Source organism: Phyllobates terribilis, unplaced genomic scaffold (genome assembly GCF_046119375.1).
Source record: "Phyllobates terribilis strain yellow unplaced genomic scaffold, ASM4611937v1 Scaffold_14__1_contigs__length_39327217, whole genome shotgun sequence".
Classification (NCBI taxonomy): Eukaryota; Metazoa; Chordata; class Amphibia; order Anura; family Dendrobatidae; genus Phyllobates; species Phyllobates terribilis.
Window position 1 is genome coordinate 30676946 of NW_027362774.1, and position 576716 is coordinate 31253661.

Sequence of the window (576716 nt, forward strand, 5' to 3'; positions counted from 1 at the left end):
ACTCCTATTAGGTGACATGGTGGAGGGAGGAATCCTATTAGGAGACATGGTGGAGTGAGGACTCCTATTAGGAGACATGGTGGAGTGAGGACTCCTATTAGGTGACATGGTGGAGTGAGGAATCCTATTAGGAGACATGGTGGAGTGAGGACTCCTATTAGGAGACATGGTGGAGTGAGGACTCCTATTAGGAGACATGGTGGAGTGAGGACTCCTATTAGGAGACATGGTGGAGTGAGGACTCCTATTAGGTGACATGGTGGAGTGAGGAATCCTATTAGGAGACATGGTGGAGTGAGGAATCCTATTAGGAGACATGGTGGAGTGAGGAATCCTATTAGGAGACATGGTGGAGTGAGGAATCCTATTAGGAGACATGGTGGAGTGAGGAATCCTATTAGGAGACATGGTGGAGTGAGGACTCCTATTAGGAGACATGGTGGAGGGAGGACTCCTATTAGGAGACATGGTGGAGTGAGGAATCCTATTAGGAGACATGGTGGAGGGAGGAATCCTATTAGGTGACATGGTGGAGTGAGGAATCCTATTAGGAGACATGGTGGAGTGAGGAATCCTATTAGGTGTCATGGTGGAGTGAGGAATCCTATTAGGAGACATGGTGGAGTGAGGAATCCTATTAGGTGTCATGGTGGAGTGAGGAATCCTATTAGGAGACATGGTGGAGTGAGGAATCCTATTAGGTGTCATGGTGGAGTGAGGACTCCTATTACGTGTCATGGTGGAGTGAGGACTCCTATTAGGTGTCATGGTGGAGTGAGGACTCCTATTAGGTGTCATGGTGGAGTGAGGACTCCTATTGGGTGTCATGGTGGAGTGAGGACTCCTATTGGGTGTCATGGTGGAGTGAGGAATCCTATTAGGTGACATGGTGGAGTGAGGACTCCTTTTAGATGTCATGGTGGAGTGAGGAATCCTATTAGGTGTCATGGTGAAGTGAGGAATCCTATTAGGTGACATGGTGGAGTGAGGACTCCTATTAGGTGTCATGGTGGAGTGAGGACTCCTATTAGGAGACATGGTGGAGTGAGGAATCCTATTAGGAGACATGGTGGAGTGAGGAATCCTATTAGGTGACATGGTGGAGTGAGGACTCCTATTAGGTGACATGGTGGAATGAGGAATCCTATTAGGTGACATGGTGGAGTGAGGAATCCTATTAGGTGTCATGGTGGAGTGAGGAATCCTATTAGGTGTCATGGTGGAGTGAGGAATCCTATTAGGAGACATGGTGGAGTGAGGAATCCTATTAGGAGACATGGTGGAGTGTGGAATCCTATTAGGTGACATGGTGGAGTGAGGAATCCTATTAGGTGTCATGGTGGAGTGAGGAATCCTATTTGGTGACATGGTGGAGTGAGGAATCCTATTTGGAGACATGGTGGAGTGAGGAATCCTATTAGGTGTCTTGGTGGAGTGAGGAATCCTATTAGGAGACATGGTGGAGCGAGGAATCCTATTAGGAGACATGGTGGAGCGAGGAATCCTATTAGCTGACATGGTGGAGTGAGGAATCCTATTAGGTGTCATGGTGGAGTGAGGAATCCTATTTGGTGACATGGTGGAGTGAGGAATCCTATTTGGAGACATGGAGTGAGGAATCCTATTAGGTGTCATGGTGGAGTGAGGAATCCTATTTGGTGACATGGTGGCGTGAGGAATCCTATTAGGAGACATGGTGGAGTGAGGAATCCTATTAGGTGACATGGCGGAGTGAGGACTCCTATTAGGAGACATGGTGGAGTGAGGAATCCTATTAGGTGACATGGTGGAGGGAGGAATCCTATTAGGTGACATGGTGGAGGGAGGAATCCTATTAGGAGACATGGTGGAGGGAGGAATCCTATTAGGAGACATGGTGGAGGGAGGAATCCTATTAGGTGACATGGTGGAGGGAGGAATCCTATTAGGAGACATGGTGGAGGGAGGAATCCTATTAGGAGACATGGTGGAGGGAGGAATCCTATTAGGAGACATGGTGGAGGGAGGAATCCTATTAGGAGACATGGTGGAGGGAGGAATCCTATTAGGAGACATGGTGGAGGGAGGAATCCTATTAGGTGACATGGTGGAGTGAGGAATCCTATTAGGAGACATGGTGGAGGGAGGAATCCTATTAGGAGACATGGTGGAGTGAGGAATCCTATTAGGTGACATGGTGGAGGGAGGAATCCTATTAGGTGACATGGTGGAGGGAGGAATCCTATTAGGAGACATGGTGGAGGGAGGAATCCTATTAGGAGACATGGTGGAGGGAGGAATCCTATTAGGTGACATGGTGGAGGGAGGAATCCTATTAGGAGACATGGTGGAGGGAGGAATCCTATTAGGAGACATGGTGGAGGGAGGAATCCTATTAGGTGACATGGTGGAGTGAGGACTCCTATTAGGTGACATGGTGGAGTGAGGAATCCTATTAGGAGACATGGTGGAGGGAGGAATCCTATTAGGTGACATGGTGGAGTGAGGAATCCTATTAGGAGACATGGAGGGAGGAATCCTATTAGGAGACATGGTGGAGTGAGGAATCCTATTAGGTGACATGGTGGAGGGAGGAATCCTATTAGGAGACATGGTGGAGTGAGGAATCCTATTAGGAGACATGGTGGAGGGAGGAATCCTATTAGGAGACATGGTGGAGGGAGGAATCCTATTAGGAGACATGGTGGAGGGAGGAATCCTATTAGGTGACATGGTGGAGTGAGGAATCCTATTAGGAGACATGGTGGAGGGAGGAATCCTATTAGGAGACATGGTGGAGTGAGGAATCCTATTAGGTGACATGGTGGAGGGAGGAATCCTATTAGGTGACATGGTGGAGGGAGGAATCCTATTAGGAGACATGGTGGAGGGAGGAATCCTATTAGGAGACATGGTGGAGGGAGGAATCCTATTAGGTGACATGGTGGAGGGAGGAATCCTATTAGGAGACATGGTGGAGGGAGGAATCCTATTAGGTGACATGGTGGAGTGAGGACTCCTATTAGGTGACATGGAGTGAGGAATCCTATTAGGAGACATGGTGGAGGGAGGAATCCTATTAGGTGACATGGTGGAGTGAGGAATCCTATTAGGAGACATGGTGGAGGGAGGAATCCTATTACGAGACATGGTGGAGTGAGGAATCCTATTAGGTGACATGGTGGAGGGAGGAATCCTATTAGGAGACATGGTGGAGTGAGGAATCCTATTAGGAGACATGGTGGAGTGAGGAATCCTATTAGGAAACATGGTGGAGTGAGGACTCCTATTAGGTGACATGGTGGAGGGAGGAATCCTATTAGGAGACATGGTGGAGTGAGGACTCCTATTAGGAGACATTTTGGAGTGAGGACTCCTATTAGGAGACATGGTGGAGTGAGGACTCCTATTAGGTGATATGGTGGAGGGAGGAATCCTATTAGGAGACATGGTGGAGTGAGGACTCCTATTAGGAGACATGGTGGAGTGAGGACTCCTATTAGGTGATATGGTGGAGGGAGGAATCCTATTAGGAGACATGGTGGAGTGAGGAATCCTATTAGGAGACATGGTGGAGTGAGGAATCCTATTAGGTGTCATGGTGGAGTGAGGAATCCTATTAGGAGACATGGTGGAGTGAGGACTCCTATTAGGAGACATGGTGGAGTGAGGACTCCTATTAGGTGACATGGTGGAGTGAGGACTCCTATTAGGAGACATGGTGGAGTGAGGACTCCTATTAGGAGACATGGTGGAGTGAGGACTCCTATTAGGAGACATGGTGGAGTGAGGACTCCTATTAGGTGACATGGTGGAGGGAGGAATCCTATTAGGAGACATGGTGGAGTGAGGACTCCTATTAGGAGACATGGTGGAGGGAGGACTCCTATTAGGTGACATGGTGGAGTGAGGAATCCTATTAGGAGACATGGTGGAGTGAGGAATCCTATTAGGAGACATGGTGGAGTGAGGAATCCTATTAGGAGACATGGTGGAGTGAGGACTCCTATTAGGTGACATGGTGGAGTGAGGACTCCTATTAGGAGACATAGTGGAGTGAGGACTCCTATTAGGTGACATGGTGGAGGGAGGAATCCTATTAGGAGACATGGTGGAGTGAGGACTCCTATTAGGAGACATGGTGGAGTGAGGACTCCTATTAGGTGACATGGTGGAGTGAGGAATCCTATTAGGAGACATGGTGGAGTGAGGACTCCTATTAGGAGACATGGTGGAGTGAGGACTCCTATTAGGAGACATGGTGGAGTGAGGACTCCTATTAGGAGACATGGTGGAGTGAGGACTCCTATTAGGTGACATGGTGGAGTGAGGAATCCTATTAGGAGACATGGTGGAGTGAGGAATCCTATTAGGAGACATGGTGGAGTGAGGAATCCTATTAGGAGACATGGTGGAGTGAGGAATCCTATTAGGAGACATGGTGGAGTGAGGAATCCTATTAGGAGACATGGTGGAGTGAGGACTCCTATTAGGAGACATGGTGGAGGGAGGACTCCTATTAGGAGACATGGTGGAGTGAGGAATCCTATTAGGAGACATGGTGGAGGGAGGAATCCTATTAGGTGACATGGTGGAGTGAGGAATCCTATTAGGAGACATGGTGGAGTGAGGAATCCTATTAGGTGTCATGGTGGAGTGAGGAATCCTATTAGGAGACATGGTGGAGTGAGGAATCCTATTAGCAGACATGGTGGAGGGAGGAATCCTATTAGGAGACATGGTGGAGGGAGGAATCCTATTAGGAGACATGGTGGAGGGAGGAATCCTATTAGGTGACATGGTGGAGTGAGGAATCCTATTAGGAGACATGGTGGAGGGAGGAATCCTATTAGGAGACATGGTGGAGTGAGGAATCCTATTAGGTGACATGGTGGAGGGAGGAATCCTATTAGGTGACATGGTGGAGGGAGGAATCCTATTAGGAGACATGGTGGAGGGAGGAATCCTATTAGGAGACATGGTGGAGGGAGGAATCCTATTAGGTGACATGGTGGAGGGAGGAATCCTATTAGGAGACATGGTGGAGGGAGGAATCCTATTAGGAGACATGGTGGAGGGAGGAATCCTATTAGGTGACATGGTGGAGTGAGGACTCCTATTAGGTGACATGGTGGAGTGAGGAATCCTATTAGGAGACATGGTGGAGGGAGGAATCCTATTAGGTGACATGGTGGAGTGAGGAATCCTATTAGGAGACATGGAGGGAGGAATCCTATTAGGAGACATGGTGGAGTGAGGAATCCTATTAGGTGACATGGTGGAGGGAGGAATCCTATTAGGAGACATGGTGGAGTGAGGAATCCTATTAGGAGACATGGTGGAGGGAGGAATCCTATTAGGAGACATGGTGGAGGGAGGAATCCTATTAGGAGACATGGTGGAGGGAGGAATCCTATTAGGTGACATGGTGGAGTGAGGAATCCTATTAGGAGACATGGTGGAGGGAGGAATCCTATTAGGAGACATGGTGGAGTGAGGAATCCTATTAGGTGACATGGTGGAGGGAGGAATCCTATTAGGTGACATGGTGGAGGGAGGAATCCTATTAGGAGACATGGTGGAGGGAGGAATCCTATTAGGAGACATGGTGGAGGGAGGAATCCTATTAGGTGACATGGTGGAGGGAGGAATCCTATTAGGAGACATGGTGGAGGGAGGAATCCTATTAGGTGACATGGTGGAGTGAGGACTCCTATTAGGTGACATGGTGGAGTGAGGAATCCTATTAGGAGACATGGTGGAGGGAGGAATCCTATTAGGTGACATGGTGGAGTGAGGAATCCTATTAGGAGACATGGTGGAGGGAGGAATCCTATTACGAGACATGGTGGAGTGAGGAATCCTATTAGGTGACATGGTGGAGGGAGGAATCCTATTAGGAGACATGGTGGAGTGAGGAATCCTATTAGGAGACATGGTGGAGTGAGGAATCCTATTAGGAAACATGGTGGAGTGAGGACTCCTATTAGGTGACATGGTGGAGGGAGGAATCCTATTAGGAGACATGGTGGAGTGAGGACTCCTATTAGGAGACATTTTGGAGTGAGGACTCCTATTAGGAGACATGGTGGAGTGAGGACTCCTATTAGGTGATATGGTGGAGGGAGGAATCCTATTAGGAGACATGGTGGAGTGAGGACTCCTATTAGGAGACATGGTGGAGTGAGGACTCCTATTAGGTGACATGGTGGAGTGAGGAATCCTATTAGGAGACATGGTGGAGTGAGGAATCCTATTAGGTGTCATGGTGGAGTGAGGAATCCTATTAGGAGACATGGTGGAGTGAGGACTCCTATTAGGTGACATGGTGGAGTGAGGACTCCTATTAGGAGACATGGTGGAGTGAGGACTCCTATTAGGAGACATGGTGGAGTGAGGACTCCTATTAGGAGACATGGTGGAGTGAGGACTCCTATTAGGTGACATGGTGGAGGGAGGAATCCTATTAGGAGACATGGTGGAGTGAGGACTCCTATTAGGAGACATGGTGGAGGGAGGACTCCTATTAGGTGACATGGTGGAGTGAGGAATCCTATTAGGAGACATGGTGGAGTGAGGAATCCTATTAGGAGACATGGTGGAGTGAGGAATCCTATTAGGAGACATGGTGGAGTGAGGACTCCTATTAGGTGACATGGTGGAGTGAGGACTCCTATTAGGAGACATGGTGGAGTGAGGACTCCTATTAGGTGACATGGTGGAGGGAGGAATCCTATTAGGAGACATGGTGGAGTGAGGACTCCTATTAGGAGACATGGTGGAGTGAGGACTCCTATTAGGTGACATGGTGGAGTGAGGAATCCTATTAGGAGACATGGTGGAGTGAGGACTCCTATTAGGAGACATGGTGGAGTGAGGACTCCTATTAGGAGACATGGTGGAGTGAGGACTCCTATTAGGAGACATGGTGGAGTGAGGACTCCTATTAGGTGACATGGTGGAGTGAGGAATCCTATTAGGAGACATGGTGGAGTGAGGAATCCTATTAGGAGACATGGTGGAGTGAGGAATCCTATTAGGAGACATGGTGGAGTGAGGAATCCTATTAGGAGACATGGTGGAGTGAGGAATCCTATTAGGAGACATGGTGGAGTGAGGACTCCTATTAGGAGACATGGTGGAGGGAGGACTCCTATTAGGAGACATGGTGGAGTGAGGAATCCTATTAGGAGACATGGTGGAGGGAGGAATCCTATTAGGTGACATGGTGGAGTGAGGAATCCTATTAGGAGACATGGTGGAGTGAGGAATCCTATTAGGTGTCATGGTGGAGTGAGGAATCCTATTAGGAGACATGGTGGAGTGAGGAATCCTATTAGGTGTCATGGTGGAGTGAGGAATCCTATTAGGAGACATGGTGGAGTGAGGAATCCTATTAGGTGTCATGGTGGAGTGAGGACTCCTATTAGGTGTCATGGTGGAGTGAGGACTCCTATTAGGTGTCATGGTGGAGTGAGGACTCCTATTAGGTGTCATGGTGGAGTGAGGACTCCTATTGGGTGTCATGGTGGAGTGAGGACTCCTATTGGGTGTCATGGTGGAGTGAGGAATCCTATTAGGTGACATGGTGGAGTGAGGACTCCTTTTAGATGTCATGGTGGAGTGAGGAATCCTATTAGGTGTCATGGTGAAGTGAGGAATCCTATTAGGTGACATGGTGGAGTGAGGACTCCTATTAGGTGTCATGGTGGAGTGAGGACTCCTATTAGGAGACATGGTGGAGTGAGGAATCCTATTAGGAGACATGGTGGAGTGAGGAATCCTATTAGGTGACATGGTGGAGTGAGGACTCCTATTAGGTGACATGGTGGAATGAGGAATCCTATTAGGTGACATGGTGGAGTGAGGAATCCTATTAGGTGTCATGGTGGAGTGAGGAATCCTATTAGGTGTCATGGTGGAGTGAGGAATCCTATTAGGAGACATGGTGGAGTGAGGAATCCTATTAGGAGACATGGTGGAGTGTGGAATCCTATTAGGTGACATGGTGGAGTGAGGAATCCTATTAGGTGTCATGGTGGAGTGAGGAATCCTATTTGGTGACATGGTGGAGTGAGGAATCCTATTTGGAGACATGGTGGAGTGAGGAATCCTATTAGGTGTCTTGGTGGAGTGAGGAATCCTATTAGGAGACATGGTGGAGCGAGGAATCCTATTAGGAGACATGGTGGAGCGAGGAATCCTATTAGCTGACATGGTGGAGTGAGGAATCCTATTAGGTGTCATGGTTCAGTGAGGAATCCTATTTGGTGACATGGTGGAGTGAGGAATCCTATTTGGAGACATGGAGTGAGGAATCCTATTAGGTGTCATGGTGGAGTGAGGAATCCTATTTGGTGACATGGTGGCGTGAGGAATCCTATTAGGAGACATGGTGGAGTGAGGAATCCTATTAGGTGTCATGGTGGAGTGAGGACTCCTATTAGGAGACATGGTGGAGTGAGGAATCCTATTAGGTGACATGGTGGAGTGAGGACTCCTATTAGGTGTCATGGTGGAGTGAGGAATCCTATTAGGTGACATGGTGGAGTGAGAAATCCTATTAGGAGACATGGTGGAGTGAGGAATCCTATTAGGTGTCATGGTGGAGTGAGGACTCCTATTAGGAGACATGGTGGAGTGAGGAATCCTATTAGGTGACATGGTGGAGTGAGGACTCCTATTAGGAGACATGGTGGAGTGAGGACTCCTATTAGGTGACATGGTGGAGTGAGGACTCCTATTAGGTGTCATGGTGGAGTGAGGACTCCTATTAGGTGTCATGGTGGAGTGAGGACTCCTATTAGGTGTCATGGTGGAGTGAGGACTCCTATTAGGTGTCATGGTGGAGTGAGGACTCCTATTAGGTGTCATGGTGGAGTGAGGAATCCTATTAGGTGTCATGGTGGAGTGAGGAATCCTATTAGGTGTCATGGTGGAGTGAGGACTCCTATTAGGAGACATGGTGGAGTGAGGACTCCTATTAGGTGTCATGGTGGAGTCAGGACTCCTATTAGGTGTCATGGTGGAGTCAGGAATCCTATTAGGTGACATGGTGGAGTGAGGAATCCTATTAGGTGACATGGTGGAGTGAGGAATCCTATTAGGAGACATGGCGGAGTGAGGAATCCTATTAGGTGACATGGCGGAGTGAGGACTCCTATTAGGAGACATGGCGGAGTGAGGACTCCTATTAGGAGACATGGCGGAGTGAGGACTCCTATTAGGAGACATGGCGGAGTGAGGACTCCTATTAGGAGACATGGCGGAGTGAGGACTCCTATTAGGAGACATGGCGGAGTGAGGACTCCTATTAGGAGACATGGCGGAGTGAGGACTCCTATTAGGAGACATGGCGGAGTGAGGACTCCTATTAGGAGACATGGCGGAGTGAGGACTCCTATTAGGAGACATGGCGGAGTGAGGACTCCTATTAGGAGACATGGCGGAGTGAGGACTCCTATTAGGAGACATGGCGGAGTGAGGAATCCTATTAGGAGACATGGCGGAGTGAGGAATCCTATTAGGAGACATGGCGGAGTGAGGAATCCTATTAGGAGACATGGCGGAGTGAGGAATCCTATTAGGAGACATGGCGGAGTGAGGAATCCTATTAGGAGACATGGCGGAGTGAGGAATCCTATTAGGAGACATGGCGGAGTGAGGAATCCTATTAGGAGACATGGCGGAGTGAGGAATCCTATTAGGAGACATGGCGGAGTGAGGAATCCTATTAGGAGACATGGCGGAGTGAGGAATCCTATTAGGAGACATGGCGGAGTGAGGAATCCTATTAGGAGACATGGCGGAGTGAGGAATCCTATTAGGAGACATGGCGGAGTGAGGAATCCTATTAGGAGACATGGCGGAGTGAGGACTCCTATTAGGTGACATGGCGGAGTGAGGACTCCTATTAGGTGACAAGGCGGAGTGAGGACTCCTATTAGTTGACATGGTGGAGTGAGGACTCCTATTAGGTGACATGGTGGAGTGAGGACTCCTATTAGGTGACATGGTGGAGTGAGGAATCCTATTAGGTGACATGGTGGAGTGAGGAATCCTATTAGGAGACATGGTGGAGTGAGGAATCCTATTAGGAGACATGGTGGAGTGAGGAATCCTATTAGGAGACATGGAGTGAGGAATCCTATTAGGAGACATGGTGGAGTGAGGAATCCTATTAGGAGACATGGTGGAGTGAGGAATCCTATTAGGAGACATGGTGGAGTGAGGAATCCTATCAGGAGACATGGTGGAGTGAGGAATCCTATCAGGAGACATGGTGGAGTGAGGAATCCTATTAGGAGACATGGTGGAGTGAGGAATCCGTGAGGAATCCTATTAGGAGACATGGTGGAGTGAGGAATCCTATTAGGAGACATGGTGGAGTGAGGAATCCTATTAGGTGACATGGCGGAGTGAGGACTCCTATTAGGTGACATGGCGGAGTGAGGACTCCTATTAGGTGACATGGCGGAGTGAGGAATCCTATTAGGTGACATGGCGGAGTGAGGAATCCTATTAGGTGACATGGCGGAGTGAGGACTCCTATTAGGAGACATGGCGGAGTGAGGACTCCTATTAGGAGACATGGCGGAGTGAGGACTCCTATTAGGAGACATGGCGGAGTGAGGACTCCTATTAGGAGACATGGCGGAGTGAGGACTCCTATTAGGAGACATGGCGGAGTGAGGAATCCTATTAGGAGACATGGCGGAGTGAGGAATCCTATTAGGAGACATGGCGGAGTGAGGAATCCTATTAGGAGACATGGCGGAGTGAGGAATCCTATTAGGAGACATGGCGGAGTGAGGAATCCTATTAGGAGACATGGCGGAGTGAGGAATCCTATTAGGAGACATGGCGGAGTGAGGAATCCTATTAGGAGACATGGCGGAGTGAGGAATCCTATTAGGAGACATGGCGGAGTGAGGAATCCTATTAGGAGACATGGCGGAGTGAGGAATCCTATTAGGAGACATGGCGGAGTGAGGAATCCTATTAGAAGACATGGCGGAGTGAGGAATCCTATTAGGAGACATGGCGGAGTGAGGAATCCTATTAGGTGACATGGCGGAGTGAGGACTCCTATTGGGAGACATGGCGGAGTGAGGACTCCTATTGGGAGACTTGGTGGAGTGAGGACTCCTATTGGGAGACTTGGTGGAGTGAGGACTCCTATTAGGTGACATGGTGGAGTGAGGACTCCTATTAGGTGACATGGTGGAGTGAGGACTCCTATTAGTTGACATGGTGGAGGGAGGAATCCTATTAGGTGACATGGTGGAGGGAGGAATCCTATTAGGTGACATGGTGGAGGGAGGAATCCTATTAGGAGACATGGTGGAGGGAGGAATCCTATTAGGAGACATGGTGGAGTGAGGAATCCTATTAGGTGACATGGTGGAGTGAGGACTCCTATTAGGTGACATGGTGGAGTGAGGACTCCTATTAGGTGACATGGTGGAGTGAGGACTCCTATTAGGTGACATGGTGGAGTGAGGACTCCTATTAGGTGACATGGTGGAGTGAGGACTCCTATTAGGTGACATGGTGGAGGGAGGAATCCTATTAGGTGACATGGTGGAGGGAGGAATCCTATTAGGTGTCATGGTGGAGTGAGGAATCCTATTAGGTGTCATGGTGGAGTGAGGAATCCTATTTGGAGACATGGTGGAGTGAGGAATCCTATTAGGTGACATGGTGGAGTGAGGACTCCTATTAGGTGTCATGGTGAAGGGAGGAATCTTATTAGGTGTCATGGTGGAGTGAGGAATCCTATTAGGTGTCATGGTGGAGTGAGGAATCCTATTTGGAGACATGGTGGAGTGAGGAATCCTATTAGGTGTCATGGTGGAGTGAGGAATCCTATTAGGTGTCATGGTGGAGTGAGGAATCCTATTAGGAGACATGGCGGAGTGAGGACTCCTATTAGGTGTCATGGTGGAGTGAGGAATCCTATTAGGTGACATGGTGGAGTGAGGAATCCTATTAGGAGACATGGCGGAGTGAGGACTCCTATTAGGTGTCATGGTGGAGTGAGGAATCCTAATAGGAGACATGGTGGAGTGAGGAATCCTATTAGGAGACATGGTGGAGTGAGGAATCCTATTAGGAGACATGGTGGAGTGAGGACTCCTATTAGGTGTCATGGTGGAGTGAGGAATCCTATTAGGAGACATGGCGGAGTGAGGAATCCTATTAGGAGACATGGCGGAGTGAGGAATCCTATTAGGTGACATGGCGGAGTGAGGACTCCTATTGGGAGACATGGCGGAGTGAGGACTCCTATTGGGAGACTTGGTGGAGTGAGGACTCCTATTGGGAGACTTGGTGGAGTGAGGACTCCTATTAGGTGACATGGTGGAGTGAGGACTCCTATTAGGTGACATGGTGGAGTGAGGACTCCTATTAGTTGACATGGTGGAGTGAGGACTCCTATTAGGTGACATGGTGGAGGGAGGAATCCTATTAGGTGACATGGTGGAGGGAGGAATCCTATTAGGAGACATGGTGGAGGGAGGAATCCTATTAGGAGACATGGTGGAGTGAGGAATCCTATTAGGTGACATGGTGGAGTGAGGACTCCTATTAGGTGACATGGTGGAGTGAGGACTCCTATTAGGTGACATGGTGGAGTGAGGACTCCTATTAGGTGACATGGTGGAGTGAGGACTCCTATTAGGTGACATGGTGGAGTGAGGACTCCTATTAGGTGACATGGTGGAGTGAGGACTCCTATTAGGTGACATGGTGGAGGGAGGAATCCTATTAGGTGTCATGGTGGAGTGAGGAATCCTATTAGGTGTCATGGTGGAGTGAGGAATCCTATTTGGAGACATGGTGGAGTGAGGAATCCTATTAGGTGACATGGTGGAGTGAGGACTCCTATTAGGTGTCATGGTGAAGGGAGGAATCTTATTAGGTGTCATGGTGGAGTGAGGAATCCTATTAGTTGACATGGTGGAGTGAGGACTCCTATTAGTTGACATGGTGGAGGGAGGAATCCTATTAGGTGACATGGTGGAGGGAGGAATCCTATTAGGTGACATGGTGGAGGGAGGAATCCTATTAGGAGACATGGTGGAGGGAGGAATCCTATTAGGAGACATGGTGGAGTGAGGAATCCTATTAGGTGACATGGTGGAGTGAGGACTCCTATTAGGTGACATGGTGGAGTGAGGACTCCTATTAGGTGACATGGTGGAGTGAGGACTCCTATTAGGTGACATGGTGGAGTGAGGACTCCTATTAGGTGACATGGTGGAGTGAGGACTCCTATTAGGTGACATGGTGGAGGGAGGAATCCTATTAGGTGACATGGTGGAGGGAGGAATCCTATTAGGTGTCATGGTGGAGTGAGGAATCCTATTAGGTGTCATGGTGGAGTGAGGAATCCTATTTGGAGACATGGTGGAGTGAGGAATCCTATTAGGTGACATGGTGGAGTGAGGACTCCTATTAGGTGTCATGGTGAAGGGAGGAATCTTATTAGGTGTCATGGTGGAGTGAGGAATCCTATTAGGTGTCATGGTGGAGTGAGGAATCCTATTTGGAGACATGGTGGAGTGAGGAATCCTATTAGGTGTCATGGTGGAGTGAGGAATCCTATTAGGTGTCATGGTGGAGTGAGGAATCCTATTAGGAGACATGGCGGAGTGAGGACTCCTATTAGGTGTCATGGTGGAGTGAGGAATCCTATTAGGTGACATGGTGGAGTGAGGAATCCTATTAGGAGACATGGCGGAGTGAGGACTCCTATTAGGTGTCATGGTGGAGTGAGGAATCCTAATAGGAGACATGGTGGAGTGAGGAATCCTATTAGGAGACATGGTGGAGTGAGGAATCCTATTAGGAGACATGGTGGAGTGAGGACTCCTATTAGGTGTCATGGTGGAGTGAGGAATCCTATTAGGAGACATGGCGGAGTGAGGAATCCTATTAGGAGACATGGCGGAGTGAGGAATCCTATTAGGTGACATGGCGGAGTGAGGACTCCTATTGGGAGACATGGCGGAGTGAGGACTCCTATTGGGAGACTTGGTGGAGTGAGGACTCCTATTGGGAGACTTGGTGGAGTGAGGACTCCTATTAGGTGACATGGTGGAGTGAGGACTCCTATTAGGTGACATGGTGGAGTGAGGACTCCTATTAGTTGACATGGTGGAGTGAGGACTCCTATTAGGTGACATGGTGGAGGGAGGAATCCTATTAGGTGACATGGTGGAGGGAGGAATCCTATTAGGAGACATGGTGGAGGGAGGAATCCTATTAGGAGACATGGTGGAGTGAGGAATCCTATTAGGTGACATGGTGGAGTGAGGACTCCTATTAGGTGACATGGTGGAGTGAGGACTCCTATTAGGTGACATGGTGGAGTGAGGACTCCTATTAGGTGACATGGTGGAGTGAGGACTCCTATTAGGTGACATGGTGGAGTGAGGACTCCTATTAGGTGACATGGTGGAGTGAGGACTCCTATTAGGTGACATGGTGGAGGGAGGAATCCTATTAGGTGTCATGGTGGAGTGAGGAATCCTATTAGGTGTCATGGTGGAGTGAGGAATCCTATTTGGAGACATGGTGGAGTGAGGAATCCTATTAGGTGACATGGTGGAGTGAGGACTCCTATTAGGTGTCATGGTGAAGGGAGGAATCTTATTAGGTGTCATGGTGGAGTGAGGAATCCTATTAGGTGTCATGGTGGAGTGAGGAATCCTATTTGGAGACATGGTGGAGTGAGGAATCCTATTAGGTGTCATGGTGGAGTGAGGAATCCTATTAGGTGTCATGGTGGAGTGAGGAATCCTATTAGGAGACATGGCGGAGTGAGGACTCCTATTAGGTGTCATGGTGGAGTGAGGAATCCTATTAGGTGACATGGTGGAGTGAGGAATCCTATTAGGAGACATGGCGGAGTGAGGACTCCTATTAGGTGTCATGGTGGAGTGAGGAATCCTAATAGGAGACATGGTGGAGTGAGGAATCCTATTAGGAGACATGGTGGAGTGAGGAATCCTATTAGGAGACATGGTGGAGTGAGGACTCCTATTAGGTGTCATGGTGGAGTGAGGAATCCTATTAGGAGACATGGTGGAGTGAGGAATCCTATTAGGTGTCATGGTGGAGTGAGGAATCCTATTTGGTGACATGGTGGAGGGAGGAATCCTATTTGGTGACATGGTGGAGGGAGGAATCCTTTTAGGAGACATGGTGGAGTGAGGAATCCTATTAGGTGACATGGTGGAGTGAGGAATCCTATTAGGAGACATGGTGGAGTGAGGAATCCTATTAGGTGTCATGGTGGAGTGAGGAATCCTATTAGGAGACATGGTGGAGTGAGGAATCCTATTAGGTGTCATGGTGGAGTGAGGAATCCTATTAGGAGACATGGTGGAGTGAGGAATCCTATTAGGTGTCATGGTGGAGTGAGGACTCCTATTAGGTGTCATGGTGGAGTGAGGACTCCTATTAGGTGTCATGGTGGAGTGAGGACTCCTATTAGGTGTCATGGTGGAGTGAGGACTCCTATTGGGTGTCATGGTGGAGTGAGGAATCCTATTAGGTGACATGGTGGAGTGAGGACTCCTTTTAGATGTCATGGTGGAGTGAGGAATCCTATTAGGTGTCATGGTGAAGTGAGGAATCCTATTAGGTGACATGGTGGAGTGAGGACTCCTATTAGGTGTCATGGTGGAGTGAGGACTCCTATTAGGAGACATGGTGGAGTGAGGAATCCTATTAGGAGACATGGTGGAGTGAGGAATCCTATTAGGTGACATGGTGGAGTGAGGACTCCTATTAGGTGACATGGTGGAATGAGGAATCCTATTAGGTGACATGGTGGAGTGAGGAATCCTATTAGGTGTCATGGTGGAGTGAGGAATCCTATTTGGTGACATGGTGGAGTGAGGAATCCTATTTGGAGACATGGAGTGAGGAATCCTATTAGGTGTCTTGGTGGAGTGAGGAATCCTATTAGGAGACATGGTGGAGCGAGGAATCCTATTAGGAGACATGGTGGAGCGAGGAATCCTATTAGCTGACATGGTGGAGTGAGGAATCCTATTAGGTGTCATGGTGGAGTGAGGAATCCTATTTGGTGACATGGTGGAGTGAGGAATCCTATTTGGAGACATGGAGTGAGGAATCCTATTAGGTGTCATGGTGGAGTGAGGAATCCTATTTGGTGACATGGTGGCGTGAGGAATCCTATTAGGAGACATGGTGGAGTGAGGAATCCTATTAGGTGTCATGGTGGAGTGAGGACTCCTATTAGGAGACATGGTGGAGTGAGGAATCCTATTAGGTGACCTGGTGGAGTGAGGACTCCTATTAGGTGTCATGGTGGAGTGAGGAATCCTATTAGGTGACATGGTGGAGTGAGAAATCCTATTAGGAGACATGGTGGAGTGAGGAATCCTATTAGGAGACATGGTGGAGTGAGGAATCCTATTAGGTGTCATGGTGGAGTGAGGACTCCTATTAGGAGACATGGTGGAGTGAGGAATCCTATTAGGTGACATGGTGGAGTGAGGACTCCTATTAGGAGACATGGTGGAGTGAGGACTCCTATTAGGTGACATGGTGGAGTGAGGACTCCTATTAGGTGTCATGGTGGAGTGAGGACTCCTATTAGGTGTCATGGTGGAGTGAGGACTCCTATTAGGTGTCATGGTGGAGTGAGGACTCCTATTAGGTGTCATGGTGGAGTGAGGACTCCTATTAGGTGTCATGGTGGAGTGAGGAATCCTATTAGGTGTCATGGTGGAGTGAGGAATCCTATTAGGTGTCATGGTGGAGTGAGGACTCCTATTAGGAGACATGGTGGAGTGAGGAATCCTATTAGGAGACATGGTGGGGTGAGGACTCCTATTAGGTGTCATGGTGGAGTCAGGACTCCTATTAGGTGTCATGGTGGAGTCAGGAATCCTATTAGGTGACATGGTGGAGTGAGGAATCCTATTAGGTGACATGGTGGAGTGAGGAATCCTATTAGGAGACATGGCGGAGTGAGGAATCCTATTAGGAGACATGGCGGAGTGAGGAATCCTATTAGGAGACATGGCGGAGTGAGGAATCCTATTAGGAGACATGGCGGAGTGAGGAATCCTATTAGGAGACATGGCGGAGTGAGGAATCCTATTAGGAGACATGGCGGAGTGAGGACTCCTATTAGGTGACATGGCGGAGTGAGGACTCCTATTAGGTGACAAGGCGGAGTGAGGACTCCTATTAGTTGACATGGTGGAGTGAGGACTCCTATTAGGTGACATGGTGGAGTGAGGACTCCTATTAGGTGACATGGTGGAGTGAGGACTCCTATTAGGTGACATGGTGGAGTGAGGAATCCTATTAGGAGACATGGTGGAGTGAGGAATCCTATTAGGAGACATGGAGTGAGGAATCCTATTAGGAGACATGGTGGAGTGAGGACTCCTATTAGGAGACATGGTGGAGTGAGGAATCCTATTAGGAGACATGGTGGAGTGAGGAATCCTATCAGGAGACATGGTGGAGTGAGGAATCCTATCAGGAGACATGGTGGAGTGAGGAATCCTATTAGGAGACATGGTGGAGTGAGGAATCCTATTAGGAGACATGGTGGAGTGAGGAATCCTATTAGGAGACATGGTGGAGTGAGGAATCCTAATAGGTGACATGGCGGAGTGAGGACTCCTATTAGGTGACATGGAGTGAGGAATCCTATTAGGTGACATGGCGGAGTGAGGAATCCTATTAGGTGACATGGCGGAGTGAGGACTCCTATTAGGAGACATGGCGGAGTGAGGACTCCTATTAGGAGACATGGCGGAGTGAGGACTCCTATTAGGAGACATGGCGGAGTGAGGAATCCTATTAGGAGACATGGCGGAGTGAGGAATCCTATTAGGAGACATGGCGGAGTGAGGAATCCTATTAGGAGACATGGCGGAGTGAGGAATCCTATTAGGAGACATGGCGGAGTGAGGAATCCTATTAGGAGACATGGCGGAGTGAGGAATCCTATTAGGAGACATGGCGGAGTGAGGAATCCTATTAGGAGACATGGCGGAGTGAGGAATCCTATTAGGAGACATGGCGGAGTGAGGAATCCTATTAGGAGACATGGCGGAGTGAGGAATCCTATTAGAAGACATGGCGGAGTGAGGAATCCTATTAGGAGACATGGCGGAGTGAGGAATCCTATTAGGTGACATGGCGGAGTGAGGACTCCTATTGGGAGACATGGCGGAGTGAGGACTCCTATTGGGAGACTTGGTGGAGTGAGGACTCCTATTGGGAGACTTGGTGGAGTGAGGACTCCTATTAGGTGACATAGAATCATAGATCATAGAATCATAGAATGGTAGAGTTGGAAGGGACCTCCTGGGTCATCTGGTCCAACCCCCTGCTCAAAGCAGGATTCACTAGATCATCTCAGACAGATGTCTGTCCAGCCTCTGTTTGAAGACGTCCATTGAAGGGGAACTCACCACCTCTCGTGGCAGCCTGTTCCACTCATTAATCACCCTAACTGTCAAAAAGTTTTTTCTAATATCTAATCTGTGTCTCCTCCCATTTAGTTTCATCCCATTGCTTCTAGTCTTTCCTTGTGCAAATGAGAATAAAGATGATCCTTCTACAATGTGACAGCCCTTGACATATTTGTAGACAGCTATTAAGTCTCCTCTCAGTCTTCTTTTTTGCAAGCTAAACATTCCCAAATCCTGCAACCGTTCCTCATAGGACATGGTTTGCAGACCAGTCACCATTCTGGTCGCTCTTCTCTGAACTTGCTCCAGTTTGTCTATGTCTTTTTTAAAATGTGGTGCCCAAAACTGTACACAGTATTCCAGATGAGGTCTGACCAAAGAGGAGTAAAGACCGATAATGACTTCACGTGATCTAGACTGTATGCTTCTGTTAATACATCCCAGAATTGTATTTGCCTTTTTTGCTGCTGCATCACACTGTTGACTCATGTTCAGTCTATGATCTATTAGTATACCTAAGTCTTTTTCACATGTACTGTTGCTTAGCTCTATTCCTCCCATTCTGTATATGCTTTTTTCATTTTTATTGCCCAGATGTAGTACTTTGCATTTTTCCCTGTTAAAAACCATTCTGTTGGTTGCTGCCCACTGCTCCAGTTTATTTAGGTCTTTTTGAATCCTCTCTCTCTCTTCTCTAGTATTAGCTATCCCTCCTAGCTTTGTGTCATCAGCAAATTTAATCAGTTTACCCTCAATTCCTTCATCTAAATCATTGATAAAGATGTTGAACAATACAGGTCCCAGGACGGAGCCCTGTGGTACCCCACTTGAGACATTCATCCAGCTGGATGTGAAGCCATTTACAACCACCCTTTGAGTCCGATCACTAAGCCAGTTATGAATCCACCTAACAGTTGCCTGGTCCATTGCATACTTGGTCATTTTTTCAATAAGGATGGTGTGAGATACTTTGTCAAATGCTTTGCTGAAGTCAAGATATACTATATCTACAGCATTTCCCTGATCCACCCAGTCAGTGATTCTGTCATAGAAGGAAATTAAGTTAGTCTGACATGACTTGTTAGTTACAAACCCATGCTGACTCTGGTTAATCACTTCATTCTTATCCATGTACTTACATACATGTTGTTTAATAATTTGTTCAAAGATCTTTCCTGGTATAGAAGTCAGACTCACCGGCCTATAGTTCCCTGGGTCCACCTTCTTCCCCTTTTTGAAGATAGGAACAACATTTGCTCTTCTCCAGTCTTCTGGGACTTCTCCTGTTCTCCAAGAATTTTCAAAGATTATGGAGAGTGGTTCTAAAATTTCTTCTACGATCTCCTTCAGTACTCTGGGGTGTAATTCATCTGGACCTGGTGACTTGAACTCATTTATGTTAGCTAAATATTCCCTCACAATCTTTCTGTTTACAGATAACTTGGATTCCTCTGTTCCTTTAAAAGGACAGTGAAGATCAGTTGATGTTACATTTTCTTTCTGAGAGAAAACAGATGCAAAATAGGAATTAAAAAGTTCGGCCTTCTCAACATCCTCTCTTACCATTTCTCCATTTTCATCCTGTAAAAATCCTATAGCATCTTTGACTTTTCTTTTACTTTTGACATACCCCCAAAATCCTTTTTTATTGCTTTTGACATCTCTTGCAAGCCTTAATTCATTGTCAGCTTTAGCTAACCTGATACGTGCCCTGCAGGATCTGCAGACTGCATTATAATCTTCTTTAGATATGCCTCCCTCTTTCCATTTAATAAACATTTCTTTCTTTCTTTTTAGCATGTGTTTAAGTTCTGTGTTCATCCATCCTGGTTTCCTTAAATGCTTCCCATTCTTCCTACTTTTCGGGATTGTTAACGATTGTGCTTTGAGAATCTCATTTTTAAAAATTTCCCATCCTTCCTGGACATTTTTGTCCTTAAGGACATCCAGCCATTGGATCCCTCCTATTCTCTTTCTGAGTCTCTTAAAATCTGCCTTTCTAAAATCTAACCTTGAAGTTTGAGTCTTCACATGTCTTCCTCCTCTAGTTATCCAAAATTCTATAATAGCATGATCGCTGCCTCCTAGGGTCCCAGCCACCTTTACCTCCTCAACCATTTCCTCCCTGTTTATAAGGATTAGATCCAAAGTAGCAGATCCCCTTGTTTTCTCCCCTACCTTTTGGAAGATAAAGTTGTCAGCAAGAGAGGATAAGAATTTGCTTGACCTGTTAGTTTTACTTGAGAGAGATTCCCAACAAATGTCTGGATAGTTGAAATCTCCCATGACCACTACGTCATATTTTTTGGAGAACTTGGTCATTTGATACATAAAGAGTTCATCCATATCTTCAGCTTGCCCAGGTGGCCTGTAGTAAATGCCTACAATGGTGTCCTTTCCGTTGTTCTCTCCTTGTATTCTTACCCAAACAGTTTCCACAGAACTCCCAGTCTCTGAAGCTTCAATCTCTGTGCAGATATACGCTTTTCTAACATACAATGCAACACCTCCTCCTCGTTTATCAAGTCTGTTTCTTGCAAATAAGTTGTATCCTTTTAGCCTTTTATTCCAATCATGTGTATCGTCCCACCAAGTTTCAGTGATTCCAATGACATCATATTCCTTTTCCTGCATTAGTAGTTCCAATTCTCCTTGTTTGTTGCCCATGCTTTGTGCATTTGTATAAAAACATTTTAGTTTGTGATTGGTTTCTCTTCCTCCCATATTTTTATTATTTAAATTGTTTTGTCTTTGTTCTTCCTTTCCACTTCCAGTAGCAGAGATCTCAATAGTATTTGTCAGCTGTATGGCTTTTTCTGGCCTTTTGCTTCCCTTCCCACATTGTTCTAGTTTAAAGCTCTTCTGATGAGTGTAGCAAGGCGACTTCCAAATACATGTTTTCCAGTCTTCGTAAGGTGCACCCCATCTCTAGCAAGTAGTCCATCGTATAGGTAATTCATTCCGTGATCCAGAAATCCAAATCCTTGTTGACGGCACCATCGACGTAGCCAGTTGTTCACCTGTAGAATCTTATTCCACCTCATTGTTCCATGGCCATCCACTGGGAGGATGGATGAGAAGACCACCTGCGCTCCCAATTCTTTCACTTTCTTGCCTAAGTCTTCAAAGTCACTGCAGATGGTTTCCAGGTCCTTTCTTGCGGTGTCATTTGTCCCCACATGTATTAGCAGGAATGGGTAGTGATCTGTAGGTCTGAAGAGGCTTGATATCCTGTCAGACACATCTTTAATTTTTGCTCCTGGAAGACAGCACATTTCTCTTGAGGTTATGTCTGGTCTGCAGATAGCGGCCTCTGTTCCTCTTAACAGGGAATCCCCCATGACCACCACTCTCCGTTTTTTCTTCACAACATTCTTCTTTCTCCATCCAGGAGGATTCTGAGGGCTTGCAAGGTTATTCATTGCTGGCAAAGTCTTATCTTGCTGTATTTCTTCATGGTGCTCCTGCGAGAGAGCCTGGTACTGGTTCCTGAGCAGTATGGGTGCTGACTGCCTCTCGATCCTCCTGCTTCGGTGGGTCACATGCTTCCATTCCTCTGTTTCGTCAGGTGCAGTTCGAATTTCTTCTCTTTCTGAATCATGAAGAGATAATTCTGCTCTGTCTAAGAACTCTTCACCTTCCTTAATGATTTTCAAGGTAGTTAACCTCTCTTCTAGATTTCGCAACTTTTCCTCCAACAGGGACACAAGCTTGCATTTCTGGCATGTGAAGTTTGGCTTTTCCACTGGCAAGTCTGTGAACATGTAGCAGGATATGCAGCTCACCAAATGGCTCCTGGACTCTTCCATGTTCTTATTGTTAATGTTCTGAAAACAGTGAAAAAAGCTTAAAAAAAAAGCTTCAAAATGCGCGCGCGGTGGAGTGAGGACTCCTATTAGGTGACATGGTGGAGTGAGGACTCCTATTAGTTGACATGGTGGAGTGAGGACTCCTATTAGGTGACATGGTGGAGGGAGGAATCCTATTAGGAGACATGGTGGAGGGAGGAATCCTATTAGGAGACATGGTGGAGTGAGGAATCCTATTAGGTGACATGGTGGAGTGAGGACTCCTATTAGGTGACATGGTGGAGTGAGGACTCCTATTAGGTGACATGGTGGAGTGAGGACTCCTATTAGGTGACATGGTGGAGTGAGGACTCCTATTAGGTGACATGGTGGAGTGAGGACTCCTATTAGGTGACATGGTGGAGGGAGGAATCCTATTAGGTGTCATGGTGGAGTGAGGAATCCTATTAGGTGTCATGGTGGAGTGAGGAATCCTATTTGGAGACATGGTGGAGTGAGGAATCCTATTAGGTGTCATGGTGGAGTGAGGACTCCTATTAGGAGACATGGTGGAGTGAGGAATCCTATTAGGTGACATGGTGGAGTGAGGACTCCTATTAGGAGACATGGTGGAGTGAGGACTCCTATTAGGTGACATGGTGGAGTGAGGACTCCTATTAGGTGTCATGGTGGAGTGAGGAATCCTATTAGGTGTCATGGTGGAGTGAGGAATCCTATTAGGTGTCATGGTGGAGTGAGGAATCCTATTAGGTGTCATGGTGGAGTGAGGAATCCTATTAGGTGTCATGGTGGAGTGAGGACTCCTATTAGGAGACATGGTGGAGTGAGGAATCCTATTAGGAGACATGGTGGAGTGAGGACTCCTATTAGGTGTCATGGTGGAGTCAGGACTCCTATTAGCTGTCATGGTGGAGTCAGGAATCCTATTAGGTGACATGGTGGAGTGAGGAATCCTATTAGGTGACATGGTGGAGTGAGGAATCCTATTAGGAGACATGGTGGAGTGAGGAATCCTATTAGGAGACATGGTGGAGTGAGGAATCCTATTAGGAGACATGGTGGAGTGAGGAATCCTATTAGGAGACATGGTGGAGTGAGGAATCCTATTAGGAGACATGGTGGAGTGAGGAATCCTATTAGGAGACATGGTGGAGTGAGGAATCCTATTAGGAAACATGGTGGAGTGAGGAATCCTATTAGGAGACATGGTGGAGTGAGGAATCCTATTAGGAGACATGGTGGAGTGAGGAATCATATTAGGAAACATGGTGGAGTGAGGAATCCTATTAGGAGACATGGTGGAGTGAGGAATCCTATTAGGAGACATGGTGGAGTGAGGAATCCTATTAGGTGACATGGTGGAGTGAGGACTCCTATTAGGTGACATGGCGGAGTGAGGAATCCTATTAGGAGACATGGCGGAGTGAGGCATCCTATAGGTGACATGGCGGAGTGAGGACTCCTATTAGGAGACATGGCGGAGTGAGGACTCCTATTAGGAGACATGGCGGAGTGAGGACTCCTATTAGGAGACATGGCGGAGTGAGGACTCCTATTAGGAGACATGGCGGAGTGAGGACTCCTATTAGGAGACATGGCGGAGTGAGGACTCCTATTAGGAGACATGGCGGAGTGAGGACTCCTATTAGGAGACATGGCGGAGTGAGGACTCCTATTAGGAGACATGGCGGAGTGAGGACTCCTATTAGGAGACATGGCGGAGTGAGGACTCCTATTAGGAGACATGGCGGAGTGAGGAATCCTATTAGGAGACATGGCGGAGTGAGGAATCCTATTAGGAGACATGGCGGAGTGAGGAATCCTATTAGGAGACATGGCGGAGTGAGGAATCCTATTAGGAGACATGGCGGAGTGAGGAATCCTATTAGGAGACATGGCGGAGTGAGGAATCCTATTAGGAGACATGGCGGAGTGAGGAATCCTATTAGGAGACATGGCGGAGTGAGGACTCCTATTAGGTGACATGGCGGAGTGAGGACTCCTATTAGGTGACATGGCGGAGTGAGGACTCCTATTAGGTGACAAGGCGGAGTGAGGACTCCTATTAGGAGACATGGTGGAGTGAGGACTCCTATTAGGTGTCATGGTGGAGTGAGGACTCCTATTAGGTGACATGGTGGAGTGAGGACTCCTATTAGTTGACATGGTGGAGTGAGGAATCCAATTAGGAGACATGGTGGAGTGAGGACTCCTATTAGGAGACATGGCGGAGTGAGGAATCCTATTAGGAGACATGGCGGAGTGAGGAATCCTATTAGGAGACATGGCGGAGTGAGGAATCCTATTAGGAGACATGGCGGAGTGAGGAATCCTATTAGGAGACATGGCGGAGTGAGGAATCCTATTAGGAGACATGGCGGAGTGAGGAATCCTATTAGGAGACATGGCGGAGTGAGGAATCCTATTAGGAGACATGGCGGAGTGAGGAATCCTATTAGGTGACATGGCGGAGTGAGGACTCCTATTAGGTGACATGGCGGAGTGAGGACTCCTATTAGGTGACATGGCGGAGTGAGGACTCCTATTAGGTGACATGGTGGAGTGAGGACTCCTATTAGGTGACATGGCGGAGTGAGGACTCCTATTAGGTGACATGGCGGAGTGAGGACTCCTATTAGGTGACATGGCGGAGTGAGGACTCCTATTAGGTGTCATGGCGGAGTGAGGACTCCTATTAGGTGTCATGGCGGAGTGAGGACTCCTATTAGGTGTCATGGCGGAGTGAGGAATCCTATTAGGTGTCATGGTGGAGTGAGGACTCCTATTAGGAGACATGGTGGAGTGAGGACTCCTATTAGGAGACATGGTGGAGTGAGGACTCCTATTAGGTGTCATGGTGGAGTCAGGAATCCTATTAGGTGACATGGCGGAGTGAGGAATCCTATTAGGAGACATGGCGGAGTGAGGACTCCTATTAGGAGACATGGCGGAGTGAGGACTCCTATTAGGAGACATGGCGGAGTGAGGACTCCTATTAGGAGACATGGCGGAGTGAGGACTCCTATTAGGAGACATGGCGGAGTGAGGACTCCTATTAGGAGACATGGCGGAGTGAGGACTCCTATTAGGAGACATGGCGGAGTGAGGACTCCTATTAGGAGACATGGCGGAGTGAGGACTCCTATTAGGAGACATGGCGGAGTGAGGACTCCTATTAGGAGACATGGCGGAGTGAGGACTCCTATTAGGAGACATGGCGGAGTGAGGACTCCTATTAGGAGACATGGCGGAGTGAGGACTCCTATTAGGAGACATGGCGGAGTGAGGACTCCTATTAGGAGACATGGCGGAGTGAGGACTCCTATTAGGAGACATGGCGGAGTGAGGACTCCTATTAGGAGACATGGCGGAGTGAGGACTCCTATTAGGAGACATGGCGGAGTGAGGACTCCTATTAGGAGACATGGCGGAGTGAGGACTCCTATTAGGAGACATGGCGGAGTGAGGAATCCTATTAGGAGACATGGCGGAGTGAGGAATCCTATTAGGAGACATGGCGGAGTGAGGAATCCTATTAGGAGACATGGCGGAGTGAGGAATCCTATTAGGAGACATGGCGGAGTGAGGAATCCTATTAGGAGACATGGCGGAGTGAGGAATCCTATTAGGAGACATGGCGGAGTGAGGAATCCTATTAGGTGACATGGCGGAGTGAGGACTCCTATTAGGTGACATGGCGGAGTGAGGACTCCTATTAGGTGACATGGCGGAGTGAGGACTCCTATTAGGTGACATGGCGGAGTGAGGACTCCTATTAGGTGACATGGCGGAGTGAGGACTCCTATTAGGTGACATGGCGGAGTGAGGACTCCTATTAGGTGACATGGCGGAGTGAGGACTCCTATTAGGTGACATGGTGGAGTGAGGACTCCTATTAGGTGACATGGCGGAGTGAGGACTCCTATTAGGAGACATGGCGGAGTGAGGAATCCTATTAGGTGTCATGGTGGAGTGAGGAATCCTATTAGGTGACATGGTGGAGTGAGGAATCCTATTAGGAGACATGGCGGAGTGAGCAATCCTATTAGGAGACATGGCGGAGTGAGGAATCCTATTAGGAGACATGGCGGAGTGAGGAATCCTATTAGGAGACATGGCGGAGTGAGGACTCCTATTACGTGACATGGCGGAGTGAGGACTCCTATTACGTGACATGGCGGAGTGAGGACTCCTATTAGGAGACATGGTGGAGTGAGGACTCCTATTAGGTGTCATGGTGGAGTGAGGAATCCTATTAGGTGACATGCTGGAGTGAGGACTCCTATTAGTTGACATGGTGGAGTGAGGAATCCAATTAGGAGACATGGTGGAGTGAGGACTCCTATTAATTGACATGGTGGAGTGAGGACTCCTATTAGTTGACATGGTGGAGTGAGGACTCTTATTAGTTGACATGGTGGAGTGAGGACTCCTATTAGTTGACATGGTGGAGTGAGGAATCCTATTAGGTGACATGGTGGAGTGAGGAATCCTATTAGGAGACATGGTGGAGTGAGGAATCCTATTAGGAGACATGGTGGAGTGAGGAATCCTATTAGGAGACATGGCGGAGTGAGGAATCCTATTAGGAGACATGGCGGAGTGAGGAATCCTATTAGGTGACATGGCGGAGTGAGGACTCCTATTGGGAGACATGGCGGAGTGAGGACTCCTATTGGGAGACTTGGTGGAGTGAGGACTCCTATTGGGAGACTTGGTGGAGTGAGGACTCCTATTAGGTGACATGGTGGAGTGAGGACTCCTATTAGGTGACATGGTGGAGTGAGGACTCCTATTAGTTGACATGGTGGAGTGAGGACTCCTATTAGGTGACATGGTGGAGGGAGGAATCCTATTAGGAGACATGGTGGAGTGAGGAATCCTATTAGGAGACATGGTGGAGTGAGGAATCCTATTAGGAGACATGGTGGAGTGAGGAATCCTATTAGGAGACATGGTGGAGTGAGGAATCCTATTAGGAGACATGGTGGAGTGAGGAATCCTATTAGGAGACATGGTGGAGTGAGGAATCCTATTAGGAGACATGGTGGCGTGAGGAATCCTATTAGGTGACATGGGGTGAGGAATCCTATTAGGTGACATGGTGGGGTGAGGAATCCTATTAGGTGACATGGTGGAGTGAGGAATCCTATTAGGGGACATGGTGGAGTGAGGACTCCTATTAGGTGTCATGGTGGAGTGAGGAATCCTATTAGGTGTCATGGTGGAGTGAGGAATCCTATTAGGTGTCATGGTGGAGTGAGGAATCCTATTTGGTGACATGGTGGAGTGAGGAATCCTATTAGGTGTCATGGTGGAGTGAGGACTCCTATTAGGAGACATGGTGGAGTGAGGACTCCTATTAGGAGACATGGTGGAGTGAGGACTCCTATTAGGAGACATGGTGGAGTGAGGAATCCTATTAGGTGACATGGTGGAGTGAGGAATCCTATTAGGAGACATGGTGGAGTGAGGAATCCTATTAGGAGACATGGAGTGAGGAATCCTATTAGGTGTCATGGTGGAGTGAGGACTCCTATTAGGAGACATGGTGGAGTGAGAAATCCTATTAGGTGACATGGTGGAGTGAGGACTCCTATTAGGTGACATGGTGGAGTGAGGAATCCTATTAGGTGACATGGTGGAGTGAGGACTCCTATTAGGTGTCATGGTGGAGTGAGGAATCCTATTAGGTGTCATGGTGGAGTGAGGACTCCTATTAGGAGACATGGTGCAGTGAGGAATCCTATTAGGTGACATGGTGGAGTGAGGACTCCTATTAGGTGTCATGGTGGAGTGAGGAATCCTATTAGGTGACATGGTGGAGTGAGGAATCCTATTAGGTGACATGGTGGAGTGAGGAATCCTATTAGGAGACATGGTGGAGTGAGGAATCCTATTAGGAGACATGGTGGAGTGAGGAATCCTATTAGTAGACATGGTGGAGTGAGGAATCCTATTAGGAGACATGGTGGAGTGAGGAATCCTATTAGGAGACATGGTGGAGTGAGGAATCCTATTAGGAGACATGGTGGAGTGAGGAATCCTATTAGGAGACATGGTGGAGTGAGGAATCCTATTAGGAGACATGGTGGAGTGAGGAATCCTATTAGGAGACATGGTGGAGTGAGGAATCCTATTAGGAGACATGGTGGAGTGAGGAATCCTATTAGGAGACATGGTGGAGTGAGGAATCCTATTAGGAGACATGGTGGAGTGAGGAATCCTATTAGGTGACATGGTGGAGTGAGGACTCCTATTAGGTGACATGGTGGAGTGAGGACTCCTATTAGGAGACATGGCGGAGTGAGGAATCCTATTAGGTGACATGGCGGAGTGAGGACTCCTATTAGGAGACATGGCGGAGTGAGGAATCCTATTAGGAGACATGGCGGAGTGAGGAATCCTATTAGGAGACATGGCGGAGTGAGGAATCCTATTAGGAGACATGGCGGAGTGAGGAATCCTATTAGGAGACATGGCGGAGTGAGGAATCCTATTAGGAGACATGGCGGAGTGAGGAATCCTATTAGGAGACATGGCGGAGTGAGGAATCCTATTAGGAGACATGGCGGAGTGAGGAATCCTATTAGGAGACATGGCGGAGTGAGGAATCCTATTAGGAGACATGGCGGAGTGAGGAATCCTATTAGGTGACATGGCGGAGTGAGGACTCCTATTGGGAGACATGGCGGAGTGAGGACTCCTATTGGGAGACTTGGTGGAGTGAGGACTCCTATTGGGAGACTTGGTGGAGTGAGGACTCCTATTGGGAGACTTGGTGGAGTGAGGACTCCTATTAGGTGACATGGTGGAGTGAGGAATCCTATTACGTGTCATGGTGGAGTGAGGAATCCTATTAGGTGACATGGTGGAGTGAGGAATCCTATTAGGTGTCATGGTGGAGTGAGGAATCCTATTAGGTGACATGGTGGAGTGAGGAATCCTATTTGGAGACATGGTGGAGTGAGGAATCCTATTTGGAGACATGGTGGAGTGAGGAATCCTTTTAGGAGACATGGTGGAGTGAGGAATCCTATTAGGAGACATGGTGGAGTGAGGAATCCTATTAGGAGACATGGTGGAGTGAGGAATCCTATTAGGTGACATGGTGGAGTGAGGAATCCTATTAGGAGACATGGTGGAGGGAGGAATCCTATTAGGTGACATGGTGGAGGGAGGAATCCTATTAGGTGACATGGTGGAGGGAGGAATCCTATTAGGTGACATGGTGGAGGGAGGAATCCTATTAGGTGACATGGTGGAGGGAGGAATCCTATTAGGTGACATGGTGGAGGGAGGAATCCTATTAGGTGACATGGTGGAGGGAGGAATCCTATTAGGTGACATGGTGGAGGGAGGAATCCTATTAGGTGACATGGTGGAGGGAGGAATCCTATTAGGTGACATGGTGGAGGGAGGAATCCTATTAGGTGACATGGTGGAGGGAGGAATCCTATTAGGAGACATGGTGGAGTGAGGAATCCTATTAGGAGACATGGTGGAGTGAGGAATCCTATTAGGAGACATGGTGGAGTGAGGAATCCTATTAGGTGACATGGTGGAGTGAGGAATCCTATTAGGAGACATGGTGGAGTGAGGAATCCTATTAGGAGACATGGCGGAGTGAGGAATCCTATTAGTTGACATGGCGGAGTGAGGAATCCTATTAGTTGACATGGTGGAGTGAGGACTCCTATTAGGAGACATGGTGGAGTGAGGAATCCTATTAGGTGACATGGTGGAGTGAGGAATCCTATTAGGTGACATGGTGGAGTGAGGAATCCTATTAGGTGACATGGTGGGGTGAGGAATCCTATTAGGTGACATGGTGGAGTGAGGAATCCTATTAGGTGACATGGTGGAGTGAGGAATCCTATTAGGAGACATGGTGGAGGGAGGAATCCTATTAGGTGACATGGAAGGAGGAATCCTATTAGGTGACATGGTGGAGGGAGGAATCCTATTAGGTGACATGGTGGAGGGAGGAATCCTATTAGGTAACATGGTGGAGGGAGGAATCCTATTAGGTGACATGGTGGAGGGAGGAATCCTATTAGGTGACATGGTGGAGGGAGGAATCCTATTAGGTGACATGGTGGAGGGAGGAATCCTATTAGGTGACATGGTGGAGGGAGGAATCCTATTAGGTAACATGGTGGAGGGAGGAATCCTATTAGGTGACATGGTGGAGGGAGGAATCCTATTAGGTGACATGGTGGAGGGAGGAATCCTATTAGGTGACATGGTGGATGGAGGAATCCTATTAGGTGACATGGTGGAGGGAGGAATCCTATTAGGAGACATGGTGGAGGGAGGAATCCTATTAGGAGATATGGTGGAGTGAGGAATCCTATTAGGAGACATGGTGGAGTGAGGAATCCTATTAGTTGACATGGTGGAGTGAGGACTCCTATTAGGAGACATGGTGGAGTGAGGAATCCTATTAGGTGACATGGTGTAGTGAGGAATCCTATTAGGTGACATGGTGGAGTGAGGAATCCTATTAGGTGACATGGTGGGGTGAGGAATCCTATTAGGTGACATGGGGTGAGGAATCCTATTAGGTGACATGGTGGAGTGAGGAATCCTATTAGGGGACATGGTGGAGTGAGGACTCCTATTAGGTGTCATGGTGGAGTGAGGAATCCTATTAGGTGTCATGGTGGAGTGAGGACTCCTATTAGGAGACATGGTGGAGTGAGGAATCCTATTAGGTGACATGGTGGAGTGAGGACTCCTATTAGGTGTCATGGTGGAGTGAGGACTCCTATTAGGTGACATGCTGGAGTGAGGAATCCTATTAGGTGTCATGGTGGAGTGAGGAATCCTATTAGGTGACATGGTGGAGTGAGGAATCCTATTTGGAGACATGGTGGAGTGAGGAATCCTATTTGGAGACATGGTGGAGTGAGGAATCCTATTAGGAGACATGGTGGAGTGAGGAATCCTATTAGGAGACATGGTGGAGGGAGGAATCCTATTAGGTGACATGGTGGAGGGAGGAATCCTATTAGGTGACATGGTGGAGGGAGGAATCCTATTAGGTGACATGGTGGAGGGAGGAATCCTATTAGGTGACATGGTGGAGGGAGGAATCCTATTAGGTGACATGGTGGAGGGAGGAATCCTATTAGGTGACATGGTGGAGGGAGGAATCCTATTAGGTGACATGGTGGAGGGAGGAATCCTATTAGGTGACATGGTGGAGGGAGGAATCCTATTAGGTGACATGGTGGAGTGAGGAATCCTATTAGGTGACATGGTGGAGTGAGGAATCCTATTAGGAGACATGGTGGAGGGAGGAATCCTATTAGGTGACATGGTGGAGGGAGGAATCCTATTAGGTGACATGGTGGAGGGAGGAATCCTATTAGGTGACATGGTGGAGGGAGGAATCCTATTAGGTGACATGGTGGAGGGAGGAATCCTATTAGGTGACATGGTGGAGTGAGGAATCCTATTAGGTGACATGGTGGAGTGAGGAATCCTATTAGGAGACATGGTGGAGTGAGGAATCCTATTAGGTGACATGGTGGAGGGAGGAATCCTATTAGGTGACATGGTGGAGGGAGGAATCCTATTAGGTGACATGGTGGAGGGAGGAATCCTATTAGGTGACATGGTGGAGTGAGGAATCCTATTAGGAGACATGGTGGAGTGAGGAATCCTATTAGGAGACATGGTGGAGTGAGGAATCCTATTAGGTGTCATGGTGGAGTGAGGAATCCTATTAGGTGACATGGTGGAGTGAGGAATCCTATTAGGTGACATGGTGGAGTGAGGAATCCTATTAGGTGACATGGTGGAGTGAGGAATCCTATTAGGTGACATGGTGGAGTGAGGAATCCTATTAGGTGACATGGTGGAGTGAGGAATCCTATTAGGTGACATGGTGGAGTGAGGAATCCTATTAGGTGACATGGTGGAGTGAGGAATCCTATTAGGAGACATGGTGGAGCGAGGAATCCTATTAGGTGACATGGTGGAGCGAGGAATCCTATTAGGTGACATGGTGGAGCGAGGAATCCTGTTAGGTGACATGGTGGAGCGAGGAATCCTGTTAGGTGTCATGGTGGAGCGAGGAATCCTATTAGGTGACATGGTGGAGTGAGGAATCCTATTAGGTGACATGGTGGAGTGAGGAATCCTATTAGGTGACATGGTGGAGTGAGGAATCCTATTAGGTGACATGGTGGAGTGAGGAATCCTATTAGGTGACATGGTGGAGTGAGGAATCCTATTAGGAGACATGGTGGAGTGAGGAATCCTATTAGGTGTCATGGTGGAGTGAGGAATCCTATTAGGAGACATGGTGGAGTGAGGAATCCTATTAGGTGACATGGTGGAGTGAGGAATCCTATTAGGAGACATGGTGGAGTGAGGAATCCTATTAGGTGACATGGTGGAGTGAGGAATCCTATTAGGTGACATGGTGGAGTGAGGAATCCTATTAGGTGACATGGTGGAGTGAGGAATCCTATTAGGTGACATGGTGGAGTGAGGAATCCTATTAGGAGACATGGTGGAGCGAGGAATCCTATTAGGTGACATGGTGGAGCGAGGAATCCTATTAGGTGACATGGTGGAGCGAGGAATCCTATTAGCTGACATGGTGGAGTGAGGAATCCTATTAGGTGTCATGGTGGAGTGAGGACTCCTATTAGGTGTCATGGTGGAGTGAGGAATCCTGTTAGGTGTCATGGTGGAGTGAGGAATCCTATTAGGTGACATGGTAGAGTGAGGAATCCTATTAGGTGACATGGTGGAGTGAGGAATCCTATTAGGTGACATGGTGGAGTGAGGAATCCTATTAGGTGACATGGTGGAGTGAGGAATCCTATTAGGAGACATGGTGGAGTGAGGAATCCTATTAGGTGACATGGTGGAGTGAGGAATCCTATTAGGTGACATGGTGGAGTGAGGAATCCTATTAGGTGACATGGTGGAGTGAGGAATCCTATTAGGAGACATGGTGGAGTGAGGAATCCTATTAGGTGACATGGTGGAGTGAGGAATCCTATTAGGTGACATGGTGGAAAAGAGCAATTAGTCAGTTACAACTAGAGATGAGCGTTGTTCGACTAGAACTGTTCGCCAATCTCATATTCGAGCTGTTTTGGGCGGTGTTCGAGCCGTTCGGCGAACACGAACAATTTGAAAAAAAATCGGCTGTTCGAGGTTATGTTCGATAACTGTTCGTGCACCAAAATCATAACTGGATTTTTTCTCAGTAATGATGAAAATTAATGTTAATACGCAGTTTGAGTGTACAGCGGGGCGGGGGGAGGGGCAGGGGATGGATCTCTGCAGGAATAATGAAGATCTCCATTTTTTTTTCTCTTTCCCGCATTTACAGTGGGGAGGTGCAATCTGTCAGCCTATCAGCAGCGCACACACGGAGCGAAGTGCTTTTTTTCACACAAGCAAGGGCATGTGTGATTGGCAGTGTATGTCACATGTCCTTGCCCTATAAGACCAAGCCATTTTCCCCGTCGCCACCATTTTCTCACTGCTGCAGCTGCGTGTTAGACGGCACCGCTGTTGCTGTGTGCGCTATACTTTAATTTCAAGCCAATTTTCGCACAACTCTACAGATAGCTTGGGAGTAGGGAATAGTTGTGATTGCAGTCCTTTTGAGGGCTAGGTTACAGCATTTCCTACGACTTTTATCAGGCAGGTCTGTGGTCTTAAATAGGTTGGGAGTAAAGACTAATTGTAATTGCAGTCCTTTTCAGGACTAGGTTACATCAGTTCCTATCAGTTTTTGCCAGGCAGGTCTGTGCCAGTGCTGTGCAAGTTTTTTTCACAGCATTTGGCTAAATCTAGCAAAGCAAATCCTTTTTGGCCTCTTGCAGAGTGTGTTAGTCAGTGGAGTAGCCTATCTGTGTTGCAAGCTACACCACCTGTGTATAGAATACCAATTTTTTTACTGCACCTAGTGAAGTAAAACCTTTTGGGCATAGCATCATTCTATTAGTCCATCTATACTGACCTCCATCAGGTTGCAAACTGAATATATTTTTTTCTGCATCTACCTCTGAAAAAATATTTGGCCTTCTAGTAGTGTGTCGGACTTTCTCTATTAGTCCATCTATACTGACCTCCATCAGGTTGCAAATTCAATATATTTTTTTCTGCATCTAACCCAGCCAATAGTTTTGGCCTAATACCACAGTTTGGCCACTCAGCTCTGCTCGGTTCCAATCCATTGTTTTTTTGTGCAAACAACTCCAGAGTTGTGAATTAGTTAACCACCAAAATGAGTGGAAAAAGGCCTGCTGCTGGTGGAAAGGGGAATAGGCGTGTTGGGAAGGGGAAAAAAGGTTGTGTCCGTGGGGTAGGTGTTAAAGCAACAGTAACATCTGCAGAAGAAAGACCATCTTCCAGCCAAACTAAGATGTCTACTTCTTTTAGCGGACAATGTGATAAGATCCCTTTCTTACGGCCACGCCAATCGCTGCAAATTCCAGATAAGGCACAAAAACAGCAGGTGCTTCAACGGATATCAAGTGCTCCTTTAAGTGGGCTCTCCTCCACATCAACTGCAACATCACAAATTCTCCAGTCCTCAGAGGTGTCACCCCAATCGCACTTGCTTCCTCACAGCTCCCAAATCTCCAGCTGCCCGTCTGAGTATGAGGTAGAACAGATGGTTGAGTCTGCAGAGCTGTTTACTCATACTATAGCCTGGGAATCAGAGGTAGACTCCAGCGCTTCTGTGAATCCAGACGAGGAAATGATCTGCACTGATGCCCAGAATCTTTGAGTCGGATCCAGGACCAGACGCAGAAGGTTCTGACCATAATGTAGACCCTCATTCCCAAACTGTAACTCCTGTTGGAGACAATGAGGAAGACGATGATGACTCAAATACCTAATTGGAGCGCCAACTTTAGTTTTTTGTCAGGGCAGGAACAGGTTGGCTCTGAGGACGACGGGTGTGATAACGCACAGGGTGATGTTGATGAGGTTGGAGATCCCACTTACTGTCAACCCACAGTCAGCCAAGAGATGAGGTCAGCAGAGGAGGTGGAGGAAGATGCTAGTGACGACGAGGTCAGGTTGCGCCTTCCTGGACAGAGACGTAGTCCTGGAAGCACGTTAACAACTGCATCCTCAAACACAACTCTGCCTCTGACCACAAGTCGTGGTGGCTCTTCAGGTCGCATGGGTGCTAAGCCTTGCATAGCCTAGGCATTTTTTCAGATCGATAAAGATGACCCAACTCGTGTTATCTGTAACATTTGTCAGCAAAAGCTAAGTAGAGGCCAAAAAATACATAGTTTGAGTACTTCATGCATGAACCGGCACATGGACATGAAGCATAAGTTGCAGTGGGAAGCTCAGTGTGCTACAATGCGGCCTAGCCGGCCGGGCCAACCACCGTCTGCCATATCTTGTGCGTCCGCGGCCTCTTCATCCTCTGTGACTGGGGGGACAACAGTCACACCTGTTTTGGGACGCAGACCTGCCACCTCTTTACCCGCAACAGCCAGCGTGATTGGCAGGTCATCATTTCATTTGGAAGTGGAAACACCAGCTGGTGTTGAGCGCTGTCCGACATCGATAGCACCACCTTTGGATCAAGGCAACCTAACATGTCCGCCTGCATCTTCCTCACAGACCGGCAGTTTGCCGTGGACACCCTTCTCAACCCCGTCTAAGCACAACAGCCAGCCCTCGGTCACTCAGATGTGGAAAAGTAAAAGACCATTTCCTCCTAGCCATGAGAAAGCTAAGAGGTTGAATTTCACCATCTGCAAGCTCTTGGCTACAGAAATGCTGCCTTTCCGCCTGGTGGACACAGAGGATTTTCGAGACCTTATGTCCGTCGCAGTGCCCCAGTACCAGATGCCCAGTCGGCACTACTTCTCAAAGAAAGGTGTGCCTGCGCTCCACCAGCATGTCGCACACAACATCACCGCTTCTTTGAGAAACTCTGTGTGTGACAGGGTGCATTTCACCACAGACACTTGGACGAGTAGGCATGAACAGGGGCGTTACATGTCGCTGACTGGGCACTGGGTAGCTATGGTGACAGCAGGACAAGGGGCTACTGTCCAAGTCTTGCCGTCCCCACGAGTTGTGCGTCAATCCTCTTTATGTCAAAGTTCCTCCACTGCTTCTGCCTCCTCAACCTCCTCTCGGTCTTCCACCTGCACCCAAAGCCTGTCTGGTCATGCCACAAGCTTTCTAACTGCGCAGAAGGGATCCTGCACACCTCCTTACTATGCTGGCAGCAGGGCTCAACGTCATCAGGCGGTTTTTACTTTGAAATGTCTGGGAAATGTGAGTCACACAGCTGAGGAGTTGTGGTCAGCTCTGGAGAACCAGTTTCATGAATGGTTGTCTCCACTGGACCTGAAACCAGGGAAGGCCGTGTGCGACAATGCTGCAAACCTGGGTGCGGCCCTTCGCCGGGGCAATGTCACACACGTGCCTTGTATGGCTCACGTGTTGAACCTGGTTGTCCAGCAATTTTTAGCCCACTATCCCGGACTAGATGGCCTTCTGCAGAGTGCACGGTCGCTGTGTGCTCACTTCCGCCGTTCACATCCCGCAGCTCAGCGACTTACATCTCTACAGAAATCGTTGGGCCTGCCACTTCACCGGCTAAAATGCGATGTGCCTACCCGGTGGAATTCAACTATGCACATGTTGCAGCGACTGTGGCAGCACCGACAAGCCCTGGTGCAATACGTTCTGACGTATAGCCTGGGCCAACGAGATCCAGAGGTGGGGCAAATCACGCTGCAGGAGTGGTCTCAGATCAGGGACCTATGCACCCTTCTGCACAGTTTTGAAATGGCGACGAAGATGTTTAGTGCTGACGATGCCATTATCAGCATGACTATTCCGGTGATTTACATGCTGGAGCACATGTTAAACAGAATTCGGAGTCAGGTGGTGGCACAAGAGGAGGTGGAGGAAGTAGAGGAGGAGGAGTTGTATGCGGAAGGGCTAACATCTGCAAGGTCCAGACGGTCGGCAGCACCAAGGCGGCAGGCATGTGAGGGTGGGGGAGATGGTTTTACCAGGGCGCATGGTAGCAGCCAAACTAGTGAGGAAGGTGCAGGAGCCCAGGAAGAAGTGGAGGACGAACTGATGGAAGACTCATCAGATGAGGGAGACCTTGATCACATTTCTGTTGTGCGAGGTTGGGGGGAGAGGGCAGAGGAAGGAAGCATGATTATTACCTCGCCACCAACACAACAGGGACTTGATGCTCCTGTATGCGCAAGACACATGAGTGCCTTCTTGCTGCACTACCTGCAACATGACCCTCGAATTGTGAGAATTAGAAATAATCCTGACTACTGGGTTGCCACACTGTTAGATCCCCGATACAAAAGTAAATTTGGAGAAATTATTCCTGCCATAGAAAGGCATGCACGCATGCAGGAGTATCAGCAGAGACTGTTGCAGAATCTTACATGTGCTTTTCCCCAAAACACTAGTGGTGCACGTAGTGAATCTCTCATTTCCAACTTGCCAACCGTGGGACCGTCAAGTGTTCAGCACTCAAAACGTAACAGAACCACAGTATCTGCTGGTAAGAGCAATTTTGCGGAATCATTTCACCACTTTTTTAGCCCATCCTTTGCAATGCCACAGGACACAAGAAGTCTGACACATAGTCAACGCCTAGAGACGATGGTACAGGAGTATCTCCAAGTAAACATTGAAGCCACGACTGTGTCACTGGACCATTGCTCTTTTTGGGCTTCCAATCTGGATAAATGGCCGGAGCTCGCCCCTTACGCCTTGGAGATCTTGTCATGTCCCGCAGCCAGCGTTCTGTCTGAACGTGTGTTCAGCGCTGCTGGTGGTGTGCTGACAGATAAGCGCACGCGGCTCTCCACTGATAATGTAGACAGACTCACGTTCATAAAGATGAACAAATCATGGATCCGAAACGACTTTTCTACCCCTGTGTCATCCTGGGGAGAGTAAAAGCTTGATGATTTGTTGAAATCACCTCACCAACCGTTTTAAGCTTTCAAATTACAAATCATGTTTATCTGTATCTTGGCTGGAAAATAATTTGGGCCTTGTAGCAGTTTGCAGTACTGATTCTATTAGGCCATCTATACTAAACTCCACCAGATTTAAAATTACTAATCATGTTTATCTGTATCTTGGCTGGAAAATAATTAGGGCCTTGTAGCAGTTTGCAGTACTGATTCTATTAGGTCATCTATACTAAACTCCACCAGATTTAAAATTACTAATCATGTTTATCTGTATCTTGGCTGGAAAATAATTTGAGCCTTGTAGCAGTTTGCAGTACTGATTCTATTAGGCCATCTATACTAAGCTCCACCAGCTTTCAAATTAATAATAATTTTTAGCTGCATCTAGCCCGGAAAATAATTTTGGGGCTCCTAGATGCGCAAGACTCATGAGTGCCTTCTTGCTGCACTACCTGCAACATGACCCTCAGATTGTCAGAATTTGAAATAATCCTGACTACTGGGTTGCCACACTCTTAGATCCCCCACACTCTTCGATCAACCTTTTCATTTTAATAAAGAACAAAAAAATGGTCATTTTTGAAATTATAAGCATTACCAGGTTGTTAGAAACTGAAATCAAACAGTTTTCAACTCAAAACTTTATTCTAGGTGATGTTACATTTGCACATATGACCCCTTGTTCGAAAGGAGCTTCTGAACTCTCTCGTCCATTGAATTTGTCAGGTTTCGGATGGTTTCTGCTTCAATTTTTTGCATGAGGACAGAATACCCTCCCAGAGCTGTTGCTTAGATGTGAACTGCCTCCCGCCATCATAGACACTCCTTTTGATGATGCTCCAGAGGTTCTGAATGGGGTTGAGGTCAGGGGAGCATGGGGGTCACACCATAAGTTTGTCCCCTTTTATGCCCATATCAGCCAGAGATGCAGATGTGTTATGTGCAGCATGAGACGGTGCATTATCATGCATGAAAATGATCTTGCTGCGGAATACACAGTTCTTCTTCTTGAACCATGGCAGGAAGTGCTGTTTGAGAAACTCCACATACATTATGGAGTTCATCTTTACCCCTTCAGGGATCCTAAAGGGGCCGACAATCTCTCTCCCCATGATTCCAGCCCAAAACATTACTCCACCTCCTCCTTGTTGGCGCCATAGCCGTGTTTGCATGGGGTGTCCATCAACCAGCCATCCTCCACTCCATCCATCTGGACCATCGAGCGTTGCACGGCACTCATCGGTGAACAAAACAGTTTTGAAGTCAGTCTTCATGTATTGTTTGGCCCACTGGAGCCGTTTCTGCTTGTGTGAAGTGGATAGAGGAGGTCGACAGGATGGCGTATGCACAGCTGCAAACCTCTGAAGGACCCTGCATCTTGTTGTTCGGGGGACGTTGGAGGCACCAGCAGCTGCAAAAACTTGTCTGCTGCTATGACAAGGCTTTTTTGCTGCTGCTCTTTTAACCTGACGTAATTGTCTGTAGGAAAGAGTCCTCAATTTTCCCTTATCAGCACGCACACGTGTGTACTGTGAATCCGCTACATACTTCTTGATTGTGCGATGATCAGGATGAAGTGTCTTGGCAATGTTGATTGTAGTCATGCCTTGACCTAAACACTCCACAATTTGTTGCTTCTCAGCAGCCGACACATCCTTTTTCTTTCCCATTTTGGCAGAAAATGTAGGCTGCTTAATAATGTGGGACAGCCTTCTTAAGTAGTCTTGCCTTTCATTGGACACACCTGCCAAACTAATTAGCACAGGTGTCTGCAATTGCTTACAGTGATATAAAGAGCCCTGACACACATCACCATCAATGAGTTTAACTGACAAACAAACAAATTCTTCCCTTATCACTCCTAAACACTTTTTGCATAATAATTTGGAACACAGTGTACATGTGCTTTTCCACAAAACACCAGTGGTTCACGTAGTGAATCTTACAGTTCTAACTTACCAACCGTGGTCTGTATGGAGTTGTTCAATAAAGGGCCCAAAATTAAGGTCTCTATGAATAGGAATTCCTAAGTATTTGATACCCTGTGAGGGCCAGGCAAAGGGAAAGTTGGACTGGATGGAATCCTGTATGGATTTGGGGAGGGAGACATCGAGGGCCTCAGACTTCGCTGCATTGATTTTAAAATTTGACCATGTAACAAAGTGATCTATTTCAGCCATAACAGCATGGATGGATATATGTGATTGAGTGATATATACTAGGACACCATCAGCAAATGCAGAACACTTGTACTCGATGCTTTCCACCTCAGTCCACCTATTATTGGGGTTATGGCGAATTGATGAGAGTAGGTGCTCCGTCATTAGGATGTATAAGAGAGGGGACAGAGGACATCCCTGCCTTGTCCCATTGGTGATTATGAAAGGTGATGAAAATGTTCCATTTATCTTCAGCCTAGGTGACGTATTGCGATACAGGGCCGTGATTTTGGCTATAAAAGGGTCCCCTAGACCCCTACCCCAAGCTTTTTAAGAGAATCATATATGGCGTGCCAGGAGACTCTATGGAATGCTTTCTCAGCATCCAACGAGAGTATCTAATTACAAATTTTTAACTGCATCTAGCCCAGGAAATACTTTGTGCCTAGTAGCAGTGTCTGCTAGTCAGCGGATTATCCCAGCTGTTAAGCAAGCTACACCACCTGTAGTTTGGACACTTAATTTTTTCAAAGGAAATGGTTCGGGCCCCCGGGACACTCAGTGAAGAGCATCGGGGAGGCACCCCAAGGCACAGGGGCTGGGACTGGCGGTAGGACGCCTTGCGGTGGACCGCCAAGCTCGATCCTTATAAAAGCTTTTTAACTGCAGCAGTTTTAGTGGACACTATTGGAGCTGGAATTCCCGCGGCTGCTGGCATGAGACTTGCCCTCCAATAGATCCTTGTAAATGGATTTAAAGTGTATTCATTCAAATTACAGAGACAATTTAAATTAAAAAGCTTAGAGCTGCCTCCACCACAGGGGGGCTCGCTCGACCCACCAGCGGACAGGCACCAGTATTGGGAGAGGGGGGCTGGCCGTCAGGGTTCACCGCGGCTCTGGCACAAACCCGGCGACACGGAGGTGGCACGGGCAGGAACGGACTGGCCGTGTCGGCTTCGCACTTTTTTGGTTTTAGAAGGGCATGACATGCCTATATCTGTGTCTCCCCCTCCTTTTACTCCTCCACCTCTTTTCTTTTCGCATGACTATATGTACTTGTCACTTTTCCATGTGTTAGTTGTGTCTTCTGAGCAGTTTGTCAGCTTTTGGACACCTTTGAAGGTGTTTTCTATGTGTTTCTATGTGTTTTAGTTTGCCTGCCATTGGTTTTAACGGTGTTCGAAGGTGTTCGACGAACCGAACCGAACTCGAACACTACGGGGGTGGCTCAACACTAGCTGCAATTAATCAGTTACAATTAGTCAGTTACAATTAGTTGTGAGTTTAAGATGAAAAGGAATCAGCGCAACAGCAACAGCTTTTAGTTATTATGTTTTAATTGATAATAGGATACAAGGTTAAGGGATGAACAAAACCAGGAACATTATCAATGGACAAAATCATAGTCATGAAGACAGCCGAAGTCAGATACCGGGTGATCAGTAAAAGCCAAGTCAGGCGAGCAGCATGAATACCGCGGAGCCCGGTGACAGAGGCAAAACATGTCCGGGTAAAGATGTTCAAGTCAGAAGGCCACAGGAAGCTGGTGAAGGTCCTTCTATACAGGTCCAGCAGTGATGGTAGATCTGCTGGACTTCAGGGCGCTGGATGCCGAGGTTTCCCGTCTTTTAGATGATTCTGGGGGAACGGTGACAACATGGAAGTACACAAGCAGCCCTGGATAATCCACGCCGGCAGGATGATATCAAGCGGCGGAAGATGGAACCTATGAAAAGAGATGTAACATCATTGTAAGTAAGGGGACTTCATATTAGAGGACACTACTGTGGTGTCACTGTGAAAGGACGGTAGAGGAGTCTTATCCACACTGAGGTGCGGGATCATTGTCAGCCATCATACATGTGACAATCCCACCACTGACAGATGAGATCTGCTCCTCATGAATTATTCTCACTGACATCACACAACATGGAGCCTATTCTCACACTTACCTCGTCTCCTTCCCCTCTTTTCTTCAATTTCTGAGGTTTGTTGCTCTATACTCAGATTTATTGCAGATTTTATTTCCTCATTAGCTGGAATTTCTGATCAGAAAGTAAAAAAAAAAATCCACAGTAACAATATATCCTTTGGGAACTGCTTTGTATCTATAATGTAAGTGATGTGGCTCCATATGACATGATACTACTGTGCGGTCACAGTGGCCGGACGGTAGAGGAGTCTTATCCACACTGAGGTGCGGGATCATCGTCAGCCATCATACATGTGACAATTCAATCACTGACAGACGACATCTGCTCCACATGAATTATTCTCCCTGACATCACACAATATGGAGCTGATTCTCACACTTACCTCGTCTCTTTTCCACCTTTTCTTTGTTTTTTGAGGTTTGTTGCTCTATAAGTAAATATAGCGAAGATTTTCTTTTCTCGTGAGATGGAAATCCTGATCAGAAAATGTAAAAAAGTCAGTAACAATATATTCTTATAGGATCTACTTTGTATCTTTCCTGTGTATAGGAGAATTATTCTAGTCCTGTCGCCTATAGATCTGGTAATCTGGAAACCCTGTACAAAATTAGGGAAATAGAGATGCAGTATGGGCCTATGGGCAACATCATTGGGATCCATGACACATGCAGAACATAGGAGAACAATAGAAGAAAAACCATGTGGAAAGATTTCAGCCTTGAAGTAAACATTCTAATTTTTCGTGCTGTAGACATGTACATACCCGATAATGGGGACGAGGACGGCAAGCTGCTAATAGCATCGTCTCTATTACATACGGGAAAAGATCCTTTCTGCCTGTTTTGAAGAAGATAAACGTGTAAAGAAGGGGTTGCCTCACTAGAATAACACCGATTATAAAAGACCTATTAGGATATGAGAGTCATAGTAGGCAAGGTTTCCTGCTCTAAACTACCTACTATAGAGCGAAGCAAAAATGAATTGCTAAGAATGGCATGTAGTAGTACTACATCTCTCCTACAGTGTGGGCAGCAGTAAAAAAGCAACACTGGCTGTACATATGGGCTATTATCACCAGCGGTTTCAGTAGCCAAAGGCACAATGACCACTAACCATGGGTTGATGGATGCTGCATTTGATATTATGGTACTTATGTAACATATTTGGGGCCGTGCACATGTATCAGCCTGGAGCTCCCAGTAATGACCCTATAAACTACTAACATTTCTGAGATGTTTTCACTGGATGCTGGGGTACACTCTGTAGGGGACTTGGGATCCTCATCGTTGATCGTACTGGTAGCGGTGGTAGAGAGCTAAATGTGGACAAAAAGAAGATATGAAATACTTTTTTTTATACTTTTATAGGTCTTTTTTTTGTAACATATTTTGCATTTATTGATCTCATACTTACTTTAGAAAACCATTCAGAAGATGATATAAAATTTTGGAAAGCAAGACACTCATGCTCTGAGATCAGATGTTTGATTATATCAGAGAAATCTACAAGACATAGATAATGAAGTATTATTAGAGGTTGTCAATATAACACAGTCACCATTTATCACTAATATTATTGGGAAACAATTGTCTCATATTATGGAAGACGAGACAAACAGACGTTTAGTCTAGATGACGTCTTTTTCTACTTACTGAAAGAGGAGCTTGAACTGATAGAGGAGCTTGTACTGTTAGAGGAGCTTGTGTCCATGTCTGACACAAGCTGAGAAACGTACTCTGTCTTCTGACTTCCAAGGTTGTCAAAGTCTAAGTCACTTAGGAATGGATGACCCTTGATCTCAAATGCTCCTGCTGGAGAATACAAAATAAAAGTGTTGCAGATATTGTCACAGACTGCTCCATATCTGAACAGTTTAACTTAATCTGAACTAATGACATAACTGAGCCACCCATGAGAGAAATAGACTGAAATAGAGAAATGGAGAACTAGAAATGGATGAGCTGATAGAGGAGTGCTGATACTCATGGACATGAGCGATATGTCCTAGGTGTAGTAAGTAAATTGTTACCTGTCCCAAGTCTATGTGCAGGATTTTTTCTGAGCAGTTTGGTGATGAGATTCTGAGCAAGAAAGGAAGGAACGGGATAACGATCCCAAACTACGTCTCCTGTTATATAGAAAATGACAGAAAAAAAACTCTTTATTGGACTGTAAGATAAAGCAAAGGAAATAACTAAACCAATGTAACCAATCAAAGCAATGATCGGATTATTCTACTTACCAGAGACAACATTTTTATAAAGCTCAGTTCGGGAATCCCCATAAAATGGTACAAATCCCACAAGAAATTCATATAGTATGATCCCCAATGACCACCAGTCAATAGGTCTTCCATAGCCATTTTTCAGGATGACCTCTGGGGCTAGGTAACTTGGGGTGCCACAGGACTGTAAATCAACAAAAGAAAGAGATGTGATTGATGATAGCATTATTTTAACATGTTCTCGCCATGAAAACGCAATGACAGAAGATGAAATATCAGTGGAAAAGTTCTCTAGAAATGAAGAATGTAGAGAAGAAGCAAAAGTGTGATGAGATTTGTAAAGAACAAGCTGGGTTTCTGTAAGTGATGCCGACCTCATCGTCCAGGAACTCTCTGGTGATGTCCCCTGCTAATTGCTTGTAGATGTTGGTTTTTGGTATCATGACACCAACTTTTGAAATCCCAAAATCGGTAACTTTAATGTGTCCAGAAGATGTTATCAGGAGGCTGTGAACGAAAAGATGGTTTTAGCCTCACAGGCCATGTGATAATAAATGATCATTTTCCTTCCCTTATTATACTAAAAAGGGCGCTTACTTGCTTGGCTTCAGGTCTCTGTGCACCACGCCATAGCTGTGCAGGTATTCCACAGCAAGAACCGCTTCTGCAAAGTACAAGCGGGCCAAGGGGACAGGTAAAGGACCACTGGTGTTTAGAAGGGTCCGACAGTCTCCACCTATAGAAAAAAAGGAAATATGACAGGTGAGGGGTTTATAAAGCAATTCACCATGATGTATAATAAGAAGTGAGCAGAGATATTGTTCAGGAGAGAATGTATACACATATAATGTCTAGTGCACGTAATATTAGTCTAAAGTAAGGGGAGCCAGGCCACAGCCCCCTACTCGATATGATGGCGCCCACAGTCCCTCCACTCAATATAATGTCCCCACTCAGTAGGATGGCCCTCATAGCCCCTCACACAGAATTTGGACCCTAACACAGAATGAGGACCCCTACACAAAATAAGGACCTCCACAGCACACTACTCAGAATTATTATGGCCCTTATCAACCCCACTATGGGCGTACCCACCGTGGGCCAGTGGGGGGCAGCTGCCCCCCCACTAAAAGCAGACACACAAGCCGCACACCAGGGCCGGCGTCAGCACCCGGCGCACCCAGGCAAACGCCGTGGCCCTGAGCAGGCGGGGGGGCCCCTCACCATCAGCGCCCGCTCCCCCCCGCTTGCTCAGGGCCCCGGCACCCAGCACAATGCTTACCCCTCCCCGTGCCTCCGCAGCAGCTCCTGAATCCTCCGCGGCTGCTGCACTGTGACGTCTCAGGTCAGAGGGCGCGGTGACGTCTTTACACCGCGCTTTCTCCTGAGCAGTCACAGCGTTGAGTGGGATGAGACCGGCGACGCTGGAGTCCGGAGCAGCGGCAGAAGGTGAGATGTAAGGTGAGTATTGGATTTTTTTTTTTATTATATGGAGGCCTGTGGCAATATAAGGGAGCGGGGTGAGGTGGGGTGTGTGACATCCTGCATGGGGCATTATAAGGGGGGGGGGTGTGACATCCTGCATGGGGCATTATAAGGGGGGGTGACATCCTGCATGGGGCATTATAAGGGGGGGTGACATCCTGCATGGGGCATTATAAGGGGGGGTGACATCCTGCATGGGGCATTATAAGGGGGGGTGTGACATCCTGCATGGGGTATTATAAGGGAGGGGGAATGTGACATCCTGCATGGGGCATTATAAATAAGGGGGGTGTCATCCTGCAAGGGGCATTATAAGGTGGGGTGACATCCTACGTGGGGCATTATATGGGGGGGAACAGCCTGCATGGGGCATTATGTGGGGGGAACAGCCTGCGTGGGGCATTATGTGGGGGGAACAGCCTGCGTGGGGCATTATTCGGGGGGGAACAGCCTGCATGAGGCATTATGTGTGGGGAACAGCCTGCATGGAGCATTATATGGGGGCCAGTATTCTGTATGGAGCATTATATGGGAGCCAGTATTCTGTATAGAGCGTTATATGGGGGCCAGTATTTTGTATGGAGCGTTATATGGGGGCCAGTATCCTGTATGGAGCATTATATGGGAGCCAGTATTCTGTATAGAGCGTTATATGGGGGCCAGTATCCTGCATGGAGGGTTATATGGGGGCCAGTATCCTGCATGGAAGGTTATATTGGGGCCAGTATCCTGTATGGAGCATTATATGGGAGCCAGTATTCTGTATAGAGCGTTATATGGGGGCCAGTATCCTGTATGGAGCATTATATGGGGGTAAGTATTCCGTATGGAGCATTTTATGGGCGCCAGTATACTATGTGGAGCGATTTGCCGGTTTCTGAGCTATTGTGGAATTTACAATAGATATCACTCATGTAATGTAAGAAGTGAAATCTTTGCATTGTACTATATGTATATTTCTCTTCGGTATCTGTGACCATGGCTTGTCCCCCCCCTAGTTTTGATCCTGGGTACGCCCATGAACCCCACCACTCAGTATTATGGCCCTCACCAGCTCTCCAATCAGTGTCATGGACCCCACCAGCTCCACCCACCACTATTATGGCCCCCACCAGCCCCACCACTCAGTATTATGCCCTCACCAGCCTTCCATCAGTATCATGGCCCACACCAGCCCCCAAATCAGTATCATGGCCCAAACCAGCTCCCCAAATCAGTATGATTGGGCGGCTGGAGGGAGCCATTCAGTATTATGGCCCCTAAAAATACTGACATTAAAAAAAACACTACTCAGCTCGCCCTGTTCCCCCAGCATGCTGCTCTGGTCTGTGCAGTGGGAGTACTGAGACTCCACACTACTGGTTTGAGGCTGTGATGACTTTGTGGCTGCAGGGCACAGAATCACCAGCACAGGCTGAAGGGTGGATCAGGAGCTTTCGGCTCCCTCATCCACCATTCTATTCAACCGTATCCACACTCTGAGGATACGGATACCGCTGAAATTGTGATGACAGGAGGAGGGATGGGGCCCAGTACCTAGTGGCGCTGGGCCCCCTTAGACTCATGGGTCCCATAGCAGCCCTGCACACAGATTAATACATTATCAGGCATCTTGGTAAAATATAAGCTCTAGTAAATGCTCTGTGGGGATGTAACCAACCACTTGGACAAATCCTAATTCTATGAGCGGTGATAAGATGTCAGCAGACATGGGTTGAGTATAATACAATGTACGTGTCCTACCTCCTACATACTCCATGACCATACACAGGTGAGATCTCGTAGGGAAGGAGCAGAGCATGGAGACCACAAAGGGACAATCAGCGAATGTCAGGATGTCCCTCTCCTGAAAGGCCCATTCCACCTTTTTAGGAGTATTCAGTTTCCACTTGTCCATTTTCTTCATTGCAAAGACCTGGTGTGAGTCTTTATGGTTCGCTAAGTAGATGGACCTGGAGGGAAGGAGAATCCATGGGTTATATTGAATCCTTATGAACAGTCCATCTATAGAAGTCTTTCTATGATCTTTTGTACTAATTCTCGAAGTCCGGCCGTCACTGGAAATACATTTCTAGAAATGCATAAAATAGCTCTACATAGATCACCTACGGGAGGTCGGCACATCGCTAGATCTGTCCGAGTCCTCACCCAGGTCACATTAGAGATGAGAGAATCTATTCAGATTCTTTTTGGGCAGATTCGCTATATTTCACCAACAGATACAATTCTGTCCAAGTAAAATTAGTCTAAATTGAAATTCCTCCAATTGTGGTAAGAATAAGTTGATTATGCTCCTCCCGTACCCCAAGACATCATAAATGGAGGGGAAGAAAGTAGTTAAATAATAATGGAAGACATTGTACCCCCCTGTCCTAGGCGCTCACCTGTCCATCACTGCAGTCCTCCGTGCCAGTCTTTGGTTGTTCTGGCGCCCCCTTCTGGTGCTGAGGCCAGTGATTGGACTCACATGGTCATGGTGGAGGATGTGGGTGCAGAAGTCATTGACGTCAGTATCGTGTCAATCCTCACGTGACCGTGTGCAGCCAATTACTCTTATCAGCTCCATAATGGAGCCGCCCCGAAAAAAACTAAGTGCAGCGAGGAGGAGGACAGGGAAGCTGTGGAGGAGGAGGCAGCACAAGAACAGATGAGGGGCTAGGACAGGGGAATGGAAGAGATTAGATTATTTTATCCCTTTCCTTAAGGGTTTGTGCCCATATTAAGTGTTTACAGCAGACATTTCTGCACCATATTTGCATCTCTTGACAGGAAAAATGCTGCTTTAAATCGCTGCATTTTGACACTTTTTTTCCTGCGTTTTTGAGCAGATTTTCTCCCCCTCATTATTATGTGTGAAATCTGCAGAGAAAATGCTGACAGAATTGCTATAAATCTGCTGCTAATCTACAAGGATAAATAGGCCTCGTGCACACGAGACTTCAGGAACGTCACTCACTTTCCTGGCATCAGGAAATGCCGCAGGTTCTGTGAAAAAATCTGAGCAGAAAAAAACACAATAAAAATGCGAGAAATCTGCAATGTGTGCACAGGCCCTTACAATCTGATCTGTTACAGATCAGTTTGCTCAACTGTGTATAACGGACCTGAATAGTGAGAAATAGATGTGAGCAGTGATGTGCGCTCCGATCATGTCCCTATGATAACACTGCAGGGCAGAGCACAGAGGCTGAAGCATTGTCATAGGGAACCCTGAGAAATGTGGATTATGCCAACAGAAATCTCACCCAGAAGCTCCGCTGCCGATCAGTTTGGATGTTTGGAAGTCGCTCATACGCGGCTTTCTCGCCGGGATCAATGATTCCATCACACTCTATAAAAAGATAAGAAATGATATTCAGATAAAAAGCTGCAGGAATAAAGTGTAACTTGTGATAACTTTTCTCAGAAACTTCTCTCACTTAGTTGGATTAAGATAAATTAAGATTGAAAAATCAAACGTTCAGTGTAAACTTTGACTTTTCTGCACTGTGATACCCCAGAGCTGTGCTACCTGCATTCTTTATATCATGAGTACATCTTGCACTCCATGCACTACAGTATTGGGTGGACTTGCTTTACACTGCAGTTCCTCTCCACAAGAGCAGATTGCTGTAGAAGAGACTTGTGTGCATGACATTTCTGTAATATGGCCTATTATCTCAGCGGCAGCATTTACAAGCAGGAAGACTCTGATAATAGTGATAGACAGAAGCGGTAATCCAGACTTCCCAGCACTGAGCTGTGACTCCATCAGCAGAATACAGACTGTCCTCACAGGCGAGGGAGCAGCAGGGACTGGCGGCCATCCATCTGCCAGGAGGCCGGGAACATCTCCCACCAGATCTGATCTCTGACTGCTGATCTGGAGAAGGACAGGAAACAAGGACGTGTGATAGAGAAGATGGCGGCTCCTTACCAGGCCTTCCGGGGAGCGGGCCCGACCTTCCAGGACACACAGGACTTTTTCAGCGAGTCCTTTAATAAAAGACAAATCGCCATGTTGAAATCTTTTTTCAGCCTATAAAGAAGAAAAGAAACAAAAATGAAAATCCTGAGATGAGAGCGGTCAGAATAGAGGCGGCCATTGTATGTGCCATCTGCTCCTCTGTCTGCAGATACAATGACTCCATATCTGAGGACTCATCTTCTATAATATAACCCGGGATGTGTCCTTCTGCCTGAAGCCTCTATAGACCCCTGCACAGTGTGGCCGGAGACAGAAAGACCCCTCCACATCCCAGACAGGGAGGAGGACTGTGCTGCTGGAGATGGCGGTATGCGTAGGCGCTGAGCACAGACCGCCATGTCCTGCGCCATAAGCACATACCGCCTGGCGCCAGCACCACATGCTGTCATCTCTGGAGAGGCCGGGGGAGCAGCGTGGCGCCAGAATCAATGCCTGCGCAGAGCACCATATTCAGCGCCACTTTATTAAAGACAAATCTGCAGACTGTATTGAATACATCGCACATTTGTCTTCAATAAAATGGCGCTGGAGTCAGTGTATACCGCATACCGTGCTATCCAACGCCATTTTATTGAAGACACTGCATTGAAGACACTGTATATGTGAATTCGCAAACACAGTGTCTTAAAATAAATGGCGCCGGAAATGTACCAATAAAAATGCTTGCTACCCGGGCATAGAACAGGTTCAATAGCTAGTGTTTTATATTGGAGTAAAGAAAAACTTCTATCCCACTATTATTATCTATTATTATGGAGAAGATTTGTGCGGAGCGTCCGCCACTTACCTGCTGTAGTAATGTTCTGATGTTTTGAGGTAAATCCGTCAGATACTCTGACGTTAGATGACCTTGGTAGTATTTGGTCAGGCAGTCATTTACTAGCTCCATCACCAGCCGGTGAGTGAAGCTGAGGACGCCATCAGGAGGTAGAAGCGCAGTGTCAGGGCGATTGTTGATAAGAATCCCCATTAGTGCTTCTACCTGAAGATTATCCAGAAGTAATTCAGCCATAGCGAAAAACTGCAAGTGCGATCAGTCACTATAGAATAGCGAGAAACTGCAAGTGCGCTCAATCTCTATGAAGCCAACAAAGGCACTTGTGACCCTGTGTACATTCTATAAGTAGTGGCTGTGAGCAGTGATGTCATAATGGCCGACCATCATCAGTGATGTCATCATGGAATCTTGTGATAGAATGTTAACGGTCGGCTCTGCACAAATAGATGCTGCCTAGCAATAGTGAAAGTGGAAACACCATAGAATGAATTACATCTCCATGTTATTATGGCCATTCTCTTTTTATTTCCAGCTAGAACACAACCAGGATAAGGGGATCTTCACACTTTTGCATTTTTGCAGCATTTTTTTCTACTCTAAAAGTGGTAGCAGGAAAAACACTGCGTACAATACTCGCGTTTTTGCAGTGTTTTTAATTGTTTTGTTTTCATTCATTTGAATGGGTGAAAAATGCTGCAAAACCCCTGAAAGAATTTACAAGCTGTAGATTTAAAAAGCGCAGGAAAAAATGCAATGTGTGACTGAGAGTTTAGAACTTTCATTCTCTAAGCTGGTGCTGTAAATTGCAAGAAAAAAAGAGGCTGAAGTGCGGTTTTTCTCCCTACACTACCTAATACACAAGCAAATCTCTCCCTGACGCAGCATTCGCTCTCCCTACACTGTCTGATGCGGAGTGACTGTGACGAGCATGGCCCGGTCTGTTATAGACCTGATGACGCTGTGCGGCCAGCCAATCACTGTAATGCCACAACCAACATGGCTGCCGCATTACAGTGAGTGGCAGGCAATCCCTGCATGTTGATTGGCTCTGTAAAGAGGGAGGGGACCGGAGCATCGGCCCAAGCATCTCGCAAGTACTCGGCGAGCTCCGGCATCTGGAGTACTGAGATGCTCGGGCGAGTACTTGTGAGTATGCTCGCTCATCACTACACACTATGTGTCAGAGTTTGCTTGGTAGATCCTCTATACCTATTGAAAATAAAACTAATTGTGGAGTAAGTGGGATAAAAACATGCGTTAATTTAAAGAAGAGATCTTGTAGATCTATCCACATCTCCCTCAAAACAGGACAATTCCAAAACATATGAGATCTCTCCCAATCTCTCCACAGTTCCTCCAGCCGAGGGGAGAAGGAGCAGGGTAGATTACACGGAGTTTCTGCAGAGTATAATACCTCCTTATATATACTGTGTGATGCGTTTCTTGTAGTGTTGCACAAGATGCGTTGGCATATGTGATGTGGAGCTTATTAAAGATGGTCATTACCAAACTTCAAATCTAACTCCTTCTCCCGAGCTCGTATGTTTCATCCTTTACCCAAAGAGGAATCTTCATTGAATTGTTGGTAGATTTTCTTTGTTTCCCAGAAAAGTGCAGGTGAAGGATTATTTAGTAGATTAGTAATTGTTAGAGGGAATTTACATGAGATCCCTTTTTTTTTTAAGAAAAGAGTTAATGACTTGCCAGTTACCAAGTTCTTTATCCGAGATCTCAAATTCCTGTTGTAAGTTTTGGAAGGGAATTAGTGAGTCACCCATGACACCGTCCTTTACATTACTGAGAACTTGTTTTTTCCATGATGAAAGTTTTAATTTAGGGATGAATATTTCTAATACCACTAAAGGTATAGTATGTAATTGGGAAACAATGTGTTCTTTTTTTGGACATTTCTTGAAGTTGTTTCCACCCCATTATGGTTGATTTCAGAAGTGGTCTTTAGGAAGGGGGAGAGATTTATCAATCAGATGGGCTATAATTAATGCCGGAAGAGGTTTATCCTCAATAAGGGACTTTTCCATTGAGACCCAAGCAGATTTTTCATTCTCATTTGTCCATTTTTGACTCCGTTTAATAACACTTGCTAGGTAACAGCCGTGTAAGTTTGGCAGACTGAATCCGCCTCTTTTCCCCCCTTAACTAATATAGACCTTGCTACTCCAGGTTTCTTATTGTTCCAGGTGAATCTTACTAATTGAGTTTGTCGTGTCTGAAACCACATTTTAGGAATAAATATTGGAATGGCTCTCAGTACAGACAATCGTTTGGGGAGGGCTATTGTTTTGTAGGAAATGATTTTGCCTATCCAGGAAAGTTCAACCTTAGAAATATTTAATAAATCAGATTGAATCGTTTTCTGGATATTGGAGAGATTTTCTTCCATCAAATGTGAAAAGGGGGAGGTCAGTTGGATTCTAAGATCAGAAAGTTTCCCCTCTCCCCATTTAAAGGAAAATCCTCTCTTCGTGATATTTTATAAGTCTTCATCTATTTTGACTTTAAGTATCTGAGAATTCGTTTCCTTAATCTTCTATAGGGAGATCTTTGAAGAGAAATCTACAGTATCTAATACATATCTAACTGAATTTCGAGGGTCTGTTACAGAGAGTAAGACGTCATCGGCACAAAGTCTTATTTTATATTGTTTTGAGCTTAAACACCTGTAATTTTTCCATTCCTCCTTATACTCTCCGCTAACGGCTCAATAAACATTGTGAAAAAGGTCGGTGACGATGGGCGACCTTGCCTGCTTCCATCAGTCAAACTAAAGTGGCTGGACAAGATGTTATTAACAAAAATTCCTGCAGATGGTGAGGAGTATAATCCAGTAATTAAATTAAATATATGACCCTTAACCCCTTTACCCCCGAGGGTGGTCTGCACATTAACGACTGGGCCAATTTTTACAATTCTGACCACTGTCCCTTTATGAGCTGATTACTCTGGAGCTTCACCGGATCCCCCTGATTCTGAGATTGTTTTTTCGTGACATATTGTCCTTCATGATTGTGGTAACATTTCTTCGATATCACTTGCATTTATTTGTGAAAAAAACGGAAATTTGGCAAAAATTTAGAAAATTTTGCAATTTTCAACATCTGAATTTTCATGCCCTTAAATCAAAGAGATATGTCACACAAAAGAGTTACTAAATAACATTTCCCACATGTCTACTTTACATCAGCACAATTTTGGAACCAAAATTTTTTTTTTGTTAGGGAGCTATAAGGGTTAAAAGTTGACCAGAGATTTCTCATTTTTCCAACAAAATTTACAAAACCATTTTTTTAGGGACCACATCACATTTGAAATCACTTTGAGGGGTCTTTATGACAGAGAATACCCAAAAGTGACACCAGTCTAAAAACTGCACCCCTCAATATGCTCAAAACCACATTCAAGCAGTTTATTAACCCTTCATGTGCTTCATTTTTGGAATGTTGAAGTAAAAAATGAACATTTAACTTTTTTCACAAAAATGTTAATTTAGACCCCAATTTTTTTATTTTTCAAGGGTAACGGGAACAAATGGACCCCAAAATTTGTTGTGCAATTTCTCCTGAGCACGCCAATACCCCATATGGGGGGGCAAACCACTGTTTGGGCGCACGGCAGGGCTCGGAAGGGAAGGAGCGCCATTAGAGTTTTTGAATGTAAAATTTGCTTGAATAATTAGCGGACGCCATGTTGCATTTGGAGAGCTTCTGATGCGCCTAAACAGTGGAAACCCCCACAAGTCAGACCATTTTGGAAACTAGCCCCCTCAAGGATTTTATCAAGGGGTATAGTGAACATTTTGAACCCAGAGGTACGACACAGAATTTGATAACATTAGGTCATCATATTGAATAAGTTGTCATTAGTCTTGAGAGCAAGTGCTCGCTCCTTGAGTTTGCATCGGGTACTCGGGTATGCACCATGTATCGCGGGTGCTGGAGTGACATGCTCGAGTCCTCGCCCACATGTTTCACGGTTATTAGACACCCGAAAAAAACAATATGCAGGGATCGCTCGTGCATGGCAGGCAATCCCTGCAAGTTTTTTTTGGCTGTATAACAGCTGCAAAACATATGAGGAGGAGACTCCAGCATCCGCAATACTCGGTGCATACCCGATGCAAACTCAAATAGCGAGCACTTGCGCTCACTAGTCACCATATTGTCGGCATTTTTTTTCTTTACTTTTGAAAAAATCCCAATCCTAACCCCAACCCTAACTCCAACTCTAACACAACCCTAACCGTAGCACAACCCGAACCCTAGAGCTCCCTGCAAATAGTATCAGGTGTCAGCTGTGACAATCAGCTGACACCCGGCAGCGATTGCCCTGCACCGCTTGTGTGCAGGCGCGATCGCCATATGACCTAATAGTACGTCATTGGTCCAATCGGCCCAGGTCACCATGACGTACTATTAGGTCACACATCAGAAAGGGGTTAAAACCAAATTTTCGAAGAACTTTAAGTAGGAAACCCCAATGGACCCTATCGAACGCTTTCTCAGCGTCGAGGGCTAGGAATAATGAAGGTGTCTGTTTCTTCTCCATGAAAGACAAAAGATTCAATGTCTTCCTTGTAGCATCCGTGGTATGGCTACCGGTAATAAACCCTACTTGGTCTTGATGTATTAGGTTAGGAAGGATCTTCTGAATTCTAGTACCTATTGTTTTTAACAAGATCTTTGTGTTTGAACTTTCTAATGAAATTGGACAATAGTTTGCTACATCTTGAAGATCACCTGTACCCTTTGGTATCATAGCAATGATGGCTTCTAACATTTCTTTAGGAAGAACCCCGTCCTTAAATACCTGATTAACTAACTTTGTCAAATATGGGACTAATTGTTGGGCATGTAGTGTTAGAACCCTCCTGTTAGTTCTTTTTCTATTTTGCTGGTCACATGACTTTCTGCCTATATAATCCAGCTCCGCCCTTCTGGCCTTGCTGGACTTCAGTGTTTCATTTACTCTTAAGCTAGCCAGGTGCCTTGTATCTTACTCTGTAGTTTGCTTGGTCTTTTGACCACTTGTACTTTTTGTTTGTTTGTCTTTGCTCTGCTACAATTTCTGCTAGGAGGTGTCCAACTATATCCCAGTCCTTAGTTCTTGTAGGGACCCCTCCCTTATATCTATAGGTCTGCATTCAGACTAGCCGAGGACTTAGGCGGGTCTGTTCACAAGGAACAGGTCCCCCGCTGCATTGTAGGGAATCAGCTTAGTCCTATTGTAGGGACAGTTTTCCTATCTTTCCTTAGTGCTTGTAGCAGTTCATAACAGTAAGTCCAGCCCAAAATAAAACACTCTAAGGAAAGAAATCCTGATTTCAGCATGGTGTCCGTCCAGGATTTGGCTCATCGCCTGCAGGGATTGTCTTTGGAGGTGGCCGAGCTCCAGCAACACGTGAGTAGCTGTCTTGGAGCGCATTTTGTCGAACCGAAGGTAGGACTGCCAGATTTTTTTATGGTAAACGGCAAGATTTTTTTCCCTTTAAAAACGCTTGTTTATTATATTTTCGTTTAAGACCCAGATCCTCTGGGAATGAATCACAGCGCATTGGGTTTATAATGTCACTTTTGCACAAAGAACCACAGGGATGGGCCTTTTCTCTACAACCTAATGATCCGTGTTTTAGATCTGTGGAAGATTTTTTTTCTGCTATGGGGTTGTTGTATGATGATCCTGATCGAGTCTCATCTGCTGAAACTGAATTAAGACGTTTGAAGCAGGGATCAGGTGATGTGGAAAATTATTGTACATACTTCAGAAGATGGTCTGCTGAAGTGGAATGGAATGACTCGGCATTAAAATGTCTGTTTCTTGCTGGTCTAGGTGAAAGGGTTAAGGATCTGCTGATTACCTTCCCAAAACCTGGAACCTTGCAGGAGGCAATGCAATTAGCTATACGTGTGGACAGGAGACTGCGTGCTAGGATTAATGAAGAGAAATCTACTGCTATGGCAGCTCCTAGTTTTCAGAGGGTCTGCTCGGAAGGTGGAGAACCAATGTAGATTGGGGCGATGTCACCCCACTCTCAGGAAAAAGACCGCAGGTTTACTAAGGGATTGTGTTTTTATTGCGGTAAATCTGACCACTTTATTAAGAACTGTGTGCTTCGTTTGAACAAAGAAAAAAAAAAAGAGGTCAGTTACGCCCGTATAGCTTGTTTAAACTCAAAAGGAGTATTTCTTTCTGGAAGCACCTCATTCCAGGAGGAGTTGATTGAATTTCGGGTATTTGTGGATTGTGGTTCTACACTCAATGTGATTGATGGGGGATTTTTGGAAAAATTTAAATTAGAATCCAAACTTTCGTCATCTCCTATTTCTGTGGTTGCTGTTGATGGCTCTCCCTTGAAATGTGTTACTCACAAGGTTTTTGAATTTCCCCTCACCATTAATGGTATTCACCAAGAGAATTTGGATTTGGCGGTATTAAATAATTTGACTTCTCCAGTGGTTTTGGGGTTAACTTGGTTAAAATTGCACAATCCTGTACTGGACTGGTCTACCCATGAAATTAAGTCTTGGAGTCCTAAGTGTCATGATAAATGTTGTAACGGTCGCATTGCTGCTGTGGAAAAAGGGGAATTACCTGTACCTATTCAGGATTTTTGGAAGGTTTTTTCAGAGGAGGAGTCGTAAACTTTACCTCCTCATAGGGACTATGATTGCACCATTGAGTTTGTTCCGGGTGCTACTCTTCCCAAAAGTCGCTTATTTAATCTTACTATTCCTGAGAGGAAGGCTTTGGAGGAATACATACAGACAAGCTTGGCCGCCGGTCACATTAGACCTTCTAAGTCTCCTGTGGCTGTTGGATTTTTTATTGTAAAAAAAAAAGGACGGCGGTTTACGTCCATGTCTGGACTTTTGCGAAATTAATAAAATTACCGTACGCAATTCCTACCCATTGCCGTTAATTCCTGATTTGTTTAACCAGTTAGTGGGGGCCAAGTGGTTGTTTGTGCCCTGGACCTTTAGGAGAGATTTGTTTGTGGAGTGTCATGAGTCTCGGTTGGCAGGTCCCAGGAATTTCGGAGACTAAGAGACTTGTGGGTCGCAGTTTTTGGTGGCCTGGATGGCAGAAGGAAGTCATTAAGTGGGTGCGTCAATGTACTGTGTGTGCTAGATCTAAGTCTTCGCATGCTCCTGCTGCGGGGTTGCTTTGCCCTCTGGAGGTTCCTAGTGCACCTTGGACACATCTGGCTATGGACTTTATTACTGACCTTCCCCCCTCTGAGGGTTTCACAGTCATCTGGGTGGTCGTGGACCGTTTTAGCAAGATGTGTCACTTGGTTCCTTTCATCAAACTGCCCTGCGCTAAGACACTCGCTAAGGCCTTTGTCAAGGAAATTGTCAGGGTCAGGAGTGTGGCCAACGTTCTATGGAGATAAGTGTAACAGTAAGAGTAGCCAGACCCAGCTTTGCTGTACTAGACCACGCCATTACAGTACCACATGGCAATATGGACACCTGAAAGCAAGATTTACCTGTTGTCCTTAAGCACAAGCCAAGGTTCCCCAGGAGGATCCCTCAACTAGGTGACTCTTATGTGCCCTTCACCTCCAAATACCTGAAGCCTACACCAGTTGAATAATACACCGCCCACACTGTCCTCCAACAGATAACTCTATAGGAACCTAATCCATAAGGACAACAGCCCTAGAGGACACCTGCACAGCCAGGTGACACAAGCAAGGGCATGTGTCATTGGCAGTGTATGTCACATGTCCTTGCCCTATAAGACCCAGACATTTTCCCTGTCGCCACCATTTTCTCACTGCTGCAGCTGCGTGTTAGACGGCACCGCTGTTGCTGTGTGCGCTATACTTTGTTAATTTCAAGCCAATTTTCGCACAAATCTACAGATAGCTTGGGAGTAGGGAATAGTTGTGATTGCAGTCCTTTTAAGGACTAGGTTACAGCATTTCCTACGACTTTTATCAGGCAGGTCTGTGCTCTTAAATAGATAGATTGTGGGAGTAAAGACTAATTGTAATTGGAGTCCTTTTCAGGACTAAGTTACATCAGTTCCTATCAGTTTTTGCCAGGCAGGTCTGTGCCAGTGCTGTGCAAGTTTTTTTTCACAGCATTTGGCTGAATCTAGCAAAGCTAATCCTTTTTGGCCTCTTGCAGAGTGTGTTAGTCAGTGGAGTAGCCTATCTGTGTTGCAAGATATACCACCTGTGTATAGAATACCAATTTTTTTACTGCACCTAGTGAAGTAAAACCTTTTGGGCATAGCATCATTCTATTAGTCCATCTATACTGACCTCCATCAGGTTGCAAACTGAATATAATTTTTTTCTGCATCTAGCTCTGAAAAAATATTTGGCCTTCTAGCTGTGTGTGGGACTTGTTCTATTAGTCCATCCAGGGTCGGTCTGGCCTGGCGGGAAATCGGGAAATTTCCCGGTGGGCCCCGATATGAGAGTGAGAAAATTGGTGGCGGGGGCCCTTTAAAAGCGCGGCTGAATCAAATGTAGTGTCGCGCGCACGGCACATTCATTGGTGACAGCGGGCCTGCAGTGACGTGCATGCAGCATACTTACCACGTGAGTCTCTGACACTGAGAGGACGGATTCTTTCTGGGCGGTGACACGCACCACGCTCTGCTTTCCCGCTGGCTGGCAGACTGTGGTGTCAGGTGACACTGACGCTGACGCCGCTCTCTTCTGGCCTCTGATACGCGCGGCCGCGCTCTGCAGTGCTCTCTCTCTGCTCCAGGGCCGGCCTCTGAGACGCCGGCGCCACCGAAGCCGACGTCTCGCTCTGCTCTCCCTGCTCCCGGGCTTCTGATACATCCCATCCCGGCTCCATATCTGCCCTGGCCTGCTCCCCTGTAGTAATACTGGCTCCCGGGTGGTGGCACCGCTCCCTTCTCTCCTGCTCTGACTCTGGTTTTTTTTATACCGGTTCCGGGGCTGGATATGTGGACGGTGACCTGCAGCACTCTACAGTTCAACTCTCCAACGTGGCCTGGAATTGGAAACAAGGCTGCAGGCCTACAGCTGTCACTGCTTCAATTTCATATCAAGAGCACCGTGCCAAATAGTCAATAACGTTTTTATGGGTGAGTCATATGCCTGTGTGTGTGTTACTTTGTATATGCCTGCAGTTCATGTGTGTATATGCCTGCGTGTGTGTGTACAGTGTGTGTGAAAATGCCTGTGTGTGTACAGTGTGTGTGTATATACCTGCGATGCGTGTGTATATATGCCTGCCTGTGTGTATATGTATGTGTGTACAGTTTGTGTATATGGCTGTGTGTGTACAGTGTGTGTGTATATGCCTGCATGTGTGTGTATATGCCTGCATGCGTGTGTGTGTGTGTGTGTCCATTGTGTATGCCTGTGTGTTTATGTGTCTTCACACATACGTGTGTGTGTGCTTCCCTGCGTGTCTGCATTTTTGTGTGTGATTGTCTGAGTGTGTCTGTGCATTTCTGTGAGTGCTTGCCTGCGTGTGTACGTGTCCCCATTTCTGTGAGTATGTGTATCTGCGTGTGTATATTAGGGCTCTTTCACATGTCCTGATATTTACAGGACTGGAGATATCCGTGTCCACCTGTGTGTCATCCGTGTGACACATACCAGCGCTTGGGAATCAATGTACAGTTAGCGCTGTTCCCAAGAGCTGGGTGCTGCCCTCATCATAGATCCCTGCCGGCGCTGCGATCAGCAGCAGCGGGGTCAATGATGAGAGTAGTAGTCTACTCCCGCCGTGTCCAACTGTAAAAATAGGAATAAAATTAAAAAATCCTTATACTCACCTCTCCTAAGTGTCACCCGCTGTAATCCGTGCGAGCACTCACACCGAGGAGAACAACTCCTGCAGCGAGCGGGCCCCAGAGCTGTGCTCAGTGATTGACAGGGCACCCCTTGTTGAGCGCAGCTCCGGGGCCCGCTCGCTGCATGAGTCATTCTCCTCGGCGTGAGCGCTCGCACGGATTACAGCGGGTGACACTTAGGAGAGGTGAGTATAAGGATTTTTTTATTTTATTCCTATTTTTACAGTTGGACACGGCGGGAGTAGACTACTACTCTCATCATTGACCCTGCTGTTGCTGATTGCAGCGCCGGCAGGGATCTATGATGAGAGCAGTGTTCAGCACCCGGTGCTTGGGAAGAGTGCTGTCATCAGTGTGTGGGACGTTTTGCAGGAGGTGCAGCAGGTAAAAACATTCATTTGAATGGGTCTGCGTGTACCAATGTCTCTGGTACTTGTGGAAACTGTCATCGCATGTACTGACGTGTGAAAGAGCCCTTAGTATGTGTGTGTGTAAGCACGCTTCTGCATGTCTGTGTGCTCTTCCGAAGATTTATTATATTTGCGGAGAGATGGGAGAGAAATTTTAGGAGACAGAATGGGGAGATGTGTGAAATAACTAGGGGAGGTGTGGGAATGGGTGCGGGAACAGAAGGGGGATGTATGAGGAAACAGTACGGAGAGTGGGGGAATAGTGTGAGGAGACAGTATGGAGGGAGAAAAGTGTGAGGTGACACAGCACAGAGACTAGGTAGTGTGGGGGAAGGTATAGAGATGCGGCAGTATGGGGGGAACAGTGTGAGGGCACAGAAAGGGGGGAACAGTATGCTGAGGAGGGGGGAGTGTGATGAAGGGGCACAGTATAGAGACTGGGCAGTATAGGGGGGACACAGTGTGAGAGGACAGTGTGAAGAGGGGGCCCAGTATGGTAAGGAGAGGACAGTGTGGAGAGCAGGTACCATAAGAGGGGTAGAGTGTATGTCATGTTTTGTGCAGGAAGCATTGTAAGAGTTAGGGTTATTCAGGGGCTCAGTGTAGATATTTTTATTCAGGAGCATTATAATGACACTGTATCTTTAAGGGCATCGTGTGGGGATGTGCTGCAGAAGACCGGAGAAGATGGAAGTCTGCAGAGACGAGCTGTGGATGAGAAAAGTCCTCAAGGGGTCTGGACAAGATGGAGACAAAAAGAAGGAGAACGACTGTAATCAGAGAAGACGTCTCAGGTAAGATACCTGGATGTAAATGTTCATCTGTGATCCTGCCTGTGTCTCGCCAGTACTGTGGTTCCTGTATGGTCCGCAGTCTGATGATGACTGATAACTCTCAGTATCTCTATTGTTAATTACATACTGGGAGTTGTAGGTTTATGCGATACAAAGATATATGGGTCTGACCTGACATTACAAATGATGGTGGTTCCGATGATGTATTCATGTACTGATGTGTTTGTGCGCGTCTGCGTGTTTGTATGTGTCTGCGTGTTTGTGCGCGTCTGCGTGTTTATATGTGTCTGCGTGTTTGTATGTGTCTGCGTGTTTGTGCGCGTCTGCGTGTTTGTGCGCGTCTGCGTGTTTGTGCGCGTCTGCGTGTTTGTATGTGTCTGCGTGTTTGTATGTGTCTGCGTGTTTGTGCGCGTCTGCGTGTTTGTGCGCGTCTGCGTGTTTGTGCGCGTCTGCGTGTTTGTATGTGTCTGCGTGTTTGTATGTGTCTGTGTGTTTGTGCGTGTCTGTGTGTTTGTGCGCGTCTGTGTATCTGGAATAATATGTCTTTTTGTAAGATGCGTGTATGTAAGAGTCCATTGTGGTGTGTAATAACATTCATATGCTTGAGGCACCTTTACTACATCTATTAGGTCTCTTTCACATGTGTTAGGGAATTCCATTTGTCTTTCCACATTTAGGAACAGACCAGTGAAATTTGCTAACCTTGTCATAACTGTCACCATTGGGATGTGCTTGTATGGAGCGGGTTCAGGAGCTGAGCCTGCTCCATACCGGGCAGATGTCGGCTGTGTTACATAGCCGGCGTCTGCCTGTAACAGCAGTGATCAGAGCTCGCCTTGATTGCTGCTGTTTTGAGTATTTAAGTGCCCTTTTTAATCACTGACAACGGCATTTAGATAGCACAATGGCCGGTGCATGCAGCCCCCTGTGACGCAGTTGCAGGTTGCTGTTCGGTTGCCAGTAGTGCTGAGGGAGCGTGGTCGGATAAGAGACATTACAGTCACCGCGAACTACAAAGTGAGCGTGCTGCAATAACTTCCGGCACCTTGATTGTGACACTTCCATGGAGCCCGACCTCAGGCTGAGCTTCATTGAATGACTAACATGGCAGCAGCACCTGGCAACTAGTGCTGAGCGAGCGTGGCCGGATAAGGTGTGATCTCAGCATGCTCGGGTGTTATCCGAGTATCTTGTAGTGCTCTGCTAATATGCTCGAGTCCCCGGGGTAGCATGTTTTTCAGTGATAGACAGAAGCAACACATGCAGGGATTACCTAAGAAACCGGCAATTCCTGTATGTGTTGCGTCTGTCTACCTCCGTAAAACATGCTACCCCGAGGACTCGAGCATAGTAGCAGAGCACTACAAGATACTTGGATAACACCCGAGCATGCTGGGATCACACCTTATCCAACCACGTTCGCTCGGCACTAGTTGCCAGGTGCTGCTGCCATGTTAGTCATTCAATGAAGCTCAGCCTGAGGTTGGCCTCCATGGAAGATGTCACAATCAAGGTGCCGGACGTTATTGCAGCACCCTCACCGACCCTATGACAGGAAGCGAGTGGCGGCAGGGAGAATAAAATGTAATTTTCTCCGTGTAGCCAATGCTTTTCCAATAAGCCGTCTAACCAGGCTTTACACCCTATTTACCTGCACATTACCCCTATATCTGCAGATAAATAGCATTTTTCAAGGTGACAAGTTACCATTAAAGGGACTCTGGCAGTACGGAATGACTGTTCGAAGAAAGTCCTGCCGCTTGGTGCTCCACAGCGCAGCCAAACATGTAATTATAGTACATTATAGAAAAACATAACAAGTAATAAAACCGTTTAGGTGGGCTGTAGTGTGGACCCTAGAGTCAGTTCCCCTGGTGGGCCCTAGGCACCCCAGTCCGACCCTGAGTCCATCTATACTGACCTCCATCAGGTTGCAAATTGAATATAATTTTTTTCTGCATCTAACCCAGCCAATAGTTTTGGCCTAATACCACAGTTTGGCCACTCAGCTCTGCTCGGTTCCCATCCATTGTTTTTTGTGCAAACAACTCCAGAGTTGTGAATTAGTTAACCACCAAAATGAGTGGAAAAAGGCCTGCTGCTGGTGGAAAGGGGAATAGGCGTGTTGGGAAGGGGAAAAAAGGTTGTGTCCGTGGGGTAGGTGCAGAAGAAAGACCATCTTCCAGCCAAACTAAAATGTCTACTTCTTTTAGCGGACAATGTGATAAGATCCCTTTCTTACGGCCACGCCAATCGCTACAAATTCCAGATGAGGCACAAAAACAGCAGGTGCTTCAACGGATATCAAGTGCTCCTTTAAGTGGGCTCTCCTCCACATCAACTTCAACATCACAAATACTCCAGTCCTCAGAGGTGTCACCCAAATCGCACTTGCTTCCTCACAGCTCCCAAATCTCCAGCTGCCCGTCTGAGTATGAGGTAGAACAGATGGTTGAGTCTGCAGAGCTGTTTACTCATACTATAGCCTGGGAATCAGAGGTCGACTCCAGCGCTTCTGTAAATCCAGGCGAGGAAATGATCTGCACTGATGCCCAGAATCTTTATGAGTCGGATCCAGGACCAGACGCAGAAGGTTCTGACCATAATGTAGACCCTCATTCCCAAACTGTAACTCCTGTTGGTGGAGACAATGAGGAAGACGATGATAAGACTCAAATACCTGATTGGAGCGACAACTTTAGTTTTTTGTCAGGGCAGGAACAGGTTGGCTCTGAGGACGACGGGTGTGATAACACACAGGGTGATGATGATGAGGTTGGAGATCCCACTTACTGTCAACCCACAGTCAGCCAAGAGATGAGGTCAGCAGAGGAGGTGGAGGAGGATGCTAGTGACGACGAGGTCAGGTTGCGCCTTCCTGGACAGAGACATAGTACTGGAAGCACGTCAACAACTGCATCCTCAAACACAACTCTGCCTCTCACCACAAGTCGTGGTGGCTCTTCAGGTCGCATGGGTGCTAAGCCTTGCATAGCCTGGGCATTTTTTCAGATCGATAAAGATGACCCAACTCGTGTTATCTGTAACATTTGTCAGCAAAAGCTAAGTAGAGGCCAAAAAATACATAGTTTGAGTACTTCATGCATGAACCGGCACATGGACATGAAGCGTAAGTTGCAGTGGGAAGCTCAGTGTGCTACAATGCGGCCTAGCCGGCCGGGTCAACCACCGTCTGCCACATCTTGTGCGTCCGCGGCCTCTTCATCCTCTGTGACTGGGGGGACAACAGTCACACCTGTTTTGGGACGCAGACCTGCCACCTCTTTACCCGCAACAGCCAGCGTGATTGGCAGGTCATCATTTCATTTGGAAGTGGAAATACCAGCTGGTGTTGAGCGCTGTCCGACATCGATAGCACCACCTTTGGATCAAGGCAACCTAACATGTCCGCCTGCATCTTCCTCACAGACCGGCAGTTTGCCGTGGACACCCTTCTCAACCCCGTCTAAGCACAACAGCCAGCCCTCGGTCCCTCAGATGTGGAAAAGTAAAAGACCATTTCCTCCTAGCCATGAGAAAGCTAAGAGGTTGAATTTCACCATCTGCAAGCTCTTGGCTACAGAAATGCTGCCTTTCCGCCTGGTGGACACAGAGGATTTTCGAGACCTTATGTCCGTCGCAGTGCCCCAGTACCAGATGCCCAGTCGGCACTACTTCTCAAAGAAAGGTGTGCCTGCGCTCCACCAGCATGTCGCACACAACATCACCCCTTCTTTGAGAAACTCTGTGTGTGACAGGGTGCATTTCACCACAGACACTTGGACGAGTAGGCATGGACAGGGGCGTTACATGTCGCTGACTGGGCACTGGGTAACTATGGTGACAGCAGGACAAGGGGCTACTGTCCAAGTCTTGCCGTCCCCACGAGTTGTGCGTCAATCCTCTTTATGTCAAAGTTCCTCCACTGCTTCTGCCTCCTCAACCTCCTCTCGGTCCTCCACCTGCACCCAAAGCCTGTCTGGTCATGCCACAAGCTTTCTAACTGCGCAGAAGGGATCCTGCACACCTCCTTACTATGCTGGCAGTAGGGCTCAACGTCATCAGGCGGTTTTTACTTTGAAATGTCTGGGAAATGTGAGTCACACAGCTGAGGAGTTGTGGTCAGCTCTGGAGAACCAATTTCATGAATGGTTGTCTCCACTGGACCTGAAACCAGGGAAGGCCGTGTGCGACAATGCTGCAAACCTGGGTGCGGCCCTTCGCCGGGGCAATGTCACACACGTGCCTTGTATGGCTCACGTGTTGAACCTGGTTGTCCAGCAATTTTTAGCCCACTATCCCAGACTAGATGGCCTTCTGCAGAGGGCACGGTCGCTGTGTGCTCACTTCCGCCGTTCGCATCCCGCAGCTCAGCGACTTACATCTCTACAGAAGTCGTTGGGCCTGCCACTTCACCGGCTAAAATGCGATGTGCCTACCCGGTGGAATTCAACTCTGCACATGTTGCAGCGACTGTGGCAGCACCGACAAGCCCTGGTGCAATACGTTCTGACGTATAGCCTGGGCCAACGAGATCCAGAGGTGGGGCAAATCACGCTGGAGGAGTGGTCTCAGATCAGGGACCTATGCACCCTTCTGCACAGTTTTGAAATGGCGACGAAGATGTTTAGTGCTGACGATGCCATTATCAGCATGACTATTCCGGTGATTTACATGCTGGAGCACATGTTAAACAGAATTCGGAGTCAGGTGGTGGCACAAGAGGAGGTGGAGGAAGTAGAGGAGGAGGAGTTGTATGCGGAAGGGCTAACATTTGCAAGGTCCAGACGGTCGGCAGCACCAAGGCGGCAGGCATGTGAGGGTGGGGGAGATGGTTTTACCAGGGCGCATGGTAGCAGCCAAACTAGTGAGGGAGGTGCAGGAGCCCAGGAAGAAGTGGAGGACGAACTGATGGAAGACTCATCAGATGAGGGAGACCTTGATCACATTTATGTTGTGCGAGGTTGGGGGGGAGAGGGCAGAGGAAGGAAGCATGATTGTTACCTCGCCACCAACACAACAGGGACTTGGTGCTCCTGTATGCGCAAGACACATGAGTGCCTTCTTGCTGCACTACCTGCAACATGACCCTCGAATTGTGAGAATTAGAAATAATCCTGACTACTGGGTTGCCACACTGTTAGATCCCCGATACAAAAGTAAATTTGGAGAAATTATTCCTGCCATAGAAAGAGATGCACGCATGAAGGAGTATCAGCAGAGACTGTTGCAGAATCTTACATGTGCTTTTCCCCAAAACACCAGTGGTGCACATAGTGAATCTCTCATTTCCAACTTGCCAACCGTGGGACCGTCAAGTGTTCAGCACTCAAACGTAACAGAAACACAGTATCTGCTGGTAACAGCAATTTTGCGGAATCATTTCACCACTTTTTTAGCCCATCCTTTGCAATGCCACAGGAGACAAGAAGTCTGACACATAGTCAACGCCTAGAGACGATGGTACAGGAGTATCTCCAAGTAAACATTGAAGCCATGACTGTGTCACTGGACTATTGCTCTTTTTGGGCTTCCAATCTGGATAAATGGCCGGAGCTAGCCACTTACGCCTTGGAGATCTTGTCATGCCCCGCAGCCAGCGTTCTGTCTGAACGTGTGTTCAGCGCTGCTGGTGGTGTGCTGACAGATAAGCGCACGCGGCTCTCCACTGATAATGTAGACACTCATGTTCATAAAGATGAACAAATCATGGATCCGAAACGACTTTTCTACCCCTGTGTCATCCTGGGGAGAGTAAAAGCTTGATGATTGGTTAAAATCACCTCACCAACCGTTTTAAGCTTTCAAATTACTAATCATGTTTATCTGTATCTTGGCTGGAAAATAATTTGGGCCTTGTAGCAGTTTGCAGTACTGATTCTATTAGGCCATCTATACTAAACTCCACCAGATTTAAAATTACTAATCATGTTTATCTGTATCTTGGCTGGAAAATAGTTAGGGCCTTGTAGCAGTTTGCAGTACTGATTCTATTAGGCCATCTATACTAAGCTCCACCAGCTTTCAAATTAATAATAATTTTTAGCTGCATCTAGCCCGGAAAATAATTTTGGGGCTCCTAGATGCGCAAGACACATGAGTGCCTTCTTGCTGCACTACCTGCAACATGACCCTCAGATTGTCAGAATTTGAAATAATCCTGACTACTGGGTTGCCACACTCTTAGATCCCCCACACTCTTCGATCAACCTTTTCATTTTAATAAAGAACAAAAAAATGGTCATTTTTGAAATTATAAGCATTAGCAGGTTATTAGAAACTGAAATCAAACAGTTTTCAACTCAAAACTTTATTCTAGGTGATGTTACATTTGCACATATGACCCCTTGTTCGAAAGGAGCTTCTGAACTCTCTCGTCCATTGAATTTGTCAGGTTTCGGATGGTTTCTGCTTCAATTTTTAGCATGAGGACAGAATACCCTCCCAGAGCTGTTGCTTAGATGTGAACTGCCTCCCGCCATCATAGATACTCCTTTTAATGATGCTCCAGAGGTTCTGAATGGGGTTGAGGTCAGGGGAGCATGTGGGTCACACCATAAGTTTGTCCCCTTTTATGCCCATATCAGCCAGAGATGCAGATGTGTTATGTGCAGCATGAGACGGTGCATTATCATGCATGAAAATGATCTTGCTGCGGAATACACAGTTCTTCTTCTTGAACCATGGCAGGAAGTGCTGTTTGAGAAACTCCACATACATTATGGAGTTCATCTTTACCCCTTCAGGGATCCTAAAAGGGCCGACAATCTCTCTCCCCATGATTCCAGCCCAAAACATTACTCCACCTCCTCCTTGTTGGCGCCATAGCCGTGTTTGCATGGGGTGTCCATCAACCAGCCATCCTCCACTCCATCCATCTGGACCATCGAGCGTTGCACGGCACTCATCGGTGAACAAAACAGTTTTGAAGTCAGTCTTCATGTATTGTTTGGCCCACTGGAGCCGTTTCTGCTTGTGTACAGTGGATAGAGGAGGTCGACAGGATGGCTTACGCACAGCTGCAAACCTCTGAAGGACCCTGCATCTTGTTGTTCGGGGGACGTTGGAGGCACCAGCAGCTGCAAAAACTTGTCTGCTGCTATGACAAGGCTTTTTTGCTGCTGCTCTTTTAACCTGACGTAATTGTCTGTAGGAAAGAGTCCTCAATTTTCCCTTATCAGCACGCACACGTGTGTACTGTGAATCGGCTACATACTTCTTGATTGTGCGATGATCAGGATGAAGTGTCTTGGCAATGTTGATTGTAGTCATGCCTTGACCTAAACACTCCACAATTTGTTGCTTCTCAGCAGCCGACACATCCTTTTTCTTTCCCATTTTGGCAGAAAATGTAGGCTGCTTAATAATGTGGGACAGCCTTCTTAAGTAGTCTTGCCTTTCATTGGACACACCTGCCAAACTAATTAGCACAGGTGTCTGCAATTGCTTACAGTGATATAAAGAGCCCTGACACACATCACCATCAATGAGTTTAACTGACAAACAAACAAATTCTTCCCTTATCACTCCTAAACACTTTTTGCATAATAATTTGGAACACAGTGTACATGTGCTTTTCCACAAAACACCAGTGGTTCACGTAGTGAATCTTACAGTTCTAACTTACCAACCGTGGTCTGTATGGAGTTGTTCAATAAAGGGCCCAAAATTAAGGTCTCTATGAATAGGAATTCCTAAGTATTTGATACCCTGTGAGGGCCAGGCAAAGGGAAAGTTGGACTGGATGGAATCCTGTATGGATTTGGGGAGGGAGACATCGAGGGCCTCAGACTTCGCTGCATTGATTTTAAAATTTGACCATGTAACAAAGTGATCTATTTCAGCCATAACAGCATGGATGGATATATGTGATTGAGTGATATATACTAGGACATCATCAGCAAATAGAGAGCACTTGTACTCGGTGCCTCCCACCTCAATCCACCTAATATTGGGGTTATGGCGAATTGATGAGAGCAGGTGCTCCGTCACTAGGATGTATAAGAGAGGGGACAGAGGACATCCCTGCCTTGTCCCATTGGTGATTATGAAAGGTGATGAAAATGTTCCATTTATCTTCAGCCTAGGTGATGTATTGTGATACAGGGCTGTGATTTGGGCTATAAAAGGGTCCCCTAGACCCCTACCCCAAGCTTTTTAAGAGAATCATATATGGCGTGCCAGGAGACTCTATGGAATGCTTTCTCAGCATCCAACGAGAGCATCTAATTACAAATTTTTAACTGCATCTAGCCCAGTAAATACTTTGTGCCTAGTAGCAGTGTCTGCTAGTCAGCGGATTATCCCGGCTGTTAAGCAAGCTACACCACCTGTAGTTTGGACACTTAATTTTTTCAAAGGAAATGGTTCGGGCCCCCGGGACACTCAGTGAAGAGCATCGGGTAGGCACCCCAAGGCATAGGGGCTGGGACTGGCGGTAGGACGCCTTGTGGTTGGCCGCCAAGCTCGATCCTTATAAAAGCTTTTTAACAGCAGCAGCTTTAGTGGACGCTACTGCAGCTGGAATTACCGCGGCTGCTGGCATGAGACTTGCCCTCCAATAGATCCTTGTAAAAGGATTTAAAGTGTATTCATTCAAATTAGAGAGACAATTTAAATTAAAAAGCTTAGAGCTGCCTCCACCGCAGGGAGGCTCGCTCGACCCACCAGTGGACAGGCACCAGTATTGGGAGAGGGGGGCTGGCCGTCAGGGTTCACCGCGGCTCTGGCACAAACCCGGCGACACGGAGGTGGCACGGGCAGGAACGGACTGGCCGTGTCGGCTTCGCACTTTTTTGGTTTTAGAAGGGCATGACATGCCTATATCTGTGTCTCCCCCTCCTTTTACTCCTCCACCTCTTTTCTTTTCGCATGACTATTGTAACGGGTCTGGGAGGCGGAACCTCTGAGCTACTATACAAGGGGGCGGCCCTTGTAAGGGAGCGGGCGGCAGTCTCTGGATGAACGGACAGGGAGATACGGCAAGTGATCAGGGCAGTCTCTGGGTAAAGGGTAGGTACGACCTGTGATGGCAGAGCCTCCGGGTAGGCTAGCAGGCAGATGGTAGATGTGTGCTCCCAGGTGAGCAAGCGAGAGTCTCTGGAATAACAGGTGGTCACGGCACGTGACGGCGGAACCTCCGGGCTGGCAGGCAGGTAGGTAACGGAGAAGCGCTCCCAGGTGAGCGGGCAAGAGTCTCTGGAATAGCTGGTGGTCACCGCACGTGACAACGGGACCTCCGGGCTGGCAAGCAGGCAGGTAACGGAGAAGCGCTCCCAGGTGAGCGGGCAAGAGTCTCTGAAGTAGCTGATGGTCACAGCACGTGACAACGGAGCCTCCGGGCTGGCAAGCAGGCAGGTAACGGAGAAGCGCTCCCAGGTGAGCGGGCAAGCTGGTCCATAGACAGACTGACCGGAGTTGTAAGGCAGACCGTCGGACCTCAGGAAAGTAGGCAGGTAGCTGATGTGCGCTCCCAGGTGAGCGGGCAGGCTGGTCCTTTAGACAGACTGACAGGAGTAGTAAGGCAGACCGTCGGACCTCAGACTGGCAGACAGGTAACAAGTATTCAGGCAGGAATCAGGCAGGTAACTAGCAGGAAACTGGCAGGAAACTAGCAGGAAACTGGCAGGAAACTGGCAGGAAACTGGCAACGGGACCTGAGGGCTGAAGCACAGGTGAGACACAGGTGCAAACAACATTGCTCGGGCACCTCCATTTTGGAGGAGGTGCCTTATATATGATGAAGTCCTCCGGCCATTGGCCGGGGACTCCTTAGGACGGCGCGCGCGGCCCCTTTAAGAGGAGGGGAGCGCGCGCGCGCGCGCCCTAAGCACAGGGGCCGGGAAGGAGCGTGCGCTGAGAGCAGAGCGGGAGGAGGACGCCGGGAAGGAGCGCGCGCTGACAGCAGAGCGGGGAGAGGACGCCGGGCACGGAGCAGAGCGGGGAGAGGACGCCGGGACGGAGCGCGCGCTGACAGCAGAGCGGTGAGGGGAGCAGCGTCCCTGCCTAGCAGAGGGCAGGGACGCCAGCGCTACAGTACCCCCCCCTTTAGGCCCCCCCTTTTTTAGGCCAGACAGAAATTTAGCTAGGATTAGAGGGGCATGGATATTCTCCCGGGGCTCCCACGTTCTCTCCTCAGGACCAAACCCCCTCCAATCTACCAAGAAAAAGGTCTTTCCTCTTACCCTTTTGGTGGCAAGAATGTTCTCTACCTCAAACTCGTCCTCAGCAGAAACCGGAGCAAGAGGCGTACCTGTAGACTTAGAAAAAGAGTTAAGTACCACAGGTTTGAGGAGAGATACATGGAAGGAGTTAGGGATCCGTAAGTTGGCCGGGAGTTTCAATTTATAGGCCACCGGGTTGATCTGACTGATAACCTCCAGTGGGCCGATGAACCGAGGCCCCAACTTATAGGAAGGGATCTTGAGCCGGACATATTTGGACGAGAGCCAGACTTTATCCCCAGGACGGAATTGAGGAGGATCCAGACGTCCTTTGTCAGCGTGCCTTTTCATACGCTCGGATGACAGAAGGAGTGCGGACCGGGTACTCTCCCATATGGAGGAAGACTCGCTCTCGTGATTGTTGTATGAGAATTCGGCCCATGGCAGGAGATCCACCCAGTCAGAATGGTGAGCATTAACGAAGTGCCGGAGGTAACTGGTCAGGTTCTGATTGATCCGCTCCACTTGACCATTAGACTGTGGGTGGTAAGCGGAGGAGAAGTCCAGAGTGACGTCTAGCAATTTACAAGTGGCTCTCCAGAAACGAGAAGTGAACTGTACTCCTCGATCCGACACGATGTGACGGGGCAGGCCATGAAGACGGAAGATGTGGCGGATAAAGACTCTAGCCAGCTCGGGTGCAGACGGAAGACCTGGCAGGGGAATGAAGTGAGCCATCTTGGAAAAGCGGTCAGCGACCACCCAAATGACCGTACAACCGGCAGAGACGGGCAGATCAGTTACGAAGTCCATCGCTATATGCTGCCAGGGGGCAGCAGGTGCTGGCAGAGGAAGAAGGCGGCCGGCCGACAGGTGTCTCGGAACCTTGTTGCGGGCGCAGGACACACAGGCAGAAACAAAGTCCATAACATCCTTGTGCAGGTTAGGCCACCAGTAGTGCCGGGTAATAAGCTGGAGGGTCTTTTTCTGACCGGCGTGGCCAGCTAGTTTAGACGAATGACCCCAGTGTAGGATCCTCTCCCGATCAGGTACCGATACGAACGTCTTACCAGGAGGGAGACAATTTAGACTCACGGGAGCCACCTGCATTACTCTGGCGGGATCGATGGGGCAGTCACATGGTCTATGAGGTGGTAATGTCTCTGCCTCCTCCATATCAAAGACATCAGCACAAGACCAATAAGGAATCGGAAGTCCAGGTAGATTAGCTGGGATAGGAGAGGGACGGACGGAATGGACGGGAACCAGACAGGTTTTATGACAGTCTTGTCCCCAGCGAAGGACCTCTCCGGTTTGCCAGTCAAGCACGGGTGCATGTCTCTGGAGCCAAGGCAGACCTAGCAAGAGGGCGTGAGAGAGTCCAGGCAGAACGTGAAGGGAGATACTCTCTGAATGCAGCATACCCACTTGCAGAGTAATGGATTCGGTGATGAATTGGATGGGGCGAGATAAGAGGCCCCCATCCACGGCAACAACAGACAAGGGTACAGCCAGAGGTTTGGTGGGGATGCGGTATTTCTCCACCAGGGACAGTGAAATAAGATTTCCGGCTGCTCCAGAGTCAAGTTGGGCTAGTTCGGAATAACGATTCTCCCCGCAGATGATTGAGACAGACAGCAGCAGGGATGGAGAGGATTTATTTTTGTCTAGATCAAGTCCTCTGAGCGAACCTAGACACAGGCGTTCTCCCGACCTCTCCAGGCAGGCACGGATCCGATGCTCCTTACTGCCACAGTAGAAGCAGCTCCCCTCGGCACGGCGAAAGTCCTGACGGGATTTGACCATCTTGGTCTGGTCGACCTGCATAGGCTCAGGAGAGTGTACCTGGGGAGAAACGGAAGGAGTGACGGGTTTCAGAAAAGTAGGAACCAGACGTGGAAGCCCCTTTTCACGGGTGACCTCTTTGGCACGTTCCTGGAACCGTAGGTCAATCCGGGTGGCAAGAGTTATTAGGTCATCGAGAGTGGTAGGAATGTCCCGACCAGCAAGTTCATCTTTAATACGGCCGGACAGACCCTCCCAGAAGACGGATACCAGAGCTTGGTTATCCCAGGCCAGCTCCGAGGCAAGGGTACGGAACCGTATGGCATATTGACCCACGGTGAGGCTTCCCTGACGGAGGCGTAGCAGAGATGATGCGGATGAGGTCCTCCGTCCGGGTTCGTCGAAGGCTTTCCGGAAAGCCGTGAGAAAGGCAGGCAAGTCGGACACCAGGGGGTCTCCTCTCTCCCATAGAGGATTTAGCCAGGCCAGAGCCTCCCCGGTGAGATGGGACATGATGAATGCAATTTTGGCTCGGTCGGAGTTAAACTGGTGGGACAATAGTTCAAAATGCAGGGTGCACTGATTTATGAAGCCCCGAGCCAGGACGGAGTCGCCTCCGAAGCGAGGAGGTGCAGAGAGCCGGGGTCCGGAAAAGGATACCATGGTACTGGCCGTAGTTGCAGGTGGTGTTGTCAGAGTATCCAGGCGAGTGTTGACATTCCGCAGGTGACCCAGGATGGACTCCTGTTGGGACCTCTGACGGGACAGTTCAAGACAGAGGTCCGAGAGCGAGGGAGCTTGGGTGCCACCGGGTTCCATGGCCCGAGCAAACTGTAACGGGTCTGGGAGGCGGAACCTCTGAGCTACTATACAAGGGGGCGGCCCTTGTAAGGGAGCGGGCGGCAGTCTCTGGATGAACGGACAGGGAGATACGGCAAGTGATCAGGGCAGTCTCTGGGTAAAGGGTAGGTACGACCTGTGATGGCAGAGCCTCCGGGTAGGCTAGCAGGCAGATGGTAGATGTGTGCTCCCAGGTGAGCAAGCGAGAGTCTCTGGAATAACAGGTGGTCACGGCACGTGACGGCGGAACCTCCGGGCTGGCAGGCAGGTAGGTAACGGAGAAGCGCTCCCAGGTGAGCGGGCAAGAGTCTCTGGAATAGCTGGTGGTCACCGCACGTGACAACGGGACCTCCGGGCTGGCAAGCAGGCAGGTAACGGAGAAGCGCTCCCAGGTGAGCGGGCAAGACTCTCTGAAGTAGCTGATGGTCACAGCACGTGACAACGGAGCCTCCGGGCTGGCAAGCAGGCAGGTAACGGAGAAGCGCTCCCAGGTGAGCGGGCAAGCTGGTCCATAGACAGACTGACCGGAGTTGTAAGGCAGACCGTTGGACCTCAGGAAAGTAGGCAGGTAGCTGATGTGCGCTCCCAGGTGAGCGGGCAGGCTGGTCCTTTAGACAGACTGACAGGAGTAGTAAGGCAGACCGTCGGACCTCAGACTGGCAGACAGGTAACAAGTATTCAGGCAGGAATCAGGCAGGTAACTGGCAGGAAACTGGCAACGGGACCTGAGGGCTGAAGCACAGGTGAGACACAGGTGCAAACAACATTGCTCGGGCACCTCCATTTTGGAGGAGGTGCCTTATATATGATGAAGTCCTCCGGCCATTGGCCGGGGACTCCTTAGGACGGCGCGCGCGGCCCCTTTAAGAGGAGGGGAGCGCGCGCGCGCGCGCCCTAAGCACAGGGGCCGGGAAGGAGCGCGCGCTGAGAGCAGAGCGGGAGGAGGATGCCGGGAAGGAGCGCGCGCTGACAGCAGAGCGGGGAGAGGACGCCGGGCACGGAGCAGAGCGGGGAGAGGACGCCGGGACGGAGCGCGCGCTGACAGCAGAGCGGTGAGGGGAGCAGCGTCCCTGCCTAGCAGAGGGCAGGGACGCCAGCGCTACAACTATATGTACTTGTCACTTTTCCATGTGTTAGTTGTGTCTTCTGAGCAGTTTGTCAGCTTTTGGACACCTTTGAAGGTGTTTTCTATGTGTTTCTATGTGTTTTAGTTTGCCTGCCATTGGTTTTAACGGTGTTCGAAGGTGTTCGACGAACCGAACCGAACTCGAACACTACGGGGGTGGCTCAACACTAGCTGCAATTAATCAGTTACAATTAGTCAGTTACAATTAGTTGTGAGTTTAAGATGAAAAGGAATCAGCGCAACAGCAACAGCTTTTAGTTATTATGTTTTAATTGATAATAGGATACAAGGTTAAGGGATGAACAAAACCAGGAACATTATCAATGGACAAAATCATAGTCATGAAGACAGCCGAAGTCAGATACCGGGTGATCAGTAAAAGCCAAGTCAGGCGAGCAGCATGAATACCGCGGAGCCCGGTGACAGAGGCAAAACATGTCCGGGTAAAGATGTTCAAGTCAGAAGGCCACAGGAAGCTGGTGACGGTCCTTCTATACAGGTCCAGCAGTGATGGTAGATCTGCTGGACTTCAGGGCGCTGGATGCCGAGGTTTCCCGTCTTTTAGATGATTTTGGGGGAACGGTGACAACATGGAAGTACGCGAGCAGCCCTGGATAATCCACGCCGGCAGGATGATATCAAGCGGCGGAAGATGGAACCTATGAAAAGAGATGTAACATCATTGTAAGTAAGGGGACTTCATATTAGAGGACACTACTGTGGTGTCACTGTGACAGGACGGTAGAGGAGTCTTATCCACACTGAGGTGCGGGATCATTGTCAGCCATCATACATGTGACAATCCCACCACTGACAGATGAGATCTGCTCCTCATGAATTATTCTCACTGACATCACACAACATGGAGCCTATTCTCACACTTACCTCGTCTCCTTCCCCTCTTTTCTTCAATTTCTGAGGTTTGTTGCTCTATACTCAGATTTATTGCAGATTTTATTTCCTCATTAGCTGGAATTTCTGATCAGAAAGTAAAAAAAAAAATCCACAGTAACAATATATCCTTTGGGAACTGCTTTGTATCTATAATGTAAGTGATGTGGCTCCATATGACATGATACTACTGTGCGGTCACAGTGGCCGGACGGTAGAGGAGTCTTATCCACACTGAGGTGCGGGATCATCGTCAGCCATCATACATGTGACAATCCAATCACTGACAGACGACATCTGCTCCACATGAATTATTCTCCCTGACATCACACAATATGGGGCTGATTCTCACACTTACCTCGTCTCTTTTCCACCTTTTCTTTGTTTTTTGAGGTTTGTTGCTCTATAAGTAAATATAGCGAAGATTTTCTTTTCTCGTGAGATGGAAATCCTGATCAGAAAATGTAAAAAAGTCAGTAACAATATATTCTTATAGGATCTACTTTGTATCTTTCCTGTGTATAGGAGAATTATTCTAGTCCTGTCGCCTATAGATCTGGTAATCTGGAAACACTGTACAAAATTAGGGAAATAGAGATGCAGTATGGGCCTATGGGCAACATCATTGGGATCCATGACACATGCAGAACATAGGAGAACAATAGAAGAAAAACCATGTGGAAAGATTTCAGCCTTGAAGTAAACATTCTAATTTTTCGTGCTGTAGACATGTACATACCCGATAATGGGGACGAGGACGGCAAGCTGCTAATAGCATCGTCTCTATTACATACGGGAAAAGATCCTTTCTGCCTGTTTTGAAGAAGATAAACGTGTAAAGAAGGGGTTGCCTCACTAGAATAACACCGATTATAAAAGACCTATTAGGATATGAGAGTCATAGTAGGCAAGGTTTCCTGCTCTAAACTACCTACTATAGAGCGAAGCAAAAATGAATTGCTAAGAATGGCATGTAGTAGTACTACATCTCTCCTACAGTGTGGGCAGCAGTAAAAAAGCAACACTGGCTGTACATATGGGTTATTATCACCAGCGGTTTCAGTAGCCAAAGGCACAATGACCACTAACCATGGGTTGATGGATGCTGCATTTGATATTATGGTACTTATGTAACATATTTGAGGTCGTGCACATGTATCAGCCTGGAGCTCCCAGTAATGACCCTATAAACTACTAACATTTCTGAGATGTTTTCACTGGATGCTGGGGTACACTCTGTAGGGGACTTGGGATCCTCATCGTTGATCGTACTGGTAGCGGTGGTAGAGAGCTAAATGTGGACAAAAAGAAGATATGAAATACTTTTTTTTATACTTTTATAGGTCTTTTTTTTGTAACATATTTTGCATTTATTGATCTCATACTTACTTTAGAAAACCATTCAGAAGATGATATAAAATTTTGGAAAGCAAGACACTCATGCTCTGAGATCAGATGTTTGATTATATCAGAGAAATCTACAAGACATAGATAATGAAGTATTATTAGAGGTTGTCAATATAACACAGTCACCATTTATCACTAATATTATTGGGAAACAATTGTCTCATATTATGGAAGACGAGACAAACAGACGTTTAGTCTAGATGACGTCTTTTTCTACTTACTGAAAGAGGAGCTTGAACTGATAGAGGAGCTTGTACTGTTAGAGGAGCTTGTGTCCATGTCTGACACAAGCTGAGAAATGTACTCTGTCTTCTGACTTCCAAGGTTGTCAAAGTCTAAGTCACTTAGGAATGGATGACCCTTGATCTCAAATGCTCCTGCTGGAGAATACAAAATAAAAGTGTTGCAGATATTGTCACAGACTGCTCCATATCTGAACAGTTTAACTTAATCTGAACTAATGACATAACTGAGCCACCCATGAGAGAAATAGACTGAAATAGAGAAATGGAGAACTAGAAATGGATGAGCTGATAGAGGAGTGCTGATACTCATGGACATGAGCGATATGTCCTAGGTGTAGTAAGTAAATTGTTACCTGTCCCAAGTCTATGTGCAGGATTTTTTCTGAGCAGTTTGGTGATGAGATTCTGAGCAAGAAAGGAAGGAACGGGATAACGATCCCAAACTACGTCTCCTGTTATATAGAAAATGACAGAAAAAAAACTCTTTATTGGACTGTAAGATAAAGCAAAGGAAATAACTAAACCAATGTAACCAATCAAAGCAATGATCGGATTATTCTACTTACCAGAGAAAACATTTTTATAAAGCTCAGTTCGGGAATCCCCATAAAATGGTACAAATCCCACAAGAAATTCATATAGTATGATCCCCAATGACCACCAGTCAATAGGTCTTCCATAGCCATTTTTCAGGATGACCTCTGGGGCTAGGTAACTTGGGGTGCCACAGGACTGTAAATCAACAAAAGAAAGAGATGTGATTGATGATAGCATTATTTTAACATGTTCTCGCCATGAAAACGCAATGACAGAAGATGAAATATCAGTGGAAAAGTTCTCTAGAAATGAAGAATGTAGAGAAGAAGCAAAAGTGTGATGAGATTTGTAAAGAACAAGCTGGGTTTCTGTAAGTGATGCCGACCTCATCGTCCAGGAACTCTCTGGTGATGTCCCCTGCTAATTGCTTGTAGATGTTGGTTTTTGGTATCATGACACCAACTTTTGAAATCCCAAAATCGGTAACTTTAATGTGTCCAGAAGATGTTATCAGGAGGCTGTGAACGAAAAGATGGTTTTAGCCTCACAGGCCATGTGATAATAAATGATCATTTTCCTTCCCTTATTATACTAAAAAGGGCGCTTACTTGCTTGGCTTCAGGTCTCTGTGCACCACGCCATAGCTGTGCAGGTATTCCACAGCAAGAACCGCTTCTGCAAAGTACAAGCGGGCCAAGGGGACAGATAAAGGACCACTGGTGTTTAGAAGGGTCCGACAGTCTCCACCTATAGAAAAAAAGGAAATATGACAGGTGAGGGGTTTATAAAGCAATTCACCATGATGTATAATAAGAAGTGAGCAGAGATATTGTTCAGGAGAGAATGTATATGACGCGCCCCCTGGGCCAGTGCTGTTTGGGGATTACCCGGAGCCGGATCAGATGGGGGTTGTAGTCTCCGAGTGGCGGCGACCCGGTCCGTGCCCAGGGTGTCAAACTCAGTGTGTGGCAGTCTTTACAGATGTTATTAGTTGTTCTTAGTGTCGACTACGCCACCCGTTGATTTGCGGTCAAAAGGCCGCCGCTGCAGCAGGGTCCGCTGAGGCTGGTGGTATATGTGCAGCTGTGGTAGTATAACCCCCAACGGGAGGGGTATAGCCTCAGGGGGTCAGGTGTAGAGGATGTTGGTAGTGGTGGTGCAGTGTGGATGGTAAGAAGACTCAGAGTCGGGCTGTGCAGTTCAGGGTTTTTACTTACTGCTGTTCTGTTGGTCACTCTGGCCTTGAGTGACCGCCCGAGCCGTGCTGCGTCCACCAGGTCCTGGACTCGGCCAACCCCCAAGCAATTCTGGAGCGTGGTCCTGAGCTCCCTTTCTGACTGTCCTCTCTACTGGCCGTTCCCACCAGGGGTCCACTTATGTCCGGCTCCCTCGGGTCTCCTGTTGGGTGAACCTTCTTTGGCTTCCCTGACCCTATGCTCGGTGTGCCTTCTTAGTGGACTTGGTGAGGGGCTGCTCCACATGTAATGTCGCAGCCTCCGGTTCTTAGTTGAGGGTAGTTTCTCTCCTCCACTAATTTGGGATCCGGTTCCCTTGCGTGCCAACCCGTCACCCTTCTGGTTGTATACTGGGTTCTTGGGGTTCCTTCTTCTCCCCCTCTGGGTCCTTCTCTTCTCCTCTCTCTCTTCTCTCTGCAGGCGCTCCTGGACCTCTCTCAGGACTGACTGACCCTCTACAGAAGACTGACCCTGATCTAAGATGGTGCCCACCTTATATACTCCCTCTATGTGTGAGCTCAGGTGACCAGCACCCAATGAGCTCCTAGCCTTACCCAGACTGCTCCCCCTATCTGCCCCTACACTACTGGGATGTTCCACCCCCCTCCCACTCCAGCCAGGGACAGACACTGTCGTACCTGCACATATACTGGTGGGAGTACCGTCGGTCTGTCCCCCGGAAATGGCATGTATGTAGTGTATGCAGCTATCTGAGCTCAGTCCCACACTCCATCCTTACCCGGGAGTGGAATACCACACCTCTGGCTTGAGGTGTAATACCCCTGTAGCAGCCGAGTCCTCAGGGTGCTACATATACACATATAATGTCTAGTGCACGTAATATTAGTCTAAAGTGAGGGGAGCCAGGCCACAGCCCCCTACTCGATATGATGGCGCCCACAGTCCCTCCACTCAATATAATGTCCCCACTCAGTATGACGGCCCTCATAGCCCCTCACACAGAATTTGGACCCTAACACAGAATGGGGACCGCTACACAAAATAAGGACCTCCACAGCACACTACTCAGAATTATTATGGCCCTTATCAACCCCACTATGGGCGTACCCACCGTGGGCCAGTGGGGGGCAGCTGCCCCCCCACTAAAAGCAGACACACAAGCCGCACACCAGGGCCGGCGTCAGCACCCGGCGCACCCAGGCAAACGCCGTGGCCCTGAGCAGGCGGGGGGGCCCCTCACCATCAGCGCCCGCTCCCCCCCGCTTGCTCAGGGCCCCGGCACCCAGCACAATACTTACCCCTCCCCATGTCTCCGCAGCAGCTCCTGAATCCTCCCCGGCTGCTGCACTGTGACGTCTCAGGTCAGAGGGCGCGGTGACGTCTTTACACCGCGCTTTCTCCTGAGCAGTCACAGCGCAGAGTGGGATGAGGCCGGCGACGCTGGAGTCCGGAGCAGCGGCAGCAGGTGAGATGTGAGGTGAGTATTGGATTTTTTTTTTATTATATGGAGGCCTGTGGCAATATAAGGGAGCGGGGTGAGGTGGGGTGTGTGACATCCTGCATGGGGCATTATAAGGGGGGGGGGTGTGACATCCTGCATGGGGCATTATAAGGGAGGGGGGGTGTGACATCCTGCATGGGGCATTATAAGGGAGGGGGGGTGACATCCTGCATGGGGCATTATAAGGGAGGGGGGGGTGACATCCTGCATGGGGCATTATAAGGGGAGGGGGTGTGTGTGACATCCTGCATGGGGTATTATAAGGGAGGGGGGTGATATCCTGCATGGGGCATTATAAGGGAGGGGGGGTGTTACATCCTGCATGGGGCATTATAAGGAAGGGGGGTGTCATCCTGCATGGGGCATTATAAGGTGGGGTGACATCCTACATGGGGCATTATATGGGGGGGAACAGCATGCATGGGGCATTATGTGGGTGGAACAGCCTGCGTGGGGCATTATTCGGGGGGGGGGGGGACAGCCTGCATGAGGCATTATGTATGGGGAACAGCCTGCATGGAGCTTTATATGGGGGCCAGTGTTCTGTATGGAGCGTTATATGGGGGCCAGTATTCTGTATGGAGCGTTATATGGGGGCCAGTATCCTGCCTGGAGCGTTATATGGGGGCCAGTATTCCGTATGGAGCATTATATGGGAGCCAGTATTCTGTATGGAGTGTTATATGGGGGCCAGTATCCTGTATGGAGCATTATATGGGAGCCAGTATTCCGTATAGAGCGTTATATGGGGGCCAGTATTCTGTATGGAGCGTTATTTGGGGGCCAGTATCCTGTATGGAGCATTATATGGGGGCCAGTATTCTGAATGGAGCATTATATGGGGGCCAGTATTCTGCATGGAGCATTATATGGGGGCCAGTATTCTGCATGGAGCATTTTATGGGGGCCAGTATTCTGTATGGAGCGTTATATGGGGGCCAGTATTCTGTATGGAGCGTTATATGGGGGCCAGTATTCTGTATGGAGCGTTATATGGGGGCCAGTATTCTGCATGGAGCATTATATGGGGGCCAGTATTCCGTATGGAGCCTTATATGGGGGCCAGTATCCTGTATGGAGCGTTATATGGGGGCCAGTATCCTGTATGGAGTGTTATATGGGGGCCAGTATCCTGTATGGAGCGTTATATGGGAGTCAGTATCCTGTATGGAGCGTTATATGGGGGCCAGTATCCTGTATGGAGTGTTATATGGGGGCCAGTATCCTGTATGGAGTGTTATATGGGGGCCAGTATCCTGTATGGAGCGTTATATGGGGGCCAGTATTCCGTATGGAGCATTTTATGGGGGCCAGTATACTATGTGGAGCGATTCGCTGGTTTCTGAGCTATTGTGGAATTTACAGTAGATATCACTCATGTAATGTAAGAAGTGAAATCTTCAGCATTGTACTATATATATATTTCTCTTCGATATCTGTGACCATGGTTTGCCCCCCCCTTAGTTTTGATCCTGGGTACGCCCATGAACCCCACCACTCAGTATTATGGCCCTCACCAGCTCTCCAATCAGTGTCATGGACCCCACCAGCTCCACCCACCACTATTATGGCCCCCACCAGCCCCACCACTCAGTATTATGCCCTCACCAGCCTTCCATCAGTATTATGGCCCACACCAGCCCCCAAATCAGTATCATGGCCCACACCAGCTCCCCAAATCAGTATGATTGGCTCCCTCCAGCCGCCCATTCAGTATTATGGCCCCTAAAAAAACACTACTCAGCTCACCCTGTTCCCCCAGCATGCTGCTCTGGTCTGTGCAGTGGGAGTACTGAGACTCCACACTACTGGTTTGAGGCTGTGATGACTTTGTGGCTGCAGGGCACAGAATCACCAGCACAGGCTGAAGGGTGGATCAGGAGCTTTCGGCTCCCTCATCCACCATTCTATTCAACCGTATCCACACTCTGAGGATACGGATACCGCTGAAATTGTGATGACAGGAGGAGGGATGGGGCCCAGTACCTAGTGGCGCTGGGCCCCCTTAGACTCATGGGTCCCATAGCAGCCCTGCACACAGATTAATACATTATCAGGCATCTTGGTAAAATATAAGCTCTAGTAAATGCTCTGTGGGGATGTAACCAACCACTTGGACAAATCCTAATTCTATGAGCGGTGATAAGATGTCAGCAGACATGGGTTGAGTATAATACAATGTACGTGTCCTACCTCCTACATACTCCATGACCATACACAGGTGAGATCTCGTAGGGAAGGAGCAGAGCATGGAGACCACAAAGGGACAATCAGCGAATGTCAGGATGTCCCTCTCCTGAAAGGCCCATTCCACCTTTTTAGGAGTATTCAGTTTCCACTTGTCCATTTTCTTCATTGCAAAGACCTGGTGTGAGTCTTTATGGTTCGCTAAGTAGATGGACCTGGAGGGAAGGAGAATCCATGGGTTATATTGAATCCTTATGAACAGTCCATCTATAGAAGTCTTTCTATGATCTTTTGTACTAATTCTCGAAGTCCGGCCGTCACTGGAAATACATTTCTAGAAATGCATAAAATAGCTCTACATAGATCACCTACGGGAGGTCGGCACATCGCTAGATCTGTCCGAGTCCTCACCCAGGTCACATTAGAGATGAGAGAATCTATTCAGATTCTTCTTGGGCAGATTCGCTATATTTCACCAACAGATACAATTCTGTCCAAGTAAAATTAGTCTAAATTGAAATTCCTCCAATTGTGGTAAGAATAAGTTGATTATGCTCCTCCCGTACCCCAAGACATCATAAATGGAGGGGAAGAAAGTAGTTAAATAATAATGGAAGACATTGTACCCCCCTGTCCTAGGCGCTCACCTGTCCATCACTGCAGTCCTCCGTGCCAGTCTTTGGTTGTTCTGGCGCCCCCTTCTGGTGCTGAGGCCAGTGATTGGACTCACATGGTCATGGTGGAGGATGTGGGTGCAGAAGTCATTGACGTCAGTATCGTGTCAATCCTCACGTGACCGTGTGCAGCCAATTACTCTTATCAGCTCCATAATGGAGCCGCCCCGAAAAAAACTAAGTGCAGCGAGGAGGAGGACAGGGAAGCTGTGGAGGAGGAGGCAGCACAAGAACAGATGAGGGGCTAGGACAGGGGAATGGAAGAGATTAGATTATTTTATCCCTTTCCTTAAGGGTTTGTGCCCATATTAAGTGTTTACAGCAGACATTTCTGCACCATATTTGCATCTCTTGACAGGAAAAATGCTGCTTTAAATCGCTGCATTTTGACACTTTTTTTCCTGCGTTTTTGAGCAGATTTTCTCCCCCTCATTATTATGTGTGAAATCTGCAGAGAAAATGCTGACAGAATTGCTATAAATCTGCTGCTAATCTGCAAGGATAAATAGGCCTCGTGCACACGAGACTTCAGGAACGTCACTCACTTTCCTGGCATCAGGAAATGCCGCAGGTTCTGTGAAAAAATCTGAGCAGAAAAAAACACAATAAAAATGCGAGAAATCTGCAATGTGTGCACAGGCCCTTACAATCTGATCTGTTACAGATCAGTTTGCTCAACTGTGTATAACGGACCTGAATAGTGAGAAATAGATGTGAGCAGTGATGTGCGCTCCGATCATGTCCCTATGATAACACTGCAGGGCAGAGCACAGAGGCTGAAGCATTGTCATAGGGAACCCTGAGAAATGTGGATTATGCCAACAGAAATCTCACCCAGAAGCTCCGCTGCCGATCAGTTTGGATGTTTGGAAGTCGCTCATACGCGGCTTTCTCGCCGGGATCAATGATTCCATCACACTCTATAAAAAGATAAGAAATGATATTCAGATAAAAAGCTGCAGGAATAAAGTGTAACTTGTGATAACTTTTCTCAGAAACTTCTCTCACTTAGTTGGATTAAGATAAATTAAGATTGAAAAATCAAACGTTCAGTGTAAACTTTGACTTTTCTGCACTGTGATACCCCAGAGCTGTGCTACCTGCATTCTTTATATCATGAGTACAGCTTGCACTCCATGCACTACAGTATTGGGTGGACTTGCTTTACACTGCAGTTCCTCTCCACAAGAGCAGATTGCTGTAGAAGAGACTTGTGTGCATGACATTTCTGTAATATGGCCTATTATCTCAGCGGCAGCATTTACAAGCAGGAAGACTGTGATAATAGTGATAGACAGAAGCGGTAATCCAGACTTCCCAGCACTGAGCTGTGACTCCATCAGCAGAATACAGACTGTCCTCACAGGCGAGGGAGCAGCAGGGACTGGCGGCCATCCATCTGCCAGGAGGCCGGGAACATCTCCCACCAGATCTGATCTCTGACTGCTGATCTGGAGAAGGACAGGAAACAAGGACGTGTGATAGAGAAGATGGCGGCTCCTTACCAGGCCTTCCGGGGAGCGGGCCCGACCTTCCAGGACACACAGGACTTTTTCAGCGAGTCCTTTAATAAAAGACAAATCGCCATGTTGAAATCTTTTTTCAGCCTATAAAGAAGAAAAGAAACAAAAATGAAAATCCTGAGATGAGAGCGGTCAGAATAGAGGCGGCCATTGTATGTGCCATCTGCTCCTCTGTCTGCAGATACAATGACTCCATATCTGAGGACTCATCTTCTATAATATAACCCGGGATGTGTCCTTCTGCCCGAAGCCTCTATAGACCCCTGCGCAGTGTGGCCGGAGACAGAAAGACCCCTCCACATCCCAGACAGGGAGGAGGACTGTGCTGCTGGAGATGGCGGTATGCGTAGGCGCTGAGCACAGACCGCCATGTCCTGCGCCATAAGCACATACCGCCTGGCGCCAGCACCACATGCTGTCATCTCTGGAGAGGCCGGGGAGCAGCGTGGCGCCAGAATCAATGCCTGCGCAGAGCACCATATTCAGCGCCACTTTATTAAAGACAAATCTGCAGACTGTATTGAATACATCGCACATTTGTCTTCAATAAAATGGCGCTGGAGTCAGTGTATACCGCATACCGTGCTATCCAACGCCATTTTATTGAAGACACTGCATTGAAGACACTGTATATGTGAATTCGCAAACACAGTGTCTTAAAATAAATGGCGCCGGAAATGTACCAATAAAAATGCTTGCTACCCGGGCATAGAACAGGTTCAATAGCTAGTGTTTTATATTGGAGTAAAGAAAAACTTCTATCCCACTATTATTATCTATTATTATGGAGAAGATTTGTGCGGAGCGTCCGCCACTTACCTGCTGTAGTAATGTTCTGATGTTTTGAGGTAAATCCGTCAGATACTCTGACGTTAGATGACCTTGGTAGTATTTGGTCAGGCAGTCATTTACTAGCTCCATCACCAGCCGGTGAGTGAAGCTGAGGACGCCATCAGGAGGTAGAAGCGCAGTGTCAGGGCGATTGTTGATAAGAATCCCCATTAGTGCTTCTACCTGAAGATTATCCAGAAGTAATTCAGCCATAGCGAAAAACTGCAAGTGCGATCAGTCACTATAGAATAGCGAGAAACTGCAAGTGCGCTCAATCTCTATGAAGCCAACAAAGGCACTTGTGACCCTGTGTACATTCTATAAGTAGTGGCTGTGAGCAGTGATGTCATAATGGCCGACCATCATCAGTGATGTCATCATGGAATCTTGTGATAGAATGTTAACGGTCGGCTCTGCACAAATAGATGCTGCCTAGCAATAGTGAAAGTGGAAACACCATAGAATGAATTACATCTCCATGTTATTATGGCCATTCTCTTTTTATTTCCAGCTAGAACACAACCAGGATAAGGGGATCTTCACACTTTTGCATTTTTGCAGCATTTTTTTCTACTCTAAAAGTGGTAGCAGGAAAAACACTGCGTACAATACTCGCGTTTTTGCGGTGTTTTTAATTGTTTTGTTTTCATTCATTTGAATGGGTGAAAAATGCTGCAAAACCCCTGAAAGAATTTACAAGCTGTAGATTTAAAAAGCGCAGGAAAAAATGCAATGTGTGACTGAGAGTTTAGAACTTTCATTCTCTAAGCTGGTGCTGTAAATTGCAAGAAAAAAAGAGGCTGAAGTGCGGTTTTTCTCCCTACACTACCTAATACACAAGCAAATCTCTCCCTGACGCAGCATTCGCTCTCCCTACACTGTCTGATGCGGAGTGACTGTGACGAGCATGGCCCGGTCTGTTATAGACCTGATGACGCTGTGCGGCCAGCCAATCACTGTAATGCCACAACCAACATGGCTGCCGCATTACAGTGAGTGGCAGGCAATCCCTGCATGTTGATTGGCTCTGTAAAGAGGGAGGGGACCGGAGCATCGGCCCAAGCATCTCGCAAGTACTCGGCGAGCTCCGGCATCTGGAGTACTGAGATGCTCGGGCGAGTACTTGTGAGTATGCTCGCTCATCACTACACACTATGTGTCAGAGTTTGCTTGGTAGATCCTCTATACCTATTGAAAATAAAACTAATTGTGGAGTAAGTGGGATAAAAACATGCGTTAATTTAAAGAAGAGATCTTGTAGATCTATCCACATCTCCCTCAAAACAGGACAATTCCAAAACATATGAGATCTCTCCCAATCTCTCCACAGTTCCTCCAGCCGAGGGGAGAAGGAGCAGGGTAGATTACACGGAGTTTCTGCAGAGTATAATACCTCCTTATATATACTGTGTGATGCGTTTCTTGTAGTGTTGCACAAGATGCGTTGGCATATGTGATGTGGAGCTTATTAAAGATGGTCATTACCAAACTTCAAATCTAACTCCTTCTCCCGAGCTCGTATGTTTCATCCTTTACCCAAAGAGGAATCTTCATTGAATTGTTGGTAGATTTTCTTTGTTTCCCAGAAAAGTGCAGGTGAAGGATTATTTAGTAGATTAGTAATTGTTAGAGGGAATTTACATGAGATCCCTTTTTTTTTTAAGAAAAGAGTTAATGACTTGCCAGTTACCAAGTTCTTTATCCGAGATCTCAAATTCCTGTTGTAAGTTTTGGAAGGGAATTAGTGAGTCACCCATGACACCGTCCTTTACATTACTGAGAACTTGTTTTTTCCATGATGAAAGTTTTAATTTAGGGATGAATATTTCTAATACCACTAAAGGTATAGTATGTAATTGGGAAACAATGTGTTCTTTTTTTGGACATTTCTTGAAGTTGTTTCCACCCCATTATGGTTGATTTCAGAAGTGGTCTTTAGGAAGGGGGAGAGATTTATCAATCAGATGGGCTATAATTAATGCCGGAAGAGGTTTATCCTCAATAAGGGACTTTTCCATTGAGACCCAAGCAGATTTTTCATTCTCATTTGTCCATTTTTGACTCCGTTTAATAACACTTGCTAGGTAACAGCCGTGTAAGTTTGGCAGACTGAATCCGCCTCTTTTCCCCCCTTAACTAATATAGACCTTGCTACTCCAGGTTTCTTATTGTTCCAGGTGAATCTTACTAATTGAGTTTGTCGTGTCTGAAACCACATTTTAGGAATAAATATTGGAATGGCTCTCAGTACAGACAATCGTTTGGGGAGGGCTATTGTTTTGTAGGAAATGATTTTGCCTATCCAGGAAAGTTCAACCTTAGAAATATTTAATAAATCAGATTGAATCGTTTTCTGGATATTGGAGAGATTTTCTTCCATCAAATGTGAAAAGGGGGAGGTCAGTTGGATTCTAAGATCAGAAAGTTTCCCCTCTCCCCATTTAAAGGAAAATCCTCTCTTCGTGATATTTTATAAGTCTTCATCTATTTTGACTTTAAGTATCTGAGAATTCGTTTCCTTAATCTTCTATAGGGAGATCTTTGAAGAGAAATCTACAGTATCTAATACATATCTAACTGAATTTCGAGGGTCTGTTACAGAGAGTAAGACGTCATCGGCACAAAGTCTTATTTTATATTGTTTTGAGCTTAAACACCTGTAATTTTTCCATTCCTCCTTATACTCTCCGCTAACGGCTCAATAAACATTGTGAAAAAGGTCGGTGACGATGGGCGACCTTGCCTGCTTCCATCAGTCAAACTAAAGTGGCTGGACAAGATGTTATTAACAAAAATTCCTGCAGATGGTGAGGAGTATAATCCAGTAATTAAATTAAATATATGACCCTTAACCCCTTTACCCCCGAGGGTGGTCTGCACATTAACGACTGGGCCAATTCTTACAATTCTGACCACTGTCCCTTTATGAGGTGATTACTCTGGAGCTTCACCGGATCCCCCTGATTCTGAGATTGTTTTTTCGTGACATATTGTACTTTATGATAGTGGTAACATTTCTTCGATATCACTTGCGTTTATTTGTGAAAAAAACGGAAATTTGGCGAAAATTTTGAAAATTTGAATTTTTATGCCCTTAAATCAGAGAGATATGTCACACAAAAGAGTTACTAAATAACATTTCCCACATGTCTACTTTACATCAGCACAATTTTGGAACCAAAATTTTTTTTAGGGAGCTATAAGGGTTAAAAGTTGGCCAGAGATTTCTCATTTTTCCAACAAAATTTACAAAACCATTTTTTTAGGGACCACATCACATTTGAAGTCACTTTGAGGGGTCTTTATGACAGAGAATACCCAAAAGTGACACCAGTCTAAAAACTGCACCCCTCAAGGTGCTCAAAACCACATTCAAGCAGTTTATTAACCCTTCATGTGCTTCATTTTTGGAATGTTGAAGTAAAAATGAACATTTAACTTTTTTCACAAAAATGTTAATTTAGACCCCAATTTTTTTATTTTTCAAGGGTAACGGGAACAAATGGACCCCAAAATTTGTTGTGCAATTTCTCCTGAGCACGCCAATACCCCATATGGGGGGGCAAACCACTGTTTGGGCGCACGGCAGGGCTCGGAAGGGAAGGAGCGCCATTAGAGTTTTTGAATGTAAAATTTGCTTGAATAATTAGAAGACGCCATGTTGCATTTGGAGAGCTTCAGATGCGCCTAAACAGTGGAAACCCCCACAAGTCAGACCATTTTGGAAACTAGCCCCCTCAAGGATTTTATCAAGGGGTATAGTGAACATTTTGAACCCAGAGGTACGACACAGAATTTGATAACATTAGGTCATCATACTGAATAAGTTGTCATTAGTCTTGAGAGCAAGTGCTCGCTCCTTGAGTTTGCATCGGGTACTCCGGTATGCACCATGTATCGCGGGTGCTGGAGTGACATGCTCGAGTCCCCGCCCACATGTTTCACGGTTATTAGACACCCGAAAAAAACAATATGCAGGGATCGCTCGTGCATGGCAGGCAATCCCTGCAAGTTTTTTTTGGCTGTATAACAGCTGCAAAACATATGAGGAGGAGACTCCAGCATCCGCAATACTCGGTGCATACCCGATGCAAACTCAAATAGCGAGCACTTGCGCTCACTAGTCACCATATTGTCGGCATTTTTTTTCTTTACTTTTGAAAAAATCCCAATCCTAACCCCAACCCTAACTCCAACTCTAACACAACCCTAACCGTAGCACAACCCGAACCCTAGAGCTCCCTGCAAATAGTATCAGGTGTCAGCTGTGACAATCAGCTGACACCCGGCAGCGATTGCCCTGCACCGCTTGTGTGCAGGCGCGATCGCCATATGACCTAATAGTACGTCATTGGTCCAATCGGCCCAGGTCACCATGACGTACTATTAGGTCACACATCAGAAAGGGGTTAAAACCAAATTTTCGAAGAACTTTAAGTAGGAAACCCCAATGGACCCTATCGAACGCTTTCTTAGCGTCGAGGGCTAGGAATAATGAAGGTGTCTGTTTCTTCTCCATGAAAGACAAAAGATTCAATGTCTTCCTTGTAGCATCCGTGGTATGGCTACCGGTAATAAACCCTACTTGGTCTTGATGTATTAGGTTAGGAAGGATCTTCTGAATTCTAGTACCTATTGTTTTTAACAAGATCTTTGTGTTTGAACTTTCTAATGAAATTGGACAATAGTTTGCTACATCTTGAAGATCACCTGTACCCTTTGGTATCATAGCAATGATGGCTTCTAACATTTCTTTAGGAAGAACCCCGTCCTTAAATACCTGATTAACTAACTTTGTCAAATATGGGACTAATTGTTGGGCATGTAGTGTTAGAACCCTCCTGTTAGTTCTTTTTCTATTTTGTTGGTCACATGACTTTCTGCCTATATAATCCAGCTCCGCCCTTCTGGCCTTGCTGGACTTCAGTGTTTCATTTACTCTTAAGCTAGCCAGGTGCTTTGTACCTTACTCTGTAGTTTGCTTGGTCTTTTGACCACTTGTACTTTTTGTTTGTTTGTCTTTGCTCTGCTACAATTTCTGCTAGGAGGTGTCCAACTATATCCCAGTCCTTAGTTCTTGTAGGGACCCCTCCCTTATATCTATAGGTCTGCATTCAGACTAGCCGAGGACTTAGGCGGGTCTGTTCACAAGGAACAGGTCCCCCGCTGCATTGTAGGGAATCAGCTTAGTCCTATTGTAGGGACAGTTTTCCTATCTTTCCTTAGTGCTTGTAGCAGTTCATAACAGTAAGTCCAGCCCAAAATAAAACACTCTAAGGAAAGAAATCCTGATTTCAGCATGGTGTCCGTCCAGGATTTGGCTCATCGCCTGCAGGGATTGTCTTTGGAGGTGGCCGAGCTCCAGCAACATGTGAGTAGCTGTCTTGGAGCGCATTTTGTCGAACCGAAGGTAGGATTGCCAGATTTTTTTATGGTAAACGGCAAGATTTTTTTCCCTTTAAAAACGCTTGTTTATTATATTTTCGTTTAAGACCCAGATCCTCTGGGAATGAATCACAGCGCATTGGGTTTATAATGTCACTTTTGCACAAAGAACCACAGGGATGGGCCTTTTCTCTACAACCTAATGATCCGTGTTTTAGATCTGTGGAAGATTTTTTTTCTGCTATGGGGTTGTTGTATGATGATCCTGATCGAGTCTCATCTGCTGAAACTGAATTAAGACGTTTGAAGCAGGGATCAGGTGATGTGGAAAATTATTGTACATACTTCAGAAGATGGTCTGCTGAAGTGGAATGGAATGACTCGGCATTAAAATGTCTGTTTCTTGCTGGTCTAGGTGAAAGGGTTAAGGATCTGCTGATTGCCTTCCCAAAACCTGGAACCTTGCAGGAGGCAATGCAATTAGCTATACGTGTGGACAGGAGACTGCGTGCTAGGATTAATGAAGAGAAATCTACTGCTATGGCAGCTCCTAGTTTTCAGAGGGTCTGCTCGGAAGGTGGAGAACCAATGTAGATTGGGGCGATGTCACCCCACTCTCAGGAAAAAGACCGCAGGTTTACTAAGGGATTGTGTTTTTATTGCGGTAAATCTGACCACTTTATTAAGAACTGTGTGCTTCGTTTGAACAAAGAAAAAAAAAAAGAGGTCAGTTACGCCCGTATAGCTTGTTTAAACTCAAAAGGAGTATTTCTTTCTGGAAGCACCTCATTCCAGGAGGAGTTGATTGAATTTCGGGTATTTGTGGATTGTGGTTCTACACTCAATGTGATTGATGGGGGATTTTTGGAAAAATTTAAATTAGAATCCAAACTTTCGTCATCTCCTATTTCTGTGGTTGCTGTTGATGGCTCTCCCTTGAAATGTGTTACTCACAAGGTTTTTGAATTTCCCCTCACCATTAATGGTATTCACCAAGAGAATTTGGATTTGGCGGTATTAAATAATTTGACTTCTCCAGTGGTTTTGGGGTTAACTTGGTTAAAATTGCACAATCCTGTACTGGACTGGTCTACCCATGAAATTAAGTCTTGGAGTCCTAAGTGTCATGATAAATGTTGTAACGGTCGCATTGCTGCTGTGGAAAAAGGGGAATTACCTGTACCTATTCAGGATTTTTGGAAGGTTTTTTCAGAGGAGGAGTCGTAAACTTTACCTCCTCATAGGGACTATGATTGCACCATTGAGTTTGTTCCGGGTGCTACTCTTCCCAAAAGTCGCTTATTTAATCTTACTATTCCTGAGAGGAAGGCTTTGGAGGAATACATACAGACAAGCTTGGCCGCCGGTCACATTAGACCTTCTAAGTCTCCTGTGGCTGTTGGATTTTTTATTGTAAAAAAAAAAGGACGGCGGTTTACGTCCATGTCTGGACTTTTGCGAAATTAATAAAATTACCGTACGCAATTCCTACCCATTGCCGTTAATTCCTGATTTGTTTAACCAGTTAGTGGGGGCCAAGTGGTTGTTTGTGCCCTGGACCTTTAGGAGAGATTTGTTTGTGGAGTGTCATGAGTCTCGGTTGGCAGGTCCCAGGAATTTCGGAGACTAAGAGACTTGTGGGTCGCAGTTTTTGGTGGCCTGGATGGCAGAAGGAAGTCATTAAGTGGGTGCGTCAATGTACTGTGTGTGCTAGATCTAAGTCTTCGCATGCTCCTGCTGCGGGGTTGCTTTGCCCTCTGGAGGTTCCTAGTGCACCTTGGACACATCTGGCTATGGACTTTATTACTGACCTTCCCCCCTCTGAGGGTTTCACAGTCATCTGGGTGGTCGTGGACCGTTTTAGCAAGATGTGTCACTTGGTTCCTTTCATCAAACTGCCCTGCGCTAAGACACTCGCTAAGGCCTTTGTCAAGGAAATTGTCAGGGTCAGGAGTGTGGCCAACGTTCTATGGAGATAAGTGTAACAGTAAGAGTAGCCAGACCCAGCTTTGCTGTACTAGACCACGCCATTACAGTACCACATGGCAATATGGACACCTGAAAGCAAGATTTACCTGTTGTCCTTAAGCACAAGCCAAGGTTCCCCAGGAGGATCCCTCAACTAGGTGACTCTTATGTGCCCTTCACCTCCAAATACCTGAAGCCTACACCAGTTGAATAATACACCGCCCACACTGTCCTCCAACAGATAACTCTATAGGAACCTAATCCATAAGGACAACAGCCCTAGAGGACACCTGCACAGCCAGGTGACACAAGCAAGGGCATGTGTCATTGGCAGTGTATGTCACATGTCCTTGCCCTATAAGACCCAGACATTTTCCCTGTCGCCACCATTTTCTCACTGCTGCAGCTGCGTGTTAGACGGCACCGCTGTTGCTGTGTGCGCTATACTTTGTTAATTTCAAGCCAATTTTCGCACAAATCTACAGATAGCTTGGGAGTAGGGAATAGTTGTGATTGCAGTCCTTTTAAGGACTAGGTTACAGCATTTCCTACGACTTTTATCAGGCAGGTCTGTGCTCTTAAATAGATAGATTGTGGGAGTAAAGACTAATTGTAATTGGAGTCCTTTTCAGGACTAAGTTACATCAGTTCCTATCAGTTTTTGCCAGGCAGGTCTGTGCCAGTGCTGTGCAAGTTTTTTTTCACAGCATTTGGCTGAATCTAGCAAAGCTAATCCTTTTTGGCCTCTTGCAGAGTGTGTTAGTCAGTGGAGTAGCCTATCTGTGTTGCAAGATATACCACCTGTGTATAGAATACCAATTTTTTTACTGCACCTAGTGAAGTAAAACCTTTTGGGCATAGCATCATTCTATTAGTCCATCTATACTGACCTCCATCAGGTTGCAAACTGAATATAATTTTTTTCTGCATCTAGCTCTGAAAAAATATTTGGCCTTCTAGCTGTGTGTGGGACTTGTTCTATTAGTCCATCCAGGGTCGGTCTGGCCTGGCGGGAAATCGGGAAATTTCCCGGTGGGCCCCGATATGAGAGTGAGAAAATTGGTGGCGGGGGCCCTTTAAAAGCGCGGCTGAATCAAATGTAGTGTCGCGCGCACGGCACATTCATTGGTGACAGCGGGCCTGCAGTGACGTGCATGCAGCATACTTACCATGTGAGTCTCTGACACTGAGAGGACGGATTCTTTCTGGGCGGTGACACGCACCACGCTCTGCTTTCCCGCTGGCTGGCAGACTGTGGTGTCAGGTGACACTGACGCTGACGCCGCTCTCTTCTGGCCTCTGATACGCGCGGCCGCGCTCTGCAGTGCTCTCTCTCTGCTCCAGGGCCGGCCTCTGAGACGCCGGCGCCACCGAAGCCGACGTCTCGCTCTGCTCTCCCTGCTCCCGGGCTTCTGATACATCCCATCCCGGCTCCATATCTGCCCTGGCCTGCTCCCCTGTAGTAATACTGGCTCTCGGGTGGTGGCACCGCTCCCTTCTCTCCTGCTCTGACTCTGGTTTTTTTTATACCGGTTCCGGGGCTGGATATGTGGACGGTGACCTGCAGCACTCTACAGTTCAACTCTCCAACCAGGCCTGGAATTGGAAACAAGGCTGCAGGCCTACAGCTGTCACTGCTTCAATTTCATATCAAGAGCACCGTGCCAAATAGTCAATAACGTTTTTATGGGTGAGTCATATGCCTGTGTGTGTGTTACTTTGTATATGCCTGCAGTTCATGTGTGTATATGCCTGCGTGTGTGTGTACAGTGTGTGTGTATATGCCTGTGTGTGTACAGTGTGTGTGTGTGTGTGTGTATATACCTGCGATGCGTGTGTATATATGCCTGCCTGTGTGTATATGCATGTGTGTACAGTTTTTGTATATGGCTGTGTGTGTACAGTGTGTGTGTATATGCCTGCCTGCATGTGTGTGTATATGCCTGCATGCGTGTGTGTGTGTGTGTCCATTGTGTATGCCTGTGTGTTTATGTGTCTTCACACATACGTGTGTGTGTGCTTCCCTGCGTGTCTGCATTTTTGTGTGTGATTGTCTGAGTGTGTCTGTGCATTTCTGTGAGTGCTTGCCTGCGTGTGTACGTGTCCCCATTTCTGTGAGTATGTGTATCTGCGTGTGTATATTAGGGCTCTTTCACATGTCCTGATATTTACAGGACTGGAGATATCCGTGTCCACCTGTGTGTCATCCGTGTGACACATACCAGCGCTTGGGAATCAATGTACAGTTAGCGCTGTTCCCAAGAGCTGGGTGCTGCCCTCATCATAGATCCCTGCCGGCGCTGCGATCAGCAGCAGCGGGGTCAATGATGAGAGTAGTAGTCTACTCCCGCCGTGTCCAACTGTAAAAATAGGAATAAAATTAAAAAATCCTTATACTCACCTCTCCTAAGTGTCACCCGCTGTAATCCGTGCGAGCACTCACACCGAGGAGAACAACTCCTGCAGCGAGCGGGCCCCAGAGCTGTGCTCAGTGATTGACAGGGCACCCCTTGTTGAGCGCAGCTCCGGGGCCCGCTCGCTGCATGAGTCATTCTCCTCGGCGTGAGCGCTCGCACGGATTACAGCGGGTGACACTTAGGAGAGGTGAGTATAAGGATTTTTTTATTTTATTCCTATTTTTACAGTTGGACACGGCGGGAGTAGACTACTACTCTCATCATTGACCCTGCTGTTGCTGATTGCAGCGCCGGCAGGGATCTATGATGAGAGCAGTGTTCAGCACCCGGTGCTTGGGAAGAGTGCTGTCATCAGTGTGTGGGACGTTTTGCAGGAGGTGCAGCAGGTAAAAACATTCATTTGAATGGGTCTGCGTGTACCAATGTCTCTGGTACTTGTGGAAACTGTCATCGCATGTACTGACGTGTGAAAGAGCCCTTAGTATGTGTGTGTGTAAGCGCGCTTCTGCATGTCTGTGTGCTCTTCCGAAGATTTATTATATTTGCGGAGAGATGGGAGAGAAATTTTAGGAGACAGAATGGGGAGATGTGTGAAATAACTAGGGGAGGTGTGGGAATGGGTGCGGGAACAGAAGGGGGATGTATGAGGAAACAGTACGGAGAGTGGGGGAATAGTGTGAGGAGACAGTATGGAGGGAGAAAAGTGTGAGGTGACACAGCACAGAGACTAGGTAGTGTGGGGGAAGGTATAGAGATGCGGCAGTATGGGGGAAACAGTGTGAGGGCACAGAAAGGGGGGAACAGTATGCTGAGGAGGGGGGAGTGTGATGAAGGGGCACAGTATAGAGACTGGGCAGTATAGGGGGGACACAGTGTGAGAGGACAGTGTGAAGAGGGGGCCCAGTATGGTAAGGAGAGGACAGTGTGGAGAGCAGGTACCATAAGAGGGGTAGAGTGTATGTCATGTTTTGTGCAGGGAGCATTGTAAGAGTTAGGTTTATTCAGGGGCTCAGTGTAGATATTTTTATTCGGGAGCATTATAATGACACTGTATCTTTAAGGGCATCGTGTGGGGATGAGCTGCAGAAGACCGGAGAAGATGGAAGTCTGCAGAGACGAGCTGTGGATGAGAAAAGTCCTCAAGGGGTCTGGACAAGATGGAGACAAAAAGAAGGAGAACGACTCTAATCAGAGAAGACGTCTCAGGTAAGATACCTGGATGTAAATGTTCATTTGTGATCCTGCCTGTGTCTCGCCAGTACTGTGGTTCCTGTATGGTCCGCAGTCTGATGATGACTGATAACAACTCCCAGTATCTCTATTGTTAATTACATACTGGGAGTTGTAGGTTTATGTGATACAAAGATATATGGGTCTGACCTGACATTACAAATGATGGTGGTTCAGATGATGTATTCATGTACTCATGTGTTTGTGCGCGTCTGCGTGCTTGTATGTGTCTGCGTATCTGGAATAATATGTCTTTTTGTAAGATGCGTGTATGTAAGAGTCCATTGTGGTGTGTAATAACATTCATATGCTTGAGGCACCTTTACTACATCTATTAGGTCTCTTTCACATGTGTTAGGGAATTCCATTTGTCTTTCCACATTTAGGAACAGACAAGTGAAATTTGCTAACCTTGTCATAACTGTCACCATTGGGATGTGCTTGTATGGAGCGGGTTCAGGAGCTGAGCCTGCTCCATACCGGGCAGATGTCGGCTGTGTTACATAGCCGGCGTCTGCCTGTAACAGCAGTGATCAGAGCTCGTCTTGATTGCTGCTGTTTTGAGTATTTAAGTGCCCTTTTTAATCACTGACAGCGGCATTTAGATAGCACAATGGCCGGTGCATGCAGCCCCCTGTGACGCAGTTGCAGGTTGCTGTTCGGTTGCCAGTAGTGCTGAGGGAGCGTGGTCGGATAAGAGACATTACAGTCACCGCGAACTACAAAGTGAGCGTGCTGCAATAACTTCCGGCACCTTGATTGTGACACTTCCATGGAGCCCAACCTCAGGCTGAGCTTCATTGAATGACTAACATGGCAGCAGCACCTGGCAACTAGTGCTGAGCGAGCGTGGCCGGATAAGGTGTGATCCCAGCATGCTCGGGTGTTATCCAAGTATCTTGTAGTGCTCTGCTAATATGCTCGAGTCCCCGGGGTAGCATGTTTTTCGGTGATAGACAGAAGCAACACATGCAGGGATTACCTAAGAAACCGGCAATTCCTGTATGTGTTGCGTCTGTCTACCTCCGTAAAACATGCTACCCCGAGGACTCGAGCATAGTAGCAGAGCACTACAAGATACTTGGATAACACCCGAGCATGCTGGGATCACACCTTATCCAACCACGTTCGCTCAGCACTAGTTGCCAGGTGCTGCTGCCATGTTAGTCATTCAATGAAGCTCAGCCTGAGGTTGGCCTCCATGGAAGATGTCACAATCAAGGTGCCGGACGTTATTGCAGCACCCTCACCGACCCTATGACAGGAAGCGAGTGGCGGCAGGGAGAATAAAATGTAATTTTCTCCGTGTAGCCAATGCTTTTCCAATAAGCCGTCTAACCAGGCTTTACACCCTATTTACCTGCAGATTACCCCTATATCTGCAGATGAATAGCATTTTTCAAGGTGACAAGTTACCATTAAAGGGACTCTGGCAGTACGGAATGACTGTTCGAAGAAAGTCCTGCCGCTTGGTGCTCCACAGCGCGGCCAAACATGTAATTATAGTACATTATAGAAAAACATAACAAGTAATAAAACCGTTTAGGTGGGCTGTAGTGTGGGCCCCTAGAGTCAGTTCCCCTGGTGGGCCCTAGGCACCCCAGTCCGACCCTGAGTCCATCTATACTGACCTCCATCAGGTTGCAAATTAAAAATAATTTTTTGTCTGCATCTAGCTCTGAAAAAATATTTGGGCTTCTAGCAGTGTGTGGGACTTTCTCTATTAGTCCATCTATACTGACCTCCATCGGGTTGCAAACTGAATATATTTTTTTTCTGCATCTACCTCTGAAAAAATATTGGGCTTGTAGCTGTGTGTGGGACTTGTTCTATTAATCCATCTATACTGACCTCCATCAGGTTGCAAATTGAATATAATTTTTTTCTGCATCTAACCCAGCCAATAGTTTTGGCCTAATACCACAGTTTGGCCACTCAGCTCTGCTCAGTTCCCATCCATTGTTTTTTTGTGCAAACAACTCCAGAGTTGTGAATTAGTTAACCACCAAAATGAGTGGAAAAAGGCCTGCTGCTGGTGGAAAGGGGAATAGGCGTGTTGGGAAGGGGAAAAAAGGTTGTGTCCGTGGGGTAGGTGCAGAAGAAAGACCATCTTCCAGCCAAACTAAAATGTCTACTTCTTTTAGCGGACAATGTGATAAGATCCCTTTCTTACGGCCACGCCAATCACTACAAATTCCAGATGAGGCACAAAAACAGCAGGTGCTTCAACGGATATCAAGTGCTCCTTTAAGTGGGCTCTCCTCCACATCAACTTCAACATCACAAATACTCCAGTCCTCAAAGGTGTCACCCAAATCGCACTTGCTTCCTCACAGCTCCCAAGTCTCCAGCTGCCCGTCTGAGTATGAGGTAGAACAGATGGTTGAGTCTGCAGAGCTGTTTACTCATACTATAGCCTGGGAATCAGAGGTCGAATCCAGCGCTTCTGTGAATCCAGACGAGGAAATGATCTGCACTGATGCCTAGAATCTTTATGAGTCGGATCCAGGACCAGACGCAGAAGGTTCTGACCATAATGTAGACCCTCATTCCCAAACTGTAACTCCTGTTGGTGGAGACAATGAGGAAGACGATGATGAGACTCAAATACCTGATTGGAGCGACAACTTTAGTTTTTTGTCAGGGCAGGAACAGGTTGGCTCTGAGGACGACGGGTGTGATAACGCACAGGGTGATGATGATGAGGTTGGAGATCCCACTTACTGTCAACCCACAGTCAGCCAAGAGATGAGGTCAGCAGAGGAGGTGGAGGAAGATGCTAGTGACGGCGAGGTCAGGTTGCGCCTTCCTGGACAGAGACGTAGTCCTGGAAGCACGTCAACAACTGCATCCTCAAACACAACTCTGCCTCTCACCACAAGTCGTGGTGGCTCTTCAGGTCGCATGGGTGCTAAGCCTTGCATAGCCTGGGCATTTTTTCAGATCGATAAAGATGACCCAACTCGTGTTATCTGTAACATTTGTCAGCAAAAGCTAAGTAGAGGCCAAAAAATACATAGTTTGAGTACTTCATGCATGAACCGGCACATGGACATGAAGCATAAGTTGCAGTGGGAAGCTCAGTGTGCTACAATGCGGCCTAGCCGGCCGGGCCAACCACCGTCTGCCATATCTTGTGCATCCGCGGCCTCTTCATCCTCTGTGACTGGGGGTACAGCAGTCACACCTGTTTTGGGGCGCAGACCTGCCACCTCTTTACCCGCAACAGCCAGCGTGATTGGCAGGTCATCATTTTCTTTGGAGGTGGTAACACCAGCTGGTGTTGAGCGCTGTCCGACATCGATAGCACCACCTTTGGATCAAGGCAACCTAACATGTCCGCCTGCATCTTCCTCACAGACCGGCAGTTTGCCCGGGACACCCTTCTCAACCCCGTCTAAGCACAATAGCCAGCCCTCGGTCCCTCAGATGTGGACAAGTAAAAGACCATTTCCTCCTAGCCATGAGAAAGCTAAGAGGTTGAATTTCACCATCTGCAAGCTCTTGGCTACAGAAATGCTGCCTTTCCGCCTGGTGGACACAGAGGATTTTCGAGACCTTATGTCCGTCGCAGTGCCCCAGTACCAGATGCCCAGTCGGCACTACTTCTCAAAGAAAGGTGTGCCTGCGCTCCACCAGCATGTCGCACACAACATCACCCCTTCTTTGAGAAACTCTGTGTGTGACAGGGTGCATTTCACCACAGACACTTGGACGAGTAGGCATGGACAGGGGCGTTACATGTCGCTGACTGGGCACTGGGTAACTATGGTGACAGCAGGACAAGGGGCTACTGTCCAAGTCTTGCCGTCCCCACGAGTTGTGCGTCAATCCTCTTTATGTCAAAGTTCCTCCACTGCTTCTGCCTCCTCAACCTCCTCTCGGTCCTCCACCTGCACCCAAAGCCTGTCTGGTCATGCCACAAGCTTTCTAACTGCGCAGAAGGGATCCTGCACACCTCCTTACTATGCTGGCAGTAGGGCTCAACGTCATCAGGCGGTTTTTACTTTGAAATGTCTGGGAAATGTGAGTCACACAGCTGAGGAGTTGTGGTCAGCTCTGGAGAACCAATTTCATGAATGGTTGTCTCCACTGGACCTGAAACCAGGGAAGGCCGTGTGCGACAATGCTGCAAACCTGGGTGCGGCCCTTCGCCGGGGCAATGTCACACACGTGCCTTGTATGGCTCACGTGTTGAACCTGGTTGTCCAGCAATTTTTAGCCCACTATCCCAGACTAGATGGCCTTCTGCAGAGGGCACGGTCGCTGTGTGCTCACTTCCGCCGTTCGCATCCCGCAGCTCAGCGACTTACATCTCTACAGAAGTCGTTGGGCCTGCCACTTCACCGGCTAAAATGCGATGTGCCTACCCGGTGGAATTCAACTCTGCACATGTTGCAGCGACTGTGGCAGCACCGACAAGCCCTGGTGCAATACGTTCTGACGTATAGCCTGGGCCAACGAGATCCAGAGGTGGGGCAAATCACGCTGGAGGAGTGGTCTCAGATCAGGGACCTATGCACCCTTCTGCACAGTTTTGAAATGGCGACGAAGATGTTTAGTGCTGACGATGCCATTATCAGCATGACTATTCCGGTGATTTACATGCTGGAGCACATGTTAAACAGAATTCGGAGTCAGGTGGTGGCACAAGAGGAGGTGGAGGAAGTAGAGGAGGAGGAGTTGTATGCGGAAGGGCTAACATCTGCAAGGTCCAGACGGTCGGCAGCACCAAGGCGGCAGGCATGTGAGGGTGGGGGAGATGGTTTTACCAGGGCGCATGGTAGCAGCCAAACTAGTGAGGAAGGTGCAGGAGCCCAGGAAGAAGTGGAGGATGAACTGATGGAAGACTCATCAGATGAGGGAGACCTTGATCACATTTCTGTTGTGCGAGGTTGGGGGGAGAGGGCAGAGGAAGGAAGCATGATTATTACCTCGCCACCAACACAACAGGGACTTGATGCTCCTGTATGCGCAAGACACATGAGTGCCTTCTTGCTGCACTACCTGCAACATGACCCTCGAATTGTGAGAATTAGAAATAATCCTGACTACTGGGTTGCCACACTGTTAGATCCCCGATACAAAAGTAAATTTGGAGAAATTATTCCTGCCATAGAAAGGCATGCACGCATGCAGGAGTATCAGCAGAGACTGTTGCAGAATCTTACATGTGCTTTTCCCCAAAACACTAGTGGTGCACGTAGTGAATCTCTCATTTCCAACTTGCCAACCGTGGGACCGTCAAGTGTTCAGCACTCAAAACGTAACAGAACCACAGTATCTGCTGGTAACAGCAATTTTGCGGAATCATTTCACCACTTTTTTAGCCCATCCTTTGCAATGCCACAGGACACAAGAAGTCTGACACATAGTCAACGCCTAGAGACGATGGTACAGGAGTATCTCCAAGTAAACATTGAAGCCACGACTGTGTCACTGGACCATTGCTCTTTTTGGGCTTCCAATCTGGATAAATGGCCGGAGCTCGCCCCTTACGCCTTGGAGATCTTGTCATGTCCCGCAGCCAGCGTTCTGTCTGAACGTGTGTTCAGCGCTGCTGGTGGTGTGCTGACAGATAAGCGCACGCGGCTCTCCACTGATAATGTAGACAGACTCACGTTCATAAAGATGAACAAATCATGGATCCGAAACGACTTTTCTACCCCTGTGTCATCCTGGGGAGAGTAAAAGCTTGATGATTTGTTGAAATCACCTCACCAACCGTTTTAAGCTTTCAAATTACAAATCATGTTTATCTGTATCTTGGCTGGAAAATAATTTGGGCCTTGTAGCAGTTTGCAGTACTGATTCTATTAGGTCATCTATACTAAACTCCACCAGATTTAAAATTACTAATCATGTTTATCTGTATCTTGGCTGGAAAATAATTTGAGCCTTGTAGCAGTTTGCAGTACTGATTCTATTAGGCCATCTATACTAAGCTCCACCAGCTTTCAAATTAATAATAATTTTTAGCTGCATCTAGCCCGGAAAATAATTTTGGGGCTCCTAGATGCGCAAGACTCATGAGTGCCTTCTTGCTGCACTACCTGCAACATGACCCTCAGATTGTCAGAATTTGAAATAATCCTGACTACTGGGTTGCCACACTCTTAGATCCCCCACACTCTTCGATCAACCTTTTCATTTTAATAAAGAACAAAAAAATGGTCATTTTTGAAATTATAAGCATTACCAGGTTGTTAGAAACTGAAATCAAACAGTTTTCAACTCAAAACTTTATTCTAGGTGATGTTACATTTGCACATATGACCCCTTGTTCGAAAGGAGCTTCTGAACTCTCTCGTCCATTGAATTTGTCAGGTTTCGGATGGTTTCTGCTTCAATTTTTTGCATGAGGACAGAATACCCTCCCAGAGCTGTTGCTTAGATGTGAACTGCCTCCCGCCATCATAGACACTCCTTTTGATGATGCTCCAGAGGTTCTGAATGGGGTTGAGGTCAGGGGAGCATGGGGGTCACACCATAAGTTTGTCCCCTTTTATGCCCATATCAGCCAGAGATGCAGATGTGTTATGTGCAGCATGAGACGGTGCATTATCATGCATGAAAATGATCTTGCTGCGGAATACACAGTTCTTCTTCTTGAACCATGGCAGGAAGTGCTGTTTGAGAAACTCCACATACATTATGGAGTTCATCTTTACCCCTTCAGGGATCCTAAAGGGGCCGACAATCTCTCTCCCCATGATTCCAGCCCAAAACATTACTCCACCTCCTCCTTGTTGGCGCCATAGCCGTGTTTGCATGGGGTGTCCATCAACCAGCCATCCTCCACTCCATCCATCTGGACCATCGAGCGTTGCACGGCACTCATCGGTGAACAAAACAGTTTTGAAGTCAGTCTTCATGTATTGTTTGGCCCACTGGAGCCGTTTCTGCTTGTGTGAAGTGGATAGAGGAGGTCGACAGGATGGCGTATGCACAGCTGCAAACCTCTGAAGGACCCTGCATCTTGTTGTTCGGGGGACGTTGGAGGCACCAGCAGCTGCAAAAACTTGTCTGCTGCTATGACAAGGCTTTTTTGCTGCTGCTCTTTTAACCTGACGTAATTGTCTGTAGGAAAGAGTCCTCAATTTTCCCTTATCAGCACGCACACGTGTGTACTGTGAATCCGCTACATACTTCTTGATTGTGCGATGATCAGGATGAAGTGTCTTGGCAATGTTGATTGTAGTCATGCCTTGACCTAAACACTCCACAATTTGTTGCTTCTCAGCAGCCGACACATCCTTTTTCTTTCCCATTTTGGCAGAAAATGTAGGCTGCTTAATAATGTGGGACAGCCTTCTTAAGTAGTCTTGCCTTTCATTGGACACACCTGCCAAACTAATTAGCACAGGTGTCTGCAATTGCTTACAGTGATATAAAGAGCCCTGACACACATCACCATCAATGAGTTTAACTGACAAACAAACAAATTCTTCCCTTATCACTCCTAAACACTTTTTGCATAATAATTTGGAACACAGTGTACATGTGCTTTTCCACAAAACACCAGTGGTTCACGTAGTGAATCTTACAGTTCTAACTTACCAACCGTGGTCTGTATGGAGTTGTTCAATAAAGGGCCCAAAATTAAGGTCTCTATGAATAGGAATTCCTAAGTATTTGATACCCTGTGAGGGCCAGGCAAAGGGAAAGTTGGACTGGATGGAATCCTATATGGATTTGGGGAGGGAGACATCGAGGGCCTCAGACTTCGCTGCATTGATTTTAAAATTTGACCATGTAACAAAGTGATCTATTTCAGCCATAACAGCATGGATGGATATATGTGATTGAGTGATATATACTAGGACACCATCAGCAAATGCAGAACACTTGTACTCGGTGCTTTCCACCTCAGTCCACCTAATATTGGGGTTATGGCGAATTGATGAGAGCAGGTGCTCCGTCATTAGGATGTATAAGAGAGGGGACAGAGGACATCCCTGCCTTGTCCCATTGGTGATTATGAAAGGTGATGAAAATGTTCCATTTATCTTCAGCCTAGGTGACGTATTGCGATACAGGGCCGTGATTTTGGCTATAAAAGGGTCCCCTAGACCCCTACCCCAAGCTTTTTAAGAGAATCATATATGGCGTGCCAGGAGACTCTATGGAATGCTTTCTCAGCATCCAACGAGAGTATCTAATTACAAATTTTTAACTGCATCTAGCCATCTAGCCCAGGAAATACTTTGTGCCTAGTAGCAGTGTCTGCTAGTCAGCGGATTATCCCAGCTGTTAAGCAAGCTACACCACCTGTAGTTTGGACACTTAATTTTTTCAAAGGAAATGGTTCGGGCCCCCGGGACACTCGGTGAAGAGCATCGGGGAGGCACCCCAAGGCACAGGGGCTGGGACTGGCGGTAGGACGCCTTGCGGTGGACAGCCGAGCTCGATCCTTATAAAAGCTTTTTAACTGCAGCAGTTTTAGTGGACGCTATTGGAGCTGGAATTCCCGCGGCTGCTGGCATGAGACTTGCCCTCCAATAGATCCTTGTAAATGGATTTAAAGTGTATTCATTCAAATTACAGAGACAATTTAAATTAAAAAGCTTAGAGCTGCCTCCACCGCAGGGGGGCTCGCTCGACCCACCAGTGGACAGGCACCAGTATTGGGAGAGGGGGGCTGGCCGTCAGGGTTCACCGCGGCTCTGGCACAAACCCGGCGACACGGAGGTGGCACGGGCAGGAACGGACTGGCCGTGTCGGCTTCGCACTTTTTTGGTTTTAGAAGGGCATGACATGCCTATATCTGTGTCTCCCCCTCCTTTTACTCCTCCACCTCTTTTCTTTTCGCATGACTATATGTACTTGTCACTTTTCCATGTGTTAGTTGTGTCTTCTGAGCAGTTTGTCAGCTTTTGGACACCTTTGAAGGTGTTTTCTATGTGTTTCTATGTGTTTTAGTTTGCCTGCCATTGGTTTTAACGGTGTTCGAAGGTGTTCGACGAACCGAACCGAACTCGAACACTACGGGGGTGGCTCAACACTAGCTGCAATTAATCAGTTACAATTAGTCAGTTACAATTAGTTGTGAGTTTAAGATGAAAAGGAATCAGCGCAACAGCAACAGCTTTTAGTTATTATGTTTTAATTGATAATAGGATACAAGGTTAAGGGATGAACAAAACCAGGAACATTATCAATGGACAAAATCATAGTCATGAAGACAGCCGAAGTCAGATACCGGGTGATCAGTAAAAGCCAAGTCAGGCGAGCAGCATGAATACCGCGGAGCCCGGTGACAGAGGCAAAACATGTCCGGGTAAAGATGTTCAAGTCAGAAGGCCACAGGAAGCTGGTGAAGGTCCTTCTATACAGGTCCAGCAGTGATGGTAGATCTGCTGGACTTCAGGGCGCTGGATGCCGAGGTTTCCCGTCTTTTAGATGATTCTGGGGGAACGGTGACAACATGGAAGTACACAAGCAGCCCTGGATAATCCACGCCGGCAGGATGATATCAAGCGGCGGAAGATGGAACCTATGAAAAGAGATGTAACATCATTGTAAGTAAGGGGACTTCATATTAGAGGACACTACTGTGGTGTCACTGTGACAGGACGGTAGAGGAGTCTTATCCACACTGAGGTGCGGGATCATTGTCAGCCATCATACATGTGACAATCCCACCACTGACAGATGAGATCTGCTCCTCATGAATTATTCTCACTGACATCACACAACATGGAGCCTATTCTCACACTTACCTCGTCTCCTTCCCCTCTTTTCTTCAATTTCTGAGGTTTGTTGCTCTATACTCAGATTTATTGCAGATTTTATTTCCTCATTAGCTGGAATTTCTGATCAGAAAGTGAAAAAAAAAATCCACAGTAACAATATATCCTTTGGGAACTGCTTTGTATCTATAATGTAAGTGATGTGGCTCCATATGACATGATACTACTGTGCGGTCACAGTGGCCGGACGGTAGAGGAGTCTTATCCACACTGAGGTGCGGGATCATCGTCAGCCATCATACATGTGACAATTCAATCACTGACAGACGACATCTGCTCCACATGAATTATTCTCCCTGACATCACACAACATGGAGCCTATTCTCACACTTACCTCGTCTCCTTCCCCTCTTTTCTTCAATTTCTGAGGTTTGTTGCTCTATACTCAGATTTATTGCAGATTTTATTTCCTCATTAGCTGGAATTTCTGATCAAAAAGTAAAAAAAAAAATCCACAGTAACAATATATCCTTTGGGAACTGCTTTGTATCTATAATGTAAGTGATGTGGCTCCATATGACATGATACTACTGTGCGGTCACAGTGGCCGGACGGTAGAGGAGTCTTATCCACACTGAGGTGCGGGATCATCGTCAGCCATCATACATGTGACAATTCAATCACTGACAGATGACATCAGCTCCACATGAATTATTCTCCCTGACATCACACAATATGGAGCTGATTCTCACACTTACCTCGTCTCTTTTCCACCTTTTCTTTGTTTTTTGAGGTTTGTTGCTCTATAAGTAAATATAGCGAAGATTTTCTTTTCTCGTGAGATGGAAATCCTGATCAGAAAATGTAAAAAAGTCAGTAACAATATATTCTTATAGGATCTACTTTGTATCTTTCCTGTGTATAGGAGAATTATTCTAGTCCTGTCGCCTATAGATCTGGTAATCTGGAAACCCTGTACAAAATTAGGGAAATAGAGATGCAGTATGGGCCTATGGGCAACATCATTGGGATCCATGACACATGCAGAACATAGGAGAACAATAGAAGAAAAACCATGTGGAAAGATTTCAGCCTTGAAGTAAACATTCTAATTTTTCGTGCTGTAGACATGTACATACCCGATAATGGGGACGAGGACGGCAAGCTGCTAATAGCATCGTCTCTATTACATACGGGAAAAGATCCTTTCTGCCTGTTTTGAAGAAGATAAACGTGTAAAGAAGGGGTTGCCTCACTAGAATAACACCGATTATAAAAGACCTATTAGGATATGAGAGTCATAGTAGGCAAGGTTTCCTGCTCTAAACTACCTACTATAGAGCGAAGCAAAAATGAATTGCTAAGAATGGCATGTAGTAGTACTACATCTCTCCTACAGTGTGGGCAGCAGTAAAAAAGCAACACTGGCTGTACATATGGGTTATTATCACCAGCGGTTTCAGTAGCCAAAGGCACAATGACCACTAACCATGGGTTGATGGATGCTGCATTTGATATTATGGTACTTATGTAACATATTTGGGGTCGTGCACATGTATCAGCCTGGAGCTCCCAGTAATGACCCTATAAACTACTAACATTTCTGAGATGTTTTCACTGGATGTTGGGGTACACTCTGTAGGGGACTTGGGATCCTCATCGTTGATCGTACTGGTAGCGGTGGTAGAGAGCTAAATGTGGACAAAAAGAAGATATGAAATACTTTTTTTTATACTTTTATAGGTCTTTTTTTGTAACATATTTTGCATTTATTGATCTCATACTTACTTTAGAAAACCATTCAGAAGATGATATAAAATTTTGGAAAGCAAGACACTCATGCTCTGAGATCAGATGTTTGATTATATCAGAGAAATCTACAAGACATAGATAATGAAGTATTATTAGAGGTTGTCAATATAACACAGTCACCATTTATCACTAATATTATTGGGAAACAATTGTCTCATATTATGGAAGACGAGACAAACAGACGTTTAGTCTAGATGACGTCTTTTTCTACTTACTGAAAGAGGAGCTTGAACTGATAGAGGAGCTTGTACTGTTAGAGGAGCTTGTGTCCATGTCTGACACAAGCTGAGAAACGTACTCTGTCTTCTGACTTCCAAGGTTGTCAAAGTCTAAGTCACTTAGGAATGGATGACCCTTGATCTCAAATGCTCCTGCTGGAGAATACAAAATAAAAGTGTTGCAGATATTGTCACAGACTGCTCCATATCTGAACAGTTTAACTTAATCTGAACTAATGACATAACTGAGCCACCCATGAGAGAAATAGACTGAAATAGAGAAATGGAGAACTAGAAATGGATGAGCTGATAGAGGAGTGCTGATACTCATGGACATGAGCGATATGTCCTAGGTGTAGTAAGTAAATTGTTACCTGTCCCAAGTCTATGTGCAGGATTTTTTCTGAGCAGTTTGGTGATGAGATTCTGAGCAAGAAAGGGAGGAACGGGATAACGATCCCAAACTACGTCTCCTGTTATATAGAAAATGACAGAAAAAAAACTCTTTATTGAACTGTAAGATAAAGCAAAGGAAATAACTAAACCAATGTAACCAATAAAAGCAATGATCGGATTATTCTACTTACCAGAGACAACATTTTTATAAAGCTCAGTTCGGGAATCCCCATAAAATGGTACAAATCCCACAAGAAATTCATATAGTATGATCCCCAATGACCACCAGTCAATAGGTCTTCCATAGCCATTTTTCAGGATGACCTCTGGGGCTAGGTAACTTGGGGTGCCACAGGACTGTAAATCAACAAAAGAAAGAGATGAGATTGATGATAGCATTATTTTAACATGTTCTCGCCATGAAAACGCAATGACAGAAGATGAAATATCAGTGGAAAAGTTCTCTAGTAGGACTGAATGAAAATATTAGCTATGCACCTTTTCTCTGATCATCTGCCTTCTGCACCTGCTTATCACATTACTTTGTTATATGTGACCATGATTATACCGTCCTAACAGGTTCTATGGATATTCTTTGTTTATTATTATTCTTTTATATGGTTTTAATTTATGTTTTTTGTGTTGTCTAGGATCTTGCTTTGTTTTTGTATGCTTTTTCACACTATGAATTGGGACAGTCTCAGTGGATCGAATTAACTACACAATACAGAGCGTGAAAACCTACGGCTATGAGATGCTAACCGCTCACTTGGGATAATGCCGTCTATTTTGTTGTCTTAATATATCAATTAGTCATGTATTTTATTTTATGACATAAAATATGGATCCTGCATGATCTTTATATAGATGTATATCTGTGGTATGTGATACTTTGTAATCTGTGGATGATATATGGCCATCACTAAGGAAAATATATATATAAATTGATGTAGATCTATTAGGTTGATGTTCTCCCTCTATGCTATAATTGGTAATACTATTTTGTGTTCCAACTCCTTGGGGCCACTACAGTGACTTTATGCTACCATACCATACCATGTATATCCTTTTATGGTCATGCTGTGGATGTGCGGTCTAATGTAATTTATATGTTCTGATAGATACTTGTTTTCATATTGTCCCAAATCATAGCATATATATGTGTTGTTTTATTCCTGTATATATTCTGTGAACTGACCTTGCACGCATGCGCACTATGGACTCTAGACGCTGACCGGCTCTCCGCGTCTCTGGTGCCTTCCGGCGTCGGGTCACGTGTGGCCTGCCGCCGTTTGTCATGTGACGCGGACGCCGTTTGGCGTCGCGATCTCCATGGTGACGCATGCGTCACTTCCGGTCACTTCCGGTTTTCGGCACTGCGGTATGCCGATATAAAGTGGATCCTCCACACATGTCTTCAAGCCCCCTGACGAAGGGACATCCGAAACGCACGTCGGGGCTCCTGCTCCACGTGTGTAGCCTGTCCTCTGCCCCTGTGCCCTGACTGTCTGCTCACAGATCTCCCCTTGCTTTCCATTGGTATGTATAGTGGGGCTTCTATGGCTGTATATGAGATTACTACATGAATAATACTATTGTTATGTCTAAGGGCACATGATTACTTTCTAATAGACACCTACTGATTGTACTTTTGAATATGGGGCTGTGATAGTGACTATCTATTTTGCAATTTTGTAACTATACAATGATATATTTAACACGTGGATTGTGGTTTTTGTCCATGGTATTTGTATTTTACCCCTTTTTGCTACTATGTGTTTAATAAATTTTTGATACATTTATATATCTATGGCTTTTTGATCGTTTATTTTTCTCCTTGTTTCTAACATATGTTTTGCTTACGATTTAGCCTATTATATGTCCACATCCTAGTAGTCCTGGATATGAAAATACTTATTGAGCATAATATTGATGACTCCCATATGGGACATAAACTACTGCTACGTCCATGAACTGTATGTATTAGAAATGAAGAATGTAGAGAAGAAGCAAAAGTGTGATGAGATTTGTAAAGAACAAGCTGGGTTTCTGTAAGTGATGCCGACCTCATCGTCCAGGAACTCTCTGGCGATGTCCCCTGCTAATTGCTTGTAGATGTTGGTTTTTGGTATCATGACACCAACTTTTGAAATCCCAAAATCGGTAACTTTAATGTGTCCAGAAGATGTTATCAGGAGGCTGTGAACGAAAAGATGGTTTTAGCCTCACAGGCCATGTGATAATAAATGATCATTTTCCTTCCCTTATTATACTAAAAAGGGCGCTTACTTGCTTGGCTTCAGGTCTCTGTGCACCACACCACAGCTGTGCAGGTATTCCACAGCAAGAACCGCTTCTGCAAAGTACAAGCGGGCCAAGGGGACAGATAAAGGACCACTGGTGTTTAGAAGGGTCCGACAGTCTCCACCTATAGAAAAAAAGGAAATATGACAGGTGAGGGGTTTATAAAGCAATTCACCATGATGTATAATAAGAAGTGAGCAGAGATATTGTTCAGGAGAGAATGTATACACATATAATGTCTAGTGCACGTAATATTAGTCTAAAGTAAGGGGAGCCAGGCCACAGCCCCCTACTCGAAATGATGGCGCCCACAGTCCCTCCACTCAATATAATGTCCCCACTCAGTAGGATGGCCCTCATAGCCCCTCACACAGAATTTGGACCCTAACACAGAATGAGGACCCCTACACAAAATAAGGACCTCCACAGCACACTACTCAGAATTATTATGGCCCTTATCAACCCCACTATGGGCGTACCCACCGTGGGCCAGTGGGGGGCAGCTGCCCCCCCACTAAAAGCAGACACACAAGCCGCACACCAGGGCCGGCGTCAGCACCCGGCGCACCCAGGCAAACGCCGTGGCCCTGAGCAGGCGGGGGGGCCCCTCACCATCAGCGCCCGCTCCCCCCCGCTTGCTCAGGGCCCCGGCACCCAGCACAATGCTTACCCCTCCCCGTGCCTCCGCAGCAGCTCCTGAATCCTCCGCGGCTGCTGCACTATGACGTCTCAGGTCAGAGGGCGCGGTGACGTCTTTACACCGCGCTTTCTCCTGAGCAGTCACAGCGTTGAGTGGGATGAGGCCGGCGACGCTGGAGTCCGGAGCAGCGGCAGAAGGTGAGATGTAAGGTGAGTATTGGATTTTTTTTTTTATTATATGGAGGCCTGTGGCAATATAAGGGAGCGGGGTGAGGTGGGGTGTGTGACATCCTGCATGGGGCATTATAAGGGGGGGGGGTGTGACATCCTGCATGGGGCATTATAAGGGGGGGTGACATCCTGCATGGGGCATTATAAGGGGGGGTGACATCCTGCATGGGGCATTATAAGGGGGGGTGACATCCTGCATGGGGCATTATAAGGGGGGTGTGACATCCTGCATGGGGTATTATAAGGGAGGGGGGTGTGACATCCTGCATGGGGCATTATAAGGGAGGGGGAATGTGACATCCTGCATGGGGCATTATAAATAAGGGGGGTGTCATCCTGCAAGGGGCATTATAAGGTGGGGTGACATCCTACGTGGGGCATTATATGGGGGGGAACAGCCTGCATGGGGCATTATGTGGGGGGAACAGCCTGCGTGGGGCATTATGTGGGGGGAACAGCCTGCGTGGGGCATTATTCGGGGGGGGACAGCCTGCATGAGGCATTATGTGTGGGGAACAGCCTGCATGGAGCATTATATGGGGGCCAGTATCCTGTATGGAGCATTATATGGGAGCCAGTATTCTGTATAGAGCGTTATATGGGGGCCAGTATTTTGTATGGAGCGTTATATGGGGGCCAGTATCCTGTATGGAGCATTATATGGGAGCCAGTATTCTGTATAGAGCGTTATATGGGGGCCAGTATCCTGCATGGAGGGTTATATGGGGGCCAGTATCCTGCATGGAAGGTTATATTGGGGCCAGTATCCTGTATGGAGCATTATATGGGAGCCAGTATTCTGTATAGAGCGTTATATGGGGGCCAGTATCCTGTATGGAGCATTATATGGGGGTAAGTATTCCGTATGGAGCATTTTATGGGCGCCAGTATACTATGTGGAGCGATTTGCCGGTTTCTAAGCTATTGTGGAATTTACAATAGATATCACTCATGTAATGTAAGAAGTGAAATCTTTGCATTGTACTATATGTATATTTCTCTTCGGTATCTGTGACCATGGCTTGTCCCCCCCCTAGTTTTGATCCTGGGTACGCCCATGAACCCCACCACTCAGTATTATGGCCCTCACCAGCTCTCCAATCAGTGTCATGGACCCCACCAGCTCCACCCACCACTATTATGGCCCCCACCAGCCCCACCACTCAGTATTATGCCCTCACCAGCCTTCCATCAGTATCATGGCCCACACCAGCCCCCAAATCAGTATCATGGCCCAAACCAGCTCCCCAAATCAGTATGATTGGGCGGCTGGAGGGAGCCATTCAGTATTATGGCCCCTAAAAATACTGACATTAAAAAAAACACTACTCAGCTCGCCCTGTTCCCCCAGCATGCTGCTCTGGTCTGTGCAGTGGGAGTACTGAGACTCCACACTACTGGTTTGAGGCTGTGATGACTTTGTGGCTGCAGGGCACAGAATCACCAGCACAGGCTGAAGGGTGGATCAGGAGCTTTCGGCTCCCTCATCCACCATTCTATTCAACCGTATCCACACTCTGAGGATACGGATACCGCTGAAATTGTGATGACAGGAGGAGGGATGGGGCCCAGTACCTAGTGGCGCTGGGCCCCCTTAGACTCATGGGTCCCATGGTATATATTTTTCACTGCTTGTGTGATCTGTCCTGAAAACTGCATTATATCTCCATGCAATGCTCTGCAGCCTATCAATTTCTGGTATATATTTTTCACTGCTTGTGTGATCTGTCCTGAAAACTGCATTATATCTCCATGCAATGCTCTGCAGCCTATCAATTTCTGGTATATATTTTTCACTGCTTGTGTGATCTGTCCTGAAAACTGCATTATATCTCCATGCAATGCTCTGCAGCCTATCAATTTCTGGTATATATTTTTTCACTCCTCTAGCTTTTTTATTCCATGATACTTAAAGGTCATCACACTTACTTTAAGAGTTTATGATCCATGCCGAGTTTACTAGTCTGTTTTTTTTTTTTTTTTTTTCCCTGCACTTTATGGTCTCCTGTTGTCTTTTAAGCTAGTGATTGATTGTTAATGAGTTAAATCTGTGCAGATCTAAGCAGATACGTCCCTATATATTGAGACTTAGTTAAGGGGAGGCATTTATGCTGGGGCATTTATGCATACTTTATCGAAGTGCCATAATTTAGCAAAGTGCCCTGGCAGTTAGAAAATGGCAGTTGGACAGGGCTGGAGACAGGTAAGACATGCAAGACAATTAAACAAACTTGCTTCCAGGTCATCTTTTTGGCAAACAGTATTCACCATTTGTATCTGTGCCATTTATACTCTGGTTGCTACAATCATCCACATTCACCGTTCACCCACAAATGCGGCACACTTCATCCATATTAATCCCTCACTCCTCTCTTCTCCTATGTACAGTTGTCATGCTCTCTTCACAATGTTATACCACGCAGATCCATTCATTCCCACCATACAACGCAGGAAACGCTCTCACAAATCACTCAATCATCTGCTCACTCTCTGTATCTTCCTTCTATTAGTCGCAGGTGATATTTCTCCCAACCCAGGACCCTCCAGTAATAATAACACTAACTCTTTCCCTGTTACATTCAGAAACCCTGCTAATCTCATTAATATTCCCTGCATATCTTCTGTCTCATTCAACTGTGCCCTTTGGAATGCACGCTCAGCTTGTAATAAACTCTCTTACATCCATGACTTTTTCCTCTCTAATTCCCTCAACCTTCTGGCTCTCACTGAAACCTGGATCCAGCAGTCGGACACCACCGCCGCTGCAGCTCTCTCCTATGGTGGCCTACATTTCTCTCATACCCCGCGACCTGACAACAGATCAGGTGGAGGTGTTGGTCTGCTTCTTTCAACAAAATGTACTTTTCAGGTTATCCCCCCTGTACCCTCCCTTATCTTCCCGTCCTTTGAAGCCCACACAGTCAGACTCTACCGGCCCTTCTCCCTGCGAGTGGCGGTTGTCTATCGCCCCCCAGGTCCCCTCCGTCAATTCCTGGATCACTTTGCTGCCTGGCTTACAAATTTTCTATCCTGCGACATCCCCACGATAATCATGGGAGACTTTAACATCCCAATTGGCGATCCTCTTTCCCCATCTGCCACGCATCTTTTATCATTAACCTCCTCCTTCGGCCTTTCACAGCTTGCTAATTCTCCTACACATGAGGACGGGAACACATTGGACCTGATCTTCTCCCGGCTTTGCTCAGTACATGACTTTACTAACTCTCCCCTTCCACTCTCTGACCATAATCTTCTTTCATTCTCTGTCAAGAACTGTGACTCTACTCAAGACACTCCCACCGTCCACACTTATAGAAATTTACGCGCCATTAACACCCAGAAATTTATAAAAAGGTTGCAATCATCATTGGCCCCAATCTCCTCCCTCTCATGTCCCGAATCTGCATTGAAGCATTATAACAAAATAATGCTATGCGCCCTGGATGAAGCCGCACCTCCTACACAAAGAACAATTCGGCATAGACGGCGACAACCCTGGCACACGCCTCAAACACGTCTTCTCCAGAGGTACTCCAGGTGCGCTGAACGGCTGTGGAGAAAATCAAATCTGCCCGAAGATTTCCTCCACTATAAATTTATGCTGAAAACATATAACTCTGCCCTTCACCTCTCCAAACAAACCTACTTTAACAACCTCATCATCTCACTTTCCAATAATCCTAAACGACTCTTTGACACGTTTCATTCTCTCCTCAATCAAACAGCACAGGCCCCGACCACCGACCTCAGCGCTGACGATCTGGCTAACTATTTCAAAGAAAAAATTGACCATATCCGACAGGAAATTTTCTCCCAATCCCCAAATGTTATGCATGCTCCCCCCCGCCACATTGTATCTTGCTCATTTTCTGACTTCGAACCAGTCACGGAAGATGAAGTGATCAGGCTCCTTGCATCTTCTCGCCCTACCACCTGCACCAGCGACCCTATTCCCTCACATCTCCTTCAGTCCCTTGCTCCAGCTGTCACCTCTCACCTAACTAAAATTTTCAACCTTTCCCTCTCATCTGGTATCTTTCCCTCTTCTTTTAAACACGCCAGCATACAACCATTACTTAAAAAACCATCCCTTGACCAGAACTGCACGGCCAACTACAGACCTGTTTCCAATCTTCCCTTTATCTCTAAACTCCTGGAACGCCTGGTCCACTCCCGTCTAATCCGCTATCTCTCAGACAACTCTCTTCTTGACCCTTTACAATCTGGTTTCCGCTCTTTACATTCTACTGAAACTGCCCTCACTAAAGTCTCTAATGATCTACTAACAGCTAAATCTAATGGTCACTGCTCCCTGCTGATTCTCCTGGATCTCTCTGCAGCATTCGACACTGTGGATCACCAGCTCCTCCTCACTATGCTCCGCACTATTGGCCTCAAGGACACGGTTCTCTCCTGGTTCTCCTCTTATCTCTCTGACCGCTCCTTCTCTGTGTCTTTTGCCGGCTCCTCCTCCTCCCTACTTCCTCTTACTGTCGGGGTTCCTCAAGGATCAGTCCTAGGCCCCCTTCTTTTCTCCTTATACACCGCTCCTATTGGACAAACAATCAGTAGATTCGGTTTTCAGTACCATCTCTATGCTGATGACACCCAATTATACACCTCTGCTCCGGACATCACCCCTGCATTACTACAAAAGACCAGTGATTGTCTTTCTGCTGTGTCTAACATTATGTCCTCCCTCTACCTAAAACTGAATCTGTCAAAAACTGAACTACTCGTCTTTCCTCCCTCCATTAATCTACCTGTGCCCGATATTGCCATCTCCGTTTGTGGCTCAACCATTACTCCCCAGCTACAAGCCCGCTGTCTTGGGGTCATTTTTGATTCAGATCTTTCTTTCACTCCTCACATCAAATCACTCGCTCGTTCATGTCATCTACACCTCAAAAACATCTCAAGAATCAGGACTTTTCTCACCTTTGACTCGGCAAAAACTCTTACTGTCGCTCTTATTCATTCTCGTCTTGACTATTGCAACGCTCTACTAATCGGTCTCCCTCTTACTAAACTCTCCCCTCTCCAATCCGTCCTGAACGCAGCAGCCAGGATCATATTCCTCGCCAACCGCTACTCAGATGCCTCTTCCCTGTGCCAGTCATTGCATTGGTTGCCCATCCAATATAGAGTTCGTTTTAAACTTATCATGCTTACCCACAAAGCGCTCCATGCTTCAGTACCCCCCTACATCTCCTCCCTTGTCTCAGTCTACCACCCTACACGTGCCCTCCGTTCTGCAAATGACTTGAAACTAAAATCCTCCATAATCCGAACTTCCCACTCCCGTCTCCAAGATTTCTCGCGTGCTGCGCCAATTCTCTGGAATGCACTACCCAGGACAGTTCGATTAATTCCCAATACCCACAGTTTCAAGCGAACCCTAAAAACACATTTCTTTAGACTGGCGTATCACCTAAACACACTCTGTCCATCCCAGCTTTCCCCCATATTAAAATCTTCTTCAACTTCGGGTTCAAACCAACCATGCACATAAAAGCCTCTGTCAGGACTGCACACATACTGGCTGGCGACCAGTCCATGTATTATTATTTATCCTATTCAGTATATCAAGGCTGCATTATACAATATATGTACTTTTTACCTTTTGTGTCTCCCCCACTTCCTCATAGACTGTAAGCTCGCGAGCAGGGCCCTCACTCCGTTCGATATGAGATATGCTTATTCTGTATTGTCTGTATAAGTCCCCCCTAAAATTTGTAAAGTGCTGCGGAATATGTTGGCGCTATAAAAATAAACTATTATTATTATTATTATTATTATATAGCAGCCCTGCACACAGATTAATACATTATCAGGCATCTTGGTAAAATATAAGCTCTAGTAAATGCTCTGTGGGGATGTAACCAACCACTTGGACAAATCCTAATTCTATGAGCGGTGATAAGATGTCAGCAGACATGGGTTGAGTATAATACAATGTACGCGTCCTACCTCCTACATACTCCATGACCATACACAGGTGAGATCTCGTAGGGAAGGAGCAGAGCATGGAGACCACAAAGGGACAATCAGCGAATGTCAGGATGTCCCTCTCCTGAAAGGCCCATTCCACCTTTTTAGGAGTATTCAGTTTCCACTTGTCCATTTTCTTCATTGCAAAGACCTGGTGTGAGTCTTTATGGTTCGCTAAGTAGATGGACCTGGAGGGAAGGAGAATCCATGGGTTATATTGAATCCTTATGAACAGTCCATCTATAGAAGTCTTTCTATGATCTTTTGTACTAATTCTCGAAGTCCGGCCGTCACTGGAAATACATTTCTAGAAATGCATAAAATAGCTCTACATAGATCACCTACGGGAGGTCGGCACATCGCTAGATCTGTCCGAGTCCTCACCCAGGTCACATTAGAGATGAGAGAATCTATTCAGATTCTTCTTGGGCAGATTCGCTATATTTCACCAACAGATACAATTCTGTCCAAGTAAAATTAGTCTAAATTGAAATTCCTCCAATTGTGGTAAGAATAAGTTGATTATGCTCCTCCCGTACCCCAAGACATCATAAATGGAGGGGAAGAAAGTAGTTAAATAATAATGGAAGACATTGTACCCCCCTGTCCTAGGCGCTCACCTGTCCATCACTGCAGTCCTCCGTGCCAGTCTTTGGTTGTTCTGGCGCCCCCTTCTGGTGCTGAGGCCAGTGATTGGACTCACATGGTCATGGTGGAGGATGTGGGTGCAGAAGTCATTGACGTCAGTATCGTGTCAATCCTCACGTGACCGTGTGCAGCCAATTACTCTTATCAGCTCCATAATGGAGCCGCCCCGAAAAAAACTAAGTGCAGCGAGGAGGAGGACAGGGAAGCTGTGGAGGAGGAGGCAGCACAAGAACAGATGAGGGGCTAGGACAGGGGAATGGAAGAGATTAGATTATTTTATCCCTTTCCTTAAGGGTTTGTGCCCATATTAAGTGTTTACAGCAGACATTTCTGCACCATATTTGCATCTCTTGACAGGAAAAATGCTGCTTTAAATCGCTGCGTTTTGACACTTTTTTTCCTGCGTTTTTGAGCAGATTTTCTCCCCCTCATTATTATGTGTGAAATCTGCAGAGAAAATGCTGACAGAATTGCTATAAATCTGCTGCTAATCTACAAGGATAAATAGGCCTCGTGCACACAAGACTTCAGGAACGTCACTCACTTTCCTGGCATCAGGAAATGCCGCAGGTTCTGTGAAAAAATCTGAGCAGAAAAAAACACAATAAAAATGCGAGAAATCTGCAATGTGTGCACAGGCCCTTACAATCTGATCTGTTACAGATCAGTTTGCTCAACTGTGTATAACGGACCTGAATAGTGAGAAATAGATGTGAGCAGTGATGTGCGCTCCGATCATGTCCCTATGATAACACTGCAGGGCAGAGCACAGAGGCTGAAGCCTTGTCATAGGGAACCCTGAGAAATGTGGATTATGCCAACAGAAATCTCACCCAGAAGCTCCGCTGCCGATCAGTTTGGATGTTTGGAAGTCGCTCATACGCGGCTTTCTCGCCGGGATCAATGATTCCATCACACTCTATAAAAAGATAAGAAATGATATTCAGATAAAAAGCTGCAGGAATAAAGTGTAACTTGTGATAACTTTTCTCAGAAACTTCTCTCACTTAGTTGGATTAAGATAAATTAAGATTGAAAAATCAAACGTTCAGTGTAAACTTTGACTTTTCTGCACTGTGATACCCCAGAGCTGTGCTACCTGCATTCTTTATATCATGAGTACAGCTTGCACTCCATGCACTACAGTATTGGGTGGACTTGCTTTACACTGCAGTTCCTCTCCACAAGAGCAGATTGCTGTAGAAGAGACTTGTGTGCATGACATTTCTGTAATATGGCCTATTATCTCAGCGGCAGCATTTACAAGCAGGAAGACTGTGATAATAGTGATAGACAGAAGCGGTAATCCAGACTTCCCAGCACTGAGCTGTGACTCCATCAGCAGAATACAGACTGTCCTCACAGGCGAGGGAGCAGCAGGGACTGGCGGCCATCCATCTGCCAGGAGGCCGGGAACATCTCCCACCAGATCTGATCTCTGACTGCTGATCTGGAGAAGGACAGGAAACAAGGACGTGTGATAGAGAAGATGGCGGCTCCTTACCAGGCCTTCCGGGGAGCGGGCCCGACCTTCCAGGACACACAGGACTTTTTCAGCGAGTCCTTTAATAAAAGACAAATCGCCATGTTGAAATCTTTTTTCAGCCTATAAAGAAGAAAAGAAACAAAAATGAAAATCCTGAGATGAGAGCGGTCAGAATAGAGGCGGCCATTGTATGTGCCATCTGCTCCTCTGTCTGCAGATACAATGACTCCATATCTGAGGACTCATCTTCTATAATATAACCCGGGATGTGTCCTTCTGCCCGAAGCCTCTATAGACCCCTGCGCAGTGTGGCCGGAGACAGAAAGACCCCTCCACATCCCAGACAGGGAGGAGGACTGTGCTGCTGGAGATGGCGGTATGCGTAGGCGCTGAGCACAGACCGCCATGTCCTGCGCCATAAGCACATACCGCCTGGCGCCAGCACCACATGCTGTCATCTCTGGAGAGGCCGGGGGAGCAGCGTGGCGCCAGAATCAATGCCTGCGCAGAGCGCCATATTCAGTGCCACTTTATTAAAGACAAATCTGCAGACTGTATTGAATACATCGCACATTTGTCTTCAATAAAATGGCGCTGGAGTCAGTGTATACCGCATACCGTGCTATCCAACGCCATTTTATTGAAGACACTGCATTGAAGACACTGTATATGTGAATTCGCAAACACAGTGTCTTAAAATAAATGGCGCCGGAAATGTACCAATAAAAATGCTTGCTACCCGGGCATAGAACAGGTTCAATAGCTAGTGTTTTATATTGGAGTAAAGAAAAACTTCTATCCCACTATTATTATCTATTATTATGGAGAAGATTTGTGCGGAGCGTCCGCCACTTACCTGCTGTAGTAATGTTCTGATGTTTTGAGGTAAATCCGTCAGATACTCTGACGTTAGATGACCTTGGTAGTATTTGGTCAGGCAGTCATTTACTAGCTCCATCACCAGCCGGTGAGTGAAGCTGAGGACGCCATCAGGAGGTAGAAGCGCAGTGTCAGGGCGATTGTTGATAAGAATCCCCATTAGTGCTTCTACCTGAAGATTATCCAGAAGTAATTCAGCCATAGCGAAAAACTGCAAGTGCGATCAGTCACTATAGAATAGCGAGAAACTGCAAGTGCGCTCAATCTCTATGAAGCCAACAAAGGCACTTGTGACCCTGTGTACATTCTATAAGTAGTGGCTGTGAGCAGTGATGTCATAATGGCCGACCATCATCAGTGATGTCATCATGGAATCTTGTGATAGAATGTTAACGGTCGGCTCTGCACAAATAGATGCTGCCTAGCAATAGTGAAAGTGGAAACACCATAGAATGAATTACATCTCCATGTTATTATGGCCATTCTCTTTTTATTTCCAGCTAGAACACAACCAGGATAAGGGGATCTTCACACTTTTGCATTTTTGCAGCATTTTTTTCTACTCTAAAAGTGGTAGCAGGAAAAACACTGCGTACAATACTCGCGTTTTTGCAGTGTTTTTAATTGTTTTGTTTTCATTCATTTGAATGGGTGAAAAATGCTGCAAAACCCCTGAAAGAATTTACAAGCTGTAGATTTAAAAAGCGCAGGAAAAAATGCAATGTGTGACTGAGAGTTTAGAACTTTCATTCTCTAAGCTGGTGCTGTAAATTGCAAGAAAAAAAGAGGCTGAAGTGCGGTTTTTCTCCCTACACTACCTAATACACAAGCAAATCTCTCCCTGACGCAGCATTCGCTCTCCCTACACTGTCTGATGCGGAGTGACTGTGACGAGCATGGCCCGGTCTGTTATAGACCTGATGACGCTGTGCGGCCAGCCAATCACTGTAATGCCACAACCAACATGGCTGCCGCATTACAGTGAGTGGCAGGCAATCCCTGCATGTTGATTGGCTCTGTAAAGAGGGAGGGGACCGGAGCATCGGCCCAAGCATCTCGCAAGTACTCGGCGAGCTCCGGCATCTGGAGTACTGAGATGCTCGGGCGAGTACTTGTGAGTATGCTCGCTCATCACTACACACTATGTGTCAGAGTTTGCTTGGTAGATCCTCTATACCTATTGAAAATAAAACTAATTGTGGAGTAAGTGGGATAAAAACATGCGTTAATTTAAAGAAGAGATCTTGTAGATCTATCCACATCTCCCTCAAAACAGGACAATTCCAAAACATATGAGATCTCTCCCAATCTCTCCACAGTTCCTCCAGCCGAGGGGAGAAGGAGCAGGGTAGATTACACGGAGTTTCTGCAGAGTATAATACCTCCTTATATATACTGTGTGATGCGTTTCTTGTAGTGTTGCACAAGATGCGTTGGCATATGTGATGTGGAGCTTATTAAAGATGGTCATTACCAAACTTCAAATCTAACTCCTTCTCCCGAGCTCGTATGTTTCATCCTTTACCCAAAGAGGAATCTTCATTGAATTGTTGGTAGATTTTCTTTGTTTCCCAGAAAAGTGCAGGTGAAGGATTATTTAGTAGATTAGTAATTGTTAGAGGGAATTTACATGAGATCCCTTTTTTTTTTAAGAAAAGAGTTAATGACTTGCCAGTTACCAAGTTCTTTATCCGAGATCTCAAATTCCTGTTGTAAGTTTTGGAAGGGAATTAGTGAGTCACCCATGACACCGTCCTTTACATTACTGAGAACTTGTTTTTTCCATGATGAAAGTTTTAATTTAGGGATGAATATTTCTAATACCACTAAAGGTATAGTATGTAATTGGGAAACAATGTGTTCTTTTTTTGGACATTTCTTGAAGTTGTTTCCACCCCATTATGGTTGATTTCAGAAGTGGTCTTTAGGAAGGGGGAGAGATTTATCAATCAGATGGGCTATAATTAATGCCGGAAGAGGTTTATCCTCAATAAGGGACTTTTCCATTGAGACCCAAGCAGATTTTTCATTCTCATTTGTCCATTTTTGACTCCGTTTAATAACACTTGCTAGGTAACAGCCGTGTAAGTTTGGCAGACTGAATCCGCCTCTTTTCCCCCCTTAACTAATATAGACCTTGCTACTCCAGGTTTCTTATTGTTCCAGGTGAATCTTACTAATTGAGTTTGTCGTGTCTGAAACCACATTTTAGGAATAAATATTGGAATGGCTCTCAGTACAGACAATCGTTTGGGGAGGGCTATTGTTTTGTAGGAAATGATTTTGCCTATCCAGGAAAGTTCAACCTTAGAAATATTTAATAAATCAGATTGAATCGTTTTCTGGATATTGGAGAGATTTTCTTCCATCAAATGTGAAAAGGGGGAGGTCAGTTGGATTCTAAGATCAGAAAGTTTCCCCTCTCCCCATTTAAAGGAAAATCCTCTCTTCGTGATATTTTATAAGTCTTCATCTATTTTGACTTTAAGTATCTGAGAATTCGTTTCCTTAATCTTCTATAGGGAGATCTTTGAAGAGAAATCTACAGTATCTAATACATATCTAACTGAATTTCGAGGGTCTGTTACAGAGAGTAAGACGTCATCGGCACAAAGTCTTATTTTATATTGTTTTGAGCTTAAACACCTGTAATTTTTCCATTCCTCCTTATACTCTCCGCTAACGGCTCAATAAACATTGTGAAAAAGGTCGGTGATGATGGGCGACCTTGCCTGCTTCCATCAGTCAAACTAAAGTGGCTGGACAAGATGTTATTAACAAAAATTCCTGCAGATGGTGAGGAGTATAATCCAGTAATTAAATTAAATATATGACCCTTAACCCCTTTACCCCCGAGGGTGGTTTGCACGTTAATGACCGGGCCAATTTTTACAATTCTGACCACTGTCCCTTTATGAGCTGATTACTCTGGAGCTTCACCGGATCCCCCTGATTCTGAGACTGTTTTTTTCGTGACATATTGTCCTTCATGATTGTGGTAACATTTCTTCGATATCACTTGCATTTATTTGTGAAAAAAACGGAAATTTGGCAAAAATTTAGAAAATTTTGCAATTTTCAACATCTGAATTGTCATGCCCTTAAATCAAAGAGATATGTCACACAAAAGAGTTACTAAATAACATTTCCCACATGTCTACTTTACATCAGCACAATTTTGGAACCAAAATTTTTTTTTTGTTAGGGAGCTATAAGGGTTAAAAGTTGACCAGAGATTTCTCATTTTTCCAACAAAATTTACAAAACCATTTTTTTAGGGACCACATCACATTTGAAATCACTTTGAGGGGTCTATATGACAGAGAATACCCAAAAGTGACACCAGTCTAAAAACTGCACCCCTCAATATGCTCAAAACCACATTCAAGCAGTTTATTAACCCTTCATGTGCTTCATTTTTGGAATGTTGAAGTAAAAAATGAACATTTAACTTTTTTCACAAAAATGTTAATTTAGACCCCAATTTTTTTATTTTTCAAGGGTAACGGGAACAAATGGACCCCAGAATTTGTTGTCCAATTTCTCCTGAGCACGCCAATACCCCATATGGGGGGGCAAACCACTGTTTGGGCGCACGGCAGGGCTCGGAAGGGAAGGAGCGCCATTAGAGTTTTTGAATGTAAAATTTGCTTGAATAATTAGCGGACGCCATGTTGCATTTGGAGAGCTTCTGATGCGCCTAAACAGTGGAAACCCCCACAAGTCAGACCATTTTGGAAACTAGCCCCCTCAAGGATTTTATCAAGGGGTATAGTGAACATTTTGAACCCAGAGGTACGACACAGAATTTGATAACATTAGGTCATCATACTGAATAAGTTGTCATTAGTCTTGAGAGCAAGTGCTCGCTCCTTGAGTTTGCATCGGGTACTCCGGTATGCACCATGTATCGCGGGTGCTGGAGTGACATGCTCGAGTCCTCGCCCACATGTTTCACGGTTATTAGACACCCGAAAAAAACAATATGCAGGGATCGCTCGTGCATGGCAGGCAATCCCTGCAAGTTTTTTTTGGCTGTATAACAGCTGCAAAACATATGAGGAGGAGACTCCAGCATCCGCAATACTCGGTGCATACCCGATGCAAACTCAAATAGCGAGCACTTGCGCTCACTAGTCACCATATTGTCGGCATTTTTTTTCTTTACTTTTGAAAAAATCCCAATCCTAACCCCAACCCTAACTCCAACTCTAACACAACCCTAACCGTAGCACAACCCGAACCCTAGAGCTCCCTGCAAATAGTATCAGGTGTCAGCTGTGACAATCAGCTGACACCCGGCAGCGATTGCCCTGCACCGCTTGTGTGCAGGCGCGATCGCCATATGACCTAATAGTACGTCATTGGTCCAATCGGCCCAGGTCACCATGACGTACTATTAGGTCACACATCAGAAAGGGGTTAAAACCAAATTTTCGAAGAACTTTAAGTAGGAAACCCCAATGGACCCTATCGAACGCTTTCTCAGCGTCGAGGGCTAGGAATAATGAAGGTGTCTGTTTCTTCTCCATGAAAGACAAAAGATTCAATGTCTTCCTTGTAGCATCCGTGGTATGGCTACCGGTAATAAACCCTACTTGGTCTTGATGTATTAGGTTAGGAAGGATCTTCTGAATTCTAGTACCTATTGTTTTTAACAAGATCTTTGTGTTTGAACTTTCTAATGAAATTGGACAATAGTTTGCTACATCTTGAAGATCACCTGTACCCTTTGGTATCATAGCAATGATGGCTTCTAACATTTCTTTAGGAAGAACCCCGTCCTTAAATACCTGATTAACTAACTTTGTCAAATATGGGACTAATTGTTGGGCATGTAGTGTTAGAACCCTCCTGTTAGTTCTTTTTCTATTTTGCTGGTCACATGACTTTCTGCCTATATAATCCAGCTCCGCCCTTCTGGCCTTGCTGGACTTCAGTGTTTCATTTACTCTTAAGCTAGCCAGGTGCCTTGTATCTTACTCTGTAGTTTGCTTGGTCTTTTGACCACTTGTACTTTTTGTTTGTTTGTCTTTGCTCTGCTACAATTTCTGCTAGGAGGTGTCCAACTATATCCCAGTCCTTAGTTCTTGTAGGGACCCCTCCCTTATATCTATAGGTCTGCATTCAGACTAGCCGAGGACTTAGGCGGGTCTGTTCACAAGGAACAGGTCCCCCGCTGCATTGTAGGGAATCAGCTTAGTCCTATTGTAGGGACAGTTTTCCTATCTTTCCTTAGTGCTTGTAGCAGTTCATAACAGTAAGTCCAGCCCAAAATAAAACACTCTAAGGAAAGAAATCCTGATTTCAGCATGGTGTCCGTCCAGGATTTGGCTCATCGCCTGCAGGGATTGTCTTTGGAGGTGGCCGAGCTCCAGCAACACGTGAGTAGCTGTCTTGGAGCGCATTTTGTCGAACCGAAGGTAGGACTGCCAGATTTTTTTATGGTAAACGGCAAGATTTTTTTCCCTTTAAAAACGCTTGTTTATTATATTTTCGTTTAAGACCCAGATCCTCTGGGAATGAATCACAGCGCATTGGGTTTATAATGTCACTTTTGCACAAAGAACCACAGGGATGGGCCTTTTCTCTACAACCTAATGATCCGTGTTTTAGATCTGTGGAAGATTTTTTTTCTGCTATGGGGTTGTTGTATGATGATCCTGATCGAGTCTCATCTGCTGAAACTGAATTAAGACGTTTGAAGCAGGGATCAGGTGATGTGGAAAATTATTGTACATACTTCAGAAGATGGTCTGCTGAAGTGGAATGGAATGACTCGGCATTAAAATGTCTGTTTCTTGCTGGTCTAGGTGAAAGGGTTAAGGATCTGCTGATTGCCTTCCCAAAACCTGGAACCTTGCAGGAGGCAATGCAATTAGCTATACGTGTGGACAGGAGACTGCGTGCTAGGATTAATGAAGAGAAATCTACTGCTATGGCAGCTCCTAGTTTTCAGAGGGTCTGCTCGGAAGGTGGAGAACCAATGTAGATTGGGGCGATGTCACCCCACTCTCAGGAAAAAGACCGCAGGTTTACTAAGGGATTGTGTTTTTATTGCGGTAAATCTGACCACTTTATTAAGAACTGTGTGCTTCGTTTGAACAAAGAAAAAAAAAAAGAGGTCAGTTACGCCCGTATAGCTTGTTTAAACTCAAAAGGAGTATTTCTTTCTGGAAGCACCTCATTCCAGGAGGAGTTGATTGAATTTCGGGTATTTGTGGATTGTGGTTCTACACTCAATGTGATTGATGGGGGATTTTTGGAAAAATTTAAATTAGAATCCAAACTTTCGTCATCTCCTATTTCTGTGGTTGCTGTTGATGGCTCTCCCTTGAAATGTGTTACTCACAAGGTTTTTGAATTTCCCCTCACCATTAATGGTATTCACCAAGAGAATTTGGATTTGGCGGTATTAAATAATTTGCCTTCTCCAGTGGTTTTGGGGTTACCTTGGTTAAAATTGCACAATCCTGTACTGGACTGGTCTACCCATGAAATTAAGTCTTGGAGTCCTAAGTGTCATGATAAATGTTGTAACGGTCGCATTGCTGCTGTGGAAAAAGGGGAATTACCTGTACCTATTCAGGATTTTTGGAAGGTTTTTTCAGAGGAGGAGTCGTAAACTTTACCTCCTCATAGGGACTATGATTGCACCATTGAGTTTGTTCCGGGTGCTACTCTTCCCAAAAGTCGCTTATTTAATCTTACTATTCCTGAGAGGAAGGCCTTGGAGGAATACATACAGACAAGCTTGGCCGCCGGTCACATTAGACCTTCTAAGTCTCCTGTGGCTGTTGGATTTTTTATTGTAAAAAAAAAAGGACGGCGGTTTACGTCCATGTCTGGACTTTTGCGAAATTAATAAAATTACCGTACGCAATTCCTACCCATTGCCGTTAATTCCTGATTTGTTTAACCAGTTAGTGGGGGCCAAGTGGTTGTTTGTGCCCTGGACCTTTAGGAGAGATTTGTTTGTGGAGTGTCATGAGTCTCGGTTGGCAGGTCCCAGGAATTTCGGAGACTAAGAGACTTGTGGGTCGCAGTTTTTGGTGGCCTGGATGGCAGAAGGAAGTCATTAAGTGGGTGCGTCAATGTACTGTGTGTGCTAGATCTAAGTCTTCGCATGCTCCTGCTGCGGGGTTGCTTTGCCCTCTGGAGGTTCCTAGTGCACCTTGGACACATCTGGCTATGGACTTTATTACTGACCTTCCCCCCTCTGAGGGTTTCACAGTCATCTGGGTGGTCGTGGACCGTTTTAGCAAGATGTGTCACTTGGTTCCTTTCATCAAACTGCCCTGCGCTAAGACACTCGCTAAGGCCTTTGTCAAGGAAATTGTCAGGGTCAGGAGTGTGGCCAACGTTCTATGGAGATAAGTGTAACAGTAAGAGTAGCCAGACCCAGCTTTGCTGTACTAGACCACGCCATTACAGTACCACATGGCAATATGGACACCTGAAAGCAAGATTTACCTGTTGTCCTTAAGCACAAGCCAAGGTTCCCCAGGAGGATCCCTCAACTAGGTGACTCTTATGTGCCCTTCACCTCCAAATACCTGAAGCCTACACCAGTTGAATAATACACCGCCCACACTGTCCTCCAACAGATAACTCTATAGGAACCTAATCCATAAGGACAACAGCCCTAGAGGACACCTGCACAGCCAGGTGACACAAGCAAGGGCATGTGTGATTGGCAGTGTATGTCACATGTCCTTGCCCTATAAGACCAAGCCATTTTCCCTGTCGCCACCATTTTCTCACTGCTGCAGCTGCGTGTTAGACGGCACCGCTGTTGCTGTGTGCGCTATACTTTGTTAATTTCAGGCCAATTTTCGCACAAATCTACAGATAGCTTGGGAGTAGGGAATAGTTGTGATTGCAGTCCTTTTAAGGACTAGGTTACAGCATTTCCTACGACTTTTATCAGGCAGGTCCGTGCTCTTAAATAGATAGGTTGTGGGAGTAAAGACTAATTGTAATTGGAGTCCTTTTCAGGACTAGGTTACATCAGTTCCTATCAGTTTTTGCCAGGCAGGTCTGTGCCAGTGCTGTGCAAGTTTTTTTCACAGCATTTGGCTGAATCTAGCAAAGCTAATCCTTTTTGGCCTATTGCAGAGTGTGTTAGTCAGTGGAGTAGCCTATCTGTGTTGCAAGATATACCACCTGTGTATAGAATACCAATTTTTTTACTGCACCTAGTGAAGTAAAACCTTTTGGGCATAGCATCATTCTATTAGTCCATCTATACTGACCTCCATCAGGTTGCAAACTGAATATAATTTTTTTCTGCATCTAGCTCTGAAAAAATATTTGGCCTTCTAGCTGTGTGTGGGACTTGTTCTATTAGTCCATCCAGGGTCGGTCTGGCCTGGCGGGAAATCGGGAAATTTCCCGGTGGGCCCCGATATGAGAGTGAGAAAATTGGTGGCGGGGGCCCTTTAAAAGCGCGGCTGAATCAAATGTAGTGTCGCGCGCACGGCACATTCATTGGTGACAGCGGGCCTGCAGTGACGTGCATGCAGCATACTTACCACGTGAGTCTCTGACACTGAGAGGACGGATTCTTTCTGGGCGGTGACACGCACCACGCTCTGCTTTCCCGCTGGCTGGCAGACTGTGGTGTCAGGTGACGCTGACGCCGCTCTCTTCTGGCCTCTGATACGCGCGGCCGCGCTCTGCAGTGCTCTCTCTCTGCTCCAGGGCCGGCCTCTGAGACGCCGGCGCCACCGAAGCCGACGTCTCGCTCTGCTCTCCCTGCTCCCGGGCTTCTGATACGTCCCATCCCGGCTCCATATCTGCCCTGGCCTGCTCCCCTGTAGTAATACTGGCTCCCGGGTGGTGGCACCGCTCCCTTCTCTCCTGCTCTGACTCTGGTTTTTTTTATACCGGTTCCGGGGCTGGATATGTGGACGGTGACCTGCAGCACTCTACAGTTCAACTCTCCAACCAGGCCTGGAATTGGAAACAAGGCTGCAGGCCTACAGCTGTCACTGCTTCAATTTCATATCAAGAGCACCGTGCCAAATAGTCAATAACGTTTTTATGGGTGAGTCATATGCCTGTGTGTGTGTTACTTTGTATATGCCTGCAGTTCATGTGTGTATATGCCTGCGTGTGTGTGTACAGTGTGTGTGTATATGCCTGTGTGTGTACAGTGTGTGTGTGTGTGTGTGTATATACCTGCGATGCGTGTGTATATATGCCTGCCTGTGTGTATATGCATGTGTGTACAGTTTTTGTATATGGCTGTGTGTGTACAGTGTGTGTGTATATGCCTGCCTGCATGTGTGTGTATATGCCTGCATGCGTGTGTGTGTGTGTGTGTGTCCATTGTGTATGCCTGTGTGTTTATGTGTCTTCACACATACGTGTGTGTGTGCTTCCCTGCGTGTCTGCATTTTTGTGTGTGATTGTCTGAGTGTGTCTGTGCATTTCTGTGAGTGCTTGCCTGTGTGTGTACGTGTCCCCATTTCTGTGAGTATGTGTATCTGCGTGTGTATATTAGGGCTCTTTCACATGTCCTGATATTTACAGGACTGGAGATATCCGTGTCCACCTGTGTGTCATCCGTGTGACACATACCAGCGCTTGGGAATCAATGTACAGTTAGCGCTGTTCCCAAGAGCTGGGTGCTGCCCTCATCATAGATCCCTGCCGGCGCTGCGATCAGCAGCAGCGGGGTCAATGATGAGAGTAGTAGTCTACTCCCGCCGTGTCCAACTGTAAAAATAGGAATAAAATTAAAAAATCCTTATACTCACCTCTCCTAAGTGTCACCCGCTGTAATCCGTGCGAGCACTCACGCCGAGGAGAACAACTCCTGCAGCGAGCGGGCCCCAGAGCTGTGCTCAGTGATTGACAGGGCACCCCTTGTTGAGCGCAGCTCCGGGGCCCGCTCGCTGCATGAGTCATTCTCCTCGGCGTGAGCGCTCGCACGGATTACAGCGGGTGACACTTAGGAGAGGTGAGTATAAGGATTTTTTTATTTTATTCCTATTTTTACAGTTGGACACGGCGGGAGTAGACTACTACTCTCATCATTGACCCTGCTGTTGCTGATTGCAGCGCCGGCAGGGATCTATGATGAGAGCAGTGTTCAGCACCCGGTGCTTGGGAAGAGCGCTGTCAGTGTGTGGGACGTTTTGCAGGAGGTGCAGCAGGTAAAAACATTCATTTGAATGGGTCTGCGTGTACCAATGTCTCTGGTACTTGTGGAAACTGTCATCGCATGTACTGACGTGTGAAAGAGCCCTTAGTATGTGTGTGTGTATCTGGAATAATATGTATTTTTGTAAGATGCGTGTATGTAAGAGTCCATTGTGGTGTGTAATAACATTCATATGCTTGAGGCTCCTTTACTACATCTATTAGGTCTCTTTCACATGTGTTAGGGAATTCCATTTGTCTTTCCACATTTAGGAACAGACAAGTGACATTTGCTAACCTTGTCATAACTGTCACCATTGGGATGTGCTTGTATGGAGCGGGTTCAGGAGCTGAGCCTGCTCCATACCGGGCAGATGTCGGCTGTGTTACATAGCCGGCGTCTGCCTGTAACAGCAGTGATCAGAGCTCGCCTTGATTGCTGCTGTTTTGAGTATTTAAGTGCCCTTTTTAATCACTGACAGCGGCATTTAGATAGCACAATGGCCGGTGCATGCAGCCCCCTGTGACGCAGTTGCAGGTTGCTGTTCGGTTGCCAGTAGTGCTGAGGGAGCGTGGTCGGATAAGAGACATTACAGTCACCGCGAACTACAAAGTGAGGGTGCTGCAATAACTTCCGGCACCTTGATTGTGACACTTCCATGGAGCCCGACCTCAGGCTGAGCTTCATTGAATGACTAACATGGTAGCTGCACCTGGCAACTAGTGCTGAGCGAGCGTGGCCGGATAAGGTGTGATCTCAGCATGCTCGGGTGTTATCCGAGTATCTTGTAGTGCTCTGCTACTATGCTCGAGTCCTCGGGGTAGCATGTTTTTCAGTGATAGACAGAAGCAACACATGCAGGGATTACCTAAGAAACCGGCAATTCCTGTATGTGTTGCGTCTGTCTACCTCCGTAAAACATGCTACCCCGAGGACTCGAGCATAGTAGCAGAGCACTACAAGATACTTGGATAACACCCGAGCATGCTGGGATCACACCTTATCCAACCACGTTCGCTCAGCACTAGTTGCCAGGTGCTGCTGCCATGTTAGTCATTCAATGAAACTCAGCCTGAGGTTGGCCTCCATGGAAGATGTCACAATCAAGGTGCCGGACGTTATTGCAGCACCCTCACCGACCCTATGACAGGAAGCGAGTGGCGGCAGGGAGAATAAAATGTAATTTTCTCCGTGTAGCCAATGCTTTTCCAATAAGCCGTCTAACCAGGCTTTACACCCTATTTACCTGCAGATTACCCCTATATCTGCAGATAAATAGCATTTTTCAAGGTGACAAGTTACCATTAAAGGGACTCTGGCAGTACGGAATGACTGTTCGAAGAAAGTCCTGCCGCTTGGTGCTCCACAGCGCGGCCAAACATGTAATTATAGTACATTATAGAAAAACATAACAAGTAATAAAACCGTTTAGGTGGGCTGTAGTGTGGGCCCCTAGAGTCAGTTCCCCTGGTGGGCCCTAGGCACCCCAGTCCGACCCTGAGTCCATCTATACTGACCTCCATCAGGTTGCAAACTGAATATAATTTTTGTCTGCATCTAGCTCTGAAAAAATATTTGGGCTTCTAGCTGTGTGTGGGACTTGTTCTATTAGTCCATCTATACTGACCTCCATCAGGTTGCAAATTCAAAATAATTTTTTTCTGCATCTAACCCAGCCAATAGTTTTGGCCTAATACCACAGTTTGGCCACTCAGCTCTGCTCGGTTACCATCCATTGTTTTTTTGTGCAAACAACTCCAGAGTTGTGAATTAGTTAACCACCAAAATGAGTGGAAAAAGGCCTGCTGCTGGTGGAAAGGGGAATAGGCGTGTTGGGAAGGGGAAAAAAGGTTGTGTCCGTGGGGTAGGTGTTAAAGCAACAGTAACATCTGCAGAAGAAAGACCATCTTCCAGCCAAACTAAAATGTCTACTTCTTTTAGCGGACAATGTGATAAGATCCCTTTCTTACGGCCACGCCAATCGCTACAAATTCCAGATGAGGCACAAAAACAGCAGGTGCTTCAACGGATATCAAGTGCTCCTTTAAGTGGGCTCTCCTCCACATCAACTTCAACATCACAAATACTCCAGTCCTCAAAGGTGTCACCCAAATCGCACTTGCTTCCTCACAGCTCCCAAATCTCCAGCTGCCCGTCTGAGTATGAGGTAGAACAGATGGTTGAGTCTGCAGAGCTGTTTACTCATACTATAGCCTGGGAATCAGAGGTCGACTCCAGCGCTTCTGTGAATCCAGACGAGGAAATGATCTGCACTGATGCCCAGAATCTTTATGAGTCGGATCCAGGACCAGACGCAGAAGGTTCTGACCATAATGTAGACCCTCATTCCCAAACTGTAACTCCTGTTGGTGGAGACAATGAGGAAGACGATGATGAGACTCAAATACCTGATTGGAGCGACAACTTTAGTTTTTTGTCAGGGCAGGAACAGGTTGGCTCTGAGGACGACGGGTGTGATAACGCACAGGGTGATGATGATGAGGTCGGAGATCCCACTTACTGTCAACCCACAGTCAGCCAAGAGATGAGGTCAGCAGAGGAGGTGGAGGAAGATGCTAGTGACGACGAGGTCAGGTTGCGCCTTCCTGGACAGAGACGTAGTACTGGAAGCACGTCAACAACTGCATCCTCAAACACAACTCTGCCTCTCACCACAAGTCGTGGTGGCTCTTCAGGTCGCATGGGTGCTAAGCCTTGCATAGCCTGGGCATTTTTTCAGATCGATAAGGATGACCCAACTCGTGTTATCTGTAACATTTGTCAGCAAAAGCTAAGTAGAGGCCAAAAAATACATAGTTTGAGTACTTCATGCATGAACCGGCACATGGACATGAAGCATAAGTTGCAGTGGGAAGCTCAGTGTGCTACAATGCGGCCTAGCCGGCCGGGCCAACCACCGTCTGCCATATCTTGTGCATCCGAAGCCTCTTCATCCTCTGTGACTGGGGGGACAGCAGTCACACCTGTTTTGGGGCGCAGACCTGCCACCTCTTTACCCGCAACAGCCAGCGTGATTGGCAGGTCATCATTTTCTTTGGAGGTGGTAACACCAGCTGGTGTTGAGCGCTGTCCGACATCGATAGCACCACCTTTGGATCAAGGCAACCTAACATGTCCGCCTGCATCTTCCTCACAGACCGGCAGTTTGCCGGGGACACCCTTATCAACCCCGTCTAAGCACAATAGCCAGCCCTCGGTCCCTCAGATGTGGACAAGTAAAAGACCATTTCCTCCTAGCCATGAGAAAGCTAAGAGGTTGAATTTCACCATCTGCAAGCTCTTGGCTACAGAAATGCTGCCTTTCCGCCTGGTGGACACAGAGGATTTTCGAGACCTTATGTCCGTCGCAGTGCCCCAGTACCAGATGCCCAGTCGGCACTACTTCTCAAAGAAAGGTGTGCCTGCGCTCCACCAGCATGTCGCACACAACATCACCCCTTCTTTGAGAAACTTTGTGTGTGACAGGGTGCATTTCACCACAGACACTTGGACAAGTAGGCATGGACAGGGGCGTTACATGTCGCTGACTGGGCACTGGGTAACTATGGTGACAGCAGGACAAGGGGCTACTGTCCAAGTCTTGCCGTCCCCACGAGTTGTGCGTCAATCCTCTTTATGTCAAAGTTCCTCCACTGCTTCTGCCTCCTCAACCTCCTCTCGGTCCTCCACCTGCACCCAAAGCCTGTCTGGTCATGCCACAAGCTTTCTAACTGCGCAGAAGGGATCCTGCACACCTCCTTACTATGCTGGCAGTAGGGCTCAACGTCATTAGGCGGTTTTTACTTTGAAATGTCTGGGAAATGTGAGTCACACAGCTGAGGAGTTGTGGTCAGCTCTGGAGAACCAATTTCATGAATGGTTGTCTCCACTGGACCTGAAACCAGGGAAGGCCGTGTGCGACAATGCTGCAAACCTGGGTGCGGCCCTTCGCCGGGGCAATGTCACACACGTGCCTTGTATTGCTCACGTGTTGAACCTGGTTGTCCAGCAATTTTTAGCCCACTATCCCAGACTAGATGGCCTTCTGCAGAGGGCACGGTCGCTGTGTGCTCACTTCCGCCGTTCGCATCCCGCAGCTCAGCGACTTACCTCTCTACAGAAGTCGTTGGGCCTGCCACTTCACCGGCTAAAATGCGATGTGCCTACCCGGTGGAATTCAACTCTGCACATGTTGCAGCGACTGTGGCAGCACCGACAAGCCCTGGTGCAATACGTTCTGACGTATAGCCTGGGCCAACGAGATCCAGAGGTGGGGCAAATCACGCTGGAGGAGTGGTCTCAGATCAGGGACCTATGCACCCTTCTGCACAGTTTTGAAATGGCGACGAAGATGTTTAGTGCTGACGATGCCATTATCAGCATGACTATTCCGGTGATTTACATGCTGGAGCACATGTTAAACAGAATTCGGAGTCAGGTGGTGGCACAAGAGGAGGTGGAGGAAGTAGAGGAGGAGGAGTTGTATGCGGAAGGGATAACATCTCCAAGGTCCAGACGGTCGGCAGCACCAAGGCGGCAGGCATGTGAGGGTGGGGGAGATGGTTTTACCAGGGCGCATGGTAGCAGCCAAACTAGTGAGGAAGGTGCAGGAGCCCAGGAAGAAGTGGAGGACGAACTGATGGAAGACTCATCAGATGAGGGAGACCTTGATCACATTTCTGTTGTGCGAGGTTGGGGGGAGAGGACAGAGGAAGGAAGCATGATTGTTACCTCGCCACCAACACAACAGGGACTTGGTGCTCCTGGATGCGCAACACACATGAGTGCCTTCTTGCTGCACTACCTGCAACATGACCCTCGAATTGTGAGAATTAGAAATAATCCTGACTACTGGGTTGCCACACTGTTAGATCCCCGGTACAAAAGTAAATTTGCAGAAATTATTCCTGCCATAGAAAGGGATGCACGCATGCAGGAGTATCAGCAGAGACTGTTGCAGAATCTTACATGTGCTTTTCCACAAAATACCAGTGGTGCACGTAGTGAATCTCTCATTTCCAACTTGCCAACCGTGGGACGGTCATGTGTTCAGCACTCAAACCGTAACAGAACCACAGTATCTGCTGGTAACATCAATTTTGCGGAATCATTTCACCACTTTTTTAGCCCATCCTTTGCAAGGCCACACCGAACAAGAAGTCTGACAGATAGTCAACGCCTAGAGACGATGGTACAGGAGTATCTCCAAGTAAACATTGAAGCCATGACTGTGTCACTGGACCCTTGCTCTTTTTGGGCTTCCAATCTGGATAAATGGCCGGAGCTAGCCACTTACGCCTTGGAGATCTTGTCATGCCCCGCAGCCAGCGTTCTGTCTGAACGTGTGTTCAGCGCTGCTGGTGGTGTGCTGACAGATAAGCGCACGCGGCTCTCCACTGATAATGTAGACAGACTCACGTTCATAAAGATGAACAAATCATGGATCCGAAACGACTTTTCTACCCCTGTGTCATCCTGGGGAGAGTAAAAGCTTGATGATTGGTTAAAATCACCCTACCAACCGTTTTAAGCTTTCAAATTACTAATCATGTTTATCTGTATCTTGGCTGGAAAATAATTTGGGCTTTGTAGCAGTGTGCAGCACTGATTCTATTAGGCCATCTATAATAAGCTCCACCAGATTTAAAATTACTAATCATGTTTATCTGTATCTTGACTGGAAAATAATTTGGGCTTTGTAGCAGTGTGCAGCACTGATTCTATTAGGCCATCTATAATAAGCTCCACCAGATTTAAAATTACTAATCATGTTTATCTGTATCTTGGCTGGAAAATAATTTGGGCTTTGTAGCAGTGTGCAGCACTGATCCTATTAGGCCATCTATACTAAGCTCCACCAGATTTAAAATGAATAATAATTTTTAGCTGCATCTAGCCCGGAAAATAATTTTGGGGCTCCGAGATGCGCAAGACACATAAGTGCCTTCTTGCTGCACTACCTGCAGCATGACCCTCATATTGTCAGAATTCGAAGTAATCATGACTACTGGGTTGCCACACTCTTAGATCCCCCAAACTTTTCGATCAACCTTTTCATTTTAATAAAGACCAAAAAAATGGTCATTTTTGAAATTATAAGCATTAGCAGGTTATTAGAAACTGAAATCAAACAGTTTTCACCTCAAAACTTTATTCTAGGTGATGTTACATTTTCACATAGGACCCCTTGTTCGAAAGGAGCTTCTGAACTCTCTCGTCCATTGAATTTGTCAGGTTTTGGATGGTTTCTGCTTCAATTGTTTTGCATGAGGACAGAATACCCTCCCAGAGCTGTTGCTTAGATGTGAACTGCCTCCCGCCATCATAGGCACTCCTTTTGATGATGCTCCAGAGGTTCTCAATGGGGTTGAGGTCAGGGGAGCATGGGGGTCACACCATAAGTTTGTCCCCTTTTATGCCCATATCAGCCAGAGATGCAGATGTTTTATGTGCAGCATGAGATGGTGCATTATCATGCAAAAAAATGATCTTGCTGTGAAATACACGGTTCTTCTTCTTGAACCATGGCAGGAAGTGCTGTTTGAGAAAATCCACATACATTATGGAGTTCATCTTTAGCGCCTTCAGGGATCCTAAAGGGGCCGACAATCTCTCTCCCCATGATTCCAGCCCAAAACATTACTCCACCTCCTCCTTGTTGGCGCTGTAGCCGTGTTTGCGTGGGGTGTCCATCAACCAGCCATCCTCCACTCCATCCATCTGGACCATCGAGCGCTGCACGGCACTCATCCGTGAACAAAACAGTTTTGAAATCAGTCTTCATGTATTGTTTGGCCCACTGGAGCCGTTTCTGCTTGTGTGCAGTGGATAGAGGTCGACAGGATGGCGTATGCACAGCTGCAAACCTCTAAAGGACCCTGCATCTTGTTATTCGGGGGACGTTGGAGGCACCAGCAGCTTCAAAAACTTGTCTGCTGCTATGACAAGGCTTTTTTGCCGCTGCTCTTTTAACCTGACGTAATTGCCTGTAGGAAAGAGTCCTCAATTTGCCCTTATCAGCACGCACACGTGTGTACTGTGAATCAGCTACATACTTCTTGATTGCCAAGACACTTCATCCTGATCATCGCACAATGTTGATTGTAGTCATGCCTTGACCTAAACACTCCACAATTTGTTGCTTCTCAGCAGCCGACACATCCTTTTTCTTTCCCATTTTGGCAGAAAATGTAGGCTGCTTAATAATGTGGGACAGCCTTCTTAAGTAGTCTTGCCTTTCATTGGACACACCTGCCAAACTAATTAGCACAGGTGTCTGCAATTGCTTACAGTGATATAAAGAGCCCTGACACACATCACCATCAATGAGTTTAACTGACAAACAAATAAATTCTTCCCTTATCACTCCGAAACACTTTTTGCATAATAATTTGGAACGCAGTGTACATGTGCTTTTCCACAAAACACCAGTGGTTCACGTAGTGAATCTTACAGTTCTAACTTGCCAACCGTGGTCTGTATGGAGTTGTTCAATAAAGGGCCCAAAATTAAGATAACATAGATGGGAGAGGTCTCTATGAATAGGAATTCCTAAGTATTTCATACCCTGTGAGGGCCAGGCAAAGGGAAAGTTGGACTGGATGGAATCCTATATGGATTTGGGGAGGGAGACATCGAGGGTCTCAGACTTCGCTGCATTGATTTTAAAATTTGACCATGTAACAAAGTGATCTATTTCAGCCATAACAGCAGGGATGGATATATGTGATTGAGTGATATATACTAGGACATCATCAGCAAATAGAGAGCACTTGTACTCGGTGCCTCCCACCTCAATCCACCTAATATTGGGGTTATGGTGAATTGATGAGAGCAGGTGCTCCGTCACTAGGATGTATAAGAGAGGGGACAGAGGACATCCCTGCCTTGTCCCATTGGTGATTGTGAAAGGTGATGAAAATGTTCTGATGCACCCCCTGGGCCTTGGGACACCCGGAGCCGGACCCTTTTTGGTGGATGCTGGGGGTTGTAGTCTTCGTGGCGGCGACCCGGTTCCGTGGCTCAGGGTGGTCAAACCAGTGGCGGAACTATTTATGTGGTTTTGATGTTTAAATGTCCGACTACGCCACCCGTGGATTGCGGTCAGAGTGAACCGCCGCTCCAGGGCAGACCGCTGAGGCTGGTGTTGTGGGTGCAGCAGAGCGTAGCATAACTCCCCACGGGAGGAGTATAGCCTCAGGGCAGTGTATGCGGAGGATGGGGGTGATGGTGCAGGGCAGCAGCAGTAACGACACGGAGTCAGTGATTCAGTCCAGGGCCTTTACTCACAGTTCTTATTATCCAGACCACGTCTGCAGGTAACGGCTGCCCACGTCGTACTGTGCTCACCAGGTGAGGGGCTCAGACAACTCCCAGATAACTTTGGAGCGCTTCACAGGACCCCCTTTGTGTGTCCTTTGTCTGGCCTTTCTTACCAACCCTTCTGTCCGGCTGCCTCGGGCCTCCTCTTGGTAAACTTGGCGCCAGTTTCCCTGACCCTATGTGGTGCCTTCCTAGCGGGTGTAGCGAGGGGCTGCGCCACATAAAATGTCAGAGCCTCCGGTTTCTAGCTGAGGGTCGTTTCCTGCCTCCACTAGTTTCGGGGACCGGTCTCCCCCTTTGGCCTGACCCCTCCACGCAGGTGGATTCAGGCGTGCGGTGGCGACTCGCCCGTCCGCACCCCTGGGATCCCTTCTTTCCTCGTTCCTGGAGCCTTCTCCGCTCCTCTTCCTTCCTTCTCCCTCTTCCAGGCCTGGGCCTCTGTTACTAGGCCACCTCCGGAGCAGAGCTCATGCAGAGCCCCTGCTCCCTGCCACTTCTGCTCAGACTTCTCTGCACTGAACTAAGATGGTGCCCACCTTTTATACTCCCTTCTCAATGCACCCAGGAACTGCTTCCTCCCTGCTCCTGCACTACAGGGTTCCCCTTCCTCAGTGTTCCCTCCCCCCCACTCCAGCCAGGGACAGGGACTGTCGTGCCCATCTCAGAGGCATATTGGTCGCCCTGCCCCACGGCAATGTGGTGTAATGCATGCAGGTGTCGGGTCCTGATCCACACTCCATCCTTACCTGAGAGTGAGATATCACACCTCTGGGTGAGGTGCAATACCTCTGTAGCAACCGAGCCCTCAGGGTGCTACAGTTCCATTTATCTTCAGCCTAGGTGATGTATTGTGATACAGGGCCGTGATTTGGGCTATAAAAGGGTCCCCTAGACCCCTACCCCAAGCTTTTTAAGAGAATCATATATGGCGTGCCAGGAGACTCTATGGAATGCTTTCTCAGCATCCAACGAGAGTATCTAATTACAAATTTTTAACTGCATCTAGCCCAGGAAATACTTTGTGCTTAGTAGCAGTGTCTGCTAGTCAGCGGATTATCCCGGCTGTTAAGCAAGCTACACCACCTGTAGTTTGAACACTTAATTTTTTCAAAGGAAATGCTTCGGGACCACGGGATACTCAGTGAAGAGCATCAGGAGGCACCCCAAGGCATAGCGGCTGGGACTGGCAGTAGGATGCCTTGCGGTGGACAGCCGAGCTCGATCCTTATAAAAGCTTTTTAACTGCAGCAGCTTTAGTGGACGCTACTGGAGCTGGAATTACGCGGCTGCTGGCATGAGACTTGCCCTCCAATAGATCCTTGTAAATGGATTTAAAGTGTATTCATTCAAATTAGAGAGATAATTTAAATTAAAAAGCTTAGAGCTGCCTCCACCACAGGGGGGCTCTCTCGACCCACCAGCGGACAGGCACCAGTATTGGGAGAGGGGGGCTGGCCGTCAGGGTTCACCGCGGCTCTGGCACAAACCCGGCGACACGGAGGTGACACGGGCAGGAGCGGACTGAACGTGTCGGCTTCTCACTTTTTGGATTTTAGAAGGGCATGACATGCCTATATCTGTGTCTCCCCCTCCTTTTACTCCTCCACCTCTTTTCTTTTCGCATGACTATATGTACTTGTCACTTTTCCATGTGTTAGTTATGTCTTCTGAGCAGTTTGTCAGCTTCTGGACACCTTTGAAGGTGTTTTCTATGTGTTTCTATGTGTTTTTGTTTGCCTGCCATTGGTTTTAACGGTGTTCGAAGGTGTTCGACGAACCGAACCGAACTCGAATACTACGGGGGTGGCTCAACACTACTAAACAGTCATTATTAAAAAAAATAACAATAATAATAATCTTATTCCTATCAGGATTTGAACTCTGACACTGTAGTTTGAGAGACTGATTGATGCCTTACCATTGCACTATCCAGTCAAGTGATAGTAGCTGGCAGCTTTTCTTGTCTTATGAGATCAGCCATGAAAATACTTGTGAGTAAAAGTCATTGTGATTCTGATGATTGAAGAAAGTCACACATCAGACTCACACATCAGAATCACACATCATTTGGATTTGGCTTGCTTGCAGTCTGTGCATAAGTCCCAATGAGTTTTAGACAAGTTTGCACTGAAAATCATATAACCAAATAGAACTCCAAGGATTTTACAACTAAGTTAATGGCTTAGTGATTAGTGCACTGGCTTTGGTACGTAGAATTTTGGGTTCAAGTCCCATCAGCGAACAATTACTTTTTTTTTTATTATTACAGTTGAAAAAGTCACTCGTCAGAATCACTCGTCAAAATCACTTTGTCAAAATCACTCGTCAGAATCACTCGTCAAAATCACTTGTTAAAATCATTCGTAAGAATCACTCGTCAAAATCACTCGTCAGAATCACTCGTCAGAATCACTCGTCAAAATCACTCGTTAAAATCATTCGTCAGAATCACTCGTCAGAATCACTCGTCAGAATCACTTGTTAAAATCATTCGCCAGAATCACTCGTCAGAATCACTCGTCAGAATCATTCGTCAGAATCACTTGTTACAATCATTCGTCAGAATCACTTGTTAAAATCACTCGTCAGAATCACTTGTTAAAATCATTCGTCAGAATCACTCGTCAGAATCACTTGTTAAAATCACTCGTCAGAATCACTCGTCAGAATCACTCGTCAGAATCACTCATCAGAATCACTTGTTAAAATCACTCGTCAGAATCACTCGTCAGAATCACTCGTCAAAATCACTCGTCAGAATCACTCGTCAGAATCACTCGTCAGAATCACTCGTTAAAATCATTCGTCAGAATCACTCGTCAAAATCACTCGTCAGAATCACTCGTCAGAATCACTTGTTAAAATCATTCGTCAGAATCACTCGTCAGAATCACTCGTCAGAATCATTCGTCAGAATCACTTGTTAAAATCATTCGTCAGAATCACTCGTCAGATTCACTTGTTAAAATCACTCGTCAGAATCACTCGTCAGAATCACTCGTCAAAATCACTCGTCAGAATCACTTGTTAAAATCATTCGTCAGAATCACTCGTCAAAATCACTTGTTAAAATCGTTCGTGAGAATCACTCGTCAGAATCACTCGTCAGAATCACTCGTCAAAATCACTCCTCAGAATCACTCCTCAGAATCACTCGTCAGAATCACTCATCAAAATCACTCGTTAAAATCACTCGTCAGAATCACTCGTCAGAATCACTTGTTAAATTCACTCGTCAGAATCACTCGTCAAAATCATTCGTCAGAATCACTCGTCAAAATCACTTGTTAAAATCGTTCGTGAGAATCACTCGTCAGAATCACTCGTCAGAATCACTCGTCAAAATCACTCCTCAGAATCACTCCTCAGAATCACTCGTCAGAATCACTCATCAAAATCACTCGTTAAAATCATTCGTCAGAGTCACTCGTCAGAATCACTCGTCAGAATCATTCGTCAGAATCACTTGTTAAAATCATTCGTCAGAATCACTCGTCAGATTCACTTGTTAAAATCACTCGTCAGAATCACTCGTCAGAATCACTCGTCAAAATCACTCGTCAGAATCACTTGTTAAAATCATTCGTCAGAATCACTCGTCAAAATCACTTGTTAAAATCGTTCGTGAGAATCACTCGTCAGAATCACTCGTCAGAATCACTCGTCAAAATCACTCCTCAGAATCACTCGTCAGAATCACTCATCAGAATCACTCATCAAAATCACTCGTTAAAATCACTCGTCAGAATCACTCGTCAGAATCACTTGTTAAATTCACTCGTCAGAATCACTCGTCAGAATCACTCGTCAGAATCATTCGTCAGAATCACTCGTCAGAATCACTTGTTAAAATCATTCGTCAGAATCACTTGTTAAAATCACTCGTCAGAATCACTCGTCAAAATCACTCGTCAAAATCACTCGTCAGAATCGCTTGTTAAAATCATTCGTCAGAATCACTTGTCAGAATCACTCGTCAGAATCACTCGTCAGAATCACTCGTCAGAATCACTTGTTAAAATCATTCGTCAGAATCACTCGTCAGATTCACTTGTTAAAATCACTCGTCAGAATCACTCGTCAAAATCACTCGTCAGAATCACTCGTCAGAATCACTCATCAAAATCACTTGTTAAAATCACTTGTCAGAATCACTTGTTAAAATCACTCGTCAGAATCACTCGTCAGAATCACTTGTTAAAATCATTCGTCAGAATCACTTGTTAAAATCACTCGTCAGAATCACTCGTCAGAATCACTCGTTAAAATCATTCGTCAGAATCACTCGTCAGAATCACTCGTCAAAATCACTCGTCAGAATCACTCGTCAAAATCACTCGTCAGAATCACTCGTCAGAATCACTCGTCAAAATCACTCGTCAGAATCACTCGTCAGATTCACTTGTTAAAATCACTCGTCAGAATCACTCGTCAAAATCACTCGTCAGAATCACTCCTCAGAATCACTTGTTAAAATCACTCGTCAGAATCACTTGTTAAAATCACTCGTCAGAATCACTTGTCAGAATCATTCCTCAGAATCACTCGTCAGAATCACTCGTCAGAATCACTTGTTAAAATTACTCGTCAGAATCACTTGTCAGAATCACTCGTCAAAATCACTCGTCAGAATCACTTGTCATACAGGGTATTTAGCCTCAAACTGACATCATTCTGATGTTTGATTTTGATATCTGATCATGTCCTAAAATGGACACTGTAGCGCTGGGCTAAGACGAAGGCATGACCGCCCCGATCACTGGTGAGCGTGTGATCGCCCCCCCAGCATCCAGGACTGTTCACACGATGCATTTCCTGCGTTTTTTTTCTTCTTGTTGTGGTGAATTCATTCATTTTTTAATTACTATGAAATGATGTGGATGGCCCCCCATCCCTGGTATATGGGGAGACGCTCCCAAGAGGGTTTGTGCGCGATGCCTTAGATCAGCGCACCCAGGGGTGTGTAGGAGGGGGCGCCCAGGGGTGCGGAGAAAGGGGCGTCTAGAGGTGCGGTGAAGGGCACGGACAGGGGTACGGAGAAGGGGACGCGACGCCTAAGGGTGCAGAGAAGGGTGGGCCCAGGCGTAAGAAGAAGGGTGCGGGAAAGAGGATGTCCCAAAAGCGTAAGAAGTGTGACCACAGGGTATGTACGCAGTCTGTATCCATGGCGACAGATGGGTCTGCAGATGAGCTGTGTACACAGAGCAGTAGGCTGCGGCTCTCCCCTTTCCTTTGTAAACACCCCTGTGATGGCGCTCCTCACTGATTGTCGCCCTCTTTTGCCCCACGTGACCGGACATCAGACCCACCTCCCTGTGTCTTCGTGGAGTGCAGAGGTCGCTTTCTCCATCAGGGTTTGAGGCTTTTAGGCTGAAATGATCTGAGCCGCGGTGTAAAACGACAGTCGTGGCCTGTCAGCCATCGTTTAGTGTCCTGATCAGGCGGATGGACGACGTGTAATGTGCGCTCAGTGCGGTCACCAGTAGATCAGCGGCAATGGATGCTTCTGTGCGTAATATCCAGCTCATACTGATTACACCGGATGACGCGCCGGCAAGAACGTCCATTATCATTTCACCCGACGAACAAGCAGTTTACTCCTTTGTCAGGAGATTAACGCCTGTGGACGTTGCTCCATTATTGGGCAATGACCTTTCTAGAAACACTTTCCTCATTTTCGGCAGCTTTATGTTGGGAAATTCAGCCGCACCCTGCGCTAAAACCCCGTATGAGCCAAAAAAGAGGAGCAGTTGTGTGGGCCGATGGAGGACCGGGCCGATGGAGGACCGGGCCGATGGAGGACCGGGCCGATGGAGGACCGGGCCGGCGCCGGGAGCAGAGGAGACGGTAAGTATCGTAACGCACCGACACTACACATGGATTTAGAAGGGATTGGGAAAGATGGATCTGGGAGAATGTAATCATTACCAGCAACGAGGCACAGCTCAGGACAGAGATCTCTGAGGATCTTACATGGGGCTGCTGACTGTTATCCGAGTCCTCGCTGTCATTTTCTCCGATGTTACGCTGTGTGTAAGAAACAGTAAATCTTCACTGTGACAGATCTGTGCAGGGAGGGCAGGAAGCGGTTACCATCATGTATTCATTTCTATGGGAGAGTATAGTGGGCACGCTCAGTGACCTGTGCAGATGTCACTGTGCAGGGAGGGCAGGAAGCGGTTACCATCATGTATTCATTTCTATGGGAGAGTATAGTGGGCACGCTCAGTGACCTGTGCAGATGTCACTGTGCAGGGAGGGCAGGAAGCGGTTACCATCATGTATTCATTTCTATGGGAGAGTATAGTGGGCACGCTCAGCGACCTGTGCAGATGTCACTGTGCAGGGAGGGCAGGAAGCGGTTACCATCATGTATTCATTTCTATGGGAGAGTATAGTGGGCACGCTCAGCAACCTGTGCAGATGTCACTGTGCAGGGAGGGCAGGAAGCGGTTACCATCATGTATTAATTTCTATAGGAGAGTATAGTGGGCACGCTCAGCGACCTGTGCAGATGTCACTGTGCAGGGAGGGCAGGAAGCGGTTACCATCATGTATTCATTTCTATGGGAGAGTATAGTGGGCACGCTCAGTGACCTGTGCAGATGTCACTGTGCAGGGAGGGCAGGAAGTGGTTACCATCATGTATTCATTTCTATAGGAGAGTATAGTGGGCACGCTCAGTGACCTGTGCAGATGTCACTGTGCAGGGAGGGCAGGAAGCGGTTACCATCATGTATTCATTTCTATGGGAGAGTATAGTGGGCACGCTCAGCGACCTGTGCAGATGTCACTGTGCAGGGAGGGCAGGAAGCGGTTACCATCATGTATTAATTTCTATAGGAGAGTATAGTGGGCACGCTCAGCGACCTGTGCAGATGTCACTGTGCAGGGAGGGCAGGAAGCGGTTACCATCATGTATTAATTTCTATAGGAGAGTATAGTGGGCACGCTCAGCGACCTGTGCAGATGTCACTGTGCAGGGAGGGCAGGAAGGGGTTACCATCATGTATTAATTTCTATGGGAGAGTATAGTGGGCACGCTCAGCGACCTGTGCAGATGTCACTGTGCAGGGAGGGCAGGAAGCGGTTACCATCATGTATTAATTTCTATAGGAGAGTATAGTGGGCACGCTCAGCGACCTGTGCAGATGTCACTGTGCAGGGAGGGCAGGAAGCGGTTACCATCATGTATTAATTTCTATAGGAGAGTATAGTGGGGCACGCTCAGCGACCTGTGCAGATGTCACTGTGCAGGGAGGGCAGGAAGCGGTTACCATCATGTATTCGTTTCTATGGGAGAGTATAGTGGGCACGCTCAGCGACCTGTGCAGATGTCACTGTGCAGGGAGGGCAGGAAGCGGTTACCATCATGTATTCATTTCTATGGGAGAGTATAGTGGGCACGCTCAGTGACCTGAGCAGATGTCACTGTGCAGGGAGGGCAGGAAGCGGTTACCATCATGTATTCATTTCTATGGGAGAGTATAGTGGGCACGCTCAGTGACCTGTGCAGATGTCACTGTGCAGGGAGGGCAGGAAGCGGTTACCATCATGTATTCGTTTCTATGGGAGAGTATAGTGGGCACGCTCAGCGACCTGTGCAGATGTCACTGTGCAGGGAGGGCAGGAAGCGGTTACCATCATGTATTCATTTCTATGGGAGAGTATAGTGGGCACGCTCAGCGACCTGTGCAGATGTCACTGTGCAGGGAGGGCAGGAATCGGTTACCATCATGTATTCATTTCTATGGGAGAGTATAGTGGAGCACGCTCAGCGACCTGTGCAGATGTCACTGTGCAGGGAGGGCAGGAAGGGGTTACCATCATGTATTAATTTCTATGGGAGAGTATAGTGGGCACGCTCAGCGACCTGTGCAGATGTCACTGTGCAGGGAGGGCAGGAAGCGGTTACCATCATGTATTAATTTCTATAGGAGAGTATAGTGGGCACGCTCAGCGACCTGTGCAGATGTCACTGTGCAGGGAGGGCAGGAAGCGGTTACCATCATGTATTAATTTCTATAGGAGAGTATAGTGGGGCACGCTCAGCGACCTGTGCAGATGTCACTGTGCAGGGAGGGCAGGAAGCGGTTACCATCATGTATTCATTTCTATGGGAGAGTATAGTGGGCACGCTCAGCGACCTGTGCAGATGTCACTGTGCAGGGAGGGCAGGAATCGGTTACCATCATGTATTCATTTCTATGGGAGAGTATAGTGGAGCACGCTCAGCGACCTGTGCAGATGTCACTGTGCAGGGAGGGCAGGAAGCGGTTACCATCATGTATTCATTTCTATGGGAGAGTATAGTGGGCACGCTCAGTGACCTGTGCAGATGTCACTGTGCAGGGAGGGCAGGAAGCGGTTACCATCATGTATTCATTTCTATGGGAGAGTATAGTGGGCACGCTCAGCGACCTGTGCAGATGTCACTGTGCAGGGAGGGCAGGAATCGGTTACCATCATGTATTCATTTCTATGGGAGAGTATAGTGGAGCACGCTCAGCGACCTGTGCAGATGTCACTGTGCAGGGAGGGCAGGAATCGGTTACCATCATGTATTCATTTCTATGGGAGAGTATAGTGGGGCACGCTCAGCGACCTGTGCAGATGTCACTGTGCAGGGAGGGCAGGAATCGGTTACCATCATGTATTCATTTCTATGGGAGAGTATAGTGGTGCACGCTCAGCGACCTGTGCAGATGTCACTGTGCAGAGAGGGCAGGAAGCGGTTACCATCATGTATTCATTTCTATGGGAGAGTATAGTGGGCACGCTCAGTGACCTGTGCAGATGTCACTGTGCAGGGAGGGCAGGAAGCGGTTACCATCATGTATTCATTTCTATGGGAGAGTATAGTGGGCACGCTCAGCGACCTGTGCAGATGTCACTGTGCAGGGAGGGCAGGAAGCGGTTACCATCATGTATTCATTTCTATGGGAGAGTATAGTGGGCACGCTCAGTGACCTGTGCAGATGTCACTGTGCAGGGAGGGCAGGAATCGGTTACCATCATGTATTCATTTCTATGGGAGAGTATAGTGGGGCACGCTCAGCGACCTGTGCAGATGTCACTGTGCAGGGAGGGCAGGAATCGGTTACCATCATGTATTCATTTCTATGGGAGAGTATAGTGGGGCACGCTCAGCGACCTGTGCAGATGTCACTGTGCAGGGAGGGCAGGAAGCGGTTACCATCATGTATTCATTTCTATGGGAGAGTATAGTGGGCACGCTCAGTGACCTGTGCAGATGTCACTGTGCAGGGAGGGCAGGAAGCGGTTACCATCATGTATTCGTTTCTATGGGAGAGTACAGTGGGCACGCTCAGTGACCTGTGCAGATGTCACTGTGCAGGGAGGGCAAGAAGCGGTTACCATCATGTATTCATTTCTATGGGAGAGTATAGTGGGCACGCTCAGTGACCTGTGCAGATGTCACTGTGCAGGGAGGGCAGGAAGCGGTTACCATCATGTATTCATTTCTATGGGAGAGTATAGTGGGCATGCTCAGTGACCTGAGCAGATGTCACTGTGCAGGGAGGGCAGGAAGCGGTTACCATCATGTATTCATTTCTATGGGAGAGTATAGTGGGCATGCTCAGTGACCTGAGCAGATGTCACTGTGCAGGGAGGGCAGGAAGCGGTTACCATCATGTATTCATTTCTATGGGAGAGTATAGTGAGCACGCTCAGCGACCTGTGCAGATGTCACTGTGCAGGGAGGGCAGGAAGCGGTTACCATCATGTATTCATTTCTATGGGAGAGTATAGTGGGCATGCTCAGTGACCTGAGCAGATGTCACTGTGCAGGGAGGGCAGGAAGCGGTTACCATCATGTATTCATTTCTATGGGAGAGTATAGTGGGCACGCTCAGTGACCTGTGCAGATGTCACTGTGCAGGGAGGGCAGGAAGCGGTTACCATCATGTATTTATTTCTATGGGAGAGTATAGTGGGCACGCTCAGTGACCTGTGCAGATGTCACTGTGCAGGGAGGGCAGGAATCGGTTACCATCATGTATTCATTTCTATGGGAGAGTATAGTGGGGCACGCTCAGCGACCTGTGCAGATGTCACTGTGCAGGGAGGGCAGGAAGCGGTTACCATCATGTATTCATTTCTATGGGAGAGTATAGTGGGCACGCTCAGTGACCTGTGCAGATGTCACTGTGCAGGGAGGGCAGGAAGCGGTTACCATCATGTATTTGACGCACCCCTGGGCCTGTGTCGCGCAGCGTTGCGCACGCGGGAGCTTACCCGGAGCCGGATCTGTTGAGGGTTGTAGTCTCGTGGTGGTGACCCGGTCCGTGCCCAGGGAGTCAGACTAAGTGGCGCTGTATTAGCGGTAGATGTTGGACGACTACGCCACCCGTTGAGTACAGCTAAGGAGCTGCTGCTGCAGGGCAGACCGCTGAGGCCGGTGGTAGGATTGTGCAGCGTGATAGTATAACCCCCAACGGGAGTGGTATGGCCTCAGGGCAGCCGACGTGGATGATGGGGGTAGCAGGAACCACTCAGAGACGGTACGGTGTAGTTCAGGGTCTTTACTGGTGACAACGATAGACCCTCCCGGAGTACTGGCTAGCGATTGGGGCCTGGTCAGTCCTTGAGCAGATGGGATTTCCCCTGGCCAGGCGGAGTTGTAGGCCTCCCAAACTAACGATACTCTTCTGGCTACCTTGCTAGAAGCGGGTATAAGTAGCCCACGTCCCTGAGTGTACCGTGTGGTGCTCACCCGTATGGCCGGTGACTCGGGGCCTTCTAGTAGCTTCCGCTCCACGACGGCGGTGCTGGTCCCACGCGTGTGACCGTGCCTTCGGGTTTCTGGGCCAGAGGACCTGCAATCCCCTGCCGGTCGGTTTCTGCTGCTGGATAGGAGTTAGTCCCCACAGCCTCGGACTCCGGTGATAACTTCTCAGTCAGGGCGAGCTCTGCAGCTGCCAGCCCCTGACTCCTTGTAGCACTGCTCCCACAGAGCTCCTGATGTTCTTTCCTATATCTGCTTCTCTTCTCTGTCTCTACTTCTTCTCTACTCACTAACCCTGCCTCAGCCCTAGGTTTATATAGGGGAAGTTCTTCCCCTCCCAGGACTGGGCAGGAGGTGTGGCATGCACAGGATCCCTGACCAAGAGACCTCCCACCTGCTCTCAGACATAACATTGCCGTTACTGTGGAAACCAGACCCCTGGGGTGCCACATTCCCCCCTAGTGAAATTTAGTACTCCGGGACTAAACATATTTTTAGAAAAACATAACAAGGTATAAACAATAATAATACAATAAGAAAAACACATAAAGATGGTTACGGCATGTCCGCAACCGGGTGCAGTCTTTGAAGAAAAGCAAGGTGTCCATTTCACCAAAACAGGGAGACGTAACCAGGTAGGGGTCTGTCCTGCCCCGAGTCCTTAACAGTCTTTAGTCCGTCCTGGGTTACGCTCCAACTATACACAAAGGATTCCCGGTAAATCCACCAAGGACTCCTATAAATAACTAGAAACACATAATTATACACAAGCAACAAGAAAAACAGGTAACCACAAATAAAACAATTTATACACTTCAAATCCTCCAACGTGCGGGTAACTGGCCTCTAGTGGCCCTAGTGGACCTACGGAGCTGACTGTCTAGCCCTGAACTACAGGGTGTAGGAGCTGTCAAGGGTAAACTGGGCAGCTGTCTACCGGCTCTTTGACTCACTAGGGGTACGGCAGGCTCACTATAAGCAGAGGGTTGATCCTCCTGTTCTGCTTGTGTGGAGTCTTCTGCCTCCTGGACCGGCTGCTCTTCCAGCTCTACCTGTTGCTCCGTAGGCACTTGGGATGCTGGTTGGAGGAACGTGAGGACGGGTACCACAACTGCACCATTGACTTGAGTCCAGGACCGAGGGAAGTCTCCGAGCACAGTACTAACCATATCTTCCCTTTCCTCTACGGGTCGATGGTCTTCTTGTTCCTCTTCAGGGTTCCGTAGCTGTTCAGGACACTTCTTCAGGTGATCCCGGGATACAATGGCTATGGTCTCCCCTCCGTCTTTACTGATGGTACAGACTTTCGGGTTCTCGTGGCTTGAGGGCAGTACGGTGTACGGGTCCTTCTCCCACTGGTCGTCCAACTTGTGGAGCCGTCTTTTCCTCTTCAAGACCTGCTCTCCGGGTACCAGGGGAACAGCGGGAGCATACTGGTTGTAAGTGTTCTCTTGTCTTTCCCTAGCCTGACAGAGACTTCGCTCCACGCTCTCCTGTACTTTCCGGTACTGCTGCTGCCTCTCTGTGTCCCAGTCTGCTTCTGGTGAAGTGTCCTCGGGTGTCAGGACTCCCATTTCCAGGTCAACAGGTAACTTACCAGGTCTCGCCCTCATTAGGTAAGCCGGGGTACAGTTGGTGGAACCTACCGGGATGTGGTTGTATAGGTCCACTAGATCGGGCAGCTTCTCAGGCCACAGACTGCGTTCTTCCAGGGGCAACGTTTTCAGGAGATCCATTACCACCTGGTTCATTTTCTCACAAAGTCCATTAGTTTGCGGATGATAGGGTGTCGTCCTTATCTTCCGGCAGCCATACAGATTGCAGAATTCCCGGAAGACCTCCGCTTCAAAGGCAGGTCCCTGGTCCGTCAGCACTTGGTCCGGGTACCCGTGTGGACGGCAGAAGTGCTGCTGGAAGGCTCTAGCTGCTGTTTGAGCCGTTAAGTCCTTAACGGGGACGACAACCAAGAACCGGGAGTAATGATCCACAATGGTTAACGCGTAGACGTAGCCACTTCTGCTTGGGGTCAGTTTTACATGATCCAAGGCTACCAGTTCCAACGGCTGCCGGGTGACGATGGACTGCAGGGGAGTCTTCTGGCTGGCACGGTCCTTCCTTCTTAGGTTGCACGGGCCACAGTCTCTGCACCACCTCTCGATGGTTCCCCTCATGCCTACCCAGTGGAACCGCCCACGCAGCAGGAACTCCAGCTTCTTCCATCCGAAGTGTCCAGCCCCGTCGTGGTATGCTTCCATCACCATGGCTGCGTCTCTCCGTGGCACCACTACTTGCCAGATTAGTTCATGCGTCCGGGAGTTAACCATTCTGCGGCACAACTTCCCCTTGTAAAGGAACAGTCGACTCTTCTCAGCCCACAGTTGCTTGGCTTCCTCCGGAGCGTCTGGGTCAAGGCGAGCCTCTGGCCGAGTCAGCATCTCCTTCACCAGCCGGACGGCAGGGTCACTGTCTTGCGTTTCCTCCCAGTTGTAGTGAGGCAAGGGGTTAAACGTAGCAGCTTGCTTACTCCTTACCCGATGGGAATACTGGATAGTCCCATGACGGTGGAACGCGGGGAGTTCGACTTCTTCCAGTCCCTCTGGATCTTCTCCTACGTCCGGTAGGTTTGGCATCCTGGACAGGGCGTCCGCGTTGGTATTGGAGCGTCCTGCCCGGTATTTGATTGTGAACTCGTAGTTGGACAGACGGGCCATCCATCTCTGCTCTAGGGCACCGAGTCTTGCAGTGTCCAGGTGTGTCAACGGGTTGTTATCCGTGTACACGGTGAACCGGGAAGAAGCGAGGTAGTGCTTAAAGCGTTCGGTGACTGCCCACACCACTGCCAGGAACTCTAGCTTAAATGAGCTGTAATTCTCAGGGTTTCTTTCGGTGGGTCGCAGTTTTTGGCTGGCGTAAGCGATTACTCGTTCTTTCCCCTGCTGGATCTGGGACAGCACGGCTCCTAGCCCGATGTTACTTGCGTCGGTGTAGAGGATAAAGGGCTGGCTGTAATCAGGGTACGCCAGGATTTCATTCCCCGTGAGGGCCATCTTCAGCTGGCGGAAGGACTCTTCTTCTAACTTCTCCCATCTGAAGGGTGGCTTCTGGTTCTTGGCCTTCCGGGACTGGCCTATCAGGAGGTCCTGCATAGGAGCTGCCTTTTTGGTGAAACCGGGGATGAATCTGCGGTAATAGCCTACCAACCCGAGGAACTGCCGCACTTCCTTTACACTGGAGGGACTTGGCCATTCCTTAATTGCGGTGATCTTATCAGGGTCGGGAGCCACTCCATCAGCGCTCACCACGTGTCCCAGGTACTGCACCTTTGGTTTCAGGAGGTGACACTTGGAGGGTTTCACCTTTAGGCCGTAGCTTGCCAGAGCTTCGAACACTTCCGCCAGGTGTTTCAGGTGGTCCTCATACGTCTTGGAATATACGATGACATCGTCCAGGTACAACAGGACCGTCTCAAAGTTTCTGTGGCCCAGACAACACTCCATTAATCGTTGGAAGGTTCCTGGTGCATTGCAGAGTCCGAACGGCATGCAGGTAAACTCGCTAAGTCCCATCGGGGTGGTGAATGCGGTCTTCTCCCGGTCCGCCTCTGCTACAGGAACCTGCCAGTACCCACTAGTGAGATCCAAGGTAGAGAAGAAGTTAGCAGATCTTAAAGCAGCCAAAGACTCCTCTATCCTTGGTAAGGGGTACGCATCCTTGTGTGTGATACGGTTGATTTTCCGGTAATCTACACACATCCTCATGGTGTTGTCTTTCTTTTTGACTAAGACTAGTGGAGCTGCCCAGGGGCTACAGCTATCCCTGATCACCCCAGCCTCCTTCATGTCTCTAAGCATCCCCTTGGCGTGTTGGTAGTGTGCAGGGGGTACGGGTCGATACCTCTCTTTTATGGGAGGATGGTCTCCCGTGGGGATGTGGTGTTCTACCCCCTTGACTCGCCCGAAGTCTAACGGGTGTTTACTAAACACTCTCTCGTACTCTTGCACCACCCGATAGACTCCCTGTTTCTGGTGTGAGGGAGTGGAGTCAGTACCCAAATGTAGTTGCTGACACCAGTCCTCCATTGTTTTCTGAGAGCCGTTACCTTCCTCCGGGGAAGATGGAGGCAAGGGTTCTACGGACTGTATGGAATCTTGATTGATGGTATACAATTTGGCTAGCGTGGCATACCGGGGCAGGTACACTTCCCTCTTCCCGATATTTATTATGCGAACGGGCACCCTCCCATGGCGTACATTGACCACCCCCCGTGCTGTCAAAATGGTGGGCCTACTGTCTGAGTAAACTGGTTCTACCATTGCCTGGTAATCTCTACCTCTCAGACCAATAGCTGCCCGGCACCAAATCATCATTTCACTTTTTGGGGGCATGGCAATAGGGAAAGGGTCACACATTCGCACGCTACCAATCTCACCGCCGGAGAGTTCTAGCTGTTGCCGTCGCATCAGTGCCCGGATCTCTTTTTGGAGCACTCGCTGCTGGCCGGAGCTGGCGTTCTTGGCAACCTGCTGTAAAAGGAAAATCACCTCTGCAAGACAATTTTCAATTACATTAGTTCCTAGAGTTATCTTTGGGTGACTCTTGTGTTTGTCAATGTCTACAATGATCAGTCCCTGTGCTGCCAGTTCGACTCTACCGATTTTAATGGTCACCTCTTTAAATCCAATCTGTGGCACGGGCTGACCATTGCTGGCGATGATACTCAAGTCGTCGTCAGGGTAGCGGGTGATATCCGAGTCATTCCAGTACTGCTTGAAGAGCACGTACGGGATGGTGGTGACCTGTGACCCGGTGTCCAGTAGGGCACTCATAGGAATGCCATCCAGTACCACGGGTAAGACTGGACGTCCTCCCACATATTTGTCGCGCCAGTTCGATGGGCCTGGTGATCTTTTTCCTGGGGGTTGGCCCTCTACCCCAGGTTGTGCCAGTTTAAAGGACAGTACCTTGCCATATGTCCGGGTTGATTGCAGCGGCGGCAGATGGGTCGTCCGTCCTCGTTGTATCGGTCGCTGGGTCTTCCTCTGGCCGGTGGGGTCCTCCTTGGTCGACGCCACGGGATGTCCTCCGGTCCGGATGCCAGCTGGATCTTCCCTGGAGTGGAAACCTGTAAAGACTGCACAGTTCGGGTTAGCGCAGCAACGCTTTTAGCTAGCTCTTGGACCTGATGGTGCAGGTCTGGAGCCGGGTCATTGTTCAAAGCCTGCGCATCAGCTCCCACAGGCCCTGCCGACAAGGGCGCCGCCTCCTGGTGGTAAGTGGTAGTGGGGCGTCTGGGGGTCACAACGCCACCCGGTGCCGGTTCTCGAAGCACCCGGATGGCTCTGTCCTTGAACTGTGCAAATCCCAGATGAGGGTCCTGTAAGGCCATTGCCCGCAACTGGGTTCGGTGGGCATTGCAATATAAACCCTCTATAAATTGTTCAGTCAACAGCCTGTCCTCGTCTCCCACGCCGTCAGGGTCGGTCTGCTTAATGGCTCTCAGGGCCTCTTGTAGGTTCAGGGCATAGTCCCTTATACTCTCATGTGCCCGCTGTTTGCACCCGTAGAATCTAAGCTTGATCTCGGCTGAGGTGCGGGTATCAAAGGTGTCCCTCAGCCGGGTTAGTATCTCTGCGACAGTCCTCCCCCCAGGTGGCCAGGACTTTACCTCCTTTTGGGCTGCTCCGGTTAATTGGGCCACCAGGATGCTCACTTTTTGCTCCTCTGTGAGGGGGTACACCTGGAAGAGGCTATCCAGCTTTTCTCTAAAGTCATGCAGGGTATGTGACTCCCCTGAGTACTGGGGTAGCCAGGCTGCCCCCGGGATATAGGGCATGGTGAAAGGCATGACCGCAACAGCGGTGGCGCTGGCGGGGATTGAAGCGGTGAAGCTCTCCTCCGTATCCGACATTCTTCTCCCCCCTAGTGGACCGTGGCCTACCTTGCGATGATCCTCTTCCGTAGGCCGCGGCTCCGCAGTGGATCGTCAGGGTTGAGGACCTTCCGTCGCGCTCCTGTGACGTCGGCGTCTGCTGGGCTCCTTCCAGGACCTTACGCAACGTCCGGACGTGAGGCGGGGCTTCAGTTCTCGGCGCTTTCAGAGTCCACGCCCCTCTTCTTCCCGCGCGGCGTCTTCAAGATGGCGTCCAACGGCGGGAAAACTCCACGGATGGCGGGAAGAAGGCAGAAGATGGCGCCGGATGGCGGGAAAACTCCACCGATGGCGGGAAGGAAGCGGAAGATGGCGCCGGATGGCGGGAAACCTCCACGGATGGCGGGAATCTTCACCACAGGTAAGTTTGAACAGTCTTTTTCAGGCACGCAGTACCCGGTGGTTGCGGGCACGAAATCCTGCCGACTACGCCAAGAGTTGACGCACCCCTGGGTCTGTGTCGCGCAGCGTTGCGCACGCGGTAGCTTACCCGGATCTGTTGAGGGTTGTAGTCTCGTGGCGGTGACCCGGTCCGTGCCCAGGGAGTCAGACTAAGTGGCGCTGTATTAGCGGTAGATGTTGGACGACTACGCCACCCGTTGAGTACAGCTAAGGAGCTGCTGCTGCAGGGCAGACCGCTGAGGCCGGTGGTAGGATTGTGCAGCGTGATAGTATAACCCCCAACGGGAGGGGTATGGCCTCAGGGCAGCCGACGTGGATGATGGGGGTAGCAGGAACCACTCAGAGACGGTACGGTGTAGTTCAGGGTCTTTACTGGTGACAACGATAGACCCTCCCGGAGTACTGGCTAGCGATTGGGGCCTGGTCAGTCCTTGAGCAGATGGGATCTCCCCTGGCCAGGCGGAGTTGTAGGCCTCCCAAACTAACGATACTCTTCTGGCTACCTTGCTAGAAGCGGGTATAAGTAGCCCACGTCCCTGAGTGTACCGTGTGGTGCTCACCCGTATGGCCGGTGACTCGGGGCCTTCTAGTAGCTTCCGCTCCACGACGGCGGTGCTGGTCCCACGCGTGTGACCATGCCTTCGGGTTTCTGGGCCAGAGGACCTGCAATCCCCTGCCGGTCGGTTTCTGCTGCTGGATAGGAGTTAGTCCCCACAGCCTCGGACTCCGGTGATAACTTCTCAGTCAGGGCGAGCTCTGCAGCTGCCAGCCCCTGACTCCTTGTAGCACTGCTCCCACTGAGCTCCTGATGTTCTTTTCCTAGATCTGCTTCTCTTCTCTGTCTCTACTTCTTCTCTACTCACTAACCCTGCCTCAGCCCTAGGTTTATATAGGGGAAGTTCTTCCCCTCCCAGGACTGGGCAGGAGGTGTGGCATGCATAGGATTCCTGACCAAGAGACCTCCCACCTGCTCTCACACATAACATTGCCGTTACTGTGGAAACCAGACCCCTGGGGTGCCACATATTCATTTCTATGGGAGAGTATAGAGGGCACGCTCAGTGACCTGTGCAGATGTCACTGTGCAGGGAGGGCAGGAAGCGGTTACCATCATGTATTCATATCTATGGGAGAGTATAGTGGGCATGCTCAGTGACCTGTGCAGATGTCACTGTGCAGGGAGGGTAGGAAGCGGTTACCATCATGTATTCATTTCTATGGGAGAGTATAGTGGGCACGCTCAGTGACCTGTGCAGATGTCACTGTGCAGGGAGGGCAGGAAGCGGTTACCATCATGTATTCATTTCTATGGGAGAGTACAGTGGGCACGCTCAGTGACCTGTGCAGATGTCACTGTGCAGGGAGGGCAGGAAGCGGTTACCATCATGTATTCATTTCTATGGGAGAGTATAGTGGGCACGCTCAGTGAGCTGTGCAGATGTCACTGTGCAGGGAGGGCAGGAAGCGGTTACCATCATGTATTCATTTCTATGGGAGAGTATAGTGGGCACGCTCAGTGACCTGTGCAGATGTCACTGTGCAGGGAGGGCAGGAAGCGGTTACCATCATGTATTCATTTCTATGGGAGAGTATAGTGGGCACGCTCAGTGAGCTGTGCAGATGTCATTGTGCAGGGAGGGCAGGAAGCGGTTACCATCATGTATTCATTTCTATGGGAGAGTATAGTGGGCACGCTCAGTGACCTGTGCAGATGTCACTGTGCAGGGAGGGATGTCACTGTGCAGGGAGGGCAGGAAACGGTTACCATCATGTATTCATTTCTATGGGAGTGTATAGTGGGCACGCTTAGTGACCTGTGCAGATGTCACTGTGCAGGGAGGGCAGGAAGCGGTTACCATCATGTATTCATTTCTATGGGAGAGTATAGTGGGCACGCTCAGTGACCTGTACAGATGTCACTGTGCAGGGAGGGCAGGAAGCGGTTACCATCATGTATTCATTTCTATGGGAGAGTATAGTGGGCACGCTCAGTGACCTGTGCAGATGTCACTGTGCAGGGAGGGCAGGAAGCGGTTACCATCATGTATTCATTTCTATGGGAGAGTATAGTGGGCACGCTCAGTGACCTGTACAGATGTCACTGTGCAGGGAGGGCAGGAAGCGGTTACCATCATGTATTCATTTCTATGGGAGAGTATAGTGGGCACGCTCAGTGACCTGTGCAGATGTCACTGTGCAGGGAGGGCAGGAAGCGGTTACCATCATGTATTCATTTCTATGGGAGAGTATAGTGGGCACGCTCAGTGACCTGTGCAGATGTCACTGTGCAGGGAGGGCAGGAAGCAGTTACCATCATGTATTCATTTCTATGGGAGAGTATAGTGGGCACGCTCAGTGACCTGTACAGATGTCACTGTGCAGGGAGGGCAGGAAGCGGATACCATCATGTATTCATTTCTATGGGAGAGTATAGTGGGCACGCTCAGTGACCTGTGCAGATGTCACTGTGCAGGGAGGGCAGGAATCGGTTACCATCATGTATTCATTTCTATGGGAGAGTATAGTGGGCACGCTCAGTGACCTGTGCAGATGTCACTGTGCAGGGAGGGCATGATGCGGTTACCATCATGTATTCGTTTCTATGGGAGAGAATAGAGGGCACGCTCAGTGACCTGTGCAGATGTCACTGTACAGGGAGGGCAGGAAGCGGTTACCATCATGTATTCATTTCTATGGGAGAGTATAGTGGGCACGCTCAGTGACCTGTGCAGATGTCACTGTGCAGGGAGGGCAGGAATCCGTTACCATCATGTATTCATTTCTATGGGAGAGTATACTGGGGCACGCTCAGCGACCTGTGCAGATGTCACTGTGCAGGGAGGGCAGGAAGCAGTTACCATCATGTATTCATTTCTATGGGAGAGTATAGTGGGGCATGCTCAGCGACCTGTGCAGATGTCACTGTGCAGGGAGGGCAGGAAGCAGTTACCATCATGTATTCATTTCTATGGGAGAGTATAGTGGGGCACGCTCAGCGACCTGTGCAGATGTCACTGTGCAGGGAGGGCAGGAATCGGTTACCATCATGTATTCATTTCTATGGGAGAGTATAGTGGGGCACGCTCAGCGACCTGTGCAGATGTCACTGTGCAGGGAGGGCAGGAAGCGGTTACCATCATGTATTCATTTCTATGGGAGAGTATAGTGGGGCATGCTCAGTGACCTGTGCAGATGTCACTGTGCAGGGAGGGCAGGAAGCGATTACCATCATGTATTCATTTCTATGGGAGAGTATAGTGAGCACGCTCAGCGACCTGTGCAGATGTCACTGTGCAGGGAGGGCAGGAAGGGGTTACCATCATGTATTCATTTCTATGGGAGAGTATAGTGGGCACGCTCAGTGACCTGTGCAGATGTCACGGTGCAGGGAGGGCAGGAAGCGGTTACCATCATGTATTCGTTTCTATGGGAGAGTATAGTGGGCACGCTCAGCGACCTGTGCAGATGTCACTGTGCAGGGAGGGCAGGAAGCGGTTACCATCATGTATTCATTTCTATGGGAGAGTATAGTGGGCACGCTCAGTGACCTGTGCAGATGTCACTGTGCAGGGAGGGCAGGAAGCGGTTACCATCATGTATTCATTTCTATGGGAGAGTATAGTGGGCACGCTCAGCGACCTGTGCAGATATCACTGTGCAGGGAGGGCAGGAAGCGGTTACCATCATGTATTCATTTCTATGGGAGAGTATAGTGGGGCACGCTCAGCGACCTGTGCAGATGTCACTGTGCAGGGAGGGCAGGAAGCGGTTACCATCATGTATTCATTTCTATGGGAGAGTATAGTGGGCACGCTCAGTGACCTGTGCAGATGTCACTGTGCAGGGAGGGCAGGAAGCGGTTACCATCATGTATTCATTTCTATGGGAGAGTATAGTGGGCACGCTCAGCGACCTGTGCAGATGTCACTGTGCAGGGAGGGCAGGAAGCGGTTACCATCATGTATTCATTTCTATGGGAGAGTATAGTGGGCACGCTCAGTGACCTGTGCAGATGTCACTGTGCAGGGAGGGCAGGAAGCGGTTACCATCATGTATTCATTTCTATGGGAGAGTATAGTGAGCACGCTCAGCGACCTGTGCAGATGTCACTGTGCAGGGAGGGCAGGAAGGGGTTACCATCATGTATTCATTTCTATGGGAGAGTATAGTGGGCACGCTCAGTGACCTGTGCAGATGTCACGGTGCAGGGAGGGCAGGAAGCGGTTACCATCATGTATTCGTTTCTATGGGAGAGTATAGTGGGCACGCTCAGCGACCTGTGCAGATGTCACTGTGCAGGGAGGGCAGGAAGCGGTTACCATCATGTATTCATTTCTATGGGAGAGTATAGTGGGCACGCTCAGTGACCTGTGCAGATGTCACTGTGCAGGGAGGGCAGGAAGCGGTTACCATCATGTATTCATTTCTATGGGAGAGTATAGTGGGCACGCTCAGCGACCTGTGCAGATATCACTGTGCAGGGAGGGCAGGAAGCGGTTACCATCATGTATTCATTTCTATGGGAGAGTATAGTGGGGCACGCTCAGCGACCTGTGCAGACGTCACTGTGCAGGGAGGGCAGGAAGCGGTTACCATCATGTATTAATTTCTATGGGAGAGTATAGTGGGCACGCTCAGTGACCTGTGCAGATGTCACTGTGCAGGGAGGGCAGGAAGCGGTTATCATCATGTATTCATTTCTATGGGAGAGTATAGTGGGCACGCTCAGCGACCTGTGCAGATGTCACTGTGCAGGGAGGGCAGGAAGCGGTTACCATCATGTATTCATTTCTATGGGAGAGTATAGTGGGCACGCTCAGTGACCTGTGCAGATGTCACTGTGCAGGGAGGGCAGGAAGCGGTTACCATCATGTATTCATTTCTATGGGAGAGTATAGTGGGCACGCTCAGCGACCTGTGCAGATGTCACTGTGCAGGGAGGGCAGGAAGCGGTTACCATCATGTATTCATTTCTATGGGAGAGTATAGTGGGCACGCTCAGTGACCTGTGCAGATGTCACTGTGCAGGGAGGGCAGGAAGCGGTTACCATCATGTATTCATTTCTATAGGAGAGTATAGTGGGCACGCTCAGTGACCTGTGCAGATGTCACTGTGCAGGGAGGGCAGGAAGCGGTTACCATCATGTATTCATTTCTATGGGAGAGTATAGTGGGGCACACTCAGCAACCTGTGCAGATGTCACTGTGCAGGGAGGGCAGGAAGGGGTTACCATCATGTATTCATTTCTATAGGAGAGTATAGTGGGCACGCTCAGTGACCTGTGCAGATGTCACTGTGCAGGGAGGGCAGGAAGCGGTTACCATCATGTATTCATTTCTATGGGAGAGTATAGTGGGCACGCTCAGTGACCTGTGCAGATGTCACTGTGCAGGGAGGGCAGGAATCGGTTACCATCATGTATTCATTTCTATGGGAGAGTATAGTGGGGCACGCTCAGCGACCTGTGCAGATGTCACTGTGCAGGGAGGGCAGGAAGCGGTTACCATCATGTATTCATGTCTATGGGAGAGTATAGTGGGCACGCTCAGTGACCTGTGCAGATGTCACTGTGCAGGGAGGGCAGGAAGCGGTTACCATCATGTATTCATTTCTATGGGAGAGTATAGTGGAGCACGCTCAGCGACCTGTGCAGATGTCACTGTGCAGGGAGGGCAGAAATCAGTTACCATCATGTATTCATTTCTATGGGAGAGTATAGTGGGCACGCTCAGTGACCTGTGCAGATGTCACTGTGCAGGGAGGGCAGGATGCGGTTACCATCATGTATTCATTCTATGGGAGAGTATAGTGGGCACGCTCAGTGACCTGTGCAGATGTCACTGTGCAGGGAGGGCAGGAAGCGGTTACCATCATGTATTCATTTCTATGGGAGAGTATAGTGGGCACGCTCAGTGGCCTGTGCAGATGTCACTGTGTAGGGAGGGCAGGATGCGGTTACCATCATGTATTCATTTCTATGGGAGAGTATAGTGGGCACGCTCAGTGACCTGTGCAGATGTCACTGTGCAGGGAGGGCAGGATGCGGTTACCATCATGTATTCATTTCTATGGGAGAGTATAGTGGGCACGCTCAGTGGCCTGTGCAGATGTCACTGTGCAGGGAGGGCAGGAAGCGGTTACCATCATGTATTAATTTCTATGGGAGAGTATAGTGAGCACGCTCAGCGACCTGTGCAGATGTCACTGTGCAGGGAGGGCAGGAAGCGGTTACCATCATGTATTCATTTCTATGGGAGAGTATAGTGGGCACGCTCAGTGACCTGTGCAGATGTCACTGTGCAGGGAGGGCAGGAAGCGGTTACCATCATGTATTCGTTTCTATGAGAGAGTATAGTGGGCACGCTCAGCGACCTGTGCAGATGTCACTGTGCAGGGAGGGCAGGAAGCGGTTACCATCATGTATTCATTTCTATGGGAGAGTATAGTGGGCACGCTCAGTGACCTGTGCAGATGTCACTGTGCAGGGAGGGCAGGAAGCGGTTACCATCATGTATTCGTTTCTATGGGAGAGTATAGTGGGCACGCTCAGCGACCTGTGCAGATGTCACTGTGCAGGGAGGGCAGGAAGCGGTTACCATCATGTATTCATTTCTATGGGAGAGTATAGTGGGCACGCTCAGTGACCTGTGCAGATGTCACTGTGCAGGAAGGGCAGGAAGCGGTTACCATCATGTATTCATTTCTATGGGAGAGTATAGTGGGCACGCTCAGCGACCTGTGCAGATGTCACTGTGCAGGGAGGGCAGGAAGCGGTTACCATCATGTATTCATTTCTATAGGAGAGTATAGTGGGCACGCTCAGTGACCTGTGCAGATGTCACTGTGCAGGGAGGGCAGGAAGCGGTTACCATCATGTATTCATTTCTATGGGAGAGTATAGTGGGCACGCTCAGTGACCTGTGCAGATGTCACTGTGCAGGGAGGGCAGGAAGCGGTTACCATCATGTATTCATTTCTATGGGAGAGTATAGTGGGCACGCTCAGCGACCTGTGCAGATGTCACTGTGCAGGGAGGACAGGAAGCGGTTACCATCATGTATTCATTTCTATGGGAGAGTATAGTGGGCACGCTCAGTGACCTGTGCAGATGTCACTGTGCAGGGAGGGCAGGAAGCGGTTACCATCATGTATTCATTTCTATGGGAGAGTATAGTGGGCACGCTCAGTGACCTGTGCAGATGTCACTGTGCAGGAAGGGCAGGAAGCGGTTACCATCATGTATTCATTTCTATAGGAGAGTATAGTTGGGCACGCTCAGCGACCTGTGCAGATGTCACTGTGCAGGGAGGGCAGGAAGGGGTTACCATCGTGTATTCATTTCTATAGGAGAGTATAGTGGGCACGCTCAGTGACCTGTGCAGATGTCACTGTGCAGGGAGGGCAGGAAGCGGTTACCATCATGTATTCATTTCTATGGGAGAGTATAGTGGGCACGCTCAGTGACCTGTGCAGATGTCACTGTGCAGGGAGGGCAGGAAGCGGTTACCATCAAGTATTCGTTTCTATGGGAGAGTATAGTGGGCACGCTCAGCGACCTGTGCAGATGTCACTGTGCAGGGAGGGCAGGAAGCGGTTACCATCATGTATTCATTTCTATGGGAGAGTATAGTGGGCACGCTCAGTGACCTGTGCAGATGTCACTGTGCAGGGAGGGCAGAAAGCGGTTACCATCATGTATTCATTTCTATGGGAGAGTATAGTGGGCACGCTCAGCGACCTGTGCAGATATCACTGTGCAGGGAGGGCAGGAAGCGGTTACCATCATGTATTCATTTCTATAGGAGAGTATAGTGGGCACGCTCAGTGACCTGTGCAGATGTCACTGTGCAGGGAGGGCAGGAAGCGGTTACCATCATGTATTCATTTCTATGGGAGAGAATAGTGGGCACGCTCAGCGACCTGTGCAGATGTCACTGTGCAGAGAGGGCAGGAAGCGGTTACCATCATGTATTCATTTCTATGGGAGAGTATAGTGGGCACGCTCAGTGACCTGTGCAGATGTCACTGTGCAGGGAGGGCAGGAAGCGGTTACCATCATGTATTCATTTCTATGGGAGAGTATAGTGGGCACGCTCAGTGACCTGTGCAGATGTCACTGTGCAGGGAGGGCAGGAAGCGGTTACCATCATGTATTCATTTCTATAGGAGAGTATAGTGGGGCACGCTCAGCGACCTGTGCAGATGTCACTGTGCAGGGAGGGCAGGAAGGGGTTACCATCGTGTATTCATTTCTATAGGAGAGTATAGTGGGCACGCTCAGTGACCTGTGCAGATGTCACTGTGCAGGGAGGGCAGGAAGCGGTTACCATCATGTATTCATTTCTATGGGAGAGTATAGTGGGCACGCTCAGTGACCTGTGCAGATGTCACTGTGCAGGGAGGGCAGGAAGCGGTTACCATCATGTATTCATTTCTATAGGAGAGTATAGTGGGCACGCTCAGTGACCTGTGCAGATGTCACTGTGCAGGGAGGGCAGGAAGCGGTTACCATCATGTATTCATTTCTATGGGAGAGTATAGTGGGGCACACTCAGCGACCTGTGCAGATGTCACTGTGCAGGGAGGGCAGGAAGGGGTTACCATCATGTATTCATTTCTATAGGAGAGTATAGTGGGCACGCTCAGTGACCTGTGCAGATGTCACTGTGCAGGGAGGGCAGGAAGCGGTTACCATCATGTATTCATTTCTATGGGAGAGTATAGTGGGCACGCTCAGTGACCTGTGCAGATGTCACTGTGCAGGGAGGGCAGGAATCGGTTACCATCATGTATTCATTTCTATGGGAGAGTATAGTGGGGCATGCTCAGCGACCTGTGCAGATGTCACTGTGCAGGGAGGGCAGGAAGCGGTTACCATCATGTATTCATGTCTATGGGAGAGTATAGTGGGCACTCTCAGCGACCTGTGCAGATGTCACTGTGCAGGGAGGGCAGAAATCGGTTACCATCATGTATTCATTTCTATGGGAGAGTATAGTGGGCACGCTCAGTGACCTGTGCAGATGTCACTGTGCAGGGAGGGCAGGAAGTGGTTACCATCATGTATTCATTTCTATGGGAGAGTATAGTGGGGCACGCTCAGTGGCCTGTGCAGATGTCACTGTGCAGGGAGGGCAGGAAGCGGTTACCATCATGTATTCATTCTATGGGAGAGTATAGTGGGCACGCTCAGTGACCTGTGCAGATGTCACTGTGCAGGGAGGGCAGGAAGCGGTTACCATCATGTATTCATTTCTATGGGAGAGTATAGTGGGGCACGCTCAGTGGCCTGTGCAGATGTCACTGTGCAGGGAGGGCAGGAAGCGGTCACCATCATGTATTCATTTCTATGGGAGAGTATAGTGGGCACGCTCAGTGACCTGTGCAGATGTCACCGCAGGGAGGGCAGGAAGCGGTTACCATCATGTATTCATTTCTATGGGAGAGTATAGTGGGGCACGCTCAGTGGCCTGTGCAGATGTTACTGTGCAGGGAGGGCAGGAAGCGGTTACCATCATGTATTCATTTCTATGGGAGAGTATAGTGGGGCACGCTCAGCGACCTGTGCAGATGTCACTGTGCAGGGAGGGCAGGAAGCGGTTACCATCATGTATTCATGTCTATGGGAGAGTATAGTGGGCACTCTCAGCGACCTGTGCAGATGTCACTGTGCAGGGAGGGCAGAAATCGGTTACCATCATGTATTCATTTCTATGGGAGAGTATAGTGGGCACGCTCAGTGACCTGTGCAGATGTCACTGTGCAGGGAGGGCAGGAAGTGGTTACCATCATGTATTCATTTCTATGGGAGAGTATAGTGGGGCACGCTCAGTGGCCTGTGCAGATGTCACTGTGCAGGGAGGGCAGGAAGCGGTTACCATCATGTATTCATTCTATGGGAGAGTATAGTGGGCACGCTCAGTGACCTGTGCAGATGTCACTGTGCAGGGAGGGCAGGAAGCGGTTACCATCATGTATTCATTTCTATGGGAGAGTATAGTGGGCACGCTCAGCGACCTGTGCAGATGTCACTGTGCAGGGAGGGCAGGAAGCGGTTACCATCATGTATTCATTTCTATAGGAGAGTATAGTGGGCACGCTCAGTGACCTGTGCAGATGTCACTGTGCAGGGAGGGCAGGAAGCGGTTACCATCATGTATTCATTTCTATGGGAGAGTATAGTGGGCACGCTCAGTGACCTGTGCAGATGTCACTGTGCAGGGAGGGCAGGAAGCGGTTACCATCATGTATTCATTTCTATGGGAGAGTATAGTGGGCACGCTCAGCGACCTGTGCAGATGTCACTGTGCAGGGAGGACAGGAAGCGGTTACCATCATGTATTCATTTCTATGGGAGAGTATAGTGGGCACGCTCAGTGACCTGTGCAGATGTCACTGTGCAGGGAGGGCAGGAAGCGGTTACCATCATGTATTCATTTCTATGGGAGAGTATAGTGGGCACGCTCAGTGACCTGTGCAGATGTCACTGTGCAGGAAGGGCAGGAAGCGGTTACCATCATGTATTCATTTCTATAGGAGGGTATAGTTGGGCACGCTCAGCGACCTGTGCAGATGTCACTGTGCAGGGAGGGCAGGAAGGGGTTACCATCGTGTATTCATTTCTATAGGAGAGTATAGTGGGCACGCTCAGTGACCTGTGCAGATGTCACTGTGCAGGGAGGGCAGGAAGCGGTTACCATCATGTATTCATTTCTATGGGAGAGTATAGTGGGCACGCTCAGTGACCTGTGCAGATGTCACTGTGCAGGGAGGGCAGGAAGCGGTTACCATCAAGTATTCGTTTCTATGGGAGAGTATAGTGGGCACGCTCAGCGACCTGTGCAGATGTCACTGTGCAGGGAGGGCAGGAAGCGGTTACCATCATGTATTCATTTCTATGGGAGAGTATAGTGGGCACGCTCAGTGACCTGTGCAGATGTCACTGTGCAGGGAGTGCAGGAAGCGGTTACCATCATGTATTCATTTCTATGGGAGAGTATAGTGGGCACGCTCAGCGACCTGTGCAGATATCACTGTGCAGGGAGGGCAGGAAGCGGATACCATCATGTATTCATTTCTATAGGAGAGTATAGTGGGCACGCTCAGTGACCTGTGCAGATGTCACTGTGCAGGGAGGGCAGGAAGCGGTTACCATCATGTATTCATTTCTATGGGAGAGTATAGTGGGCACGCTCAGCGACCTGTGCAGATGTCACTGTGCAGAGAGGGCAGGAAGCGGTTACCATCATGTATTCATTTCTATGGGAGAGTATAGTGGGCACGCTCAGTGACCTGTGCAGATGTCACTGTGCAGGGAGGGCAGGAAGCGGTTACCATCATGTATTCATTTCTATGGGAGAGTATAGTGGGCACGCTCAGTGACCTGTGCAGATGTCACTGTGCAGGGAGGGCAGGAAGCGGTTACCATCATGTATTCATTTCTATAGGAGAGTATAGTGGGGCACGCTCAGCGACCTGTGCAGATGTCACTGTGCAGGGAGGGCAGGAAGGGGTTACCATCGTGTATTCATTTCTATAGGAGAGTATAGTGGGCACGCTCAGTGACCTGTGCAGATGTCACTGTGCAGGGAGGGCAGGAAGCGGTTACCATCATGTATTCATTTCTATGGGAGAGTATAGTGGGCACGCTCAGTGACCTGTGCAGATGTCACTGTGCAGGGAGGGCAGGAAGCGGTTACCATCATGTATTCATTTCTATAGGAGAGTATAGTGGGCACGCTCAGTGACCTGTGCAGATGTCACTGTGCAGGGAGGGCAGGAAGCGGTTACCATCATGTATTCATTTCTATGGGAGAGTATAGTGGGGCACACTCAGCGACCTGTGCAGATGTCACTGTGCAGGGAGGGCAGGAAGGGGTTACCATCATGTATTCATTTCTATAGGAGAGTATAGTGGGCACGCTCAGTGACCTGTGCAGATGTCACTGTGCAGGGAGGGCAGGAAGCGGTTACCATCATGTATTCATTTCTATGGGAGAGTATAGTGGGCACGCTCAGTGACCTGTGCAGATGTCACTGTGCAGGGAGGGCAGGAATCGGTTACCATCATGTATTCATTTCTATGGGAGAGTATAGTGGGGCACGCTCAGCGACCTGTGCAGATGTCACTGTGCAGGGAGGGCAGGAAGCGGTTACCATCATGTATTCATGTCTATGGGAGAGTATAGTGGGCACTCTCAGCGACCTGTGCAGATGTCACTGTGCAGGGAGGGCAGAAATCGGTTACCATCATGTATTCATTTCTATGGGAGAGTATAGTGGGCACGCTCAGTGACCTGTGCAGATGTCACTGTGCAGGGAGGGCAGGAAGTGGTTACCATCATGTATTCATTTCTATGGGAGAGTATAGTGGGGCACGCTCAGTGGCCTGTGCAGATGTCACTGTGCAGGGAGGGCAGGAAGCGGTTACCATCATGTATTCATTCTATGGGAGAGTATAGTGGGCACGCTCAGTGACCTGTGCAGATGTCACTGTGCAGGGAGGGCAGGAAGCGGTTACCATCATGTATTCATTTCTATGGGAGAGTATAGTGGGGCACGCTCAGTGGCCTGTGCAGATGTCACTGTGCAGGGAGGGCAGGAAGCGGTCACCATCATGTATTCATTTCTATGGGAGAGTATAGTGGGCACGCTCAGTGACCTGTGCAGATGTCACCGCAGGGAGGGCAGGAAGCGGTTACCATCATGTATTCATTTCTATGGGAGAGTATAGTGGGGCACGCTCAGTGGCCTGTGCAGATGTTACTGTGCAGGGAGGGCAGGAAGCGGTTACCATCATGTATTCATTTCTATGGGAGAGTATAGTGGGGCACGCTCAGCGACCTGTGCAGATGTCACTGTGCAGGGAGGGCAGGAAGCGGTTACCATCATGTATTCATGTGTATGGGAGAGTATAGTGGGCACTCTCAGCGACCTGTGCAGATGTCACTGTGCAGGGAGGGCAGAAATCGGTTACCATCATGTATTCATTTCTATGGGAGAGTATAGTGGGCACGCTCAGTGACCTGTGCAGATGTCACTGTGCAGGGAGGGCAGGAAGTGGTTACCATCATGTATTCATTTCTATGGGAGAGTATAGTGGGGCACGCTCAGTGGCCTGTGCAGATGTCACTGTGCAGGGAGGGCAGGAAGCGGTTACCATCATGTATTCATTCTATGGGAGAGTATAGTGGGCACGCTCAGTGACCTGTGCAGATGTCACTGTGCAGGGAGGGCAGGAAGCGGTTACCATCATGTATTCATTTCTATGGGAGAGTATAGTGGGGCACGCTCAGTGGCCTGTGCAGATGTCACTGTGCAGGGAGGGCAGGAAGCGGTCACCATCATGTATTCATTTCTATGGGAGAGTATAGTGGGCACGCTCAGTGACCTGTGCAGATGTCACCGCAGGGAGGGCAGGAAGCGGTTACCATCATGTATTCATTTCTATGGGAGAGTATAGTGGGGCACGCTCAGTGGCCTGTGCAGATGTTACTGTGCAGGGAGGGCAGGAAGCGGTTACCATCATGTATTCATTTCTATGGGAGAGTATAGTGGGCACGATCAGTGACCTGTGCAGATGTCACTGTGCAGGGAGGGCAGGATGCGGTTACCATCATGTATTCATTTCTATGGGAGAGTATAGTGGGCACGCTCAGTGACCTGTGCAGATGTCACTGTGCAGGGAGGGCAGGATGCGGTTACCATCATGTATTCATTTCTATGGGAGAGTATAGTGGGCACGCTCAGTGGCCTGTGCAGATGTCACTGTGCAGGGAGGGCAGGAAGCGGTTAAAATCATGTATTCATTTCTATGGGAGAGTATAGAGGGTACGCTCAGTGATCTGTGCAGATGTCACTGTGCAGGGAGGGCAGGAAGCGGTTACCATCATGTATTCATTTCTATGGGAGAGTATAGTGGGCACGCTCAGTGACCTGTGCAGATGTCACTGTGCAGGGAGGGCAGGAAGCGGTTACCATCATGTATTCATTTCTATAGGAGAGTATAGTGGGTACGCTCAGTGACCTGTGCAGATGTCACTGTGCAGGGAGGGCAGGAAGCGGTTACCATCATGTATTCATTTCTATGGGAGAGTATAGTGGGGCACACTCAGCGACCTGTGCAGATGTCACTGTGCAGGGAGGGCAGGAAGGGGTTAACATCATGTATTCATTTCTATAGGAGAGTATAGTGGGCACGCTCAGTGACCTGTGCAGATGTCACTGTGCAGGGAGGGCAGGAAGCGGTTACCATCATGTATTCATTTCTATGGGAGAGTATAGTGGGCACGCTCAGTGACCTGTGCAGATGTCACTGTGCAGGGAGGGCAGGAAGGGGTTACCATCATGTATTCATTTCTATAGGAGAGTATAGTGGGCACGCTCAGTGACCTGTGCAGATGTCACTGTGCAGGGAGGGCAGGAAGCGGTTACCATCATGTATTCATTTCTATGGGAGAGTATAGTGGAGCACACTCAGCGACCTGTGCAGATGTCACTGTGCATGGAGGGTAGGAAGGGGTTACCATCATGTATTCATTTCTATGGGAGAGTATAGTGGGCACGCTCAGTGACCTGTGCAGATGTCACTGTGCAGGGAGGGCAGGAAGCGGTTACCATCATGTATTCATTTCTATAGGAGAGTATAGTGGGCACGCTCAGTGACCTGTGGAGATGTCACTGTGCAGGGAGGGCAGGAAGCGGTTACCATCATGTATTCATTTCTATGGGAGAGTATAGTAGGGCACGCTCAGTGGCCTGTGCAGATGTCACTGTGCAGGGAGGGCAGGAAGCGGTTACCATCATGCATTCATTTCTATGGGAGAGTATAGTGGGCACGCTCAGTGACCTGTGCAGATGTCACTGTGCAGGGAGGGCAGGAAGCGATCACCATCATGTATTCATTTCTGTGGGAGAGTATAGTGGGCACGCTCAGTGACCTGTGCAGATGTCACCGCAGGGAGGGCAGGAAGCGGTTACCATCATGTATTCATTTCTATGGGAGAGTATAGTGGGGCACGCTCAGTGGCCTGTGCAGATGTTACTGTGCAGGGAGGGCAGGAAGCGGTTACCATCATGTATTCATTTCTATGGGAGAGTATAGTGGGCACGATCAGTGACCTGTGCAGATGTCACTGTGCAGGGAGGGCAGGATGCGGTTACCATCATGTATTCATTTCTATGGGAGAGTATAGTGGGCACGCTCAGTGACCTGTGCAGATGTCACTGTGCAGGGAGGGCAGGATGCGGTTACCATCATGTATTCATTTCTATGGGAGAGTATAGTGGGCACGCTCAGTGGCCTGTGCAGATGTCACTGTGCAGGGAGGGCAGGAAGCGGTTACCATCATGTATTCATTTCTATGGGAGAGTATAGAGGGTACGCTCAGTGACCTGTGCAGATGTCACTGTGCAGGGAGGGCAGGAAGCGGTTACCATCATGTATTCATTTCTATGGGAGAGTATAGTGGGCACGCTCAGTGACCTGTGCAGATGTCACTGTGCAGGGATGGCAGGAAGCGGTTACCATCATGTATTCATTTCTATAGGAGAGTATAGTGGGCACGCTCAGTGACCTGTGCAGATGTCACTGTGCAGGGAGGGCAGGAAGCGGTTACCATCATGTATTCATTTCTATGGGAGAGTATAGTGGGGCACACTCAGCGACCTGTGCAGATGTCACTGTGCAGGGAGGGCAGGAAGCGGTTACCATCATGTATTCATATCTATGGGAGAGTATAGTGGGCACGCTCAGTGACCTGTGCAGATGTCACTGTGCAGGGAGGGCAGGAAGGGGTTACCATCATGTATTCATTTCTATAGGAGAGTATAGTGGGCACGCTCAGTGACCTGTGCAGATGTCACTGTGCAGGGAGGGCAGGAAGCGGTTACCATCATGTATTCATTTCTATGGGAGAGTATAGTGGAGCACACTCAGCGACCTGTGCAGATGTCACTGTGCAGGGAGGGTAGGAAGGGGTTACCATCATGTATTCATTTCTATAGGAGAGTATAGTGGGCACGCTCAGTGACCTGTGCAGATGTCACTGTGCAGGGAGGGCAGGAAGCGGTTACCATCATGTATTCATTTCTATGGGAGAGTATAGTGGGGCACGCTCAGCGACCTGTGCAGATATCACTGTGCAGGGAGGGCAGGAAGCGGTTACCATCATGTATTCATTTCTATAGGAGAGTATAGTGGGCACGCTCAGTGACCTGTGCAGATGTCACTGTGCAGGGAGGGCAGGAAGCGGTTACCATCATGTATTCATTTCTATAGGAGAGTATAGTGGGCACGCTCAGTGACCTGTGCAGATGTCACTGTGCAGGGAGGGCAGGAAGCGGTTACCATCATGTATTCATTTCTATAGGAGAGTATAGTGGGCACGCTCAGTGACCTGTGCAGATGTCACTGTGCAGGGAGGGCAGGAAGCGGTTACCATCATGTATTCATTTCTATAGGAGAGTATAGTGTGCACGCTCAGTGACCTGTGCAGATGTCACTGTGCAGGGAGGGCAGGAAGCGGTTACCATCATGTATTCATTTCTATGGGAGAGTATAGTGGGGCACGCTCAGCGACCTGTGCAGATATCACTGTGCAGGGAGGGCAGGAAGCGGTTACCATCATGTATTCATTTCTATAGGAGAGTATAATGGGCACGCTCAGTGACCTGTGCAGATGTCTCTGTGCAGGGAGGGCAGGAAGCGGTTACCATCATGTATTCATTTCTATAGGAGAGTATAGTGGGCACGCTCAGTGACCTGTGCAGATGTCACTGTGCAGGGAGGGCAGGAAGCGGTTACCATCATGTATTCATTTCTATAGGAGAGTATAGTGGGCACGCTCAGTGACCTGTGCAGATGTCACTGTGCAGGGAGGGCAGGAAGCGGTTACCATCATGTATTCATTTCTATAGGAGAGTATAGTGGGCACGCTCAGTGACCTGTGCAGATGTCACTGTGCAGGGAGGGCAGGAAGCGGTTACCATCATGTATTCATTTCTATGGGAGAGTATAGTGGGCACGCTCAGTGACCTGTGCAGATGTCACTGTGCAGGGAGGGCAGGAAGGGGTTACCATCATGTATTCATTTCTATAGGAGAGTATAGTGGGCACGCTCAGTGACCTGTGCAGATGTCACTGTGCAGGGAGGGCAGGAAGCGGTTACCATCATGTATTCATTTCTATGGGAGAGTATAGTGGAGCACACTCAGCGACCTGTGCAGATGTCACTGTGCAGGGAGGGTAGGAAGGGGTTACCATCATGTATTCATTTCTATAGGAGAGTATAGTGGGCACGCTCAGTGACCTGTGCAGATGTCACTGTGCAGGGAGGGCAGGAAGCGGTTACCATCATGTATTCATTTCTATGGGAGAGTATAGTGGGGCACGCTCAGCGACCTGTGTAGATATCACTGTGCAGGGAGGGCAGGAAGCGGTTACCATCATGTATTCATTTCTATAGGAGAGTATAGTGGGCACGCTCAGTGACCTGTGCAGATGTCACTGTGCAGGGAGGGCAGGAAGCGGTTACCATCATGTATTCATTTCTATAGGAGAGTATAGTGGGCACGCTCAGTGACCTGTGCAGATGTCACTGTGCAGGGAGGGCAGGAAGCGGTTACCATCATGTATTCATTTCTATAGGAGAGTATAGTGGGCACGCTCAGTGACCTGTGCAGATGTCACTGTGCAGGGAGGGCAGGAAGCGGTTACCATCATGTATTCATTTCTATAGGAGAGTATAGTGTGCACGCTCAGTGACCTGTGCAGATGTCACTCTGCAGTGAGGGCAGGAAGCGGTTACCATCATGTATTCATTTCTATGGGAGAGTATAGTGGGGCACGCTCAGCGACCTGTGCAGATATCACTGTGCAGGGAGGGCAGGAAGCGGTTACCATCATGTATTCATTTCTATAGGAGAGTATAGTGGGCACGCTCAGTGACCTGTGCAGATGTCACTGTGCAGGGAGGGCAGGAAGCGGTTACCATCATGTATTCATTTCTATAGGAGAGTATAGTGGGCACGCTCAGTGACCTGTGCAGATGTCACTGTGCAGGGAGGGCAGGAAGCGGTTACCATCATGTATTCATTTCTATAGGAGAGTATAGTGGGCACGCTCAGTGACCTGTGCAGATGTCACTGTGCAGGGAGGGCAGGAAGCGGTTACCATCATGTATTCATTTCTATAGGAGAGTATAGTGGGCACGCTCAGTGACCTGTGCAGATGTCACTGTGCAGGGAGGGCAGGAAGCGGTTACCATCATGTATTCATTTCTATAGGAGAGTATAGTGTGCACGCTCAGTGACCTGTGCAGATGTCACTCTGCAGTGAGGGCAGGAAGCGGTTACCATCATGTATTCATTTCTATGGGAGAGTATAGTGGGGCACGCTCAGCGACCTGTGCAGATATCACTGTGCAGGGAGGGCAGGAAGCGGTTACCATCATGTATTCATTTCTATAGGAGAGTATAGTGGGCACGCTCAGTGACCTGTGCAGATGTCACTGTGCAGGGAGGGCAGGAAGCGGTTACCATCATGTATTCATTTCTATAGGAGAGTATAGTGGGCACGCTCAGTGACCTGTGCAGATGTCACTGTGCAGGGAGGGCAGGAAGCGGTTACCATCATGTATTCATTTCTATAGGAGAGTATAGTGGGCACGCTCAGTGACCTGTGCAGATGTCACTGTGCAGGGAGGGCAGGAAGCGGTTACCATCATGTATTCATTTCTATAGGAGAGTATAGTGGGCACGCTCAGTGACCTGTGCAGATGTCACTGTGCAGGGAGGGCAGGAAGCGGTTACCATCATGTATTCATTTCTATAGGAGAGTATAGTGGGCACGCTCAGTGACCTGTGCAGATGTCACTGTGCAGGGAGGGCAGGAAGAGCTGCTGCAGGGAAGGAGAATAACTGTGGCCATTACATACTTCTCTGTCCAATAATACACTACACATTATCAGTAATACTTTAATAGGTGGATATAGTGTCAGGACAGATATCACATGTGCAGCCATAAAATGGGACAAGCGTTGAGAGCTGCCCTGGGACATTTTGGGATCCGTAGTGTTTCCATCTTCTTCTGCAAGGTGTAAATATATATATATGCAGCCCACGGTGGTCTCGGCACAGGGTCCTAGGTCTCCATCTGACTCAAGAGAGCAATCAGCAGATCTGCAATGTCTGCAAACAATGCCAAGTATGCCGTCATTATCATTTATGCAGAGTCCAAACACTTCTAAAAGTAAGAAATCCTAAAAATATCCCTTCACTCTTGTCCCCAAAGCTACTTATAAAGGAGGAAAGACGATGGAAGGGGGTGAAAGTCCACAAATTGAAATCTGATTTCTGGCTGTCATTGCGCCCCTGGTTCCTCTACTACAGGGGTGCACCACTATTATAATAATAATACTTTTGCATCTTGTTCTCTAAGAAAATAAATGTAACATCAGCTGATCCTCACTGTGCTATCGAAGGAATAAAAGAATCCACACTATCTGTAAACAGAGAAGGGGAGGGAAGACTAAGCTAATTTACATGAATTTAAATCTCCTGGTCCAGATGATTTACATCCCAGGGTACAGAAAGAGATCGCAGAGGAAATTGCAGAACCACGAGCCAGAATCTTTGAAAATTCATGGATAACAGAAGTCCCAGAAGATTGGAGAAGGGAAAATGTTGTCCCTATCTTCAAAAAAAGGAAAGAAGATGGAGCCAGGAAATTACAGGCCTGTGAGCCTTACTTCTATACCACGAAACATCTTTGAACAAATTATTAAACAGCATGTATGTACGTACTTGGATAATAATACAGTAATTAACCAGAACCAGCATGGGTTTGTAGCAAACAAGTTATGCCAGACTCATCTAATTCCCTTCTATGATGGAATCACTGACTGGGTGGATCAGGGAAATGCAGTAGATATAGTATATCTCGAATTCAGCAAAGCATCTGATAAATTATCTCATACCATCCTTATTGAATGGGGTTGACAAGGCTACGGTTAAGTGGATTCATAACTGGCTCAGTGATCGTACTCAAAAAGTGGTAAATGGTGGCACATCTACTTGGAAGAGTGCTTCCAGAGGGGACCACAAGGCTCTGTCCTGGCCCCAGTGTTGTTCTACATTTTTATAAATGATCTAGATAAGGGAACTAAAGGTAAACTAATTACATGTGCGGACGATGCAAAGCGAGGAGGGATAGCTAATACTAGAGAAGACAGAGAAAGGATTCAGAAGGATCTAGATCAGCTTGGACAATGAGCAGCAACTAATAGAAAAGTATTAAATAGGGAGAAATGCAAGATACTAAATCTGGGCAAGAAAAACAAAAATAACATCTACAGAATGGGAGGAAAAGAACAAAGCAACAGCAAGTGTGAAAAAGACTTGGGTATACTAATAGATCACAGACTGCACATGAGTCAACAGGGTGATGCAGCAGCAAAAAGCCAAACACAGTTCTGGGTCACTGAGCGTGCCCACTATACCTCATCTGGATACTGTGTCCAGTTCTGGGAGGTATTAGGAGAAGAATCGAGTCTAGATCACGTGAAGTCATTATCCCCTCTACTCCTCCTTGGTCAGACCTCATCTGGATACTGTGTCCAGTTCTGGGAGGTATTAGGAGAAGCATAGAGTCTAGATCACGTGAAGTCATTATCCCCTCTACTCCTCCTTGGTCAGACCTCATCTGGATACTGTGTCCAGTTCTGGGATGTATTAGGAGAAGCATCGAGTCTAGATCACGTGAAGTCATTATCCCCTCTACTCCTCCTTGGTCAGATCTCAATGACGGGATGGTGGACCCTAGGTCTGTTGCTAAACGAGCAGTGTATTCTAGGGATCGTCTTCTGGAACTGCGCAGGATAAAGTCATAGAATCATAGAATCATAGAATGGTAGAGTTGGAAGGGACCTCCTGGGTCATCTGGTCCAACCCCCTGCTCAAAGCAGGATTCACTAAATCATCTCAGACAGATGTCTGTCCAGCCTCTGTTTGAAGACGTCCATTGAAGGGGAACTCACCACCTCTCGTGGCAGCCTGTTCCACTCATTAATCACCCTAACTGTCAAAAAGTTTTTTCTAATATCTAATCTGTGTCTCCTCCCATTTAGTTTCATCCCATTGCTTCTAGTCTTTCCTTGTGCAAATGAGAATAAAGTCTTCTCCAGCAGTGGCAATACTGAATGTTCCACGGGAAATAAGGAGACCTTTCAGAGGCTGCAGAGCAGGCAAGAAGATCAAGTCCTGGAGGAGAAGGTTTAAACCAGTGGTCCCATCCATTATCATGGGTAACGTACGATCGCTGGGAAATAAGTCGGATGAACTGCTGGCTCTGAGTAAGACCCAGAAGGAGTTTAGGGAATGCAGTCTCATGTGCTTTACAGAAACCTGGCTGCATGAGGAGGTCCCAGATTCATGTGTCTCGGTACCAGGGTTTCAAATGGTTCGGGCTGATAGAGAGAGAGTTAGATGCGGCAAGAAAAAAGGTGGAGGAGTGATACTCTACATTAACAACAGATGGTGCAATCAGGGGCATGTAACTGTTAAGGAGAAACATTGCTGTCCAAATATTGAACTGTTAGCAGTGGGCCTCAGGCCTTACTATCTGCCTAGAGAATTCACTCTTGTTATTGTAGTTGTGATGTATATACCACCATGTGCGAAACCAGAGGCTGCTGGGGATGTGTTGTCAGGGGTGATGGCCCGGCTTCAGACTAAACACCCAAACTCTCTAACTGTAATTTCTGGGGATTTCAATCGAGTAAAGATCTCATCTGCAATACCAAAGTTCTATCAATATGTCAAATGTCCTACACAGGACAACAACACACTGGATCTCCTCTTTGCTAATGTTAAGAATGCTTATTCATCGGCTGCATTACCCCCCCTGGGGAAATCTGACCACAACCTCATACTATTGTCTCCTGCTTACCAACCAGACGTCCGCAAACAACCAGTGACAATTAAAAAGATAAGGAAGTGGTGTCCAGCAGCAGAGGAGGCGTTACAAGACTGCTTTGATTGTACAGACTGGGAGGTGTTGTGTACCATGAAAGAGAATTGTGATGTTAATGAGATTACTGGCAGAGTTACTGATTACATCAACTTCTGTATGGACATTGTAGTACCTGTTCAAGAGATTCGGTGTTATGCAAACAATAAGCCATGGATTACAAAAGAGTTGAAACATTTACTAAACATGAAAAAACTGGCTTTTAAAAGGAAGGACAAGGAGGCATTGAAAATTATACAGCGAGACCTAAAGGGGAAAATTAAGATTGCCCGTGAGGCATTCAGAGTTAAATTAGAAAATCAATTTGCACAAAAAAGCTCCAGAGAGGTGTGGGCTGGAATGAAGCTAGTGACTGGGTTTAAGGCAAGGTCGGAGCAGGGGGGTGGTGGACTTAGAATGGCTAATGAAATGAATGAGTTCTTCAATAGATTCAGCAATAAAGGTGCGGTAGCAGCAGGGAAGGGGGAGGAGGCCGGGGAACAACTAGCTAAATTAACAGGGGGTGAAATAGATCATTTCTCGGTCTCCAAAAATGACGTGAGGGGCCAGTTTAGTAAGCTGGCCATTGGCAAAGCAGCAGGGCCTGACGGTCTCAGTCCACGTGTCCTCAGAGTGTGTGCAAATGAGTTGTGTACTGTCTTCCAGCATCTCTTTAACCAGAGCTTACAATCAAAGAGAGTACCAGTGCTATGGAAGACTTCCTGCCTGGTGCCGGTTCCCAAGACTACCTTCCCGGCTTCCCCGGGGGACTATAGACCTGTGGCCTTAACATCGCATGCGATGAAGTCCTTGGAGAGAATAGTACTTGCTCACTTGTGTCCGAGGGTGATGGCGCATACTGATGCTCTTCAGTTTTCATACCGGCAGGGACTGGGGGTGGACGATGCTGTAGCGTCTCTGCTACAAACAGTACATTCCTTTTTGGACAATGATGGAACCACAGTGCGTGCTTTGTTCTTTGATTTCTCTAGTGCGTTCAACACATTACAGCCACTCTTACTGCGTGGAAAGTTGATTAAAATGGCGGTGGATGAGGGACTTGTGAATTGGATAATTGACTACCTGTCGGATAGGCCACAGTTTGTTAGGTGGGGGACGGCTACATCAGATAGTGTACTGAGCAGTGTCGGAGCCCCGCAGGGAACAGTGCTGTCGCCATTCCTCTTTACATTGTACACAGCTGACTTTCAGTATAAATCAGACCGTTGTCACCTCCAGAAGTACTCGGATGACTCTGTGATAGTTGGCGGTATTGGGAAGGACCAGGATGAAGAGGAATATAGAAGGGTGGTTGCGGACTTTGTAGTATGGTGCCAGGCTAACCATCTAGAACTAAATGTTAAGAAAACCAGGGAGTTGGTGATGAGCTATGGAAGGTGCAAGAAGGTATGCCTACCTGTTATCATTGACGGTCAGGATGTGGAGATGGTGGACAGTTTCAAATATTTGGGGGTTTACCTGGATAGCAAGCTAAACTGGAAGTGCCACATGGAGAAGGTCTACAAGAAGGGGATGAGTAGATTGTACTTCCTAAGGAAGTTAAGGTCTTTTAATGTGTGTGGAAAAATGCTTGAGGTGTTCTACCAATCCATTGTGGCTAGTGCCACCTTTGCGGCAATAATTTGCTGGGGTAACAGTGTGCGTGTTGCTGACGCCAACAAGCTCAACAAACTTATAAAGAAGGCTAGCGCGACGGTGGGCCTACAGCTTGGGACTTTTGAAGAGGTGGTAGAGGATAGGATTAAGAAGAAGTGCAGAGCTATAATGGGCAACAACACACACCCGCTTTATGAACTGTTTGCGAAACAGAAGAGCACATTCAGCAATCGCCTAATACAACTAAGGTGTAAAAAGGAAAAATACAGGAGATCGTTTGTTCCAACAGCTATGGGGGTGTTTAACAAATGTCTGAAAAGCAATGTCTAAAGCATTCCAAATGTTATGTTATCATATGTGTCATGTTCGAGATCTGTGTTCTGCTTCTGTGATACCGCAATTTCCTCCGGGATAAATAAAGTATATCTTATCTTATCTTATACTGTGTCCAGTTCTGGGAGGTATTAGGAGAAGCATAGAGTCTAGATCACGTGAAGTCATTATCCCCCTCTACTCCTCCTTGGTCAGACCTCATCTGGATACTGTGTCCAGTTCTGGGAGGTATTAGGAGAAGCATAGAGTCTAGATCACGTGAAGTAATTACCCCCCTCTACTCTTCCTTGGTCAGACCTCATCTGGATACTGCGTCCAGTTCTGGGAGGTATTAGGAGAAGCATAGAGTCTAGATCACGTGAAGTAATTATCCCCTCTACTCCTCCTTGGTCAGACCTCATCTGGATACCGTGTCCAGTTCTGGGAGGTATTAGGAGAAGCATAGAGTCTAGATCACCTGAAGTAATTATCCCCTCTACTCCTCCTTGGTCAGATCTCATCTGGATACTGTGTCCAGTTCTGGGAGGTATTAGGAGAAGCATAGAGTCTAGATCACGTGAAGTCATTATCCCCCTCTACTCCTCCTTGGTCAGACCTCATCTGGATACTGTGTCCAGTTCTGGGAGGTATTAGGAGAAGCATAGAGTCTAGATCACGTGAAGTCATTATCCCCCTCTACTCCTCCTTGGTCAGACCTCATCTGGATACTGCGTCCAGTTCTGGGAGGTATTAGGAGAAGCATACAGTCTAGATCACGTGAAGTAATTATCCCCTCTACTCCTCCTTGGTCAGACCTCATCTGGATACTGTGTCCAGTTCTGGGAGGTATTAGGAGAAGCATAGAGTCTAGATCACGTGAAGTCATTATCCTCCTCTACTCCTCCTTGGTCAGACCTCATCTTGATACTGTGTCCAGTTCTGGGAGATATTAGGAGAAGCATAGAGTCTAGATCACGTGAAGTCATTATCCTCCTCTACTCCTCCTTGGTCAGACCTCATCTGGATACTGTGTCCAGTTCTGGGAGATATTAGGAGAAGCATAGAGTCTAGATCACGTGAAGTAATTATCCCCCTCTACTCCTCCTTGGTCAGACCTCATCTGGATACTGTGTCTAGTTCTGGGCGCCACATCTTAAAAAAGACATGAAAAACTGGAGCAAGTTCAGAGAAGAGCGACCAGAATGGTGACCGGACAGCAAACTATGTCCTACGAGGAACGGTTAGAGGATCTGGGAATGTTTAGCTGCAAAAGAGAAGACTGAGAGGAGACTTAATAGCTGTCTACAATATCCCCCTCTACTCCTCCTTGGTCAGACCTCATCTGGATACTGTGTCTAGTTCTGGGCGCCACATCTTAAAAAAGACATGAAAAACTGGAGCAAGTTCAGAGAAGAGCGACCAGAATGGTGAACGGACTGCAAACTATGTCCTACCAGGAACGGTTAGAGGATCTGGGAATGTTTAACTGCAAAAGAGAAGACTGAGAGGAGACTTAATAGCTGTCTACAAATATCTCAAGGGCTGTCACATTGTAGAGGGATCATCTTTATTCTCTATTACACAAAGAAAGACTAGAAGCAATGGAAGAAACTGAATGGGAGGAGACACAGATTAGATATTAGAAGACATTTTTTGACAGTAAGGGTATGTGCACACAAGTTGCATTTTTTCTGCACGTTTTCTGTACCAAAATCTGCATGAAATCTGATGCTAACTTTTCTCTGGCAGGTTTAGCTGCATTTTTTGTGGCGTTTTTGCAGCGTTTTTTCATTACTTCTTATGGATGAAAAAACGCTAAAAAGAAGGGACAGGTCATTTCTTTCAGCGTTTTTCTAAAAACTGAAAATACGCAGCAAACAAAAAGCCACATGTGGGAACAGTGAACTCTAGTTTCTCATAGACTCGGCTGGTACTGCCAGACGCAGCTGAAAATGTATATAAAAATCTACAGCAAATACGCAGCAAAACACAACGTGTGTGAACATAGCCTAAGGATCAATGAGTGGAACAGGCGGCCACGAGAGGTGGTGAGGTCTCCTTCAATGGACGTCTTCAGAGGCTGGACAGATATCTGTCTGAGATGTTTAGTGAATCCTGCATTGAGCCGGGGGGATGGACACTAGGACCCAGGAGGTCCCCTCCAACCAGAACATTCTAGGATTCTATGAATACATGAGGAAATAGGGGAATACAAAATGTAAAAATAAAGTGCTTGTGGTGTAAGGTCCGGTCATTAGTATAATAAATAAGGGTATCTAGATAACATTGCATGAAGCGCTCACCAGACAGTATAAGTACAGGTACAAAGTGCTACTGACTGCAGGGAAAACGGAGGACAGGAGAGAGTGAGTGACGTGATACAGGCGCAGCTCACTACATTACAATATCATCAAACAGTTAATTTATTTCACTTCGTCAATACAAAAAGTGACACTCCTATATTATATAGAGTCATTACACGCAGAGGGATCTATTATATAGAGTCATTACACGCAGAGGGATCTATTATATAGAGTCATTACACGCAGAGGGATCTATTATATAGAGTCATTACACGCAGAGGGATCTATTATATAGAGTCATTACACGCAGAGGGATCTATTATATAGAGTCATTACACGCAGAGGGATCTATTATATAGAGTCATTACACACAGAGGGATCTATTATATAGAGTCATTACACACAGAGGGATCTATTATATAGAGTCATTACACACAGAGGGATCTATTATATAGTCATTACACGCAGAGGGATCTATTATATAGAGTCATTACACACAGAGGGATCTATTATATAGAACCATTACACGCAGAGGGATCTATTATATAGAGTCATTACACGCAGAGGGATCTATTATATAGAGTCATTACACGCAGAGGGATCTATTATATAGAGTCATTACACGCAGAGGGATCTATTATATAGAGTCATTACACGCAGAGGGATCTATTATATAGAGTCATTACACGCAGAGGGATCTATTATATAGAGTCATTACACGCAGAGGGATCTATTATATAGAGTCATTACACACAGAGGGATCTATTATATAGAGTCATTACACACAGAGGGATCTATTATATAGAGTCATTACACACAGAGGGATCTATTATATAGTCATTACACGCAGAGGGATCTATTATATAGAGTCATTACACACAGAGGGATCTATTATATAGAACCAATACACGCAGAGGGATCTATTATATAGAGTCATTACACGCAGAGGGATCTATTATATAGAGTCATTACACGCAGAGGGATCTATTATATAGAGTCATTACACACAGAGAGATCTATTATATAGAGTCATTACACACAGAGGGATCTATTATATAGTGTCATTACACACAGAGAGATCTATTATATAGAGTCATTACACACAGAGGGATCTATTATATAGAGTCATTACACACAGAGGGATCTATTATATAGAGTCATTACACAGAGCGATCTATTATATAGAGTCATTACACACAGAGGGATCTATTATATAGAGTCATTACACGCAGAGGGATCTATTATATAGAGTCATTACACACAGAGGGATCTATTATATAGAGTCATTACACGCAGAGGGATCTATTATATAGAGTCATTACACACAGAGGGATCTATTATATAGAGTCATTACACACAGAGAGATCTATTATATAGAGTCATTACACACAGAGGGATCTATTATATAGAGTCAATACACACAGAGGGATCTATTATATAGAGTCATTACACGCAGAGGGATCTATTATATATAGTCATTACACACAGAGGGATCTATTATATAGAGTTATTACACGCAGAGGGATCTATTATATAGAGTCATTACACGCAGAGGGATCTATTATATAGAGTCATTACACACAGAGGGATCTATTTTATAGAACCATTACACGCAGAGGGATCTATTATATAGAGTCATTACACACAGAGGGATCTATTATATAGAGTCATTACATGCAGAGCGATCTATTATATAGAGTCATTACACACAGAGGGATCTATTATATAGAGTCATTACACACAGAGGGATCTATTATATAGAGTCATTACACACAGAGGGATCTATTATATAGAGTCATTACACGCAGAGGCATCTATTATATAGACTCATTACACACAGAGCGATCTATTATATAGTCATTACACGCAGAGGGATCTTATATATAGAGTCATTACACACAGAGGGATCTATTATATAGAGTCATTGCACGCAGAGGGATCTATTATATAGAGTCATTACACGCAGAGCGATCTATTATATAGAGTCATTACACACAGAGGGATCTATTATATAGAGTCATTACACGCAGAGGGATCTATTATATAGAGTCATTACACGCAGAGGGATCTATTATATAGAGTCATTACACGCAGAGGGATCTATTATATAGAGTCATTACACTCAGAGGGATCTATGATATAGAGTCATTACACGCAGAGGGATCTATTATATAGAGTCATTACACGCAGAGGGATCTATTATATAGAGTCATTACACGCAGAGGGATCTATTATATAGAGTCATTACACGCAGAGGGATCTATTATATAGAGTCATTACACGCAGAGCGATCTATTATATAGAGTCATTACACGCAGAGGGATCTATTATATAGAGTAATTACACGCAGAGGGATCTATTATATAGAGTCATTACACGCAGAGGGATCTATTATATAGAGTCATTACACGCAGAGGGATCTATTATATAGAGTCATTACACGCAGAGGGATCTATTATATAGAGTCATTACACGCAGAGCGATCTATTATAAAGAGTCATTACACGCAGAGCGATCTATTATATAGAGTCATTACACGCAGAGGGATCTATTATATAGAGTCATTATACACAGAGCGATCTATTATATAGAGTCATTACACACAGAGGGATCTATTATATAGAGACATTACACACAGAGGAATCTATTACATAGAGTCATTACACACAGAGGGATCTATTATATAGAGTCATTACACACAGAGGGATCTATTATATAGAGTCATTACACACAGAGGGATCTATTATATGGAGTCATTACACACAGAGGGATCTATTATATAGAGTCATTACACACAGAGCGATCTATTATATAGAGTCATTACACACAGGGATCTATTATATAGAGTCATTACACACAGAGCGATCTATTATATAGAGTCATTACACACAGAGGGATCTATTATATAGAGTCACTACACACAGAGGGATCTATTATATAGAGTCATTACACGCAGAGCGATCTATTATATAGAGTCATTACACGCAGAGCGATCTATTATATAGAGTCATTACATGCAGAGGGATCTATTATATAGAGTCATTACACGCAAAGCGATCTATTATATAGAGTCATTACACGCAGAGGGATCTATTATATAGAGTCATTACACGCAGAGGGATCTATTATATAGAGTCATTACACGCAGAGGGATCTATTATATAGAGTCACTACACGCAGAGGGATCTATTATATAGAGTCATTACACACAGAGGAATCTATTATATAGAGTCATTACACACAGAGGGATCTATTATATAGAGTCATTACACACAGAGGGATCTATTATAGAGAGTCATTACACACAGAGGGATCTATTATAGAGAGGCATTACACACAGAGGGATCTATTATAAAGAGTCATTACACACAGAGGGATTTATTATATAGAGTCATTAAACGCAGAAGGATCTATTATATAGAGTCATTACACGCAGAGCGAACTATTATATAGAGTCATTACACGCAGAGCGATCTATTATATAGAGGCATTACACGCAGAGGGATCTATTATATAGAGTCATTACACGCAGAGGGATCTATTATATAGAGTCATTACACGCAGAGGGATCTATTATATAGAGTCATTACACGCAGAGCGAACTATTATATAGAGTCATTACACACAGAGGGATCTATTATATAGAGGCATTACACACAGAGGGATCTATTATATAGAGTCATTACACACAGAGGGATCTATTATATAGAGTCATTACACACAGAGGGATCTATTATATAGAGTCATTACACGCAGAGGGATCTATTATATAGAGTCGTTACACGCAGAGGGATCTATTATATAGAGTCGTTACACGCAGAGGGATCTATTATATAGAGTCGTTACACGCAGAGTGATCTATTATATAGAGTCGTTACATGCAGAGGGATCTATTATATAGAGTCATTACACGCAGAGGGATCTATTATATAGAATCATTACACACAGAGGGATCTATTATATAGAGTCATTACACACAGAGGGATCTATTATATAGAGTCATTACACACAGAGGGATCTATTATATAGAGTCATTACATGCAGAGGGATCTATTATATAGAGTCATTACATGCAGAGGGATCTATTATATAGAGTCATTACACGCAGAGGGATCTATTATATAGAGTCATTACATGCAGAGGGATCTATTATATAGAGTCATTACACGCAGAGGGATCTATTATATAGAGTCATTACACGCAGCGCGATCTATTATATAGAGTCATTACACGCAGAGGGATCTATTATATAGTCATTACACGCAGCGTGATCTATTATATAGAATCATTACACGCAGAGGGATCTATTATATAGAGTCATTACACGCAGCGTGATCTATTATATAGAGTCATTACACACAGAGGGATCTATTATATAGAGTCATTACACGCAGAGGGATCTATTCTATAGAGTCATTACACACAGAGGGATCTATTATATAGAGTCATTACACACAGAGGGATCTATTCTATAGAGTTATTACACACAGAGGGATCTATTCTATAGAGTCATTACACACAGAGGGATCTATTATATAGAGTCATTACACACAGAAGGATCTATTATATAGAGTCATTACACGCAGAGGGATCTACTATATAGAGTCATTACACGCAGAGGGATCTATTATATAGAGTCATTACACACAGAGCGATCTATTATATAGAGTCATTACACGCAGCGGGATCTATTATATAGAGTCATTACATGCAGAGGGATCTATTATATAGAGTCATTACACACAGAGGGATCTGTTATATAGAGTCATTACACACAGAGCGATCTATTATATAGAGTCATTACACACAGAGGGATCTATTATATAGAGTCATTACACACAGAGGGATCTGTTATATAGATTCATTACACACAGAGGGATCTGTTATATAGAGTCATTACAAGCAGAAGGATCTGTTATATAGAGTCATTACACACAGAGCGATCTATTATATAGAGTCATTACACACAGAGGGATCTATTATATAGAGTCATTACACACAGAGGGATCTATTATATAGAGTCATTACACACAGAAGGATCTATTATATAGAGTCATTACACACAGAGGGATCTATTATATAGAGTCATTACACACAGAGGGATCTATTATATAGAGTCATTACACGCAGAGGGATCTATTATATAGAGTCATTACACACAGAGGGATCTATTATATAGAGTCATTACACGCAGAGGGATCTATTATATAGAGTCATTACACACAGAGCGATCTATTATATAGAGTCATTACACGCAGAGGGATCTATTATATAGAGTCATTACACACAGAGCGAACTATTATATAGAGTCATTACACACAGAGCGATCTATTATATAGAGTCATTACACGCAGAGGGATCTATTATATAGAGTCATTACACGCAGAGGGATCTATTATATAGAGTCATTACACGCAGAGGGATCTATTATATAGAGTCATTACACGCAGAGGGATCTATTATATAGAGACATTACACGCAGAGGGATCTATTATATAGAGTCATTACACGCAGAGGGATCTATTATATAGAGTCATTACACGCAGAGGGATCTATTATATAGAGTCATTACACGCAGAGGGATCTATTATATAGAGTCGTTACACGCAGAGTGATCTATTATATAGAGTCGTTACACGCAGAGGGATCTATTATATAGAGTCGTTACACGCAGAGGGATCTATTATATAGAGTCGTTACACGCAGAGGGATCTATTATATAGAGTCATTACACGCAGAGGGATCTATTATATAGAGTCATTACACGCAGAGGGATCTATTATATAGAGTCATTACACGCAGAGGGATCTATTATATAGAGTCATTACACGTAGAGGGATCTATTATATAGAGTCATTACACGCAGAGGGATCTATTATATAGAGTCGTTACACGCAGAGTGATCTATTATATAGAGTCATTACACGCAGAGGGATCTATTATATAGTCATTACACGCAGAGTGATCTATTATATAGAGTCATTACACGCAGAGGGATCTATTATATAGAGTCATTACACGCAGAGGGATCTATTATATAGAATCATTACACACAGAGGGATCTATTATATAGAGTCATTACATGCAGAGGGATCTATTATATAGAGTCATTACACGCAGAGGGATCTATTATATAGAGTCATTACACGCAGAGGGATCTATTATATAGAGTCATTACACGCAGAGGGATCTATTATATAGAGTCATTACACGCAGCGCGATCTATTATATAGAGTCATTACACGCAGAGGGATCTATTATATAGTCATTACACGCAGCGTGATCTATTATATAGAATCATTACACGCAGAGGAATCTATTATATAGAGTCATTACACGCAGCGTGATCTATTATATAGAGTCATTACACACAGAGGGATCTATTATATAGAGTCATTACACGCAGAGGGATCTATTCTATAGAGTCATTACACACAGAGGGATCTATTATATAGAGTCATTACACACAGAGGGATCTATTCTATAGAGTCATTACACACAGAGGGATCTATTATATAGAGTCATTACACACAGAAGGATCTATTATATAGAGTCATTACACGCAGAGGGATCTACTATATAGAGTCATTACACGCAGAGGGATCTATTATATAGAGTCATTACACACAGAGCGATCTATTATATAGAGTCATTACACGCAGCGGGATCTATTATATAGAGTCATTACACGCAGAGGGATCTATTATATAGAGTCATTACACGCAGAGGGATCTGTTATATAGAGTCATTACACACAGAGCGATCTATTATATAGAGTCATTACACACAGAGGGATCTATTATATAGAGTCATTACACACAGAGGGATCTGTTATATAGATTCATTACACACAGAGGGATCTGTTATATAGAGTCATTACAAGCAGAAGGATCTGTTATATAGAGTCATTACACACAGAGCGATCTATTATATAGAGTCATTACACACAGAGGGATCTATTATATAGAGTCATTACACACAGAGGGATCTATTATATAGAGTCATTACACACAGAAGGATCTATTATATAGAGTCATTACACACAGAGGGATCTATTATATAGAGTCATTACACACAGAGGGATCTATTATATAGAGTCATTACACGCAGAGGGATCTATTATATAGAGCCATTACACACAGAGGGATCTATTATATAGAGTCATTACACGCAGAGGGATCTATTATATAGAGTCATTACACACAGAGCGATCTATTATATAGAGTCATTACACACAGAGGGATCTATTATATAGAGTCATTACACACAGAGCGAACTATTATATAGAGTCATTACACACAGAGCGATCTATTATATAGAGTCATTACACGCAGAGGGATCTATTATATAGAGTCATTACACGCAGAGGGATCTATTATATAGAGTCATTACACGCAGAGGGATCTATTATATAGAGTCATTACACGCAGAGGGATCTATTATATAGAGACATTACACGCAGAGGGATCTATTATATAGAGTCATTACACGCAGAGGGATCTATTATATAGAGTCATTACACGCAGAGGGATCTATTATATAGAGTCATTACACGCAGAGGGATCTATTATATAGAGTCGTTACACGCAGAGTGATCTATTATATAGAGTCGTTACACGCAGAGGGATCTATTATATAGAGTCGTTACACGCAGAGGGATCTATTATATAGAGTCGTTACACGCAGAGGGATCTATTATATAGAGTCATTACACGCAGAGGGATCTATTATATAGAGTCATTACACGCAGAGGGATCTATTATATAGAGTCATTACACGTAGAGGGATCATAGAATCATAGAATCATAGAATCATAGAATCATAGAATGGTAGAGTTGGAAGGGACCTCCTGGGTCATCTGGTCCAACCCCCTGCTCAAAGCAGGATTCACTAAATCATCTCAGACAGATGTCTGTCCAGCCTCTGTTTGAAGACGTCCATTGAAGGGGAACTCACCACCTTTCGTGGCAGCCTGTTCCACTCATTAATCACCCTAACTGTCAAAAAGTTTTTTCTAATATCTAATCTGTGTCTCCTCCCATTTAGTTTCATCCCATTGCTTCTAGTCTTTCCTTGTGCAAATGAGAATAAAGATGATCCTTCTACAATGTGACAGCCCTTGAGGTATTTGTAGACAGCTATTAAGTCTCCTCTCAGTCTTCTTTTTTGCAAGCTAAACAATCCCAAATCCTGCAACCGTTCCTCATAGGACATGGTTTGCAGACCAGTCACCATTCTGGTCGCTCTTCTCTGAACTTGCTCCAGTTTGTCTATGTCTTTTTTAAAATGTGGTGCCCAAAACTGTACACAGTATCCAGATGAGGTCTGACCAAAGAGGAGTAAAGACCGATAATGACTTCACGTGATCTAGACTGTATGCTTCTGTTAATACATCCCAGAATTGTATTTGCCTTTTTTGCTGCTGCATCACACTGTTGACTCATGTTCAGTCTATGATCTATTAGTATACCTAAGTCTTTTTCACATGTACTGTTGCTTAGCTCTATTCCACCCATTCTGTATATGCTTTTTTCATTTTTATTGCCCAGATGTAGTACTTTGCATTTTTCCCTGTTAAAAACCATTCTGTTGGTTGCTGCCCACTGCTCCAGTTTATTTAGGTCTTTTTGAATCCTCTCTCTCTCTTCTCTAGTATTAGCTATCCCTCCTAGCTTTGTGTCATCAGCAAATTTAATCAGTTTACCCTCAATTCCTTCATCTAAATCATTGATAAAGATGTTGAACAATACAGGTCCCAGGACGGAGCCCTGTGGTACCCCACTTGAGACATTCATCCAGCTGGATGTGAAGCCATTTACAACCACCCTTTGAGTCCGATCACTAAGCCAGTTATGAATCCACCTAACAGTTGCCTGGTCCATTGCATACTTGGTCATTTTTTCAATAAGGATGGTGTGAGATACTTTGTCAAATGCTTTGCTGAAGTCAAGATATACTATATCTACAGCATTTCCCTGATCCACCCAGTCAGTGATTCTGTCATAGAAGGAAATTAAGTTAGTCTGACATGACTTGTTAGTTACAAACCCATGCTGACTCTGGTTAATCACTTCATTCTTATCCATGTACTTACATACATGTTGTTTAATAATTTGTTCAAAGATCTTTCCTGGTATAGAAGTCAGACTCACCGGCCTATAGTTCCCTGGGTCCACCTTCTTCCCCTTTTTGAAGATAGGAACAACATTTGCTCTTCTCCAGTCTTCTGGGACTTCTCCTGTTCTCCAAGAATTTTCAAAGATTATGGAGAGTGGTTCTAAAATTTCTTCTACGATCTCCTTCAGTACTCTGGGGTGTAATTCATCTGGACCTGGAGACTTGAACTCATTTATGTTAGCTAAATATTTCCTCACAATCTTTCTGTTTACAGATAACTTGGATTCTTCTATTCCTTTAAAAGGACAGTGAAGATCAGTTGATGTTACATTTTCTTTCTGAGAGAAAACAGATGCAAAATAGGAATTAAAAAGTTCGGCCTTCTCAACATCCTCTCTTACCATTTCTCCATTTTCATCCTGTAAAAATCCTATAGCATCTTTGACTTTTCTTTTACTTTTGACATACCCCCAAAATCCTTTTTTATTGATTTTGACATCTCTTGCAAGCCTTAGTTCATTGTCAGCTTTAGCTAACCTGATACGTGCCCTGCAGGATCTGCAGACTGCATTATAATCTTCTTTAGATATGCCTCCCTCTTTCCATTTAATAAACATTTCTTTCTTTCTTTTTAGCATGTGTTTAAGTTCTGTGTTCATCCATCCTGGTTTCCTTAAATGCTTCCCATTCTTCCTACTTTTCGGGATTGTTAACGATTGTGCTTTGAGAATCTCATTTTTAAAAATTTCCCATCCTTCCTGGACATTTTTGTCCTTAAGGACATCCAGCCATTGGATCCCTCCTATTCTCTTTCTGAGTCTCTTAAAATCTGCCTTTCTAAAATCTAACCTTGAAGTTTGAGTCTTAACATGTCTTCCTCCTCTAGTTATCCAAAATTCTATAATAGCATGATCGCTGCCTCCTAGGGTCCCAGCCACCTTTACCTCCTCAACCATTTCCTCCCTGTTTATAAGGATTAGATCCAAAGTAGCAGATCCCCTTGTTTTCTCCCCTACCTTTTGGAAGATAAAGTTGTCAGCAAGAGAGGATAAGAATTTGCTTGACCTGTTAGTTTTACTTGAGAGAGATTCCCAACAAATGTCTGGATAGTTGAAATCTCCCATGACCACTACGTCATATTTTTTGGAGAACTTGGTCATTTGATGCATAAAGAGTTCATCCATATCTTCAGCTTGCCCAGGTGACCTGTAGTAAATGCCTACAATGGTGTCCTTTCCGTTGTTCTCTCCTTGTATTCTTACCCAAACAGTTTCCACAGAACTCCCAGTCTCTGAAGCTTCAATCTCTGTGCAGATATACGCTTTTCTAACATACAATGCAACACCTCCTCCTCGTTTATCAAGTCTGTTTCTTGCAAATAAGTTGTATCCTTTTAGCCTTTTATTCCAATCATGTGTATCGTCCCACCAAGTTTCAGTGATTCCAATGACATCATATTCCTATTATCTATTATATAGAGTCATTACACGCAGAGGGATCTATTATATAGAGTCGTTACACGCAGAGTGATCTATTATATAGAGTCATTACACGCAGAGGGATCTATTATATAGAGTCATTACACGCAGAGGGATCTATTATATAGAGTCGTTACACGCAGAGTGATCTATTATATAGAGTCATTACACGCAGAGGGATCTATTATATAGAGTCATTACACGCAGAGGGATCTACTATATAGAGTCATTACACACAGAGGGATCTATTATATAGAGTCATTACATGCAGAGGGATCTATTATATAGAGTCATTACACGCAGAGGGATCTATTATATAGAGTCATTACACGCAGAGGGATCTATTATATAGAGTCATTACACGCAGAGGGATCTATTATATAGAGTCATTACACGCAGCGGGATCTATTATATAGAGTCATTACACGCAGAGGATCTATTATATAGTCATTACAAGCAGCGTGATCTATTATATAGAATCATTACACGCAGAGGGATCTATTATATAGAGTCATTACACGCAGCGTGATCTATTATATAGAGTCATTACACACAGAGGGATCTATTATATAGAGTCATTACACGCAGAGGGATCTATTCTATAGAGTCATTACACACAGAGGGATCTATTATATAGAGTCATTACACACAGAGGGATCTATTCTATAGAGTTATTACACACAGAGGGATCTATTCTATAGAGTCATTACACACAGAGGGATCTATTATATAGAGTCATTACACACAGAAGGATCTATTATATAGAGTCATTACACGCAGAGGGATCTACTATATAGAGTCATTACACGCAGAGGGATCTATTATATAGAGTCATTACACACAGAGCGATCTATTATATAGAGTCATTACACGCAGCGGGATCTATTATATAGAGTCATTACACGCAGAGGGATCTATTATATAGAGTCATTATAAGCAGAGGGATCTGTTATATAGAGTCATTACACACAGAGCGATCTATTATATAGAGTCATTAAACACAGAGGGATCTATTATATAGAGTCATTACACACAGAGGGATCTGTTATATAGATTCATTACACACAGAGGGATCTGTTATATAGAGTCATTACAAGCAGAAGGATCTGTTATATAGAGTCATTACAGAGCGATCTATTATATAGAGTCATTACACACAGAGGGATCTATTATATAGAGTCATTACACACAGAGGGATCTATTATATAGAGTCATTACACACAGAAGGATCTATTATATAGAGTCATTACACAGAGAGGGATCTATTATATAGAGTCATTACACACAGAGGGATCTATTATATAGAGTCATTACACGCAGAGGGATCTATTATATAGAGTCATTACACACAGAGGGATCTATTATATAGAGTCATTACACGCAGAGGGATCTATTATATAGAGTCATTACACACAGAGCGATCTATTATATAGAGTCATTACACGCAGAGGGATCTATTATATAGAGTCATTACACACAGAGCGAACTATTATATAGAGTCATTACACACAGAGCGATCTATTATATAGAGTCATTACACGCAGAGGGATCTATTATATAGAGTCATTACACGCAGAGGGATCTATTATATAGAGTCATTACACGCAGAGGGATCTATTATATAGAGTCATTACACGCAGAGGGATCTATTATATAGAGACATTACACGCAGAGGGATCTATTATATAGAGTCATTACACGCAGAGGGATCTATTATATAGAGTCATTACACACAGAGGGATCTATTATATAGAGTCATTACACACAGAGGGATCTATTATATAGAGTCATTACACACAGAAGGATCTATTATATAGAGTCATTACACAGAGAGGGATCTATTATATAGAGTCATTACACACAGAGGGATCTATTATATAGAGTCATTACACGCAGAGGGATCTATTATATAGAGTCATTACACACAGAGGGATCTATTATATAGAGTCATTACACGCAGAGGGATCTATTATATAGAGTCATTACACACAGAGCGATCTATTATATAGAGTCATTACACGCAGAGGGATCTATTATATAGAGTCATTACACGCAGAGGGATCTATTATATAGAGTCATTACACGCAGAGGGATCTATTATATAGAGTCATTACACGCAGAGGGATCTATTATATAGAGTCATTACACGCAGAGGGATCTATTATATAGAGTCATTACACGCAGAGGGATCTATTATATAGAGTCATTACACGCAGAGGGATCTATTATATAGAGTCATTACACGCAGAGGGATCTATTATATAGAGTCGTTACACGCAGAGGGATCTATTATATAGAGTCATTACACGCAGAGGGATCTATTATATAGAGTCATTACACGCAGAGGGATCTATTATATAGAGTCGTTACACGCAGAGGGATCTATTATATAGAGTCAATTCCTTAACACGCAGAGGGATCTATTATATAGAGTCATTACACGCAGAGGGATCTATTATATAGAGTCATTACACGCAGAGGGATCTATTATATAGAGTCATTACACGCAGAGGGATCTATTATATAGAGTCATTACACGCAGAGGGATCTATTATATAGAGTCATTACACGCAGAGGGATCTATTATATAGAGGACATTACACGCAGAGGGATCTATTATATAGAGTCATTACACGCAGAGGGATCTAGAGTCATTACACGCAGAGGGATCTATTATATAGAGTCATTACACGCAGAGGGATCTATTATATAGAGTCGTTACACGCAGAGTGATCTATTATATAGAGTCGTTACACGCAGAGGGATCTATTATATAGAGTCGTTACACGCAGAGGGATCTATTATATAGAGTCGTTACACGCAGAGGGATCTATTATATAGAGTCATTACACGCAGAGGGATCTATTATATAGAGTCATTACACGCAGAGGGATCTATTATATAGAGTCATTACACGCAGAGGGATCTATTATATAGAGTCATTACACGTAGAGGGATCTATTATATAGAGTCATTACACGCAGAGGGATCTATTATATAGAGTCGTTACACGCAGAGTGATCTATTATATAGAGTCATTACACGCAGAGGGATCTATTATATAGAGTCATTACACGCAGAGGGATCTATTATATAGAGTCATTACACGCAGAGGGATCTATTATATAGAGTCATTACACACAGAGGAATCTATTATATAGAGTCATTACACGCAGAGCGATCTATTATATAGAGTCATTACACACAGAGCGATCTATTATATAGAGTCATTACACGCAGCGGGATCTATTATATAGAATCATTACACGCAGAGGGATCTATTATATAGAGTCATTACACGCAGAGGGATCTGTTATATAGAGTCATTACACACAGAGCGATCTATTATATAGAGTCATTACACACAGAGGGATCTATTATATAGAGTCATTACACACAGAGGGATCTGTTATATAGATTCATTACACACAGAGGGATCTGTTATATAGAGTCATTACAAGCAGAAGGATCTGTTATATAGAGTCATTACACACAGAGCGATCTATTATATAGAGTCATTACACACAGAGGGATCTATTATATAGAGTCATTACACACAGAGGGATCTATTATATAGAGTCATTACACACAGAAGGATCTATTATATAGAGTCATTACACACAGAGGGATCTATTATATAGAGTCATTACACACAGAGGGATCTATTATATAGAGTCATTACACGCAGAGGGATCTATTATATAGAGTCATTACACACAGAGGGATCTATTATATAGAGTCATTACACACAGAGGGATCTATTATATAGAGTCATTACACACAGAGCGATCTATTATATAGAGTCATTACACGCAGAGGGATCTATTATATAGAGTCATTACACGCAGAGGGATCTATTATATAGAGTCACTACACGCAGAGGGATCTATTATATAGAGTCATTACACACAGAGGAATCTATTATATAGAGTCATTACACACAGAGGGATCTATTATATAGAGTCATTACACACAGAGGGATCTATTATATAGAGTCATTACACACAGAGGGATCTATTATAGAGAGTCATTACACACAGAGGGATCTATTGTAGAGAGGCATTACACACAGAGGGATCTATTATATAGAGTCATTACACACAGAGGGATCTATTATATAGAGTCATTAAACGCAGAGGGATCTATTATATAGAGTCATTACACGCAGAGCGAACTATTATATAGAGTCATTACACGCAGAGCGATCTATTATATAGAGTCATTACACGCAGAGGGATCTATTATATAGAGTCATTACACGCAGAGGGATCTATTATATAGAGTCATTACACGCAGAGCGAACTATTATATAGAGTCATTACACACAGAGGGATCTATTATATAGAGGCATTACACACAGAGGGATCTATTATATAGAGTCATTACACACAGAGGGATCTATTATATAGAGTCATTACACACAGAGGGATCTATTATATAGAGTCATTACACGCAGAGGGATCTATTATATAGAGTCATTACACGCAGAGGGATCTATTATATAGAGTCGTTACACGCAGAGGGATCTATTATATAGAGTCGTTACACGCAGAGTGATCTATTATATAGAGTCGTTACACGCAGAGGGATCTATTATATAGAGTCATTACACGCAGAGGGATCTATTATATAGAATCATTACACACAGAGGGATCTATTATATAGAATCATTACATGCAGAGGGATCTATTATATAGAGTCATTACACGCAGAGGGATCTATTATATAGAGTCATTACACGCAGAGGGATCTATTATATAGAGTCATTACACGCAGAGGGATCTATTATATAGAGTCATTACACGCAGCGCGATCTATTATATAGAGTCATTACACGCAGAGGGATCTATTATATAGTCATTACACGCAGCGTGATCTATTATATAGAATCATTACACGCAGAGGGATCTATTATATAGAGTCATTACACGCAGCGTGATCTATTATATAGAGTCATTACACACAGAGGGATCTATTATATAGAGTCATTACACGCAGAGGGATCTATTCTATAGAGTCATTACACACAGAGGGATCTATTATATAGAGTCATTACACACAGAGGGATCTATTCTATAGAGTTATTACACACAGAGGGATCTATTCTATAGAGTCATTACACACAGAGGGATCTATTATATAGAGTCATTACACACAGAAGGATCTATTATATAGAGTCATTACACGCAGAGGGATCTACTATATAGAGTCATTACACGCAGAGGGATCTATTATATAGAGTCATTACACACAGAGCGATCTATTATATAGAGTCATTACACGCAGCGGGATCTATTATATAGAGTCATTACACGCAGAGGGATCTATTATATAGAGTCATTACACGCAGAGGGATCTGTTATATAGAGTCATTACACACAGCGATCTATTATATAGAGTCATTACACACAGAGGGATCTATTATATAGAGTCATTACACACAGAGGGATCTGTTATATAGATTCATTACACACAGAGGGATCTGTTATATAGAGTCATTACAAGCAGAAGGATCTGTTACATAGAGTCATTACACACAGAGCGATCTATTATATAGAGTCATTACACACAGAGGGATCTATTATATAGAGTCATTACACACAGAAGGATCTATTATATAGAGTCATTACACGCAGAGGGATCTATTATATAGAGTCATTACACGCAGAGCGAACTATTATATAGAGTCATTACACACAGAGGGATCTATTATATAGAGGCATTACACACAGAGGGATCTATTATATAGAGTCATTACACACAGAGGGATCTATTATATAGAGTCATTACACGCAGAGGGATCTATTATATAGAGTCATTACACGCAGAGGGATCTATTATATAGAGTCGTTACACGCAGAGGGATCTATTATATAGAGTCGTTACACGCAGAGTGATCTATTATATAGAGTCGTTACACGCAGAGGGATCTATTATATAGAGTCATTACACGCAGAGGGATCTATTATATAGAATCATTACACACAGAGGGATCTATTATATAGAGTCATTACATGCAGAGGGATCTATTATATAGAGTCATTACACGCAGAGGGATCTATTATATAGAGTCATTACACGCAGAGGGATCTATTATATAGAGTCATTACACGCAGAGGGATCTATTATATAGAGTCATTACACGCAGCGCGATCTATTATATAGAGTCATTACACGCAGAGGGATCTATTATATAGTCATTACACGCAGCGTGATCTATTATATAGAATCATTACACGCAGAGGGATCTATTATATAGAGTCATTACACGCAGCGTGATCTATTATATAGAGTCATTACACACAGAGGGATCTATTATATAGAGTCATTACACGCAGAGGGATCTATTCTATAGAGTCATTACACACAGAGGGATCTATTATATAGAGTCATTACACACAGAGGGATCTATTCTATAGAGTTATTACACACAGAGGGATCTATTCTATAGAGTCATTACACACAGAGGGATCTATTATATAGAGTCATTACACACAGAAGGATCTATTATATAGAGTCATTACACGCAGAGGGATCTACTATATAGAGTCATTACACGCAGAGGGATCTATTATATAGAGTCATTACACACAGAGCGATCTATTATATAGAGTCATTACACGCAGCGGGATCTATTATATAGAGTCATTACACGCAGAGGGATCTATTATATAGAGTCATTACACGCAGAGGGATCTGTTATATAGAGTCATTACACACAGAGCGATCTATTATATAGAGTCATTACACACAGAGGGATCTATTATATAGAGTCATTACACACAGAGGGATCTGTTATATAGATTCATTACACACAGAGGGATCTGTTATATAGAGTCATTACAAGCAGAAGGATCTGTTACATAGAGTCATTACACACAGAGCGATCTATTATATAGAGTCATTACACACAGAGGGATCTATTATATAGAGTCATTACACACAGAGGGATCTATTATATAGAGTCATTACACACAGAAGGATCTATTATATAGAGTCATTACACACAGAGGGATCTATTATATAGAGTCATTACACACAGAGGGATCTATTATATAGAGTCATTACACGCAGAGGGATCTATTATATAGAGTCATTACACACAGAGGGATCTATTATATAGAGTCATTACATGCAGAGGGATCTATTATATAGAGTCATTACACACAGAGCGATCTATTATATAGAGTCATTACACGCAGAGGGATCTATTATATAGAGTCATTACACACAGAGCGAACTATTATATAGAGTCATTACACACAGAGCGATCTATTATATAGAGTCATTACACGCAGAGGGATCTATTATATAGAGTCATTACACGCAGAGGGATCTATTATATAGAGTAATTACACGCAGAGGGATCTATTATATAGAGTCATTACACGCAGAGGGATCTATTATATAGAGTCGTTACACGCAGAGTGATCTATTATATAGAGTTGTTACACGCAGAGGGATCTATTATATAGAGTCGTTACATGTAGAGGGATCTATTATATAGAGTCGTTACACGCAGAGGGATCTATTATATAGAGTCATTACACGCAGAGGGATCTATTATATAGAGTCATTACACGTAGAGGGATCTATTATATAGAGTCATTACACGCAGAGGGATCTATTATATAGAGTCGTTACACGCAGAGTGATCTATTATATAGAGTCATTACACGCAGAGGGATCTATTATATAGAGTCATTACACGCAGAGGGATCTATTATATAGAATCATTACACACAGAGGGATCTATTATTTAGAGTCATTACATGCAGAGGGATCTATTATACAGAGTCATTACACGCAGAGGGATCTATTATATAGAGTCATTACACGCAGAGGGATCTATTATATAGAGTCCTTACACGCAGAGGGATCTATTATATAGAGTCATTACACGCAGCGCGATCTATTATATAGAGTCATTACACGCAGATGGATCTATTATATAGTCATTACACGCAGCGTGATCTATTATATAGAATCATTACACGCAGAGGGATCTATTATATAGAGTCATTACACGCAGCGTGATCTATTATATAGAGTCATTACACACAGAGGGATCTATTATATAGAGTCATTACACGCAGAGGGATCTATTCTATAGAGTCATTACACACAGAGGGATCTATTATATAGAGTCATTACACACAGAGGGATCTATTCTATAGAGTTATTACACACAGAGGGATCTATTCTATAGAGTCATTACACACAGAGGGATCTATTATATAGAGTCATTACACACAGAAGGATCTATTATATAGAGTCATTACACGCAGAGGGATCTACTATATAGAGTCATTACACGCAGAGGGATCTATTATATAGAGTCATTACACACAGAGCGATCTATTATATAGAGTCATTACACGCAGCGGGATCTATTATATAGAGTCATTACACGCAGAGGGATCTATTATATAGAGTCATTACACGCAGAGGGATCTGTTATATAGAGTCATTACACACAGAGCGATCTATTATATAGAGTCATTACACACAGAGGGATCTATTATATAGAGTCATTACACACAGAGGGATCTGTTATATAGATTCATTACACACAGAGGGATCTGTTATATAGAGTCATTACAAGCAGAAGGATCTGTTATATAGAGTCAATACACACAGAGCGATCTATTATATAGAGTCATTACACACAGAGGGATCTGTTATATAGATTCATTACACACAGAGGGATCTGTTATATAGAGTCATTACAAGCAGAAGGATCTGTTACATAGAGTCATTACACACAGAGCGATCTATTATATAGAGTCATTACACACAGAGGGATCTATTATATAGAGTCATTACACACAGAGGGATCTATTATATAGAGTCATTACACACAGAAGGATCTATTATATAGAGTCATTACACACAGAGGGATCTATTATATAGAGTCATTACACACAGAGAGATCTATTATATAGAGTCATTACACGCAGAGGGATCTATTATATAGAGTCATTACACACAGAGGGATCTATTATATAGAGTCATTACACGCAGAGGGATCTATTATATAGAGTCATTACACACAGAGCGATCTATTATATAGAGTCATTACACGCAGAGGGATCTATTATATAGAGTCATTACACACAGAGCGAACTATTATATAGAGTCATTACACACAGAGGGATCTATTATATAGAGTCATTACACGCAGAGGGATCTATTATATAGAGTAATTACACGCAGAGGGATCTATTATATAGAGTCATTACACGCAGAGGGATCTATTATATAGAGTCGTTACACGCAGAGTGATCTATTATATAGAGTCGTTACAGGCAGAGGGATCTATTATATAGAGTCATTACACGCAGAGGGATCTATTATATAGAGTCATTACACGCAGAGGGATCTATTATATAGAGTCATTACACGCAGAGGGATCTATTATATAGAGTCATTACACGCAGAGGGATCTATTATATAGAGTCATTACACGCAGAGGGATCTATTATATAGAGTCGTTACACGCAGAGGGATCTATTATATAGAGTCGTTACACGCAGAGTGATCTATTATATAGAGTCGTTACACGCAGAGGGATCTATTATATAGAGTCATTACACGCAGAGGGATCTATTATATAGAGTCATTACACGCAGAGGGATCTATTATATAGAGTCGTTACACGCAGAGTGATCTATTATATAGAGTCATTACACGCAGAGGGATCTATTATATAGAGTCATTACACGCAGAGGGATCTATTATATAGAATCATTACACACAGAGGGATCTATTATATAGAGTCATTACAGGCAGAGGGATCTATTATATAGAGTCATTACACGCAGAGGGATCTATTATATAGAGTCATTACACGCAGAGGGATCTATTATATAGAGTCATTACACGCAGAGGGATCTATTATATAGAGTCATTACACGCAGAGCGAACTATTATATAGAGTCATTACACACAGAGGGATCTATTATATAGAGGCATTACACACAGAGGGTTCTATTATATAGAGTCATTACACACAGAGGGATCTATTATATAGAGTCATTACACACAGAGGGATCTATTATATAGAGTCATTACACGCAGAGGGATCTATTATATAGAGTCATTACACGCAGAGGGATCTATTATATAGAGTCGTTACACGCAGAGGGATCTATTATATAGAGTCGTTACACGCAGAGTGATCTATTATATAGAGTCGTTACACGCAGAGGGATCTATTATATAGAGTCATTACACGCAGAGGGATCTATTATATAGAATCATTACACACAGAGGGATCTATTATATAGAGTCATTACATGCAGAGGGATCTATTATATAGAGTCATTACACGCAGAGGGATCTTTTATATAGAGTCATTACACGCAGAGGGATCTATTATATAGAGTCATTACACGCAGAGGGATCTATTATATAGAGTCATTACACGCAGCGCGATCTATTATATAGAGTCATTACACGCAGAGGGATCTATTATATAGTCATTACACGCAGCGTGATCTATTATATAGAATCATTACACGCAGAGGGATCTATTATATAGAGTCATTACACGCAGCGTGATCTATTATATAGAGTCATTACACACAGAGGGATCTATTATATAGAGTCATTACACGCAGAGGGATCTATTCTATATAGTATTACACACAGAGGGATCTATTATATAGAGTCATTACACACAGAGGGATCTATTCTATAGAGTTATTACACACAGAGGGATCTATTCTATAGAGTCATTACACACAGAGGGATCTATTATATAGAGTCATTACACACAGAAGGATCTATTATATAGAGTCATTACACGCAGAGGGATCTACTATATAGAGTCATTACACACAGAGCGATCTATTATATAGAGTCATTACACGCAGCGGGATCTATTATATAGAGTCATTACACGCAGAGGGATCTATTATATAGAGTCATTACACGCAGAGGGATCTGTTATATAGAGTCATTACACACAGAGCGATCTATTATATAGAGTCATTACACACAGAGGGATCTATTATATAGAGTCATTACACACAGAGGGATCTGTTATATAGATTCATTACACACAGAGGGATCTGTTATATAGAGTCATTACAAGCAGAAGGATCTGTTACATAGAGTCATTACACACAGAGCGATCTATTATATAGAGTCATTACACACAGAGAGATCTATTATATAGAGTCATTACACACAGAGGGATCTATTATATAGAGTCATTACACACAGAAGGATCTATTATATAGAGTCATTACACACAGAGGGATCTATTATATAGAGTCATTACACACAGAGGGATCTATTATATACAGTCATTACACGCAGAGGGATCTATTATATAGAGTCATTACACACAGAGGGATCTATTATCTAGAGTCATTACACGCAGAGGGATCTATTATATAGAGTCATTACACACAGAGCGATCTATTATATAGAGTCATTACACGCAGAGGGATCTATTATATAGAGTCATTACACACAGAGCGAACTATTATATAGAGTCATTACACACAGAGCGATCTATTATATAGAGTCATTACATGCAGAGGGATCTATTATATAGAGTCATTACACGCAGAGGGATCTATTATATAGAGTAATTACACGCAGAGGGATCTATTATATAGAGTCATTACACGCAGAGGGATCTATTATATAGAGTCGTTACACGCAGAGTGATCTATTATATAGAGTCGTTACACGCAGAGGGATCTATTATATAGAGTCGTTACACGTAGAGGGATCTATTATATAGAGTCGTTTTACGCAGAGGGATCTATTATATAGAGTCATTACACGCAGAGGGATCTATTATATAGAGTCATTATACGCAGAGGGATCTATTATATAGAGTCATTACACGCAGAGGGTCTATTATATAGAGTCATTACACGTAGAGGGATCTATTATATAGAGTCATTACACGCAGAGGGATCTATTATATAGAGTCGTTACACGCAGAGTGATCTATTATATAGAGTCATTACACGCAGAGGGATCTATTATATAGAGTCATTACACGCAGATGGATCTATTATATAGTCATTACACGCAGCGTGATCTATTATATAGAATCATTACACGCAGAGGGATCTATTATATAGAGTCATTACACGCAGCGTGATCTATTATATAGAGTCATTACACACAGAGGGATCTATTATATAGAGTCATTACACGCAGAGGGATCTATTCTATAGAGTCATTACACACAGAGGGATCTATTATATAGAGTCATTACACACAGAGGGATCTATTCTATAGAGTTATTACACACAGAGGGATCTATTGTATAGAGTCATTACACACAGAGGGATCTATTATATAGAGTCATTACACACAGAAGGATCTATTATATAGAGTCATTACACGCAGAGGGATCTACTATATAGAGTCATTACACGCAGAGGGATCTATTATATAGAGTCATTACACACAGAGCGATCTATTATATAGAGTCATTACACGCAGCGGGATCTATTATATAGAGTCATTACACGCAGAGGGATCTATTATATAGAGTCATTACACGCAGAGGGATCTGTTTTATAGAGTCATTACACACAGAGCGATCTATTATATAGAGTCATTACACACAGAGGGATCTATTATATAGAGTCATTACACACAGAGGGATCTGTTATATAGATTCATTACACACAGAGGGATCTGTTATATAGAGTCATTACAAGCAGAAGGATCTGTTATATAGAGTCATTACACACAGAGCGATCTATTATATAGAGTCATTACACACAGAGGGATCTATTATATAGAGTCATTACACACAGAGGGATCTATTATATAGAGTCATTACACACAGAAGGATCTATTATATAGAGTCATTACACACAGAGGGATCTATTATATAGAGTCATTACACACAGAGGGATCTATTATATAGAGTCATTACATGCAGAGGGATCTATTATATAGAGTCATTACACACAGAGGGATCTATTATATAGAGTCATTACACACAGAGGGATCTATTATAGAGAGTCATTACACACAAAGGGATCTATTATAGAGAGGCATTACACACAGAGGGATCTATTATATAGAGTCATTACACACAGAGGGATCTATTATATAGAGTAATTAAACGCAGAGGGATCTATTATATAGAGTCATTACACGCAGAGCGAACTATTATATAGAGTCATTACACGCAGAGCGATCTATTATATAGAGGCATTACACGCAGAGGGATCTATTATATAGAGTCATTACACGAAGAGGGATCTATTATATAGAGTCATTACACGCAGAGGGATCTATTATATAGAGTCATTACACGCAGAGCGAACTATTATATAGAGTCATTACACACAGAGGGATCTATTATATAGAGGCATTACACACAGAGGGATCTATTTTATAGAGTCATTACACACAGAGGGATCTATTATATAGAGTCATTACACACAGAGGGATCTATTATATAGAGTCATTACACGCAGAGGGATCTATTATATAGAGTCATTACATGCAGAGGGATCTATTATATAGAGTCGTTACACACAGAGGGATCTATTATATAGAGTCGTTACACGCAGAGTGATCTATTATATAGAGTCGTTACACGCAGAGGGATCTATTATATAGAGTCATTACACGCAGAGGGATCTATTATATAGAATCATTACACACAGAGGGATCTATTATATAGAGTCATTACATGCAGAGGGATCTATTATATAGAGTCATTACATGCAGAGGGATCTATTATATAGAGTCATTACACGCAGAGGGATCTATTATATAGAGTCATTACACGCAGAGGGATCTATTATATAGAGTCATTACACGCAGAGGGATCTATTATATAGAGTCATTACACGCAGCGCGATCTATTATATAGAGTCATTACACGCAGAGGGATCTATTATATAGTCATTACACGCAGCGTGATCTATTATATAGAATCATTACACGCAGAGGGATCTATTATATAGAGTCATTACACGCAGCGTGATCTATTATATAGAGTCATTACACACAGAGGGATCTATTATATAGAGTCATTACACGCAGAGGGATCTATTCTATAGAGTCATTACACACAGAGGGATCTATTATATAGAGTCATTACACACAGAGGGATCTATTCTATAGAGTTATTACACACAGAGGGATCTATTCTATAGAGTCATTACACACAGAGGGATCTATTATATAGAGTCATTACACACAGAAGGATCTATTATATAGAGTCATTACACGCAGAGGGATCTACTATATAGAGTCATTACACGCAGAGGGATCTATTATATAGAGTCATTACACACAGAGCGATCTATTATATAGAGTCATTACACGCAGCGGGATCTATTATATAGAGTCATTACACGCAGAGGGATCTATTATATAGAGTCATTACACGCAGAGGGATCTGTTATATAGAGTCATTACACACAGAGCGATCTATTATATAGAGTCATTACACACAGAGGGATCTATTATATAGAGTCATTACACACAGAGGGATCTGTTATATAGATTCATTACACACAGAGGGATCTGTTATATAGAGTCATTACAAGCAGAAGGATCTGTTACATAGAGTCATTACACACAGAGCGATCTATTATATAGAGTCATTACACACAGAGGGATCTATTATATAGAGTCACTACACACAGAGGGATCTATTATATAGAGTCATTACACACAGAAGGATCTATTATATAGAGTCATTACACACAGAGGGATCTATTATATAGAGTCATTACACACAGAGGGATCTATTATATAGAGTCATTACACACAGAGGGATCTATTATATAGAGTCATTACACACAGAGGGATCTATTATATAGAGTCATTACACGCAGAGGGATCTATTATATAGAGTCATTACACACAGAGCGATCTATTATATAGAGTCATTACACGCAGAGGGATCTATTATATAGAGTCATTACACACAGAGCGAACTATTATATAGAGTCATTACACACAGAGCGATCTATTATATAGAGTCATTACACGCAGAGGGATCTATTATATAGAGTCATTACACGCAGAGGGATCTATTATATAGAGTAATTACACGCAGAGGGATCTATTATATAGAGTCATTACACGCAGAGGGATCTATTATATAGAGTCGTTACACGCAGAGTGATCTATTATATAGAGTCGTTACACGCAGAGGGATCTATTATATAGAGTCGTTACACGTAGAGGGATGTATTATATAAAGTCATTACACGCAGAGGGATCTATTATATAGAGTCATTACACGCAGAGGGATCTATTATATAGAGTCATTACACGCAGAGGGATCTATTATATAGAGTCATTACACGCAGAGGGATCTATTATATAGAGTCATTACACGTAGAGGGATCTATTATATAGAGTCATTACACGCAGAGGGATCTATTATATAGAGTCGTTACACGCAGAGTGATCTATTATATAGAGTCATTACACGCAGAGGGATCTATTATATAGAGTCATTACACGCAGAGGGATCTATTATATAGAATCATTACACACAGAGGGATCTATTATATAGAGTCATTACATGCAGAGGGATCTATTATATAGAGTCATTACACGCAGAGGGATCTATTATATAGAGTCATTACACGCAGAGGGATCTATTATATAGAGTCATTACACGCAGAGGGATCTATTATATAGAGTCATTACACGCAGCGCGATCTATTATATAGAGTCATTACACGCAGAGGGATCTATTATATAGTCATTACACGCAGCGTGATCTATTATATAGAATCATTACACGCAGAGGGATCTATTATATAGAGTCATTACACGCAGCGTGATCTATTATATAGAGTCATTACACACAGAGGGATCTATTATATAGAGTCATTACACGCAGAGGGATCTATTCTATAGAGTCATTACACACAGAGGGATCTATTATATAGAGTTATTACACACAGAGGGGTCTATTCTATAGAGTTATTACACACAGAGGGATCTATTCTATAGAGTCATTACACACAGAGGGATCTATTATATAGAGTCATTACACACAGAAGGATCTATTATATAGAGTCATTACACGCAGAGGGATCTACTATATAGAGTCATTACACGCAGAGGGATCTATTATATAGAGTCATTACACACAGAGCGATCTATTATATAGAGTCATTACACGCAGCGGGATCTATTATATAGAGTCATTACACGCAGAGGGATCTATTATATAGAGTCATTACATGCAGAGGGATCTGTTATATAGAGTCATTACACACAGAGCGATCTATTATATAGAGTCATTACACACAGAGGGATCTATTATATAGAGTCATTACACACAGAGGGATCTGTTATATAGATTCAATACACACAGAGGGATCTGTTATATAGAGTCATTACAAGCAGAAGGATCTGTTACATAGAGTCATTACACACAGAGCGATCTATTATATAGAGTCATTACACACAGAGGGATCTATTATATAGAGTCATTACACACAGAGGGATCTATTATATAGAGTCATTACACACAGAAGGATCTATTATATAGAGTCATTACACACAGAGGGATCTATTATATAGAGTCATTACACACAGAGGGATCTATTATATAGAGTCATTACACGCAGAGGGATCTATTATATAGAGTCATTACACACAGAGGGATCTATTATATAGAGTCATTACACGCAGAGGGATCTATTATATAGAGTCATTACACACAGAGCGATCTATTATATAGAGTCATTACACGCAGAGGGATCTATTATATAGAGTCATTACACACAGAGCGAACTATTATATAGAGTCATTACACACAGAGCGATCTATTATGTAGAGTCATTACACGCAGAGGGATCTATTATATAGAGTCAATACACGCAGAGGGATCTATTATATAGAGTAATTACACGCAGAGGGATCTATTATATAGAGTCATTACACGCAGAGGGATCTATTATATAGAGTCGTTACACGCAGAGTGATCTATTATATAGAGTCGTTACACGCAGAGGGATCTATTATATAGAGTCGTTACACGTAGAGGGATCTATTATATAGAGTCGTTACACGCAGAGGGATCTATTATATAGAGTCATTACATGCAGAGGGATCTATTATATAGAGTCATTACACGCAGAGGGATCTATTATATAGAGTCATTACACGCAGAGGGATCTATTATATAGAGTCATTACACGTAGAGGGATCTATTATATAGAGTCATTACACACAGAGGGATCTATTATATAGAGTCGTTACACGCAGAGTGATCTATTATATAGAGTCATTACACGCAGAGGGATCTATTATATAGAGTCATTACACGCAGAGGGATCTATTATATAGAATCATTACACACAGAGGGATCTATTATATAGAGTCATTACATGCAGAGGGATCTATTATATAGAGTCATTACACGCAGAGGGATCTATTATATAGAGTCATTACACGCAGAGGGATCTATTATATAGAGTCATTACACGCAGAGGGATCTACTATATAGAGTCATTACACGCAGCGCGATCTATTATATAGAGTCATTACACGCAGAGGGATCTATTATATAGTCATTACACGCAGCGTGATCTATTATATAGAATCATTACACGCAGAGGGATCTATTATATAGAGTCATTACACACAGCGTGATCTATTATATAGAGTCATTACACACAGAGGGATCTATTATATAGAGTCATTACACGCAGAGGGATCTATTCTATAGAGTCATTACACACAGAGGGATCTATTATATAGAGTCATTACACACAGAGGGATCTATTCTATAGAGTTATTACACACAGAGGGATCTATTCTATAGAGTCATTACACACAGAGGGATCTATTATATAGAGTCATTACACACAGAAGTATCTATTATATAGAGTCATTACACGCAGAGGGATCTACTATATAGAGTCATTACACGCAGAGGGATCTATTATATAGAGTCATTACACACAGAGCGATCTATTATATAGAGTCATTACACGCAGCGGGATCTATTATATAGAGTCATTACACGCAGAGGGATCTATTATATAGAGTCATTACACGCAGAGGGATCTGTTATATAGAGTCATTACACACAGAGCGATCTATTATATAGAGTCATTACACACAGAGGGATCTATTATATAGAGTCATTACACACAGAGGGATCTGTTATATAGATTCATTGCACACAGAGGGATCTGTTATATAGAGTCATTACAAGCAGAAGGATCTGTTATATAGAGTCATTACACACAGAGCGATCTATTATATAGAGTCATTACACACAGAGGGATCTATTATATAGAGTCATTACACACAGAGGGATCTATTATATAGAGTCATTACACACAGAAGGATCTATTATATAGAGTCATTACACACAGAGGGATCTATTATATAGAGTCATTACACACAGAGGGATCTATTATATAGAGTCATTACACGCAGAGGGATCTATTATATAGAGTCATTACACACAGAGGGATCTATTATATAGAGTCATTACACACAGAGGGATCTATTATAGAGAGTCATTACACACAGAGGGATCTATTATAGAGAGGCATTACACACAGAGGGATCTATTATATAGAGTCATTACACACAGAGGGATCTATTATATAGAGTCATTAAACGCAGAGGGATCTATTATATAGAGTCATTACACGCAGAGCGAACTATTATATAGAGTCATTACACGCAGAGCGATCTATTATATAGAGGCATTACACGCAGAGGGATCTATTATATAGAGTCATTACACGCAGAGGGATCTATTATATAGAGTCATTACACGCAGAGGGATCTATTATATAGAGTCATTACACGCAGAGAAAACTATTATATAGAGTCATTACACACAGAGGGATCTATTATATAGAGGCATTACACACAGAGGGATCTATTATATAGAGTCATTACACACAGAGGGATCTATTATATAGAGTCATTCCACACAGAGGGATCTATTATATAGAGTCATTACACGCAGAGGGATCTATTATATAGAGTCATTACACGCAGAGGGATCTATTATATAGAGTCGTTACACACAGAGGGATCTATTATATAGAGTCGTTACACGCAGAGTGATCTATTATATAGAGTCGTTACACGCAGAGGGATCTATTATATAGAGTCATTACACGCAGAGGGATCTATTATATAGAATCATTACACACAGAGGGATCTATTATATAGAGTAATTACATGCAGAGGGATCTATTATATAGAGTCATTACACGCAGAGGGATCTATTATATAGAGTCATTACACGCAGAGGGATCTATTATATAGAGTCATTACACGCAGCGCGATCTATTATATAGAGTCATTAAACGCAGAGGGATCTATTATATAGTCATTACACGCAGCGTGATCTATTATATAGAATCATTACACGCAGAGGGATCTATTATATAGAGTCATTACACGCAGCGTGATCTATTATATAGAGTCATTACACACAGAGGGATCTATTATATAGAGTCATTACACGCAGAGGGATCTATTCTATAGAGTCATTACACACAGAGGGATCTATTATATAGAGTCATTACACACAGAGGGATCTATTCTATAGAGTTATTACACACAGAGGGATCTATTCTATAGAGTCATTACACACAGAGGGATCTATTATATAGAGTCATTACACACAGAAGGATCTATTATATAGAGTCATTACACGCAGAGGGATCTACTATATAGAGTCATTACACGCAGAGGGATCTATTATATAGAGTCATTACACACAGAGCGATCTATTATATAGAGTCATTACACGCAGCGGGATCTATTATATAGAGTCATTACACGCAGAGGGATCTATTATATAGAGTCATTAAACGCAGAGGGATCTATTATATAGAGTCATTACACGCAGAGCGAACTATTATATAGAGTCATTACACGCAGAGCGATCTATTATATAGAGGCATTACACGCAGAGGGATCTATTATATAGAGTCATTACACGCAGAGGGATCTATTATATAGAGTCATTACACGCAGAGGGATCTATTATATAGAGTCATTACACGCAGAGCGAACTATTATATAGAGTCATTACACACAGAGAGATCTATTATATAGAGGCATTACACACAGAGGGATCTATTATATAGAGTCATTACACACAGAGGGATCTATTATATAGAGTCATTACACACAGAGGGATCTATTATATAGAGTCATTACACGCAGAGGGATCTATTATATAGAGTCATTACACGCAGAGGGATCTATTATATAGAGTCGTTACACACAGAGGGATCTATTATATAGAGTCGTTACACGCAGAGTGATCTATTATATAGAGTCGTTACACGCAGAGGGATCTATTATATAGAGTCATTACACGCAGAGGGATCTATTATATAGAATCATTACACACAGAGGGATCTATTATATAGAGTAATTACATGCAGAGGGATCTATTATATAGAGTCATTACACGCAGAGGGATCTATTATATAGAGTCATTACACGCAGAGGGATCTATTATATAGAGTCATTACACGCAGCGCGATCTATTATATAGAGTCATTACACGCAGAGGGATCTATTATATAGTCATTACACGCAGCGTGATCTATTATATAGAATCATTACACGCAGAGGGATCTATTATATAGAGTCATTACACGCAGCGTGATCTATTATATAGAGTCATTACACACAGAGGGATCTATTATATAGAGTCATTACACGCAGAGGGATCTATTCTATAGAGTCATTACACACAGAGGGATCTATTATATAGAGTCATTACACACAGAGGGATCTATTCTATAGAGTTATTACACACAGAGGGATCTATTCTATAGAGTCATTACACACAGAGGGATCTATTATATAGAGTCATTACACACAGAAGGATCTATTATATAGAGTCATTACACGCAGAGGGATCTACTATATAGAGTCATTACACGCAGAGGGATCTATTATATAGAGTCATTACACACAGAGCGATCTATTATATAGAGTCATTACACGCAGCGGGATCTATTATATAGAGTCATTACACGCAGAGGGATCTATTATATAGAGTCATTACACGCAGAGGGATCTGTTATATAGAGTCATTACACACAGAGCGATCTATTATATAGAGTCATTACACACAGAGGGATCTATTATATAGAGTCATTACACACAGAGGGATCTGTTATATAGATTCATTACACACAGAGGGATCTGTTATATAGAGTCATTACAAGCAGAAGGATCTGTTACATAGAGTCATTACACACAGAGCGATCTATTATATAGAGTCATTACACACAGAGGGATCTATTATATAGAGTCATTACACACAGAGGGATCTATTATATAGAGTCATTACACACAGAAGGATCTATTATATAGAGTCATTACACACAGGGGGATCTATTATATAGAGTCATTACACACAGAGGGATCTATTATATAGAGTCATTACACGCAGAGGGATCTATTATATAGAGTCATTACACACAGAGGGATCTGTTATATAGATTCATTACACACGGAGGGATCTGTTATATAGAGTCATTACAAGCAGAAGGATCTGTTACATAGAGTCATTACACACAGAGCGATCTATTATATAGAGTCATTACACACAGAGGGATCTATTATATAGAGTCATTACACGCAGAGGGATCTATTATATAGAGTCATTACACGCAGAGGGATCTATTATATAGAGTCATTACACGCAGAGCGAACTATTATATAGAGTCATTACACACAGAGGGATCTATTATATAGAGGCATTACACACAGAGGGATCTATTATATAGAGTCATTACACACAGAGGGATCTATTATATAGAGTCATTACACACAGAGGGATCTATTATATAGAGTCATTACACGCAGAGGGATCCATTATATAGAGTCATTACACGCAGAGGGATCTATTATATAGAGTCGTTACACACAGAGGGATCTATTATATAGAGTCGTTACACGCAGAGTGATCTATTATATAGAGTCGTTACACGCAGAGGGATCTATTATATAGAGTCATTACACGCAGAGGGATCTATTATATAGAATCATTACACACAGAGGGATCTATTATATAGAGTAATTACATGCAGAGGGATCTATTATATAGAGTCATTACACGCAGAGGGATCTATTATATAGAGTCATTACACGCAGAGGAATCTATTATATAGAGTCATTACACGCAGCGCGATCTATTATATAGAGTCATTACACGCAGAGGGATCTATAATATATTCATTACACGCAGCGTGATCTATTATATAGAATCATTACACGCAGAGGGATCTATTATATAGAGTCATTACACGCAGCGTGATCTATTATATAGAGTCATTACACACAGAGGGATCTATTATATAGAGTCATTACACGCAGAGGGATCTATTCTATAGAGTCATTACACACAGAGGGATCTATTATATAGAGTCATTACACACAGAGGGATCTATTCTATAGAGTTATTACACACAGAGGGATCTATTCTATAGAGTCATTACACACAGAGGGATCTATTATATAGAGTCATTACACACAGAAGGATCTATTATATAGAGTCATTACACGCAGAGGGATCTACTATATAGAGTCATTACACGCAGAGGGATCTATTATATAGAGTCATTACACACAGAGCGATCTATTATATAGAGTCATTACACGCAGCGGGATCTATTATATAGAGTCATTACACGCAGAGGGATCTATTATATAGAGTCATTAAACGCAGAGGGATCTATTATATAGAGTCATTACACGCAGAGCGAACTATTATATAGAGTCATTACACGCAGAGCGATCTATTATATAGAGGCATTACACGCAGAGGGATCTATTATATAGAGTCATTACACGCAGAGGGATCTATTATATAGAGTCATTACACGCAGAGGGATCTATTATATAGAGTCATTACACGCAGAGCGAACTATTATATAGAGTCATTACACACAGAGGGATCTATTATATAGAGGCATTACACACAGAGGGATCTATTATATAGAGTCATTACACACAGAGGGATCTATTATATAGAGTCATTACACACAGAGGGATCTATTATATAGAGTCATTACACGCAGAGGGATCTATTATATAGAGTCATTACACGCAGAGGGATCTATTATATAGAGTCGTTACACACAGAGGGATCTATTATATAGAGTAATTACATGCAGAGGGATCTATTATATAGAGTCATTACACGCAGAGGGATCTATTATATAGAGTCATTACACGCAGAGGGATCTATTATATAGAGTCATTACACGCAGCGCGATCTATTATATAGAGTCATTACACGCAGAGGGATCTATTATATAGTCATTACACGCAGCGTGATCTATTATATAGAATCATTACACGCAGAGGGATCTATTATATAGAGTCATTACACGCAGCGTGATCTATTATATAGAGTCATTACACACAGAGGGATCTATTATATAGAGTCATTACACGCAGAGGGATCTATTCTATAGAGTCATTACACACAGAGGGATCTATTATATAGAGTCATTACACACAGAGGGATCTATTCTATAGAGTTATTACACACAGAGGGATCTATTCTATAGAGTCATTACACACAGAGGGATCTATTATATAGAGTCATTACACACAGAAGGATCTATTATATAGAGTCATTACACGCAGAGGGATCTACTATATAGAGTCATTACACGCAGAGGGATCTATTATATAGAGTCATTACACACAGAGCGATCTATTATATAGAGTCATTACACGCAGCGGGATCTATTATATAGAGTCATTACACGCAGAGGGATCTATTATATAGAGTCATTACACGCAGAGGGATCTGTTATATAGAGTCATTACACACAGAGCGATCTATTATATAGAGTCATTACACACAGAGGGATCTATTATATAGAGTCATTACACACAGAGGGATCTGTTATATAGATTCATTACACACAGAGGGATCTGTTATATAGAGTCATTACAAGCAGAAGGATCTGTTACATAGAGTCATTACACACAGAGCGATCTATTATATAGAGTCATTACACACAGAGGGATCTATTATATAGAGTCATTACACACAGAGGGATCTATTATATAGAGTCATTACACACAGAAGGATCTATTATATAGAGTCATTACACACAGAGGGATCTATTATATAGAGTCATTACACACAGAGGGATCTATTATATAGAGTCATTACACGCAGAGGGATCTATTATATAGAGTCATTACACACAGAGGGATCTATTATATAGAGTCATTACACGCAGAGGGATCTATTATATAGAGTCATTACACACAGAGCTATCTATTATATAGAGTCATTACACGCAGAGGGATCTATTATATAGAGTCATTACACACAGAGCGAACTATTATATAGAGTCATTACACACAGAGCGATCTATTATATAGAGTCATTACACGCAGAGGGATCTATTATATAGAGTCATTACACGCAGAGGGATCTATTATGTAGAGTAATTACACGCAGAGGGATCTATTATATAGAGTCATTACACGCAGAGGGATCTATTATATAGAGTCGTTACACGCAGAGTGATCTATTATATAGAGTCGTTACACACTGAGGGATCTATTATATAGAGTCGTTACACGTAGAGGGATCTATTATATAGAGTCATTACACACAGAGGGATCTATTATATAGAGTCATTACACACAGAGGGATCTGTTATATAGATTCATTACACACAGAGGGATCTGTTATATAGAGTCATTACAAGCAGAAGGATCTGTTATATAGAGTCATTACACACAGAGCGATCTATTATATAGAGTCATTACACACAGAGGGATCTATTATATAGAGTCATTACACACAGAGGGATCTATTATATAGAGTCATTACACACAGAAGGATCTATTATATAGAGTCATTACACACAGAGGGATCTATTATATAGAGTCATTACACACAGAGGGATCTATTATATAGAGGCATTACACGCAGAGGGATCTATTATATAGAGTCATTACACACAGAGGGATCTATTATATAGAGTCATTACACACAGAGGGATCTATTATAGAGAGTCATTACACACAGAGGGATCTATTATAGAGAGGCATTACACACAGAGGGATCTATTATATAGAGTCATTACACACAGAGGGATCTATTATATAGAGTCATTAAACGCAGAGGGATCTATTATATAGAGTCATTACACGCAGAGCGAACTATTATATAGAGTCATTACACGCAGAGCGATCTATTATATAGAGGCATTACACGCAGAGGGATCTATTATATAGAGTCATTACACGCAGAGGGATCTATTATATAGAGTCATTACACGCAGAGGGATCTATTATATAGAGTCATTACACGCAGAGCGAACTATTATATAGAGTCATTACACACAGAGGGATCTATTATATAGAGTCATTACACGCAGAGGGATCTATTATATAGAGTCATTACACGCAGAGGGATCTATTATGTAGAGTAATTACACGCAGAGGGATCTATTATATAGAGTCATTACACGCAGAGGGATCTATTATATAGAGTCGTTACACGCAGAGTGATCTATTATATAGAGTCGTTACACACAGAGGGATCTATTATATAGAGTCGTTACACGTAGAGGGATCTATTATATAGAGTCATTACACACAGAGGGATCTATTATATAGAGTCATTACACACAGAGGGATCTGTTATATAGATTCATTACACACAGAGGGATCTGTTATATAGAGTCATTACAAGCAGAAGGATCTGTTATATAGAGTCATTACACACAGAGGGATCTATTATATAGAGTCATTACACGCAGAGGGATCTATTCTATAGAGTCATTACACACAGAGGGATCTATTATATAGAGTCATTACACACAGAGGGATCTATTCTATAGAGTTATTACACACAGAGGGATCTATTCTATAGAGTCATTACACACAGAGGGATCTATTATATAGAGTCATTACACACAGAAGGATCTATTATATAGAGTCATTACACACAGAGGGATCTACTATATAGAGTCATTACACGCAGAGGGATCTATTATATAGAGTCATTACACACAGAGCGATCTATTATATAGAGTCATTACACGCAGCGGGATCTATTATATAGAGTCATTACACGCAGAGGGATCTATTATATAGAGTCATTACACGCAGAGGGATCTGTTATATAGAGTCATTACACACAGAGCGATCTATTATATAGAGTCATTACACACAGAGGGATCTATTATATAGAGTCATTACACACAGAGGGATCTGTTATATAGATTCATTACACACAGAGGGATCTGTTATATAGATTCATTACACACAGAGGGATCTGTTATATAGAGTCATTACAAGCAGAAGGATCTGTTACATAGAGTCATTACACACAGAGCGATCTATTATATAGAGTCATTACACACAGAGGGATCTATTATATAGAGTCATTACACGCAGAGGGATCTATTATATAGAGTCATTACACGCAGAGGGATCTATTATATAGAGTCATTACACGCAGAGCGAACTATTATATAGAGTCATTACACACAGAGGGATCTATTATATAGAGGCATTACACACAGAGGGATCTATTATATAGAGTCATTACACACAGAGGGATCTATTATATAGAGTCATTACACACAGAGGGATCTATTATATAGAGTCATTACACGCAGAGGGATCTATTATATAGAGTCATTACACGCAGAGGGATCTATTATATAGAGTCGTTACACACAGAGGGATCTATTATATAGAGTCGTTACACGCAGAGTGATCTATTATATAGAGTCGTTACACGCAGAGGGATCTATTATATAGAGTCATTACACGCAGAGGGATCTATTATATAGAATCATTACACACAGAGGGATCTATTATATAGAGTAATTACATGCAGAGGGATCTATTATATAGAGTCATTACACGCAGAGGGATCTATTATATAGAGTCATTACACGCAGAGGGATCTATTATATAGAGTCATTACACGCAGCGCGATCTATTATATAGAGTCATTACACGCAGAGGGATCTATTATATAGTCATTACACGCAGCGTGATCTATTATATAGAATCATTACACGCAGAGGGATCTATTATATAGAGTCATTACACGCAGCGTGATCTATTATATAGAGTCATTACACACAGAGGGATCTATTATATAGAGTCATTACACGCAGAGGGATCTATTCTATAGAGTCATTACACACAGAGGGATCTATTATATAGAGTCATTACACACAGAGGGATCTATTCTATAGAGTTATTACACACAGAGGGATCTATTCTATAGAGTCATTACACACAGAGGGATCTATTATATAGAGTCATTACACACAGAAGGATCTATTATATAGAGTCATTACACGCAGAGGGATCTACTATATAGAGTCATTACACGCAGAGGGATCTATTATATAGAGTGATTACACACAGAGCGATCTATTATATAGAGTCATTACACGCAGCGGGATCTATTATATAGAGTCATTACACGCAGAGGGATCTATTATATAGAGTCATTAAACGCAGAGGGATCTATTATATAGAGTCATTACACGCAGAGCGAACTATTATATAGAGTCATTACACGCAGAGCGATCTATTATATAGAGGCATTACACGCAGAGGGATCTATTATATAGAGTCATTACACGCAGAGGGATCTATTATATAGAGTCATTACACGCAGAGGGATCTATTATATAGAGTCATTACACGCAAAGCGAACTATTATATAGAGTCATTACACACAGAGGGATCTATTATATAGAGGCATTACACACAGAGGGATCTATTATATAGAGTCATTACACACAGAGGGATCTATTATATAGAGTCATTACACACAGAGGGATCTATTATATAGAGTCATTACACGCAGAGGGATCTATTATATAGAGTCATTACACGCAGAGGGATCTATTATATAGAGTCGTTACACACAGAGGGATCTATTATATAGAGTCGTTACACGCAGAGTGATCTATTATATAGAGTCGTTACACGCAGAGGGATCTATTATATAGAGTCATTACACGCAGAGGGATCTATTATATAGAATCATTACACACAGAGGGATCTATTATATAGAGTAATTACATGCAGAGGGATCTATTATATAGAGTCATTACACGCAGAGGGATCTATTATATAGAGTCATTACACGCAGAGGGATCTATTATATAGAGTCATTACACGCAGCGCGATCTATTATATAGAGTCATTACACGCAGAGGGATCTATTATATAGTCATTACACGCAGCGTGATCTATTATATAGAATCATTACACGCAGAGGGATCTATTATATAGAGTCATTACACGCAGCGTGATCTATTATATAGAGTCATTACACACAGAGGGATCTATTATATAGAGTCATTACACGCAGAGGGATCTATTCTATAGAGTCATTACACACAGAGGGATCTATTATATAGAGTCATTACACACAGAGGGATCTATTCTATAGAGTTATTACACACAGAGGGATCTATTCTATAGAGTCATTACACACAGAGGGATCTATTATATAGAGTCATTACACACAGAAGGATCTATTATATAGAGTCATTACACGCAGAGGGATCTACTATATAGAGTCATTACACGCAGAGGGATCTATTATATAGAGTCATTACACACAGAGCGATCTATTATATAGAGTCATTACACGCAGCGGGATCTATTATATAGAGTCATTACACGCAGAGGGATCTATTATATAGAGTCATTACACGCAGAGGGATCTGTTATATAGAGTCATTACACACAGAGCGATATATTATATAGAGTCATTACACACAGAGGGATCTATTATATAGAGTCATTACACACAGAGGGATCTGTTATATAGATTCATTACACAAAGAGGGATCTGTTATATAGAGTCATTACAAGCAGAAGGATCTGTTACATAGAGTCATTACACACAGAGCGATCTATTATATAGAGTCATTACACACAGAGGGATCTATTATATAGAGTCATTACACACAGAGGGATCTATTATATAGAGTCATTACACACAGAGGGATCTATTATATAGAGTCATTACACACAGAAGGATCTATTATATAGAGTCATTACACACAGAAGGATCTATTATATAGAGTCATTACACACAGAGGGATCTATTATATAGAGTCATTACACACAGAGGGATCTATTATATAGAGTCATTACACGCAGAGGGATCTATTATATAGAGTCATTACACACAGAGGGATCTATTATATAGAGTCATTACACGCAGAGGGATCTATTATATAGAGTCATTACACACAGAGCTATCTATTATATAGAGTCATTACACGCAGAGGGATCTATTATATAGAGTCATTACACACAGAGCGAACTATTATATAGAGTCATTACACACAGAGCGATCTATTATATAGAGTCATTACACGCAGAGGGATCTATTATATAGAGTCATTACACGCAGAGGGATCTATTATGTAGAGTAATTACACGCAGAGGGATCTATTATATAGAGTCATTAGACGCAGAGGGATCTATTATATAGAGTCGTTACACGCAGAGTGATCTATTATATAGAGTCGTTACACACAGAGGGATCTATTATATAGAGTCGTTACACGTAGAGGGATCTATTATATAGAGTCGTTACACGCAGAGGGATCTATTATATAGAGTCATTACACGCAGAGGGATCTATTATATAGAGTCATTACACGTAGAGGGATCTATTATATAGAGTCATTACACGCAGAGGGATCTATTATATAGAGTCATTACACGCAGAGGGATCTATTATATAGAGTCATTACACGTAGAGGGATCTATTATATAGAGTCATTACACGCAGAGGGATCTATTATATAGAGTCGTTACACGCAGAGTGATCTATTATATAGAGTCATTACACGCAGAGGGATCTATTATATAGAGTCATTACACGCAGAGGGATCTATTATATAGAATCATTACACACAGAGGGATCTATTATATAGAGTCATTACACACAGAAGGATCTATTATATAGAGTCATTACACACAGAGGGATCTATTATATAGAGTCATTACACACAGAGGGATCTATTATATAGAGTCATTACACGCAGAGGGATCTATTATATAGAGTCATTACACACAGAGGGATCTATTATATAGAGTCATTACACGCAGAGGGATCTATTATATAGAGTCATTACACACAGAGCGATCTATTATATAGAGTCATTACACGCAGAGGGATCTATTATATAGAGTCATTACACACAGAGCGAACTATTATATAGAGTCATTACACACAGAGCGATCTATTATATAGAGTCATTACACGCAGAGGGATCTATTATATAGAGTCATTACACGCAGAGGGATCTATTATATAGAGTAATTACACGCAGAGGGATCTATTATATAGAGTCATTACACGCAGAGGGATCTATTATATAGAGTCGTTACACGCAGAGTGATCTATTATATAGAGTCGTTACACGCAGAGGGATCTATTATATAGAGTCGTTACACGTAGAGGGATCTATGATATAGAGTCGTTACACGCAGAGGGATCTATTATATAGAGTCATTACACGCAGAGGGATCTATTATATAGAGTCATTACACGCAGAGGGATCTATTATATAGAGTCATTACACGCAGAGGGATCTATTATATAGAGTCATTACACGTAGAGGGATCTATTATATAGAGTCATTACACGCAGAGGGATCTATTATATAGAGTCGTTACACGCAGAGTGATCTATTATATAGAGTCATTACACGCAGAGGGATCTATTATATAGAGTCATTACACGCAGAGGGATCTATAATATAGAATCATTACACACAGAGGGATCTATTATACAGAGTCATTACATGCAGAGGGATCTATTATATAGAGTCATTACACGCAGAGGGATCTATTATATAGAGTCATTACACGCAGAGGGATCTATTATATAGAGTCATTACACGCAGAGGGATCTATTATATAGAGTCATTACACGCAGCGCGATCTATTATATAGAGTCATTACACGCAGAGGGATCTATTATATAGTCATTACACGCAGCGTGATCTATTATATAGAATCATTACACGCAGAGGGATCTATTATATAGAGTCATTACACGCAGCGTGATCTATTATATAGAGTCATTACACACAGAGGGATCTATTATATAGAGTCATTACACGCAGAGGGATCTATTCTATAGAGTCATTACACACAGAGGGATCTATTATATAGAGTCATTACACACAGAGGGATCTATTCTATAGAGTTATTACACACAGAGGGATCTATTCTATAGAGTCATTACACACAGAGGGATCTATTATATAGAGTCATTACACACAGAAGGATCTATTATATAGAGTCATTACACGCAGAGGGATCTACTATATAGAGTCATTACACGCAGAGGGATCTATTATATAGAGTCATTACACACAGAGCGATCTATTATATAGAGTCATTACACGCAGCGGGATCTATTATATAGAGTCATTACACGCAGAGGGATCTATTATATAGAGTCATTACACGCAGAGGGATCTGTTATATAGAGTCATTACACACAGAGCGATCTATTATATAGAGTCATTACACACAGAGGGATCTATTACATAGAGTCATTACACACAGAGGGATCTGTTATATAGATTCATTACACACAGAGGGATCTGTTATATAGAGTCATTACAAGCAGAAGGATCTGTTATATAGAGTCATTACACACAGAGCGATCTATTATATAGAGTAATTACACACAGAGGGATCTATTATATAGAGTCATTACACACAGAGGGATCTATTATATAGAGTCATTACACACAGAAGGATCTATTATATAGAGTCATTACACACAGAGGGATCTATTATATAGAGTCATTACACACAGAGGGATCTATTATATAGAGTCATTACACGCAGAGGGATCTATTATATAGAGTCATTACACACAGAGGGATCTATTATATAGAGTCATTACACGCAGAGGGATCTATTATATAGAGTCATTACACACAGAGCGATCTATTATATAGAGTCATTACACGCAGAGGGATCTATTATATAGAGTCATTACACACAGAGCAAATTATTATATAGAGTCATTACACACAGAGCGATCTATTATATAGAGTCATTACACGCAGAGGGATCTATTATATAGAGTCATTACACGCAGAGGGATCTATTATATAGAGTCATTACACGCAGAGGGATCTATTATATAGAGTCATTACACGCAGAGGGATCTATTATATAGAGACATTACACGCAGAGGGATCTATTATATAGAGTCATTACACGCAGAGGGATCTATTATATAGAGTCATTACACGCAGAGGGATCTATTATATAGAGTCATTACACGCAGAGTGATCTATTATATAGAGTCGTTACACGCAGAGTGATCTATTATATAGAGTCGTTACACGCAGAGGGATCTATTATATAGAGTCGTTACACGCAGAGGGATCTATTATATAGAGTCGTTACACGCAGAGGGATCTATTATATAGAGTCATTACACGCAGAGGGATCTATTATATAGAGTCATTACACGCAGAGGGATCTATTATATAGAGTCATTACACGCAGAGGGATCTATTATATAGAGTCATTACACGTAGAGGGATCTATTATATAGAGTCATTACACGCAGAGGGATCTATTATATAGAGTCGTTACACGCAGAGTGATCTATTATATAGAGTCATTACACGCAGAGGGATCTATTATATAGAGTCATTACACGCAGAGGGATCTATTATATAGAGTCATTACACGCAGAGGGATCTATTATATAGAGTCATTACACACAGAGGGATCTATTATATAGAGTCATTACACGCAGAGGGATCTATTATATAGAATCATTACACGCAGAGGGATCTATTATATAGAGTCATTACACGCAGCGTGATCTATTATATAGAGTCATTACACGCAGAGGGATCTATTATATAGAGTCATTACACGCAGCGTGATCTATTATATAGAGTCATTACACGCAGAGGGATCTATTATATAGTCATTACACACAGCGTGATCTATTATATAGAATCATTACACGCAGAGGGATCTATTATATAGAGTCATTACACGCAGCGTGATCTATTATATAGAGTCATTACACACAGAGGGATCTATTATATAGAGTCATTACACGCAGAGGGATCTATTCTATAGAGTCATTACACACAGAGGGATCTATTCTATAGAGTCATTACACACAGAGGGATCTATTCTATAGAGTCATTACACACAGAGCGATCTATTCTATAGAGTCATTACACACAGAGGGATCTATTATATAGAGTCATTACACACAGAGTGATCTATTATATAGAGTCAATACACGCAGAGTGATCTATTATATAGAATCATTACACGCAGAGGGATCTATTATATAGAGTCATTACACGCAGAGGGATCTATTATATAGAGTCATTACACGCAGCGTGATCTATTATATAGAGTCATTACACATAGAGGGATCTATTATATAGAGTCATTACACGCAGAGGGATCTATTCTATAGAGTCATTACACGCAGACGGATCTATTCTATAGAGTCATTACACACAGAGGGATCTATTCTATAGAGTTATTACACACAGAGGGATCTATTCTATAGAGTCATTACACACAGAGGGATCTATTCTATAGAGTCATTACACGCAGAGGGATCTATTATATAGAGTCATTACACGCAGAGTGATCTATTATATAGAGTCAATACACGCAGAGTGATCTATTATATAGAGTCATTACACGCAGAGGGATCTATTATATAGAGTCATTACACGCAGAGGAATCAATTATATAGAGTCATTACACACAGAGTGATCTATTATATAGAGTCATTACACGCAGAGGGATCTATTATATAGAGCCATTACACCAGAGGGATGTATTATATAGAGCCATTACACGCAGAGGGATCTATTATATAGAGTCATTACACGCAGAGGGATCTCTATTATATAGAGTCATTACACACAGAGGGATCTATATTATATAGAGTCATTACATGCAGAGGGATCTATTATAGAGTCATTACACGCAGAGGGATCTATTATATAGAGTCATTACACACAGAGGGATCTATTATATAGAGTCATTACACGCAGAAGGATCTATTATATAGAGTCATTACACGCAGAGGGATCTATCATATAGAGTCATTACACGCAGAGGGATCTATTACATAGAGTCTTTACACGCAGAGCGATGTATTATATAGAGTCATTACACGCAGAGGGATCTATTATATAGAGTCATTACACGCAGAGGGATCTATTATATAGAGTCATTACACGCAGAGGGATCTATTATATAGTCATTACACGCAGAGGGATCTATTATATAGAGTCATTACACGCAGAGGGATCTATTATATAGAGTCATTACACGCAGAGGGATCTATTATATAGAGTCATTATACGCAGAGGGATCTATTATATAGAGTCATTACACGCAGAGGGATCTATTATATAGAGTCATTACATGCAGAGGGATCTATTATATAGAGTCATTACACGCAGAGGGGTCTATTATATAGAGTCATTACACGCAGAGGGATCTATTATATAGAGTCATTACACGCAGAGGGATCCATTATATAGAGTCATTACACGCAGAGGGATCTATTATATAGAGTCATTACACGCAGAGGGATCTATTATATAGAGTCATTACACACAGAGGGATCTGTTATATAGATTCATTACACACAGAGGGATCTGTTATATAGAGTCATTACACACAGAGCGATCTATTATATAGAGTCCTTACACACAGAGGGATCTATTATATAGAGTCATTACACACAGAGGGATCTATTATATAGAGTCATTACACACAGAGGGATCTGTTATACAGAGTCATTACACACAGAGGGATCTATTATATAGAGTCATTAAACACAGAGGGATCTATTATATAGAGTCATTACACACAGAGGGATCTATTATATAGAGTTATTACACGCAGAGGGATCTATTATATAGAGTCATTACACACAGAGGGATCTATTATATAGAGTCATTACACACAGAGGGATCTATTATATAGAGTCATTACACACAGAGGGATCTATTATATAGAGTCATTACACGCAGAGTGATCTATTATATAGAGTCATTACATGCAGAGGGATCTATTATATAGAGTCATTACACACAGAGGGATCTATTATATAGAGTCATTACACACAGAGGGATCTATTATATAGAGTCATTACACGCAGAGGGATCTATTATATAGAATCATTACACGCAGAGTGATCTATTATATAGAGTCATTACACTTAGAGGGATCTATTATATAGAGTCATTACACGCAGAGTGATCTATTATGTAGCGTCATTACACGCAGAGGGATCTATTATGTAGAGTTATTACACACAGAGGGATCTATTACACAGAGTCATTACACGCAGAGGGATCTATTATATAGAGTCATTACACGCAGAGGGATCTATTATATAGAGTCATTACACGCAGAGGGATCTATTATATTGAGTCATTACATGCAGCGTGATCTATTATATAGAGTCATTACACGCAGAGGGATCTATTATATAGAGTCATTACACGCAGCGTCATCTATTATATAGAGTCATTACACGCAGAGGGATCTATTATATAGAGTCATTAAACGCAGAGGGATCTATTATATAGAGTCATTACACACAGAGGGATCTATTATATAGAGTCATTACACACAGAGGGATCTATTATATAGAGTCATTACACACAGAGGGATCTATTATATAGAGTCATTACACGCAGAGTGATCTATTATATAGAGTCATTACACGCAGAGGGATCTATTATATAGAGTCATTACACACAGAGGGATCTATTATATAGAGTCATTACACACAGAGGGATCTATTATATAGAGTCATTACACGCAGAGGGATCTATTATATAGAGTCATTACACGCAGAGTGATCTATTATATAGAGTCATTACACGCAGAGGGATCTATTATATAGAGTCATTACATGCAGAGGGATCTATTATGTAGAGTCATTACACGCAGAGGGATCTATTATATAGAGTCATTACACGCAGAGGGATCTATTATATAGAGTCATTACACGCAGAGGGATCTATTATATAGAGTCATTACACGTAGAGGGATCTATTATATAGAGTCATTACACGCAGAGGGATCTATTATATAGAGTCGTTACACGCAGAGTGATCTATTATATAGAGTCATTACACGCAGAGGGATCTATTATATAGAGTCATTACACGCAGAGGGATCTATTATATAGAGTCATTACACGCAAAGGGATCTATTATATAGAGTCATTACACACAGAGGGATCTATTATATAGAGTCATTACACGCAGAGGGATCTATTATATAGAATCATTACACGCAGAGGGATCTATTATATAGAGTCATTACACGCAGCGTGATCTATTATATAGAGTCATTACACGCAGAGGGATCTATTATATAGAGTCATTACACGCAGCGTGATCTATTATATAGAGTCATTACACGCAGAGGGATCTATTATATAGTCATTACACGCAGCGTGATCTATTATATAGAATTATTACACGCAGAGGGATCTATTATATAGAGTCATTACACGCAGCGTGATCTATTATATAGAGTCATTACACACAGAGGGATCTATTATATAGAGTCATTACACGCAGAGGGATCTATTCTATAGAGTCATTACACACAGAGGGATCTATTCTATAGAGTCATTACACACAGAGGGATCTATTCTATAGAGTCATTACACACAGAGGGATCTATTCTATAGAGTCATTACACACAGAGGGATCTATTATATAGAGTCATTACACACAGAGTGATCTATTATATAGAGTCAATACACGCAGAGTGATCTATTATATAGAATCATTACACGCAGAGGGATCTATTATATAGAGTCATTACACGCAGAGGGATCTATTATATAGAGTCATTACACGCAGCGTGATCTATTATATAGAGTCATTACACACAGAGGGATCTATTATATAGAGTCATTACACGCAGAGGGATCTATTCTATAGAGTCATTACACGCAGAGGGATCTATTCTATAGAGTCATTACACACAGAGGGATCTATTCTATAGAGTTATTACACACAGAGGGATCTATTCTATAGAGTCATTACACACAGAGGGATCTATTCTATAGAGTCATTACACGCAGAGGGATCTATTATATAGAGTCATTACACGCAGAGTGATCTATCATATAGAGTCAATACACGCAGAGTGATCTATTATATAGAGTCATTACACGCAGAGGGATCTATTATATAGAGTCATTACACGCAGAGGAATCGATTATATAGAGTCATTACACACAGAGTGATCTATTATATAGAGTCATTACACGCAGAGGGATCTATTATATAGAGTCATTACACGCAGAGGGATCTCTATTATATAGAGTCATTACACACAGAGGGATCTATATTATATAGAGTCATTACATGCAGAGGGATCTATTATAGAGTCATTACACGCAGAGGGATCTATTATATAGAGTCATTACACACAGAGGGATCTATTATATAGAGTCATTACACGCAGAAGGATCTATTATATAGAGTCATTACACGCAGAGGGATCTATCATATAGAGTCATTACACGCAGAGGGATCTATTACATAGAGTCATTACACGCAGAGCGATGTATTATATAGAGTCATTACACGCAGAGGGATCTATTATATAGTAATTACACGCAGAGGGATCTATTATATAGAGTCATTACACGCAGAGGGATCTATTATATAGAGTCATTATACGCAGAGGGATCTATTATATAGAGTCATTACACGCAGAGGGATCTATTATATAGAGTCATTACATGCAGAGGGATCTATTATACAGAGTCATTACACGCAGAGGGGTCTATTATATAGAGTCATTACACGCAGAGGGATCTATTATATAGAGTCATTACACGCAGAGGGATCCATTATATAGAGTCATTACACGCAGAGGGATCTATTATATAGAGTCATTACACGCAGAGGGATCCATTATATAGAGTCATTACACACAGAGGGATCCATTATATAGAGTCATTACACGCAGAGGGATCTATTATATAGAGTCATTACACACAGAGGGATCTGTTATATAGATTCATTTCACACAGAGGGATCTGTTATATAGAGTCATTACACACAGAGCGATCTATTATATAGAGTCCTTACACACAGAGGGATCTATTATATAGAGTCATTACACACAGAGGGATCTATTATATAGAGTCATTACACACAGAGGGATCTGTTATACAGAGTCATTACACACAGAGGGATCTATTATATAGAGTCATTACACACAGAGGGATCTATTATATAGAGTCATTACACACAGAGGGATCTATTATATAGAGTCATTACACGCAGAGGGATCTATTATATAGAGTCATTACACACAGAGGGATCTATTATATAGAGTCATTACACACAGAGGGATCTATTATATAGAGTCATTACACACAGAGGGATCTATTATATAGAGTCATTACACGCAGAGTGATCTATTATATAGAGTCATTATACGCAGAGGGATCTATTATATAGAGTCATTACACACAGAGGGATCTATTATATAGAGTCATTACACACAGAGGGATCTATTATATAGAGTCATTACACGCAGAGGGATCTATTATATAGAGTCATTACATGCAGAGTGATCTATTATATAGAGTCATTACACGCAGAGGGATCTATTATATAGAGTCATTACACGCAGAGGGATCTATTATGTAGAGTCATTACACGCAGAGGGATCTATTATGTAGAGTCATTACACGCAGAGGGGTCTATTATATAGAGTCATTACACGCAGAGGGATCTATTATATAGAGTCATTACACGCAGAGGGATCTATTATATAGAGTCATTACACACAGAGGGATCTATTATATAGAGTCATTACACACAGAGGGATCTATTATATAGAGTCATTACACACAGAGGGATCTATTATATAGAGTCATTACACGCAGAGTGATCTATTATATAGAGTCATTATACGCAGAGGGATCTATTATATAGAGTCATTACACACAGAGGGATCTATTATATAGAGTCATTACACACAGAGGGATCTATTATATAGAGTCATTACACGCAGAGGGATCTATTATATAGAGTCATTACACGCAGAGTGATCTATTATATAGAGTCATTACACGCAGAGGGATATATTATATAGAGTCATTACACGCAGAGGGATCTATTATGTAGAGTCATTACACGCAGAGGGATCTATTATGTAGAGTCATTACACGCAGAGGGATCTATTATATAGAGTCATTACACGCAGAGGGATCTATTATATAGAGTCATTACACGCAGAGGGATCTATTATATAGAGTCATTACACGCAGAGGGATCTATTATATTGAGTGATTACACGCAGCGTGATCTATTATATAGAGTCATTACACGCAGAGGTATCTATTATATAGAGTCATTACACGCAGCGTGATCTATTATATAGAGTCATTACACGCAGAGGGATCTATTATATAGAGTCATTACACGCAGAGGGATCTATTATATAGAGTCATTACACACAGAGGGATCTATTATATAGAGTCATTACACACAGAGGGATCTATTATATAGAGTCATTACACACAGAGGGATCTATTATATAGAGTCATTACACGCAGAGTGATCTATTATATAGAGTCATTACACGCAGAGGGATCTATTATATAGAGTCATTACACACAGAGGGATCTATTATATAGAGTCATTACACACAGAGGGATCTATTATATAGAGTCATTACACGCAGAGGGATCTATTATATAGAGTCATTACACGCAGAGTGATCTATTATATAGAGTCATTACACGCAGAGGGATCTATTATATAGAGTCATTACACGCAGAGGGATCTATTATGTAGTCATTACACGCAGAGGGATCTATTATATAGAGTCATTACATGCAGAGGGATCTATTATATAGAGTCATTACACGTAGAGGGATCTATTATATAGAGTCATTACACGCAGAGGGATCTATTATATAGAGTCATTACACGCAGCGTGATCTATTATATAGAGTCATAACACGCAGAGGGATCTATTATATAGAGTCATTACACGCAGCGTGATCTATTATATAGAGTCATTACACGCAGAGGGATATATTATATAGAGTCATTACACGCAGCGTGATCTATTATATAGAGTCATTACACACAGAGGGATCTATTATATAGAGTCATTACACGCAGAGGGATCTATTCTATAGAGTCATTACACACAGAGGGATCTATTCTATAGAGTCATTACACACAGAGGGATCTATTCTATAGAGTTATTATACACAGAGGGATCTATTCTATAGAGTCATTACACACAGAGGGATCTATTCTATAGAGTCATTACACACAGAGGGATCTATTATATAGAGTCATTACACGCAGAGTGATCTATTATATAGAGTCAATACACGCAGAGTGATCTATTATATAGAGTCATTACACGGAGAGGGATCGATTATATAGAGTCATTACACGCAGAGGGATCGATTATATAGAGTCATTACACGCAAAGTGATCTATTATATAGTCATTACACGCAGAGGGATCTTTTATATAGAGTCATTACACGCAGAGGGATCTATTATATAGAGTCATTACACGCAGAGGGATCTATTATATAGAGTCATTACACGCAGAGGGATCTATTATATTGTCATTACACGCAGAGGAATCTATTATATAGAGTCATTACACGCAGCGTGATCTATTATATAGAGCCATTACACCAGAGGGATGTATTATTTAGAGCCATTACACGCAGAGGGATCTATTATATAGAGTCATTACACGCAGAGGGATCTCTATTTTATAGAGTCATTACACACAGAGGGATCTCTATTATATAGAGTCATTACACGCAGAGGGATCTATTATAGAGTCATTACACACAGAGGGATCTATTATATAGAGTCATTACACACAGGGGGATCTATTATATAGAGTCATTACACGCAGAAGGATCTATTATATAGAGTCATTACACGCAGAGGGATCTATTATATAGAGTCATTACACGCAGAGGGATCTATTATATAGAGTCATTACACACAGAGGGATCTATTATATAGAGTCATTACACACAGAGGGATCTATTATATAGAGTCATTACACACAGAGGGATCTATTGTATAGAGTCATTACACACAGAGGGATCTATTATATAGAGTCATTACACACAGAGGGATCTATTATATAGAGTCATTACACACAGAGGGGTCTATTATATAGAATCATTACACACAGAGGGATCTATTATATAGAGCCATTACACGCAGAGGGATCTATTATATAGAGCCATTACACACAGAGGGATCTATTATATAGAGTCATTACACGCCGAGGGATCTAATATATAGAGTCATTACACGCAGAGGGATCTATTATATAGAGTCATTACACACAGAGGGATCTATTATATAGAGTCATTACACACAGAGGGATCTATTATATAGAGTCATTACACACAGAGGGATCTCTCTTATATAGAGTCATTACACGCAGAGGGATCTCTATTATATAGAGTCATTACACGCAGAGGGATCTATTATATAGAGTCATTACACACAGAGAGATCTATTATATAGAGTCATTACACACAGAGCGATCTATTATATAGAGTCATTACACACAGAGGGATCTATTATATCGAGTCATTACACACAGAGCGATCTATTATATAGAGTCATTACACACAGAGCGATCTATTATATAGAGTCATTACACGCAGAGCGATCTATTATATAGTCATTACACGCAGAGGGATCTATTATATAGTCATTACACGCAGAGGGATCTATTATATAGAGTCATTACACACAGAGGGATCTATTATATAGAGTCATTACACACAGAGCGATCTATTATATAGAGTCATTACACACAGATGAATCTATTATATAGAGTCATTACACGCAGAGGGATCTATTATATAGAGTCATTACACACAGAGGGATCTATTATATAGAGTCATTACACACAGAGGGATCTATTATATAGAGTCATTACACACAGAGGGATCTATTGTATAGAGTCATTACACACAGAGGGATCTATTATATAGAGTCATTACACACAGAGGGATCTATTATATAGAGTCATTACACACAGAGGGGTCTATTATATAGAATCATTACACACAGAGGGATCTATTATATAGAGTCATTACACGCAGAGGGATCTATTATATAGAGTCATTACACACAGAGGGATCTATTATATAGAGTCATTACACACAGAGGGATCTATTATATAGAGTCATTACACACAAATGGATCTATTATATAGAGTCATTACACTCAGAGGGATCTATTATATAGAGATTAGATTATATCTATTCTTTCTCCATCACTCCATAGAGGAGGCGACCATGCAGGCATGGAGTGGTGTACATTGTAGATGATGGGTGCTGTGGTAACCGCTGGGCACATCACAGCTCCTATCATCTACAATGCTGAGCCCCCCATGGGATACTCCGACCCCATCCTGATATATGGGAAGCCCTGTCAGGCAAAATGTATTTTTGTCCTAGTTTTAAAAAATTAGAGATGTCTTAAATCTCCACCCCCCTGCACATTTGGAAGAGGCTACATAGAACTCACTCTTGCTTTCCCCCTAACAAGGAATTTTTATTACCGCCATAAAACGTCAGCAAGCATACTGGTATACCCTGGATTTTCCCTCCAAAATCCTATTGTCTAACTGTACAAACTTTTAATGTCGATTTTAATAATGCCCATGACTGTCACAAACACAGGGACCACATTTTTGAGATGTTCACCTTTTTCCAATTGTGATGGTGTGGTTTTCGTGGCTGGAAAACCACCAGGAACCTGGAAAATGGGTTCTGAGCTTCTGAGCGTCATAGAGATATCATATTTGATATCCATCTTCATGAATATTGGTGACGGCAAACATGATGTCTCCATCTTGGATGTGGGACTCCCCCATACCAAGATATGAAATCTGAAGGATTTTTATGTCTTATGCAGCTGGGTGGGTTCACAAAACCGAGCCCCCATGTGAGGTAAACAACATGGGTGTCTCCTAGAGTTTTGGCCCCTTACTAAAAACCAGAACGGCCATTGTCACGAAACAACACCCACTTTTGGGTCAGACTTTGCAGCCCTCTGGCGCCCCCTTATCCTGCTGGTCAAACACGGTATTGACCAAGGATAAGCACGGGTGCAGCTGCTCTATTTTATGTCGCACGTGATGTGACAGGACGTATATATACCATCAGTTCCTTCCAGGAACGTATATATACCTCCGACCAGCCACCCTCAAACCACAATACCACATAAATACTGGTATACTGCCACCACCGATCGCTTAACAGGCGGATCGGGTACCTGGTAGGTAACGTGAATTAGCGGGTGAGGAACGTGTTTGCTCTGCTTAGGACAAGAAGAATGAAACTGGTAAATAATAATGATTTACTCCCAAAAGGGGGGAGTGTTTACAAAAGATATACAAGATATTATAAAAGAGACAATTTACATATATGCATAAACAGTTATTAAAATAAAAGGGATAAGTAATAGCAAAACCTGCTTTTCAAGGTGATGGTCTCAGATTCTGTGGTGGGGACGGCTCCCCGGAAATTAGATGTGATTCTTCCACGCAGCGTGTAGGGCATGCGTCTGACGTCCCTGAGAAGAATGACTTGGAAAAAAGGCCATTCTGGTTTTTAGCAAAGGGCCAAAACCTTAGGAGACACCGATGGTGTTTACCTCACCCGGGGGCTCAGTTTTGTGAACCCACCCAGCTGCAGAAGACCTAAAAATCCTTCAGATTTCATATCTTGGTGTGGGGGGGTCCCACATCCAAGATGGAGACATCATGTTTGCCGTCACCACTATTCATGAAGATTGATATCAAATATGAAATCTCTATGATTCTCAGAAGCTCAGAATCCATTTCCCCAGTTCCCGGTCGTTTCTCAGTTATGCAAGACATACTATTATAATGGGAAAAAGGTGAGCATTCCAAAAAAGTGGTCCCTGTGTTTGTGACCGTCATGTGCATTATAAAAATCGACATTAAACATTTATAAAGCTAAACAAAAGAATTGGAGGGAAAAATCCTGGGTATACCAGTATACTTGCTCTGGGCTGAGGTTTTATGGCGTCCTAAAAATTCCTGAGGGTTGGGGAAAGCTACAGTGAGTCCTATGTCTTACAAATGGACAGGGGGTGGAAATTTAGGACATCTCTCATTTTTAAAACTCGGACAAAAATACATTTTACTTCATTCTTACCTGGGACGTCAGACGCATGCACCCTTCGCTGCGTGGAGGAATCACATCTAATTTCCGGGGAGCCGTCCCCCCACAGAATCTGATACCATCACCTCGTGGCGCAGGTTTTGCTATCACTTATCTCTTTTATTTTAATAACTGTTTTATGCATATATGTAAATTGTCTCTTTTATAATATTTTGTATATCTTTTGTAAACACTGCCCACTTTCGGGAGTAAATCATTATTATTTACCAGCTTCGTTCTTCTTGTCCTATGTCGAGCAAACACGTTCCTCACCCGCTAATTCACGTTACCTACCAGGTACCCGATCCGCCTGTTAAGCGATCGGTGGTGGCAGTATACCAGTATTTATGTGGTATTGTGGTTTGAGGGTGGCTGGTCGGAGGTATATATACGTTCCTGGAAGGAACTGGTGGTATATATACGTCCTGTCACATCACGTGCCACAATAGTCGACATAAATTAGAGCAGCTGCGCCCGTGCTTATACTCGGTCAATACCGTGTTTGACCAGCAGGATAAGGGGGCACCAGAGGGCTGCAAGGTCTGACCAAGTGTGTTTTCGTGACAAGCCCCATCAGTAATGTCACATCCCTGTTCCTGAGGTGTACACGTGAGCAGCCGCAACTGTCTGTATCCAGGTGGTCGGGCAACACAGGACGCCATCCTTGGCCCCAGGTGGTGACCCCTGGTGCCACACACTGACGTGAGGGGTGGACACTTTGCCTTCAATCTTATGGTAACTAATTTATCCATTACAGATATCGTAGAGTGTGGAGGAGGCCACGAAGTTATGGGGTCCATCATACAGACCTCCAGCCGAGGGACGTCTCATTGGATCCATCGCTAGACTTCTCCTAATGACGTCCCAAAGAGTCGGAGGACACGAGGTAGGGAGGTCGGCATCAACCCTCGTACGGAGCTTCTGGTGAATGTCATCATGATTCTCTGCAGAAAAATCTGAAAAAGTGGATGAAATGTAGGTAATTCCCAGTATTGTGCACCTGATCCCAACCTTCATACCGCCATTATAAGTAATAAGGGACGATGGCCGTCAGCGGAGCGCAAGGAGCGCCCCGGGGCTGAGTATTACTCCAGTCTATTAGACGCTGCACTGACTGCTCCAGCTTTCCTCCATCTATTAGTTGGCTTACGCCCAATTATCGCCCCTTTATCATAAAGCCGTGCCCCCTGGAGTGTGACTATTACACATTATGCGGTGCCCGGCCTGTCAGGGGGTTTTGGCCACATATGAAGCCGGATTTCTGTGCATGAGGCTCAGTCTATAATCGTGATTGTGTTTAATGGAGAAAAGCAGCAGCTCGATCTGTCTGCATTAAGTCTGTGTGTAGCCTGAGCCCAGGAGACGCTGAGCGATAACTGCTGACGGATAACATGGTGCCCGCGGGAAATGCACCGGCTCCGATTACTGTATGTGTTAGCAATCTGCCTCGTGCAGAATATAGCAGCAAATATGGCTGTCAATGAATAGATGATGTAGGACGAGCGCTGTGATCGGCGTCCGATACGGCTGCTTCTGTGGCTTTCACCGGTGGGGTCCCTGAGGATACGTCTGCACGGCGCTGGCAGGGGAGCAGTTGTCGGCTATATGAGTGATGTCTTGTGGCGCCAACATCCTCTGCGGTGATGAAATATCCGCTCTCGTGTGCTGCAGAGCTCGCACTCACCTTGTAATGAGAATCCACCAACCGCAATCTCGAAAATCACTACTCCTAAACTGCAAGAGAAGGTGGTCAGACACTAGAAGCCCCCCCACCAGTCTCCACACTGTCCATTACCCCGTGCTGGGCCGTTACCTGTAGATCTCGCTCCGCTTGTTGTAGGTGTTGATGTCTCGCCAGGTCTCGGGGGCCACGTACACCAGCTCGCTGCTTTCTCCGGTACTTTTCACTGGATTCCTTCTCATCGATGATTCAGTCTTGGATAACTCAAACCCTGATAACTGCGGATAGTAAATGGTGTCTCATATGATGTGGCCGGTATGATACTGTGCAATGTCGTGTCCAGGCTTCCGGCAGCTGCACTCGTCAGACGGCGTGGTAAGCTGTGATTGCAGCTGTACTTTACCTTGACACAGTACGTCCCGTCCACCCAGAGCCTGGAGCTGCTCAGACTGCCGTGTAGGATGGCTTTCATCTCCGTCTGATGTAATCTATAAATACAGGGTCACAGTTACCACCGAGTGATCACCATGTGCGGGCGGCATGCAGATCATCTCCAGGATTTCACCCCCGGGCACCCGGCCCTGATTGGTGGGATACAGCACCGGTACAAGGCTCTGGCTGCATCTAGAGACATCTGGACGCGACAGTCCCATGACAGGCCGGGCTCTCGTCTCAGCAGCTCCCTCAGGGTCCCTTTCACACAGTATTCCATCACCAGGGAGTAGGGGGGGTCTCGGCCTGGACCAGAAGAGACGACACAGTGACCTCCAGAAGCAGGAGGAGTAAGGAGGAGAGAAGAGACAGAGGAAAAGATGGAGACAGAGAAAAAGCTGGATACAGACTGCGCCTCCCACCATCCACACGTCCTATAACCCATATGTGACTGTAACTATATCATACAGTGTGATTATCACCATCCATCACTATTACTATATCATACAGTGTGATTATCACCATCCATCACTATTACTATATCATACAGTGTGATTATCACCATCCACCACTATTACTATATCATACAGTGTGATTATCACCATCCATCACTATTACTATATCATACAGTGTGATTATCACCATCCACCACTATTACTATATCATACAGTGTGATTTTCACCATCCATCACTATTACTATATCATACAGTGTGATTATCACCATCCACCACTATTACTATATCATACAGTGTGATTATCACCATCCATCACTATTACTATATCATACAGTGTGATTATCACCATCCACCACTATTACTATATCATACAGTGTGATTATCACCATCCATCACTATTACTATATCATACAGTGTGATTCACAATCCATCACTATTACTATATCATACAGTGTGATTATCACCACCACCACTATTACTATATCATACAGTGTGATTATCACCATCCACCACTATTACTATATCATACAGTGTGATTATCACCATCCATCACTATTACTATATCATACAGTGTGATTAGCATCATCCATCACTATCACTATATCATACAGTGTGATTATCACCATCCATCACTATTACTATATCATACAGTGTGATTATCACCATCCACCACTATTACTATATCATACAGTGTGATTAGCATCATCCACCAATATTACTATATCATACAGTGTGATTATCTCCATCCATCACTATTACTATATCATACAGTGTGATTAGCATCATCCATCACTATCACTATATCATACAGTGTGATTATCACCATCCATCACTATTACTATATCATACAGTGTGATTATCACCATCCATCACTATCACTATATCATACAGTGTGATTATCACCATCCACCACTATCACTATATCATACAGTGTGATTATCACCATCCATCGCTATTACTATATCATACAGTGTGATTATCACCATCCATCACTATTACTATATCATACAGTGTGATTATCACCATCCATCACTATTACTATATCATACAGTGTGATTATCACCATCCATCACTATCACTATATCATACAGTGTGATTATCACCATCCATCACTATTACTATATCATACAGTGTGATTATCACCATCCATCACTATTACTATATCATACAGTGTGATTATCACCATCCATCACTATTACTATATCATACAGTGTGATTATCACCATCCATCACTATTACTATATCATACAGTGTGATTAGCATCATCCATCACTATCACTATATCATACAGTGTGATTATCACCATCCATCACTATTACTATATCATACAGTGTGATTATCACCATCCATCACTATTACTATATCATACAGTGTGATTATCACCATCCGTCACTATTACTATATCATACAGTGTGATTATCACCATCCATCACTATTACTATATCATACAGTGTGATTATCACCATCCGTCACTATTACTATATCATACAGTGTGATTATCACCATCCGTCACTATTACTATATCATACAGTGTGATTATCACCATCCGTCACTATTACTATATCATACAGTGTGATTATCACCATCCGTCACTATTACTATATCATACAGTGTGATTATCACCATCCGTCACTATTACTATATCATACAGTGTGATTATCACCATCCATCACTATTACTATATCATACAGTGTGATTATCACCATCCATCACTATTACTATATCATACAGTGTGATTATCACCATCCATCACTATTACTATATCATACAGTGTGATTATCACCATCCATCACTATTACTATATCATACAGTGTGATTATCACCATCCGTTACTATTGCTATATCATACAGTGTGATTATCACCATCCGTCACTATCACTATATCATACAGTGTGATTATCACCATCCATCACTATTACTGTATCATACAGTGTGATTATCACCATCCACCACTATTACTATATCATACAGTGTGATTCACAATCCATCACTATTACTATATCATACAGTGTGATTATTACCATCCATCACTATTACTATATCATACAGTGTGATTATCACCATCCATCACTATCACTATATCATACAGTGTGATTATCACCATCCACCACTATTACTATATCATACAGTGTGATTATCACCATCCATCACTATTACTATATCATACAGTGTGATTATCAGCATCCATCACTATCACTATATCATACAGTGTGATTATCACCATCCATCACTATTACTATATCATACAGTGTGATTATCACCATCCATCACTATCACTATATCATACAGTGTGATTATCACCATCCATCACTATTACTATATCATACAGTGTGATTATCACCATCCATCACTATTACTATATCATACAGTGTGATTATCACCATCCATCACTATTACTATATCATACAGTGTGATTATCACCATCCACCACTATTACTATATCATACAGTGTGATTATCACCATCCATCACTATCACTATATCATACAGTGTGATTATCACCATCCATCACTATTACTATATCATACAGTGTGATTATCACCATCCATCACTATCACTATATCATACAGTGTGATTATCACCATCCATCACTATTACTATATCATACAGTGTGATTATCACCATTCATCACTATTACTATATCATACAGTGTGATTATCACCATCCATCACTGTTACTATATCATACAGTGTGATTATCACCATCCATCGCTATTACTATATCATACAGTGTGATTATCACCATCCGTCACTATTACTATATCATACAGTGTGATTATCACCATCCATCACTATTACTATATCATACAGTGTGATTATCACCATCCATCACTATCACTATATCATACAGTGTGATTATCACCATCCATCACTATCACTATATCATACAGTGTGATTATCACCATCCATCGCTATTACTATATCATACAGTGTGATTATCACCATCCGTCACTATTACTATATCATACAGTGTGATTATCACCATCCGTCACTATCACTATATCATACAGTGTGATTATCACCATCCATCACTATTACTATATCATACAGTGTGATTATTACCATCCATCACTATTACTATATCATACAGTGTGATTATCACCATCCATCACTATTACTATATCATACAGTGTGATTATCACATCCGTCACTATTACTATATCATACAGTGTGATTATCACCATCCGTCACTATTACTATATCATAAAGTGTGATTATCACCATCCATCACTATCACTATATCATACAGTGTGATTATCACCATCCGTCACTATTACTATATCATACAGTGTGATTATTACCATCCGTCACTATTACTATATCATACAGTGTGATTATCACCATCCACCACTATTACTATATCATACAGTGTGATTATCACCATCCATCACTATCACTATATCATACAGTGTGATTATCACCCTCCATCACTATTACTATATCATACAGTGTGATTAGCATCATCCATCACTATTACTATATCATACAGTGTGATTATTACCATCCGTCACTATCACTATATCATACAGTGTGATTATCACCATCCCTCACTATTACTATATCATACAGTGTGATTATCACCATCCGTCACTATTACTATATCATACAGTGTGATTATCACCATCCGGCACTATTACTATATCATACAGTGTGATTATCACCATCCGTCACTATTACTATATCATACAATGTGATTATCACCATCCATCACTATTACTATATCATACAGTGTGATTATCACCATCCATCACTATCACTATATCATACAGTGTGATTATCACCATCCATCACTATCACTATATCATACAGTGTGATTATCACCATCCGTCACTATTACTATATCATACAGTGTGATTATTACCATCCGTCACTATTACTATATCATACAGTGTGATTATCACCATCCATCACTATTACTATATCATACAGTGTGATTATCACCATCCGTCACTATTACTATATCATACAGTGTGATTATCACCATCCATCACTATTACTATATCATACAGTGTGATTATCACCATCCATCACTATTACTATATCATACAGTGTGATTATCACCATCCGTCACTATTACTATATCATACAGTGTGATTATCACCATCCATCACTGTCACTATATCATACAGTGTGATTATTACCATCCGTCACTATTACTATATCATACAGTGTGATTATCTCCATCCATCACTATCACTATATCATACAGTGTGATTATCACCATCCGTCACTATTACTATATCATACAGTGTGATTATCACCATCCATCACTATTACTATATCATACAGTGTGATTATCACCATCCATCACTATCACTATATCATACAGTGTGATTATCTCCATCCGTCACTATTACTATATCATACAGTGTGATTATCACCATCCATCGCTATTACTATAACATACAGTGTGATTATCACCATCCGTCACTATTACTATATCATACAGTGTGATTATCACCATCCATCACTATTACTATATCATACAGTGTGATTATCACCATCCGTCACTATTACTATATCATACAGTGTGATTATCACCATCCATCACTATTACTATATCATACAGTGTGATTATCACCATCCGTCACTATTACTATATCATACAGTGTGATTATCACCCTCCATCACTATTACTATATCATACAGTGTGATTATCACCATCCGTCACTATTACTATATCATACAGTGTGATTATCACCATCCACCACTATTACTATATCATACAGTGTGATTATCAACATCCATCACTATTACTATATCATACAGTGTGATTATCACCATCCATCACTGTTACTATATCATACAGTGTGATTATCTCCATCCATCACTATTACTATATCATGCAGTGTGATTATCACCATCCGTCACTATTACTATATCATACAGTGTGATTATCACCATCCATCACTGTTACTATATCATACAGTGTGATTATCTCCATCCATCACTATTACTATATCATGCAGTGTGATTATCACCCTCCATCACTATTACTATATCATACAGTGTGATTATCACCATCCACCACTATTACTATATCATACAGTGTGATTATCACCATTCATCACTATTACTATATCATACAGTGTGATTATCACCATCCACCACTATTACTATATCATACAGTGTTATTATCTCCATACGTCACTATTACTATATCATACAGTGTGATTATCACCATCCATCACTATTACTATATCATACAGTGTGATTATCCCCATCCATCACTATCACTATATCATACAGTGTGATTATCACCATCCATCACTATCACTATATCATACAGTGTGATTATCACCATCCATCACTATTACTATATCATACAGTGTGATTATCCCCATCCATCACTATCACTATATCATACAGTGTGATTATCACCATCCATCACTATCACTATATCATACAGTGTGATTATCACCATCCATCACTATCACTATACCATACAGTGTGATTATCACCATCCACCACTATTACTATATCATACAGTGTGATTCACAATCCATCACTATTACTATATCATACAGTGTGATTATCACCATCCACCACTATTACTATATCATACAGTGTGATTATCACCATCCATCACTATTACTATATCATACAGTGTGATTATCACCATCCGTCACTATTACTATATCATACAGTGTGATTATCACCATCCATCACTATTACTATATCATACAGTGTGATTATCACCATCCGTCACTATTACTATATCATACAGTGTGATTATCACCATCCGTCACTATTACTATATCATACAGTGTGATTATCACCATCCGTCACTATTACTATATCATACAGTGTGATTATCACCATCCGTCACTATTACTATATCATACAGTGTGATTATCACCATCCGTCACTATTACTATATCATACAGTGTGATTATCACCATCCATCACTATTACTATATCATACAGTGTGATTATCACCATCCGTCACTATTACTATATCATACAGTGTGATTATCACCATCCGTCACTATTACTATATCATACAGTGTGATTATCACCATCCACCACTATTACTATATCATACAGTGTGATTATCACCATCCGTCACTATTGCTATATCATACAGTGTGATTATCACCATCCGTCACTATTACTATATCATACAGTGTGATTATCACCATCCATCACTATTACTGTATCATACAGTGTGATTATCACCATCCACCACTATTACTATATCATACAGTGTGATTCACAATCCATCACTATTACTATATCATACAGTGTGATTATTACCATCCATCACTATTACTATATCATACAGTGTGATTATCACCATCCATCACTATCACTATATCATACAGTGTGATTATCACCATCCACCACTATTACTATATCATACAGTGTGATTATCACCATCCATCACTATTACTATATCATACAGTGTGATTATCAGCATCCATCACTATCACTATATCATACAGTGTGATTATCACCATCCATCACTATTACTATATCATACAGTGTGATTATCACCATCCATCACTATCACTATATCATACAGTGTGATTATCACCATCCATCACTATTACTATATCATACAGTGTGATTATCACCATCCATCACTATTACTATATCATACAGTGTGATTATCACCATCCATCACTATTATTATATCATACAGTGTGATTATCACCATCCACCACTATTACTATATCATACAGTGTGATTATCACCATCCATCACTATCACTATATCATACAGTGTGATTATCACCATCCATCACTATTACTATATCATACAGTGTGATTATCACCATCCATCACTATCACTATATCATACAGTGTGATTATCACCATCCATCACTATTACTATATCATACAGTGTGATTATCACCATCCATCACTATTACTATATCATACAGTGTGATTATCACCATCCATCACTGTTACTATATCATACAGTGTGATTATCACCATCCATCGCTATTACTATATCATACAGTGTGATTATCACCATCCGTCACTATTACTATATCATACAGTGTGATTATCACCATCCATCACTATTACTATATCATACAGTGTGATTATCACCATCCATCACTATCACTATATCATACAGTGTGATTATCACCATCCATCACTATCACTATATCATACAGTGTGATTATCACCATCCATCGCTATTACTATATCATACAGTGTGATTATCACCATCCGTCACTATTACTATATCATACAGTGTGATTATCAACATCCGTCACTATCACTATATCATACAGTGTGATTATCACCATCCATCACTATTACTATATCATACAGTGTGATTATTACCATCCGTCACTATTACTATATCATACAGTGTGATTATCACCATCCATCACTATTACTATATCATACAGTGTGATTATCACATCCGTCACTATTACTATATCATACAGTGTGATTATCACCATCCGTCACTATTACTATATCATAAAGTGTGATTATCACCATCCATCACTATCACTATATCATACAGTGTGATTATCACCATCCATCACTATTACTATATCATACAGTGTGATTATTACCATCCGTCACTATTACTATATCATACAGTGTGATTATCACCATCCACCACTATTACTATATCATACAGTGTGATTATCACCATCCATCACTATCACTATATCATACAGTGTGATTATCACCCTCCATCACTATTACTATATCATACAGTGTGATTAGCATCATCCATCACTATTACTATATCATACAGTGTGATTATTACCATCCGTCACTATTACTATATCATACAGTGTGATTATCACCATCCATCACTATTACTATATCATACAGTGTGATTATCACCATCCGTCACTATTACTATATCATACAGTGTGATTATCACCATCCGGCACTATTACTATATCATACAGTGTGATTATCACCATCCGTCACTATTACTATATCATACAATGTGATTATCACCATCCATCACTATTACTATATCATACAGTGTGATTATCACCATCCATCACTATCACTATATCATACAGTGTGATTATCACCATCCGTCACTATTACTATATCATACAGTGTGATTATTACCATCCGTCACTATTACTATATCATACAGTGTGATTATCACCATCCATCACTATTACTATATCATACAGTGTGATTATCACCATCCATCACTATTACTATATCATACAGTGTGATTATCACCATCCGTCACTATTACTATATCATACAGTGTGATTATCACCATCCATCACTATTACTATATCATACAGTGTGATTATCACCATCCATCACTATTACTATATCATACAGTGTGATTATCACCATCCGTCACTATTACTATATCATACAGTGTGATTATCACCATCCATCACTGTCACTATATCATACAGTGTGATTATTACCATCCGTCACTATTACTATATCATACAGTGTGATTATCTCCATCCATCACTATCACTATATCATACAGTGTGATTATCACCATCCGTCACTATTACTATATCATACAGTGTGATTATCACCATCCATCACTATTGCTATATCATACAGTGTGATTATCACCATCCATCACTATCACTATATCATACAGTGTGATTATCTCCATCCGTCACTATTACTATATCATACAGTGTGATTATCACCATCCATCGCTATTACTATAACATACAGTGTGATTATCACCATCCGTCACTATTACTATATCATACAGTGTGATTATCACCATCCATCACTATTACTATATCATACAGTGTGATTATCACCATCCGTCACTATTACTATATCATACAGTGTGATTATCACCATCCATCACTATTACTATATCATACAGTGTGATTATCACCATCCGTCACTATTACTATATCATACAGTGTGATTATCACCCTCCATCACTATTACTATATCATACAGTGTGATTATCACCATCCGTCACTATTACTATATCATACAGTGTGATTATCACCATCCACCACTATTACTATATCATACAGTGTGATTATCAACATCCATCACTATTACTATATCATACAGTGTGATTATCACCATCCATCACTGTTACTATATCATACAGTGTGATTATCTCCATCCATCACTATTACTATATCATGCAGTGTGATTATCACCATCCGTCACTATTACTATATCATACAGTGTGATTATCACCATCCATCACTGTTACTATATCATACAGTGTGATTATCACCATCCACCATTATTACTATATCATACAGTGTGATTATCACCATCCACCACTATTACTATATCATACAGTGTGATTATCACCATCCACCACTATTACTATATCATACAGTGTGATTATCTCCATCCATCACTATTACTATATCATGCAGTATGATTATCACCCTCCATCACTATTACTATATCATACAGTGTGATTATCACCATCCACCACTATTACTATATCATACAGTGTGATTATCACCATTCATCACTATTACTATATCATACAGTGTGATTATCACCATCCACCACTATTACTATATCATACAGTGTTATTATCACCATCCATCACTATTACTATATCATACAGTGTGATTATCCCCATCCATCACTATCACTATATCATACAGTGTGATTATCACCATCCATCACTATTACTATATCATGCAGTGTGATTATCACCATCCGTGACTATTACTATATCATACAGTGTGATTATCACCATCCATCACTGTTACTATATCATACAGTGTGATTATCTCCATCCATCACTATTACTATATCATGCAGTGTGATTATCACCATCCGTCACTATTACTATATCATACAGTGTGATTATCACCATCCATCACTGTTACTATATCATACAGTGTGATTATCACCATCCACCATTATTACTATATCATACAGTGTGATTATCACCATCCACCACTATTACTATATCATACAGTGTGATTATCACCATCCACCACTATTACTATATCATACAGTGTGATTATCTCCATCCATCACTATTACTATATCATGCAGTATGATTATCACCCTCCATCACTATTACTATATCATACAGTGTGATTATCACCATCCATCACTATTACTATATCATACAGTGTGATTATCCCCATCCATCACTATCACTATATCATACAGTGTGATTATCACCATCCATCACTATCACTATATCATACAGTGTGATTATCACCATCCATCACTATTACTATATCATACAGTGTGATTATCCCCATCCGTCACTATCACTATATCATACAGTGTGATTATCACCATCCATCACTATCACTATACCATACAGTGTGATTATCACCATCCACCACTATTACTATATCATACAGTGTGATTCACAATCCATCACTATTACTATATCATACAGTGTGATTATCACCATCCGCCACTATTACTATATCATACAGTGTGATTATCACCATCCATCACTATTACTATATCATACAGTGTGATTATCCCCATCCATCACTATTGCTATATCATACAGTGTGATTATCACCATCCGTCACTATTACTATATCATACAGTGTGATTATCACCATCCGTCACTATTACTATATCATACAGTGTGATTATCACCCTCCATCACTATTACTATATCATACAGTGTGATTATCTCCATCCATCACTATTACTATATCATACAGTGTGATTATCACCATCCGTCACTATTACTATATCATACAGTGTGATTATCACCATCCGTCACTATTACTATATCATACAGTGTGATTATCACCCTCCATCACTATTACTATATCATACAGTGTGATTATCACCATCCACCACTATTACTATATCATACAGTGTGATTCACAATCCATCACTATTACTATATCATACAGTGTGATTATCACCATCCATCACTATTACTATATCATGCAGTGTGATTATCACCATCCACCACTATTACTATATCATACAGTGTGATTATCACCATCCATCACTATTACTGTATCATACAGTGTGATTATCACCATCCATCACTATTACTATATCATACAGTGTGATTATCACCATCCATCACTATATCATACAGTGTGATTATCACCATCCATCACTATTACTATATCATACAGTGTGATTATCACCATCCATCACTATTACTATATCATACAGTGTGATTATCACCATCCGTCACTATTACTATATCATACAGTGTGATTATCACCCTCCATCACTATTACTATATCATACAGTGTGATTATCACCATCCACCACTATTACTATATCATACAGTGTGATTCACAATCCATCACTATTACTATATCATACAGTGTGATTATCACCATCCATCACTATTACTATATCATGCAGTGTGATTATCACCATCCACCACTATTACTATATCATACAGTGTGATTATCACCATCCATCACTATTACTGTATCATACAGTGTGATTATCACCATCCATCACTATTACTATATCATACAGTGTGATTATCACCATCCATAACTATCACTATATCATACAGTGTGATTATCACCATCCATCACTATTACTATATCATACAGTGTGATTATCCCCATCCGTCACTATCACTATATCATACAGTGTGATTATCACCATCCATCACTATTACTATATCATACAGTGTGATTATCACCATCCATCACTGTTACTATATCATACAGTGTGATTATCACCATCCACCACTATTACTATATCATACAGTGTGATTATCACCATCCACCACTATCACTATATCATACAGTGTGATTATCACCATCCATCACTATATCATACAGTGTGATTATCCCCATCCATCACTATCACTATATCATACAGTGTGATTATCCCCATCCATCACTATTACTATATCATACAGTGTGATTATCACCATCCATCACTATCACTATATCATACAGTGTGATTATCACCATCCATCACTATTACTATATCATACAGTGTGATTATCACCATCCATCACTATTACTATATCATACAGTGTGATTATCACCATCCATCACTATTACTATATCAAACAGTGTTATTATCACCATCCATCACTATCACTATATCATACAGTGTGATTATCACCATCCATCACTGTTACTATATCATACAGTGTGATTATCACCATCCACCACTATTACTATATCATACAGTGTGATTATCACCATCCACCACTATCACTATATCATACAGTGTGATTATCACCATCCATCACTATATCATACAGTGTGATTATCCCCATCCATCACTATCACTATATCATACAGTGTGATTATCCCCATCCATCACTATCACTATATCATACAGTGTGATTATCACCATACATCACTATTACTGTATCATACAGAGTGATTATCACCATCCATCACTATCACTATATCATACAGTGTGATTATCTCCATCCGTCACTATTACTATATCATACAGTGTGATTATCACCATCCATCACTATTACTATATTATACAGTGTGATTATCACCATCCATCACTATTACTATATCATATAGTGTGATTATCACCATCCATCACTATTACTATACCATACAGTGTGATTATCACCATCCATCACTATTACTATACCATACAGTGTGATTATCACCATCCATCACTATTACTATATCATACAGTGTGATTATCTCCATCCACCACTATTACTATATCATACAGTGTGATTATCCCCATCCATCACTATTACTATATCATACAGTGTGATTATCACCATCCATCACTATTACTATATGATACAGTGTGATTATCTCCATCCATCACTATCACTATATCATACAGTGTGATTATCACCATCCATCACTATTACTATATCATACAGTGTGATTATCACCATCCATCACTATTACTATATCATACAGTGTGATTATCACCATCCATCACTATTACTATATCATACAGTGTGATTATCACCATCCATCACTGTCACTATATCATACAGTGTGATTATCACCATCCATCACTATTACTATATCATACAGTGTGATTATCTCCATCCATCACTATCACTATATCATACAGTGTGATTATCACCATTCATCACTATTACTATATCATACAGTGTGATTATCACCATCCATCACTATTACTATACCATACAGTGTGATTATCACCATCCATCACTATTACTATATCATACAGTGTGATTATCACCATCCATCACTATTACTATATCATACAGTGTGATTATCTCCATCCATCACTATCACTATATCATACAGTGTGATTATCTCCATCCATCACTATTACTATATAATACAGTGTGTTTATCTCCATCCATCACTATTACTATATCATACAGTGTGATTATCACCATCCATCACTATCACTATATCATACAGTGTGATTATCACCATCCGTCACTATTACTATATCATACAGTGTGATTATCACCATCCATCACTATTACTATATCATACAGTGTGATTATCTCCATCCATCACTATTACTATATCATACAGTGTGATTATCACCATCCATCACTATTACTATATCATACAGTGTGATTATCTCCATCCATCACTATCACTATATCATACAGTGTGATTATCACCATCCATCACTATCACTATATCATACAGTGTGATTATCACCATCCATCACTATTACTATATCATACAGTGTGATTATCACCATCCACCACTATTACTATATCATACAGTGTGATTCACAATCCATCACTATTACTATATCATACAGTGTGATTATCACCATCCATCACTATTACTATATCATACAGTGTGATTATCACCATCCATCACTATTACTATATCATACAGTGTGATTATCCCCATCCGTCACTATCACTATATCATACAGTGTGATTATCACCATCCATCACTATCACTATACCATACAGTGTGATTATCACCATCCACCACTATTACTATATCATACAGTGTGATTCACAATCCATCACTATTACTATATCATACAGTGTGATTATCACCATCCGCCACTATTACTATATCATACAGTGTGATTATCACCATCCATCACTATTACTATATCATACAGTGTGATTCACAATCCATCACTATTACTATATCATACAGTGTGATTATCACCATCTATCACTATTACTATATCATACAGTGTGATTATCACCATCCATCACTATTACTATATCATACAGTGTGATTATCCCCATCCATCACTATTGCTATATCATACAGTGTGATTATCACCATCCGTCACTATTACTATATCATACAGTGTGATTATCACCATCCGTCACTATTACTATATCATACAGTGTGATTATCACCCTCCATCACTATTACTATATCATACAGTGTGATTATCTCCATCCATCACTATTACTATATCATACAGTGTGATTATCACCATCCGTCACTATTACTATATCATACAGTGTGATTATCACCATCCGTCACTATTACTATATCATACAGTGTGATTATCACCCTCCATCACTATTACTATATCATACAGTGTGATTATCACCATCCACCACTATTACTATATCATACAGTGTGATTCACAATCCATCACTATTACTATATCATACAGTGTGATTATCACCATCCATCACTATTACTATATCATGCAGTGTGATTATCACCATCCACCACTATTACTATATCATACAGTGTGATTATCACCATCCATCACTATTACTGTATCATACAGTGTGATTATCACCATCCATCACTATTACTATATCATACAGTGTGATTATCACCATCCATCACTATATCATACAGTGTGATTATCACCATCCATCACTATTACTATATCATACAGTGTGATTATCACCATCCATCACTATTACTATATCATACAGTGTGATTATCACCATCCGTCACTATTACTATATCATACAGTGTGATTATCACCCTCCATCACTATTACTATATCATACAGTGTGATTATCACCATCCACCACTATTACTATATCATACAGTGTGATTCACAATCCATCACTATTACTATATCATACAGTGTGATTATCACCATCCATCACTATTACTATATCATGCAGTGTGATTATCACCATCCACCACTATTACTATATCATACAGTGTGATTATCACCATCCATCACTATTACTGTATCATACAGTGTGATTATCACCATCCATCACTATTACTATATCATACAGTGTGATTATCACCATCCATAACTATCACTATATCATACAGTGTGATTATCACCATCCATCACTATTACTATATCATACAGTGTGATTATCCCCATCCGTCACTATCACTATATCATACAGTGTGATTATCACCATCCATCACTATTACTATATCATACAGTGTGATTATCACCATCCATCACTGTTACTATATCATACAGTGTGATTATCACCATCCACCACTATTACTATATCATACAGTGTGATTATCACCATCCACCACTATCACTATATCATACAGTGTGATTATCACCATCCATCACTATATCATACAGTGTGATTATCCCCATCCATCACTATCACTATATCATACAGTGTGATTATCCCCATCCATCACTATTACTATATCATACAGTGTGATTATCACCATCCATCACTATCACTATATCATACAGTGTGATTATCACCATCCATCACTATTACTATATCATACAGTGTGATTATCACCATCCATCACTATTACTATATCATACAGTGTGATTATCACCATCCATCACTATTACTATATCAAACAGTGTTATTATCACCATCCATCACTATCACTATATCATACAGTGTGATTATCACCATCCATCACTGTTACTATATCATACAGTGTGATTATCACCATCCACCACTATTACTATATCATACAGTGTGATTATCACCATCCACCACTATCACTATATCATACAGTGTGATTATCACCATCCATCACTATATCATACAGTGTGATTATCCCCATCCATCACTATCACTATATCATACAGTGTGATTATCCCCATCCATCACTATCACTATATCATACAGTGTGATTATCACCATACATCACTATTACTGTATCATACAGAGTGATTATCACCATCCATCACTATCACTATATCATACAGTGTGATTATCTCCATCCGTCACTATTACTATATCATACAGTGTGATTATCACCATCCATCACTATTACTATATTATACAGTGTGATTATCACCATCCATCACTATTACTATATCATATAGTGTGATTATCACCATCCATCACTATTACTATACCATACAGTGTGATTATCACCATCCATCACTATTACTATACCATACAGTGTGATTATCACCATCCATCACTATTACTATATCATACAGTGTGATTATCTCCATCCACCACTATTACTATATCATACAGTGTGATTATCCCCATCCATCACTATTACTATATCATACAGTGTGATTATCACCATCCATCACTATTACTATATGATACAGTGTGATTATCTCCATCCATCACTATCACTATATCATACAGTGTGATTATCACCATCCATCACTATTACTATATCATACAGTGTGATTATCACCATCCATCACTATTACTATATCATACAGTGTGATTATCACCATCCATCACTATTACTATATCATACAGTGTGATTATCACCATCCATCACTGTCACTATATCATACAGTGTGATTATCACCATCCATCACTATTACTATATCATACAGTGTGATTATCTCCATCCATCACTATCACTATATCATACAGTGTGATTATCACCATTCATCACTATTACTATATCATACAGTGTGATTATCACCATCCATCACTATTACTATACCATACAGTGTGATTATCACCATCCATCACTATTACTATATCATACAGTGTGATTATCACCATCCATCACTATTACTATATCATACAGTGTGATTATCTCCATCCATCACTATCACTATATCATACAGTGTGATTATCTCCATCCATCACTATTACTATATAATACAGTGTGTTTATCTCCATCCATCACTATTACTATATCATACAGTGTGATTATCACCATCCATCACTATCACTATATCATACAGTGTGATTATCACCATCCGTCACTATTACTATATCATACAGTGTGATTATCACCATCCATCACTATTACTATATCATACAGTGTGATTATCTCCATCCATCACTATTACTATATCATACAGTGTGATTATCACCATCCATCACTATTACTATATCATACAGTGTGATTATCTCCATCCATCACTATCACTATATCATACAGTGTGATTATCACCATCCATCACTATCACTATATCATACAGTGTGATTATCACCATCCATCACTATTACTATATCATACAGTGTGATTATCACCATCCACCACTATTACTATATCATACAGTGTGATTCACAATCCATCACTATTACTATATCATACAGTGTGATTATCACCATCCATCACTATTACTATATCATACAGTGTGATTATCACCATCCATCACTATCACTATATCATACAGTGTGATTATCACCATCCATCACTATTACTATATCATACAGTGTGATTATCACCCTCCATCACTATTACTATATCATACAGTGTGATTATCACCCTCCATCACTATTACTATATCATACAGTGTGATTATCACCATCCATCACTATTACTATATCATACAGTGTGATTATCACCCTCCATCACTATTACTATATCATACAGTGTGATTATCACCATCCATCACTATTACTATATCATACAGTGTGATTATCTCCATCCATCACTATTACTATATCATACAGTGTGATTATCACCATCCATCACTATTACTATATCATACAGTGTGATTATCTCCATCCATCACTATCACTATATCATACAGTGTGATTATCACCATCCATCACTATCACTATATCATACAGTGTGATTATCACCATCCATCACTATTACTATATCATACAGTGTGATTATCACCATCCACCACTATTACTATATCATACAGTGTGATTCACAATCCATCACTATTACTATATCATACAGTGTGATTATCACCATCCATCACTATTACTATATCATACAGTGTGATTATCACCATCCATCACTATCACTATATCATACAGTGTGATTATCACCATCCATCACTATCACTATATCATACAGTGTGATTATCACCATCCATCACTATTACTATATCATACAGTGTGATTATCACCATCCATCACTATCATTATATCATACAGTGTGATTATCACCATCCATCACTATCACTATATCATACACTGTGATTATCACCATCCATCACTATCACTATATCATACAGTGTGATTATCACCATCCATCACTATTACTATATCATACAGTGTGATTATCACCATCCATCACTATCACTATATCATACAGTGTGATTATCACCTTCCATCACTATTACTATATCATACAGTGTGATTATCACCATCCATCACTATTACTATATCATACAGTGTGATTATCACCATCCATGTCTATTACTATATCATACAGTGTGATTCACAATCCATCACTATTACTATATCATACAGTGTGATTCACAATCCATCACTGTTACTATATCATACAGTGTGATTATCACCATCCATCACTATTACTATATCATACAGTGTGATTATCACCATCAATCACTATCACTATATCATACAGTGTGATTATCACCATCCATCACTAACACTATATCATACAGTGTGATTATCACCATCCATCACTATCATTATATCATACAGTGTGATTATCACCATCCACCACTATTACTATATCATACACTGTGATTATCACCATCCATCACTATTACTATATCATACTGTGTGATTCACAATCCATCACTATCACTATATCATACAGTGTGATTATCCCCATCCATCACTATTACTATATCATACAGTGTGATTATCACCATCCATCACTATTACTATATCATACAGTGTGATTATCACCATCCATCACTATCAATATATCATACAGTGTGATTATCACCATCCACCACTATTACTATATCATACACTGTGATTATCACCATCCATCACTATCACTATATCATACAGTGTGATTATCACCATCCATCACTATCACTATATCATACAGTGTGATTATCACCATCCATCATTATTACTATATCATACAGTGTGATTATCACCATCCATCACTATCACTATATCATACAGTGTGATTATCACCATCCACCACTATTACTATATCATACACTGTGATTATCACCATCCATCACTATCACTATATCATACAGTGTGATTATCACCATCCATCACTATTACTATATCATACAGTGTGATTATCACCATCCATCACTATCACTATATCATACAGTGTGATTATCACCATCCATCACTATTACTATATCATACAGTGTGATTATCACCATCCATCACTATTAGTATATCATACAGTGTGATTATCACCATCCACCACTATTACTATATCATACAGTGTGATTCACAATCCATCACTATTACTATATCATACAGTGTGATTCACAATCCATCACTATTACTATATCATACAGTGTGATTATCACCATCCATCACTATTACTATATCATACAGTGTGATTATCACCATCCTTCACTATCACTATATCATACAGTGTGATTATCACCATCCATCACTATAACTATATCATACAGTGTGATTATCACCATCCATCACTATTACTATATCATACAGTGTGATTATCACCATCCATCACTATCACTATATCATACAGTGTGATTATCACCATCCACCACTATTACTATATCATACACTGTGATTATCACCATCCATCACTATCACTATATCATACACTGTGATTATCACCATCCATCACTAACACTATATCATACAGTGTGATTATCACCATCCATCACTATCATTATATCATACAGTGTGATTATCACCATCCACCACTATTACTATATCATACTGTGTGATTCACAATCCATCACTATCACTATATCATACAGTGTGATTATCCCCATCCATCACTATTACTATATCATACAGTGTGATTATCACCATCCATCACTATTACTATATCATACAGTGTGATTATCACCATCCATCACTATCAATATATCATACAGTGTGATTATCACCATCCACCACTATTACTATATCATACACTGTGATTATCACCATCCATCACTATCACTATATCATACAGTGTGATTATCACCATCCGTCACTATTACTATATCATACAGTGTGATTATCACCATCCACCACTATTACTATATCATACTGTGTGATTATCACCATCCACCACTATTACTATATCATACACTGTGATTATCACCATCCGTCACTATTACTATATCATACAGTGTGATTATCACCATCCGTCACTATTACTATATCATACAGTGTGATTATCCCCATCCATCACTATTACTATATCATACAGTGTGATTATCACCATCCATCACTATTACTATATCATACAGTGTGATTATCACCATCCATCACTATCAATATATCATACAGTGTGATTATCACCATCCACCACTATTACTATATCATACACTGTGATTATCACCATCCATCACTATCACTATATCATACAGTGTGATTATCACCATCCGTCACTATTACTATATCATACAGTGTGATTATCACCATCCATCACTATCAATATATCATACAGTGTGATTATCACCATCCACCACTATTACTATATCATACAGTGTGATTATCACCATCCGTCACTATTACTATATCATACAGTGTGATTATCACCATCCACCACTATTACTATATCATACACTGTGATTATCACCATCCATCACTATCACTATATCATACAGTGTGATTATCACCATCCACCACTATTACTATATCATACAGTGTGATTCACAATCCATCACTATCACTATATCATACAGTGTGATTATCCCCATCCATCACTATTACTATATCATACAGTGTGATTATCTCCATCCATCGCTATTACTATATCATACAGTGTGATTATCACCATCCATCACTATTACTATATCATACAGTGTGATTATCACCATCCTTCACTATCACTATATCATACAGTGTGATTATCACCATCCATCACTATTACTATATCATACAGTGTGATTATCACCATCCATCACTATCACTATATCATACAGTGTGATTATCACCATCCACCACTATTACTATATCATACACTGTGATTATCACCATCCGTCACTATTACTATATCATACAGTGTGATTATCACCATCCACCACTATTACTATATCATACAGTGTGATTCACAATCCATCACTATCACTATATCATACAGTGTGATTATCCCCATCCATCACTATTACTATATCATACAGTGTGATTATCTCCATCCATCGCTATTACTATATCATACAGTGTGATTATCTCCATCCATCACTATTACTATATCATACAGTGTGATTATCACCATCCATCACTATCACTATATCATACAGTGTGATTATCTCCATCCATCACTATTACTATATCATACAGTGTGATTATCACCATCCGTCACTATTACTATATCATACAGTGTGATTATCACCATCCATCACTATTACTATATCATACAGTGTGATTATCTCCATCCATCACTATCACTATATCATACAGTGTGATTATCTCCATCCATCACTATCACTATATCATACAGTGTGATTATCACCATCCACCACTATTACTATATCATACAGTGTGATTATCTCCATCCATCACTATCACTATATCATACAGTGTGATTATCTCCATCCATCACTATCACTATATCATACAGTGTGATTATCACCATCCACCACTATTACTATATCATACAGTGTGATTATCACCATCCATCACTATCACTATATCATACAGTGTGATTATCTCCATCCATCACTATCACTATATCATACAGTGTGATTATCACCATCCATCACTATTACTATATCATACAGTGTGATTCACAATCCATCACTATCACTATATCATACAGTGTGATTATCACCACTACCACTATTACTATATCATACAGTGTGATTATCACCATCCATCACTATTACTATATCATACAGTGTGATTATCACCATCCATCACTATCAATATATCATACAGTGTGATTATCACCATCCATCACTATTACTTTATCATACAGTGTGATTATCACCATCCATCACTATTACTATATCATACAGTGTGATTCACAATCCATCACTATTACTATATCATACAGTGTGATTATCACCATCCATCACTATTACTATATCATACAGTGTGATTATCACCATCCATCACTATCACTATATCATACAGTGTGATTATCACCATCCATCACTATCACTATATCATACAGTGTGATTATCACCATCCATCATTATTACTATATCATACAGTGTGATTATCACCATCCATCACTATCACTATATCATACAGTGTGATTATCACCATCCACCACTATTACTATATCATACACTGTGATTATCACCATCCATCACTATCACTATATCATACAGTGTGATTATCACCATCCATCACTATTACTATATCATACAGTGTGATTATCACCATCCATCACTATCACTATATCATATAGTGTGATTATCACCATCCATCACTATTACTATATCATACAGTGTGATTATCACCATCCATCACTATTACTATATCATACAGTGTGATTATCACCATCCACCACTATTACTATATCATACAGTGTGATTCACAATCCATCACTATTACTATATCATACAGTGTGATTCACAATCCATCACTATTACTATATCATACAGTGTGATTATCACCATCCATCAATATTACTATATCATACAGTGTGATTATCACCATCCATCACTATCACTATATCATACAGTGTGATTATCACCATCCACCACTATTACTATATCATACACTGTGATTATCACCATCCATCACTATCACTATATCATACAGTGTGATTATCACCATCCGTCACTATTACTATATCATACAGTGTGATTATCACCATCCACCACTATTACTATATCATACAGTGTGATTCACTATCCATCACTATCACTATATCATACAGTGTGATTATCCCCATCCATCACTATTACTATATCATACAGTGTGATTATCTCCATCCATCACTATTACTATATCATACAGTGTGATTATCACCATCCATCACTATTACTATATCATACAGTGTGATTATCTCCATCCATCACTATTACTATATCATACAGTGTGATTATCACCATCCGTCACTATTACTATATCATACAGTGTGATTATCTCCATCCATCACTATCACTATATCATACAGTGTGATTATCTCCATCCTTCACTATCACTATATCATACAGTGTGATTATCACCATCCACCACTATTACTATATCATACACTGTGATTATCCCCATCCGTCACTATTACTATATCATACAGTGTGATTATCTCCATCCATCACTATTACTATATCATACAGTGTGATTATCACCATCCATCACTATTACTATATCATACAGTGTGATTATCTCCATCCATCACTATCACTATATCATACAGTGTGATTATCTCCATCCATCACTATCACTATATCATACAGTGTGATTATCACCATCCACCACTATTACTATATCATACAGTGTGATTATCCCCATCCGTCACTATTACTATATCATACAGTGTGATTATCTCCATCCATCACTATTACTATATCATACAGTGTGATTATCACCATCCATCACTATTACTATATCATACAGTGTGATTATCTCCATCCATCACTATTACTATATCATACAGCGTGATTATCACCATCCGTCACTATTACTATATCATACAGTGTGATTATCTCCATCCATCACTATCACTATATCATACAGTGTGATTATCTCCATCCATCACTATCACTATATCATACAGTGTGATTATCACCATCCACCACTATTACTATATCATACAGTGTGATTATCACCATCCATCACTATCACTATATCATACAGTGTGATTATCTCCATCCATCACTATCACTATATCATACAGTGTGATTATCTCCATCCATCACTATCACTATATCATACAGTGTGATTATCACCATCCATCACTATTACTATATCATACAGTGTGATTATCACCATCCATCACTATTACTATGTCATACACTGTGATTATCTCCATCCATCACTATCACTATATCATACAGTGTGATTATCACCATCCATCACTATCACTATATCATACAGTGTGATTATCTCCATCCATCACTATCACTATATCATACAGTGTGATTATCTCCATCCATCACTATCACTATATCATACAGTGTGATTATCACCATCCATCACTATCACTATATCATACAGTGTGATTCACAATCCATCACTATCACTATATCATACAGTGTGATTATCACCATCCACCACTATTACTATATCATACAGTGTGATTATCACCATCCATCACTATTACTATATCATACAGTGTGATTATCACCATCCATCACTATCACTATATCATACAGTGTGATTATCACCATCCATCACTATCACTATATCATACAGTGTGATTATCTCCATCCATCACTATCACTATATCATACAGTGTGATTATCACCATCCATCACTATCACTATATCATACAGTGTGATTATCTCCATCCATCACTATTACTATATCATACACTGTGATTATCACCATCCATCACTATTACTATATCATACAGTGTGATTATCACCATCCATCACTATCACTATATCATACAGTGTGATTATCACCATCCATCACTATCACTATATCATACAGTGTGATTATCACCATCCATCACTATCACTATATCATACAATGTGATTATCACCATCCATCACTATTACTATATCATACAGTGTGATTATCACCATCCATCACTATCACTATATCATACAGTGTGATTATCACCATCCACCACTATTACTATATCATACACTGTGATTATCACCATCCATCACTATCACTATATCATACAGTGTGATTATCACCATCCGTCACTATTACTATATCATACAGTGTGATTATCACCATCCACCACTATTACTATATCATACAGTGTGATTCACAATCCATCACTATCACTATATCATACAGTGTGATTATCCCCATCCATCACTATTACTATATCATACAGTGTGATTATCTCCATCCATCGCTATTACTATATCATACAGTGTGATTATCTCCATCCATCACTATTACTATATCATACAGTGTGATTATCACCATCCATCACTATTACTATATCATACAGTGTGATTATCACCATCCATCACTATCACTATATCATACAGTGTGATTATCACCATCCACCACTATTACTATATCATACAGTGTGATTCACAATCCATCACTATCACTATATCATACAGTGTGATTATCACCATCCACCACTATTACTATATCATACAGTGTGATTATCACCATCCATCACTATCACTATATCATACAGTGTGATTATCACCATCCATCACTATTACTATATCATACACTGTGATTATCACCATCCATCACTATTACTATATCATACAGTGTGATTATCACCATCCATCACTATCACTATATCATACAGTGTGATTATCACCATCCATCACTATCACTATATCATACAGTGTGATTATCACCATCCATCACTATCACTATATCATACAGTGTGATTATCACCATCCATCACTATTACTATATCATACAGTGTGATTATCACCATCCATCACTATCACTATATCATACAGTGTGATTATCACCATCCACCACTATTACTATATCATACACTGTGATTATCACCATCCATCACTATCACTATATCATACAGTGTCATTATCACCATCCGTCACTATTACTATATCATACAGTGTGATTATCACCATCCACCACTATTACTATATCATACAGTGTGATTCACAATCCATCACTATCACTATATCATACAGTGTGATTATCCCCATCCATCACTATTACTATATCATACAGTGTGATTATCTCCATCCATCGCTATTACTATATCATACAGTGTGATTATCTCCATCCATCACTATTACTATATCATACAGTGTGATTATCACCATCCATCACTATTACTATATCATACAGTGTGATTATCTCCATCCATCACTATTACTATATCATACAGTGTGATTATCACCATCCGTCACTATTACTATATCATACAGTGTGATTATCTCCATCCATCACTATCACTATATCATACAGTGTGATTATCTCCATCCATCACTATCACTATATCATACAGTGTGATTATCACCATCCACCACTATTACTATATCATACAGTGTGATTATCTCCATCCATCACTATCACTATATCATACAGTGTGATTATCTCCATCCATCACTATCACTATATCATACAGTGTGATTATCACCATCCACCACTATTACTATATCATACACTGTGATTATCTCCATCCATCGCTATTACTATATCATACAGTGTGATTATCACCATCCATCACTATTACTATATCATACAGTGTGATTATCTCCATCCATCACTATTACTATATCATACAGTGTGATTATCCCCATCCGTCACTATTACTATATCATACAGTGTGATTATCTCCATCCATCACTATTACTATATCATACAGTGTGATTATCACCATCCATCACTATTACTATATCATACAGTGTGATTATCTCCATCCATCACTATTACTATATCATACAGTGTGATTATCACCATCCGTCACTATTACTATATCATACAGTGTGATTATCTCCATCCATCACTATCACTATATCATACAGTGTGATTATCTCCATCCATCACTATCACTATATCATACAGTGTGATTATCACCATCCACCACTATTACTATATCATACAGTGTGATTATCACCATCCATCACTATCACTATATCATACAGTGTGATTATCTCCATCCATCACTATCACTATATCATACAGTGTGATTATCTCCATCCATCACTATCACTATATCATACAGTGTGATTATCACCATCCATCACTATTACTATATCATACAGTGTGATTATCACCATCCATCACTATTACTATGTCATACACTGTGATTATCTCCATCCATCACTATCACTATATCATACAGTGTGATTATCTCCATCCATCACTATCACTATATCATACAGTGTGATTATCACCATCCATCACTATCACTATATCATACAGTGTGATTCACAATCCATCACTATCACTATATCATACAGTGTGATTATCACCATCCACCACTATTACTATATCATAAAGTGTGATTATCACCATCCATCACTATCACTATATCATACAGTGTGATTATCTCCATCCATCACTATCACTATATCATACAGTGTGATTATCACCATCCATCACTATCACTATATCATACAGTGTGATTATCTCCATCCATCACTATTACTATATCATACACTGTGATTATCACCATCCATCACTATTACTATATCATACAGTGTGATTATCACCATCCATCACTATCACTATATCATACAGTGTGATTATCACCATCCATCACTATCACTATATCATACAGTGTGATTATCACCATCCATCACTATCACTATATCATACAGTGTGATTATCACCATCCATCACTATTACTATATCATACAGTGTGATTATCACCATCCATCACTATCACTATATCATACAGTGTGATTATCACCATCCACCACTATTACTATATCATACACTGTGATTATCACCATCCATCACTATCACTATATCATACAGTGTGATTATCACCATCCGTCACTATTACTATATCATACAGTGTGATTATCACCATCCACCACTATTACTATATCATACAGTGTGATTCACAATCCATCACTATCACTATATCATACAGTGTGATTATCCCCATCCATCACTATTACTATATCATACAGTGTGATTATCTCCATCCATCGCTATTACTATATCATACAGTGTGATTATCTCCATCCATCACTATTACTATATCATACAGTGTGATTATCACCATCCATCACTATTACTATATCATACAGTGTGATTATCACCATCCATCACTATCACTATATCATACAGTGTGATTATCACCATCCACCACTATTACTATATCATACAGTGTGATTCACAATCCATCACTATCACTATATCATACAGTGTGATTATCACCATCCACCACTATTACTATATCATACAGTGTGATTATCACCATCCATCACTATCACTATATCATACAGTGTGATTATCACCATCCATCACTATTACTATATCATACACTGTGATTATCACCATCCATCACTATTACTATATCATACAGTGTGATTATCACCATCCATCACTATCACTATATCATACAGTGTGATTATCACCATCCATCACTATCACTATATCATACAGTGTGATTATCACCATCCATCACTATCACTATATCATACAGTGTGATTATCACCATCCATCACTATTACTATATCATACAGTGTGATTATCACCATCCATCACTATCACTATATCATACAGTGTGATTATCACCATCCACCACTATTACTATATCATACACTGTGATTATCACCATCCATCACTATCACTATATCATACAGTGTGATTATCACCATCCGTCACTATTACTATATCATACAGTGTGATTATCACCATCCACCACTATTACTATATCATACAGTGTGATTCACAATCCATCACTATCACTATATCATACAGTGTGATTATCCCCATCCATCACTATTACTATATCATACAGTGTGATTATCTCCATCCATCGCTATTACTATATCATACAGTGTGATTATCTCCATCCATCACTATTACTATATCATACAGTGTGATTATCACCATCCATCACTATTACTATATCATACAGTGTGATTATCTCCATCCATCACTATTACTATATCATACAGTGTGATTATCACCATCCGTCACTATTACTATATCATACAGTGTGATTATCACCATCCGTCACTATCACTATATCATACAGTGTGATTATCACCATCCACCACTATTACTATATCATACAGTGTGATTATCACCATCCATCACTATTACTATATCATAAAGTGTGATTATCACCATCCATCACTATCACTATATCATACAGTGTGATTATCTCCATCCATCACTATCACTATATCATACAGTGTGATTATCTCCATCCATCACTATCACTATATCATACAGTGTGATTATCACCATCCGTCACTATTACTATATCATACAGTGTGATTATCTCCATCCATCACTATCACTATATCATACAGTGTGATTATCTCCATCCATCACTATCACTATATCATACAGTGTGATTATCACCATCCATCACTATCACTATATCATACAGTGTGATTATCTCCATCCATCACTATCACTATATCATACAGTGTGATTATCACCATCCATCACTATCACTATATCATAGTGTGATTATCACCATCCATCACTATCACTATATCATACAGTGTGATTATCACCATCCATCACTATTACTATATCATACAGTGTGATTATCACCATCCATCACTATTACTATATCATACACTGTGATTATCACCATCCATCACTATTACTATATCATACAGTGTGATTATCTCCATCCATCACTATCACTATATCATACAGTGTGATTATCACCATCCATCACTATCACTATATCATACAGTGTGATTATCACCATCCACCACTATTACTATATCATACAGTGTGATTATCACCATCCGTCACTATTACTATATCATACAGTGTGATTATCTCCATCCATCACTATCACTATATCATACAGTGTGATTATCTCCATCCATCACTATCACTATATCATACAGTGTGATTATCACCATCCATCACTATCACTATATAATACAGTGTGATTATCACCATCCATCACTATCACTATATCATACAGTGTGATTATCACCATCCATCACTATTACTATATCATACAGTGTGATTCACAATCCATCACTATTACTATATCATACAGTGTGATTATCACCATCCACCACTATTACTATATCATACAGTGTGATTATCACCATCCATCACTATCACTATATCATACAGTGTGATTATCTCCATCCATCACTATCACTATATCATACAGTGTGATTATCTCCATCCATCACTTTCACTATATCATACAGTGTGATTATCACCATCCATCACTATTACTATATCATACAGTGTGATTATCACCATCCATCACTATTACTATGTCATACACTGTGATTATCTCCATCCATCACTATCACTATATCATACAGTGTGATTATCTCCATCCATCACTATCACTATATCATACAGTGTGGTTATCACCATCCATCACTATCACTATATCATACAGTGTGATTCACAATCCATCACTATCACTATATCATACAGTGTGATTATCACCATCCACCACTATTACTATATCATAAAGTGTGATTATCACCATCCATCACTATCACTATATCATACAGTGTGATTATCTCCATCCATCACTATCACTATATCATACAGTGTGATTATCACCATCCATCACTATCACTATATCATACAGTGTGATTATCTCCATCCATCACTATTACTATATCATACACTGTGATTATCACCATCCATCACTATTACTATATCATACAGTGTGATTATCACCATCCATCACTATCACTATATCATACAGTGTGATTATCACCATCCATCACTATCACTATATCATACAGTGTGATTATCACCATCCATCACTATCACTATATCATACAGTGTGATTATCACCATCCATCACTATTACTATATCATACAGTGTGATTATCACCATCCATCACTATCACTATATCATACAGTGTGATTGTCACCATCCACCACTATTACTATATCATACACTGTGATTATCACCATCCATCACTATCACTATATCATACAGTGTGATTATCACCATCCGTCACTATTACTATATCATACAGTGTGATTATCACCATCCACCACTATTACTATATCATACAGTGTGATTCACAATCCATCACTATCACTATATCATACAGTGTGATTATCCCCATCCATCACTATTACTATATCATACAGTGTGATTATCTCCATCCATCGCTATTACTATATCATACAGTGTGATTATCTCCATCCATCACTATTACTATATCATACAGTGTGATTATCACCATCCATCACTATTACTATATCATACAGTGTGATTATCACCATCCATCACTATCACTATATCATACAGTGTGATTATCACCATCCACCACTATTACTATATCATACAGTGTGATTCACAATCCATCACTATCACTATATCATACAGTGTGATTATCACCATCCACCATTATTACTATATCATACAGTGTGATTATCACCATCCATCACTATCACTATATCATACAGTGTGATTATCACCATCCATCACTATTACTATATCATACACTGTGATTATCACCATCCATCACTATTACTATATCATACAGTGTGATTATCACCATCCATCACTATCACTATATCATACAGTGTGATTATCACCATCCATCACTATCACTATATCATACAGTGTGATTATCACCATCCATCACTATCACTATATCATACAGTGTGATTATCACCATCCACCACTATTACTATATCATACAGTGTGATTCACAATCCATCACTATCACTATATCATACAGTGTGATTATCACCATCCACCACTATTACTATATCATACAGTGTGATTATCACCATCCATCACTATCACTATATCATACAGTGTGATTATCACCATCCATCACTATTACTATATCATACACTGTGATTATCACCATCCATCACTATTACTATATCATACAGTGTGATTATCACCATCCATCACTATCACTATATCATACAGTGTGATTATCACCATCCATCACTATCACTATATCATACAGTGTGATTATCACCATCCATCACTATCACTATATCATACAGTGTGATTATCACCATCCATCACTATTACTATATCATACAGTGTGATTATCACCATCCATCACTATCACTATATCATACAGTGTGATTATCACCATCCACCACTATTACTATATCATACACTGTGATTATCACCATCCATCACTATCACTATATCATACAGTGTGATTATCACCATCCACCACTATTACTATATCATACACTGTGATTATCACCATCCATCACTATTACTATATCATACAGTGTGATTCACAATCCATCACTATCACTATATCATACAGTGTGATTATCCCCATCCATCACTATTATTATATCATACAGTGTGATTATCTCCATCCATCGCTATTACTATATCATACAGTGTGATTATCTCCATCCATCACTATTACTATATCATACAGTGTGATTATCACCATCCATCACTATTACTATATCATACAGTGTGATTATCTCCATCCATCACTATTACTATATCATACAGTGTGATTATCACCATCCGTCACTATTACTATATCATACAGTGTGATTATCACCATCCGTCACTATCACTATATCATACAGTGTGATTATCACCATCCACCACTATTACTATATCATACAGTGTGATTATCACCATCCATCACTATTACTATATCATAAAGTGTGATTATCACCATCCATCACTATCACTATATCATACAGTGTGATTATCTCCATCCATCACTATCACTATATCATACAGTGTGATTATCTCCATCCATCACTATCACTATATCATACAGTGTGATTATCACCATCCACCACTATTACTATATCATACAGTGTGATTATCTCCATCCATCACTATCACTATATCATACAGTGTGATTATCTCCATCCATCACTATCACTATATCATACAGTGTGATTATCACCATCCATCACTATTACTATGTCATACAGTGTGATTCACAATCCATCACTATCACTATATCATACAGAGTGATTATCACCATCCACCACTATTACTTTATCATAAAGTGTGATTATCACCATCCATCACTATCACTATATCATACAGTGTGATTATCTCCATCCATCACTATCACTATATCATACAGTGTGATTATCACCATCCATCACTATTACTATATCATACACTGTGATTATCACCATCCATCACTATTACTATATCATACAGTGTGATTATCACCATCCATCACTATCACTATATCATACAGTGTGATTATCACCATCCATCACTATTACTATATCATACAGTGTGATTATCACCATCCATCACTATTACTATATCATACACTGTGATTATCACCATCCATCACTATTACTATATCATACAGTGTGATTATCTCCATCCATCACTATCACTATATCATACAGTGTGATTATCACCATCCATCACTATTACTATATCATACAGTGTGATTATCACCATCCACCACTATTACTATATCATACAGTGTGATTATCACCATCCGTCACTATTACTATATCATACAGTGTGATTATCTCCATCCATCACTATCACTATATCATACAGTGTGATTATCTCCATCCATCACTATCACTATATCATACAGTGTGATTATCACCATCCATCACTATCACTATATCATACAGTGTGATTATCTCCATCCATCACTATCACTATATCATACAGTGTGATTATCACCATCCATCACTATCACTATATCATACAGTGTGATTATCACCATCCGTCACTATTACTATATCATACAGTGTGATTATCACCATCCATCACTATCACTATATCATACAGTGTGATTATCTCCATCCATCACTATCACTATATCATACAGTGTGATTATCTCCATCCATCACTATCACTATATCATACAGTGTGATTATCTCCATCCATCACTATCACTATATCATACAGTGTGATTATCACCATCCATCACTATCACTATATCATACAGTGTGATTATCTCCATCCATCACTATCACTATATCATACAGTGTGATTATCTCCATCCATCACTATCACTATATCATACAGTGTGATTATCACCATCCATCACTATCACTATATCATAGTGTGATTATCACCATCCATCACTATCACTATATCATACAGTGTGATTATCACCATCCATCACTATTACTATATCATACAGTGTGATTATCACCATCCATCACTATTACTATATCATACACTGTGATTATCACCATCCATCACTATCACTATATCATACAGTGTGATTATCTCCATCCATCACTATCACTATATCATACAGTGTGATTATCACCATCCATCACTATCACTATATCATACAGTGTGATTATCACCATCCACCACTATTACTATATCATACAGTGTGATTATCACCATCCGTCACTATTACTATATCATACAGTGTGATTATCTCCATCCATCACTATCACTATATCATACAGTGTGATTATCACCATCCATCACTATCACTATATCATACAGTGTGATTATCACCATCCGTCACTATTACTATATCATACAGTGTGATTATCTCCATCCATCACTATCACTATATCATACAGTGTGATTATCTCCATCCATCACTATCACTATATCATACAGTGTGATTATCACCATCCATCACTATCACTATATAATACAGTGTGATTATCACCATCCATCACTATCACTATATCATACAGTGTGATTATCACCATCCATCACTATTACTATATCATACAGTGTGATTCACAATCCATCACTATTACTATATCATACAGTATGATTATCACCATCCACCACTATTACTATATCATACAGTGTGATTATCACCATCCATCACTATCACTATATCATACAGTGTGATTATCTCCATCCATCACTATCACTATATCATACAGTGTGATTATCTCCATCCATCACTATCACTATATCATACAGTGTGATTATCACCATACATAACTATCACTATATCATACAGTGTGATTATCACCATCCATCACTATTACTATATCATACAGTGTGATTATCACCATCCATCACTATTACTATATCATACAGTGTGATTCACAATCCATCACTATTACTATATCATACAGTGTGATTATCACCATCCACCACTATTACTATATCATACAGTGTGATTATCACCATCCACCACTATCACTATATCATACAGTGTGATTATCTCCATCCATCACTATCACTATATCATACAGTGTGATTATCACCATCCATCACTATTACTATATCATACACTGTGATTATCACCATCCATCACTATTACTATATCATACAGTGTGATTATCACCATACATCACTATCACTATATCATACAGTGTGATTATCACCATCCGTCACTATTACTATATCATACAGTGTGATTATCACCATCCACCACTATCACTATATCATACAGTGTGATTATCACCATCCATCACTATTACTATATCATACACTGTGATTATCACCATCCATCACTATTACTATATCATACAGTGTGATTATCTCCATCCATCACTATCACTATATCATACAGTGTGATTATCACCATCCATCACTATCACTATATCATACAGTGTGATTATCACCATCCACCACTATTACTATATCATACAGTGTGATTATCACCATCCGTCACTATTACTATATCATACAGTGTGATTATCACCATCCACCACTATTACTATATCATACAGCGTGATTATCACCATCCATCACTATCACTATATAATACAGTGTGATTATCTCCATCCATCACTATCACTATATCATACAGTGTGATTATCACCATCCATCACTATCACTCTATAATACAGTGTGATTATCACCATCCATCACTATCACTATATCATACAGTGTGATTATCACCATCCACCACTATTACTATATCATACAGTGTGATTATCTCCATCCATCACTATCACTATATCATACAGTGTGATTATCACCATCCATCACTATCACTATATAATACAGTGTGATTATCACCATCCATCACTATCACTATATCATACAGTGTGATTATCACCATCCATCACTATTACTATATCATACAGTGTGATTCACAATCCATCACTATTACTATATCATACAGTGTGATTATCACCATCCATCACTATCACTATATCATACAGTGTGATTATCTCCATCCATCACTATCACTATATCATACAGTGTGATTATCTCCATCCATCACTATCACTATATCATACAGTGTGATTATCACCATACATAACTATCACTATATCATACAGTGTGATTATCACCATCCATCACTATTACTATATCATACAGTGTGATTATCACCATCCATCACTATTACTATATCATACAGTGTGATTCACAATCCATCACTATTACTATATCATACAGTGTGATTATCACCATCCATCACTATCACTATATCATACAGTGTGATTATCACCATCCATCACTATCACTATATCATACAGTGTGATTATCTCCATCCATCACTATCACTATATCATACAGTGTGATTATCACCATCCATCACTATTACTATATCATACAGTGTGATTCACAATCCATCACTATCACTATATCATACAGTGTGATTATCACCATCCACCACTATTACTATATCATACAGTGTGATTATCACCATCCATCACTATCACTATATCATACAGTGTGATTATCACCATCCATCACTATCACTATATCATACAGTGTGATTATCACCATCCATCACTATCACTATATCATACACTGTGATTATCACCATCCACCACTATTACTATATCATACAGTGTGATTATCACCATCCATCACTATTACTATATCATACAGTGTGATTATCATCATCCATCACTATTACTGTATCATACAGTGTGATTATCACCATCCATCACTATTACTATATCATACAGTGTGATTATCACCATCCACCACTATTACTATATCATACAGTGTGATTATCACCATCCATCACTATTACTATATCATACAGTGTGATTATCACCATCCACCACTATCACTATATCATACAGTGTGATTATCACCATACATAACTATCACTATATCATACAGTGTGATTATCACCATCCATCACTATTACTATATCATACAGTGTGATTATCACCATCCTTCACTATTACTATATCATACAGTGTGATTATCACCATCCATCACTATCACTATATCATACAGTGTGATTATCACAATCCATCACTATCACTATATCATACAGTGTAATTATCACAATCCATCACTATCACTATATCATACAGTGTGATTATCACCATCCACCACTATTACTATATCATACAGTGTGATTATCACCATCCATCACTATCACTATATCATACAGTGTGATTATCACCATCAATCACTATCACTATATCATACAGTGTGATTATTACCATCCATCACTATCACTATATCATACACTGTGATTATCACCATCCACCACTATTACTATATCATACAGTGTGATTATCACCATCCATCACTATCACTTTATCATACAGTGTGATTATCACCATACATAACTATCACTATATCATATAGTGTGATTATCACCATCCATCACTATCACTATATCATACACTGTGATTATCACCATCCACCACTATTACTGTATCATACAGTGTGATTATCACCATCCGTCACTATTACTATATCATACAGTGTGATTATCACCATCCATCACTATTACTATATCATACAGTGTGATTATCACCATCCATCACTATTACTATATCATACAGTGTGATTACCACCATCCATCACTATCACTATATCATACAGTGTGATTACCACCATCCATCACTATCACTATATCATACAGTGTGATTATCACCATCCATCACTATTACTATATTATGCCGTGTGATTATCACCATCCATCACTATTACTATATCATACAGTGTGATTATCACCATCCATCACTATTACTATATCATACAGTGTGATTATCTCCATCCATCACTATTACTATATCATACAGTGTGATTATCTCCATCCATCACTATCACTATATCATACAGTGTGATTATCTCCATCCATCACTATCACTATATCATACAGTGTGATTATCACCATCCATCACTATCACTATATCATACAGTGTGATTATCTCCATCCATCACTATCACTATATCATACAGTGTGATTATCACCATCCATCATTATTACTATATCATACAGTGTGATTATCACCATCCATCACTATCACTATATCATACAGTGTGATTATCACCATCCACCACTATTACTATATCATACACTGTGATTATCACCATCCATCACTATCACTATATCATACAGTGTGATTATCACCATCCATCACTATTACTATATCATACAGTGTGATTATCACCATCCATCACTATCACTATATCATACAGTGTGATTATCACCATCCATCACTATTACTATATCATACAGTGTGATTATCACCATCCATCACTATCACTATATCATACAGTGTGATTATCACAATCCATCACTATCACTATATCATACAGTGTGATTATCACCATCCACCACTATTACTATATCATACAGTGTGATTCACAATCCATCACTATTACTATATCATACAGTGTGATTCACAATCCATCACTATTACTATATCATACAGTGTGATTATCACCATCCATCACTATTACTATATCATACAGTGTGATTATCACCATCCTTCACTATCACTATATCATACAGTGTGATTATCACCATCCATCACTATTACTATATCATACAGTGTGATTATCACCATCCATCACTATCACTATATCATACAGTGTGATTATCACCATCCACCACTATTACTATATCATACACTGTGATTATCACCATCCATCACTAACACTATATCATACAGTGTGATTATCACCATCCATCACTATCACTATATCATACACTGTGATTATCACCATCCATCACTAACACTATATCATACAGTGTGATTATCACCATCCATCACTATCATTATATCATACAGTGTGATTATCACCATCCACCACTATTACTATATCCTACACTGTGATTATCACCATCCATCACTATCACTATATCATACAGTGTGATTATCACCATCCGTCACTATTACTATATCATACAGTGTGATTATCACCATCCGTCACTATTACTATATCATACAGTGTGATTATCACCATCCATCACTATTACTATATCATACAGTGTGATTATCACCATCCATCACTATCAATATATCATACAGTGTGATTATCACCATCCACCACTATTACTATATCATACACTGTGATTATCACCATCCATCACTATCACTATATCATACAGTGTGATTATCACCATCCGTCACTATTACTATATCATACAGTGTGATTATCACCATCCACCACTATTACTATATCATACTGTGTGATTCACAATCCATCACTATCACTATATCATACAGTGTGATTATCCCCATCCATCACTATTACGATATCATACAGTGTGATTATCACCATCCATCACTATTACTATATCATACAGTGTGATTATCACCATCCATCACTATTACTATATCATACACTGTGATTCACAATCCATCACTATTACTATATCATACAGTGTGATTATCACCATCCATCACTATCACTATATCATACAGTGTGATTATCACCATCCATCACTATCACTATATCATACAGTGTGATTATCACCATCCATCATTATTACTATATCATATAGTGTGATTATCACCATCCATCACTATCACTATATCATACAGTGTGATTATCACCTTCCACCACTATTACTATATCATACACTGTGATTATCACCATCCATCACTATCACTATATCATACAGTGTGATTATCACCATCCATCACTATTACTATATCATACAGTGTGATTATCACCATCCATCACTATCACTATATCATACAGTGTGATTATCACCATCCATCACTATTACTATATCATACAGTGTGATTATCACCAACCATCACTATTAATATATCATACAGTGTGATTATTACCATCCACCACTATTACTATATCATACAGTGTGATTCACAATCCATCACTATTACTATATCATACAGTGTGATTATCACCATCCATCACTATTACTATATCATACAGTGTGATTCACAATCCATCACTATTACTATATCATACAGTGTGATTATCACCATCCACCACTATTACTATATCATACAGTGTGATTATCACCATCCATCACTATCACTATATCATACAGTGTGATTATCTCCATCCATCACTATCACTATATCATACAGTGTGATTATCTCCATCCATCACTATCACTATATCATACAGTGTGATTATCACCATACATAACTATCACTATATCATACAGTGTGATTATCACCATCCATCACTATTACTATATCATACAGTGTGATTATCACCATCCATCACTATTACTATATCATACAGTGTGATTCACAATCCATCACTATTACTATATCATACAGTGTGATTATCACCATCCATCACTATCACTATATCATACAGTGTGATTATCACCATCCATCACTATCACTATATCATACAGTGTGATTATCTCCATCCATCACTATCACTATATCATACAGTGTGATTATCACCATCCATCACTATTACTATATCATACAGTGTGATTCACAATCCATCACTATCACTATATCATACAGTGTGATTATCACCATCCACCACTATTACTATATCATACAGTGTGATTATCACCATCCATCACTATCACTATATCATACAGTGTGATTATCACCATCCATCACTATCACTATATTATACAGTGTGATTATCACCATCCATCACTATCACTATATCATACACTGTGATTATCACCATCCACCACTATTACTATATCATACAGTGTGATTATCACCATCCATCACTATTACTATATCATACAGTGTGATTATCATCATCCATCACTATTACTGTATCATACAGTGTGATTATCACCATCCATCACTATTACTATATCATACAGTGTGATTATCACCATCCACCACTATTACTATATCATACAGTGTGATTATCACCATCCATCACTATTACTATATCATACAGTGTGATTATCACCATCCACCACTATCACTATATCATACAGTGTGATTATCACCATACATAACTATCACTATATCATACAGTGTGATTATCACCATCCATCACTATTACTATATCATACAGTGTGATTATCACCATCCTTCACTATTACTATATCATACAGTGTGATTATCACCATCCATCACTATCACTATATCATACAGTGTGATTATCACAATCCATCACTATCACTATATCATACAGTGTGATTATCACAATCCATCACTATCACCATATCATACAGTGTGATTATCACCATCCACCACTATTACTATATCATACAGTGTGATTATCACCATCCATCACTATCACTATATTATACAGTGTGATTATTACCATCCATCACTATCACTATATCATACACTGTGATTATCACCATCCACCACTATTACTATATCATACAGTGTGATTATCACCATCCGTCACTATTACTATATCATACAGTGTGATTATCACCATCCGTCACTATCACTATATCATACAGTGTGATTATCACCATCCACCACTATTACTATATCATACAGTGTGATTATCTCCATCCACCACTATTACTATATCATACAGTGTGATTATCACCATCCATCACTATCACTATATTATACAGTGTGATTATTACCATCCATCACTATCACTATATCATACACTGTGATTATCACCATCCACCACTATTACTATATCATACAGTGTGATTATCACCATCCGTCACTATTACTATATCATACAGTGTGATTATCACCATCCGTCACTATCACTATATCATACAGTGTGATTATCACCATCCACCACTATTACTATATCATACAGTGTGATTATCACCATCCATCACTATTACTATATCATAAAGTGTGATTATCACCATCCATCACTATCACTATATCATACAGTGTGATTATCTCCATCCATCACTATCACTATATCATACAGTGTGATTATCTCCATCCATCACTATTACTATATCATACAGTGTGATTATCACCATCCACCACTATTACTATATCATACAGTGTGATTATCACCATCCACCACTATTACTATATCATACAGTGTGATTATCTCCATCCATCACTATCACTATATCATACAGTGTGATTATCTCCATCCATCACTATCACTATATCATACAGTGTGATTATCACCATCCATCACTATTACTATGTCATACAGTGTGATTCACAATCCATCACTATCACTATATCATACAGTGTGATTATCACCATCCACCACTATTACTTTATCATAAAGTGTGATTATCACCATCCATCACTATCACTATATCATACAGTGTGATTATCACCATCCATCACTATTACTATATCATACACTGTGATTATCACCATCCATCACTATTACTATATCATACACTGTGATTATCACCATCCATCACTATTACTATATCATACAGTGTGATTATCTCCATCCATCACTATCACTATATCATACAGTGTGATTATCACCATCCATCACTATCACTATATCATACAGTGTGATTATCACCATCCACCACTATTACTATATCATACAGTGTGATTATCACCATCTGTCACTATTACTATATCATACAGTGTGATTATCTCCATCCATCACTATCACTATATCATACAGTGTGATTATCTCCATCCATCACTATCACTATATCATACAGTGTGATTATCACCATCCATCACTATCACTATATCATACAGTGTGATTATCTCCATCCATCACTATCACTATATCATACAGTGTGATTATCACCATCCATCACTATCACTATATCATAGTGTGATTATCACCATCCATCACTATCACTATATCATACAGTGTGATTATCACAATCCATCACTATTACTATATCATACAGTGTGATTATCACCATCCATCACTATTACTATATCATACACTGTGATTATCACCATCCATCACTATTACTATATCATACAGTGTGATTATCTCCATCCATCACTATCACTATATCATACAGTGTGATTATCACCATCCACCACTATTACTATATCATACAGTGTGATTATCACCATCCGTCACTATTACTATATCATACAGTGTGATTATCTCCATCCATCACTATCACTATATCATACAGTGTGATTATCTCCATCCATCACTATCACTATATCATACAGTGTGATTATCACCATCCATCACTATCACTATATAATACAGTGTGATTATCACCATCCATCACTATCACTATATCATACAGTGTGATTATCACCATCCATCACTATTACTATATCATACAGTGTGATTCACAATCCATCACTATTACTATATCATACAGTGTGATTATCACCATCCACCACTATTACTATATCATACAGTGTGATTATCACCATCCATCACTATCACTATATCATACAGTGTGATTATCTCCATCCATCACTATCACTATATCATACAGTGTGATTATCTCCATCCATCACTATCACTATATCATACAGTGTGATTATCACCATACATAACTATCACTATATCATACAGTGTGATTATCACCATCCATCACTATTACTATATCATACAGTGTGATTATCACCATCCATCACTATTACTATATCATACAGTGTGATTCACAATCCATCACTATTACTATATCATACAGTGTGATTATCACCATCCATCACTATCACTATATCATACAGTGTGATTATCACCATCCATCACTATCACTATATCATACAGTGTGATTATCTCCATCCATCACTATCACTATATCATACAGTGTGATTATCACCATCCATCACTATTACTATATCATACAGTGTGATTCACAATCCATCACTATCACTATATCATACAGTGTGATTATCACCATCCACCACTATTACTATATCATACAGTGTGATTATCACCATCCATCACTATCACTATATCATACAGTGTGATTATCACCATCCATCACTATCACTATATCATACAGTGTGATTATCACCATCCATCACTATCACTATATCATACACTGTGATTATCACCATCCACCACTATTACTATATCATACAGTGTGATTATCACCATCCATCACTATTACTATATCATACAGTGTGATTATCATCATCCATCACTATTACTGTATCATACAGTGTGATTATCACCATCCATCACTATTACTATATCATACAGTGTGATTATCACCATCCACCACTATTACTATATCATACAGTGTGATTATCACCATCCATCACTATTACTATATCATACAGTGTGATTATCACCATCCACCACTATCACTATATCATACAGTGTGATTATCACCATACATAACTATCACTATATCATACAGTGTGATTATCACCATCCATCACTATTACTATATCATACAGTGTGATTATCACCATCCTTCACTATTACTATATCATACAGTGTGATTATCACCATCCATCACTATCACTATATCATACAGTGTGATTATCACAATCCATCACTATCACTATATCATACAGTGTAATTATCACAATCCATCACTATCACTATATCATACAGTGTGATTATCACCATCCACCACTATTACTATATCATACAGTGTGATTATCACCATCCATCACTATCACTATATCATACAGTGTGATTATCACCATCAATCACTATCACTATATCATACAGTGTGATTATTACCATCCATCACTATCACTATATCATACACTGTGATTATCACCATCCACCACTATTACTATATCATACAGTGTGATTATCACCATCCATCACTATCACTTTATCATACAGTGTGATTATCACCATACATAACTATCACTATATCATATAGTGTGATTATCACCATCCATCACTATCACTATATCATACACTGTGATTATCACCATCCACCACTATTACTGTATCATACAGTGTGATTATCACCATCCGTCACTATTACTATATCATACAGTGTGATTATCACCATCCATCACTATTACTATATCATACAGTGTGATTATCACCATCCATCACTATTACTATATCATACAGTGTGATTACCACCATCCATCACTATCACTATATCATACAGTGTGATTACCACCATCCATCACTATCACTATATCATACAGTGTGATTATCACCATCCATCACTATTACTATATTATGCCGTGTGATTATCACCATCCATCACTATTACTATATCATACAGTGTGATTATCACCATCCATCACTATTACTATATCATACAGTGTGATTATCTCCATCCATCACTATTACTATATCATACAGTGTGATTATCTCCATCCATCACTATCACTATATCATACAGTGTGATTATCTCCATCCATCACTATCACTATATCATACAGTGTGATTATCACCATCCATCACTATCACTATATCATACAGTGTGATTATCTCCATCCATCACTATCACTATATCATACAGTGTGATTATCACCATCCATCATTATTACTATATCATACAGTGTGATTATCACCATCCATCACTATCACTATATCATACAGTGTGATTATCACCATCCACCACTATTACTATATCATACACTGTGATTATCACCATCCATCACTATCACTATATCATACAGTGTGATTATCACCATCCATCACTATTACTATATCATACAGTGTGATTATCACCATCCATCACTATCACTATATCATACAGTGTGATTATCACCATCCATCACTATTACTATATCATACAGTGTGATTATCACCATCCATCACTATCACTATATCATACAGTGTGATTATCACAATCCATCACTATCACTATATCATACAGTGTGATTATCACCATCCACCACTATTACTATATCATACAGTGTGATTCACAATCCATCACTATTACTATATCATACAGTGTGATTCACAATCCATCACTATTACTATATCATACAGTGTGATTATCACCATCCATCACTATTACTATATCATACAGTGTGATTATCACCATCCTTCACTATCACTATATCATACAGTGTGATTATCACCATCCATCACTATTACTATATCATACAGTGTGATTATCACCATCCATCACTATCACTATATCATACAGTGTGATTATCACCATCCACCACTATTACTATATCATACACTGTGATTATCACCATCCATCACTAACACTATATCATACAGTGTGATTATCACCATCCATCACTATCACTATATCATACACTGTGATTATCACCATCCATCACTAACACTATATCATACAGTGTGATTATCACCATCCATCACTATCATTATATCATACAGTGTGATTATCACCATCCACCACTATTACTATATCCTACACTGTGATTATCACCATCCATCACTATCACTATATCATACAGTGTGATTATCACCATCCGTCACTATTACTATATCATACAGTGTGATTATCACCATCCGTCACTATTACTATATCATACAGTGTGATTATCACCATCCATCACTATTACTATATCATACAGTGTGATTATCACCATCCATCACTATCAATATATCATACAGTGTGATTATCACCATCCACCACTATTACTATATCATACACTGTGATTATCACCATCCATCACTATCACTATATCATACAGTGTGATTATCACCATCCGTCACTATTACTATATCATACAGTGTGATTATCACCATCCACCACTATTACTATATCATACTGTGTGATTCACAATCCATCACTATCACTATATCATACAGTGTGATTATCCCCATCCATCACTATTACGATATCATACAGTGTGATTATCACCATCCATCACTATTACTATATCATACAGTGTGATTATCACCATCCATCACTATTACTATATCATACACTGTGATTCACAATCCATCACTATTACTATATCATACAGTGTGATTATCACCATCCATCACTATCACTATATCATACAGTGTGATTATCACCATCCATCACTATCACTATATCATACAGTGTGATTATCACCATCCATCATTATTACTATATCATATAGTGTGATTATCACCATCCATCACTATCACTATATCATACAGTGTGATTATCACCTTCCACCACTATTACTATATCATACACTGTGATTATCACCATCCATCACTATCACTATATCATACAGTGTGATTATCACCATCCATCACTATTACTATATCATACAGTGTGATTATCACCATCCATCACTATCACTATATCATACAGTGTGATTATCACCATCCATCACTATTACTATATCATACAGTGTGATTATCACCAACCATCACTATTAATATATCATACAGTGTGATTATTACCATCCACCACTATTACTATATCATACAGTGTGATTCACAATCCATCACTATTACTATATCATACAGTGTGATTATCACCATCCATCACTATTACTATATCATACAGTGTGATTCACAATCCATCACTATTACTATATCATACAGTGTGATTATCACCATCCACCACTATTACTATATCATACAGTGTGATTATCACCATCCATCACTATCACTATATCATACAGTGTGATTATCTCCATCCATCACTATCACTATATCATACAGTGTGATTATCTCCATCCATCACTATCACTATATCATACAGTGTGATTATCACCATACATAACTATCACTATATCATACAGTGTGATTATCACCATCCATCACTATTACTATATCATACAGTGTGATTATCACCATCCATCACTATTACTATATCATACAGTGTGATTCACAATCCATCACTATTACTATATCATACAGTGTGATTATCACCATCCATCACTATCACTATATCATACAGTGTGATTATCACCATCCATCACTATCACTATATCATACAGTGTGATTATCTCCATCCATCACTATCACTATATCATACAGTGTGATTATCACCATCCATCACTATTACTATATCATACAGTGTGATTCACAATCCATCACTATCACTATATCATACAGTGTGATTATCACCATCCACCACTATTACTATATCATACAGTGTGATTATCACCATCCATCACTATCACTATATCATACAGTGTGATTATCACCATCCATCACTATCACTATATTATACAGTGTGATTATCACCATCCATCACTATCACTATATCATACACTGTGATTATCACCATCCACCACTATTACTATATCATACAGTGTGATTATCACCATCCATCACTATTACTATATCATACAGTGTGATTATCATCATCCATCACTATTACTGTATCATACAGTGTGATTATCACCATCCATCACTATTACTATATCATACAGTGTGATTATCACCATCCACCACTATTACTATATCATACAGTGTGATTATCACCATCCATCACTATTACTATATCATACAGTGTGATTATCACCATCCACCACTATCACTATATCATACAGTGTGATTATCACCATACATAACTATCACTATATCATACAGTGTGATTATCACCATCCATCACTATTACTATATCATACAGTGTGATTATCACCATCCTTCACTATTACTATATCATACAGTGTGATTATCACCATCCATCACTATCACTATATCATACAGTGTGATTATCACAATCCATCACTATCACTATATCATACAGTGTGATTATCACAATCCATCACTATCACCATATCATACAGTGTGATTATCACCATCCACCACTATTACTATATCATACAGTGTGATTATCACCATCCATCACTATCACTATATTATACAGTGTGATTATTACCATCCATCACTATCACTATATCATACACTGTGATTATCACCATCCACCACTATTACTATATCATACAGTGTGATTATCACCATCCGTCACTATTACTATATCATACAGTGTGATTATCACCATCCGTCACTATCACTATATCATACAGTGTGATTATCACCATCCACCACTATTACTATATCATACAGTGTGATTATCTCCATCCACCACTATTACTATATCATACAGTGTGATTATCACCATCCATCACTATCACTATATTATACAGTGTGATTATTACCATCCATCACTATCACTATATCATACACTGTGATTATCACCATCCACCACTATTACTATATCATACAGTGTGATTATCACCATCCGTCACTATTACTATATCATACAGTGTGATTATCACCATCCGTCACTATCACTATATCATACAGTGTGATTATCACCATCCACCACTATTACTATATCATACAGTGTGATTATCACCATCCATCACTATTACTATATCATAAAGTGTGATTATCACCATCCATCACTATCACTATATCATACAGTGTGATTATCTCCATCCATCACTATCACTATATCATACAGTGTGATTATCTCCATCCATCACTATTACTATATCATACAGTGTGATTATCACCATCCACCACTATTACTATATCATACAGTGTGATTATCACCATCCACCACTATTACTATATCATACAGTGTGATTATCTCCATCCATCACTATCACTATATCATACAGTGTGATTATCTCCATCCATCACTATCACTATATCATACAGTGTGATTATCACCATCCATCACTATTACTATGTCATACAGTGTGATTCACAATCCATCACTATCACTATATCATACAGTGTGATTATCACCATCCACCACTATTACTTTATCATAAAGTGTGATTATCACCATCCATCACTATCACTATATCATACAGTGTGATTATCACCATCCATCACTATTACTATATCATACACTGTGATTATCACCATCCATCACTATTACTATATCATACACTGTGATTATCACCATCCATCACTATTACTATATCATACAGTGTGATTATCTCCATCCATCACTATCACTATATCATACAGTGTGATTATCACCATCCATCACTATCACTATATCATACAGTGTGATTATCACCATCCACCACTATTACTATATCATACAGTGTGATTATCACCATCTGTCACTATTACTATATCATACAGTGTGATTATCTCCATCCATCACTATCACTATATCATACAGTGTGATTATCTCCATCCATCACTATCACTATATCATACAGTGTGATTATCACCATCCATCACTATCACTATATCATACAGTGTGATTATCTCCATCCATCACTATCACTATATCATACAGTGTGATTATCACCATCCATCACTATCACTATATCATAGTGTGATTATCACCATCCATCACTATCACTATATCATACAGTGTGATTATCACAATCCATCACTATTACTATATCATACAGTGTGATTATCACCATCCATCACTATTACTATATCATACACTGTGATTATCACCATCCATCACTATTACTATATCATACAGTGTGATTATCTCCATCCATCACTATCACTATATCATACAGTGTGATTATCACCATCCACCACTATTACTATATCATACAGTGTGATTATCACCATCCGTCACTATTACTATATCATACAGTGTGATTATCTCCATCCATCACTATCACTATATCATACAGTGTGATTATCTCCATCCATCACTATCACTATATCATACAGTGTGATTATCACCATCCATCACTATCACTATATAATACAGTGTGATTATCACCATCCATCACTATCACTATATCATACAGTGTGATTATCACCATCCATCACTATTACTATATCATACAGTGTGATTCACAATCCATCACTATTACTATATCATACAGTGTGATTATCACCATCCACCACTATTACTATATCATACAGTGTGATTATCACCATCCATCACTATCACTATATCATACAGTGTGATTATCTCCATCCATCACTATCACTATATCATACAGTGTGATTATCTCCATCCATCACTATCACTATATCATACAGTGTGATTATCACCATACATAACTATCACTATATCATACAGTGTGATTATCACCATCCATCACTATTACTATATCATACAGTGTGATTCACAATCCATCACTATTACTATATCATACAGTGTGATTATCACCATCCACCACTATTACTATATCATACAGTGTGATTATCACCATCCACCACTATCACTATATCATACAGTGTGATTATCTCCATCCATCACTATCACTATATCATACAGTGTGATTATCACCATCCATCACTATTACTATATCATACACTGTGATTATCACCATCCATCAATATTACTATATCATACAGTGTGATTATCACCATCCATCACTATCACTATATCATACAGTGTGATTATCACCATCCGTCACTATTACTATATCATACAGTGTGATTATCACCATCCACCACTATCACTATATCATACAGTGTGATTATCACCATCCATCACTATTACTATATCATACAGTGTGATTATCACCATCCATCACTATCACTATATCATACAGTGTGATTATCACCATCCATCACTATCACTATATCATACAGTGTGATTATCTCCATCCATCACTATCACTATATCATACAGTGTGATTATCACCATCCATCACTATCACTATATCATACAGTGTGATTATCACCATCCACCACTATTACTATATCATACAGTGTGATTATCACCATCCGTCACTATTACTATATCATACAGTGTGATTATCACCATCCACCACTATTACTATATCATACAGCGTGATTATCACCATCCATCACTATCACTATATAATACAGTGTGATTATCTCCATCCATCACTATCACTATATCATACAGTGTGATTATCACCATCCATCACTATCACTCTATAATACAGTGTGATTATCACCATCCATCACTATCACTATATCATACAGTGTGATTATCACCATCCACCACTATTACTATATCATACAGTGTGATTATCTCCATCCATCACTATCACTATATCATACAGTGTGATTATCACCATCCATCACTATCACTATATAATACAGTGTGATTATCACCATCCATCACTATCACTATATCATACAGTGTGATTATCACCATCCATCACTATTACTATTTCATACAGTGTGATTCACAATCCATCACTATTACTATATCATACAGTGTGATTATCACCATCCACCACTATTACTATATCATACAGTGTGATTATCACCATCCATCACTATCACTATATCATACAGTGTGATTATCTCCATCCATCACTATCACTATATCATACAGTGTGATTATCTCCATCCATCACTATCACTATATCATACAGTGTGATTATCACCATACATAACTATCACTATATCATACAGTGTGATTATCACCATCCATCACTATTACTATATCATACAGTGTGATTATCACCATCCATCACTATTACTATATCATACAGTGTGATTCACAATCCATCACTATTACTATATCATACAGTGTGATTATCACCATCCATCACTATCACTATATCATACAGTGTGATTATCACCATCCATCACTATCACTATATCATACAGTGTGATTATCTCCATCCATCACTATCACTATATCATACAGTGTGATTATCACCATCCATCACTATTACTATATCATACAGTGTGATTCACAATCCATCACTATCACTATATCATACAGTGTGATTATCACCATCCACCACTATTACTATATCATACAGTGTGATTATCACCATCCATCACTATCACTATATCATACAGTGTGATTATCACCATCCATCACTATCACTATATCATACAGTGTGATTATCACCATCCATCACTATCACTATATCATACACTGTGATTATCACCATCCACCACTATTACTATATCATACAGTGTGATTATCACCATCCATCACTATTACTATATCATACAGTGTGATTATCATCATCCATCACTATTACTGTATCATACAGTGTGATTATCACCATCCATCACTATTACTATATCATACAGTGTGATTATCACCATCCACCACTATTACTATATCATACAGTGTGATTATCACCATCCATCACTATCACTATATCATACAGTGTGATTATCACCATCCATCACTATTACTATATCATACAGTGTGATTATCACCATCCACCACTATCACTATATCATACAGTGTGATTATCACCATACATAACTATCACAATATCATACAGTGTGATTATCACCATCCATCACTATTACTATATCATACAGTGTGATTATCACCATCCTTCACTATTACTATATCATACAGTGTGATTATCACCATCCATCACTATCACTATATCATACAGTGTGATTATCACAATCCATCACTATCACTATATCATACAGTGTGATTATCACAATCCATCACTATCACTATATCATACAGTGTGATTATCACCATCCACCACTATTACTATATCATACAGTGTGATTATCACCATCCATCACTATCACTATATCATACAGTGTGATTATCACCATCCATCACTATCACTATATCATACAGTGTGATTATTACCATCCATCACTATCACTATATCATACACTGTGATTATCACCATCCACCACTATTACTATATCATACAGTGTGATTATCACCATCCATCACTATCACTTTATCATACAGTGTGATTATCACCATACATAACTATCACTATATCATATAGTGTGATTATCACCATCCATCACTATCACTATATCATACACTGTGATTATCACCATCCACCACTATTACTGTATCATACAGTGTGATTATCACCATCCGTCACTATTACTATATCATACAGTGTGATTATCACCATCCATCACTATTACTATATCATACAGTGTGATTATCACCATCCACCACTATTACTATATCATACAGTGTGATTACCACCATCCATCACTATCACTATATCATACAGTGTGATTATCACCATCCATCACTATTACTATATCATACAGTGTGATTATCACCATCCATCACTATTACTATATTATGCCGTGTGATTATCACCATCCATCACTATTACTATATCATACAGTGTGATTATCACCATCCATCACTATTACTATATCATACAGTGTGATTATCTCCATCCATCACTATCACTATATCATACAGTGTGATTATCTCCATCCATCACTATCACTATATCATACAGTGTGATTATCACCATCCATCACTATCACTATATCATACAGTGTGATTATCTCCATCCATCACTATCACTATATCATACAGTGTGATTATCACCATCCATCATTATTACTATATCATACAGTGTGATTATCACCATCCATCACTATCACTATATCATACAGTGTGATTATCACCATCCACCACTATTACTATATCATACACTGTGATTATCACCATCCATCACTATCACTATATCATACAGTGTGATTATCACCATCCATCACTATTACTATATCATACAGTGTGATTATCACCATCCATCACTATCACTATATCATACAGTGTGATTATCACCATCCATCACTATTACTATATCATACAGTGTGATTATCACCATCCATCACTATCACTATATCATACAGTGTGATTATCACAATCCATCACTATCACTATATCATACAGTGTGATTATCACAATCCATCACTATCACTATATCATACAGTGTGATTATCACCATCCACCACTATTACTATATCATACAGTGTGATTCACAATCCATCACTATTACTATATCATACAGTGTGATTCACAATCCATCACTATTACTATATCATACAGTGTGATTATCACCATCCATCACTATTACTATATCATACAGTGTGATTATCACCATCCTTCACTATCACTATATCATACAGTGTGATTATCACCATCCATCACTATTACTATATCATACAGTGTGATTATCACCATCCATCACTATCACTATATCATACAGTGTGATTATCACCATCCACCACTATTACTATATCATACACTGTGATTATCACCATCCATCACTATCACTATATCATACACTGTGATTATCACCATCCATCACTAACACTATATCATACAGTGTGATTATCACCATCCATCACTATCATTATATCATACAGTGTGATTATCACCATCCACCACTATTACTATATCATACACTGTGATTATCACCATCCATCACTATCACTATATCATACAGTGTGATTATCACCATCCGTCACTATTACTATATCATACAGTGTGATTATCACCATCCGTCACTATTACTATATCATACAGTGTGATTATCACCATCCATCACTATTACTATATCATACAGTGTGATTATCACCATCCATCACTATCAATATATCATACAGTGTGATTATCACCATCCACCACTATTACTATATCATACACTGTGATTATCACCATCCATCACTATCACTATATCATACAGTGTGATTATCACCATCCGTCACTATTACTATATCATACAGTGTGATTATCACCATCCACCACTATTACTATATCATACTGTGTGATTCACAATCCATCACTATCACTATATCATACAGTGTGATTATCCCCATCCATCACTATTACTATATCATACAGTGTGATTATCACCATCCATCACTATTACTATATCATACAGTGTGATTATCACCATCCATCACTATTACTATATCATACACTGTGATTCACAATCCATCACTATTACTATATCATACAGTGTGATTATCACCATCCATCACTATCACTATATCATACAGTGTGATTATCACCATCCATCACTATCACTATATCATACAGTGTGATTATCACCATCCATCATTATTACTATATCATACAGTGTGATTATCACCATCCATCACTATCACTATATCATACAGTGTGATTATCACCTTCCACCACTATTACTATATCATACACTGTGATTATCACCATCCATCACTATCACTATATCATACAGTGTGATTATCACCATCCATCACTATTACTATATCATACAGTGTGATTATCACCATCCATCACTATCACTATATCATACAGTGTGATTATCACCATCCATCACTATTACTATATCATACAGTGTGATTATCACCAACCATCACTATTAATATATCATACAGTGTGATTATTACCATCCACCACTATTACTATATCATACAGTGTGATTCACAATCCATCACTATTACTATATCATACAGTGTGATTATCACCATCCATCACTATTACTATATCATACAGTGTGATTCACAATCCATCACTATTACTATATCATACAGTGTGATTATCATCATCCACCACTATTACTATATCATACAGTGTGATTATCACCATCCATCACTATCACTATATCATACAGTGTGATTATCTCCATCCATCACTATCACTATATCATACAGTGTGATTATCTCCATCCATCACTATCACTATATCATACAGTGTGATTATCACCATACATAACTATCACTATATCATACAGTGTGATTATCACCATCCATCACTATTACTATATCATACAGTGTGATTATCACCATCCATCACTATTACTATATCATACAGTGTGATTCACAATCCATCACTATTACTATATCATACAGTGTGATTATCACCATCCATCACTATCACTATATCATACAGTGTGATTATCACCATCCATCACTATCACTATATCATACAGTGTGATTATCTCCATCCATCGCTATCACTATATCATACAGTGTGATTATCACCATCCATCACTATTACTATATCATACAGTGTGATTCACAATCCATCACTATCACTATATCATACAGTGTGATTATCACCATCCACCACTATTACTATATCATACAGTGTGATTATCACCATCCATCACTATCACTATATCATACAGTGTGATTATCACCATCCATCACTATCACTATATCATACAGTGTGATTATCACCATCCATCACTATCACTATATCATACACTGTGATTATCACCATCCACCACTATTACTATATCATACAGTGTGATTATCACCATCCATCACTATTACTATATCATACAGTGTGATTATCATCATCCATCACTATTACTGTATCATACAGTGTGATTATCACCATCCATCACTATTACTATATCATACAGTGTGATTATCACCATCCACCACTATTACTATATCATACAGTGTGATTATCACCATCCATCACTATTACTATATCATACAGTGTGATTATCACCATCCACCACTATCACTATATCATACAGTGTGATTATCACCATACATAACTATCACTATATCATACAGTGTGATTATCACCATCCATCACTATTACTATATCATACAGTGTGATTATCACCATCCTTCACTATTACTATATCATACAGTGTGATTATCACCATCCATCACTATCACTATATCATACAGTGTGATTATCACAATCCATCACTATCACTATATCATACAGTGTGATTATCACAATCCATCACTATCACTATATCATACAGTGTGATTATCACCATCCACCACTATTACTATATCATACAGTGTGATTATCACCATCCATCACTATCACTATATCATACAGTGTGATTATCACCATCCATCACTATCACTATATCATACAGTGTGATTATTACCATCCATCACTATCACTATATCATACACTGTGATTATCACCATCCACCACTATTACTATATCATACAGTGTGATTATCACCATCCATCACTATCACTTTATCATACAGTGTGATTATCACCATACATAACTATCACTATATCATATAGTGTGATTATCACCATCCATCACTATCACTATATCATACACTGTGATTATCACCATCCACCACTATTACTGTATCATACAGTGTGATTATCACCATCCGTCACTATTACTATATCATACAGTGTGATTATCACCATCCATCACTATTACTATATCATACAGTGTGATTATCACCATCCACCACTATTACTATATCATACAGTGTGATTACCACCATCCATCACTATCACTATATCATACAGTGTGATTATCACCATCCATCACTATTACTATATCATACAGTGTGATTATCACCATCCATCACTATTACTATATTATGCCGTGTGATTATCACCATCCATCACTATTACTATATCATACAGTGTGATTATCACCATCCATCACTATTACTATATCATACAGTGTGATTATCTCCATCCATCACTATTACTATATCATACAGTGTGATTATCTCCATCCATCACTATCACTATATCATACAGTGTGATTATCTCCATCCATCACTATCACTATATCATACAGTGTGATTATCACCATCCATCACTATCACTATATCATACAGTGTGATTATCTCCATCCATCACTATCACTATATCATACAGTGTGATTATCACCATCCATCATTATTACTATATCATACAGTGTGATTATCACCATCCATCACTATCACTATATCATACAGTGTGATTATCACCATCCACCACTATTACTATATCATACACTGTGATTATCACCATCCATCACTATCACTATATCATACAGTGTGATTATCACCATCCATCACTATTACTATATCATACAGTGTGATTATCACCATCCATCACTATCACTATATCATACAGTGTGATTATCACCATCCATCACTATTACTATATCATACAGTGTGATTATCACCATCCATCACTATTAGTATATCATACAGTGTGATTATCACCATCCACCACTATTACTATATCATACAGTGTGATTCACAATCCATCACTATTACTATATCATACAGTGTGATTCACAATCCATCACTATTACTATATCATACAGTGTGATTATCACCATCCATCACTATTACTATATCATACAGTGTGATTATCACCATCCTCCACTATCACTATATCATACAGTGTGATTATCACCATCCATCACTATTACTATATCATACAGTGTGATTATCACCATCCATCACTATCACTATATCATACAGTGTGATTATCACCATCCACCACTATTACTATATCATACACTGTGATTATCACCATCCATCACTATCACTATATCATACACTGTGATTATCACCATCCATCACTAACACTATATCATACAGTGTGATTATCACCATCCATCACTATCATTATATCATACAGTGTGATTATCACCATCCACCACTATTACTATATCATACAGTGTGATTATCACCATCCATCACTATCACTATATCATACAGTGTGATTATCACCATCCGTCACTATTACTATATCATACAGTGTGATTATCACCATACGTCACTATTACTATATCATACAGTGTGATTATCACCATCCATCACTATTACTATATCATACAGTGTGATTATCACCATCCATCACTATCAATATATCATACAGTGTGATTATCACCATCCACCACTATTACTATATCATACACTGTGATTATCACCATCCATCACTATCACTATATCATACAGTGTGATTATCACCATCCGTCACTATTACTATATCATACAGTGTGATTATCACCATCCGTCACTATTACTATATCATACAGTGTGATTATCACCATCCACCACTATTACTATATCATACTGTGTGATTCACAATCCATCACTATCACTATATCATACAGTGTGATTATCCCCATCCATCACTATTACTATATCATACAGTGTGATTATCACCATCCATCACTATTACTATATCATACAGTGTGATTATCACCATCCATCACTATTACTATATCATACAGTGTGATTCACAATCCATCACTATTACTATATCATACAGTGTGATTATCACCATCCATCACTATCACTATATCATACAGTGTGATTATCACCATCCATCACTATCACTATATCATACAGTGTGATTATCACCATCCATCATTATTACTATATCATACAGTGTGATTATCACCATCCATCACTATCACTATATCATACAGTGTGATTATCACCATCCACCACTATTACTATATCATACACTGTGATTATCACCATCCATCACTATCACTATATCATACAGTGTGATTATCACCATCCATCACTATTACTATATCATACAGTGTGATTATCACCATCCATCACTATCACTATATCATACAGTGTGATTATCACCAACCATCACTATTAATATATCATACAGTGTGATTATTACCATCCACCACTATTACTATATCATACAGTGTGATTCACAATCCATCACTATTACTATATCATACAGTGTGATTCACAATCCATCACTATTACTATATCATACAGTGTGATTATCACCATCCATCACTATCACTATATCATACAGTGTGATTATCACCATCCACCACTATTACTATATCATACACTGTGATTATCACCATCCATCACTATCACTATATCATACAGTGTGATTATCACCATCCATCACTATCACTATATCATACAGTGTGATTATCACCATCCACCACTATTACTATATCATACAGTGTGATTATCACCATCCATCACTATTACTATATCATACAGTGTGATTATCACCAACCATCACTATTAATATATCATACAGTGTGATTATTACCATCCACCACTATTACTATATCATACAGTGTGATTCACAATCCATCACTATTACTATATCATACAGTGTGATTATCACCATCCATCACTATCACTATATCATACAGTGTGATTATCACCATCCATCACTATCACTATATCATACAGTGTGATTCACAATCCATCACTATTACTATATCATACAGTGTGATTATCACCATCCATCACTATCACTATATCATACAGTGTGATTATCACCATCCACCACTATTACTATATCATACACTGTGATTATCACCATCCATCACTATCACTATATCATACAGTGTGATTATCACCATCCACCACTATTACTATATCATACAGTGTGATTCACAATCCATCACTATCACTATATCATACAGTGTGATTATCCCCATCCATCACTATTACTATATCATACAGTGTGATTATCTCCATCCATCGCTATTACTATATCATACAGTGTGATTATCACCATCCATCACTATTACTATATCATACAGTGTGATTATCACCATCCTTCACTATCACTATATCATACAGTGTGATTATCTCCATCCATCGCTATTACTATATCATACAGTGTGATTATCACCATCCATCACTATTACTATATCATACAGTGTGATTATCACCATCCTTCACTATCACTATATCATACAGTGTGATTATCCCCATCCATCACTATTACTATATCATACAGTGTGATTATCTCCATCCATCGCTATTACTATATCATACAGTGTGATTATCACCATCCATCACTATCACTATATCATACAGTGTGATTATCACCATCCATCACTATTACTATATCATACAGTGTGATTATCACCATCCATCACTATCACTATATCATACAGTGTGATTATCACCATCCACCACTATTACTATATCATACACTGTGATTATCACCATCCGTCACTATTACTATATCATACAGTGTGATTATCACCATCCACCACTATTACTATATCATACAGTGTGATTCACAATCCATCACTATCACTATATCATACAGTGTGATTATCCCCATCCATCACTATTACTATATCATACAGTGTGATTATCTCCATCCATCGCTATTACTATATCATACAGTGTGATTATCACCATCCATCACTATCACTATATCATACAGTGTGATTATCACCATCCGTCACTATTACTATATCATACAGTGTGATTATCTCCATCCATCACTATTACTATATCATACAGTGTGATTATCACCATCCATCACTATCACTATATCATACAGTGTGATTATCTCCATCCATCACTATTATTATATCATACAGTGTGATTATCACCATCCGTCACTATTACTATATCATACAGTGTGATTATCTCCATCCATCACTATTATTATATCATACAGTGTGATTATCTCCATCCATCACTATCACTATATCATACAGTGTGATTATCACCATCCACCACTATTACTATATCATACAGTGTGATTATCTCCATCCATCACTATCACTATATCATACAGTGTGATTATCACCATCCGTCACTATTACTATATCATACAGTGTGATTATCTCCATCCATCACTATCACTATATCATACAGTGTGATTATCACCATCCACCACTATTACTATATCATACAGTGTGATTATCTCCATCCATCACTATCACTATATCATACAGTGTGATTATCACCATCCACCACTATTACTATATCATACAGTGTGATTATCACCATCCATCACTATCACTATATCATACAGTGTGATTATCTCCATCCATCACTATCACTATATCATACAGTGTGATTATCACCATCCATCACTATTACTATATCATACAGTGTGATTCACAATCCATCACTATCACTATATCATACAGTGTGATTATCACCATCCACCACTATTACTATATCATACAGTGTGATTATCACCATCCATCACTATTACTATATCATACAGTGTGATTATCACCATCCATCACTATCAATATATCATACAGTGTGATTATCACCATCCATCACTATTACTTTATCATACAGTGTGATTATCACCATCCATCACTATTACTATATCATACAGTGTGATTCACAATCCATCACTATTACTATATCATACAGTGTGATTATCACCATCCATCACTATTACTATATCATACAGTGTGATTATCACCATCCATCACTATCACTATATCATACAGTGTGATTATCACCATCCATCACTATCACTATATCATACAGTGTGATTATCACCATCCATCATTATTACTATATCATACAGTGTGATTATCACCATCCATCACTATCACTATATCATACAGTTTGATTATCACCATCCACCACTATTACTATATCATACACTGTGATTATCACCATCCATCACTATCACTATATCATACAGTGTGATTATCACCATCCATCACTATTACTATATCATACAGTGTGATTATCACCATCCATCACTATCACTATATCATATAGTGTGATTATCACCATCCATCACTATTACTATATCATACAGTGTGATTATCACCATCCATCACTATTACTATATCATACAGTGTGATTATCACCATCCACCACTATTACTATATCATACAGTGTGATTCACAATCCATCACTATTACTATATCATACAGTGTGATTATCACCATCCGTCACTATTACTATATCATACAGTGTGATTATCACCATCCATCACTATCACTATATCATACAGTGTGATTATCACCATCCATCACTATCACTATATCATACAGTGTGATTATCACCATCCATCACTATTACTATATCATACAGTATGATTATCACCATCCATCACTATCACTATATCATACAGTGTGATTATCACCATCCACCACTATTACTATATCATACACTGTGATTATCACCATCCATCACTATCACTATATCATACAGTGTGATTATCACCATCCGTCACTATTACTATATCATACAGTGTGATTATCACCATCCACCACTATTACTATATCATACAGTGTGATTCACTATCCATCACTATCACTATATCATACAGTGTGATTATCCCCATCCATCACTATTACTATATCATACAGTGTGATTATCTCCATCCATCGCTATTACTATATCATACAGTGTGATTATCTCCATCCATCACTATTACTATATCATACAGTGTGATTATCACCATCCATCACTATTACTATATCATACAGTGTGATTATCTCCATCCATCACTATTATTATATCATACAGTGTGATTATCACCATCCGTCACTATTACTATATCATACAGTGTGATTATCACCATCCATCACTATCACTATATCATACAGTGTGATTATCACCATCCATCACTATCACTATATCATACAGTGTGATTATCACCATCCACCACTATTACTATATCATACAGTGTGATTATCTCCATCCATCACTATCACTATATCATACAGTGTGATTATCACCATCCACCACTATTACTATATCATACAGTGTGATTATCACCATCCACCACTATTACTATATCATACAGTGTGATTATCTCCATCCATCACTATCACTATATCATACAGTGTGATTATCACCATCCGTCACTATTACTATATCATACAGTGTGATTATCTTCATCCATCACTATTACTATATCATACAGTGTGATTATCACCATACATAACTATTACTATATCATACAGTGTGATTCACAATCCATCACTATCACTATATCATACAGTGTGATTATCACCATCCACCACTATCACTATATCATACAGTGTGATTATCACCATCCACCACTATTACTATATCATACACTGTGATTATCTCCATCCATCGCTATTACTATATCATACAGTGTGATTATCTCCATCCATCACTATCACTATATCATACAGTGTGATTATCACCATCCACCACTATTACTATATCATACAGTGTGATTATCTCCATCCATCACTATCACTATATCATACAGTGTGATTATCACCATCCACCACTATTACTATATCATACAGTGTGATTATCACCATCCACCACTATTACTATATCATACACTGTGATTATCTCCATCCATCGCTATTACTATATCATACAGTGTGATTATCACCATCCACCACTATTACTATATCATACACTGTGATTATCTCCATCCATCACTATCACTATACCATACAGTGTGATTATCTCCATCCATCACTATTACTATATCATACAGTGTGATTATCAACATCCATCACTATTACTATATCATACAGTGTGATTATCTCCATCCATCACTATTACTATATCATACAGTGTGATTATCACCATCCGTCACTATTACTATATCATACAGTGTGATTATCTCCATCCATCACTATCACTATATCATACAGTGTGATTATCTCCATCCATCACTATCACTATATCATACAGTGTGATTATCACCATCCATCATTATTACTATATCATACAGTGTGATTATCACCATCCATCACTATCACTATATCATACAGTGTGATTATCACCATCCACCACTATTACTATATCATACACTGTGATTATCACCATCCATCACTATCACTATATCATACAGTGTGATTATCACCATCCATCACTATTACTATATCATACAGTGTGATTATCACCATCCATCACTATCACTATATCATATAGTGTGATTATCACCATCCATCACTATTACTATATCATACAGTGTGATTATCACCATCCATCACTATTACTATATCATACAGTGTGATTATCACCATCCACCACTATTACTATATCATACAGTGTGATTCACAATCCATCACTATTACTATATCATACAGTGTGATTCACAATCCATCACTATTACTATATCATACAGTGTGATTATCACCATCCATCAATATTACTATATCATACAGTGTGATTATCACCATCCATCACTATCACTATATCATACAGTGTGATTATCACCATCCATCACTATCACTATATCATACAGTGTGATTATCACCATCCATCACTATTACTATATCATACAGTGTGATTATCACCATCCATCACTATCAGTATATCATACAGTGTGATTATCACCATCCACCACTATTACTATATCATACACTGTGATTATCACCATCCATCACTATCACTATATCATACAGTGTGATTATCACCATCCGTCACTATTACTATATCATACAGTGTGATTATCACCATCCACCACTATTACTATATCATACAGTGTGATTATCACCATCCGTCACTATTACTATATCATACAGTGTGATTATCACCATCCACCACTATTACTATATCATACAGTGTGATTATCTCCATCCATCACTATTACTATATCATACAGTGTGATTATCACCATCCGTCACTATTACTATATCATACAGTGTGATTATCACCATCCGTCACTATTACTATATCATACAGTGTGATTATCTCCATCCATCACTATTACTATATCATACAGTGTGATTATCACCATCCATCACTATTACTATATCATACACTGTGATTATCACCATCCATCACTATTACTATATCATACAGTGTGATTATCTCCATCCATCGCTATTACTATATCATACAGTGTGATTATCTCCATCCATCGCTATTACTATATCATACAGTGTGATTATCACCATCCATCGCTATTACTATATCATACACTGTGATTATCACCATCCATCACTATTACTATATCATACAGTGTGATTCACTATCCATCACTATCACTATATCATACAGTGTGATTATCCCCATCCATCACTATTACTATATCATACAGTGTGATTATTTCCATCCATCACTATTACTATATCATACAGTGTGATTATCACCATCCATCACTATTACTATATCATACAGTGTGATTATCTCCATCCATCACTATTACTATATCATACAGTGTGATTATCACCATCCGTCACTATTACTATATCATACAGTGTGATTATCTCCATCCATCACTATCACTATATCATACAGTGTGATTATCTCCATCCATCACTATCACTATATCATACAGTGTGATTATCACCATCCACCACTATTACTATATCATACACTGTGATTATCTCCATCCATCGCTATTACTATATCATACAGTGTGATTATCCCCATCCATCACTATTACTATATCATACAGTGTGATTATCTCCATCCATCGCTATTACTATATCATACAGTGTGATTATCACCATCCATCACTATTACTATATCATACAGTGTGATTATCACCATCCATCACTATCACTATATCATACAGTGTGATTATCACCATCCACCACTATTACTATATCATACACTGTGATTATCACCATCCATCACTATCACTATATCATACAGTGTGATTATCACCATCCGTCACTATTACTATATCATACAGTGTGATTATCACCATCCACCACTATTACTATATCATACAGTGTGATTATCACCATCCGTCACTATTACTATATCATACAGTGTGATTATCACCATCCACCACTATTACTATATCATACAGTGTGATTATCTCCATCCATCACTATTACTATATCATACAGTGTGATTATCACCATCCGTCACTATTACTATATCATACAGTGTGATTATCACCATCCGTCACTATTACTATATCATACAGTGTGATTATCTCCATCCATCACTATTACTATATCATACAGTGTGATTATCACCATCCATCACTATTACTATATCATACACTGTGATTATCACCATCCATCACTATTACTATATCATACAGTGTGATTATCTCCATCCATCGCTATTACTATATCATACAGTGTGATTATCTCCATCCATCGCTATTACTATATCATACAGTGTGATTATCTCCATCCATCACTATTACTATATCATACAGTGTGATTATCTCCATCCATCACTATTACTATATCATACAGTGTGATTATCTCCATCCATCGCTATTACTATATCATACAGTGTGATTATCTCCATCCATCACTATTACTATATCATACAGTGTGATTATCTCCATCCATCGCTATTACTATATCATACAGTGTGATTATCTCCATCCATCACTATTACTATATCATACAGTGTGATTATCACCATCCATCACTATTACTATATCATACACTGTGATTATCACCATCCATCACTATTACTATATCATACAGTGTGATTATCTCCATCCATCGCTATTACTATATCATACAGTGTGATTATCTCCATCCATCGCTATTACTATATCATACACTGTGATTATCACCATCCATCACTATTACTATATCATACAGTGTGATTCACTATCCATCACTATCACTATATCATACAGTGTGATTATCCCCATCCATCACTATTACTATATCATACAGTGTGATTATTTCCATCCATCACTATTACTATATCATACAGTGTGATTATCACCATCCATCACTATTACTATATCATACAGTGTGATTATCTCCATCCATCACTATTACTATATCATACAGTGTGATTATCACCATCCGTCACTATTACTATATCATACAGTGTGATTATCTCCATCCATCACTATCACTATATCATACAGTGTGATTATCTCCATCCATCACTATCACTATATCATACAGTGTGATTATCACCATCCACCACTATTACTATATCATACACTGTGATTATCTCCATCCATCGCTATTACTATATCATACAGTGTGATTATCCCCATCCATCACTATTACTATATCATACAGTGTGATTATCTCCATCCATCGCTATTACTATATCATACAGTGTGATTATTTCCATCCATCACTATTACTATATCATACAGTGTGATTATCACCATCCATCACTATTACTATATCATACAGTGTGATTATCTCCATCCATCACTATTACTATATCATACAGTGTGATTATCACCATCCGTCACTATTACTATATCATACAGTGTGATTATCTCCATCCATCACTATTACTATATCATACAGTGTGATTATCACCATCCATCACTATTACTATATCATACAGTGTGATTATCACCATCCACCACTATTACTATATCATACAGTGTGATTATCACCATCCATCACTATCACTATATCATACAGTGTGATTATCTCCATCCATCACTATCACTATATCATACAGTGTGATTATCACCATCCATCACTATTACTATATCATACAGTGTGATTATCACCATCCATCACTATTACTATGTCATACAGTGTGATTATCACCATCCATCACTATTACTATATCATACAGTGTGATTATCACCATCCATCACTATCACTATATCATACAGTGTGATTATCACCATCCATCACTATTACTATATCATACAGTGTGATTCACAATCCATCACTATCACTATATCATACAGTGTGATTATCACCATCCACCACTATTACTATATCATAAAGTGTGATTATCACCATCCATCACTATCACTATATCATACAGTGTGATTATCTCCATCCATCACTATCACTATATCATACAGTGTGATTATCACCATCCATCACTATCACTATATCATACAGTGTGATTATCACCATCCACCACTATTACTATATCATACAGTGTGATTCACAATCCATCACTATCACTATATCATACAGTGTGATTATTACCATCCACCACTATTACTATATCATACAGTGTGATTATCACCATCCATCACTATCACTATATCATACAGTGTGATTATCACCATCCATCACTATTACTATATCATACACTGTGATTATCACCATCCATCACTATTACTATATCATACAGTGTGATTATCACCATCCATCACTATCACTATATCATACAGTGTGATTATCACCATCCATCACTATCACTATATCATACAGTGTGATTATCACCATCCATCACTATCACTATATCATACAGTGTGATTATCACCATCCATCACTATTACTATATCATACAGTGTGATTATCACCATCCATCACTATCACTATATCATACAGTGTGATTATCACCATCCACCACTATTACTATATCATACACTGTGATTATCACCATCCATCACTATCACTATATCATACAGTGTGATTATCACCATCCGTCACTATTACTATATCATACAGTGTGATTATCACCATCCACCACTATTACTATATCATACAGTGTGATTCACAATCCATCACTATCACTATATCATACAGTGTGATTATCCCCATCCATCACTATTACTATATCATACAGTGTGATTATCACCATCCACCACTATTACTATATCATACAGTGTGATTATCACCATCCGTCACTATTACTATATCATACAGTGTGATTATCTCCATCCATCACTATCACTATATCATACAGTGTGATTATCTCCATCCATCACTATCACTATATCATACAGTGTGATTATCACCATCCATCACTATCACTATATAATACAGTGTGATTATCACCATCCATCACTATCACTATATCATACAGTGTGATTATCACCATCCATCACTATTACTATATCATACAGTGTGATTCACAATCCATCACTATTACTATATCATACAGTGTGATTATCACCATCCACCACTATTACTATATCATACAGTGTGATTATCACCATCCATCACTATCACTATATCATACAGTGTGATTATCTCCATCCATCACTATCACTATATCATACAGTGTGATTATCACCATACATAACTATCACTATATCATACAGTGTGATTATCACCATCAATCACTATTACTATATCATACAGTGTGATTATCACCATCCATCACTATTACTATATCATACAGTGTGATTCACAATCCATCACTATTACTATATCATACAGTGTGATTATCACCATCCACCACTATTACTATATCATACAGTGTGATTATCACCATCCACCACTATCACTATATCATACAGTGTGATTATCTCCATCCATCACTATCACTATATCATACAGTGTGATTATCACCATCCATCACTATTACTATATCATACACTGTGATTATCACCATCCATCACTATTACTATATCATACAGTGTGATTATCACCATCCGTCACTATTACTATATCATACAGTGTGATTATCACCATCCACCACTATCACTATATCATACAGTGTGATTATCACCATCCATCACTATTACTATATCATACACTGTGATTATCACCATCCATCACTATTACTATATCATACAGTGTGATTATCTCCATCCATCACTATCACTATATCATACAGTGTGATTATCACCATCCATCACTATCACTATATCATACAGTGTGATTATCACCATCCACCACTATTACTATATCATACAGTGTGATTATCACCATCCGTCACTATTACTATATCATACAGTGTGATTATCTCCATCCATCACTATCACTATATCATACAGTGTGATTATCTCCATCCATCACTATCACTATATCATACAGTGTGATTATCACCATCCATCACTATCACTATATAATACAGTGTGATTATCACCATCCATCACTATCACTATATCATACAGTGTGATTATCACCATCCATCACTATTACTATATCATACAGTGTGATTCACAATCCATCACTATTACTATATCATACAGTGTGATTATCACCATCCACCACTATTACTATATCATACAGTGTGATTATCACCATCCATCACTATCACTATATCATACAGTGTGATTATCTCCATCCATCACTATCACTATATCATACAGTGTGATTATCTCCATCCATCACTATCACTATATCATACAGTGTGATTATCACCATCCATCACTATTACTATATCATACAGTGTGATTCACAATCCATCACTATTACTATATCATACAGTGTGATTATCACCATCCATCACTATCACTATATCATACAGTGTGATTATCACCATCCATCACTATCACTATATCATACAGTGTGATTATCTCCATCCATCACTATCACTATATCATACAGTGTGATTATCACCATCCATCACTATTACTATATCATACAGTGTGATTCACAATCCATCACTATCACTATATCATACACTGTGATTATCACCATCCACCACTATTACTATATCATACAGTGTGATTATCACCATCCATCACTATTACTATATCATACAGTGTGATTATCATCATCCATCACTATTACTGTATCATACAGTGTGATTATCACCATCCATCACTATTACTATATCATACAGTGTGATTATCACCATCCACCACTATTACTATATCATACAGTGTGATTATCACCATCCATCACTATTATTATATCATACAGTGTGATTATCACCATCCACCACTATCACTATATCATACAGTGTGATTATCACCATACATAACTATCACTATATCATACAGTGTGATTATCACCATCCATCACTATTACTATATCATACAGTGTGATTATCACCATCCTTCACTATTACTATATCATACAGTGTGATTATCACCATCCATCACTATCACTATATCATACAGTGTGATTATCACAATCCATCACTATCACTATATCATACAGTGTGATTATCACAATCCATCACTATCACTATATCATACAGTGTGATTATCACCATCCACCACTATTACTATATCATACAGTGTGATTATCACTATCCATCACTATCACTATATCATTCAGTGTGATTATCACCATCCATCACTATCACTATATCATACAGTGTGATTATTACCATCCATCACTATCACTATATCATACACTGTGATTATCACCATCCACCACTATTACTATATCATACAGTGTGATTATCACCATCCATCACTATCACTTTATCATACAGTGTGATTATCACCATACATAACTATCACTATATCATATAGTGTGATTATCACCATCCATCACTATCACTATATCATACACTGTGATTATCACCATCCACCACTATTACTGTATCATACAGTGTGATTATCACCATCCGTCACTATTACTATATCATACAGTGTGATTATCACCATCCATCACTATTACTATATCATACAGTGTGATTATCACCATCCACCACTATTACTATATCATACAGTGTGATTACCACCATCCATCACTATCACTATATCATACAGTGTGATTATCACCATCCATCACTATTACTATATCATACAGTGTGATTATCACCATCCATCACTATAACTATATTATGCCGTGTGATTATCACCATCCATCACTATTACTATATCATACAGTGTGATTATCACCATCCATCACTATTACTATATCATACAGTGTGATTATCTCCATCCATCACTATTACTATATCATACAGTGTGATTATCTCCATCCATCACTATCACTATATCATACAGTGTGATTATCTCCATCCATCACTATCACTATATCATACAGTGTGATTATCACCATCCACCACTATTACTATATCATACAGTGTGATTATCACCATCCATCACTATCACTATATCATACAGTGTGATTATTACCATCCATCACTATTACTATATCATACAGTGTGATTATCACCATCCATCACTATTACTATATCATGCAGTGTGATTATCACCATCCATCACTATTACTATATCATACAGTGTGATTATCACCATCCATCACTATTACTATATCATACAGTGTGATTATCACCATCCATCACTATTACTATATCATACAGTGTGATTATCTCCATCCATCACTATCACTATATCATACAGTGTGATTATCTCCATCCATCACTATCACTATATCATACAGTGTGATTATCTCCATCCATCACTATCACTATATCATACAGTGTGATTATCACCATCCATCACTATTACTATATCATACAGTGTGATTCACAATCCATCACTATCACTATATCATACAGTGTGATTATCACCATCCATCACTATCACTATATCATACACTGTGATTATCACCATCCACCACTATTACTATATCATACAGTGTGATTATCACCATCCACCACTATCACTATATCATACAGTGTGATTATCCCCATCCGTCACTATTACTATATCATACAGTGTGATTATCACCATCCATCACTATTACTATATCATACAGTGTGATTATCTCCATCCATCACTATCACTATATCATACAGTGTGATTATCACCATCCATCACTATCACTATATCATACACTGTGATTATCACCATCCACCACTATTACTATATCATACAGTGTGATTATCACCATCCATCACAATTACTATATCATACAGTGTGATTATCATCATCCATCACTATTAGTATATCATACAGTGTGATTATCACCATCCATCACTATTACTATATCATACAGTGTGATTATCACCATCCATCACTATTACTATATCATACAGTGTGATTATCACCATCCACCACTATTACTATATCATACAGTGTGATTATCACCATCCATCACTATTACTATATCATACAGTGTGAATATCACCATCCACCACTATCACTATATCATACAGTGTGATTATCACCATACATAACTATCACTATATCATACAGTGTGATTATCACCATCCATCACTGTTACTATATCATACAGTGTGATTATCACCATCCATCACTATTACTATATCATACAGTGTGATTCACAATCCATCACTATCACTATATCATACAGTGTGATTATCACCATCCACCACTATTACTATATCATACAGTGTGATTATCACCATCCACCACTATTACTATATCACACAGTGTGATTATCACCATCCATCACTATCACTATATCATACAGTGTGATTATCACCATCAATCACTATCACTATATCATACAGTGTGATTATTACCATCCATCACTATCTCTATATCATACACTGTGATTATCACCATCCACCACTATTACTATATCATACAGTGTGATTATCACCATCCATCACTATTACTATATCATACAGTGTGATTATCACCATCCATCACTATCACTATATCATACACTGTGATTATCACCATCCACCACTATTACTGTATCATACAGTGTGATTATCACCATCCATCACTATTACTATATCATAAAGTGTGATTATCACCATCCATCACTATTACTATATCATACAGTGTGATTATCACCATCCACCACTATTACTATATCATACAGTGTGATTATCACCATCCATCACTATCACTATATCATACAGTGTGATTATCACCATCCATCACTATTACTATATCATACAGTGTGATTATCACCATCCACCACTATTACTATATCATACAGTGTAATTATCACCATCCATCACTATCACTATATCATACAGTGTGATTATCACCATCCATCACTATTACTATATCATACAGTGTGATTATCACCATCCATCACTATTACTATATCATGCAGTGTGATTATCACCATCCATCACTTTTACTATATCATACAGTGTGATTATCACCATCCATCACTATTACTATATCATACAGTGTGATTATCTCCATCCATCACTATTACTATATCATACAGTGTGATTATCACCATCCATCACTATTACTATATCATACAGTGTGATTATCCCCATCCGTCACTATTACCATATCATACAGTGTGATTATCACCATCCATCACTATCACTATATCATATAGTGTGATTATCATCATCCACCACTATTACTATATCATACAGTGTGATTATCACAATCCATCACTATTACTATATCATACAGTGTGATTATCACCATCCACCACTATTACTATATCATACAGTGTGATTATCACCATCCATCACTATCACTATATCATACAGTGTGATTATCACCATCCATCACTATTACTATATCATACAGTGTGATTATCACCATCCATCACTATTACTATATCATACAGTGTGATTATCACCATCCATCACTATTACTATATCATACAGTGTGATTATCACCATCCATCACTATTACTATATCATACACTGTGATTATCACCATCCATCACTATCACTATATCATACAGTGTGATTATCACCATCCATCACTATTACTATATCATACAGTGTGATTATCACCATCCATCACTATTACTATATCATACAGTGTGATTATCACCATACATAACTATCACTATATCATACAGTGTGATTATCACCATCCACCACTATCACTATATCATACAGTGTGATTATCACCATCCACCACTATTACTATATCATACAGTGTGATTATCACCATCCATCACTATTACTATATCATACAGTGTGATTATCACCATCCATCACTATTACTATATCATACACTGTGATTATCACCATCCATCACTATTACTATATCATACAGTGTGATTATCACCATCCATCACTATCACTATATCATACAGTGTGATTATCACCATCCATCACTATTACTATATCATACACTGTGATTATCACCATCCATCACTATTACTATATCATACAGTGTGATTATTCCCATCCGTCACTATTACTATATCATACAGTGTGATTATCACCATCCATCACTATTACTATATCATACACTGTGATTATCACCATCCATCACTATTACTATATCATACAGTGTAATTATTCCCATCCGTCACTATTACTATATCATACAGTGTGATTATCACCATCCATCACTATCACTATATCATACAGTGTGATTATCACCATCCATCACTATTACTATATCATACAGTGTGATTATCACCATCCATCACTATTACTATATCATACAGTGTGATTATCACCATCCATCACTATTACTATATCATACAGTGTGATTATCACCATCCATCACTATTACTATATCATACAGTGCGATTATCACCATCCATCACTATTACTATATCATACAGTGTGATTATCACCATCCATCACTATTACTATATCATACAGTGTGATTATCACCATCCATCACTATTACTATATCATACAGTGTGATTATCACCATCCATCACTATTACTATATCATACAGTGCGATTATCACCATCCATCACTATTACTATATCATACACTGTGATTATCACCATCCATCACTATTACTATATCATACAGTGTGATTATCCCCATCCGTCACTATTACTATATCATACAGTGTGATTATCATCATCCATCACTATTACTATATCATACAGTGTGATTATCACCATCCACCACTATTACTATATCATACAGTGTGATTATCATCATCCACCACTATTACTATATCATACAGTGTGATTATCACCATCCATCACTATCACTATATCATACAGTGTGATTATCACCATCCATCACTATTACTATATCATACAGTGTGATTATCACCATCCATCACTATTACTATATCATACACTGTGATTATCACCATCCATCACTATTACTATATCATACAGTGTGATTATCCCCATCCGTCACTATTACTATATCATACAGTGTGATTATCACCATCCATCACTATTACTATATCATACAGTGTGATTATCACCATCCATCACTATTACTGTATCATACAGTGTGATTATCACCATCCATCACTATAACTATATCAGACAGTGTGATTATCACCATCCATCACTATCACTATATCATACAGTGTGATTATCACCATCCATCACTATTACTATATCATACAGTGTGATTATCACCATTCATCACTATTACTATATCATACAGTGTGATTATCACCATCCATCACTATTACTATATCATACAGTGTGATTATCACCATCCACCACTATTACTATATCATACAGTGTGATTATCACCATCCACCACTATTACTATATCATACAGTGTGATTATCACCATCCACCACTATTACTATATCATACAGTGTGATTATCACCATCCATCACTATTACTATATCATACAGTGTGATTATCACCATCCACCACTATTACTATATCATACAGTGTGATTATCACCATCCTTCACTATTACTGTATCATACAGTGTGATTGTCACCATCCATCACTATTACTATATCATACAGTGTGATTATCACCATCCACCACTATTACTATATCATACAGTGTGATTATCACCATCCATCACTATTACTATATCATACAGTGTGATTATCACCATCCACCACTATTACTATATCATACAGTGTGATTATCACCATCCATCACTATTACTATATCATACAGTGTGATTATCACCATCCACCACTATTACTATATCATACAGTGTGATTATCACCATCCATCACTATTACTATATCATACAGTGTGATTATCACCATCCACCACTATTACTATATCATACAGTGTGATTATCACCATCCATCACTATTACTATATCATACAGTGTGATTATCACCATCCACCACTATTACTATATCATACAGTGTGATTATCACCATCCATCACTATTACTATATCATACAGTGTGATTATCACCATCCATCACTATTACTATATCATACAGTGTGATTATCACCATCCATCACTATTACTATATCATACAGTGTGATTATCACCATCCATCACTATTACTATATCATACAGTGTGATTATCACCATCCATCACTATTACTATATCATACAGTGTGATTATCACCATCCATCACTATTACTATATCATACAGTGTGATTATCACCATCCACCACTATTACTATATCATACAGTGTGATTATCACCATCCACCACTATTACTATATCATACAGTGTGATTATCACCATCCACCACTATTACTATATCATACAGTGTGATTATCACCATCCATCACTATTACTATATCATACAGTGTGATTATCACCATCCACCACTATTACTATATCATACAGTGTGATTATCACCATCCATGACTATTACTATATCATACAGTGTGATTATCACCATCCATCACTATTACTATATCATACAGTGTGATTATCACCATCCATCACTATTACTATATCATACAGTGTGATTATCACCATCCATCACTATTACTATATCATACAGTGTGATTATCACCATCCATCACTATTACTATATCATACAGTGTGATTATCACCATCCATCACTATTACTATATCATACAGTGTGATTATCACCATCTATCACTATTACTATATCATACAGTGTGATTATCAGCATCCATCACTATTACTATATCATACAGTGTGATTATCACCATCCACCACTATTACTATATCATACAGTGTGATTATCACCATCCATCACTATTACTATATCATACAGTGTGACTATCACCTTCCATCACTATTACTATATCATACAGTGTGATTATCACCATCCATCACTATTACTATATCATACAGTGTGATTATCACCATCCACCACTATTACTATATCATACAGTGTGATTATCACCATCCATCACTATTACTATATCATACAGTGTGATTATCACCATCCACCACTATTACTATATCATACAGTGTGATTATCACCATCCATCACTATTACTATATCATACAGTGTGATTATCACCATCCATCACTATTACTATATCATACAGTGTGATTATCACCATCCATCACTATTACTATATCATACAGTGTGATTATCACCATCCACCACTATTACTATATCATACAGTGTGATTATCACCATCCATCACTATTACTATATCATACAGTGTGATTATCACCATCCACCACTATTACTATATCATACAGTGTGATTATCACCATCCACCACTATTACTATATCATACAGTGTGCTTATCACCATCCATCACTATTACTATATCATACAGTGTGATTATCTCCATCCATCACTATTACTATATCATACAGTGTGATTATCACCATCCACCACTATTACTATATCATACAGTGTGATTATCACCATCCACCACTATTACTATATCATACAGTGTGATTATCACCATCCATCACTATTACTATATCATACAGTGTGATTATCTCCATCCATCACTATTACTATATCATACAGTGTGATTATCACCATCCACCACTATTACTATATCATACAGTGTGATTATCACCATCCATCACTATTACTATATCATACAGTGTGATTATCTCCATCCATCACTATTACTATATCATACAGTGTGATTATCTCCATCCATCACTATTACTATATCATACAGTGTGATTATCACCATCCACCACTATTACTATATCATACAGTGTGATTATCACCATCCACCACTATTACTATATCATACAGTGTGATTATCACCATCCACCACTATTACTATATCATACAGTGTGATTATCACCATCCACCACTATTACTATATCATACAGTGTGATTATCACCATCCATCACTATTACTATATCATACAGTGTGATTATCACCATCCATCACTATTACAATATCATACAGTGTGATTATCTCCATCCATCGCTATTACTATATCATACAGTGTGATTATCATCATCCATAACTATTACTATATCATACAGTGTGATTATCACCATCCATCACTATTACTATATCATACAGTGTGATTATCACCATCCATCACTATTACTATATCATACAGTGTGATTAATACCATCCATCACTATTACGATATCATACAGTGTGATTATCATCATCGATAACTATTACTATATCATACAGTGTGATTATCACCTTCCGTCACTATCACTATATCATACAGTGTGATTATCACCATCCATAACTATCACTATATCATACAGTGTGATTATCACCATCCACCACTATTACTATATCATACAGTGTGATTATCACCATCCATCACTATTACTATATCATACAGTGTGATTATCAGCATCCATCACTATTACTATATCATACAGTGTGATTATCACCATCCACCACTATTACTATATCATACAGTGTGATTATCACCATCCACCACTATTACTATATCATACAGTGTGATTATCACCATCCATCACTATCACTATATCATACAGTGTGATTATCACCATTCACCACTATTACTATATCATACAGTGTGATTATCACCATCCACCACTATTACTATATCATACAGTGTGATTATCACCATCCACCACTATTACTATATCATACAGTGTGCTTATCACCATCCATCACTATTACTATATCATACAGTGTGATTATCTCCATCCATCACTATTACTATATCATACAGTGTGATTATCACCATCCACCACTATTACTATATCATACAGTGTGATTATCACCATCCACCACTATTACTATATCATACAGTGTGATTATCACCATCCATCACTATTACTATATCATACAGTGTGATTATCTCCATCCATCACTATTACTATATCATACAGTGTGATTATCACCATCCACCACTATTACTATATCATACAGTGTGATTATCACCATCCATCACTATTACTATATCATACAGTGTGATTATCTCCATCCATCACTATTACTATATCATACAGTGTGATTATCTCCATCCATCACTATTACTATATCATACAGTGTGATTATCACCATCCACCACTATTACTATATCATACAGTGTGATTATCACCATCCACCACTATTACTATATCATACAGTGTGATTATCACCATCCACCACTATTACTATATCATACAGTGTGATTATCACCATCCACCACTATTACTATATCATACAGTGTGATTATCACCATCCATCACTATTACTATATCATACAGTGTGATTATCACCATCCATCACTATTACAATATCATACAGTGTGATTATCTCCATCCATCGCTATTACTATATCATACAGTGTGATTATCATCATCCATAACTATTACTATATCATACAGTGTGATTATCACCATCCATCACTATTACTATATCATACAGTGTGATTATCACCATCCATCACTATTACTATATCATACAGTGTGATTAATACCATCCATCACTATTACGATATCATACAGTGTGATTATCATCATCGATAACTATTACTATATCATACAGTGTGATTATCACCTTCCGTCACTATCACTATATCATACAGTGTGATTATCACCATCCATAACTATCACTATATCATACAGTGTGATTATCACCATCCACCACTATTACTATATCATACAGTGTGATTATCACCATCCATCACTATTACTATATCATACAGTGTGATTATCAGCATCCATCACTATTACTATATCATACAGTGTGATTATCACCATCCACCACTATTACTATATCATACAGTGTGATTATCACCATCCACCACTATTACTATATCATACAGTGTGATTATCACCATCCATCACTATCACTATATCATACAGTGTGATTATCACCATTCACCACTATTACTATATCATACAGTGTGATTATCACCATCCACCACTATTACTATATCATACAGTGTGATTATCACCATCCATCACTATCACTATATCATACAGTGTGATTATCACCATCCATCACTATTACTATATCATACAGTGTGATTATCACCATCCGTCACTATTACTATATCATACAGTGTGATTATCACCATCCATCACTATTACTATATCATACAGTGTGATTATCACCATACATAACTATCACTATATCATACAGTGTGATTATCACCATCCACCACTATTACTATATCATACAGTGTGATTATCACCATCCATCACTATTACTATATCATACAGTGTGATTATCCCCATCCATCACTATTACTATATCATACAGTGTGATTATCACCATCCATCACTATTACTATATCATACAGTGTGATTATCACCATCCATCGCTATCACTATATCATACAGTGTGATTATCACCATCCATCGCAATTACTATATCATACAGTGTGATTATCACCATCCGTCACTATTACTATATCATACAGTGTGATTATCACCATACATAACTATCACTATATCATACAGTGTGATTATCACCATCCATCACTATTACTATATCATACAGTGTGATTATCACCATCCATCACTATTACTATATCATACAGTGTGATTATCACTATCCATGGCTATCACTGTATCATACAGTGTGATTATCACCGTCCATCACTATTACTATATCATACAGTGTGATTATCACCATCCATCACTATCACTATATCATACAGTGTGATTATCACCATCCATCACTATTACTATATCATACAGTGTGATTATCACCATCCATCACTATCACTATATCATACAGTGTGATTATCTCCATCCATCACTATTACTATATCATACAGTGTGATTATCCCCATCCATCACTATTACTATATCATACAGTGTGATTATCACCATCCACCACTATTACTATATCATACAGTGTGATTATCACCATCCATCACTATTACTATATCATATAGTGTGGTTATCACCATACATAACTATCACAATATCATACAGTGTGATTATCACCATCCGTCACTATTACTATATCATACAGTGTGATTATCACCATCCACCACTATTACTACATCATACAGTGTGATTATCACCATCCATCACTATTACTATATCATACAGTGTGATTATCACCATCCATCACTATCACTATATCATACAGTGTGATTATCTCCATCCACCACTATTACTATATCATACAGTGTGATTATCACCCTCCATCACTATTACTATATCATACAGTGTGATTATCACCATCCATCACTATCACTATATCATACAGTGTGATTATCACAATCCACCACTATTACTATATCATACAGTGTGATTATCACTATACATAACTATCACTATATCATACAGTGTGATTATCACCATCCATCACTATATCATACAGTGTGATTATCCCCATCCATCATTATTACTATATCATACAGTGTGATTATCACTATACATAACTATCACTATATCATACAGTGTGATTATCACAATCCACCACTATTACTATATCATACAGTGTGATTATCACTATACATAACTATCACTATATCATACAGTGTGATTATCACCATCCACCACTATTACTATATCATACAGTGTGATTATCACCATCCATCACTATTACTATCTCATACAGTGTGATTATCACCATCCATCACTATATCATACAGTGTGATTATCCCCATCCATCACTATTACTATATCATACAGTGTGATTATCACCATCCGTCACTATTACTATATCATACAGTGTGATTACCACCATCCATCACTATTACTATATCATACAGTGTGATTATCACCATCCATCACTATTACTATATCATACAGTGTGATTATCCCCATCCATCACTATTACTATAGCATACAGTGTGATTATCACCATCCATCACTATTACTATATCATACAGTGTGATTATCACCATCCATCGCTATCACTATATCATACAGTGTGATTATCACCATCCATCACTATTACTATATCATACAGTGTGATTATCACCATCCGTCACTATTACTATATCATACAGTGTGATTATCACCATACATAACTATCACTATATCATACAGTGTGATTATCACCGTCCACCACTATTACTATATCATACAGTGTGATTATCACCATCCATCACTATTACTATATCATACAGTGTGATTATCCCCTTCCATCACTATTACTATATCATACAGTGTGATTATCACCATCCATCACTATTACTATATCATACAGTGTGATTATCACAATCCATCGCTATCACTATATCATACAGTGTGATTATCACCATCCACCACTATTACTATATCATACAGTGTGATTATCACCATCCATCACTATTACTATATCATACAGTGTGATTATCACCATCCACCACTATTACTATATCATACAGTGTGATTATAACCATCCATCACTATTACTGTATCATACAGTGTGATTATCTCCATCCATCACTATTACTATATCATACAGTGTGATTATCCCCATCCATCACTATTACTATATCATACAGTGTGATTATCACCATCCACCACTATTACTATATCATACAGTGTGATTATCACCATCCATCACTATTACTATATCATACAGTGTGATTATCACCATACATAACTATCACTATATCATACAGTGTGATTATCACCATCCGTCACTATTACTATATCATACAGTGTGATTATCACCATCCATCACTATTACTATACCATACAGTGTGATTATCACCATCCATCACTATTACTATACCATACAGTGTGATTATCTCCATCCGTCACTATTACTATATCATACAGTGTGATTATCCCCATCCATCACTATTACTATATCATACAGTGTGATTATCACCATCCACCACTATTACTATATCATACAGTGTGATTATCACAATCCATCACTATTACTATATCATACAGTGTGATTATCACCATCCATCACTATTACTATATCATACAGTGTGATTATCACCATCCACCACTATTACTATATCATACAGTGTGATTATCACAATCCATCACTATTACTATATCATACAGTGTGATTATCACCATCCATCACTATTACTATATCATACAGTGTGATTATCACCATCCGTCACTATTACTATATCATACAGTGTGATTATCACCATCCATCACTATTACTATATCATACAGTGTGATTATCACCATTCACCACTATTACTATATCATACAGTGTGATTATCACCATCCACCACTATTACTATATCATACAGTGTGATTATCACCATCCATCACTATTACTATATCATACAGTGTGATTATCACCATCCATCACTATCACTATATCATACAGTGTGATTATCACCATCCATCACTATTACTATATCATACAGTGTGATTATCACCATCCATCACTATCACTATATCATACAGTGTGATTATCACCATCCATCACTATTACTATATCATACAGTGTGATTATCACCATCCGTCACTATTACTATATCATACAGTGTGATTATCACCATCCATCACTATTACTATATCATACAGTGTGATTATCACCATACATAACTATCACTATATCATACAGTGTGATTATCACCATCCACCACTATTACTATATCATACAGTGTGATTATCACCATCCATCACTATTACTATATCATACAGTGTGATTATCCCCATCCATCACTATTACTATATCATACAGTGTGATTATCACCATCCATCACTATTACTATATCATACAGTGTGATTATCACCATCCATCGCTATCACTATATCATACAGTGTGATTATCACCATCCATCGCTATTACTATATCATACAGTGTGATTATCACCATCCGTCACTATTACTATATCATACAGTGTGATTATCACCATACATAACTATCACTATATCATACAGTGTGATTATCACCATCCATCACTATTACTATATCATACAGTGTGATTATCACCATCCATCACTATTACTATATCATACAGTGTGATTATCACCATCCATGGCTATCACTGTATCATACAGTGTGATTATCACCATCCATCACTATTACTATATCATACAGTGTGATTATCACCATCCATCACTATCACTATATCATACAGTGTGATTATCACCATCCATCACTATTACTATATCATACAGTGTGATTATCACCATCCATCACTATCACTATATCATACAGTGTGATTATCTCCATCCATCACTATTACTATATCATACAGTGTGATTATCCCCATCCATCACTATTACTATATCATACAGTGTGATTATCACCATCCACCACTATTACTATATCATACAGTGTGATTATCACCATCCATCACTATTACTATATCATATAGTGTGGTTATCACCATACATAACTATCACAATATCATACAGTGTGATTATCACCATCCGTCACTATTACTATATCATACAGTGTGATTATCACCATCCACCACTATTACTACATCATACAGTGTGATTATCACCATCCATCACTATTACTATATCATACAGTGTGATTATCACCATCCATCACTATCACTATATCATACAGTGTGATTATCTCCATCCACCACTATTACTATATCATACAGTGTGATTATCACCCTCCATCACTATTACTATATCATACAGTGTGATTATCACCATCCATCACTATCACTATATCATACAGTGTGATTATCACAATCCACCACTATTACTATATCATACAGTGTGATTATCACTATACATAACTATCACTATATCATACAGTGTGATTATCACCATCCATCACTATATCATACAGTGTGATTATCCCCATCCATCATTATTACTATATCATACAGTGTGATTATCACTATACATAACTATCACTATATCATACAGTGTGATTATCACAATCCACCACTATTACTATATCATACAGTGTGATTATCACTATACATAACTATCACTATATCATACAGTGTGATTATCACCATCCACCACTATTACTATATCATACAGTGTGATTATCACCATCCATCACTATTACTATATCATACAGTGTGATTATCTCCATCCATCACTATATCATACAGTGTGATTATCCCCATCCATCACTATTACTATATCATACAGTGTGATTATCACCATCCGTCACTATTACTATATCATACAGTGTGATTACCACCATCCATCACTATTACTATATCATACAGTGTGATTATCACCATCCATCACTATTACTATATCATACAGTGTGATTATCCCCATCCATCACTATTACTATAGCATACAGTGTGATTATCACCATCCATCACTATTACTATATCATACAGTGTGATTATCACCATCCATCGCTATCACTATATCATACAGTGTGATTATCACCATCCATCACTATTACTATATCATACAGTGTGATTATCACCATCCGTCACTATTACTATATCATACAGTGTGATTATCACCATACATAACTATCACTATATCATACAGTGTGATTATCACCATCCACCACTATTACTATATCATACAGTGTGATTATCACCATCCATCACTATTACTATATCATACAGTGTGATTATCCCCTTCCATCACTATTACTATATCATACAGTGTGATTATCACCATCCATCACTATTACTATATCATACAGTGTGATTATCACAATCCATCGCTATCACTATATCATACAGTGTGATTATCACCATCCACCACTATTACTATATCATACAGTGTGATTATCACCATCCATCACTATTACTATATCATACAGTGTGATTATCACCATCCACCACTATTACTATATCATACAGTGTGATTATCACCATCCATCACTATTACTGTATCATACAGTGTGATTATCTCCATCCATCACTATTACTATATCATACAGTGTGATTATCCCCATCCATCACTATTACTATATCATACAGTGTGATTATCACCATCCACCACTATTACTATATCATACAGTGTGATTATCACCATCCATCACTATTACTATATCATACAGTGTGATTATCACCATACATAACTATCACTATATCATACAGTGTGATTATCACCATCCGTCACTATTACTATATCATACAGTGTGATTATCACCATCCATCACTATTACTATACCATACAGTGTGATTATCACCATCCATCACTATTACTATACCATACAGTGTGATTATCTCCATCCGTCACTATTACTATATCATACAGTGTGATTATCCCCATCCATCACTATTACTATATCATACAGTGTGATTATCACCATCCACCACTATTACTATATCATACAGTGTGATTATCACAATCCATCACTATTACTATATCATACAGTGTGATTATCACCATCCATCACTATTACTATATCATACAGTGTGATTATCACCATCCGTCACTATTACTATATCATACAGTGTGATTATCACCATCCATCACTATTACTATAGCATACAGTGTGATTATCACCATCCATCACTATTACTATATCATACAGTGTGATTATCACCATCCATCACTATTACTATATCATACAGTGTGATTATCTCCATCCACCACTATTACTATATCATACAGTGTGATTATCACCCTCCATCACTATCACTATATCATACAGTGTGATTATCACCATCCATCACTATCACTATATCATACAGTGTGATTATCCCCATCCATCACTATTACTATATCATACAGTGTGATTATCACCATCCATCACTATTACTATATCATACAGTGTTATTATCTCCATCCATCACTATTACTATATCATACAGTGTGATTATCACCATCCGTCACTATTACTATATCATACAGTGTGATTATCACCCTCCATCACTATTACTATATCATACAGTGTGATTATCACCATCCACAACTATTACTATATCATACAGTGTGATTATCACCATCCACCACTATTACTATATCATACAGTGTGATTATCACCATCCAACACTATTACTATATCATACAGTGTGATTATCACCATCCACCACTATTACTATATCATACAGTGTGATTATCACCCTCCACCACTATTACTATATCATAGTGTGATTATCACCATTCATCACTATTACTATATCATACAGTGTGATTATCACCATCCACCACTATTACTATATCATACAGTGTGATTATCACCATCCATCACTATTACTATATCATACAGTGTGATTATCCCCATCCGTCACTATCACTATATCATACAGTGTGATTATCACCATCCATCACTATCACTATATCATACAGTGTGATTATCACCATCCATCACTATTACTATATCATACAGTGTGATTATCACCATCCATCACTATCACTATATCATACAGTGTGATTATCACCATCCACCACTATTACTATATCATACAGTGTGATTATCACCATCCATCACTATTACTATATCATACAGTGTGATTATCACCATACATAACTATCACTATATCATACAGTGTGATTATCACCATCCGTCACTATTACTATATCATACAGTGTGATTATCACCATCCATCACTATTACTATACCATACAGTGTGATTATCACCATCCATCACTATTACTATACCATACAGTGTGATTATCTCCATCCGTCACTATTACTATATCATACAGTGTGATTATCCCCATCCATCACTATTACTATATCATACAGTGTGATTATCACCATCCACCACTATTACTATATCATACAGTGTGATTATCACAATCCATCACTATTACTATATCATACAGTGTGATTATCACCATCCATCACTATTACTATATCATACAGTGTGATTATCACCATCCACCACTATTACTATATCATACAGTGTGATTATCACAATCCATCACTATTACTATATCATACAGTGTGATTATCACCATCCATCACTATTACTATATCATACAGTGTGATTATCACCATCCGTCACTATTACTATATCATACAGTGTGATTATCACCATCCATCACTATTACTATATCATACAGTGTGATTATCACCATTCACCACTATTACTATATCATACAGTGTGATTATCACCATCCACCACTATTACTATATCATACAGTGTGATTATCACCATCCATCACTATTACTATATCATACAGTGTGATTATCACCATCCATCACTATCACTATATCATACAGTGTGATTATCACCATCCATCACTATTACTATATCATACAGTGTGATTATCACCATCCATCACTATCACTATATCATACAGTGTGATTATCACCATCCATCACTATTACTATATCATACAGTGTGATTATCACCATCCGTCACTATTACTATATCATACAGTGTGATTATCACCATCCATCACTATTACTATATCATACAGTGTGATTATCACCATACATAACTATCACTATATCATACAGTGTGATTATCACCATCCACCACTATTACTATATCATACAGTGTGATTATCACCATCCATCACTATTACTATATCATACAGTGTGATTATCCCCATCCATCACTATTACTATATCATACAGTGTGATTATCACCATCCATCACTATTACTATATCATACAGTGTGATTATCACCATCCATCGCTATCACTATATCATACAGTGTGATTATCACCATCCATCGCTATTACTATATCATACAGTGTGATTATCACCATCCGTCACTATTACTATATCATACAGTGTGATTATCACCATACATAACTATCACTATATCATACAGTGTGATTATCACCATCCATCACTATTACTATATCATACAGTGTGATTATCACCATCCATCACTATTACTATATCATACAGTGTGATTATCACCATCCATGGCTATCACTGTATCATACAGTGTGATTATCACCATCCATCACTATTACTATATCATACAGTGTGATTATCACCATCCATCACTATCACTATATCATACAGTGTGATTATCACCATCCATCACTATTACTATATCATACAGTGTGATTATCACCATCCATCACTATCACTATATCATACAGTGTGATTATCTCCATCCATCACTATTACTATATCATACAGTGTGATTATCCCCATCCATCACTATTACTATATCATACAGTGTGATTATCACCATCCACCACTATTACTATATCATACAGTGTGATTATCACCATCCATCACTATTACTATATCATATAGTGTGGTTATCACCATACATAACTATCACAATATCATACAGTGTGATTATCACCATCCGTCACTATTACTATATCATACAGTGTGATTATCACCATCCACCACTATTACTACATCATACAGTGTGATTATCACCATCCATCACTATTACTATATCATACAGTGTGATTATCACCATCCATCACTATCACTATATCATACAGTGTGATTATCTCCATCCACCACTATTACTATATCATACAGTGTGATTATCACCCTCCATCACTATTACTATATCATACAGTGTGATTATCACCATCCATCACTATCACTATATCATACAGTGTGATTATCACAATCCACCACTATTACTATATCATACAGTGTGATTATCACTATACATAACTATCACTATATCATACAGTGTGATTATCACCATCCATCACTATATCATACAGTGTGATTATCCCCATCCATCATTATTACTATATCATACAGTGTGATTATCACTATACATAACTATCACTATATCATACAGTGTGATTATCACAATCCACCACTATTACTATATCATACAGTGTGATTATCACTATACATAACTATCACTATATCATACAGTGTGATTATCACCATCCACCACTATTACTATATCATACAGTGTGATTATCACCATCCATCACTATTACTATATCATACAGTGTGATTATCTCCATCCATCACTATATCATACAGTGTGATTATCCCCATCCATCACTATTACTATATCATACAGTGTGATTATCACCATCCGTCACTATTACTATATCATACAGTGTGATTACCACCATCCATCACTATTACTATATCATACAGTGTGATTATCACCATCCATCACTATTACTATATCATACAGTGTGATTATCCCCATCCATCACTATTACTATAGCATACAGTGTGATTATCACCATCCATCACTATTACTATATCATACAGTGTGATTATCACCATCCATCGCTATCACTATATCATACAGTGTGATTATCACCATCCATCACTATTACTATATCATACAGTGTGATTATCACCATCCGTCACTATTACTATATCATACAGTGTGATTATCACCATACATAACTATCACTATATCATACAGTGTGATTATCACCATCCACCACTATTACTATATCATACAGTGTGATTATCACCATCCATCACTATTACTATATCATACAGTGTGATTATCCCCTTCCATCACTATTACTATATCATACAGTGTGATTATCACCATCCATCACTATTACTATATCATACAGTGTGATTATCACAATCCATCGCTATCACTATATCATACAGTGTGATTATCACCATCCACCACTATTACTATATCATACAGTGTGATTATCACCATCCATCACTATTACTATATCATACAGTGTGATTATCACCATCCACCACTATTACTATATCATACAGTGTGATTATCACCATCCATCACTATTACTATATCATACAGTGTGATTATCACCATACATAACTATCACTATATCATACAGTGTGATTATCACCATCCGTCACTATTACTATATCATACAGTGTGATTATCACCATCCATCACTATTACTATACCATACAGTGTGATTATCACCATCCATCACTATTACTATACCATACAGTGTGATTATCTCCATCCGTCACTATTACTATATCATACAGTGTGATTATCCCCATCCATCACTATTACTATATCATACAGTGTGATTATCACCATCCACCACTATTACTATATCATACAGTGTGATTATCACAATCCATCACTATTACTATATCATACAGTGTGATTATCACCATCCATCACTATTACTATATCATACAGTGTGATTATCACCATCCGTCACTATTACTATATCATACAGTGTGATTATCACCATCCATCACTATTACTATAGCATACAGTGTGATTATCACCATCCATCACTATTACTATATCATACAGTGTGATTATCACCATCCATCACTATTACTATATCATACAGTGTGATTATCTCCATCCACCACTATTACTATATCATACAGTGTGATTATCACCCTCCATCACTATCACTATATCATACAGTGTGATTATCACCATCCATCACTATCACTATATCATACAGTGTGATTATCCCCATCCATCACTATTACTATATCATACAGTGTGATTATCACCATCCATCACTATTACTATATCATACAGTGTTATTATCTCCATCCATCACTATTACTATATCATACAGTGTGATTATCACCATCCGTCACTATTACTATATCATACAGTGTGATTGTCACCCTCCATCACTATTACTATATCATACAGTGTGATTATCACCATCCACCACTATTACTATATCATACAGTGTGATTATCACCATCCACCACTATTACTATATCATACAGTGTGATTATCACCATCCAACACTATTACTATATCATACAGTGTGATTATCACCATCCACCACTATTACTATATCATACAGTGTGATTATCACCCTCCACCACTATTACTATATCATAGTGTGATTATCACCATTCATCACTATTACTATATCATACAGTGTGATTATCACCATCCACCACTATTACTATATCATACAGTGTGATTATCACCATCCATCACTATTACTATATCATACAGTGTGATTATCCCCATCCGTCACTATCACTATATCATACAGTGTGATTATCACCATCCATCACTATCACTATATCATACAGTGTGATTATCACCATCCATCACTATTACTATATCATACAGTGTGATTATCACCATCCATCACTATCACTATATCATACAGTGTGATTATCTCCATCCATCACTATTACTATATCATACAGTGTGATTATCCCCATCCACCACTATTACTATATCATACAGTGTGATTATCACCATCCACCACTATTACTATATCATACAGTGTGATTATCACCATCCATCACTATTACTATATCATATAGTGTGGTTATCACCATACATAACTATCACAATATCATACAGTGTGATTATCACCATCCGTCACTATTACTATATCATACAGTGTGATTATCACCATCCACCACTATTACTACATCATACAGTGTGATTATCACCATCCATCACTATTACTATATCATACAGTGTGATTATCACCATCCATCACTATCACTATATCATACAGTGTGATTATCTCCATCCACCACTATTACTATATCATACAGTGTGATTATCACCCTCCATCACTATTACTATATCATACAGTGTGATTATCACCATCCATCACTATCACTATATCATACAGTGTGATTATCACAATCCACCACTATTACTATATCATACAGTGTGATTATCACTATACATAACTATCACTATATCATACAGTGTGATTATCACCATCCATCACTATATCATACAGTGTGATTATCCCCATCCATCATTATTACTATATCATACAGTGTGATTATCACTATACATAACTATCACTATATCATACAGTGTGATTATCACAATCCACCACTATTACTATATCATACAGTGTGATTATCACTATACATAACTATCACTATATCATACAGTGTGATTATCACCATCCACCACTATTACTATATCATACAGTGTGATTATCACCATCCATCACTATTACTATATCATACAGTGTGATTATCTCCATCCATCACTATATCATACAGTGTGATTATCCCCATCCATCACTATTACTATATCATACAGTGTTATTATCACCATCCGTCACTATTACTATATCATACAGTGTGATTACCACCATCCATCACTATTACTATATCATACAGTGTGATTATCACCATCCATCACTATTACTATATCATACAGTGTGATTATCCCCATCCATCACTATTACTATAGCATACAGTGTGATTATCACCATCCATCACTATTACTATATCATACAGTGTGATTATCACCATCCATCGCTATCACTATATCATACAGTGTGATTATCACCATCCATCACTATTACTATATCATACAGTGTGATTATCACCATCCGTCACTATTACTATATCATACAGTGTGATTATCACCATACATAACTATCACTATATCATACAGTGTGATTATCACCATCCACCACTATTACTATATCATACAGTGTGATTATCACCATCCATCACTATTACTATATCATACAGTGTGATTATCCCCTTCCATCACTATTACTATATCATACAGTGTGATTATCACCATCCATCACTATTACTATATCATACAGTGTGATTATCACAATCCATCGCTATCACTATATCATACAGTGTGATTATCACCATCCACCACTATTACTATATCATACAGTGTGATTATCACCATCCATCACTATTACTATATCATACAGTGTGATTATCACCATCCACCACTATTACTATATCATACAGTGTGATTATCACCATCCATCACTATTACTGTATCATACAGTGTGATTATCTCCATCCATCACTATTACTATATCATACAGTGTGATTATCCCCATCCATCACTATTACTATATCATACAGTGTGATTATCACCATCCACCACTATTACTATATCATACAGTGTGATTATCACCATCCATCACTATTACTATATCATACAGTGTGATTATCACCATACATAACTATCACTATATCATACAGTGTGATTATCACCATCCGTCACTATTACTATATCATACAGTGTGATTATCACCATCCATCACTATTACTATACCATACAGTGTGATTATCACCATCCATCACTATTACTATACCATACAGTGTGATTATCTCCATCCGTCACTATTACTATATCATACAGTGTGATTATCCCCATCCATCACTATTACTATATCATACAGTGTGATTATCACCATCCACCACTATTACTATATCATACAGTGTGATTATCACAATCCATCACTATTACTATATCATACAGTGTGATTATCACCATCCATCACTATTACTATATCATACAGTGTGATTATCACCATCCGTCACTATTACTATATCATACAGTGTGATTATCACCATCCATCACTATTACTATAGCATACAGTGTGATTATCACCATCCATCACTATTACTATATCATACAGTGTGATTATCACCATCCATCACTATTACTATATCATACAGTGTGATTATCTCCATCCACCACTATTACTATATCATACAGTGTGATTATCACCCTCCATCACTATCACTATACCATACAGTGTGATTATCACCATCCATCACTATCACTATATCATACAGTGTGATTATCCCCATCCATCACTATTACTATATCATACAGTGTGATTATCACCATCCATCACTATTACTATATCATACAGTGTTATTATCTCCATCCACCACTATTACTATATCATACAGTGTGATTATCACTATACATAACTATCACTATATCATACAGTGTGATTATCACCATCCATCACTATATCATACAGTGTGATTATCCCCATCCATCATTATTACTATATCATACAGTGTGATTATCACTATACATAACTATCACTATATCATACAGTGTGATTATCACAATCCACCACTATTACTATATCATACAGTGTGATTATCACTATACATAACTATCACTATATCATACAGTGTGATTATCACCATCCACCACTATTACTATATCATACAGTGTGATTATCACCATCCATCACTATTACTATATCATACAGTGTGATTATCTCCATCCATCACTATATCATACAGTGTGATTATCCCCATCCATCACTATTACTATATCATACAGTGTGATTATCACCATCCGTCACTATTACTATATCATACAGTGTGATTACCACCATCCATCACTATTACTATATCATACAGTGTGATTATCACCATCCATCACTATTACTATATCATACAGTGTGATTATCCCCATCCATCACTATTACTATAGCATACAGTGTGATTATCACCATCCATCACTATTACTATATCATACAGTGTGATTATCACCATCCATCGCTATCACTATATCATACAGTGTGATTATCACCATCCATCACTATTACTATATCATACAGTGTGATTATCACCATCCGTCACTATTACTATATCATACAGTGTGATTATCACCATACATAACTATCACTATATCATACAGTGTGATTATCACCATCCACCACTATTACTATATCATACAGTGTGATTATCACCATCCATCACTATTACTATATCATACAGTGTGATTATCCCCTTCCATCACTATTACTATATCATACAGTGTGATTATCACCATCCATCACTATTACTATATCATACAGTGTGATTATCACAATCCATCGCTATCACTATATCATACAGTGTGATTATCACCATCCACCACTATTACTATATCATACAGTGTGATTATCACCATCCATCACTATTACTATATCATACAGTGTGATTATCACCATCCACCACTATTACTATATCATACAGTGTGATTATCACCATCCATCACTATTACTGTATCATACAGTGTGATTATCTCCATCCATCACTATTACTATATCATACAGTGTGATTATCCCCATCCATCACTATTACTATATCATACAGTGTGATTATCACCATCCACCACTATTACTATATCATACAGTGTGATTATCACCATCCATCACTATTACTATATCATACAGTGTGATTATCACCATACATAACTATCACTATATCATACAGTGTGATTATCACCATCCGTCACTATTACTATATCATACAGTGTGATTATCACCATCCATCACTATTACTATACCATACAGTGTGATTATCACCATCCATCACTATTACTATACCATACAGTGTGATTATCTCCATCCGTCACTATTACTATATCATACAGTGTGATTATCCCCATCCATCACTATTACTATATCATACAGTGTGATTATCACCATCCACCACTATTACTATATCATACAGTGTGATTATCACCATCCGTCACTATTACTATATCATACAGTGTGATTATCACCATCCATCACTATTACTATAGCATACAGTGTGATTATCACCATCCATCACTATTACTATATCATACAGTGTGATTATCACCATCCATCACTATTACTATATCATACAGTGTGATTATCTCCATCCACCACTATTACTATATCATACAGTGTGATTATCACCCTCCATCACTATCACTATATCATACAGTGTGATTATCACCATCCATCACTATCACTATATCATACAGTGTGATTATCCCCATCCATCACTATTACTATATCATACAGTGTGATTATCACCATCCATCACTATTACTATATCATACAGTGTTATTATCTCCATCCATCACTATTACTATATCATACAGTGTGATTATCACCATCCGTCACTATTACTATATCATACAGTGTGATTGTCACCCTCCATCACTATTACTATATCATACAGTGTGATTATCACCATCCACCACTATTACTATATCATACAGTGTGATTATCACCATCCACCACTATTACTATATCATACAGTGTGATTATCACCATCCAACACTATTACTATATCATACAGTGTGATTATCACCATCCACCACTATTACTATATCATACAGTGTGATTATCACCCTCCACCACTATTACTATATCATAGTGTGATTATCACCATTCATCACTATTACTATATCATACAGTGTGATTATCACCATCCACCACTATTACTATATCATACAGTGTGATTATCACCATCCATCACTATTACTATATCATACAGTGTGATTATCCCCATCCGTCACTATCACTATATCATACAGTGTGATTATCACCATCCATCACTATCACTATATCATACAGTGTGATTATCACCATCCATCACTATTACTATATCATACAGTGTGATTATCACCATCCATCACTATCACTATATCATACAGTGTGATTATCTCCATCCATCACTATTACTATATCATACAGTGTGATTATCCCCATCCACCACTATTACTATATCATACAGTGTGATTATCACCATCCACCACTATTACTATATCATACAGTGTGATTATCACCATCCATCACTATTACTATATCATATAGTGTGGTTATCACCATACATAACTATCACAATATCATACAGTGTGATTATCACCATCCGTCACTATTACTATATCATACAGTGTGATTATCACCATCCACCACTATTACTACATCATACAGTGTGATTATCACCATCCATCACTATTACTATATCATACAGTGTGATTATCACCATCCATCACTATCACTATATCATACAGTGTGATTATCTCCATCCACCACTATTACTATATCATACAGTGTGATTATCACCCTCCATCACTATTACTATATCATACAGTGTGATTATCACCATCCATCACTATCACTATATCATACAGTGTGATTATCACAATCCTCCACTATTACTATATCATACAGTGTGATTATCACTATACATAACTATCACTATATCATACAGTGTGATTATCACCATCCATCACTATATCATACAGTGTGATTATCCCCATCCATCATTATTACTATATCATACAGTGTGATTATCACTATACATAACTATCACTATATCATACAGTGTGATTATCACAATCCACCACTATTACTATATCATACAGTGTGATTATCACTATACATAACTATCACTATATCATACAGTGTGATTATCACCATCCACCACTATTACTATATCATACAGTGTGATTATCACCATCCATCACTATTACTATATCATACAGTGTGATTATCTCCATCCATCACTATATCATACAGTGTGATTATCCCCATCCATCACTATTACTATATCATACAGTGTTATTATCACCATCCGTCACTATTACTATATCATACAGTGTGATTACCACCATCCATCACTATTACTATATCATACAGTGTGATTATCACCATCCATCACTATTACTATATCATACAGTGTGATTATCCCCATCCATCACTATTACTATAGCATACAGTGTGATTATCACCATCCATCACTATTACTATATCATACAGTGTGATTATCACCATCCATCGCTATCACTATATCATACAGTGTGATTATCACCATCCATCACTATTACTATATCATACAGTGTGATTATCACCATCCGTCACTATTACTATATCATACAGTGTGATTATCACCATACATAACTATCACTATATCATACAGTGTGATTATCACCATCCACCACTATTACTATATCATACAGTGTGATTATCACCATCCATCACTATTACTATATCATACAGTGTGATTATCCCCTTCCATCACTATTACTATATCATACAGTGTGATTATCACCATCCATCACTATTACTATATCATACAGTGTGATTATCACAATCCATCGCTATCACTATATCATACAGTGTGATTATCACCATCCACCACTATTACTATATCATACAGTGTGATTATCACCATCCATCACTATTACTATATCATACAGTGTGATTATCACCATCCACCACTATTACTATATCATACAGTGTGATTATCACCATCCATCACTATTACTGTATCATACAGTGTGATTATCTCCATCCATCACTATTACTATATCATACAGTGTGATTATCCCCATCCATCACTATTACTATATCATACAGTGTGATTATCACCATCCACCACTATTACTATATCATACAGTGTGATTATCACCATCCATCACTATTACTATATCATACAGTGTGATTATCACCATACATAACTATCACTATATCATACAGTGTGATTATCACCATCCGTCACTATTACTATATCATACAGTGTGATTATCACCATCCATCACTATTACTATACCATACAGTGTGATTATCACCATCCATCACTATTACTATACCATACAGTGTGATTATCTCCATCCGTCACTATTACTATATCATACAGTGTGATTATCCCCATCCATCACTATTACTATATCATACAGTGTGATTATCACCATCCACCACTATTACTATATCATACAGTGTGATTATCACAATCCATCACTATTACTATATCATACAGTGTGATTATCACCATCCATCACTATTACTATATCATACAGTGTGATTATCACCATCCGTCACTATTACTATATCATACAGTGTGATTATCACCATCCATCACTATTACTATAGCATACAGTGTGATTATCACCATCCATCACTATTACTATATCATACAGTGTGATTATCACCATCCATCACTATTACTATATCATACAGTGTGATTATCTCCATCCACCACTATTACTATATCATACAGTGTGATTATCACCCTCCATCACTATCACTATATCATACAGTGTGATTATCACCATCCATCACTATCACTATATCATACAGTGTGATTATCCCCATCCATCACTATTACTATATCATACAGTGTGATTATCACCATCCATCACTATTACTATATCATACAGTGTTATTATCTCCATCCATCACTATTACTATATCATACAGTGTGATTATCACCATCCGTCACTATTACTATATCATACAGTGTGATTATCACCCTCCATCACTATTACTATATCATACAGTGTGATTATCACCATCCACCACTATTACTATATCATACAGTGTGATTATCACCATCCACCACTATTACTATATCATACAGTGTGATTATCACCATCCAACACTATTACTATATCATACAGTGTGATTATCACCATCCACCACTATTACTATATCATACAGTGTGATTATCACCCTCCACCACTATTACTATATCATAGTGTGATTATCACCATTCATCACTATTACTATATCATACAGTGTGATTATCACCATCCACCACTATTACTATATCATACAGTGTGATTATCACCATCCATCACTATTACTATATCATACAGTGTGATTATCCCCATCCGTCACTATCACTATATCATACAGTGTGATTATCACCATCCATCACTATCACTATATCATACAGTGTGATTATCACCATCCATCACTATTACTATATCATACAGTGTGATTATCCCCATCCATCACTATCACTATATCATACAGTGTGATTATCACCATCCATCACTATCACTATATCATACAGTGTGATTATCACCATCCATCACTATTACTATATCATACAGTGTGATTATCCCCGTCCATCACTATCACTATATCATACAGTGTGATTATCACCATCCATCACTATCACTATATCATACAGTGTGATTATCACCATCCATCACTATTACTATATCATACAGTGTGATTCACAATCCATCACTATTACTATATCATACAGTGTGATTATCACCATCCATCACTATTACTATATCATACAGTGTGATTATCACCATCCATCACTATTACTATATCATACAGTGTGATTCACAATCCATCACTATTACTATATCATACAGTGTGATTATCCCCATCCGTCACTATTACTATATCATACAGTGTGATTATCACCATCCATCACTATCACTATATTATACAGTGTGATTATCACCATCCACCACTATTACTATATCATACAGTGTGATTCACAATCCATCACTATTACTATATCATACAGTGTTATTATCACCATCCATCACTATTACTATATCATACAGTGTGATTATCTCCATCCATCACTATTACTATATCATACAGTGTGATTATCACCATCCATCACTATTACTGTATCATACAGTGTGATTATCACCATCCATCACTATTACTATATCATCCAGTGTGATTATCACCATCCATCACTATTACTATATCATACAGTGTGATTATCACCATCCATCACTATTACTGTATCATACAGTGTGATTATCTCCATCCACCACTATTACTATATCATACAGTGTGATTATCTCCATCCACCACTATTACTATATCATACAGTGTGATTATCACCATCCATCACTATTACTATATCATACAGTGTGATTATCACCATCCACCACTATTACTATATCATACAGTGTGATTATCACCATCCATCACTATTACTGTATCATACAGTGTGATTATCACCATCCATCACTATTACTATATCATACAGTGTGATTATCACCATCCATCACTATCACTATATCATACAGTGTGATTATCACCATCCACCACTATTACTATATCATACAGTGTGATTATCACCATCCATCACTATTACTATATCATACAGTGTGATTATCCCCATCCATTACTATTACTAAATCATACAGTGTGATTATCACCATCCATCACTATTACTATATCATACAGTGTGATTATCACCATCCATCGCTATCACTATATCATACAGTGTGATTATCACCATCCATCGCTATTACTATATCATACAGTGTGATTATCACCATCCGTCACTATTACTATATCATACAGTGTGATTATCACCATACATAACTATCACTGTATCATACAGTGTGATTATCACCATCCATCACTATTACTATATCATACAGTGTGATTATCACCATCCACCACTATTACTGTATCATACAGTGTGATTATCACAATCCATCACTATTACTATATCATACAGTGTGATTATCACCATCCATCGCTATCACTGTATCATACAGTGTGATTATCACCATCCATCACTATTACTATATCAAACAGTGTGATTATCTCCATCCATCACTATTACTATATCATACAGTGTGATTATCACCATCCACCACTATTACTATATCATACAGTGTGATTATCACCATCCATCACTATTACTATATCATATAGTGTGGTTATCACCATACATAACTATCACAATATCATACAGTGTGATTATCACCATCCGTCACTATTACTATATCATACAGTGTGATTATCACCATCCACCACTATTACTACATCATACAGTGTGATTATCACCATCCATCACTATTACTATACCATACAGTGTGATTATCTCCATCCGTCACTATTACTATATCATACAGTGTGATTATCACCATCCATCACTATTACTATATCATACAGTGTGATTATCACCTTCCATCACTATCACTATATCATACAGTGTGATTATCTCCATCCACCACTATTACTATATCATACAGTGTGATTATCACCCTCCATCACTATTACTATATCATACAGTGTGATTATCACCATCCATCACTATCACTATATCATACAGTGTGATTATCCCCATCCATCATTATTACTATATCATACAGTGTGATTATCACTATACATAACTATCACTATATCATACAGTGTGATTATCACAATCCACCACTATTACTATATCATACAGTGTGATTATCACTATACATAACTATCACTATATCATACAGTGTGATTATCACCATCCACCACTATTACTATATCATACAGTGTGATTATCACCATCCATCACTATTACTACATCATACAGTGTGATTATCACCATCCATCACTATATCATACAGTGTGATTATCCCCATCCATCACTATTACTATATCATACAGTGTGATTATCACCATCCGTCACTATTACTATATCATACAGTATGATTACCACCATCCATCACTATTACTATATCATACAGTGTGATTATCACCATCCATCACTATTACTATATCATACAGTGTGATTATCCCCATCCATCACTATTACTATAGCATACAGTGTGATTATCACCATCCATCACTATTACTATATCATACAGTGTGATTATCACCATCCATCGCTATCACTATATCATACAGTGTGATTATCACCATTCATCACTATTACTATATCATGCAGTGTGATTATCACCATCCGTCACTATTACTATATCATACAGTGTGATTATCACTATACATAACTATCACTATATCATACAGTGTGATTATCACCATCCGTCACTATTACTATATCATACAGTGTGATTATCACTATACATAACTATCACTATATCATACAGTGTGATTATCACCATCCGTCACTATTACTATATCATGCAGTGTGATTATCACCATCCGTCACTATTACTATATCATACAGTGTGATTATCACTATACATAACTATCACTATATCATACAGTGTGATTATCAACATCCATCACTATTACTATATCATACAGTGTGATTATCCCCTTCCATCACTATTACTATATCATACAGTGTGATTATCACCATCCATCACTATTACTATATCATACAGTGTGATTATCACCATCCACCACTATTACTATATCATACAGTGTGATTATCACCATCCATCACTATTACTATATCATACAGTGTGATTATCACCATCCACCACTATTACTATATCATACAGTGTGATTATCACCATCCATCACTATTACTGTATCATACAGTGTGATTATCTCCATCCATCACTATTACTATATCATACAGTGTGATTATCCCCATCCATCACTATTACTATATCATACAGTGTGATTATCACCATCCACCACTATTACTATATCATACAGTGTGATTATCACCATCCATCACTATTACTATATCATACAGTGTGATTATCACCATACATAACTATCACTATATCATACAGTGTGATTATCACCATCCGTCACTATTACTATATCATAGAGTGTGATTATCACCATCCATCACTATTACTATACCATACAGTGTGATTATCACCATCCATCACTATTACTATACCATACAGTGTGATTATCTCCATCCGTCACTATTACTATATCATACAGTGTGATTATCACCATCCATCACTATTACTATATCATACAGTGTGATTATCACCATCCACCACTATTACTATATCATACAGTGTGATTATCACCATCCATCACTATTACTGTATCATACAGTGTGATTATCTCCATCCATCACTATTACTATATCATACAGTGTGATTATCCCCATCCATCACTATTACTATATCATACAGTGTGATTATCACCATCCACCACTATTACTATATCATACAGTGTGATTATCACCATCCATCACTATTACTATATCATACAGTGTGATTATCACCATACATAACTATCACTATATCATACAGTGTGATTATCACCATCCGTCACTATTACTATATCATACAGTGTGATTATCACCATCCATCACTATTACTATACCATACAGTGTGATTATCACCATCCATCACTATTACTATACCATACAGTGTGATTATCTCCATCCGTCACTATTACTATATCATACAGTGTGATTATCACCATCCATCACTATTACTATATCATACAGTGTGATTATCACCATCCGTCACTATTACTATATCATACAGTGTGATTATCACCATCCATCACTATTACTATATCATACAGTGTGATTATCACCATCCATCACTATTACTATATCATACAGTGTGATTATCACCATCCATCACTATTACTATATCATACAGTGTGATTATCTCCATCCACCACTATTACTATATCATACAGTGTGATTATCACCCTCCATCACTATCACTATATCATACAGTGTGATTATCACCATCCATCACTATCACTATATCATACAGTGTGATTATCCCCATCCATCACTATTACTATATCATACAGTGTGATTATCACCATCCATCACTATTACTATATCATACAGTGTGATTATCACCATCCGTCACTATTACTATATCATACAGTGTGATTATCACCCTCCATCACTATTACTATATCATACAGTGTGATTATCACCATCCACCACTATTACAATATCATACAGTGTGATTATCACCATCCACCACTATTACTATATCATACAGTGTGATTATCACCATCCACCACTATTATTATATCATACAGTGTGATTATCACCATCCACCACTATTACTATATCATACAGTGTGATTATCACCCTCCACCACTATTACTATATCATAGTGTGATTATCACCATTCATCACTATTACTATATCATACAGTGTGATTATCACCATCCACCACTATTACTATATCATACAGTGTGATTATCACCATCCATCACTATTACTATATCATACAGTGTGATTATCCCCATCCGTCACTATCACTATATCATACAGTGTGATTATCACCATCCATCACTATCACTATATCATACAGTGTGATTATCACCATCCATCACTATTACTATATCATACAGTGTGATTATCCCCATCCATCACTATCACTATATCATACAGTGTGATTATCACCATCCATCACTATCACTATATCATACAGTGTGATTATCACCATCCATCACTATTACTATATCATACAGTGTGATTATCCCCATCCATCACTATCACTATATCATACAGTGTGATTATCACCATCCATCACTATCACTATATCATACAGTGTGATTATCACCATCCATCACTATTACTATATCATACAGTGTGATTCACAATCCATCACTATTACTATATCATACAGTGTGATTATCACCATCCATCACTATTACTATATCATACAGTGTGATTATCACCATCCATCACTATTACTATATCATACAGTGTGATTCACAATCCATCACTATTACTATATCATACAGTGTGATTATCCCCATCCGTCACTATTACTATATCATACAGTGTGATTATCACCATCCATCACTATCACTATATTATACAGTGTGATTATCACCATCCACCACTATTACTATATCATACAGTGTGATTCACAATCCATCACTATTACTATATCATACAGTGTTATTATCACCATCCATCACTATTACTATATCATACAGTGTGATTATCACCATCCATCACTATTACTGTATCATACAGTGTGATTATCTCCATCCATCACTATTACTATATCATACAGTGTGATTATCACCCTCCATCACTATTACTGTATCATACAGTGTGATTATCACCATCCATCACTATTACTATATCATACAGTGTGATTATCACCATCCATCACTATTACTATATCATACAGTGTGATTATCACCATCCATCACTATTACTGTATCATACAGTGTGATTATCACCATCCATCACTATTACTATATCATACAGTGTGATTATCACCATCCATCACTATTACTATATCATACAGTGTGATTATCACCATCCATCACTATTACTGTATCATACAGTGTGATTATCACCATCCATCAGTATTACTATATCATACAGTGTGATTATCACCATCCATCACTATTACTATATCATACAGTGTGATTATCACCATCCATCACTATTACTATATCATACAGTGTGATTATCACCATCCATCACTATTACTATATCATACAGTGTGATTATCACCATCCATCACTATTACTATATCATACAGTGTGATTATCTCCATCCACCACTATTACTATATCATACAGTGTGATTATCACCATCCATCACTATTACTATATCATACAGTGTGATTATCACCATCCACCACCATTACTATATCATACAGTGTGATTATCACCATCCATCACTATTACTGTATCATACAGTGTGATTATCACCATCCATCACTATTACTATATCATACAGTGTGATTATCACCATACATAACTATCACTATATCATACAGTGTGATTATCACCATCCACCACTATTACTATATCATACAGTGTGATTATCACCATCCATCACTATTACTATATCATACAGTGTGATTATCACCATCCATCACTATTACTATATCATACAGTGTGATTATCACCATCCATCACTATTACTATATCATACAGTGTGATTATCCCCATCCATTACTATTACTAAATCATACAGTGTGATTATCACCATCCATCACTATTACTATATCATACAGTGTGATTATCACCATCCATCGCTATCACTATATCATACAGTGTGATTATCACCATCCATCGCTATTACTATATCATACAGTGTGATTATCACCATCCGTCACTATTACTATATCATACAGTGTGATTATCACCATACATAACTATCACTATATCATACAGTGTGATTATCACCATCCATCACTATTACTATATCATACAGTGTGATTATCACCATCCATCACTATTACTATATCATACAGTGTGATTATCACCATCCATCGCTATCACTGTATCATACAGTGTGATTATCACCATCCATCACTATTACTATATCATACAGTGTGATTATCTCCATCCATCACTATTACTATATCATACAGTGTGATTATCACCATCCATCACTATTACTATATCATATAGTGTGGTTATCACCATACATAACTATCACAATATCATACAGTGTGATTATCACCATCCGTCACTATTACTATATCATACAGTGTGATTATCACCATCCACCACTATTACTACATCATACAGTGTGATTATCACCATCCATCACTATTACTATACCATACAGTGTGATTATCTCCATCCGTCACTATTACTATATCATACAGTGTGATTATCACCATCCATCACTATTACTATATCATACAGTGTGATTATCACCATCCATCACTATCACTATATCATACAGTGTGATTATCTCCATCCACCACTATTACTATATCATACAGTGTGATTATCACCCTCCATCACTATTACTATATCATACAGTGTGATTATCACCATCCATCACTATCACTATATCATACAGTGTGATTATCACCATCCATCACTATATCATACAGTGTGATTATCCCCATCCATCATTATTACTATATCATACAGTGTGATTATCACCATCCATCACTATATCATACAGTGTGATTATCCCCATCCATCACTATTACTATATCATACAGTGTGATTATCACCATCCGTCACTATTACTATATCATACAGTATGATTACCACCATCCATCACTATTACTATATCATACAGTGTGATTATCACCATCCATCACTATTACTATATCATACAGTGTGATTATCCCCATCCATCACTATTACTATAGCATACAGTGTGATTATCACCATCCATCACTATTACTATATCATACAGTGTGATTATCACCATCCATCGCTATCACTATATCATACAGTGTGATTATCACCATCCATCACTATTACTATATCATACAGTGTGATTATCACCATCCGTCACTATTACTATATCATACAGTGTGATTATCACCATACATGACTATCACTATATCATACAGTGTGATTATCACCATCCACCACTATTACTATATCATACAGTGTGATTATCACCATCCATCACTATTACTATATCATACAGTGTGATTATCCCCATCCATCACTATTACTATATCATACAGTGTGATTATCACCATCCATCACTATTACTATATCATACAGTGTGATTATCACAATCCATCGCTATCACTATATCATACAGTGTGATTATCTCCATCCATCACTATTACTATATCATACAGTGTGATTATCCCCATCCATCACTATTACTATATCATACAGTGTGATTATCACCATCCACCACTATTACTATATCATACAGTGTGATTATCACCATCCATCACTATTACTATATCATACAGTGTGATTATCACCATACATAACTATCACTATATCATACAGTGTGATTATCACCATCCGTCACTATTACTATATCATACAGTGTGATTATCACCATCCATCACTATTACTATACCATACAGTGTGATTATCTCCATCCGTCACTATTACTATATCATACAGTGTGATTATCACCATCCATCACTATCACTATATCATACACTGTGATTATCACCATCCACCACTATTACTGTATCATACAGTGTGATTATCACCATCCATCACTATTACTATATCATAAAGTGTGATTATCACCATCCGTCACTATTACTATATCATACAGTGTGATTATCACCCTCCATCACTATTACTATATCATACAGTGTGATTATCACCATCCACCACTATTACTATATCATACAGTGTGATTATCACCATTCATCACTATTACTATATCATACAGTGTGATTATCACCATACACCACTATTACTATATCATACAGTGTGATTATCACCATCCATCACTATTACTATATCATACAGTGTGATTATCCCCATGCGTCACTATCACTATATCATACAGTGTGATTATCACCATCCATCACTATCACTATATCATACAGTGTGATTATCACCATCCATCACTATTACTATATCATACAGTGTGATTATCCCCATCCGTCACTATCACTATATCATACAGTGTGATTATCACCATCCATCACTATCACTATATCATACAGTGTGATTATCACCATCCATCACTATTACTATATCATACAGTGTGATTCACAATCCATCACTATTACTATATCATACAGTGTGATTATCACCATCCATCACTATTACTATATCATACAGTGTGATTATCACCATCCGTCACTATTACTATATCATACAGTGTGATTATCACCATCCATCACTATTACTATATCATACAGTGTGATTCACAATCCATCACTATTACTATATCATACAGTGTGATTATCCCCATCCGTCACTATTACTATATCATACAGTGTGATTATCACCATCCATCACTATCACTATATCATACAGTGTGATTATCACCATCCACCACTATTACTATATCATACAGTGTGATTCACAATCCATCACTATTACTATATCATACAGTGTGATTATCACCATCCATCACTATTACTATATCATACAGTGTGATTATCACCATCCATCACTATTACTATATCATACAGTGTGATTATCACCATCCGTCACTATTACTATATCATACAGTGTGATTATCACCCTCCATCACTATTACTATATCATACAGTGTGATTATCACCATCCACCACTATTACAATATCATACAGTGTGATTATCACCATCCACCACTATTACTATATCATACAGTGTGATTATCACCATCCACCACTATTATTATATCATACAGTGTGATTATCACCATCCACCACTATTACTATATCATACAGTGTGATTATCACCCTCCACCACTATTACTATATCATAGTGTGATTATCACCATTCATCACTATTACTATATCATACAGTGTGATTATCACCATCCACCACTATTACTATATCATACAGTGTGATTATCACCATCCATCACTATTACTATATCATACAGTGTGATTATCCCCATCCGTCACTATCACTATATCATACAGTGTGATTATCACCATCCATCACTATCACTATATCATACAGTGTGATTATCACCATCCATCACTATTACTATATCATACAGTGTGATTATCCCCATCCATCACTATCACTATATCATACAGTGTGATTATCACCATCCATCACTATCACTATATCATACAGTGTGATTATCACCATCCATCACTATTACTATATCATACAGTGTGATTATCCCCATCCATCACTATCACTATATCATACAGTGTGATTATCACCATCCATCACTATCACTATATCATACAGTGTGATTATCACCATCCATCACTATTACTATATCATACAGTGTGATTCACAATCCATCACTATTACTATATCATACAGTGTGATTATCACCATCCATCACTATTACTATATCATACAGTGTGATTATCACCATCCATCACTATTACTATATCATACAGTGTGATTCACAATCCATCACTATTACTATATCATACAGTGTGATTATCCCCATCCGTCACTATTACTATATCATACAGTGTGATTATCACCATCCATCACTATCACTATATTATACAGTGTGATTATCACCATCCACCACTATTACTATATCATACAGTGTGATTCACAATCCATCACTATTACTATATCATACAGTGTTATTATCACCATCCATCACTATTACTATATCATACAGTGTGATTATCACCATCCATCACTATTACTGTATCATACAGTGTGATTATCTCCATCCATCACTATTACTATATCATACAGTGTGATTATCACCCTCCATCACTATTACTGTATCATACAGTGTGATTATCACCATCCATCACTATTACTATATCATACAGTGTGATTATCACCATCCATCACTATTACTATATCATACAGTGTGATTATCACCATCCATCACTATTACTGTATCATACAGTGTGATTATCACCATCCATCACTATTACTATATCATACAGTGTGATTATCACCATCCATCACTATTACTATATCATACAGTGTGATTATCACCATCCATCACTATTACTGTATCATACAGTGTGATTATCACCATCCATCAGTATTACTATATCATACAGTGTGATTATCACCATCCATCACTATTACTATATCATACAGTGTGATTATCACCATCCATCACTATTACTATATCATACAGTGTGATTATCACCATCCATCACTATTACTATATCATACAGTGTGATTATCACCATCCATCACTATTACTATATCATACAGTGTGATTATCTCCATCCACCACTATTACTATATCATACAGTGTGATTATCACCATCCATCACTATTACTATATCATACAGTGTGATTATCACCATCCACCACCATTACTATATCATACAGTGTGATTATCACCATCCATCACTATTACTGTATCATACAGTGTGATTATCACCATCCATCACTATTACTATATCATACAGTGTGATTATCACCATACATAACTATCACTATATCATACAGTGTGATTATCACCATCCACCACTATTACTATATCATACAGTGTGATTATCACCATCCATCACTATTACTATATCATACAGTGTGATTATCACCATCCATCACTATTACTATATCATACAGTGTGATTATCACCATCCATCACTATTACTATATCATACAGTGTGATTATCCCCATCCATTACTATTACTAAATCATACAGTGTGATTATCACCATCCATCACTATTACTATATCATACAGTGTGATTATCACCATCCATCGCTATCACTATATCATACAGTGTGATTATCACCATCCATCGCTATTACTATATCATACAGTGTGATTATCACCATCCGTCACTATTACTATATCATACAGTGTGATTATCACCATACATAACTATCACTATATCATACAGTGTGATTATCACCATCCATCACTATTACTATATCATACAGTGTGATTATCACCATCCATCACTATTACTATATCATACAGTGTGATTATCACCATCCATCGCTATCACTGTATCATACAGTGTGATTATCACCATCCATCACTATTACTATATCATACAGTGTGATTATCTCCATCCATCACTATTACTATATCATACAGTGTGATTATCACCATCCATCACTATTACTATATCATATAGTGTGGTTATCACCATACATAACTATCACAATATCATACAGTGTGATTATCACCATCCGTCACTATTACTATATCATACAGTGTGATTATCACCATCCACCACTATTACTACATCATACAGTGTGATTATCACCATCCATCACTATTACTATACCATACAGTGTGATTATCTCCATCCGTCACTATTACTATATCATACAGTGTGATTATCACCATCCATCACTATTACTATATCATACAGTGTGATTATCACCATCCATCACTATCACTATATCATACAGTGTGATTATCTCCATCCACCACTATTACTATATCATACAGTGTGATTATCACCCTCCATCACTATTACTATATCATACAGTGTGATTATCACCATCCATCACTATCACTATATCATACAGTGTGATTATCACCATCCATCACTATATCATACAGTGTGATTATCCCCATCCATCATTATTACTATATCATACAGTGTGATTATCACCATCCATCACTATATCATACAGTGTGATTATCCCCATCCATCACTATTACTATATCATACAGTGTGATTATCACCATCCGTCACTATTACTATATCATACAGTATGATTATCACCATCCATCACTATCACTATATCATACAGTGTGATTATCACCATCCATCACTATTACTATATCATACAGTGTGATTATCACCATCCATCACTATTACTATATCATACAGTGTGATTATCCCCATCCATCACTATTACTATAGCATACAGTGTGATTATCACCATCCATCACTATTACTATATCATACAGTGTGATTATCACCATCCATCGCTATCACTATATCATACAGTGTGATTATCACCATCCATCACTATTACTATATCATACAGTGTGATTATCACCATCCGTCACTATTACTATATCATACAGTGTGATTATCACCATACATAACTATCACTATATCATACAGTGTGATTATCACCATCCACCACTATTACTATATCATACAGTGTGATTATCACCATCCATCACTATTACTATATCATACAGTGTGATTATCCCCATCCATCACTATTACTATATCATACAGTGTGATTATCACCATCCATCACTATTACTATATCATACAGTGTGATTATCACAATCCATCGCTATCACTATATCATACAGTGTGATTATCTCCATCCATCACTATTACTATATCATACAGTGTGATTATCCCCATCCATCACTATTACTATATCATACAGTGTGATTATCACCATCCACCACTATTACTATATCATACAGTGTGATTATCACCATCCATCACTATTACTATATCATACAGTGTGATTATCACCATACATAACTATCACTATATCATACAGTGTGATTATCACCATCCGTCACTATTACTATATCATACAGTGTGATTATCACCATCCATCACTATTACTATACCATACAGTGTGATTATCTCCATCCGTCACTATTACTATATCATACAGTGTGATTATCACCATCCATCACTATCACTATATCATACACTGTGATTATCACCATCCACCACTATTACTGTATCATACAGTGTGATTATCACCATCCATCACTATTACTATATCATAAAGTGTGATTATCACCATCCGTCACTATTACTATATCATACAGTGTGATTATCACCCTCCATCACTATTACTATATCATACAGTGTGATTATCACCATCCACCACTATTACTATATCATACAGTGTGATTATCACCATTCATCACTATTACTATATCATACAGTGTGATTATCACCATACACCACTATTACTATATCATACAGTGTGATTATCACCATCCATCACTATTACTATATCATACAGTGTGATTATCCCCATGCGTCACTATCACTATATCATACAGTGTGATTATCACCATCCATCACTATCACTATATCATACAGTGTGATTATCACCATCCATCACTATTACTATATCATACAGTGTGATTATCCCCATCCGTCACTATCACTATATCATACAGTGTGATTATCACCATCCATCACTATCACTATATCATACAGTGTGATTATCACCATCCATCACTATTACTATATCATACAGTGTGATTCACAATCCATCACTATTACTATATCATACAGTGTGATTATCACCATCCATCACTATTACTATATCATACAGTGTGATTATCACCATCCGTCACTATTACTATATCATACAGTGTGATTATCACCATCCATCACTATTACTATATCATACAGTGTGATTCACAATCCATCACTATTACTATATCATACAGTGTGATTATCCCCATCCGTCACTATTACTATATCATACAGTGTGATTATCACCATCCATCACTATCACTATATCATACAGTGTGATTATCACCATCCACCACTATTACTATATCATACAGTGTGATTCACAATCCATCACTATTACTATATCATACAGTGTGATTATCACCATCCATCACTATTACTATATCATACAGTGTGATTATCTCCATCCATCACTATTACTATATCATACAGTGTGATTATCACCATCCATCACTATTACTATATCATACAGTGTGATTATCACCATCCATCACTATTACTATATCATACAGTGTGATTATCACCATCCATCACTATTACTGTATCATACAGTGTGATTATCACCATCCATCAGTATTACTATATCATACAGTGTGATTATCACCTTCCATCACTATTACTGTATCATACAGTGTGATTATCACCATCCATCACTATTACTATATCATACAGTGTGATTATCACCATCCATCACTATTACTATATCATACAGTGTGATTATCTCCATCCACCACTATTACTATATCATACAGTGTGATTATCACCATCCATCACTATTACTATATCATACAGTGTGATTATCACCATCCACCACTATTACTATATCATACAGTGTGATTATCACCATCCATCACTATTACTGTATCATACAGTGTGATTATCACCATCCATCACTATTACTATATCATACATTGTGATTATCACCATCCATCACTATCACTATATCATACAGTGTGATTATCACCATCCATCACTATTACTATATCATACAGTGTGATTATCTCCATCCATCACTATTACTATATCATACAGTGTGATTATCACCATCCATCACTATCACTATATCATACAGTGTGATTATCACCATCCATCACTATTACTATATCATACAGTGTGATTATCACCATCCATCACTATTACTATATCATACAGTGTGATTATCACCATCCATCACTATTACTGTATCATACAGTGTGATTATCACCATCCATCACTATCACTATATCATACAGTGTGATTATCTCCATCCATCACTATTACTATATCATACAGTGTGATTATCACCATCCATCACTATTACTATATCATACATTGTGATTATCACCATCCATCACTATCACTATATCATACAGTGTGATTATCACCATCCATCACTATTACTATATCATACAGTGTGATTATCACCATACATCACTATTACTATATCATACAGTGTGATTATCACCATCCATCACTATCACTATATCATACAGTGTGATTATCACCATCCATCACTATTACTATATCATACAGTGTGATTATCACCATCCATCACTATTACTATATCATACAGTGTGATTATCACCATCCATCACTATTACTGTATCATACAGTGTGATTATCACCATCCATTACTATCACTATATCATACAGTGTGATTATCTCCATCCATCACTATTACTATATCATACAGTGTGATTATCACCATCCATCACTATTACTGTATCATACAGAGTGATTATCACCATCCATCACTATCACTATATCATACAGTGTGATTATCTCCATCCGTCACTATTACTATATCATACAGTGTGATTATCACCATCCATCACTATTACTATATCATACAGTGTGATTATCTCCATCCGTCACTATTACTATATTATACAGTGTGATTATCACCATCCACCACTATTACTATATCATACAGTGTGATTATCACCATCCATCACTATTACTATATCATACAGTGTGATTATCTCCATCCATCACTATTACTATATCATACAGTGTGATTATCACCATCCATCACTATTACTGTATCATACAGTGTGATTATCACCATCCATCACTATTACTATATCATACAGTGTGATTATCACCATCCATCACTATTACTGTATCATACAGTGTGATTATCACCATCCATCACTATTACTGTATCATACAGTGTGATTATCACCATCCATCAGTATTACTATATCATACAGTGTGATTATCACCATCCATCACTATTACTGTATCATACAGTGTGATTATCACCATCCATCACTATTACTATATCATACAGTGTGATTATCACCATCCATCAGTATTACTATATCATACAGTGTGATTATCACCATCCACCACTATTACTATATCATACAGTGTGATTATCACCATCCATCAGTATTACTATATCATACAGTGTGATTATCACCATCCATCAGTATTACTATATCATACAGTGTGATTATCTCCATCCACCACTATTACGATATCATACAGTGTGATTATCACCATCCATCACTATTACTATATCATACAGTGAGATTATCACCATCCACCACTATTACTATATCATACAGTGTGATTATCACCATCCATCACTATTACTGTATCATACAGTGTGATTATCACCATCCATCACTATTACTATATCATACAGTGTGATTATCACCATCCATCACTATCACTATATCATACAGTGTGATTATCGCCATACATCACTATTACTATATCATACAGTGTGATTATCCCCATCCGTCACTATCACTATATCATACAGTGTGATTATCACCATCCATCACTATTACTATATCATACAGTGTGATTATCACCATCCACCACTATTACTATATCATACAGTGTGATTATCACCATCCATCACTATCACTATATCATACAGTGTGGTTATCACCATCCATCACTATTACTATATCATACAGTGTGATTATCACCATCCATCACTATTACTGTATCATACAGTGTGATTATCACCATCCATCACTATCACTATATCATACAGTGTGATTATCTCCATCCATCACTATTACTATATCATACAGTGTGATTATCACCATCCATCACTATTACTGTATCATACAGAGTGATTATCACCATCCATCACTATCACTATATCATACAGTGTGATTATCTCCATCCGTCACTATTACTATATCATACAGTGTGATTATCACCATCCATCACTATTACTATATCATACAGTGTGATTATCTCCATCCGTCACTATTACTATATTATACAGTGTGATTATCACCATCCACCACTATTACTATATCATACAGTGTGATTATCACCATCCATCACTATTACTATATCATACAGTGTGATTATCTCCATCCATCACTATTACTATATCATACAGTGTGATTATCTCCATCCATCACTATTACTATATCATACAGTGTGATTATCTCCATCCATCACTATTACTATATCATACAGTGTGATTATCACCATCCACCACTATTACTATATCATACAGTGTGATTATCACCATCCATCACTATTACTATATCATACAGTGTGATTATCACCATCCATCACTATTACTATATCATACAGTGTGATTATCTCCATCCATCACTATTACTATATCATACAGTGTGATTATCTCCATCCATCACTATTACTATATCATACAGTGTGATTATCACCATCCACCACTATTACTATATCATACAGTGTGATTATCACCATCCATCACTATTACTATATCATACAGTGTGATTATCTCCATCCGTCACTATTACTATATCATACAGTGTGATTATCACCATCCATCACTATTACTATATCATACAGTGTGATTATCTCCATCCATCACTATTACTATATCATACAGTGTGATTATCACCATCCATCACTATTACTATATCATACAGTGTGATTATCACCATCCATCACTATTACTATATCATATAGTGTGATTATCACCATCCATCACTATTACTATATCATACAGTGTGATTATCAACATCCATCACTATTACTATATCATACAGCGTGATTATCACCATCCATCACTATTACTATATCATATAGTGTGATTATCACCATCCATCACTATTACTATATCATACAGTGTGATTATCACCATCCACCACTATTACTATATCATACAGCGTGATTATCACCATCCATCACTATCACTATATCATACAGTGTGATTATCACCATCCATCACTATTACTATATCATATAGTGTGATTATCACTATCCATCACTATTACTATACCATACAGTGTGATTATCACCATCCATCACTATTACTATACCATACAGTGTGATTATCACCATCCATCACTATTACTATATCATACAGTGTGATTATCTCCATCCACCACTATTACTATATCATACAGTGTGATTATCCCCATCCATCACTATTACTATATCATACAGTGATATTATCACCATTTATCACTATTACTATATCATACAGTGTGATTATCTCCATCCATCACTATCACTATATCATACAGTGTGATTATCACCATCCATCACTATTACTATATCATACAGTGTGATTATCACCATCCATCACTATTACTGTATCATACAGTGTGATTATCACCATCCATCACTATTACTATATCATACAGTGTGATTATCACCATCCATCACTATCACTATATCATACAGTGTGATTATGACCATCCATCACTATTACTATATCATACAGTGTGATTCACAATCCATCACTATCACTATATCATACAATGTGATTATCACCATCCACCACTATTACTATATCATACAGTGTGATTATCACCATCCATCACTATCACTATATCATACAGTGTGATTATCTCCATCCATCACTATCACTATATCATACAGTGTGATTATCTCCATCCACCACTATTACTATATCATACAGTGTGATTATCACCATCCATCACTATTACTATATCATACAGTGTGATTATCACCATCCACCACTATTACTATATCATACAGTGTGATTATCACCATCCATCACTATCACTATATCATACAGTGTGATTATCACCATCCATCACTATCACTATATCATACAGTGTGATTATCACCATACATCACTATTACTATATCATACAGTGTGATTATCCCCATCCGTCACTATCACTATATCATACAGTGTGATTATCACCATCCATCACTATTACTATATCATACAATGTGATTATCACCATCCACCACTATTACTATATCATACAGTGTGATTATCACCATCCATCACTATCACTATATCATACAGTGTGATTATCCCCATCCATCACTATCACTATATCATACAGTGTGATTATCCCCATCCATCACTATTACTATATCATACAGTGTGATTATCACCATCCATCACTATTACTATATCATACAGTGTGATTATCACCATCCATCACTATTACTGTATCATACAGTGTGATTATCACCATCCATCACTATCACTATATCATACAGTGTGATTATCTCCATCCATCACTATTAATATATCATACAGTGTGATTATCACCATCCATCACTATTACTGTATCATACAGAGTGATTATCACCATCCATCACTATTACTATATCATACAGTGTGATTATCTCCATCCGTCACTATTACTATATCATACAGTGTGATTATCACCATCCATCACTATTACTATATCATACAGTGTGATTATCTCCATCCATCACTATTACTATATCATACAGTGTGATTATCTCCATCCATCACTATTACTATATCATACAGTGTGATTATCTCCATCCATCACTATTACTATATCATACAGTGTGATTATCTCCATCCATCACTATTACTATATCATACAGTGTGATTATCACCATCCGTCACTATCACTATATCATACAGTGTGATTATCTCCATCCATCACTATTACTATATCATACAGTGTGATTATCTCCATCCATCACTATTACTATATCATACAGTGTGATTATCACCATCCACCACTATTACTATATCATACAGTGTGATTATCACCATCCATCACTATTACTATATCATACAGTGTGATTATCTCCATCCGTCACTATTACCATATCATACAGTGTGATTATCAACATCCATCACTATTACTATATCATACAGTGTGATTATCACCATCCATCACTATCACTATATCATACAGTGTGATTATCACCATCCACCACTATTACTATATCATACAGTGTGATTATCACCATCCACCACTATTACTATATCATACAGCGTGATTATCACCATCCATCACTATCACTATATCATACAGTGTGATTATCACCATCCATCACTATTACTATATCATATAGTGTGATTATCACTATCCATCACTATTACTATATCATACAGTGTGATTATCACCATCCATCACTATTACTATACCATACAGTGTGATTATCACCATCCATCACTATTACTATATCATACAGTGTGATTATCACCATCCATCACTATTACTATACCATACAGTGTGATTATCACCATCCATCACTATTACTATATCATACAGTGTGATTATCTCCATCCACCACTATTACTATATCATACAGTGTGATTATCCCCATCCATCACTATTACTATATCATACAGTGTGATTATCACCATCTATCACTATTACTATATCATACAGTGTGATTATCTCCATCCATCACTATCACTATATCATACAGTGTGATTATCACCATCCATCACTATTACTATAACATACAGTGTGATTATCACCATCCATCACTATTACTGTATCATACAGTGTGATTATCACCATCCATCACTATTACTATATCATACAGTGTGATTATCACCATCCATCACTATCACTATATCATACAGTGTGATTATCACCATCCATCACTATTACTATATCATACAGTGTGATTCACAATCCATCACTATCACTATATCATACAGTGTGATTATCACCATCCACCACTATTACTATATCATACAGTGTGATTATCACCATCCATCACTATCACTATATCATACAGTGTGATTATCTCCATCCATCACTATCACTATATCATACAGTGTGATTATCACCATCCATCACTATTACTATACCATACAGTGTGATTATCACCATCCATCACTATTACTATACCATACAGTGTGATTATCACCATCCATCACTATCACTATATCATACAGTGTGATTATCACCATCCATCACTATTACTATATCATACAGTGTGATTATCACCATCCACCACTATTACTATATCATACAGTGTGATTATCACCATCCATCACTATTACTATGTCATACAGTGTGATTATCCCCATCCATCACTATTACTATAGCATACAGTGTGATTATCACCATCCATCACTATTACTATATCATACAGTGTGATTATCACCATACATAACTATCACTATATCATACAGTGTGATTATCCCCATCCATCACTATTACTATATCATACAGTGTGATTATCACCATTCGTCACTATTACTATATCATACAGTGTGATTATCACCATACATAACTATCACTATATCATACAGTGTGATTATCACCATCCACCACTATTACTATATCATACAGTGTGATTATCACCATCCATCACTATTACTATATCATACAGTGTGATTATCACCATCCATCACTATTACTATATCATACAGTGTGATTATCACCATCCGTCACTATTACTATATCATACAGTGTGATTATCCCCATCCATCACTATTACTATATCATACAGTGTGATTATCACCATCCATCACTATTACTATATCATACAGTGTGATTATCACAATCCATCGCTATCACTATATCATACAGTGTGATTATCTCCATCCATCACTATTACTATATCATACAGTGTGATTATCCCCATCCATCACTATTACTATATCATACAGTGTGATTATCACCATCCACCACTATTACTATATCATACAGTGTGATTATCACCATCCATCACTATTACTATATCATACAGTGTGATTATCACCATACATAACTATCACTATATCATACAGTGTGATTATCACCATCCGTCACTATTACTATATCATACAGTGTGATTATCACCATCCATCACTATTACTATACTATACAGTGTGATTATCACCATCCATCACTATTACTATACCATACAGTGTGATTATCTCCATCCGTCACTATTACTATATCATACAGTGTGATTATCACCATCCATCACTATTACTATATCATACAGTGTGATTATCACCATCCGTCACTATTACTATATCATACAGTGTGATTATCACCATCCATCACTATTACTATATCATACAGTGTGATTATCACCATCCACCACTATTACTATATCATACAGTGTGATTATCACCATCCATCACTATTACTATATCATACAGTGTAATTATCACCATCCACCACTATTACTATATCATACAGTGTGATTATCTCCATCCATCACTATTACTATATCATACAGTGTGATTATCTCCATCCATCACTATTACTATATCATACAGTGTGATTATCACCATCCACCACTATTACTATATCATACAGTGTGATTATCACCATCCATCACTATTACTATATCATACAGTGTGATTATCACCATCCGTCACTATCACTATATCATACAGTGTGATTATCACCATCCATCACTATTACTATATCATACAGTGTGATTATCACCATCCACCACTATTACTATATCATACAGTGTGATTATCACCATCCATCACTATTACTATATCATACAGTGTGATTATCTCCATCCATCACTATTACTATATCATACAGTGTGATTATCTCCATCCATCACTATTACTATATCATACAGTGTGATTATCTCCATCCATCACTATTACTATATCATACAGTGTGATTATCACCATCCACCACTATTACTATATCATACAGTGTGATTATCCCCATCTGTCACTATCACTATATCATACAGTGTGATTATCACCATCCATCACTATCACTATATCATACAGTGTGATTATCACCATCCATCACTATTACTATATCATACAGTGTGATTATCCCCATCCATCACTATCACTATATCATACAGTGTGATTATCACCAACCATCACTATCACTATATCATACAGTGTGATTATCCCCATCCGTCACTATCACTATATCATACAGTGTGATTATCACCATCCATCACTATTACTATATCATACAGTGTGATTATCCCCATCCGTCACTATCACTATATCATACAGTGTGATTATCACCATCCATCACTATCACTATATCATACAGTGTGATTATCACCATCCATCACTATTACTATATCATACAGTGTGATTCACAATCCATCACTAATACTATATCATACAGTGTGATTATCACCATCCATCACTATTACTATATCATACAGTGTGATTATCACCATCCGTCACTATTACTATATCATACAGTGTGATTATCACCATCCATCACTATTACTATATCATACAGTGTGATTATCACCATCCGTCACTATCACTATATCATATAGTGTGATTATCACCATCCACCACTATTACTATATCATACAGTGTGATTATCACCATCCATCACTATTACTATATCATACAGTGTGATTCACAATCCATCACTATTACTATATCATACAGTGTGATTATCCCCATCCGTCACTATTACTATATCATACAGTGTGATTATCACCATCCATCACTATCACTATATCATACAGTGTGATTATCACCATCCGTCACTATTACTATATCATACAGTGTGATTCACAATCCATCACTATTACTATATCATACAGTGTGATTATCCCCATCCGTCACTATTACTATATCATACAGTGTGATTATCACCATCCATCACTATCACTATATCATACAGTGTGATTATCCCCATCCATCACTATTACTATATCATACAGTGTGATTATCACAATCCATCGCTATCACTATATCATACAGTGTGATTATCTCCATCCATCACTATTACTATATCATACAGTGTGATTATCCCCATCCATCACTATTACTATATCATACAGTGTGATTATCACCATCCACCACTATTACTATATCATACAGTGTGATTATCACCATCCATCACTATTACTATATCATACAGTGTGATTATCACCATACATAACTATCACTATATCATACAGTGTGATTATCACCATCCGTCACTATTACTATATCATAAAGTGTGATTATCACCATCCATCACTATTACTATACCATACAGTGTGATTATCACCATCCATCACTATTACTATACCATACAGTGTGATTATCTCCATCCGTCACTATTACTATATCATACAGTGTGATTATCACCATCCATCACTATCACTATATCATACACTGTGATTATCACCATCCACCACTATTACTGTATCATACAGTGTGATTATCACCATCCATCACTATTACTATATCATAAAGTGTGATTATCACCATCTGTCACTATTACTATATCATACAGTGTGATTATCACCATCCATCACTATTACTATATCATACAGTGTGATTATCACCATCCACCACTATTACTATATCATACAGTGTGATTATCTCCATCCATCACTATTACTATATCATACAGTGTGATTATCTCCATCCATCACTATTACTATATCATACAGTGTGATTATCACCATCCACCACTATTACTATATCATACAGTGTGATTATCACCATCCATCACTATTACTATATCATACAGTGTGATTATCCCCATCCGTCACTATCACTATATCATACAGTGTGATTATCACCATCCATCACTATCACTATATCATACAGTGTGATTATCACCATCCATCACTATTACTATATCATACAGTGTGATTATCCCCATCCATCACTATTACTATATCATACAGTGTGATTATCACCATCCATCACTATTACTATATCATACAGTGTGATTATCACCATCCGTCACTATCACTATATCATACAGTGTGATTATCACCATCCATCACTATTACTATATCATACAGTGTGATTATCACCATCCACCACTATTACTATATCATACAGTGTGATTATCACCATCCATCACTATTACTATATCATACAGTGTGATTATCTCCATCCATCACTATTACTATATCATACAGTGTGATTATCTCCATCCATCACTATTACTATATCATACAGTGTGATTATCTCCATCCATCACTATTACTATATCATACAGTGTGATTATCACCATCCACCACTATTACTATATCATACAGTGTGATTATCCCCATCTGTCACTATCACTATATCATACAGTGTGATTATCACCATCCATCACTATCACTATATCATACAGTGTGATTATCACCATCCATCACTATTACTATATCATACAGTGTGATTATCCCCATCCATCACTATCACTATATCATACAGTGTGATTATCACCAACCATCACTATCACTATATCATACAGTGTGATTATCCCCATCCGTCACTATCACTATATCATACAGTGTGATTATCACCATCCATCACTATTACTATATCATACAGTGTGATTATCCCCATCCGTCACTATCACTATATCATACAGTGTGATTATCACCATCCATCACTATCACTATATCATACAGTGTGATTATCACCATCCATCACTATTACTATATCATACAGTGTGATTCACAATCCATCACTAATACTATATCATACAGTGTGATTATCACCATCCATCACTATTACTATATCATACAGTGTGATTATCACCATCCGTCACTATTACTATATCATACAGTGTGATTATCACCATCCATCACTATTACTATATCATACAGTGTGATTATCACCATCCGTCACTATCACTATATCATAGAGTGTGATTATCACCATCCACCACTATTACTATATCATACAGTGTGATTATCACCATCCATCACTATTACTATATCATACAGTGTGATTCACAATCCATCACTATTACTATATCATACAGTGTGATTATCCCCATCCGTCACTATTACTATATCATACAGTGTGATTATCACCATCCATCACTATCACTATATCATACAGTGTGATTATCACCATCCACCACTATTACTATATCATACAGTGTGATTCACAATCCATCACTATTACTATATCATACAGTGTGATTATCCCCATCCGTCACTATTACTATATCATACAGTGTGATTATCACCATCCATCACTATCACTATATCATACAGTGTGATTATCCCCATCCATCACTATTACTATATCATACAGTGTGATTATCACAATCCATCGCTATCACTATATCATACAGTGTGATTATCTCCATCCATCACTATTACTATATCATACAGTGTGATTATCCCCATCCATCACTATTACTATATCATACAGTGTGATTATCACCATCCACCACTATTACTATATCATACAGTGTGATTATCACCATCCATCACTATTACTATATCATACAGTGTGATTATCACCATACATAACTATCACTATATCATACAGTGTGATTATCACCATCCGTCACTATTACTATATCATAAAGTGTGATTATCACCATCCATCACTATTACTATACCATACAGTGTGATTATCACCATCCATCACTATTACTATACCATACAGTGTGATTATCTCCATCCGTCACTACTACTATATCATACAGTGTGATTATCACCATCCATCACTATCACTATATCATACACTGTGATTATCACCATCCACCACTATTACTGTATCATACAGTGTGATTATCACCATCCATCACTATTACTATATCATAAAGTGTGATTATCACCATCTGTCACTATTACTATATCATACAGTGTGATTATCACCCTCCATCACTATTACTATATCATACAGTGTGATTATCACCATCCACCACTATTACTATATCATACAGTGTGATTATCACCATTCATCACTATTACTATATCATACAGTGTGATTATCACCATCCACCACTATTACTATATCATACAGTGTGATTATCACCATCCATCACTATTACTATATCATACAGTGTGATTATCACCATCCATCACTATTACTATATCATACAGTGTGATTCACAATCCATCACTAATACTATATCATACAGTGTGATTATCCCCATCCGTCACTATCACTATATCATACAGTGTGATTATCACCATCCATCACTATCACTATATCATACAGTGTGATTATCACCATCCATCACTATTACTATATCATACAGTGTGATTATCCCCATCCATCACTATCAATATATCATACAGTGTGATTATCACCAACCATCACTATCACTATATCATACAGTGTGATTATCACCATCCATCACTATTACTATATCATACAGTGTGATTATCCCCATCCGTCACTATCACTATATCATACAGTGTGATTATCACCATCCATCACTATCACTATATCATACAGTGTGATTATCACCATCCATCACTATTACTATATCATACAGTGTGATTATCACCATCCGTCACTATTACTATATCATACAGTGTGATTATCACCATCCATCACTATTACTCTATCATACAGTGTGATTATCACCATCCGTCACTATCACTATATCATACAGTGTGATTATCACCATCCACCACTATTACTATATCATACAGTGTGATTATCACCATCCATCACTATTACTATATCATACAGTGTGATTCACAATCCATCACTATTACTATATCATACAGTGTGATTATCCCCATCCGTCACTATTACTATATCATACAGTGTGATTATCACCATCCATCACTATCACTATATCATACAGTGTGATTATCACCATCCACCACTATTACTATATCATACAGTGTGATTCACAATCCATCACTATTACTATATCATACAGTGTGATTATCACCATCCATCACTATTACTATATCATACAGTGTGATTATCTCCATCCATCACTATTACTATATCATACAGTGTGATTATCACCATCCATCACTATTACTGTATCATACAGTGTGATTCACAATCCATCACTATTACTATATCATACAGTGTGATTATCTCCATCCATCACTATTACTATATCATACAGTGTGATTATCACCATCCATCACTATTACTATATCATACAGTGTGATTCACAATCCATCACTATTACTATATCATACAGTGTGATTATCTCCATCCATCACTATTACTATATCATACAGTGTGATTATCACCATCCATCACTATTACTGTATCATACAGTGTGATTATCACCATCCATCACTATCACTATATCATACAGTGTGATTATCTCCATCCATCACTATTACTATATCATACAGTGTGATTATCACCATCCATCACTATTACTGTATCATACAGAGTGATTATCACCATCCATCACTATCACTATATCATACAGTGTGATTATCTCCATCCGTCAATATTACTATATCATACAGTGTGATTATCACCATCCATCACTATTACTATATCATACAGTGTGATTATCTCCATCCGTCACTATTACTATATTATACAGTGTGATTATCACCATCCACCACTATTACTATATCATACAGTGTGATTATCACCATCCATCACTATTACTATATCATACAGTGTGATTATCTCCATCCATCACTATTACTATATCATACAGTGTGATTATCACCATCCATCACTATCACTATATCATACAGTGTGATTATCTCCATCCGTCACTATTACTATATTATACAGTGTGATTATCACCATCCACCACTATTACTATATCATACAGTGTGATTATCACCATCCATCACTATTACTATATCATACAGTGTGATTATCACCATCCATCACTATTACTGTATCATACAGTGTGATTATCACCATCCATCACTATTACTATATCATACAGTGTGATTATCTCCATCCATCACTATTACTATATTATACAGTGTGATTATCTCCATCCATCACTATTACTATATCATACAGTGTGATTATCTCCATCCATCACTATTACTATATTATACAGTGTGATTATCACTATACACCACTATTACTATATCATACAGTGTGATTATCACCATCCATCACTATTACTATATCATACAGTGTGATTATCACCATCCATCACTATTACTATATCATACAGTGTGATTATCTCCATCCATCACTATTACTATATCATACAGTGTGATTATCACCATCCACCACTATTACTATATCATACAGTGTGATTATCACCATCCATCACTATTACTATATCATACAGTGTGATTATCACCATCCACCACTATTACTTTATCATACAGTGTGATTATCACCATCCATCACTATCACTATATTATACAGTGTGATTATCACCATCCACCACTATTACTATATCATACAGTGTGATTATCACCATCCATCACTATTACTATATCATACAGTGTGATTATCACCATCCAACACTATTACTATATCATACAGCGTGATTATCACCATCCATCACTATCACTATATCATACAGTGTGATTATCACCATCCATCACTATTACTATATCATATAGTGTGATTATCACTATCCATCACTATTACTATACCATACAGTGTGATTATCACCATCCATCACTATTACTATACCATACAGTGTGATTATCACCATCCATCACTATTACTATATCATACAGTGTGATTATCTCCATCCACCACTATTACTATATCATACAGTGTGATTATCCCCATCCATCACTATTACTATATCATACAGTGTGATTATCACCATCTATCACTATTACTATATCATACAGTGTGATTATCTCCATCCATCACTATTACTATATCATACAGTGTGATTATCACCATCCATCACTATTACTATATCATACAGTGTGATTATCTCCATCCATCACTATTACTATATTATACAGTGTGATTATCACCATCCACCACTATTACTATATCATACAGTGTGATTATCACCATCCATCACTATCACTATATTATACAGTGTGATTATCACCATCCACCACTATTACTATATCATACAGTGTGATTATCACCATCCATCACTATTACTATATCATACAGTGTGATTATCACCATCCAACACTATTACTATATCATACAGCGTGATTATCACCATCCATCACTATCACTATATCATACAGTGTGATTATCACCATCCATCACTATTACTATATCATATAGTGTGATTATCACTATCCATCACTATTACTATACCATACAGTGTGATTATCACCATCCATCACTATTACTATACCATACAGTGTGATTATCACCATCCATCACTATTACTATATCATACAGTGTGATTATCTCCATCCACCACTATTACTATATCATACAGTGTGATTATCCCCATCCATCACTATTACTATATCATACAGTGTGATTATCACCATCTATCACTATTACTATATCATACAGTGTGATTATCTCCATCCATCACTATTACTATATCATACAGTGTGATTATCACCATCCATCACTATTACTATATCATACAGTGTGATTATCTCCATCCATCACTATTACTATATTATACAGTGTGATTATCACCATCCACCACTATTACTATATCATACAGTGTGATTATCACCATCCATCACTATCACTATATCATACAGTGTGATTATCACCATCCACCACTATTACTATATCATACAGTGTGATTATCACCATCCATCACTATTACTATATCATACAGTGTGATTATCACCATCCACCACTATTACTATATCATACAGCGTGATTATCACCATCCATCACTATCACTATATCATACAGTGTGATTATCACCATCCATCACTATTACTATATCATATAGTGTGATTATCACTATCCATCACTATTACTATACCATACAGTGTGATTATCACCATCCATCACTATTACTATACCATACAGTGTGATTATCACCATCCATCACTATTACTATATCATACAGTGTGATTATCACAATCCATCGCTATCACTATATCATACAGTGTGATTATCTCCATCCATCACTATTACTATATCATACAGTGTGATTATCCCCATCCATCACTATTACTATATCATACAGTGTGATTATCACCATCCACCACTATTACTATATCATACAGTGTGATTATCACCATCCATCACTATTACTATATCATACAGTGTGATTATCACCATACATAACTATCACTATATCATACAGTGTGATTATCACCATCCGTCACTATTACTATATCATAAAGTGTGATTATCACCATCCATCACTATTACTATACCATACAGTGTGATTATCACCATCCATCACTATTACTATACCATACAGTGTGATTATCTCCATCCGTCACTACTACTATATCATACAGTGTGATTATCACCATCCATCACTATCACTATATCATACACTGTGATTATCACCATCCACCACTATTACTGTATCATACAGTGTGATTATCACCATCCATCACTATTACTATATCATAAAGTGTGATTATCACCATCTGTCACTATTACTATATCATACAGTGTGATTATCACCCTCCATCACTATTACTATATCATACAGTGTGATTATCACCATCCACCACTATTACTATATCATACAGTGTGATTATCACCATTCATCACTATTACTATATCATACAGTGTGATTATCACCATCCACCACTATTACTATATCATACAGTGTGATTATCACCATCCATCACTATTACTATATCATACAGTGTGATTATCACCATCCATCACTATTACTATATCATACAGTGTGATTCACAATCCATCACTAATACTATATCATACAGTGTGATTATCCCCATCCGTCACTATCACTATATCATACAGTGTGATTATCACCATCCATCACTATCACTATATCATACAGTGTGATTATCACCATCCATCACTATTACTATATCATACAGTGTGATTATCCCCATCCATCACTATCAATATATCATACAGTGTGATTATCACCAACCATCACTATCACTATATCATACAGTGTGATTATCACCATCCATCACTATTACTATATCATACAGTGTGATTATCCCCATCCGTCACTATCACTATATCATACAGTGTGATTATCACCATCCATCACTATCACTATATCATACAGTGTGATTATCACCATCCATCACTATTACTATATCATACAGTGTGATTATCACCATCCGTCACTATTACTATATCATACAGTGTGATTATCACCATCCATCACTATTACTCTATCATACAGTGTGATTATCACCATCCGTCACTATCACTATATCATACAGTGTGATTATCACCATCCACCACTATTACTATATCATACAGTGTGATTATCACCATCCATCACTATTACTATATCATACAGTGTGATTCACAATCCATCACTATTACTATATCATACAGTGTGATTATCCCCATCCGTCACTATTACTATATCATACAGTGTGATTATCACCATCCATCACTATCACTATATCATACAGTGTGATTATCACCATCCACCACTATTACTATATCATACAGTGTGATTCACAATCCATCACTATTACTATATCATACAGTGTGATTATCACCATCCATCACTATTACTATATCATACAGTGTGATTATCTCCATCCATCACTATTACTATATCATACAGTGTGATTATCACCATCCATCACTATTACTGTATCATACAGTGTGATTCACAATCCATCACTATTACTATATCATACAGTGTGATTATCTCCATCCATCACTATTACTATATCATACAGTGTGATTATCACCATCCATCACTATTACTATATCATACAGTGTGATTCACAATCCATCACTATTACTATATCATACAGTGTGATTATCTCCATCCATCACTATTACTATATCATACAGTGTGATTATCACCATCCATCACTATTACTGTATCATACAGTGTGATTATCACCATCCATCACTATCACTATATCATACAGTGTGATTATCTCCATCCATCACTATTACTATATCATACAGTGTGATTATCACCATCCATCACTATTACTGTATCATACAGAGTGATTATCACCATCCATCACTATCACTATATCATACAGTGTGATTATCTCCATCCGTCAATATTACTATATCATACAGTGTGATTATCACCATCCATCACTATTACTATATCATACAGTGTGATTATCTCCATCCGTCACTATTACTATATTATACAGTGTGATTATCACCATCCACCACTATTACTATATCATACAGTGTGATTATCACCATCCATCACTATTACTATATCATACAGTGTGATTATCTCCATCCATCACTATTACTATATCATACAGTGTGATTATCACCATCCATCACTATCACTATATCATACAGTGTGATTATCTCCATCCGTCACTATTACTATATTATACAGTGTGATTATCACCATCCACCACTATTACTATATCATACAGTGTGATTATCACCATCCATCACTATTACTATATCATACAGTGTGATTATCACCATCCATCACTATTACTGTATCATACAGTGTGATTATCACCATCCATCACTATTACTATATCATACAGTGTGATTATCTCCATCCATCACTATTACTATATTATACAGTGTGATTATCTCCATCCATCACTATTACTATATCATACAGTGTGATTATCTCCATCCATCACTATTACTATATTATACAGTGTGATTATCACTATACACCACTATTACTATATCATACAGTGTGATTATCACCATCCATCACTATTACTATATCATACAGTGTGATTATCACCATCCATCACTATTACTATATCATACAGTGTGATTATCTCCATCCATCACTATTACTATATCATACAGTGTGATTATCACCATCCACCACTATTACTATATCATACAGTGTGATTATCACCATCCATCACTATTACTATATCATACAGTGTGATTATCACCATCCACCACTATTACTTTATCATACAGTGTGATTATCACCATCCATCACTATCACTATATTATACAGTGTGATTATCACCATCCACCACTATTACTATATCATACAGTGTGATTATCACCATCCATCACTATTACTATATCATACAGTGTGATTATCACCATCCAACACTATTACTATATCATACAGCGTGATTATCACCATCCATCACTATTACTATATCATATAGTGTGATTATCACTATCCATCACTATTACTATACCATACAGTGTGATTATCACCATCCATCACTATTACTATACCATACAGTGTGGTTATCACCATCCATCACTATTACTATATCATACAGTGTGATTATCTCCATCCACCACTATTACTATATCATACAGTGTGATTATCCCCATCCATCACTATTACTATATCATACAGTGTGATTATCACCATCTATCACTATTACTATATCATACAGTGTGATTATCTCCATCCATCACTATTACTATATCATACAGTGTGATTATCACCATCCATCACTATTACTATATCATACAGTGTGATTATCTCCATCCATCACTATTACTATATTATACAGTGTGATTATCACCATCCACCACTATTACTATATCATACAGTGTGATTATCACCATCCATCACTATCACTATATCATACAGTGTGATTATCACCATCCACCACTATTACTATATCATACAGTGTGATTATCACCATCCATCACTATTACTATATCATACAGTGTGATTATCACCATCCACCACTATTACTATATCATACAGCGTGATTATCACCATCCATCACTATCACTATATCATACAGTGTGATTATCACCATCCATCACTATTACTATATCATATAGTGTGATTATCACTATCCATCACTATTACTATACCATACAGTGTGATTATCACCATCCATCACTATTACTATACCATACAGTGTGATTATCACCATCCATCACTATTACTATATCATACAGTGTGATTATCTCCATCCACCACTATTACTATATCATACAGTGTGATTATCCCCATCCATCACTATTACTATATCATACAGTGTGATTATCACCATCTATCACTATTACTATATCATACAGTGTGATTATCTCCATCCATCACTATCACTATATCATACAGTGTGATTATCACCATCCATCACTATTACTATATCATACAGTGTGATTATCACCATCCATCACTATTACTGTATCATACAGTGTGATTATCACCATCCATCACTATTACTATATCATACAGTGTGATTATCACCATCCATCACTATCACTATATCATACAGTGTGATTATCACCATCCATCACTATTACTATATCATACAGTGTGATTCACAATCCATCACTATCACTATATCATACAGTGTGATTATCACCATCTATCACTATTACTATATCATACAGTGTGATTATCTCCATCCATCACTATCACTATATCATACAGTGTGATTATCACCATCCATCACTATTACTATATCATACAGTGTGATTATCACCATCCATCACTATTACTGTATCATACAGTGTGATTATCACCATCCATCACTATTACTATATCATACAGTGTGATTATCACCATCCATCACTATCACTATATCATACAGTGTGATTATCACCATCCATCACTATTACTATATCATACAGTGTGATTCACAATCCATCACTATCACTATATCATACAGTGTGATTATCACCATCCACCACTATTACTATATCATACAGTGTGATTATCACCATCCATCACTATCACTATATCATACAGTGTGATTATCTCCATCCATCACTATTACTATACCATACAGTGTGATTATCACCATCCATCACTATTACTATACCATACAGTGTGATTATCACCATCCATCACTATTACTATATCATACAGTGTCATTATCACCATCCACCACTATTACTATATCATACAGTGTGATTATCACCATCCATCACTATTACTATATCATACAGTGTGATTATCCCCATCCATCACTATTACTATAGCATACAGTGTGATTATCACCATCCATCACTATTACTATATCATACAGTGTGATTATCACCATCCATCGCTATCACTATATCATACAGTGTGATTATCACCATCCATCACAATTACTATATCATACAGTGTGATTATCACCATCCGTCACTATTACTATATCATACAGTGTGATTATCACCATACATAACTATCACTATATCATACAGTGTGATTATCACCATCCATCACTATCACTATATCATACAGTGTGATTATCACCATCCATCACTATTACTATACCATACAGTGTGATTATCACCATCCATCACTATTACTATACCATACAGTGTGATTATCACCATCCATCACTATTACTATATCATACAGTGTCATTATCACCATCCACCACTATTACTATATCATACAGTGTGATTATCACCATCCATCACTATTACTATATCATACAGTGTGATTATCCCCATCCATCACTATTACTATAGCATACAGTGTGATTATCACCATCCATCACTATTACTATATCATACAGTGTGATTATCACCATCCATCGCTATCACAATATCATACAGTGTGATTATCACCATCCATCACAATTACTATATCATACAGTGTGATTATCACCATCCGTCACTATTACTATATCATACAGTGTGATTATCACCATACATAACTATCACTATATCATACAGTGTGATTATCACCATCCACCACTATTACTATATCATACAGTGTGATTATCACCATCCATCACTATTACTATATCATACAGTGTGATTATCACCATCCATCACTATTACTATATCATACAGTGTGATTATCACCATCCGTCACTATTACTATATCATACAGTGTGATTATCACCATCCATCACTATTACTATATCATACAGTGTGATTATCACCATCCGTCACTATTACTATATCATACAGTGTGATTATCACCATACATAACTATCACTATATCATACAGTGTGATTATCACCATCCACCACTATTACTATATCATACAGTGTGATTATCCCCATCCATCACTATTACTATATCATACAGTGTGATTATCACCATCCATCACTATTACTATATCATACAGTGTGATTATCACAATCCATCGCTATCACTATATCATACAGTGTGATTATCTCCATCCATCACTATTACTATATCATACAGTGTGATTATCCCCATCCATCACTATTACTATATCATACAGTGTGATTATCACCATCCACCACTATTACTATATCATACAGTGTGATTATCACCATCCATCACTATTACTATATCATACAGTGTGATTATCACCATACATAACTATCACTATATCATACAGTGTGATTATCACCATCCGTCACTATTACTATATCATACAGTGTGATTATCACCATCCATCACTATTACTATACTATACAGTGTGATTATCACCATCCATCACTATTACTATACCATACAGTGTGATTATCTCCATCCGTCACTATTACTATATCATACAGTGTGATTATCACCATCCATCACTATTACTATATCATACAGTGTGATTGTCACCATCCGTCACTATTACTATATCATACAGTGTGATTATCACCATCCATCACTATTACTATATCATACAGTGTAATTATCACCATCCATCACTATTACTATATCATACAGTGTGATTATCTCCATCCATCACTATTACTATATCATACAGTGTGATTATCACCATCCGTCACTATTACTATATCATACAGTGTGATTATCACCCTCCATCACTATTACTATATCATACAGTGTGATTATCACCATCCACCACTATTACTATATCATACAGTGTGATTATCACCATTCATCACTATTACTATATCATACAGTGTGATTATCACCATCCACCACTATTACTATATCATACAGTGTGATTATCACCATCCATCACTATTACTATATCATACAGTGTGATTATCCCCATCCGTCACTATCACTATATCATACAGTGTGATTATCACCATCCATCATTATCACTATATCATACAGTGTGATTATCACCATCCATCACTATTACTATATCATACAGTGTGATTATCCCCATCCATCACTATCACTATATCATACAGTGTGATTATCACCATCCATCACTATCACTATATCATACAGTGTGATTATCCCCATACGTCACTATCACTATATCATACAGTGTGATTATCACCATCCATCACTATCACTATATCATACAGTGTGATTATCACCATCCATCACTATTACTATATCATACAGTGTGATTCACAATTCATCACTATTACTATATCATACAGTGTGATTATCACCATCCACCACTATTACTATATCATACAGTGTGATTATCACCATCCATCACTATTACTATATCATACAGTGTGATTCACAATCCATCACTATTACTATATCATACAGTGTGATTATCCCCATCCGTCACTATTACTATATCATACAGTGTGATTATCACCATCCATCACTATCACTATATCATACAGTGTGATTATCACCATCCACCACTATTACTATATCATACAGTGTGATTCACAATCCATCACTATTACTATATCATACAGTGTGATTATCACCATCCATCACTATTACTATATCATACAGTGTGATTATCTCCATCCATCACTATTACTATATCATACAGTGTGATTATCACCATCCATCACTATTACTGTATCATACAGTGTGATTATCACCATCCATCACTATTACTATATCATACAGTGTGATTATCACCATCCAACAGTATTACTATATCATACAGTGTGATTATCACCATCCATCACTATTACTGTATCATACAGTGTGATTATCACCATCCATCACTATTACTATATCATACAGTGTGATTATCACCATCCATCACTATTACTATATCATACAGTGTGATTATCTCCATCCACCACTATTACTATATCATACAGTGTGATTATCACCATCCATCACTATTACTATATCATACAGTGTGATTATCACCATCCACCACTATTACTATATCATACAGTGTGATTATCACCATCCATCACTATTACTGTATCATACAGTGTGATTATCACCATCCATCACTATTACTATATCATACAGTGTGATTTTCACCATCCATCACTATCACTATATCATACAGTGTGATTATCACCATACATCACTATTACTATATCATACAGTGTGATTATCCCCATCCGTCACTATCACTATATCATACAGTGTGATTATCACCATCCATCACTATTACTATATCATACAGTGTGATTATCACCATCCACCACTATTACTATATCATACAGTGTGATTATCACCATCCATCACTATCACTATATCATACAGTGTGATTATCCCCATCCATCACTATCACTATATCATACAGTGTGATTATCCCCATCCATCACTATTATTATATCATACAGTGTGATTATCACCATCCATCACTATCACTATATCATACAGTGTGATTATCACCATCCATCACTATTACTATATCATACAGTGTGATTATCACAATCCATCACTATTACTATATCATACAGTGTGATTATCACCATCCATCACTATTACTGTATCATACAGTGTGATTATCACCATCCATCACTATCACTATATCATACAGTGTGATTATCTCCATCCATCACTATTACTATATCATACAGTGTGATTATCACCATCCATCACTATTACTGTATCATACAGAGTGATTATCACCATCCATCACTATCACTATATCATACAGTGTGATTATCTCCATCCGTCACTATTACTATATCATACAGTGTGATTATCACCATCCATCACTATCACTATATCATACAGTGTGATTATCAACATCCATCACTATTACTATATCATACAGTGTGATTATCACCATCCATCACTATCACTATATCATACAGTGTGATTATCACCATCCACCACTATTACTATATCATACAGTGTGATTATCACCATTCATCACTATTACTATATCATACAGTGTGATTATCACCATCCACCACTATTACTATATCATTCAGCGTGATTATCACCATCCATCACTATCACTATATCATACAGTGTGATTATCACCATACATCACTATTACTATATCATATAGTGTGATTATCACTATCCATCACTATTACTATACCATACAGTGTGATTATCACCATCCATCACTATTACTATGCCATACAGTGTGATTATCACCATCCATCACTATTACTATATCATACAGTGTGATTATCTCCATCCACCACTATTACTATATCATACCGTGTGATTATCACCATCCACCACTATTACTATATCATACAGTGTGATTATCTCCATCCACCACTATTACTATATCATACAGTGTGATTATCACCATCCATCACTATTACTATACCATACAGTGTGATTATCACCATCCATCACTATTACTATATCATACAGTGTGATTATCACCATCCATCACTATTACTATATCATACAGTGTGATTATCACCATCCATCACTATTACTATATCATACAGTGTGATTATCACCATCCATCACTATCACTATATCATACAGTGTGATTATCACCATCCATCACTATTACTATATCATACAGTGTGATTCACAATCCATCACTATCACTATATCATACAGTGTGATTATCACCATCCACCACTATTACTATATCATACAGTGTGATTATCACCATCCATCACTATCACTATATCATACAGTGTGATTATCTCCATCCATCACTATCACTATATCATACAGTGTGATTATCTCCATCCATCACTATTACTATATCATACAGTGTGATTATCACCATCCATCACTATCACTATATCATACAGTGTGATTATCACCATCCATCACTATTACTATATCATACAGTGTGATTATCACCATCCATCACTATCACTATATCATACAGTGTGATTATCACCATCCACCACTATTACTATATCATACAGTGTGATTATCACCATCCATCACTATCACTATATCATACAGTGTGATTATCACCATCCACCACTATTACTATATCATACAGTGTGATTATCACCATCCATCACTATCACTATATCATACAGTGTGATTAACTCCATATATCACTATCACTATATCATACAGTGTGATTATCACCATCCATCACTATTACTATGTCATACAGTGTGATTATCTCCATCCATCACTATGACTATATCATACAGTGTGATTATCACCATCCATCACTATCACTATATCATACAGTGTGATTATCTCCATCCATCACTATCACTATATCATACAGTGTGATTATCACCATCCATCACTATTACTATATCATACAGTGTGATTATCTCCATCCATCACTATTACTATATCATACAGTGTGATTATCACCCTCCATCACTATTACTATATCATACAGTGTGATTATCTCCATCCATCACTGTTACTATATCATACAGTGTGATTATCACCATCCATCACTATTGCTATATCATACAGTGTGATTATCTCCATCCATCACTATTACTATATCATACAGTGTGATTATCACCATCCATCACTATTACTATATCATACAGTATGATTATCTCCATCCATCACTATTACTATATCATACAGTGTGATTATCACCATCCATCACTATTACTATATCATACAGTGTGATTATCACCATCCGTCACTATTACTATATCATACAGTGTGATTATCACCCTCCATCACTATTACTATATCATACAGTGTGATTATCACCATCCATCACTATTACTATATCATACAGTGTGATTATCTCCATCCATCACTATTACTATATCATACAGTGTGATTATCACCATCCATCACTATTACTATATCATACAGTGTGATTATCTCCATCCATCACTATCACTATATCATACAGTGTGATTCACAATCCATCACTATTACTATATCATACAGTGTGATTATCACCATCCATCACTATTACTATATCATACAGTGTGATTATCTCCATCCATCACTATTACTATATCATACAGTGTGATTATCACCATCCGTCACTATTACTATATCATACAGTGTGATTATCACCATCCATCACTATCACTATATCATACAGTGTGATTCACAATCCATCACTATTACTATATCATACAGTGTGATTATCACCATCCATCACTATTACTATATCATACAGTGTGATTATCTCCATCCATCACTATTACTATATCATACAGTGTGATTATCACCATCCATCACTATCACTATATCATACAGTGTGATTCACAATCCATCACTATTACTATATCATACAGTGTGATTATCACCATCCATCACTATTACTATATCATACAGTGTGATCATCACCATCCATCACTATCACTATATCATACAGTGTGATTATCACCATCCATCACTATCACTATATCATACAGTGTGATTATCACCATCCATCACTATTACTATATCATACAGTGTGATTATCACCATCCATCACTATCACTATATCATACAGTGTGATTATCACCATCCATCACTATCACTATATCATACAGTGTGATTATCACCATCCATCACTATTACTATATCATACAGTGTGATTATCACCATCCATCACTATCACTATATCATACAGTGTGATTATCACCATCCATCACTATTACTATATCATACAGTGTGATTATCACCATCCATCACTATTACTATATCATACAGTGTGATTATCACCATCCATCACTATTACTATATCATACAGTGTGATTCACAATCCATCACTACTACTATATCATACAGTGTGATTCACAATCCATCACTATTACTATATCATACAGTGTGATTATCACCATCCACCACTATTACTATATCATACAGTGTGATTATCACCATCCATCACTATCACTATATCATACACTGTGATTATCACCATCCATCACTATCACTATATCATACAGTGTAATTATCACCATCCATCACTATTACTATATCATACAGTGTGATTATCACCATCCATCACTATCACTATATCATACAGTGTGATTATCACCATCCATCACTATTACTATATCATACAGTGTGATTATCACCATCCATCACTATTACTATATCATACAGTGTGATTCACAATCCATCACTATTACTATATCATACAGTGTGATTATCACCATCCATCACTATCACTATATCATACAGTGTGATTATCACCATCCATCACTATCACTATATCATACAGTGTGATTATCACCATCCACCACTATTACTATATCATACAGTGTGATTCACAATCCATCACTATTACTATATCATACAGTGTGATTATCACCATCCATCACTATTACTATATCATACAGTGTCATTATCTCCATCCATCACTATTACTATATCATACAGTGTGATTATCACCATCCATCACTATTACTGTATCATACAGTGTGATTATCACCATCCATCACTATTACTATATCATACAGTGTGATTATCACCATCCATCAGTATTACTATATCATACAGTGTGATTATCACCATCCATCACTATTACTGTATCATACAGTGTGATTATCACCATCCATCACTATTACTATATCATACAGTGTGATTATCACCATCCATCACTATTACTATATCATACAGTGTGATTATCTCCATCCACCACTATTACTATATCATACAGTGTGATTATCACCATCCATCACTATTACTATATCATACAGTGTGATTATCACCATCCATCAGTATTACTATATCATACAGTGTGATTATCACCATCCATCACTATTACTGTATCATACAGTGTGATTATCACCATCCATCAGTATTACTATATCATACAGTGTGATTATCACCATCCATCACTATTACTGTATCATACAGTGTGATTATCACCATCCATCACTATTACTATATCATACAGTGTGATTATCACCATCCATCAGTATTACTATATCATACAGTGTGATTATCACCATCCATCACTATTACTGTATCATACAGTGTGATTATCACCATCCATCACTATTACTATATCATACAGTGTGATTATCACCATCCATCACTATTACTATATCATACAGTGTGATTATCACCATCCATCACTATTACTATATCATACAGTGTGATTATCACCATCCATCACTATCACTATATCATACAGTGTGATTATCACCATCCGTCACTATTACTATATCATACAGTGTGATTATCACCATCCATCACTATTACTATATCATACAGTGTGATTATCACCATACATCACTATTACTATATCATACAGTGTGATTATCCCCATCCGTCACTATCACTATATCATACAGTGTGATTATCACCATCCATCACTATTACTATATCATACAGTGTGATTATCACCATCCACCACTATTACTATATCATACAGTGTGATTATCACCATCCATCACTATCACTATATCATACAGTGTGATTATCCCCATCCATCACTATTACTATATCATACAGTGTGATTATCACCATCCATCACTATCACTATATCATACAGTGTGATTATCACCATCCATCACTATCACTATATCATACAGTGTGATTATCACCATCCATCACTATTACTATATCATACAGTGTGATTATCACCATCCATCACTATTACTGTATCATACAGTGTGATTATCACCATCCATCACTATCACTATATCATACAGTGTGATTATCTCCATCCATCACTATTACTATATCATACAGTGTGATTATCACCATTCATCACTATTACTGTATCATACAGAGTGATTATCACCATCCATCACTATCACTATATCATACAGTGTGATTATCTCCATCCGTCACTATTACTATATCATACAGTGTGATTATCACCATCCATCACTATTACTATATTATACAGTGTGATTATCACCATCCACCACTATTACTATATCATACAGTGTGATTATCAACATCCATCACTATTACTATATCATACAGTGTGATTATCACCATCCATCACTATCACTATATCATACAGTGTGATTATCACCATCCACCACTATTACTATATCATTCTGCGTGATTATCACCATCCATCACTATCACTATATCATAGTGTGATTATCACCATCCATCACTATTACTATATCATATTGTGTGATTATCACTATCCATCACTATTACTATACCATACAGTGTGATTATCACCATCCATCACTATTACTATACCATACAGTGCGATTATCACCATCCATCACTATTACTATATCATACAGTGTGATTATCACCGTCCATCACTATTACTATATCATACAGTGTGATTATCACCATCCATCACTATTACTATATCATACAGTGTGATTATCAACATCCATCACTATTACTATATCATACAGTGTGATTATCACCATCCATCACTATTACTATATCATACAGTGTGATTATCACCATCCATCACTATCACTATATCATACAGTGTGATTCACAATCCATCACTATCACTATATCATACAGTGTGATTATCACCATCCACCACTATTACTATATCATACAGTGTGATTATCACCATCCATCACTATTACTATATCATACAGTGTGATTATCTCCATCCATCACTATCACTATATTATACAGTGTGATTATCTCCATCCATCACTATTACTACATCATACAGTGTGATTATCACCATCCATCACTATCACTATATCATACAGTGTGATTATCACCATCCATCACTATCACTATATCATACAGTGTGATTATCTCCATCCATCACTATTACTATATCATACAGTGTGATTATCACCATCCATCACTATTACTATATCATACAGTGTGATTATCACCATCCGTCACTATTACTATATCATACAGTGTGATTATCACCCTCCATCACTATTACTATATCATACAGTGTGATTATCACCATCCATCACTATTACTATATCATACAGTGTGATTATCTCCATCCATCACTATCACTATATCATACAGTGTGATTATCTCCATCCATCACTATTACTATATCATACAGTGTGATTATCTCCATCCATCACTATTACTATATCATACAGTGTGATTATCACCATCCATCACTATTACTATATCATACAGTGTGATTATCACCATCCATCACTATTACTATATCATACAGTGTGATTATCTCCATCCATCACTATCACTATATCATACAGTGTGATTATCTCCATCCATCACTATTACTATATCATACAGTGTGATTATCTCCATCCATCACTATTACTATATCATACAGTGTGATTATCACCATCCATCACTATTACTATATCATACAGTGTGATTATCACCATCCATCACTATCACTATATCATACAGTGTGATTCACAATCCATCACTATTACTATATCATACAGTGTGATTATCACCATCCATCACTATTACTATATCATACAGTGTGATTATCACCATCCATCACTATTACTATATCATACAGTGTGATTATCACCATCCATCACTATCACTATATCATACAGTGTGATTATCACCATCCATCACTATTACTATATCATACAGTGTGATTATCACCATCCATCACTATTACTATATCATACAGTGTGATTCACAATCCATCACTATTACTATATCATACAGTGTGATTCACAATCCATCACTATTACTATATCATACAGTGTGATTATCACCATCCACCACTATTACTATATCATACAGTGTGATTATCACCATCCATCACTATCACTATATCATACACTGTGATTATCACCATCCATCACTATCACTATATCATACAGTGTGATTATCACCATCCATCACTATTACTATATCATACAGTGTGATTATCACCATCCATCACTATCACTATATTATACAGTGTGATTATCACCATCCATCACTATTACTATATCATACAGTGTGATTATCACCATCCATCACTATTACTATATCATACAGTGTGATTCACAATCTATCACTATTACTATATCATACAGTGTGATTATCACCATCCATCACTATCACTATATCATACAGTGTGATTATCACCATCCATCACTATCACTATATCATACAGTGTGATTATCACCATCCACCACTATTACTATATCATACAGTGTGATTATCACCATCCATCACTATCACTATATCATACAGTGTGATTATCTCCATCCATCACTATCACTATATCATACAGTGTGATTATCACCATCCATCACTATTACTATGTCATACAGTGTGATTATCTCCATCCATCACTATGACTATATCATACAGTGTGATTATCACCATCCATCACTATCACTATATCATACAGTGTGATTATCTCCATCCATCACTATCACTATATCATACAGTGTGATTATCACCAACCATCACTATTACTATATCATACAGTGTGATTATCTCCATCCATCACTATTACTATATCATACAGTGTGATTATCACCATCCATCACTATTACTATATCATACAGTGTGATTATCACCATCCGTCACTATTACTATATCATACAGTGTGATTATCACCCTCCATCACTATTACTATATCATACAGTGTGATTATCACCCTCCATCACTATTACTATATCATACAGTGTGATTATCTCCATCCATCACTATCACTATATCATACAGTGTGATTATCTCCATCCATCACTATTACTATATCATACAGTGTGATTATCTCCATCCATCACTATTACTATATCATACAGTGTGATTATCACCATCCATCACTATTACTATATCATACAGTGTGATTATCACCATCCATCACTATCACTATATCATACAGTGTGATTATCACCATCCATCACTATTACTATATCATACAGTGTGATTATCACCATCCATCACTATCACTATATCATACAGCGTGATTATCACCATCCATCACTATCACTATATCATACAGTGTGATTATCACCATCCATCACTATCACTATATCATACAGTGTGATTATCACCATCCATCACTATCACTATATCATACACTGTGATTATCACCATCCATCACTATCACTATATCATACAGTGTGATTATCACCATCCATCACTATCACTATATCATACAGTGTGATTATCACCATCCATCACTATTACTATATCATACAGTGTGATTATCACCATCCATCACTATCACTATATCATACAGTGTGATTATCACCATCCATCACTATTACTATATCATACAGTGTGATTATCACCATCCATCACTATTACTATATCATACAGTGTGATTATCACCATCCATCACTATTACTATATCATACTGTCACGGGTGTGTCGCCACGAAGATCGTCACGATTACACAGACTGACTTCTCGCAGCTGACTTTTTGGTGCTTTGTGTTTTTCGGCAGTGAGGGAGTTAATTCTCTCTCTTTCTGTGCTAGACGAGGTCCAGCCTCGCCCAGCTGCAATCAATGCTGCTGTAGTGAGACTCCTTCAAATGCCTGCTGGTCTGTTAGGGAAGTGTCGGTGAAAGCATTTCATGCAGACTAACAGAGCGGATCGTGGTATTTGGAGTTTCAGAGCTAAGTGCATTTGGAGTGTTTTTTCCCTTCATCGCTTTATCATTTATCTCCTTTCCCGTTGGTGTTCCCTCTGTTGTAGTTGTGTAGTTTTTGTATGCAAGGTGGTTTTGGTTTTTCACTTGTACTGTCTCGTTCGTCTAAGTACTGTGTGTGGGCATATTATTACTTGTCCCCTTTTGTTGTGATTGGGGTCCTTCTCAGGACTAGATTACTTAGGTGCAGGGATCCTCAGGAGGTAGGGGTTACGCTGGCGGCCTGGACCTCTGTACCTTTAACAGTACCTCCAGGTTGAGGGATTAGTCAGGGCCCCAGCTTAGAGTCATCTTAGGCCCCCTACCTCCAGTATACAGAGACAGCATGACATTTTCACCGACCACTTAGTTTTTCTCCAGCTACCATGGATCCAGTAGCCGGTCTAGCTCGGCAGTTGCAGAGTTTGTCCATGGAGCTGGCGGACGTTAGGTCCAAGGTTTTGTATCCTCAGGAGCAAGCCGGACCAGAACCTAAAGTAGCTCTCCCTGACAGGTTCACTGGGGGGCGGGACAAGTTTTTTGTTTTCCGGGAGGCATGCAAGTTGTACTTTCGGCTGCGGCCTCGGTCATCGGGGAGTGAAGAACAAAGGGTGGGAATTGTCATCTCGCTCCTACAAGGGGACCCACAATCTTGGGCGTTCTCTCTTCCCCCGGGCTCCCCGGCTCTCCAGTCAGTGGATAGGTTTTTCGCTGCTCTGGGACTCGTATATGATGACCCAGATCGGATCTCCCTTGCTGAGTCCAAGTTACGTAGGATCCAGCAGGGAGATCGTCCGGCGGAGGAATTCTGTTCGGAGTTCCGTAGGTGGGCCACGGACACCCAGTGGAATGACCCGGCTCTTAGGAGCCAGTTTTGTCAAGGTTTATCCGACAAATTACAGGATGTGTTGGCACAGTATGACTCTCCCGCGTCACTGGAAGCCGCTATGGCCCTTGCTATTCGCGTTGACAGACGGCTTCGGGAGAGGTGCGGGATAACTCTACCCCCTGTGATGACTCCACCTCCTACAAGGTCCCCTCATATGGTGGTTCCCCTGGTCAGTCCAGAGGAGCCTATGCAATTAGGAGGGACATCATTTCGGGGGAGGGGACCGGTGGTGCGCCATAAGACAGGAAGGTGTTTCTTCTGCGGGAGAAAGGGACATTTTATTGGGGGGTGTCCATCCCGTCCCTTGCAGAGTGAAGAGTCGTCGGAAAACTGTTGATCCCAGGTTGTGTGGTGGACGGCAATCTGGGAGTAGGTATTTCGTCCCTAGGTTCGTCTCAGTTTCTCGTACCGGCGGAGGTGGTGGTGGGTACGAGAACTGAGAGGATATCTGTTCTTCTGGATAGTGGGGCCGGGGCTAATCTGGTTGATGCTCGGTTTGCCCGGGTTCAAGGTATGCGATTGAGTGAGTTGGCTAAACCCATCCCCATATTCTCGATCGATGCCAGGCCTCTCGGTCAGGGAAGTTTTTTGCAAGCTGTGCATGACGTAAAACTTCAAGTGGGGGCGATACATAAAGAACTGTTGTCTTGCTACGTGTTGGAGGGTCTTCCCACTCCTATAGTGTTGGGCCTTCCTTGGTTAACTAAGCATAACCCAGTTATTAATTGGCAAACCAGAGAGATAAGCCAATGGAGTAAATTCTGTAATAAAAACTGCATGAACACGGTCATCGGTGCGGTTACTCCTTGGGTCTTACCTCCATTTCTGGCGGACTTTGAGGATGTATTCTCGGAGAAAGGGTGTCAGGAACTACCTCCTCATCGCGAGTATGACTGTTCTGTAAAACTGCTCCCTGAGGCCAAGTTACCTAAAGCTAGGTTGTATAACCTTTCTGGTCCTGAGAGGCAGGCCATGAAGGATTATATTTCAGAAAGTCTGGCTAAGGGGCATATTAGACCTTCATCTTCACCGGTGGCTGCAGGGTTCTTCTTTGTTAAGAAGAAAGATGGAGGCCTACGCCCTTGCCTGGATTTCCGTGAACTTAATCGGATTACGGTCCGAGATCCGTATCCGCTCCCACTTATTCCCGATCTCTTTAATCAGATCGTGGGCGCCAAATGGTTCTCTAAGTTGGATCTCAGGGGGGCGTACAATCTGATTAGGATGAAGGAGGGGGATGAGTGGAAGACGGCGTTTAACACTCCGGAGGGGCATTATGAGAACCTTGTCATGCCATTCGGTCTGACTAATGCCCCGGCGGTGTTCCAACACTTTGTTAATGACATTTTTCGCCGCCTGGTGGGACAGTTTGTTGTCATATATCTGGATGATATCTTAATTTACTCGCCGGATCTGGTGTCTCATCAGGAGCACGTTAGGCAGGTGTTACAGATCTTGCGGGATAATAAACTGTATGCTAAATGGGAAAAGTGTGTGTTCGCCGTACAGAAACTCCAGTTTTTAGGCTTCCTGGTTTCAGCGTCCGGTTTTCGTATGGACCCTGGGAAAGTGCGGGCAGTTCTTGAGTGGGATCGGCCAGAGAATCTTAAGGCACTACAACGTTTCCTGGGGTTTGCTAATTATTACCGGAAGTTCATTCGTAATTTCTCGTCCATGGTTAAGCCTCTCACAGACATGACTAAAAAGGGGACGGATTTTTCTAGGTGGTCTGACAAGGCTTGTCAAGCATTCTCCTCCTTGAAAAAATGTTTTGCCTCGGCACCCATACTCATTCAACCGGATGCGTCACAGCCATTCATTGTAGAGGTAGACGCTTCCGAGGTAGGGGTGGGAGCAGTATTGTCACAAGGTTCGTCCCCTGGTAAGTGGCATCCGTGCGCCTTTTTCTCTAAAAAATTGTCGTCCGCTGAGAGGAATTACGATGTCGGCAATAGGGAACTCTTGGCCATTAAGTTAGCTTTTGAGGAGTGGCGCCATTTTTTGGAGGGGGCAGTCCATCCGGTCACCGTCATCACCGATCACAAGAACCTGCTATATCTGGAGTCCGCGAAACGTCTGAATCCCAGACAAGCTAGGTGGTCATTGTTTTTTACCAGGTTTAATTTTGTCGTTACATATCGTCCTGGGTCAAAAAATGTAAAGGCGGATGCCTTATCTCGTAGTTTCCCTGGGGCCGGGAATACGGACGACCCGATTCCTATCCTTCAGGAGGGGGTGGTGGTTTCGACAGTATGCTCTGAGCTGGAGGAGGAGGTATTGGAGGCTCAGGGGGACGCCCCTGTTGGACCTCCGGGGAGACTGTTTGTTCCAGATCAGTTGCGACAAAAGGTGATCGAGGCACACCATAACTCAGTTTTTGCAGGACACCCGGGGAGTAGAGCAACTGTGGATCTCCTCTCGCGTCGGTTTTGGTGGCCTAACTTACATAAGGAGGTGGTAACTTTTGTCGCGTCCTGTGGGGTTTGTGCGCGCTCTAAGACCTCACATACCCGTCCGTCTGGGGCCCTCTTACCTTTGAAGATCCCGGAGCGTCCTTGGACTCATCTGTCTATGGACTTTATTACGGACCTCCCTCCGTCTTCGGGTAAAACGGTCATACTCGTTGTAGTGGACAGGTTCAGCAAGATGGCACATTTTATCGCTCTTCCGGCTCTCCCTAATGCTAAAACTCTTGCGCAGGTGTTCATTGGGGAGATTGTGAGGCTTCACGGGGTACCCTCCGAGGTGGTGTCTGATCAGGGGTCTCAGTTTGTGTCCAAGTTCTGGAAGGCGTTTTGTGCACGGCGGGGTATGCATTTGTCGTTCTCATCGGCTTTTCATCCTCAGACCAATGGTCAGACGGAACGTATGAACCAGAGCTTGGAGACATATCTCCGGTGTTTTGTGTCAGAGAACCAGGAGGACTGGGCTTCTTTCTTACCTCTGGCAGAGTTTGCTCTTAATAATAGGCGGAGCGAGTCCACTGGTAAGTCCCCGTTTTTTGGGGCATATGGTTTTCACCCCCAGTTTTGTACTTACAGTAGGGGGGGCTCTTCGGGGGTTCCTGAGGAGGAACGATTTTCCTCATCACTCGCTTCAGTATGGAGAGGGGTGCTGAAGAATCTGAATACTATGGGGAACCGATACAAACGTATGGCTGATAGGAGGAGAGTGTCTGGTCCGGACCTAAGTGTGAACGATCGGGTATGGTTGTCTACCAGGAATATAAAACTTAAGGTTCCCTCCTGGAAACTGGGTCCCAGGTTCATCGGGCCGTACAGAATCAGTTCTATTATTAATCCGGTGGCATTCCGTCTTGACCTCCCCCCTACGTTTAAAATTCACAACGTGTTCCACAGATCGTTGCTTAAGAGGTATGTGGCGCCGGTGGTACCGTAACCTTTACCTCCCCCTCCAGTGGTGGTCAAGGGTAACTTGGAGTTCCAGGTATCGAGGGTCATCGATTCACGCTTTAATCGCCGGTCCCTTCAGTACCTGGTTCATTGGAAAGGGTATGGTCCTGAGGAGAGGATGTGGGTTCCTGCGTCGGATATTAACGCAGACCGATTAGTTCAGGCCTTCCACACGACTCACCCGGATAAACCTGGCCCTGAGGGTCCGGAGGCCCCTCGTAGAAGGGGGGGTACTGTCACGGGTGTGTCGCCACGAAGATCGTCACGATTACACAGCCTGACTTCTCGCAGCTGACTTTTTGGTGCTTTGTGTTTTTCGGCAGTGAGGGAGTTAATTCTCTCTCTTTCTGTGCTAGACGAGGTCCAGCCTCGCCCAGCTGCAATCAATGCTGCTGTAGTGAGACTCCTTCAAATGCCTGCTGGTCTGTTAGGGAAGTGTCGGTGAAAGCATTTCATGCAGACTAACAGAGCGGATCATGGTATTTGGAGTTTCAGAGCTAAGTGCATTTGGAGTGTTTTTTCCCTTCATCGCTTTATCATTTATCTCCTTTCCCGTTGGTGTTCCCTCTGTTGTAGTTGTGTAGTTTTTGTATGCAAGGTGGTTTTGGTTTTTCACTTGTACTGTCTCGTTCGTCTAAGTACTGTGTGTGGGCATATTATTACTTGTCCCCTTTTGTTGTGATTGGGGTCCTTCTCAGGACTAGATTACTTAAGTGCAGGGATCCTCAGGAGGTAGGGGTTACGCTGGCGGCCTGGACCTCTGTACCTTTAACAGTACCTCCAGGTTGAGGGATTAGTCAGGGCCCCAGCTTAGGGTCAGCTTAGGCCCCCTACCTCCAGTATACAGAGACAGCGTGACACATACAGTGTGATTCACAATCCATCACTATTACTATATCATACAGTGTGATTCACAATCCATCACTATTACTATATCATACAGTGTGATTATCACCATCCACCACTATTACTATATCATACAGTGTGATTATCACCATCCATCACTATCACTATATCATACAGTGTGATTATCACCATCCATCACTATTACTATATCATACAGTGTGATTATCACCATCCATCACTATCACTATATCATACAGTGTGATTATCACCATCCATCACTATTACTATATCATACAGTGTGATTATCACCATCCATCACTATTACTATATCATACAGTGTGATTATCACCATCCATCACTATTACTATATCATACAGTGTGATTATCACCATCCACCACTATTACTATATCATACAGTGTGATTATCAACATCCACCACTATTACTATATCATACAGTGTGATTATCACCATCCATCACTATTACTATATCATACAGTGTGATTATCACCATCCATCACTATTACTATATCATACAGTGTGATTCACAATCCATCACTATTACTATATCATACAGTGTGATTCACAATCCATCACTATTACTATATCATACAGTGTGATTATCACCATCCATCACTATCACTATATCATACAGTGTGATTATCACCATCCATCACTATCACTATATCATACACTGTGATTATCACCATCCATCACTATCACTATATCATACAGTGTGATTATCACCATCCATCACTATTACTATATCATACAGTGTGATTATCACCATCCATCACTATCACTATATCATACAGTGTGATTATCACCATCCATCACTATTACTATATCATACAGTGTGATTATCACCATCCATCACTATTACTATATCATACAGTGTGATTATCACCATCCATCACTATTACTATATCATACAGTGTGATTCACAATCCATCACTATTACTATATCATACAGTGCGATTCACAATCCATCACTATTACTATATCATACAGTGTGATTATCACCATCCATCACTATCACTATATCATACAGTGTGATTATCACCATCCATCACTATCACTATATCATACAGTGTGATTATCACCATCCATCACTATTACTATATCATACAGTGTGATTATCACCATCCATCACTATCACTATATCATACAGTGTGATTATCACCATCCACCACTATTACTATATCATACACTGTGATTATCACCATCCATCACTATCACTATATCATACAGTGTGATTATCACCATCCGTCACTATTACTATATCATACAGTGTGATTATCACCATCCGTCACTATTACTATATCATACAGTGTGATTATCACCATCCATCACTATTACTATATCATACAGTGTTATTCACAATCCATCACTATCACTATATCATACAGTGTGATTATCCCCATCCATCACTATTACTATATCATACAGTGTGATTATCACCATCCATCACTATTACTATATCATACAGTGTGATTATCACCATCCATCACTATTACTATATCATACAGTGTGATTATCACCATCCGTCACTATTACTATATCATACAGTGTGATTATCACCATCCACCACTATTACTATATCATACAGTGTGATTATCACCATCCACCACTATTACTATATCATACAGTGTGATTATCCCCATCCATCACTATTACTATATCATACAGTGTGATTATCTCCATCCATCACTATTACTATATCATACAGTGTGATTATCTCCATCCATCACTATTAGTATATCATACAGTGTGATTATCACCATCCATCACTATTACTATATCATACAGTGTGATTATCACCATCCGTCACTATTACTATATCATACAGTGTGATTATCTCCATCCGTCACTATCACTATATCATACAGTGTGATTATCTCCATCCATCACTATCACTATATCATACAGTGTGATTATCACCATCCACCACTATTACTATATCATACAGTGTGATTATCACCATCCACCACTATTACTATATCATACAGTGTGATTATCACCATCCATCACTATTACTATATCATACAGTGTGATTCACAATCCATCACTATTACTATATCATACAGTGTGATTATCACCATCCATCACTATTACTATATCATACAGTGTGATTATCACCATCCATCACTATCACTATATCATACAGTGTGATTATCACCATCCATCACTATCACTATATCATACAGTGTGATTATCACCATCCATCACTATCACTATATCATACAGTGTGATTATCACCATCCATCACTATCACTATATCATACAGTGTGATTATCACCATCCATCACTATTACTATATCATACAGTGTGATTATCACCATCCACCACTATTACTATATCATACAGTGTGATTATCACCATCCATCACTATTACTATATCATACAGTGTGATTCACAATCCATCACTATTACTATATAATACAGTGTGATTATCACCATCCATCACTATTACTATATCATACAGTGTGATTATCACCATCCATCACTATCACTATATCATACAGTGTGATTATCACCATCCATCACTATTACTATATCATACAGTGTGATTATCACCATCCATCACTATCACTATATCATACAGTGTGATTATCACCATCCATCACTATCACTATATCATACAGTGTGATTATCTCCATCCATCACTATCACTATATCATATAGTGTGATTATCACCATCCATCACTATTACTATATCATACAGTGTGATTATCACCATCCACCACTATTACTATATCATACAGTGTGATTATCACCATCCATCACTATTACTATATCATACAGTGTGATTCACAATCCATCACTATTACTATATCATACAGTGTGATTATCACCATCCATCACTTTTACTATATCATACAGTGTGATTATCACCATCCATCACTATTACTATATCATACAGTGTGATTATCTCCATCCATCACTATTACTATATCATACAGTGTGCTTATCTCCATCCATCACTATTACTATATCATACAGTGTGATTATCACCATCCGTCACTATTACTATATCATACAGTGTGATTATCTCCATCCATCACTATCACTATATCATACAGTGTGATTATCTCCATCCATCACTATTACTATATCATACAGTGTGATTATCACCATCCATCACTATCACTATATCATACAGTGTGATTATCACCATCCGTCACTATTACTATATCATACAGTGTGATTATCTCCATCCGTCACTATCACTATATCATACAGTGTAATTATCACCATACATAACTATCACTATATCATACAGTGTGATTATCACCATCCACCACTATTACTATGTCATACAGTGTGATTATCACCATCCGTCACTATTACTATATCATACAGTGTGATTATCTCCATCCATCAGTATCATTATATCATACAGTGTGATTATCACCATCCACCACTATTACTATATCATACAGTGTGATTATCTCCATCCATCACTATCACTATATCATACAGTGTGATTATCACCATCCATCACTATCACTACATCATACAGTGTGATTATCTCCATCCATCACTATCACTATATCATACAGTGTGATTATCACCATCCATCACTATTACTATATCATACAGTGTGATTATCACCATCCATCACTATTACTATATCATACAGTGTGATTATCACCATCCGTCACTATTACTATATCATACAGTGTGATTATCTCCATCCATCAGTATCATTATATCATACAGTGTGATTATCACCATCCACCACTATTACTATATCATACAGTGTGATTATCTCCATCCATCACTATCACTATATCATACAGTGTGATTATCACCATCCATCACTATCACTACATCATACAGTGTGATTATCTCCATCCATCACTATCACTATATCATACAGTGTGATTATCTCCATCCATCACTATCACTATATCATACAGTGTGATTATCACCATCCATCACTATTACTATATCATACAGTGTGATTATCTCCATCCATCACTATCACTATATCATACAGTGTGATTATCTCCATCCATCACTATCACTACATCATACAGTGTGATTATCTCCATCCATCACTATCACTATATCATACAGTGTGATTATCACCATCCATCACTATTACTATATCATACAGTGTGATTATCACCATCCATCACTATTACTATATCATACAGTGTGATTCACAATCCATCACTATCACTATATCATACAGTGTGATTATCACCATCCATCACTATTACTATATCATACAGTGTGATTATCACCATCCATCACTATTACTATATCATACAGTGTGATTATCACCATCCATCACTATTACTATATCATACAGTGTGATTCACAATCCATCACTATCACTATATCATACAGTGTGATTATCACCATCCACCACTATTACTATATCATACAGTGTGATTATCTCCATCCATCACTATCACTATATCATACAGTGTGATTATCTCCATCCATCACTATCACTATATCATACAGTGTGATTATCACCATCCATCACTATTACTATATCATACAGTGTGATTATCACCATCCACCACTATTACTATATCATACAGTGTGATTATCACCATCCATCACTATTACTATATCATACAGTGTGATTCACAATCCATCACTATTACTATATCATACAGTGTGATTATCACCATCCATCACTATTACTATATCATACAGTGTGATTATCACCATCCATCACTATCACTATATCATACAGTGTGATTATCACCATCCACCACTATTACTATATCATACAGTGTGATTATCACCATCCACCACTATTACTATATCATACAGTGTGATTATCACCATCCATCACTATTACTATATAATACAGTGTGATTCACAATCCATCACTATTACTATATCATACAGTGTGATTATCACCATCCATCACTATTACTATATCATACAGTGTGATTATCACCATCCACCACTATTACTATATCATACAGTGTGATTATCACCATCCATCACTATTACTATATCATACAGTGTGATTCACAATCCATCACTATTACTATATCATACAGTGTGATTATCACCATCCATCACTATTACTATATCATACAGTGTGATTATCACCATCCATCACTATTACTATATCATACAGTGTGATTATCACCATCCACCACTATTACTATATCATACAGTGTGATTATCACCATCCATCACTATTACTATATCATACAGTGTGATTCACAATCCATCACTATCACTATATCATACAGTGTGATTATCACCATCCATCACTATTACTATATCATACAGTGTGATTATCTCCATCCATCACTATTACTATATCATACAGTGTGATTATATCCATCCATCACTATTACTATATCATACAGTGTGATTATCACCATCCGTCACTATTACTATATCATATAGTGTGATTATCTCCATCCATCACTATCACTATATCATACAGTGTGATTATCTCCATCCATCACTATTACTATATCATACAGTGTGATTATCACCATCCACCACTATTACTATATCATACAGTGTGATTATCACCATCCATCACTATCACTATATCATACAGTGTGATTATCACCATCCGTCACTATTACTATATCATACAGTGTGATTATCTCCATCCGTCACTATTACTATATCATACAGTGTGATTATCACCATCCATCACTATCACTATATCATACAGTGTGATTATCTCCATCCATCAGTATCATTATATCATACAGTGTGATTATCACCATCCACCACTATTACTATATCATACAGTGTGATTATCACCATCCATCACTATCACTATATCATACAGTGTGATTATCTCCATCCATCACTATCACTATATCATACAGTGTGATTATCACCATCCATCACTATCACTATATCATACAGTGTGATTATCACCATCCATCACTATTACTATATCATACAGTGTGATTATCACCATCCACCACTATTACTATATCATACAGTGTGATTATCACCATCCACCACTATCAATATATCATACAGTGTGATTATCACCATCCATCACTATTACTATATCATACAGTGTGATTCACAATCCATCACTATTACTATATCATACAGTGTGATTATCACCATCCATCACTTTTACTATATCATACAGTGTGATTATCTCCATCCATCACTATTACTATATCATACAGTGTGATTATCTCCATCCATCACTATTACTATATCATACAGTGTGATTATCACCATCCGTCACTATTACTATATCATACAGTGTGATTATCTCCATCCATCACTATCACTATATCATACAGTGTGATTATCTCCATCCATCACTATTACTATATCATACAGTGTGATTATCACCATCCATCACTATCACTATATCATACAGTGTGATTATCACCATCCGTCACTATTACTATATCATACAGTGTGATTATCTCCATCCGTCACTATCACTATATCATACAGTGTAATTATCACCATACATAACTATCACTATATCATACAGTGTGATTATCACCATCCACCACTATTACTATATCATACAGTGTGATTATCACCATCCATCACTATTACTATGTCATACAGTGTGATTATCACCATCCGTCACTATTACTATATCATACAGTGTGATTATCTCCATCCATCAGTATCATTATATCATACAGTGTGATTATCACCATCCACCACTATTACTATATCATACAGTGTGATTATCTCCATCCATCACTATCACTATATCATACAGTGTGATTATCACCATCCATCACTATCACTACATCATACAGTGTGATTATCTCCATCCATCACTATCACTATATCATACAGTGTGATTATCACCATCCATCACTATTACTATATCATACAGTGTGATTATCACCATCCATCACTATTACTATATCATACAGTGTGATTCACAATCCATCACTATCACTATATCATACAGTGTGATTATCACCATCCACCACTATTACTATATCATACAGTGTGATTATCTCCATCCATCACTATTACTATATCATACAGTGTGATTATCACCATCCACCACTATTACTATATCATACAGTGTGATTATCACCATCCATCACTATTACTATATCATACAGTGTGATGCACAATCCATCACTATTACTATATCATACAGTGTGATGCACAATCCATCACTATCACTATATCATACAGTGTGATTATCACCATCCATCACTATCACTATATCATACAGTGTGATTATCACCATCCACCACTATTACTATATCATACAGTGTGATTATCACCATCCACCACTATTACTATATCATACAGTGTGATTATCACCATCCATCACTATTACTATATCATACAGTGTGATTCACAATCCATCACTATTACTATATCATACAGTGTGATTATCACCATCCATCACTATTACTATATCATACAGTGTGATTATCACCATCCACCACTATTACTATATCATACAGTGTGATTATCACCATCCGTCACTATCACTATATCATACAGTGTGATTATCACCATCCACCACTATTACTATATCATACAGTGTGATTATCACCATCCATCACTATCACTATATCATACAGTGTGATTATCACCATCCATCACTATCACTATATCATACAGTGTGATTATCTCCATCCATCACTATCACTATATCATACAGTGTGATTATCACCATCCATCACTATTACTATATCATACAGTGTGATTATCACCATCCACCACTATTACTATATCATACAGTGTGATTATCACCATCCATCACTATTACTATATCATACAGTGTGATTCACAATCCATCACTATTACTATATCATACAGTGTGATTATCACCATCCATCACTATTACTATATCATACAGTGTGATTATCACCATCCATCACTATTACTATATCATACAGTGTGATTATATCCATCCATCACTATTACTATATCATACAGTGTGATTATCACCATCCGTCACTATTACTATATCATACAGTGTGATTATCTCCATCCATCACTATCACTATATCATACAGTGTGATTATCTCCATCCATCACTATTACTATATCATAAAAGTGTGATTATCACCATCCACCACTATTACTATATCATACAGTGTGATTATCACCATCCATCACTATTACTATATCATACAGTGTGATTATCACCATCCATCACTATCACTATATCATACAGTGTGATTATCACCATCCGTCACTATTACTATATCATACAGTGTGATTATCTCCATCCGTCACTATTACTATATCATACAGTGTGATTATCACCATCCATCACTATCACTATATCATACAGTGTGATTATCTCCATCCATCAGTATCATTATATCATACAGTGTGATTATCACCATCCACCACTATTACTATATCATACAGTGTGATTATCACCATCCATCACTATCACTATATCATACAGTGTGATTATCACCATCCATCACTATCACTATATCATACAGTGTGATTATCTCCATCCATCACTATCACTATATCATACAGTGTGATTATCACCATCCATCACTATTACTATATCATACAGTGTGATTATCACCATCCACCACTATTACTATATCATACAGTGTGATTATCACCATCCATCACTATTACTATATCATACAGTGTGATTCACAATCCATCACTATTACTATATCATACAGTGTGATTATCACCATCCATCACTATTACTATATCATACAGTGTGATTATCACCATCCATCACTATTACTATATCATACAGTGTGATTATCTCCATCCATCACTATTACTATATCATACAGTGTGATTATATCCATCCATCACTATTACTATATCATACAGTGTGATTATCACCATCCGTCACTATTACTATATCATACAGTGTGATTATCTCCATCCATCACTATTACTATATCATACAGTGTGATTATCACCATCCATCACTATCACTATATCATACAGTGTGATTATCTCCATCCATCACTATTACTATATCATACAGTGTGATTATCACCATCCACCACTATTACTATATCATACAGTGTGATTATCACCATCCATCACTATCACTATATCATACAGTGTGATTATCACCATCCGTCACTATTACTATATCATACAGTGTGATTATCTCCATCCGTCACTATTACTATATCATACAGTGTGATTATCACCATCCATCACTATCACTATATCATACAGTGTGATTATCTCCATCCATCAGTATCATTATATCATACAGTGTGATTATCACCATCCACCACTATTACTATATCATACAGTGTGATTATCACCATCCATCACTATCACTATATCATACAGTGTGATTATCTCCATCCATCACTATCACTATATCATACAGTGTGATTATCACCATCCATCACTATCACTATATCATACAGTGTGATTATCACCATCCATCACTATTACTATATCATACAGTGTGATTATCACCATCCACCACTATTACTATATCATACAGTGTGATTATCACCATCCACCACTATCAATATATCATACAGTGTGATTATCACCATCCATCACTATTACTATATCATACACTGTGATTATCACCATCCATCACTATTACTATATCATACAGTGTGATTATCACCATCCGTCACTATTACTATATCATACAGTGTGATTATCACCATCCATCACTATCACTATATCATACAGTGTGATTATCACCATCCACCACTATTACTATATCATACAGTGTGTTTATCACCATCCATCACTATTACTATATCATACAGTGTGATTCACAATCCATCACTATTACTATATCATACAGTGTGATTATCACCATCCATCACTATTACTATATCATACAGTGTGATTATCACCATCCATCACCATCACTATATCATACAGTGTGATTATCACCATCCATCACTATCACTATATCATACAGTGTGATTATCACCATCCACCACTATTACTATATCATACAGTGTGATTATCACCATCCATCACTATTACTATATCATACAGTGTGATTATCTCCATCCATCACTATTACTATATCATACAGTGTGATTATCACCATCCATCACTATTACTATATCATACAGTGTGATTATCTCCATCCATCACTATTACTATATCATACAGTGTGATTATCACCATCCATCACTATTACTATATCATACAGTGTGATTATCACCATCCATCACTATCACTATATCATACAGTGTGATTATCTCCATCCATCACTATCACTATATCATACAGTGTGATTATCACCATCCATCACTATTACTATATCATACAGTGTGATTATCACCATCCACCACTATTACTATATCATACAGTGTGATTATCACCATCCATCACTATTACTATATCATACAGTGTGATTCACAATCCATCACTATTACTATATCATACAGTGTGATTATCACCATCCATCACTATTACTATATCATACAGTGTAATTATCTCCATCCATCACTATTACTATATCATACAGTGTGATTATCTCCATCATTCACTATTACTATATCATACAGTGTGATTATCTCCATCCATCACTATCACTATATCATACAGTGTGATTATCACCATCCATCACTATTACTATATCATACAGTGTGATTATCACCATCCGTCACTATTACTATATCATACAGTGTGATTATCTCCATCCATCACTATCACTATATCATACAGTGTGATTATCACCATCCATCACTATTACTATATCATACAGTGTGATTATCACCATACATAACTATCACTATATCATACAGTGTGATTATCACCATCCACCACTATTACTATATCATACAGTGTGATTATCACCATCCATCACTATTACTATATCATACAGTGTGATTATCACCATCCACCACTATTACTATATCATACAGTGTGATTATCTCCATCCGTCACTATTACTATATCATACAGTGTGATTATCTCCATCCATCACTATCACTATATCATACAGTGTGATTATCACCATCCATCACTATCACTATATCATACAGTGTGATTATCACCATCCATCACTATTACTATATCATACAGTGTGATTATCACCATCCACCACTATTACTATATCATACAGTGTGATTATCTCCATCCATCACTATTACTATATCATACAGTGTGATTATCACCATCCATCACTATTACTATATCATACAGTGTGATTCACAATCCATCACTATTACTATATCATACAGTGTGATTATCACCATCCATCACTATTACTATATCATACAGTGTTATTATCACCATCCATCCCTATCACTATATCATACAGTGTGATTATCACCATCCATCACTATTACTATATGATACAGTGTGATTATCACCATCCATCACTATCACTATATCATACACTGTGATTATCACCATCCATCGCTATCACTATATCATACAGTGTGATTATCACCATCCATCACTATCACTATATCATACAGTGTGATTATCACCATCCACCACTATTACTATATCATACACTGTGATTATCACCATCCACCACTATTACTATATCATACACTGTGATTATCACCATCCATCGCTATCACTATATCATACAGTGTGATTATCACCATCCATCACTATTACTATATCATACAGTGTGATTATCACCATCCATCACTATTACTATATCATACAGTATGATTACCACCATCCATCACTATTACTATATCATGTAGTGTGATTATCACCATCCACCACTATTACTATATCATACACTGTGATTATCACCATCCATCACTATTACTATATCATACAGTGTGATTATCACCATCCATCACTATTACTATATCATACAGTGTGATTATCTCCATCCGTCACTATTACTATATCATACAGTGTGATTATCACCATCCACCACTATTACTATATCATACAGTGTGATTATCACCATCCATCACTATCACTATATCATACAGTGTGATTATCACCATCCGTCACTATTACTATATCATACAGTGTGATTATCACCATCCGTCACTATTACTATATCATACAGTGTGATTATCACCATCCGTCACTATTACTATATCATACAGTGTGATTATCACCATCCGTCACTATTACTATATCATACAGTGTGATTATCACCATACATAACTATCACTATATCATACAGTGTGATTATCACCATCCATCACTATTACTATATCATACAGTGTGATTATCACCATCCATCACTATTACTATATCATACAGTGTGATTATCTCCATCCATCACTATTACTATATCATACAGTGTGATTATCACCATCCGTCACTATTACTATATCATACAGTGTGATTATCTCCATCCATCACTATCACTATATCATACAGTGTGATTATCACCATCCACCACTATTACTATATCATACAGTGTGATTATCTCCATCCGTCACTATCACTATATCATACAGTGTGATTATCACCATCCACCACTATTACTATATCATACAGTGTGATTATCTCCATCCATCACTATCACTATATCATACAGTGTGATTATCTCCATCCGTCACTATCACTATATCATACAGTGTAATTATCACCATACATAACTATCACTATATCATACAGTGTGATTATCACCATCCACCACTATTACTATATCATACAGTGTAATTATCACCATACATAACTATCACTATATCATACAGTGTGATTATCACCATCCACCACTATTACTATATCATACAGTGTGATTATCACCATCCATCACTATTACTATATCATACAGTGTGATTATCTCCATCCATCACTATTACTATATCATACAGTGTGATTATCACCATCCGTCACTATTACTATATCATACAGTGTGATTATCTCCATCTGTCACTATCACTATATCATACAGTGTAATTATCACCATACATAACTATCACTATATCATACAGTGTGATTATCACCATCCATAACTATTACTATATCATACAGTGTGATTATCACCATCCGTCACTATTACTATATCATACAGTGTGATTATCTCCATCCATCAGTATCATTATATCATACAGTGTGATTATCACCATCCACCACTATTACTATATCATACAGTGTGATTATCACCATCCATCACTATCACTATATCATACAGTGTGATTATCTCCATCCATCACTATTACTATATCATACAGTGTGATTATCACCATCCACCACTATTACTATATCATACAGTGTGATTATCACCATCCGTCACTATTACTATATCATACAGTGTGATTATCACCATCCGTCACTATTACTATATCATACAGTGTGATTATCACCATCCGTCACTATTACTATATCATACAGTGTGATTATCACCATCCGTCACTATTACTATATCATACAGTGTGATTATCACCATACATAACTATCACTATATCATACAGTGTGATTATCACCATCCATCACTATTACTATATCATACAGTGTGATTATCACCATCCATCACTATTACGATATCATACAGTGTGATTATCTCCATCCATCACTATTACTATATCATACAGTGTGATTATCACCATCCGTCACTATTACTATATCATACAGTGTGATTATCTCCATCCATCACTATTACTATATCATACAGTGTGATTATCACCATCCACCACTATTACTATATCATACAGTGTGATTATCTCCATCCATCACTATCACTATATCATACAGTGTGATTATCACCATCCGTCACTATTACTATATCATACAGTGTGATTATCTCCATCCGTCACTATCACTATATCATACAGTGTAATTATCACCATACATAACTATCACTATATCATACAGTGTGATTATCACCATCCACCACTATTACTATATCATACAGTGTGATTATCACCATCCATCACTATTACTATATCATACAGTGTGATTATCACCATCCATCACTATTACTATATCATACAGTGTGATTATCACCATCCATCACTATCACTATATCATACAGTGTGATTATCACCCTCCATCACTATTACTATATCATACAGTGTGATTATCACCATCCACCACTATCACTATATCATACAGTGTGATTGTCACCATCCATAACTATTACTATATCATACAGTGTGATTATCACCATCCGTCACTATTACTATATCATACAGTGTGATTATCACCATCCATCACTATCACTATATCATACAGTGTGATTATCACCCTCCATCACTATTACTATATCATACAGTGTGATTATCACCATCCACCACTATCACTATATCATACAGTGTGATTGTCACCATCCATAACTATTACTATATCATACAGTGTGATTATCACCATCCGTCACTATCACTATATCATACAGTGTGATTATCACCATCCACCACTATTACTATATCATACAGTGTGATTATCTCCATCCATCACTATTACTATATCATACAGTGTGATTATCACCATCCGTCACTATTACTATATCATACAGTGTGATTATCTCCATCCGTCACTATCACTATATCATACAGTGTAATTATCACCATACATAACTATCACTATATCATACAGTGTGATTATCACCATCCACCACTATTACTATATCATACAGTGTGATTATCACCATACATAACTATTACTATATCATACAGTGTGATTATCACCATCCATCACTATTACTATATCATACAGTGTGATTATCACCATCCATCACTATCACTATATCATACAGTGTGATTATCACCCTCCATCACTATTACTATATCATACAGTGTGATTATCTCCATCCATCAGTATCATTATATCATACAGTGTGATTATCACCATCCACCACTATTACTATATCATACAGTGTGATTATCACCATCCATCACTATCACTATATCATACAGTGTGATTATCTCCATCCATCACTATTACTATATCATACAGTGTGATTATCACCATCCACCACTATTACTATATCATACAGTGTGATTATCACCATCCATCACTATCACTATATCATACAGTGTGATTATCACCATCCGTCACTATTACTATATCATACAGTGTGATTATCTCCATCCATCACTATTACTATATCATACAGTGTGATTATCACCATCCACCACTATTACTATATCATACAGTGTGATTATCACCATCCATCACTATTACTATATCATACAGTGTGATTATCACCATCCATCACTATTACTATATCATACAGTGTGATTATCACCATCCATCACTATTACTGTATCATACAGTGTGATTATCTCCATCCATCACTATTACTATATCATACAGTGTGATTATCACCATCCACCACTATTACTATATCATACAGTGTGATTATCACCATCCATCACTATCACTATATCATACAGTGTGATTATCACCATCCGTCACTATTACTATATCATACAGTGTGATTATCTCCATCCATCACTATTACTATATCATACAGTGTGATTATCACCATCCACCACTATTACTATATCATACAGTGTGATTATCACCATCCATCACTATTACTATATCATACAGTGTGATTATCACCATCCATCACTATTACTATATCATACAGTGTGATTATCACCATCCATCACTATTACTATATCATACAGTGTGATTATCACCATCCATCACTATTACTGTATCATACAGTGTGATTATCTCCATCCATCACTATTACTATATCATACAGTGTGATTATCACCATCCATCACTATCACTATATCATATGTAGCGCTGGCGTCCCTGCCCTCTGCTAGGCAGGGACGCTGCTCCCCTCACCGCTCTGCTCCGTGCCCAGCGTCCTCTCCCCGCTCTGCTGTCAGCGCGCGCTCCTTCCCGGCGTCCTCCTCCCGCTCTGCTCTCAGCGCGCGCTCCTTCCCGGCCCCTGTGCTTAGGGCGCGCGCGCGCGCTCCCCTCCTCTTAAAGGGGCCGCGCGCGCCGTCCTAAGGAGTCCCCGGCCAATGGCCGGAGGACTTCATCATATATAAGGCACCTCCTCCAAAATGGAGGTGCCCGAGCAATGTTGTTTGCACCTGTGTCTCACCTGTGCTTCAGCCCTCAGGTCCCGTTGCCAGTTACCTGCCAGTTACCTGCCAGTTTCCTGCCAGTTTCCTGCTAGTTTACCTGCCAGTTACCTGCCTGATTCCTGCCTGAATACTTGTTACCTGTCTGCCAGTCTGAGGTCCGACGGTCTGCCTTACTACTCCTGTCAGTCTGTCTAAAGGACCAGCCTGCCCGCTCACCTGGGAGCGCATATCAGCTACCTGCCTGCTTGCCTGAGGTCCGACGGTCTGCCTTACTACTCCGGTCAGTCTGTCTATGGACCAGCTTGCCCGCTCACCTGGGAGCGCTTCTCCGTTATCTGCCTGCTTGCCAGCCCGGAGGCTCCGTTGTCACGTGCTGTGACCACCAGCTATCTCAGAGACTCTTGCCCGCTCACCTGGGAGCGCATCTCCGTTACCTGCCTGCTTGCCAGCCCGGAGGTCCCGTTGTCACGTGCGGTGACCACCAGCTATTCCAGAGACTCTTGCCCGCTCACCTGGGAGCGCTTCTCCGTTACCTACCTGCCTGCCAGCCCGGAGGTTCCGCCGTCACGTGCCGTGACCACCTGTTATTCCAGAGACTCTCGCTTGCTCACCTGGGAGCACACATCTACCATCTGCCTGCTAGCCTACCCGGAGGCTCTGCCATCACAGGTCGTACCTACCCCTTACCCAGAGACTGCCCTGATCACTTGCCGTAACTCCCTGTCCGTTCACCCAGAGACTGCCACCCGCTCCCTTACAAGGGCCGCCCCCTTGTATAGTAGCTCAGAGGTTCCGCCTCCCGGACCCGTTACAGTTTGCTCGGGCCATGGAACCCGGTGGCACCCAAGCTCCCTCGCTCACGGACCTGTGTCATGAACTGTCCCGTCAAAGGTCCCAACAGGAGTCCATCCTGGGTCACCTGCGGAATGTCAATACTCGCCTGGACACTCTGACTGCACCACCTGCAGCCACTGCCAGTACCATGACTCGCAACCCGGCAGCTCCGCTACCCACTAATACCATGGTAACCTATCCCGGTCCCCGGCTGTCTGCACCTCCTCGCTTCGGAGGCGACTCCGTCCAGGCTCGGGGCTTCATAAATCAGTGCACCCTGCACTTTGAACTTTTGTCCCATCAGTTTAATTCCGACCGGGCCAAAATTGCCTTTATCATGTCCCATCTCACCGGGGAGGCCCTGGCCTGGCTAAATCCTCTATGGGAGAGAGGAGACCCCCTGGTGTCCAACTTGCCTGCTTTTCTCTCGGCTTTCCGGAAAGTCTTCGACGAACCCGGACGGAAGACCTCATCCGCATCCTCTCTGCTACGCCTCCGTCAGGAGGGTCTCACCGTGGGCCAATATGCCATACGGTTCCGCACCCTTGCCTCGGAGCTGGCCTGGGATAACGACGCTCTGGTATCCGTCTTCTGGGAGGGTCTGTCCGGTCGTATTAAAGATGAACTTGCTGGTCGGGACATTCCTACCTCTCTCGATGATCTGATAACCCTTGCCACCCGGATTGACCTACGGTTCCAGGAGCGTGCCAAAGAGGTCACCCGTGAGAGAAGGATTCCACGTTTAGCTCCTACTTTCCAGAAACCCGTCATTCCCTCCATCTCTCCCCAGGTACACTCTCCTGAGCCTATGCAGGTCGACCAGACCAAGATGGTCAAAACCCGTCAGGACTCACGCCGTGCCGAGGGGAGCTGCTTCTACTGTGGCAGTAAGGAGCACCGGATCCGTGCCTGCCCGGAGAGGTCGGGAAACGCCTGTGTCTAGGTTCGCTCAGAGAGGTCCACCTAGACAAGAATAAATCCTCTCCATCCCTGCTGTTGTCAGTTTCGATCATCTACGGGGAGAACCGTTATTTCGAACTAGCCCAACTTGACTCTGGAGCAGCCGGGAACCTTATTTCACAGTCCCTGGTTGAGAAATACCGCATCCCCACCAAACCTCTGGCTGTACCCTTGTCTGTCGCTGCCGTGGATGGGGGCCTCTTACCTCGCCCCATTCAACTCATCACTGAATCCATTACCCTGCAGGTGGGAATGCTGCATTCTGAAAGTATCTCCTTTCATGTTCTGCCTGGACTCTCTCACGCCCTCTTGCTAGGTCTGCCCTGGCTCCAGAGACATGCACCCGTGCTAGACTGGCAAACCGGAGAGGTCCTTCGCTGGGGACAAGACTGTCATAAAACCTGCCTGGTTCCCGTCCATCCCGTCCGTCCCTCTCCTACCCCAGCTAATCTACCTGGACTTCCGATTCCTTATTGGTCTTATGCAGATGTCTTTAATAAAAAGGAGGCAGAGACATTACCACCACATAGACCATACGACTGTCCCATCGATCTGCTACCCGGTACTACTCCTCCCCGTGGGCGTATCTATCCTTTATCCGCTGCTGAGACCCGGTCAATGTCCGAATATATTGAGGAGAATCTGGCCAGGGGATTCATCCGGAAATCTACCTCCCCGGCGGGAGCAGGCTTCTTTTTCGTCAAAAAGAAGGACGGTTCTCTCCGTCCCTGTATAGACTATAGAGGCCTAAACCTGATCACGGTGAAGAATAAGTACCCCCTTCCGCTCATTCCAGAATTATTTGATCGCCTGAGGGGGGCTAGGATCTTCACCAAACTGGACCTCCGTGGGGCGTACAACCTGGTTCGTATTCGTCAGGGGGATGAATGGAAGACGGCATTCAACACCCGGGACGGCCACTATGAATACCTGGTAATGCCCTTTGGTCTCTGTAACGCTCCTGCCGTCTTTCAAGAGTTGGTCAATGACATCTTCCGGGACCTTCTCTACTCCTGCGTAGTGGTGTACCTGGACGACATCTTGGTCTTCTCTCCGGATCTCCAGACTCACCGGAGGGACGTTCGTCAGGTCCTGCTCAGGCTAAGGCAGAACCATCTCTACGCTAAATTTGAGAAGTGCCTCTTTGAGCAGACCTCGCTTCCGTTTCTGGGCTACATTATCTCTCAGACCGGCCTACAAATGGATCCTGAGAAACTGTCTGCCATCGAGAAATGGCCCCGACCGGAGGGGTTGAAGGCCATTCAGCGATTCCTGGGCTTCGCCAACTACTACCGCCTCTTCATACCACACTTCTCTTCCCGGACGGCCCCAATTTCTGCGCTCACCCGTAAAGGTACTAATCCCAAAGAGTGGCCACCCGAAGCAGAGGAGGCCTTTCTTTCCCTTAAACAGGCCTTCTCTTCCGCCCCGGTGCTGCATCGCCCAGATGGCAACAAGCAGTTCTTCCTGGAAGTTGACGCCTCCTCCTCTGGAGCCGGAGCGGTACTTACTCAAAAATCATCTTCCGGGAGGATGGTAACTTGTGGCTTCTTCTCTAAACTCTTCTCCTCCTCTGAGCGCAACTATTCCATAGGAGACCGAGAGTTATTGGCCATCAAACTGGCATTGGAGGAGTGGCGTTACCTGCTCGAGGGGGCTCTTCACCCGGTAATAATTTACACTGACCACAAGAACTTGGCTTACCTCCAGCATGCCCAGAGACTTAACCCGCGCCAAGCCCGGTGGTCCTTGTTTTTTGCTCGTTTTGATTTTGTCCTTCATTTTCGCCCGGCTGACAAAAACGTCAAGGCGGACGCTTTGTCTCGGTCCTTTCTGGTGTCTGATCTCGAGGAGGATCCGAAACATATCATCGATCCCGCCAGAGTAATGCAGGTGGCTCCCGTGAGTCTAAATCGTCTTCCTCCTGGTAAGACGTTCGTACCAGTACCTGATCGGGAGAAGATCCTACACTGGGGTCATTCGTCTAAACTAGCTGGCCACGCCGGTCAGAAAAAGACCCTCCAGCTTATTACCCGGCACTACTGGTGGCCTAACCTGCACAAGGATGTAATAGACTTTGTTTCTGCCTGTGTGTCCTGCGCCCGCAACAAAGTTCCGAGACACCTGCCGGCCGGCCGCCTCCTACCTCTGCCAGTACCTGCTGCCCCCTGGCAGCATATAGCGATGGACTTCATTACTGATCTACCCGTCTCTGCCGGTTGTACGGTCATTTGGGTGGTCGCTGACCGCTTCTCCAAGATGGCTCACTTCATTCCACTGCCAGGTCTTCCGTCTGCACCCGAGCTGGCTAAAGACTTTATCCGCCACATCTTCCGTCTTCATGGCCTGCCCCGTCACATTGTGTCGGATCGTGGGGTACAGTTCACTTCCCGTTTCTGGAGAGCCACTTGTAAATTGCTGGACGTCACCCTGGACTTCTCCTCCGCTTACCACCCACAGTCTAATGGTCAAGTGGAGCGGATCAATCAGAACCTGACCAGTTACCTTCGGCACTTCGTTAATGCCCACCATTCTGACTGGGTGGATCTCCTGCCATGGGCCGAATTCTCGTACAACAATCACGAGAGCGAGTCTTCCTCCAAATCCCCGTTTTTTGTAGTCTACGGTCAGCATCCTCGGATCCCGTTTCCCGTCTCCACCTCGGCGGACAATCCGGCTGCGGAATCTCTTGTTAACAAATTTTCCTCCATATGGGAGAGTACCCGGTCCGCACTCCTTCTGTCATCCGAGCGTATGAAAAGACACGCTGACAAAAAACGTCTGGACCCTCCTCAATTCCGCCCTGGGGATAAAGTCTGGCTCTCGTCCAAATATGTCCGGCTCAAGATCCCTTCCTATAAGTTAGGGCCTCGGTTCATCGGCCCACTGGAGGTCATCAGTCAGATCAACCCGGTGGCCTATAAATTGAAACTCCCGGCCAACTTACGGATCCCTAACTCCTTCCATGTGTCTCTCCTCAAACCTGTGGTGCTTAACTCTTTTTCCAAGTCTACAGGTACGCCTCCTGCTCCGGTTTCTGCTGAGGACGAGTTTGAGGTAGAGAACATTCTTGCCACCAAAAGGGTAAGAGGAAAGACCTTTTTTCTGGTAGATTGGAAGGGGTTTGGTCCTGAGGAGAGAACGTGGGAGCCCCGGGAGAACATCCATGCCCCTCTCATCCTAGCTAAATTTCTGTCTGGCCTAAAAAAGGGGGGGCCTAAAGGGGGGGGTACTGTAGCGCTGGCGTCCCTGCCCTCTGCTAGGCAGGGACGCTGCTCCCCTCACCGCTCTGCTCCGTGCCCAGCGTCCTCTCCCCGCTCTGCTGTCAGCGCGCGCTCCTTCCCGGCGTCCTCCTCCCGCTCTGCTCTCAGCGCGCGCTCCTTCCCGGCCCCTGTGCTTAGGGCGCGCGCGCGCGCGCTCCCCTCCTCTTAAAGGGGCCGCGCGCGCCGTCCTAAGGAGTCCCCGGCCAATGGCCGGAGGACTTCATCATATATAAGGCACCTCCTCCAAAATGGAGGTGCCCGAGCAATGTTGTTTGCACCTGTGTCTCACCTGTGCTTCAGCCCTCAGGTCCCGTTGCCAGTTACCTGCCAGTTACCTGCCAGTTTCCTGCCAGTTTCCTGCTAGTTTACCTGCCAGTTACCTGCCTGATTCCTGCCTGAATACTTGTTACCTGTCTGCCAGTCTGAGGTCCGACGGTCTGCCTTACTACTCCTGTCAGTCTGTCTAAAGGACCAGCCTGCCCGCTCACCTGGGAGCGCATATCAGCTACCTGCCTGCTTGCCTGAGGTCCGACGGTCTGCCTTACTACTCCGGTCAGTCTGTCTATGGACCAGCTTGCCCGCTCACCTGGGAGCGCTTCTCCGTTATCTGCCTGCTTGCCAGCCCGGAGGCTCCGTTGTCACGTGCTGTGACCACCAGCTATCTCAGAGACTCTTGCCCGCTCACCTGGGAGCGCATCTCCGTTACCTGCCTGCTTGCCAGCCCGGAGGTCCCGTTGTCACGTGCGGTGACCACCAGCTATTCCAGAGACTCTTGCCCGCTCACCTGGGAGCGCTTCTCCGTTACCTACCTGCCTGCCAGCCCGGAGGTTCCGCCGTCACGTGCCGTGACCACCTGCTATTCCAGAGACTCTCGCTTGCTCACCTGGGAGCACACATCTACCATCTGCCTGCTAGCCTACCCGGAGGCTCTGCCATCCCAGGTCGTACCTACCCCTTACCCAGAGACTGCCCTGATCACTTGCCGTAACTCCCTGTCCGTTCACCCAGAGACTGCCACCCGCTCCCTTACAAGGGCCGCCCCCTTGTATAGTAGCTCAGAGGTTCCGCCTCCCGGACCCGTTACATCATACAGTGTGATTATCACCATCCAAAACTATTACTATATCATACACTGTGATTATCACCATCCATAACTATCACTATATCATACAGTGTGATTATCACCATCCACCACTATTACTATATCATACAGTGTGATTATCACCATCCACCACTATTACTATATCATACAGTGTGATTATCACCATCCGTCACTATTACTATATCATACAGTGTGATTATCTCCATCCATCACTATCACTATATCATACAGTGTGATTATCACCATCCATAACTATTACTATATCATACAGTGTGATTATCACCATCCGTCACTATTACTATATCATACAGTGTGATTATCACCATCCATCACTATTACTATATCATACAGTGTGATTATCACCATCCATCACTATTACTATATCATACAGTGTGATTATCTCCATCCATCACTATCACTATATCATACAGTGTGATTATCACCATCCATCACTATCACTATATCATACAGTGTGATTATCACCATCCATAACTATTACTATATCATACAGTGTGATTATCACCATCCATCACTATCACTATATCATACAGTGTGATTATCACCATCCACCACTATTACTATATCATACAGTGTGATTATCACCATCCGTCACTATTACTATATCATACAGTGTGATTATCTCCATCCATCACTATCACTATATCATACAGTGTGATTATCACCATCCATCACTATCACTATATCATACAGTGTGATTATCACCATCCATCACTATTACTATATCATACAGTGTGATTATCTCCATCCATCACTATTACTGTATCATACAGTGTGATTATCACCATCCATCACTATCACTATATCATACAGTGTGATTATCACCATCCATCACTATTACTATATCATACAGTGTGATTATCTCCATCCATCACTATTACTGTATCATACAGTGTGATTATCACCATCCATCACTATCACTATATCATACAGTGTGATTATCTCCATCCATCACTATTACTGTATCATACAGTGTGATTATCACCATCCACCACTATTACTGTATCATACAGTGTGATTATCACCATCCATCACTATCACTATATCATACAGTGTGATTATCTCCATCCATCACTATCACTATATCATACAGTGTGATTGTCACCATCCATCACTATCACTATATCATACAGTGTGATTATCTCCATCCATCACTATTACTGTATCATACAGTGTGATTATCACCATCCATCACTATCACTATATCATACAGTGTGATTATCTCCATCCATCACTATTACTATATCATACAGTGTGATTATCACCATACATAACTATTACTATATCATACAGTGTGATTCACAATCCATCACTATCACTATATCATACAGTGTGATTATCACCATCCACCACTATCACTATATCATACAGTGTGATTATCACCATCCATCACTATTACTATATCATACAGTGTGATTATCACCATCCACCACTATTACTGTATCATACAGTGTGATTATCACCATCCATCACTATCACTATATCATACAGTGTGATTATCTCCATCCATCACTATCACTATATCATACAGTGTGATTATCACCATCCACCACTATTACTATATCATACAGTGTGATTATCTCCATCCATCACTATCACTATATCATACAGTGTGATTCACAATCCATCACTATCACTATATCATACAGTGTGATTATCACCATCCACCACTATCACTATATAATACAGTGTGATTATCACCATCCATCACTATTACTATATCATACACTGTGATTATCACCATCCATCACTATTACTATATCATACAGTGTGATTCACAATCCATCACTATCACTATATCATACAGTGTGATTATCACCATCCATCACTATTACTATATCATACACTGTGATTATCACCATCCATCACTATTACTATATCATACAGTGTGATTATCACCATCCACCACTATTACTATATCATACAGTGTGATTATCACCATCCATCACTATCACTATATCATACAGTGTGATTATCACCATCCATCACTATTACTATATCATACACTGTGATTATCACCATCCCTCACTATTACTATATCATACACTGTGATTATCACCATCCATCACTATTACTATATCATACACTGTGATTATCACCATCCCTCACTATTACTATATCATACACTGTGATTATCACCATCCATCACTATTACTATATCATACAGTGTGATTATCACCATCCATCACTATTACTATATCATACAGTGTGATTATCACCATCCATCACTATCACTATATCATACAGTGTGATTATCTCCATCCATCACTATCACTATATCATACAGTGTGATTATCTCCATCCATCACTATCACTATATCATACAGTGTGATTATCACCATCCATCACTATCACTATATCATACAGTGTGATTATCTCCATCCATCACTATCACTATATCATACAGTGTGATTATCACCATCCATCACTATTATTATATCATACAGTGTGATTCACAATCCATCACTATCACTATATCATACAGTGTGATTATCACCATCCACCACTATTACTATATCATACAGTGTGATTATCACCATCCATCACTATCACTATATCATACAGTGTGATTATCACCATCCATCACTATTACTATGTCATACAGTGTGATTATCACCATCCATCACTATCACTATATCATACAGTGTGATTATCACCATCCATCACTATCACTATATCACACACTGTGATTATCACCATCCACCACTATTACTATATCATACAGTGTGATTATCCCCATCCATCACTATTACTATATCATACAGTGTGATTATCACCATCCATCACTATTACTATGTCATACAGTGTGATTATCATCATCCATCACTATTACTGTATCATACAGTGTGATTATCATCATCCATCACTATTACTATATCATACAGTGTGATTATCACCATCCATCACTATTACTATATCATACAGTGTGATTATCACCATCCACCACTATTACTATATCATACAGTGTGATTATCACCATCCACAACTATTACTATATCATACAGTGTGATTATCACCATCCACCACTATTACTATATCATATAGTGTGATTATCACCATCCACCACTATTACTATATCATACACTGTGATTATCACCATCCATCACTATTACTATATCATACAGTGTGATTATCACCATCCATCACTAATACTATATCATACAGTGTGATTATCACCCTCCATCACTATTACTATATCATACAGTGTGATTATCACCATCCATCACTATTACTATATCATACAGTGTGATTATCACCATCCACCACTATTACTATATCATACAGTGTGATTATCACCATCCACCACTATCACTATATCATACAGTGTGATTATCACCATACATAACTATCCCTATATCATACAGTGTGATTATCACCATCCATCACTATTACTATATCATACAGTGTGATTATCACCATCCATCACTATTACTATATCATACAGTGTGATTCACAATTCATCACTATCACTATATCATACAGTGTGATTATCACCATCCACCACTATTACTATATCATACAGTGTGATTATCACCATCCATCACTATCACTATATCATACAGTGTGATTATCACCATCCATCACTATTACTATATCATACAGTGTGATTATCACCATCCATCACTATCACTATATCATACAGTGTGATTATCTCCATCCATCACTATTACTATATCATACAGTGTGATTATCACCATCCATCACTATTACTATATCATACAGTGTGATTATCTCCATCCATCACTATCACTATATCATACAGTGTGATTATCACCCTCCATCACTATTACTATATCATACAGTGTGATTATCACCATCCATCACTATTACTATATCATACAGTGTGATTATCACCATCCATCACTATCACTATATCATACAGTGTGATTATCACCATCCATCACTATCACTATATCATACAGTGTGATTATCACCATCCACCACTATTACTATATCATACAGTGTGATTATCACCATCCATCACTGTTACTATATCATACACTGTGATTATCACCATCCATCACTATCACTATATCATACACTGTGATTATCACCATCCACCACTATTACTGTATCATACAGTGTGATTATCACCATCCATCACTATTACTATATCATACAGTGTGATTATCACCATCCATCACTATTACTGTATCATACAGTGTGATTATCACCATCCATCACTATTACTATATCATACAGTGTGATTATCACCATCCATCACTATCACTATATCATACAGTGTGATTATCACCATCCATCACTATCACTATATCATACAGTGTGATTATCACCATCCACCACTATTACTATATCATACAGTGTGATTATCACCTTCCATCACAATTACTATATCATACAGTGTGATTATCACCATCCGTCACTATCACTATATCATACAGTGTGATTATCACCATCCACCACTATTACTATATCATACAGTGTGATTATCACCATCCACCACTATTACTATATCATATAGTGTGATTATCACCATCCGTCACTATTACTATATCATACAGTGTGATTATCACCATCCACCACTATTACTATATCATACAGTGTGATTATCACCATCCATCACTATTACTATATCATACAGTGTGATTATCACCATCCACCACTATTACTATATCATACAGTGTGATTATCACCATCCATCACAATTACTATATCATACAGTGTGATTATCACCATCCGTCACTATCACTATATCATACAGTGTGATTATCACCATCCACCACTATTACTATATCATACAGTGTGATTATCACCATCCATCACTATTACTATATCATAAAGTGTGATTATCCCCATCCAGCACTATTACTATATCATACAGTGTGATTATCACCATCCATCACTATCACTATATCATACAGTGTGATTATCACCATCCATCACTATTACTATATCATACAGTGTGATTATCCCCATCCAGCACTATTACTATATCATACAGTGTGATTATCACCATCCATCACTATTACTATATCATACAGTGTGATTATCACCATCCGTCACTATCACTATATCATACAGTGTGATTATCACCATCCACCACTATTACTATATCATACAGTGTGATTATCACCATCCACCACTATTACTATATCATACAGAGTGATTATCACCATCCACCACTATTACTATATCATACAGTGTGATTATCACCATCCATCACTATTACTATATCATACAGTGTGATTATCACCATCCATCACTATTACTATATCATACAGTGTGATTATCACCATCCATCACAATTACTATATCATACAGTGTGATTATCACCATCCGTCACTATCACTATATCATACAGTGTGATTATCACCATCCATCACTATTACTATATCATACAGTGTGATTATCACCATCCACCACTATTACTATATCATACAGTGTGTTTATCACCATCCTTAACTATTACTATATCATACAGTGTGATTATCACCTGCTCATCATCAGGAGGAGAGCAGATCAGCGTGTACCTGGGCCGCTTCTCACCTGAGTTATCGATGCAGATGCCATAAAGACGTAAGATGTTTGGGCTTTCATACTTCTTCATGGTCTTACACTCAGACTGGAAGGTGTTTCTTACATAGCTGGAAATAGAAGACGCAGATGTCTGTGAAGATCCCTGATGACCCGAGGGTCTGCGGCTTCTCCGCCCGGGGACTTACTCATCGTTCCTGTTCAGCTCTCCCTTTAAGACTTTGATCATCACTGGGCTCTTGTGATATTCCCCTAGGTACAGACTGTGGCTGTCGGTGGTTTCTTGCAGATCATTGCACCTGAGATCTGTAGCTCGGATCTCCTTTATATCCCACGGTCGCACAATCTCAGCTTGCACTGTGAAAGGCACCAAATTTATTCATGTGAGTAAAATTAATTTCCTATATCCTGCAGGGCCCCGATGTCACCACGAAGCAATGACTGAGCCCTGGTGACGTCACCGGCTGCCGTAGATGATGACTTGGTGCATGGCATTGCCACAGGCCGCAGGCCAATGAAAACCACAAGGAGATGAATGATTCCTACATATAGGAACCTCTGCAGCCATAGCTGAAACTGCGGCAATACTTACATATCAGCTGGAGCTGCTGGAGCTTCACATCCATCGCATCCACCCGGTCACTTACAGATGTCATCTCACCTGCATGAAACAAATTGTCATCACTCAGATATGAAGACATGTCCGCCCGTCTGTCCTGTGTCACGCTGAGGTCGTGGTTTGTACATGGAGAACGAGGCTGAATCCTGTACGATGCAGACACCCAGTCTTCACATATTGTACACACCGAGTCTGTAGACCATCCTGTGTGAGGATCCCCGGGACCCCACAGATACATTGTACCTGCACTCTACATTGTGGCCAACTATCAGGACAGCAGAGGATAGTCCAGCCTGGAAACCAATGAAGCAAACCCTCAGCTGTGAGCGGTACTATGTCTCCTGGAGAACCTACTCTGTATCAGAGACATCAGATTTTTCACGTCCTCTTCACTGTCCTCCAGATTTTGCTTCCTTAGATTTTTATCACTAAAGTGTTTCAGAAATTGTTCTCTGTGTTCGGCTTGGATGAGGAGCTGGAGGACCTGGGCGGTGTTACTCAGCTGCTCGCTGATGTGAATGAACTTGTTCTCTATGCCCCGCGCCCGCAGGATCTTCCACCACCAGCGGCTCGGCGAGTACTTGGTCACCCAACATTCGGCATTGTTCAGGTTTAACAGCAGCTCAGACAGAGTCTTCTCCAATTCTTTCGATTTTTCAGGATCATTTTTCAGTTTCTCAACTGGAACCAAGAGCAGCTCAATCCTCGCCTTCAGGCGACTGCAGCGCTTCTTGTTGGTCTCAGCTTGGTCGCACTGATCGTAAATTGTTTTCGCAACTGCAAAAATGCTTTTCACCACCTCCATAATTCTTCAACCTGCTGCATACGGAGCGGACATGGAAAATCAGCTGTGAAATGAAAGCAGAGAATATCTTATTACCACTTACATACAGTAGAGGTGGCACCGGCCCATTGGGTTAGCTGGGACGCTCTAGTTTTCAGTCTTTCAGTGACTCTCTTAGCTGGTGCGAGACTACACCTCCCAGCATGCACTGATAGTCTGTAGCTCGCATACTACCTAGTGGCATCGATCCTGGAGGCCCAGAGCTTAAACCGGGATGAAACCCTGGCCCTCCAGCTTCGATGCCAGTAGGCTGGGTAAGTTTGAAAGTCTGCGGTGCAGAGTGCCCGAGGAGTGGTGACCCTGGGGTGCCCTAACTCACTGAGCCGGGGAAACCCCCTTCAGTTTTGGCATATTTGCTCACCACTTCACATTTTCTTACTTATTGAGCACGGTCCCTTTTTTCGCTGCATTTTGGCTAGGATGGAGAATTTTTGAAATTCACAGCCGACGGGCCAGCTAGTATTCGACTAGAAACACCTTCACTATTTATTTTAATTCTTTCCACTTTGTGTCTTGCACTTGGATTTGTCAGGACGCGGTTCCCTTAAGGGTTCCCTTTTGAAAGGTCTGAGGAGGGTGTGTGGCCATCAGTTCGGCTACCCCCCTGACCCCTGGCTTTCCTCTTTCGGGAGCGATTGGTTCCTAGTTCTCGCTTGGGTGGGAGCCAAGGCAGATGGGGTCTCCCTTAGCTTCAGCCTGGGAAGGATACTTGTCCCTGACCATCACTGTACACGGATCAGTCGTTTTGGGCCTTTCTCCTGTTGGAGAGGTCACAACTGACCGCATCCAAGTGCACTTTTTTGTGGCACTTTTAAGTCACTCTTCAGCGCACTCGGGAGAACAATCTCAGGCTTTTAATAAAAAATAGAAGTCTTAGGTAGGTAGACATATACAGACAGACGGCATGGCAGAAGGATGAGAAGCTGTGCAGCGGCAGAGAGACACCTGTGCAGCGGCAGAGAGACACCTGTGCAGCGGCAGAGAGACACCTGTGCAGCGGCAGGGAGACACCTGTGCAGCGGCAGAGAGACACCTGTGCAGCGGCAGAGAGACACCTGTGCAGCGGCAGAGAGACACCTGTGCAGCGGCAGGGAGACACCTGTGCAGCGGCAGGGAGACACCTGTGCAGCGGCAGGGAGACACCTGTGCAGCGGCAGGGAGACACCTGTGCAGCGGCAGAGAGACACCTGTGCAGCGGCAGAGAGACACCTGTGCAGCGGCAGGGAGACACCTGTGCAGCGGCAGGGAGACACCTGTGCAGCGGCAGGGAGACACCTGTGCAGCGGCAGGGAGACACCTGTGCAGAGGCAGAGAGACACCTGTGCAGCGGCAGGGAGACACCTGTGCAGCGGCAGGGAGACACCTGTGCAGCGGCAGGGAGACACCTGTGCAGCGGCAGAGAGACACCTGTGCAGCGGCAGGGAGACACCTGTGCAGCGGCAGGGAGACACCTGTGCAGCGGCAGGGAGACACCTGTGCAGCGGCAGGGAGACACCTGTGCAGCGGCAGGGAGACACCTGTGCAGCGGCAGAGAGATACCTGTGCAGCGGCAGGGAGACACCTGTGCAGCGGCAGGGAGACACCTGTGCAGCGGCAGGGAGACACCTGTGCAGAGGCAGAGAGACACCTGTGCAGCGGCAGAGAGACACCTGTGCAGCGGCAGGGAGACACCTGTGCAGCGGCAGGGAGACACCTGTGCAGCGGCAGGGAGACACCTGTGCAGCGGCAGGGAGACACCTGTGCAGCGGCAGAGAGATACCTGTGCAGCGGCAGGGAGACACCTGTGCAGCGGCAGGGAGACACCTGTGCAGCGGCAGGGAGACACCTGTGCAGCGGCAGAGAGACACCTGTGCAGCGGCAGGGAGACACCTGTGCAGCGGCAGGGAGACACCTGTGCAGCGGCAGGGAGACACCTGTGCAGCGGCAGGGAGACACCTGTGCAGCGGCAGGGAGACACCTGTGCAGCGGCAGGGAGACACCTGTGCAGCGGCAGGGAGACACCTGTGCCTCAGCTAGCAAGTAGGGGGGGAATTATACTCCATATAAATTGGATTGTCCATTGCTATAAAAATTAATCTTAATTCATCCAAGCTGGTGAAAAATAATAAACAAAACTATACTCCCTTCCCAGCCCCTCATTGCCCCTCTGCAATCTTTAATATGTTGCCCACCGTTCCCCTGATGTCTAGATCCAGCAGGGGCCTCATAGATGTTGCAGCCAGGGGACCATTACAGCACACAGTATGCAGTGCGGAGGAGCCCATCAACCTTTAGGTCCATTATAATAAACTTTTATAGGACTGAATGACATCTATAAAGGGAGGACCACAGAGGTGCTGATAAGATTTGGGGTCTGAACTGCAGTCGGTGACATTTGCCCCAAGTGAGTGGGGATCAGCCGTCTTATATCAGAGCACCACCATTAGAGAGAGGGCGAGGATTACCACCGCAGAGAGTCATCTCACCTATTCACTTACTTATATTCACTTATATAGTGCCATGAATTTCCCAGCTTTACAGACATCATCATCATCATCATCACTGTCTCAATGGGGCTCACAATATAGATTCCCTATCAGTATGTCTTTGGATCCAGTGAGGGAAAGTTTAGCTGCCCACAAGGGCCAATGTAACGGGTCTGGGAGGCGGAACCTCTGAGCAACTTATACAAGGGGGCGGTCCTTGTAAGGAAGCGGGTGGCGACCAGGGAAGACAGGCAGGCAGTCACGGCAAGTGACCGGGACAGTCTCTGGGTAAACGGGCAGGAGGTCACGGCAAGTGACCGGGGCAGTCTCTGGGTAAACGGGCAGGAGGTCACAGCAAGTGACCGGGACAGTCTCTGGGTAAACGGGCAGGAGGTCACGGCAAGTGACCGGGACAGTCTCTGGGTAAACGGGCAGGAGGTCAAGGCAAGTGACCGGGACAGTCTCTGGGTAGAAGGGCAGGAGGTCACGGCAAGTGACCGGGGCAGTCTCTGGGTAAACGGGCAGGAGGTCACGGCAAGTGACCGGGGCAGTCTCTGGGTAAACGGGCAGGAGGTCAAGGCAAGTGATCGGGACAGTCTCTGGGTAAACGGGCAGGAGGTCACGGCAAGTGACCGGGGCAGTCTCTGGGTAAAGGGTAGATACGACCTGAGACGGCTGAACCTCCAGGTAGGCTAGCAGGCAGATGGCAGATGAGCGCTCCCAGGTGAGCGGGCAAGAGTCTCTGGACAGGCAGGTGGTCACAGCACGTGACGGCGGAGCCTCCAGGTAGGCTAGCAGGCAGGTAGCAGATGTGCGCTCCCAGGTGAGCAGACGAGAGTCTCTGGACTGGCAGGTGGTCACAGCACGTGACGGCGGAGCCTCCAGGTAGGCTAACAGGCAGGTAGCAGATGTGCGCTCCCAGATGAGCAGGCGAGAGTCTCTGGACTGGCAGGTGGTCACAGCACGTGACGGCGGAGCCTCCAGGTAGGCTAACAGGCAGGTAGCAGGTGAGCGCTCCCAGGTGAGCGGGTTGGCTGGTCCATAGACAGACTGACAGGAATCGGAAGGCAGACCGTCGGACCTCAGGCTAGCAAACAGGTAAGCGGATAACAGGCAGGAATCAGACAGCAAACTGGCAGGAAACTGGCAGGTAACTGGCAGGTAACTGGAAACGGGACCTGAGGGCTGAAGCAGAATAGTGAACAGTGCAACAACATTGCTCGGGCACCTCCATTTTGGAGGAGGTGCCTTATATATGGTGAAGTCCTCCGGCCAATGGCCGGGGACTCCTTAGGACGGCGCGCGCGGCCCCTTTAAGAGGGGGGGAGCGCGCGCGCCCTAAGCACCGTGGCCAGAGGAGAGCGGGCGCTGCAAGCAGAGTGGGAGGAAGCCGCCGGGCACGGAGCAGAGAGGTGAGGGGAACAGCGTCCCTGCCTAGCAGGAGGCAGGGACGCCGACGCTACAGTACCCCCCCCTTTAGGCCCCCCCTTTTTTAGGCCAGACAGAAATTTATCAAGGATGAGAGGGGCATGGATGTTCTCCCGGGGCTCCCATGTTCTCTCCTCAGGACCAAACCCCTTCCAATCCACTAGAAAAAAGGTCTTTCCTCTTACCCTTTTGGTGGCCAGAATGTTCTCTACCTCAAACTCGTCCTCAGCAGAAACCGGAGCAGGAGGCGTACCTGTAGACTTGGAAAAGGAGTTAAGTACCACAGGTTTGAGGAGAGATACATGGAAGGAGTTAGGGATCCGTAAGTTGGCCGGGAGTTTCAATTTATAGGCCACCGGGTTGATCTGTTTGATAACCTCCAGAGGACCGATGAACCGAGGCCCTAACTTGTAGGAAGGAATCTTGAGCCGGACATACTTGGACGAGAGCCAGACTTTATCTCTGGGACGAAATTGTGGGGAATCCAGGCGTTTTTTGTCGGCGTGTCTCTTCATCCGCTCGGACGACTGAAGGAGTGCGGATCGGGTACTCTCCCAAATGGAGGAAAATTTGCTAACGAGAGATTCCGCAGCCGGGTTGTCTACAGAGGTGGAGACAGGAAAAGGGATCCGAGGATGCTGACCGAAGACTACAAAAAACGGGGATTTAGAAGAAGATTCGCTCTCGTGATTGTTGTAAGAGAACTCGGCCCATGGTAGGAGATCCACCCAGTCTGAATGGTGGGCATTAACGAAGTGCCGGAGGTAACTGGTCAAATTCTGATTGATCCGCTCCACTTGACCATTGGACTGTGGGTGGTAAGCGGAGGAGAAGTCCAGGGTGACGTCGAGCAGTTTACATGTGGCTCTCCAAAAACGTGAGGTGAACTGAACCCCACGATCCGACACGATGTGGAGAGGCAGACCATGGAGACGGAAGATGTGGCGGATAAAGTCTTTAGCAAGCTCGGGAGCAGACGGGAGGCCTGGCAGGGGAATAAAATGAGCCATTTTGGAAAAGAGGTCAGCGACCACCCAAATGACCGTACAACCGGCAGAGACGGGGAGATCTGTTATGAAGTCCATAGCTATATGTTGCCACGGGGCAGCAGGTACTGGCAGAGGAAGAAGGCGGCCGGCAGGCAGGTGTCTCGGAACTTTGTTGCGGGCGCAGGACACACAGGCAGAAACAAAGTCAATTACATTCTTGTGCAGGGTAGGCCACCAGTAGTGCCGGGTAATAAGTTGGAGGGTCTTTTTCTGACCGGCGTGCCCAGCTAGCTTAGACGAGTGACCCCAGTGTAGAATCTTCTCCCGATCGGACACCGTTACGAACGTCTTACCGGGAGGGAGACGATTTAGGCCCACGGGGGCTACCTGCATTACTCTGGCGGGATCGATGATGTGTTTAGGCTCCTCCTCAAGATCAGACACCAGAAAGGATCGGGACAGGGCGTCAGCTTTGATGTTTTTGTCAGCCGGACGAAAATGAAGAATGAAATCAAAACGGGCAAAAAACAAAGACCACCGGGCTTGGCGCGGGTTAAGTCTCTGGGCGCTCTGGAGATATGCCAAGTTCTTGTGGTCAGTGTAAATTATTACCGGGTGGAGAGCCCCCTCGAGCAGGTAACGCCACTCCTCCAGTGCCATCTTAATGGCCAACAATTCTCGGTCTCCTATAGAATAGTTGCGCTCAGAAGAGGAGAAAAGTTTGGAGAAAAAGCCGCAGGTTACCTTTCTTCCGGAAGATGACTTTTGGGTAAGTACCGCCCCAGCTCCGGAGGAGGAGGCGTCAACTTCTAGGAAGAATTGTTTGTTGCCGTCCGGACGATGCAGCACCGAGGCGGAGAGGAAGGCCTGTTTTAAGGAAAGAAAGGCCTCCTCTGCTTCGGGCGGCCATTCTCTGGGGTTCGTACCTTTATGGGTGAGCGCAGAGATAGGGGCGGTCCGGGAAGAGAAGTGCGGTATGAACAGGCGGTAATAGTTGGCGAAGCCCAGGAACCGCTGAATAGCCTTCAACCCCTCTGGTCGGGGCCACTTCTGGATGGCAGACAGTTTCTCAGGATCCATTTGTAGACCTGTCTGAGAGATTATGTAGCCCAGAAATGGAAGAGAGGTCTGCTCAAAGAGGCACTTCTCATATTTAGCGTAGAGGTGGTTCTGCCTGAGCCTGAGCAGGACCTGACGAACGTCCCTCCGGTGAGTAGGAAGATCTGGAGAGAAGACCAAGATATCGTCCAGGTACACCACCACGCAGGAGTACAGAAGATCACGGAAGATGTCATTGACCAACTCTTGAAAGACGGCAGGAGCGTTACAGAGACCGAAGAGCATCACAAGGTACTCATAGTGGCCGTCCCGGGTATTGAATGCCGTCTTCCACTCATCCCCCTGACGGATACGGACCAGGTTATACGCCCCACGGAGATCCAGTTTGGTGAAGATTCTAGCCCCCCTCAGATGGTCAAATAATTCAGGAATAAGCGGAAGGGGGTATTTATTCTTCACAGTAATCTGGATTAGGCCTCTATAGTCTATACATGGACGGAGTGAGCCGTCCTTCTTTTTGACAAAGAAGAAGCCTGCTCCCGCCGGGGAGGTAGATTTCTGGATAAATCCCCGGGCCAGGTTCTCCTCAATATATTCAGACATGGACCGGGTCTCAGCAGCGGACAAAGGGTAGATTCGCCCACGGGGAGGAGTAGAGCCGGGCATCAGGTCGATTGGGCAGTCGTATGGTCTATGAGGGGGTAATGTCTCTGCCTCTTTTTTATTGAAGACATCCGCATAAGACCAATAGGGAACCGGAAGACCGGGTAGATTGGCTGGAGTAGGAGAAGGACGGGCAGGGCGAACGGGAACTAGACAAGTCTTATGGCAGTCCTGTCCCCAGCGAAGGACCTCTCCGGTCTGCCAATCAAGAACGGGTGCATGTTTCTGGAGCCAAGGCAGGCCAAGCAATAGTGCGTGAGAGAGTCCAGGCAGAACATGAAAGGAGATGCTGTCAGAATGCAACATTCCCACCTGTAGAGTCAGAGATTCGGTGATGAGTTGGATGGGATGTGGTAAGAGACCCCCATCCACGGCGGCGACAGATAAAGGTACAGCCAGCGGTTTGGTGGGAATGCGGTATTTTTCTACCAGGGATTGAGAAATGAGATTTCCAGCAGCTCCAGAGTCAAGTTGAGCCAGTTCAAAATAGCGGTTCTCTCCGCAGAGGATTGAAACAGACAGCATCAGGGATGGAGAGGGTTTACTTTTGTCTAGGGCGACCTCTCTGAGCGATCCTAGACACAGGCGTTTCCCGACCTCTCTGGGCAGGAACGGATCCGGTGCTCCTTACTGCCACAGTAGAAACAGCTCCCCTTGGCACGACGTAAGTCTTGACGGGTCTTGACCATCTTGGTCTGGTCGACCTGCATAGGCTCAGGTGAGTGTGCCTGGGGAGTAACAGAGGGAGTGACGGGTCTCTGGAAGGTAGGGACTAGACGTGGAATCCTCCTCTCACGGGTGACCTCCCTAGCGCGCTCCTGGAACAGGATGTCAATCCGGGTGGCAAGTGTAATCAAGTCGTCGAGAGTGGTAGGAATGTCCCGACCGGCGAGTTCATCTTTAATACGGCCGGACAGACCCTCCCAGAAGACGGACACCAGGGCGTCGTTGTCCCAGGCCAGCTCCGAAGCAAGGGTACGGAACCGTATGGCATATTGGCCCACGGGGAGACTCCCTTGACGGAGGCGTAGCAGAGATGAGGCGGATGACGTCTTCCGTCCGGGTTCGTCGAAGACCTTCCGAAAAGCCGTGAGAAAGGCTGGCAGGTCGGACACCAGAGGGTCTCCTCTCTCCCATAGAGGATTTAGCCAAGCCAGTGCCTCTCCCGTGAGATGGGATATGATGAAGGCTACTTTGGCCCGGTCGGAATTAAACTGGTGGGACTGGTGTTCAAAGTGCAGGGTGCACTGGTTAATGAAGCCCCGAGCTTGAGAGGAGTCGCCTCCGAAGCGAGGAGGTGCAGAAAGCCGGATTCCAGAGCAGGATACTATGGTATTGGTGGGCAGCGGAGCAGCCGGGCTGCGAGTCGTGACACTAGCGGTGGTTGCTGGTGGGGCAGTCAAAGTGTCCAGGCGAGTATTGACATTCCGCAGGTGACCCAGGATGGACTCCTGTTGGGACCTCTGTCGGGACAGTTCATGACAAAGGTCCGAGAGCGAGGGAGCTTGGGTGCCACCGGGTTCCATGGCCCGAGCAAACTGTAACGGGTCTGGGAGGCGGAACCTCTGAGCAACTTATACAAGGGGGCGGTCCTTGTAAGGAAGCGGGTGGCGACCAGGGAAGACAGGCAGGCAGTCACAGCAGGTGACCGGGACAGTCTCTGGGTAAACGGGCAGAAGGTCATGGCAAGTGACCGGGACAGTCTCTGGGTAAACGGGCAGGAGGTCAAGGCAAGTGACCGGGACAGTCTCTGGGTAAACGGGCAGGAGGTCACGGCAAGTGACCGGGACAGTCTCTGGGTAAACGGGCAGGAGGTCACGGCAAGTGACCGGGACAGTCTCTGGGTAAAGGGTAGGTACGACCTGTGACGGCTGAACCTCCAGGTAGGCTAGCAGGCAGATGGCAGATGAGTGCTCCCAGGTGAGCAGGCGAGAGTCTCTAGATAGGCAGGTGGTCACAGCATGTGACGGCGGAGCCTCCAGGTAGGCTAACAGGCAGGTAGCAGATGAGCGCTCCCAGGTGAGCAGGCAAGAGTCTCTGGACTGGCAGGTGGTCACAGCACGTGACGGCGGAGCCTCCAGGTAGGCTAACAGGCAGGTAGCAGATGTGCGCTCCCAGGTGAGCGGGCAAGAGTCTCTGGACTGGCAGGTGGTCACAGCACGTGACGGCGGAGCCTCCAGGTAGGCTAACAGGCAGGTAGCAGATGAGCGCTCCCAGGTGAGCGGGCAAGAGTCTCTGGACTGGCAGGTGGTCACAGCACGTGACGGCGGAGCCTCCAGGTAGGCTAACAGGCAGGTAGCAGATGAGCGCCCCCAGGTGAGCGGGTTGGCTGGTCCATAGACAGACTGACAGGAATCGGAAGGCAGACCGTCGGACCTCAGGCTAGCAAACAGGTAAGCGGATAACAGGCAGGAATCAGACAGCAAACTGGCAGGAAACTGGCAGGTATCTGGCAGGTAACTGGAAACGGGACCTGAGGGCTGAAGCAGAGTAGTGAACAGTGCAACAACATTGCTCGGGCACCTCCATTTTGGAGGAGGTGCCTTATATATGGTGAAGTCCTCCGGCCAATGGCCGGGGACTCCTTAGGACGGCGCGCGCGGCCCCTTTAAGAGGGGGGGAGCGCGCGCGCGCGCGCCCTAAGCACCGTGGCCGGAGGAGAGCGGGCGCTGCAAGCAGAGCGGGAGGAAGCCGCCGGGCACGGAGCAGAGAGGTGAGGGGAACAGCGTCCCTGCCTAGCAGGAGGCAGGGACGCCGACGCTACAGCCAACATGTGCAACCACAGGTCCTGAGTGTGAGAGATAGATACAAAGCATGGTACAAGACACAGAGACTGTCCGGAGGAGCTGCTGAGAATACCAGACAAGACACAGCAGACCAATACTGCCTATAGAGAGAGAGGGGCCGAGACTATAACCAGAGTCACACAGAGACTGTTCGGAGGAGCGGCTGAGAATACCAGACAAAATACAGCAGAACATTACTGCCTATAGAGAGAGAGAGGCCGAGACTGTAGCCAGAGTCACACAGAGACTGTCCGGAGGAGCTGCTGAGAATACCAGACAAGATACAGCAGAGCATTACTGCCTATAGAGAGAGAGAGGCCGAGACTATAACCAGAGTCACACAGAGACTGTCCGGAGGAGCTGCCGAGAATACCAGACAAGATACAGCAGAGCATTACTGCCTATAGAGAGAGAGAGGCCGAGACTATAACCAGAGTCACACAGAGACTGTCCGGAGGAGCTGCTGAGAATACCAGACAAGACACAGCAGAGCATTACTGCCTATAGAGAGAGAGAGGCCGAGACTGTAACCAGAGTCACACACAGACTGTCCGGAGGAGCTTCCGAGAATACCAGACAAGATACAGCAGAGCATTACTGCCTATAGAGAGAAAGGCCGAGACTGTAACCAGAGTCACACAGAGACTGTCCGGAGGAGCTGCTGAGAATACCAGACAGAACACAGCAGAGCATTACTGCCTATAGAGAGAGAGAGGCCGAGACTGTAACCAGAGTCACACAGAGACTGTCCGGAGGAGCTGCCGAGATTACCAGACAAGACACAGCAGAACATTACTGCCTATAGAGAGAGAGAGGCCGAGACTGTAACCAGAGTCACACAGAGACTGTCCGGAGGAGCTGCCGAGAATACCAGACAAGACACAGCAGAGCATTACTGCCTATAGAGAGAGAGGCCGAGACTGTAACCAGAGTCACACAGAGACTGTCGGGAGGAGCTGCTGAGAATACCAGACAAGACACAGCAGAGCATTACTGCCTATAGAGAGAGAGAGGCCGAGACTGTAACCAGAGTCACACAGAGACTGTCCGGCGGAGCTGCTGAGAATACCAGACAAGATACAGCAGAGCATTACTGCCTATAGAGAGAGAGGCCGAGACTGTAACCAGAGTCACACAGAGACTGTCCGGAGGAGCTGCTGAGAATACCAGACAAGATACAGCAGAGCATTACTGCCTATAGAGAGAGAGAGGCTGAGACTGTAACCAGAGTCACACAGAGACTGTCCGGAGGAGCTGCTGAGAATACCAGACAATATACAGCAGCTCATTACTGCCTATAGAGAGAGAGAGGCCGAGACTATAACCAGAGTCACACAGAGATTGTCGGAGGAGCTGCTGAGAATACCAGACAAGACACAGCAGAGCGTTACTGCCTATAGAGAGAGAGGCCGAGACTGTAACCAGAGTCACAGAGAGACTGTGCGGAGGAGCTGCTGAGAATACCAGACAAGATACAGCAGAGCATTACTGCTTATAGAGAGAGAGAGGCCGAGACTGTAACCAGAGTCACACAGAGACTGTCCGGAGGAGCTGCTGAGAATACCAGACAAGAAACAGCAGACCATTACTGCCTATAGAGAGAGAGGCCGAGACTGTAACCAGAGTCACAGAGAGACTGTCCGGAGGAGCTGCTGAGAATACCAGACAAGACACAGCAGAGCATTACTGCCTATAGAGAGAGAGAGGCCGAGACTATAACCAGAGTCACACAGAGACTGTCCGGAGGAGCTGCTGAGAATACCAGACAAGACACAGCAGAGCATTACTGCCTATAGAGAGAGAGAGGCCGAGACTGTAACCAGAGTCACACAGAGACTGTCCGGAGGAGCTGCTGAGAATATCAGACAAGATACAGCAGAGCATTAATGCCTATAGAGAGAGAGGGGCCGAGACTGTAACCAGAGTCACACAGAGACTGTCCGGAGGAGCTGCTGAGAATACCAGACAAGATACAGCAGACCATTACTGCCTATAGAGAGAGAGGCCGAGACTGTAACCAGAGTCACACAGAGACTGTCCGGAGGAGCTGCTGAGAATACCAGACAAGATACAGCAGACCATTACTGCTTATAGAGACAGAGAGGCTGAGACTGTAACCAGAGTCACACAGAGACTGTCCGGAGGAGCGGCTGAGAATACCAGACAAGATACAGCAGAGCATTACTGCCTACAGAGAGAGAGAGGCCGAGACTGTAACCAGAGTCACACAGAGACAGTCCGGAGGAGCGGCTGAGAATACCAGACAAGATACAGCAGAGCATTACTGCCTATAGAGAGAGAGAGGCCGATACTGTAACCAGAGTCACACAGAGACTGTCCGGAGGAGCTGCCGAGAATACCAGACAAGACACAGCACAGCATTACTGCCTATAGAGAGAGAGAGGCCGAGACTGTAACCAGAGTCACAGAGAGACTGTCCGGAGGAGCTGCCGAGAATACCAGACAAGATACAGCAGAGCATTACTGCCTATAGAGAGAGAGAGGCCGAGACTGTAACCAGAGTCACACAGCGACTATCCGGAGGAGCTGCTGAGAATACCAGACAAGATACAGCAGAGCATTACTGCCTATAGAGAGAGAGAGGCTGAGACTGTAACCAGAGTCACAGAGAGACTGTCCGGAGGAGCTGCTGAGAATACCAGACAAGATACAGCAGAGCATTACTGCCTATAGAGAGAGAGAGAGGCCGAGACTGTAACCAGAGGCACACAGCGACTGTCGGGAGGAGCTGCCGAGAATACCAGACAAGATACAGCAGAGCATTACTGCCTATAGAGAGAGAGAGGCCGAGACTGCAACCAGAGTCACACAGAGACTGTCCGGAGAAGCTGCTGAGAATACCAGACAAGACACAGCACAGCATTACTGCCTATAGAGAGAGAGAGGCCGAGACTGTAACCAAAGTCACACAGACTGTCCAGAGGAGCTGCTGAGAATACCAGACAAGACACAGCAGAGCAATACTGCCTATAGAGACAGAGAGGCTGAGACTGTAACCAGAGTCACACAGAGACTGTCCGGAGGAGCTGCCGAGAATACCAGACAAGACACAGCAGAGCATTATTGCCTATAGAGAGAGAGAGGCCGAGACTGTAACCAGAGTCACAGAGAGACTGTCCGGAGGAGCTGCCGAGAATACCAGACAAGACACAGCAGACCATTACTGCCTATAGAGGGAGAGAGGCCGAGACTGTAACCAGAGTCACACAGAGACTGTCCGGAGGAGCTGTTGAGAATACCAGACAAGACACAGCAGAGCATTACTGCCTATAGAGAGAGAGGCCGAGACTGTAACCAGAGTCACACAGACTGTCCAGAGGAGCTGCTGAGAATACCAGACAAGACACCGCAGAGCAATACTGCCTATAGAGACAGAGAGGCTGAGACTGTAACCAGAGTCACACAGAGACTGTCCGGAGGAGCTGCCGAGAATACCAGACAAGACACAGCAGAGCATTATTGCCTATAGAGAGAGAGAGGCCGAGACTGTAACCAGAGTCACAGAGAGACTGTCCGGAGGAGCTGCCGAGAATACCAGACAAGACACAGCAGACCATTACTGCCTATAGAGGGAGAGAGGCCGAGACTGTAACCAGAGTCACACAGAGACTGTCCGGAGGAGCTGTTGAGAATACCAGACAAGACACAGCAGAGCATTACTGCCTATAGAGAGAGAGGCCGAGACTGTAACCAGAGTCACACAGAGACTGTCCGGAGGAGCTGCCGAGAATACCAGACAAGATACAGCAGAGCATTACTGCCTATAGATAGAGAGAGGCCGAGACTGTAACCAGAGTCACACAGAGACTGTCCGGAGGAGCTGCCGAGAATACCAGACAAGATACAGCAGAGCATTACTGCCTATAGATAGAGAGAGGCCGAGACTGTAACCAGAGTCACACAGAGACTGTCCGGAGGAGCTGCTGAGAATACCAGACAGAACACAGCACAGCATTACTGCCTATAGAGAGAGAGAGAGAGGCCGAGACTGTAACCAGAGTCACACAGAGACTGTCCGGCGGAGCTGCTGAGAATACCAGACAAGACACAGCAGAGCATTACTGCCTATAGAGAGAGAGAGAGGCCGAGACTGTAACCAGAGTCACACAGAAACTGTCCGGCGGATCTGCTGAGAATACCAGACAAGATACAGCAGAGCATTACTGCCTATAGAGAGAGAGAGGCCGAGACTGTAGCCAGAGTCACACAGAGACTGTCTGGAGGAGCTGCTAAGAATACCAGACAAGATACAACAGAGCATTACTGCCTATAGAGAGAGAGGCCGAGACTGTAACCAGAGTCACACAGAGACTGTCCGGAGGAGCTGCTGAGAATACCAGACAAGACACAGCAGAGCATTACTGCCTATAGAGAGAGACAGGCCGAGACTGTAACCAGAGTCACACAGAGACTGTCCGGAGGAGCTGCTAAGAATACCAGACAAGACACAGCAGAGCATTACTGCCTAAAGAGAGAGAGAGGCCGAGACTGTAACCAGAGTCACACAGAGACTGTCCGGAGGAGCTGCCGAGAACACCAGACAAGATACAGCAGACCATTACTGCCTATAGAGAGAGAGAGGCCGAGACTGTAACCAGAGTCACACAGAGACTGTCCGGAGGAGCTGCTCAGAATACCAGACAAGACACAGCAGAGCATTACTGCCTATAGAGAGAGAGAGGCCGAGACTGTAACCAGAGTCACACAGAGACTGTCCGGAGGAGCTGCCGAGAATACCAGACAAGATACAGCAGAGCATTACTGCCTATAGAGAGAGAGAGGCCGAGACTGTAGCCAGAGTCACACAGAGACTGTCCGGAGGAGCTGCCGAGAATACCAGACAAGACACAGCAGAGCATTACTGCCTATAGAGAGAGAGAGGCCGAGACTGTAACCAGAGTCACACAGAGACTGTCCGGAGGAGCTGCTGAGAATACCAGACAAGATACAGCAGAGCATTACTGCCTATAGAGAGAGAGAGGCCGAGACTGTAGCCAGAGTCACACAGAGACTGTCCGGAGGAGCTGCCGAGAATATCAGACAAGACACAGCAGAGCATTACTGCCTATAGATAGAGAGAGGCCGAGACTGTAACCAGAGTCACACAGAGACTGTCTGGAGGAGCTGCCGAGAATACCAGACAAGACACAGCAGAGCATTACTGCCTATAGATAGAGAGAGGCCGAGACTGTACCAGAGTCACACAGAGACTGTCCGGAGGAGCTGCTGAGAATACCAGACAAGATACAGCAGACCATTACTGCCTATAGAGAGAGAGAGGCCGAGACTGTAACCAGAGTCACACAGAGACTGTCCGGAGGAGCTGTCGAGAATACCAGACAAGATACAGCAGACCATTACTGCCTATAGAGAGAGAGAGGCCGAGACTGTAACCAGAGTCACACAGAGACTGTCCGGAGGAGCTGCTGAGAATACCAGACAAGACACAGCAGAGCATTACTACCTATAGAGAGAGAGAGGCCGAGACTGTAACCAGAGTCACACAGAGACTGTGGGGAGGAGCTGCCGAGAATACCAGACAAGATACAGCAGAGCATTACTGCCTATAGATAGAGAGAGGCCGAGACTGTAACCAGAGTCATACAGAGACTGTCCGGCGGAGCTGCTGAGAATACCAGACAAGATACAGCAGAGCATTACTGCCTATAGAGAGAGAGGCCGAGACTGTAACCAGAGTCACACAGAGACTGTACGGAGGAGCTGCTGAGAATACCAGACAAGACACAGCAGAGCATAACTGCCTATAGAGAGAGAGAGGCCGAGACTGTAACCAGAGTCACACAGAGACTGTCCGGCGGAGCTGCCGAGAATACCAGACAAGATACAGCAGAACATTACTGCCTATAGAGAGACAGAGGCCGAGACTGTAGCCAGAGTCACACAGAGACTGTCCGGAGGAGCTGCCGAGAATACCAGACAAGATACAGCAGAGCATTACTGCCTATACAGAGAGAGAGGCCGAGACTGTAACCAGAGTCACACAGAGACTGTCCGGAGGAGCTGCTGAGAATACCAGACAAGATACAGCAGAGCATTACTGCCTATAGAGAGAGAGAGGCCGAGACTGTAACCAGAGTCACACAGAGACTGTCCGGAGGAGCTGCCGAGAATACCAGACAAGACACAGCAGAGCATTACTGCCTATAGATAGAGAGAGGCCGAGACTGTAACCAGAGTCACACAGAGACTGTCCGGAGGAGCTGCTGAGAATACCAGACAAGACACAGCAGAACATTACTGCCTATAGAGAGAGAGATGCCGAGACTGTAACCAGAGTCACACAGAGACTGTCCGGAGGAGCTGCCGAGAATACCAGACAAGATACAGCAGAGCATTACTGCCTATAGAGAGAGAGAGGCCGAGACTGTAACCAGAGTCACACAGAGACTGTCCGGAGGAGCTGCCGAGAATACCAGACAAGATACAGCAGAGCATTACTGCCTATAGAGAGAGAGAGGCCGAGACTGTAACCAGAGTCATACAGAGACTGTCCGGCGGAGCTGCTGAGAATACCAGACAAGATACAGCAGAGCATTACTGCCTATAGAGAGAGAGAGAGGCCGAGACTGTAACCAGAGTCACACAGAGACTGTCCGGAGGAGCTGCTGAGAATACCAGACAAGTCACAGCAGAGCATTACTGCCTATAGAGAGAGAGAGACCGAGACTGTAACCAGAGTCACACAGAGACTGTCCGGAGGAGCTGCTGAGAATACCAGACAAGATACAGCAGAGCATTACTGCCTATAGAGAGAGAGAGGCCGAGACTGTAGCCAGAGTCACACAGAGACTGTCCGGAGGAGCTGCCGAGAATACCAGACAAGACACAGCAGAGCATTACTGCCTATAGATAGAGAGAGGCCGAGACTGTAACCAGAGTCACACAGAGACTGTCCGGAGGAGCTGCCGAGAATACCAGACAAGACACAGCAGAGCATTACTGCCTATAGATAGAGAGAGGCCGAGACTGTAACCAGAGTCACACAGAGACTGTCCGGAGGAGCTGCTGAGAATACCAGACAAGACACAGCAGAACATTACTGCCTATAGAGAGAGAGAGGCCGAGACTGTAACCAGTGTCACACAGAGACTGTCCGGAGGAGCTGCCGAGAATACCAGACAAGATACAGCAGACCATTACTGCCTATATAGAGAGAGAGGCAGACACTGTAACCAGAGTCACACGGAGACTGTCCGGAGGAGCTGCTGAGAATACCAGACAAGATACAGCAGAGCATTACTGCCTATAGAGAGAGAGAAGCCGAGACTGTAACCAGAGTCACACAGAGACTGTGGGGAGGAGCTGCCGAGAATACCAGACAAGACACACCAGAGCATTACTGCCTATAGATAGAGAGAGGCCGAGACTGTAACCAGAGTCATACAGAGACTGTCCGGCGGAGCTGCTGAGAATACCAGACAAAATACAGCAGAGCATTACTGCCTATAGAGAGAGAGGCCGAGACTGTAACCAGAGTCACACAGAGACTGTCCGGAGGAGCTGCTGAGAATACCAGACAAGACACAGCAGAGCATAACTGCCTATAGAGAGAGAGAGGCCGAGACTGTAACCAGAGTCACACAGAGACTGTCCGGCGGAGCTGCCGAGAATACCAGACAAGATACAGCAGAGCATTACTGCCTATAGAGAGAGAGAGGCCGAGACTGTAGCCAGAGTCACACAGAGACTGTCCGGAGGAGCTGCCGAGAATACCAGACAAGACACAGCAGAGCATTACTGCCTATAGAGAGAGAGAGGCCGAGACTGTAACCAGAGTCACACAGAGACTGTCCGGAGGAGCTGCTGAGAATACCAGACAAGATACAGCAGAGCATTACTGCCTATAGAGAGAGAGAGGCCGAGACTGTAACCAGAGTCACACAGAGACTGTCCGGAGGAGCTGCCGAGAATACCAGACAAGACACAGCAGAGCATTATTGCCTATAGAGAGAGAGAGGCCGAGACTGTAACCAGAGTCACAGAGAGACTGTCCGGAGGAGCTGCCGAGAATACCAGACAAGACACAGCAGACCATTACTGCCTATAGAGGGAGAGAGGCCGAGACTGTAACCAGAGTCACACAGAGACTGTCCGGAGGAGCTGTTGAGAATACCAGACAAGACACAGCAGAGCATTACTGCCTATAGAGAGAGAGGCCGAGACTGTAACCAGAGTCACACAGACTGTCCAGAGGAGCTGCTGAGAATACCAGACAAGACACAGCAGAGCAATACTGCCTATAGAGACAGAGAGGCTGAGACTGTAACCAGAGTCACACAGAGACTGTCCGGAGGAGCTGCCGAAAATACCAGACAAGACTCAGCAGAGCATTATTGCCTATAGAGAGAGAGAGGCCGAGACTGTAACCAGAGTCACAGAGAGACTGTCCGGAGGAGCTGCCGAGAATACCAGACAAGACACAGCAGAGCATTACTGCCTATAGAGAGAGAGGCCGAGACTGTAACCAGAGTCACACAGAGACTGTCCGGAGGAGCTGCCGAGAATACCAGACAAGATACAGCAGAACATTACTGCCTATAGATAGAGAGAGGCTGAGACTGTAACCAGAGTCACACAGAGACTGTCCGGAGGAGCTGCCGAGAATACCAGACAAGATACAGCAGAGCATTACTGCCTATAGATAGAGAGAGGCCGAGACTGTAACCAGAGTCACACAGAGAATGTCCGGAGGAGCTGCCGAGAATACCAGACAAGATACAGCAGAGCATTACTGCCTATAGAGAGAGAGGCCGAGACTGTAACCAGAGTCACACAGAGACTGTCCGGAGGAGCTGCTGAGAATACCAGACAGAACACAGCACAGCATTACTGCCTATAGAGAGAGAGAGAGAGGCCGAGACTGTAACCAGAGTCACACAGAGACTGTCCGGCGGAGCTGCTGAGAATACCAGACAAGACACAGCAGAGCATTACTGACTATAGAGAGAGAGAGAGGCCGAGACTGTAACCAGAGTCACACAGAAACTGTCCGGCGGAGCTGCTAAGAATACCAGACAAGATACAGCAGAGCATTACTGCCTATAGAGAGAGAGAGGCCGAGACTGTAGCCAGAGTCACACAGAGATTGTCCGGAGGAGCTGCCGAGAATACCAGACAAGACACAGCAGAGCATTACTGCCTATAGAGAGAGAGAGGCCGAGACTGTAACCAGAGTCACACAGAGACTGTCCGGAGGAGCTGCTGAGAATACCAGACAAGATACAGCAGAGCATTACTGCCTATAGAGAGAGAGAGGCCGAGACTGTAGCCAGAGTCACACAGAGACTGTCCGGAGGAGCTGCCGAGAATACCAGACAAGACACAGCAGAGCATTACTGCCTATAGATAGAGAGAGGCCGAGACTGTAACCAGAGTCACACAGAGACTGTCCGGAGGAGCTGCCGAGAATACCAGACAAGACACAGCAGAGCATTACTGCCTATAGATAGAGAGAGGCCGAGACTGTAACCAGAGTCACACAGAGACTGTCCGGAGGAGCTGCTGAGAATACCAGACAAGACACAGCAGAACATTACTGCCTATAGAGAGAGAGAGGCCGAGACTGTAACCAGTGTCACACAGAGACTGTCCGGAGGAGCTGCCGAGAATACCAGACAAGATACAGCAGACCATTACTGCCTATAGAGAGAGAGAGGCCGACACTGTAACCAGAGTCACACAGAGACTGTCCGGAGGAGCTGCTGAGAATACCAGACAAGACACAGCAGAGCATTACTGCCTATAGAGAGAGAGAAGCCGAGACTGTAACCAGAGTCACACAGAGACTGTGGGGAGGAGCTGCCGAGAATACCAGACAAGACACACCAGAGCATTACTGCCTATAGATAGAGAGAGGCCGAGACTGTAACCAGAGTCATACAGAGACTGTCCGGCGGAGCTGCTGAGAATACCAGACAAAATACAGCAGAGCATTACTGCCTATAGAGAAAGAGGCCGAGACTGTAACCAGAGTCACACAGAGACTGTCCGGAGGAGCTGCTGAGAATACCAGACAAGACAGAGCAGAGCATAACTGCCTATAGAGAGAGAGAGGCCGAGACTGTAACCAGAGTCACACAGAGACTGTCCGGCGGAGCTGCCGAGAATACCAGACAAGATACAGCAGAGCATTACTGCCTATAGAGAGAGAGAGGCCGAGACTGTAGCCAGAGTCACACAGAGACTGTCCGGAGGAGCTGCCGAGAATACCAGACAAGACACAGCAGAGCATTACTGCCTATAGAGAGAGAGAGGCCGAGACTGTAACCAGAGTCACACAGAGACTGTCCGGAGGAGCTGCTGAGAATACCAGACAAGATACAGCAGAGCATTACTGCCTATAGAGAGAGAGAGGCCGAGACTGTAACCAGAGTCACACAGAGACTGTCCGGAGGAGCTGCTGAGAATACCAGACAAGATACAGCAGAGCATTACTGCCTATAGAGAGAGAGAGGCCGAGACTGTAACCAGAGTCACACAGAGACTGTCCGGAGGAGCTGCCGAGAATACCAGACAAGACACAGCAGAGCATTATTGCCTATAGAGAGAGAGAGGCCGAGACTGTAACCAGAGTCACAGAGAGACTGTCCGGAGGAGCTGCCGAGAATACCAGACAAGACACAGCAGACCATTACTGCCTATAGAGGGAGAGAGGCCGAGACTGTAACCAGAGTCACACAGAGACTGTCCGGAGGAGCTGTTGAGAATACCAGACAAGACACAGCAGAGCATTACTGCCTATAGAGAGAGAGGCCGAGACTGTAACCAGAGTCACACAGACTGTCCAGAGGAGCTGCTGAGAATACCAGACAAGACACAGCAGAGCAATACTGCCTATAGAGACAGAGAGGCTGAGACTGTAACCAGAGTCACACAGAGACTGTCCGGAGGAGCTGCCGAAAATACCAGACAAGACTCAGCAGAGCATTATTGCCTATAGAGAGAGAGAGGCCGAGACTGTAACCAGAGTCACAGAGAGACTGTCCGGAGGAGCTGCCGAGAATACCAGACAAGACACAGCAGAGCATTACTGCCTATAGAGAGAGAGGCCGAGACTGTAACCAGAGTCACACAGAGACTGTCCGGAGGAGCTGCCGAGAATACCAGACAAGATACAGCAGAACATTACTGCCTATAGATAGAGAGAGGCTGAGACTGTAACCAGAGTCACACAGAGACTGTCCGGAGGAGCTGCCGAGAATACCAGACAAGATACAGCAGAGCATTACTGCCTATAGATAGAGAGAGGCCGAGACTGTAACCAGAGTCACACAGAGAATGTCCGGAGGAGCTGCCGAGAATACCAGACAAGATACAGCAGAGCATTACTGCCTATAGAGAGAGAGGCCGAGACTGTAACCAGAGTCACACAGAGACTGTCCGGAGGAGCTGCTGAGAATACCAGACAGAACACAGCACAGCATTACTGCCTATAGAGAGAGAGAGAGAGGCCGAGACTGTAACCAGAGTCACACAGAGACTGTCCGGCGGAGCTGCTGAGAATACCAGACAAGACACAGCAGAGCATTACTGACTATAGAGAGAGAGAGAGGCCGAGACTGTAACCAGAGTCACACAGAAACTGTCCGGCGGAGCTGCTAAGAATACCAGACAAGATACAGCAGAGCATTACTGCCTATAGAGAGAGAGAGGCCGAGACTGTAGCCAGAGTCACACAGAGATTGTCCGGAGGAGCTGCCGAGAATACCAGACAAGACACAGCAGAGCATTACTGCCTATAGAGAGAGAGAGGCCGAGACTGTAACCAGAGTCACACAGAGACTGTCCGGAGGAGCTGCTGAGAATACCAGACAAGATACAGCAGAGCATTACTGCCTATAGAGAGAGAGAGGCCGAGACTGTAGCCAGAGTCACACAGAGACTGTCCGGAGGAGCTGCCGAGAATACCAGACAAGACACAGCAGAGCATTACTGCCTATAGATAGAGAGAGGCCGAGACTGTAACCAGAGTCACACAGAGACTGTCCGGAGGAGCTGCCGAGAATACCAGACAAGACACAGCAGAGCATTACTGCCTATAGATAGAGAGAGGCCGAGACTGTAACCAGAGTCACACAGAGACTGTCCGGAGGAGCTGCTGAGAATACCAGACAAGACACAGCAGAACATTACTGCCTATAGAGAGAGAGAGGCCGAGACTGTAACCAGTGTCACACAGAGACTGTCCGGAGGAGCTGCCGAGAATACCAGACAAGATACAGCAGACCATTACTGCCTATAGAGAGAGAGAGGCCGACACTGTAACCAGAGTCACACAGAGACTGTCCGGAGGAGCTGCTGAGAATACCAGACAAGACACAGCAGAGCATTACTGCCTATAGAGAGAGAGAAGCCGAGACTGTAACCAGAGTCACACAGAGACTGTGGGGAGGAGCTGCCGAGAATACCAGACAAGACACACCAGAGCATTACTGCCTATAGATAGAGAGAGGCCGAGACTGTAACCAGAGTCATACAGAGACTGTCCGGCGGAGCTGCTGAGAATACCAGACAAAATACAGCAGAGCATTACTGCCTATAGAGAAAGAGGCCGAGACTGTAACCAGAGTCACACAGAGACTGTCCGGAGGAGCTGCTGAGAATACCAGACAAGACAGAGCAGAGCATAACTGCCTATAGAGAGAGAGAGGCCGAGACTGTAACCAGAGTCACACAGAGACTGTCCGGCGGAGCTGCCGAGAATACCAGACAAGATACAGCAGAGCATTACTGCCTATAGAGAGAGAGAGGCCGAGACTGTAGCCAGAGTCACACAGAGACTGTCCGGAGGAGCTGCCGAGAATACCAGACAAGACACAGCAGAGCATTACTGCCTATAGAGAGAGAGAGGCCGAGACTGTAACCAGAGTCACACAGAGACTGTCCGGAGGAGCTGCTGAGAATACCAGACAAGATACAGCAGAGCATTACTGCCTATAGAGAGAGAGAGGCCGAGACTGTAACCAGAGTCACACAGAGACTGTCCGGAGGAGCTGCCGAGAATACCAGACAAGACACAGCAGAGCATTATTGCCTATAGAGAGAGAGAGGCCGAGACTGTAACCAGAGTCACAGAGAGACTGTCCGGAGGAGCTGCCGAGAATACCAGACAAGACACAGCAGACCATTACTGCCTATAGAGGGAGAGAGGCCGAGACTGTAACCAGAGTCACACAGAGACTGTCCGGAGGAGCTGTTGAGAATACCAGACAAGACACAGCAGAGCATTACTGCCTATAGAGAGAGAGGCCGAGACTGTAACCAGAGTCACACAGACTGTCCAGAGGAGCTGCTGAGAATACCAGACAAGACACAGCAGAGCAATACTGCCTATAGAGACAGAGAGGCTGAGACTGTAACCAGAGTCACACAGAGACTGTCCGGAGGAGCTGCCGAAAATACCAGACAAGACACAGCAGAGCATTATTGCCTATAGAGAGAGAGAGGCCGAGACTGTAACCAGAGTCACAGAGAGACTGTCCGGAGGAGCTGCCGAGAATACCAGACAAGACACAGCAGACCATTACTGCCTATAGAGGGAGAGAGGCCGAGACTGTAACCAGAGTCACACAGAGACTGTCCGGAGGAGCTGTTGAGAATACCAGACAAGACACAGCAGAGCATTACTGCCTATAGAGAGAGAGGCCGAGACTGTAACCAGAGTCACACAGAGACTGTCCGGAGGAGCTGCCGAGAATACCAGACAAGATACAGCAGAACATTACTGCCTATAGATAGAGAGAGGCCGAGACTGTAACCAGAGTCACACAGAGACTGTCCGGAGGAGCTGCCGAGAATACCAGACAAGATACAGCAGAGCATTACTGCCTATAGATAGAGAGAGGCCGAGACTGTAACCAGAGTCACACAGAGAATGTCCGGAGGAGCTGCCGAGAATACCAGACAAGATACAGCAGAGCATTACTGCCTATAGAGAGAGAGGCCGAGACTGTAACCAGAGTCACACAGAGACTGTCCGGAGGAGCTGCTGAGAATACCAGACAAGATACAGCAGACCATTACTGCTTATAGAGACAGAGAGGCTGAGACTGTAACCAGAGTCACACAGAGACTGTCCGGAGGAGCGGCTGAGAATACCAGACAAGATACAGCAGAGCATTACTGCCTATAGAGAGAGAGAGGCCGAGACTGTAACCAGAGTCACACAGAGACAGTCCGGAGGAGCGGCTGAGAATACCAGACAAGATACAGCAGAGCATTACTGCCTATAGAGAGAGAGAGGCCGATACTGTAACCAGAGTCACACAGAGACTGTCCGGAGGAGCTGCCGAGAATACCAGACAAGACACAGCACAGCATTACTGCCTATAGAGAGAGAGAGGCCGAGACTGTAACCAGAGTCACAGAGAGACTGTCCGGAGGAGCTGCCGAGAATACCAGACAAGATACAGCAGAGCATTACTGCCTATAGAGAGAGAGAGGCCGAGACTGTAACCAGAGTCACACAGCGACTATCCGGAGGAGCTGCTGAGAATACCAGACAAGATACAGCAGAGCATTACTGCCTATAGAGAGAGAGAGGCTGAGACTGTAACCAGAGTCACAGAGAGACTGTCCGGAGGAGCTGCTGAGAATACCAGACAAGATACAGCAGAGCATTACTGCCTATAGAGAGAGAGAGAGGCCGAGACTGTAACCAGAGGCACACAGCGACTGTCGGGAGGAGCTGCCGAGAATACCAGACAAGATACAGCAGAGCATTACTGCCTATAGAGAGAGAGAGGCCGAGACTGCAACCAGAGTCACACAGAGACTGTTCGGAGAAGCTGCTGAGAATACCAGACAAGACACAGCACAGCATTACTGCCTATAGAGAGAGAGAGGCCGAGACTGTAACCAAAGTCACACAGACTGTCCAGAGGAGCTGCTGAGAATACCAGACAAGACACAGCAGAGCAATACTGCCTATAGAGACAGAGAGGCTGAGACTGTAACCAGAGTCACACAGAGACTGTCCGGAGGAGCTGCCGAGAATACCAGACAAGACACAGCAGAGCATTATTGCCTATAGAGAGAGAGAGGCCGAGACTGTAACCAGAGTCACAGAGAGACTGTCCGGAGGAGCTGCCGAGAATACCAGACAAGACACAGCAGACCATTACTGCCTATAGAGGGAGAGAGGCCGAGACTGTAACCAGAGTCACACAGAGACTGTCCGGAGGAGCTGTTGAGAATACCAGACAAGACACAGCAGAGCATTACTGCCTATAGAGAGAGAGGCCGAGACTGTAACCAGAGTCACACAGACTGTCCAGAGGAGCTGCTGAGAATACCAGACAAGACACCGCAGAGCAATACTGCCTATAGAGACAGAGAGGCTGAGACTGTAACCAGAGTCACACAGAGACTGTCCGGAGGAGCTGCCGAGAATACCAGACAAGACACAGCAGAGCATTATTGCCTATAGAGAGAGAGAGGCCGAGACTGTAACCAGAGTCACAGAGAGACTGTCCGGAGGAGCTGCCGAGAATACCAGACAAGACACAGCAGACCATTACTGCCTATAGAGGGAGAGAGGCCGAGACTGTAACCAGAGTCACACAGAGACTGTCCGGAGGAGCTGTTGAGAATACCAGACAAGACACAGCAGAGCATTACTGCCTATAGAGAGAGAGGCCGAGACTGTAACCAGAGTCACACAGAGACTGTCCGGAGGAGCTGCCGAGAATACCAGACAAGATACAGCAGAGCATTACTGCCTATAGATAGAGAGAGGCCGAGACTGTAACCAGAGTCACACAGAGACTGTCCGGAGGAGCTGCCGAGAATACCAGACAAGATACAGCAGAGCATTACTGCCTATAGATAGAGAGAGGCCGAGACTGTAACCAGAGTCACACAGAGACTGTCCGGAGGAGCTGCTGAGAATACCAGACAGAACACAGCACAGCATTACTGCCTATAGAGAGAGAGAGAGAGGCCGAGACTGTAACCAGAGTCACACAGAGACTGTCCGGCGGAGCTGCTGAGAATACCAGACAAGACACAGCAGAGCATTACTGCCTATAGAGAGAGAGAGAGGCCGAGACTGTAACCAGAGTCACACAGAAACTGTCCGGCGGATCTGCTGAGAATACCAGACAAGATACAGCAGAGCATTACTGCCTATAGAGAGAGAGAGGCCGAGACTGTAGCCAGAGTCACACAGAGACTGTCTGGAGGAGCTGCTAAGAATACCAGACAAGATACAGCAGAGCATTACTGCCTATAGAGAGAGAGGCCGAGACTGTAACCAGAGTCACACAGAGACTGTCCGGAGGAGCTGCTGAGAATACCAGACAAGACACAGCAGAGCATTACTGCCTATAGAGAGAGACAGGCCGAGACTGTAACCAGAGTCACACAGAGACTGTCCGGAGGAGCTGCTAAGAATACCAGACAAGACACAGCAGAGCATTATTGCCTAAAGAGAGAGAGAGGCCGAGACTGTAACCAGAGTCACACAGAGACTGTCCGGAGGAGCTGCCGAGAACACCAGACAAGATACAGCAGACCATTACTGCCTATAGAGAGAGAGAGGCCGAGACTGTAACCAGAGTCACACAGAGACTGTCCGGAGGAGCTGCTCAGAATACCAGACAAGACACAGCAGAGCATTACTGCCTATAGAGAGAGAGAGGCCGAGACTGTAACCAGAGTCACACAGAGACTGTCCGGAGGAGCTGCCGAGAATACCAGACAAGATACAGCAGAGCATTACTGCCTATAGAGAGAGAGAGGCCGAGACTGTAGCCAGAGTCACACAGAGACTGTCCGGAGGAGCTGCCGAGAATACCAGACAAGACACAGCAGAGCATTACTGCCTATAGAGAGAGAGAGGCCGAGACTGTAACCAGAGTCACACAGAGACTGTCCGGAGGAGCTGCTGAGAATACCAGACAAGATACAGCAGAGCATTACTGCCTATAGAGAGAGAGAGGCCGAGACTGTAGCCAGAGTCACACAGAGACTGTCCGGAGGAGCTGCCGAGAATATCAGACAAGACACAGCAGAGCATTACTGCCTATAGATAGAGAGAGGCCGAGACTGTAACCAGAGTCACACAGAGACTGTCTGGAGGAGCTGCCGAGAATACCAGACAAGACACAGCAGAGCATTACTGCCTATAGATAGAGAGAGGCCGAGACTGTACCAGAGTCACACAGAGACTGTCCGGAGGAGCTGCTGAGAATACCAGACAAGATACAGCAGACCATTACTGCCTATAGAGAGAGAGAGGCCGAGACTGTAACCAGAGTCACACAGAGACTGTCCGGAGGAGCTGTCGAGAATACCAGACAAGATACAGCAGACCATTACTGCCTATAGAGAGAGAGAGGCCGAGACTGTAACCAGAGTCACACAGAGACTGTCTGGAGGAGCTGCTGAGAATACCAGACAAGACACAGCAGAGCATTACTACCTATAGAGAGAGAGAGGCCGAGACTGTAACCAGAGTCACACAGAGACTGTGGGGAGGAGCTGCCGAGAATACCAGACAAGATACAGCAGAGCATTACTGCCTATAGATAGAGAGAGGCCGAGACTGTAACCAGAGTCATACAGAGACTGTCCGGCGGAGCTGCTGAGAATACCAGACAAGATACAGCAGAGCATTACTGCCTATAGAGAGAGAGGCCGAGACTGTAACCAGAGTCACACAGAGACTGTACGGAGGAGCTGCTGAGAATACCAGACAAGACACAGCAGAGCATAACTGCCTATAGAGAGAGAGAGGCCGAGACTGTAACCAGAGTCACACAGAGACTGTCCGGCGGAGCTGCCGAGAATACCAGACAAGATACAGCAGAACATTACTGCCTATAGAGAGACAGAGGCCGAGACTGTAGCCAGAGTCACACAGAGACTGTCCGGAGGAGCTGCCGAGAATACCAGACAAGATACAGCAGAGCATTACTGCCTATACAGAGAGAGAGGCCGAGACTGTAACCAGAGTCACACAGAGACTGTCCGGAGGAGCTGCTGAGAATACCAGACAAGATACAGCAGAGCATTACTGCCTATAGAGAGAGAGAGGCCGAGACTGTAACCAGAGTCACACAGAGACTGTCCGGAGGAGCTGCCGAGAATACCAGACAAGACACAGCAGAGCATTACTGCCTATAGATAGAGAGAGGCCGAGACTGTAACCAGAGTCACACAGAGACTGTCCGGAGGAGCTGCTGAGAATACCAGACAAGACACAGCAGAACATTACTGCCTATAGAGAGAGAGATGCCGAGACTGTAACCAGAGTCACACAGAGACTGTCCGGAGGAGCTGCCGAGAATACCAGACAAGATACAGCAGAGCATTACTGCCTATAGAGAGAGAGAGGCCGAGACTGTAACCAGAGTCACACAGAGACTGTCCGGAGGAGCTGCCGAGAATACCAGACAAGATACAGCAGAGCATTACTGCCTATAGAGAGAGAGAGGCCGAGACTGTAACCAGAGTCATACAGAGACTGTCCGGCGGAGCTGCTGAGAATACCAGACAAGATACAGCAGAGCATTACTGCCTATAGAGAGAGAGAGAGGCCGAGACTGTAACCAGAGTCACACAGAGACTGTCCGGAGGAGCTGCTGAGAATACCAGACAAGTCACAGCAGAGCATTACTGCCTATAGAGAGAGAGAGGCCGAGACTGTAACCAGAGTCACACAGAGACTGTCCGGAGGAGCTGCTGAGAATACCAGACAAGATACAGCAGAGCATTACTGCCTATAGAGAGAGAGAGGCCGAGACTGTAGCCAGAGTCACACAGAGACTGTCCGGAGGAGCTGCCGAGAATACCAGACAAGACACAGCAGAGCATTACTGCCTATAGATAGAGAGAGGCCGAGACTGTAACCAGAGTCACACAGAGACTGTCCGGAGGAGCTGCCGAGAATACCAGACAAGACACAGCAGAGCATTACTGCCTATAGATAGAGAGAGGCCGAGACTGTAACCAGAGTCACACAGAGACTGTCCGGAGGAGCTGCTGAGAATACCAGACAAGACACAGCAGAACATTACTGCCTATAGAGAGAGAGAGGCCGAGACTGTAACCAGTGTCACACAGAGACTGTCCGGAGGAGCTGCCGAGAATACCAGACAAGATACAGCAGACCATTACTGCCTATATAGAGAGAGAGGCAGACACTGTAACCAGAGTCACACGGAGACTGTCCGGAGGAGCTGCTGAGAATACCAGACAAGACACAGCAGAGCATTACTGCCTATAGAGAGAGAGAAGCCGAGACTGTAACCAGAGTCACACAGAGACTGTGGGGAGGAGCTGCCGAGAATACCAGACAAGACACACCAGAGCATTACTGTATATAGATAGAGAGAGGCCGAGACTGTAACCAGAGTCATACAGAGACTGTCCGGCGGAGCTGCTGAGAATACCAGACAAAATACAGCAGAGCATTACTGCCTATAGAGAGAGAGGCCGAGACTGTAACCAGAGTCACACAGAGACTGTCCGGAGGAGCTGCTGAGAATACCAGACAAGACACAGCAGAGCATAACTGCCTATAGAGAGAGAGAGGCCGAGACTGTAACCAGAGTCACACAGAGACTGTCCGGCGGAGCTGCCGAGAATACCAGACAAGATACAGCAGAGCATTACTGCCTATAGAGAGAGAGAGGCCGAGACTGTAGCCAGAGTCACACAGAGACTGTCCGGAGGAGCTGCCGAGAATACCAGACAAGACACAGCAGAGCATTACTGCCTATAGAGAGAGAGAGGCCGAGACTGTAACCAGAGTCACACAGAGACTGTCCGGAGGAGCTGCTGAGAATACCAGACAAGATACAGCAGAGCATTACTGCCTATAGAGAGAGAGAGGCCGAGACTGTAACCAGAGTCACACAGAGACTGTCCGGAGGAGCTGCCGAGAATACCAGACAAGACACAGCAGAGCATTATTGCCTATAGAGAGAGAGAGGCCGAGACTGTAACCAGAGTCACAGAGAGACTGTCCGGAGGAGCTGCCGAGAATACCAGACAAGACACAGCAGACCATTACTGCCTATAGAGGGAGAGAGGCCGAGACTGTAACCAGAGTCACACAGAGACTGTCCGGAGGAGCTGTTGAGAATACCAGACAAGACACAGCAGAGCATTACTGCCTATAGAGAGAGAGGCCGAGACTGTAACCAGAGTCACACAGACTGTCCAGAGGAGCTGCTGAGAATACCAGACAAGACACAGCAGAGCAATACTGCCTATAGAGACAGAGAGGCTGAGACTGTAACCAGAGTCACACAGAGACTGTCCGGAGGAGCTGCCGAAAATACCAGACAAGACTCAGCAGAGCATTATTGCCTATAGAGAGAGAGAGGCCGAGACTGTAACCAGAGTCACAGAGAGACTGTCCGGAGGAGCTGCCGAGAATACCAGACAAGACACAGCAGAGCATTACTGCCTATAGAGAGAGAGGCCGAGACTGTAACCAGAGTCACACAGAGACTGTCCGGAGGAGCTGCCGAGAATACCAGACAAGATACAGCAGAACATTACTGCCTATAGATAGAGAGAGGCTGAGACTGTAACCAGAGTCACACAGAGACTGTCCGGAGGAGCTGCCGAGAATACCAGACAAGATACAGCAGAGCATTACTGCCTATAGATAGAGAGAGGCCGAGACTGTAACCAGAGTCACACAGAGAATGTCCGGAGGAGCTGCCGAGAATACCAGACAAGATACAGCAGAGCATTACTGCCTATAGAGAGAGAGGCCGAGACTGTAACCAGAGTCACACAGAGACTGTCCGGAGGAGCTGCTGAGAATACCAGACAGAACACAGCACAGCATTACTGCCTATAGAGAGAGAGAGAGAGGCCGAGACTGTAACCAGAGTCACACAGAGACTGTCCGGCGGAGCTGCTGAGAATACCAGACAAGACACAGCAGAGCATTACTGACTATAGAGAGAGAGAGAGGCCGAGACTGTAACCAGAGTCACACAGAAACTGTCCGGCGGAGCTGCTAAGAATACCAGACAAGATACAGCAGAGCATTACTGCCTATAGAGAGAGAGAGGCCGAGACTGTAGCCAGAGTCACACAGAGATTGTCCGGAGGAGCTGCCGAGAATACCAGACAAGACACAGCAGAGCATTACTGCCTATAGAGAGAGAGAGGCCGAGACTGTAACCAGAGTCACACAGAGACTGTCCGGAGGAGCTGCTGAGAATACCAGACAAGATACAGCAGAGCATTACTGCCTATAGAGAGAGAGAGGCCGAGACTGTAGCCAGAGTCACACAGAGACTGTCCGGAGGAGCTGCCGAGAATACCAGACAAGACACAGCAGAGCATTACTGCCTATAGATAGAGAGAGGCCGAGACTGTAACCAGAGTCACACAGAGACTGTCCGGAGGAGCTGCCGAGAATACCAGACAAGACACAGCAGAGCATTACTGCCTATAGATAGAGAGAGGCCGAGACTGTAACCAGAGTCACACAGAGACTGTCCGGAGGAGCTGCTGAGAATACCAGACAAGACACAGCAGAACATTACTGCCTATAGAGAGAGAGAGGCCGAGACTGTAACCAGTGTCACACAGAGACTGTCCGGAGGAGCTGCCGAGAATACCAGACAAGATACAGCAGACCATTACTGCCTATAGAGAGAGAGAGGCCGACACTGTAACCAGAGTCACACAGAGACTGTCCGGAGGAGCTGCTGAGAATACCAGACAAGACACAGCAGAGCATTACTGCCTATAGAGAGAGAGAAGCCGAGACTGTAACCAGAGTCACACAGAGACTGTGGGGAGGAGCTGCCGAGAATACCAGACAAGACACACCAGAGCATTACTGCCTATAGATAGAGAGAGGCCGAGACTGTAACCAGAGTCATACAGAGACTGTCCGGCGGAGCTGCTGAGAATACCAGACAAAATACAGCAGAGCATTACTGCCTATAGAGAAAGAGGCCGAGACTGTAACCAGAGTCACACAGAGACTGTCCGGAGGAGCTGCTGAGAATACCAGACAAGACAGAGCAGAGCATAACTGCCTATAGAGAGAGAGAGGCCGAGACTGTAACCAGAGTCACACAGAGACTGTCCGGCGGAGCTGCCGAGAATACCAGACAAGATACAGCAGAGCATTACTGCCTATAGAGAGAGAGAGGCCGAGACTGTAGCCAGAGTCACACAGAGACTGTCCGGAGGAGCTGCCGAGAATACCAGACAAGACACAGCAGAGCATTACTGCCTATAGAGAGAGAGAGGCCGAGACTGTAACCAGAGTCACACAGAGACTGTCCGGAGGAGCTGCTGAGAATACCAGACAAGATACAGCAGAGCATTACTGCCTATAGAGAGAGAGAGGCCGAGACTGTAACCAGAGTCACACAGAGACTGTCCGGAGGAGCTGCCGAGAATACCAGACAAGACACAGCAGAGCATTATTGCCTATAGAGAGAGAGAGGCCGAGACTGTAACCAGAGTCACAGAGAGACTGTCCGGAGGAGCTGCCGAGAATACCAGACAAGACACAGCAGACCATTACTGCCTATAGAGGGAGAGAGGCCGAGACTGTAACCAGAGTCACACAGAGACTGTCCGGAGGAGCTGTTGAGAATACCAGACAAGACACAGCAGAGCATTACTGCCTATAGAGAGAGAGGCCGAGACTGTAACCAGAGTCACACAGACTGTCCAGAGGAGCTGCTGAGAATACCAGACAAGACACAGCAGAGCAATACTGCCTATAGAGACAGAGAGGCTGAGACTGTAACCAGAGTCACACAGAGACTGTCCGGAGGAGCTGCCGAAAATACCAGACAAGACACAGCAGAGCATTATTGCCTATAGAGAGAGAGAGGCCGAGACTGTAACCAGAGTCACAGAGAGACTGTCCGGAGGAGCTGCCGAGAATACCAGACAAGACACAGCAGACCATTACTGCCTATAGAGGGAGAGAGGCCGAGACTGTAACCAGAGTCACACAGAGACTGTCCGGAGGAGCTGTTGAGAATACCAGACAAGACACAGCAGAGCATTACTGCCTATAGAGAGAGAGGCCGAGACTGTAACCAGAGTCACACAGAGACTGTCCGGAGGAGCTGCCGAGAATACCAGACAAGATACAGCAGAACATTACTGCCTATAGATAGAGAGAGGCCGAGACTGTAACCAGAGTCACACAGAGACTGTCCGGAGGAGCTGCCGAGAATACCAGACAAGATACAGCAGAGCATTACTGCCTATAGATAGAGAGAGGCCGAGACTGTAACCAGAGTCACACAGAGAATGTCCGGAGGAGCTGCCGAGAATACCAGACAAGATACAGCAGAGCATTACTGCCTATAGAGAGAGAGGCCGAGACTGTAACCAGAGTCACACAGAGACTGTCCGGAGGAGCTGCTGAGAATACCAGACAGAACACAGCACAGCATTACTGCCTATAGAGAGAGAGAGAGAGGCCGAGACTGTAACCAGAGTCACACAGAAACTGTCCGGCGGAGCTGCTAAGAATACCAGACAAGATACAGCAGAGCATTACTGCCTATAGAGAGAGAGAGGCCGAGACTGTAACCAGAGTCATACAGAGACTGTCAGGCGGAGCTGCTGAGAATACCAGACAAGATACAGCAGAGCATTACTGCCTATAGAGAGAGAGAGAGGCCGAGACTGTAGCCAGAGTCACACAGAGACTGTCCGGAGGAGCTGCCGAGAATACCAGACAAGACACAGCAGAGCATTACTGAATATAGAGAGAGAGAGGCCGAGACTGTAACCAGAGTCACACAGAGACTGTCCGGAGGAGCTGCTGAGAATACCAGACAAGATACAGCAGAGCATTACTGCCTATAGAGAGAGAGAGGCCGAGACTGTAGCCAGAGTCACACAGAGACTGTCCGGAGGAGCTGCCGAGAATACCAGACAAGACACAGCAGAGCATTACTGCCTATAGAGAGAGAGAGGCCGAGACTGTAACCAGAGTCACACAGAGACTGTCCGGAGTAGCTGCTGAGAATACCAGACAAGATACAGCAGAGCATTACTGCCTATAGAGAGAGAGAGGCCGAGACTGTAACCAGAGTCACACAGAGACTGTCCGGAGGAGCTGCCGAGAATACCAGACAAGACACAGCAGAGCATTACTGCCTATAGATAGAGAGAGGCCGAGACTGTAACCAGAGTCACACAGAGACTGTCCGGAGGAGCTGCTGAGAATACCAGACAAGACACAGCAGAACATTACTGCCTATAGAGAGAGAGAGGCCGAGACTGTAACCAGAGTCACACAGAGACTGTCCGGAGGAGCTGCCGAGAATTCCAGACAAGATACAGCAGACCATTACTGCCTATAGAGAGAGAGAGGCCGAGACTGTAACCAGAGTCACACAGAGACTGTCCGGAGGAGCTGCTGAGAATACCAGACAAGACACAGCAGAGCATTACTGCCTATAGAGAGAGAGAGGCCGAGACTGTAACCAGAGTCACACAGAGACTGTCCGGAGGAGCTGCCGAGAATACCAGACAAGATACAGCAGAGCATTACTGCTTATAGAGAGAGAGAGGCCGAGACTGTAACCAGAGTCACACAGAGACTGTCCGGAGGAGCTGCTGAGAATACCAGACAAGACACAGCAGAACATTACTGCCTATAGAGAGAGAGAGGCCGAGACTGTAACCAGAGTCACACAGAGACTGTCCGGAGGAGCGGCTGAGAATACCAGACAAGATACAGCAGAGCATTACTGCCTATAGAGAGAGAGAGAGGCCGAGACTGTAACCAGAGTCACACAGAGACTGTCCGGAGGAGCTGCCGAGAATACCAGACAAGATACAGCAGAGCATTACTGCCTATAGAGAGAGAGAGGCCGAGACTGTAGCCAGAGTCACACAGAGATCTGTCCGGAGGAGCTCCTGAGAATACCAGACAAGACACAGCAGAACATTACTGCCTATAGAGAGAGAGAGGCCGAGACTGTAACCAGAGTCACACAGAGACTGTCCGGAGGAGCTGCTGAGAATACCAGACAAGACACAGCAGAGCATTACTGCCTATAGAGAGAGAGAGGCCGAGACTGTAACCAGAGTCACACAGAGACTGTCCGGAGGAGCTGCCGAGAATACCAGACAAGATACAGCAGAGCATTACTGCTTATAGAGAGAGAGAGGCCGAGACTGTAACCAGAGTCACACAGAGACTGTCCGGAGGAGCTGCTGAGAATACCAGACAAGACACAGCAGAACATTACTGCCTATAGAGAGAGAGAGGCCGAGACTGTAACCAGAGTCACACAGAGACTGTCCGGAGAAGCGGCTGAGAATACCAGACAAGATACAGCAGAGCATTACTGCCTATAGAGAGAGAGAGAGGCCGAGACTGTAACCAGAGTCACACAGAGACTGTCCGGAGGAGCTGCCGAGAATACCAGACAAGATACAGCAGAGCATTACTGCCTATAGAGAGAGAGAGGCCGAGACTGTAGCCAGAGTCACACAGAGATCTGTCCGGAGGAGCTGCTGAGAATACCAGACAAGACACAGCAGAACATTACTGCCTATAGAGAGAGAGAGGCCGAGACTGTAACCAGAGTCACACAGAGACTGTCTGGAGGAGCTGTCGAGAATACCAGACAAGATACAGCAGACCATTACTGCCTATAGAGAGAGAGTGGCCGAGACTGTAACCAGAGTCACACAGAGACTGTCCGGAGGAGCTGCTGAGAATACCAGACAGAACACAGCAGAGCATTACTGCCTATAGAGAGAGAGAGAGGACGAGACTGTAACCAGAGTCACACAGAGACTGTCCGGAGGAGCTGCCGAGAATACCAGACAAGATACAGCAGACCATTACTGCCTATAGAGAGAGAGAGGCCGAGACTGTAACCAGAGTCACACAGAGACTGTCTGGAGGAGCTGCCGAGAATACCAGACAAGACACAGCAGAGCATTACTGCCTATAGATAGAGAGAGGCCGAGACTGTAACCAGAGTCACACAGAGACTGTCCGGAGGAGCTGCTGAGAATACCAGACAAGACACAGCAGAACATTACTGCCTATAGAGAGAGAGAGGCCGAGACTGTAACCAGAGTCACACAGAGACTGTCCGGAGGAGCTGCCGAGAATACCAGACAAGATACAGCAGACCATTACTGCCTATAGAGAGAGAGAGGCCGAGACTGTAACCAGACTCACAGAGAGACTGTCCGGAGGAGCTGCTGAGAATACCAGACAGAACACAGCAGAGCATTACTGCCTATAGAGAGAGAGAGAGAGGCCGAGATTGTAACCAGGGTCACACAGAGACTGTCCGGAGGAGCTGCTGAGAATACCAGACAAGACACAGCAGACCATTACTGCCTATAGAGAGAGAGAGGCCGAGACTGTAACCAGAGTCACACAGTGACTGTCCGGAGGAGCGGCTGAGAATACCAGACAAGATACAGCAGAGCATTACTGCCTATAGAGAGAGAGAGAGGCCGAGACTGTAACCAGAGTCACACAGAGACTGTCCGGAGGAGCTGCCGAGAATACCAGACAAGATACAGCAGACCACTACTGCCTATAGAGAGAGAGAGAGGCCGAGACTGTAACCAGAGTCACACAGAGACTGTCAGGAGGAGCTGCTGAGAATACCAGACAAGATACAGCAGAGCATTACTGCCTATAGAGAGAGAGAGAGGCCGAGACTGTAACCAGAGTCACACAGAGACTGTCCGGAGGAGCTGCTGAGAATACCAGACAAGATACAGCAGAGCATTACTGCCTATAGAGAGAGAGAGGCCGAGACTGTAACCAGAGTCACACAGAGACTGTCCGGAGGAGCTGCTGAGAATACCAGACAAGATACAGCAGAGCATTACTGCCTATAGAGAGAGAGAGAGGCCGAGACTGTAGCCAGAGTCATACAGAGACTGTCCAGAGGAGCTGCTGAGAATACCAGGCAAGACACAGCAGAACATTACTGCCTATAGAGAGAGAGAGGCCGAGACTGTAACCAGAGTCACCCAGAGACTGTCCGGAGGAGCTGCCGAGAATACCAGACAAGATACAGCAGACCATTACTGCCTATAGAGAGAGAGGCCGAGACTGTAACCAGAGTCACACAGAGACTGTCCGGAGGAGCTGCTGAGAATACCAGACAAGACTCAGCAGAGCATTACTGCCTATAGAGAGAGAGGCCGAGACTGTAACCAGAGTCACACAGAGACTGTCCGGAGGAGCTGCTGAGAATACAAGACAAGATAGAGCAGAGCATTACCGCCTATAGAGAGAGAGAGGCCGAGACTGTAGCCAGAGTCACACAGAGACTGTCCGGAGGAGCTGCTGAGAATACCAGACAGAACACAGCAGAGCATTACTGCCTATAGAGAGAGAGAGAGGACGAGACTGTAACCAGAGTCACACAGAGACTGTCCGGAGGAGCTGCCGAGAATACCAGACAAGATACAGCAGACCACTACTGCCTATAGAGAGAGAGAGAGGCCGAGACTGTAACCAGAGTCACACAGAGACTGTCAGGAGGAGCTGCTGAGAATACCAGACAAGATACAGCAGAGCATTACTGCCTATAGAGAGAGAGAGAGGCCGAGACTGTAACCAGAGTCACACAGAGACTGTCCGGAGGAGCTGCCGAGAATACCAGACAAGATACAGCAGACCACTACTGCCTATAGAGAGAGAGAGAGGCCGAGACTGTAACCAGAGTCACACAGAGACTGTCAGGAGGAGCTGCTGAGAATACCAGACAAGATACAGCAGAGCATTACTGCCTATAGAGAGAGAGAGAGGCCGAGACTGTAACCAGAGTCACACAGAGACTGTCCGGAGGAGCTGCTGAGAATACCAGACAAGATACAGCAGAGCATTACTGCCTATAGAGAGAGAGAGGCCGAGACTGTAACCAGAGTCACACAGAGACTGTCCGGAGGAGCTGCTGAGAATACCAGACAAGATACAGCAGAGCATTACTGCCTATAGAGAGAGAGAGAGGCCGAGACTGTAGCCAGAGTCATACAGAGACTGTCCAGAGGAGCTGCTGAGAATACCAGGCAAGACACAGCAGAACATTACTGCCTATAGAGAGAGAGAGGCCGAGACTGTAACCAGAGTCACCCAGAGACTGTCCGGAGGAGCTGCCGAGAATACCAGACAAGATACAGCAGACCATTACTGCCTATAGAGAGAGAGGCCGAGACTGTAACCAGAGTCACACAGAGACTGTCCGGAGGAGCTGCTGAGAATACCAGACAAGACTCAGCAGAGCATTACTGCCTATAGAGAGAGAGGCCGAGACTGTAACCAGAGTCACACAGAGACTGTCCGGAGGAGCTGCTGAGAATACAAGACAAGATAGAGCAGAGCATTACCGCCTATAGAGAGAGAGAGGCCGAGACTGTAGCCAGAGTCACACAGAGACTGTCCGGAGGAGCTGCTGAGAATACCAGACAGAACACAGCAGAGCATTACTGCCTATAGAGAGAGAGAGAGGACGAGACTGTAACCAGAGTCACACAGAGACTGTCCGGAGGAGCTGCCGAGAATACCAGACAAGATACAGCAGACCACTACTGCCTATAGAGAGAGAGAGAGGCCGAGACTGTAACCAGAGTCACACAGAGACTGTCAGGAGGAGCTGCTGAGAATACCAGACAAGATACAGCAGAGCATTACTGCCTATAGAGAGAGAGAGAGGACGAGACTGTAACCAGAGTCACACAGAGACTGTCCGGAGGAGCTGCCGAGAATACCAGACAAGATACAGCAGACCACTACTGCCTATAGAGAGAGAGGCCGAGACTGTAACCAGAGTCACACAGAGACTGTCAGGAGGAGCTGCTGAGAATACCAGACAAGATACAGCAGAGCATTACTGCCTATAGAGAGAGAGAGAGGCCGAGACTGTAACCAGAGTCACACAGAGACTGTCCGGAGGAGCTGCTGAGAATACCAGACAAGATACAGCAGAGCATTACTGCCTATAGAGAGAGAGAGGCCGAGACTGTAACCAGAGTCACACAGAGACTGTCCGGAGGAGCGGCTGAGAATACCAGACAAGATACAGCAGAGCATTACTGCCTATAGAGAGAGAGAGAGGCCGAGACTGTAACCATAGTCACACAGAGACTGTCAGGAGGAGCTGCTGAGAATACCAGACAAAATACAGCAGAGCATTACTGCCTATAGAGAGAGAGAGGCCGAGACTGTAACCAGAGTCACACAGAGACTGTCCGGAGGAGCTGCTGTGAATACCAGACAAGACACAGCAGAGCATTACTGCCTATAGAGAGAGAGAGAGGCCGAGACTGTAACCATAGTCACACAGAGACTGTCAGGATGAGCTGCTGAGAATACCAGACAAAATACAGCAGAGCATTACTGCCTATAGAGAGAGAGAGGCCGAGACTGTAACCAGAGTCACACAGAGACTGTCGGGAGGAGCTGCCGAGAATACCAAACAAGACACAGCAGAGCATTACTGCCTATAGAGAGAGAGGCCGAGACTGTAGCCAGAGTCACACAGAGACTGTCCGGAGGAGCTGCCGAGAATACCAGACAAGATACAGCAGAGCATTACTGCCTATAGAGAGAGAGAGGCCGAGACTGTAACCAGAGTCACACAGAGACTGTCCGGAGGAGCTGCTGAGAATACCAGACAAGATACAGCAGAGCATTACAGCCTATAGAGAGAGAGAGGCCGAGACTGTAACCAGAGTCACACAGAGACTGTCGGGAGGAGCTGCCGAGAATACCAGACAAGATACAGCAGAGCATTACTGCCTATAGAGAGAGAGGCCGAGACTGTAGCCAGAGTCACACAGAGACTGTCTGGAGGAGCTGCCGAGAATACCAGACAAGACACAGCAGACCATTACTGCCTATAGAGAGAGAGAGAGGCCGAGACTGTAACCATAGTCACACAGAGACTGTCCGGAGGAGCTGCTGTGAATACCAGACAAGACACAGCAGACCATTACTGCCTATAGAGAGAGAGAGAGGCCGAGACTGTAACCATAGTCACACAGAGACTGTCCGGAGGAGCTGCTGTGAATACCAGACAAGACACAGCAGACCATTACTGCCTATAGAGAGAGAGAGAGGCCGAGACTGTAACCATAGTCACACAGAGACTGTCAGGAGGAGCTGCTGAGAATACCAGACAAAATACAGCAGAGCATTACTGCCTATAGAGAGAGAGAGGCTGAGACTGTAACCAGAGTCACACAGAGACTGTCGGGAGGAGCTGCCGAGAATACCAGACAAGACACAGCAGAGCATTACTGCCTATAGAGAGAGAGGCCGAGACTGTAGCCAGAGTCACACAGAGACTGTCCGGAGGAGCTGCCGAGAATACCAGACAAGATACAGCAGAGCATTATTGCCTATAGAGAGAGAGAGGCCGAGACTGTAACCAGAGTCACACAGAGACTGTCCGGAGGAGCTGCTGAGAATACCAGACAAGATACAGCAGAGCATTACTGCCTATAGAGAGAAAGATGCCGAGACTGTAACCAGAGTCACACAGAGACTGTCGGGAGGAGCTGCTGAGAATACCAGACAAGACACAGCAGAGCATTACTGCCTATAGAGAGAGAGGCCGAGACTGTAGCCAGAGTCACACAGAGACTGTCCGGAGGAGCTGCCAAGAATACCAGACAAGACACAGCAGACCATTACTGCCTATAGAGAGAGAGAGGCCGAGACTGTAACCAGAGTCACACAGAGACTGTCCGGAGATGCTGCCGAGAATACCAGACAAGACACAGCAGAGCATTACTGCCTATAGAGAGAGAGAGAGGCCGAGACTGTAACCAGAGTCACACAGAGACTGTCGGGAGGAGCTGCTGAGAATACCAGACAAGACACACCAGAGCATTACTGCCTATAGAGAGAGAGAGGCCGAGACTATAACCAGAGTCACACAGAGACTGTCCGGAGGAGCTGCTGAGAATACCAGACAAGACACAGCAGAACATTACTGCCTATAGAGAGAGAGAGGCCGAGACTGTAACCAGAGTCACACAGAGACTGTCCGGAGGAGCGGCTGAGAATACCAGACAAGACACAGCAGAGCATTACTGCCTATAGAGAGAGAGAGGCCGAGACTGTAACCAAAGTCACAGAGAGACTGATCGGAGGAGCTGCTGAGAATACCAGACAAGACACAGCAGAGCCTTACTGCCTATAGAGAGAGAGGCTGAGACTGTAACCAGAGTCACACAGAGACTGTCCGGAGGAGCGGCTGAGAATACCAGACAAGATACAGCAGAGCATTACTGCCTATAGAGAGAGAGAGGCCGAGACTGTAACCAGAGTCACACAGAGACTGTCCAGAGGAGCTGCTGAGAATACCAGACAAGATACAGCAGAGCATTACTGCCTATAGAGAGAGAGAGGCCAAGACTGTAACCAGAGTCACACAGAGACTGTCCGGAGGAGCTGCTGAGAATACCAGACAAGATACAGCAGAGCATTACTGCCTATAGAGAGAGAGAGGCCGAGACTGTAACCAGAGTCACACAGAGACTGTCCGGAGGAGCTGCCGAGAATACCAGACAAGACACAGCAGAGCATTACTGCCTATAGAGAGAGAGAGAGAGGCCGAGACTGTAACCAGAGTCACACAGAGATTGTCCGGAGGAGCTGCCGAGAATACCAAACAAGATACAGCAGAGCATTACTGCCTATAGAGAGAGAGAGGCCGAGACTGTAACCAGAGTCACAGAGAGACTGACCGGAGGAGCTGCTGAGAATACCAGACAAGATACAGCAGAGCATTACTGCCTATAGAGAGAGAGAGGCCGAGACTGTAACCAGAGTCACACAGAGACTGTCGGGAGGAGCTGCTGAGAATACCAGACAAGATACAGCAGAGCATTACTGCCTATAGAGAGAGAGAGGCCGAGACTATAACCAGAGTCACACAGAGACTGTCCGGAGGAGCTGCTGAGAATACCAGACAAGACACAGCAGAGCATTACTACCTATAGAGAGAGAGAGGCCGAGACTGTAGCCAGAGTCATACAGAGACTGTCCGGAGGAGCTGCTGAGATTACCAGACAAGACACAGCAGAGCATTACTGCCTATAGAGAGAGAGAGGCCGAGACTGTAACCAGAGTCACACAGAGACTGTCCGGAGGAGCTGCTGAGAATACCAGACAAGACACAGCAGAGCATTACTGCCTATAGAGAGAGAGAGGCCGAGACTGTAACCAGAGTCACACAGAGACTGTCGGGAGGAGCTGCTGAGAATACCAGACAAGATACAGCAGAGCATTACTGCCTATAGAGAGAGAGAGGCCGAGACTATAACCAGAGTCACACAGAGACTGTCCGGAGGAGCTGCTGAGAATACCAGACAAGACACAGCAGAGCATTACTACCTATAGAGAGAGAGAGGCCGAGACTGTAGCCAGAGTCACACAGAGACTGTCCGGAGGAGCTGCTGAGATTACCAGACAAGACACAGCAGAGCATTACTGCCTATAGAGAGAGAGAGGCCGAGACTGTAACCAGAGTCACACAGAGACTGTCCGGAGGAGCTGCCGAGAATACCAGACAAGACACAGCAGAGCATTACTGCCTATAGAGAGAGAGAGGCCGAGACTGTAACCAGAGTCACACAGAGACTGTCCGGTTTGCTGCCGAGATTACCAGACAAGACACAGCAGAACATTACTGCCTATAGAGAGAGAGAGGCCGAGACTGTAACCAGAGTCACACAGAGACTGTCGGGAGGAGCTGCTGAGAATACCAGACAAGACACAGCAGAACATTACTGCCTATAGAGAGAGAGAGGCCGAGACTGTAACCAGAGTCACACAGAGACTGTCGGGAGGAGCTGCTGAGATTACCAGACAAGACACAGCAGAGCATTACTGCCTATAGAGAGAGAGAGGCCGAGACTGTAACCAGAGTCACACAGAGACTGTCCGGAGGAGCTGCTGAGAATACCAGACAAGACACAGCAGAGCATTACTACCTATAGAGAGAGAGGCCGAGACTGTAACCAGAGTCACACAGAGACTGTCCGGAGGAGCTGCTGAGAATACCAGACAAGACACACCAGAGCATTACTGCCTATAGAGAGAGAGAGGCCGAGACTGTAACCAGAGGCACACAGAGACTGTCGGGAGGAGCTGCTGAGAATACCAGACAAGACACAGCAGAACATTACTGCCTATAGAGAGAGAGAGGCCGAGACTGTAACCAGAGTCACACAGAGACTGTCCGGAGGAGCTGCCGAGATTACCAGACAAGATACAGCAGAGCATTACTGCCTATAGAGAGAGAGGCCGAGACTGTAACCAGAGTCACACAGAGACTGTCCGGAGGAGCTGCCGAGATTACCAGACAAGACACAGCAGAGCATTACTGCCTATAGAGAGAGAGAAATTTTGCTATTGTTTGCAAAATCGATAAAATCGCTAAAAAAAATAAAAAAAAATTCTACCTGGATGCCTCCCCCTGGTGCACTTTGAGGGGGGTAACAATACCCCCCCCTCCCCCTATATATACTGTTTTAATAATATTATTTAAATATATATATATTTTTTATTATTATTATTTTTTATTTTATTTTTTATTTTATTTTATTTTAATCGATTTATCTCTGCATTTCTGCCCCATATCTTTCTCTTTTTTCAGTCTGTCTTTTAGTAAGTGTGTGTTTTTATTTTTATTTTCAGCTCACTTTTATCTCCCCCGGCCTCTCTCTATATCTGGAGCCCTACCTGACCATTGGAAGAGAACCTGATTGTTTTTGGATGACAAATTGGTTGAATCTAAATAGAACTCTTTCCCTTTAAGGATAAGGAGCGGACATGGATACCTATTTAGTATGGACATTTATTGCAACATCATCTGTTATGTATTATATGCATGACCTTTTGGTGCAGGGAGTATGGGGGGACACTTGTCACTGCAGCGATATGATGTATCTTCTTCTCCGTTATTGATTAGTCTGTCCTGCTCCATATTTATTCCTTATATGCTCATGATCGATTCCTGTGGTCCGCATGCGCCAGATGCGGCCGCGACGCGGTCTCGGGTGGGCGGCGTCCCGGAACATGTGATGTCAGTGGGGGAGTTCCCCTCTTCCTGGATGCCGCCTGAGGCCGCGCCCCTGTCACCATTGTCTGCTGTTATGCGGCGACATGCGCCGCTATTGGTCAGTAACTAATTGCTTCACATGGGACCCACATGTATATAAGAGGCCATGTATCCACACACACCCCACCACGCCCCCTGAGGAAGTACGGAAACACGTGTCGGGGTCTCCCCTGCCACTGCTGGTCACCTGTTTACTTTCACTAAGTATGTCTTACTTAACCCTTTCCATGTGATGTTTGTACTTTTTATGTGTTGCTGAAAAAAAACTCTGATGGTTGTTTATACTGTGACTTGTTACAGGTCACTTGATCCATGTTATTTAACTTTTTCTGCACACATTGTCTGTGACTTATGGATTGTATGGGTTGGACTATGTGACCTATTACAGGTCCAATGTGAATTTGATACCAGCTGGGTCTCTATCTACCCCTTGCTGCCTCACATGCCCATGTTATGTCTTTTCACACGTTATTTCTACCTATGTGTTATTTCTTGAAAAATACATAAATAAAGCATTTATCTCTTTTAGTCAACATATGGTGTTTTAATTATGTTATTTTGGGGTTTTGAAAATACCTGTGGTCTCTCTGGTTTACATTATTCCTATTAGGACGCATGGATATCACATAGGGGGGTCCTCCCTTTTGTGACCTTTTTTTACTGTAAGCCAGAAAGGAAAGCTACAAGCATGGACTCTCCATGTATAGTGATTATACGGACAGATGTGTTGATGTGGATGGCTGCCCTGTAACGGATCCGCACAAGTATCCATCCTGATGAAGTTACAATGTGTCACTTCAGTTTGCTCTGAGGACTGGACACAAGTGTAACAAACCCTCCTTGTGTGAACAGGACTAGGTCAGGGGGTTGGAGGAAGGCCTGGCCCCATGACAATGACTTTACGCCCTGTTCACCCAGAGACCTTTACATTGTTTCTCTGGTTTTGATGTGTGCTGATCATCATCCCCGGCCAGGACCTTGCAGCACTCACCGTCTCGCAGGATTCCACTTCACTTATTCAGAGTTTCACCGTCCGGTTGTTTCCGTCTTCCTGTCCACGTTCACCCTCCTCCTTCTCCTCCTCCTCCTCCTCCTCCTTCCAGCATTGTCTTCTCTACATCTGTCTGATTTTACCTTTCACTTTCATTTTGCTCTTACAAGAAATAATGACTGAAGCAAACACTTCTATTTCATGAATTTGTTGCTATCTGTTACTTTTGGGCTTTTTTTTTCTTTTGACGGCTGTTTTCTGCTCTCGGACTGTAATCTGGGTGGAAGATTCTTCTTGCTGCATCAAGAAAAACTGACTTTAATATTGTCAAAGTGATCCACTAAAAGCATGATGGTTCAATCAGTTGTGGATTGGACAGCTATTAATCATTGGGGTCTGGTTGTGTTGTCCCCAGGGCTGGACTAGGACTGAAATGCAACCCTGACCCATGCGGCCCCTGTCCTTTACCCAGATGGAGTTCTCAAGATTTACTACAAGACCAATAAAGCCTCCGCACACAGTAAGATGCCCCTCCCTAAACAGTAGGATGCCTCACAGACCCCTAAACACAGTATGATGACTCATAGCCCATCCTACATAGTATAATGCCCCTAAATTCACTTATACACAGTATGATGCCACATAGGCCCCTATACACAGTATGATGCCACATAGGCCCCTATACACAGTATGATGCCTCCCACAGCCCTTTCCACTCAGTACAGTTCCCTACTGCCTACCTTTATACAGTATGATGACCCGTCAGTACAATCCCCCATACAATGTATGATTCCTCCACAGCCCCCCACCCCGCTGTCCTCCTTCCACCTCAGCCTCAGTCCTTTCTTCAGACTTGTCTAGACGTCGGCCAGAAGAGGCCGCGTGATCCAACGATGGCAAAGCGAAGCCTGAAGTGTCCTGTGTGGCGTCGGCCTTCATCATACTGCAGCTGGATGTGGCCTACAGCCTGACGAAGAAGATGGCGGAGCAAGGAGCTAATGGACGCCGGTACTGCTACAGAATGTGCCGGCCCCTGCGGCCACTACTGGACTTCCTCATCGGGCATACACCAGAATTGCACAGTGGTCAGTTTGGTCCTAGTAGTCCCCCCACTAGAAACTAGTACCTCCTCTACCCAGAGGAGACTATATCACATATCCCCATTAAATTTAATAGTAAATCTAAAAACAGATGATTAGATCTTATTACCGTGTCTAATTACTCTGCTTAACTGTGATGTGAGTGACAGGAGCACTATAGGATAGCCATACATACTATACCTGCACTCACTATACTGCCGACACCGTGTACATACATTACTGATCCTGAGTTACCTCCTGTATTATACTCCAGAGCTGCACTCACTATTCTGCTGGTGCAGTCACTGTGTACACACATTACATTACTGATCCTGAGTTACATCCTGTATTATACTCCAGAGCTGCACTCACTATTCTGCTGGTACAGTCACTGTGTACATACATTACATTACTGATCCTGAGTTACATCCTGTATTATACTCCAGAGCTGCACTCACTATTCTGCTGGTGGAGTCACTGTGTACATACATTACATTACTGATCCTGAGTTACATCCTGTATTATATTCCAGAGCTGCACTCACTATTCTGCTGGTGCAGTCACTGTGTACATACATTACATTACTGATCCTGAGTTACATCCTGTATTATATTCCAGAGCTGCACTCACTATTCTGCTGGTGCAGTCACTGTGTACATACATTACATTACTGATCCTGAGTTACATCCTGTATTATACTCCAGAGCTGCACTCACTATTCTGCTGGTGCAGTCACTGTGTACATACATTACATTACTGATCCTGAGTTACATCCTGTATTATATTCCAGAGCTGCACTCACTATTCTGCTGGTGCAGTCACTGTGTACACACATTACATTACTGATCCTGAGTTACATCCTGTATTATACTCCAGAGCTGCACTCACTATTCTGCTGGTGCAGTCACTGTGTACATACATTACATTACTGATCCTGAGTTACATCCTGTATTATACTCCAGAGCTGCACTCACTATTCTGCTGGTGCAGTCACTGTGTACATACATTACATTACTGATCCTGAGTTACATCCTGTATTATACTCCAGAGCTGCACTCACTATTCTGCTGGTGCAGTCACTGTGTACATACATTACTGATCCTGAGTTACCTCCTGTATTATACTCCAGAGCTGCACTCACTATTCTGCTGGTGCAGTCACTGTGTACATACATTACTGATCCTGAGTTACATCCTGTATTATACTCCAGAGCTGCACTCACTATTGTGCTGGTGCAGTCACTGTATACATACATTACATTACTGATCCTGAGTTACCTCCTGTATTATACTCCAGAGCTGCACTCACTATTCTGCTGGTGCAGTCACTATGTACATACATTACATTACTGATCCTGAGTTACATCCTGTATTATACTCCAGAGCTGCACTCACTATTCTGCTGGTGCAGTCACTGTGTACATACATTACATTACTGATCCTGAGCTACATCCTGTATTATACTCCAGAGCTGCACTCACTATTCTGCTGGTGCAGTCACTATGTACATACATTACATTACTGATCCTGAGTTACATCCTGTATTATACTCCAGAGCTGCACTCACTATTCTGCTGGTGCAGTCACTATGTACATACATTACATTACTGATCCTGAGTTACATCCTGTATTATACTCCAGAGCTGCACTCACTATTCTGCTGGTGCAGTCACTATGTACATACATTACATTACTGATCCTGAGTTACATCCTGTATTATACTCCAGAGCTGCACTCTCTATTCTGCTGGTGCAGTCACTGTGTACATACATTACTGATCCTGAGTTACCTCCTGTATTATACTCCAGAGCTGCACTCACTATTCTGCTGGTGCAGTCACTGTGTACATACATTACTGATCCTGAGTTACATCCTGTATTATACTCCAGAGCTGCACTCACTATTGTGCTGGTGCAGTCACTGTATACATACATTACATTACTGATCCTGAGTTACCTCCTGTATTATACTCCAGAGCTGCACTCACTATTCTGCTGGTGCAGTCACTATGTACATACATTACATTACTGATCCTGAGTTACATCCTGTATTATACTCCAGAGCTGCACTCACTATTCTGCTGGTGCAGTCACTGTGTACATACATTACATTACTGATCCTGAGCTACATCCTGTATTATACTCCAGAGCTGCACTCACTATTCTGCTGGTGCAGTCACTATGTACATACATTACATTACTGATCCTGAGTTACATCCTGTATTATACTCCAGAGCTGCACTCACTATTCTGCTGGTGCAGTCACTATGTACATACATTACATTACTGATCCTGAGTTACATCCTGTATTATACTCCAGAGCTGCACTCACTATTCTGCTGGTGCAGTCACTATGTACATACATTACATTACTGATCCTGAGTTACATCCTGTATTATACTCCAGAGCTGCACTCTCTATTCTGCTGGTGCAGTCACTGTGTACATACATTACATTACTGATCCTAAGTTACCTCCTGTATTATACTCCAGAGCTGCACTCACTATTCTGCTGGTGCAGTCACTGTGTACATACATTACATTAGTGATCCTGAGTTACCTCCTGTATTATACCCCAGAGCTGCACTCACTATTCTGCTGGTGCAGTCACTGTGTACATACATTACATTACTGATCCTGAGTTACCTCCTGTATTATACCCCAGAGCTGCACTCACTATTCTGCTGGTGCAGTCACTGTGTACATACATTACATTAGTGATCCTGAGTTACCTCCTGTATTATACCCCAGAGCTGCACTCACTATTCTGCTGGTGCAGTCACTGTGTACATACATTACATTACTGATCCTGAGTTACCTCCTGTATTATACCCCAGAGCTGCACTCACTATTCTGCTGGTGCAGTCACTGTGTACATACGCAGTAAGATCCTTGTAGAGGAGCCTCCGCTCCTGTGATGGTGAGGATGGGGTCAGCAGTGATATCAGGCTTCCTCCGGGGTCTTCCCTTCGTTTGTAGACTTGGAGCAGCGCTCTCCACATTCCAGGAGAACTTCCGTTTTTCTCAAGCAGAAGTCGCCGTTTTCCTTTGATGCGCTCGTCTTTTCCTGAGGAGAAATCCAAAGATTTGTAACCTGAAGGGTGGTCCTGACTGATAGTACATGATGACCAGCGTTTAGTATCCATCGCCACTATCAGATCTGTGGGGGTCCCACACCCGGCACTCCTGATGATTAACGTTGTTCTGGTGGTGGCGGGTGTGAACAGCGCAGGTAGTGGCTGCTCCCAGGTACTGCAGCTGCAGCCCTCACCAGTGCCCCCCACACAGTGCCCCCAACACCGAGCACCGGGCGCCATTCTGGCTCCATTAAGTGTTAACATCTGGCAGTGCTGAAAAAAGCAGATGGGTGGCCGGTGCCAGGATGATACTGAGAACCTTCCTTAAGAATGTCATTAATATCATAAGCCCGGACCACCTAGAAAAGCAAGATGTCCGTTTCATCATCCTGTACAAGGTCACGCTGCTGTAGGTGAATGTATCAGTGTGGAGGGCGTCTGTCAGTGACCGTCCTCCTGAGCCATCCTGTGGCCGCAGCTCCTGGAGGGCTGAGTGCACCGACACCCCGCTATTTGCCATACGATGGAGAATTCCAGAGAGGTACAGTATTTATATATATAAATGAGTTGTTAAGATCTATGGGCGGAGCATAGATCTCCTGAGACTCCGCCTCCAGAGCTTATTTTAATGCTTAGAGAGGCTCCTCCAAGTGTGATCCATACAGATGTTCACAGTCATTTCCACTGGTGACAGACAGCACATGTCCGGGCGGTCGTCTAGTGCGGTACAGCCACGCACAGCATATCCTCAGACGTCTGCCCCACGGTTTCATTGCCGCGTTGTCTCAGGTGGTTCTGATCCTGTGGGTGGAGGGCGTATACACAAAAAGAAGCCACAGGGTGTTGGGGAATCTACCTGAGACAGTGCATTGCTGACCCATCCGAGGACATGCCGGTACGCTGCGCACCGCACCGCACGACCGTCTGGACATCTACCGCATCACTATCTACCGCATCACTATCTACCGCATAACTATCTACCGCATCACTATCTGCCGCATCACTATCTGCCGCATCACTATCTACCGCATCACTATCTGCCGCATCACTATCTACCGCATCACTATCTACCGCATCACTATCTACCGCATCACTATCTGCCGCATCACTATCTACCGCATCACTATCTGCCGCATCACTATCTGCCGCATCACTATCTACCGCATCACTATCTGCCGCATCACTGTCTGCCGCATCACTATCTGCCGCATCACTATCTGCCGCATCACTATCTACCGCATCACTATCTACCGCATCACTATCTGCCGCATCACTATCTGCCGCATCACTATCTGCCGCATCACTATCTACCGCATCACTATCTGCCGCATCACTATCTGCCACATCACTATCTACCGCATCACTATCTACCGCATCACTATCTGCCGCATCACTATCTGCCACATCACTATCTGCCGCATCACTATCTACCGCATCACTATCTGCCGCATCACTATCTGCCACATCACTATCTGCCGCATCACTATCTGCCGCATCACTATCTGCCGCATCACTATCTACCGCATCACTATCTACCACATCACTATATGCCGCATCACTATCTGCCGCATCACTATCTACCGCATCACTATCTACCGCATCACTATCTGTCGCATCACTATCTACCGCATTACTAACTACCGCATCGCTATCTGCCGCATCACTATCTACCGCATCACTATCTGCCGCATCACTATCTACCGCATCACTATCTACCGCATCACTATCTGCCGCATCACTATCTGCCGCATCACTATCTGCCGCATCACTATCTACCGCATCACTATCTGTCGCATCACTATCTGCCGCATCACTATCTACCGCATCACTATCTGCCGCATCACTATCTACCGCATCACTATCTGCCGCATCACTATCTGCCGCATCACTATCTACCGCATCACTATCTGCCGCATCACTATCTACCGCATCACTATCTACTGCATCACTATCTACCGCATCACTATCTGCCGCATCACTATCTACCGCATTACTATCTACCGCATCACTATCTACCGCATCACTATCTGCCGCATCACTATCTACCGCATCACTATCTACCGCATCACTATCTGCCGCATCACTATCTACCGCATCACTATCTACCGCATCACTATCTGCCGCATCACTATCTGCCACATCACTATCTGCCGCATCACTATCTACCGCATCACTATCTGCCGCATCACTATCTGCCACATCACTATCTGCCGCATCACTATCTGCCGCATCACTATCTGCCGCATCACTATCTACCGCATCACTATCTACCACATCACTATATGCCGCATCACTATCTGCCGCATCACTATCTACCGCATCACTATCTACCGCATCACTATCTGTCGCATCACTATCTACCGCATTACTAACTACCGCATCGCTATCTGCCGCATCACTATCTACCGCATCACTATCTGCCGCATCACTATCTACCGCATCACTATCTACCGCATCACTATCTGCCGCATCACTATCTGCCGCATCACTATCTGCCGCATCACTATCTACCGCATCACTATCTGTCGCATCACTATCTGCCGCATCACTATCTACCGCATCACTATCTGCCGCATCACTATCTACCGCATCACTATCTGCCGCATCACTATCTGCCGCATCACTATCTACCGCATCACTATCTGCCGCATCACTATCTACCGCATCACTATCTACTGCATCACTATCTACCGCATCACTATCTGCCGCATCACTATCTACCGCATTACTATCTACCGCATCACTATCTACCGCATCACTATCTGCCGCATCACTATCTACCGCATCACTATCTACCGCATCACTATCTGCCGCATCACTATCTGCCGCATCACTATGTACCGCATCACTATCTGCCGCATCACTATCTGCTGCATCACTATCTGCCGCATCACTATCTACCGCATCACTATCTGCCGCATCACTATCTACCGCATCACTATCTACCGCATCACTATCTGCCGCATCACTATCTGCCGCATCACTATCTACCGCATCACTATCTACCGCATCACTATCTGCCGCATCACTATCTGCCGCATCACTAGTCGACATCACTGAATATTTGTAGAAGATCGATAAAACTTGGAGGCAAAGTGTCAGAACAAAGGTATTCACCGCACAATGCTAAGGGTGTGATTGTGCACTGCCATTATTCCATTACTCCCTGTTATCAGCCATTACTGGGGGAGATGACTGTAGGAGGGGAGACTACAATCTATTACTCCCTGTTATCAGCCATTAGTGGGGGAGGAGACTGTAGGACAGGAGACTACAATCTATTACTCCCTGTTATCAGCCATTACTAGGGGAGGTGACTGTAGGACAGGAGACTACAATCAGTTTCTCCCTGCTGAGAGTAGCACCTGCCTCCTGAGCTCCAGGACTTCCAGGAGGAGGGTCGTCGTCTGCCTCTCTTCTCCCCAGGGAGAGGCAGGCTAATTGGGAGGCCGGCATGGCTTCCCAGCCTCCTATCCCCCGGTCTATGCCGGCGGGGGACAAGGAGCCACAACAACCGGCCCAGGAGGGAGTGAGGAGATCGGGAAGGGTGAAGAAAAACCACCTACTCCAACCCCGAGACGGTTCATCGCCCACCCAGAGAGGGAGACCGGGGCACCCCACGCCCCAGGAACAAGAGCCCAGCAAGATCCTGGGGGGAGATGAGCTCCAGCGAGTGCACAAGTTCCTTCTCCTCCCGAGTGGTCGCCATGCTGCGAGAATACGAGGACGCCGGCAAAGCACTAACCCAGCTGAAAGAGGAGCTGCGGGAGGCCCGGGTCCTGAACACCCGGGCATCCAACAAGGAGAGACCCGCGACCTCCCAGAGGTTTAAAGCCCTCAGAGACGAGGTGGTCAGGTTAGTGCTCCTCCGGGAGGGGATTGAGAAAAGCGCAGGTCCCTTTCTGGGGAGGTTTAAGAACCAGCGGCGGTTCTCAGAAATGAAGGGGTTAAACAGCCGGCGTCCTTAGTGAAGAGGAGGAGGAGGATGAAGAGGTGACTAGATCCCAGGTGCTGGAGCCAGTGAGGGGCAGAGCCGGAGTTCCAGTGGTCTCCCTGCAGGGCAGAGGACTCCCACAGCAGAGGCTGGAGTGTCGGGGGAAGAGGAAGGTGGATTGCTGAGGGAGATCCGACTGCTGGAGTCTCCAGTGGACCTGACACGGTTTTCCTTCCGGGAGGACGATCCAGTGGAGGAGAAAAAAAAGAGGAGGAAGAAGACCGGAGGAGCCGCACAGGAGGTGGTGAGTTACAAGTATGTACCAATGTCTGATGTTGCGCCTGCCACCTCCTGTGTAAACCCCACCAAACCTAAAGGCACGGGCTCTGCAGTGGGCTCGAGCCAGAGGCAAGGTGGGGAGAGGAGAAGGACGTCCGGCGATGCTGCCATCTGTGCGGGGAACAGTGCAGGGGGCGAGGCTGTGGAGGTACTCACAGCGCCGGACATAGGGAGTTCTGTGGAGTTTCCCTCCCTGACCTCTGCGGCTAAGCCGGTTATCACCGAGGCCGGGGAGTCCGGGAGGGATGTGAAAAAAACATCCGCCAAGAATACTGGGCGCACTGCTGCGACAGGGGAGCAGTGTGCCCCAGCGCCCAAAAAGGACAGTAAGGCCCCCAAATCTGTGGGTGCAGGGCGGGCAGCGGTGCCCAACAAACAGTCTGCCCAGCACAAGGACCAAAATGCTGCAGTAGTGGGGCGGGGCGCTCCAGGAGACGACCTGCAGAAAGCCAGCAGCAACCAAAAGAAAACGGGTGTGGTGCTGCAGGGAAAGGAGTCTCTGGGAGTGCTCCCCTCCCCCGGTCCAGCAGGTGTGAGTGCAGAGACACCAGACACAAGGGAGGAAGGAATGGAGGTGACTGTGGAAGGTGCAGAGAACAGCAGAGGTAATGGGGTGACAAGTAAAGGGAATGGGAGTAGTGGTGCAGTGAATGATGGGAGTAGTAGTGCAGTGAATGGTGGGAGTAGTGGGAATGGTCGGAGTAGTGAGAATGGTGGGAGTAGTGATGCAGCAAATGGTGGGGGTAGTGGTGGAATGAATGCTGGGAGTAGTGTGGATGGTGGGAGTACTGGTGTAGCAAATGGTGAGGGTAGTGGTGGAATGAATAGTGGGAGTAGTGGTGTAGCAAATGGTGGGAGAAGTAGTGGAGTGAATGATGGGAGAGGTGGTCCTGCGAATGGTGGCAGTAGTAGTGGAGTGAATGGTGGGAGCAGCACTGGTGTTGGTGGGGGGGGCAGTAGGCGATGGTCCCGCTGCCCCCCCAGCATTGGCGGGGGCTTCAGCCCAAAGCTATTCAGGAGCTGTCAGTGCTGGGGGTAGTAGTGCGCCCTCGTCTGGTGGCCCTGGGGATGGTGACTTGCAACAGCAGCTCCGAGATGCCCTGAGGAGAGGGGAAGGAGAGGGGAGAGGTCCATCACTGTAGAAGGGAGGGAGGTTGATCTGTCTTTCTGGATAGAGAGACATGGTCTTTCAGCCTTCCGAGATAGAGGGGCAGAGACTGTCTGGTCTCTGCAGACAACGGGGCAGAGGATTAACCGTAGGAACGTGGTCCGTCTCCAGTAGGTAAGCAAGGATGCCTGTCCTGATAGGTCTAAGGTGGTTGAGCTCCTGCTGGGGATGGGCTTTGCGGCATATGACATCTTTGCCTTGATCCATCCCTACGGGACCTCCTACTTCGATGTCAGCTTCGTGAGACCGGAGGGCCTTGAGCTTTTCTGGTCTCGCCATGAGCTGGCTCGGAGTCGCCCCAAATGGCATGGTCTCTTTCCCCTGGCAATAACCCGCCAAGATTCAGTCAGGAAAGTGACCGTTTTGACTAGTAACGAGTCGCTTTCCTGTATGGACATTACCACCTGGGTGAGTCGATACGGAGAGGTCACCAATATTCCCGAAAAGAATCTGGATGACCATGGTATCTGGTCAGGGGCCTGGACCTTCATGGTGAGATTGAAGGTTTCGGGAAACACCATTACCCATATCCCCTCCTCAACCTTTTTGGGGAGGGATAGGATCTTGATTTTCTACCGGGGGCAGCCTAAGGTCTGTCACAGGTGCGGTAGCCCCACACACTTCAGTGCGCAGTGTACCACCCAGAAATGCGCACTGTGTGGGGACCTCGGTCATCTTGCTGCTGCCTGTCGCAGGATTAGGTGTAACTTGTGTGGTGACCTCGGTCACCCGTTCAGTCGCTGTCCACGTTCCTTCGCCAATGCGGTACTGAAAGCGGCGAGTGCGGGACAGGCGAAAGCTGGAACTAATCTTGCCGGTGAAGGGACCAGTAGGGGCGGGGGAGGCAGGGAACCGGTGAGGAGCAAGCTGCCGCCATCCACCATCAGGCGGCAGGAGAAGCGCCGTGGGGACAGGGGGCAGGGAGTAATGTCCCTAAACTCTGACCCAGGTACTTCACTTGCAGCTGAGGATCCTAAAGACAGCGAATTGAGTGAGGAAGTCAAGAGACTTGAAAGGGAAGAGCGAGAGGACGCCACGTCTTCCCAGGAACCCTCTTCTGGTGACAGTCTAGATGAGGGAGAGGGGGAGTGGTCACAGAAAAAGAAAAAGGGTAACAGGAAAACGGCCAGAGGTAGAAGGGGGACCAGGTCTTGAGCTGCCTCTTTGGAGTGCGACCCCTCTGACTCTCTGGCCGTGATCCAAGCGCCATTGGAGGGTTCAGCCGCCCCCCCTCTGGTGGATCTCTCCAACCGGTTCGGGGCTCTCCAGGACCTCCCTGTGGAGGGGGGAAGTGGGGACCCGGGGCCGGAGGTTGCGGACAAGGTGGTTGGGGCTCAGGAGATGGCTGGGTCTCCCTCTCGGGGGGCAAATACAAAGCCCTCTGGGGGGACGACTAACCCAGGACCACCAGATGAGGGCAAGAATGTATGTAAGGAGAGAATGAACGAGTCTGTTTGTCTTAAGCGCACTAAAAACCCGTCAATATCAGAGGAAGAGGTTGGGACTGTCAGTGGTGGGAAGAAAAAGGCTATCTAATTCAATCAATCATGATGGCGGCACCCACCCCGTTGACGCTGGCAACTATTAACGTTTGCAGCATAAAGTCAGATGCGGCAAGGTACACGGCCTTTCATTTTCTCGGCCAACTTGACGCCGACATTTTGTTTTTGCAGGAGACCAGGTTGACCGATATATCAACCTTGCATAAAGCAAGGTGGGAGTGGAGGCATGGACCCTCCTACCGGTCTCTTGCGGCCGAGCCGTATAGCGGGGTGGCGGTCCTTTTTAAGACCGCAGCGGTTGAATGCAGACGAGTGATCGAATTAGAAATGGGGAGATGCTTGATCCTAGATGTCTTCATGGGGGGACAAGAGCATCGGCTCATTAACATCTACGGTCCCCAGTCCAAGTGGGACCGCAAATGTCTCTTCCTGAAGATCAAACCTTTTTTATTTTTGAGTCGGCAGGTGGTCTTCGGAGGGGATTTCAACAACGTCACGAGATCCTGTGATAGAGGAAGTTCCGGAGACCAGCTGGCTTATGACTGCGTCGCGTTAAACAGGATAGTGAGTGAGGCTCGCCTGGTGGATGTCCACATCCGGCACAACCCGGGCGACACGGGTTTCACCTTTTTTAGAGGTAGTCAGTGCAGGTCTAGGCTAGATAGGTTTTATTTGAAGGAGGAGGCCGTCTCTTCACCGTTGTCGGTTGTGGAGGTGGAGTTCTCCGATCACTGTTTGATTATGTTTTCTCTGAACGTTACAGAGACTCCTCGGATGGGACGAGGTTATTGGAAGCTGAATTCGTCACTTCTTGAGGAAGAAGCTGTAAGACGGTCTTTTGAGGAATTCCTTCAGAGCCAGGTACCATTGCTGGGCCTAAGTAACACTAAGTCAGAGTGGTGGGAGACGTTCAAACATCGGGTGGCGAGATTCTTCCGGCAGCTCTCGAACCTCAGAAGCCTGAACAAGGATCGCCTGTATCAGAGCCTGAGGAGGAAACTCGAGCATCTTGTCTCGACTGGAGGTAGCCGCGAGGAGATCTCCAGAGTGAAGTCTTTGCTGAAGAGGTGTCAGTACGATAGGCACGCATCTTTGGTTTTCGAGAGGGACTACGGGAAGTACTGCTCGCCCGACCCTTACAGAAACTGTAAGATGTCAGTGAGTAGTAAGATAGTGACGGGGCTGGTGGACAGTACGGGGTCCCTGAGAAGGTCCAGATCAGGGATCTTGGAGGTCGTCAGTTCCTACTACTCGCACCTCTTGGGAAGGAGGGAGCTGGATTGTGACGGGATGTCGGTTTTCCTGGCTGAATCTGTTCCTGAGCCAGGGGCTGACCTCTCGCTGGGCGGTTTGGTAGAAGCGATCAAAAAAAGAGGAAGTGAGACTGGCGATCGATGGGCTTAGGCCCAAAAAGTCGCCAGGTCCGGATGGCTTAACATCCGAGTTCTTTAGGACCTTTAGGGACTCTTTGGTCCCCCTCTTGACTCAGGTGTTTAACGAGTGTCTCTCCTCGGGCACTCTGCCGAGATCATTAAGGAGGTCAGCTTTGATCATTTTGTCAAAGGGTAAGGATCCGTCACGCATTGAGAACTGGCGTCCCATAGCACTTCTCAATGTGGACAGGAAGATTTTGGCTAAGATACTTTTCAACAGGCTGGTGAAGTTTGCACCCCGGCTCCTTTCGGAGGTTCAGCACTGTTGCGTTCCTGGCCGTAGCACTTTTAGTGCTGTTCTAGGTGTCCGAGAGGCCGTGGAGCAAGGCAGGGCGGGCCTCTGGAAGGGGTTCTTGCTGACCCTGGATCAGGCAAAAGCCTTTGATCGGGTTAACCACGAGTACCTCGGGTCCACTCTTTTGAGGTATGGTCTGCCTGGAGGGTTTGTGGACTGGCTTAAGACCTTGTATGCAGGGGATGAGACTTTCCCTCTGGTGAATGGGTGGATTGGACGACCTTTCGGGGTAGGGTCCGGTGTCCGTCAGGGCTGTCCTCTTAGCCCTTTGCTTTACGCGTTTGCGATCGATCCCTTCCTCAGAAGGATCGATTGTGGACCGTTGGCGGGGGTGCGGATGGGCGGGGCGGTGCCGGAGGCTATCCTGAGGGTGGTGGCCTACGCGGACGATGTCACCGTCTTTGTTTCTTCACAAGAGGAGGCAGCGGCGGTGATGTCAGAAGTGGAGCGCTACTCGGAGGCATCCGGGTCCAAGGTCAACCAGGATAAGTGTGAGAGTCTCTGGCTGGGAGGCGGAGATCCCGGTTTTGATCTTCCGGACACCCTCCCCGAACCCCAAGAACATGCCAAAGTCCTGGGCATCGAATTCGGCCAGGGTGATTACCCCACGAAAAACTGGGAAGGCAGAATCAAAGGTGTCGCCCAAAGAGTGGACCAATGGAGGGGTTGGTCTTTGACCCTGAGGGAAAGGGTTGGCCTGTGCAAAGCTTTCCTGTTCCCCTTGCTAATCTACCTGGGCAGCGTCTGTGTCTTGCCAGAGCCTCTCTGGACACGGGTCTACAGTCTGTTCTTCCAGATGTTATGGGGGAACAGACTGAACCTAGTCAAGCGGGAGGTCACTTACCGCACGAGGAGACTAGGGGGTTTGAATATGGTGAACCCCGTGGTGTTCCTAGTGAACACCTTCTTGAAAGTGAACGTGGCAAACCTCTGGAAAGAGAGGGCTCCTCCGTGGGTATTCTCCTGCAAGGGATGGTTTCAGCCTTTCTTCCAGGAATGGGAGACAGGGGGAAGAGTGAAGGATCTCCGCACACCACACGGGCAGCTCCCGGCTTACGTTACCCCGGTTCTGAAAATGATCCGCCGGTGGGGTCTGGGAATGTGGGAGGTGAGGTCCCTCCCGAGGAAACTCCTCGATATGAGGGTCTTGCTTTCTCATTTTCAGAGTCCATTGGTCCTCAAAGACTGCCCAAGTCGGGATCTGGAGGTTGGGTTGAGTTTGTTAAATTCTAGCAGATCCCCGAGAAGTACTGGGACTTGACTTGGCGCTGCTTCCATGGTAAGCTGTATGTGAGGAACAATTTGAAGTACAGGAGCTCCGAGGACAGGAATTGCCCTCGTGAGGCTTGTGCTAACGTGCTGGAAAGCATGGAGCACTTCCTGCTTCATTGTCCCTTTAATACAGAGGTGTACAACAGGGTGGGGGCTTCCATTGGTTGGCCGCGGCTGGCTACTCTGTCCTACGCCGGGTGGGCCTATGGAGCGTTCGGAGACCTTGGGAGAAGGGACCGAGACACTTTATTCATAGTCAGCGCAGTGGTGAGGTATTTCACGTGGAACGCACGAGTTTTAGTTTCGACGCAGAGTAAAATCCTCCATGTAGATGAAGTCTGTAGGAACATCCTAGGTGACCTGGTGAAGGTACGTTCTCTGGAGTATGAAGGACTGGGTGCCCGGAGGGCGGCCCGTCTCTGGAGGGGCTTTTCCTTCAGGGTGCATTAGTCCGGTAGTACTCCTATATCCCGATGGTGGGCTGATGTCTTTCCACCCTAGATTTTTGTTTTGTATTTCTGTCTCCTGGATAGAAGGTTTGCCGGCATTGAACTTGAGCCTTGGATGGTGAGTGTGTAGGTTGGGTTCTGCATATATTGTATATAATGTATAATAGGGGGTTTTAGTTAGGTTGGGTGGGGGATTTGGGGGGGTTCTTCATCAGCGGTGATAAGAGGACTGATCTGGCCTGGTCCAGGCCCCGCCTGGGGAAAAACTTTGGGGCCTGATCCTAGCTCGGAGTAATCCTGAACTTTGTGGTCAGAGCTGGATCAGGGGTGGCGGGATAGTTAGTGTAGGACTGTGTTTTATGTATATATATTAAAAAATTACAAAATTAAAAAAAAAAGGTTTAAAATTGTTCATGTCACTATTGTATATATTGTTATTTTTGGTTTTCTGTGGTGTGAATGAGGTGCGGTAAGGGGGTGACTAAGGTCAGGCAGTGGGACCAGTAGGTTAGTGTTAGTGTCCGGTTGTATATACGGTATATTAGGTTTAGTGTTTTATTGTATATAATCTTGTATATAGGACGGTGTTTTATGTGTATATAGGACGGTGTGAGCGTTGTGTGGGATTGTATATAGTAGTATGAATGAAGCTGGGCCGGGGGTCTTATAGGTTGTATAATAGTTAGTTCTTCTCTATGTATATATTCCTGGGGGGATTTTGTTCTTTCTCTGTAGGTCGGATCTTCTATTTCTGTGATTTGTGTCGGGTTTTTGTCGTCTTGTTCTGCAGTTTTGTTCTTATGTTTTGTGTCCTGTAATGTTCTTCTTCTATAAATAAAAAAGACCTACAATCTATTACTCCCTGTTATCAGCCACTACTGGGGGAGGAGACTGTAGGACAGGAGACTACAATCTATTACTCCCTGTTATCAGCCATTACTGGGGGAGGAGACTGTAGGACAGGAGGCTACAATCTATTACTCCCTGTTATCAGCCATTACTGGGGGAGGAGACTGTAGGACAGGAGACTACAATCAGTTTCTCCCTGCTGAGAGTAGCACCTGCTTCGTGAGCTCCAGGACTTCCAGGAGGAGGGTTGTCGTCTGCCTCTCTTCTCCCCAGGGAGAGGCAGGCCTACTGGGAGGCCGGCATTGCTTCCCAGCCTCCTATCCCCCGGTCTATGCCGGCAGGGGAGAAGGCCCCGGTCTATGCCGGCAGGGGAGAAGGAGCCTCAACAACCGGCCCAGGAGGGAGTGAGGAGATCCGATAGGGTGAAGAAAAACATACCCACCTACTCCAACCCCGAGACGATTCATCGCTCGCCCAGAGAGGGAGACCGGGGCACCCCAGGCCCCAGGAACAAGAGTCCAGCAAGATCCTGGGGAGAGATGAGCTCCAGCGAGTCCACAAGTTCCTTCTCCTCCCGAGTGGTCGCCATGCTACGAGAATACGAGGACGCCGGCAAAGCACTAACCCAGCTGAAAGAGGAGCTGAGGGAGGCCCGGATCCTGAACACCCGGGCGTCCAACAAGGAAAGACCCGCGACCTCCCAGAGGTTTAAAGCCCTCAGAGACGAGGTGGTCAGGTTAGTGCTCCTCCGGGAGGGGATTGAGAAAAGCGCAGGTCCCTTCCTGGAGAGGTTTAAGAACCAGCGGTGGTTCTCAGAAATGAAGGGGTTAAACACCCCAGGAGAACCGCCAGCCGGCGTCCTTAGTGAAGAGGAGGAGGAGGATGAAGAGGTGACTGGAGTCTCAGTTGCTGGAGCCAGTGAGGGGCAGAGCCGGAGTTCAAGTGGTCTCCCTGCAGGGCAGAGGACTCCGACAGCAGAGGCTGGAGTGTCGGGGGAGGAGGAGGAAGGAGGACTGCTGAGGGAGATCCGACTGCTGGAGTCTCCAGTGGACCTGACGCGGTTTTCCTTCGGGGAGGACGATCCAGTGGAGGAGAAAAAAAAGAAGAAGAAGAAGACCGGAGGAGCCGCACAGGAGGTGGTGAGTTACAAGTATGTACCAATGTCTGATGTTGCGCCTGCCACCTTCTGTTTAAACCCCACCAAACCTAAAGGCACGGGCTCTGCAGTGGGCTCGAGGCAGAGGCAAGGTGGGGAGAGGAGGAGGACGTCCGGCGATGCTGCCATCTGTGCGGGGAACAGTGCAGGGGGCGAGGCTGTGGAGGTACTCACAGCGCCGGACATAGGAAGTTCTGTGGAGTTTCCCACCCTGCCCTCTGCGGCTAGGCCGGTTATCACCGGGGCCGGGGAGGCCGGGAGGGATGTGAAAAACACATCTGCCAAGAATACTGGGTGCACTGCTGCGACAGGGGGGCAGTGTGCCCCAGCGCCCAAAAAGGACACTAAGACCCCAAAGTCTGTGGGTGCAGGGCGGGCAGCAGTGCCCAACAAACAGTCTGCCCAGCACAAGGACCAAAATGCTGCAGTAGGGGGGCAGGGCGCTCCAGGAGACGACCTGCAGAAAGCCAGCAGCAACCAAAGGGAAACGGGTGTGGTGCTGCAGGGAAAGGAGTCTCTGGGAGTGCTCCCCTCCCCCGGCCCAGCAGGTGTGAGTGCAGAGACACCAGACACAAGGGAGGAAGGAATGGAGGTGACTGTGGAAGGTGCAGAGAACAGCAGAGGAAATGGTGGTAATGCGGTGACAAATAAAGGGAATGAAAGTAGTGGTGCAGTGAATGGTGGGGGTAGTGGTGGAATGAATGCTGTGAGTAGTGGGAATGATGGGGGTAGTGGTGGAATGAATGCTGTGAGTAGTGGGAATGATGGGGGTAGTGGTGGAATGAATGCTGGGAGTAGTGAGAATGATGGGGGTAGTGGTGGAATGAATGCTGGGAGTAGTGGGAATGATGGGGGTAGTGGTGGAATGAATGCTGGGAGTAGTGATGCAGCAAATGGTGAGAGTAATAGTGGAGTGAATGGTGGCAGCAGCACTGGTGTTGGTGGAGAAGTAGGCGATGGTCCCGCTGCCCCCCCAGCATTGGCTGGGGCTTCAGCCCAAAGCTATTCAGGAGCTGTCAGTGCTGGGGGTAGTAGTGCGCCCTCGTCTGGTGGTCCTGGGGATGGTGACTTGCAACAGCAGCTCCTGGACGCCCTGAGGAGAGGGGAGAGCTCCATCACTGTAGAGGGGAGGGAGGTTGATCTGTCTTTCTGGATAGAGAGACATGGTCTTTCAGCCTTCCGAGATAGAGGGGCAGAGACTGTCTGGTCTCTGCCGACAACGGGGCAGAGGAGTAACCGTAGGAACGTGGTCCGTCTCCAGTGGGTAAGCAAGGATGCCTGTCCTGATAGGTCGAAGGTGGTTGAGCTCCTGCTGGGGATGGGCTTTGCGGCATATGACATCTTTGCCTTGATCCATCCCTACGGGACCTCCTACTTCGATGTCAGCTTCGTGAGACCGGAGGGCCTTGAGCTTTTCTGATCTCGCCATGAGCTGGGTCAGAGTCGCCCCGAATGGCATGGTCTCTTTCCCCTGGCAATAACCCGCCAAGATTCAGTCAGGAAAGTGACCGTTTTGACTAGTAACGAGTCGCTTTCCTGTATGGACATTACCACCTGGGTGAGTCGATACGGAGAGGTCACCAATATTCCCGAAAAGAATCTGGATGACCATGGTATCTGGTCAGGGGCCTGGACCTTCATGGTGAAATTGAAGGTTTCGGGAAACACTGTTACCCATATCCCCTCCTCAACCTTTTTGGGGAGGGATAGGATCTTGATTTTCTACCGGGGGCAGCCTAAGGTCTGTCACAGGTGCGGTAGCCCCACACACTTCAGTGCGCAGTGTACCACCCAGAAATGCGCACTGTGTGGGGACCTCGGTCATCTTGCTGCTGCCTGTCGCAGGATTAGGTGTAACTTGTGTGGTGACCTCGGTCACCTGTTCAGTCGCTGTCCGCGTTCCTTCGCCAATGCGGTCCTGAAAGCGGCGAGTGAGGGACAGGCGAAAGCTGGAACTAATCTTGCCGGTGAAGGGACCAGCAGAGGCGGGGGAGGCAGGGAACCGGTGAGGAGCAAGCTGCCGCCATCCACCATCAGGCGGCAGGAGAAGCGCCGTGGGGACAGGGGGCAGGGAGTAATGTCCCTAAACTCTGACCCAGGTACTTCACTTGCAGCTGAGGATCCTAAAGACAGTGAATTGAGTGAGGAAGTCAAGAGACTTGAAAGGGAAGAGCGAGAGGACGCCACGTCTTCCCAGGAACCCTCTTCTGGTGACAGTCTAGATGAGGGAGAGGGGGAGTGGTCACAGAAAAAGAAAAAGGGTAACAGGAAAGCGGCCAGAGGTAGGAGGGGGACCAGGTCTCGAGCTGCCTCTTTGGAGTGCGACCCCTCTGACTCTCTGGCCGTGATCCAGGCGCCATTGGAGGGTTCAGCCGCCCCCCCTCTGGTGGATCTCTCCAACCGGTTCGGGGCTCTCCAGGACCTCCCTCTGGAGGGGGGAAGTGGGGACCCGGGGCCGGAGGTTGCGGAGAAGGTGGTTGGGGCTCAGGAGATGGCTGGGTCTTCCTCTCGGGGGGCAAATACAAAGCCCTCTGGGGGGACGACTAACCCAGGACCACCAGACGAGGGCAAGAATGTATGTAAGGAGAGAATGGACGAGTCTGTTTGTCTTAAGCGCACTAAAAACCCGTCATTATCAGAGGAAGAGGTTGGGACTGTCAGTGGTGGGAAGAAAAAGGCTATCTAATTCAATCAATCATGATGGCGGCACCCACCCCGTTGACGCTAGCAACTATTAACGTTTGCAGCATAAAGTCAGATGCGGCAAGGTACACGGCCTTTCATTTTCTCGGCCAACTTGACGCCGACATTTTGTTTTTGCAGGAGACCAGGTTGACCGATATATCAACCTTGCATAAAGCAAGGCGGGAGTGGAGGCATGGACCCTCCTACTGGTCCCTTTGCGGCCGAGCCGTATAGCGGGGTGGCGGTCCTTTTTAGGACCGCAGCGGTTGAATGCAGACGAGTGATCGAATTAGAAATTGGGAGATGCTTGATCCTAGATGTCTCCATGGGGGGACAAGAGCTTCGGCTCATTAACATCTACGGTCCCCAGTCCAAGTGGGACCGCAAATGTCTCTTCCTGAAGATCAAACCTTTTTTATTTTCGAGTCGGCAGGTGGTCTTCGGAGGGGATTTCAACAACGTCACGAGATCCTGTGATAGAGGAGGTTCCGGAGACCAGCTGGCTTATGACTGCGTCGCGTTAAACAGGATAGTGAGTGAGGCTCGCCTGGTGGATGTCCACATCCGGCACAACCCGGGCGACACGGGTTTCACCTTTTTTAGAGGTAGTCAGTGCAGGTCTAGGCTAGATAGGTTTTATTTGAAGGAGGAGGCCGTCTCTTCACCGTTGTCGGTTGTGGAGGTGGAGTTCTCCGATCACTGTTTGATTATGTTTTCTCTGAACGTTACAGAGACTCCTCGGATGGGAAGAGGCTATTGGAAGCTGAATTCGTCACTCCTTGAGGAAGAAGCTGTAAGACGGTCTTTTGAGGAATTCTTTCAGAGCCAGGTACCATTGCTGGGCCTAAGTAACACTAAGTCAGAGTGGTGGGAGATGTTCAAACATCGGGTGGCGAGATTCTTCCGGCAGCTCTCGAACCTCAGAAGCCTGAACAGGGATCGCCTGTATCAGAGCCTGAGGAGGAAACTCGAGCATCTTGTCTCGACTGGAGGTAGCCGTGAGGAGATCTCCAGAGTGAAGTCCTTGCTGAAGAGGTGTCAGTACGATAGGCACGCATCTTTGGTTTTCGAGAGGGACTACGGGAAGTACTGCTCGCCCGACCCTTACAGAAACTGTAAGATGTCAGTGAATAGTAAGATAGTGACGGGGCTGGTGGACAGTACGGGGTCCCTGAGAAGGTCCAGATCAGGGATCTTGGAGGTCGTCAGTTCCTACTACTCGCACCTCTTGGGAAGGAGGGAGCTGGATCGTGACGGGATGTCGGTTTTCCTGGCTGAATCTGTTCCTGAGCCAGGGGCTGACCTCTCGCTGGGCGGTTTGGCAGAAGCGATCAAAGAAGAGGAAGTGAGACTGGCGATCGATGGGCTTAGGCCCAAAAAGTCGCCAGGTCCGGATGGCTTAACATCCGAGTTCTTTAGGACCTTTAGGGACTCTTTGGTCCCCCTCTTGACTCAGGTGTTTAACGAGTGTCTCTCCTCGGGCACTCTGCCGAGATCATTAAGGAGGTCAGCTTTGATCATTTTGTCAAAGGGTAAGGATCCGTCACGCATTGAGAACTGGCGTCCCATAGCACTTCTCAATGTGGACAGGAAGATTTTGGCTAAGATACTTTTCAACAGGCTGGTGAAGTTTGCACCCCGGCTCCTTTCGGAGGTTCAGCACTGTTGCGTTCCTGGCCGTAGCACTGTTAGTGCTGTTCTAGGTGTCCGAGAGGCCGTGGAGCAAGGCAGGGCGGGCCTTTGGAAGGGGTTCTTGCTGACCCTGGATCAGGCAAAAGCCTTTGATCGGGTTAACCACGAGTACCTCTGGTCCACTCTTTTGAGGTATGGTCTGCCTGGAGGGTTTGTGGACTGGCTTAAGACCTTGTATGCAGGGGCTGAGACTTTCCCTCTGGTGAATGGGTGGATTGGACGACCTTTCGGGGTAGGATCCGGTGTCCGTCAGGGCTGTCCTCTTAGCCCTTTGCTTTACGCATTTGCGATCGATCCCTTCCTCAGAAGGATCGATTGTGGACCGTTGGCGGGGGTGCGGATGGGCGGGGCGGCGCCGGAGGCTATCCTGAGGGTGGTGGCCTACGCGGACGATGTCACCGTCTTTGTTTCTTCGCAAGAGGAGGCAGCGGCGGTGATGTCAGAAGTGGAGCGCTACTCGGAGGCATCCGGGTCCAAGGTCAACCAGGATAAGTGTGAGAGTCCCTGGCTGGGAGGCGGAGATCCCGGGTTTGATCTTCCGGACACCCTCCCCGAACCCCAAGAACATGCCAAAGTCCTGGGCATCGAATTCGGCCAGGGTGATTACCCCACGAAAAACTGGGAAGGCAGAATCAAAGGTGTCGCCCAAAGAGTGGACCAATGGAGGGGTTGGTCTTTGACCCTGAGGGAAAGGGTTGGCCTGTGCAAGGCTTTCCTGCTCCCCTTGCTAATCTACCTGGGCAGCGTCTGTGTCTTGCCAGAGCCTCTCTGGACACGGGTCTACAGTCTGTTCTTCCAGATGTTATGGGGGAACAGACTGAACCTAGTCAAGCGGGAGGTCACTTACCGCACGAGGAGACTAGGGGGTTTGAATATGGTGAACCCCGTGGTGTTCCTAGTGAACACCTTCTTGAAAGTGAATGTGGCAAACCTCTGGAAAGAGAGGGCTCCTCCGTGGGTATTCTCCTGCAAGGGATGGTTTCAGCCTTTCTTCCAGGAATGGGAGACAGGGGGAAGAGTGAAGGATCTCCGCACACCACACGGGCATCTCCCGGCTTACGTTACCCCGGTTCTGAAAATGATCCGCCGGTGGGGTCTGGGAATGTGGGAGGTGAGATCCCTCCCGAGGAAACTCCTCGATATGAGGGTCTTGCTTTCTCATTTTCAGAGTCCATTGGTCCTCAAAGACTGCCCAATCGGGATCTGGAGGTTGGGTTGAGTTTGTTAAATTCTAGCAGGATCCCCAAGAAGTACTGGGACTTGACTTGGCGCTGCTTCCATGGTAAGCTGTATGTGAGGGACAATTTGAAGTACAGGAGCTCCGAGGACAGGAATTGCCCCCGTGAGGCTTGTGCTAACGTGCTGGAAAGCATGGAGCACTTCCTGCTTCATTGTCCCTTTAATACAGAGGTGTACAACAGGGTGGGGGCTTCCATTGGTTGGCCGCGGCTGGCTACTCTGTCCTACGCCGGGTGGGCCTATGGAGCGTTCGGAGACCTTGGGAGAAGGGACCGAGACACTTTATTCATAGTCAGCGCAGTGGTCAGGTATTTCACGTGGAACGCACGAGTTTTAGTCTCGACGCAGAGTAAAATCCTCCATGTAGATGAAGTCTGTAGGAACATCCTAGGTGACCTGGTGAAGGTACGTTCTCTGGAGTATGAAGGACTGGGTGTCCGGAGGGCGGCCCGTCTCTGGAGGGGCTTTTCCTTCAGGGTGCCTTAGTCTGGTAGTACTCCTATATCCTGGTGGTGGGCTGATGTCTTTCCACCCTAGATTTTTGTTTTGTATTTCTGTCTCCTGGATAGAAGGTTTGCCGGCATCGAACTTGAGCCTTGGATGGTGAGTGTGTAGGTTGTGTTCTGTATATATTGTATATAATGTATAATAGGGGGTTTTAGTTAGGTTGGGTGGGGGATTTGGGGGGGGGTTCTTCATCAGCGGTGATAAGAGGACTGATCTGGCCTGGTCCAGGCCCCGACTGGGGAAAAACTTTGGGGCCTGATCCTAGCTCGGAGTAATCCTGAACTTTGTGGCCAGAGCTGGATCAGGGGTGGCGGGATAGTTAGTGTAGGGCTGTGTTTTATATATATATTAAAAATTAAAAAAAATATATAAAATATAAAAAAAAAAAAAAAAAAAAAAAAAAAATTGTCCATGTCACTATTGTATATCTTGTTATTTTTGGTTTTCTGTGGTGTGAATGAGGTGCGGTAAGGGGGTGACTAAGGTCAGGCAGTGGGACCAGTAGGTTAGTGTTAGTGTCCGGTTGTATATACGTTATATTAGGTTTAGTGTTTTATTGTATATAATCTTGTATATAGGACGGTGTTTTATGTGTATATAGGACGGTGTGAGCGTTGTGTGGGATTGTATATAGTAGTATGAATGAAGCTGGGCCGGGGGTTTTATAGGTTTTATAGTATTTATTTCTCCTCTATGTATATATTCCTGGGGGGATTCTGTTCTTTCTCTGTAGGTCGGATCTTCTATTTCTGTGATTTGTGTCGGGTTTTTGTCGTCTTGTTCTTATGTTTTGTGTCCTGTAATGTTCTTCTTCTATAAATAAAAAAGACCTACAATCTATTACTCCCTGTTATCAGCCATTACTGGGGGACGTGACTGTAGGACAGGTGCCCACAATCAGTTTCTCCCTGCTGAGAGTAGCACCTGCTTCGTGAGCTCCAGGACTTCCAGGAGGAGGGTCGTCGTCTGCCTCTCTTCTCCCCAGGGAGAGGCAGGCCTACTGGGAGGCCGGCATGGCTTCCCAGCCTCCTATCCCCCGGTCTATGCCGGCGGGGGACAAGGAGCCACAACAACCGGCCCAGGAGGGAGTGAGGAGAGGGAGTGAGGAGATCGGGTAGGGTGAAGAAAAACATACCCACCTACTCCAACCCCGAGACGATTCATCGCTCGCCCAGAGAGGGAGACCGGGGCACCCCAGGCCCCAGGAACAAGAGTCCAGCAAGATCCTGGGGAGAGATGAGCTCCAGCGAGTCCACAAGTTCCTTCTCCTCCCGAGTGGTCGCCATGCTACGAGAATACGAGGACGCCGGCAAAGCACTAACCCAGCTGAAATAGGAGCTGAGGGAGGCCCGGGTCCTGAACACCCGGGCGTCCAACAAGGAGAGACCCGCGACCTCCCAGAGGTTTAAAGCCCTCAGAGACGAGGTGGTCAGGTTAGTGCTCCTCCGGGAGGGGATTGAGAAAAGCGCAGGTCCCTTCCTGGAGAGGTTTAAGAACCAGCGGCGGTTCTCAGAAATGAAGGGGTAAAACACCTCAGGAGAACCGCCAGCCGGCGTCCTTAGTGAAGAGGAGGGGGAGGATGAAGAGGTGACTGGAGCCCCAGGTGCTGGAGCCAGTGAGGGGCAGAGCCAGAGTTCCAGTGGTCTCCCTGCAGGGCAGAGGACTCCCAGAGCAGAGGCTGGAGTGTCGGTGGAGGAAGAGGAAGGAGGACTGCTGAGGGAGATCCGACTGCTGGAGTCTCCAGTGGACCTGACACGGTTTTCCTTCGGGGAGGACGATCCAGTGGAGGAGAAAAAAAAGAAGAAGAAGAAGACCGGAGGAGCCGCACAGGAGGTGGTGAGTTACAAGTATGTACCAATATCTGATGTTGCGCCTGCCACCTCCTGTGTAAACCCCACCAAACCTAAAGGCACGGGCTCTGCAGTGGGCTCGAGGCAGAGGCAAGGTGGGGAGAGGAGGAGGACGTCCGGCGATGCTGCCATCTGTGCGGGGAACAGTGCAGGGGGCGAGGCTGTGGAGGTACTCACAGCCCCGGACATAGGGAGTTCTGTGGAGTTTCCCACCCTGCCCTCTGCGGCTAAGCCGGTTATCACTGGGGCCGGGGAGGCCGGGAGGGATGTGAAAAAAACATCCGCCAAGAACACTGGGCACACTGCTGCGACAGGGGGGCAGTGTGCCCCAGCGCCCAAAAAGGACACTAAGACCCCAAAGTCTGTGGGTGCAGGGCGGGCAGCAGTGCCCAACAAACAGTCTGCCCAGCCCAAGGACCAAAATGCTGCAGTAGGGGGGCGGGGCGCTCCAGGAGACGACCTGCAGAAAGCCAGCAGCAACCAAAGGGAAACGGGTGTGGTGCTGCAGGGAAAGGAGTCTCTGGGAGTGCTCCCCTCCCCCGGCCCAGCAGGTGTGAGTGCAGAGACACCAGACACAAGGGAGGAAGGAATGGAGGTGACTGTGGAAGGTGCAGAGAACAGCAGAGGAAATGGGGTGACAAGTAAAGGGAATGGAAGTAGTGGTGCAGTGAATGGTGGGGGTAGTGGTGGAATGAATGCTGGGAGTAGTGGGAATGATGGGGGTAGTGGTGGAATGAATGCTGGGAGTAGTGGGAATGGTGGGGGTAGTGGTGGAATGAATGCTGGGAGTAGTGATGCCGCAAATGGTGAGAGTAATAGTGGAGTGAATGGTGGGAGCAGCATTGGTGTTGGTGTGGGGGAAGTAGGCGCTGGTCCCGCTGCCCCCCCAGCATTGGCGGGGGCTTCAGCCCAAAGCTATTCAGGAGCTGTCAGTGCTGGGGGTAGTAGTGCGCCCTCGTCTGGTGGCCCTGGGGACGGTGACTTGCAACAGCAGCTCCTGGACGCCCTGAGGAGAGGGGAGAGCTCCATCACTGTAGAGGGGAGGGAGGTTGATCTGTCTTTCTGGATAGAGAGACATGGTCTTTCAGCCTTCCGAGATAGAGGGGCAGAGACTGTCTGGTCTCTGCCGACAACGGGGCAGAGGAGAAACCGTAGGAACGTGGTCCGTCTCCAGTGGGTAAGCAAGGATGCCTGTCCTGATAGGGCAAAGGTGGTTGAGCTCCTGCTGGGGATGGGCTTTGCGGCATATGACATCTTTGCCTTGATTCATCCCTACGGGACCTCCTACTTCGATGTCAGCTTCGTGAGACCGGAGGGCCTTGAGCTTTTCTGGTCTCGCCATGAGCTGGCTCGGAGTCGCCCCGAATGGCATGGTCTCTTTCCCCTGGCAATAACTCGCCAAGATTCAGTCAGGAAAGTGACCGTTTTGACTAGTAACGAGTCGCTTTCCTGTATGGACATTACCACCTGGGTGAGTCGATACGGAGAGGTCACCAATATTCCCGAAAAGAATCTGGATGACCATGGTATCTGGTCAGGGGCCTGGACCTTCATGGTGAAATTGAAGGTTTCGGGAAACACTGTTACCCATATCCCCTCCTCAACCTTTTTGGGGAGGGATAGGATCTTGATTTTCTACCGGGGGCAGCCTAAGGTCTGTCACAGGTGCGGTAGCCCCACACACTTCAGTGCGCAGTGTACCACCCAGAAATGCGCACTGTGTGGGGACCTCGGTCATCTTGCTGCTGCCTGTCGCAGGATTAGGTGTAACTTGTGTGGTGACCTCGGTCACCCGTTCAGTCGCTGTCCGCGTTCCTTCGCCAATGCGGTCCTGAAAGCGGCGAGTGCGGGACAGGCGAAAGCTGGAACTAATCTTGCCGGTGAAGGGACCAGTAGGGGCGGGGGAGGCAGGGAACCGGTGAGGAGCAAGCTGCCGCCATCCACCATCAGGCGGCAGGAGAAGCGCCGTGGGGACAGGGGGCAGGGAGTAATGTCCCTAAACTCTGACCCAGGTACTTCACTTGCAGCTGAGGATCCTAAAGACAGCGAATTGAGCGAGGAAGTCAAGAGACTTGAAAGGGAAGAGCGAGAGGACGCCACGTCTTCCCAGGAACCCTCTTCTGGTGACAGTCTTGATGAGGGAGAGGGGGAGTGGTCACAGAAAAAGAAAAAGGGTAACAGGAAAACGGCCAGAGGTAGGAGGGGGACCAGGTCTCGAGCTGCCTCTTTGGAGTGCGACCCCTCTGACTCTCTGGCCGTGATCCAGGCGCCATTGGAGGGTTCAGCCGCCCCCCCTCTGGTGGATCTCTCCAACCGGTTCGGGGCTCTCCAGGACCTCCCTCTGGAGGGGGGAAGTGGGGACCCGGGGCCGGAGGTTGCGGACAAGGTGGTTGGGGCTCAGGAGATGGCTGGGTCTTCCTCTCGGGGGGCAAATACAAAGCCCTCTGGGGGGACGACTAACCCAGGACCACCAGACAAGGGCAAGAATGTATGTAAGGAGAGAATGGACGAGTCTGTTTGTCTTAAGCGCACTAAAAAACCGTCATTATCAGAGGAAGAGGTTGGGACTGTCAGTGGTGGGAAGAAAAAGGCTATCTAATTCAATCAATCATGATGGTTGCACCCACCCCGTTGACGCTGGCAACTATTAACGTTTGCAGCATAAATTCAGATGCGGCAAGGTACACGGCCTTTCATTTTCTCGGCCAACTTGACGCCGACATTTTGTTTTTGCAGGAGACCAGGTTGACCGATATATCAACCTTGCATAAAGCAAGGCGGGAGTGGAGGCATGGACCCTCCTACTGGTCTCTTGCGGCCGAGCCGTATAGCGGGGTGGCGGTCCTTTTTAAGACCGCAGCGGTTGAATGCAGACGAGTGATTGAATTAGAAATGGGGAGATGCTTGATCCTAGATGTCTCCATGGGGGGACAAGAGCTTTGGCTCATTAACATCTACGGTCCCCAGTCCAAGTGGGACCGCAAATGTCTCTTCCTGAAGATCAAACCTTTTTTATTTTCAAGTCGGCAGGTGGTCTTCGGAGGGGATTTCAACAACGTCACGAGATCCTGTGATAGAGGAGGTTCCGGAGACCGGCTGGCTTATGACTGCGTCGCGTTAAACAGGATAGTGAGTGAGGCTCGCCTGGTGGATGTCCACATCCGGCACAACCCGGGCGACACGGGTTTCACTTTTTTTAGAGGTAGTCAGTGCAGGTCTAGGCTAGATAGGTTTTATTTGAAGGAGGAGGCCGTCTCTTCACCGTTGTCGGTTGTGGAGGTGGAGTTCTCCGATCACTGTTTGATTATGTTTTCTCTGAACGTTACAGAGACTCCTCGGATGGGAAGAGGCTATTGGAAGCTGAATTCGTCACTCCTTGAGGAAGAAGCTGTAAGACGGTCTTTTGAGGAATTCTTTCAGAGCCAGGTACCATTGCTGGGCCTAAGTAACACTAAGTCAGAGTGGTGGGAGACGTTCAAACATCGGGTGGCGAGATTCTTCCGGCAGCTCTCGAACCTCAGAAGCCTGAACAGGGATCGCCTGTATCAGAGCCTGAGGAGGAAACTCGAGCATCTTGTCTCGACTGGAGGTAGCCGTGAGGAGATCTCCAGAGTGAAGTCCTTGCTGAAGAGGTGTCAGTACGATAGGCACGCATCTTTGGTTTTCGAGAGGGACTACGGGAAGTACTGCTCGCCCGACCCTTACAGAAACTGTAAGATGTCAGTGAATAGTAAGATAGTGACGGGGCTGGTGGACAGTACGGGGTCCCTGAGAAGGTCCAGATCAGGGATCTTGGAGGTCGTCAGTTCCTACTACTCGCACCTCTTGGGAAGGAGGGAGCTGGATCGTGACGGGATGTCGGTTTTCCTGGCTGAATCCGTTCCTGAGCCAGGGGCTGACCTCTCGCTGGGCGATTTGGCAGAAACGATCAAAGAAGAGGAAGTGAGACTGGCGATCGATGGGCTTAGGCCCAAAAAGTCGCCAGGTCCGGATGGCTTAACATCCGAGTTCTTTAGGACCTTTAGGGACTCTTTGGTCCCCCTCTTGACTCAGGTGTTTAACGAGTGTCTCTCCTCGGGCACTCTGCCGAGATCATTAAGGAGGTCAGCTTTGATCATTTTGTCAAAGGGTAAGGATTCGTCACGCATTGAGAACTGGCGTCCCATAGCACTTCTCAATGTGGACAGGAAGATTTTGGCTAAGATACTTTTCAACAGGCTGGTGAAGTTTGCACCCCGGCTCCTTTCGGAGGTTCAGCACTGTTGCGTTCCTGGCCGTAGCACTTTTAGTGCTGTTCTAGGTGTCCGAGAGGCCGTGGAGCAAGGCAGGGCGGGCCTTTGGAAGGGGTTCTTGCTGACCCTGGATCAGGCAAAAGCCTTTGATCGGGTTAACCACGAGTACCTCTGGTCCACTCTTTTGAGGTATGGTCTGCCTGGAGGGTTTGTGGACTGGCTTAAGACCTTGTATGCAGGGGCTGAGACTTTCCCTCTGGTGAATGGGTGGATTGGACGACCTTTCGGGGTAGGATCCGGTGTCCGTCAGGGCTGTCCTCTTAGCCCTTTGCTTTACGCGTTTGCGATCGATCCCTTCCTCAGAAGGATCGATTGTGGACCGTTGGCGGGGGTGCGGATGGGCGGGGCGGCGCCGGAGGCTATCCTGAGGGTGGTGGCCTACGCGGACGATGTCACCGTCTTTGTTTCTTCGCAAGAGGAGGCAGCGGCGGTGATGTCAGAAGTGGAGCGCTACTCGGAGGCATCCGGGTCCAAGGTCAACCAGGATAAGTGTGAGAGTCCCTGGCTGGGAGGCGGAGATCCCGGGTTTGATCTTCCGGACACCCTCCCCGAACCCCAAGAACATGCCAAAGTCCTGGGCATCGAATTCGGCCAGGGTGATTACCCCACGAAAAACTGGGAAGGCAGAATCAAAGGTGTCGCCCAAAGAGTGGACCAATGGAGGGGTTGGTCTTTGACCCTGAGGGAAAGGGTTGGCCTGTGCAAGGCTTTCCTGCTCCCCTTGCTAATCTACCTGGGCAGCGTCTGTGTCTTGCCAGAGCCTCTCTGGACACGGGTCTACAGTCTGTTCTTCCAGATGTTATGGGGGAACAGACTGAACCTAGTCAAGCGGGAGGTCACTTACCGCACGAGGAGACTAGGGGGTTTGAATATGGTGAACCCCGTGGTGTTCCTAGTGAACACCTTCTTGAAAGTGAATGTGGCAAACCTCTGGAAAGAGAGGGCTCCTCCGTGGGTATTCTCCTGCAAGGGATGGTTTCAGCCTTTCTTCCAGGAATGGGAGACAGGGGGAAGAGTGAAGGATCTCCGCACACCACACGGGCAGCTCCCGGCTTACGTTACCCCGGTTCTGAAAATGATCCGCCGGTGGGGTCTGGGAATGTGGGAGGTGAGATCCCTCCCGAGGAAACTCCTCGATATGAGGGTCTTGCTTTCTCATTTTCAGAGTCCATTGGTCCTCAAAGACTGCCCAAGTCGGGATCTGGAGGTTGGGTTGAGTTTGTTAAATTCTAGCAGGATCCCCAAGAAGTACTGGGACTTGACTTGGCGCTGCTTCCATGGTAAGCTGTATGTGAGGGACAATTTGAAGTACAGGAGCTCCGAGGACAGGAATTGCCCCCGTGAGGCTTGTGCTAACGTGCTGGAAAGCATGGAGCACTTCCTGCTTCATTGTCCCTTTAATACAGAGGTGTACAACAGGGTGGGGGCTTCCATTGGTTGGCCGCGGCTGGCTACTCTGTCCTACGCCGGGTGGGCCTATGGAGCATTCGGAGACCTTGGGAGAAGGGACCGAGACACTTTATTCATAGTCAGCGCAGTGGTGAGGTATTTCACGTGGAACGCACGAGTTTTAGTCTCGACGCAGAGTAAAATCCTCCATGTAGATGAAGTCTGTAGGAACATCCTAGGTGACCTGGTGAAGGTACGTTCTCTGGAGTATGAAGGACTGGGTGTCCGGAGGGCGGCCCGTCTCTGGAGGGGCTTTTCCTTCAGGGTGCCTTAGTCTGGTAGTACTCCTATATCCTGGAGGTGGGCTGATGTCTTTCCACCCTAGATTTTTGTTTTGTATTTCTGTCTCCTGGATAGAAGGTTTGCCGGCATCGAACTTGAGCCTTGGATGGTGAGTGTGTAGGTTGTGTTCTGTATATATTGTATATAATGTATAATAGGGGGTTTTAGTTAGGTTGGGTGGGGGATTTGGGGGAGTTCTTCATCAGCGGTGATAAGAGGACTGATCTGGCCTGGTCCAGGCCCCGCCTGGGGAAAAACTTTGGGGCCTGATCCTAGCTCGGAGTAATCCTGAACTTTGTGGCCAGAGCTGGATCAGGGGTGGCGGGATAGTTAGTGTAGGGCTGTGTTTTATATAAAAAAAATAAATAAAAAAATTGTTCATGTCACTATTGTATATCTTGTTATTTTTGGTTTTCTGTGGTGTGAATGAGGTGCGGTAAGGGGGTGACTAAGGTCAGGCAGTGGGACCAGTAGGTTAGTGTTAGTGTCCGGTTGTATATACGGTATATTAGGTTTAGTGTTTTATTGTATATAATCTTGTATATAGGACGGTGTTTTATGTGTATATAGGACGGTGTGAGCGTTGTGTGGGATTGTATATAGTAGTATGAATGAAGCTGGGCCGGGGGTCTTATAGGTTGTATAATAGTTAGTTCTTCTCTATGTATATATTCCTGGGGGGATTCTGTTCTTTCTCTGTAGGTCGGATCTTCTATTTCTGTGATTTGTGTCGGTTTTTGTCGTCTTGTTCTGCAGTTTTGTTCTTGTGTTTTGTGTCCTGTAATGTTTTCTTCTATAAATAAAAAAGACCTACAATCTATTACTCCCTGTTATCAGCCATTACTGGAGGGAGGAGACTGTAGGACAGGAGACTACAATCTATTACTCCCTGTTATCAGCCATTACTGGGTGAGGTGACTGTAGGACAGGAGACTACAATCTATTGCTCCCTGTTATCAGCCATTACTGGGGGAGGAGTCTACACTCTATTGCTCCCTGTTATCAGCCTCCCCAGGATCTGGAGGTGTGTGATTGGATTTGCCGTCTTGCCTTCCTCTTCCTCCTCCTCCTCTCCCTCTCCATGCTGATGGGGTTTGCTCTCGGCCGGTGTGTCTCGGTCGTCGGCGCTCTCGGCCGGTGTGTCTCGGTCGTCGGCGCTCTCGGCCGGTGTGTCTCGGTCGTCGGCGCTCTCGGCCGGTGTGTCTCGGTCGTCGGCGCTCTCGGCCGGTGTGTCTCGGTCGTCGGCGCTCTCGGCCGGTGTGTCTCGGTCGTCGGCGCTCTCGGCCGGTGTGTCTCGGTCGTCGGCGCTCTCGGCCTGTGTGTGTCGGTCGTCGGCGCTCTCGGCCGGTGTGTGTCGGTCGTCGGCGCTCTCGGCCGGTGTGTCTCGGTCGTCGGCGCTCTCGGCCGGTGTGTCTCGGTCGTCGGCGCTCTCGGCCGGTGTGTCTCGGTCGTCGGCGCTCTCGGCCGGTGTGTCTCGGTCGTCGGCGCTCTCGGCCGGTGTGTCTCTGTCGTCGGCGCTCTCGGCCGGTGTGTCTCGGTCGTCGGCGCTCTCGGCCGGTGTGTCTCGGTCGTCGGCGCTCTCGGCCGGTGTGTCTGGGTCGTCGGCGCTCTCGGCCGGTGTGTCTCGGTCGTCGGCGCTCTCGGCCGGTGTGTCTCGGTCGTCGGCGCTCTCGGCCGGTGTGTCTCGGTCGTCGGCGCTCTCGGCCGGTGTGTCTCGGTCGTCGGCGCACTCGGCCGGTGTGTCTCGGTCGTCGGCGCTCTCGGCCGGTGTGTCTCGGTCGTCGGCGCTCTCGGCCGGTGTGTCTCGGTCGTCGGCGCTCTCGGCCGGTGTGTCTCGGTCGTCGGCGCTCTCGGCCGGTGTGTCTGGGTCGTCGGCGCTCTCGGCCGGTGTGTCTCGGTCGTCGGCGCTCTCGTCCGGTGTGTCTCGGTCGTCGGCGCTCTCGGCCGGTGTGTCTCGGTCGTCGGCGCTCTCGGCCGGTGTGTCTCGGTCGTCGGCGCGCTCTGCAGGTTGCGCGCCATCTTCGGATGACTCTTTTCAGGCTGCTGTAGTCGATGGACTTCTCCTTGATCTGAGCGAGTTCTTCTTTACATGATTGCAGCTTTTCCTTCAGGGCTTGGGGACTCTCTGCCTCCTTCATGAGGTGCTGCATACTCCCGTGCGGACGCTCCGCCTTGTCTAGGAGATCGGTACGTTCGTCCTGGACGCTTTTCTTAGGTTTATTGCGCACAATTGTACTCAGAAGTTTGCCAATAGTCGTGAATATGGAGAATATTTGCATTGGATCCATGATGTGGACCCTAGACGAAAAAACTTGAGAGACTTAGCGTAAAGGGTCCCTGTGTCTGACCATTATACAACATGTATCCCCACCTCCGGCTGCACGGTCACTGGAGGCGGCAGCACGTCTCTGCGGGTCTGTGTGTCCCTTCCCCTCTCCATACACTTCCATAGGCAGCACCTCACTGCAGGTCTGTGTCCCCTCTCCATAGATTTCCATAGGCAGCACCTCTCTACATGTTTGTGTCCCCTCCCCTCTCCATAGACTTATATAGTTTGCACCTCTCTGCAGGTCTCTGGCTCCCTCCCCTCTCCATAGACTTCTATAGGCAGCACTTCTCTGCATGTCTGTGTCCCCTCCCCTCTCCATAGACTTCAATAGGCAGCACCTCTCTGCAGGTCTCTGGCTCCCTCCCCTCTCTACAGACTTCTATAGGCAGCACTTCTCTGCATGTCTGTGTCCCCTCCCCTCTCCATAGACTTCCATAGGCAGCACCTCACTGCGGGTCTGTGTCCCCTCCCCTCTCCGTAGACTTCTATAGGCAGCACCTCTGTGTCCCCTCCCCTCTCCATAGACTTCTATAGGCAGCACCTCTGTGTCCCATCCCCTCTCCATAGATTTCCATAGGCAGCACCTCTCTGCAGGTCTCTGGCTCCCTCCCCTCTCCATAGACTTCTCTATAGGCAGCACTTCTCTGCATGTCTGTGTCCCCTCCCCTCTCCATAGACTTCCATAGGCCGCACCTCACTGCGGGTCTGTGTCCCCTCCCCTCTCCGTAGACTTCTATAGGCAGCACCTCTGTGTCCCCTCCCCTCTACATAGACTTCTATAGGCAGCACCTCGGTGTCCCCTCCCCTCTCCATAGACTTATATAGGCAGCACTTCTCTACAGGTCTCTGGCTCCCTCCCCTCTCCATAGACTTCAATAGGCAGCACTTCTCTGCGTGTTTGTGTCCCCTCCCCTCTCCATAGACTTATATAGGCAGCACTTCTCTGCAGGTCTCTGGCTCCCTCCCCTCTCCATAGACTTCTATAGGCAGCACTTCTCTGCATGTCTGTGTCCCCTCCCCTCTCCATAGACTTCCATAGGCAGCACCTCTGTATCCCCTCCTCTCTCCATAGACTTCCATAGGCAGGATTTCAGCTCTCCCAGTAGTTATGAGGTGCAGATCACTTATAATATGTTTGAAGTTTCATATTAGTAAAATAAATCAAATTTGATTGTATTTTCTTGTTGTTCTCTCCCCTGGTTATTACGGGCATGTGGACCCCTCATAGCGCAGGTGTTAGTTTTTATCTCTGCACATTTCCAGATATTTTTAACTTTATCTTTCTTTAAAGATATAAAGGAATCACTATGTATAATCAGTACAGGATAAGGAAGGTAAAAGTCAGACTCCGCGCCAGCCCCGCGGAGGGCGAGAGACACGCAGCTTATAAACCAAATGGTAGCCGGGGGAAGAAGGTGTTACAACATCTGGAAGCCCCTTTAAGATGAGGCATTTGAGGAGCTGACATGGGATCACGCGTGTTATTAGCAGTGGTCATAGTATTCGTATTACCAGGATCTGGCCATGACCCCCTACATGCCCTGGAGCACGGGGGCCCTGGAGCATGGGGGCGCTGGAGCATGGGAGCCCTGGAGTACGGGGGGGCCCTGGAGCACGGGGGGTCCCTGGAGCACGGGGGTGCTGGAGCACGGGGTCCCTGGAGCACGGGGGCGCTGGAGCACGGGGGGGCCTGGAGCACGGGGGTGCTGGAGCACGGGGGCGCTGGAGCACGGGGGGGCCTGGAGCACGGGGGCGCTGGAGCACGGGGGGGCCTGGAGCACGGGGGTGCTGGAGCACGGGGGTGCTGGAGCACGGGGGCGCTGGAGCACGGGGGGGCCTGGAGCACGGGGGGGCCTGGAGCACGGGGGCGCTGGAGCACGGGGGGGCCTGGAGCACGGGGGTGCTGGAGCACGGGGGGGCCCTGGGGCATGGGGGTGCTGGAGCACGGGGGGCCCTGGAGCACGGGGGTGCTGGAGCACGGGGGGCCCTGGAGCACGGAGGGCCCTGGAGCACGGGGGGCCCTGGAGCACGGGGGCGCTGGAGCACGGGGGGCGCTGGAGCACGGGGGTGCTGGAGCACGGGGGGCCCTGGAGCACGGGGGCGCTGGAGCACGGGGGGGCCCTGGAGCACGGGGGGGCCCTGGAGCATGGGGGCGCTGGAGCACGGGGGGCCCTGGAGCACGGGGGCGCTGGAGCACGGGGGGCCCTGGAGCACGGGGGGGCGCTGGAGCACGGGGGGCCCTGGAGCACAGGGGCGCTGGAGCACGGGGGTGCTGGAGCACAGGGGGGCCCTGGAGCACGGGAGCCCTGGAGTACGGGGGGGCCCTGGAGCACGGGGGGCCCTGGAGCACGGGGGGGCGCTGGAGCACGGGGGCGCTGGAGCACGGGGGGGCCCTGGAGCACGGGGGCCCTGGAGCATGGGGGGTGCTGGAACACGGGGGTGCTGGAGCACGGGGGGCGCTGGAGCACGGGGGCGCTGGAGCACGGGGAGGCGCTGGAGCACGGGGGGCCCTGGAGCACGGGGGGCATCATGTTATTGGTCTCAGAAGACACTTTGGGTTTGGTTACACAACATTTCTACCTGGATTTTGGCACATTTTCCACCTGAGTGAATCTGCCTGATGACTTCAGTGATTCCTGCGCGGACTTTATCAATTAAACTAACGAAGGCTAAAAATCTGCACCAAATCTGGATCATTAAACCGAGAAACCGTCTGATAAATCCAGGGGTGATGTGATCCCACCACGGTGTGCAGGGCCGGCCTGAACGTATAGGCGAACTAGGCGGCCGCCTAGGGCGCCGACCCTAAGGGGGCGCCATAGAAAAAATAGAAAAAATTATAAAAAATCTTTTTAAAAGGCAAAAAGTTTTAGGGATGGAAAGAAAAGTGTACATACATTTTTTTGCCATAAATTTAAAAGAAAAACCGTTGAGCTTCAATTTACGCATGGAAAGGAGGCGCTAAACTACGGATGTGAGTCGTTTGCATCGTCTGCTGACAGGTGTTTGATTCCGCGCGTTTATTTTGCTCCTAAGTTTTCAAATGTTGGCAAAGCAAAGCAAACAACCAAAAATGCACACACTACACTAAGGGGGTGCCCGAGAGAAAAAAATCCGTATACTTAAAAGGTAGGTGTACCATATGGCCTATTTATACGTAGTTTGGACTTTAGGTACTAGTTGGCGATTATATTGATAGATGTCATCAGCAGTCGATGCGGCAAGTGGGAGGAGTCTGTTTTGACGCATTGGCGTAGACTGCCTGGACTGCCAGTCAGGCCAGCTAAGGCAAGGGAGATAGTATCTACGTTTTTTGCATATTGGCGCGCGCTATTATAATATTTTCGAGGCATGTCTCTACTGTTTGCATGCTTTATCATGTGAGCCATTGCTGTTATTTTGTATATTCATTAGATTCATTGTTCCATGAGGTTTCATGAATGCAAATAGAAAATAGGAGGTTTTTAGTAACTTTTTGGCCTAGGTTCTAAAGTGTTAGGTGCTGCGAGGTAGGTATATTGTTTTGATTTTCAAAAATATTGGAAACATTGGAACTTGTTAAAGAAATTTGTGTTTTTTTGTCTTAAAAGTAAAATCATATTATATAATGTTCAGATAACAATTTTAATCGGCGCGTTAACTTTTAGGTAAATGCTGTGTGTTGTAACGAGTCATGGCTGATAAGAAGAAAAAACTTTCGGGGTTTCAGAACCGTAAAAGAAAAGCTGAGGAGGAGAAATCACTTTCAAAAATCAAAGGGTCATTTTTAAAATATCTAAGCAATAGAAATGAAGACGCGGAATTCCAAACGTTGGAACAACAGGCTTCTGTTGCCTCGGAAATATCAAATGTGGAAATAGAATTTGTTTCTCATGCTGAAAATAGTGAACTACAACCATCAATATCTGGTGGTAGATCTGATCAAAGTACCAGTACTGACATGGAGGCTGGTACATCGATAGAAATACTACGCAAAGACTATTCGGACGATCCCGCTACGTGGACAGCAATCAATGATGACTTACGCCTAGATGTAGTAAAACTCGGCCCCACACAAGTTAAAGATTTCGATTTTCCTTTGGACACTAATCGTAGAAAATTTTCTTGTGTTCACTATAAACGTCGTCTTGTCAATGGTGAAAGTCTTGAACGCAATTGGCTAACGTATTCTATTCAGAAAAATTCAGTTTTTTGTTTTTGCTGCACGTTGTTTCCAGACTCATCACTTCAACTAGGAATCCTCAAACGCTCAGCCTTAGGTACTGATGGTGTAAATGACTGGAAAAACATATCTGCTATTTTAGCCAGCCACGAAAAAAGCAAAGATCACATGATTAGCTTTCAAAAATGGAAGGAACTCGAAAATAGACTTAAGATGAACAAGAACATTGACGAAGAACACTTACGCAAAATTGAAGAGCAAGAAAAATACTGGCATCAAATTTTAGATAGGTTGATAGCTCTAGTGAGGGTACTAGGTATGCAAAACTTAGCGTTCCGTGGATCAAATGATGCATTGTTTGCATCTAATAATGGGAACTTTTTGAAATTTGTGGAGTATTTGGCTATGTTCGATCCCGTCATGTGTGAGCACATTCGGAAAATCCGGGACCAAGAGATTCATGCACATTATTTGGGAAAAACAATACAGAATCAGATGATTCAACTGCTAAGTAATGGTATTCAGGAAAAGATTCTTGACGATGTCAAAACTGCAAAATCCTTTTCTGCAGTGCTGGATTGTACTTCTGACTAGTGTTGAGCGATACCTTCCGATATCAGGTAATATCGTATCAGATTGGATCGGGCCGATACCCAAAAAGTATCGGATATCGCCGATTCCGATACCGGAAACCAATGCAAGTCAATGGGACACAAATATCGGAATGAAAATAAACCCTTTCTTTCTTAGGAGGTTAATTCTACATGAAGGAAAACAACTAAGAATAATGTAGAATGACATGAAAAGCCGGCAATTCATCAGCGGCATTCACCGGTACCCGACAATTTACAACAGAAAGAATAGAGCTTCACACATAGATTAGATAGATAGAAACATGTCAGTCACATATATATGAAGTACAGTGACAGTATTGCTTACTGTACTTGTCATTTAGTGTAAAGGATTTATTAAAACAAATATTAGTGTTTTCATGCACCGTCTCTTTAAGAAAGCCGGCCGGCATTTCAGCATCTGTACCCGACAATTTAGAATAGAAAGAATAGAGCATCACACATAGATTAGATAGATAGAAACATGTCAGTCACATATATATGAAGTACAGTGACAGTGTTGATTACTGTACTTGTCATTTAGTGTTAAAATAAAGGATTTATTTAAAAAAAAATTGGCGTGGGGTTCCCCTTAATTTTAGTCTCTAGCGGAGGTTAAGCAGACGGCTGGGGCAGATGTTTGAAGCCTGGGAAGGGGGTAATACCCACGGAGCTTCCCAGGCTACTAATATCAGCCCCCAGCTGAATACCTAGCCTTTACTAGCTATTAAAATGGGGGACCCCCCCAAAAAAATGACGTGGGGTCCCCCCTAATTTAATAGCTAGCACAGGCTAGGCAGACAGCTGGGGGCTGATATTAATAGCCCAGGAAGGGTGCCATGAATATTGGCCCCCTCCCAGGCTAGAAACACCAGCCGTCAGCCGCCCCAGAAATGGCGTATCCATAGGATGCGCCAATTCTGGCACTTAGCCTCGCTCTTCCCACTGCCCTGTAGCGGTGGCAGTGGGGTAATAGGGTTGGGGTTGATGTCAGCTTATAATGCCAGCTGACATCAAGCCCAGGTTAGTAATGGAGAGGCGTCTATAAGACACCCCCATTACTAACCCCATAGTCAAAGTTAAAAGAAAACACAAACACCCAGAATAAAGTCCTTTAATTGAAATAAAGACACAATTCTTTATTGTTCTAAATTAAACCATACTTACCATCACGCCCATTCCAGCTGAAGCCAACGATCTCCTGCAATAAAAGAAAAATAATAAAGCAACATCATCCTTACCTTTCCATGGTTCCCACGACAGCTTCAGCTCTGCTACATCGAGATGACAGGCTGGACCGCAGCAGAACGCTGCCATCCAGCCTGTCATCCCGCAGACACTGAGAAGCGCAGGCATGCTTGCGCTCCTCAGTGTCTCTCTGTGACGTCATCAAGATGAGCCGAGTTCATGTCCAATGAACTCAGCTCACCTCATGCACGTCACTGACAGCGTGGGAAAATTCTCACGCTGAAGTGCTGAGTGCAGGAGAATTTTCCCACGCTGTCAGTGACGTACATGAGGTGAGCTGAGTTCATTGGACATGACCTCGGCTCATCTGGATGCCGTCACAGCCAGACACTGAGGAGTGGAAGTATGCCTGCGCTTCTCAGTGTCCGCGGGATGACAGGCTGGATGGCAGCGTTCTGCTGCGGTCCAGCCTGTCATCTCGATGTAGCAGAGCTGAAGCTGTCGTGGGAACCATGGAAAGGTAAGGATGAGGTTGCTTTATTATTTTACTTTTATTGCAGGAGATCGTTGGCTTCAGCTGGAATGGGCGTGATGGTAAGTATGGTTTAATTTAGAACAATAAAGAATTGTGTCTTTATTTCAATTAAAGGACTTTTTTCTGGGTGTTGTGTTTTTTTAAATACTTTACTAGAAATTCATGGCGGTCATGTCTAATATTGGCGTGACCCCATGAATTTCGGGCTTAGGGCCAGCTGATAATGCCAAGCTGGCCTTAACCCCTTTATTACCCAGTGAGCCACCGCACCAGGGCCCTGGATGAGTTGGGTACAGCGCCAGAAGATGGCGCTTCTATGAACGCGCCATTTTCCGGGGCGGCTGCGGACTGCAATTTGCAGCGGGGGGGGGGGGACCCAGAAAGCTTGGGTCTCCCTGCGCTGCGGATTCCAGCCCCCAGCTGCCTAGTTGTATCTGGCTGGACACAAAAATAGGGCGAAGCTCCACGTATTTTTTTTTTTAATTATTTCATGAAATTCATGGAATAATTAAGAAAAAAAGGGCTTCCCTATATTGTTGTGTCCGGCCAGGTACAAATAGGCAGCTGGTGGTTGGGGGCAGCCCGTTCCTGCCTGCTGTACCTGACTGGACACAAATATAGGGCGAAGCCCCACATAATTTTTTTTTAATTATTTCATGAATTTCATGAAATAATTAAAAAAAAAAAAACGTGGGGCTTCTCCCTATTTTTGTGTCCAGCCAGGTACAACTAGGCAGCTGGGGGCTGGAATCCGCAGCGCAGGGAGGCCCAAGCTTTCTGCCCCCCGCTGAAAATTGCAGTCCGCGGCCACCCCGGAAAATGGCGCGTTCATAGAAGCTGGATGCTGTACCTGGCTGGCATACAAAAATATGGCGAAGCCCACGTCAAAAGTTTTGGGAAAAATTAATTAAAAAATAAATAATAATTTAGGGACTGCATCTTTATTAACTCCTCAAATGTCATTTAGTGTTAAAATAATGGATTTATTTAAAAAAAAAATGGCGTGGGATCCCCCATAATTTTAGTCTCTAGCGGAGGTTAAGCAGACGGCTGGGGCAGATGTTTGAAGCCTGGGAAGGGGGTAAAACCCACGGAGCTTCCCAGGCTACTAATATCAGCCCCCAGCTGAATACCTAGCCTTTACTAGCTATTAAAATGGGGGACCCCCCCCAAAAAAATGACGTGGGGTCCCCCCTATTTTAATAGCTAGCAAAAGCTAGGCAGACAGCTGGGGGCTGATATTAATAGCCCAGGAAGGGAGCCATGAATATTGGCCCCCTCCCAGGCTAGAAACACCAGCCGTCAGCCGCCCCAGAAATGGCGCATCCATAGGATGCGCCAACTCTGGCACTTAGCCTCGCTCTTCCACGCTGCCCTGGTGCGGTGGCAGGGGGTAATAGTGGTGGGGTTCATGTCAGCGCCAGCTGCCATGAAGCCCAGGTTAGTAATGATGGGCGTCCATAAGACACCCCCATTACTAACCTACAAAGTGTTAAAAAGAAAAAACACACTACACCCAGAAAAAAATAATTTATTTGAAATAAAACACACAATTTTATTTAATTCTTAGTTTACTAAAAAAAAATAGTTACCTGTCCACGTTCCTGCGCTGATCTCCCATGCACAGCTGTCACATCTGGAGATGGTGACAGCTGTCATGGCTGCTGTAAGCTCACGCTGCCGGGAACACGTCCGCTCCCGGCAGCGGGAGCCACTGACTGAGGTCACCGGAGTGCATTCAGTCAGCGCAGCTCCGGAGACCCACTTTACGGCACTGCTGTACCGTGGGAATTTCTCACGATACAGCAGGGCCGTAAAGGAGCTAACCGGAGCAGCGCTGCCTGAACTCCGGTGAACCCTTACGGCCCCGTCATTCTAGCGGCGGCAGCGGTTCAGAGCGGTCACATTCTATGTGGCTGCTCTGAACTGGAGATCTTCGTGGGACACTCGTGGACTGCTACGGAGGGGTAAGGATAAGGTTGTGGTTTATTATTTTATATTTTATTACAGGAGATCGATGGCTTCGGGGAATTAGGTGTCTAGGTGAGTATAGGTGTAGTTTTTTATTTTTTACTTTATTTTAGGTGGTGATCGGCGGGGACAGGTAATGTATGAACTAATTTATTGTAGGTAACCACTGGCCACCAATGACATGTATCTAACATTTATTGGGGACACAGTAGGGCAATTTAAATAGCAGGATCAGGCTGATGGGAACTACTGCTCCCATCGAGCTGATCCTGCTGGCACGAGTGGACGGGGGACAGACATAGGCCGATGGGAGTAGTAGTGTCACATCGGCCTATGTCTGCCTGCACGCACACACCCGCACACACACCGCACACACCCGCACACATCGCACAGACACCGCACACACCCGCACACATCGCACAAACATCGCGCACACACCCCGCACACACACCCCGCACACACACCCCGCACACACACACCCCGCACACACACCCCGCACACACACTAATCATGACGGGCTGATGGTCTGGGAGGTGAGGCTGACCTGTGCGGCCGTGGGAAAGTTCATGTGAGTTCATGCAGTCAAGCATGAACTCACATGAACCCTCTGAGGGCACCGCGGCTAATTCAAATGAACAGCTGATCGGCATCACCTGATACCTCAGCTGTTCATTTGAAATAACCGGCGGGAAAGTGCAGCACAGAACGGGAAAGCCGGCGGTGAAGTCTTTTCACTGCCGGCTTCCCCGCCCGGGTCCTTCACTCCCCGCTCCTTGGAGCTGCGCTCCCCGCCCGGTCCTAACTTACGATCGGGATGGGAGGTGGCGAGGGGAGCGGAGGATCGGGGTGGGAGGCTGCGGGGAAGCAGTATGGGGCTGTGTGATTGTTTAAAAGCCGGCGGCTTTATACCGCCCGCCGGCTTTTAAACAATCAGGAGAATTCTCCCCCGCTGGGATGGCATTCTGATGACAGGCTGGATCGCGCTGCCATCCAGCTTGTCATCCTTCACAGACACTGCAGAGCGCAGGCATTATGGGAACTTCCGATTCCGGTATCCGATATTGTAAAAGTATCGGAATTAAGTATCGGAATTCCGATACCGCGAATATCGGCCGATACCCGATATTACAGTATCGGAATGCTCAACACTACTTCTGACGTGTCTCATGTTGAACAAATGACAATCATTGTTCGGTTTGTTTCCACATCAGAAGACAAAAAGTTTGAAATTAAAGAGCACTTCTTGGGATTCATTCCTGTTTCTGATACAACTGGAGGTGGTTTGACAGCCGCTGTCTTGAACAAATTTGAAGAACTGTCGCTCTCTGTGGACAGCTTACGAGGGCAAGGCTACGACAATGGGAGCAACATGAAGGGAAAAAACATTGGACTACAAAGACGAATTTTGGACATAAACCCACGTGCATTCTTTGTGCCTTGCAGCTCCCATTCTCTAAACTTAGTCGTCAACGATGCCGCTAAATGTTGTTTTGGAGCGACAACTTTTTTCCTGTTAGTTCAAAATCTCTACGTATTTTTCTCTTCGTCAACTCAGCGTTGGGAAGTACTCGTGTGTCATTTGCCATCTCTGACTCTAAAACCTCTAAGCGAAACAAGGTGGGAAAGTAGAATTGATGCTCTGGCCCCGCTCCGTTACCAATTGAGCGAAGTCCATGATGCCCTAATGGACATAGCAGAAAATATTAGCCTCACAGGAAGCTCTGGAAATGTCTCCCGGCTAGAAGCTCAAGGTCTTGCTAAACAAGTTGGAACCTTTTCTTTTGTTACATCTGTTCTAGTATGGTTCAACATTTTGTACGAAATCAATTTGACAAGTAAGTTACTTCAGTCACAAGAATTCGATTTAGCTGCTGCTTCTCAACACCTTGACAAAACAAAGAAATATCTGCAATCATAAAGAAGCGATGAAGAGTTTGAGAAGCTGTTAGTTGATGTGAGAGAAATCGTATACCAGCTAATTTTGAGTCAAGTTCTGCGCCAAAACGTTTAAAGAAAAAAACCAGACAGTTCTCTTATGAAGGGAAAGATGAGCCCATAAGAGATGAGAAACAGAGTTTCAAAATTAACTTTTACTTTGCGATCTTAGATACTGCTATAAATTCAGTTGATGAGCGTTTCACTCAGCTGAAAGAAATGGAATTGAAATTTGGATTTTTGTACCACATCCGTTCACTTGAGGGAAAACCAAGCAAATTTGTTCTGGATAAGTGTAAAGCTCTGGAAAAGTCTCTTACACATCGAAGTAAAAGACATCGATGCCATAGAGCTATGTGGTGAACTGCAGGCAATGTCAAGACGTGTTCCAGAAGATTCATCACCTAAAGACGTTCTTGAACTTTTGCTTAAATCTGACTTGAAAGAAAGTGTCCCCAACCTGGTGGTGGCTCTAAGAATTCTTTCGACTCTGCCTGTGTCCGTGGCCTCAGGAGAGAGAACCTTCTCAAAACTAAAGCTAATTAAAACATATTTAAGGGCAAATATGACCCAAGAGAGGTTGGTTGGGTTGGCAACAATTTCGATAGAATCTGAAGTTGCTAAACAAATTAATCTCGGTGACTTAGTGTCATCCTTTTCAAAAAAAAAAGGCAAGGAAACAAAAATTTTAATTACCTATGGTCGTTTTTGTTTTGTGTTATTGATTACTTTGTATATATTTGTCCTATACAACTTCTCAGAAGATTAAAGAGTTAGGAGAGAGTTAATTAATCATTGTTGTTGTGGTTTATTTTGCTCCTAAATTTATATCCCAAGTTTTCATCTACTGCCAAGAATAGTAGGGGCGCAACAAATTAGTTTCGCCTAGGGCGCCGTAATCTCACGGGCCGGCCCTTACGGTGTGGGCGCAGCAGTACATGACCAGGGTATCGCACAGTGCCCATCGTATAGTATCAGCGGTGGAATATATATATATACGCTTACCTCTTGGTTTCTTTTCTGGCAGCTGGATATTCGGTGCTTTCCTGGTCTGTGTTTCTTGTTTTTCTTTCACCTGCTCTTACAGGGAGGGGACACAGCAGGGACAGGTTACTGCAAAACAACAGAAAACCACCGTGTGCTGAAGAAACACCCGAGTGACTGCAGGGGAGAGACTTTCTGGGCGTGCTCACCCGCATCTTATGTCCACTGTGACCGAACACTAATCTTATGTCTCTGATCACATCTGTGCCCAAAAAACGAGCACCGAATCCATCACTGCTGACCACAATCTCGCCCCTGCGGGCTCCTCTCCTCTGATGACCCTCTCTTCTCAGCAGGATAAGTCCTATCCATGGACAGGTCTGTAGATTTGCCGCTTGTGTGCTCCTCCGTCAGATACCAGAGTCCTAGGATAAGTCCTATCCATGGACAGGTCTGTAGGTGGCCGCTTGTGTGCTCCTCCGTCAGACACCAGAGTCCTAGGATAAGTCCTATCCATGGACAGGTCTGTAGATGGCCGCTTGTGTGCTCCTCCGTCAGACACCAGAGTCCTAGGATAAGTCCTATCCATGGACAGGTCTGTAGGTGGCCGCTTGTGTGCTCCTCCGTCAGACACCAGAGTCCTAGAATAAGTCCTATCCATGGACAGGTCTGTAGATGGCCGCTTGTGTGCTCCTCCGTCAGACACCAGAGTCCTAGGATAAGTCCTATCCATGGACAGGTCTGTAGGTGGCCGCTTGTGTGCTCCTCCGTCAGACACCAGAGTCCTAGGATAAGTCCTATCCATGGACAGATCTGTAGGTGGCCGCTTGTGTGCTCCTCCGTCAGACACCAGAGTCCTAGGATAAGTCCTATCCATGGACAGGTCTGTAGGTGGCCGCTTGTGTGCTCCTCCGTCAGACACCAGAGTCCTAGGATAAGTCCTATCCATGGACAGGTCTGTAGATTTGCCGCTTGTGTGCTCCTCCGTCAGACACCAGAGTCCTAGGATAAGTCCTATCCATGGACAGGTCTGTAGGTGGCCGCTTGTGTGCTCCTCCATCAGACACCAGAGTCCTAGGATAAGTCCTATCCATGGACAGGTCTGTAGGTGACCGCTTGTGTGCTCCTCCGTCAGACACCAGAGTCTTAGGATAAGTCCTATCCATGGACAGGTCTGTAGATTTGCCGCTTGTGTGCTCCTCCGTCAGACACCAGAGTCCTAGGATAAGTCCTATCCATGGATAGATCTGTTGGATGGCCGCTTGTGTGCTCCTCCGTCAGACACCAGAGTCCTAGGATAAGTCTTATCCATGGACAGGTCTGTAGATGGCCGCTTGTGTGCTCCTCCATCAGACACCAGAGTCCTAGGATAAGTCCCATCCATGGACAGGTCTGTAGGTGACCGCTTGTGTGCTCCTCCGTCAGACACCAGAGTCCTAGGATAAGTCCTATCCATGGACAGGTCTGTAGGTGGCCGCTTGTGTGCTCCTCCGTCAGACACCAGAGTCCTAGGATAAGTCCTATCCATGGACAGGTCTGTAGGTGGCTGCTTGTGTGCTCCTCCATCAGACACCAGAGTCCTAGGATAAGTCCTATCCATGGACAGGTCTGTAGATGGCCGCTTGTGTGCTCCTCCGTCAGACACCAGAGTCCTAGGATAAGTCCTATCCATGGACAGGTCTGTAGGTGGCCGCTTGTGTGCTCCTCCGTCAGACACCAGAGTCCTAGGATAAGTCCCATCCATGGACAGGTCTGTAGGTGGCCGCTTGTGTGCTCCTCCGTCAGACACCAGAGTCCTAGGATAAGTCCTATCCATGGACAGATCTGTAGGTGGCCGCTTGTGTGCTCCTCCGTCAGACACCAGAGTCCTAGGATAAGTCCTATCCATGGACAGGTCTGTAGGTGGCCGCTTGTGTGCTCCTCCGTCAGACACCAGAGTCCTAGAATAAGTCCTATCCATGGACAGGTCTGTAGATGGCCGCTTGTGTGCTCCTCCGTCAGACACCAGAGTCCTAGGATAAGTCCTATCCATGGACAGGTCTGTAGGTGGCCGCTTGTGTGCTCCTCCGTCAGACACCAGAGTCCTAGGATAAGTCCTATCCATGGACAGATCTGTAGGTGGCCGCTTGTGTGCTCCTCCGTCAGACACCAGAGTCCTAGGATAAGTCCTATCCATGGACAGGTCTGTAGGTGGCCGCTTGTGTGCTCCTCCGTCAGACACCAGAGTCCTAGGATAAGTCCTATCCATGGACAGGTCTGTAGATTTGCCGCTTGTGTGCTCCTCCGTCAGACACCAGAGTCCTAGGATAAGTCCTATCCATGGACAGGTCTGTAGGTGGCCGCTTGTGTGCTCCTCCATCAGACACCAGAGTCCTAGGATAAGTCCTATCCATGGACAGGTCTGTAGGTGACCGCTTGTGTGCTCCTCCGTCAGACACCAGAGTCTTAGGATAAGTCCTATCCATGGACAGGTCTGTAGATTTGCCGCTTGTGTGCTCCTCCGTCAGACACCAGAGTCCTAGGATAAGTCCTATCCATGGACAGGTCTGTAGATGGCCGCTTGTGTGCTCCTCCATCAGACACCAGAGTCCTAGGATAAGTCCTATCCATGGACAGGTCTGTAGGTGGCCGCTTGTGTGCTCCTCCGTCAGACACCAGAGTCCTAGGATAAGTCCCATCCATGGACAGGTCTGTAGGTGACCGCTTGTGTGCTCCTCCGTCAGACACCAGAGTCCTAGGATAAGTCCTATCCATGGACAGGTCTGTAGGTGGCCGCTTGTGTGCTCCTCCGTCAGACACCAGAGTCCTAGGATAAGTCCTATCCATGGACAGGTCTGTAGGTGGCTGCTTGTGTGCTCCTCCGTCAGACACCAGAGTCCTAGGATAAGTCCTATCCATGGACAGGTCTGTAGGTGGCTGCTTGTGTGCTCCTCCGTCAGACACCAGAGTCCTAGGATAAGTCCTATCCATGGACAGGTCTGTAGGTGGCCGCTTGTGTGCTCCTCCGTCAGACACCAGAGTCCTAGGATAAGTCCTATCCATGGACAGGTCTGTAGGTGGCTGCTTGTGTGCTCCTCCGTCAGACACCAGAGTCCTAGGATAAGTCCTATCCATGGACAGGTCTGTAGGTGGCCGCTTGTGTGCTCCTCCGTCAGACACCAGAGTCCTAGGATAAGTCCCATCCATGGACAGGTCTGTAGGTGGCCGCTTGTGTGCTCCTCTGCAGGGTTGCAAAGTACAGAAGTGGAGGCTCTGTCTGAACAGCAGTCTATAGCTATGTAGGAAGACGTCCGTACAGCAGGAAATAATCTAAACTCTAGAAAAAGACATTTACAAAGTATTTTATTTCACTGAGGAAATAACAACATATTTAGTGTACAGGGCGACACAGTCTCTGTATTTTCCCAACACATCAGTGTACATATATGTGAGAGCATCAAGTCCATTCAGGATCCAGGCCACCATTATATATTCCTTTCTTATATCCATCTTCTGCTTCTTCCTATCTGTCTTCATACAGAGAAGATCCTGCTGCTGAGACTGTGTCTTCACAGCGTGCTGTAAATGGTGCTGGTCTCACTGTAGGAGCCAGGAGCTTATGTTCACTGTGCTGCCATCTAGTGGTAGACACAAGCCATACAGTCTTATCATAATCATATCCTGGAGGGAGGTTATGGTGCAACCACCTCCAGTGTGGGGGTATATGTACAGATGGGGGGCCGGCTTTGGCAGCTTGCTCCGTGGCGCAGTCACTTGTGATGGGGTCTTCATCGTCTTCGGCTTCACCTCCTGGTGCCGGGTGGATTCAGGATTCACATTGATTCAGATGAGCAATGAGTAAATCTACAATTACTGCAAAGACAGAAGAGAATCAGAACTGGGGACAGACGTTATCCCCCTCTAAATATCATCTATATTGTGCCTCTTAACGATTGCTTTAGATTGCTGTCTGCGGCACAGAGTGTTTCAGGACTAGAGGGTGCTGATATTATGGTAGGTCACAGATTGATAGGTACAGGGATACAGCGGAGGGATCAGAGTCTTCCTGGCAGCACAGAGTATTTCAAGAGGGGAGTGTACTGCTATCATGAGGTCAGATGGCGGCAGAAGCACTGGTGGGACATGGAGTCTTTGATTCTGGGCAACGGGTGGTGTGTCGGGCAGTGGATGGTGTATCTGGCGCTGTGTCGGCAGGTGGGCGGTGTATCGGGCAGGAGGGCGGTGTATCGGGCAGGCGGGCGCTGTGTCGGCAGGCGGGCGGTGTGGTGCGCAGGTAGGCAATGTGTCTGGTAGAGGGCGGTGTGGTGCACAGGTAGGCAATGTGTCTGGTAGAGGGTGGTATGTCAAGCAGCGAGCGGTGTGTCTGGCGGTGTGTCGGGCAGCGGGCGCTGTGACGGGTAGAAGGCAGTGTGTCGGGCAGCAGGCGGTGTGTCCGGCAGTGGGCGCTGTGGCGAGTGGTGTGTCGGGCAGCAGGCGGTGTGGCGGGTAGACGGCGGTGTGGCGGGCAGCTCAAGGAGCGGTGTGGTGGGCAGCGGGCGGTGTGTCGGGCAGCGGGCGGTGTGTCGGGCAGCGGGCGGTGTGTCGGGCAGCGGGCGCTGTGACGGGTAGAAGGCAGTGTGTCGGGCAGCAGGCGGTGTGTCCGGCAGTGGGCGCTGTGGCGAGTGGTGTGTCGGGCAGCAGGCAGTGTGGCGGGTAGACGGCGGTGTGGCGGGCAGCTCAAGGAGCGGTGTGGTGGGCAGCGGGCGGTGTGTCGGGCAGCGGGCTGTGTGTCGGGCAGCGGGCGGTGTGTCGGGCAGCGGGCTGTGTGTCGGGCAGCGGGCTGTGTGTCGGGCAGCGGGCTGTGTGTCGGGCAGCGGGCGGTGTGTCGGGCAGCGGGCGGTGTGTCGGGCAGCGGGCTGTGTGTCGGGCAGCGGGCTGTGTGTCGGGCAGCGGGCTGTGTGTCGGGCAGCGGGCTGTGTGTCGGGCAGCGGGCGGTGTGTCGGGCAGCGGGCGGTGTGTCGGGCAGCGGGCGGTGTGTCGGGCAGCGGGCTGTGTGTCTTGCAGGGCTCACCTCCTGCTGTCGGGCGATCGCTCGGATTCCTCTGCAGACAGCTGGTAATAATGTCATGTAACACCGTAGGACAGGACTCAGCATCCTCCGCCTGATTGTCTTTGTCGCTGGCTGGGCCTACAACAACAAACCATTGTGGATTATGATGCCTGGCGCGGACCTGCAGGATGTGTTATAATGAACCATGGATGGTGCAGCAGGAGGACTTACCCTGATACGGGAGTCTGCCATTTGCAATCTCATAAAGCACCATGCCGAGACTGGAAGAGACAACAGCAAAATTGACAATAATGCACAGCGGACTATAAGACCTCCACCTGTCCAGTGATGGCGTCGGCCCCTCCCTGTATATACACTGTGTTCCAAATTATTATGCAAATAATATTTTCTCAGATTTTCCCACATTCCCTATATGAATTGCAGTCATTGTAATTTTCCAGTCTAACTATTCGAGTACAACTGAAAGGTTTTTGTACAATCTGCCGATGATAACAGGAGATTTTTAAAAAAATAAAACACTCAAACTGCACTCAAAATGCATGTTCCAAATTATTATGCACAGCAGAGTTTTCAACCTTTTCATTTTAATAAAGAACAAAAAAATGGTCATTTTTGAAATTATAAGCATTAGCCGGTTATTACACACTGAAATCAAACAGTTTTCACCTCAAAGCTTTATTCTAGGTGATGTTACATTTTCACATAGGACCCCTTGTTCGAAAGGAGCTTCTGAACTCTCTCGTCCATTGAATTTGTCAGGTTTTGGATGGTTTCTGCTTCAATTGTTTTGCATGAGGACAGAATACCCTCCCAGAGCTGTTGCTTAGATGTGAACTGCCTCCCGCCATCATAGACACTCCTTTTGATGATGCTCCAGAGGTTCTCAATGGGGTTGAGGTCAGGGGAGCATGGGTGCCACACCATAAGTTTGTCCCCTTTTATGCCCATAGCAGCCAGAGATGCAGATGTGTTATGTGCAGCATGAGACGGTGCATTATCATGCATGAAATGATCTCGATGGTCCAGATGGATGGAGTGGAGGATGGCTGGTTGATGGACACCCCATGGAGACACGGCTACGGCGCCAACAAGGAGGAGGTGGAGTAATGTTTTGGGCTGGAATCATGGGGAGAGAGATTGTCGGCCCCTTTAGGATCCCTGAAGGGGTAAAGATGAACTCCATAATGTATGTGGAGTTTCTCAAACAGCACTTCCTTCCATGGTTCAAGAAGAAGAACCGTGTATTCCGCAGCAAGATCATTTCATGCATGATAATGCCCCGTCTCATGCTGCACATAACACATCTGCATCTCTGGCTGATATGGGCATAAAAGGGGACAAACTTATGGTGTGGCACCCATGCTCCCCTGACCTCAACCCCATTGAGAACCTCTGGAGCATCATCAAAAGGAGTGTCTATGATGGCGGGAGGCAGTTCACATCTAAGCAACAGCTCTGGGAGGGTATTCTGTCCTCATGCAAAACAATTGAAGCAGAAACCATCCAAAACCTGACAAATTCAATGGACGAGAGAGTTCAGAAGCTCCTTTCCAACAAGGGGTCCTATGTGCAAATGTAACATCACCTAGAATAAAGTTTTGAGTTGAAAACTGTTTGATTTCAGTGTGTAATAACCGGCTAATGCTTAGAATTTCACAAATGACCATTTTTTTGTTCTTTATTACAATGAAAAGGTTGAAAACTCTGCTGTGCATAATAATTTGGAACATGCATTGTGAGTGCAGTTTGAGTGTTTTATTTTTTAAAAATCTCCTGTTATCATCGGCAGATTGTACAAAAACCTTTCAATTGTCCTCGAATAGTTATTAGACTGGAAAATTACAATGACTGCAATTCATATAGGGAATGTGGGAAAATCTGACAAAATATTATTTGCATAATAATTTGGAACACAGTGTATACAGGTTACTGCACAGTATGGAGATTTGCAGCGGCCGCCATCTGGAGCGGTTGCACAATCTCACACGTCACAGACGTCACAGGAGAAGGAAGTGATTGCAGAAGTGATTAGAGGAACTTTTCATCTGGAGAAGTTTCATTCCATGAAGAAGTTTTCATGTGAAATTCCCATTTTTTCAGCATCATAAAATGTCTGCACAGACATCTGCAGGGGGATACAGCCGTGGGTCGGGGGATACAGCCGTGGGTCGGGGGATACAGCCGTGGGTCGGGAGGATACAGCCGTGGGTCGGGGGATACAGCCGTGGGTCGGGAGGATACAGCTGTGGGTCGCTGGATACAGCCGTGGGTCGGGGGGATACAGCCGTGGGTCGGGGGGATACAGCTGTGGGTCGCTGGATACAGCCGTGGGTCGGGGGGATACAGCCGTGGGTCGGGGGATACAGCCGTGGGTCGGGGGGATACAGCCGTGGGTCGGGGGCTGTGAGATGTTGCAGAACTCACCTGTAAATCTCGCTCCGTTTATCGTAGGCGTTGATGTCCTGCAGGGTCTCGGGGGCGATATACCCCAGCTCCGTGCTCCTCCGCCTCCTCTCTGCATTCGATGGCCGTCGTAGGGATGATTCAGTCTTTGAGAGTTCAAATCCACAAAGCTGTAGATGTGAAGAAGAAGCCGGATGAGGATGTGCCTGCCCGACACGTTCAGTACAAGCGGAGGGATGGAAGCCGCCAGTCTGCAGCCATTATGCTAGGTATGAAGCTGAGCACTGAGCTGTCAAACCACTGGCAAGGGTAGAAAATGTTCTGCAGGGGTGTGACTAACCAATGGGGCGTGACTCGCATTAACACCTGTGGATGTGACTAACCAATGGGGCGTGACTCGCATTAACACCTGTGGATGTGACTAACCAATGGGGCGTGACTCACATTAACACCTGTGGATGTGACTAACCAATGGGGCGTGACTCGCATTAACACCTGTGGATGTGACTAACCAATGGGGCATGACTCGCATTAACACCTGTGGATGTGACTAACCAATGGGGCGTGACTCACATTAACACCTGAGGATGTGACTAACCAATGGGGCGTGACTCGCATTAACACCTGTGGATGTGACTAACCAATGGGGCGTGACTCGCATTAGCACCTGTGGATGTGACTAACCAATGGGGCGTGACTCACATTAACACCTGTGGATGTGACTAACCAATGGGGCGTGACTCACATTAACACCTGTGGATGTGACTAACCAATGGGGCGTGACTCACATTAACACCTGTGGATGTGACTAACCAATGGGGCGTGACTCGCATTAACACCTGTGGATGTGACTAACCAATGGGGCGTGACTCACATTAACACCTGTGGATGTGACTAACCAATGGGGCGTGACTCGCATTAACACCTGTGGATGTGACTAACCAATGGGGCGTGACTCACATTAACACCTGTGGATGTGACTAACCAATGGGGCGTGACTCACATTAACACCTGTGGATGTGACTAACCAATGGGGCGTGACTCACATTAACACCTGTGGATGTGACTAACCAATGGGGCGTGACTCGCATTAACACCTGTGGATGTGACTAACCAATGGGGCGTGACTCGCATTAACACCTGTGGATGTGACTAACCAATGGGGCGTGACTCACATTAACACCTGTGGATGTGACTAACCAATGGGGCGTGACTCGCATTAACACCTGTGGATGTGACTAACCAATGGGGCGTGACTCGCATTAACACCTGAGGATGTGACTAACCAATGGGGCGTGACTCGCATTAACACCTGTGGATGTGACTAACCAATGGGGCGTGACTCGCATTAACACCTGTGGATGTGACTAACCAATGGGGCGTGACTCGCATTAACACCTGTGGATGTGACTAACCAATGGGGCGTGACTCGCATTAACACCTGTGGATGTGACTAACCAATGGGGCGTGACTCGCATTAACACCTGAGGATGTGACTAACCAATGGGGCGTGACTCGCATTAACACCTGTGGATGTGACTAACCAATGGGGCGTGACTCGCATTAACACCTGTGGATGTGACTAACCAATAGGGCGTGACTCGCATTAACACCTGTGGATGTGACTAACCAATGGGGCGTGACTCGCATTAACACCTGTGGATGTGACTAACCAATGGGGCGTGACTCGCATTAACACCTGTGGATGTGACTAACCAATGGGGCGTGACTCACATTAACACCTGTGGATGTGACTAACCAATGGGGCGTGACTCGCATTAACACCTGTGGATGTGACTAACCAATGGGGCGTGACTCACATTAACACCTGTGGATGTGACTAACCAATGGGGCGTGACTCGCATTAACACCTGTGGATGTGACTAACCAATGGGGCGTGACTCGCATTAACACCTGTGGATGTGACTAACCAATGGGGCGTGACTCGCATTAACACCTGTGGATGTGACTAACCAATGGGGCGTGACTCGCATTAACACCTGAGGATGTGACTAACCAATGGGGCGTGACTCGCATTAACACCTGTGGATGTGACTAACCAATGGGGCGTGACTCGCATTAACACCTGTGGATGTGACTAACCAATGGGGCGTGACTCGCATTAACACCTGTGGATGTGACTAACCAATGGGGCGTGACTCGCATTAACACCTGTGGATGTGACTAACCAATGGGGCGTGACTCGCATTAACACCTGTGGATGTGACTAACCAATGGGGCGTGACTCACATTAACACCTGTGGATGTTACCTTTACACAGTACGTCCCGTCAACCAGGAATTTGGAGCTGCTCAGACTCCCGTGCAGTATGGCCTTCATCTCCGTCTGATGTAACCTGAAAGATGGTGGAACGTAACATTCACATGTTCTGGAGAACCCCATATCCCATAATTCAGAGAGCAGAATACGCACCGGTACACCGCTCTGGCCGCATCTAGAGCCATGCGGACACGCCGCTCACATGACAGACCCGGCTCGTTATCCAGCAGCTGCCGCACAGTCCCTTTCTCACAATATTCCATCACAAGGGAGTAGCAGGTGTCTGTACCTGAGCAACAGAGAAGAATCAGAGAGATGGCGGACTGTAGTGAGACATCGGGGATAAGAGGGCGGACTGTAGTGAGACATCGGAGATAAGAGGGCGGACTGTAGTGAGACATCGGGGATATGAGGGCAGACTGTAGTGAGACATCGGAGATAAAAGGGCGGACTGTAGTGAGACATCGGGGATAAAAGGGCGGACTGTAGTGAGACATCGGAGATAAAAGGGCGGACTGTAGTGAGACATCGGGGATAAAAGGGCGGACTGTAGTGAGACATCGGGGATAAAAGGGCGGACTGTAGTGAGACATCGGGGATAAAAGGGCGGACTGTAGTGAGACATCGGAGATAAGAGGGCGGACTGTAGTGAGACATCGGGGATAAAAGGGCAGACTGTAGTGAGACATCGGGGATAAAAGGGCGGACTGTAGTGAGACATCGGGGATAAAAGGGCGGACTGTAGTGAGACATCGGGGATAAAAGGGCGGACTGTAGTGAGACATCGGGGATAAGAGGGCGGACTGTAGTGAGACATCAGAGATAAGAGGGCGGACTGTAGTGAGACATCGGAGATAAGAGGGCGGACTGTAGTAAGACATCGGAGATAACAGGGCGGACTGTAGTGAGACATCGGGGGATAAAAGGGCGGACTGTAGTGAGACATCGGGGGATAAGAGGGCAGACTGTAGTGAGACATCGGGGGATAAGAGGGCGGACTGTAGTGAGACATCGGGGGATAAGAGGGCGGACTGTAGTGAGACATCGGGGATAAAAGGGCGGACTGTAGTGAGACATCGGGGGATAAGAGGGCGGACTGTAGTGAGACATCGGAGATAAAAGGGCGGACTGTAGTGAGATATCGGGGATAAAAGGGCGGACTGTAGTGAGACATCGGGGATATGAGGGCAGACTGTAGTGAGACATCGGAGATAAAAGGGCGGACTGTAGTGAGACATCGGGGATAAAAGGGCGGACTGTAGTGAGACATCGGAGATAAGAGGGCGGACTGTAGTGAGACATCAGGGATAAAAGGGCAGACTGTAGTGAGACATCGGGGATAAAAGGGCGGACTGTAGTGAGACATCGGGGATAAAAGGGCGGACTGTAGTGAGACATCGGGGATAAAAGGGCGGACTGTAGTGAGACATCGGGGATAAGAGGGCGGACTGTAGTGAGACATCGGAGATAAGAGGGCGGACTGTAGTGAGACATCGGAGATAAGAGGGCGGACTGTAGTGAGACATCGGGGATATGAGGGCAGACTGTAGTGAGACATCGGAGATAAAAGGGTGGACTGTAGTGAGACATCGGGGATAAAAGGGCGGACTGTAGTGAGACATCGGAGATAAAAGGGCGGACTGTAGTGAGACATCGGGGATAAAAGGGCGGACTGTAGTGAGACATCGGGGATAAAAGGGCGGACTGTAGTGAGACATCGGGGATAAAAGGGCGGACTGTAGTGAGACATCGGAGATAAGAGGGCGGACTGTAGTGAGACATCGGGGATAAAAGGGCAGACTGTAGTGAGACATCGGGGATAAAAGGGCGGACTGTAGTGAGACATCGGGGATAAAAGGGCGGACTGTAGTGAGACATCGGGGATAAAAGGGCGGACTGTAGTGAGACATCGGGGATAAGAGGGCGGACTGTAGTGAGACATCGGAGATAAGAGGGCGGACTGTAGTGAGACATCGGAGATAAGAGGGCGGACTGTAGTAAGACATCGGAGATAACAGGGCGGACTGTAGTGAGACATCGGGGGATAAAAGGGCGGACTGTAGTGAGACATCGGGGGATAAGAGGGCAGACTGTAGTGAGACATCGGGGGATAAGAGGGCGGACTGTAGTGAGACATCGGGGGATAAGAGGGCGGACTGTAGTGAGACATCGGGGATAAAAGGGCGGACTGTAGTGAGACATCGGGGGATAAGAGGGCGGACTGTAGTGAGACATCGGAGATAAAAGGGCGGACTGTAGTGAGATATCGGGGATAAAAGGGCGGACTGTAGTGAGACATCGGGGATATGAGGGCGGACTGTAGTGAGACATCGGAGATAAAAGGGCGGACTGTAGTGAGACATCGGGGATAAAAGGGCGGACTGTAGTGAGACATCGGAGATAAGAGGGCGGACTGTAGTGAGACATCAGGGATAAAAGGGCAGACTGTAGTGAGACATCGGGGATAAAAGGGCGGACTGTAGTGAGACATCGGGGATAAAAGGGCGGACTGTAGTGAGACATCGGGGATAAAAGGGCGGACTGTAGTGAGACATCGGGGATAAGAGGGCGGACTGTAGTGAGACATCGGAGATAAGAGGGCGGACTGTAGTGAGACATCGGAGATAAGAGGGCGGACTGTAGTAAGACATCGGAGATAACAGGGCGGACTGTAGTGAGACATCGGGGGATAAAAGGGCGGACTGTAGTGAGACATCGGGGGATAAGAGGGCGGACTGTAGTGAGACATCGGGGGATAAGAGGGCGGACTGTAGTGAGACATCGGGGGATAAGAGGGCGGACTGTAGTGAGACATCGGGGATAAAAGGGCGGACTGTAGTGAGACATCGGGGGATAAGAGGGCGGACTGTAGTGAGACATCGGAGATAAAAGGGCGGACTGTAGTGAGATATCGGGGATAACAGGGCGGACTGTAGTGAGACATCGGGGATAAGAGGGCAGACTGTAGTGAGACATCGGGGGATAAGAGGGCGGACTGTAGTGAGACATCGGGGGATAAGAGGGCGGACTGTAGTGAGACATCAGGGGATAAGAGGGCGGACTGTAGTGAGACATCGGAGGATAAGAGGGCGGACTGTAGTGAGACATCGGAGATAAAAGGGCGGACTGTAGTGAGACATAGGGGGATAAGCGTAGTAAGGTGACACTGTGATGTCACTATGTGCGCGTCCCGTACAGCGTGATGTCACTATGTGCGCGTTCCGTACAGCGTGATGTCACTATGTGCAGCATGATGTCACTATGTGCGCGTCCCGTACAGCGTGATGTCACTATGTGCGCGTCCCGTACAGCGTGATGTCACTATGTGCAGCGTGATGTCACTATGTGCAGTGTGATGTCACTATGTGCAGTGTGATGTCACTATGTGCGCGTCCCGTACAGTGCGATGTCACTATGTGCAGCGTGATGTCACTATGTGCGCGTCCCGTGCAGCGTGATGTCACTATGTGCAGCGTGATGTCACTATGTGCGGTGTGATGTCACTATGTGCGTGTCCCGTGCTGCGTGATGTCACTATATGCGCGTCCCGTGCTGCGTGATGTCACTATGTGCGCGTCCAGTGCAGCGTGATGTCACTATGTGCGCGTCCCGTGCAGCGTGATGTCACTATGTGCAGCGTGATGTCACTATATGCGCGTCCCGTGCTGCGTGATGTCACTATGTGCAGCGTGATGTCACTATGTGCGTGTCCCGTGCTGCGTGATGTCACTATGTGCAGCGTGATGTCACTATGTGCGTGTCCCGTACAGCGTGATGTCACTATGTGCAGCGTGATGTCACTATGTGCAGTGTGATGTCACTATGTGCACGTCCCGTACAGCGTGATGTCACTATGTGCAGCGTGATGTCACTATGTGCAGTGTGATGTCACTATGTGCGCGTCCCGTACAGTGCGATGTCACTATGTGCGTGTCCCGTGCAGCGTGATGTCACTATGTGCAGTGTGATGTCACTATGTGCAGTGTGATGTCACTATGTGCAGCGTGATGTCACTATATGCGTGTCCCGTGCAGTGTGATGTCACTATGTGCAGCGTGATGTCACTATGTGCAGTGTGATGTCACTATGTGCAGTGTGATGTCACTATGTGCACGTCCCGTGCAGTGTGATGTCACTATGTGCAGCGTGATGTCACTATGTGCGTGTCCCGTGCAGCGTGATGTCACTATGTGCAGTATGATGTCATTATGTTCAGCGTGATGTCACTATGTGCAGTGTGATGTCACTATGTGCAGCGTGATGTCACTATATGCGTGTCCCGTGCAGCGTGATGTCACTATGTGCGCGTCCCGTACAGCGTGATGTCACTATGTGCAGCGTGATGTCACTATGTGCAGTGTGATGTCACTATGTGCAGCGTGATGTCACTATGTGCAGTGTGATGTCACTATGTGCGTGTCCCGTGCTGCGTGATGTCACTATGTGCAGCGTGATGTCACTATGTGCAGTGTGATGTCACTATGTGCACGTCCCGTACAGCGTGATGTCACTATGTGCAGCGTGATGTCACTATGTGCAGTGTGATGTCACTATGTGCGCGTCCCGTACAGTGCGATGTCACTATGTGCGTGTCCCGTGCAGCGTGATGTCACTATGTGCAGTGTGATGTCACTATGTGCAGCGTGATGTCACTATGTGCAGTGTGATGTCACTATGTGCAGCGTGATGTCACTATATGCGTGTCCCGTGCAGCGTGATGTCACTATGTGCAGCGTGATGTCACTATGTGCAGTGTGATGTCACTATGTGCGCGTCCCGTACAGTGCGATGTCACTATGTGCGTGTCCCGTGCAGCGTGATGTCACTATGTGCGTGTCCTGTGCAGTGTGATGTCACTATATGCAGCGTGATGTCACTATATGCGTGTCCCGTGCAGCGTGATGTCACTATGTGCAGCGTGATGTCACTATGTGCAGTGTGATGTCACTATGTGCACGTCCCGTACAGCGTGATGTCACTATGTGCAGCGTGATGTCACTATGTGCAGTGTGATGTCACTATGTGCGCGTCCCGTACAGTGCGATGTCACTATGTGCGTGTCCCGTGCAGCGTGATGTCACTATGTGCAGCGTGATGTCACTATATGCGTGTCCCGTGCAGTGTGATGTCACTATGTGCAGCGTGATGTCACTATGTGCAGTGTGATGTCACTATGTGCAGCGTGATGTCACTATATGCGTGTCCCGTGCAGCGTGATGTCACTATGTGCAGCGTGATGTCACTATGTGCAGTGTGATGTCACTATTTGCAGCGTGATGTCACTATGTGCAGCGTGATGTCACTATGTGCGTGTCCCGTGCAGCGTGATGTCACTATGTGCAGCGTGATGTCACTATGTGCAGTGTGATGTCACTATGTGCACGTCCCGTACAGCGTGATGTCACTATGTGCAGCGTGATGTCACTATGTGCAGTGTGATGTCACTATGTGCAGCGTGATGTCACTATATGCGTGTCCCGTGCAGTGTGATGTCACTATGTGCAGTGTGATGTCACTATGTGCAGCGTGATGTCACTATGTGCAGTGTGATGTCACTATGTGCAGCGTGATGTCACTATGTGCAGTGTGATGTCACTATGTGCACGTCCCGTACAGCGTGATGTCACTATGTGCAGTGTGATGTCACTATGTGCAGTGTGATGTCACTATGTGCGCGTCCCGTACAGTGCGATGTCACTATGTGCGTGTCCCGTGCAGTGTGATGTCACTATGTGCGTGTCCCGTGCAGCGTGATGTCACTATGTGCAGCGTGATGTCACTATGTGCGCGTCCCGTACAGTGCGATGTCACTATGTGCGTGTCCCGTGCAGTGTGATGTCACTATGTGCGTGTCCTGTGCAGTGTGATGTCACTATGTGCAGCGTGATGTCACTATATGCGTGTCCCGTGCAGCGTGATGTCACTATGTGCAGCGTGATGTCACTATATGCGTGTCCCGTGCAGCGTGATGTCACTATGTGCAGCGTGATGTCACTATGTGCAGCGTGATGTCACTATGTGCAGTGTGATGTCACTATGTGCGCGTCCCGTACAGTGCGATGTCACTATGTGCAGCGTGATGTCACTATATGCGTGATGTCACTATGTGCAGTGTGATGTCACTATGTGCAGTGTGATGTCACTATGTGCGCGTCCTGTACAGTGCGATGTCACTATGTGCGTGTCCCGTGCAGCGTGATGTCACTATGTGCAGTGTGATGTCACTATGTGCAGCGTGATGTCACTATGTGCAGTGTAATGTCACTATGTGCGTGTCCCGTGCTGCGTGATGTCACTATGTGCAGTGTGATGTCACTATGTGCAGCGTGATGTCACTATGTGCAGCGATACTGTGCGGGGCGGCGCTATCTCAGGAGGAGGGGCAGATCGCGTGTGACTTGGCTCTTACCTGAATTGTCGATGGAAATACCATAAAGACGTAAGATATTCAGACACTCGAATCTCTTCATGGTTTCACTCTCAGACTGGAAAGTTTTTATGATAAATCTGGAGAATTAAAGTGACAGATGAGTCCGGAGAGCAGGAGGGCGACATCTGGAAATGGCCGCTGGACATGGGGGGGGGGTTGTCATTTTTTTCTTAGTCTGATGGTGTAACGCGCTCTGAGAAGCAGTGGTGAATTGTTGCAGTATTTGTACTGACCATTAGATGTCATCGCACACTGGCACATAAGGCTCTCTCACTTTACTGTCTGCTGCGAAGCTGTTATCATCAGTGATCGCGGGGCTGGCACCAGACTGACACATCGTGACGATGCACTCGCTGAATGTTTCATCTGTCTCTGCGCTCACTGATTATCATTTCTTTTTGTCAGATACTCACTCTTGGTTCTTGATCTGTTGACCCTTGAAGACTTTAATGGCCACTGGACTCTTGTGATATTCGCCGAGGTACAAGTCATGGGTGGGCTTCTCCAGTAATAGTGGTCCACACTTTAGATCTGTGGCTCGAATCTCAGTGATGTGCCAGGATGAGCGTTTACCTGCAGACACAAGAATGGGGGATTGTTACCGGCAGAGACCCCCAGTGATTGTGTTACTGGGGGTTATACATATCACGTCTTTACTGAAGCCGGCCGGCATGAAATGGCACGAGCCAAGTAATAAGCACGGGGTAAAGAAAGTCAGTGAACTCCCACAACCACCACTCCCATCATCTCCACCCGCCCGCAGCCCGCAGGTGAGAGTCCTCGCGTCCGGCTGCTGCTGCCGCCGCCTTTATTACTATGGAAGAGCCCGCGCCACTTACACACAGCCTTTATTGCTGTCATTTCAGAGAGGATTGTATCCATTCTGTCCTCCACATTCTCCATCTTTTCAGAAAGATTTTCTGCATGAAAAAAAAAGGATGTTAAAATAATTTGGGTGTGTTTTTATTTCTATGAGCCCAAGAGTAAATCTGGTTGGATGCCCCAGTGTGAAGACACTGAATGGCCTGCAATACAGTGGTCATACACCCCAGTGTGAGGACACTGCATGGCCTGTGATACAGTGGTCGTACACCCCAGTGTGAGGACACTGCATGGCCTGTGATACAGTGGTCGTACACCCCAGTGTGAGGACACTGCATGGCCTGTGATACAGTGGTCGTACACCCCAGTGTGAGGACACTGCATGGCCTGTGATACAGTGGTCGTACACCCCAGTGTGAGGACACTGCATGGCCTGTGATGCAGTGGTCGTACACCCCAGTGTGAGGACACTGCATGGCCTGTGATACAGTGGTCGTACACCCCAGTGTGAGGACACTGCATGGCCTGAAATACAGTGGTCGTACACCCCAGTGTGAGAACACTGCATGGTCTGCGCTACAGTGGTCGTACACCCCAGTGTGAGGACACTGCATGGCCTGTGATACAGTGGTCGTACACCCCAGTGTGAGGACACTGCATGGCCTGTGATACAGTGGTCGTACACCCCAGTGTGAGGACACTGCATGGCCTGTGATACAGTGGTCGTACACCCCAGTGTGAGGACACTGCATAGCCTGCAATACAGTGGTCGTACACCCCAGTGTGAGGACACTGCATGGCCTGTGATACAGTGGTCGTACACCCCAGTGTGAGGACACTGCATGGCCTGCAATACAGTGGTCGTACACCCCAGTGTGAGGACACTGCATGGCCTAAGATACAGTGGTCGTACACCCCAGTGTGAGGACACTGCATGGCCTGTGATACAGTGGTCGTACACCCCAGTGTGAGGACACTGCATAGCCTGCAATACAGTGGTCGTACACCCCAGTGTGAGGACACTGCATGGCCTGTGATACAGTGGTCGTACACCCCAGTGTGAGGACACTGCATGGCCTGAAATACAGTGGTCGTACACCCCAGTGTGAGGACACTGCATGGTCTGCGCTACAGTGGTCGTACACCCCAGTGTGAGGACACTGCATGGCCTGTGATACAGTGGTCGTACACCCCAGTGTGAGGACACTGCATGGCCTGAAATACAGTGGTCGTACACCCCAGTGTGAGGACACTGCATGGTCTGCGCTACAGTGGTCGTACACCCCAGTGTGAGGACACTGCATGGCCTGTGATACAGTGGTCGTACACCCCAGTGTGAGGACACTGCATGGCCTGTGATACAGTGGTCGTACACCCCAGTGTGAGGACACTGCATGGCCTGTGATACAGTGGTCGTACACCCCAGTGTGAGGACACTGCATAGCCTGCAATACAGTGGTCGTACACCCCAGTGTGAGGACACTGCATGGCCTGTGATACAGTGGTCGTACACCCCAGTGTGAGGACACTGCATGGCCTGCAATACAGTGGTCGTACACCCCAGTGTGAGGACACTGCATGGCCTGAGATACAGTGGTCGTACACCCCAGTGTGAGGACACTGCATGGCCTGTGATACAGTGGTCGTACACCCCAGTGTGAGGACACTGCATAGCCTGCAATACAGTGGTCGTACACCCCAGTGTGAGGACACTGCATGGCCTGTGATACAGTGGTCGTACACCCCAGTGTGAGGACACTGCATGGCCTGAAATACAGTGGTCGTACACCCCAGTGTGAGGACACTGCATGGTCTGCGCTACAGTGGTCGTACACCCCAGTGTGAGGACACTGCATGGCCTGTGATACAGTGGTCGTACACCCCAGTGTGAGGACACTGCATGGCCTGTGATACAGTGGTCGTACACCCCAGTGTGAGGACACTGCATGGCCTGTGATACAGTGGTCGTACACCCCAGTGTGAGGACACTGCATGGCCTGCAATACAGTGGTCGTACACCCCAGTGTGAGGACACTGCATGGCCTGAGATACAGTGGTCGTACACCCCAGTGTGAGGACACTGCATGGCCTGTGATACAGTGGTCGTACACCCCAGTGTGAGGACACTGCATGGCCTGAGATACAGTGGTCGTACACCCCAGTGTGAGGACACTGCATGGCCTGAGATACAGTGGTCGTACACCCCAGTGTGAGGACACTGCATGGCCTGTGATACAGTGGTCGTACACCCCAGTGTGAGGACACTGCATGGCCTGTGATACAGTGGTCGTACACCCCAGTGTGAGGACACTGCATGGCCTGAAATACAGTGGTCGTACACCCCAGTGTGAGGACACTGCATGGTCTGCGCTACAGTGGTCGTACATCCCAGTGTGAGGACACTGCATGGCCTGTGATACAGTGGTCGTACACCCCAGTGTGAGGACACTGCATGGCCTGTGATACAGTGGTCGTACACCCCAGTGTGAGGACACTGCATGGCCTGTGATACAGTGGTCGTACACCCCAGTGTGAGGACACTGCATAGCCTGCAATACAGTGGTCGTACACCCCAGTGTGAGGACACTGCATGGCCTGTGATACAGTGGTCGTACACCCCAGTGTGAGGACACTGCATGGTCTGCAATACAGTGGTCGTACACCCCAGTGTGAGGACACTGCATGGTCTGCGCTACAGTGGTCGTACACCCCAGTGTGAGAACACTGCATGGCCTGCACTACAGTGATCGTACACCCCAGTGTGAGGACACTGCATGGCCTGCAATACAGTGATCGTACACCCCAGTGTGAGGACACTGCATGGCCTGCAATACAGTGATCGTACACCCCAGTGTGAGGACACTGCATGGCCTGCAATACAGTGATCGTACACCCCAGTGTGAGGACACTGCATGGCCTGTGATACAGTGGTCGTACACCCCAGTGTGAGGACACTGCATGGTCTGTGCTATGGTGATCGTACACCACAGTGTGAGAACACTGCATGGCCTGCGCTACAGTGGTCGTACACCCCAGTGTGAGGACACTGAATGGCCTGCAATACAGTGGTCGTACACCCCAGTGTGAGGACACTGCATGGCCTGCACTACAGTGGTCGTACACCTCAGTGTGAGGACACTGCATGGCCTGCGCTACAGTGGTCGTACACCCAAGTATGAGGACACTGCATGGCCTGCGATACAGTGGTCGTACACCCCAGTGTGAGGACACTGCATTGCCTGTGATACAGTGGTCGTACACCCTAGTTTGAGGACACTGCATGGCCTGCGCTACAGTGATCGTACACCCAAGTGTGAGGACACTGCATGGCCTGCGCTACAGTGGTCGTACACCCAAGTATGAGGACACTGCATGGCCTGCGCTACAGTGGTCGTACACCCCAGTGTGAGGACACTGCATTGCCTGTGATACAGTGGTCGTACACCCTAGTTTGAGGACACTGCATGGCCTGCGCTACAGTGATCGTACACCCAAGTATGAGGACACTGCATGGTCTGCGCTACAGTGGTCGTACACCCTAGTTTGAGGACACTGCATGGCCTGCGCTACAGTGATCGTACACCCAAGTGTGAGGACACTGCATGGTCTGCGCTACAGTGGTCGTACACCCCAGTGTGAGGACACTGCATGGCCTGCGCTACAGTGGTCGTACACCCAAGTGTGAGGACACTGCATGGCCTGTGCTACAGTGGTCGTACACCCCAGTGTGAGGACACTGCATGGTCTGTGCTATGGTGATCGTACACCCCAGTGTGAGAACACTGCATGGCCTGCGCTACAGTGGTCGTACACCCCAGTGTGAGAACACTGCATGGTCTGCGCTACAGTGGTCGTACACCCCAGTGTGAGGACACTGCATGGCCTGCACTACAGTGGTCGTACACCTCAGTGTGAGGACACTGCATGGTCTGTGCTACAGTGGTCGTACACCCCAGTGTGAGGACACTGCATGGCCTGTGATACAGTGGTTGTACACCCCAGTGTGAGGACACTGCATTGCCTGTGATACAGTGGTCGTACACCCCAGTGTGAGGACACTGCATGGCCTGTGATACAGTGGTCGTACACCCCAGTGTGAGGACACTGCATGGCCTGCGCTACAGTGGTTGCACACCTATATATCCCACATAGTCCATACGATTATCTTCAGGGCAGATAGTGCCTTCATGAATCAGAAAATACAATTGTTCTTTGTATTATTGTAAAAATTCATTAATAAGAATATTAAAAAGAAATCTCCTGACGTGTCGGAGTTCCCCTGAGAGAGCGGCGTCTGCCCATATAACCATAGAGCATGCCGTAGGCTTCGCCTGGCAGCTACCCTCCCGGACCTGGAGAAGAGTCATTGGCCCCCCACATGTCTGTAGACCGCCGTAGACTCACCGGTGAGGTACTCCTTCAGCTGCTTCAGGTCTTCGATGATATCCTTCTGGTTTTGGCGTTTTCTAACATCCTCTGTAAAGAAATAAAAAAACTTTTCTCTGTGTTCGACGGCCAACATCAGGGAGACTTGTGAGGCGGCATCGCCGAGCCTGTCCGTCAGCAGCTCAAACTCCTCCTTGATGCCATTGGCCTGAAGTATCTGCCGCCACAAAGCCTGGTGTGAATACTTTATGACCCAGCACTTGGCATTGTCCAGCGTCACCCGCAGCTCCTTCATCACCACCTTCAGCTGCTCGGACTTCTCCTTCTGCTTCTGTAAAGCCGTCGAGGCAATCATCAGAATTTCTATCCGCTTCTTCAGGCGACGGCATTGCTGCTTGTTGGAGCTGGCCTGGTCACACAGTCCATAGATGGTTTGGGCAATGTCCAGGACCTGACCCAGCACGTCCATCACCTACAAGACATCACCCGGAGAGAGGACACACTCAGGATTATCTGCCGTCACTTCCTTTACAATTGTCTCACGAAATCAGATCGAATATAGTCACTGGTATCAAACGTTACACAGCAGCTCCGACAACCCAACCACCCCTGAGACCTCCTGTACCACCAGGTCCCGTATCATCCAGGCCACGAGCCTCCATATACAGATGTCACGCCTGCTGTAATATCAGGTGGATACAGAAGGTCCAATATCATCGATGGCCCCGGAGCCTGACATCACCTCCATCAGACGCCCCACCCTGAGACCACCAACCGCACACAACGGAGGAAGGATGAGAATATCCACCCCCGCCACGGCCTGGTCGGCACCGGCTCCTGATAAGTCACACGTCTATTACCCCTATCTACCTGGTACATTACATGCAATTTGACTGGGAATAATCCTCACTTGACCCTCATGGAGACTGCAGTGACGGCCATATTGGAGGTCACCCAACTTTATTACAGTAAGAAAGCCGCCGGGGACTTGTGCTTACGGGAACTCGAAGATTTTTGGAAGACAATGTACAAAAAAACAGAAGGGGCTTTCTATGAACAATTCTGCAACACATGTCAAGGTTCAGATCCTGCAATTCTTTTACGTACAAAGTCTGAAAACCCTCCTGATCCTGACTGACGCTAATCCAGAAATCACCTGCGCTGATACACTGTCACGACAGAAGAGAGATTAGTGTACAGAATTGTAACAAACCCTCAGCTGTGAGAAGTATTAGGTCAGGATACACAAGCTGCACAGATCTTCCCGGTCACTCACTGAACGTTACAACGTGTACTCACTGATTGTGCAAGGCTCCGGCTTCTCTCACTCTGTCCTGTGACTCACAGAGGCCCAGCGTGTTATACCCCGGCTAGTGCCCTCCCTGTGCGCGCCCATCCCCGGATTACCCTCATTTGTATAGTTCCCATCATGTGAGACGGGTCTGAAAGGAGCTGAGATGATGCAAATATACTACGAAAAGCCAAAGATGTGCAACTTCTGGTTATTTGCTGATTTTATAATAGAGGAAGAAACTTCTGATAGCTTTGTCAGCATACGTCATCCGGCAAATGCCACCCGGCATATGTCATCCGGCAAATGCCACCCGGCATACGTCATCCGTCAAATGCCACCCAGCATACGTCATCCGGCAAATGCCACCCAGCATACGTCATCCGGCATACGCCTTCCGTCAAATGCCACCCGGCATACGTCATCCGGCATACGTCATATAAGATATACAGATATAGGATGGTGATGTGGCGCCCTCCTGTGCATTAGTGCCACAGATGCTAGAGGGGTGCATGAACAGATTCCTCCACAAGAGGCCCCCATAGCATACACACACCTCCACCTTCCACCTCAGACCACCAGAGGGAGCCCGTTTGGGATATAAATAGGGAAGGTGGAGCTAGGCAGCTTAGTCTGGAGTCGACAGAGAGTTAAGCCTGTTGGGAGAGCTCCTGCAGTAGTTAAGCCTGAGAGAGGTCAGCCTGCAGTGGAGCCCAGCCCAGACTCAGGGAGCTCAGTTAGAGCCCAAGCCGACGCCACAAGAGTGGTGAAGCGCGGCAAGCTGCCGCTAGTGTGTATAGCCTAGGCTAGAGAAAGTGAGTAGCATCGGGGGGCGGAGGAGCTGTACAAGCTCACCCCATAAAACATATACCGGACACCGGGTCTGCGTCTACAGAACCGTATATCCCCCTGTAGAGACAACCGGAGACCCCTGGAAGACTTTAGGTCCCAGGATCACCCAAGAGCTGATACGTAACAGAGCCAGGAGTCACGGAGGCCCCGCAACCTGGGAGTGCGTACTCCAAGAGAAGGCCCTACCACAAAGTCAGCCGGTGCAGGACAGAGACAAAGTTAGGCCTAGCTACAGGCAGGTCAGAAACTTACTACACAAAGGCAAGAAACAGGAGGCCCTACACCCGCTCACTGGGGAGGATCCTGAAATGCACCCTTCACCCTACAGTGCTCCGGGATGTGCCTGAATTTCCATCAGTGAAAGGTACTGAAGTGACTGTCGTGTCTGTCCCTGTTCTTGCTCTGACCCGGCTGGGTCCTATCCGTCCTGCATCCTTACATCCCTTCTACGCTGCCCTGAGGCCTAGCTCCACCTGTGGGGAGCTGTACCACCCAAGCTGCCTTAACACTGGCCTCAATGGGCTGCCGCAGCGCTGGTGATCCTCACCAGACACCACAGGTGGCGTCACGAACTTTTATATCATTATCCACCCTTTTAAAAGAGAGGCCCAGAGTACGGGCCCGGGAGCCGACTACCGCGACATCCCTTGAAACTACCAACAAGGCCCGATCGCCGAGTCCTCCCCATCCCCTGGGCTACACATCTCTCTTTCCTGGCGTCACGAACAGGATCCCGTGCCCGCTGCAACGACGGAGTGTTATGCCCGTTGCCACCGGGTACTGTGCGCCTTTAATAAGAACTGTGTATTTAACTGTGGTGAAGATTACCGCCATTGTTGGGCCGTCGAGCGGGAAGAAGGGCGTAACCACGGGAAACTGAGAGGCGTACCTGCAAAAGCGCACGAAGCCCCGGACACGCCCCACGCCTCGACGTCAAACCAGGAAGCGCCAGGTCCTGGACGGAATGTCGCTGACCGCTCTGACGTAGGACGCAAGCGACACAAGGTCCTGAAGAAGACTGTCACCTGCGGAGCTGCGGCCTACCGAAAGAAAAGATAAGAAGGTAGGCCACGGTTCGCTAGGGGGGCGCCAGAATGTCCGAGGAACAGCACAACGCCGGAATACCGGTTAACGGCCCTGATGTTCAACCCACGCCCGACGCCGAGCAGGCCGAAGCAGCCGCTCCACCAGCAGACCCCTGTCATACCCATGGTCCTACCGTAAATCCCTGGAGCGAAGTGGCTCCCCCAGTACAGCGGCAAACCAGATACCCTGTCTGGATTTAAGCGGAAAATATGCGGTATACTGGACATGTACTCTATGACAGGCAAGCAGAGAGCCGCTGTTGTATTAGGACAATTGACTGGTGCTGCGGAGCGGGAAGTAGAAACCTGGTCGGCTGCAGACCAGGAGTCAGTGTCCACCATCTTTAAAAAGTTACAGACTGTCTTTGAGAATCGTACTGAGACAGACCTCCGGATGAGGTTCTACAACTGCTCTCAGCAACCGGAGGACAGTGTTCGGGACTATGCCTGGCGTCTACAAGGGGCCCTGCGAGCTCTGAAACAGGTTAGTCCAGCCAGCATCGATAATGAGAATAAAATGCTGAAGGAACAGTTTATCTGGGGACTGAGGTCCCAAGAGGAGAGCAGGACTGTGCGTTGGTGGTCCCGGGATCATCCAGATGCCACATTTGACACCCTTAAGTGCATGGCTATAAAAGGACTGCAGCCCCTGGAAACAACTGCTATCCAATGTTACCAGGGTGGGGCCACCCCAGTGCCTGCAGCGTCTACTTTTTCCCCAGTGGCTGCTGAAGCCAAGGTGCAACCAACGTCCCCTAGTGAGCTGGACAGCCTGTGCTCTGAAGTGCGTCAGTTGAGCAAAACCCTGACCACCGTGCTGAGTGCTCTGCAGCTGCGGACCGAGCTCGAGGAGGAAGGAAGGATCCTGCTAGCCAACAGCCCTGAGGATATTCCCTGGATGCGAAGGAGGAAGAGGACAACGCCACCCCCTGGGAGGATCAGCGACCAACGCCGTCCACCGAGGGACGCTGTCTGCCACAAGACAGGTCACGCCATCCGGAGCTGTCCTTTAAACGAGAAAACCCTGGGGCTGAGGGCCGACACCCAGGAGTAAACTCCCAAGGCCCTTCAGACTGGTACAATAGGTTCGTCGGAGGAAGACCTTTCCTCTCCATTGTGCTGGACGGCATCCCGACGCACGCTCTGCTGGACACAGGATCTCAGGTAACCATAATGCCTGACGTCCTCTACAAAAGGTTCTGGTCCATGGACGATCTAAGTCCGCCAGCTCCAAATCTTTCTGTTTATGCCTCAAATGGCCTCCCCCTCAACCTAATCGGGGTTAAGAATGTGACAGTAAAGGTGGGAAGAGTGGAACTGAAGGACCAGGGACTAATTGTAGTAGAGAATAATCCTGATGATACAGACTTGTATATGGTACTAGGCACTAACATTGTTGGTAACTGTTTGGGAGAAGTTGTGTTCTTGCTCCAACAGATAGCTGACACTGCCAGACCAGGACAGAGGAGGGCGCTGCAGAAGGAGATCCGAGCCCTCCTGTACCAGCAGCAAGTTAGGTTAACAGATGGTGAAATCGGTAATGTACGGGTGACAGACCCGGTACCCATTGTGATTCCCCCAATGAGTGAAATGCTTATCTGGTGTAGATCAGCCATAGGTCTTAAAGGACAGAGCTACCAGGCGGTAGTAGAGCCCCTTAGCTCGGAGCACAGACCCACGCTCTTAACCGCCAGAGTGGTAGTGGATGTACGCAATGGGAGGGTGCCCGTCTGTCTTCTCAACTATGGGGACGAAGAGGGTAGATTACCACGATATGCCACTGTTGCCAAGTTACATGCTGTAAATAACAACTCCATTCACACGGCGGAGTCCTTAACCTCACCAGACGAAGTGGAGGATAATGACCCGGGAACCCAGGTGGAGGATTGGTGTCAACAGCTCCATGTTGGGACAGACACCACTCCTGCCCATCAGAAGCAGGGGGTACACCGGGTGGTTCAGGAATACGCGCAGGTGTTCAGTAAGCACCCACTTGACTTCGGGAGGATTAAGGGGGTACAACACCATATCCCCACAGGTGACCATCCACCCATCAAAGAACCTTACAGGCCTATACCACCAGCACACTACCAGAAGGCAAAGGATATGTTGCATGACATGAAGAAGGCAGGGGTAGTAAGGGATAGCTGTAGCCCCTGGGCAGCTCCCCTGGTCCTGGTCAGGAAGAAGGATGGAAGCATGAGGATGTGTGTAGATTACAGACAAGTAAATCGCATTACACATAAGGATGCATACCCTTTACCACGCATAGAGGAATCCCTGGCTGCATTAAAGTCTGCAAATTAATTTTCCACCCTTGACCTCACTAGTGGGTACTGGCAAGTAGCTGTGGCTGAGGAGGATCGGGAGAAGACGGCCTTCACTACCCCGATGGGACTCTGCGAGTTCAACAGTATGCCGTTTGGACTCTGCAATGCCCCCGGAACGTTCCAGAGATTGATGGAGTGCTGCCTGGGACACCGCAACTTCGAGACTGTGTTACTTTACTTGGATGATGTGATAGTGTACTCCAAGACGTACGAGGACCACTTGAAGCACCTGGCGGAGGTATTTGAGTCACTGTCCCGGTACGGGATGAAGCTGAAGCCCTCAAAGTGCCACCTGCTCAAGAGAAAGGTACAGTACCTGGGGCACATTGTCAGCCCAGAAGGGGTAGCACCAGACCCGGAGAAGGTCACTGCCATCCAGAAGTGGCCAGAGCCAAAGAACCTCAAGGAGGTACGTCAGTTCCTGGGACTAGTAGGATACTACCGGAGGTTTGTAAAAGACTACACCAAGAAAGCAGCCCCTCTGTAAGACCTCCTGGTAGGACAGTCCCCCAAAGGCAGAAATCCCCCATTCCACTGGGGTAAGGAGCAAGCCGAGTCATTTCAGGAGATGAAGGAGATCCTGACAGGCGACGAGATCCTAGCCTACCCTGACTACAGCCAACCGTTCCTGCTGTATACCGATGCCAGCAACGAAGAACTGGGCACTGTCTTAAGTCAGAAGCAGAATGGCCAAGAGAAAGTGATCGCATATGCAAGCAGGAAGCTCCGCCTGACTGAGAGGAACCCAGAGAACTATAGCAGCTTTAAGTTGGAGTTCCTGGTCTTGGTCTGGGCCATCACTGAACGGTTCAAGCACTACCTGGAGCAGCAATGGATGGCTCGGCTGTCAAACTATCAATTCACAATTAAATATCGGGCGGGCCGCAAGAACGCCAACGCCGATGCCCTGTCCAGGATGCCTCACCAGTCAGACACAGAAGAAGTGGATGACCTGGAGGAGATTGAGCTACCTGCCTTTCACCGGAATGGGATGATCCACGAGCAACGAGCCTCCAGGAGGCAGCGTGGAAAGACGTTAAACCCCCTGCCTCACCACAGCTGGAAGGAGACCCAGGACAGTGACCCGGTTGTCAGCCGTATCAAGGAGCTGATAACCCAGGAAGGTTCCTCCCTGGAGAAGGAAGCGTCTCTGCAAGCAAAGCAGCTGTGGAATGAGAAGAGCTGGCTGTTTATCTACCGTGAGAAGCTGTGCCGGAGGTACGTCAATCCAAAAACCCATGAGATGGGGACCACTATCTGCCATACCAAGACAGACACCCAAATGGTGTTGGAGGCCTACCACGATCAGGTGGGGCACTTTGGCTGGAAGAAGCTAGAGACCCTGCTGAAGTGTCGATTCTACTGGGTAGGGATGCGTATCTCCATCGAGCGGTGGTGCCGAAACTGTGGACCCTGTAGCCTCAGAAGAAAGGACTACAGCAGCCAGAAGGCACCCCTGCAACCCATCAAGACGACTCAACCCCTGGAGATCGTGGCCCTGGACCATGTCAAGCTGTCACCCAGCAGGTCAGGGTACTCCTATGCCCTGACCATGGTGGATCACTACTCCAGGTTCCTGGTGGTCGCCCCCGTTAAAGACCTGACGGCAGAGACAGCAGCAAAAACGTTCCAGGCGTGTTTCTGCAGACCCCATGGATACCCTGAGCAGGTGCTGACGGACCAAGGCCCGGCCTTTGAGGCTGAGTTGTTCAAGGAGTTCTGCCATCTGTACGGGTGTAAGACGATCCGGACTACACCGTACCACCCACAAACCAACGGTCTCTGTGAAAAGATGAATAACATCATCATCGACCTGCTAAAGACCATACCACTTGAGGAGAGAAACCAGTGGCCAGACCTACTACCTGACCTAGTAGATCTGTATAATCATATACCAGTAAGTTCCAATTGCACTCCGGCATATCTCATGCGGGCAAGACCAGGAAAGCTGCCCATGGATCTGGAGCTTGGTGTTGTAGAACCAGAAGCGGATGTAACTACACTGAGGACTGGGATACGACCAGACAGGAGCAGTACAGAAGAGTACAAGCCTGTGTAGAAGACAGTCTCACTCGGGTGAGAGAAAAGCAGGAGGCGCACTACAACAAAAGTGCGCCTGCAGAACCCTTCACACCTGGTGAAGTGGTGTTAAAAAGAAAGAGAAGAAACCACAAACTTGATGACCAGTGGGAGAGGGAACCCTACACTGTGTTAAACTCAAGATTTGATAATAGGAAGACCTGTCTAATTAGTAGAGACGGAGGAAGAACGACTGCAACAGTATCCAGGGACCATCTGAAGTTGTGTCCAGGACTGCTAAAGTCTCAAGAAGTGGCTCTCACCGTACCGGAGGAGCCTAAAGAAGCAGTAATACACACTGACTTAGGAGATTTCCCGGCAGATTGGCCTCAACTAGGAGGAGCAGTAATCATCCCTGTAGTCACCTTCTACCCACAGCAAGAAGAACCTGTAGGTGCCCCAGAAGAGCCTGCTCAAGAAGAGTCCCCGGAAGAAGGATCCCTGGCAGGAACAGAGCGAGAAGGCACAGCCAATGGTATACTTACCAGTCCTGTAGAGAGGTCAATGCAGTCTAGCAGCCCCTCCACACCTAGCACTGATAGAATGGGAAGTAGTGCAAGTACTAGTGCCTCACGCATTCCAGTACCACGCAGGTCTATACGTAGTACCAAAGGTCAGATCCCTGTCAGATACACTGAGTAAAATAGCTAAACTTCTGACAAGTGTAGATAGTTGCCCCTGGGGTATAGTATTGTATTGTATTGCATTATACTGTGTATTTTCAAGTATGTATGTATTAACTTGTGTTTTGCCTTCTGTGATGAAAGCCGGCCGGTGGGTGCAGCTCTCTGGCGCCCCCTTACCTCTCAGGTCAGTCAAGGTACTGCACCTAGAGAAAGTAGTGCCAGGAAGCTGCAACCAGCGCAGGGAACACGGTAGTGTGTTATCCCTTCAACGTCACTAAACCGTAACGTCACTACACAGCACAACTCGCTAGCGCCCTCTTAGCCTCAGGTCAGTCAAGGAACTGCACCTAGGATAAGCGGTCGCCAGGGAGACTGTCCTGTAACCTACTGGGTATCGGGGCCCTCTGTAGTGAGGGCGGTATATATATCTTCCTTGGCCGCGCCAGGAATATATATATCTGAACCTCCGACCGTCACTACCAGCCTTCCCCAATCCCCAGTTGGTATGCTGCCACCAGTCCCTATTTTAGATATACGCCCAGTCCGTGAATGGGCCTATATCGGGTCAGGAACCAACCCTGGGTAGCGTTTTGGCTTGAGCCGAGCTCACACGGACGTGCGTTCGTTATGCAGAATAAAAGGCAGGCCCACAATTACTTGAGGTAATTGATTATAATAATACACTAGATACACGATATACAACTAAATATACACAGGTATAAGGTCAGGCTAAACTATACAACAATGGAATACAACACACAGAATCACCACAGCATATCAGTTACCGGTTTCTTGATTTTCTTGTGACGCAGGGAGAGGATTCTGCGGTCGCAGGCACGGTTCTTTGTTACAGGCTGAGGCCTACCACCGCATGGTCAAACTGCTCCTCCCCTTGGTGGCCTCAGCTGGTGCTCAGATGTTCAGCACCCCACTCTTGGGTCAAGACTGACTTGTCTCTTGTCTGTCCTGCTATCTTACCTGCCCTGTCCCGCCCACTGCTGGTGAGGTCAGCTGACTCAGTCTCCACCCTCAGGTCTAACTTCGATCAGAAGCCCAAATTCTATGGAACCCAATAACTTCTTCTGGGATGGTCTCATGATACCCCCAGGGGTTCCCATGGATTCGGGCCGCCGCAACCGACCTTTTGATATCAATTATGATACCATACGGTCCTCAGGAATGGCTCCGCGCTATATCTTGGCTTCCAGAGCACGTACAAACGTCTACCGCGGAGGCTTGTGTGCGCAATGGCTCCGGGACGCCGTGATATTTTTTTTTATTGGCCCATCCCATGCAACATGCGTGTACTTTTCATGTTTCTATATCTTATGCCTCCATGCTTGTGACAGACAAAGAAACTAGTCCTATGGGACAAATGGTCAGGTACAGATAGACGAAGCACCCCCCCCTGCTGGCTGTGTTTCCTCTCGAAGTCTTTGAAGCTCCTAGCATTCAAGTGTTAAGTAGGCTTCTTATCTTACAGGAGCCTGGATGGGGGGAAACTATCTAGTTGACGTTTTAACAGAAGGTCCCAAGGGTGGGGGCTGCTGAAGTGTGGCCATCCCTGGATATGATTTATCATTACCAAGATGGCGGCTACAGGTTCATCACACCTCCCCCTATACGAGGGCGCGAGGGGGTAGCACATTCCTGTGTTCCCCCGTGCGTCCTTCTGCACCCTCCCCTTGCCGGGATAACCCGTCAGCGTTACCGTGGTCACGGCCTCTTCTGTGGCGAATGGAGAAGTGGTACTGCTGGAGAGCGAGGCTCCAGCGTAGCAACCTGCCATTCGACCCAGAGACCGTGTGTAACCAGCTGAGGGGGTTGTGGTCCGTCTCCACGGTGAAATGGCTCCCGTACAAGTAGGGCTGCAGACGCTGCAGGGCCCATACAATTGCCAGGCATTCTTTTTCCACCGTGGAGTAAGCCACCTCCCGGGGCAGTAGCTTCCTGCTCAGGTACAAGACAGGATGTTCCTGGCCTGTCGTGTTGACCTGACTTAGCACAGCACCGAGGCCAAAGTCACTGGCGTCGGTCTGTACCACAAACGGCCGGTCGAAGTCGGCAGCTTGCAGTACAGGGGAGCTACTTAGGGCGGCCTTGAGTGCCCCGAAAGCTGTCTCGCAGGCGACTGTCCAGTCGACTGCGACGGGCAGCTTCTTCTTGGTGAGGTCCGTCAGGGGCTTGGCCAGGGTGCTATAGTGTGGGACGAACCTCCTATAGTACCCGGCGGTCCCCAAGAAGGACATCACCTGCTTTTTGGTCCTAGGAGTGGGCCAGGATGCGATGGCATCCACTTTCCCCGGTTCTGGCTTCAGAACCCCCCCGCCTACCCGGTGACCCAGGTAGAGGACCTCACTCATGCCCAGCTGGCACTTTTCCGGCTTGATGGTCAAGCCTGCCCGGTGGATCCGACCGAGCACCTGCCGCAGGTGCTCTAGGTGATCCTCCCAAGTGGGACTGAAGACTGCAATATCGTCCAAGTACGCAGCCGCGTACCCTTCAAGTCCCTCAAGCAGCGTATTGACCATCCGCTGAAAAGTGGCAGGGGCATTCTTCATGCCGAATGGCATCACTGTGGACTCGTACAGTCCAAAAGGGGTGATAAAGGCAGAGCGTTCCCTTGCCGCGGGGGTCAGAGGAATCTGCCAGTACCCCCGGCTCAGATCCATGATGGTCAGGTACTTAGCCCCGGCCATCCGATCGAGCAGGTCATCGATGCGTGGTATGGGGAACGCATCGGTGGCCGTTACAGCGTTGAGCCCCCGGTAGTCCACGCAGAACCGTGTAGTTCGGTCCTTCTTTGGTACGAGGACTACAGGCGAGGCCCACGCGCTGCTGGATGCCTGGATCACCCCCAGCTTCAGCATCTCGTCTATCTCTTGGCGCATGTTTCCCTGCACCTCGAAAGAGACCCGATATGCTGAACGCCGGATCGGCGGGTGATCGCCAGTGTCCACGTCGTGGACAGCCATCTCAGTCCTTCCGGGCAGGCTGCTGAACAGCCCCCGGAAGGGGTGCAGGGTGGTCCCCAGCTGGGACCGTTGGTCCTCCGTGAGCTGGTGGCCAACCCCCACATCCTCGATGGACCCACCCGCCTTGGCTTGGGTGAGCAGATCCAGGAGGGTTTCTACCTCTCCTTCCTCGGGAAGGTTGCACACTGGGTGGGCAGTCGCTTCCCGCTCATGATGAGCCTTCATCATGTTCACGTGGAAGGCCTTCCTCCTTCCACGGGCGTGATCCAGGGTGACCAGATAGGTGACGGCATTGAGTTTCTGGTGCACGAAGTAGGGACCTTCCCAGGCTGCCTGAAGCTTGTTCTGTGGTACGGGGACCAGTACCCACACCTTTTGACCCACCTGGTAGGTCCTCTCACAAGCATTCTGGTCGTACCACCGCTTCTGGTCGGCCTGGGCCTGGGCCATATTGTCCTGCACCAGCTTTGCCAAGGCCATCATCCTGTCCCGGTGGCGCACGACATACTCGATGACCGACACCTCGGGGGTGGCCAAATCCCCTTCCCATGCTTCCTTCACCAGAGCCAGGGGGCCCCGTACCCGTCGCCCGTACAGGAGCTCAAAGGGGGAGAACCCCGTTGAGGCCTGCGGAACCTCCCGGTAAGCAAATAGGAGGTGTGGGAGGTAACGCTCCCAGTCTCTCCCGTGGGAGTCGACCAACATCTTAAGCATCTGCTTTAAGGTGCCATTGAACCGCTCACACAGGCCATTAGTCTGTGGGTGATACGGGCTGGCCACCAGATGTTGCACCTGCATTTGCTTACAGAGGGACTCCATCAGCCGCGACATGAACTGGGTCCCTCGGTCGGTGAGCATTTCTTGGGGGAAACCCACTCTGGAGAAGATCTCCAGTAAGGCGGTAGCCACCTTGTCGGCCCGAATGGACGACAAAGCTACCGCTTCCGGGTACCGGGTGGCATAGTCCACTACCGTGAGTATGAAGCATTTCCCGGAGTGGCTGGGAGTGGACAGAGGTCCAATAAGATCCACAGCAACCCTCGAGAAAGGCTCTTCGATGATTGGCAGAGTTACCAGTGGGGCTTTGGGGCGCGGCCCCGCCTTCCCCACCCTCTGACAGGTGTCACACGAACGGCAGTAGGCACCCACCGCGGCTCCCATCCCAGGCCAGTAGAAATGCTGAGCTATCCTGGCCTTGGTTTTAGCGATCCCTAGGTGTCCGGCCATCGGAATCTCGTGTGCGATCCGCAACAATTCCGCCCTGAACGGATAGGGTACCACTAACTGTCGGTCCCTGGGCCACGCCTCCGGTGAACCCTGCTGGACCGTTACCCGGTACAGCCGTCCCTGGTCCCAGACCACACGCTCGCAGTCTGACTCCATGGGAGGCTGTGCCGCCTGTTCCTTGAGAGCTTTCAGGCTGTCGTCTGCTTCCAACGCAGCCTGAAATTCCTGACTTGATGTGGCCAGAATCGACGAAACTGCCACATCCTCTGTCAGCCCCTCCGGGCATGTCACCTGGCCGCTGTCTGACCCGGCAGACACTTGGTCAGAAGTGGGGAAGCCGTCGGACCTCTGCAAGGCTCCTTGGGCTCCGGCGCTCCCACTCCTGGTGACAGCGGCTATGACCGCTGTGACCGTGGGTAGTGCCTGCTTCCCCTCTGTTTCTGACCAAGCCGCCCGATCAGGCAGGCTTCCTAGGCCTTTGGACATCTCGGATGTGGGGAACTCCTGCCCTGGGGTCTTACCTGGCGGCTCCTCTCTTGGGACACCCCCACCTCCCATGGCCTGTTCCTCCCCCTGCAGTGGGCCTATACTCAGCAGCCTGGATACCCCTGGGAGCCCTACACTGCCGGTAGCTGCCCCCCTCTCCATCCCTGAGCTTCCCTCTACAGAATCCTGCCCGCCCCCTCCCTCACCGGAGGACAAGAGGTCACGGCACGCCGGCTGAGCACCTCTGCGGGCATCCCCACACTCCCCACCTGCTTTCACTAACCCTGTTTGTGTTGTGTCTGTGCAGGTGTTACCCTCAGGTTTCACTCCCTCCTCCTCAGCAGGACGCACACTACATACAACATGGTTGGCATTAGCAGCAGACAAATCAATACACTCTTGGGGGGCCGAACTTGGGGGTTCAGAGGGTACATACTGCGATACTAGACGCCCCAAGTCGGTCCCTAATAAAACATTTGCGGGAATATTTGGCGTTACTCCCACCTCCCGCATCCCCCTCCCGGCACCCCAATCCAAATACACCATGGCAACGGGAAGTGCCGGCTCCACGCCTCCAACCCCGGAGACGGAAAGAGTCTTTCCTGGTACCAAGTCCTGGGGGGACACCACCTCAGGCCGTACCAGTGTTCGTTCAGCGCCAGTGTCCCGCAGTCCCATGACCGCAGAACGGCCTATGGTGACGGGTTGGATGTTGTCCAGGGACCTACCACCACCCCCTCCCACACACAAAACATTGGGCGCTCTCTGGGACTGGGATGGGGTCTTTTGGCGCTGGGGACACTCAGCCCTAAAGTGTCCTGGTTTGTTGCATAGATGACAACGTCTTACGTCTGGTCCTTGCCTGGAGAGGGCAACAGGGGGATACACCCCTTGTGTTCTAGGGGCCGGGGAAACAGGGGCATGACTGGGCTTACCCCCTCTCCAGGTGCTGCTGGCAGACTTCTTCAGCTCAGGCGCCCTGTTATTGGCATACTCGTCTGCCAGGGCGGCTGTAGCAGAAGCCCCTGTTGGTTTTCGGTCACGGAGGAACTGTCGGAGGTCCTCTGGGCAGTTCCACAAGAACTGCTCCGTGACGAACAGTTCCTGGACCTCCTGGCGGGTAGTAAGCGCTAGACCCGAGGTCCAGTGCTCTGCGGCTCTCAACAGCGCCCGCATATGATCGGTCCAGGTGTCCTTGGGGCCACGCAGCAGGCTCCGGAACTTCTGGCGGTACGACTCGGGAGTGAGGTTGTACTGCCGGATCAGGGCCCGCTTGATGCAGTCGTAGTTCTGTACCTCCCCGGCAGGTAAGTCCCCCAAGGCATCCAGGGACTTACCCCTCAAACGGGGGGTCAGGTATCTGGCCCACTGATCCCGGGCCAGATGGTGCTGAAGACAGGTCCGTTCAAATGCCACCAGAAAGGAGTCCAGGTCCCCATCCTTCTCCAGTAGAGGGAAGTCCTCAGCTCGGACTTTGGACGACTTGGTCTCCTGATGGGTTGGTTGCTCTAGCGGAAGCCCCCGCTGGGCCAGGTCCAGTTGGTGCTGGCGCTCCGCAGCTCGCTCTGCACGCTCCGCAGCCTCCCGGCGCTCTGCAGCTTCACGCTCCGCAGCCTCCCGGCGCTCTGCAGCTTCACGCTCCGCAGCCCGCTCCGCAGCCCGCTCCGCAGCCCGCTCTGCACGCTCCTCCTCCGCTGCCTTCTCTGATGCTGCCAGGAGGGTTTTGTAGACGGCATCGCCATGAGACTGGAGACTTGCCATAGCCGCTTGTAAAAGGGCTTGTGATCTGGACAGGCTGGGCTGGGTAGGTGGTGGGCAGCCCACTGCGGGACCGTATACTGGGGACTGGCTCCCTGAGGTGCCCGGGCTGGACTCCTCCTCGCCATGAGTAACAATGTCCTCCCCTCCTGCCACACGGACCGTAGCATTAGCCTCTTGCAGGGTCTTGCTCCTGGTGCCGTCTGCCATCTTGGTAACCGACACCGCTGCAACCCTGAGTTTGCACACACCTTGTTATACTTTTAGCCTGACCGTCTAACGTTGGGCTGACCTTAAGACTCCAGCAGTGGAAGTTACCACTGGCAGTCTTTAGTGCCTGGGAGTAGGGGTCCCACAACACTATTATTCTGCAATCCCACCGCTCTGCCACCAATGTGATGAAAGCCGGCCGGTGGGTGCAGCTCTCTGGCGCCCCCTTACCTCTCAGGTCAGTCAAGGTACTGCACCTAGAGAAAGTAGTGCCAGGAAGCTGCAACCAGCGCAGGGAACACGGTAGTGTGTTATCCCTTCAACGTCACTAAACCGTAACGTCACTACACAGCACAACTCGCTAGCGCCCTCTTAGCCTCAGGTCAGTCAAGGAACTGCACCTAGGATAAGCGGTCGCCAGGGAGACTGTCCTGTAACCTACTGGGTATCGGGGCCCTCTGTAGTGAGGGCGGTATATATATCTTCCTTGGCCGCGCCAGGAATATATATATCTGAACCTCCGACCGTCACTACCAGCCTTCCCCAATCCCCAGTTGGTATGCTGCCACCAGTCCCTATTTTAGATATACGCCCAGTCCGTGAATGGGCCTATATCGGGTCAGGAACCAACCCTGGGTAGCGTTTTGGCTTGAGCCGAGCTCACACGGACGTGCGTTCGTTATGCAGAATAAAAGGCAGGCCCACAATTACTTGAGGTAATTGATTATAATAATACACTAGATACACGATATACAACTAAATATACACAGGTATAAGGTCAGGCTAAACTATACAACAATGGAATACAACACACAGAATCACCACAGCATATCAGTTACCGGTTTCTTGATTTTCTTGTGACGCAGGGAGAGGATTCTGCGGTCGCAGGCACGGTTCTTTGTTACAGGCTGAGGCCTACCACCGCATGGTCAAACTGCTCCTCCCCTTGGTGGCCTCAGCTGGTGCTCAGATGTTCAGCACCCCACTCTTGGGTCAAGACTGACTTGTCTCTTGTCTGTCCTGCTATCTTACCTGCCCTGTCCCGCCCACTGCTGGTGAGGTCAGCTGACTCAGTCTCCACCCTCAGGTCTAACTTCGATCAGAAGCCCAAATTCTATGGAACCCAATAACTTCTTCTGGGATGGTCTCATGATACCCCCAGGGGTTCCCATGGATTCGGGCCGCCGCAACCGACCTTTTGATATCAATTATGATACCATACGGTCCTCAGGAATGGCTCCGCGCTATATCTTGGCTTCCAGAGCACGTACAAACGTCTACCGCGGAGGCTTGTGTGCGCAATGGCTCCGGGACGCCGTGATATTTTTTTTTATTGGCCCATCCCATGCAACATGCGTGTACTTTTCATGTTTCTATATCTTATGCCTCCATGCTTGTGACAGACAAAGAAACTAGTCCTATGGGACAAATGGTCAGGTACAGATAGACGAAGCACCCCCCCCTGCTGGCTGTGTTTCCTCTCGAAGTCTTTGAAGCTCCTAGCATTCAAGTGTTAAGTAGGCTTCTTATCTTACAGGAGCCTGGATGGGGGGAAACTATCTAGTTGACGTTTTAACAGAAGGTCCCAAGGGTGGGGGCTGCTGAAGTGTGGCCATCCCTGGATATGATTTATCATTACCAAGATGGCGGCTACAGGTTCATCACACCTTCTAATGGACAATTTAAGTGATACGGACACTTTCCTTGTTACATACAGAACTGTGTGGCTGAGGACTATGTGCAGCCCAAAAACTGCTTCTTGTAAATATTTGCACTCCCTGGAGTGCCCCTTTAGGTGACCTCAGAAGAAAAACCTGTCTGGAGTGGCTCTACCGGAGGTCCAACTCGGGATCGTCATGCCCTGCAGCCACCCCAGGGCCTACGTTGAGGGTTTGGGACAGGTCCCTCAAGCTACCAAGTACTCTGCCCTGTGAGATGGACATCCTATCAGGGAACCTCACCAAAAGAGACTTAAATTCTGAGGTTGCTTATTGTATATATGTATATATCTGTTATTTATAATGTTATATGCAACGTTTAAGAAAGTGCCTCCCATAAAGGGAAGATTGTTATTGTTCATGTTATACAAAATGTACTTCAGCCCGGGAGTGCTGAGCTTTGCTAGGGGGGAATGTGGCGCCCTGCTGTGCATTAGTGCCACAGATCCTAGAGGGGTGCATGAACGGATTCCTCCACAAGAGGACCCCATAGCATACACACACCTCCACCTTCCACCTCAGACCACCAGAGGGAGCCCGTTAGAGATATATATAGGGAAGGTGGAGCTAGGCAGCTCAGTCTGGAGTCGACAGAGAGTTAAGCCTGTTGGGAGAGCTCCTGCAGTAGTTAAGCCTGAGAGAGGTCAGCCTGCAGTGGAGCCCAGTCCAGACTCAGGGAGCTCAGTTAGAGCCCAAGGCGTGCCGACGCCACAAGAGCGGTGAAGCGTGGCAAGCTGCCGCTAGTGTGTATAGCCTAGTGAGGGCCTCGAGCGAGGCCGAAGGCTAGAGGAAGTGAGTAGCATCGGGGGCAGAGGAGCTGTACAAGCTCACCCCAGAAAACATATACCGGACACCGGGTCCGCGTCTACAGGGCCGTATATCCCCCTGTAGAGACAACCGGAGACCCCTAGAAGACTTTAGGTCCCAGGATCACCCAAGAGCTGATACGTAACAGAGCCAGGAGTCACGGAGGCCCCGCAAGCTGGGAGCGCGTACTCCAAGAGAAGGCCCTACCACAAAGTCAGCCGGTGCAGGACAGAGACAAAGTTAGGCCTAGCTCCAGGCAGGTCAGAAACTTACTACGCAAAGGCAAGAAACAGTAGGGCCCTATACCCGCTCACTGGGGAGGATCCTGAAATGCACCCTTTACCCTACAGTGCTCCGGGATGTGCCTGAATTTCCATCAGTAAAAGGTACTGAAGTGACTATCGAGTCTGTCCCTGTTCTTGCTCTGACCCGGCTGGGTCCCATCTGTCCTGCATCCTTATATCCCCGCTGCCCTGAGGCCTAGCTCCACCTGTGGGGAGTTATACCACCCAAGCTGCCTTGACACCGGCCTCAGTGGGCTGCCGCAGCGCTGGTGATCCTCACCAGACACCACAGGTGGCGTCACAAACTTTTATATCATTATCCACCCTTTTAAAAGAGAGGCCCAGAGTATGGGCCCGGGAGCTGACTACCGCGACATCCCCTGAAACTACCAACAAGGCCCGGGCGCCGAGTCCTCCCCATCCCCTGGGCTACACAGTGACATATTGGTTCATTTTGTATCCTGCAGTTAGGCCTCTGGTCAGTTTGTATAAGGCCTTAGACATGATAATCAGGATGCTCCGTATCAATGTGTACGGTATCTTAAAGTACAAAGGCTCCTGAGTCCACAAGAAATTCACTAGTATTTAACAAAGATTAGGGGTGACACCACTGCCAGCATGTCTGATCATACATACAGTGTGAACGAAGGATAATCATGTTGTCGTTAACCTTTTGTAGCATATTGTAGGGAAAAGAACAGTCAGGTCAAAGCAGATCTTTGTTCACAATATGAGACATAGTGAGAGGCTGAAGGAAGGGAGTCAGTCATGGATGGGTCCCTGAGAAAGATGGGCCAGACGAGGAGATGAGGGCCATACCAGGAGATGAGGGCCAGACAAGGAGATGAGGGCCAGGCAAGGAGATGAGGGCCAGACAAGGAGATGAGGGCCAGACAAGGAGATGAGGGCCATAACAGGAGATGAGGGCCATACCAGGAGATGAGGGCCAGACAAGGAGATGAGGGCCAGACAAGGAGATGAGGGCCAGACAAGGAGATGAGGGCCATACCAGGAGATGAGGGCCAGACAAGAAGATGAGGGCCAGACAAGGAGATGAGGGCCAGACAAGAAGATGAGGGCCAGACAAGGAGATGAGGGCCAGACAAGGAGATGAGGGCCAGACAAGGAGATGAGGGCCATACCAGGAGATGAGGGCCAGACAAGGAGATGAGGGCCAGACAAGGAGATGAGGGCCATACCAGGAGATGAGGGCCAGACAAGAAGATGAGGGCCAGACAAGGAGATGAGGGCCAGACAAGGAGATGAGGGCCATACCAGGAGATGAGGGCCATACCAAGAGATGAGGGCCAGACAAGGAGATGAGGACCAGACAAGGGGATGAGGGCCATACCAGGAGATGAGGGCCATACCAAGAGATGAGGGCCAGACAAGGAGATGAGGGCCAGACAAGGAGATGAGGGCCATACCAGGAGATGAGGGCCAGACAAGAAGATGAGGGCCAGACAAGGAGATGAGGGCCAGACAAGAAGATGAGGGCCAGACAAGGAGATGAGGGCCAGACAAGGAGATGAGGGCCATACCAGGAGATGAGGGCCAGACAAGGAGATGAGGGCTAGACAAGGAGATGAGGGCCATACCAGGAGATGAGGGCCAGACAAGAAGATGAGGGCCAGACAAGGAGATGAGGGCCAGACAAGGAGATGAGGGCCATACCAGGAGATGAGGGCCATACCAAGAGATGAGGGCCAGACAAGGAGATGAGGGCCAGACAAGGGGATGAGGGCCAGACAAGGCGGTATAACCAGGAGGCAGTAGGTGAAGGGTTCCTTTTTGGTAATTATGACGCAATGTGAATGACCATAAGCAGAATGTAGGTGTCTTTGTTGTATTATCGTAAGGATTTTGTTATTGGTGATTATTTTGTGATATAAAATCGTTTCTTTTTATACACTTTTGTTGCTGTGCTTTCTTTGCTGACCATCCCCAAGAATCTACGTCGGGATATTGTTGTTGTGCGATATTCTTATGATGTGATATTGGTATTGTCAATAATAATGTTTCTTGATGTTGTTATTGTTCAGTATCTTTGTAATTCGATGTCGATATTGTTCGTGATAATGGTATTTTTTTTACTGTCATCTCGCATAGTCATCCAACATACGTCATCCAGCATGTGTCATTCAGCATGCGTCATCCCGCATACATCACCCACCATACGTCATCCACCATTCGTCATGCAGCATGCGTCATCCCGTATACATCATCCAACATACAACATCCCGTTTATGTCATCCAGCATACGTCACCCTGCATACATCATTTAGTTTACGCCACCCAGCATACGTCACCCCGCATATATCAATTCGTTTACGTCAGCCAGCATACGTCACCCAGCATACGTCACCCCGCATACATCATCCGGCATGCATCATTTCGCTTACGCCACCTAGCATACGTCATCCAGCATACGTCACCCTGCATACATCATTTTGTTTGCGTCATCCAGCATACGTCACCCAGCATACGTCATCCAGCATACGTCACCCAGCATACGTCATCCAGCATACGTCACCCTGCATACGTCACCCAGCATACGTCATCCAGCATACGTCACCCAGCATACGTCACCCAGCATACGTCACCCAGCATACGTCACCCAGCATACGTCACCCCGCATACGTCACCCAGCATACGTCACCCCGCATACATCATTTTGTTTACGTCATCCAGCATACGTCACCCTGCATACGTCATCCAGCATACGTAACCCCGCATACATCATTTCGTTTACGTCACCCAGCATACGTCATCCAGCATACGTCACCCTGCATACATCATTTCGTTTACGTCACCCAGCATACGTCATCCAGCATATGTCACCCTGCATACATCATTTCGTTTACGCCACCCAGCATACGTCATCCAGCATACGTCACCCTGCATACATCATTTCGTTTACGTCACCCAGCATACGTCATCCAGCATACGTCACCCCGCATACATCATTTCGTTTATGTCACCCAGCATACGTCATCCAGCATACGTCACCCCGCATACATCATTTCATTTACGCCACCCAGCATACGTCATCCAGCATACGTCAACCCGCATACATCATTTCGTTTACGCCACCCAGCATACGTCATCCAGCATACGTCACCCTGCATACGTCACCCAGCATACGTCACCCAGCATACGTCATCCAGCATACGTCACCCTGCATACATCATTTCGTTTACGCCACCCAGCATACGTCAAACAGCATACGTCACCCTGCATACATCATTTTGTTTACGTCATCCAGCATACGTCATCCAACATACGTCACCCCGCATACATCATTTCGTTTACGCCACCCAGCATACGTCATCCAGCATACGTCACCCTGCATACATCATTTCGTTTACGCCACCCAGCATACGTCATCCAGCATATGTCACCCAGCATATGTCATTTTGTTTACATCACCCAGCATACGTCACCCCGCATACATCATTTTGTTTACGTCTCCCAGCATACGTCATCCAGCATACGTCACCCCGCATACATCATTTCGTTTGCGCCACCCAGCATACGTCATCCAGCATACGTCACCCTGCATACATCATTTTGTTTGTCACCCAGCATACGTCACCCAGCATACGTCACCCAGCATACGTCACCCAGCATAATTCACCCTGCATACGTCACCCCGCATACATCATTTCGTTTACGCCACCCAGCATACGTCATCCAGCATACGTCACCCCGCATACGTCATCCAGCATACCTCACCTTGCATACGTCATCCAGCATACGTCATCCAGCATACGTCACCCCGCATGCATCATTTTGTTTGCGTCACCCAGCATACGTCACCCAGCATACGTCACCCAGCATACGTCATCCAGCATACGTCACCCTGCATACATCTTTTCGTTTACGTCATTCAGCATATGTCACCCCGCATACATCATTTCGTTTACGTCACCCAGCATACGTCATCCAGCATACGTCACCCTGCATACATCATTTCGTTTACGCCACCCAGCATACGTCATCCAGCATACGTCACCCTGCATACATCATTTCGTTTACGTCACCCAGCATACGTCATCCAGCATATGTCACCCTGCATACATCATTTCGTTTACGCCACCCAGCATACGTCATCCAGCATACGTCACCCCACATACATCATTTCGTTTACGCCACCCAGCATACGTCATCCAGCATACGTCACCCCGCACACATCATTTTGTTTGTCACCCAGCATACGTCATCCAGCATACGTCACCCCGCATACATCATTTCGTTTATGTCACCCAGCATACGTCATCCAGCATACGTCACCCCGCATACATCATTTCATTTACGCCACCCAGCATACGTCATCCAGCATACGTCACCCTGCATACGTCACCCAGCATACGTCATCCAGCATACATCATTTCGTTTACGCCACCCAGCATACGTCATCCAGCATACGTCACCCTGCATATGTCATTTCGTTTACGCCACCCAGCATACGTCATCCAGCATATGTCACCCTGCATACATCATTTTGTTTACGTCATCCAGCATACGTCACCCAGCATATGTCATTTCGTTTACGTCACCCAGCATACGTCACCCCGCATACATCATTTTGTTTACGTCTCCCAGCATACGTCATCCAGCATACGTCACCCCACATACATCATTTCGTTTACGCCACCCAGCATACGTCATCCAGCATACGTCACCCTGCATACATCATTTTGTTTGTCACCCAGCATACGTCACCCAGCATACGTCACCCAGCATACGTCACCCAGCATAATTCACCCTGCATACGTCATCCAGCATACGTCACCCTGCATACATCATTTTGTTTGTCACCCAGCATACGTCACCCAGCATACGTCACCCAGCATACGTCACCCAGCATAATTCACCCTGCATACGTCATCCAGCATACGTCACCCCGCATACATCATTTCGTTTACGCCACCCAGCATACGTCATCCAGCATACGTCACCCCACATACATCATTTTGTTTACGCCACCCAGCATACGTCATCCAGCATACGTCACCCCGCATACATCATTTTGTTTACGTCATCCAGCATACGTCACCCAGCATATGTCATTTCGTTTACGTCACCCAGCATACGTCACCCCGCATACATCATTTTGTTTACGTCTCCCAGCATACGTCATCCAGCATACGTCACCCCGCATACGTCATCCAGCATACCTCACCTTGCATACGTCATCCAGCATACGTCATCCAGCATACGTCACCCCGCATGCATCATTTTGTTTGCGTCACCCAGCATACGTCACCCAGCATACGTCACCCAGCATACGTCACCCAGCATACGTCATCCAGCATACGTCATCCAACATACGTCACCCAGCATACGTCACCCTGCATACGTCACCCTGCATACGTCACCCTGCATACGTAACCCCGCATACATCTTTTCGTTTACGTCATTCAGCATATGTCACCCCGCATACATCATTTCGTTTACGTCACCCAGCATACGTCATCCAGCATACGTCACCCTGCATACATCATTTCGTTTACGCCACCCAGCATACGTCATCCAGCATACGTCATCCTGCATACATCATTTCTTTTACGCCACCCAGCATACGTCATCCAGCATACGTCACCCCGCATACATCATTTTGTTTGTCACCCAGCATACGTCATCCAGCATACGTCACCCCGCATACATCATTTCGTTTATGTCACCCAGCATACGTCATCCAGCATACGTCACCCCGCATACATCATTTCATTTACGCCACCCAGCATACGTCATCCAGCATACGTCACCCTGCATACGTCACCCAGCATACGTCACCCAGCATATGTCAACCCGCATACATCATTTCGTTTACGCCACCCAGCATACGTCATCCAGCATACGTCACCCTGCATACGTCACCCAGCATACGTCATCCAGCATACGTCACCCTGCATACATCATTTCGTTTACGCCACCCAGCATACGTCATCCAGCATATGTCACCCTGCATACATCATTTTGTTTACGTCATCCAGCATACGTCATCCAGCATACGTCACCCCGCATACATCATTTCGTTTACGCCACCCAGCATACGTCATCCAGCATATGTCACCCTGCATACATCATTTTGTTTACGTCATCCAGCATACGTCACCCCGCATACATCATTTCGTTTACGCCACCCAGCATACGTCATCCAGCATACGTCACCCTGCATACGTCACCCAGCATACGTCATCCAGCATACGTCACCCTGCATACGTCACCCAGCATACGTCACCCAGCATACGTCAACCCGCATACATCATTTCGTTTACGCCACCCAGCATACGTCATCCAGCATACGTCACCCTGCATACATCATTTTGTTTACGTCATCCAGCATACGTCACCCTGCATACGTCACCCAGCATACGTCATCCAGCATACGTCACCCTGCATACGTCACCCAGCATACGTCATCCAGCATACGTCACCCTGCATACGTCACCCAGCATACGTCACCCAGCATACGTCAACCCGCATACATCATTTCGTTTACGCCACCCAGCATACGTCATCCAGCATATGTCACCCTGCATACATCATTTTGTTTACGTCATCCAGCATACGTCACCCCGCATACATCATTTCGTTTACGCCACCCAGCATACGTCACCCAGCATACGTCACCCTGCATACATCATTTCGTTTACGCCACCCAGCATACGTCATCCAGCATACGTCACCCTGCATACATCATTTCGTTTACGCCACCCAGCATACGTCACCCAGCATATGTCACCCTGCATACATCATTTCGTTTACGCCACCCAGCATACGTCATCCAGCATACGTCACCCTGCATACATCATTTCGTTTACGTCACCCAGCATACGTCACCCCGCATACATCATTTTGTTTACGTCTCCCAGCATACGTCATCCAGCATACGTCACCCCGCATACATCATTTCGTTTACGCCACCCAGCATACGTCATCCAGCATACGTCACCCCGCATACATCATTTCGTTTACGCCACCCAGCATACGTCATCCAGCATACGTCACCCTGCATACATCATTTTGTTTGTCACCCAGCATACGTCACCCAGCATACGTCACCCAGCATAATTCACCCTGCATACGTCATCCAGCATACGTCACCCCGCATACATCATTTCGTTTACGCCACCCAGCATACGTCATCCAGCATACGTCACCCCACATACATCATTTCGTTTACGCCACCCAGCATACGTCATCCAGCATACGTCACCCTGCATACATCATTTGGTTTACGCCACCCAGCATACGTCATCCAGCATACGTCACCCCGCATACATCATTTTGTTTACGTCATCCAGCATACGTCACCCCACATACATCATTTCGTTTACGCCACCAAGCATATGTCATCCAGCATACGTCACCCCGCATACATCATTTCGTTTACGCCACCCAGCATACGTCATCCAGCATACGTCACCCTGCATACATCATTTGGTTTACGCCACCCAGCATACGTCATCCAGCATACGTCACCCCGCATACATCATTTTGTTTACGTCATCCAGCATACGTCACCCCACATACATCATTTCGTTTACGCCACCAAGCATATGTCATCCAGCATACGTCACCCCGCATACATCATTTTGTTTACGTCATCCAGCATACGTCACCCAGCATATGTCATTTCGTTTACGTCACCCAGCATACGTCACCCCGCATACATCATTTTGTTTACGTCTCCCAGCATACGTCATCCAGCATACGTCACCCCGCATACATCATTTCGTTTACGCCACCCAGCATACGTCATCCAGCATACGCCACCCAGCATACGTCATCCAGCATACGTCATCCAGCATACGTCACCCCGCATGCATCATTTTGTTTGCGTCACCCAGCATACGTCACCCAGCATACGTCACCCAGCATACGTCATCCAGCATACGTCACCCAGCATACGTCACCCTGCATACGTCACCCTGCATACGTCACCCCGCATACATCATTTTGTTTATGTCACCCAGCATACATCACCCTGCATACGTCACCCCGCATACGTCACCCCGCATACGTCATCCAGCATACCTCACCTTGCATACGTCATCCAGCATACGTCATCCAGCATATGTCACCCAGCATACGTCATCCAGCATACATCACCCAGCATACGTCACCCCGCATGCATCATTTTGTTTGCGTCACCCAGCATATGTCACCCAGCATACGTCACCCAGCATACGTCACCCAGCATACGTCACCCAGCATACGTCACCCAGCATATGTCACCCAGCATACGTCACCCAGCATACGTCACCCAGCATACGTCACCCTGCATACGTCACCCAGCATACGTCACCCCGCAGGAGGTGCGGCCTGCCGGCAGACTCACCACTTTCCTTTAGGAATAGCTTCAATCAGAATTTGTCCTTTACTGTTACCCCACACAGTATAGGACCTAATATCTCAGGACCGCTCCTTACAGCGATGGATATTTTTGAATCTCAAACAAATGGAGTGAATGGAAATAGTCTAAAAAAATCTTGTGTTTTCTGTATTCACCAATGAGTCTCCATGGTAGCTTTCTATGTGTGTTGTGCAGGTTATATTTCCGGGGCCCCCATGGTGGGCTGCGCGTCTCGTCCCAGCTCCGCTGATCACATGGTTCAGACCTCGTTTCCTTCGTTCCTCCTGAGGTTTATGTCTGTCCTGTGTGAATACTGGCGACATCAGATCTCACAACAGCATCCCGGGGTTGTGCCTGGTATCGTATCTCCTCCACAAGTGCATGGGACTGAGCTGCAATACCAGATACAACCCCTGGGTAAGAGGGGCGCTGTTTCAGAAACATCCATTTGTCAGAACAGAAGGGGCTTCTTCTGATGGCTTTTTCTACACGGGGTGGTCCCCTCAGCCTCAGCTTCTGCCGAGAAGAACCCAGGCTGAGTGTAAGGCCAAAGCCCCACTGTCAGTATTTGGTCAGTATTTTACATCAGTATTTGTAAGCCAAAGTCAGGAGTGGAAAATCAGAGGAAAAGTATAATAGAAACACTCCTGGTTTTAGCTCACAAATACTGATGTACAATATTGAGCATGTGAACAGGGCCTAAACTCTCTGAGGGGTTGATGGGTTCGGCTGGAGTTCTTGCCGGTTTCTGCCGGGGGGTCGTGCAGGGTTTTCTGTGTGTCCTTGCCCTTCATGGCTTTGTGCAGTGGTGACCGGGTCAGGAGGAAGCGTCGTCCTCTGCTGCCTGGAAGTTCCACATCTAAGAAGTAGCTGAGAATTTCCCAGTCTGTGAGTCACCGGCCATAGTGTGCGATGCTGATCACAGGGCAGCGCGGCTCCAGGATCTCGTGGGCCCCGGGCGACACAGTCTCAGTGGCCCCTTTAACAAATACCACGATTCATGATGCAGAGATACCACAGATATATATATGTATATCAATGCCAAAGATTCCACTTCTTACATTACATGAGTGATATCTAAATTCTACAATAGCTCAGAAACCGGCAAATCGCTCCACATAGTATACTGGCCCCCATATAACACTCCATACAGGATACTGGCCCCACATAGTCCTCCATACACTATAATGGGCCCCACATAGTCCTCCATACACTATAATGGGCCCCACATAGTCCTCCATACACTATAATGAGCCCCACATAGTCCTCCATACAGTATAATGGCCTCACATAGTCCTCCATACACTATAATGAGCCCCACATAGTCCTCCATACAGTATAATAGCCCCACATAGTCCTCCATACACTATAATGAGCCCCACATAGTCCTCCATACAGTATAATAGGCCCACATAGTCCTCCATACAGAATAATGACCCCACATAGTCCTCCATACAGAATAATGGGCCCACATAGTCCTCCATACAGTATAATGGGCCCACATAGTCCTCCATACAGAATAATGGGCCCACATAGTCCTCCATACACTATAATGAGCCCCACATAGTCCTCCATACAGTATAATAGGCCCACATAGTCCTCCATACAGCATAATGACCCCACATAGTCCTCCATACAGAATAATGGGCCCACATAGTCCTCCATACAGAATAATGGGCTCACATAGTCCTCCATACAGTATAATGGCCCCACATAGTGCTCCATACAGAATAATGGGCCCACATAGTCCTCCATACAGTATAATGGCCCCACATAGTCCTCCATACAGTATAATGGCCCCACATAGTCCTCCATACAGAATAATGGGCTCACATAGTCCTCCATACAGTATAATGGCCCCACATAGTGCTCCATACAGAATAATGGGCCCACATAGTCCTCCATACAGTATAATGAGCCACACAATCCTCCATACAGCATAATGGCCCCACATAGTCCTGACAGGAGCCATGGCAGTAACTCACCCAGTGATCCCACATAGTGGAGAGATGGGCACAAGGTGGTCAGACAGTGCCAGGAGAAAGGGTCACATACCATTACAGTATAGCCCTCATATAGCAGAGAAGACTGTCACCATCATCCCTGCCCCTGCCTGCCACTTCCTTCTCTGCCATTCCACACACACAGACAGGTCAGGCCAGGATTTCCTGTAAGATGCTGCAGACAGTGCTGTGCTGACTATATATAATATATCCATGTCTTTCTATATATATAGATACCGTACATGATGATGCATGTGATTGTCATTGTATCTATATACAGTGCCTACAAGTAGTATTCAACCCCCTGCAGATTTAGCTGGTTGACACATGCGGAAGTAACTTGGCATTGTGACATTTGTACTGTACATCAGCCTGGAAGTGGGAAATGCACTGCAGCAAATTTTTTTATTTTTTTTAAAACGTTAAAAGTTAATTCAGAGTGTCATTTATTATTCAACCCCTCAAACCACAAGAATTCTGTTTGGTCCCCCTAAAGTATTAAGAAGTAGTTCAGGCACCAAGAATAATGAGCTTCACATGTGTGGATTAAAGATCTCTTTTGCCAGCCTTTTCTGACTATTTAAGACCCTCCCCAAACTTGAGAACAGCACTCAGACATGGTCAACATGGGAAAGACAAAGGAGCATTCCAAGGCCATCAGAGACAAGATCGTGGAGGGTCACAAGGCTGGCAAGGGGTACAAAACCCTTTCCAAGGAGTTGGGCCTACCTGTCTCCACTGTTGGGAGCATCATCCGTAAGTGGAAGGCTTATGGGACTACTGTTAGCCTTCCACGGCCTGGACAGCCTTTGAAAGTGTCCTCCCGTGCCGAGGCCAGGCTTGTCCGAAGAGTCAAGGCTAACCCAAGGACAACAAGGAAGGAGCTCCGGGAAGATCTCATGGCAGTGGGGACATTGGTTTCAGTCAATACCATAAGTAACGTACTCCACCGCAATGGTCTCCGTTCCAGACGAGCCCGTAAGGTACCTTTACTTTCAAAGCGTCATGTCAAGGCTCATCTACAGTTTGCTCATGATCACTTGGAGGACTCTGAGACAGACTGGTTCAAGGTTCTATGGTCTGATGAGACCAAGATCAAGATCTTTGGTGCCAACCACACACGTGACGTTTGGAGACTGGATGGCACTGCATACGACCCCAAGAATACCATCCCTACAGTCAAGCATGGTGGTGGCAGCATCATGCTGTGGGGCTGTTTCTCTGCCAAGGGGCCTGGCCATCTGGTCTGCATCCATGGGAAGATGGATAGCACGGCCTACCTGGAGATTTTGGCCAAGAACCTCCGCTCCTCCATCAAGGATCTTAAGATGGGTCGTAATTTCATCTTCCAACAAGACAACGACCCAAAGCACACAGCCAAGAAAACCAAGGCCTGGTTCAAGAGGGAAAAAGTCAAGGTGTTGGAGTGGCCTAGTCAGTCTCCTGACCTTAACCCAATTGAAAACTTGTGGAAGGAGCTCAAGAATAAAGTCCACATGAGACACCCAAAGAACCTAGATAACTTGGAGAAGATCTGCATGGAGGAGTGGGCCAAGATAACTCCACAGACCTGTGCCGGCCTGATCAGGTCTTATTAAAGACGATTATTAGCTGTAATTGCAAACAAGGGTTATTCCACAAAATATTAAACATAGGGGTTGTATAATAATTGACCCACACTTTTATGTTTAAAATTTAATAAAATTCAACTGAGCAACATAACTTTTTGGTTTGTAAGATTTATGCTTCTGTTCATAAAACCTACTCTCGTTTGCAGTTTGAAGGCTCTAACTTATTTGCATCTTATCAAACCAGCTAAATCTGCAGGGGGTTGAATACTACTTGTAGGCACTGTATAGAAAGACATTACATAAGAAGTGCAGTGTCTGTCAGTCAGATAAAGTCACCGGGGGTCCGTGTTTGCTGGCTGTGGCTGGCGCTTGAATACTCAGGAGCTCGAGCTCGGAGGAGGGACCCAGGCTGAAGGCACCAGGAGACTAAGGATGCATCTGCGGCTCTGCCGGCCGGCGGTAACCCAGGACGCGGCGGGAGCGCTCACATAGCAACCAAGGTGAGTGCGGGCATCCCGCTGTCCAGAAGAGGATCTGCCGGCCGGCGGTAACCCAGGACGCCGCGGGCAGCACCAGCGCTCACATAGCAGCCAATCAAGATGAGTGGGCCCCCCTGCTGTCCAGGGCCCCGGCACTTGCTCGGGTGCGCCGGGTGCTGACGCCGGCCCTGCACAGGAGGGCGCGCGTAGGGCCACCCCAGAGGCCACACCACTACAGGACAAGCCCTCTGCGCTCTTATAATACCTTTCATTTACCCTCCAGACACTGATTGTGGCCTGATATCCTGGTGTGGTTGTAATACGACAGACCGGTGTCCTCGTACACATTAGGTTATGCCCTAATAAACTGCTGTCCACCATCATGGGGAGAACATGGATCAGTCATGCTTGTCCCATAAATGAATGTGTCTGCTATCTACAGAACGTATGTGCCGGAGGGAGGACCAATGCAGGGACCACTACTCGGCAGTCCTCAAGTCATCCCCCGTATGAACAGAGCGGAACTGAGCATGTGCGACTACTGCTCCATTCACTGTCTATAGAAATGGTGGTCGCACATGCTCAGTACAGCTCGATGCGCACAGAGTTGGACCACCTTGTGGAGAGATGATGACTCTTGTTTATGGGAATATGGGTTTATGACCATGTAACTACAGGCAGGTAGCAAATAAGCTCATCAGTAAGCGTGGACAGTCCTGTGACCATCGGGGGGCGTTAGATCTGTCCATAATGGGGGTGCCAGTGATTTACAGTCACTGCGGATGCCATCTACATGTGGATCGTCTCTGTTCTGGGTTCAGACGAGACCACAGACATGGCTACAGCTCTGGGTGCTCAATGTTCTTCTTCAGGATCTTCTGCATTTTCTCTGGCAGTACGTCAGTCCAGAATTCTGCTTTTCCTGCCCTCAGATTCTTTGCAGATCGCGGCTTTGAGCTAATTTCCAAGTAATTTTCTTTGTGATCAAATAGTGGCCAGTGAACCAGACCCGGCCCATTGGGATCCCTGAAAAAAATAACATTGGCATTATGGGATGTAGGGCTGATCACTTAGGTGGGGTAGGGCTGCTCACTGGGGTGTATGGTTGATTACTGGGGGTGTAGGGCTGATCAACCCTACCTACCAGTGATAAGCCCTACCCACCCAGCGATAAACCCTACCTCCCCAGTGATCAGGCCTACCCATCCCAGTGATCAGCCCTACCCACCCAGTGATCAGCCCTACCCACCCAGTGATCACTGGGGAGGTAGGGCTAATCACTGGGGTGGGTAGGGCTGATCACTGGGGTGAGTAGGGCTGATTACTGGAAGGGTAGGGCTGATTACTGGTGAGGTAGGGCTGATTACTGGTGAGGTAGGGCTGATTACTGGTGAGGTAGGGCTGATTACTGGTGAGGTAGGGCTGATCACTGGTGAGGGTAGGGCTGATCACTGGAGGATGGGGCTTATCACTGGGGGGATAGGGCTGATTACTGGAAGGGTAGGGATGATCACTGGGGTGGGTAGGGCTAACCACTGGGGTGGGTAGGGCTGATCAATGGGGTGGGTAGGGCTGATCACTGAGGGGGTAGGGCTGATTACTGGAAGGGTGGGGCTGATTACTGGCGAGGTAGGGCTGATTACTGGTGAGGTAGGGCTGATTACTGGTGAGGTAGGGCTGATTACTGGTGAGGTAGGGCTGATTACTGGTGAGGTACGGCTGATTACTGGTGAGGTACGGCTGATCACTGGAGGATGCGGCTTATCACTGGGGGGATAGGGCTGATCACTGGGGGATAGAGCTGATTATTGGAAGGGTAGGTCTGATCACTGGGGGGGTAGGGCTGATCACTGGGGAGGTAGGGCTGATCACGGGAGGTAGGGCTAATCACTGGGGCGGTTGGGCTGATCACTGGGATGGGAAGGGTTTTGTAGGGTTGATCACTAGGGGGGTGGGCTGATCACTGGTTGGTGGGGCTGATCACTCAGGGAGTGGGCTGATCACTGGAGGGTGGGGCTGATCACTGGGGAGGTAGGGCTGATTACTGGGGAGGTAGGGCTGATCACTGGGGAGGTAGGGCTGATTACTGGGGAGGTAGGGCTGATCACTGGGGAGTAGGGCTGATCACTGGGACGGATGGGCTGATCACAGGGGAGGGAAGGGTTTTGTAGGGCTGATTACTGGGGCGGTTGGGCTGATCACTGGGATGGGAAGGGTTTTGTAGGGTTGATCACTGGGGGGGTGGGCTGATCACTGGTTGGTGGGGCTGATCACTGGGGGGTGGGGCTTATGACATAAGGAAACACGATGCAGGAGGAGTCGCGGGCGGTTTCCATATTGTCCCCTCATAGATGCAGTTGGGCCGGTTGGGTTCTGCTTTCCCACAGGATAGAGCCGCAGTCACACCTGAGACAGCCTGAAGCCTGTAATATACAGGTAATATACTATATAATAAATATATATATATATATATAATGAGTGCGGTGCCTCGCCAGCCCCCGGGGGCGCCTCGGTGTGAGAAGACCCTCGCTCTGTGCCAGGCTCTTGCATGTCAGACCCCTACTACCATGTAATGACGTCTTACCCACTGCGGGCAAAGTTGGCCCAGTATCTCATGACCGTTCTACTGAGGGTCTTCTCTTCATCGGTGGCATCGCCTTGTACAGAGAAGACATCGATATTAACCACATGAAGAAAAGCAACTAAACAAAAGCCTCCGCTGACCGCTGCCCCTGATCAGTGGTACCTGGGCAGGGACCAGCAGCGGCTCGTGCAGCTCGCCATGAGGACACTGACTTACCCATGGAGAGGAACGCGCCGGCTCTCAGGAACGCTCCTCCGAACACAAACATCAGCTCATCTCCATGGTCGGATTTCACAAAGTCAGGTCTGGTGTCCTTCAGCACTGAGGGGCGATGGTGGAACTCGTAGAAGAAGATGGAGGATCCCGAATCTGTGCGGAGACCCGGAGAATAACGTCCTGTTAGTCTAAGTATTCCACAACACATATATAAATATATATACAGGCAGGCAGTGCATATAGCGGCGCCATCCAGTTCTGTCTGTTGCTGCTGTTACAGATATTTCCACAAATAGCCCCGGGTATCAAGGGACGGGGATAATTATTTTTTTATTCTTAATCCTCACTATTTGCTTAAAAAGCTATCCAGAGAACACCGTTTTTCGGCGCCATTTGCTTGTTGGCACTGCAGAATACAGCCAGGTCCTTTCCATTATTACAGCGCTAAAAATCCAGAAACTTGTAGTGAAAATATTGGCCTCCCTTTAAAATGGGCAAGGTACATGGCAAGGGACGGGGAACTGGACGTGATGGTGATGGTGCATGCAGAGGCCGAGGCCGTGGGCAAGCTGAAATTGTACCACAACAAACACCCACATCTTCTCGCTCAACCTTCCTGTCCCAATTAATAGGGGACCGCAGCACACCACTATTGAACCCAGAGCAGTGTGAAAAGGTTATTGACTGGATAGCAGATAATGCTTCCAGTCACTTAGCCACCACCACCACCACCACCCTGTCTTCCACACGCTCAAGTCTCAGTAGTCGTGAGTCTGGACCGCATATTCCTCATCCTGATCCTCCTTCCTCTCACCATGCCGAGTGCCTGGAGACAACTGATTCCACACTTGGACACTCTGAAGAGCTGTTCACTTTTCCATTTATAGATTCGGGCCTCTAGCCCGGTCCACTTGAAGCGGGGCAAGAGGAGATCGCGTGTAGCGATGCCCAAATATTTGAGCAGCCACGGTCACACGAAGGCGAAGGTGGGAAAGTGTCACAAGAGGTGGACGATGATGAGACACAATTGTCAGAAAGTCAGGAGGAGGACCAGGGTGCGGAAGTGGAAGACGAGGTGGTGGATGATATAGTAACTGACCCAACCTGGCAGGAGGACATGCAGAGTGAGGCCAGCAGCACACAGGGGGAGGGAGGCAGAGCACCCCAACAGGCAGGAAGAAGCAGTGTGGTGGCCGCAGACAGAAGGCAGGCAACCGTTACCCGTAACTGTTAGAACTCTCCTGTTAGGCTTTTTTTAGGTTGCTGGTCACATGACCATTTTTGCCTATTTAATCCGGCTCCGCCCTCCTGGTCTTGCTGGACTTCATTGTATTTACTACTCTTGAGCTAGCTTGGTGCTCTGTTGCCGTTCTCTGTTAGTTTTGCTAGGTCTTCTGACCTCTTTGCTTTTTGTTGTGTGTTTGTCTTTGACTGCTACTATTTCTGCTAGGAGGTGTCCAACTTATCCCAGTCCCTAGTTCTTGTAGGGATCCCTCCCCCACATCTATAGGTCTTCGTTCAGACTAGCCGAGGACTTTAGCGGGTCTGATCGCAGGATCAGGTTCATCGTAGGGATCTAGTTTAGTTCTATTGTAGGGACAGTTCTCCTGTCTTTCCTTAGTCCCTGTAGCAGATCATAACAGTAACACCAACACGACAGAAGTTGCCAGTACAACTGTTAGGTCTTCCCGAGTCTGGTTGTTTTTTAAAGACTCTGCCGATAACCCCAAAAAGGCCATTTGCACCACCTGCCAAGCCAGCATCAGCAGGGGTAGCAAAGCTAGCAGCCTGACCTCCACCAGCATGATCAGGCACATGGCAGCAAAGCACCCGACTAAGTGGGCCGAACCCCAGGGTCCAGGAACAGTGTCTGCGGGTGGCACCACTGCTTGTTCCACTATTGTGCGTGCACGCCAATCCCCTGTCCATGGTGCATGCCAATATGCCTCCCGCCCTGCACCTTTCGTTGAACACTCTCAACTAGCAGCATCAGGAAGCACGTCCACGTCCTTGTCCCAGTGCAGTGTTCAGTTGTCCCCACCCCAGTCCTTGGAACGCAAGCGCAAATATGCAGCTAACGCCCCACAGGCCACACTACTAAATTTACACATTTCGCGAATGCTTGCGCTCAAAATGTTGCCTTTCAGGCTCATAGAGACAGAGGCTTTCCGCAACCTCAGGGCAGCGGCCGTCCCTTGGTACTCAGTCCCCAGCCGCCACTATTTCTCCCGGTGTGCCATCCCCGCATTACATAAGCACGTGTCCCACAACATTAGCCGTGCCCTCAACAACGCAGTTACTGGGAAAGTCCACCTAACTACGGACTTGTGGACAAGTGCTTGTGGGCAGGGACGGTACATCTCGCTGACGGCACACAGGGTTAACATAGTGGAAGCCGGGACCCAGTCGGACCTTGGGATGGAACACGTCCTCCCGACGCCGAGGATTGCGGGCCCTGGGTCAATCAGGGTTGCCCCCAGCTTCTACAGCTCCTGCACCTCCTCCTCCTCTTCAGCAGCATCCATCTCTGACGTGACCACATCAGTCGCAAGCTGGAAGCACTGCAGCACTGCCTCGGCCAAGCGGCAACAGGCTGTGCTGAAGCTAATATGCTTAGGTGACAAACCACACAATGCTGAAGAGTTGTGGACAGCTCTGAAAGAGCAGGCAGATCTGTGGCTCACACCGCTGAACCTACAAGCAGGCATGGTCGTGTGTGACAATGGCCGTAACCTGATGGCGGCTCTGAGGCGAGGCGAGTTCACACACGTACCATGACTGGCCCATGTGCTTAACCTTGGTTCAGCGGTTTCTCAAAACCTACCCGGATCTGTCAGATCTGCTTGTCAAAGTACGCCGCCTGTGTGCCCATTTTAGAAAGTCAGCTACAGCTCCCGCCGCTCTTGCCGTGCTTCAGCAGCGTTTGAAGGTTCCGGCTCACCGACTGATCTGCGATGTCCCCACGCATTGGAACTCTACATTGCAGCTGTTGGGAAGGATTTGTGAGCAGAAGAGGGCAGTTATTGACTACCTGCTTGAACAAGGCCATCGGTATTCAGGTCAGACTCCACACATAAAACCTCAGGAGTGGACATGAATGTCAGAAATCTGTACCATCCTCCAAAACTTTGAGGACTCCACCAAGATGGTGAGCGGCGATAACGCCATAATTAGCGTCACCATCCCCTTTCTCTGTCTTCTGAAATGCTCTCTGCTCACAATCAAAGAGGATGCATTGCAGGCGGAGCACGATGAGATGGAGCAAGGAACCGTACAGGGTGATTACACACAGCCAAGCCTCATCTCATCCCAATGTGGATTGGTTGACAATGAGGAAGAGGAGGAAGAACAGGAGCTAGTTTCCTGCGCTATAGACGGTACTACCTGCACAACTGCCATACCGTCTGTTCAGCGTGGATGGCCTGAGGATAGGGAGGAGGAGGAAGAGGAGGAGGATGAGGAGGAGAGCATGGTCAGTCATCCTCTTGGTGAGGACACTGAAGTCTTGCCTCTTTACAGTCTGGCACACATGGCTGAGTTTATGTTACGCTGCCTTTCCCGTGACCCTTGCGTTGTCCAAATTTTGGGTGACAGTCATTACTGGTTGGTGACGCTTCTAGACCCACGCTACAAGGAGAACTTTATGTCTCTTATTCCTTTGCAGAAGCCTAATAAAATGGGGCAGTACCAGAAGGCCCTTGTTGCGGAATTAGTGAAAAAATTCCCATCTGAAAACGCTGGCGGCAGAGGGCACAGTTCGTTGGACAACCAAGGAGTACAGGCGAGAGAGACACAACTTCAATCCAGCAGAGGCAGGGGAACACTGTCAAAGTTCTGGGAGAGTTTTCTCACACCCTCACATTGCACAGGCCCTGAGGCGCGGGGTACTCTCACAAGGAGTGCAAAGTTTCGGAAGATGGTGAGGGAGTACCTTGCCGACCGTATCAACGTCCTCCGTGATTCCTCTGTGCCTTATAATTATTGGGTATCCAAGCTGGCTCTCTATGCCTTGGAGGTCCTGGCCTGCCCTGCCGCCAGCGTTTTATCAGAGCGGGTTTTTAGTGCCGCTGGTGGAATTATAACTGATAAGCGCATCCGCCTGTCAACTGAAAATGCTGACAGGCTGACTCTTATAAAAATGAACAAGGGCTGGATTGGGCCCGACTTCTCAACACCACCGAATGATAGCAGCGTAACATAAACTCAAATACAGTGTATTTTTTGGGGGAGGTGTAACTCTAGTCCCATGCACCTCTGTCTTCACACCCAGACATGGGTGTACGCTTCCTGATTTTGTCTATTTGCTCTTGTCCTCCTCCTTCTTCGCATCCTCATCCTCCACCTCCATATCACCACCATATCAACATATCTACGTCTCTTGCAAGGGGCATTGGAGTTCCTTCAAATGTTTGGCAGCTGTTGCTTCACTGCATAGGCAAACACTATGGGAGATCCACTTTCTAATAATGGGAACATTGTTTTTAGGAGGCTCTCTGACCTCTAAGTCTCTTGCACGGGGCATTGGAGTTCCTCCAAATTTTTGGCAGCCATTGCTTCACTGCATAGGCAAATACTATGGGAGACCCACTTCCTAATAATGGGAACATTGTTTTTAGGAGGCCCTCTAACCTCCATGTCTCTTCCAAGGGGCATTGAAGTGCCTCCAAATTTTTGGCAGCCGTTGCGTCACTGCATAGGCAAACACTATGGGAGACCCACTTCCTAATAATGGGAACATTGTTTTTAGGAGGCTCTCTGACCTCTACGTCTCTTGCACGGGGCATTGGAGTGCCTCCAAATTTTTGGCAGCCCTTGCAGTTACTGCATGTGCAATAACAGTATAGGAGACCCACTCGTTTATAATGGGAACAACAAAGCATAGCCGGCTGATGGCTCTCTAACTATAGCAAGGGCCGACTGCTGGCCCTTTAAGAATAGTAAGGGCCGCCTGATGGCCCTATAAAAATAAGTTTGTGGCTTTCATAGTCCCTCCATCATAAATGAAACAGGATGTGTCTGATGATGTGTCACACACCACATGGCCAGATAAGGTTGTAAAATGTTAAAATGACATTTCCCGGTGAATGCATTTGTCTTAAAAAATAACGTAAAAAAAAACAACACAGTAGGGTATTTCTTTAGTATAAAAACCAGAGTCGCCAATGTAACCTCAATGTAATCACACTGTTCAGCTCCTGCACCTCCTCCTCCTCCAGTTTGGCCTTCATCTCCGAAAGACCACATCAGTCACAAGCTGAAAGTACTGCAGCACTGCCGCGGCCAAGCGGCAACAGGCTGTGATGAAGATAACATGCTTAATGCTTAGGTGACAAACCGCCCAGTGCTGCAGAATTGTTGAAAGCTGTAACACTGCAGCCTGATCTGTGGCTCTCACCGCTAAACATACAGCCAGGCATGGTCGTGTGTGACAATGGCTGGAACCTGGTGACGGAGAAATGACAGCCGGAGTAGATACGGTTTCCCAAAAGTCAGTCCTTTCACCGAGCTAAAAAATATGGCTGTGGTGAAATACAACTCACCGACAAGCTGTGGACTGGCTCCGTACCGTCCCCATTCACTTGACCACGTGTTTCTGGTTAGGCGGTCCTTCCCAGTAAGTGCACTGGGGAGGGCACAGGTAATGTTGTTTGACCCATGCTTGTGGAAGGCGGAGACGACACTGGGACAAATAGTGGCGGCTGGGATCCGAGTATGGACACCCGGCCGCCGCCATGAGGTTGTGGACAGCTTCCGCCTCCACGAGCCTAAAAGGCCACATTTCAAGTGCTGTCAAAAATTTGGCAGTATAGTATTGCAGCCTGTGGGTGGGTGGCTGGCTGCATAATTGCGCTTGCATTCCAAGTAACAGAAAACTAAGCAAATGGTGGTCTCTATCATCATCATGGTCTCACCTCGGCACTATGAACTCTCCTGAAGGAGAAGCCAGAGCCCACTGGAGGAGTCTCCGGTTCTTTGGTGGGCCCGACCAACCCTGCCGAGAAGCAGGCCTGGCTAAGAAAAGCGTGTGGGTGTTGGAAGGTTCCCGGAGACTCTATGGCAGCATTTTTAATGTGGACTGGCTCCGTACCATCCCTGGCCACATTCACCTGTCCACGTGTTTGTGGTTAGGCGGTCCTTCCCAGTAAGTGCACTGGGGAGGGCACGGGTAATGTTGTGGGACCCGTGCTTGTGGAAGGCGGAGGCGATACCGGGAAATATAGTGGCGGCTGGGGATCGAGTATGGACACCCGGCAGCCGCCGCCATGAGGTTGTGCAAAGCTTTCGCCTCCACAAACCTAAAAGGCCACATTTCAAGTGCAAGCAGCTGTAAAAAATGTGGCAGTATAGTATTGCAACCTGTGGGTGGCTGGCTGCATACTTGCGCTTGCATTCCAAGGAATGGGGTAGGGACAACTGAACGCTGCACTGGGACAAGGACGTGGACGGTGATTTTTGCAACTCTGCAACGACAGGTGCATGGCGGGAGGCATCTTCGCATGCTTCTTTGTACTGCTTTCTAAGTCCATTTCGCGTGCGGCCGGAGGACGATGAGGAAGTGGAAAATTTGCCTGAAATTTTCGTTTCCTGGAGCACAACATCCCTCCCATGATTTCACTGCTCCACACCATCCGTCTCCCCCTCGCTTTAGTAGTATATTTGTAGAGGGCAGGATTGGATAATTGGCCTAATTCTCATGAACTGCTAATTAATATGTCTCTTCTATCTGAGCAGACGAGGCGTCATTAACCCTTTCATCTGCTGCCTGAGGACTCAAGGAAATTAACATTTCAGGTACATTTTCCACCTTCCTCATGTTTATGGCACTACAGAGGAAGCGGTGATAACGACCACAGACCCTGCCCGTACCTCGGTGGTATCTGGCTACTCGGAACGACGGGACGACCAGAGAGACGTCACCACACAAGTCCAGGAATCTGTTTCTGAGCTCCGCGGGGTTATCTGTGTCCCCAAAATACTCCTCAAGTAATGAAGGGATCATGGGGGAGCTGATGCCCTGAAATAACAGCAAGAAGATGACAACCAGGCCGACATTACACCCATCACCCCCGAGACTGAGGAAGAGAGGTCTCACCAGGTGAGGAAAGTTCTCCAACGTCTCCTGTACGGTGAATTTATCCATCTCCTCCAATATCTCAGAGGCATTAAGGAGCTGAAGACAAGACAAACCATTACCCTCAACATTTACCTCATGCCACAGATATCTTATATAATGTATCTGCGTTACATCCTGTATTATACTCCAGAGCTGCACTCACTATTCTGCTGATGCACTCACTGTGTACATACATTACATTACTGATCCTGAGTTACATCCTGTATTACACTCCAGAGCTGCACTCACTATTCTGCTGGTGCAGTCACTGTGTACATACATTACATTACTGATCCTGAGTTACATCCTGTATTATACTCCAGAGCTGCGCTCACTATTCTGCTGGTGCAGTCACTGTGTACATACATTACATTACTGATCCTGAGTTACATCCTGTATTATACTCCAGAGCTGCACTCACTATTCTGCTGGTGCAGTCACTGTGTACATACATTACATTACTGATCCTGAGTTACCTCCTGTATTATACTCCAGAGCTGCACTCACTATTCTGCTGGTGCAGTCACTGTGTACATACATTACATTACTGATCCTGAGTTACCTCCTGTATTATACTCCAGAGCTGCACTCACTATTCTGCTGATGCACTCACTGTGTACATACATTACATTACTGATCCTGAGTTACATCCTGTATTATACTCCAGAGCTGCACTCACTATTCTGCTGGTGCAGTCACTGTGTACATACATTACAATACTTATCTTGAGTTACATCCTGTATTATACTCCAGAGCTGCACTCACTATTCTGCTTATGCACTCACTGTGTACATACATTACATTACTGATCCTGAGTTACCTCCTGTATTATACTCCAGAGCTGCACTCACTATTCTGCTGGTGCAGTCACTGTGTACATACATTACATTACTGATCCTGAGTTACATCCTGTATTATACTCCAGAGCTGCACTCACTATTCTGCTGGTGCAGTCACTGTGTACATACATTACATTACTGATCCTGAGTTACCTCCTGTATTATACTCCAGAGCTGCACTCACTATTCTGCTGGTGCAGTCACTGTGTACATACATTACATTACTGATCCTGAGTTACATCCTGTATTATACTCCAGAGCTGCGCTCACTATTCTGCTGGTGCAGTCACTGTGTACATACATTACATTACTGGTCCTGAGTTACATCCTGTATTATACTCCAGAGCTGCACTCACTATTCTGCTGTTGCAGTCACTGTGTACATACATTACATTACTGATCCTGAGTTACATCCTGTATTATACTCCAGAGCTGCACTCACTATTCTGCTGGTGCAGTCACGGTGTACATACATTACATTACTGATCCTGAGTTACATCCTGTATTATACTCCAGAGCTGCACTCACTATTCTGCTGGTGCAGTCACGGTGTACATACATTACATTACTGATCCTGAGTTACATCCTGTATTATACTCCAGAGCTGCACTCACTATTCTGCTGGTGCAGTCACTGTGTACATACATTACATTACTGATCCTGAGTTACATCCTGTATTATACTCCAGAGCTGCACTCACTATTCTGCTGGTGCAGTCACGGTGTACATACATTACATTACTGATCCTGAGTTACATCCTGTATTATACTCCAGAGCTGCACTCACTATTCTGCTGGTGCAGTCACTGTGTACATACATTACATTACTGATCCTGAGTTACATCCTGTATTATACTCCAGAGCTGCGCTCACTATTCTGCTGGTGCAGTCACTGTGTACATACATTACATTACTGATCCTGAGTTACATCCTGTATTATACTCCAGAGCTGCGCTCACTATTCTGCTGGTGCACTTACTGTGTACATACATTACATTACTGATCCTGAGTTACCTCCTGTATTATACTCCAGAGCTGCGCTCACTATTCTGCTGGTGAAGTCACTGTGTACATACATT

General features: G+C 43.8%; 6 protein-coding genes across 9 annotated transcripts in view; all 6 read right to left on the minus strand.

The window, feature by feature from the left end:
* Positions 1–41721: 41721 nt before the first annotated feature.
* LOC141175966 (microtubule-associated serine/threonine-protein kinase 1-like) lies at positions 41722–48566 on the minus strand. Its single transcript, XM_073659955.1, has 13 exons — positions 48430–48566; positions 47789–47997; positions 45158–45296; positions 44935–45067; positions 44579–44744; positions 44366–44464; positions 43989–44147; positions 43750–43838; positions 43560–43651; positions 43100–43173; positions 42719–42811; positions 42355–42447; positions 41722–42128 (listed from the first exon to the last, which is right to left on the minus strand). Exons 1-13 carry the CDS (start codon positions 48435–48437, stop codon positions 42031–42033), a joined length of 1452 nt encoding a protein of 483 aa, XP_073516056.1. The 5' UTR covers positions 48438–48566; the 3' UTR covers positions 41722–42030.
* Positions 48567–75964: 27398 nt separating this feature from the next.
* On the minus strand, positions 75965–84458 carry LOC141175712 (microtubule-associated serine/threonine-protein kinase 1-like). The gene is made up of 13 exons (XM_073659631.1): positions 84324–84458; positions 83683–83891; positions 79401–79539; positions 79178–79310; positions 78822–78987; positions 78609–78707; positions 78232–78390; positions 77993–78081; positions 77803–77894; positions 77343–77416; positions 76962–77054; positions 76598–76690; positions 75965–76371 (listed from the first exon to the last, which is right to left on the minus strand). Exons 1-13 carry the CDS (start codon positions 84329–84331, stop codon positions 76274–76276), a joined length of 1452 nt encoding a protein of 483 aa, XP_073515732.1. The 5' UTR covers positions 84332–84458; the 3' UTR covers positions 75965–76273.
* Positions 84459–106793: 22335 nt separating this feature from the next.
* LOC141175713 (microtubule-associated serine/threonine-protein kinase 3-like) lies at positions 106794–121760 on the minus strand. The gene is made up of 16 exons (XM_073659632.1): positions 121743–121760; positions 121143–121244; positions 120472–120557; positions 118970–119178; positions 112112–112250; positions 111889–112021; positions 110014–110179; positions 109801–109899; positions 109424–109582; positions 109185–109273; positions 108996–109087; positions 108536–108609; positions 108155–108247; positions 107791–107883; positions 107427–107519; positions 106794–107200 (listed from the first exon to the last, which is right to left on the minus strand). The coding sequence occupies exons 1-16, from the start codon at positions 121758–121760 to the stop codon at positions 107103–107105; spliced, it is 1743 nt and encodes a 580-aa protein (XP_073515733.1). The 3' UTR covers positions 106794–107102.
* A 54758-nt stretch (positions 121761–176518) lies between these two features.
* On the minus strand, positions 176519–469238 carry LOC141175967 (mixed lineage kinase domain-like protein). The gene is made up of 11 exons (XM_073659956.1): positions 469108–469238; positions 424116–424609; positions 423735–423803; positions 423331–423499; positions 423155–423252; positions 240969–241104; positions 240770–240854; positions 240499–240644; positions 240370–240419; positions 239495–239641; positions 176519–176745 (listed from the first exon to the last, which is right to left on the minus strand). The coding sequence occupies exons 2-11, from the start codon at positions 424564–424566 to the stop codon at positions 176699–176701; spliced, it is 1398 nt and encodes a 465-aa protein (XP_073516057.1). The 5' UTR covers positions 424567–424609; positions 469108–469238; the 3' UTR covers positions 176519–176698.
* Positions 469239–516766: 47528 nt separating this feature from the next.
* Positions 516767–542967, minus strand: LOC141175880 (mixed lineage kinase domain-like protein). 2 transcript variants are annotated; one of them, XM_073659856.1, is made up of 11 exons: positions 542862–542967; positions 534758–535211; positions 530371–530451; positions 529945–530104; positions 529511–529608; positions 523255–523390; positions 523093–523177; positions 520843–520991; positions 518629–518678; positions 518419–518535; positions 516767–517220 (listed from the first exon to the last, which is right to left on the minus strand). In XM_073659856.1, the coding sequence occupies exons 1-11, from the start codon at positions 542952–542954 to the stop codon at positions 517174–517176; spliced, it is 1470 nt and encodes a 489-aa protein (XP_073515957.1). In that variant the 5' UTR covers positions 542955–542967; the 3' UTR covers positions 516767–517173. The 2 variants fall into 2 exon arrangements, with proteins under 2 accessions (XP_073515957.1, XP_073515958.1); XM_073659857.1 differs by lacking the exon at positions 542862–542967 and adding an exon at positions 536039–536226 and having other exon boundaries at positions 516769–517220.
* A 22555-nt stretch (positions 542968–565522) lies between these two features.
* The window catches only part of LOC141175879 (cocaine esterase-like), a 28936-nt gene continuing 17742 nt past the window's right edge, over positions 565523–576716 (minus strand). For all 3 annotated transcript variants that reach the window (XM_073659853.1, XM_073659855.1, XM_073659854.1), the window contains 5 exons: positions 574779–574856; positions 574553–574700; positions 567686–567838; positions 567470–567542; positions 565523–565911 (listed from right to left, as the gene is read on the minus strand). In XM_073659853.1, coding sequence (XP_073515954.1) covers positions 565725–565911; positions 567470–567542; positions 567686–567838; positions 574553–574700; positions 574779–574856 — 639 coding nt within the window. In that variant the 3' untranslated portion in view covers positions 565523–565724. The remainder of the gene's footprint in view (positions 565912–567469; positions 567543–567685; positions 567839–574552; positions 574701–574778; positions 574857–576716) is intronic.

Excerpts from the sequence above, each read along its gene's own strand:
- LOC141175966 (XM_073659955.1), bottom strand. Across the intron at positions 43,652-43,749 it reads CTTCTGAATGGTTTTCTAAA|CTCTCTACCACCGCTACCAG; the intron begins GTAAGTATGAGA and ends GTCCACATTTAG. Across the intron at positions 42,129-42,354 it reads AAAGAGGGGAAGGAGACGAG|GTTCCATCTTCCGCCGCTTG; the intron begins GTAAGTGTGAGA and ends CTCTTTTCATAG.
- LOC141175712 (XM_073659631.1), bottom strand. Across the intron at positions 79,311-79,400 it reads AGAGACCTGAAGCCAAGCAA|CCTCCTGATAACATCTTCTG; the intron begins GTAAGCGCCCTT and ends TTTCGTTCACAG. Across the intron at positions 78,391-78,608 it reads TGCACATAGACTTGGGACAG|CAGGAGCATTTGAGATCAAG; the intron begins GTAACAATTTAC and ends TGTATTCTCCAG.
- LOC141175713 (XM_073659632.1), bottom strand. Across the intron at positions 107,520-107,790 it reads AAAGAGGGGAAGGAGACGAG|AAATTCCAGCTAATGAGGAA; the intron begins GTAAGTGTGAGA and ends CTTTCTGATCAG. Across the intron at positions 107,201-107,426 it reads AAAGAGGGGAAGGAGACGAG|GTTCCATCTTCCGCCGCTTG; the intron begins GTAAGTGTGAGA and ends CTCTTTTCATAG.
- LOC141175967 (XM_073659956.1), bottom strand. The coding sequence starts at position 424,566 with ATGGAGGTGGTGAAAAGCATTTTTGCAGTTGCGAAAACAATTTACGAT. Across the intron at positions 423,804-424,115 it reads TCTGATGTCTCTGATACAGA|GTGAGATGACATCTGTAAGT; the intron begins GTAGGTTCTCCA and ends TGTTTCATGCAG. Across the intron at positions 423,500-423,734 it reads CCAGCAGCTCCAGCTGATAT|TGCAAGCTGAGATTGTGCGA; the intron begins GTAAGTATTGCC and ends TGCCTTTCACAG.
- LOC141175880 (XM_073659856.1), bottom strand. The coding sequence starts at position 542,954 with ATGCGTGAGGCACTAGTACTTGCACTACTTCCCATTCTATCAGTGCTA. Across the intron at positions 523,391-529,510 it reads TATTTCCATCGACAATTCAG|GTACAGACACCTGCTACTCC; the intron begins GTAAGAGCCAAG and ends TCTGTTGCTCAG. Across the intron at positions 518,536-518,628 it reads TGGCAGACTCCCGTATCAGG|GCCCAGCCAGCGACAAAGAC; the intron begins GTAAGTCCTCCT and ends TTGTTGTTGTAG.